Source organism: Talpa occidentalis, unplaced genomic scaffold, assembly GCF_014898055.3.
Source record: "Talpa occidentalis isolate TD23 unplaced genomic scaffold, MPIMG_talOcc4v2.1 talOcc4.15, whole genome shotgun sequence".
NCBI lineage: Eukaryota > Metazoa > Chordata > Mammalia > Eulipotyphla > Talpidae > Talpa > Talpa occidentalis.
In genome coordinates, this window is record NW_023601543.1 from 78,649,566 (window position 1) to 79,226,281 (window position 576,716).

Genomic DNA, 576,716 nt, shown 5'->3' on the forward strand with positions numbered 1-576,716 from the left:
AGCCAAGAAGAGAACTGAGATCTGCTGATCCCCACTCTGGTGTTCTTTCTACTATTCAGACTCTCCTAATAAAACTGCTCCTGCCACGACAGAATGCGGGAATCACAGTGTGGAAGGCAGCACGTTTTTGTGCCGCCAGACCCTCAGTGAATACTGTCCCCTGGGCATCTCCAGATGTCAGTGGAGAGACTTCAGCCATGCACATCCCAGAAAGATGGCAGAGTCTCCTATTATACCCCTATCCTATTGGAAGTAGTATTTTTTTATCCACACAATGTTTTTAATCTGTATTCAGCTATAAGCAAGTAGCACAATGAACACAGCATTCAGCAGCCACCCATCAGCTTTTCTTAGACCAGTGGAGAGTGATCAACAGGCACGGACTTAGGGATTTCTCATAACCTCTCACCCGGTCCTGCAGCTCATCTAGATGATGACAAAGCTACTCTCCCTAATGTTTTCCCCAGTATTGCTCTTTGAAGAAGCCAGAGTAGGATACTGACACCTAGTAACCAGCCTGAGATGTAGCCTGTTGGCGATAAGCAGACGTGGCAGCTGCTGGTTATCTCTGTGACAGATAAGGCCGCAAGAAACATCCGGCAGTGCCATCTGACCCCGTCCTGGACCTGGGCTCACAAAGGCAAAATAGTTGCAAAATAGTCTCCAAAATGGAGTTTAAATTTGATCAAAACATAAACTGGTGAATGACCCTTGCAGTTATAAAAGATAGGCAAAAGGTAGTCACCCGAACCCACTATCTGATTACTCAGGCCTCACCTGTCAGAATGGGAGCAGGGAAGAGGAGAAATCTACATGTCTCACTGAACTTGACAGTAGTGCAGCCTCTGGAGCTGTTCTGCCTCCTGGCTTCCCCCTGTTCCCAAATGGGGGCTCATCGAGTTTGGGGATATAGTCATGCCATTCTGCCTCATAACATGTGCTGGTCATCAGAGGCCCCTGCTGGTACTTTTTGCGGAAAGAGGCCACCCTCAGTTTGCCACGATGATCTCCAGATTGATTGCTGAGAATGGGTTCCTCACACTTCAGCTGCCGGTCCTGCGCATTAGCCAGCCAGGCGTATGGGTACAGGCCTGTGCCCTGGGAGGCCCAGAGTGCACAGCACCAGAGAGAACTGTGCTGCTGCTGCTGCTATCATTGCCTTTCATGTTGACCACTAGAAAATGGTGCCATTCCCTGTATTTAGGGTCCTTTCTGCTGGGAGCATCCAGGTCTGTCAGGACTAAGGTGTAGAGTTTACCTGCATCAAGGCCAAACTGCACAACACTGGTGGGCTGGTTCTTAACCTGGGTGGGCGTCAGCACTTTTCTGCCGCTCTTGTCGACCTTTGCTCTGGCACATTTGACCCACAGTGGATGCTGCAACCGCTTATCCACTTCCTGCAGGCTCAAGGGCCTGGACCACTTGCTGAGATCCCCTGTCCTGGGGGTTGGGGGTTGCTGAGCCAGGCAGGTAGGAGACAGAGCAGCTAGAAGCTTAGGTGCCTCTAAGGAGTACGTTTCCAAGTGCCCTCTCATTGGTGCGCCAGTTGTCCTACTTACATCAACCTTAGTAAAGTAGACCCAGTGAACTCAGGGCATGTGTTTTTTTGTCAGAGTAAATTTGCAAATATAGCCAGTTAAGTCTTCCAGAAGCAAGGAAGGAGAAAAATATACTACTGCATCATTTCAGCAGCTCTAACAAAATGAACCTAAAATCAGATTTGTTTTCCCTTTTTGGCTTCTGCCAAGAAATAAAAATGGAGAGATTCTGACTGTATCCACTGCATAACCTTTAATTACTATAGTGATTAACAACCACCACCTTACCTTACTTCCTCCGGCCTTTCCGTTTGCTATTTCTCTGCAAATGGATCAGAGAGGTTAGTAACACCATGGCTTCAAGAGGAAGCATCTGATTCTCGGTTGCTATGGCTTCTGTCCTCTGTTTGCATCTGTTGCTTGTTTCTGTGTGACCATCACCAGTCAATCATTCAAAACTCTCCCTGGCTTTTTCATCCTACCCTCAAGGGCCCTCTAGCAATTCCAGCCCATGTTCAGCTACTTCCATAATGTTCTCAGGGGTACAGGAAAAATTTGGATCTTGTCATGAGGAAATGACAAGAGACATGGGAGGTGGTCTCAATCTAGACCCTCACTCTAGACCCTTCTAAATATGTTCCCGTTCCCACTTGACATGACACATCATGGATAAATCTTAGGCTCTTTCATCTCTTTTCAGAGTCAAGTCTAGACATAAAGCACGAGACTCTGATCTCAGATCCCCAAACTCATGTGATGAATTTATCATGGCCTGCTGGGGCCAGTTCATGTGGACTCAGTTGACTAGAGTCAGTTGTGTACTTTGTCGTTTTCCATCAGCCCCACAATCAGTGGTTTCTTGGCAACTTGACATTGGCCATGCATGATGGGGGCATTTACACCAAGGAAAGTGGCAGATATTACAAATCAGGTTTGTTTTTTTTTCTCTTGGTTAACCATCTGTTAAATGTTTACCAGCACATGACTGCCCAAACCCACTTCATGACTTGATGGGGATGGGGATGCAGGGGTCACAGATCTCCTTCTCAAGGACACACCAACACTCTGAGTTATTCTCAACATCTCTCTCTCTCTCTCTCCCTCTCCCTCTCCCTCCCTCTCTCCCTCCCTCCCACTCCCTTCCCCCTTCTTCTCCCTCCCCCACTTTTTTACCTTTTCTCTCAGTTGCCAGCCATAGAAACATGTAAGTATAATGCAGTAGAGTTCTCATCAGGAATTCTTCCCAAACCTACTGTTTAAAACTCCTAGTTCCCACCTCCACACATTCTAATTTAATTAGTATGGGTACAGCCTTGGCATTAGGGATTTTAAAAACTTGCCAGGTGATGCTAACATCACCTTGGGAGCAAATGTTTTAAGGCACTGGTTCTCCACCCTGGCTGCATATTAACATTATCTAGGTGGTCTAAATATATAAATAGTTGTATGATATATATTATAGCCCATATAGCAATATGTATTGATATGTATTGAGTATATGGATCTGTTGGATAAACTCTTAAATATAAATCTCAAAATCTGTGAGATGCCATGTCTTTCTGTTTTCCTGCTGTAACCATCCTATCTAGTGACCATCTGGATAGAGAGATTTCCCTACTGCTTGAAAGGTGCCAGGAAAGAGGTAAATGTGGATTCCCATGAATGAATAACTCAGGAATCACTATCTAAATATTAGTCCACTACAAGGATTTAAAACAAAGCTTTTTAAAATTTGACTCACTCATTTTTTTGTTTTTTTGTTTTTTTTTTTTTTTTCAGGAGAAAGGGAAAATGAGGTAATCCTTAGATTGCATCATTAGCTCAGACTGCTATAACAGAATGCCATAGACTGGGTGGCTCAAAAACAACTGAAATTTATTTATTAACATTTCTGGAGGCTAAGAAGTCCAAGATTAAGACACCGGCAAATTCTCTGTCTTGTAAGGGCCACTTTCTGATTCACATATGGTTCATATATGGGTGTCCTCACTTGGCAGAAGGGGTGAGGCAATGCTCTGGCATCTGTTTCATAAAGGCACAAATCCCATTCATGAAAGCTCCACCCTCATGACCTCATCACCACTCCAAGGCCTCACTTCCTAATACTATCACTTTGGGGATAAAATTTCAACATATGACACAAACATTCAGACCATAGTGCTTGGCTACTGCTTTTTTTGTTGAGTCATTTGCTTTATACAGTTTATTTTTCACTGTTTTAATTTTTTTTTAGAAGCCAGGTCATTGTATCAATATTTTGCAATGAGTCTCTATAGGGAGGTTAGAACAATTACTTTGTAGCCAAATCATTTTAGTTTCTGGAAGCTTGTTCCTTTGCAATGAAAAATCAAATCCTGTCCAGTTTTGTGGTTTTTGTTTGTTTGTTTGTTTTGTTTGTTTTACTAACAACTCATATATTGTTTTTATCATCTCACAGCCCAGTGAACTCCCAAATCACTTCTCCCTACAAGATATTTCTTCTCCCATTGAGATTTGCTTCAAGAGTGTATCCAACAGATCCATATACTCAGAGATGGTGGTGGTGGGAGTGGTGTTAGTAAAAACACTTAGTTACAATGCCCTTATTTCAGTGTGATGTTGAGATCTAGCCCATAGATATATTAACATTCCCACCTCAGCTAAGTCACTTGGCAGATATTACAAGTTCTAATGTAAAGTGGGAAGCAGGATTTTCAGGTCAGACTAACATGGATTTGAATCACACCTTTGCCACCAAATAGATAGGTGACTTTGGGAAGTTATTTATCCTCTTGGGGCCTCACTTTCTGTCTCCATTAATCAAAGATAATGATACTTTTCTTAGAGGGATGTTGCAATAACAGCTAATGTATTTAGAGCCAGCCACTATTAAATGGGGCTTTTAATTATTTTCAGGACTAGGCTTAGCCACATGGCCATACCACATATTGTATTAATGTGAATGTCTCACAAGCAGAAACAGTGAGCTTTCATTTCCCCTTTTTATTTTAATACATTAGCAACCACTAACCTATAGCTAGCATTTTATATATCATGGATGTGATAGAGGTTGTAATAAAGAAGAACAGAGAGCCCAGAGAAAGGAGTGGAAAGTGTGCTATACTGATTATCTTTTTTAAAAAAGATTTATTTATTTATACAAGAACTGGGGTACAGGTCAGACGCACAGGGTTGGGGGTAAGAGAATTCACCAGAGAGAGCAGGGAGCAGAACAGGAAGACAGACTGAAGACACTGCTGAGGGGAGCAGCGGGTGAGACAGGAGAGGTCTGCCGCGCCATGTGGGTATCTCCCTGGCCGGCTGGGAACGAACCCAGGCTGCAGAGGCTGTGGGGGAGCCTACGCCACCAGGGAGGCCCTATACTGATTATCTTCATTTTCATTTTCAAGTTCTCATTTTTCAAACCCTCCAAATTGCCATTAAAAATTAATATACAAAGGGAAATTTGTTCCATTAGAAAATGACTTGGACACCAACCTCAGTCTTATTTCCAGAGTTCATCATTTGTCAGATCTCCTCTAATTCTCCCAGCAACGTGGGAGGCTTCTCTTCGGTGTAAGAGTTAGTTTCTTATCCTCTGTGCTCCTTCAGCTGCACCTTGTTTTTGCGTCTACGGAGCATGTTTCATGTTTTAATCTAAAATTTTCCTTCAGAGATTTCTCTCTTCCGCCCATCCCTGGTGTTTCTCGACCTCAGTAGTACTTTGGAGTCACCTGAGAAGCTTTAAAATATACTAAAGTCTGGGTTCTAACCTCAGATATGCTGATTTTATTGAAATGGGGGTACAACTTGGTCATGGGGACTTTTTAAAGCTCTCCAGGTGACTATAACCTACAACCAGGGTTCAGACCCTTTGGCCAACATCCTTCCTAGACTGTGAACACCATGAAAGCAGTAACTGTCATACTCAATCTTATGTCCCTGGTGGATAATATAGTGGTTGGCACAAGATTGCTCAATAAATGCTAGTAAATATTTCAGATCCTACCACTTCTCATTCTCTCCCAACCATGGAAATGATCAGGATATCCCTAACATTCTGGTCCTATGCCCTTGGATCCGGTGACCTCAGGGACTCTTGTAATTAGATTCTAATGTTCACTAGTTGACTTGGGCACTAGCTAATGATGACATCGCAACTCTTCCCTCAAATAGTAAGTAGATATAGAATAATTACATGTCATTTAGAAGACTGTCATCAACCCTGCTCACAAATAAGTGACAATTCCCTCCCCGGAAATGCTTCATGGAGACAAAAGTAACACTGCAGTAGAGCTACTTCTCAGTGGATGATCATGTCAGCCCATCAATAAACATGGGGACACGAAACTTACAATATCCATGGCAATAGCTATGCTTTATCATTTGTTTCATCTGGGACACATTTACTGAATGCATAACTTATATAAGGTTCTAAGGTAAATGGTACAAAAAAATATAAGGAAGCTTTGCTATAATAAAAGTGCAAGTATCCGGCCTCCTGGATATAACAATATTGCATAGCACACTAAAGCATAAACTTTAGCACATGCTAAACTCTTTACTTAAAAGAGTCTTGTTCATTTCCTGAATGTCCAGTAAACTCACAAAGGTGTCCAGTCCCTTCTCTTTCTTTGCCATGGTTACAGCAAAGTCTAACACTTTGTTTCCATATCTAAAACCAGCTTCATAGGAAAATAAGTTATTACTTTCCTGGGAATAATTTAAGAAGTTCTAGAAAGATCTCACAGCCAAAAAACACCTACATTCCTCCCCCACATCTGAAATTCCAACAATTGAGATTCTTCTGTTCCTGATATCCTGCCGGGAGGAGTAGAGAAAACTCTCACAACCTAATTAATTTATCGGCTGCTTTTTATCCCATGAAGAATGGGAGAAGGAGACCCAACTCAGTGAATGTTTGGAGGAGAAGGTAGACAGAAATGCCTGGAAAACCAATTTCCCCATCTCCATATCCCATTAAGGTCGGTCCTAAACACTGCCCCATTTTTGTTTGGGGTAACGTGCTCACAAACTCAGAATGTCCCAAAACAGACTTTACTTCTTCTGGCACATTAAGCTCCTTGAGTCAGGTTTTACTTGCTTGACATATTTTGTTTGTGTTGTTAAACTTTCTGAATATGAATTGCATATAAATCTCTCCAGATCTCCTGAGGAAGAAAAAGGTATTTCTCAACAGGAACCCTAGTGGTATTTTGGATGGGACAACTCTTCCTCTTGCTAGACATTTTCTCTCCCTCCCCCACCTTGGCAAATGGAAGTAGCACACCCCCCAGTCATTGTGACAATCAAAAATGTTCCCACACACTTCCAAATGCTCGCTGGCAGGGTGGTATTGGCGTGGGTTCAGAATCGCTCATTTTACACCCTGAGCAAGCAACATACAAAAGGCTCACAGCCATCTTGTTGGGGCATTTTATCTGCAGAACTTTGAAGATGAGGTTGTCATCTTTTCCTATCACTTTCATCTTCATTAACAAAGCAAAAATTAGAAACATCATATAGATTCCTCTTAAGCCTTCCCTGAATTGAGTTGCTCCTAATAAAACTCCAAGATACTTTAAATTTATTTGGAAACCTTTGAAAAGGATTACTGAAGTAGTAATGTCTGAGACATTACTCAACACAACTTGAACTTGACCTCAGACAGGGAATTATAGCTACAGGAGCAACATTTCATTGTCCCCCAGGGGGCACCATAACCCCTTCACAAGTCTACCAACCCTCTGTTCTGTGGTTAAGCTGGTCTGAAGCCCAGTTCCATTATCATAGTTTTGGTAGCAAAGAACAACTCTTGAATATGATTCCCTGAGGACCAACCAAGTCAATTCTGGTAGCCCACGACACTCTGGCTACACTGAAGTCTCATAATCCACCCTACTTAGATTCCCTCTTCTAACACACTGATTTGTCTTCAGCCATGAATAATCCCAAGGTGAACCAAAATGTCCCGTTTCCGAGTGATGTCCCAAGTTAACTCAATTTTGCAAGATTCAAAGCATTCCTTTGCAAGGGTTCCTGAACTCTTACATTCCTTCAAACACACAATGCCCGTGTTTATCTCACAAAGAATGAATCTGGATTCTCTTTCTCCAGTTCCCCATGACTAAGCAATAGCTTGAGATATTCCAAGTTTAAATGTGGTAACAATGGCACCAGGCACCAGGAGGTATAAGATTTTGTCCTCCCCTTGCCAAGAGGATATATTGGAGAAACAATCACTTTTCTGTCACCCTTTCAATTGATTTGTTTATCCTAAACTTCTAAGACAGACCCAGTCATGCTCCTTTAAGCTATATATCCAAAAGAAAGAAGTACCAAATAGCCCTATTTTATACATTGTCCCCAAAAATACCTGCATAAAAATATTTGTATTAGTTTATCTCATAGTTGGCAGAAACTGAAATATTTATTTAAAAAATTGATTGGATAAGCAAGCCGTGTACATCCATATAACTGGATACTACCTAGAAATAAAAAGAGATGAACTATTGATGTACACTCTAACAGTCTCAAATGTATTATGCTAAGCAAAAGAGGCCAGACCAGAAAAATTTACATCTAGTTGTATGAATTCAAAAACAGGAGAAATTAATCCATGGCATTAGAAATCAGAATAGTGGTTACCTCTGGAGCATGAGTGAATTTCCCAGTATGATGGAATTGTTCAATGTCTTTATTTGAGTGGTAGTTACATATGAGTGTCTAGATAAAATTCATCAAATTATACACTTAAGATGTGTGCGTTTTCCTGGGGTAAATTATCCATTTTAAAAAATTCCAGGGAAAATGCAAAATAAGAAACACAGAAGTCTCCATGAAACATTTCTCTTGTATGCAGTAATGCATGCGGTGCTCGATGTTTATACAAATGTTTTTCTCACCTATGTCATACTTTGTGAAATCCTATTTTTATGCTTTCCTCTAAATTATGTAATTGAACAGAAGTTGATGGGAATCCTTTCTTCTATAGTGCTGTTTGAGTCATGGCAACATCCAGGACAGCAAGAACCCCCCTCCCACAGGCGCCGCCGCCCAAGTTGGTAGTGGTCTCAGTTTAAAATCAGCTTTGCCAAGGAGGTACTTCTTATCCTCAAAACCTTGCCAGACGAGGATGTGGAGAAAAAGGAACTCTCCTGCACTGTTGGTGGGAGTGCAAACTGGTCCAACCACTATAGAGAGCTGTGTGGAGATTTCTGGACCTACTAGGCATAGAGCTTCCATAGGATCCAGCAATTTCACTCCTAGGTATTTACCCAAAGGACACAGAAACATCAATTTCAAAGAGCACCTGCACCCCTATGTTTATAGCAGCACTGTTTACAATAGCTAAGCTTTGGAAACAGCCCAAATGCCCAAAAATAGATGACTGGATCAAGAAGATGTGAAACATATACACCATGGAATATTACTCAGCATTCAAAAAGATAAACACACGCAATTTGCAGCAACATGGATGGCGCTGGAAGGGATCATGCTCAGCGAAATAAGCCAGAAACAAAAAGAAAAATACCAGATGGTCTCACTCATAGCAGGAATCTAGAAAACTTAAATAAGGGACTAGGAAAATGAATAACTATAAGAAAGTAAAAATCAAAATCAACAAACAACTATGAACCAGAGACACTCTATGGGTGGTGGGGGGCCTGGAGGGGAGGGATTGGGGTCAAAATAAGGGGATTGCAATTGTATGGGGAATATAAAAATAAAATTTATTTTTAAAAAAATTTAAAAAAAAAAACCCTTGCCAGAAATTGTGGAGACAGGCCTCCTTTTATGAGACCCACTGAACTCTACAGTGGCTGTTGGAGCAGTAGTTGCCCTATGCCCCAAGTTTCCTCCTTTCCAAATTCAGTATTCACCCGTGTGAATAATTTATGATGAGTCTGGGTTAGAACACAAACACACTGGCTCTACCTCATTGAATGCCCCTTTCAGCCTTTCAAAATGCAATAAAGCAATTCAGTGATCTAAAATTGTTTTCCCAAGCAAGCATTTAATTACTGCACAATTACCTAGACTCTACATCTGAACTGGCACTAGCTAACTCTATAGCAAGAATAATCTGAAAACAAAGAAACTATTTAGAAAGTCATATTCCAGTTGTACATAACAGCACAGTAGGCTTCTTGACTGCTTATCACATTTTTTATCATAGTAAAACAAATTAGATTTTCAAAGGAAGTTTTTGCAGCATTGTTTACAGGGTTATTGTTTCTCAACAGTCTAAGAAGAACTTGATGAAAGCTTGATTTATTATTGCAAGTCAGAGTTCAAGGCCACTAGCTGAGCTCAGCAGAGGCAAACCCACCAACAAGCTAGTCTGAGCAAAGGACACTCCAATAATCCTTTATATTTTATCAAAATGTGAATACATTGAGCATACAAATTATACCTGCAAAGCCTGAAGAGTTTTTAATTCAAACCAGCTTGCAGGTCATTAGAACATATTGATTGAAGCATGAAAGTGGAAAGGAATGCCTTCTGCAGGAGAAGTTTGAACCAGAAAATCAAGATCTCCCAATAGATCCTCAGGGCCAATCAGAGATACGTACACATCCGTTGCTGACCTCCTGACTTTCTTCTCAGGTTGCCTGGAGTACTGTGTTAGATGAGGTGCTCTAAGGGCAATCCCTGAGACTCAGGTTTATGTGCAAGTGATTTATCAAGGAAGAGCTCCCAGAATAAACCAGTAAGGGTAAGAGGGCAGTGGGACAGGGAAGGGGAGGGACTCCAACAAGGGTGTGATCTCAGGCATCTAGGGATCTCAGCTCATCTTGACCCCATGGAGAGTTCTGGAGTGTAAATTCCCCTGGAAGAATGAGAGTACCAGTCACTCATGCTATTGGATCTGGGGTGGAGGTTGGGGGAAATAAACCTCCAATAACCTTGGTATCTCCCCTACTGTCTGATAGTTGGCTCCAGTAGTCCAAGGGCAGGCCCCTAAGGAAAGTTGAAGGTAATTATGGACTCGTAAATGTTTAACAAGTGGAAACTAGGGGAAAAGAGCCTTGATTTGTAGCTTTTGCCTATTTCCATGGTGTAAATCTTCATACAGTGGCCAATGTCAAAGTATCAACTTGGTATCTGAACTTGGAGGCATACAAGGAGATCTGAAGTAAGTAGCATCCTCCAATGTATAATATTTCTACTATAAAGATACAACATACATAAATAACCTCAAAGGTATAGATAATTGTATATAGCCAAACAATCAGAAGTGAGTTTTGAGTATTTGCTACCTTCTGTGCAACAATTTATTTTAGTGTAAGCTCATACAGTCACGTCTCTTTATTTATGATGGTTATGTTCTGCAAATTGGCTGCGAACACTGAATTAGCAAATACTGAATTGCTAATTCTAAAGGAAGCACAGGGTTAGGTTCCTGCAAGCCTCTAGTCAAAACATCTTGTCATCCTATTAATGCATAACCTTGTTTTATGTACATTTCTGTTTAAAGACACCTTATTTAATATATATTGCCAACAGCACTATGTCTCATGCCAGAACAAAGCTTATCTGACACGTGCTTTTTCTCCGTATGGTACCTCACAGCCTTCTTGTGATTCAAAACACTAGACAACCCTTCAGCATATACTTAGGAGCCATTTTAAACAGTGAAATCACCCACAAAAAGCACAGAAATGTGAAAACCTGGCACTAAATATACCACAAAAAGGACACTTGTTTACAGTGTGAGAGCTGAAACAAGAAGGCCTTGTTTGACCTCAACTGGAAACGTGCACATCAGGCAACTCAAGTTTTTCGCAACTCTGTGCACGCTCATGTCTGCAAATGACCACAAAAGTGCTCTGAGTGTTGATTTGAGACTTACAAATACATTTTAGTCAGTAAGTAAATTTGCAGATATGGAATCCATGAATAATGGGAGTCAGCTATATAACTTAATTTTTAATAATGGCTGTATTTAACAACCTACTCACAGAGTTCCTAAAAATTTAACAGTTGGCTCTGGTAAGCCTGCATGAGCCAGCTCCAGCCCAACATTGACTGGCCTAGACATTATCTTGACTACCATCTCCCCTGGTTTGTAAACTCCTACAAGGCAGAACCCAGGTCTTGGTTGTTTTATTATTCCAGCACTTAGCTCAATGCCTGGCTCATGGCAGGTCATGAGAAACTATTAATATATGGATGAATGAGTGAATGCAGTTCTCCCCTTATTATGGCAAAATAATAAACTCACATTAGATCAGCAGTTTTGCTTATAAAGTACCTTTCCATGCAAAGATAGTTTGGTTTTTACAAAATTCTGGACAGAATGTGTAATTTTGCAGATAAGAAAATGAGACTCTGTTGGGTGACTTCCCAAAGGTGACAGTCAATCAGAAAGAGAGCCAGGACTCACAATCATCATAACTCTGATCCCATGGGCCTACATCAAACTAGGATAAGTTGTGTCCCTCCAATAAATATCAACAGCAAACACTTTTGCATTATACATTTCAACTGAACAAGTCACTAGTCTATGCACCAATTGTAACAACTCTTCAGTCACCCACGGTGCAAAATTTAGTGTTCTCGATTTTTAAAAGGCTTCCAATAACTTGAACAGAAATAGTTTGATCGCCATTGTTTCTGTAAGAAGTACAGTTTTAATAAAAATGTATTATATACAGAAGATAATGTCTAAGTTCTCAAATGACAGAAGTGTTTGTGCAAGCTCCGAGCTATCTCCTAAATCATATTTCCTTTAAGAGTAACTTATTTCCTGTGTATGTCCACACACCACAAGCTATCATTTTTTTCAACTTTTACTAATGTTTTCTCTTTCACTTATGGCTCTGTCTAACAAAGAAACACTTTCAACTGTCTTTGTACCTGATCTGAGTAGAGCACACAAGAGCCACGTTGAGGCTCAGAGGCTCAATAGTCAGCTAAATTTAGCGGTTAAATGACATGGTTCTGTAACCTAGTCTCAAAAAGCATAAAATTCAAGTCACAGAAAATAATCCCAAACTGCAGATGACTGTACTGCCATCTTCAGAAATTTAACTCATCCATGGAACGTCTAGATTACAATAATAATCAGCAGTGTCTAAGAGTGCCTGGTTCATAGTAAGTACTCAGCAAATGGCTCATTGACTAACCAGTCTACATTCCTCACATAAATCTTTAGAAACAAGAAATAGTGTACAACCACTGAATGAGAGCTCTTTCTCAGCTCTTGTCATGGCCAATGAACCACCTATTGGCTCAGCAACATTCAGGAAGAAGTTTGCTAATTACATGTGAAGTAGCCTGGCACAACTGGACACCCACAGTCTTACAATGTGTTAGTGTACAGTTTACAGCTTTAGTTCATTTATAGAGAGCATTATATACTGGCAAGAAATTAGACTCAATTCATCAATAGAATGAGATGAGTCCTTTCCAAAAAGTATAATCTGAAGAACAACAAAAAGGTTTACTGAAATTAGGAAATCTCAGAAGCCTTTGTAACAGATAAACCCCCTGACCTAGCAATTCCACATCTGGGAATTTAACTGTAGAAAATAACAATTAATATATGAAGAGCATCCACAAATGCATAGCAAAAATATAAACATATTTTTTTAACTTAGCAATTGATTTTAACAGAATGTTTCAGAGAAGGAAATATAACCAGTAATTATAGGGGGAAAGTGCAATGGTAAGATATCATTTTCATCCATCCATCAGCCTAGAAGAATTACAAACATTGGTAATAGCAAATGTTGTTGAGGGTGTGGAGAAATGTGCTGGAAATGGAAATCTTGAAAAATAAAAAAACTAAGTTGTGTAGCTGGAAGGTTCAAAGACCACTTCCTGACTCTTTACCCCCAAAGTTAAAAATTGGCCACTGGGAGGAAGAGGCCAGGAATCACAGGGCATCTGCTGACCACTGGGGCTTGACCTAGTCTAATCAGAACTTGGGTAAAACATTGGTAAAATGTTTTCTTTGCCATTCCTCCCATCAAGACATGAGTCTATTTACCGTTTCTTGAATCTAAGTGTGCCCTGTGACTTGCTTTGGCCAGTGGAACGTGATGGAAATAACAATGGGTTTGTTCTGGCTCAAGCCTTTGGAGGCCAGGCAGTTTCCACTGTCAGGGGAAACCAGCTATCAGATAAGAAGGCTGACTATGCTGAGACCATCCCGGGAAGACCCACCTAGGTCTGTGAAGAAATGACATGGCAAAGAATTCAGGGCCCGGACATATCGCCCCAACTAAGCCATCGTAGCCAAGGACCCAGCCATTGTGATGCAGAGACAAGCCATCCCTATTGTGCTCCCCCCCTAAATTCCGTAAAATCAGGAGCAAGGAAAATAGTGATTGCTTTAAACCACTAAGTTTTCCGGGGTTTTTTGTTCCTCAGCAAAAGATAACCAAAACTCTGCGCTGTTCTCTATCTCACTCTTCTCTCACCTACAAGAAAACATTAGAGGGATTTGTCGTCTGACACACTTGGCTTTTATTCAAAATCCTGTTGTCACAATGCTGACCATGGAAACTAACATTTTGACACAAAAGATGCACCCTGCCAAACACTCAAAAAGCTATCTTCCTAGAAACTTCCAACTAAGTATGTCCAGAGAGCCAATAATGCATGGGTGTTTTTGAGCTGGAAGTAATCAGGTCATTATTGAATTTGAAAAATCAAATTTCTAGCTCTGACATCACAAAAGGATTGCTCTTCTCGAACCTGCTCTGTACAAGTTCATCCAGAGGCTGGACCCTCCAAGGGATCTACCCTGGCTTATCCCCCAGTCCTGCTACACGTTGGTCTAGCCTCCGACCAACAAGGATGGAAAGTGTCTGGGAGTCATTGAGTGAGGAAAGCAGCAGATGAGGAGGGTCATGAGTGTGGGCAGGAACAAAATCACAGATGTTCTTCAGAGATCCTCTGGGTGGGCCCTGGGGCTGAGCGTCCAACATGATTGAGACCCAAGGAAATCTGGCCATTTGACTTCTCGCAGCAGGAAGTGGGCAGTCCTGTCAAATTTGGCCTGAAGCTTTTTCCAAGTGCAGTTTTTTCTGGCACACTGAGATGGGAAGTTGCTTGGTTTCCCTAAACTTTGAAGACACTCTGTCTCTAAGAATCATGGCTTCTGACACGTGCTCCTCCGCTACTCACCACAGTCCAGTAATGAGAAAACACTGGATCCATCTGGATGAATGCACACAGCTATCTCTGACTTCACTCTCTCAGGAAAATAAGTCACTGAATTGCTCTTTCTCATTTTGAGATCCTCTGACTAGTTTACTAGAACTTTCTCTGGCTAATATATGTTGAAGTTTTGAAACCTCCCAAGTGCGATCATTTTCAGCTGCTGTGCATACAGATGTGACCACCACCCAGTCTTCATCTAGAGCCTTGCAGCTCTGAGGGCCAGGAGCAGTATTACCGGGGAGCTTGTCAGAAATGCAGAATCAGGCTCCATCCCACATCTACTGTACCAGATCCTGCTTTTTAACAAGATACTCAGGAAATTTGTGTGTGCACTAACATTTGAGAAGTGCTGGTCTGGGGGACCACATCCTTTGGGTGTTGCTCCAGAAACTTCCACCTCCTCCTCCACTTCCCCCAAAATTTCTCGTAGGCAGAATCAGTTTTCGGTGAACATAAAAAGTAGCTTTGAAGGACAAAAGCAACCAGACAAATACACTGCTTCATATAGCAAGAACTCAATTAGATAGCATTTTGCCTAGATTGGTGCTGTTGTAGGTTGAATGGCTTTCCCCCACCCCCAAAGAGATATGTTGAATTCCTAACTCTTAATACTTCAAAAGGTGACCTTATGAGGAACTAGGGTCGTTGCAGATGTAACTGGTTAAGATGATGTCATACTGGAGTAGGGTGAACCCTCAGTCCAGTACTATTGGTGTCCTTATAACAAGAAGAGATGCACAGGGAACAGGTAGCCATGTGACTGTGGAGCTAGCGACTGAAGTGGTGCATCTACAAGGCAGAGAATGCTCAGGATTGCTGCCAAACCACTAGAGGCTAGAAGAGGCAAGGAAGGATTCCCCTACAGGTTGCAGAGGAAACAGGACCCTGCCAGCACCTTGATTTTGGACTTCTAGCCTCTAAAACAGTGAGTCAATAGATTTCCGTTGTTTCAAGCCACCCAGTATGTGGTACTTGGTCGTGGCAGCCCTAGGCACTATGATAGATGGCGAAGGCACTCACATGGTGCCTGTAAGAGTCCTGGCTCCTTTCTTAGAGGAGAGTTACAGTGTCTCCTCTCAGGAGCCCTCCCTGATGACTCGTGTCTGAAGATTCTCTAAGCACCTGTGGCTCTCTCTGGTAATGCTATCACAGAAACAACTCTCCTAGCATTCAGAAGGGAACAGAAGTCAAGTATTTCAAAGTGCCTGGCACACCGTGCCCTGCCCTGCTTTTAGCACTGTGGGAATAAGAAGGAAGCAAAAGCACAAATGCCCTTCAGATAGAACCTAACTCCCTCATCAGGAACTCCGCAATCAAGCTGACTGGATTGAAGAGGAGGACCCTACAGAAAATATCTTTTGTCTGGCCTCTTCTTAACCCTGTTCCTCTTGCCATAATGAGGACTCTCAGCTGGTTTTTGACTTGTCCTTTTTAGTGCCACATGGAACCTTCTGTTGTTCTTTAGCAACATCACTGATGCATTGTAACCCTGAACCTCAGGCTGAGAGGGGAAATCCTGCCCAGCACCCTTTCTCAAGATACCGAATGTATGTTATTTATTTTCTCTTATCCCTCCCTGTGGTTTACCAAGCATTTCGAAAGATCTTAGAGCCAAAAAGAACCTCAGTAAACATCTGGTCCAACTGTCTTACACATGATGAAATGGAGGTCCAGAAAGGTCAAATGTTGGGCAGTAAAGCCAACATTAAAAAAAAAAAAAACGCTCTGACTATCCAACTCCCAGGCTCTTCTAGCTTCATGGCCACAGTAAATATGCTGCCTCTTCACGATTTCTCATCTGAGGCAAGGTTTAGGAGACCACAGTGACAGTTTGAGCACACCCTTTGCAATGGAACAGATCTCAGTTGAGTTTGAAATCTTCCACCTACATATTGGGTGACTGAGCAATTTAACCTCTTGGTTTCCTCATCCCATACAGCAGGGATAAACCATCTACCTCAAAGATTGCTCAAAGACTGATGAGATAACTTATAGGAAGTTCTGTGTCAGTTGGGGTAGTTTCAGCTCACAGTGTCTTCGACTCCACCCCCTTCACTCCCATCCCAATCCTTAGCATCTTCCTTTCCCAACATCCTCAGTGTTGGCTATAGCCTCAGGCAAGCAGCAAGATGGTAGAGCAGTTATACAGGCATCTTCTCTGCGCACAGCAACACCAAGGAAGAAGAAAGACCTATCTCTTTTAGAGGCTCGGTCTTGGAATTGAGAAAAGGCCTTCCAGTTGCCTCCCAGTAAGTTTTCTTCAGTACCACTGAACAGATTAGGTCACATATCCAACTCAGGAGAATGAGAATAATCACAAACCAAATAAACCCTGAAGATATGGATGGGATCAGTTGCCCCCAGGACACATGGCTGAAAAATGCAGGTTTCTGTTAGAAAAGAAGGCAGAATGGATTCTGGGTAACAAGAAGTAGTGACGATTACAATAGATGTTTTCAATTAACTTCTTGTATTGTGAGTAAAGAAGACATTGTTGAAGTATCTTAGATAATCTTTCTGACAGATTTTAATGGTAGTAACTGATTAATTCCCTTCCCTTCCTCCATGCCATTTCACCCAAAGGGAGTTTCCTGACATCCCTGCTATGGCATCCCCTCACCCCTCTGGGAAATATGTCAACTCTTAGCTATTCATCCCCAGTGACTCACCAAATATGTGGGTTGTCCCTCACAGTTGTACTGGAAGTGAATATCTAAGGATAAAACCATCCATGTGAATAATGCTTTCAAGTTTGCAAAGCTCTTAGGCATATCTTGTCTGGTGTGAGCCTCTACATCTGAAAGAAATGGAGGCCAGGGAGAGGTGAAGCAACTGACTGGCTCAGGGTCCTCAATTACTAAGTGTCAGTGCTGTCTAGAATGAGACCACACATGCAGTGTGCTTTCTGCTATTTTGCATTGCCATAGGCACCCAGGTAGACATTTGACAGATACCACAGTCATGAGCAAATAATGATTATTGCTGACAACTGAACTGTGGGATTCTACTGTCTGAACCTCAGTAGACCTGTTCTTTCAAGATCCATGCATTTTCTAATCTAAAAGCTTCCTAGAAGCACCAATAAAACCTTCCTCAGTTCAAAGTAGAACTTCTCATTTATTTTTTCAAACATTTATATAGCACTTGCTCTGTGCCAGGCATTATGCAATGTGTTTTACAAATATTATTTCCCTTAATCCCATTTAGTTCTATCTGAAGTCCAGCATCCTTAGGTCATGCATGTTTCACAAAAGCCTTGGATAATTTATTCCATTGGCAATCCACCAAAGGATGAGACCCCCAGAACAGTCCAGATTTCAGGAACAGATCAAACTTTCTGGCAAAAATCTTTCCAGAGCCTAGCTATCCAGCCTCCTACTCTTTTATTAGAAACAACCTATACCCAAATTACCCAGTCAGGGCAAACACATGTAAACAAATCACCCTGCAGTCTGCAATTGCTTGAAGAAAATTCTGGATTGGCCTAAACTTATTATAGAACATAATCCTTTCGTAACCCCTTTTTCTATTTTGGCAGATTATAGTCTTCCTTAAAAGGCAAGGGAGCTTTCTGGTTCAAGTTTAGGAGGGCCAAAGGGCATTGGTTGGTGCTGCTTTTATGTCGACACATCCTTAATCTTCCTGTCGGTATTTTTAAATAACAGATCATCCATGGAAATTATAAACTGCACCATGTAAAAGTCCCTGTGAAGTGCTGCCATTTTCAAGAAGGGCTTTCTGACAGCCCAAGAAGTCACAATATGTCTCTCTGCTTTTCATGTGACAGTAATTAGTATCTAAGCTCTGAAGTGTTTATTCCCGCAGCCGAGAAGACGACATTTATAACAGGTTCCAGCCATGAACGGTTACTGTTTGCAATATATAATCCTTACTTTCAATATGCAAGGACAAAGCCTTCAAAGTATAAAAATAGAGAACCTAATATATTTTGTCCCATTTAAAAAATTTGGGGTAACCCTTTTAAGAAGGAGATGATCGACTTCCTCACATTCTGGCAAAAACAAGTCACAATTTTATAGACTTGATTAATAAAGTATTGGTGTTTTTCCTTTTTCTTTTGTAAACTAAATTTGCCTTAGATAAAATAAGCCAATCAAAATCACTGCTCCTCACACCGTGAGAAACTAGAGAAAATTTGGGGGAATTCTAAGAAATTTGCTTGCTTGAAATCATGGTATACTCGCCCAGAAATAGTTGCCTTTGATTAAACAGGCCACTGCAATAGGCACTCCTTATAAAATGTCACATGAAGAAAATTGAGATTTCCTCCTGCAAACGGTCTACACCATTGCTTCTCAGATTTAAAACGCATAAGACTTCAGCAGCTTGTCAAAATGCATATTCCTGCCCATCTCAGAGAATCTGATTCAGTAAGACCTGGGTGGAGCCCAAGGTGCTGCAGCTGCAGTGAACCCCTGGTTAATGCTGATGCTTCTGGTCTGCGGACCACCCTTTGAATCACCCTAGCCTACACCAGTAGCCTATTCAGTGATGGCTGGAACTCTACCCTTGGAGTTTCCTTTCCTGTGGTTAAAAAAAAAATGTGCAAATAAAATATACTATCCCTTATTATCATCTAAAACTGTATTATCAATCTGGGCTTCAGTTCCATTCAGCAAATTTAATCTGCTGCCTTGCACTCTGCCAGCTGAAGACATTAGTTTTATTTTTAAGAAATACCCAATCTGCACCTCTTCATAAATAACAAGGCAAGTTGGAATGAGGTTGTGCTATGACAAATATCAAAAATGAAGTGCAAAGTCCTATGAGCTTATAGTATCCAGGGAGTATTAAAGTGGAGCTGAATAGCTAGAGAATGGCCAAAGACAGCTATAGAGAAGATTTGCAAGATACTTAACAATTTGCCATTGATTATTCATATTATATAGGACAATCCTATGAAGTTGATAGGACTTTCTCCATTTTGTAGACAAGGAAAGAAAGGCTGAGAGAACTTAAATAACTTACCAAAGTTACGTTAAGAACAAATGAGTAAGATTTTAAATGGTGGGGCTAAAAGGACGGGCATCCCTAGAAGAGGACCAGGAGAAGAAAAAGAAAATTGTAAGATTCTACCACAAAAAAGTTAATAGAAAATAGCTGACATCTTTGGACTGCTTATTAACACCAGACACTATCCCAAAAAGTTAATATGTATTACCTACCTCATGTAAACCTAAAAAGCAATCCCATAAGGAGTAGTATTATCTCCTTTAACAGAGGGGAAAAACTGAGGCACAAAGTGCTTAAATAACATGGCTAAGGTCACATGACTAATAAGTTGCTCTGTCAGAATTTGAACCCAGGTCTCTTAGAGTTTTAGCAGAGAGCAAGGGGTGGACTGTATGACTGGAACTTTAGTGCTAGAGGTGAGGAGCAACGAGGTTATGAAAGGGTCCATGTTGTCTGCCTGAGAAAAAAGTTGGACTTAATATCATAAAGCAAAGGGAAGTTAATGACAGTTATATTTTAAGTATGGGAATGAGAAGATCAGAGATCTGTTTTAGAACCATGTCTGTAACTCTGTCTAGGGTGGCTTGGAGGTGAATAGAAAAGAGGGGTCGGAAAAGTACTAATGACTGTCAAGATTCACCTAAGAGCTAAAGCTGAAAGAGTGAGCTAAGCCCTGGCCCCTGTTGAATCACAAAAGGGTTAAGAAAGGACTCCATAGTAGGAACTCTGTCCAAGAGAGCCAGTGCAGAGAGACATCAAGAATAACCTCGTGAGTTAGGGCTCTCCGATACACCTTAGAGAAGCCAGAATCCTTGTTTGTGTGGTAGTTTATTCTTTGCTGTAGAACTTTTATAAAATATCATTTAGTCTTTAAAATGAGCTAGTGAAGTAGACATTACTTATCTTGAGGAATTTTTAAATGAAATACAATTCAATATTTTGAACGTCAACAAGTAGCTTATATAATTGGCCATGTCACCGATACATACTTACCCCATTTTGTAGATGAAGAAATGAGGGCTCAGTGGGTACGTAAAATAATTAGTCAAAGATAAAAAGCAAGGAAAGTTAGAGGTTGGAGTCAAGGAATAAACTTCAGAGCTTACATTATGCTTCCCTGAAAGAAAATTTGGACACTTCATAATTTGGCTGAGAAGGTCCTAATGGTGATTCCCCATGGGAACAGGTCATAGGGTCCTGCCAACTGTTAGTAAAAAGAGACTTCCAGGATCAAATGAGATTAGTTTGGTCAAGTAACCACAAAATAAATGTAGAATTGCAACTGTGCTAAAAGCTATGATGGAGAGTTAAGTGACCTAACAAAAGCAAACACCACAGGAATTTGACCTCTTCTGAAGATCAGGGGACCGTCTGAGGAATGAAGAGGGAAGGTGTGAGTGCCTTAGACAGAGGGAACATGGCAAGAAAGTCTCTATGTAAGAGGTAATGAAAGTAGGTCTGGGGAGGGGTGGGCAACTTTCTTGAGGAACTTGAAGTGTCAAGATGAGGTTGGACCAAGTCACCTATACCAGATGTTATTGACCACATTAAGGGATTTGGTCTATAAAATAGAGAAGAATTCAAATATATATAAGTTCAAGGTGTAGTATGATCATATACAATTCATATAGGAATTTAAGCAATTGTTGAAAAAGCTCCCTAATATAAGAATCATTAAAAATGACACATGCTTGCCTTTAACATTTTGTCTGAAATGTACATTCTTTCTCTAGTCTCTCCATGTAGATTGAAAACTTTGTCGTGAAGTGTAGTTTAGATGAATATCTCTCCTTGGCCTCTTCCTTAACCATGCAATATTGCCTCTGCACAAAAAAAAATTAGCGTAGAGATTTTGCATTACAGGTACACATTATAAAGTCATACATTGCATTGCCAAGTCTGTGACTTTCCATGTCAACTTCTTTTAAGAAATAACTAAAATGTATTTGCAAAGCATTCTGAGTACAGAAAAATCCTTCTAGAATTTTATGAAATCTTTTGTAGATTTCTCACTCATACTTAATTGAACAACAATTTTCCCTATAGCAGTCTGCCTTTAGTGAGTCTTCCCAAAGCATTCAACCTGGTTTTCAAGGGGAAAAAAAAACCTCTGAAATATGAATTGCTCATATTTTACCAACTTACATAATAATTATATTAAGAAATTATTTCAAAACCAGGTTAAGGGCTCTGAGTAAACACACAGCTCTGAGTAGTAAAGATCTACTGACAACAGTCAGTGTGCTGAGGGCATGGATTGTGTACTTGCAGAGGGAATAAATGAAAAGCTCTGGTAGGTCCAGTAGGCTGAGAGTAAAATTGTTTCTGAGTTTTAAGAGGAGTGGATTGAATAGGAGAAAAAAAATGCATGGTTGTGGGCCAATTAGGTTGTAGGTTAACATAGCTTACGGGAGACATTAATAGCAGGATTACAATGGCTTTCTGTGGTAATGGAAAGATAGACCCACATTTGAGAGATATTTAAGATGTAATTTGGCAGGATGGTGCATTGGATCTGACAAGAGGGAAAAATCAAAGGTGACTCCAAGTTTCTGGTTTGCAAAACTGAGTAGGCAATGATGCATTCACTAAGTTATGCTGGAATTGGATCAAATTTGGATGAGTTTGGGATATGTTGAGTTTAAGGTATCTTTAATATCGAGAATGATCTAGAGTTCAGAGGATATGTTTGCACTAACATTCAAGACATAAATATGATCAGTTTCACCTACCAATACATTAGCTGTCATGGCCACTTCCAATCAGCAATAATTGTACTTTGATTTGAAGCTCACTAGTTGCAAATATCACTGCGTAAAAATTGCCATCACAATTTTGCATTACACGTATGCATTATAAAGCTCAACATTGCCAATATTTAAGTCTGGTTGAAAAAATAAGAAAACCGCACCCATCCTTCTATAGATGACAAACTTTCAAAAGACAATCTAATTCATTTCAATTTTTTTCTATCCTTCATTTATGTTAATAGTTACATTAATTGAGTGCTTTCTCTATGCTAGGCATTCTCCTAGGTACTCAGGTGTATTATAAATCATTCAATCTTTGAAACGTTTCTTTCAGGTAGATACTGTTATGTCCATTTTATTAGACATGCAGAATAACTCGTCTAATATTGTCCAGCCAATAAGAGGCAGAACTGTGAATCAAACCAGTGTGTTCTCTCTCCAAAGCCAATCTCCATAATCACTGCACCACACTGCCCCCATCCACCCGTAGTACTTCTGAATACATAGCATAATCTAAATTTCTAATGTGGAGTAGAAACTGCACAAACATGATAAATGTCCATCTGATTTGGCCTACTGTCCATAGTCATGCAATTTCCCAGCCCCCAGGTTCCTGTGCTTTTAGAAAAACATACTGCCTAAAGTAGCAACAGGAATTGCTGCTTCAAATGTTTTTAAATCTTTGTGCTGCTAGCTCAGATAGTTTTCTCGCTGGTACAAGAAAGCAATACAGCCAATAAGGAAACTATGAAGAAGAAAGCTTATTTAAAGAGATCTGAAATCATCTTTCAAAGCATGCAGAAGGGGGATACGTTTGCAAAACAATAAGAACCGTCTCCAAAAGTTTCTGAAAGCTTTAGCAATACCAGTCACTTGACATCTACAATAAATCCCTTTAATCTTTGAAATAGTAAAGACGTCACAGCATCAGAGTATTAATCACAATGGACTTGTTTTTGCTATCGGGCAACTAAGACATTTTTTCCTAGGAAATATTTTCTAGATTTCATCATTCCTGGTCATAAATTATGTATTTCTAAATTGTTGTTAGCCAGCTGACAGAGTCAGTTGAACCATTCCATTTACAGAGGCATAACTTGACAGCGATTTAATATCGCAGACTTCATTGTGCCTGCTCTGATTAAGTTTGTCATTTGAAAATAAAATGGTCTTAGGAGAGTGAATTCATCCTACACACACACAAAAAAAAAAAAAAAACTATGAGAAAATTTAATTGCCTTTCAGGGTTCAAAACTCACTTTTTCTTTATTGTTCTCAAAGAATTGGAGTTGTTTTTGATAGCTATTTCTTCTTTTTCTCTTCATCTGTTGTCTTCTTCCATCTACTCTATCCCTCTATCTCCTTCTTACCAAATTCTCCTAGTCCCTCCTGCCTGTGTCTCCCATCCACCTTCCATGTTCCTTTCTAACCTCCTGTTCTTTATCCTTCTGCATTCCTCTAAGAATTAAATCAGGCACATGTATCACGTTTCCTACTTGTGACATGGTATAAAGTAGGACTCAGCAAACTGTAGCCTGCTGGCCAAATCCAGCCCTCTGTCTGTTTTCATAACTAGTCATTGGAACCCAGCCAACCTGATTCATTTGCACAATATCTGTGATGGTTTTCATGCCACAATGGCAGAGTTGAGTACTTAGTTGCAACTGAGACCATATGGCCCACAGAGCCAAAAAATATGTACTATAGGGCCCTTCTCATAACAGGTTTATTGCCCCGTGGTATAAAACAATGGGCTGCAGAATTGAGCATCCAGGGTCTTCAGAACATGTATCTCTCTACACCCAGGGAACGAGATCCTGATTTTGCCACCTTGGGATCCTGGAAAGTCACTTAACATCTCCCTACCCAGTTCTTTCATTTGCACAATTAGTCCCACAAAAAGTCATTCCTAATCCCTTTACAGAAGGTAATGGTGATCATACATATAATAACATTCCTATTACTTAAAAGTGGAATTATTTCTAAATCTATTGAATTTTCATGGTCATATTTATAATTTTATTGTCAATTATTTGGAATCTGATATCAATCATCAAATAGATGATTGATTTTTATAAATCTCTATATGTATTTGAAAATAATAGTTACTCTGGTGGGTGTAAGATTCTTTCTCCTTAAGTATGTTACATGCTTCTATATCTAAATTTTATCTGATTGTCATCAATTTCTTTTAATTGTATTATTTGCATTGAGGTATGTTGATTTATAACACTGTATATAATTTGAAAGTATAGGTCCACTCCTCTTCAGATGTATGCTGCCACACCACAGCCACCCCCAAAGCACCCATCGACCTCCACCATAGTCTCCCTCCCTGCTGTGCTCCCCATCCTCACCTTCTGGTAGCTTCTATTCTACAGTCAGATTTCTAGGGGCTGTTTGGGGTTAGTTTTATCTGTTCCTTTCTATTGCGCAAGAGTGAAACCATCCAGTATTTGTCTTTCTTCTTCTCACTTATTTTGTTTAGCATAATTCCCTCCAGCTCCATTCAAGTTGTCACAAATGGCAAGACTGCATCTTTTTTTATAGCTTAGTACCATTGTTTGTGTGTGTACTACATCTCCTTTATCCATTCATCTGTCCCTTGGATACTTAGATTGTTTCCATAGCTTGGCTATTGTAAACAGTGTTGCAATGAACATAGGAATGTACCTAGTCAATCAAATTACTGTTTTTGCATTCTTTGGATAAATACCAAGAGAGTAGAATAATTGGATCATATGGCATATCCATTTTTAACATTTTGAGGAACCTCCATACTATTTTCCGCAGGAACTGGTCCAGTCTACATCCACAACAATAGTGTACGAGGGTTCCTTTTCTTCCACACCCTCACCAACACTGTTGTTTCTGATCTTTTGGATATAAACCATTCTAGCAGGTGTGAGGCGGCATCTCACTGTGGTTTTGATTTGCATTTCCCTGATGATAAGTGATGAGCACTTTTTCTTGTGCATGTTGACCATCTGTATGTCTTCTTCGGAGAAGCGTCTGTTTAGCTCTTCTGTCCATTTTTTGATTGGGTTGCTTTGGGTTTGTTAAGTTGTATTAGTTCTTTGTAGATCTTGGCTATTAGCTCCTTGTCAGATGTATGATATGCAAATATTTTCTCCCATTGGGTAGGATGTCTTTTCATATTAATGATCATTACTTTCACTATGCAAAGTTTTTTTAGTTTACTGTAACCCCATTTGTTTACTTTTGCTTTTGTTTCCCTTGCTATTAGAGTCCCCAACGCCACTATCATGGAGTGTTTTTCATTGTCATCAGTTTCTAAGCGAGAAAGATGTATCCCCCACCACACCCCACCATAATTGTGAATTTTTCCATTTATCTTTGTAATTCTTTACTTAATATTTGTTATTTCCCTTATATGTTATATATTACATATACTGGTTTCCTCCATATATTATAAGCTATTTTATTTATGATTTTCTTGGAGCGTGCTCCTTTTATAAATACCAAATGCCTTTCTTTGCCTAACTGAATGTGTGTTACTTAAAAATAAAAAAAATACTCCTTAATTAAGACTGAAATAATATCCTAATAAATGAATAGGGAAAAGTAGCAAAACTCCCTAACTTCAGATGCCAGGAGAAAAGTTTTCCAATGGACACCATCATGAAAAACGTAAATGACTCAAGCAAGAAATAGCTTCCATTTTTTAACTTGAGGTATCTGTTGCAGCATTTCTCTTTAACTGCCCATCACCTTTGTGCCCACTTGTGAGAGCTCACTTGTGATAAGAAAGCATAGAAGATAGCAGGTCAGTTTCAGATACCCCCTGCAGAGGGAATTTTTGGTGCTTGGTCCACCTGTGGAGCTACTGGGCTCAGCACCAACCTGAGATTTCATAGCAAACTGCCAAGAGCTGATGTTGGCCACCGCTGCTTTGAGTTCATTCTTTGGCTGCTCCTTTCTCAAGATGTTCCCAGATTTCCGCTTTTTGGCTGAGGCTGCCACCCCGTTTGTTATGCCTTCAATTTCTAAAACATGATCTTTTAATTCAGGATGTTTGAAGACAATCTACTTTCTCCTCAAAGTAATTTAGTAAAATGATCAATCCCCTCAGGAAAATAGATATGGTACTGAAAGCCTGTGGGGAGACTGTGTGTGTGTTTGGGGTTCTCCCTTATCTCTTAACCAGAAAATTTGAGGGTAAACACCCTGTGGGGCTATCCCAACATGGCGGTCATCAATAGAGTATCATCTTTAGGTACACAGGAGCACCCGACTGAGATTAGCCCCGAGGCCACCTTCCTTACTCCCACTTGAGAGAAGGCATGAAATGGCTGAGATTTAAATGCTCATGCCCCTTAGCAGGGGACCACTTACAATCCCCATTGACCTGAATCCTTCAGCAAAATCCTGGCAAATGTAATGAGGAAAGAATGAGAAAACCGCCAAGTATGAATGTGGGAGGGGAGGGCAGGCCGCGTGCCTGCCCTCAGGGTGGCGCAAGGACATGGCTGACCCAGAAAGAAGGAGTCCTGCGAAGGGCTGCTCTCCACATGGGACAGGTAGATATAAGCACTGGGTTCTTCAAGGTCTCCTAGGGCCTTGCTGTTCAAATGTGAACGTCCCTGGGAGCTTGTTTGAGATGAAGAATTGTAGGCCCGACCCCAGACAGACTGCACTTTCACAAGATCTCCCAGTGACCACGTAGACATTAAAGTGGCATTGCCCTAGGTCGTACTCAGTGGTAAAAAAGGACTTAGTGCTAGTTATTAAATTGTTATCCAGTTGTCCATGGATTCTCTCTCAGTCCCAAACCCACCCTGCCTGCTCTGTTCTGCAGTGCCGGGTGGGGACTCTGCCCACATATCTCTGCTTTGCCACTGCTTCCTGTTGGCCTCTGCCAGTAAGACACACCCTCCCCAGGGTCTGGGTCCCACCTCAGGAGCCCTCCTCTGAGGAGAAGCCAGCCACTGACCAGTGCCCCACTCTGAGGTGTCAGTTTCAGCCATGGACTCTTCTCTATGTTTCTAGGCTTTGCTAGTTCCAGTGTCTTCCTTTGTTCCCTCAGCTCATGAATGGGAGCTGCTTCCTGTAGTTGCTACCTCCCCAATACCTTGCAGTTCTCTTTTTACCATTTCAGTTACCTACTTAGCTACTTTATACCTGGTTAACAATGTCTTCATAGGAAAACCTCACTGTTCAAATAACTCATGTGACTTCTGTCCCTTCTGTGGACCCTGCCTAATTCCACACCCCAAGGGAATCCTCCAGAACTAGTCCAAGTTTGGGCTGCTGTCACGGGTGACCAGAGGACTTTCTATTCCCCGCTCCTGGCCAACAAGGAAAACCTGAAAACAACAACATGCATGACAATGACCCCTGCCCCGAGGAGAGGCCCTTTCTTTCCTAGAAGAGATGCCAACTCTGCTTAAATACTAAAGCTAGAGCCAAGCAAGAAGCCAGGGCAGGAAAGTGCCAAAGAACGAGGCCTCTGGGTTGGCAGCCCATGGGGGCCCAGTGCCCTCAGAAGGCCGGCTAGTTTCCTCTGTGGAGCTTCTTCCCCAGCATCTCTGTGCCCCCATCTAGTCCCACTCTGAGAGTAGGGGTCTGGGGGTGAGTGAAAGGAATAGCTCGTTTGGGTTGGAGTGGGGGTATCAGAAAGCCTCCCCCATAGCAGTGAGCATTTCAAACAAGGAGCTGAAGAGGGAGGCTGCACATTTTGCTAGAGCAGAGGTGGGTGGAAAGAAGAGTGGGAGCTGGAATTTAAGCACCTAAAACCTCCCCCCAACACACACACGCGTGCAGGAATAGAAAGGCAGTAGTATCTTCAGCAGTGTGTCACCTCAGCGGGAGAGCATAGCTCCTTCCTGTGGTAGAGGCACACCTGATGAGGGATTCTGATCTCCTCAGCTCTTCAGAAGCAAGAAGTCATCAGGAATATTTCATTCAAAGTAGAGCCAAATGAAACCCAAAAAAAGCACAATGTTTATTTTTTTTTCAATTTGATGTGAATATATTTCTTTTTTTTGTATATAATTTTTTTTTATTTTTATATTCCCCATACAATTGCGACCCCCTTATTTTGACTCCAATCCCTCCCCTCCCCACCCCCCATAGAGTGTCTCTGGTTCATAGTTGTTTGTTGATTTTGATTTTTACTTTCTTATAGTTATTCATTTTCCTGGTCCCTTATTTAAGTTTTCTAGATTCCTGCTATGAGTGAGACCATCCGGTATTTTTCTTTTTCTTTCTGGCTTATTTCGCTGAGCATGATCCCTTCCAGCGCCATCCATGTTGCTGCAAAAAAGCGCAATGTTTAAATGGCAAAATCCATTTACCAAAAAAAAAAGGTGTCACAACAATAAAGAAAAAACAAACACCAAATGGAGCAAGAATCATGTGACTTGATGAAAGTGACATAATGAGGAGAAATGGAATAAAACAAAAGAAAATACAGATTTTCAAGGAAATCAGAACTAAATTTAGAATATTCCCTTGTAAGTTTTGAAACTACTTAAAAGTATTATGACTGTGAATCATCGCTGCACACAATATTTAGATAAAGGGAGAGAAGGGAGACTCGTCATGTTGACTGGTGCCACATGCCACGCATTGAGCCCAGTGCTTTACGTGGGCATCAGAGGACTCTCTCTCACCCGCCAGATTAGCCTGCACCTATTCCCATGCCCACACGAGGAGGCGGGAGCTCAGAGGTCCTGACCGTTACTGCTGCTGGACAAATGTCACTGGGCTGCAGCCTCCATGCTCTGTCTACCACACCGTACGGCGGCCTCCCAGCAATGTACTTCGGGATTTAAGTTTCCCATCATTTCATTCTATGCAGGCTACTATAACAAAAGACCGGAGACAGTGGCTTGTAAAAGACAGAAATTTATTTTTCATTGTTCTGAAAGCGGGGAGGTCCAAGATCAAGTTGCCAGCAGGTTCAGGGTCTGGTGAGGAACTGCTTCCTGGCTTATAGATGGTGCCTCCCGGCTGTAAACACACTTGGCAGGAAGGGCCAGGGAACTCTCCCAAGCCTTTTTTATGGGCACTCATCCCGTTCATGAAGGCTCTGCCCTTCATGACCTAATCACCTCCCAAAGACCCCCACCTTCCAGTACCACCACTTTGAGGGGCAGGTTTCAACATATGGTTCTGGGAGGAACACAAACATTCGGAGCATAACACCCATTTTTTACAGTCTGCCCTCATTTAGCGTTTCCTGAGTTTTTATTAAAACATTCAGCTTTGCTGGATTTCATTATTTAAGTGGCCCTATGGAATTTCTATCTGCCAAGAATCTATTTTTCTTTGCTCATCATAAAGGAAACTTCATTCATGATTTCCTTTGCTTGATCTCCACAATTGAACTTACCACCTGATGAAATTCTGTGCAGCCTTAAGATGGAAACAACAAAGCAGACTGTAATTAAATCACTAGGTAGTACCACCTCTTCTTTAAAAGCCTCCCGGTTCATGACTGATGCCAACTAAAGATAACTAAGTTGTTGGTTCTTGTAGACAAGCTACATTTTATTAAAACATCTGTATGAATGTCATCTAACTTGTCGTCCATGGCAATGGTTCTCACACTGGAATTGCATCAGAATCTCCTGGAGGGCCCATTCAAAGCGATCGCTAGCTCCACCCTGGAGTTTGAGTCAGCGGGTCTGGGGTGGGACCCCAGCATTTGCATTTGTAACTAGTGCCAGGAGATGCTGTTGCCAGTGTTCTGGAGACCAGACTTTGAGAGCCACCACTCAGCAGGAAAGCTGGGAACAAGCTAGTCTGCCTTTCTTCTCCCTCTAAGAAGCTGATTTCCATTCAGGGCGGCAATGCATCGAGTTAAAAGATTATATTTCTTAGATCTCTTGCAACTTGATGTGGCCATGTGACTAAGTCCTAGCCTGTGTTTTGTACGGAAAATTGTGTGGGAACTCCAGGGAGGCTGCTTGAAGGAAGCTAGGTCACTAGAAGAGCCCATAGTAGATAGCCTCGGACCTCCGGAATTCTGGCCCGTGTGCTTGAGTGCAGGCTGGAGGCTAACGGGAGAAGCCAGCTGCCATGTACTGAGGCAGCTGTGGACAGGTTGACAAAAGTGAGCTTGGAAGTGAACTCTGACCCCTGCCAACAACGTTGAGTGGTTTCCGAAGCAGATCCTCCTGTGTTGGGCTTTGAGATGCGTGGCGTCCCAGCCGATGCCTCACTTATGGCCTGTAAGGCCCTGAGCCACAACCATACAGCTCAGCTGCTCCCAATTATTAGAAGCTACTAGATAAATATATCTACCCCGCCTTCATTCTGCTACCCTGCTAGATGGGTATGAGAGCAAGAGTCGCAGAAGCCATGGAGACCGCGGGGACAGAATGCACAGGACAGAATGCACATGACAAGGATGGCCTCTGGGTCCTCATGATCCCAGAAAGCCCACATGGCTGCGTACTCCCATCTTCCCTTATAGGGGGGTAGAAATAGACTCCTCTCTTGTGGAAGCTTGAAAGAATTTTGTACGCTTAGCTTTCCTCTTTTCACCAAGTCTATAAAATAGCAATGTGATAACATTTTAACAGACATTTAGCTCGCATTATGGGCCTGCACTGTCCAAATTGCTTTACCAGTACTCACCTGTGAGCTCAGCATCACGACCTTAGCGTTATTCCCATTTTGCAGACGAAGAATCTGCGCTACTGAAAGGTTAAGTAACTTGCTGTAGGTATCACAGCTAGGATTAGAAACCCAGGCAGTCTGACTGCAGAATCTGTGCTTTTAATCACTAAGCCCTGCTGTGCTAACACTTACTAAGCGCTTCCAGAGTGCTAGATGGCATGCTGAATGCTTTCCATGGTTTACAGAAGAAAGGGAAGCTTGGAGAGCTAAGTAACTTTCTGAAAACCACGAGGCTGGAAGTAGCAGACGGAGAGGCAAATCCAAGCCTCTTTGCTTCTAGGCCCGATACTCTTACTGCTTGTGAAATGCCGCTTCTGTTCTTGGTTTCATTTGTCTTTTTTTTTTTTTTTAAGATTTATTTATTTATTTATTTATCTATCTATCTATCTATCTATGCAAGAACCAAGGTACAGGCCAGATGCGTGCGAGGGTGAGAGGATTCACCAGAGACAGAGCAGGGAACAGAACAGGCAGACTGACGAAATACACTGCTGAGGGGAGCAGCGGGTGCCACAGGAGAGGTCTGTGGCACCATGTGGGACCCTCGCCGGCCAGCCGGGATCGAACCAGCACTGCAGAGGCTGCGGACAGCTTCACAGTGCTGCGCTCAACCGCCTGCGCCACCAGGGGAGGCCCGGTTTCATTTGTCTTTAGACTTTCCCAGTGATTGTGTCATTGTGAGCCCAGGACTCCCCAAACCTGGCTGTGGTTACAGACCACCAGGGGGTCTTAGTAAATGAAGATTCTGAATCAGACTCTCTGAGCCTGGGCCCAAGAATCTGCATTTCTCATACCAGTGATGCCACTGGTCCAGGGAACAGGCTTGGTGCAGGAGAAGATGGACATTCTCATTGGCCCTGAGACACTTCCTGCGATATTTGGGAAATGGTGCGTCCTGAATCACCCTCCTTCTGGAGATTCACAATGTACCATTTCACAGGAAAGGCCCTGGGAAGTCCTGCATCAGGAAACCTGTTATCTCCATTTACTCGGCTTTTCCTAAATGTGCTTAACCAAGGAGACTTGTTTGAAATGGCAGTTATTATCACATAATGCTAGTTTTCAAAAGGAGTGTCTGCAGTAAATGTTCTAGCGTTTTGTCCTTCCAACCTCTTTGCCTAGTGAATCAGTTACCTATGTTCACAGTAATGCTTCATAACAGCTGTCACAAGACCTCAGTGGCAGGCGGCAGTAAGTGCTTCGTGCTCACACGTCTGGGTGATTGCCGGGTGGTTCTGCTGATCTTGGCTGAGCTGGCTCATGTGTTTGTGGTCTGGCTGGCTCTCAGCTAGGACAAAGAAGGGTGAAGTGACTTTGCCCTGCTTGTGTCTCAGTCTCCAGCAGATGAGCCTAGTGTATTTTCCTGGTGATGACTAAGGTAGAAAAGGCAAGTGGAACTGTGTAAGCAATTTTTCAGCATCCTGCTTTTTCAAGTCTTCTGATATCCCCAAAACAAGTCACAAGACTGAGTCCAGAATCAAATGGTCAGAGAAGTGTGTGTGGGTTGGGGGGGGGGGTGAGTTTACACAGTCACAAGGCAAAAGGCGAGGATACAGGAAGGGGAGAGGAACCAGGGCGACTTTAGTTAGTAATAGGCCTAACAGGCCACATCTGCTGAGGATCCCAACACAAGTATCACCTCTTCCATGAAGCCTTTTCTGATTTCCTCAGACCCATACCCATTTTGTACTTCTGAAAACCTTCACTGCACATCCAGTCCTCACTGCAAAGTTTAACCTACACTAGCTTAGCTTCACATCAGCTCCCCTAATTAGATGGCAAAACCTCAGAGATAGAGATAATTTTTTTTATGTTAGATCATATTTTATGCTTCATTTATATTTCCCAGGATGCCTAATACACTGCTAGGCATGCCATGCACATTCACTAAAGGCTAATAATTGAGGTCAGAGATCTTACAGATGCAGGGACTCCAGGGTCCCAAGTTAGGCTGTTGACTGAGAACCCTGAATGCCCCATACCACCAAGGGACCACCACCCAGCTTTGTACCCAGGGCCTGGACCAGCTCCAGGGGGGCTGGCTGTTGTGTCAGAGAAATGCCAGAAGAGCCCTGAAGCAAAGCCGGAAATTGTGTGTGTGTGTGTGTGTGTGTGTGTGGTGTGCATGCATGTGCTCTGTACTCTAGTGTTCTCAGCCCTCACAGGGACTCTAACCACTTCCCTGAACTTCAAGCCCAACACCAACCTCACCTCTCTTGTCATGGTCCTCCTAAATTGGGGCCACTCAGTCCATTCCTTCCTGTCTCATGTGGTCAGCATGTGTCTTCTCTTCTGGGGGCCCAAAAGCTTGGGCTCAGTTCCCTGCCCAGCAGGCTGGATTTCTGATGCCACAGTTGCTGGTTTGGGAGGAGGGCGGCGCCAGCAGGAAAGCATTCTGCATCTGTGCTGCTCAGAGGCGGGGCCACGCACCAGCTGTGTGGGCTTCACCTGAGAGCTGGTTAGACTCGCCTGAACCAGACCCAATATTTCAGCAGAGCCCCCAAGGCATGGCCCAGTGTGAGAAACAAGCATGAGCTGAAGCAGCGTCCAGTGACAGCCCCCAGTGACAGCCCCCAGCACCGCAGCGCTGTGACCTGGCGAGCCACCTGGCTTCTCGGCTTGTCACTTGTCAGGTGCAATAGTTGAACAAATGAATCTTCTCTCTGGTGTCAAATTACATGAATTTGATTATTTCAGTAATTCAGTAATTCAGATTATTTTGTTTCTTTGTCAGAGAAGTACAAAGGTGTAGAAAGTGGCAGAAAATTACATTCTGCACAAAATCAAGAACTTTTAGAGCTAGCAGGAACCTCATTGAACATCACTTCTCGTCTCTGGTTTTACAGAAAAAAAAAAACAAAAACCAGTGTGTCTTGGACATATCTGGGGACATTCTGATTTCAGGAAGTCACAAGCTGTTCCACCACTAGCAAGCCAGTTGCCCCAGGGCAGAGATATTGTCTTTTTAATTCAGTCCTCTGTCTCTGGGCCTCGGACAGCGCTTGCCAGGCAGTGGACACTCGGTAAATTCATGGAAGGAAGGAGGGAGAGAGGAGAGACGTGTTTCTTACCCCTCCTCTTCTATTCATATTGTTGCTTCTACCAATAATAAGCATCTCTTCTTTGTCTCTCTGGTGAGCCCCAACTTCCAAGCTCAGGGTATGCCTCATCATTTCCCGGATTACTTCTCCAACCTCCTCAAGTAAAGTTGGGTGATTCATCCACTATTATAAATACTAGAAGGATTGCTGCTCATGCCACCCTCCCTGCGAGGCTGGGGGCTGCAATGCTAATGTCATCATTCCTATCCCTTCAAGCACAAAGTCCATCTTACTGTAGGCGACTCAAGAGTATGCACTGGAAAGCAGCAAGGGGAGGGAGGGCAGCAGGAAGAGGGGGAGGAAAGGAGAGAAGAAAGATTGAAGAGGGAAGAAGAGAGGGAGAGAAGAAGGTAGAAATGAGTATTCAGGGACCATTTTATCATTGCAAATGGTTAGCGATGATAAAATTGGAGAGGTTTCCTGGGGGCAGGTGATAGAGAGACATGATTATGAGAAAATAAGTTCACTCTTTATTCTGTAAGTCATGAGGAGCCACAGATTAATATTTCAAGCAAGAAAGTAGCATCCGATAAGCTTTCTCTGGAAATTGTTTTTCATCCACAGGTAAGATACATTATACTATGTATTCCAAGGTAACCTGAATATGATTTAAATCATCTACGTAATAGAAAAAATAGCAGTTAACAAAAGAGAGAGAAAATTGCACCAAGCCCTCAACCTTTGAAAACGAACACAAAGACCTCTGTTGAAGGCACTCAGCTAGGGCCTGGTGATCCAGAATGGTCCCCCATGAGACTGAGCCATGTGTTTACACATTAAATATTGAATCAAATCTGCTTGTGTGTTGATAAAGGGAGGCATGAGTCCCAAGAAATATAGTCTACAATCAGAGTGGAATTAAATTATATTTTTTTCTTCTGAAAATCAATAACAGTACAAAGAAGTGTTTAATCAAGATTTGCTTATCACCTGTCTTTATGCAAGGGACATAAAGAGCTTGTCAAATTTATGGGTTCCTTTTTCTACCGTTTAAATCTTCAAGCAGATGCTGACAATTTTCTCATGGCTGTTATACCTGCCAAAGTTAAAGGAATGGCTTGTATTTTTCTGAAAGCTGCCCAGTCATAGGCATCTTAAATGTTCTATCCTTAGGAAGAGAAAAGCAGAACATAACAAGTGGGTCTGCCATACACTTGTAGTTCTAATTCAAAGCTGGCTGGAAGCGTTAAACAAGCTAAATTTTATTTGTACTGACATTTAATGAGGTGAAAATTCAATTCTGTCCAAGTGTAAACAAGCCAAAAGTATTATAGAAGCAGGAGAATTATCCAGAAGATTCCAGAAGTATAAGAAACTGTACCTGTGTGTGTATGTATCTGTGTGTGTCCCACACGCACATTTGGTTAGGGAGAGAAGAGAAAGGCAGAATGAATGGGAAGAAATTTTGGTGTTTGGTTATTCCAGGGTGTCTGTTGTGTTCAATACACGGAGGCATGACATTTAGGCTCATCCAGAAAGGGAGGAGGTAAAGTAACAGATGTGATTAGCATTCACCGAAATAACCTATGTACACCCTGTAAACTTGTAACTGAATGTATTTGAGGACATGCGCATTCCATCAACAAGATTTTGAGAATGGTCTCAAGGAGTATGACTGGAGTGTGACTGGAACTTTAAAGTGCCGATTGGATGATAGTCTTTTTAAAAAGAAATTTTAATAGCAGAAAAAAGGGTCTTCCAATAGAGGGCTAGTAAAAGAATAATCCGAAAACAAGAATCAGCGTCTCAACAACCACCAGGCTGAAGGGGCTCTGAACAGTCAAAAATAGGCAATTCCACCTGACTCAACAGATCCACCCCTTTGGTTGGCTGGAAAACGCCCCTCCCCCCAGGATGTCCACATCCTCTGAAACCTGTAAATGTTATCTTATATCATGAAATTTACTTCTCAAGTAGGTTGAGTTAAATATCTTTTTTTTATTTTCAGTACCGTTGTTATTCTGGAGGTAGCATTCATTTACAACACTGTGTGATCTAGCGCAATAGGTTCACACCTCTTCAGATGTGTCAGATGTGTGCTACCACACCATACACACGACCAAAGCACCCATAATCCTCCATCATAGTCCACTGGGCCCCTCCTCCCCTCTCTTCCCTGCTGCCATCCCCCCACCCCCAGATAGGCTCAATTCTACAATCAGATTTCTAGGGTTTGTTTTGGTTCGGTTTTGTCTGTCCCTTTGTTTTGTTTCTTCATATTCCACATATTAATGAAGTCATCTACTATTTTTCTCTTCCTTCTGACTTACTGCACTTAGCATAACCCCCTCCAGCCCCATCCATGTTTTCACAAATGGCAAGATTTCATCTCTTTTTATGGCTGAGCAGTGTTCTATTGCATATACATACAACTTCTTCTTTAGCCTCTCATCTGTCCTTGGACACTTACATCGTTTCCATAATGTTTCATGTCTCCTTCCAGAGATACTGATTTTGGGCTTCTGGTCTCCAGAACTGGGTAAGAATAAATGTCTCTGTTTTACCCAGTTTGTGTCTTCAGCCACAGGGAACTAATACAACCCCTGGTTCCGGATGGCTGCCCCAGGCAGTCAGAGTTTAGAGATGAGCTCCATTACACTCATGCAATTGGCCCTTTCTCCCTCTCCCCTCCTCCAGGCATCACTCCATGCTATCCTGGCTCTGATTCCTTGCTCTCCAGATTTCTGAATAATAATTTGGCATTTCTTATAGATTTGCCAAAAGAAAGACACCACACTGACCAGAGACAACACATTTTTGTCTGCTCAGCAGTTAGGTTTTCTATTGTGAATTCACTTAAGAATTATCCATCAGTTTCTTTTGAAACTGACTAAAGGAAGCCAATCCCTACCCCCAACTTGGTTAGCCTGGGTCACGCTAACAGAATCAATTTTCTGGGCCTGCAATGTTCAAGTCTCCATGTGCAGGTTCAGAATGATCTCACCAGTCTACTCACCCCAGCCTGGGCCTGTTTTTCAAGACTCACTCAATTGCAAGTGAAATAAATCCCAACTCGAATTAACTTCAATACACAAAACAAAAGGAATTGGGAGGTTCAAAAAGAAAACTGAAGATTCAGGCATAGCTGGTTCCAGAAGTCCAGTAATATAACCAGGAATTAGTCCCTTTCTGTTCATCTCCATTCTGTCTTCCTCTTGTTGAATTTCAGTCTCTGGTAAACTTTCCTCTCTGGGTGGCAGATATATCCATTAGAAGCTCAAGACTTATTTACCCTTATATATAGCATCACAGCAAAAGGAGGTTGCCTCTTTACCATTTGTCCTAGTAAAAATTCCCGAGGATGCTCCAATTATTCCATCCAGGGTTATAGATCCATCTTTGAAACAATCACTGTTGCCAAGAAAGTTCATGTTAAATTGTCTGTGTGATGATATATTTTTTAGATGTTTCAGTATGAGCCATGTGAAACATTACCTAATATGTATAAATCAAGTCTAATCTCCACTCTAGGGGTGGTTAGCATTTGTAATCCTCTAATTAGATATCAACACCCCATCCTGGGAATGATTAACTGACATGGAAGTGCTCTAATCAGCACCTTCCCAGGGTCCCAGCAGGAAAAAAATAGCCCACTCAAATTAGGATAATTCAAAGAGAGTTTAATAAAAGTATGGTTTACAAAGGTGTCCAGAGGATGTAGGAAAATCTCAAAGGATAATACAGTACCCTGGAGGTGGTAGCAACAGGGCTGATACCACTCCTAGGCCCAAAGGGATGAGAAAAAGGACAGTAGAACCCCAAACGTTGATATGTTTGAGCTCAGCTTCATCTTTAAGCAGAAGCCACTTTGTGTTTGCATGTGAGACAATTTGTAGATCAGAAGAAAGTGTCAGCCTTAATTCTCCAAGATCTATAATCTGCATCATGAGACGAGAAAAGCACAAGAATTGATTCAACTCTAAATTAATACTAATTATATCATGTAAGTGATCTGTTTACCATTTTCACTCAGCACAATAGCAATTATGTGCATATCATTAAAATGTGTTTAGTTGATATGGTCTCTAGTTATATTTGATTATGGTGATAATCTATGAAAACTTCCTCTATGAGCAACATCTGAAAATCACTCTTCCCACTTTATAATTATATTGTGGATTTTCAGTCTTTGAAACTTGCTGCTCATAAAATGTGATCACAGCTTAAACAATGAAAGAAAACGTTAACTATTACTCAAAGTATATATTGCTTTTTCTGCATTTAGTTGTTTATAAAAAAAAAAATCTATGATTTTCCATTTCAGTGAGTCAGTGATCCTTGGCTGTGGCATCATGAAGTGTCTGTTCTTTCTGACACGCTTTACTATGCAGTGCTTCTCTACAGTTATGCTTAATTTATCTAACAGCTAGAACTTCCTAGGTCAAGGACTAGAAAAGGGAAATGCAGCAGAACATTCCATCTATATGTAATTTTAAAAATTTGCCTGAGCTTTATTTCTGGAGACATTAAGAAGGCAATAGTTATGACCAAGTTATTAAGATGTTGCTCCACAGGGACAACTTTTTCCTAGTTCTTTTGGACAGGGACTGTATGTTACAAGATGCTAAGGGCCAAAGCATGGCTGGAAGACTCTCCTTGGCACACAGGCAAGCATCTCCAAACTGGGGCAAAGACTGCATGGAAGGTTTGCCCTCCCCTTTGCTTTCAATAAGGCACCTGCACTAAACTGATGTAAGAAAATTGGTGGTTTGCAGATCCTAGGGGGTTTTGTATGGTTAGGAGTCATCTTCAATAATTACAAGTAGGTGAATACAATAGGTCTCCTCTCCAACTGCCTCACTTTCAGGTAATAATAAAAGTGCGTTGTAATAAAAGCAAGCATTAGGCCCAATTCTGACATGCATGAAAATGTTCATAGCAAGAAGACATCTAGATGGCCATTCAGTTCTGGAAGTTGAATGAAGTCCCAATTTGGTTACTCTTTAGCTCTCCTGCTGTGCTTGTATGAAAGGTTCACATGTACAACATTGGGACTACTGAATTTACTAAAATGTCTAGTGAGAATCAGACACCTGAGCCCTCTGATGAGTAGCGGAAGAAGGACCAGTCTGTAATTCTAAGCCTGGAGTGTTATTCTAAAGGGTTGTGGGCTATTGGCTTCACTAGATTCTTAGACTGCTGGCATGCAAGGGCAGGACTTTGTAAACAATACTTCTAACTGATGCACACTGTTTGAATACCACTCATTTCACCGATGAGAAATTATTTCTAACGTCCATTAGGCTAATTAACAAAGCCTATGATATTGATCTGAGATAAAGGTATTTGAAGGCGTATAGTCGTTGCTTTGGGAATGTTGATTTCTAATGAGAGTGTTTCAAGAAGAACTAATCCCTAGAATGAATATCCTCAATTAGAGTACTTTGAATGTTAACTAACTGCCACTGGGGTATAAATTAAAACTAACACGTACAAATATATCATACGATGGTTGCTGAAGTATTTTGAAGTAAATTACATCATGGCAACCATATGCTATGAGATACAATGTTATGACAATGATTACATATAAAAGATGGATTTCAATTTTTTTGTTTGGTTTACATGGATAGGCTTTTTACAAAATAAGTGCCTTTGAGCTAGACTTAAAACATCACATTTGCTGGAATTGCTATATAATCCATCAATTCTATTTCTGAGTATATACTCCAGGGAATTGAAAGCAGGGCCTCAGATATTTGTACACCCATGCTCATGGCAGCAATGTTCGCAATAGCTAAAACATGGAAGCAACCCAAGTGTCCATCAAGAGATGAATAAAGAAAATGTGGTCTATACATAAAATGGAATATTAATCAGCCTTAAGGAAATTCTGACATATAACATAGGTCACACAATAGGTCATTATGAGACCTATGTGTGGACATTATGCTAAGTGGAATAAATCAATCCAAAAAAGGCAAATACTCTGTGTTCCACTTACATGAAGAATCTTGAGTATCATAAGGACAGAAAGTAGAATGGTGGTTACCAGGGTGTGGGGTCAGGGAGAATGAGGCATTATTGTTTAATGGGTGTAGTCTTGATTTTGTAAGCTGAAGAGTTCTGAAGATGGATGTGTTGACTTCAAACAAAATGCAACCAGTTGTTTTACCAGTAAGATGGGTTTATTTGCAAACAACAGCAAAAAAAAGGCAATTTGGGAGGAGCAGTCTCCCTGTGAAACATCTGCACCCTCCTAAACAAAAGCCCACACCAACTTATATAGGTTTTAATGGGACCGTTGTAACCAAAGAGCTCATTGGAGGAAACTGGCTGTTTAATGTGTGGTGGCTTCATTGGTATATTGGTATATGTTCTCTCATTGGCTGAACTGTTGCTGGTCAAAGGGGAACCGCCTCCTTCCTTCTGCTGGGATGAGAAACAACATCACTTCCAACCGAGCTGTCAGGCACATTAGGTCCCATAGTTTCTTGTTGCGCATGCTTGAGAATTCATTTCAATAGGGTTTTGTTAGAGTGCGACCAAGGGAGACCCTGGAACACCCCAACTTGTATGCTCTACTGGTGTCCAGTCATCCCTGCACACAAAGCATACTCTTAGTGTAAAAGAACTTTAATAAAATTAGTGTGCAGATAGTGAGAAGAGAAGAAAGGATGATAGTTTCCCAGTGAAACACCCAAAGTGACCCATCCCCTTGTGGGGAAATGCCCAATCAACCATGGTTAGCCCAAAGTGGGGCCTCTGAGGCCCAAAAGCTTGCCACAAGTCTAAGGCACCTTGTGATAGGGAACCAAGGAAAGGGGGTGAAAGAGCTAGGTAAGTCTGGAAAGAAAGGAGAAAAATCAAAGTAGAAATCCAGAAAACAGCAGCCATTGTCAGTCTCCCCATGCATCACTCATCCGTGTGTCTCTACATGTCTCTCCTCCATGCATTTTCTTCCATGTCCCTCAAGTCCCTGGTGCAAGTCCAAAGCTGAGAAGCAAGCATACCTTCTGCTCAACGTGTCTCTCCATGTCTTTCCAGAGCCCACCTGCCTTCCATGTTAAATAGCTTCACCTGGCCACACAGTTCTCCCCTCTCCTCACCCCCCCCCCATTCCCATTAGGTAGTCCAGAGCATCTACATGTAAATGGGGGCAAGGAACATGGTACCTCCCCCTTTGATGGTGATTTCTCTGATATGGTGGGTTGAGGCCAGGAATGCTGCTAAACATTCAACAGTGTGCAAGAAAACCCAACAACAAAGAACTATCTTGCCCAAAGTGTCAGTAGTTCCAACGGGGACAAACCCCAGTCTAATGATATCCTGAAAGGCTGCATCACATGTCTTGTTGAAATCTAGATACACTGTTTCTAATATATATCTCTGATTTATTTTTTTGAAAATTCTGGTTACCATTTCAAAGAAAGGAATGAGATTAACTCTTCCTAGAAGGACACTTCTTATCCTTCTCTACTCAGATTTCCCCAGAGAATGGACTTGCCACTCCTCTTTCAATTTTAATCTCTCGTTCCTCTTTAAGAGGAGAGGAGAGGCTAATCTGTGTGGTGGCAGCTTAATTTGGCCATATTTACCCCTGGGCATGACCACCATGCCTCTAATGTGGGAACATAGCTCTACACTATATAACTCCATAAATCCTCAAATATTTTTATCATTTACTCTTCAGCCATCTCTTTTATAATATTCATCTAAAGCCAAGCTTTAAATCAATTCAAATTGTTTTCCAACAACCAATCTATTTAATTAGCTGTCCTGATGCAATCTCTTCACCCATTCTAGCTTTTAATTGACTCATCATTGTTTTTTCCTCCATGTTAATTATTACATAGGCAATATAGTAGACTAAAATGGTCACAAATTCTTTGTCACCCACCTTATTGATAGATGGAGTTGACAGTGATCAAAAAAAACAAATTCATGCCATTTGCAGCAATATGGATGGAGCTGGAGGGGATTATGCCAGCAGAAATAAGTCAGATGGATAAAGGATAAATATCAGATGGTCTGACTTATCTGTGGAATATAGAGGAACCAAATAGAAGGTCAAGAAAAAGTAAAACTAGTAAGCTGACCATACATCTGAGGCATACAGCAAAGGAGGGGGCATCAAAACAGGGGTGGGAAGACTATAAGGGAATATGGTGATGGTTCACAGGTGACATGGTGGCAGGAGAACTATAGGGACTACAAGAAAAAAATTAATAAAAATTAATTTTATTAATTAATAAAGAGATGGAGTTGATTTTTCCTCCTCTTGAATCAGTCTTGGCAATAGAAGGCTGCAGAAACAGCACTGAGATCAATCTCAGTCTAGTTTGTAAGAGAACCAGCAGCTTCCACTTTTGTTTCCTCTCTTCGAATACTTATACTTGAGACACACCTCCTTGGAAGCCAGCTGCCATGCTGTGAGACGCCCAAGTCACATGGAAAGTGTTCAAATTAACTGTGTTAACTGATCTCCTAGCCAACCACAGCCAGACTCAACTGCTAGCCATGTGAGGGAGCCATTGCTGTGTGATGCCTGGCCCAGTCAAGCCCCCGCATGATTACAGCCCAGTCAGTATGACATAGAGCAGAATTGCTCTGCTGAGCCCAGTAACCAGAATATTCTGAGAGATGCTAAAATGGTTATTATTTCAAGCTGCTAAGTTTTAGGGTGGTTCGTTACACAGCAATGGATACTCAAAATTAGCAATGACAGTTGACAATTCAAATGGATTTTTTTTTAATGGCAAAATTTCCAGAAATGCAGTGGCCTTTAATTAAAAGCTTTATTAAGTAAATGCTATTTGATGATTTCATATATTCATTCAGCTCACACTTAAGTGTCTCTGCCAACCATCTGTTAAGTGCTAGATTACTATGCATTTGCCCTGACCATAAGAGGCTCACAGAGTAGAATTGGAACTAAATGGGTACAATTTTAATTAATTTACATATTGCTGGTCTGTTCTTTCTAAGAGCCAGGTGAGTGAAAATTTCCCACCTTGGATTTAAGAATACCATGAGCATGTATTACTCTGGAACAATTCTTGAGGGCTGCTGCAGATAGAATCCACTGTAGTCAGGCCCTAAAATTCTGTGCTGCAGAGGGTTCAAAAGTGGTTAAAAACTAGTTTACAAGAAATGCAGTTGCCTCTGACCTGGAGCAAGAGTGCAGGCTTCAGAGCATGGTCACACATGGCTTAACGTTTCTGATTAGTTTAGCTTCCCTCCTTCCGTTTAATGATTGGTTGATTTAATAAGGGCACAGACCTCCTTACCCCATCCTACACCCTCCCATCTCAGAGTATGCAGTCTGAAACTGTCTCGGTAATGACTTTATGCTACAGCTGGAGAGACTCAGTAAAGCTTTGGCCTTCTATAGAAACAGGAAACTGGGAAGGGAGAGACCACTGCAGAAATGTCCATGGGGAATTACGTGCAGAAGTTCTACCAGAGCAATACAGTTGAACATCTTGCCTTGCTTTTTTCCTATGGAAACTGTTCGAAGAATGTGTCTACATGCACGCGTGCGCACACATGCACACACACACAAACACAAAATGCACACGCAATCAGTGGAATTTTCCAGTTTTACTATCCAGGATTAGTTTTCAGTCAATTATAAACCCCAGCTGGACAAGCTGCCTCTGGGCCACATTAGAAGAACTTGAGGCAAGTGAAACAAAAGGCCAAGATACTCTTAAGAATGCAAACAAATGTTTCTGTTGCCAAGCCAAGAGGAGCCCCCAGGAAGTGAGGCTTGAGAGAGGGAAATTTCAGAAGTTCTTTTCTTCAAGAGTGAAAACGCAGTAGTTTCTCTCAATGTTCAACTTAGAATATTTCTTGAGACCTATGTTAGTAGTTCAGCATTTGGTACGAGCAGAGGGATGACAAGAAGTATGAACACCGTCCTCACCTCCTATGAGAGAAAAAGCTCTTCTATGTTCCTCCTTGGCCCTCAAATAGGAAGTTCTCCTAATGCTCCACTTCCTGTGGCAAGTGATGGACAAAGGCTTTCACCCTTTACTCCTCTTTCCATGATCCTAATATAGACAAAAATCTGACATTTATTTGTCCATCTTCCACCGGGAGGTATAAACATTACTGAACAGAAATGGCCTTTCCTCTTACCTTTAGCTTTCTGGAGACATCCTGCCTTAGGGAGGGATTCCTAGGTCTTGCTGTCTCTTCCCCTTTATAAGCACACCAGGGTGGGACTTCCTTGCCCTGCAAGAGAGACCTGCAGTTTTCTACTCACTTCCTCTTTGCTTGAGCAATTAAAGGCAGCATAAGTAAAAAGGGTTAAGGTGGAACTTTCTTGCTTCTGCTGTTACCCTGTGAAGAACAGGCCATAACTAAGCCAGTAACCGAAGAAGCATGCGAGACATGTGGAGCAGACGTGAACTCAGCCTACAGTTGGTGCTGCCCAGCAAAGCCAGGCCAGCCAACCTACAGACATGTGGAAATTACCAGTTGTTATTTACCGCTGAGATTTCGTGGTTGCCTTCAGCAATAGCTAAATGATGCAGAAACTGGTGATTCCAGCGAATGTAATGACTAGACTCGGGACTCCAATTCTCTAGGTTCAATGGCAAACTCTCCATTTTGATAATCTCAGACAAGTTACTTGTGCTTTTTGTGTCTGCTTATCCATAAAATGGGAAACACTATTTCACCTCCTTGCGGGTGTTGTTGTGGAAATCAGATTTCCTAATATATTCAAAATATGTGAATCAATACCTAGAATACAATAAACACATTATTTTAGCATTATTTTATCTAACAATAAAGTTGATGCTACATTTTTGCCCACAATTAGAAATATTAGAATAATCCTGTAAATTTCTATCAAAAAATCCTGCAAGAATTTGATTGGAATGGCATTAAACCCATAGATCAAATCAGACATTTAGCACTTTAATATTGAATTTTCTAGTCCTTAAATGTTATATATCTCTCCAATATATCTATTTAGGTCTCCTTTAATCTCTCTCAGCAATGTTTTATAATTTTCAACATTAAAATCTTGCACATATATTTTAGGTTATACTAAATATTTCATAGTTTTATATTGTAAATGATGTTGTTTATTTCAATTTTTAAATTATTCATTGCTAGCATATTGCATTTTGACCTTGTATCATGCAATCTTGCTAAACTCTTTAATTTTAGTAACTTTTTGATCAATTATTTGAAATTTTCAATGGAAGTGAACATTTCATCTGTTAATAAAGACAGTTTTATTTATTCTTATCCAATAAGTATGCTTTTTAATTTTATTTTACCATCTTATGCTAGCTAGGACCTCCAGTATGATGTTTAGTAGAAATGATCACAGGAAATATACTCGCATTATTCTTGGTCTGAGGGGGGAAAACATTCAGTCTTTCACCAGTGAACTTATCTATAGAGGAATTTCCTCTTTATTCTTTATTTTCTGAGAGTTTTCATCAAAAATGGGTGTCAAATTTTGTCAAGAAGTTTTGCATCTATGTGAATATTTTATTAGTTTGTTAATGTGGTGAATTACATTGATTGGTTTTCAAATGCTCAACCAGCCTTGCATTCCTAGGATAAACCCCACTTCTTCATTGTACAATATCATTTTCTGGTTTTGAGTTGCTATTATTTTGTTAAGGCTTTTTCTATCTGTGTCTCTGAGGAATGTTAGTCTATCCTTTTCTTTTTTTGATAAGTCTTTATATGGTTTTAGTAGCAGGATAGTACTGGCCTCTTAAAATGAGTTGAAAATGGTTTGCTCCTCTTCTGTTTGACTTTATATGGCTTGGTTTTATTGCTTCCTTAAAGTGCACAGTAGGATTCACCAGTAAAGTCTTTAGGGGGAACAGGTTCGTTGTGAAATCCTTTAATTTATTATTTAATAACTATAAAGTTCTCCTAATTATCTAATCTCCTTGAGATAGCTTTTGGTAAGGTGTACCTTTCAAAATTTTTCATCAAATTATTGGCATAAAGCGATCCACAATATTCCCTATTGTCCTTTTAATGTCTATATGATTTTTTTTAGTAATATCTCCTCTTTCATTTTTAGTGTTAGTAATTTGTCTCTTCTCTTTTTTTTCCTGATCAGTCTGGATAGAGGTTTATATATTCTATCAATCTTTTTAAAGAACCAACATCTAACTTTACTTTCTCAAATTTTTTTCTGTGTTCTGTTTCATTGATTTCTCTTCTTGTTAGTTTTTCCTTCCTTCCACCTTGATCTTCTTTAACTGGTTTCATAGGTTGACACTTGGTCCATTGATTTGAGAATTTTTTGTTTCTAACATAACCATTTAATGTTACACATTTTCATCTAGGCACTGTGTTATCTGCATGCTATAATTCTTGATACATTTAATTTTAAGTATTACCTGATTTCCTTTATGGTTTCTTCTTTAACCAATGATGTTCTTCTTTAACTTATACATGGATCCTCCTCCTACTTTTTCAGTTGGTTCAGTACGTGTATGTTAAAGAGCCATCTTTCATTAATATCCTCTACCCAGTTACCTACCAGGATCACGCTGTGAGGTCAGATATAAAGAAACAGTTCCTAAGTGCTAAAAGCCAGTGAACTCTGGAGCTTACCTATGTCTAAGAATCACTTAAGTAGCTTTTTTTAAAATACAAGTTCCTGAATATGCTCAGAGATTCTAGCTCAGTATATTTGAAGTGGAGCTATAGGAATCTGCATTTTAAACAACAACAAAAACCAAGAATAACTCCCTAGGTGATTGTGATGTTCAACTAGATTTGATAACCTTTATTTTCTGCTCTGCCTGATTCCATGTCTCACCTCACTCCCAAACCACTCACTTAAACTCTAGGTCATTTGCTTGACAACCTTGAGTGAACTCTTGGTGCTAGTCTTACATTCCTAGCCAATCCCAACACCTACATTCCTATCATATGCCTCCCTGGTGACTACCTTTCAGCTTTGTGCCACTGTCTCTTAAAAACTAAGTACTCCCTTATTTCCAACTTTTTCCCCTAAATTGAGAATGGGTTTCTTCCAACTCTGTTTATAAGTCACTTGTTTGGAGCTTAAAGGATTTCAGCCTTAATTCTAAAGATAATGGAAAGTCATTGGGAAATCATTGAAGAGTTTTAATCAGGTATCTAAAATTCCACTTGTCTGTTTAGTTTCCCACTTGTTTTGAAAAAGATAATTCTCAATGTTTTTCTGTTTGCAGGCTTTGTTTGCAAAGATTTAATTTTTGTAATATCTTCAAATGGGAGCATTCTTTGAATGCTTTGATTAAAGATTTCCAAGTGGTTTTAAAAGAACAGTGAAACCAAATTTAGAAGACTCACAAAAATGTTCAATGCCCACATAGAACACTTTGATTGATTTACAAAATAGTTCTTCAAATCCTAAAACATTTCTAAAATCCATTTGATGACCACCAGGAATAAAAGAAAGGACATACTGTCATGCAAAGTATTTTTAATTCAAAATCGGCTTTGTCATAAAAATATTGTCTTTCAGTTACTCTAACATTGAATAAATATAAACATTTGTAAACTTCAACATCTGCACCTTCTAGTTTGGCAGGATATTGCAGCTTGTCTGTACACAATTAATTACAAATAATGGATACATCTTGACTAATTCCAGGTACATTTTGCTTTCATAGATCTCTTACTTTTAGTGAGAACATTGTTATCACCATGATGTTGTGCTGAACTGAAATTTGCCTTTTAACAGTAATCCTCAAAACAATTTTTTTTCTTCAAATGAACTTTTAAAATGAATTTGCTGTGAATTTACTAACAATAACAAATGCTATTTCTCCCTTCAATGCACTTTGAATGCACCTCCAAACACTTTATTAAATTTCTTGGATTGAATGAAAATATCAAACTGTAATTGAAATGAACTATTTTTTTTTTCTTCAAAGCATCTGATGACACTAATATAAAACTGGTATCATTTAACTCTTTTTTTTTAAAGATTTATTTATGCATACAAAAACTGGGGTACAGGCCAGAGGTGTGGGGGGGTGAGAGGATTCACCAGAGACAGAGTGGGGAACAGACAGGAGGAATAACTGAAATACACTGCTGAGGGGAGCAGCGGGCGAGACAGGAGAGGTCTGCTGCGCCATGTGGGTTGCTCCCTGGCTGGGGAGCGAACTTGTGCTGCAGTGGCTGCGAATTGCTTCATAGGTTGCTTCTTAACCCCTTGTGCCACCAGGGAGACCCCTCATTTAACTCTTTTTTTTTTTGTGGGACCCTCACTGGTGGCTGGGGACCGAACTGGTGCTGCAGTTCGGTGCTGCAGCGCTCAACTGCTGCGCCACCAGGGGAGGCCCCCCTCATTTAACTCTTAATGAACATCTTTTGATGAAGACAATACAATGACAGCTATTGCTTCACTTTTTGTAGATGCACAAGAAAACTTGGAACAAAGTTCCGAGCTGTTTGTTCTAAATTAAAATATAGATACACAAAGTGATATAGAAATACCCTTAGATGTAGGTAGAGAGGGACCCCTGCCCTGGGCCCTGAACTTAAGGGGACCCTAAACACAGAAACACAGACACACACAGAAAAGTGTATGTAAAACTCATGGACTACTGTCAGTAAAGATCCAAAACATAGTCTTCATAGACTGTGAACCAAACCCTAAACATTCACACTCAAGAATAACACCTTTTAAAGCTCAGGAATTTCTTTACCACAACTCTTTCCCAGTGTTCTAGAAACAAAAAGCTACTGTATCCACAGGCTGTTGCTGAAATCAGAGACAGAAGCTCACTAGAGTATGAGGAGGAACTGAGCCATGGAGGGGCTTATATAAGAGAAAAGGCCAATTAATTAACCTGTCAAATGTTTCCCTGCAGATAGCAGGAATGCAGTAGATTTATGCATAACCAGGTATCACTTCAAATTAGGCCTGAGCATTTATTGCTTGCTTTTCTTTTCACCCCATTTCTTGGTTCCAGAGGTCCTGACGGTTTAGTATGTATTTGTAATGTTTTCCAATATTAAACAAGTTACATTATTCTTAAATTTTTGGCTATACATATATCCATACATGTATTTATTCAATTTTATATTTTTGTATAGGTGTATATAATCTAGCTATAATGTGGATCAAGTGTGCTGCTGATCCTTTAAGGTGGCAACTAGAGGGGAAGAAGGGGTGGGGGGAATATAAATAATTAATAAACAAATAAAATGGCAACTAAATAAACAATTACCCTAGAGTTATGAATAGACCTATTTTTAGAAAATAGTCCTATTTTTACTTAATTTTGATTTAAAATTGTTATATTATATTTTCCTTTTAATTTTCATTGCTAATTTTTAATGTTTTGGAAGAAAATATTTGAAAGCATAAAAAGCAACTTCAGTTTTTCATTTTATTTTATTTTTGAAAAGATTTATTTTATTGATGCATATAAGAGCTGGGGTGTAGGCCAGAGGTGCGGGGGTGGAGGAGGTGTAAGAGGATTCACCAGAGACAGAGTAGGGAACAGAATAGGCAGACTGACTGAAATACACTGCTGAGGGGAGCAGCAGGTGAGACAGGAGAGGTCTGCTCACCATGTGGGTCACCTCCCTGGCTGGGTATCGAACTCATGCTGCAGTGGCTGCCAATAGGTTCATAGTGCTGAGCCTTAACCCCTGCACCACCAGGAATGCCCCATTTTTTTCATTTTAAATCCTCTTTATATAGTTGGATGAACATTTATTCAAGTTTATACATTTTGTGCGGCTTTGGTGATATAGTGATATGCTTTGCTTCCTTCCAAATTTTATACTTTTTATGTAATTTAATATTATCTTTTAATTCTTTAGATCTTTACTGTCAGTAGAATGCAAAATATGTGAAGATCTTGAATATAAAAATATAACTAGTGATTTTGCTAAAATGAAAGAAAAATTTTATGGAATCAATACATAATAATTCTGGAATTACCTACTACTTTATTCATATTACTCACCTAAACTGTGCTGGCCCACAGCACCATATTCAGACATGTTCAAAATTTAAATTTAGCCATCTTTGAGTTTTTGCCAACACCATATACAAACCATAGCTTTACACATTTTTTGGTCATAATGAGAGTATTTTGTCAAGGTAGGAGCATAGAGCATATTTTATTTAACAGTTTGTTAGCTTGATTTATAACTTGTAAATATTTAAACCTAATGGAATGTGGACCTTCATTTGTCCTCTTGCCTGGGGCCCACAAATGTCAGGATAAGCCAGAACACACCGTCTGCAGCTGCATGTGGTAAATCACCATCTCCAGGCAGTCTTTTCCAGGGACAACTACCTTTTGTAGCACACAAGAATGCTTTTTCAGCAGTCTTAAGTCTTCTGTTTTCCAAATGGTCAGTGACATCTCTACCACCTCCATAGCAGGTGATGAATATGCACAAACACTTTATGCAGTTTATACATTCAACATCAATGTATTTAAGTGGTGAAAATTCAGTATTTAAGTTTGCATTTAACATTTCCTTGAGTTCATTGAAGTCAAAAGGGTTTATTGCAAAAGCAAAAAAAAAAAAAAAAACCATATATTAGCAAACAGTGGAGTAACTGAGGAAATAGGTGTCAGTTTGCACTAGACAATAAATGACAAAATCCCTGAGCAAAGCTTTGAGATGACTCTGCACACCGCAGCAGCGCTGCTCAGCCTGTGTCCTGCAGATACTTTGTGTGCATCTGGTCTATGATGCCCCACACTTCCCACAGACACTGCCAATGGGTGGCCTATGCAATGTCATGTGTGTCTCAACCCCCCTACTTATGTCTGAACCCACTTGGTTTTGTCTGAGAGCAGCCTGCAAACTCCCCATCATTGTAAAGGTGGGTGTTAGCTATCTTGCATCTGCAAAGGGTCAGGAAAAAAAGAGGAAGGTTGTCACTAGTCTTATTCCAGATTTAAACACATGATAAAGTGAGACTTCTGCTCAGTGAATATGCACCTCACTACTTGACAAGAACAGGATACAAGCTGAAAGTACATGACGGGGGCCTACCAAACTCACATCAATTTGGTTTCATGCTTTGTAACAATAATTTTAAAATGAAAAAAAAAAAAAACACCTAAGACAAATGCTAACCTGGGAAGAATCCAAGACAGTGTCAGGTCAACAAGCTTTTATAGTCATTCTCAATATTCCCCCTCTGATTAATTCTCTAGGTTGCAGCCAGGATGCTCTTTCTAAAGCATAACCCTGATCAGGTCATCCTCTGTTAACAATTCTTCCATTACACTCCACTACCCTAAGGTTAAAACCCAGTTCCCTGATGAAGCAGGCGATCTGGACCCTGCCCGCCTCTTCTTTGACCACTTCCTCCTACATCCCTCTGCTAGGCCTGATCTGAGTCTCCTATGGTTTTCCCTCTTCTCAGAACATCCCTCCTCCTCCCCTTGACCTTCTTTGACTGGCTGACAACTATCTGTTCATCAAGATGCATTTTAGGGCCTCCCCGGTGGCGCAGCGGTTGAGCGCTGGGTTGCGAAGCTGCCCGCGGCCTCTGCGGTGCCGGTTCGATCCCCGGCTGCTCCCCGGCCACCGGAGGAGGGTCCCACATGGCGCACAGACCTCTCCTGCTGCCCGCTGCTCCCCTCAGCAGTGTGCTTCGGTCCTTCTGCCTGCTCTGCTCCCCGCTCTGGCTCTGGTGAATTCTCTCACCCTCCCACGCTTCTGACTGTACCCAGTGCATGTATAAACAAAACAAACAAACAAACCAGCAAAACAAATAAATAAAGCATGCCTCTATCAAAAAAATAAAAAAAAAAAAAAAGATGCATTTTAATCACCCTCTTTTTGATAAAGATTCCCTGACCTCTTCCAGGGAGGCTGTCCATCCCACTTCCCCATAATGTACTTTGCATGTTTCGGACATGAGATTTATATCATGAAATATAATCTGTTGATTTGTCCCTTCCACCTCATCTCTGAGCACCTTGAAGATGGAGACTTTGTCATCTCTCTAGCGTCAGCCTTCGCACCTTACATAGTCTATATGGAGTTGAGTTGGATTGGACATAATTTGAGAATAAGTATATGGAGCCAAAATGTGGGGAAATGTTAATACCTGGCTGATGAAATGATGCTTTGTTAGATGGCTGACAAAGCTAAATGGGGAGATTTTGAGCAGAAGAAGGCATGTTGACAGTATTATTTTAGGAGAATCAGTCTGGAGGTGTATGGAGGATGAACTGAATTTCCTTCCGCTCACTCTCGCACACTCCCCACCAATAATGTTCCCAGTGAACACCCTCGCATTCCCTCTCCACCCGCTCCATCCGGGCCTCTCGGAGTAACACATGAGAACATGGGAGGTATTTCTAAGTCATCACTTTTCATGTTTAACAGATAAACGTTATTGTCCTTACTATAGAAACAGAGAACTCTTGCAAATAAACATGAAAAATATGAACATCAATTGGCCAACAGGGAATGGAACCTAAATAGAATTGTCACAAAAGGAGAAACTGAACCAAGTAACCAAAGAAACTGCAAACTAAATTAATAATGAGATGCCAATTTTGCCTATCAAATTGTCAGATATTATAAAATGAATAATCATCAGCGTTGGCAAGGGTTTAGGAAAATGGCACTCTTATACATTAGACGTGGGAGTGGAAATTAGCACAAGGTTTCTGGGAAGGAAAAAATTCAGAGACTAAGTTAAAGATATATTGTAGTAGACATTCCACATATTTATACTCACTCAGAAATTTGGAGAAAACTGAATGGCTAATAATGAGGAAATAAACTATGATAGAGCTAGTAATTAAACTGTATACAATTTAAATAGAAATTTAAGTACATTCATTTAGGGCCTCCCCGGTGGCGCAGCGGTTGAGCGCTGGGTTGCGAAGCTGCCCGCGGCCTCTGTGGCGCCGGTTCGATCCCCGGCTGCTCCCCGGCCACCGGAGGAGGGTCCCGCATGGCGCGCAGACCTCTCCTGCCCGCTGCTCCCCTCAGCAGTGTACTTTGGTCCTTCTGCCTGCTCTGCTCCCCACTCTGGCTCTGGTGAATTCTTTCACCCTCCTGCGCTTCTGACTGTACCCAGTGCATGTATAAACAAAACAAACAAACAAATAAATAAATAAATAAAATGCCTCTATTTAAAAAAAAAAACAATAAGTACATTCATTTATGGTCCTATTGTAAATGAGTATTATATACTTAGGGCATTTCATATAGTATAGTATTTATTTTTAAAAACAAGCTGTAGACATACACATAGTAGAGTCATATTGAATACATTTTTTTTTTGGTTGACTGTCTGATGACTGGGTGTTAAAATGATATTGGGCGGAAACTGACTCTCACTATCACTATCATAAACTTCTGAAGCTATAAGAATAAATCAGGAATTTTGTCCAAAATGTAATTATAATTACAATTTCATTATTAACAATTTATAGTCAAAATTTAAAGTTGCCATTATATATAGGAATAATTTGGGGTATTCAAGAGATGCTCACTTTCAGCTGAGGTAGATGAAAGAATGAGTATTTCCATGTAACTTATTTTTTTCCAACAATTTCCTCCTCATGCTTTTTGAATCATTCCTTTATGTAGGGATTGAGCATGGTATCTCATGGATGTTGTTACATGTTATTTTAGAGTTTCCCCTTATATTGCTAGTTACATTTTGGTAAACATTTGTTAACTCAAAAAACATATACTGAAACCCTGAAATTATTAAGGTAGCATACTCTCTTAATAGAAAATATTAACAATACTCTCCTTTTATGTATATATTTCTTTAATTATTTAGAACTCTTAATAATGTTTGCATTTGAAATTAAGAAATTGTGTAGTCATAATAATAAATATACATCTGTATTTCACTTGATGAATAAAATTTCAATATAAAACACATATTAGATGTTTACTTCAAGTTGCATCTAATACGGTTAGCCATATTTGAAAGAAATAACCAAAGAAACAACCAAAAATTCAAATTAATATGAATGGCAACTTCATATTTCTGATCTAATTGGGTCTTGCTTTTTAAATCTAATGTGATCCTCTCTGACCTTCAGTTGGGGTAGTTAGACCATTAACATGTACTCTTCTTATTGAAACAGTTGGTTTAATTCTGCCATCTTGCTACTTGTTTTCAGCTTGCCCATCTGTTTGTTGTTCCTCTTTTTTTGTTTTTTTTGTTTTTTTTTTTTTTTTTATAGAGGCATGTTTTTCATTTATTTATTTGTTTGTTTGTTTTTTGTTTATACATGCACTGGGTACAGTCAGAAGCGCGGGAGGGTGAGAGAATTCACCAGAGCCAGAGCGGGGAGCAGAGCAGGCAGAAGGACCGAAGTACACTGCTGAGGGGAGCAGCGGGCGGCAGGAGAGGTCTGCGCGCCATGTGGGACCCTCCGCTGGTGGCCGGGGAGCAGCCGGGGATCGAACCGGCGCTGCAGAGGCTGCAGGCAGCTTCGCAACCCAGCACTCAACCGCTGCGCCACCGGGGAGGCCCTGTTCCTCTTTTTTTGGTGTGACTTCTTTCGGACTGAGGTTTTAATGATTCCGTTTTCTCTGTTTGCTCATTAGCTAGAATTCTTTCCTTTGCTATTTTCATGTTTGATTTAGGATTTACAGTACATGGCCTTAATTTATCACATTCTGCCTTCAAGTACTAGCCCACTTCACATGTAGTATAAGAACTTCACAGCAGAGGGCCTCCCCGGTGGCGCAGCGGTTGAGCGCTGGGTTGCAAAGCTGCCCGCAGCCTCTGCAGTGCCAGTTCGATCCCCAGCTGCTCCCCGGCCACCGGGTCCCACATGGCGCGCAGACCTCTCCTGCCGCCCCCTGCTCCCCTCAGCAGTGTGCTTCGGTCCTTCTGCCTACTCTGCTCCCCACTCTGGCTCTGGTGAATTCTCTCACCCTCCCGCGCTTCTGACTGTGCCCAGTGCTTGTATACATAAATAAATAAATCTTTAAAAAAAAAAAAAGAATTTCACAGCAATACATCTCCAGTTCTCCCTCTCCTGGCCTTTGGGACTCAATCTATATGACTACATGTCTGCTTCTTCTTTAATTTCTCCTCCATTTTTCACTCAGCTTCACACACTGCAGTAGTACATCCTTCCCATCCTCCCCCCTGATTTACTATGACCTTGTAAGACTAAAAAAAAAAATCTCACTTTGGTTGTGACCCACAGAGATACCCACATCCTAATTCCCTGGACCTATGAATGTTAACTTACAAGGCAAAAGGAACTTTGTACTTGTGATCAAGCTAAGAACCTTAAGACTGTGAGATTATCCTGAATAATCAGAGTGGGCCCTACATGTAATTTAAATAAGGGTCCTTACAAGAATAAGGCAGGAGGGTTAAAGTAGGTGGTAGGAGATATGATGACAAAAGTAAGAGGTTAGAGTGATGTGAGGAAGAAGCTCACAGACAGGGAATGTAGAAGTTGAAAGGTACACTAGAAGTTGAAAGGGACAAGGCGACAAACTCCCCTGAAGCATCCAGAAGGGATCAACCCTGCCAACACCTTCACTTTAGCCCAGGGAAATGATTCTGTATATCTGACCTCAAGAACTGTTTGAAAATAAGGGCATGTTGTTTTAAGCCACTAAGTTTGTGGTAATTTGTTAGAACATCAATAAGAAACTAATATATGCATTACATTGCAATTTTGAAATACTCTATTATCTATAAGCATGTTTCTATCAGAAGACAAAAAAAAAAAAACCTACAAGGCGGTTGTACTAATAGACATTGGTGGCAGGAACTGGACACCATTCCCATTTGTGTGGTAAAGGGGAAGTGGTGAGTGTAAGGATACAGCCTGCAGTCCCACAGGCAGATAGCCAAGGAGGAAGTGTGGGCTGGCCAGGCCACACGGAGGCAGCAACTGGCATACTAAGGACAGATTAATTCTGGGGCCTCTCGTGAGCCCCTGAGTTCTCTCAGCAAGTCTGGTTCATACTCGTTGATCTCAGCCATTTTTGAGAACCAGCTCTACAAGACTTTTCAACTCAAGAGTCCACCACCTCGTCTCTCTGGATTCTTCTGTTTCAGTTCTCAAGAGAGAGATGATATGATTAAGCCAGCTGAGTTTATGATTGCTTGCTCCAGATCAAGCCTCCACTCCCAGCCTAATCAGCCGAGGCCAAAGGTTACATGGTACAAACATGGCAGCCTGGGCCCTGCCATCAGCAAAGAAGGGTGGGTTAATTCGGTGCCCTAGAATGGGCCTGACACCTACATGTAAACAAATACAGCACGAAAGGCCAGAACTGTGAACCTTATTTCTCTTTGGATAACTTTTCAGCAGATGGCTAAGTCCCAGAATGTTGGAAAAAGACTAATATTTGTATAGCACCTCTTAGAAGTAAAGGAAATTGGGGCAATAATGTACAACTTATCGTAATTACTCACCTTGGCTGACCTACAAAGCAGTTTGAAGGGAGAGTATTGAAGGGTGTGGGGGGGGGGTGAGAAGTGGGATATAAACATTGAGGAATGGGAAAGACAAGGGGAAAGGAATGGCTATTGAACACCTACTGTGTGCCAGATCACCCTGGGGCATGTTCTACAGGTTTTTTAGTGTGTGCATATGATAGGGAGAAGAGAAGGAAAAGCTTAGGAAAGAAAAAGAAAGTTTATAATAATTCACCCCCCCTACCAATGGCGAATAAATGCTGCTGCCTGTTTTCCCACAACGTGAATTTATTTTAAGAGAATTCATTATTTTTATATTATCTCTAGAGCAAATCTCAGTTATCAGAAAACCTCTGGTGATGAGCAAGTTCTTCCAGTTTTACGTGCAAAACATTTTTTTTTATTTTAATCAGTTCACATATAGATGACTCTCAAGCATTATGCCAGACGAGAGACAGCAGCCTTAAAGGGCTGTGTGCTATAGTTAAATAACTATGTACACTTTTCAAACTTCATAGAACGATCTGCCTTAAAAGGATGAGTTTTGTTCTATGTAAATTATGCCTCAATAAACCTGTCTTAAATTTTTTCATCAATTAAGAAGGAAACATTTTGAGATCTTATTTCACACTTGCACTTTCTACCTCTATGCATAATCTGACTTTATTGATTGGAGATTTGAAAAGAATTATGAATTCTAACAATTGCTCTCTTCGGTATAAAATTGATGCCTTCAGAATCTATTTGCCCCTCCACTAAACAGTCCCAGATTGCTGTGCGTTTTTAGTCCATCATGTGGTTGCTTTATATTTTTTCTTTCTCCCCTTTCTTGTAAGCTATCAGCCATACCAAACACACCCCCCACTACCCGCCCACTCCCCCCACCCCCCATGAATGTATGTTCCCTCTTCTAGCTGCTGTTTCTAATCTGTTGTGACCTGCAGGAAAGGGGAGAGGGAGGAGCGAGGGCACATACTCGTGTAACTAAGAATTGTGTGTTAATAAGTACAAATAAATAAGCACTGAATGGGTCTGGGAAGCTTTCCTCTAATAAAAGTCACCAGCTTTTGTGCAAGGATTGAGTGATATCCAGTTTAGCTACCCAGAGGCCTATTTGACTTGTTTATTAGTTCTTAGCAAAGCTCCTGAAAGAACCATAGCTACATCACTGCATTCATTTGCAGTGAGGTATTAACATAGCATTTTATTCATACACGCACACACACATGTTTACACACAACAAACTACTTAAGAACAAGAAGAAAGAAAAGAGCCACACACACACTCACACACACACAAAAAAAAAAAACAAACCAAAAACACGGAAATGTTCCATTCTGGGTAATTCAAAACAGGTAGAGCATAGAATGCTGCCGAGTTAAATAACCAAAATGGCCCTAAGGGGGAAAATTATATACAATTTTTATTTAAATTATATATAATTTTACACAATATATGTATTTCTTGAATTAGACAGAAAGGATTTGGTTCACTGCCCACAGGATAAGGTCACATTTGAGTCAACCAACTGATAATGCCAGGAAAGCATTTTAAGAAGCACAAACAGTAAGGGCTGTTTTCTATCTCTTTCTCAAACAGGGCATTTGATTAACCTTTTTTCTAAGATAAGAGAATCAATTACACGAATATCCTGCTGCCTGTGTATCTCCTCACAACGTAAGCATTTAAAATCTTTACAAAAGTAAGGTGACTTCTACACTCACCAGTCTAGACAGAATTTTGTTAATTCATTCTCAGAAGACATAGTAATTAGTGCAATATTTTAGGCAACAGGAAATAGTAATGAAACTTTGGAGTCCTGGCATCAAATGGCATAATGACTAGAATATAGAATTTCAAATCTTGGCTTCTCTTCCGTGTGCTAAAATCTCCAAGATTGAGTTTGTAGATGACTTCAATTACATTAGTCAGACGTCCTCATTTTACATCTCTATCTGCTCTGTAATTGCTACCATTTTCAGGATGCTTTGTAAAAATGAAGGCATTTGTTTCAGATTGATGTTCTTCTAATATTTTTGCACTTCTGTTTTGTGTCAGACACTCTGCAGGTACTTTTAATCCTCAAAAGGATAGGTACTAATATTATCTCCATTTTACAACTGAACAGACTAATGCTCAAAGAGGCTTTAGGAGATTTCCCAAAGCTAGTATATAAGGAGCTGGAATCTGAAGCTCAGATGCAGCCTAAATGTCCTTGAGCTCAGTGACGTTACTTTCATTAAGTAAAACCTAGAAGCTTCCATTTCCTTGGAATTACTGTAGCAGTGAGCCTCTACTAAGACTTTGCCTTTGTTTATTTTTACAGTTCATCCCACCTCTTGTGCCTCTGCCCATCAGAATTATTATTCTCTCTTCATTTTATTTGGGCCAACAAGGTATTTTTAGTAATCGTGAGCCACAAACTGCTCTGTCCAAGAATTTACAATTCCCTCTACAAGGTGCCAAGTTCTTCAGAAGCTTTCCCATCAATACATCAGTATAACCCCTTCTAACTGTAAAGATGGCCAACTTTCTAACACTCACCAAAAGAAAATTGACTCACATGGTCATTAATTCTTAATATGGAAAGAATTTGTTTTAGCAGTTTCATGTGATTAAATGAACTGAAGAGGAACATCTAATGCAACTCCATTGCTTCGCCTTGTATGCTTTTCTACAACTTTTTTTCAATGTCATGTCTTCCTCCATGTTCCACCTCTCCTTCCGAGTGATTCTGTAGAGACACAGAGCTTTGAGTGACCTTTACAGAGAAAGACACAGACCCAAGAACTGTCTTTGGCCACACACATTGACATGAAAGGCAGTGCTGAAATTTGCTCTCATCCTCCCTGTGACTCCAGGCTGCCTTGCCTTTGCCTCATTGCCACTGGTTTTCTCCCACTATCTGGCTTTCTTCAGTCTCCCTGTCAAACTGCCCACATAGAAAGCAGCGTTTGCTGCTTCCCTAGCAGAAATGGCTTTCAAAGTTCTAATAGGTACCAATTTGCTTTTCTTGATGATACTGAAGCACCGCCTTGCTGGTGGTAACTTTCCAGATTATCAGATAATGAGTTGAGTCACCTCTGTGTTCTGTGTGGCTGGGACATCAAGTTGCTGACAAGTGAGAAATTCAATGAAGGGCAGGGAAGTAATTCTGGGGCAACAAGTCGGGGGAGCAGACATCATCGATTCTTTGGTACAATCCTGCTCGCAGCTACCAGCTCAAAGCATTCACCCCACTGCAAAAAAGCTTAGCAGGAAAAGAGAAATGAGCATTCCTTATAGCGCTCACCAGCCTTGTTTCAACTTCCACATCTTTTAAAAATTTGAACTAAAATGAAAGAGAGAATGAGGACAATGAGAGGAGAGCGATTAACTTAGGTTACAAGAGGAAGTTAAAAGCAGAACATCAAGTCCAAATTCATGACACTCAATAAAGATCTGGCTCTATTCCTCTACATAAGCAGGCAGGCTGCTCCACGTAGTCGGCCACCTGTGAAATATTGCCCCACGCTGGGTTTTTATCAGGAAAAACAAACAGAGCCAAGTTTCCTCGTGTTTAAAATGCACAACACAACCTGTGCCTCAGAGTGCTGCGAGAATGGTGTGATACAACAAATGTGAACGTGCCCCGGCGCAGCTCTGACATGAAGAACGTGCTTCTCGTGGTGGGCACAGAGTCACACCACCCAGAGCCCCCTGCGGTGAAGGGCTGGTTGTTCCCACTGCTGGTAGGGCCATCGGCCCCTCCAGGGACCAGCTTCGCTGCAGAGGTCTCCTTGGGTGAGACACACCCTTCCCAGAGTGACCCGCACCCTGGAAAAGTGGTATTATAAAGGCCTGACCATTCGGACCCAACAAAAAACAACTGTGATGGGCCATTTTAGTCCCAGTTCCCTGTGAGGTCTGAACTGTCACTAAGGCCTGCTTCACAGATCCTCTTCTCCCTGTGTCCACTTCTGCTTCCTTCCCCGCCTGCTTCCTTCCCTTCCCTCCCACAGATGTTAACTCCGGGGCACGCTTCATAAACATCCTGCCCACTAAATTCTATCTCAAAGTCCACTTCCCAGAAAACCCAACCTGCAATAGGAGATTATGGGAATTAATCAATAGTTAGAATTTAGAAGTTAAAATGGCGTATCGGTATGCCTGGTATTAATACAGCTTGTCCAGACCCATTACTAAAAGATTCATAAAGCACCAGAAAATACCACTAAAATGCATAATGACTTTCAATAACTAACTCAAGTTAATGTTACTTGACAAATGGGACTGGGAAATTAGACCCTGGGAAAATTGACTATTTGGAAAAACATTGTCAGATATGGGCCGCACTTCCAATTAATTTTCAGATATAGTTGAGAGTTAAATGCATCTTTTTAAAATATAGGAAAATGTATGGATATTTAGCTGATTTCTACTTTCATGAGATTTTTAAAGTATTTTTCACACTTTATTTTTTCACATGAGCTTGTTAATTTTTTACTTTTTGTATTTTGAGAAACTTAAAAGTTACAAAAATACACAGAAAATGTAACAAATTCCTATGTCTCCATCACCCAGAATGAACAACTGTCAACATAGTGTTTACTTCCAATCATTTGTTAAAATTTCATGTGCATATTTTTCTCAATTTGAGTACTTGAATGCAAGTAAGCACACAAAGCATATACTGGTTATTGGGTAACTAATGCATATAAGGAAAGTCTGGAAACAGTCTCACAAGACAGGCAAGACAAGGGTAACTAGAAAATAAGAAGCACAACCAAGTATGGCACAAGATCAATCTTATTAGGTGCCCGCTCCCACCCAATGCCCCACCCCCACCACTGATCCTATCACCCCTACACATTAGACACCCCCACCTCTGGGCTCTCCATATAGCTGTTTCAATCCTGAGTAATTTTTCAACTCTTCCTAAATCTTGGCTGTATCTTACTGTATCAAGATTCAAAATCCATTCAAATGGCCCAAGTCATACTTTAGTTGCCAGGACTGAGGAGACGGTGGATCTGACCCCCTTGCAGAGGCAAGAATTTGTCTCCCCAAAAGACTCACAAGATAGGGACATATCAGTTATTAAGCTATTTTTCCCTCAGCTTCAAGCCTGTCTCAAGTAGGCTATACTTTGCAAAGCTACAACAGACTCTGAACCATGTTTCTCCTTTGCCAGCTGTTCCCTATATTGACTCTGCCAACAGGGGACTCTAGAAGAAAATTAGAAGTCTGGAGAAGAAAGAAAAGTCAGTGTTCCTTCCTATTTACTTCCTGTGCCTGTCAGCATTAATCTAGTAATGCTTCTTCACCCCAGCAGCGGTGATTCATGCCAGTAGTAGCAGTAGATTCCAGACTGCAGTTTTTCTAATATTCCAGAATCAGCTTGTCATACTTCCTCTAAGCTCCAAGACACCAGTGCCGGCCAATCAGCCCCTACTCTCCTCAGAGGTCTAAGTGCAAGCCCCATGGGTTTTCCTGCTCTGAGCCTCTAAATTGGTTTTTTGGTTGTTTTTTGTTTTTGGCCAATTAAGTGTATTGATGTAATGTTGGTTTACAACATTGTATTTGTTTTAGTGGTTATAGGTTCAAACCTCTACAATTCTGTGTTTTCACACCAAGCCCACACCAAAGATCCAGCCATCCTCCATCATGTTCCATTGCCCCCACCCCACTTTCTCCTTCCCACTCCATCCCCCTCCCCTCTGGTTGCCTCAGTTTTGCGGTCAGATATCAAAGGTTTGTTACTGGTTTGTCTGACCCTTTGTTTTGTGTCTCTATTTTCCACACCAGTGAAATTATCCCGTATTTGTCTTTCTCCTTCTGACTCGTTTTGCTTAGTATTATTCTCTCCAGTTCCATCCATATTGTCACAAAAGGCAAGAATTCATCTTCTTTAATAGCTGAATAATATTCCAAAACTTCCAGCATTTCCCTTTTCTCTCTCTTTCCTCTGGTGGCATCCTTAGTGTCTCCTTTGCGCTTTCAGTTCTCCAATATCAAGTTAAAATTTCCTTCTATTAAATTATCTGTTAAAATTACTGGAGCATCAGGCCTCCCCTGGTGGTGCAGGTGGTTGAGCGCAGCGCCATGAAGCTGTCGGCAGCCTCTGCAGCGTGGGTTCAATCCCGGCCGGCCAGATAGAATCCCACATGGTGCAGCAGACCTCTCCTGTCATGCCCGCTGCTCCCCTCAGCAGTGTATTTCAGTCAGTCTGCCTGTTCTGTTCCCTGCTCTGTCTCTGGTGAATCCTCTCACCCTCCCGCACATCTGGCCTATACCCCGGTTCTTGTATGCATGAATAAATAAATCTTTAAAAAAATTACTGGAGCATCTTCTGTTCTCTGACTGATATAAGGTGATCCCCCTAAAATGGGAAGAGTGTTTAGAAGCCGAGTAGCCCTCTGGCTAAAAAGGACAAATGTCTGCAACAGATATTACCCTGCTTCTTCACTCTACACCAAGTTATTTTAACCAATCTTTGTTGATAGGAACACAAATGGTTTTCATTTTTAGCGGTTATATACTATTTCATTGCACATACACAGTTTGTTTATTGAAGTACATTTATATTGCTTCTAATCTTTCACTAGTAAAATAATGCTGCAATGAAGGGATAAAAGAGAAAATCCATATGATTGTTTCATTGGTTGCATAAAATGTCTTTGACACAAACTCACCACCCATTTATGATAAAATTTCTCAGCAATCTAGGAATCTAGGCGTAGAAGGAAACTTCCTTCACCTCATAAAGTGGTAGGAAATAAAGCAAAAGACATGGACAGGGAAGAGAGACAGGAAAGAGATCTTATCTTACTTACAATTTAGAAGGGTCACTGTGTTCTGCAGTGCGGAGAACAGGTGGAGGGAGGCATGAGAGAAAGCAGGGAGATTAGTTGGAAAGTGATTGCAGTGTCCAGGCAAGGGCTAATAATTCAGGCACTAAGTCATTAAGAGCTGATTCTACATTTTCTTCTCTTTCAGAGAATTGTTTGTTTTACTGTCATTTGTTGTTGTTGTTGTTTTAACCTTTAGGACTTCAATGTAATGGAATTTATTTTGAGACATGATATAGAGATCTAATTTTAACTTTTTTCCAAGTGAAGAGCCAATTGACCCAACACCATTTATTGAACATAGCTGGGCTTTTCCCAATTGTGAAATTTGCTAAACAAGCCATTTTATGTGTCAGTGGCTCTTTTTTAGGGGAGTCTCTATTCTGTTTTATAGATTTGTTTATTTCTGTGCCAATGCCATTCTTTCCAAATTGCTATAATTTTTGGAATATGTTGTAGCTGATAGTCTCTGTCTCTCCCTTCCTTACACTACAATCTTTTGTTCTTTTACAATGATTTAATATTTTTTTCTTCTAAAATTATTTTATATTTTTGTGCACTTTCATTGTTTCATTAATTTGAAAATCAGCTATTGTTGAGTTCGTCCCCCCTAAAAAATCCTGTAAAGGTTTTCATTTTTAATTACACTAGATTTATAACTCAACCTAGAGAAAATTTGCAACTATAGAGTATTGTCATCCTAAGCATAAATGTAGCAAACTCTCCATTTATTTGAATCCTTCAATAAATTTAAAAATTTCCCTATAAAACACTCCCAAGAACTTTATAATTTATACTGCTATTATGAACATCTGTTTTCCTATTGAGTTTTTTATTGGTTACTACTGCTGACAAAAGACTACTTTTAGTGTCAAAAAAAATCTCTTTCAAGCATTAAAAAAGGCAAACAATATTTTTAAAAGTGGGCAAAGGACATGAACAAACAATTTTCAGGAGACACAAATAACCTGTTTACATAGCAATGTTTTTCAGCCTAACTAGCAATCAAAGAAATGCAAATTCAAGTCTTGAGATAATTATTTTACACCTGCCAAAGTGGAAAAGTTTGTTTTCAAATGCTGTGCTCATTCTGTTTTAAGGCTGTCACTAACAGGCACTCTCTCGCAGGCTGTTGAAATTGTCTTTGAGGGAAAAGAATGTAATAAAATGTCAATAATTTTAAAAACTGTTCATTCCCAATCTTAGGGATTCTGACCTGAGGAGAAAGTCAAAAGTTGGGGGAGGGGGGAGATGTTCATCAAGGAGTCATTTCTGATACCCAAAACTGGAAGAAATCTAAATGTTGGCACAGGGGAATAATTAACTAAAGCATGGCACAGCCACAGACTGAAATGGTGCAGCCATTAGTATACCCATGTTTGAAAAATCTTTAATGGCCAAGAAAATCATTCATCTTGAAATTCAAATGAAAATGGAAAAGCTATGTTATTCACAATAGCTAAGCCATGGAAATAAATGTCTATGGAAGGATGACTGGATAAAGAAGTTGTGGTATATGTACTCAGTGGAATACTACTCAACAATTTAAAAAGATGAAATCTTGTCATTTGCAACAATGTGGATGGAAATTGAGGTGGAAATGCTAAGCAAAGTCAGTCAGAAAGTGAAAGATAATTACTGGATGGTTTCTCTCATATGTGCAATATCAATAACCAAAGCAAACAAACTAGGAAGTCACAACAAAAATAACACTTAGAATGTGTGAAAAAATACAGTGGTTACCAGAGGATGAGGGGGAGGGCGGTGGGGGGGGAGTGGTGGTGGAAAGGATAGAATATGTCAACCTGACAGCAGGAAAGGCGCTAGGTAACTTGGGTGGTGGTGGTGGTGAGGTGAGGCTTACGCACATATAGAGGCAAAGACGTACCCCCAAAATTCATATAGTACAGTTAATCGAAGAATTAAGAAAGAAAAAGGAAAAGGAAGCCATAAAACTATACATCTATGAATTAAACTAGAGAAAATACATCAGAATTTTACAATATTTATCTCTGGAGAGTGGATTACCAGTGAATTTTTTTGTTGTGGTGGTTATCTATTTTCTAAAACTTCTACAAAGCACCTGTGTTATTTTTGGAATCGGGATATGAAAATGTCAAATAAATAATAAGTGATCAAAAAACTACAAGTGTGAAAGTCCCCTACCTTGAATTCTCAATTCACTTTGAAATGTTTGGTTTATTATATGTAATAATAGATCAGCCCTGCCAATGGACAAAGTCCTCTGCTTGAAAAGTGCAAAATGTTGCTGATAACAATTTAGCTCCCAAAGCTGGAGTCCATGTTATAATCTTAAGATGCTGCATTTAAGCAAAAGCAACTATGAGCTCTGAGCGATAAATGGCATCAGGGAGAAGGGATTTGTGGATGTAAGGGATTTGTGGATGTAAGTTAAAATACATAGGATTTCTTTAAACTGGGAACTCTTCATAGTTTTAAAGTATATATATTGTTCGCTTCTCCACTCAATAAATATTTGCATGCATATTTGGATCTAGACCTCAACATAAGGTTGGCATTTTTAAAGGAGATGAGTTTGCCGTGATTGGGCAAAAACAAATACGCTATTTCTAAGGTTTATGTTGTGACTCCGTCCAGGGTCCAAGCTCAGCAGAGCCGCGAATATAATCACACCCACAACCTTTGTGGAGAATGTAATTCCCTCCTCCTCGCCCTTGCAGCCAGGAAAGATTTCAGAGTATCCTTTTACACTTACGTGGAACTGCCCACCGAGATATTTTTATCGTATCCTCAAAACCGCTCATCTCCTTTTCATTTGCCTTTTATACTCATAATAATAACTTTGACTCTTTCCTCTTTCTGCAAACAAGGAAGTTCTCTTGATATTTATGTATTTATTTTGCTAGGAAACAAATTGGAATTCAGCCCATGTTTCTATTCAGTGTCACCCGAGCTCATAAAGAGACCAGCTTCCCTCGGTTTAGGCCTCTTGGTCAAATTTACTCAGCTTCCTGGTCAGCCATCCATCCCACTCACAAGCCCTGGGCTCCTCCAGAGAATAAATAACCCAAGCCTGGAGCTCTGTGACTAATCATGTTTGCCCGGCCCTCACCATTCCCTCATTAAACAGCTTTTAAAATTCGACTTCCTCTGTCCACTAACTAAAACACAGAGACACTGCTTCCGAACGCCAAGGGAAAATGGCAGCTTCCTCTTCACGGCCCCACGGTGCTTGGGGCCCTGTGTCTGTGCTTCCCGTGCCAGTGCCCAGGCTCAGCATTTGCCTGGCTAGACAGCCTGCTGCCTGGCCCCCTCCTAGTGTCTCCCTGCAGATGCAAGCCCTCTGCCAGCAAGCACAGAACAAACAGGGCTGTGAAGGATTTTTATGTTCACAAGAACTGCAGAGGCCGCTTGCATGAGGCACCTGAGCAGAACGCATGGGGATAGAAGAGCTTGGGGGTGGGGGGCAGTTGGAGGCAGGGGTACGAGGGAGTTTGGGGTAAATGGGAACCAAATTTGCATCGGGGAAGATGAGAAAGTGCTGGAGACTCTGGTAGTGAGGGTGGCACAGCCACATGCCTGGACTTAGCACCAAAGAACCTTACACTTCAAAATAGCTGCGCTGGTACATTTAGGTTACATCTATTTTACAATAGTCTTTAAAATCAGGTTGGTAGAAGGAAAGAAAAACAGTGAAGAAAAAGCAATCCTGTTTAGTGTGTGTAATCCAAACCCCTCTTATCTAGATGCTGCCTCTCAACATTCCAGATGGGTGAGCTCTTAGATTTTCAGAGTTCCACACCAGGTCAACTGGTGGAGGGAGCTGAGAAGAAAGGAGAGATAGGAGAGCTAGAGGCAAGGCACCCCGACAGCCTGCAAGGAAACTGCATGAAAAGCCCACTCCATGCTCTGATATTCCCGCAGGCTCACGGGCTTCCCAAGTGCTTCCTAGAGAACTGGTCTGGTTTCTGCTCTTTGTCTGGTTTGGGGGTACGCGCTTCCTTCCCCACGTCCAGCACCGCTGATCTATTGCCCATCAGCTTCACCCACTGCAAACCTGGGTGAAACAGGCAGTGCCCCCGCCACCACCCTCTCCAGCCACCCAGCTGTGCCCTCCCCTAGCCCAAATATCAGGGGTAACCGTGAGACAAATAAGCAGTGAGCATTGACCAAATAAGCAGTGAGCATTCCGCTTTGCATTTTTCTAAGCCTACTCCCCAATTCTTAAGTAAAACTCCTAAAGTAAAAATGGAATTTTTGCTGGGAGAATTTTTAAGTTGAGCGAATCTGCCACATTCTCTAAACGACAGCTGCAGTAAGTACAGCTACTATGTTGTTATGCAACATTCAGCCAATGTTGGCACAACCAAGCACATGGGTAAAACATGAAACGCTTTCCCTGTTTCCATGTTTTGCCACAAAATTCTGTTCAAAAAAGTCTGTGAGTCTTCACTGTCTGTCATTTCTGTGGGTTCCTCCGGAAATGCCCTTTTGGTTAAAACTCCTCCCTAGGAAAATGAGATTCATTCTCTTTCTCTCTCTCTCCCTCTCTCTGTCTCTCTCTGCTCTCTCTCCCTCTTTCACACACACACACACACACACACACACACACACACACTCACTCACTCCTTAGTTAACATATTCCTTTCTTACCTGAACTAATGTTTACCTGCATATACTAAAGTGGCAACAACTCCTGTTTTTATTTTGCATTTTCAGGGGATAATATGTAGAGTCACGGATTTTTAAATCCCAATTTGTCACATATACGAAACCCACCAATCTATGCAGACCAAATTCCTCCATTCAATTAACATTTTACAACTTCCACACTCTGTGGAAACAGTATTGGTAACACTTCCTATATTTGCAATCTGTTTAGGTGTAACATTGGTGGAAATTAACAGTAAAGTGTTACTTTAAGTGAACTAAAACAAATTTTGAACCTGATGTTTTCATTTGTGCCATAAGGGTCTAATATATCAAGAAAGGGAGAAAATGATTAGAAAACTACTCATAATGTTTCAAGAGTAACTCTAATATGATTAGGCCCTCCTCAGCAACTGGAAAAGTAAAAATTTTCACTTCTAGGAATCATTTTTTAAAAATATTCTCCCTCTTGGAGAAAATGTTGATTATTCTTTTAGCTAAGAACTGGTTAAGAAAATTGAAAAGATTTTTCAGATTGAAAAAATCTACAGTGCCAAGCCAAAATGTTTTCCAAGGCCAGGTTCTAAGAAGTGAACTACATCTTTCAAGATGCCCAAGGAACATTCCAGATTAAATTTCACAAAAATAAGCACTATTTTGACAAAAATGTTTTATTCAACAATGGGATTGTCAACCTGTAACCAGTAGCCATTTACTGTAACAAAATTTCAGCACATTAATTCTTAAATGGTCCTTGTGAAATCCATATACATTTTGTGATAAGTATAGAACAGTATTAGAACAGCTTACTTCATTTAAGACACTAGATGTGTTCCTGCAAAGATGAAAGTAATTAAACACATGTAGGTTAACTTATGTTTTTATGATCGAGCAATTCATCTGAAGGATCACTGTGGTAAACTCTTTCTGAATGAAACATTCTTTAAAACAAATGATCTCCTAATTTGTGTGTTTTTTTGACATAGTGTTTGAGATATCAAGTTTCTGTATTGGTGAGATTCTCCCATAACGCAACCCTAAGGCCTGTAACATTCCCCCACCCCCACCCCCGGCCAGGAAAGAGTTAATGTCCCTCTTATACACCTGATTACTACGAATGTAGGACTCTCACACTGTACAAACTCACACTTACATAGACAACATTACGTGGTCCAGTCGGTTTTAAAAGTCGAATTGAAACAAAAAATCGAAAGCCAAGTAAGGGGAACTGGTTACAGAAACTGGTATGCCCCTACAGCGTAATTCTGTGCTTCCAGAAAAACTGAGTGTGCTCTCTCTCTACATCTATGGAATGTCCTCCAAAAGATAGTGGAAAATATGCAGAAGTCTATTCTTGTGTGAAAGGGATGAGAAAGAGAATATATTTCTTGTGTATGCATTTTTTAACTCCCTGGAATTTTTATAGAGAAGTAGTTAACATCTGCAGTGACCTATAAAGTGAGGTGAATGGGCAGAGAGGAAATAGGTTAGGAGTAAGACTTCACCACATATCGTTTTCTCCTTTTGGATTTTAAAACATGTAAAAATATATTACTATTTGAAAATATTTTTTAAAAAACTCAAGATCAGATTGAGTGATTATAAGTAGTATATTCTCTGTATATTCATTTCAGACATCCCTTTTCAGCTGCCCAATATTAGGGCTATCTGCTTTGCCTGGAAGCAGAGCCTGGGTCAGGGATCTGGAAGGTCGTGACTGAATGAAGAATGGTTACGCAGTTGGGGGACCAGAATCGGGCAGGGAAAGAGTTAAGCAAGGATGTGGTCTCAGGTAAAGTCCAGCTCATAAATCACACCACAGTTTGCCCTTCCTTGTGACTAAAGGGCCAGCTTTGTGTACCTTAGTATTAGATTCTGGACCCTGGACAGAGGGCAGGAGCCAGGGGGCTATAACCTCTCAGGCCATGTGACTCCTATTTAGTAAAGTGCCGGTTTCCAAAGATGGGACCAACTGTGAGCAGTTAGTAGCTGGTGGGCGGATGCACAGCCTATGGAGGGATGCTGGGTGGGACAGCAGCAGCATCCACTGCCCCAAGGACCTCAACTTTTTGTGTACATCAAAGTGATATTGAGAGCTTCCTCAAATCAATCACAGGGCCCCCGACCTAGAGTTTCTGATTCAGAGCACAGTAATGTCTAACATATTCCCAGATGTTGATTTGCTGCTGGTCCTGGTACCACACTTTGAGAACCACTGCCCTACATCATCTCTGCTTCTTGCCTCTCCTTCCTCTCTATAGCCAATCTCAGCACCTGCTTATCTTCCTTTGAATCCTCTCCTCAACATACTCTTCGGCATTGCTGACATTCTAGTGCAGGTCTTTAGCCCATCAAGACCAAAATTAAGGGTAATTATTACATAGACAAAAGAGGACATGATCTTTTGTGAATTAATTTTATTGATGGTCTACACTGGTTAAAACTACAGGGTAATTATCCAACTCATTTTAATAGTCTGCAAGTGCCACAGAGAGGGCTTGACATGTTCAATGGAAGAACTGCAGCATTTCCTTGCCAATGAATTTACCTTAAAAAACGGAAAATGGAAATACCCTATGACATAGTCCTCCCGCTCTTGGGCATCTATCCAAAGAACATGAAACCGTCAACTCAAAGAATTATATGGTCTGCAATGTTTACTGCAGCATTACTTACCATAGCTACGACAACCTAAATGCCCACTGATAGAGGAATGGATTAAAAAGATGTGGTCCGTCCCCACCATGGAATACTATTCAGCCGTATGGAAAGATGAAATGGTGCCATTCACGGCCAAAAGGAAGAAGTTTGAGGAAATCATGTGCGGTAAAGCAAATCAGAATGACAAAAACAAATACTGAATGTTTACAGTAACAGCAACGATTTGACAAAGCAAAATACTTACATAAAGGGCCAGCTTTGTGTACCTTAGTATCAGATTCTGGACCCTAATAAAAAAGTGAGATTTCTGAGGTTAAGGTGGAGGAAAGAGTGTTTCAAAGGGGCATAAGAATTGGTGAAAGGGAAAAAATATTTTACAAAAATGTGCACAGCATCTGAATAGGTGTTTCACTGAAGAATATATACAAATTGCCAATAAAAAAAAAAAGAAAAACAATGTCAAATCATCTCATGTCAAATCATCTCAAGTGACATTGTGCATGTGACCGAGGCAGAACAGTACACCTTGATAAGTGATGGTGGTGTTCAATAACAGTGGGTGAGAAACCCCTTTGGTTCTAACAACTGATCTTTGATCCCATCCTTAATGTCACGTGGGAGTGGAGGTTTCGTTCTGGGTGGAGTGTCTCCTTCAAAAGAAAATGGCATCTCCAATTGAATGATTTCTCCTTCTCATTCCTTTGATGGTGCAGCTTCCTCCAGGCAGTTGTCTAGAACTGTGCTGTCCAATATGGTTACCACTAACTGCATGTGGCTATTTCACTTTAAGTTTAAATTAATTAAACAATGAAGTTAAAAATTCCATTCCTCAGTCTCACCAGGCACATATCCAGTGCTTACTAGCTGCATTCAGCTAGTGCCTATATTATTGGACAGCACAAACATTTCCAACATCGCGGAAAGTTCTGTTGGTCGGTGCTGGTCGAGAAGCTTTCCCTACACTTGATATACTCAAACTCTTATTTGTCAAAGTCAGTCAGAAAGAAAAAAAATCCTTTCCTCCTCAATGATACAGAATCTGTTATTTCCTTTATTTACCATGCTTTAGTTCTTCTATGACTTTTAACTGTCTGAATTCACTTTAAAAATAAATTCATCTTTGTTAGTGGTTCTCAAAGGGGAACTCAGAGATCAAAACTGTTTTCATAAGACTGATGTATTATTTCTCTTTTTCACTTTCTTTCCCTCCAGATGTCTTCCAGAGCTACATGGTATGTGAAATCACAGGAGCAAATATGATAATCCACGTATGTCTATCAAGCCAGAGATGAAAGACAATTGAATAAGGTAAGAATAATGCATCTTTCTCACAAAGTGATTTTTTTTTTGTTTTGGACAACAGTTATTTTTATTGTTTAAATATATTATTTATGTTGGCACATAATGGTTTATCAATGTTATCTTTACATGGATTAATAACTAAATTATGGTAAATATCCTTTTAAAATCTTATAGGGTAAATATTGAGAGTTATAATCCACATATACAATAGCTCTTTGAAGTTCTCAGTTATTGTTAAGAGTGTAAAGGCAAAAAAAAAAAAAAAAGAGTGTAAAGGCGTCCAAGATGAAAACCTTTGAGCACTTTTACTCAAAGCTATGTTATTAGTATTAATGATGCTATTGCTCATCTTTGCTTTTATTCTTTTTTAATTGAAACATTTGACATTGTGTAAATTTAGGTGTACAGCATGTTAATTTGTTACATTTTATATTATAATATGATTGCCATTGTAGTGGTAATTAGCACCTCTATCACATTACACAATTATCCTTGCTTTTAGTAGTTGGAATAATTAAGTCTCAGTCTTTTAGCAAGTTTAATGATTGTAATACAACATTGTCTATATTCACTGTACTGTGCATTAGATCTCTAGGGCTTATTTACTATTTATTATAATTTTGCACCCTTAACATCTGTGCTCCCAGCCCTTCTCCCCCAGAAACCACCATTTTATTCTCTATTTTTAAACGTTTTCTTTTTTAAAATTTCACATGTAAGTAACATCATACATCTTTCACTGCCTAACTTACCTCATTTAGGAAGATGTGTTCAGGGTCCCTCCACGTTGCCACAAGTGGGGGGATGCCCTCCTATCTCATGGCTGAAGAATATTCCAGTGTGTGTATGTACCTCATTTTCCTTATCCATTCATCTGGCCATGGACACTGAGAGTGTTTTCATGTCTTGACTATTGTAAATAATGTTGCAGTGAGCATGAGAGTGGAGATGCCATTTCAAATTAGCGTTTTCATTTTCTTCAGGTAAATACCCAGAAGTGGAATTGCTGGATCTATATCATAGCTCTATTTTTAATTTTTTGAGGAACCTCCATAGTGGCTAAACCAGTTTACATTCCCACCAGTAGCACGCAAGGGTAAATTCTAACCCGTGTAAGATGGAATCTCATGTGGCTTTGATTTCCGTTTCCCAGTGATTAATAGTGATGTTGAGCATCTTTCCATAAACCTGTTGGCCATTTGAGGAACCTTCTTCTTTGAGAAAATGTTTATTTATTCTGCCCATTTTGTTTCATTTGATTTTTTATTTGTTTTTTCTTCATTGAGGTAACATCGGTTTGTAACACTGTATATGATTTAGGGGTCTAGGTTTCCACCTCCTCAGATGTATGTCACCACACCACACTCACCTCCAAAGCACCCATAGTCCTTTGCCATTGGTGTGCCCATTTTTGAATTGGATTGTTTGTGGGGTTTAGTTGTTGTTATTGAATTGTATGAGTTCTTTATATTTTCTAAATATTAATCCCTCATTCCATATGGTTTGCAAAGTTTTCCTACCATTTTGTGGGTTGCGTTTTCATTTTTTTTATTGTTTCTTTTGTTGAGCAAAAGCCTTTAAGTTTGATACAGTCACATTTGTTGATTTGTGCTTTTAGTGTTACGTCCAAAAAATCATTGACAAGACAATGTTGAGGTGCTTGTTTTTGACATATGCCCATCTCTAGATGAGAAAAACTGGTCTACCCAAAATTCTTCTATTGGTCCAGCTTGTCTACACCGGTGGTAAGGAGGCGATCATCTTGAATCCCTTGTGGCATGATTAGGATAAGGGCTCTGTTGTACTGCTTAGAGATTAGCAAAATGAACGTCTTCCCAGGAAGTGTATTAGCAGGCAAGGATACCGCGGTGTGGAAATATCCCTGCCACCCCGGAGTTGTTCTCTCACCTAAGCTGCCCCTGCCCCCTTGAGCTAAGAGAGGAGCTAGAGAAAAGGTCAAAACTGAGGGCGAAAAGAGCCAAACCCAAGCCAATCACTTGATGCCAAGAGAACACTGGGGTGATGAAGGTTCACCTTCAAGTCAGTGGCTGCTGATTAGATTGATAATAAAATAACCTTTTAAGAAATAAAGGAGAGGGGAAATATACACTTGTGTATATTAGAGGTCAATTCTTTAAAAAAAAAAAAAGTCCGAAGTATTTTTTCACATTAAACTTTGTGAGGTTTTTTGGTTTGTTTTTGCTGAAGGGTTCATGTGTAAATGTATTTTAAACTGCTCTGTTCCCGTGAGTCTTGGGAGTTGGAAGTGGAGGAGCGCCTCCTGAAAAAAACAGTCGATATCTGAACAGATAATAAAACTGAAGTTCATAGCAAAGCTATGAATTTTAATGACATAGAAAGGAGAAACTCAGAGCCTGGAACCTAGGATGCTGAGCTGAGGGAAGTTATCTAAAGGTTGGATTAAGTTATATTCTTTTCTGCTTGTTTTTCTCTTTGGGGTGGGAATAAGAAAAGAACAAAGGAAGCTAAAATGTAGGAGGGATAGTCTCCCAGTAAACAAGGTTCTCTGAAGTCTTTAGCTCTGCCTCTTCCTCCCCCTCCTTCCTCACTTCACCCACTCACCCCCTCAAATTAAAGCAACTACAATAACAATACTAGCTGCCAGGTGGTGAGGCCTTGTTTGTGATGGGCATTTTGCTGAACATTTTCCTTGTATCCACTCATTTAGTCACCACAAGCCTTTGAGGTGGATACTGTTCTTAATCCCCATTTTATAGATGAAACAACTGAGGTACACAAAGGTAAGTAATTGTCCAAGGTCTTTGTGCTTCTGAGTCTAAGACTGCTAAAGGAGAAAAAAATACAGCCTAAGTTTTGGTGGGTCAGATACAGGCTTCTCCCATTGTCCAAAAGTAGACCATTCCTCCTTGATATGAGTAGGTGGCTTATCTGGGGGGTCTGGGAACCACTATTATCATTAATTTTTATGGAAAACTCTTTGAGCATTCCCAGCAAAGCCTGGATGACCCTATGTCTAGCAAGGATGTTTTACATGGGGTAGGAAACTATGATAGATGTTTCCCAAATGTATTTGAAACTTTGATCATCTTATTACATCAACATGTTTTCGTGGGGAAAAAAAAAAAGACAAATTTGGTGATAAAATTTAAAAGCATGTTACAAAGTTAAACAGCACTTCTCGATGCCTTTAAAGTACTAGAGAGCACTATAAATCTCCACCAAAGAGATATAGAATGTGGAATTCTCCATGCTTATTTTACCTCAGAATAACGCTTTATTTTTTCCATAGAAAATCTAATAATTCAGTGAAGCACTGGTCAAGATGAACATTAATAGTCCTTACCAGATTAGCAATTTCGTAGTTCTTTTTTTTTTCCCCACAGGCAAGGAGTTAGGGTTTATTGATTAACATAAAAGCAAGAAAAAGGACACTGGGGAGAACTCTCTTAGCATGACAGAAACTCAGGAGGTACAGGGGTGGGGGTCTATTTAGGTTTTAAGAATAGGGTTTGAGAACAAAGGAATCAAACTTTATTGGCTGAGAAAGCAAGGCAAGTGGACTTGGCCAAAGTCCATTATTGTCGCTGATTGTGGGCACCCATCAGTGGCACCTGGGGGCAATTTCATAATTCTATTACTTTATCCTCCTAATAGAATGTGGCCAGTGAGTTTTACATTTTGATATATTTGAGTGTATATAGGACTAAACTTTGCCCAGATTGCACAATTCTTCAACAAATTACAAAATTTTACTTCAGCTCCAAGGTCTTCTACTATAACAGAGCATTTAGAACTTGAAGATATCTAACTAAATATGTCAAAATTAAACATGATTTTTACAGACCAAGAGAGACAAAATAAAGTCAAGACTATCTGAACACCGGCATTGTCTTCAGGCTAAAATACACTTTTTGACAGTGTATGCAGCCATAAAACTGGCATTTATGTCAAGCTAGGATTAGTATTATCACATGGCAGATACACTGAGGTGCTTTTAGCAATTTTGAAAGGCGGTTTCATATTCCCAGCTGTAATAGAGTGCCTGAGAAATCACACCCATCTTGCTAAAACCAGTGTAATTATGAGAGTAAAAACAACTAAATATCTTTGACATAGCCCTTTGGCTGTCTCATAATACTGGGATATTAAGTTAATGCAGTCGACTGCTCGGAAGAAATATGGATTCTGCCCTTCCATTCTAGTTTGAAACAAAAATTGGTAGCATAAAATTGAGAAGTAAATGAACCAAAAGAAATGTCCATGTGTCCATATTTTTTGTAATAGCCTTGCCCTGGGGACTAAATCCCCCACTGAAAAAGCACTAAGCTATAGAAAAGGAGCAAATCATAGACACTTTGAGGCAAAAAGGACCTTCATGATCATCTGGTATTATGTAGCCCAAGTTGTGCAATTTATTTTTTGAAAGCAATAAGTTTGGCGATGGGGAAAAGATGCCTCAAGGTGAATAATGTCTCATTACACTTATTATTTCGCATTACTTGCTAGTCTGAGGCAACTCCAACAATTGCATATACTCTTCCCAGATTTGGAGTCAGGAACTAGCAAAACAGAATAGCAGGAGAAACCATTTTGGTGGTAACGAGAGCAGTAGAAGCAATGGCAGCCACATCTGGATTCCAGGGCAGGGCAGCTGTGTCCACTGTCCAATGCCGTTGGTGTGATGGCTCAAGCTGTGGCACCCCGTTTTCACTAGAACAGGAGTGTCACATTGAAGTGTGAGTTCGGGCATTTGGGGCCACATCAGGTAATGTCTGAACTAGCATCCAGCTGTCCTGGAGATAAATTTGTCAGCTACTCAAAATCTTTTTATTAAACCTTTTCCCACTTAAGTCATCCAGAGTTCAGTTCATTCTTCCAGAGGAAGAGCATGAGTACTTACTCACCAAACCTCTCCCTGGCTGAGGACAGGACTACATGTCCCAGCCTTTCTTGCAGTTGGCTGTTGCCATGTATCTGAGTTCTAGCAGTGAACGTGAATGGAAATGATGTACCACTTCCAAGTCCCACCCTTAAGGAAAACCTCCCAGGCATCATCCTGCAGGTTGTTTTTCTTTTTCCTTTTTTTTTTAACCTCTGCCTGCTGGTTGCAGAGGAAGCTAAGGCACAAATCCAGAAAGGAAAGACAGTCTGGGTCCTGAACGACCACTTGGAAGTTTCCCTATGACTCAAGAACATCTACTTTGGGGCTTGTGGTAGTGATGCAAAGGTTTCTATCGTCTTGTGCCATGGAGATGTTGAGTTTATCTGTTACAGCAGCCAGCACTGCTCTACAGGTATATGTGGATTCTGTTGTTTGCAACTGAACTGAAACGGGTTCTGGCAAATTCAGGACACCGAAGATCAGTAAACTGGAGAAAAAAAGAGCAAAGGGAACTGTGGCAATAGATCAAACTGGAGAGAGAGACAGAGGGCAGATGAAGAGACAAGGTCTCACAGAGTTTGTTTTAGTAACTACAAACCCCCACAATGTCAGCCTCCCAGGACTGCATAGGAGAGGCACATAATACACTCACTGTATCCACAGTGATTGTTTTCTCCTAAACTACTGATTCTACTTCTTGGCCAAATAAATTAATAAGAGAGTTGGAAAAGTTGATGTAACTTCAGAGAGAAGCCTAGAAACAAATACTAAGTGACTAAGATCTTTGGAATAAAGATGCATTATTTTTTTAAAGATTTATTTATTCATGCATACAAGAACAGGGGTACAGGCCAGAGATGCGGGAGGGTGAGAGGAGTCACCAGAGACAGAGCGGGGAGCAGAACAGTCAGACTGAGGAAACACACTGCTGAGGGGAGCCACGGGTGAGACAGGAGAGGTCTGCTGCGCCATGTGGGATACTTGCCGGCCGGCCGGGATCGAACCCACGCTGCAGAGGCTGCGGACAGCTCCCCAGTGCTGCACTCAACTGCCTGCGCCACCAGGGGAGGCCCCAAGATGCATTATTTAATGAGGAAAAAAAAGAAACCTTCAAGGAAGCTTCTGTGGTCTTGTGAGGCAATGACTAAGCTAACAGATATAAAAGGATTCCATAGGGGTCCTTCCACATATTCCTGGAAGGGCCAGGAAAAGAGGCTCTAAGTGGTTTTGCTAAACCCAGGCCTTCTCACAGATACCCAAGTGTGAAAGTAGACAAGCAAAAGGCTTACAATGATCTTAAATCAGTTGACAGGAACTTGAGAAATCTGTGTAAATTGACACAGACTTATTTCTCTGTGTTCCAGGAGGCATATGGGCAGTACCAAAGAACAGGAAAAGGCTAGTTTTCAACCCAATGACATTGTGTTTTTTGGAACTCTTACCTCTTGGAGTTCTGACTTCCGATCACAAGTTACTGCCTCATCTAGCAGACTCCAGTCCCTTCTCCTCGTCCATTTGAAAATAAGCAAAAGATTAATGGTCATTTACCAGTCAGGAATGGGATGGGGAAAGTAATCAATGATGGAAGAATAACATACATCTGAATAGGGCTGAACCCCTAATCATATACAGTATTGTGTAAACCATTACCCCAATTTAAAAAAATACAACTTTAATGAGAATTTAAAAAAGAAAAATAATAGGCAAGTAGAAAGTGAGGTATAAAAGACTTGCATAAGGTGAGGGAGAAATCTGCTAAAGTGGGGAAATCCTATTTAAAGAGATTATTTGTGAAATATTAGCTGTGTCCTTCCCATTCCCAGAATGAGGGACTTCCCAGATAGATCCACTATGATATTTTTATCTTGGTCGGCTTTAATAAAACCATGTTATTGCATTCTTTGTTATCACAGGCAACATCCTCCCTCAGTAGTTCATTCACTGGTTTTCTTAATAGTGCTGTTGCACCACATTTGGAAAATCCCAGCATATGGGCTGAACCATCAAGTGAAGCCTTTATATTTTGCAAAACCTTCACAAAATGCCTTCCATTAAAAAGTGTTCACTGGAAATTATACCATGATCAAAATCCCTTGAGGAAAAAGACATTAAACTTCATGCTAAAAATGGCAGCCATCCCCAAGCAACTGGGACAACCCCATTATTCGCTCTCTGTGACAGTTCACACTTCCACCACGAACAATTATACCCAGCAAAAGCCAATGCAATGATTAGCTCAACAGACGCGCATTTGCTGGAGAAGTGTGGCTGATTCGCCCTATCCTCACATCTCCACTAGCAACAAAACGTGTTGCTTCAGGGAAAAACTCCTATCGAGTGGATGCCTTGCTTAAGACCTGTGATGAGGATGAATGATTTGGAGAATTTATTTTTTTGAATATTTTATTTTATATAATTCTTACATCATTTTTCATTTTTGCACAATGTCTGCATTTTCGCTTTGGTTATATTCCCCATGCAATTGCACTCCCCCTTATTTTGACCCTAGTCCTTCCTCTCCCTGCTTCCCCCCCACCCCCGTAGTGTGTCTCTGGTTTATAGTTGCTTGTTGATTTTGATTTTTACTTTGTATTAATTAGTCTTTTTCCTGGTCCCTTATTTAGGTTTTCTAGGTTCCTGCTATGAGTGAGACCATCCGGTATTTTTCTTTTTCTTTCTGGCTTATTTCGCTGAGCATGATCTCTTCCAGCTCCATCCCTGTTGCTGCAAATTGCATGTATTTATCTTTTTTGAATGCTGAGTAATATTCCATGGTGTATATGGACCACATCTTCTTGATCCAGTCATCTATTTTTGGGCATTTGGATTGTTTCCAAAGCTTAGCTATTGTAAATAGTGCTGCTGATAAACATAGGGGTGCAGGTGCTCTTTGGAATTAATGTTTCTGTGTCGTTTGGGTAAATACCTAGGAGTGGAATTGCTGGATCTGATTTAGAGAATTTAAATGAAAAGTATGAGTGTTGAGATTACAGTCACTCCTTTAAAGGTTCAAGTTCTCATTATTTAAAATCTGAAATCTTCCTCTCCCACTTCACCCCAACACCCTTCCTCCAGATGATTGGTGTCATCTGTCAAGCAGTGTGGTACCCCTTTGCTGGCCTCAGCAAACATCCTAAAGGTCAGTACCTTGGTTCCAGAAGCATCTTGTGTGTCCCATCTGCATGCTTTCTAGCCCAGCCAGATTTTTGTAGCTCCATGTTCAAGCTGGGTTGGTCACCCGCCATTAGCATTTGCCTTCATAGAAGTATCTGAAGCCCTTAGCTAGAAACAGAAATATCATTTTAGAATTAAACTTCTTCCTAATTTGCTCCTTGCCATCTCATTCCTTTAGATAATTCTGTGGTGGTGTACAGGTTTCTAAGAGCTTCCTGTAAATTATTTTACATCTTCCTCTCTACAGCCAATGATGTTTCTATTTTATTTATGAGGAAACTGAGATACAAAGAGATGCAGTCATTTGCCCAGGAGCATGCAGGTAGAAGGTATGTTGGAGAAGGGTCTCAGAGGCAGAATTCCTGTTACCTATTATTATTCCCCTGCTTGCTTGGCCATGATCTTCTATAAGGGACCATCCCGTTAGCTTCTGATCATTTACCTTAACTTCCTTGGGCCTTATGTTTTTGAGACTGGGATTCCCTGAATTCTACCTATCTCATGTCTGACCACCATGTACAAGTCTATAGCAGATGCTGTCAGAGCCTTGCCTAGGTCCCATTGGGTTTTACCATTTCTGTACAGATTGACCCAATGATTCCCAACTCCAAGCACCTGTGACTCTACCTGGGCACCTTTTTAGACTGCTAGGGCCCTCTGAGCCTGTGTGTGGGTAGCTAACACCCCCACATTCCCAGAAGAACCCCTCAACCAATGGCCAATAAAAGTTGGTGGGTAAATTTCCCAGTTCTCTTACCTCTGGTGAAATACAAAGCTTATTCTGCATTGTCTCCCATGGCTTCCCAGGTAAATTGAGCCCAAAACCCAGATCAGTATGCAGATCCAGAATCCCCCCTGTTGACTCCTTTTCCTTCACTCTATTACTCCCTCCTTCCCTACCATTGCTTCCTGGGATCACCTTCCACATCAACTTCTTGCATTCAAATCCTTGTCTCAGGGTCTGTTTCTCTGAAGAATCCCAAACTAAGATATCTTGTATAAGTTGTCCCTTCATGTCCTCACCAACACATGCTGCTTCCATTCTTTTTAATGTAAGTCATTCTCATAGGTTTGAAGTGATAACTCAATGGTTTTGATTTGTATTTCTCTTTTAATTAGTGTTGTTGAAAATTTTTTCATTTATTGGTAACCTGTCTGAATGTCTTCTTTAGAGAAGTACTTGTTTAGGTCTTTAGCCCATTTTTTGATTAGGTTGTCTGTTTTTTGTTGTTGGATTGTATATGTACTTTGTATATTTTGGATATTAGCCCCTTGTCATCTGTGTGATGGACAAATAACATCTCCCAGTCTGTATGATGCCTTTTCGGTTTTGTGATGGTTTCCTTTAAAATACAATAACTTTTTAGTTTGATGTAGTCCCACTTGTTTATTTTTGCTTCTGTTTACCTTGCCATTATAGTCGTACCCCCAAATACATCTTTGCAGTAAATGTCCTATAGTGTATCCTTTATGTTTCCTTTTTAAGTCTTTTATGGTTTCTGTTCTTATATCCAGATCTTTAATCCACTTTGAATTAATTTTTGTATATAGAGTCAAGTATGGATCCAGTTTCTTTTTTTTTTTTTTACACAAGACTAGCCATGTTTCCCAACACCATTTGTTAAAGAGAATTTTCTTTCTCCATTGTATGATGTTGGTTCCTTTGTCAAAGATTAATTGTCCATACTTGTGCGGGTTTATCTCTGGGCTTTCTGTTCTATTCCATTGGTCTGTGTTTCTGTTTTTGTTCCAATGCCATATTGTTTTAATTACTGTTGCTATGTAGTATGGTTTGAAGTTAGAGAGTGTAATACCTCTCTTTACTTTTCTGTCAGGATTGCTTTAGCTTTGGGGGGGCCTTTTGTGGTTTCATACGAATTTTATAACTCTTTGTTCAGTTTCCTTGAAAAAAATCATTGGAATGTTAATAGGTATTGTATCTACATAATTTAATGCCCTCCTTTATTCCCTCCTTTAACCCAGCCTGGGACTTCCTGATGGCATGAGGCAGCAGTGGATTTATTCCATCAACACTTATTCAAAACAGAAGAAATAAATAAAAGAAAAATAAACTTTGGGCTATAAGACTATTAGTGCTTTATAGGCAGGAAGGGGGAAGTAGGGTGGGTAAATCAGGAAAAGGAGACAGTGGTAAAGAATAGATTTGGACTTTTAGTGGTGACCTCAATGTAGTATATACACATATTGAGTCTCAACAATGAACACGTAAAACTATAAATATTTCCAGGCTATGTAACTTCAATTTTTTATTTTTATCTTTTTTGGACCCTTGCCGGTGGCCGGGGATCGAACTGGTGCTATAAAGGCTGCGGGCAGCCTCGCAACCCAGTGCTCAACCGCTGCGCCACAGGGGAGGCCCTACTTCAATTTTTTTAAATGTAAACTTAAAAAAAAAGTGACAAAAAATTATTCAGTACTCTACTATGTTCCAGGCACTGGGATTGTGTTGCAATGAATAATACATGATCTTTCCCTGGTGGAACTGATGGTGCAGCTTCTAGAACTCATAGCCCCTGGAACCACCCACATGTTCCACCACAGGCCTAACTACAGAATCTTGTAGTTGCCATTTCAAGGCTCTGACTCTACAGATAGAAACTGGTGTGAGGCCAAGAGGAGACAGAAAATGGATGGGGCCAGTACCACATGGGGAAAATATACATGACTCTGACAAATGGCAAGAAATGGAGAGGTGAATGGTATGCCGGAATGGGGGTACACTGCACACCTACAAGCACTCTACATACCTTGTCTCCTTTGATTCATACACCCTCCCTGGCAGTGAGCTACTGTTGTCCCAAGTACAGAGCACACATTTGGGAAGTGGCAGAGCTGGAATCTGAACCCAGAGTTGTCCACCATCAAAGCACAAGATGATAACCACTACAGCTAATGCTAGAGCTCTGTGTCTAGATAGGGAATGACCAGATGCGAATATACAAAGGAAGAAGGGTTAATTGGAAAAGCTGAGACAGGAGGAGTCTTGGGCTAGTGAGCTCCAGGAAAGAAGCGTGGGGTTGGGGTGTGTTGTAGTGCCATAGACTACCTTTTGCATGGAGATGACGACAAACTCAGTTATTAATCCCCCAATTGTCATCTTGCAAAATACGACAATTCCTAAGGCAACATATAATATTGGTTCCTGTTAGCCTAAATAAAACCATTGTTATTCCTTTCATTTTTCTGTACATTGTAGATTGTTAATCCTATATGTCCTAATAAATTGCTGAAAGGTGGACATATACAAATAATTTTTGCATGATTTTACATTAATAACAGTGGAGGATTGCTTCATTATAAGCAAAGTGTTCAATCCACTGACAGAGAATACATCATAGAGGTCTCTCTTTTTCTTCTCAAATGAAACAATGCAGTTGAACCTAAAAGAGATACTTTTTAAACTTTAGTGACAGTTTTACCAAGAGTATGAATAATAGCTAAATGATGCATTGCCTTGAATGAAACCAGAGCATTTGCTAACTTTTAATAATATAAAAAATAAGTTATTTTTTCCATGGATGATACTAGTTCTCTAAATATAACACATGGCTTTGCATTGCAATATTCTGTATAATAACTACTTTATAGCTAATGTTAATTCTCTAAATATGACTCAACACACAATAGCTTTGTGTTTCAATATTCTTGGTAATGGTTGGTTTATGTCAAAGAGAATAAAGGTTATTCTTTGATATAATCTCTGCATTATCTTTTTACATACTATTTTTCATTAAATGTTCCTTTCCAGTATCAGAACTGACCTTTTACAGAAATCTCTGCACTGAGCAGAAATTGATCTTATAAGGCAAAGGGATATTAAATAACAGCTTGTCGGGATGTGCTATTGCATCCAGGTCTAGCATCTTGCTGCTTGTAGATGTTGCTATCTTCCTAAAATTATAATTAATGTTCAACATTAAGGCCACTGATAGACAACACAAGGCAGGGAGGTTGATGAAAACCTAAACATGTATCAATACTGATCTTGGGATACTACTCATGAATTGTATTCCCCAGAAAAGGAGAAAATCAATGAGAGAGCTCCCAACTTAATCTGTGGCTGTATATTCTTAATTCCCCCTCTTACCCTCACCCTAAAATGGATGACTAGAAATCATGACTGGAAATGATCTATCTAGAAATGATGACTGGACTTGCAGAGGGCATTGTCTCTGTGTGTTTTTTCTCCTCTATCAATCCTCCCAGGCCTTGGTTTCCAGTGTGTTTTCCCAGGCTTTAGAATGTTTACATGGCCCGTTCCATTTCTCTTGCTCTAGGGAGTAGAACGGTAGGCAGAATAATATTAGAAGGGCTAAGAAGGCTGTTGTGCAAAAGATGGAAAATGAAAAATATTTATAGCTTTTATGAAGAAAAAATTTTTGAAAAACCAAATTGAGATCTCATATTGTTAAGATTTTTAGCTAAAAAGCAACAGCATTTCCTGTAACCTCCAGAGTGGCAAAGAAGAAAGGACAGTCTTGATAAAAGGTTGTGTTTTTTTTTTTTTTAAAGATACTATTGGGGGAAAATAAACTATAGGTTCTAGAGTAAATATGGATTGAGAAGAGTTAACGATGTCAGCAACATGGGTTCCCCTAACACTGCCTCATTATGTAAATTTCTACCATGTTTGTCTTTCCATCTTTGTCATGAAAATTAAGCCCCGTGTTGGCCATCTATGTAATCGTGATATCCCTTTATATTTTACAGTATTTTCTAAAGCCTGGCAACTAATGACTAATGTTCTTAAATATGTGTACAGATTAATTTACAGGTTACTAACCATTTTTGACGTACTAATAGACTCAGAGTTCTGAAGCGTGGTGTGGCATCTTGCTACTTGAAGTGGGTCTACAACCAGAGATAGTGGCATCTCCTGGGTGTTCGTTAAAAATGCAGAGTCCAGGGCTCCTCTCTACACTTACTGTCTATGAATCTGCATTTTGACCAGATCCCTATAGGATTCCCATGACATTCTAGTCCGAGAAATTCCAATATGAGAAAAATAGTTCCCACACAAGCACCTTTCTGAAGGAAATGTGGGAACTCAGAGAGAGACCCAGGTAACCACCCATTTGTAGACACATGTCTTAAATAGGAGTCACAGCATTTCACTCTACTATAGAGACAAATTTTAAGAAGAGGACTCCTGGGAAGGGGAAGGCACTGACTAAGTCCTTCCAGGCACAAATCTGCTTCTTCTTATCCCACAGCTTGGGTTTTACCCATGACCTTGACTTGCCTTCCCATGGAAGGCAAGGTAAGCCTCTGCTGGGCTGATAGTGACACAAAGCAGTACCTGGTTATTTCCTGGGGTGGACCTGAAGTGGCTGCATCATCTATCTGCCCACTCACACCCTAATCCTTTTGAATCATGTACCTCAAAAGAGTGACCTAGAACCCTAGTATGGAAAGAAATATTACTACCTGGAGCCGGGATTTCTGTGGCCGTGTCCTGATTCTATCCTTCAACATATACAGGAGTGAGCATGGTTGCTAAAAGGAGAGTCCATTCAAGTGCCCACTCCTTCCGGCACATAGTAAAAACTCAATAAGTAACACCCACTAGTACCATCATCATGACTATCATTGCTATAATTGCTATTATGGCTAGAGATCTGCTTCTAATTCAACATTAATCAGCATTACCTGGGTAGATTGTTCAACTAGTTCCATATGTACACCATCGCCAACTGTTCTTCATCCAGTCCCTAATTCTCCATCTTATCAAGAAGTGGATTTTTGTAAAACACTGTGGCTAATGGGACTAAAATCCAGTTGTTGAGACACCACCAGAGCATGTCACTAATCTGCCAGAGCTCTAAAGAGCAAGGGACTCACCGCGTATGACTTAGTGACTCCACACTGTCTGCTCGCCAACGTTCTTCCCTGTCCAAGTCCCTGTAGCCACTCAATTTAATAATTTATACTAGAATTTTGAGTGAATTGAATTTCCAGTTTGAGGTTAGAGTATTGGGAAATTTAGACATTTTCCCTTTTCCAGACTTTGATCTCTCCTCTTCCCCACAGTTCCTCAGAATGACCAGCAGTGGCTCAGCAATTTCATCTGCATTTGTCTAACTTCCCTCAGATTGTCATTTTTCTATGTCAGAAGATATAAATCCACTTATGGCAGTTGTGGCTGTCTTATGATCTCCTCCCTTATCTCTGCCTTTAATTCCTGTTGACAAATATCTTCTGACCTTCCTGCATGCTCCCTACTGCCCACTGACACGACCCCATCAGAACCAAGCTATTAGGCTAATCCCCTTTGTTTTCTTTGTGAGCCAAGGATAAATTGAAAAACCTACCCAAAAAAATTTTGACTTTATTTCGGTGAAAGCTTGATTCCTTTGGGGTTAAAATAGTAATGATAATAAATTTACAGGTTTGTGTTTGTTCTTTTATAAATTAGAGAATGTTAGATGAGACTTCGAAGCTAAGCTGAGGGCAAGAACTAATAATAGCTCCACATCCTAAAGGGAGACACTGACTATTGGTACTAGTCACCCCACAGAATAATCCCCATTTCTGTCTATCATCAAACCCTGGCAGGAAGGGGCAGGTAGGGAAGGAAGAGAAATAATTCTTTCCAATCTCTAGAAGTCAGAGTCAGAAGTCAGAAGTCACAGAGTAACTGTGCAGTGAGATGCAAAGTACCCCAGGAGCTGATTTGGGCATCCATTTGAAATGGCTTTACAAAAACTGTTACTGGGTTCCTTGGTCTCCCATCTCACCTACCTCTTCCCCCATCCCCCGCTTGAAGTGAGTCAATCAAAGGTTTCATGTTTCCAGAGTCCCTAATGCCATATGATCCTGCAATTCCACTCCTTGGTATTTATCCAAAGAATGCCAAAGCACTAATTTGAAGGGCTATATGCACTCCTGTATTCACTGCAGCACTATTTACAATAGCCAAGTTATTGAGGCAGAAGTGAAAGTTAAGTTTTCAATGGCAGAGGAACAGATTAAGAAGATGTGGTATATACACACAGTGGAATACTACTCAGCTATAAAAAAAGATGACATTGATGGAACTAGAGGGGATTATGCTTAGCAAATATAGTCATATGTTGACTATAAAGAACCAGCCAAAACTAAACCAAAACAAGCTCTGGAAATTTCATAAGAACTGAGGTTACCAAAAGGGGAGTGTGGGGGTCAAGCACAAAGGGGACAGAGGAACCAAATGAAGTAGGGTGGCGATATGGGTGCTTTGGTGGTGGGTGTGGTGTGGGACACACATCTGAGGAAGTGTGGACCTCTACTCCTAAGTCATATGCGTGATAAAGCAATGTTACCTCAATAAAATATTTTTTAAATTTACTGATAAGTCATCAGAATTTTTCTAAAACAAAATAAGTGGCTAGGGGCCTCCCTGGTGGTGCAAGGGGTTGAGCACCGCACTATGAAGCAATCCCCAGCCTCTGCAGCACGAGTTCCATCCCCGGCTGGCCAGGGAGCAACCCACATAGCGTGGCAGACCTCTCCTGTCTCACCCGCTGCTCCCCTCAGCAGTGTATTTCAGTCAGTCTGCCTGTTCTGTTCCCCTCTGTCTCTGGTGAATCCTCTCATCCTCCCGCATCTCTGGCCTATACCCCAGTTCTTGTATGCATAAATAAATAAATCTTTAAAAAAAAAAAGAAAAGAAGTGGCTAATTCAGGTCGCAATTCACTTCATAGCAGAAGTGTTGTATGCATACTTCCCATTTTATCACGCAGGGTATTAAAAAGGTATATACTCAAAGGTCAAGATGTAACAGTTAGTAATTTTTACACTGCTTCATCAAGGACATTCTTAATTGAAATTGGATTCTGTTTTGTTTTGTTTTGTTACCAAGAGTGATGGCAATGAAGAACATTATGACTGCTAGTGCAATTTGGTGTCATTGCTTTGATTCATGCTAAGGCACGGGCAGTTTTACCCACCACTGCTTTTACACTGTGATTGCAAATGCCAACACAGTGAAATAGACAAATAACATCTTCATATGAAAACAGATTCGAGATAAGAAATTGTATACCTGAAACCCATGCAGTGTTGTAAACAAATGTTACCTCAATTTAAAGAAAAGGGAGTATGAAAACAGTTTTGATCTTGCAGACCCAAGAAAGGGTCTCTGCCCTAAAGAATTCACCATGTGCTCCATAAAAAAAGTCAGCATTTGGAAGGCTGCCACCAGAGGATACAGTGGCCTGGGAGTGCGCACCAGAGAAGCCACAACAACCAAGAGCGAGCAACAATATCAGCCTATTAAGTTAAGAGATCCTTGTCTCCCTTCCACAACCATCTCCTCCCAGCCAACACACTTGATGAGGCAGCCTTGGCGAGGGTGGAGAGGCTTTGGAGAGGCCTTGGAGAGCTAGACCTGGCCACTCCAACACAACTCAATCTTAGGCTTGTGCAAAGAGAGGAAATGAGATGGAGGTCAAAGTTGAGATTGAAATTTTAAACTGGGCTGGATTCCTACTAATAAAAAGTGACCAGAAAGTTATGGAATCTGCCCAAGATATGATTAAGAAAATGGTAAGGGCAATAAGACAGAGCGCAGTTGGAAGCAGAGATTAAAGCTAAATAAAACACTTTCATGTTTCCATCCCCACTGAGTTGAAACTCTTCATTAAACAGTTATGCCTAGTCCCCATTCCATTTATAATACATACATATCTGAGCTAACTGAAAAGCTCCCTGTGTGACATGCCATGTTCCTTTTCTTCCTCGTCAACATCATATCATTCATCTATTCAACAAAGTTCGACTGAATGCCTGCTGTGCCAGGCACTTTTCAAAGGGCTTGGGAAACACCAATGGGGGGAAAAAAAAACAGATGAATATTGTTGGCGGGGCTTACATTTGTAATGTTACATTTTCAATTTCTTTTTCAATTAACCATGCAGGTTCATCTGCAAAGCATACTGGGATCTAGGTGCAATTTTTAGCTTAGCTAAATATTCTAAGTGGTCCATAGGCTGGTCTCAAGAAACATGTCCAGTAATCTCTATCACAATATTCCAGGGGCTGTTCAGCTTGCTCTATCTAGTAGGCAGGAGCCCAAGAGCAGATGGCTCTGAGCGAGGTTAATAAGAGCGGTGAAATCTTGATTTCAATGGGTTCTAGACAAAACCAGTAGCTGGAGGCATAAGGAATAGAGTAGGGCCTTGGTCATATAAGCTGGTGCTCGCTTGACAACTTTAGTGGTAAGAACAAGTGTCAGTTCACAGGATAGAACGGACACTCCAGATTGGATTCAGGACAAAAGGCAGTTCAAGGTTATGTGGCTGCTACTTGCTGAGCTCTTTGAAGGATGTGTTCCAGGTCCAGTTTATAATTATTAAAATTTCTACACTCTGAAAAGGCATAATTTAGAATAAAAACAAGACTAAACCAGAAAATAAGCATAAGAATTTCAGCAAGTTCTGCTTTACTACGTTTTTCTTCAAAGTTGTCTCAACATCCTAGTCCTTCAATTATGCGTGTGTGTGTGCACCCGTGCGTGATTAGTTTGTGTGTCTGTACCATAATCTCTTGTTTAGTCTGTCTCAGGGCCATCTCTCCTGGTCTGTCGCCAGCCAACAGGAAACATCAGGGACATATAATAGAAACTCCACAGAGTAAAGAACCGGCATTCTTGGGTTAACCCTGAATAGGTCTTTGCTCTCATTGCCCCTCTCATCATGCCCTCAGCCTGTTCCTTCACCTCTCTCACTTTGTCACTTTACACTCACCCTTCCACCTTGTGACCCAACCACTGTACCTCTCCAGCACCCAGTGAATATTTCATTCCTTTTTTGAGTGTGTGTAGTTTATTGGATGGCACTGTATCTCCGTAACAGTGCAAAAGGGGAGGAACTTTAGAAGCCTCTGATGGCCCTTTGGACAAATAAGAGCATTTCCGTATTTTACGTGGTTTATCATAAACTAAGTGAATTCTTTACATCCAGGCTATAAGTGCTTCAGGGATGGGAATGAGCACACTCGTTGTTACTAAGGGGATTTGGGGACTATCACATCTTCCATCCCAACCCCGCATTCCCACCGATGCCATGACAGAAACGAGACCTTCTGTGACAGTGGCCGCCTGGATGTGCCCGATCTCATCGCTCTCACTCCTTGACTCTAGTTTTCCCACTCGTTGTGCCCCCTTGAGACAGCTCTTTTTTTTTTTTTTAAAGATTTATTTATTTATTTATACAAGCACTGGGTACAGTCAGAAGCGCGGGAGGGTGAGAGAATTCACCAGAGTCAGAGTGGAGAGCAGAGCAGGCAGATGGACGAAATACACTGCTGAGGGGAGCAGCGGGCGGCAGGAGAGGTCTGCGCGCCATGTGGGACCCTCGCTGGCAGCCGGGGATTGAACCAGTGCTGCAGAGGCTGCGGGCAGCTTCACAGCCCAGCTTGAGACAGCTCTTTCAGGAATGGTCTCCCTTAATTCCTCTCCATACCCCCTGAATTTCTGGGCACCATCTGGTTTCCACCCTCAACCCCTTTGGGGACCCTGGAGGAAAGAGGTCAAGCAGATAAACCTTCCCTCACCCTCTCTCTCGCTCTCCCCAAACAATAGTCATAAGACTCGAGGGAAATGTAGAGGCTCTAGAAGGTGGTAGTCCAATTAAAAAAAATGCTAGTAACCTTACAATGAATTATCATGAAGATCTCACAGCAGAGTTTTTTAAAATGTTGTATGTTAAACCATGTGCACTGAGTATCCTAAAGTGTTTACAATGTAGGTTACTGGGTTCACCTCCAGCCCAGCTGTCTTTGAGTTCCCCCTAACGCAGAGCCTGAGATAAGGATTCAACTGTAGAAAGTTGATCTGGAAGGTGACCGCAGGAAACACTAGCAGGGGAGAGTGAGGAAGTGAGACAGGGAAGGGACAGCAGCAATACGAGGTAGACTTTCGCTCCTGTGTACCTCACTGTGGGTAACTGAAGTTTAATCCCACTGGGAAATTTTGGAAACAGTCTGCACACACTTCTTAAAATTATGGCATGACGAGGAAAGGGAGTTGTGTGAACACTAACTCCCCTCAGTCATTGATTGAAACCACACTTGGGTGATTCCCTGACACCTCTGGCTGCAAAATCATAGCTCTCTGGCAAAAGGATGAAGGTGGTTAGGAGTTGGGGATCAGGTTGGGGTACACTGAATGGTAAAGACTAAAGAAATATCGGCAAGGACCTGACATTATCTGCTACACCAACTAAATCACCATGGCTGGGGTGGGGTGTGGAGTTGGAGGGGACCTGGAATCTACATTTCAAACTGGAGAACATAGAGTATTAAGAGAATATAATACAAGTGGGATTGGAATAAGAAGACATTTCTACCGTATTGTCCCTCCCTCCACCCCCAAATGAAAATATCCAGTCTTGGTAAGCCCTCCTTACGATGAAAGCATTAAACTTGAGTCTACCACTCACCATTATAATCCCTAGGCTGAATTTCCATTTTGTACCAGGGGAGCTATTTTAGACAAACCCTGTGAACCTAAATAGGGAAAGTGATTCATTGGCATGTAAGGTCCATTTCATGTTGATGTCAGGATGGAGAAATCAGATGGTGCTAAATGTTCTCTCAGGTCAATACTTGATGACTTCATCGCTTTCACCAGCGTTTTTAATGGTTCGACATTTAGCACTCCAGTCCAGGAGCTTTTTGCCAGCTCTTTGTGAAGGGGGAGGCTGCGGGGAGATGCTGTTGAAAGGGTTTTTTCAAAAGGTTAGTTAATGCACTAGGGCATGGATTTCATTACATGATCGCATAACACTGAGTGGCAGAACATATAGTGGGCAATCTAAAAATAATTACTGCTCAGATGTCGATTAACCAAGGGTTGGCCGTGAGCCGGGCTTTGGAAATGTGAAGCTGAGGGGCTGAGGGAGCAGATTCCTGGGACCCTGATCTTTGAGAAAGCGACAGGCTGGGAGGGACAAAAGTCAAAGTCCTACCATGGCAAATCCTGCTCACTTCCCCTTCCTAGTCTCCATAATCCTAAACGACTCCGTGCCTGTGGAAGCTGCAGAGGTTTTTAATAAAGGGCTGTCATCTTCCTTCCTTGCTACAGTCGGGCGCCATGTTACATATGCTAACTGTCTAGGTAGATCATCATCAGTCCTCATCTGCCCGGAGCTCCATGCTCTTTCTACTGTACTGCCCTGCCTAGAAAAGCGCAGCCATTGAGTCGAGACGGAGGAAATAAAGCTGAAGGTTGTCCTGAGACGATCAGTCAGAAGTGCCGGGGAGTGCAGGGCAGTGAGCACCTGTAACTGAGCAGGCTCCTGAGCTTCTGCCTCTGCCAAGGCGCACGTCACTCATCAGTGCTGTCATGTCCTAGTCGCTTTCCTTGCCTCTCTTCTCCCTTCCGCCACCCCCACGGAGGGTTCCTTGAAGGCAGGGCGAAGTTCTGCTCATTCTTGAGGCCTCTCTGCCTGGAATACAGTAAGCGCACGCTGCATTTTGGTTGAGTGAATAAATGAATAATTATTTTTAAAAAGAGACTTGTAGTGCCAGAGAGGAAGGGAAGGCGGGGGAGGCGCAGGGAGAGAGAGGGAGGGAGCAAGGAAGGAAAAGAAAGCTGCGTAAGGACCAGCTGAAAGAGCTCCCAATGGCTAAAGCTAGAAGCCTTTGAGCAACAAAATAAAGAAGCACTAGATTAAACCCAATATACTGAAGACATCTCCAAAAATAAATACTCTGTCCCTACTGATGTACATAAGTGAATCCATTAATAAATGGGGGAGAAGACACAAGTCTTCCAGGTAGAAGAATCCCACATAAATTTCATAGCCGGGCATCCTGAACGAGGGAGAGCAGACCTTCTCACCACTTGAATGTGGGTGCACTGGGTGACTCCCTCTGAAGAGGACAGGATGGGGGGGGAGTAACAGTGCAGTGGAGAAGCCTGGGAAACCCTCCATCGGCCAGATGTCGAGATTAACATCCAAAGTCATCCATCAGGTTGACAGTATGTCCCCTTGATATGATGTGATAAAAATGACACTTCACCTCTGTGATCTTCCTCCTCAAAACCCATCCCCCTAATCCAATGATGAGAAAACATCAGGCACATTCCAGTAGAAAGACAACCTACAAAATACCTCATCCGTTTTCCTCAAACCTGTCAGGATCATCAAAAGCAGGGAGGGAAAGTCTGAGAAACTGTCACAACCAAGAGGAGTCTCAGGAGTTGGGACAGAAAATATCGTGAAGGGGACTCTGGGCTGCGGGGAAGACATGAGGGGGAAAGTAAGGAAATCTGGATGAACTCTGGCGCTAGTTAATCATGACATATCCACAGGGGTCCGTGACTTCTACAGCTGTCTCTTGCTAAGGTGAGATGTTGATAGCAGGGGAAATTGTGGGAGGCTGTGGGGGAAGGTGCCGTAAATGGGAACTATCTGTACTAAGCGATCGCTGTGTCTGTAAATATAAACTGTTCTACAAAACAAAATCTGTGTTTAAAAAAAAAAAGACAGGAAGGAGAGAGTGGAGCCATAAAAGAAAAGGAATATGTCAGGTTTGACTCCGTGCTCTAGGCCACGGCCAGGCCTGCCACAGAAATTTGTAAGCAAACATAAATGGAAAACTCCTAGGGCTGCACCTGTGAGAGGCCGCTGCCCTGTGGCGCTCCAGCAAGAGTTTCGGGGACCAAACCAGGGCATCATCTGGAGCAAAGGCACTTCCTGAGCTCCACATGGCTGACTTACCCGGATGGACAGTTTTTCCAGACACTAAGATGGACAGAGTTGAAAAGGCCGTGGATCCATAGCTCTGAGCTCCTCTAACCTAGACAGCATCTCCCTGTTTTCAGGCTGATGAGATCACTGAGGAGAGAGAAGTGTTGGAGGGAACAGAAAAGTAAAGCAATCTCAGCATCACTCAGGTCGTTAGCCTCCCCCATCATTCCCACCCCAGACCAGAATCTGCTCTACTCCCTCTGTCATTGTGGACTCCTTTGGACGTGGGGTGGCCCCACCCTGTCTTGATCTGTCCTCAACTTCTGGCCGACCCAGTGAACCAGCTGCTGGCATGCCTTGCATGTTGTTGCATTGGTGCTAGTCTAAGCAGTGGGGGCATCTCCCCCCCACCCCCCCCCCGGCCCCAAGATGAGAATTTGAAGTTCTGGGAAGAGTCACAGTCACATGATTAAGGGCAAGCTTCGTTTTTACCAGTCCCCAGGAAGAGACGGCAGAGCAGACAAGGAGTGATCACAGGGGATCCCAAGCCCGTGGTAGTCACAGAGTCTCCACTTCACTGTTCTAGTTCTTTCTGCCCCACGATCCTGGGTAAATGCCAGGTCAGTGAAATAACCTCCTGAAATGATTAGCCTAACTCTGGTCAAGAGTCAGAGATCCTGGGTTTTGTACCAGCGCTGCCACCGACTCGGACCCCTCAGTGTGTCTGCCGACAGACACCACGGTGGTGGCAGCACAGAAAATGCTGGCGAATTGGGCACATCTGTTTGTTCCATTCATTTTGACACTAGCTAGTATTTATATCGCAGTTTGTGGTGTTCATACAATCCTCATCGCACTTGATTTTCAAAAGAATTCTCTGAGATAACCAGAAGAGTTGTTATTTAGTCTGTTTCACAGAGGAAGAAGCCGAGACTCGGAAAAATCAAGCCACTGATCACAAACTAATAGCAAGAAAGACAGCGCGTGGGTGCGGGAACTTAGCACATGGCTCCTCCTGGCACCTGGAGGAAGCAGCTTGATGGCCTTTCCTGGGGTGTCCTTCCTGCGTCTCCTCTACCTTCCATCGATTGGATTTTATTTTTCGTCTCCAACTCTCACAAGTCTACAAATTGGAGCTGTTAAAAATGAAGAAACAGGTTAAGAGTTCCTTGCCGGCTCTCATTCAGCTGCGACTGCAGCAAATAACAATCCAGATCTCACGAGACAGCAGAGCTCATGTTCTTCCCTCTCTGTGGGTCCTCTCCTGAAGTTCCACTCTCCCCTTGCTGGGATTGTTCACACCTATGAACACGCTCACCTGAGCTCATGGTACAGCTCCCAAGCCTGCGCCTCCTTGGGGACTTCCAATGGCAGGGACGGCCCGGCCCCCATGCAAACCAGACGCACAAAAGCCCCGTGGCAGCCCTCCCGCTTCCTCGGCCCCAGACCACACTCCGCTGGGGAGCCTTCTCACCTCTTCCCCTCTGTACGTTTCTGATCACCCTACTGCTCCCCAGGCTCCCCCAGTGCCACTCAAGCCTTTATCCTTTATCTTGTGCTGTCGACTCCCCAGTGATCTCCTTGCCTGGAGTCGCAACACTGGCCCTGCCCGGCAACTGCTTCGTCCCGCGCACCCTCACTTTACCTCTGGCACGTTGTGTTCCAGCAAGTCCAAAGTACATGGCGCTCGCAAACAACCACGCGCCTTCTCCCTAGAATGCCCTGTTCCCACCGCCAGGACTCAGTCGAACAACCACCCTCACTTCCTCCATGCAGCACTCCACTCCCTCAGGGAGGGCTGCTCGGTGTCTCCTGTGGACACTGCTGTGCCTTGAGCTTGCCCCTACTGTGACTCTTCTCGTGATTTTTTTGCTCCCGTGTCTTCCCTTCGCCACCACCACCGCGCTGGGAGAGCCTCGAGAACAAAGATCAGGCCCTGCTCCTATCCCGGGGCCCGTGCGGAGCGGCGCTCCACAGATGTGCTCTGAATATAGGCCGGGATGCGTCATCCCTGAATTTTAAATCCCGCCAGGAATCTTGGAGCAAATATAGTCCACTCCAAAGCCTCATTTTGCAGATAGTAACACCAAGACTCCGAGAAGTTGTGACGCGCTGAGCTCAGTAACTACTTGCAGCAACAATAAGAGCCTCAGATCTCCTGAACAGACTCACTGCTTCATCAGTTTGCTCTCCATGACCTCTTGCCTCTCAGACTCAAAGTGGAAAAGCGAACACACCTTGTCAGGGTCCCTCTTTTCACTCACAGACTGTGGAAATCACTAGTGCCTTCCCTTTCTGTGGCACCGGGGCCTGATGTGACTTAGTTGAGCGCTGTCTGTAAAAACGCTTTGACCTCAGAAGAGATGCACCGCAGCCGAGACTCCGAGGCCCACCACTTTGATTTCAACTTCTCAGTTTGCTCTCTCACTTCCTCTATTGACTTTTCCTCCCATGCAGCCTGCAGCCCGGCAGAAGCCGAAGGACAGAGATTTGCAATTTCCTCTTCCACTCCAACTCCACTTAAATAAGGAGAAAGTTATTGTAAATAAAACCAGACAGCGGTTCCTATATCGCGGTGTTAATATTTCCATTGATTACAAGTTCAGAGTAAGAATGAAAGGAGATGCAAGTGTGGCCTCCCACACTGGAAATGATTAGGACACTACTCAGAAACCCCACATCCATCCATATATACAGAAAACAGTCTGCCAAACCAAGAGGTGTTGTTTGTTTTTTTTTATTTATTCTGACATTCTTTTTTTCAAAATGGGGAAGAGGAGGTTTAACTTGAAAAATCTCAGTCATCAAAGACGAAAAGTAAAGGCGGCTGAAGAGACAGCTAAATGCAGTATCTGACCCTACACTGCCTGCTCTTTGGGAGGGACAAAGCCATAAAGGCTATCCCTGGCAAAGCTGAGCGAGAACACATTATACCTCAGTGGCTCAGCAGCGTGACGGCGGACGTCTCATCTCGCGTGTGCGCGCCTGCTGCAGGTGGCCCAGCTCTCCTTAGCCGGTGACTCAGGAATCCAAGCAACTTCTGGCTTGTGATGCTGCCATCTTAAACACGTGGCCTCTGATTTGCCAAGGAAAGGCGAGGTTGAGAGGGATGGTCCCTTTCCCTGGGAAAGGGACGTGACTAGCAAGCACCCACCCATATCAGATAACCCTGATAAACATGCTCCTGGGAGACCAGAGTACAGCCTGAGACCATGGCTCTAGGGTAAGCTCTAGAAATACATTGGGCCAGGCCTACAGGTAATGAATGTCACTGCTGCCGTGTGTCAGAACCTAGCGACCTGAGCTCAACCAGACCGCAAGAGTCCCTGAAACAGGTAGTTGCTCTGTATGCCCAGAAAGAGGAAATGAGTTGGTGAGTTTTAGGTTCTCTTAAGAACCATCTCTGTGACACAGATAATGGTGCTAACAGTTTAGGTAAGAGGAGCTCTTGAAACGCTGGTAGGAGAGTAGGGAAGTGAGAACGAGGGAAGGAAGCCAACAAAAAGCATGTTATTGAGCACTCCCTGGGCACCTCAGGTTCAGTCCTACTGGGGACCCCTGGGAGACTATATAGAACAAGCCACCCGTTAGTCCACCTGAGAGATGAGGAAGCTTTGAGATCTATCCACCACCTTCTGTCCTTTATTGGTTAAGTGCTGCTCCCTGGGAAATTAACTCCCTGGCATTTCTGGCCAGCAGGCGAGCATGCTCCAGTGATCAAAGCAAGTCCTCCGGCAGAGTCCCTTGTGCTTATGTGTGATGCCAGCCATGTGTACTCAGTGGTGAGCGCTGAATCCATGGGAAAGGGACATGACTAGTAAGCACCCACCCATATCAGATAACCCCGATAAACATGCTCCTGGGAGACCAGAGTACAGCCTGAGACCATGGCTCTAGGGTAAGTTCTAGAAATACATTGTCAATAACCTCCCCCAGATGCATCCAAGACATCCTATTTATAGATGAGCATTTGGAAATACCTCTCATTCTCTGCTCAAACTCCCATCATCTCACTTCTCCTGCAAATCTTCTAGTGAAACCACTCTCCAGCAGGTTATTACTGGCCTCCTAGTTCAAATCTCCTTGTCTCCTTAAGGCCTCTCTGTACTCAGTCATTTGACAAATGTTATTGTTTCCTCCTTGAAGCAGTTCTTTTTTCTGGGACCCCTCTTCTTGCAAAATACTTTTTCTGCCTTCCTGGGTGCTTTCTCACCTAATACAACCAGAGCAGCTCACCACCCCTTGGAGGCCCACAATTGTTCGTGGTCACCACACCAAGACTTTGAGAAGAAATCAGGAATGGTAAGTGGATTTCCTGGTAGTGGCTGCTTGAAACAATATGTTGAGAAGCGTTCTGAGATCATGTGGTCAATTAGCTATGTCTGCCATGGGTGTTGGCATAAGGAGTGGCAGCTTGAGTTCAGATATTAGTCAGACTTGGTGCAGATCTTTCTCAAGTTTCCATCTCACATGATCTTCCTTGACAGTATCATCTACTCCCAAGATGTTAACTACCATTTCTGCGTAGACGCCACCTAAAAATACAGTTCTACTCATGACCCCTCTCAGGAGTTGCAAACCCTTAGGGGAACATATTAACCTTGATATTTAGTTTCTAATCGCAACCACTCTCATCTGTGTTTTCCACATCACATGATGGCTTTAGCATCTTTCACGACACCTTGGCTCAAAACCTTGGTTGCATCTTCACCATAATATTCCCTCATTACTCTTCCCTGTCATTTACCATAGTGTGTGACAAATTATATTAGAATGAGTTGGTTACTCTTGGGCTCCCCCCAAATAGTGTGAATTCATTATAGGAAAAACCAAATGTAATTCATCATGCATCTTCAGCTGCCAGAACTGCTTCTGGTACAAAGTAGACACGGAGTAAGTGCCTGAGGATGTATTATGTATTCACATATAAATTGTGTGTGTGTTTGGTTTGCTCCTTTTCTTTAACTCATCCCACATCTCTAATTGATCACCAAGTTCTGACCACTCAGCTGCTCCACAAAGAGATCTGCATATGACACTCCATTTTCATCCTCATTGCTTGTCACAGGCTGGGTCCCTGGAAAACAGTTTCCCAGGTAGAGATCTGAGTACAGAAGTTTATTAGGGACAATGCCTGCAGAGGAGAGCCTAGAGCAGGACTGGGCCCTTGGGCAGCACCGGGCTGCAGCACAGCACAATAGAAGACTCAGATCTGAGGTAGCTCCAGAACTGGGATGGCCCTTTAGAGATTTTCTGAACTTAGAAGTATCGAGACCTTATAAGCACCACTCCACCCCATTGACCAATCATTGGAGGTAGGGTACTATAGAGAAAGAGTATGATTTGGTACTAGCAAGCTCTTTTCAGATGGGGGGAAAGACCCAGAAGGAGGCTCAACTAAGGTCCATCAGTCACCAACATTCCCTGCACCTTGACTAATGTGTCCCTCGGTCCTGAAATGGGGATCGCACAAGCACATCACGGCATCCGCTAGTCACTGGAGCCCTAGTTCCTTCCTGCATGGCCTCTTACCTCCCCTGATATGGCATGACTAAGCAGTCTCCTACCCCCAGTCCCTTTTTTTTAATCCATTCTTGCTCTGCCACCCAGAGTAACTTTTCACAGACTAATCAGATATATTCCCATGTTAAGGAGTCCACACAGCTTACTCTGCAGTTTGTATAAATTCATTTGTGTGGGTGAGGAATGGGTGTGCCCTTATACACAAAGCAAAGTAAAATCCATAGAAACAGAAAGTAGAAAGTAGCTTACGCAGGAGGTGGGAGAAAAGGGAGGGGAAACAGACAGTTAATTGATATGGGGTTCTTTGGGGGGGGCGGTGAGGAAAATGTTCTGGAACTTGACAGTGGTGATGGTTGCACAAACTTGTGAATATACGAAACTTACTGACGTTTACACTTTAAATGTTGACTTTTGTGATATGTAAATTACCTATATCTTAATGTTTTAGAAAAAGCATCTTGGAGTTGACATATGAAACTGATAGCAGTGATTATTCAAGTTTGCATCCTTTGTGTTGAACTGGCTTTTCAGATGTTTATGTATGCAAATGTATTTTTTAATATGAATTTGGGAAGGATAAAAATTGTCTCTTCAAAACTGCTCTTCCACTTTAAAATCTTTGAAACTTCATCCCTCCTGGGTGAAGTGAAAAGTAAGCTCCTTGCAAAGTAGTCCAAGCCCTGGCCTGCAATGACTGACCTTTTATTCCTTGCGACTCTGCACCCATGACTTCAGCCACATCAGGTTTCTCCAATTCCCTGACTTGCCCTGGGCTTCCTGTCTCAGAGTCTTTGTTCCATCCCCCCTCCTCTTTGTCTCCTCTCCCTCCCAGCCCTACCTGCAGAAATATTTCCAGGGTCAGATCAAATCTCACTTCCCCAGAGCTGCAATTAAGATGTCTCTCTTTCTAGCTCTGCTAACACTTTGGCACCTGTCTTTATAACATTCATTAATTGTTGCCATTTTTTATAATCAGCTGTGTATTTCTTGTTACACCAATTCCCCTTGATTCCTCTATTGTGTACGGCACATGTAACAGATACTGAATAAAACTTGACTTAACTTTCACTTTAAATGTTTTAATGCAAATTCACATTTATTTGCTTGCTCAGACCACAAGGACTTACTAAATAGCATGCATTAAGTGACTATGTCAGGCAGCAGTGCCCAGCAAAATGCACTTGCTCTTGTAGAACCTACTTTTTTATATTTATTCATATGTGACATACACAGTTTGCATACCTTCTAAGCATGCATCTGAATGACTTTTCATATAACTACCACTCACATCAAGATGTACAATATTTCTAGCACCTCAGTCTCCCTTGTATCCAGGCAATATCCTCCTACCTAGAGGTGACCACTATTCCAATTCCTACCACCGCAGAGTTCTGCCTGTTCATAAATGTCTTAGTATATGTTCTTTTATTTCTGGCTTCTTCTGTTCATCATTAATTTCTGTAAAATTCACCCATGTAGTATGTGTAGTAGCAGTTTATTCTTTTAATTGTTATGTAGTATTCCATGGTAGAGTATTCCATTGAATATTCCACAGTTTATTTATCTAGTCTCATACTGGTGGACATTTAATTTGGTCCCAGTTTGGGGGCTATTATGAACAAAGCTGTAATAAGCATTCTTGTATGTGATTTTGATGGACACAAGGCCTCATTCCCCTTGGATATATACCTACGAGTGGAATTGCTGTGTCACAGGTGACTAGTCTTCAGGCTGTGCCAGACCCCACTCTTGTGGGAGAAACTGCAGTCACATCACAAAGAGGAATGGATACAGTGTCCTTTAACATGAGAATGGAATTGCTGGGTCATAGGTGGTTCTAGCAACCAAAAGGGCTGTTCCAGCTGACATTCTTCTCAAAAACGTATAAAAATAAATAAGAAAAAATCTGGTAGTGAAAAAGGTGACATTGAGAATTAAGATCAGATAATGAAACTACATTAGATTTGATGGGCAGGCAAGGCTTCTCTGACAAGGTGAAATTTAACCTGAGGCCTGAATAACAAGAAGCCAGTGTGCACATATCAAGGGAAGAGCAGTTCGGGCAGCAACAGCAGCCACTGCAAAGACCTTCCAGGAAGCGGAGCAGAAAGGAGGCTAATAGCCTTGGAGCGTGTTGTTAAGTCAGCTGCCACAAAGGTAACTGGAGCTCAATTCTGTGGTCAAGTGATGGGAAAGTTATAAAATACTGTACACCCTTCAGAAGTATCCCACTCAAGAGCCAAAAGAGCTGGGGCATTTATGTATCAACTCCCATAGGTCATATGTTGAGCATTGCTGCTAGCATGTTGGGGTGGCGGGGTGGGGGGAGTGGAGTGACAAATGCCAAATTCCCAGCACTTTTGACCTGTGATGTGACCTTCCACGCTTCTGGAAAATTAAGGTACGGGGATGCAGATAGTGGCAACTGGAAATTGTCCAGAGTCCATTAAACCAGATAATTGTTGAGTCAGGGCACATAGCATTGTTATGCTTTCTTACATTCATTTTACCTACCCGCAATCTGAATACCTACATGCCGTACAGGTTTTTCCACCCATTATTGAAATTCAACATCTTCCTCTTTCTTTATCTAGACCTGACTTCATCCTGTTTCCATTGTTCTTCTCTTTGACCCCTGCTCCCACAGCCAGCTCCTTGAATTCACTATTTTCCATCACCTTAAATATCATCAGCCATTTCTCCATTCTTGTTCTCATGGTCACCCTCTATTGACCATGTAGACCATTTACTCTTGCTTTCCGTGGGCTTAGCATTCTACCTAGTGTCGTGTCTTGTCAATAACAGACTCAGCATAAACACATGCAGGGACCATTGGAAAGGGATCCATGATCATGCTCATTTGGAAAGATTTCAACTTTGTCTGGATCTCAATTTGATTCTTGCTATTCCCTGCAATCTTCCTGGATATTTTCCTGACATCTAAAGTCTCACTTTCTGTATCAGTTATCATTGCCGCATAATGCTGTGTAACAAAACACCCCAAGACTTGGTATCTTTAAAAACTAAACATGTTTAGTTGACATATCTGTGCGTTGGCAATTTACTCTGGGCTCAGTTGGACCCACTTGTAGATCTTGCAGTCCACTGCAGTCCAGTTGATCTGGGATAACCTCAGCTGCAATGACTGAGGCTACTCGGCTCACTTCCTCATGTCACATTTTCCAGCAGCATAACTGGGACATGTTCTCATAGCAAACACAGAAGAAGAGCAAGCAAGTGAAAACACTTGAGGTCTCTTGAGGCCTAGACTTGGAACTGACCCACCATCATTTCCACAACATTCTATTGGCCAAAAGTTAAAAGGGTAACCCAGAATTGAGAGGAGGGAAAATAGATTCTGTTTCTTTAGTGCAAGAAATTCCAAGGTCATGTGGTAAGGGATGTGGTTATAGGAAGAGGTGAAGAATCAAGATCATCACTGCCATCTGTCATATTTTACTACTAACCTTTTGACTTACAATATTGAGTGTATATTCCCTCCCCTTTTCTCTGTCTTTAAATATGGGCAGCAGTGGCTCTTTGGTTTGAATGATTAGATATTGCTTCAGTTCTCCATTTCTTGATCTGTAGGCCCCCAAGCCATGGGAAGGGTAGCTTCAGTCTTAAATATCCTGAGGGACTTTATAGAATCATCAAGTCCTCAACTGACTAAAGATGCATCTTGAACAGAAGTTAGACCGAATTGTGCATAATCTTAGAGTTTATTTATTTTGTGTTGGGTGTTCTCCCTCCATCTGATGTCTTCGTTGGAAGACAGGCAGTGCAAGAAGTTACTTAGACTGTGTGTCATTTATGAAAGTGAACAAAAGAGCTGCCACTATGACTGCCGTTGCCATGGTCGTAGCATTTTAAATCAGGATAGAGGAGGTTCCTGAATCGGCTTTTCAAACAGAGTATCTCCTTATGAGCCATCTCTGCCGGTGACATCAGCCGGAACACCATGCACAAAGTGTCCACAGGAGAGAAAGCACAGAATATTCACGACGACGATGATCCTGAGAATCAAATGGCCCTGCTGTGCCCCGCTCAGCACTATTTCCGTCCTGTGTGAGGTGTGTGTCCTGAATTTGATTTACTATCTTTAACACCATTCACCCACAGTGTAGCGTGTGGGTGCAGCAAGGGGCGCCATTTATGACCTGAAAATCCACTACAGCACAATTGAAGCCTGACAATTTGAAACAGATACAAAGTTGTGGAGAGGAAAAAGGATGTGAAAACGACTCATTTCTAACTTCCCGCTTTAGGGAGAAGGGCAGTGCAGAGTGGTGATTAAGAAGCCAGGTTTTTAAGACCATCTCAGACTTGAGTCCAGGCTGTGCCACTGCTCGCCGCATGCCTTCAGGAAGGCCTCTTACTCCCTTCTGCCTCACTTTCTTTCTCTGCAAAATAGGACAACTGTTGAACACTTTGGCAACAAATGATTGATGGAGGAGGGAAATGTAAAGAGAAAGCATTTCTCAAAGTGGCCAGCACAAAGTAAGTGCTCAATAAATGTGCACTCTACTCCAGATTTTTAACTGGAAGGGACCTAGGAAGTCATCCCATCCAAGCCCCTTGTTCAAAGATAAAGCTAAAGACGTCCCCGTCGCTTACAAAACTCGAGGCACAATCAGAGCTGAAACCCCAAGAAGTTGTTTCCTGTTCCTCTGCCCTATCCCTTCACTAGCACGCCCCGCAGCCCTGCCTACCCTCTCCTACCAAGTGGAGCCTCAATAAATAGCTGGGAGTTTTTCCCTTTCCCCCGGATAGCCACATCTCAGGCACGGGAAAATGAACGGGATGGAATTTTCTAATGCTGCACTCACCGCCTGCTCACTTTAATCTGCTGCAAGTGTCTCTGGGAAATAAAATATTGGCAGGTTTGTCCAACAGCTGCTCAGCCTAGAGACCACAGCTTATTTTGGTCCATTTATGTTAACTCATCTGTCTTAAGCTCTTTGTTAGTGACTCACCGCATACTGCTACCAAAAATATACACCAAAATCCAAGAATCATTCATGTGAAGGGCAAACCTCTTCCTTAAAATATCACATTTCTGCCGTCTTGTTTTTTGAAGTTTTTCCTTCCTCCCACCTCCACATCACATTTTCTTCTTTTCTTTCTTCCTTCTCTGACTTTAATTGCCTTTCGTGGCATGGAAGCTGCATGGTATTGTCAAGACAATTCTAGAGTGAACATTAGAATACCTGGTTCTGTTACTGGATTAGCGCTTTTTAGCTGTATAAACCTAGCAAGTCACAGCCAGTATGTGACTCAGTTTTTTGATCTATGATGTGGGATGGTTCTATTAGCTCTAAGTTCCCACCAGCCCAACCAAAAATTTCTTTACTTTCCCTTTCAAGGATTGCAATCTTTGAGGGATTTTCATCCACCATGTAAACTGCCTTTTTAAATAAAATTGATTGCCCCCATATTGCATTAATTGCAGGTATAAGCAACCTAGCTAATATGTATCAGAATCAACAAGCAACAATAATAAACAAGAAATTTCATGTTTTTAAGGATTAAATTGACTTATTTTTTAAGATGACTTGCTTCTATTTCGAATACAGTGTCCACACTTGTCCCAGGAAATATGCCATCGTTGTTAGACTTGGTGAAATATTGAAAATGGCTCGGATACTATATTGTATTTTTAAAACTAGACAAAGTGGAGAAGATACACACCACCTTCAGGGTGATGCTGATTTCCAGGAAAAAGGAAGAGGAAGGAGATGAGTGTATTTGTAACATTTCATTTGCTAAAATCTGAAGCAAATGCAGGAAATTGTTGATGTGTTCAAGATGAATGGTAGAAACAGGGGTATCAGTTATTCATATGATTCTTTTTCATGTTAGAAATCTTTCAAAATTAAATATTTTAGGGCCTCCCCGGTGGCGCAGCGGTTGAGCGCTGGGTTGCGAAGCTGCGCGCAGACTCTGCAGCGCTGGTTCAATCCCCGGCTGCTCCCCGCCCACCGGAGGAGGATCCCACATGGCGCGCAGACCTCTCCTGCCCGCCCTCTGCTCCCCTCAGCAGTGTACTTCGGTCCTTCTGCCTGTTCTGCTCCCCGCTCTGGCTCTGGTGAATTCTCTCACCCTCCCGCGCTTCTGACTGTACCCAGTGCATGTATAAACAAAACAAACAAACAAACAAACAAATAAATAAAACATGCCTCTATAAAAAAAATTAAATATTTTAAGTTAACAATTAGCTTATCAACTGAATCTCTTATACGTTACTGGTGGGAGTTTACAATGATTTAACCACTTTGGGAAAGTGTCAGTTTCTTAAAGGGTGAAGGTTACACCTACCATATGACGCAGCAACTCCCCTCTTAGGTAGAGGCCCAAGGTCATGAATACATGCACTCCAAAAAAAAGACGTGCAAGAATGTTTATAACAACTTTTTTTTATAATAGCAAAAAATAGAAAACAGCTCAAATACCCGTCACCAGGTGAATGGCTAAAAGAATAATGATATAGTCACACAATAAAAAGGAGAGAATTCCTTCCAGCCAATAATATGGTTAAATCTCAAAACACATGCTGAGCAAAAGAAGCCAGATTTAAAAAGAGAGAGAGAGACAAAACACCTCAAAATGATAGAAATTGGAGCAACAATTGCCTGCGATGGGAGATTACCTGAAAAGAGGCACAGGAAATCTTCTGGGATGAGGAATACACCTGAAGTGGTATGTCCTCTGTCTGGGGTGGTGGTGACATGGGCATTTGCATTTGCAAAAGCAAAACTCTTCGAATTGTATACATAAGCTCCGAGCATGTCACTGCACAGGAATTTTACCTCAGTTTTTAAAAATACCTAAAAGCCATAATTTCACATCCTCTTCTTGTGGGCAAACAGGACCGCTAGGGACCTTGGGATAGAAACCTGTGCTAGATTAAGGGCCCCTGAAGTCCTTTTCCCCTCTAAACAATATAGGATTTCACTTTCCTTCTTATTACATCTGAGGCATTTCTCTGAGTTTGTCTTCCCAAAGCGATGTGGTGCAGTGGGAAGAATGCAGGCTGTGCATTCGCCATAGCTGTGGTGTTGACTTCCATGGCCCACGGCTGTGTGACTCTGCACAAGGAAGTGACCCCCTCGGGTTTGTTTTCTTAACTGTACGCGGGAGAGTACGCAGCCTACTTCCGGAGTGATTTGGAAGATTAAATTAGATCACACAGCCAAGGCGTAGCTCACACAGCCGGGCTCCGCACAGATGCTCCATACATTCTGGTTTCCTTTTCTTCCTTCCTTTACTTTTTATAGACCCTCGACAGAACGGAAGTTTCATATCTCCTCCATCATCACAGTTCAGATCCTGAGGATATAGGGAGATAGCCTCCTTGTTCCTCTTCAAAGGTGACGAGGAAAAGTGCCGCCTTTAAATACTGGGGAAAAAGTCTACTGGGTCCCATGATTTTGAGGGTGTGGCTCTGCCCTCCCCAAACTACATCCTTGTCTACAGGGCAGTCAGTGGGACCAAGGGACTGCACCCCTCCAGAGCCTCTGCCCCATCTAGACCACATTTTGGGTCACCAGGACCCCAGAATACCCTACCCAAATGACCAAGAGCCAGTTAGCAAGGGCAGCACGGCCTTGCCTCGTTCACCTTCCCAAGAGCAGACTGTTATGAACGCATAGAATACGTACATCCCCAGTTCCCAGGAGCCATCAGAGGGCGGCTGTTTTGGGGGGGGGGGTGTGAACAAAGCGTGAACATGTAGGTGGGGATGTCCACTTATATACTGCAAGACCCCTCATGGTGACAGGAGGCTCCTGGAGTGGGAAGAAAGTGGGGCATTGACTACTCTGGCTGCTACCAGAAGCCAGAGGCTGGCTCACCTGGTCCCACCAGGTGTGGGTGCAGAGCCCTGAGGAGTTCAAGAATTCTACATCTAAACCTGACCCTCCAGGCCAACACGAAGGCATACTAGTCACATTTGGGTGACAGAACATTTGATAGCCTTTAACATTCAGACATGGGGTACATGCACCTCCATTTGTACTCTTGTTCTGTGCTTCTCAAGGCCAGGGACGGGTCTTTTCGTTTGCTGTTCTTGTGCCTCCAACGTCTTTCCCCCACATGTGGACTTGGCTTCCTCCCCCATTTCCTTCATACTCACCCTCCCGTCTCCCCTTTTCACTTCTCTAACTATCCTGTGTAAAATAGCTCCCCAGTGGCTCAGTGGTTGAACACTGGGCTGTGAAGCTGCCCGCAGCCTCTGCAGCGCCAGTTTGATCCCCAGCCGCCAGGCGAGGGTCCCACATGGTGTGCAGACCTCTCCTGCCGCCCGCTGCTCCCCTTAGCAGTGTACTTCGTCAGTCTGCCTGTTCTGCTCTCAGCTCTGGCTCTAGTGAATTCTCTCACCCTCCCACGCTTCTGACTGTACCCAGTGCTTGTATAAATAAATAAATAAATCTTAAAAAAATTTAAAAAAAAAATAGCTCCCCAGCCCTTAATACTCTGTGCCCTGCCATCATTTATTTAGCTCATGATTTGATGTTTTGTTTATTTGTTAACTCTTTGACTCCTCCATTAGAGGATAAATTTCAAATTATTAATTTTTTCTGCCCTATTCACTACTGTCTTAGGATATTTCCTGAATCAATGCATGAGTGAGTTAATGAATGGATTTCAATTCCTCACACCTCTGTTCTCCTAATGTTTTACGACATTAAAAAAAAAACTTAAAAAAAAACTGTATTGAGGTAACAGTCGTTTACAGCACTATATGTGACTCAGAGACAAAGGATCATACCTCTCCAGATGTATGTCACCATACCACACCCACCCCCCAAAAAAGAGAAAAAAACATTTTTAAATAGGCCAACTCATTGGTATTTCAGATTTTACTTCCATTTTAATCAGCCTGCTGAACACAACCCTCCATTCTTCCAATTCTCTTGCTGTGTTTTTTACTATTATATCTGTTCTTATTACAGAGACCTCCGGCCCTGCAGCCTCTCCTACTTTGCCTTCATATATTAGCCTCTCTGCCTCCGTGGCCTTCCCCCCTCTGTCTAGAGTTCATGATACACCATTCCAACCATTCTTTTGCTGACACTCTTAAGCACCTTGCCCTTTCACCTGGCAAAACCCTAACTCTGGATCAAATCAAGGAACTTTGCCATTTCTACACTTCAGTTACATCAGAGGATAATAAATTAACAGGGGGAGCAAAATGATCTAAAAATATAGTCATTTCTCTCTTAGCCAAAACTCTTGCCTACCAACTATTGCACATTCTTTACATGGCTAAAATTAAATACGCAAGTCTTCCATGGCATTTAATTAGCAATCTGGCAGAAAGCAAATGCTGCTCTACTTTCATTCACAAATTGTAGTTTAATTACATTCTGTAACCTTTTCCAACCCAAGATTCTTGGGTTCAAATCTCTGGTTAAGAAACTCCAAGGTAAATATTACATAATTTTTGAAAAACCTGACCTCAGACAGTCCACCCATGTTCCCCCTCCCCCTTTTTTTTTTTCCAGCTAAGGTGGCATAGCTTCCTTAGTCCGATTTTGCAATCTCCTTATAGAAATTCCAGATCTCCTTTCAAGAGAGTTCACAATAAAAGCAGAACACAATATTGTATATGCACTGTGATTGCTACTATGTTTAAACATGAATGTGGATGGCAAAGAACGGAAAGCAACAAAGAGAAATGATAGTAGTGGAATTGGAAATGTGGTGTCTTTCATCTCAGCCCTCTTAGATATTACACTATTGGCTTTAAAATCAAAAATGAGGACAGGGCAAGGAGGAGGGAAAGTCGAGTGTTCTGTGGAGAGGATATGATATCACTGCAATATGCAAATGTTTTTGGATTTCAATTCAGCATTGGTTCCATTGACACCTAGATGCGGCCATCTCTCTGACCTTTAATAAATGCCGTAAATAAGTCAAAGTGGGTCACAGTAGGACAATTATAATCACGTGGTTTTAATGTCATGTGTATCCTACTTATTACAGATGCATTATCAGCCTTTTTTAAAAACCCCAGAATACAGAGAATTTTAGCCATTTTGCATGATCCCAGAGTCCAGATCAAGTTGCAGAAGAAAATCACTCATAAGCCCCAAAGAAGAGGCACTATATTTTAAAGATTATAAATAATAAATGTATTACTAAAATTACCTCATCATACATACATGGTACATTTCCAAGGACAAAAATGGAAGCACAAAGCCCAGAGTTTCAATTCTTGGAGGGGGAAAATAAATCTTTAAAACCAGAGTAAATCTCTAAACAGAGAAAATGAGAAAAGGGCCCTCCCGTTCCCTCAGTGTTTCAGTAAACAAATGAGGTGAATAATTCATTATGATAAAACTAATTTCATGAGGTGACTTCCATATCAGGACAAAAGTAAACCTTAGACATTAATGCATCTTGCTAGTGGCTTCTCCATAAATAACATTGCAAATCAATAATTATGTTCATTACCTTAGGAATTGCCTTAATTATTATTCCACATTCTTGCATAGAAATATGAGCTGAAAACAAACAGAATTAAATAGAGAACATTCCAGCATCCCAGTAGATTCAATTTGGATGTATCTTTTTTAGCAATTCTACTACTGTTACTTAAAAAAATTTTTTTTTTCAAACCTACCTGCTTGTTTATCTTAAGGAATCCTTTGCGGGGCAGGAAGATGAAACTGGTACAGTTTAACAACACTGCACTTTTTAATAAAGAAAAATAGTAAATCATTGCATTTTAGTTCAATATCAATAGTCACAAGCCTCCATTAGCATTCAGTTCACTCCAAGAGCAAGTTGTCTGTTGTTTCATGTATTTGTTGTATTCCTCTATTTGCTACCAATATTTGTTTACAGAAATAATCAAAGAAGACTGAAATAAAAATGAAGTTCATACATCATGGAGCAGCATTTGTAGAAGCAGCAGCAACTGAATATGTCACCTCTTTAGCACGATACCATAATCATTTCTTAGGTAGCTTGCTTACACTGCGCACCAAGCAGTATTATTAAGTAATAAAGCATGAACAGGGGGATGGATGATGGAGTAATTTACACTTACCACTTTGTGCTCATGAAATTCAAGACAAGGACATCTCTTGTACTAAAAGTGTTTTGTTAAGCAGCCATAAGGCGTCCTAGGAGATTCTTTTGTAATTTTCCTTTTTAAATAAGAGCCAAAGAACAAGAATCATTTCTAACCATGCAGAAATCCACTAGCACTTTCTTATATGCATATCTTTGAAATGAAAGAGTAGGTCACACTCCAGCCGTGAAGTAATTCTGGGGGAATTGTGATGATGATTTCTCAGCCATCTGTGGTGCCTTCCTAGGACTCTACCTAGGGCTTCATCATGGGCCAGGATGTTGCTTTTGTGTTCTGACAACTTTTAGGTTCTGTATTTGGGGGACAATATCAATAAAAGGAGAATAATCCACAGTGCTTTGTCAAGTTCACCTGAATTCTTGAAGATAATCTGTGGAACCTCACAGATGAGTTAGGGAAGAAAAAATGTGGAGGGTCACTGGTTTAGCAGTTTCAAGTGTAATATAGTTGAGTTTTTCAATTTACCAGCAAAGTTCCTTTTAAGACTCAGGCATATGAATGCTTAAAACTCCACCATCACCCCCTCCTCCCCTGGAGTCTGAGGGCTGGTTCAGACCAGCCTCCGTATCTTGGGCAGATTGACCCAGAAACATATCTGGAGGCTGGAATTTGAGTGGCTTATTTCACAGGTGACCCCACTGCCTGCCCTTGGCCAAATCCCAGGTCCTGACCTTTCTTAATCTTCCCGGTACAACATTAACTAGGGGACTACACCATATTCTACCATAGAACACCTTCCTCCATGCAGCATGGAATGTGGACTCTCTCATAGTCTACATAGTGTTCCCACTCCCAGGGATTTATGCCTCTCTACTAGAGTTAGTCATACTCATCTTGACAAATTATTAAGTTGCTTCTGCCTCACTCCTTTTACCTTTGTTTATAAGAGCTAATCAAGTAGATCTAAGTCAGCGCATTTAGATCTAAATCAGATCTAAATCCTCTAAAATTAACAGAAACTCTAGACAGTATCACCAAAAAAAAAATCTCTGCAGATTATCAATGATTTTTCCACCTGCCATGAAAGTGGGAGAGTATCCATTTATAAAAATGCTCTAAGCATGTATCCTTTGAAACAAAAATACATAGAGAAAGGAAAAGAATCAAACTGTGACTTCCATCGGCACTTTTTTTTTTTTAGCATATCACAGCAATGTTATCACTGTTTTTATACCCATTTAAAATGCAGGCGTAGCCTCGAGATTGGTACTCCCTTTGCTAAATGGGAAGCGCTGTGATAGATCATAGTGTACCCTGTTTCCTTCTGGGTATTTTTCCATTCCTTTTACATCCTCACCAGTGTTGTGCTTCTGATATTTCTGTATGATACTCCAAGTAGAATGTAGATTATTCAGCGGTTTTTAGCTCTGACACAATATATTGAAGGCAGATTATCCCCAGCTTTTCCCTGCCTTTTCCTAAGATATTCTATCATCATTATCCAGTGATAGTGTTCCCTAAGGACAGAGTGCTTTGAACTTAGTATTCATCAAATAGGGAACCCTGCTGGTCTGCTGAATTCCATGGTGGTGTATTTTTTTTTTAATATTTATTTTTGTATAGAACAACTGAGGTGTGGGCCAGAGGTGCGGAGGGTGAGAGGATTCACCAGAGAGAGTGGGGAGCAGAACAGGCAGATCTACTGAAACATACTGCTGAGGGAGAAGCAGGCTGAGGGGAGCAGCCGGCAAGACAGGAGAGGTCTGCTGTGCCATGTGGGTCAGCTCCCTGGCTGGGGATCAAACTCAGGACCATGCACCATTAGCACTGAGACTTAAGCCCTGGGCCACCAGGGAGGCCCTATGGTGATGTATATTAAGGGGAAAATTAGAAGTTGCTTGAAATCATAATTTTAATTAGACTCTTGTTCTGAATATTCTGGACAGCTTTTCTGTCTCAGCTTTAAGTTTTTTATCAAGTCATTCTTGAGATTTCTGACGGAGTGAAATAATAGCATCATACAATGTAGAAATGAATGGAAGCTTAGAACATTAGACCTACCCTCTTCTTATACAAAGAATGAAACAAGTGCAGAGAGAAGAAATGATTTGCACAAAGCGACAGAATGAAGAGTAGCATGGATGCAGAGCCCAGATATTCTAAGTCCCAGACTAATGATCATTATCTACATGTAGAGCACATACATCTACACATAACCAACTTTAGACAAAATTGCTATATATATTAGGGAAATTTATCTTCTGAATCTCATTCCCTATCCCCTGAACTTTTCCTTCCTCCTTAAAAAAAACTTCAAATTTTTCCCCCTATTCTCCTTCCCAGTTCTTACCAGGATTTACTTGTCCTGGCTCTTAAACTCTGGAGCTCCTCTTCCGTGGTTTGAGCGATAGCTGATTAATTAACTCACATGAGGGTGAGTGTCATTTGCTTTCATGCTGCACTTTTCAAATGTGGGTTTCCATCAGTATCAAGCCAAGTTCATGGGACAATTGAAGCTATGGATTACATTAATTCACCTATCCCAACCATCAAATTATCTGAAGACACTTACGGGAGAGAGTGATGACATCTTTGCCCCATTGGATTCACTGCCCCTCCCTCTACCCAGTTCTGTGCTCCTGGAGGCTGACCTTGACTACATTGACAGACTCTTTTGTCTTCTGCTTCCAGTTGGGATTGAAGAATAGAAGCAACAGCAACTGAGAGGGCTGGAGGAACAAGAGGTTGGGGTATTGATTCCCTCAGCTCTGTGCCCATAAGATCTCTGCAGGTGACCCGCATCTCTCTACCGAAGGTCACAAGTACTGGCACACACCCCATTCCATACGATGGGTCCCAGGAGCCACCTCTCCCTTCCCTTGCTCCTCCAGACCTACTTTAGGGTGAGGCACTGTCCATTCCCAGCTTTCCTGGCCGCTGCCCATGCTTTTGTAAATAGCCCCTCTATCAAACTCTCTTCAGTTATCCAGCTTGAATATGCCACCTGTTTCCAGGCAAGGTCCTAGGTGATAGACTCAAACAGGACATTAAATGATTTTATCAAGTCATTTCAATATTTTTATATTAACACAAGCAAGGATATATTAAAAAGCAAAATGCAAAATGTGAATTTATTGTTTTTTTCCTAAAGGGCATCTCTGTGGAAAATTTCCGAACACACTGGTGAATCAAATTCTCCTTCTTGAGGGCGTATTTATGATAACTAGAACTCAATCACAACTTTTGCATTACCATGTTTTTCTGCTCTTTGGCTCACAGTAAAAGAGGAAAAGGAAAGGAGAAAAATGAAAAGAATTTCATGGCAAGAGTTCACCTTACAAAAATGGTTTCAAATTATGCCCTGAGCTCAGAACACTTACTTTAGTTTAAAAAAAAAAATCTGATATTCACATTTCAATTTTTCCCAAATACCATTTTACACAAATTCGTAAATATGATCACATCACATTTGGATTTTTGGTGCAGTGTTTTTTTCTTCTTTTCCTGTTCACACTTGCTTGACTCTCCCCCTCTACCGCAACCCTCAACAGCATATATACCCCACCAAATAATCCGCGAAAACAATTTAGTCTCTATCCTTATACATTTTATCCAAGGTCATATTTTATACACACACACACGTACATACACACACACCTTTAAGGGGTTGTTTTGATCATTGTTTTAGAAAGATTATATTATATATACTTTTTTGCATCGTGCTTTACTCATTCCAAAATGTCATTTGGAAATTTCCAAGTAAACTAGTATACCTCGCCTTCACTTTTTAAGCCTGATTACACCACATTCCATTGGGTGGATATGCCATAATTTATTCAGGTAAATTCCCTATTGATGGGCATTTACATTTATAACAATCTTCTGCTACTGCTAGCAATGTCTTTGTGTGTGTGCATGTGTGTGTTAACAGTTGTTCTTAATTTCTAAGAGTTGGATGGACACTGAGAAAAAGGGATGATTCGGTCAAGTGGCATGGATATTTTTAATTTTAATAGATGCTGCCAGATTGTCTTGCAAAAATCTGTAGCAGGTCAAATTTCCTCTAGCAATGAATGAGAGGGCCCTTTCCCCTGCATCCAACTAGCAGTAGATTCTTTTAATATTTTTTAATTTTTATTGAAAAAACATTGGGTTATAACATTATATCAGTTTTGGTAAGCAGCATAATAATTCAACAACCGTCTGTATGTGCTACATTCTGATCTCCACCAAAAGTCTGGCTTCCTTCCACCATCCTACAACTGAACCCCTTTACAAGATTTGCCAAACCCCCACTTCACCTCCCCTCTGGTGGCCACCATTTCATTCTCATAATCCTAGAGTTTATTTTTGTTTGTTCATTTATTTTGTTTGCTTTTTTTAAGTTTCAGGTATACGTTATATTTCGTCATCTGCATATGCTACATTATGATCACCAACAAGTCTAGTTCCCATGAAATCCTTTTAAATTTCATGCCTATTTCTTGGGCAATGTGCATTTGCTTTCATTTGCATTTTCCTTTGCTAAAAACAGCATTTCATGTGTTGTTGACCAACTGAATTTTCACTTTGACCTATTTTTTCTATTATCAGACAATACGTATAAAATAGAAATGTAGTAAGCTTAGGACATATAATAGCAATTTTTGATATTTATCTTCAAATTGCTTATTCTACAAAGAGTATTGTTTGAAACATAAGATGTAGGCTGATATGAATTTTAAAACATTTTTAATTGTTCAATAAAACATGCTCTTTCAAGAACTTAGGTTACAAAATTATTTTCAAGAGTGAATTTTGAAATAATTGCCTTTTAAATCTCTTACCCTTTTTGCACTGAATTAAAAAGTTCTTTTCATTAAATATTAATTATTGTATCTGCTGTGGCTAGTGCTTTTCTAAATATATTGTTTGTCTATTGAAGTTATAGATATTTTTACAATTTTATAAAACCAAATATAACTGAGCCCTGTTTTGGTCAACAAGGTTTAATATACTCCACCTGCTGCCTGTAGTTTCCTATATTTTCAAACAGGAACAGGATGTTTATTATCTTATTTTTAACATTTAAGTGTTTAATACAACGTAAATATATTTGCCTGTATAATGTATAAGATCCCCAATTTTACTTTCTTCCAGAAGTACAGGCCAGTCAGGCCTACCACATGTATTAAGTATTTGACCCCTCTCCCATATTCCTCCTCTTCTTACACTTCTCCCTTCTCTCTCACAATTCTCTGGTTTCTCCCACAATTCTTCATCTCTCCCAGATTCCCCACTTTTCCCATAGTTCTTACTTGCCCACGATTTCCTGTCTTTCCTTTCAGGTCTCCATTTTCTCCCTTGATTCTCTGGTTTCTGCCACAATTCTTTGTCTCTTCCAAAAGCCTTATATTTCCCACAATTCTTTGTTGCTTCCACAATTCCCCCACAGTTGTTTGGTTCTCACACAGTTCTATGTCTGCTCCCATAATTCTCTGTCTCATACCATTCCCTGTCCATCTCATAAGTCTCTGTTCTCAAAAATCTCAATCTCTCACATAATTCTTTGTTTCTCTTACGGTTCTCTTTTTTCTCCCATAAGTTGCTATTCCCTCCCATAATTATTTGTAACTATTAGTCCTTTTATATGTTAGAATCTTTTTTGCACTCTATTTTTTCCATTGAACTATTTGTTTATTCTTGTTCATTACCATATTGATTGGGCCTTATAATATATTCCTTAATCTGGCAAAAAAAATTTCCCCTTCTACTCTGAAATTTCAAAAATTGCCTTCACTCTTTTCAGACATTTATTTTTCCACCCATAGAGGAGGAAAAGGATGTTTTATTCCATTTAAAAAAAAACATGAAAATTCACCTATCAGTATCTAAATAGCATTAAATTAATATAATGATTTGGAGAGTGTCAAGTGCTCTATATTGTCTCTTTCTCCAAGATTTGAAGTGTCCTTGCATTTGGTTGATCATATTTTATGATCTTCAATTCTAGTTTATAGCCTTTCATGGCAGTTCTGAACCTTTCCTTATTAGCTCTCTGTCAGGAATCTCTTGTGTGTATGTGTTTTTATTTTTTCAATATTGTAAATGGAATAGGTTTTTTTTCAATTTCCTTTTTTAGGTGCTTATTGCAAGAAAAGAGAACTATTGATTTTTAAAATATATAGCTTCTTATTTTCACATGAGTGAATTGAAGAAGCAAATTGAGTGGAGAGCTAGGGAAATAAACTCTGGTTGGAAGGAACGGCAAGAACACACACTCTGAGAAGGGGGGACGTGTGTACTAAGTCAATAAATAATAAAAAGATCACCATGTCTGGAGGCAGTGGTCAGAGGGAACACTGGTGGAAGATGCAATCAGAGAAGTAACCTTGGGCAGGATTATGTGGTGTCTTTTTGGCTGTATTGGTTATCTATTGCAGTATAACAAATTACCTCAATATTATAAACTTAAGGCAACAGTAAACATTTATTATTTCACAGTCTCTTTGGGTCAGTACTTTGACAAGTAGCTAGATAGTCTGACTCCTGATCTCTCTTGAGATCTCAGTCAAGATGTCAGCTGGGGTTGTAGTCATCTGAAGGCTTGACTGGGACTGGAAAAGTCACTTCCAAGAAATCTGCTCAGAAGAACAGACTTGCTCTTGTTTTCTCACAACTCTGCTACATATATTTATTATTTCAGTCAATCATTTCATTTCTTAATGAATGCCCAAAGTAAAACCCTGAAATGTGTGCATAACCACTTTTCTCTATTTTTCCTTGACCGGTTTGCTAATTTGGAAAGATGTGTTTTGAATATAAACCCATCTAAATGTCAGACCCTGGCTACAAATGTCACAACCATGTACATTTCAAAATCCTGTAAATGCTCTCTTTTGGAAACACAGTAGCATCTATGAGATCAAGAAGACAGTAAGAAAGGAAGGATGAATATTTTAAAGTAGGAAATATGGGGAGCTCCAGATTTTGACAGAATCTCTGATGAAATTCTGTGTGTAGCTACTGTTCTATTGCAAACATAATAAAGGTAACATCTCTCACTATGGAGACTCTATTACATTTACCTTGTTATAAAAGGAGAGGCCTCATGTAAATGAAATGGGAGCAGACTTGGCTGGGGAGAATTTTTCCATCCCCCAAAAGCTCAGTCTCTGTTCAGAATTAAGCTACAATTTATTCACAGGTTGTGACCCTACAATTTGTGTAAGTTGTTGTTCCATATTTTTCTTTTAGTTTAACATTTTTTTCTTATTATGGGAAGTGAAGTGGCTCAGCTTCTTGTGAACCTTCTGGTGAATCCTACTGGACCTGGAGAGTAACAAAGAGCTCCAGGCCCAGAAGGTAAAGGTAGAAACCAGGAACTACATGAATAGTCAATCAGTCAAAAAAGTCAGAGAATGCCAAGGAAGAAAATTGTCAGTGATGAGGATAATGCGGATATTTGGAACTTTCACATTGACTACAGTTCTGTTTTTAAGAAGAGTAGTTCATTAGATTCTAGCAAAGCCTGAATACTGCGTCTCTTATCATCAGCCAATTTCTTTTCTCTGTAATTTCATCCTCATCAGCACCACCTTCTGATAAATAAGATGGTTTCTAGCTATACCAGGAAGGGATTACCTTGGAGAAAAGACTCTGTGGTTCAGGTCACAAGAAAAATCTACACTCCTCCGTAAATTAATAAAATTTTCATTCTGGTTCATAAACCAGACTCCTATAAATTTTATTTTATGGTTTGCTGGGACCTGATTGCTTCCTAGAGCAGGAGGAAATAAAATGGCATGCCATTGTTTCTTTTCTCTCTCATTTTATATTCAAAAGGAAAATCAATACACTAATGTTAAAAGCACTTAAAACTTTTTTAAAAATAATGATAAATATGGATGGAGAAATCTGAAATAGGGTAAAGTCTGAATTGTAGGACACTGACATGAAACAAAGTTTTCTTTCACAAATATATTCAATAATCTAAGCTGCTAACAGACTTTTTGTTAATATGAGCTGTGTTGAATTTGTTTATTTAAGAGATGATTCATGCCTAATTAACAAAATTCACTGGATCACAAATAATTACACTATTACAGAGTTCTTAACCTCTGGTGAATCCCCTGATAACAAAGGGATAGTTGTACACATATCTATATGTGGTAGATAGTACTCTGTTGCAAATGAAAAAATACTTATTTTTTTCTGCTTTTTTCATTAATCTGTCAGTTATTTATGTATCTGTATAACTTTAGGGGTATATTTGATACCCCCAAATATGCACATGTGGAAAAATACTTAAACCAAACTTGTTCAAGCAGAGAGAGGAAGTTAGGATAAAGGTTTCTCACAGAATCCAAAGTCAGACTGAGCCTTAAAAACTACTGAAAAGGGCCTCCTTGGTGGCAGAGTGGGTTGAGTGCAGCACTGTGAAGCTGTATGCAACCTCTGCAGCACGGGTTCCATCCCGCCAGCCAGGGAGATACCCACATGGTGCGGCAGACCTCTCCTGTCTCGCCTGCTGCCCTCCACTCAGCAGTGTGTTTTGGTTAGTCTGCCTGTTCTGTTCCCCACTCTGTGTCTGGTCAATCATTTCATCCTCCTGCACATCTGGCTTGTACCCCAGTTCTTGTATGCATGAATAAATAAATCTTAAAAAAAAACTGCTAGAATAAGTGATACACTTCAGTGAAATCTATCATAATTATCTGCTTATTGGCTTTTTTATTTCTCCCTTGCTGCAAACTTATTTTCTCCACTCCATGGAAAACATGGCTAAAAACTACTTCAGAGCTTTACATCTTACTTTTTCAAGTATCTGAAGAGAGATTGGCCCTCTTTCTCCTTTTCCATTCTAAGAAGTCTTGGCTCTGATTCTGATTGACTTGCCTTCTAGGTGATCATCTACTGACCAATCAGATGCATCCAGGGATGAGCTCATGTGTACTAGCCTTGGGGATCCTATGATAACCAAGTGGGTAGAAAGGAGATTTCCAGAAAGAAAGTGCTAAGGTGATAATCCCAGTATATATCTCTGCCTTGTGTATACATCTTTTCTTCGGATAAATACATCAATTCCATCAAATTCTCAAGGAGTCCTGACCTCAAACTGTTCATGAACTACTGTCTTAGTATAACTTATATCCTTTAACATTCTCCCACATCAGGGAAGAAAAACATATACTCACCTTGATATTTCTATACTACATTATTACTTAAAATATCCTAAGAATTGTACAAAGAAAATACAATAAAATTCATACATATTCTAAATTATTAGAATCAAACTAGCCACTTTATCATACCAGAAAGATTCTATAGTCAATATCTTAGCAATGTTTCCCTTTTTTGTTACATATTATTATTGAGTTTACTCTAATGGGAGGCAGTAATCATGTCTTTGGTTAGAAAAGAATTATCATGAAGTGTGTGATCTGTGATTAATGGTAGTTAATTATAGTTCCATGATTTATACTAATAAGTAATGGGACATGAACTATTTCAGACTGAGAAACAGAACTCAGCTGGAGAAGTCCCTACCTCTATCTTCAATTACCCTTAATATATTTTATTTTCTTTATTTTGCTTTTTATTTTTCTTTAAAAGCTTTTTTTTTTTAAAGATTTATTTATTTTATACAAGAACTGGAGTACAGGCCAGAAGCATGGGAGGGTGAGAGGATTCACCAGAGACAGAGCAGGGAGCAAAACAGGCAGATGGACCAAAGACACTGCTGAGGATAGCAGTGAGCAAGGCAGGAGAGGTCTGCTGCGCCATGTGGGTATCTCCCTGGCCAGCCAGGAATCGAACCCACACTGCAGAGGCTGTAGACAGCTTCACAGCGCTGCACTCAACCCACTGCGCCACCGGGGAGGTCTTGCTTTTTATTTTTTTAATTGAATTTGTCAGTCATTACCTTTCTATATAACTTTGGGGTTACATTTCTATTCCTCCATATGTGCACCTGCTTCACTCACACCTACACTGAATCTCCAAACTTAATGCCCTTCTTTTTTCCCATACCCTCCTCCTCTCTGATTTCCATCTGTTAAGCCAGCCTTGGATCCCTGGGATGAAAATACTTGACCATGGTGGATGATTCTCTTAGTATGTTGCTGTATTGGGTTTGCTAGCATTTTGTTGAGGCTTTTTGCATCTATGTTCATCCTTAATATATCTTATAGTTAGGATTTCTCCCAATGCCTGGCCTTCTTTATAAAGTAATAACTTCTGGAAATTGCATCAACTCTCGTCATATCCTCATTCAACTTCTATTATACAGTCCACCAAAGTATGTCTTATTAATAAACTTGCTGTACAAACTTGATAAAATAAGTAACTATTTTTGTCAAATTAAAATTATGTCAAAATACCATTCAAGTTAGGACACAGCTATTAAAAAAACGATGAAATCTTACATTTGCAACAACATGGTTAGAACTGGAAGCCGTTGTGCTAAGGGAAATAAGTCAGAAGGAGAAAGACAAATACCAGATGTTTTCACTCATATGTGGAATATAAAGAAACAAAACAAAGGGGCAGAAAAGCTAAAATAAAACAAACCATAGAAACCTTACTGTAGAATTGAGTTGGGGGGGGAGGGTGAAGGGGATCCAGTGGACTATGTGGGTGTATTATGGGTTTATGGTGGTGGGCATGGTATGGTAATGCACATCTAAACAGGTGTGAACCTATACCCCAAATCATGTACATCGTTGTAAACCATTGTTACTTCAATAAAAATAATACAGTATAAAAAAGAATATTTGAATTAGAGTAGATTGTATTGTATGTGACAATACCAATTGTGAAGCATTATCTTATTTTTTTTTTAAAGATTTATTTATACAAGCACTGGGTACAGTCAGAAGCGCGGGAGGGTGAGAGAATTCACCAGAGCCAGAGGGGAGAGCAGAGCAGGCAGACTGATGAAGTACACTGCTGAGGGGAGCAGGGGCGGCAGGAGAGTTCTGCACACCATGTGGGACCCTCGCCCAGCAGCCGGGGATTGAACCAGCGCTGCAGAGGCTGTGGACAGCTTCGCAACCCAGTGCTCAACCGCTGTGCCACCAGGGAGGCCCTTATCTTATTTTTTTTAAAGATTTATTTATTTTTATACAAGAACCAGGGTACAGGCCAGATGCACAGTAGGGTGAGAGGATTCACCAGAGACAGAGCAGGGAACAGAACAGGCGGACTGACGAAATACACTACTAAGGGGAGCAGCAGGCGAAACAGGAGAGGTCTGCCGCGCCATGTGGGATTCTCACCGGCAGGCCGGGATTGAACCCTCACTGTAGAGGCTGCAGACAGCTTCACCAGTGCGGCGCTCAACCACCTGCACCACCAGGGAGGCCCTGAAGCATTATCTTATAATCAAGCTATATTAGCGCAATTTAATGTTATCATAAACAGAAACAAATTCTGGAATTTTCAAGCATATAGCTAAGGGATCAGTACATATGGAAGAAATATCTTTTTTTTTAAACCAAATATTCAAGTCAACTCACTAGGTGGTTATTTTCTGGTGACTCGTAATACCTGTAATGTGGTGATTAAAGTCAATGGAAAAATAGGAATTAGGTAACAAACAAGCTTGAGAGAGATGTATCATTAAATAGGCAACATGGAGTATGAAAGAGAGCTGAAATGAACTGGATTTAGATCAGGCTTTACCTCCATTCTATTTTTGTGGTCCAAATATATAATTTAACTTCTCTGCTCATCACATGTCAAATGAGAACAGTTAACTCCAACTGAGTCATCTTACACCCGTGACATCCTAAAATCTTATTTCTCTCAATCAATTAAATTTGGTAGCATATAACAAATAGCCAATATAGCTGTTGCTTAGACAAAGTAAAAACTTATTTCTCTCACACATAAAAATTGATAAATAAACAATCCAAGACTTATAAATCAGCCCTACTTCACAAAGTCCTGAAGAAGCCCAGTTCCTTAGAACCGTAGGATGATTTTGGACTTAGGGCTAACAATGGCCCTTATCCTCATGGCCTAAAATGGTGGCTAGAGCTCCAGTCTTCATACATATGCTTTAGGCAGCATGATGGAAAAATAGAAAACATGAAACAAAGAGGACACCCTGGCCATCTTTTAAGAAAGATTACTGGAAACTGATATACATCATATGTGTAATACCCCACTAGCCACACAGAGTTGCAAAGTAAATTGGAAAATGTAGTCTTTGTTTTGAGAGACCATCTTCTCAAATAAAGATGAGAATGGTTACTGGTGAGTACCTTGCAGTATTAGCCACATACATCACCTTAAAAAAAAAAAAAACCAACATTTCTAATAAGATACCTACCAGGAAATCTCACTATTTAGCAGTGGAGTTTCCCATATCCATGTGAAGTCAAGATCATTTGTAATTCAATTCACTCCAACACATATTTGTTTCCCTTTGCCAGTCACTGTGCCAGACTCTGGAGATACAAAAATAAGACAACCTTAGTCCCTGTTCTCATGGGACTTAGTTGAGAATGGGGAAGATCACAAATAAGTAATTATATATGTGATGGTAAGAGAATAGGGTGCTTTTATGTTTGTGACAATTTATCCACCACTTCCTCTAGATGTTATGGATGGAGGAAGACCATGATATCTATTATCCATATTTGTCATGAAAACTAAAAACAAGTTTTCTAGAACATTAACTAGTTACTTGTTCCTCTATCTTCTTTCCTGTTCCTTTTAGAAATGTAAGAAGATGGTCTGTGTTCACCAATTTTCCATGAACTCTGATAAATTACTGGCCAGATTTTACCCTGGGAGTTTAGCATAGTCAAATAACAGATTTAAATATCTAAAAGCACAGAGCAATGATAGTGCCAAAGATGTTTAACAATGGGTTTTCTTAAATTTATATTTATGGGGAGAAGAAGCCTTGTGAAAAATTGTATTACGGTCTTTAAAACTGATTGTTGGGTCTCCCCGGTGGCGCAGTGGTTGAGCACTGGGTTGCGATGCTGCCCGCAGCCTCTGCAGCACCGGTTCAATCCCCAACTGCTTCCCGGCCACCGGAGGGGGGTCCCACATGGCGCGCAGACCTCTCCTGCCACCTGCTGCTCCCCTCAGCAGTGTACTTCGGTCCTTCTGCCTGCTCTGCTCCCCGCTCTGGCTCTGGTGAATTCTCTCACCCTCCCCGCACATCTGACTGTACCCAGTGCTTGTATAAATAAATAAATAAATCTTTAAAAAAATAAAATAAAACTGATTATCCATACCTGGGGAAATTATATTGTTGAGAGAATCCTTTGTTAAATGCTGTCTAATCAGGATTTGCTCTTTTTGTTTTTTTCTTTCTTTTAGTAGAATTTCCTTGAGACCCCATCAAATATCTATTTTCCATTATTCTTTCACAACAAAGCAAGCTGTCTTCTACCTATAGTATTCATGTAGTCTCACATCTGTACATATATGTACACAAATATTATACTACTCAAAACCTGTAATATATTCAGAGAATAGAAAAGAAGTCCTTCAGAAATAAAATAGCAAGTTTAACAGAGTTGTATGGATAGGAATGTGTTAAAACTTGAATGGGATTATAATATTTTAATAATGAAGGACGTTCATTACAATATTCTTCATATCTCATTCCTTCAGACAGACTAATGACTTTCCTTTGCAAAAGTTCTTCTTTCTTTCCCATTAAATTGTCAAGGGTCTCATGGACCTAGAAAGCATTTAACCACTGTGCTGGGTTAAATAGTGTCCTCCCCCAAATTCATGTCCACCCAGGCCCTCTGAATGTGACCTTATTTGGAAATAGGGTCTTTGCAGACATAATTAGTTTAGATGAGGTCATACTGAATTAGGAGGCTTCTAATCCCAATAACCAGTGTCTTTACAAGAAGCTCATGTGAATACAAAGAGACATACCATGTTAAGACAATGAATGCCATGTTGAGACTGAATTTTAAGGATTGCTGGCAATCAGCAGAAGCTAATAGAGGAGCGTGAAACAGATTCTCCCACAGAAACTTCAGAAGGAACCAACCCTGCTGACAACTGATTTTTTTGGACTTTTAACCTATGAGAGGATAAATTTCTGCTGCTATATATGACAGCTGGAATTGTTATGGGCATATTGCAAACCACGGTTAGGTTGTAAACCTAACTAATTCCCTGAGAATAGCAGAGCAAAAACATGGAAAGAGCCTGGATTCTTAATAACATTGTCAAGTCACTGAATTAATTTAACCTTATAATCACTTTGCCCTTAGTCCTCTTGTTATATAAGACAACAAATTCCCTTATTCTTTCAGCTACTTTCAGTTGGGTCTTCAGTTCTTTGCAGTCAGAAACATCCTATCTCATAAGCCTCACCTAGTATAAGTATAAAAAGGCAATGCTTTAGCTTCATTTCATATAGACATTTTTTGCATTATTCTAAAAGCTTAACCACTGAAGTATAAAAATGAAAAAAACAATTTTGTAAGAGAAGGAAAATATCTCTTATGTGAAACAACTTGAAGAGAGAAAAGATTGTTCATCTAGAGTCAAATGTTTTTGTGCCGATAGTAATGACATCAGTGGTCTTGAATTATTTAATATTTTGTTCTACAATGTCTTTATTGAGCAATGTCTTTTGCAGTTCAAAATTAGAAGCGTCTTAACTTTGCATTTCATTTACCTTGGTCACATAGTTTTCAATCATATATCTCAGTATTGGCTATGCTTCAATTTCTCTTTTAAATTTATTAAAACTCTTCTGGGTTTAATCTGAACAAAACACAACAGAATACACACAAAATACAAAAGTAGAAAAAATAGAAATAAGTAAACAATCACTCCAAATAATCCGCAATTGGAAACATTGGTTTTGCTTTGTAAAAAGATAATAAAGCAAATACCAAGAGCTAAAAATGGCCAGCAAACTATGGCAATAAAACTCGTGATGTGTTCTATAAGATGAACAAATAGATCAAAAGTATTTCTCTCTGAGGTAAAGCTGTTATGACACTAATGGGCATGGTAAATGAGTTTAGATGCTGAGTAGAAGCTTGAAATAGTATCAAGGAAAAGCATAGTTCAGCAACAAGGGCTGGAAATCCAGAAAGAATAAGTAAAATGGAACCAAAAAGGAAGGTGAGATCATAAAAAGCAATCTATTTAAGGTTCAGGTCTGAGATTTGTATAATTAAAGTGAAAATTTTTCCATTTCAAGACTGGAATTATGCTGAAATGGATTTTGATAAAACTCTCCATTCAAACTTTATGAGTATGACTCCATAAATGCTACCTATCCACTATATAGAATGGATCCACGGAATTCTGCTGCCTGAATTAGTCATGACCCATTGGTGTGTTTTTAGAACATTTAGTTACATTGGTTCTGTGAACATTGCAGGCAATGTTGTTCAAATGTACCTCAATCAGAATATATGAGTAGTTTCCACTGTTTTTAATTAAGCACGGAAACATTAAGAAACACTTGAAATATTTCATAAAATAGACCTTAATAAATTATATTTCATTAATTCCAAAGGAATTTAGCAATAGTCTAAGACAATAGTTGGCATTGTTTTCAATGCTACCCTTGAACAGAAATATTGACCTGATTATTCATTCATTCAACATTTATCAATACTGCTCTATGTAAAGCCCTATAGTGACCCATGTGGGCTTAGTAACCCATGCCTAGTTCAGAAGAATTAGGCAAAAATTCTGCACCTTCTGATATCATCGTTAGTTTGGGGAGATAAAACATATGCACAAATGACTATAACTGGAGATAGGAAGTGGTAAATACTGTGATGTGGACGTAAAATTCAAGAAGAATGAGAGCCATCAGAGAGGTTCAGGAAAGGCCTTGTGGCCAACGTTCATTGACTGATGCTGAATTCATTCCTTCTTTCAAGAAAAAGTTACTGGAAAGGCCCTTGCCCTCAGTGAAGGTGCAATCCAAAGGGGAAGACAGATGACAAGCAAATAAAAACTTGAGAGGGGAGTATTCCAGGGAAAGGGAAAGAGCTTGGCAAAATCAAGAAATAGAAATAGAACCAACATGAGCAGAATGTAATGAGAAAAGGGGAGAATGACAGCAGATGAAGTCAAGGGCATAGGTAGTGTTCAAATCATATAAGGTCATATAAGCTGTAGGAAGGAGTTTGAATTTTAACTACTTTGGGAAGTCACTGAAGGGTTAAGCACAGAGGTAACATGATCTGGTTCGCATTTTTTAAATACCCTGTGGCTACAGGTTGGAAAAATTATTGAAGGAGGTTAAGATTATGAACAGAAACACCTCTCAGGGGGCAACTGAAAGCATCCAGGTAAGAGATCCTGGTCACTTAGATTCTAACAATAGCCAGGGACCTAGAGAGAAGTGGGTGGATTCAAGATCTGTTATGAAGATAGAGCCAAAGGGACTTCCTAATGGATTGCAGATGGAGTCCAGGGGACTGTAAAGAAATTAAAGATAACCTCTAGACTTTCGGCTTATGAATGGTGGTGACATTTATTGGAATTGAGGCCTGTAAGGGAGAGCAGGGTTATGGGAGAGATAAACAAGAATTCTAATTTGACCATGTCGTTCGAAATACCTGTTGGACATCCAAGTGGAGATACCAAGTAGACAGTTACATATACACATCTGGAGCTCAATAGAAGCATAGGGCTGTAGATAAAGATTTGTGAATCATTAGCATATAGATGGTATTTAAAACATGGACCTGGATAAGCTCAAAGAGAGGAAGTATAGATAGAATAGGGCAGAGACCTGGGACCAAGTCCTGGGGCAATTGAAAGATGGATAACATTTGATGGAGAGAGATGAGAAGGACATGGAACAGGAAGAAACAATGTGAACAAAAGCTGAGAGACAGCAAAGTACTTAACAGAAGTGGGGAAGCATGGGTAATTATTTAGGCAGAGCCTGTAATAGATACCAAGTCCAAGTCCTAGATTTGGTCCTCAGACTTCAGTGGCAAGTGATGGAAGGTTTTTATAATCTGTGGAGTGATTCTGCAACAGATAATGTCCCAGTAGCCTCTTGGTGACCATCCTTCTCTAGATAACAATTATAAACCTTGGGCAAGATTTTTTTTTTTAAATTCCTGCCTGAAGACAATAGAGAGCAAACAAAAGCAGGCAGGCGTTGGAGGGGTCAACCCTTGAAGGAAAGTGTCAACTTTTTGTGAGTTTCCCATCTTCATTTTACAGCCCTTGCCTGAAGGCAAGTCCCAGTATTCACCAAGCATGTAAACCCACAGTCTTATTAGCTTGAAAAACCAGGGGCCAGAGGGTAGAGCAAGGTGGGGCTGGAAATCTCTGAAAGAAGAGAAACAGAAAGGCAACGTTTTCAGATCAGGGTTTAAACTTTGCTTAAATCTCTGGCTGATCCCAGAAGTACACATGCACAGGGCAAAATCCAGGTAAGGCCAAAAGAAAAAAGTAGACAAAGATTTCAGCTACTGCCTACCATGGGGAAGACAGTTTGGAATTTGAGCTCGGCTAACTTAACTGCCTGAAAAAACAAAAAGTTCCTTTGGAAGAACAGAATAGAATCCAAACTCTTGAAAGCTTGTCATTTACAATATCCAAATACAATCCAAAATCACTGGACATATGAAGAAATAGGAGAGAAATGGTCCATACCACGAGAGAAAAAAAAAGAATTATTGGGGAGAATCAATGGAGATGACCCAGATGTTGGAATAAGCTGAGATAGGGGAAATATGCTAACGTGAATAAAGCTGAGCAGGGAGCTCATCACTCTATATCTTAGAAGAATGAATCTTAAGACAAGATTAATTCAAGAATGTAGAGACCAGAGATGGGGAAACAGCAAGGAAGGTGTGATGGGTGAGAAATTCTATAGATATGAAGAGTGAAAATAGCAAAAAAGTTACTTTGAAAGATACCATCTGACTATAGGAAGAAGAGGAATCAGAGATGACACTGAGGTTTCAAGTATGGTTCACTGGGAAAATGATAGAAACAGAAACATTAATAAGGGATGATACTGACAAGACAATTACAAGCTTGGATATTGGATGACAAATTCCACTTTGGAAATATTGATTTTGAAGTTCACGTGATATCCAGATTGAGTATCTGACATGGAGTTTCACATTCAAGATAGAGCTGTGCGAAGATCAGAATTAGGGCTAAGGAAAGACATTTGGATTCATTTAATATTGAATCAAGATCACTGAATTTCCTATGAAAATGGATTAAATGTCGATGGAAGAATGTATATATTTTAAAGACAAATAATATGTGTTATCTATTGCTATATAGTAAATCAAAATAAATGCTTAAGACAACAACTATTTATTTAGCTCATAATTCTGCAGGATACCTATTTGGACTGGGTTCAGCAGGACATTTATGCCAGGCTCTTGTTGGCCCACTCATGTATCTGCCATCAGCTGCCATGTTGTTGAAATTGATTTTAATAAAACTCACCATTCAAACTTTATGAGTATGAGTATTACTCCATAATTGCTACCTATCTATTATAAAGAATGTGCATCTTTCAGGCCTCATCTGAGATGGCTCATTTCTGCTTCACGTGCTCTCTCACCCTCTAATAGTCTAACCTGAGCTTGTTCATTTGGGTTCCAAAACAGCAAGCAGAAGTATGCAAGACCCTTTAAGGCCATCTTGAAACCAGTACCACATTCCTTCTATCTCTTTCTATTGGCCAAAGCTATTGTTCAGGCTGTGCCAGACTCATGTAGTAGGGAAATAAACTCCACAATTTGATGGGAGAAACTGCAAAGTCATATCAGAAGGAAGCATGGATACAGAAAGGGAAATAATTTATGGCCATTTTGCCATCTGCCACAACAGTCAAAGAGCTTTGGATTTGCACACCTATGTCCATAGCAACATTATTCACAGTGTCCAAAAATGAGAACCCCAAGTGTCCATCGACAGAAAAAATGGATAAACAAAATGTGGTATATGCATGCAATGGAATATTATCCAACCTTAAGAAAGAAGGAAATCTGCATATGCTACAATATGGATGATGCCAAGTGAAATAATCCAGTCACAAAAATATAAATACCGGATGATTCCACTTATATGAGATATTTCAATAGTGAAATTCATTGAAACAGAAAGTAAGTAGAATGATAGTTACCGGAGAGAAGAGGGGATAGCAGGAGTTGTTTAGTGGGTACAATTTAGGTTTTACGAGAGAAAAAAGTTCTGAAGATCAGTTGCGTGTGAATGTACCTAACACTACTCAACTGTACACTTAAAAATGGATAAGGTGGGGCCTCTCCGCTGGCGCAGCAGATTGAGCGCCATGCTGTGGGGCTGTCCGCAGCCTCTGCAGTGTGGGTTCGATCCCCGGCTGGCCAGGGAGATACCCACATGGCACAGCAGACCTCTCCTGTTTCGCTCGCTGCTCCCCTCAGCAGTGTTTTCAGTCCGTCTGCCTGTTCTGCTCCCTGCTCTGCCTCTGGTGAATTCTCTCACCCTCCAGTGCCTCTGACATGTACCCTAGTTCTTGTATAAACAAATAAATCTTTTTTAAAAAAAGACGTGGGAAATAGATTTTTTTAAAAAAATGGATAAGGTGGTAAAGTTTGTATTATGTGTTTGGGATCACAATTAAAAATGAAGTATTTTTTAAAGATAAAACTTTGGACATGACCCATATTTGAGGAAGAGCAGGAAAAAGAGAACCGAAGGCGACACATTTTGCCCAGTTCAGAACTAAAGGAGTCCAGTAAGGCAAGAGGAGTTTGACAATGGTTCTCTAATCTTCCGTCTTTAAGGCTCCCTGTCAAATAAAGGGTTCTAGAATTTTGCCTTTCCTCGGGGAAGGAAAGAGGAGAGCCATCTGCACATCTGGCCTATTCTCTTCAGGATTCTCAAGTTCACATGACTTCTCCAATTAGCCAGGCTTTTTATATCATGAAAGGAATTTCAACCCCAAACCCGCCATCTTTTCTCCTGGTCCTGGACCTCAATTCTGGTCTCTTAGCTTCACATCAAATTGATTATTCCCTCTTAATGATGCAATCTGCTTCCAGCCCTTCACAGAACACAGCCCCCTCCTGCTCCTGGAGAGCAGACATCCCAGGAGAGCAACACCTACTTAGAGTGGTTCGAAAGTTGTGCTGCTTTCAAAGATTTCTTTGCTGTGAGTGGTCCTTTTGCTGAAGAGAAGGCGCAACCCTTCTGCCAAGCCAGATGTCTACACTTGCCCGGTTCTGCCTTCCTCCCCACTTGAATACTCATTACATTCAAGATGTCTTGTGGCCAGGCCTGGTGTCTTTCTCACTTGAAGCAGATGGAAAGTCAGAGGATGGGGCAGACCCCAAGAGCTGAAAGGAGTAACAAAGTTCAAGAGAATTTTTAAACCACCCAAATTCTGACCATAATCAAATTTTCATAATTGTCTCAAAAATGTATTTACTATTGGCTTGTTCAAATTGGGATGCAAACCAGGTCCATGTGTTCCATATGGTTGTCTCTTACTATAAAGCATTGCCCTTCCCGCTTTGTTCCTTTGACTTGGTGCAGAAACCAGATCCACTAAACCAGAAGAGTATTTCCCGTTCTATATATTTGTCTATTTGCTTGCTTCTGGCGTCACTTAATTTCTTTCTCTGTCCCCTTCCCCGCCTCAAACAGAAGTTAATTTTAGGGCACTGTCCTATAGAATGTTCTGCTACTGTGGTAATGTTCTAAAATGTGCACAGATACCATAGCCCTGAGGCACACATGAAAACTGACGCTTGAAATGTGGTTAGTGGAACTGAGGAACTGAATTTTTTAGTTTGATTTTATTTTACTTAATTTAAGTTTAAATAGCCGCATGTGACATGTGGCTACCATATTGGACAGCATAGTCCTAATACCTTTGTCTTTTCTCAAGACATTCTTTTTTTCCTCAAACTTTACTGATTTTTCAGTCATTATCATAGCTATATCATCGGGTACATTTTCACCCCTCCAAATGTACACGTGCTTCGCTCTCCCTCCACCAAAACCCTTGTGCCAATGTCCTAACCCCTTCTTCCCAATCCTCTTCTCTCCACACTCCCTTCCCTCTGGTGACCAGTGTATTTTTCATAGAATTTTTTTTCCTGTGCTTTGACAGTTTGTTTCTTTGTTTATATTCCACAAATAAGTGAAACCATCCAGGATCTGTCCTTCACTTTCTTTCACTTTCTGACTTATTTCTCTTAGTATAATCACCTCAGCATCTATTCATTTTGTCTCAGAGGGCACTATTTCATCTTTTATAATAGCTAAGTAGTATTCCATTGAATATATATTCCACAATTTCTTTATCCAGTCATCTGTCATTAAGCATGTAGGTTGGTTCCACGACTAGACAATTGTGAACAGTGCTGCGATGAACATAGGCATACATAGGCCTTTTCCTATTAGACTTTTCATATTCTTTGGGTAAATGCCTAGCATAGGTATGGCTGGATTATATGAGAGTTCCATTTTTCATTTTTTAAAAGTATCTCTATACCATTTTCCTCAGAAGCTGCACCAACTTGCACTCCCACCAACATTGAATGAGTGTTCCTTTTTTCCCCACATCCTCACCAACATTTGTTGTTTCTATTCTTTTTGATATGGCCGTTCTCATAGGAGTGAGATGACATCTCATTGGTTTCGATTTGTATTTTTTTCATGGACCAGTAGGTCATCTTAATGTCTTCTTTAGAGTAGTATCTCTTTAGGTGTCTACTTTTGCTCATTTTTTTTTGATAGGGTTCTTTTGATTGGGTTGTTTTTATTGAGTTGTATGAACTCTTTGTATATTTTGGAGTAGAGTCCTAGTTGAATGCCACTTGAGGCTTTTGGAACAAAGGCTTTACACATAGTACTACTTGCTTCCTATTGCATGATATAAGAGACAGTGTTTGGTTGCTCCATTTTTTATGATGCTAAGATTTTGATAGCCTGATCCTTCCAATTTCAAGTTCCCCGCCTACCTTTCATCTAGTGGCTTTATTATTAATTTATTGCTGTTGCCTGAATCCTTCTTTCATTATGGGTTTCAAAATTTTTTTAAGGCTATCATTCCTTCTAATTTATAAGCCAGAATTCTTCCATAAAGAGCTTTTGTTCAACCCATATTATATGTTGACCTAAAATACAGTTTATGTCAAAGAAAGACACAATAAATCCTTAATTATTTCTCTTTCATTGCCATTTTTGCCTGTAGAAAAAAAAGACAGACATCTTGTACCTGTGAAAAGATCCTGGGATTTTATCCCAAGTAGTAGAAAGCCATTTGGGGTTTTAAGCTGAGGGTGAACAAGAGGAAATTTATTTAAGGACGCATCCTTTGGCCATAGTATGGATGAAAGTCAGGAAGATTCTAAATGGAGCTGTCATAATACAGGCCAGAGATGATGAGGACCTGAACTCTGCTGGGGATGGAGGGAGTGAGGGAGACGGAGTAGAGGAGTTAGAATCCGAATCAGAAGGTAGAATCAACAAAATGTAGCTGTCAAATAATGTAAGTTGTAGGGGTGAGAGGGCGTACTAGAGGATGACACGATGAGCCCTAGATTTCTAATTTGGTGAACTAAATAGATGGTTATATTCTGAGAGATACAGGAAGAGAAGTAGAAGTTACTTTCTGATGGAAAAACGAAATCTGCCCAAACATGGGCCTCCCAGACAGAAGGAAAGATTTAGGAAGCTACAGTATAATTTTTTTCACTTTAGTCTAATAAATAATAGTGAGTGCATACGTATTACACTAGTGGAAAATTGCTCTTATAGAGTCGCCTGGATGCTAGAGATCTATAAATAAAAACCCGAGATTATTTTGTTAGCATTTAATGTTTAACCTGAAGAAATGAAATTCTAGGCTCCATTCCCAATCCATTTTAAAACACATTCCAAACTCCTCTCTATTGTTACTTTTTTCCCCCCATTGCTTGCAGAGATGTACCTACTATTTTAGGAAATTGTTAATAGTAGATATAGTACATTCAGAAGTGAAAAATGTTATGCAGCATATAAGCAAAAATCTGGGTGGTTGCATTAGTTTGCTGGGGCTGCTGTAACAAAGTATCACACTAAGTGGTACTTTTAAAACAAGAGAAATTTAGTGTGCACAGTTCCAGGGGCAAATGTGCTTCTTGTAAAACCTGTAAGGGAATCCTTCCTTGCCTCTCCCAGCTCCTTTCCTCTCCCCAGCTTTTGGTGTCTTGCCAGCTATGTTCTGCGTTCCTTGGCCAGTAGATGCATCATTCCAAGCCTCTGTCTTTACATGGCATGCTCCCTGTGTCTCTGTCTCCACGTAGTGATCTTCTTATAAGGTCACCAGTCATATTGGATTAGGGGCCTACTCTACTCACGTATGACCTCATCTTAACTAATTATATCTACAACAACCCTGTCTCCAAATAAGGTCACATTCTGAGGTACTGGGTGTTAAGACTTCCACATATCTTTTGTGGGGGCACATGATTCCACCCATAACAGTGGTGTAAAGATCCAGGTGAATTGTGGAAAAGAAAGTTTTCATTTGAAAATTATCTTATTTAGCATCCATCCAAAAGCCTTCTATTGCTCTTTGCAGAAACTGAATCTTATTTTCTTTTTTCAAAATGTCATTCATAGAATTTTTTTAAAAGACGTATTTATTTATGCATACAAGAGCTAGGGTACAGGCCAGAGGTGTGGGGGGTGAGCAGATTCATCAGAGACAGAGTGGGGAACAGAACAGACAGATTGACCAAAGTACACTGCTGGGGGGAGCAGCGGGTGAGTCAGGAGAGGTCTGCTGCGCCATGTGGGTTGCTCCCTGGCTGGCTGCAGACAGCTTCATAGGTTGCATCTTAACCCCTTGCGCAACTAGGGAGGCCCTCATCCATAGAATTTTGCTGTCTCCATCAAAGAGAGATAAAGAATAAGAAACCAATATAACATGCAGAGATATTTAACAAAAATACTTTTCAGTATTTATTTAATTGTATTTTGTTATACATTTTCTTCAAGCATTTTCCTGAAATTTTTGAAAGGAATTATAGTGAAAACTATTTATTCTCTATCAAAATGAAACACTATGGGCCTCCCCGGTGGCGCAGCGGTTGAGCGCTGGGTTGCGAACCTGCCCGCAGCCTCTGCGACACCGGTTCGATCCCCGACTGCTCCCCGGCCACCAGAGGAGGGTCCCGCATGGCGCACAGACCTCTCCTGCCGCCCGCTGCTCCCCTCAGCAGTGTACTTCGGTCCTTCTGCCTGCTCTGCTCCCCGCTCTGGCTCTGGTGAATTCTCTCACCCTCCCGCGCTTCTGACTGTACCCAGTGCTTGTATAAACAAACAAACAAACAAATAAATAAATAAATAAACAAGCCTCTATTAAAAAAAAAAAACAAACAAAATGAAACACTAACTTTTGCTAGCACCTGTTGTTAGAATGAAACAAGATAATGTATGTAAACCATGTCACTGTTTGCAAGTACTCATTGGCTATTAATTGCTATTAATATTTATTTAGTATTCTTAGGATTGCAGTGATAATTAAAGAGGCTAATACCTGTGACACACTTGTAACAGAACCTGATACATTGTATGTGTTTAGTAAATGTCTAGCTAGTACTGTCAACTTTACCATCACTATATATAAGATGGCAGGGAACTCAAAACTGCCAATGCTACGTCCAGTTGATTTATTTTACTGAAGTATGAACTTACTATTTACCAGGTGTGGGTTTCTTAAAATTTCATTTAATCTATAGAATTTACCCCTTTTCTAGTAGGCAAGTGTAAGTTATTTCAATTTTATTTCCTTTTTAATATATTCCCCAGTATTTATACCCCCAGAACATTTATTTTATTTGACTTGAAAATAAGCTACTGATATCATAATCATTGTGTTGTTTGATGAAAACATGCCTCATTTACAAATATTATTAATTTACAAAAATTATTAATTCATTACAGTTTTCCCAGCAACAGACCTGACTTAACACTGTCTCACTCACTCACAATTTTTGTGATTAAAGCTACAGATTGCTCAAGTATAGAGATTTAGGGGTCGGCCGGTGGTCAAAGAATAGAGTTGCATTTAATCCCATAGCTTTCCCCCAAATCACTTCCAGTTGAAGTCTGATTATGGGCTGGTCTTAAGTGCACGTCACTAAAAAAGTTGGAATATTTTGTAAAGTATCTTTTCTGGCCACAGACTCAAATCTACATTCAAAGCACAAATATGAACTTTTTTTAAAAAAAGCAACCACAATAACAGCCATGTTCTAAAACAACAGTTCCATGAAGTTTTGGGTTTTTTTTTTTTTTTCTTCCTTAGTGATGAGTGGGAACTGGTGGTCCATGGAGTTTTGCTTCAAAATGGTTTGTGGACTGAAAAAATTTGAGAACCACTGCTCTAACCAACCAAACTAAATTGATAGTTATAAAGCAGGAGAATGTTTATCCTCTGAAGGAATACTTTATACTGCGATTTTTGGTTAATGTTGAAGCAGCCGTTTTTAATATCAGTTTGAAAATGAAATTTTAATGTATTATCTCCCTCTTATGAATTAGTGTTTATAAACAAGAACATTTAGTGGGTCTTTTTTGTTCTTGTAAAATGAAAACTGAAGGGAAACCGTAGCTTATGAAAGCTCCAAGAATGGCTTCTCAGTTCCTTGTCAAGTCTCAAAGCCCCATAATTCTTTCCCTTCAAACAACTCTGAAACAAAATGACACCTCTAAGGATTAAACATTATGGAAACCAATAAAGGAAGAAAACATTCAAGCGTGTCTGACACAGACCTCCCCTCCATACTTCCCTGTTCCTCCCAGCCTCCCTGCATATGAGTCAGGTAATGTTAACTTTGAATCATACATTTGTTAGTTTCTTTTGAGCATTACATAAACAAAGTTTTGATCATAGCTTATGAGGCAACTGACCTGTAATCATTTGCATTTCAACATATGTGGCTTGAAAAACAAAAACAGTAAGTTATCCTACACGCTCTTTTATTTGAATTCCACAGGAAATTACTCATAGTATCATTTTTTGTGTGATACAAGAGACCCCAAAGAAATACATTATACCATAATAAAATGCTCACCCAACAAATGGAAAGAAATAACTTTCAAGAATGAAGTGTTTGAATGACATTATGTATGCAGGAATACTCGCTTTCTGAAGCTGCAAACAATAGTTCCATTGATTGAGCACGTCCTATGGAGCAGAGCAGGCAGCCACCGTGCTCAGTGTTTCCAGACTTTATTCTGCTTAATCTCCCCCACAGTCCAACCAGGTGGTTATTACTACCCATTTTCAGGTGAGAGAACAATATTTATTCTGCAAATATTTATTGAGCAACTACTATGTACAAGTCCTTATTCTAAGCCTTCAAGTTGAAGCTTAACTGATATAAAGGGAACTGGAGTTTGGAAACAGGCCTGTCTCTGCTCTTATCATGATCCCATGCTACCTTGTTGGGAAGAATGTTAAAGAAAACATTGCAAGTATTTGTATGACAGAGTATTTAGTTCCCTATAGATTTTATTAGCATCTTTCCTCATATGCAAATTTAGAATCATTGAACTTTATATCTGGAGGGGAACTTAGAGAAGATCCTGACATTTTCCAAAATTTGAATTCTGTCAAATAAAATATTCAAATAAATGTAGAAATTCCTTTTGTCTCTTAAGATGAGTGTCAATCAGGATGATATTCTTCACATTTTTATTTGGAAAATTAAAAAAAAAAAGAAATTCCTACACGTGAAAGATATGTCAGCATGTGTTCTGTGTAATTATTGTCTTATGCAAGATAAAATTCAAGCCTAAGTCTTTTTTCCTTCTCTATGGAAAGAAATAGTTGTCCCTAGTGACTACTTTTATCTTTTTTGTGTGTGAAAAATTAATATGCTTCAGATAATACAAAGGGAAAAAACGTTCTGATCGGTGATTACACTCTGTGGGACAAACCTTTATGTAATGGAGCTGTGAATATATGGATATATGTGGATATATGTGAGGTAGACATTGTGTCATTGTAGTCATCTGTAACTTTTCCAAACTGATGTAACTCTGCTTTTTGAACAGATGTTATTTTGTTAAATAGATGTTCATTTAAACTTGTATACAAAGATTATAATTATAACATGCACTTGAGGACAAAAGAGGTTAAATCTGGTTGTCCTGTCATACATTAGGAATGATTTCTTGGAAATCTAGTCCAGGTTTCAACTGAGGTTTGCTGTTTCCCTGTGCTGTAGTTTCAAATAATAACTTTCCAATATTTTGGTTTTGATGGAGAGATTTATGTGGGGTAGGAGGAGTAAAGAATCAATAAGTGACTAAATCAGCCCTTTCTGCTGACTTGGCACCAAGGAGCCACAAAAGACAGTGGAATATGAAGATAGCACTAAACTTTAGAGGACTTATTTTTTTTTAAGATTTATTTATTTATGCAGGAACTGGGGTACAGGCCAGAGGTGGGGGAGGATGAGAGGATTCACCAGAGACAGAGCTGGGAACAGAACAGGCAGACTGACTGAAATACACTGCTGAGGGGAGCGAGACAGGAGAGGTCTGCTGCGCCATGTGGGTTTCTCCCCAGCCAGCCCACCGGGATCAAACCTGCACTACAGAGGCTGCAGACAGCCTCACAGTGAGGCGCTCAACTGCCTGCGCTGCCAGGGAGGCCCTAAACTTTTTAGGACTTATAAGAATGCATAAAAGTCGTAAAGTTAAAGGAAAGTGCTAAAGCAAGACTGTCCTACAGAACTCTGCCAATCTTGACAAGTAAACCACATCTGTAAGCATATATTTTGTAGTAGCCACATGAACAGCACAAAGAAACAGGTGAAATTAATTTTAATGGAATATTTTATTTAACTCAGTATGTTCAAAACAACAGTGCAACATATAAAATTATATGATTATATTCTCCTTTTTGGATTGAATCTTTGAAATCTGGTGTGACGTTTACACTTAGAGCACATGGCAACCGCAACCAGCCAACCTTATTTTTAAGTGCTCAATTGCCACCTATGGCTAGTGACTACCGTATTAGCCTGCAGAGTTGTCTCTAGAAGCAGCCATTCCTTGGCAATACCAGTTTCTATTTTCTTTTTTTAGAGATTTGTGTATTTATGCATACAAGAGCTGGGATACAGGCTAGAGGTACTGGGGGTGAGAGGATTCACCAGAGACAGAGTAGGGAACAGAACAGGCAGACTGACTGAAATACGCTGCTGAGGGGAGCAGCGGGCTAGACAGACAGAAGAGGTCTGTGCTGCGCCATGTGGGTAGCTCCCTGGCCAGCCGGGGATCGGGATCCACCTCATGCAGTGGCTGTGGACTGCTTCATAGTGCTGTGCACTGCTTCATAGTGCTGTGCTTAACGCTTTGCGCCACTAGGGAGGCCCCAGTTTCTATTTTCAAATAACTCTTTTTGCTGCCACCTCCAAGAAAAATCCCCTAGCCTCATTTGATTTTTCCAAATTCTCCCATCCAGAGAGAGTGGTTGCACCACTCTTGAATTGCACAAAAGAAATAAGTGAAAAAAAGTTTATTGTTAACAAAAAAAATTCTCTCTTTTAGGATAAAGGAAAGGAGCATGTCAGTTCACAAATACTTATCAAGTTGACCCTAAATGCAACACAGTTATGCTAATGGCACTTCAGTTCATTGTTATGAGTTCATTTGATGCCTAATTCCTGCAATATGACTATAGTTGAGGCTACTTTTACAAATCTATTAAATTTGTTTTAAAAGTTATTCCTATAGTTCTCAGGATTAAAAAAAAACTTGAATAAAAGTTGATATGGGAAGAAATCGATTTTTCAGTATACATACAATTTATTTGAAAAAGTTTATTCTCCCTTTGAGTCGAGTAATTAGCGCTGGACAGTAATTGGACAGACAATAACTGCCTCTTTTCAACTATGTATGTTTTTAGGAAAGAATGTTAACTGGAATAATTGATCACTATTTGGGGAACTAATTTACCTTAAAGTAACAAGGTTGACGACCAATTTCTTTTCGTTATAAGGAATAGTAATGTGCCTTTGCAATGTAATGAAAGATAATGAGACAATGTACATAAAGGCAAACAACACAGGACTCATCTTCAAACTGCTCTAAGTTTCACCCTCAGGGCTTAGAGACGTTACTGCTAAATTAGCTGAGTTTGAATTTGCAGCACTTGAATCTCAAGCCTGTTGGGGAAGGTGACAAAATCACAAGCTAAATCTTCCCCATCCCCCCTACCCCCAACCACGCTGAGCCTGCCCAGATGTTGCACAACCCTGAGCTGTCCCCTTGAGTCCAAGGCTGCGGGAGAGGGCACGCAGTGAGGATTTCCGGCTGCCTCTTCGGGTTCCCTAAACAGATGGAATCTCTTCAGGTGGCCACGAGGCTACCAGGCCTGGAGCCTGTGCCAAGGGGAGCGCTGGCGAAGGCAGCAGAAAGAGCCCAACACCTGCCGCTCTCGGTCCGGCAAGAAACCTTGCACCACTCGCACAGAGCAGCCCTCGAGGTGTGGGTCTCTAATCTCATCCCTGACACCTGCGTTAGGGAAGCAGGCCCGGGCTCTGCAGGTGTCTGGGTCCCGGGATGATGAAAGGAAACTGTTCAAAGGCATGCACTGGCAGCGCAGCGGGGGACGCGCTGTGGTCGCCTGGCGTGGGAGGACCAGGACGCCTGGGTCGCGGCCGGGGTGGGGGGATGAAGGGCACTGGTCGGCTTGGAGGTTTCCCTTGACTTTCCCCCTTCTTGTAGGGCGGTCAGCCAGTGGCTGCAGTAGCTTTCCACTCAGCCGGGCGACTTTTGCACAATTCTGTCCAGGCGCACACGCGGCGTCTAACCCTCTCGGGGCCCATTCCAGACTCTCAGGCCTCTCCCCGCAAGCTCGCCCAGTCCTCTAGGGCTCCGTCGCCCGCTTGGGTTTCCTTAACCCTGGGCTTCCCCATCTAGGGCAGGAGGAGTCGTCAGCACCCCTCCCTCTGTCCCTCTCCTCCGCCCAGGGCCAGCCTGATTTTTTAATCTAATCCTTTATTTAAAGTCAACAGAGGAGCAGGAACCTCGGGCTCCTGCCAACAAGATGTTTTTAAATAATTCCCCAATCTCTGCCGAGAGGGGCTGCGCTTCGGAACCTCCTTGCTTTCTACTTCGTGAAGATTCGGGCAGCAGGGATGGGGGCTTCCAGGACTGGGACTAGCCCCACGGCTCTGCGGGGCAGGGGACGGGAGGGGGGGAGAGGGTGTAACTCTTGCAGGGCGAACGAGTCCCAAATATTAAAAATTTAACAGGAGATCAACTTGGAGAGCCTGGAATGAAATCGCGGGCCGAACCCCAGGAGGTTCCCCAGCACTAACCTCTGGGTACCGTCGTAGGGGGTCGGGGGTGGGGGGGCAGGTGACTGTCCAGCGTGTGACCCTGGGGCGGGCGAGTCCAGGGTCATTATAGGAGGGGGTCCCTAAACAAGGCGCACCCAGGGAAGAGTCCAGCGGAGCAGACCTCCCACGCCCCCTGCCCGGGTCCTTAGCTGGGAACTGCAGCCCCTCGCCTCGCCCAGGTCCCTCCCGGGCTGGGCGGGACCACTGTTCTCTATTCTCCCCCACACCCTCCCCACCCCCCCAGCTCCGACCCGCTCGGACCCTCGGCCGACAAAGGCTCCCGGCCTTTAGCCCCTGCTGGCGCTCCCCGCTTCTTCTCCCCGCTTCCCGCCGACGCCCCCAGATCTCCGGGGCTCGCCCTTCCTGAAAGTAGGCGAGGCTCCGACGCCGAGGCCGGGGCGCGAGGGAGGGCGGAGCGGCGCGCGGCCGCCCCGAGCGCGTCTCGCAAGCCCCGCCCCCGGGTGCGCGCGGCGGTGGCGGCGGCGGCCGAGCCTCGCTCTGAGAGACAGGTATCGCTTAGGCGCCATGTTGTGAGCGGAAGTGGGGGAGCGCGCGGCCGCCGCTGTTCGGCTGCGAGCGGGCGCGGGAACCGGCGGGGGGGGCGAGCTGTAGTCCGGCGGCGGAAGGAGGAGAGGAAGAAAGGGGCGAGACCCGGTGCCGGCCAGCGGCGCGAGGCTCTCGCTCGAAGCGCGGGCGTCTCCAGCCGGGCGCGCGGCGTTCGAGGCTCGGCGTCGGCACCGAGCCCTCTCCGGGGCAGCCGCCGCCGCCGCCGCTGCTGCCGCCGCCGCCGCTACTACCGCCGCTGCCGCCGCTACTACCGCCGCTGCTGCCGTGGGGCTCGGGCGGCGACGGAGCGGGGCCGGCCGCGGGCGGGCGGGGAGGGAGGAGGCGGTGAAGGCGGCGGGCCGGGGGGGAAGATGCCGCTGGCGCAGCTGGCGGACCCGTGGCAGAAGATGGCTGTGGAGAGCCCGTCCGACAGCGCGGAGGTGAGTGGCGCGGGTCGGACGGGGCCGGCGCGCCCCCTCCCTCGCCCGGGTCGGTCGCTCGCCCCCTTCCCCGGGGTGACCGCTCGGCCCCTTCGCGGCCGCTCGCGTCTCCCCTCGGTGCGGATTCCGGTTTGGGTAGTTGGGGTTGGTCTCTTTGCCCTTCGGTTCCCCCTCCCCGCGCCTTCACCTCCCCGCCCTCGCTCGGGGGGCTGCTGGGGTGGTGGCGCGTGGGGTTTGGAGTGGGCGCCGGGGCTCTGCCAGAACCGATTTTAATCAACTTTGCGTGGGGGGAGCGGGAGGCGGAGCGGGGGCCGGCGAGGAGTTGGGAAGTTTGGCCCTGCCTGGTGGGGGGCTTCCTTGGACCCCGGTGACTTTGGGGGTCACGGGATAGGGGTGGCTTCGCTGGGGAGCGTGGACTCTGGAGTCCAGCCCGGGGAGGGAGTTGCTGCGGGAAGACGGGCGAGCGTGGGCAGGGACGGGCCAGGGCCGGGGTGGTGACCTGGGGGGGTTTCGGGTAAGGGGTACGGGACAGCCGAGGGATTTTGCCTTCTGCACCCCGCGGCGCCGCAGCGGTATCTGTGGCTGCAAAGGGAAAAAGTGGAAGCCCTAGTTCCTCCCCCCAGCCCCGATTTGAGGTCGCTTAAGCTAGAAGACCCCGTCCCTGCGAGTTTAGCTTGAGTTTCCTGTCCGTGGAGGTGACAGGGTGAGATTCAAGGAGATCGGCGGCCGCCGTAAAAGGGCTTTCTGGTTTTCCTCGCCCGGGATCTGGTGACCGTCTTTGAGACACCCATCCGACTATCAAACACCCAAACAGTGTACCCAGACCAGCCAGGTAGGATTTCCTCGGCCACATCACAGCACCAAGGGTTTCGCAGCCGCCCCTGTCCCAGAACCAACTCGGGGTCTGCGAAAATCATCCAGGCGAGACCCATTCCAGGGCATCAACGCTCCTCTCCGGAGTAGAAAATCAATTCCTGATGGTGGCGCGTCTGTGATTCTGCCTTCTTGACTTTTTCCTGTCTTCTCTCCCCGCAGCGGACTTTGGGGGATTACAGGATGATAGGCTGCGTGTGTGTAATAGTTACTGAGTGAGTGACCCCATTTCTGGAAAGCATGACTGGAGCGCGGGGGTGGAATGGGCAGGCTCTGATGAGTGGTGTACTTGGCGGCAGCCGCTGCCCTGCCGGCCTCCGCAGTGTGAGAGGTGGATAGGGTTACTGGTTACGTCAGTAAGACCGAGGCTCAGTTTGATCTGAGATGCGGGACACTTGCATTCTCGGGTATAATGGAGGGGGAGGGGGATCCGTGCAGATCGCTTTTCGATTTTTTCCTAGTCACCTCCACTGCTGTATTAAATGTTTATCTGCTCTCAACGCGGCAGCGTTGTAATAGTGCTTACGGTTGGCGCTTAGTATTTTGCGATCTGGATCATGTTTTTAAATCCTAAACTAAACGGTGCTCTTCAGTAGAAAAGACATTTGACATATGTTACCTAAATATTTTCAAAGGGAAAAAATGTTTTTAAAATTGGCAGAATTATAAGAATTTCAGTTGAAATTGTGTTAGCCAACCTAATACTATAAATATTTTATGAGAGTCAAATTTAGAATGTCTAATCATCTTTTGAATGGATAGTGTAAAAAATCGTTTGCCAGTGGGCTCTTTTCATTCATTTTTTCCTTCTGAAATTTTTTCATGTTAAATAATATAGCTAAAAGATTAATATAATATGTTCTCAAAGTGCTGCTGACCTTGTGGAAAAAAATTGGATTTACTTTGAACCCGATTTTTTGATGGGAACGTTCACATTTGCAACTCCAAATCAGTCCACATACCTGTTTGGCATGTATCAAAGTGTAAAAAAAAAATCATTTAAAAATAATTCCACCTTATCCTTCTTCTGTATAGCACATTTGGATGAGGAAGGCACAAAAACTGGTATTTACTTAGCACTTACTACATGCCAGATCCTGTGCTACATGCTATTTCATTTTATCTTTCTCATGACCTAACAGAGTAGGATTATGGCCCCCCATATTACAGGTTAAGAAACTGAGTCTCAGAATTTAAGGCTACGAAGATTGTAAATGGCAGAGCCATTATTCAAAGCCAGGTTGATATAATTTGTGTGCTTTGCTTTATATGAGGGTAGATGCTTCAAATCCCTTGTGGAAAAATTCAGGGTATAAAAAATAAACCAATGAATAGTTAGAGGTCTTGTATTTTTCAGACACAAATTAGGGTTATTATAAGAGGTCTCATTTGCTAAAGACTGGTCGTTTCAGTAACTGTCATGTTTTCCAGAACCTAGCAGATAGGATTCCACAATTTGCCATTTTCAGAGAATTTTCTTGATATTCTGACATAAGGGATGTCAAACAGAGCCATCATTGCCTGAATTTATTAAACTAAATTTTAACAAATTATCTAGATTTTCTGTGGTCTTTGGTTGTTCAGCTATTTCAAGTGAATTACTTCTGATCCAAATTTGGAAATAGTGAAGCTGGTAAGGGAAGGATTGAGAATTTACAGTCAGAAGTTTAATATTGGATTTTTTATTATACCTACTATCACACCATCTCTTCCCCACTAGGTTCTTATCAGAGAATAATTCTGTTTTACCAGAATTAAATCATTTTTTAAAATACTCATTTGAATAAATAACATCAAAATTTTTCTCTCCAGGTTAAAAGGTTTCAGAGTTGGTCTGTATAGGAGTTTACATGTCTGGTCTCATCCATTGTAGACTGTAAACTCTCAAAAGCAGAAACTTTTTTTCCCCCACTATATTCTCAACACCCACATTGTTGCTGGCACAGCATATCATGTACCCAGTAGATAGCCACTGACTGAATTGTGAAGGTCAGAAATGGGGTGATTATCATTATTATTTCTCTTCTTGTTTTAATCTTACCTTGTTGTGTGGGCACTCTTTAGCGACCTCAGTATCTCACCAAAAGCACAGGCAGTTTCTTCATTCCTTTACATGGCCTTCCTGCTTTAACACCTCATACGGGTCTCATGGTGCGCTATACAAAAAACCGTTGTGGTTGAACTCAAACATGGGTCAGCACATGATAGGCTAGAACTAGGCTGAATGTTTAAAAAAGCAAATTTAGTATAATAAAGGAAGTACTATGTTGGCAAAGTCAAGGTGGGTACAAGATTAAAAACAAATAGAGACTATACTTTCAGGGATTATTTCTATAGTTTATCAAGAATAAAAAAGCTTCCTAAATAATCTGGGTGAGTTCAGAACTCTTTGATGAGTTATTTGAAAATTGCAAGTATGCATCTTTGAATACTTGACTGTTTAGGAGATGGATATCAAGATATTGTGGAAGTTTCATTCTAGAAATGCCTGGCCACTGCTATCAGAAACAACATTTACTGGATCATAAGCCTAATCTAAAGTGAAAATATTTTCTCAGTTTCAGTAAAGTATAAATGATAGTAAACCTAAATATGAACAATTTTCAAAAATAATAAAATGAAGGAAGTCATGTTTGCTTTACAGAAATTGCAAAAATAATCACCTCGAATTCCTTTAAATAACAAATACCCATAGTGCATTGAAAAATATTAACTATATATTTTCTTTATTAAAAAAATGAGACACTTGTGTTTTGAAGACCAACTTCAGTGAGTGCGCAGCCATTTTTTAACCTCAAAGATTGTATTTGATTCTGTAGTGTTTCTGCTGTCACTATCAGTTTTCTTACATTTCATCTGTAGGGATAAACATTCTGTTACAGTATGATAATTGATTTTGAAAAAAAAGTTGTATTAAGTTTCTTTACCTTTTCCTGTTTCGTTTTTACCACCTTTCAGGTTTTTTTCATTCCCACAAGTGGAAGATCTGAGGAAAGGACAGGTATTGTTACGTGTCAACTGTCAAGTAATTGTGACACATTACTAAACACTTCATTGTTTTCAGTGCTTATGGTAAAGGATGTCAGCTTTCATTAAATTAAAATTTAGGAAAGTTTGCCTTATTTTTACGGCTTGGTCCTATACTAATGGGTTTGATCCAAAACCTAAAACTTCCTTGGTACATTTAAATTTCAAGATAAAAAGATAAACTTATCAAAAGAAATGAGTATAGGCAGACTTTGCTTTTTCTTTAGTACATTTCTGGAAATCACAGTGCGTATATATCCTACTTTTATGTGGGAAGAGTAACATAATTGGGATGTGTACTCTTGACCAAGGACTTGACATTCAGCAGATTACAGAATGATTATAAACACCATAGGTCATTTATCAGGAGTCTGAGTTGCAGAAGAATTATTCTAAACATTTTTAAAAATTCTATCCACAAAAAAATTCATACCATTGTGATCATTGACAGGATTTGCTCTAACATTCCTTGCTCAGCTTCAGGTGATCTATGAAGCTGTGAATGAGGTGAAGTCAAGTGACCCAGTTCACCCAGTGCAAAATGGATACTTTAGACCACGTGGCTGAAATAACATTGTACAACAGTGACATCTGGGTGGTCTCTTGGTAATGCAACATTGTGGTAGTGCTGGATGTGTACATGTTTTGGTAAATAGCAAGTTTTTAAACATTGGCATGCAATTATGAAAATAATTACATTACATATCCCACTCCCCAGTTCACATAATAGAAAAAACAAGAAACTGCATTTTAATACTTAGCATTAGGTGTCTTTTTCCTGCCCCATCATTGTGTTCATTTGGAGATAATAATACAGTTTACTATATCATGAACCGAGATCACATATCAGATCTCAGTTATTCTGGCTTGTCCAGTTATAACCAAATAACATAAAAGCAGAGATAAAACAACCATAAATCTTAGATTTTAACAAGTTAACAGGACAAACACACACACACACATGTGTGTGTGTGCATAATAAAACAGGTTCAGGAGAAAATATATCCATATTGAACATAACTATCATTTAATACATTTGACCAAAATAAGCAAAGTCCTTAGTTACTAGCAGTTATTAAGAGTTTGCTATCTCCTTAAAATTTAGAAGGCTCTTTGGGGTAACTGGATATATGGCAAAGTGTTAACATAAAGCCATAAATACCTGGGATTGAGTCCTGTCTCTGCCACTTAATAACTTTTTAATCCAATGCAAGTTACTTACTCTCTCTGTGCTTCAACATCCTAATCTGTAAAATAGGGATGAAAATGATAGGGTTGTGGGCCTCCCCGGTGGCGCAGCGGTTGAGCGCTGGGTTGCGAAGCTGCCCACAGCCTCTGCAGCGCTGGTTCGATCCCCGGCTGCTCCCCGGCCACCAGAGGAGGGTCCCACATGGTGCGCAGACCTCTCCTGCCCGCTGCTCCCCTCAGCAGTGTACTTTGGTCCTTCTGCCTGCTCTGCTCCCCGCTCTGGCTCTGGTGAATTCTCTCACCCTCCCTCGCTTCTGACTGTACCCAGTGCTTGTATAAATAAAGAAATAAATCTTTAAAAAAAAGAGAGAGAAAGAAAATGATAGGGTTGTGATAAGAATTAAAATGAAATAATATATCTAAAATAAGGTTCCATATATGATTTAAGTGTTTAATGAATAATATTTATAATCATCTCTTTTACAGAACTATTTGAGGAAGTTTTGTGCTTTTCCTCTGGGCTAATTTTTCAGAATCAAACAGGACAGTTAAAATGATTTGTTTGATCTGTTTAAACAGAGCCGTTACAATATCTGAATATAATCATCAGGTGAACAACAGAAATCCCTTGAAACTTGTCCTTTTTTCTATCATTCCCCTCTTCAGTAATTTCTTTGAAGCGGGGAAAACAGATAAAGAACATTTTGGAGAATAAGTGTGAAGAAGGAACGAAGGAATGTTCACATTTCAACATTGTTCATATTGGAAGGTATCACACCATCTATGACATGTCATTGTTTAATTAACAGTGGGTTTATTCCTTAGTGATATATATTGAATAACGTGTCTTATACATGATGGTGTCTTATAATTGATAAGTTTTCATATGCTGTTTATCAACCTCTTGAAGTGAGGTTGTCCCTGAAAAAATGGACAAAGTCAATATATAGCAACAATAGGTAGAATTTTAGCTTACTTTCTAAAATATATTAAAACACAGTGTTCACACCTTTTTATATTTTAGTATCACTTAGTTGTTAATCACATTTTTAGGGACAGAAATTAATATGGCACACCTCCCTCCCCATCGCTCTACACATATTTCTTTTGATTATTTGAATATGCCATGAGTAACTGAGTTTTCCTGTCTAGAAATAACATCCTTTGAATTTGGTCTGTTATGTGGTATTGTTATGTAAGGAACTTTGAGTAGTACATACATAGTATTTTTAACTGAGAAGTGTCTAAAATGTTAAAGGTGTGTCTGTACCCCAACAATCATCTCCCTACTCCATAAAAAACACAAGGGAATAAGCAAATAAATATGGGAATTGTGAAGTTAAACAAGATTTGACCAAAGTCTTTACAGCGCAGCTTCTTAGAACTTTGAAGTGATGATGTACATGAGAAATCTGCAAAAGGGATATAGCCCACAGCCCTTGAGACTTGATATCAGAACCCCATTTTCATGAACCGTCTATTGAAGTCTCAAAGGACACAAGTACTTTGCAGAAAACTGTTTTGGAAAGTCTGATAACTACAGTATCATGATCCAGTATTGCCTGGAAATGAGCTATTATGTTTAATTGATTGATCAAAGCTTTTTTTCTTTAACTGTCAAGAGTTTTTGTTTCATTTTGAATTGAAGTCTTCTAAATTAAATTGTACAACATTTATCTTAATAGTGGACTAAAATTTAAATAAAATAGTTTAAATGAAAGTTTAAAATAATTTAAAGCTTTTTTATTCAATGTTCTGAAAAGTAATAATCAGATTCTACCTTTAACATCAAGCTAATAGCCCTACTAAACGTCCCCTGCTGAGGTCAGGGGTATTCGATGGGCCTATTACCTACTAATAAACAGTGATTTTATGCCTTAACATGCCATTACAGAATGGCTCAATTATGGCATTACCTACTCTGCATATTTACCTTTCTCTCTTGAAGGTGTCAGCTAGAAAGGAACAAGGATGAACTAAGAACAGGCAGCAATAGTAATGAAAGCTTAGCTTACTGCCCCACCTGGAGTTAGGTCTCCACATTGTTTTTTTTTTGTTTTGTTTTGTTTTCTTTTTTCATGAAATAGTGCTAGTTTCCTGAATATTAGATACCCTACATTTATGTGTAAAAGCAAAAGCACTTTTATATTTCCTGTCATTCTTTTCTGTTAGTACAAATACAATTACAGCAATAGCATACTTAATTCTCAGATTTCCCCAGCTTAACTAATACATCCATAATTTCTTCCCTACCTTAAAAACTAGTTATGTTTTATCTATCTTATAAAATGATTTTTATAATCTTACATACAGTGATGATCTCATCTTTAAATCTGACCTGGTCATCTAGTTTTCTGTGAGTTTGGCTCTAATCCTTTGATCCACAAAGCTTGTCATAGGAAACTTGTTTCAGTCATTTGATAATGTGTTAGAAATAGATGTCAAATGATAGCCTGAAGCAAAGGACAATTTTTTGACATTAATAGGTTGAAGTGCACCTTTAGTGCAGTGTTTTGGGAGAAATATTCACTCCAGAAATCTTGTAGAACCTATAAATCAGAGACATTCTGCAAGGGAGGGAGAGATAGGGGAATCAAAACAAGGGAGAGAAGAGCTAAGAGACTATGGGGATGGTTCACTGGTGAATTGGTGGTGGGAATTTTAGTGGGAAATCACCTGAAAGAAGAAAGCATACAAGCATGCATTGTACAAAAATGAACAATGATGTAAAATAAACATATATAAATTTAAAAATTCAAAAAATATAAATTCAAAAAATAAAACAAAGCAAAAAAAAAAAAAAAGAAATCTTGTAGAACCTATGTTAAAAACCTCAGTTACCCAGAATGTTATTTTAGTTCTTAACATTTAAAAGCAGAGGAGTTTACCTGAAAACAGTATAAAATGATAGGAAATAATCACTTAAAAAGAAAAAAGCCTTCCAGATCAGTACTGTTCAGTAGTCACTGGCCACATGTAGCTCTTGAGCATTTAACTGTTACTAGTATGGCTAAGCAACTGAATTTTAAATTTAAACAATCACTCGTGAGACTTGGTTAAACATTGAACAGTGCAGTTCTACATTATAGGAGATTAGTACAAATTCATCCTTTTTTTCCTGTACCATTGTTTATCTACTATCCTTTGTGTTTTGAAATTGATGGGCTAAAGCTTTTTCTAGATGAATAATAGGTTTAATATACCTTTTCAAATCATGTTTCATCAGGTTTGTCTTATTCTTCTCCTACCCTGAAGATTTTGATAAACCCTCCTAGATGGTACATGCCTCTCAAATCACCTTTCTGTGCTTTCCACAACATGTTTTACAGTGACATTTCTCATTCAAGTGATAACATCAGTGCATGGGGAAATTTAGCTATCAAAAAAATGTCGCATTATGTTCACTATACTGTGCAAATTAATACTGAAAAAGTGGACATCTTGGAACATGAAAGATTTTTTTTACATTTTAGCATGTAATTCTAGAGCTGAAATTAATTCAATCCAGCCCTGTTTATATAGGAAAGCTAAGATCTTTTGAGGCAGACTAACCCAGGTCATACATTAACAATGTCAGATTGAGGATATTCAGTGTTTCATTTCACTAAAATTTATTTTGCCATCCACGTTTTAATATAACAAATAAGTTTATCAAATCTATCTTAAATACAAATTGTGAAAGAGCAAGGATACCGTAACATTCAAATATACTTTTCCTCTACAAAGTCCTCATTTGCTTTGTCAGAGTACTCAAATCCAAGATAAACTAGTATACAGCTTTACCTTAGCTTTAATTTACAAGTCTGGAAAATACAGTCAGTCTTTAAAAAAACAATTTCAGAACAGTCCTACCTACATATAAGCAAATGGTAGAGGGATATTTCAAGATCACTGTTCTTTATTTCTCAGGTGAAGATGGAAGGAAACTAACATTTACTGAATGCCCTTCTCTGACTGGACACTTTATGTATTTCAACTCAAACAAGGTAGACATGATTGTCCTCAATTTACAGATGAGGAAACTGAAACCTAGAGAGGTTAAGTAACTTGCTCGTGGTTGTACAGCTAGTTAATAAGACGAGGCAGGATTCAAACCCAAATCTTGCACATTGTAGATCCCGTTGACTTTCCACTCGGCTACCCTGCTTGAGTTGAGAACATCATGTAGGTGAGTCACTCAGTCTAAATGAAATCTCTCACAGGGCAGAAAGGATACAGGTGGTTTGCATGAGTAGATGTTTTTGTGGGAATATAAATGATGATAGCCTAGAGAGATAGGTATCTTCTCATTTATGTGTAGCATGAAGCCCTGCTCCCACCAGGGGGACCTATGAGAAGATGTGATGTTGTCGTGAACTACAAATGCTATTCATAATAGAGAAAGTATTTAAGTCATTGATAACTAGAGTTAGAAAAGTAAAATTGATAATACTCTCCAAATACAGTGTAAACTGACCTGAGGAACAGCATTTGTGGCACCTTATAGGAAAAATGCTTTGAGATTTCGAAACAGCTGTTTTATAAATGAATATTTGAAACAAATGACAGTATTTGGAAAAAGGGTACACTATAGATGTTATTTACCAACTCTCCATACAGAATTCGCCCTGGGTGTGTGCTTGAGTAAACGTGCTCTGTTTTTTAATTGTAGCTTATTAAATCATTATCTCTTTATATTTGCATTTTCTTTTCAGAAAAATTTATTTGAGCTCCCTCAAAGTGCCAGAAAACAGGTTCTTGTTCAACCTGAAAAAGTTAGCCATTATCTTGCTACAGTTTAAGTAAAAGAAATTTAAAGAAGTTACACAATCATTGTTTTCTTCTTTCCCTTTGGACTTTAAAACTGTTAGGTCCAAAAGCCCTGATTAGCTCTTTTTAAATTGAGATATTATTTATATAACGTAAAATTCACCCTTGTTAAATAAATATACAATTCAGTGGTTTTTAATATAATCAAAAAGCTGTTCAACCATCATCACTATCTGATTCCCAGTTTTCTTAATTTCAATTTAATTTTCCTAACTCTAACTTTCTTCACCCCTAAAATAAACCCCATCCTCATTAGCATCACTCCCTGTTCTCTTCTTCCCTCAGCCTCTGGCAACCAGTGATACACTTTTCTGTCACTTAAAGATTTGCCTGCTCTGGACATTTTGTATAAATGGAATCACAGAATATGTGACCTTTGTGTCTGGCATCATTCAATTAACAGTGTTTTCAAGGATCATCCATGTTAATAGCATGTATCAGTATTTCATTCATTTTTATGACTGAGTAATATACCATTGTATGTATAGGCCACAGATTGTTTATCCATTCATCAGTTGATGGACATTTGGGTTACTTACACTTTGCATATTGTGATTAATGTTGCCTGAACATTTGTGTACATGTTTTTTTTTTTTTAAGTGAACATTTCTTTTCAAATTTCTTGGGTATATACTTAGGAATGAAATTGCTATGTCATATGGTAAGTCTGTGTTTAACATTTTAAAGAACTTCCAAGTTGTTTTCCAACTTATTTGTATCATCTTATATACCTGCCAGCAGTGTATGAGGGTTCTAGTTTCTCCATATCCTCACCACCTCTTCTTTATAGTCATTTTCATTATAACCATTCTGGTGTGTGTGAAGTGGTATCTCATTGTGGTTTTGATTTGTATTTCCTTAGTGACTAAGGATGTTGAGGATCTTTTAATGTACTTATCTATTTGTATACTTAAGTCTTGTGCTTATTTCGTTACTGATCCAAGGACTTAAATGGAATTTTGCTCAAATGCTGATATAGAAGATCCTTGTCTGTATTATATACATAGTTCTTCTCAGGATACTTAGTTTTAATGTGTGCTTTTAAAAGATTTTCTTCATTTTTAAATGTGATAAATACACAGCTTTTCCTAGATCAGTAGTTTTTGAACTGGAATAATAGAGCCCCGTGTTCTGTGATACCCTTTAGGATACCCCCCTTTTCCCAGACAGTTTCTAGAGGAACAGGAGTTAAAGTTTAATTACAGAAATAAAGATTGAGGCAGTGATGTTTTCCTTACAGTCTCCTCAGTCTTGTTATACTCTTCTATAGTTTATTTAAAGTAAGAGTAACAGTAATTGATGGTCAGTCCAAACAAAAGGTATGAAATTTCTAAAATTAAATGCAAGTCAACAGGTAAATGAAGTTTTTTCAAGAATCCGTCTCTTAAAGAGAGATAAGCGAGTGTTTTACTTAAGGGTTTAACAGCTTGAAACAAAATCCCTGCTTGCCTCCTTTCCTTCACGTTCCTGCTGGCTATTGGTATAATTCAAAAGGAATAACTATCACAAGGATTCTTGATAGCAGTAAGGGGGTTACTTAAATAAAATCACAGACAAATTAAAAATAACTTTTACCATGGATTATTAAAAAGGAGGAGTTCTTAAATGAGTTTTAAAATGTTTTCCCCCTGCTGTTCTGAATGTGTACAGTATAGTACTAGGTGATGATGAAATGAAATTCTTTGCTTATTAGTATTAGGTCATCAGGCAGTTGAATGACATGAAGCAAGCTAAATTAGCCAGGAGTGCTATAAGCAGACATAATTGGATCTTACAGGGAAATTATGATCTATAGCATTTTCCATAGTACATTTTTAACCATAAAGTGGAAAACTAGAAAACAAATGTTATTACCCCTGACCCCAGTAAAGTTCATTTTAACACACAAAGAAAATGTTATTTTCCACATAAAAATTAATTAGGAGACTTCTGATTCTGCTAAGACAGAGGAACCCCTATTCATTCTAGGTAGGTCCTCTTTTATGAATAAAACATCTTAGATATAACAAACAAGCACAGAATACTCTGAAAAGTGAGCACAAGAAAACTGACTGACTACATACAGATCTTGAGACCCAAAGAATGATACAAATAGTTCCATGGGTTTTCTTATTGTACCCATGTATTCTGTACAAGGTGCTATAAAGTTCTCCAACCTAAAATCACCAACAGGCACAGACAAAAAGGATTCAAGTAAAGCCTGTTCTCTTTAGCCATATAACTGGGGAATGGGTAGCCTAACAACAGTAATGGCAAGGGAATACCCATCTTACTGTAGCCAAATGCAAATAGAAAACCCCACCCCACTCCAAAGAAGCAAAAGATAGTGCTCAGTTTCCTCCACCCAGTGCTGCTGGCAGGGCAGGTCAGAGACCTAATCTCCCATTCCCTGCCTAGCAAAACAGACAGCACTTAGATTCCTCCTGCTGGGTGCTTTGGGAATGTTGAGCAGAGGTCTAATCTTCCCTTTTCTGCCCTCTACCCCCTGCAGAAGGAAATGGTTCTCTAACTAGAACAGTCAGTCCAGTAGCCATTTGGTCCTCCACCCACCTGGAAGCATTGAGACATAAGAAGGTGTTAGGAGGAAGGGCTAGTCCCCATCAAGTCTCCCACTACCCAGTGTCAGTGAGGAGCTGAGTCTACCCACACCCAGCATTAAATAGGCAGAACAAGATAGCGGGAGGTAGTCTACTCAACATTGCTTCTCCCCTCTCCTTATATCATGGGGGCCCAGTTGGGAGCAGAGATTTCTCCCTCATCTGGTATCTACAAATTAGAATAAAGTGGTGAATGGCAGGTGACACCTAGTTGACACTTGCCCTCTCTCCTCCACTGTTGTCAGCTATACCTTTTGGGGAACTGAGCTTTCCACTCTGACTTGCAGCAACAAAGAAAGCAGTGTGAGTCAACTCTTTGCTTCCTCATCTCCCCATCAGGGAGTTTATGTAGGTGATGTTCCACTTTCACTGGGACCAAGCGTGGAACTGAACTCTATTCCACCTGTCTGCAAAAAAAGCAGTGTGGGTCATTGCCAGCGTGGTGAAAGCAGAGCCCAACAGCAAGTTGAACATACATCCACACCCTGCCCTCATACTATACCTGTTAAAACGGAAGATTAACTATGACCCAGCATCTTATCCAGAATGTCCATTGTGCAACCAAAAATCACTTATACCAAGAACAAGGAAAATACAACATGACTGAGAGGAAAGTCAACAGATAGCAACACCAAGATGTTTCAGATATTAGAATGAAATCTGACATGGATTTTTAAGCAGCCATCATAAAAATACTTCAGCCAGCAGTTATAAACACTTGAAATGAATGAAAAACTAGTCTCAGAAAATATATAAAACAGAAGCATGTAGATTTTAGTACTGAAAAATACAATAACTGAAATACAGTTACATGGGCTCAATAAAAGAACAGAGATAACAGGAGTCAGTAAAATTGAAAGTAGAGCAATGGAAATTACCCAATCTGAACTACAGAGAAAAAAGAACTGAAGAAAGCCTCAGGGACCTGGGGAACTTCAACAAAAAAATTAATTTTCATGTCTTCAGAATCCCAAAAAGGAGGGGTGGGGGGAATGGATCTGGAGAAATCATGGCAGAAATTTCCCCAAATTTGGCAAAAGACATAAATCTACAAATTCAGGAAGGAAGCTGATTGAACTCCAGATAAGAATTCCAAAGAAACTCACATCCAGACACATCAAAATCAAAACTTTGGAAACAAGGAGTTGTTTAATGAGTATAGACTTTCATTTTTGCAAGATAATTTTCTTAGATTAGCTTCACAACAATTTGGATATATTTTAAACATACCAAAATGTACACTAAGAATGGTTAAGATGGTAAATTTTGTTACCGTTTTTTAACCATTGTTTAAAAAATTTTAAACTTGAAAAATAAAGACAGATTGTGAAAGCAGCCAGAGAGAAATGACCTAATACCTGTAGAGGAACAATGAGTCACTTGACTGCGGATCTTGTATTAGAAACCATAAAAACTATAAGGAGATGTCTTGCCTTTTTTCAAGAGCTGAAATAAAAGGAACTGTCAGTCTAGAATCATATACATAGTTAATACATCCTTTAGAAATGAAATTGCAGTCAGAGTAGTCTCAGATAGAGACTAAAAGGAAAGCTAATTTGTCTATAGCAGACCCTGAAAGCCTGACTAACGGTGGTTCTTCAAGCAGACAAGAAATGGTAAAAGAAGAATCTGGAACATCAGGAATAAAGAAATAATAGCATGAAGTCTATGCATCTATTCTGGAAAATAGGAAAGAAAGCATTTCATAACTCATGAGGCCAATATTACCTCATACCAAAACCTGAAGATAGTACAGAAAACTACAGACTAATATTCCCTCAACAATAATAAGCACAGAATCCTCAACAAAATAGCAAAATAAATTTAGCAACGTATAAAAAGAACTATGTACCATGACCTAGTAGGTTTTATTCCAAGGATGTAAGACTGGTTCAGTATTCAAAAGTAATCTGATGAAGTACATGAAAATAAAAGTTAAGGAAGAAAAATCACATTATATCCATAATGCAGAAAACACATTAAAATAAACATTTATCCATTATAAAAACTCAGCAAACTAAGAATAAAGGGAAGCTTTTTCCAGAACATTTATTTAAAAAAAAAATAAATAACTGGCCTCATACTTAATGGTGACAGACTTGAATGCTTTCCCCTTAAGATGGGGAGCAAGACAAGGATGTTCACTCTCCCCACTGAAAAGTTATTACTAGTTCTGAAAGTTATTACTAGTTCAGTAGGCAAGAAAAGGAAATAAAGGGCATACAGCTTGGAAAGGAAGAAATAAAACTTCCTATTTGCTAGTGACATGGTGTCCAATGAAAATCCCAGGGAATCTGCATAAAACTAGAACTAATAAGTGAGTTCAGCGAGATTGCAAGTTACAAGAAAGAAAAATAAATTGTATTTCTGTATACTAGCAGTGAATATGAGGAAACTGAAATGAAAAGCAGTGCCACTTGTAATTGCAAAAAAAAAAAATGTAGGTATAACTAACAAAATATGTATACGTATTCATATACCTATGCTGAAAACTAAAAATGCTCAAAACTGAAATGACTCATGCTGAAAACTAAAAATGCAGATGAAATGAATCAAAAGTCTGAGTAATTGGAGAGGTGTACCATGTTCCTAGATTGGAAGACAGCATAATAAAGATGTCAGTTCTCCCCATGTTGTTTTATAGGTTTAACACAAGCTTAAAGGAGTTAAAATATCTAAGGATAAAAATTAAATGGAAGGTATCACTGCATCCAATTTTAAGGCTTACTATGTAGCTTCAGTAATCAAAATTCTATTTGTGAAGGAATAGACATGTAGATCAATGAAACAAAATAGATAACCAAAAAATGGATCCATGCAAGTATGGCCAGCTGATTTTTGTCAAAGGTGCAAAAGCAGTTCAATGGAGGAAGAGTAGATAGCCTTTTAAACAGTGGTGCTTGTAGCAGTTTGACATCCATCGGTAAAATAATGAACCTCAACGTAGACCTCATACCTTATGCAAAAATTAATTCAAAATATATCATGGGTTTAAATATTTAATGTAAAATTATAAAACTTTCAGAATTTAATCATAAGAGAAAATCTTCAGGACCATAGGCTGAGTTGGAATGCTCTTAGACCAGGCACCAAAAACATGATCCATAAAAGAATGAACACAAGATACAGTTTGGGTGAAATCATTATCAAACCTATAGTCAAGATAGGACTTGTATCTAGCATATAAAAAGAATTCTCAAAACTTAATAACAATAAGCAATTTAATTAGAAAATGGGCAAAAGAGATGAACAGACTTTTCTAAGAAAATACATGGATAGTAATAAATAAGCATGTGAAAAGATGTTTAACCTGGTTGGCTGTCAGGGAAATGAAAAAAAATCATAGTGAAATATCACTATACCTAATTAAAATGGCCAGAATAAAAAATAACAACAATACCAAACATTGATGAGGATGCAGACAAAACTATTCTTTCATGTATTGCTGGTGGGAATGTAAAATGATACAGCCTTTCTGGAAAATCTTGGGTTGTGGGAAAAGTCATGACGTGTTTTTTTTCCGTGACTTTCCCCACAACCCAATAGTTTAGCTATTTCTTTAAAAACTAAGTATACTCTTATTATATGATCCAGCAGATCCAGCAGTCATACTCCTGGGTATTGAACATATGTCCACACAGAAGTCTGTACATAACTGTTAATAGTAGCTTTAAAAAAAAAAAGATTAATTTATGCATCAAGAGCTGGGGTACAGGCCAGAGATGCAGGGTGGGGGGTGAGAGAGGATTCACCAGAGACAGAGTGGGCAACAGAACAGGCAGATTGACTGAAGTACACTGCTGAGGGGAGCAGCAGGCGAGTAGGAGAGGTCTGCTGCGCCATGTGGGTCAGCTTCCTGGCAAGCCGGGCATCAAACTCGTGCAGCAGAGGCTGCAGATTGCTTCATAGTGCGGTGCTTAACCCCTTGCACCACCAGGGAGGCCCAATAGCAGCTTTATTTGTAATATCCCCAAAATAAGAAACCAGATGTCCTCTAGGTGAACAGTTAATCCATACCATGGAATACTACTCAACAACTGAAATGAATGAATTTTTGATCCATACAGCAACTTGGATGAATCTCAGGGAATTATGCTGAATGAGAAAATGATTACATACTATATGATTCCATTGATGTTGCGTTCTTAAAATGATACTACTATAGAACTGGAGAATAGTGGTTGCCAGGGTTAGAAAGGGGGAGAGAGGGAGGTGGATGTGATTACAAAAGGGGCAACACGTGGTATCCTTGTGGTGCTAAACTATTGGATAGACATAGAAATCTACATGTGTGATAAAATGGCATAGAACACACACATGAATACCTGTAAAGCAAGTGAAATGTGAATAAGGTCTGTGCATTGTCCCAGTATAAATGTCCTGATTTTGATAGGAAGTTATGTAAGATGTAACCACTGGATTATGGGTATATGGAACCTCTCAGTATTTTTTTTAACTTCACGTGAATCTGTTAAAATGTTAAATTAGAAAGTTAAATCAGGACGCGTTAGCTAAATTCAAAGTCAGGTCTCCAATTAAAACAGTGAAATATGACCAAAAGGGTATGTCCTTAATGTTAAACACTAAAATCAATAGCCAGCATCATGCTTGATGGGGACACATGACAGACAATCACAGTAAAACTATGCCTGATATTTTACCTCTGTTTCACATTCTAAAAGACTTTGCTGGGCCTCCCAGATGGCGCACGGGGTTAAGCACAGCACTATGAGGCAGTCCGTAGGCTCTACAGCACGAGTTTGATCCCTGGCTGGCCAGGGAGCAGCCCATATGGCGCAGCAGACCTCTCCTGTCACTCCCACTATTCCCCTCAGCAGCGTATTTCAGTCCGTCTGCCTGTTCTGTTTCCCATTCTGTCTCTGGTGAATCCTCTCACCCCCCCACACCTCTGGCCTGTACCCCAGTTCTTGTATGCATAAATAAATAAATCTTAAAAAAAAAAACAATTTGCTAATGCAAGTAGACAAAATCAAAGAAGGATAAAGGATTATATATAGGTTATATCATCTATTGAGATAATCTAGGGAAACCACTAAAAAGGTTTCTTAAAACTAATGATAATCTAATAAGGTGGTATGGAAAATATATTCAGAAATAAATAGCTTTCTTAGTTAGAAGTGAATATGGAAAAAAATCTCATCCAAAATAGCAGTAAAAATACTTCAAGTATGGAAATAAATATAGCAAGCAAAGGACAGGAACTAAATGAAAAACTTACTGAGCTGCATTAAAGAATAATTTGAATGAATCCAGAGAAAAGCTGTGGCTAGAATTAATCATGGAGCTGTAATTAGAAACTATTTTTGATTATTTTTTCAGAAATAAGCCTTATTGACATGTTGTGTCTATACCTAGGTGATTTTAAAATATATGCTTTTTTAAAATTAGAGTGAGGGGCCTCCCTGGTGGCGCAGCGGTTGAGTGCTGGGTTGCGAAGCTGCCCGCGGTCTCTGCAGCGCCAGTTCAATCCCCGGCTGCTCCCCGGCCACAGGAGGAGGGTCCCACATGGTGCGCAGACCTCTCCTGCCACCCGCTGCTCCCCTCAGCAGTGTACTTCGGTCCTTCTGTCTGCTCTGCTCCCCGCTCTGGCTCTGGTGAATTCGTTCACCTTCCAGTGCTTCTGACTGTACCCAGTGCTTGCATGAATAATAAATAAATAAAATTTAAAAAAAAAAATAAAATAAAATTAGAGTGAGTAGTTTGGGTTTTTTTTCCGAACTAAATTCAACTCCAGACTTATCTAAAACACTGTGTTAAGATGCAATTCGTAGTACACCTCCTCGAATGTTAAGTTCTGAATTATTGTGCATTTGAACAAGTCCCATTCTCTCTTGTTTCACTTACAAGCTATAATGCTTTTTCTTTTTGTTCATAAGGATGTTTGTAAGACTTTGTAAGTTTAATTATTTTAAGTAATTGTTAGTTAATGTTTATGTTTCCAACAATGAAATTGGGTTCAGTTTGGAAAACATTTAAGTACCAGTAGTTTTTACAGATGAGGAAACAGAGGTGCAGGTGATTTTGCACAGGCAAATAGCAAATAAAGTCTTGGACTTTGAAACCCACCATAATGGTATATCTTTAGGAGGGCTTCATTAAGTCTCTAGAACCCATAAAAAAATCATTAGACTTGTTCTTGAGACTGCTAAATTAGCTAACCCAAGTCACCCATAGTACACTCATTTTTAGCCCTAGAAATGTAAGTCAGCCCATTAGCGTAAGAGACTTAACAGAACCCCTTCAGATATTTGTATTTGTCATTTCCTTTGGCAAAAGAGCCAGGAGGAAAGAGAAGCTAACAGTTATTGGACAACCAACTTGACTAGGTATACTAAACTTTTTACTACTACCTCTGGCATAACTAGAATCAATTCCTGTGGATTAGAAAACTGAGTTTCATGTTCAGTAACTTGCCCAAAGTCACACATATAATAAAAGGCAAAATCAGGTTTTGAAACTTGATGTCAGGCTCCAAAGCCCGGTGGTCTTTACTCTCTGATTTCCCTACCGTCTTATTACAGGAGTCTAAGGTGCTTGTTTAAAAAAAAAAAATACCGGTCTATGGGACTCAATTTCTGAAAATTCTGGTTCAGTTTTAGTTTGCGCTAAGTCCAGGTAATGTATCACTGACAGAAAGCTTACATGAGTCTGATCATGAGGGAGGTTTAGGAAATACTGCCAATTCTGCTGAGTGCTAAGAGGTGGGATTTGAAGGTATTAGGGAGGTAGAGATAGGATTAGGATAGAGGACTAAAAAAAGTTGACACTTTACTAGTTTTCTGTACTAGTAAAATAAGACTAGTAAAATTGGATTGTACAAATTATAAAATTGCTTTAGATTTTTTAATCTGCATAGAAAAAATATATTTTCTTTTTATTAATACTTCTCTTTTGGGTGACAATATTTGTAATGCTCTTTGGCATTATGTTTGCTTATACTTGGGTACACAGGCGCCACTGAAGAATACAGATAAAGCTGTCTTTTGGATGTAGAAGAGGAAAGTCAAAATTAGACTTACAGATACCATGAAAACAGATTTAAATACAAAATCAATTTCCTCAGGTGTAATAACCCCGCATAATCTTAAATAACTTTAATCCCTAAAGTCACTGGATTATAACCTTTCACGCTGTAAGATTTATGCATAAAGAAACCACAATTCTGAGAGGCTAGGGGCTTGCCCACAGTTTGTCGTCGACTTACAAATCCATGCTGGCCAAGCTGCCATAGAACTCTTATGGACTGCAGATAAGTATCAGAAAATAGTGACTTTTCCAAGGTCATACTGCTTTTTAGAGATAAATTTAGTAGCAAATCCCGTTTGCCTTATATTCCCTACTTTGTTTATGTAATTTTATGGTTTCCCTTTTTAACTGCTCTGAGAATATTAATATATTTAAAGAAATCTATTACAGGAGATTTTGCAATTTGAAACATATCTCATCAATGATATGTTAGAAAAATCATTAGCTTCTTAAAATAGTGCATTTAGCAAATGTACACTTTCAGAACATGTTGTGTTAAGGACGAACTCTAGTTTTCTCAACTTTTCATTGCAAAATTTTTATGAATAGAGAAAATTGAGCATTACTAAATACCTGTACATGAATTCTAACAGCTATATAACAGTGTATTTTCTCTATTAAGAAGCTTTGGAATCAGACTTGGGTTCACTTACCTGCAGATTTACTAGCTCTGTGATCTTGGACAAGTTATTAAATCTCAACCTAACTTTTTTCTACTGAACATAAAAACATACTACACAGTTTACTAATGACTAACTGGGATTAAATGAGAGAATATATGTAACATGACTAGCATTGTTTATGAACAAAATGGGCATTGCATAAATGGCAGACAGGTATTATTTATTTCCTTGAACTAGTAGTTATTTAGAAGAATATTAATTTCTGAATGAGTGCTTTAGTTTCCTTAACTTTCAAATCATAATCTGAAAATATCTATATTATTCCTGCTGTTAAGAATTTTGGATTTACTTTATGGCCTAGGACATGGTCGGTCTCTATAGTTTTTCATAGGTACTTGAAAAGAGCTCATTTTCTTTTTACATTATAAAATTCATCATCTACCTATTCTAATAAAAATTACTTCAAATGATTTGTCCTTAATTTGTTTATTATGCTAATTGATACTAGTGTCCTAATATTTCCTTTTCTATTTTGTTTTCATGTATTTCATGTTACAGTACCCAAAGCATCTGCTTTTGTGGCTTGTGGTTAGATTAGTCTGTGCTTAACTCTTCAACACCATTTTGCATTTATTATTTTTAATGACTTGGAAAAAATAACAAATACCTAGTATAGAAAATCTGAAATATAGAGAAACATACACAGAAGTCAAACACCTTTATTCTTTATGAAATATCATTATTTAAAAATTAAATATGATTAGGAGTAGGGGTTTTAGAATCATTTGACTGCTTATTACTCTTAAGCAGGGTATTGGACTTTTTCATTTATTCAGCAAATATTTATTGAGCACCTAATATGTACTAGGCATTTTGTTAGGGGCTGATGATGAAGTGCTTAAAATGATTAATATACCATCTTGGCTTAATTTCCTCATTTGTAAATTAGTGAGAATGCCTTGCAAAGCTGTTAGAAGCATCAAAGATGATCTGTAGTGCTTAGTGCTTGTCTGGTGCACGGTAAGAGCTCAGTAAATGATAGCAATTATTATTACTGCATGTATTTAAGTACATTTTTGTCCAAAACAAATGATCTTTTTAATTAGCTTAGTATTTTTTACCTCACATTTTATTTTTGGCCTTAATATTACAAACACTTGCTTTCTTTTTCTTTGTGCTGGTCTATACCTACTGTTTTATTTGGGTTTCTCTTTAAAGCAATAAATGTGTGGGTTTTTAAACTTTTAAAATACATAAACTAAGACTCAAAATTTTTATTACCAGCATTTCAAACACATACCAGAGTAGTGAAGTGAACTAGCATATTCTCATAACCCAACCTCAAGGATTATCAACTCATAGTCACATCTTGTTTCATGTCTGCTTCCCTCCACACCCCACCCCACACACACGCACGCACACACGCACACTTTCTCTGTTCTCCCTGGCTCCAATGGATTATTTTGCAGCTAATCATAGGTATATCAATTCAGATGTAAATATTTACATTTATATTTCTTAAGACATACTGACTTTTTAAAACATAACATTCTCATCATTCATAAAAATGTCAATAATTATAACATCAAATATCCAGTAAGATGCTTTCTTTTAATTTGATGCTTTAAACTTTACATTTCTTACATTGTTACTTTTGGAGTTGCTTTTGTCATCTTAAGTTTTTTATTCTTTCCTTGTGGTTTTTTTGCTTGCTTGTTTGTTTGTTTCTTCTGCCACATGGATTATTTTGTTAGAGGAGGTTATAAAATAATGAAGAAAGCATTATGGAGCTGGAAAGTACCTGGGTTTGAATACTGCTTCTGCCATTCACTAATTAACTTTCTGAGCCTTGGTTTCGTTATATGTAAAATAGGGGCAGTTATACCTAACCTCATGTTCTTGGGGTTAAATGCAATACCTGTACTATTAACAGTCTTTGTTATTATCTTCTCTAGTGATTTGGACTGCAATAAAAAAAATTCTTGGTTACTGTATGGTATTTCAAGATATTCCAAATTTATATATATTAGCTAATTGCTAAAAATAGTGGTTTTTAAGTATCCTTTTAGGAAAGACAAGCAATCTAGAATCTTTGTTTCTCCTTTCCACTACTTCTTTTACTTTGAGTCCACAATAATTTAGCTTGAGGTGACAAATCTTACCTTTGACGTTCGAAGATTTTGTATTGTTTATATACTTATATCAATTATTTGTTCTTTATTATAGGCCCTTTCTCCTTTATGAGGTTAATAATTTTGTTCAATTATTTCTAGATAATAAGTTGGTGTCAATACTTTATCAGTTCTTTTCTACTTCAATATTCCTGAGTTCTTATTTTGATTGTCTTTTGATGGTCTAGGACATACTTTTGAGCAATTTATTGAAAAAGATACTACCAAGATGGTGAAATTTTTTAAGACTTTTCAAATCTAAGTATAATTACCTGTGACCTTTGTATATGAAAAACTTAGGACAAGGTTTAAAATTCTTGGAAAACTTTCCCTTTCAACTCTAAAGTTATTACTTCATTGTCTTCTGGCATTTTATTGTTGCAGAGGAGAAATCTGAGGTCAATCTGCTTTTAGTTCCTTTGAAAATAACCTATTTTTTTCTGCTTGTATGCTTATAGGATTATATCTTTATCCTTGAAATTTAAAAACATTTGCCAGGACATGTCTTGGTGTTGATGATCTCTGTTGAACCTTCTCAGTCTCCAGTCTCAGGTATTTTTTTTCAGAACTGGAAAGTTTTTGTACTTTTGATTGATTAAATTGCTGTTTTTTTTTTGTTTGTTTTTGTTTTTTTTAGGAACATCTGTTATTCATAGATTATTTCTACGTCTGTCCTCCATAGTTTTTAAACTTTTTCTTTTTTTTTTTTCATTTACTCAAGTTTGTCCGTCGTGGCATGGATTCTGTTTTCTGTAGTGTCATTTCTAATACTTGCTATTCACAATGCAGATTTAATTTTGGCTACTGTGTTTTCATTTCTTTATTCTTATCTCAACATACTCTTGTTTCATAAGCAGAATTCCCCTTAGGGGTACACTCCAAAAACCACAAGGTGGATTCAGGCCTAAAATGTATCTCTTTTCTGAGGCCACAACCATAGGACCAGAAAGAAAAAAAAATCCTGAAAAGGTCCTCTTAAATTTAAAAATATAGATATAACCAAAGGTTATACCTCCCCTAGTCTAGAAAATAGAACAGTCATGAGTACTAACAGGCCTTTAGTTGCTAGAGGAATAGCAAAAAGTGGGCATAAGGGCACCATAACTAGAAATAAATAAATTTTTCAAATTACATTTATTGTTTTTTCTTTATAAAAATGATACATAATAAATGTATGTAATTTTGAAAATACAGTACAAAGAAGAAAATTTCTATGACCCAGGTAACTACTGATAAGATATTATATATGTTTTGCCAGTTACATGCACACATGTTGGGGGAGGGGTATAAATGGGGTCATACTATGTAGTTTTATATCCTTTTTAATTTAATATATATATTGCAAGCATATTTTGCATCATTAATTTTTCTTTGAGGCCCTGATTTTAACCATTGCATAATATTCCTACATATGAATAGATGTCTTATGATTTACTTAACCAGTCCCCTGTTGGTCATTTAGACTGTTTTCTATTTTTCAGTATAATGAGTATGATGAATATCACTGTACATAAGTCTTTATGCACATCTCTGATATTTCCTTAGGATAAATGAGGAGCTGATTCTTAATCCTGTCACATTGGTAAGGATTATATACATTCCTTATTAAGAATATAAAATGCTTGTTTCTTATTGTTTCGATGTGATTGCATAGAAGATTCTTTGGATTCTGAACAATTTGATGGTACTTAACTGAAGTTTGAGAGAGGTTTCTAGTGCCTCATCCTCAGCACCTTCATGGAATTCTGTTGCATACACTTCGGGCAGGAAAACCGCTGCTGATATGAAGGAGTTTGGAAGGCAGCTATACTTGTGAAAACTTGAAGGTGGTTTAAAAAAAATGTGGTCCTTGCTCATTCCTACAATCTGGGTCTCCATGTTAATACCCTAGGACTCTCTTGATCCTTTCTTTTCCTCCTTTTTCCTGTTATTTCAGGTGGTTGTTTTCTGTGAGGAATTCTTTTTCTCCCAGTGTTCATAGATACATTTGATTTCTAGGAGGAGGTTGTCAGGAGATGGTATGCCCTTAGCAATGGTAGCATTTATCAATCACAGACCATTTTTTAAGTCTGAGTATTCTTGTATATGATGATTTCCTGCTGGACTCAAAGTGTTTTTTTTTTTTTTAATTTACACATTTCTTCAGAGATATCAAACAGCAGCCTATGTATGTACATGGTTTTAGCATGCCCTTATACCAATATAATCTGTTTAATAGGGTTGCTTAAAATGAATTTCTTAATTGGTGAAATATTCTTATTTTTAACATTTCAGAATTTTCCTTAAAATACTTGGGAATACTGTGGAAGTCCTGAAACCTTGGTTCAGAATCATTAATCTGAATTGTTCATCCTCTTTAAACGTAGAAGGTGATGTTAAATGATAATTTTATGCTACAACCTAGGAAATTATTTTGAAAACAATTCTGCTAAAACTCAAACTAACAGTCTCCTTTTTCTGATTTGGTCTGTTGAGACCCATATTGTAGGTTATTCTAATTTTTTACTTTTACACATTTCAGACTAGCAAAGTAAAGCATGATTAGCATTTCCTAACCTTTTCTAGTATTTCACATAATATTTGCATATGTGCAATCTGCCAAGCTCTGTAATTTTTTGGCTGGAAGGCATTATGATGGGATGAGAGAGGATAAATACATTTGCCTCACTTTTAAACTATTCTTTTTTGTCCATACTCATTCTTTAGCCACATTGTATAAAAATGTACCACACATGAATGATCTCTTCCACCCTGCTTGGCTGGAAATTAGCCATAGTAACTGGTGAAACAGGTATCTCAACACTCTCCTGTACTTCTTCATTGCATTACATCTTCAGAAGTTAACTATAGAAATGTAAATATTACACAATAAGTTGAGGCAAAAAAGGATACAGAGCTAGCATTTACTAAGCGCCTACTGTCCCTAGGTGGATCCTTGTAATTGTAATTACAAGGCAGTTGTTATATGCATCTGTGAGGCAGCTGTTACATGCATCTTACAAATGAAGAAACTGAGCCTCAAAATGTTTAGTAACTTACCAAAGGACAGGTAAACTACAGTAGTGACAGAGAGAGGGTTGAAACCAAGTACTAGTCAGCTTCAAACCACATGATTTCATTTGTTTCTTAAAATTAGAGAAACAAGATTCTTGTTTAATAGATACTAGTCCTTGAACTTTTGGAACTGTAGAAAGTGCAATATTGAGTCAGACTGATGATCCATCTAGCTCATTCTCTAATGAAGCAGAGTCATTTTTCACAAGGGAAACTTTTAACTTCAGCAGTAACTTCATGCTCTTTTTTAATACATAACATTTGAATTCTTGTTTTGATGAAACAATACTGAAGGTTTGTTAAAGTAAAGGTGCCTTTTTGGGTAGCCTTATTGGCTTTAATGTTTTCCCACTTTAAAAATTAAATTCTTCAAAATTTTAAATCCGTACTGAACTCAGAGGAAATAGATATTTGTGCAGAAAGTTAACATAAAATACCTTTAGATCATGCTTCATTTAAGTTTTTTCTTAGATTATTTGCTAGTGTATTAGTATTAGCTGAGTGAGTTCAGAAAGGAAAATATAGTGTAAAATTTATGCATGACATGAAACTGTAAATAGTGAAGAGGTTGATTGGCAGATTTGGAACCCAGTCTATAGACACTATAGCAGTGGATCAGAAATGAAAAAAAAAAAAGGAATAAAAAAATTTAAACCAAAGGGCCTCCCCTGGTGGCTCAGTGGTTGAGTGCTGGGCTGCGAGGCTGCCTGCAGCCTCTGCAGTGCCAGTTCGTTCCCCAGCTGCCGGCGAGGGTCCCACAAAAAAAATTTTTTTAAATCAAACCTTTATTCATGGTACTAAGAGTAACAACAGGTATAGAATAGAGTATATGGTGCTTACTTGCAGTGTAAGTGAAGAAGACAAGGATTTAATCAACAGCAAATAGTACAAGTCACCAGTGTATTGTGGGCATTCCAAATGATAATGCACGTGTGAACTGTATTAAATTTAGGACAATAGAAGTGATATGTCCTTTACTCTGCATTGATCTTATAATGGTTGGAATGTTAATTGCATTCCATCCTTTAAGATGAATTGGATGCATGCTCAGAAAAGAGGATGGTTTTGTCCTGTTTGAAGGTACTTGAATTATAGTTGATAGTTCTAGCTGTAGATTTACTTTCTGTGACTTTGCATATATCTGTAGTATATGCAAAATCACAGAAATATAACTAACTAGTTAGCCATCTATTAGTGAAACTCTTAAAGGAAATCTCAGATTCAAAGGACTTTATGGAGTACTAGTTTATCCTCATGAAGCTACCTCACCTTCGTAGTAACTTGCCTTGGTACATGTCTTTACAGTATATAAAGTAGTTTCTTAAGAGTTATCTCTTTTTTCAGCCTGACAGTAACCCTTTGGGCAGACAGGGCAAGTACCCCATTTTGAACAGATAAAGTAATAGACTAAAAAAGTTTAGTTGTCCAAAATCATGAAGCTTGTCTAAGTGGCAGGACCTAGGATTTCTATACCTCGTCTACCAATTCCAGATTTAGTGCTGTTTCTACGCTACCATTTTCCCTTAAAAGTAAGTTATAAGTTGTGATTCTTGCTTCACAAACATTGAAAATCACAAGGAACATATGGCTCAAGTAATATTCCCATGGAAAATCTAAGTGAAGCTCTAGTGAGACCAAGGGTTCTAAAAGCCAAATAATCGAAAGCCACTGAGCAAATCTGTGTCATAGAGAAAGAACTGTGTGTACAATTAATGAGAAAATTTGTTTTTGGCTGCTAGATGAATGATGGTACCATTCACTAAGATAACATATATAGGAAATATAACCAATTGGTAGTCAACAGAGTGGGTGATTAAATTTTGGTCATAATGAAAATACATAACGTTGATTGTTTGCTAAGTGCCAGGTAATATGTTTAGGGTTTTATGTTTCTTATTTCATGTAGTCTTCACAACAACTCTCTGAAGTTCATTTTAATCCTCTCTTTGCATAGGAAGAAACTAAAGCTTAGCTAGTTTAAATAACTTGTCCAAGGCTTCATTATTAGTAGTGTAAGCAGAAATTCGAATCTAGATGTCTGACTCCAAGGCCAGTGTTCTTAAAAACCAATTTAAGGTTTATCTGGGATGTTTAGGTAAAAGCAATTGTTAGTCAGTTGAATAAATGGCTTTTTAGAGAAAGATGTATCCTGGAGTTAGTTATTTAAGTATCTTTACCATAGTAGTAGGTAATACTATAGCCTCTGAAAATGTCTTAGGAAAAATAGAATTTTGTACCTGTCTCCTGCTCCCCCCACCCATTTTGCATTTTGGCACTATTTCTGTGCTTTGCAATATTGTGTAGCACTTCCTAACCAAAGAATATCCTCTATAAGTGAGTGAAAATGAAAGGTATCCTTTTTGTGGATCAGAGACCTTAGAGATCCACTAGAATGGGGCTGTACTTTAACCTTTCATCTCTGTATTGGTGCCTAGAACAAAGCATGTATGAAATGAAATGGATGGGTGACTGAATAAATAGTAATGGGTAGAGTAGAGAGTGAAATACAAATTTCAAAGCAGCTGCCTCATGTGGGATATGGGGTTTATGAGTGGGCTGCCTTTTACTTCCCAATTGATAACAATCTGAAGATGGGTAGCTTAGATCCTTGTACATATATGGAATTAACAAGTGGTTAGGGTCATTTATTCCTTTTTCCAGTGAGGGAACTAGAGAAGACATGATGTGTTCCTGACTTTGTTTTCTTTTGTTTTAATACATAAATAATGCATATTTATTGTAGGTATTGTAGACACATTAGGAAATTCAAATAAGCAAAAACAAAATCTAAATTGCCAAAAATATACCACCCAGAGATAGCCACTGTTAACATTTTGATGTATATCCTTCCAGTTTTTCCCATACAAATATATACATTGAAGCATGTATATATTTATTTAAAATGGGACCATACAATCCATATTGTTTTGTAAACTTCTTTTCCACTTACTACATGTGACTGTCTTTCCATGTCAATAAATTTACATCTTTCATCATTTTTAATGACTACATAATATTCCATTATATGGATGTACCATATTACAGTTAACTAGTCTCTTGTTAGGAATTTAGGTTTCCAATTTGGAGTTCTTTTGGGGGGGAAATTATGGTGAATGTTCTTATATGTACATCTTTGTACACTTGCCACTTTAAAAAAAAGGAAGTAGAAATGATGGGACATTTCATAATTTCATGTGTCTTTTTAAAAAATACAGTCTCAGATTGCCTTCCTGAAAGGTTGTGCTGATTTACACTTTCTCCAACAGTATATTCTGAGTGTTCTTTCCCCCACACCCACCTAGTGCTGGGTGTTCTTTTTTCTGTAAATCATTACCAATTTGAAAGGCAAAAGGTGTCTTTTGGTTAAATGCATTTCTTTGATTAGTACTAAGCCTGAAATCTTTTTTCCCTTATTGCTCATTTCTGTTGAGGTTCATCATTTTTCCTTACAGGTTTGTAAACCAAGGCTCTTTATGTGTTGAGGATACCAACCCTTTGTCATATGTTGCTTTTATTTATTTATTTATTTATTTGGTAGTCAATTTGTCTTATATTTTTTTTTGTGTCTGGCAAAGGAAGTTTTAAACATTTCATAGATTCGGATGGTTTTTTTTCCCTTTATGATTTTCTGCCTTCCTTACCCCATAAGTATTATTCACCTATATTTTCCTCTAATTCCTGTACAGTTTTATTTTTGAGATTTAAGTGTTTAATCCACCCAAATTTATTTTGTTGTAGATGAGCTAACTTTATTTTCCCCTAAAATAATTAATCAGTTGCCCTGATTAATTATCAATGGACTTGGAATTTAGAATGTATTTGCCATAGAATTTTAAATGATGGTTGGCAAGGTTTAAGTAAGACCATTTGTAATGCATTTAACTATTAAACTCAAGGGCTTACTTGGAATGGTAATCTCATTTATTATTTTTATGGAAAAATGTCTTCATAGTTTCAAATAATTGATTTACATATTAACTTTTGAAGCACAACCTATTGCAAATTGGCAACTGCATACTTATATGGTGGTTCTTTGTTAGAATCCTTTAGGGGTGAAAATATTCCTATATGACTTAGTTTTTGTCTGCCTCATTTAACTTTAATGGATGTGAAATCTGTTTTAGTAACTTTCTACTTGCTGTGCTTTTCACAGAATGGACAGCAAATTATGGATGAACCTATGGGAGAGGAGGAGATTAATCCACAAACTGTAAGTAAAATAGTGTATCGTGAGGGATATAGATAGATCAAATATCATAAAATTTAAGTATTCTTTTTTAAACTGAGCAAAGAAAATGATTCTATATTAAAATTTTTTACAGCTTTCACATTAATTTTACGAAAAGTTGATTCTTGAATATGCCATTGATATTTTTAAAAACTGTTAGGTAAGAGAATGACAAAACAGATTGCCTTATATTTTAAAAGGTTTTCATTAATACATTAAAGGTTTGTTTTTAAATCATACTAAACAGATTCATTAGAGACGAATGCATAAAGATCATACTTTGCAGAAGTATTTAACATAGAAAAAAGTGTTACCATCTCTTCATCTGTTTTTTTTGTTCATTTCTGACTCTCCAGCACCTAGACCAGTGTGTGACATATAATCAGTTTACTCACTCATTGAATCTTACATTCATTAGTACACTGTCCTCTCCACAAGAAAGCAGTTGCTAGCAGCTCAGTTATTGTCTTATTATCTTCTTTTTCTTCTGTATGTAAGATAATAATTATTTTTACAATACATGTTTATTTTTCAACTTGTTCTTTTTATTTAATATATCTTGACCATTTTCTTTTGACAGTACATGTAGATCTGTTCTGTTTTGTTTTTATTTTTTTTTAAAGATTTATTTATTTTTATACAAGAACCGGGGTACAGGCCAGATGCGCGGGAGGGTGAGAGGATTCACCAGAGACAGAGTGGGGAACAGAACAGGCACTGACTGAAATACACTGCTGAGGGGAGCCGCGGGCGAGACAGGAGAGGTCGGCTTCGCCATGTGGGATTCTCCCCAGCCGGCTGGGATCGAACCCATGCTGCAGAGGCTGCGGAGAGCATCACAGTGCGGTGCTCAACCGCCTGCACCACCAGGGAAGCCCTGTTTTGTTTTGTTTTTTGGAGCCTAGGCATCATTGGCCCCCAACACTACCTCTTTCTTAAATTTTTGCATAGTGTTTTGTTTTATGAATGTCCTATACTTAAATATGATTTTCCCTCTATTTTTGTGAAGTTGTCTTTTAGGAGGATGTAGTCTTAGAAAAGGATGTGCTGGAAACAGGGGTGTAACATTAAATTTCAACAGACATGGCTAAATTGCCCCTAAGCCAAGAGGTTGTAAAAAGTTTACCACGTGAGAATGTCTCTTCATCCATACCCTCTTTAACACTGTATGTTATTAGAAATTATTTTTAATTTGAGCCACTCTAAATGAATATTTTGCTCATTTTAATTTGCAAATCATTTGATTGTTAATGAAGTTGAGTATTTGTGCCTCATTAGCCTTGTATTTTTGTGTTTGCTCAGTTGTCTTTTAGGTTACTTATCTCTTTTTAGTTTGTATGATCTTGTTATATATTCTGGTTATTAACTCCTTGTCCATAATATATCTTGCAAATATTTTCTCCCTATTTTTGTAACATTGCTTAGGCTGTCTTTCATTGTATATTTATAGATGTTTTCATTTTTATTTTTTTTTAATTTATTTATTTATGCATACAAGAGCTGGGGTACAGGCCAGAGGTGTGGGGTGTGACAGGATTCATGAGAGACAGAGTAGGGAACAGAACAGGCAGACTGACTGAAAAACACTGCTGAGGGGAGCAGTGGGCGAGACAGGAGAGGTCTCCTGCACCATGTGGGTTGCTCCCTGGCTGGCCAGGCTATCGAACTCATGCTGCAGAGGCTGCAGATAGCTTCATAGGTTGTGTCTTAACCCCTTGCGCTACCAGGGAGGCCCGATATTTTCATTTTAAAATGGTCATATCTGGCTTCTGAGTTTTACGTTTTGGTTAGAAAATCCTTGCACCAAGATTATAAAAAATCCTCTCAGTTTTGATTTACTACTTTTTTTTAAAGATTTATTTTCTACAAGAGCTGGGGTACAAACCAGAGGCGCAGGAGGGTGAGAGGAGTCACCAGAGACAGAGCAGGGAGCAGAACAGGCAGACGACCGAAATACACTGCTGAGGGGAGCAGCGGGCATGACAGGAGAGGTCTGCCACGCCATGTGGGAATCTTCCTGGCCGGCTGGGAATCGAACTGGTGCTGCAAAGGCTGCAGACAGCTTCCCAGCGCTGCACTCAACCAGCTGCGCCACCGGGGAGGCCCTGATTTACTACTTTTATGGGTTTTGTGGGGGTTTGCATTTAGTTCTGTGATCTACTTAAAATCTTATTACCTGGTATGACCTAGAAATCCAGCTAGATAGCCTTTTATCCTGAGCCCTACTTACTGAATAAATAAAACTCATTCTTTTCTCATTCATTGGCCATCCCTCTTTAATAATGTATAAAATGGCCATATAATCCTTTTGTTAGTTTCCTAGGGCTGCTCTAACAAATCCCCGTAAACTGGCCGGCTTCAAACAACAGGTTTTTATTCTCTCATAGTTTGGAAGAATAAAAGCTGGGAATCAAAGTGTGATTAGAGCCACACTCTCACTGGAGACTTGAGGAGATCCTTCCTTGCGCCTTCCACCTTCTGGCGCCAGTGATCTTTGGCATTTTTTGGCTTATAGACACATCACTCCAACCTCTACCTCTGTTGTCACATGGTGTACTCCTGGGGTGTCTCTGTGTCAAAATTTCTCTGTGCTCATAAAGATACCAGTCATTGTGTTAGGGCCCACCTTACTCCAGTATGATCTCATCTTAACTTCATTACATCTACAAAGAATTTATTATGAAGTAATAATGTATTCACAGATATTGGCGATAAGAACTTGAACATACCTTTTTGGTGGCCACAATTCAACCTACAACATCCTTGAATGTTTTGACTTTACGTACATTTTTCAATTACTGTAGTTTTTATTAGGTGATTTTATATGTGACAAGGCAAACCCTGCCACCTTTTTATTATTCAAAATTGTAGTCTTACACATTCAGTCTTCCAGATGAACTTACAATCAATTTGTCAAAAATACTTCTGAAAAAGTTGCTTTATTTGAACATTTTATCAGAATTGCATTAAACTTATAGATTAACACAAAGAAAATTATTTTAATAAAATATTGAATCTTCATATCCAAGAGCATTCATTTATTTCAATATTCTTTTATATCCTATATCAAAACTTTATGGTTTCTTTTATTTATTTCTTTTTCATTTCTTATTAAGATAATTTATTGGTATTTTATATTGTAAGTATTTTATATTTATTGGTGTTTTATATTGTAAGATGCTATGTCTTCATCTGGTTATTGTAGTATATAAAAAAAGTTGAGTGTTTCTATATGCTGGGGAAAGTTAACTTCAGAAATCAAATTGCCATGAATTTTGTATGTTATGGGAGAGTGAGATCGTTGTACTCTTCTGTATAAAAGCCTTGAATAGTTTTGTGCTTCATTAAGTCTAAATTTTATGACGTAACCTATCAGGCCCTGTATAATAAAGCCTTTTGTACTTCCCCACATCATCTCTAGCCACATACCTCTACCCTCTGAAAATTCAGTCATTCCAAAGGCATGATTGTCAGGTTCTCTTTTGTTTCTGGGCCTTCATAGATCATATTCCCTTTCTCAGAATACTTTTCCCTTACTATTCGCCTCCAGTCAATTCCTGATCATCCTTCAGGTCCAAGTTTACATATCATTTCAGCTGAGAGTTCTTCCAGACATCACTACCACTCCCATTTCCACCTGAATTTTTTTTTGGTGCTGCCATCACAGCCTGTGTGTACCCTAAATGGCAATACCTCGCTAGATTCCATTGCTTTTTACTTGTCTCTATTTCCTACTAACCTGTGAGTAGCATGAAGCAGTGACCGTGTCTGACCCTCTCCTTGTTTTATATCTAGTGCCCAGTATCCTAACTGTTAATAAAATGAATGAATGAAGCTTTGGTGAGAACAGGGACCCAGAATTGGGGCCTGTTGCCTAAGGCTACCTTGAGATTTGTTCTGAATTTCTGCCCTTCCCAAACCATTTAAGGCTTTTTACTTCATTGTCCATAATATATATTGATTTACATTTAAGCAAATGTAAAAACAGCCAGTAAGTGTTAATATTGATTTTTTTCCTGCCATCATCTACTTTGTTTTCTTTCTGTAACAATTCCTTTGGAAGGAAAACCTTTAGATATTTTTTTATCTTTAGTCTAAAAGCATTTTCCATTGTGATGCCATATGGCTCACACTTTCCCTTAAAGTACTCATAGCATTAGTAACATTTATCCCTCAGAATACTTATAGCATTAGTAACATTTACATCTTAAAGAAAACTGCATTCTAGAGATAGGTGGGACAGGTACAGGACTAAGATATTACCAGAAATGTGCATGAAGTTGTTGAGCAGATCGTCACAGATGCTAGGAATTCAGTTTATAAGAAAAATATTAAGTATTGCTTTAGTGGTACTAATTTCAAAGAATTAGTATATTAGCCTTATACTTGTAAATTGTATTTGCCTTTAATATACAATAAAGTGTTCATTTTGTCAATTACTGATAAATAGTGGAAAGTGGAAATTGAGATGTATTAGTTATCTATTTGATACATAACAAATTAACCCAAACTTAGTAGCTTAAAACAGCACACATTTAGGGCCTCCGCAGTGGCGCAGCGGTTGAACACTGGGCTGTGAAGCTGCCCGCAGCCTCTGCAGCACTGGTTTGATCCCCGGCCGCCAGTGAGGGTCCCACATGGCACACAGACTTCTCCTGCCTTGCCTGCTGCTCCCCTCAGCAGTGTACTTCGTCAGTCTGCCTGCTCTGCTCCCCGCTCTGGCTCTGGTGAATTCTCTCACCCTACCGCGCTTCTGACTGTACCCAGTACTTGTATAAATAAATAAATAAATAAATCTTTAAAAAAAAAAAAAAAAAACAATGCACATTTATTACCTTAAAATTTCCAAGGGCCAGAAATCTGGGCATAGCTTAACTGGTTTTGATTCAGAATCTCTCATAGACTGCAATCAAGGAGTTGTCCAAGGCTAGAGTGTTGTCTGAACCTTGACAAGAGAAGGATCTGCTTCCAAACTCGTATGTCTGTTGGTCCAGGTTCCTGCCCATAGAAATTACAAGTTAATAATTATATGTAGGGAGCTTCTCAACTGGCAGGATTACTTCTAGCGTCATTAGCCCATTTTCTATAGAAAGCAGAGTGTGATGATAAGCGTTTTGACCATGACATGACCATAGAATGAGTGGAGAATAACAACAACAACAAAAAAAAACCTGGGTTCCTTAACACCTTTTCACCATAAACTACCCTCTTATCTATGAACTGCTTCATGAGAGAAAAATAGGCAATTATCTTGCTTGAACCATTGCAATTTGGGATCTTGCTTGTTACAGCAGCTTAGTCTATACTCTGACTACATCTAATCATTCACTAATGAAGTATTTAATGAATGTCTGTTAGGTGCCAAGAACTCTGCTAGGCTGTTGGAGGTACAAAAGCATATAAGGGAAACTTGCAGTTTCAAATTGGGAAAATAAACTTGCTTTTGCCCTCTTCTCTGGGAAATTATCACCCAATACAACAAGGAGAATGAGAAACAGAAATTTGATCTTTGAAATTAGAAAACTTCTATAATTTGAACCAAAATATCATAAATAAGAAAAGTGGATAAAACAGTTGTAATAAGTAGACCAAAGTGCTTTTGGAGCATACCAATGAAACTAAGCCTTATTCATGAACTGTAAAGCTCCAAAATGACTCATGGATGAACTCACCAGGTATTGTGGAAAGTGAAAGTATGGCACAGGACCAAAAACAGACATTGACTAAATGTTGATATAAAGAGCCTCCACTCTTCTCTCATACTCCTAGAAGAGACAAAAGGTATTTCATAGGAAAAATAAGCCAGAGGATCTTCAGATACGGGGCACCTCAGGAAGCAGGGTGAGGCACTGTGCTGGAAACAGGGATAATCAAGTGAAAGCCTACTACTGACTAGTAATGTGACTCTTTCCCTTACCTAGCACAACTGGGTCCATATCCTTCAGGCAGGAGAATGGAGCCTTCCCTGAAATAATTGAACAGTCCCTGATAAAAGACCTTCAGATACTGACATCTGGAAGATCCTCTTTGTAAAGGTTGACTATTTGGTCAGTTAACCTAAAAGTAAACCTACTAGTTGACAACAGAACATTTGGTCCACTTCTTAGTGCCTCATTCTTAGATATGAGTATAATCCACTATCAGCAAACATTTGAAGAAGGCTTCTTACATGGAAGAATGAGATCTTGAAGGAATCTTGAAGGAACAAACAATGCAGGAAAAAGAAAAGTTAAATTAACATCCTCTAAGTATTTAAAGACAAAACTGATTATGTAAAACAAGTATACAAATACATACATTTGTACATATCTGTGTGTATATGTGTCTATATATATAGACATATATATGAAAAGTCTCTGAAGTTAAAGTTTGATAGGAATGTTTTACATTTTAATAGTATATTTAGAAGTTGAATTTAAAGAAACATACCAAAAAGTTAAATATAAGACAAAGAGAAAATAGAGAAAAAAAAAAGAGGAGCAATCTAACATCTACCTATTAGGAATTCTGGAAACAACATGGGAAATGGAGGGCAAGAAATTAAGATAAGATGCATGTTTTTTTCCATGTTTTAATACATTTGAAATTAGAATGCTCGTTTAAATGGCGGCATTTTTCTCTCATAATGCTATAGTGATATTTATGCTCTTAGATTACATAAAATACCAAAAAAAGTTTTCCTCAGATTTGGACCATGTCCAAAATAAAACCTCTCTGGAAACCTATCAATGAAAAAAAAAAAAACTCAAGAAGGATCGTTATATCATTATTTTGAAATAACAGCAGGGATAAAGAGAAAACCCTAAAAGTTTTTGCTACATATTGAATGTTTGTGTCCCCTCAAATTCACATGTTGAAGTCTAATCCCCAGTGGGATTATTTGCAGGTGTGGCCTTTGGGAAGTGCTTAGGTTATGAGGACAGAGCCCTCATGACTGAGACTAGTGCCCTTTTATAAAAGAGTTATTTTATAGAAAGAGACTCCAGAGATCTTTCTTGCTCTTTTTGCCATATGCCATATGAAGACACAGCAGTGTCTGCTGTGTCTGAACCAGGAAGCAGGCCCTCACTAGACACTGAATGTACCATTGACTTAAAATAAACTTCAAATTCCCAGACTCCAGAACTGTGAGAAATAAATTTCTGTTGACTTTTGTAGAAGTCACTCAGTCTGTGGTATTCTGTTACAGCAACCTGAGTGAACTCTTACGACAAGCTTTTAGAGGTTTGTTTGTTTTTTTTCATGTCATATATAAAGGAGTGGGTATAAGAGTAATAGACATTTCAGCATTGGAAGTTAAAAGATAGGACCAATTCCTTTGAAATGCTTTGTGAAAATTATTTTCATTTTCAACCAAGATATTTTCAGACATATACCTGTTCTTAGAAAGTTACTAGAAAATGGGTTGTGTCACGGCCTCCCTGATGGCGCAGCGGTTGAGCGCTGGGCTGCGAAGCTGCCCGCAGCCTCTGCAGCACCGGTTCAATCCCTGGCCTCCCCGGCCGCCAGGCAAGGATCCCACGTGGCGGGACAGACCTCTCCTGCCGCGCCCGCCGCTCCCCTCAGCAGTGTACTTCATCTGTCTGCCTGCTCTGCTCCCCGCTCTGGCTCTGGTGAATTCTCTCACCCTCCTGTGCTTCTGACTGTATCCAGTGCTTGTATAAATAAATAAATAAATCTTTTTAAAAAAAGAAAATGGGTTCTGTCAATACTAGAGGGTTATTAACTAAGAAGAGACATAGGTTTCAGGCAACAAAGGATCCAGCTTTTACAGCAGTGACAAAGATATAAGTTCCTTCCCGTTATGATGAATAAAGGAAGCTTTAGAAGACTGGTTCAGTCAGTAAATTTGAAGAGTACTCAGTCCAGATTGAAGCAGACAGATGATTCCAGGAAAGCAGTCTCCAGGGGCAAAAGGAAGGGACAAATTACCCTATAGGTTGGAGTATTGAAAAGTCACTTGAGAGGCAAGGTTTGAAGAATTTGAGATAGTAACAAAGAAAGCAAATTTAAAAACAAAACAACTGTAATATTAAGGAAAAACAAAGTTGTACCCAAGAATTATATCTGCAGTACATTCCTTACCTCAACCATAAACATAGTTTACATAATTTTAATAATTGTTAAGACTGATTTAACCAAATTTTGTGATGAGTACTAAGTCATGTGTAATAGGAAGTCTAAAGGTAATGTCTGAAATTGATGAATAAAGAGAAAGTATATAAGGTTATTATGTAGCATATAGAGAGGAACACCAGAGGGAGCAAAGAAGAGCTGGAAAGAGACCAAGGATGTTTTATTATAAGCTTTGAAACATTTGATCCCTTAACCTTTGATAAAAATTTAAGTAGTATTTCAAGTAAAAGTAGATGTTACAGTGTGATCAGGTAAAAATTCACACCAGACACAAAAATTAACCACCGTTTTGAAGAACTGGTAAAGGATTTTGAGAAGAAAATGCCAATATTTGGGTGAAGGGATTTTCATGGGGAAATGGTGTAAACAAAAGCTAAAAAGGCAGGGTGGTCTGAGATGTGTTAGCGGTAGATAAATTGATTTGGACAAAACTGACAGTCCACGAGACCCCCCAAATTTCTCTTAAACAGTAAAATATCTTCATTCGAACTTGATGTATGGAACTGCCCCTGTGATAGCTCTTGAACATATCCCCTAAGTGTCTCTTGTGGGAGCGCCAGTTTATTCTGACTGGATTTTTCCCTTCTCCACATCGCGTCATTTCCTCTCTTTGTTCTTTGTCCTGCGATCTGCCTCCTTCCCACAGCCTAGATCCACTTCTCTTCCATCTTCTGGAATTTCAATGTTATGTTCCTTTCTTTTGCTTTCTGGAGATTGATGCCTTTCCTGTCTTTATGTACTAGAACTAAAAACCTTTATTTCTTTCATGTATCTCATAAAATACAAGAATTTTAATCTAATTAAATTGATCCATACCAGAACATAACAGTCATCACCTTCCTCCATGTCTTTTCCATGGGAATGTTTGCTTATTTGTCTGTATTGATGTATAATCAGTGGTATTTCTCACCAATTAACTTGTTCCAGCCAGTGTCTTTTGTTCTCCCTTCCCTGATGGAGAGACTTGCTATTTTTTTCTTTTATTCCTATGGGGCTGTAGAGAGAGACTGCCTTCACAGTAGAAGGGTAGAATACCATATAGCACCTCAAGCCAAGATAGCTTCTTGGCATTGGAATTTCCCACCCTTTCTCAGATGGCCAGAGGACTCCATACTCTGTGTAATCCATGATCAAGAAATAACCAGTCTTGACTGATGAGCTCTTCTTAGTCATCCAAGAATCATTAAGGCAGTCTCTTGCTTAGTGGGGAAATAATTCTCTTAACAGTTCTTAGAGGACCAGGAAATGTTGTTCTGAGGATTGAGAATTACAGGAAATAAATACCTAACACAAAGTATAAGCCCCCAAATGTTCATTTTCTTGTCTTCCTTCCAAAAGTTGATTCTGCTCTCTCACACTGTTCACCAGGGATAAGCTACACCCCTTAAGAACTACCCTTAATCCAGTAATTTTGGGACTTACGATAGACCTGCCCATAGACAAAATTGTGAAGTGAATTTGGTATTTTGGTATGAAATTGATCCTTGACCCTTCTGTTCCCTTCATCTTTTACGTCTATATGACCATGCTCATAACATCAAGTTTGTAAATATTATCTTACTACGGTCCTAAACACTGTATTTATCAAGTCAGTCTTTGCAACTCTTGTATCATAGTCACATGGCTGACTGTCTAGAATTGGAGAAAGCTTGTTAAAAGTTGTAGTGATAAAGTTGGTTTAAAAAGATAAAAGTGAGGGCCTCCCTTGTGGCACAGGGGTTAAAGTCTCAGTGTTATCAAGCTGTCACCAGCCACTGCAGCACGAGTTCAATCCCCAGCCAGGGAGCTCACCCACATGGCACAGCAGACCTCTCCTGTTTAGCCTGCTGCTCCCTTCAGCAGTGTATTTCAGTAGATCTGCCTGTTCTGCTCTCCACTCTGTCTCTGGTGAATCCTCTCATGCCCTGGACCTCTGGCCTACACCCCAGTTCTTGTATGCATAAATAAATAAAAATATAAAATAAAATCTTTAAAAAAAAAAAAGATGAAGACAGGCAGTGAATGACCTGAAATGGCAGGTGAAGGCATTTACCCCTCTGAAGGACACAGACAGGAAGTATAGCAGTGGCACCCTGTTATTTAAAAATCCCCTGAAGTCATGATAGTTTATAGCAGTAGTTCTTTCCAACTTCCACATAAACTGTTACTACAGCTTCCATTCATAGAGTAGCTGTAAGGGTCAGTGCTGTCTGTGATGACCTTCATAATACCCAGGGAGTTTCATCAGTTCTCGATTTCCTGCCGGTTTCCTCCATTTCCTTGAAGGTTTTCTGACGCTGCCTTAAAACTTGTATTTGAACATCCAAAATGATACTCACAGCCATGAGGCTAGCGCACACTTGCATACCTCCTGCAGTCATCATGGGTCAAACGTAAAATAAACTACAGAAAGAGAAGCCCTAGAAGCATAGATAATAGATAGTGAAGAATCCTTTTAACACAGGGAAGTATGATGGAGTGCTCAGTGGCAAGGATTGTTTGTGGTGTGGTACATTAAAAACACTTATTGACTGAGCATCACGTCTGTTCTAACTCTCATAGGCTGAGAGTGTATTACAGCACTCAGCCTGGGGGAAATATACTGTAGTACATTTAAGTATATACCACTTAGGAAACTATTTTTGAGATAAATGGCATTATAATTAGCACTGCATGGTGGCATTCAATGGAGTATGTGAGCAGTAGACAAGATTTCCAAGCATGTCAGGTTTCCCTTTGCTACATTTTTGGCTCTCTTTCAGGGCTATTTTTTCCACTTCCTGGTATCCCTTTCCTCCACCTGTAAGAGCTTTTAAAAAAGTCACCACACCCCTCTCCCATTTTATCAAGGCTTATCTACCTCACATGGTGCCTCTAATTCAAGATTACTTCTCCTTTGCTCTCCTCCACTCATCACAGTACCCCCCCTCCTTTTTTTTCTATTTGAGTATTCTAATCCTTAATTGGAAAGAGAGCAAACTGATTTGATTAGGTTTTGTTCAGGTATGGATGGTTTTCTGAGTCCACCTGAAATACTGGCATATTGAAAGTTATAACCCCTCCCCCTAAATGAATCTTTTAACCATTTTAGACAAACATGGAAAAGTATAAAGAACTTCAAACTAAACAGAAAAATAACATGTGGACAGAGACTAGCAGTTCCACCTAGGCTGTATGGCTGCTTATGGATGACTGCCTCACGGTGGTGGTATTGCTACTCTTTTGCCCTGTCATCATCTCCTGGGAGAGAGTGTGAGCGAAACAGCATGTTTTCCATGGGAACAGGGCTTTCATTGCTATCTCTCTCGGTGCTCTAGGAAGCCACTTCCATTTCATTCAAGTAGATCCCACCGCTTATTTCCCATCTCTGATTTAAAACATTAGGACCTCAGCATATTATCTACTAATGGGTATGTGCAAGAGACTAATTCCCCTGTACTTAGGTGGGAATCTTGAGATATTAAGCTCTTTAGTGTAAAACATGGTGCTTAATTATAATATCTTAAATTATGCTCTTACACTGGAAAGGAAAATTTAATAAATTAAAGAATTCAAAAAAAAAAGAACTAAGAACTCAGTGAAAGAAGCTAGAAAAAGAACTACAAAGTAAACCTATAAAAAGCAAGAGGAAGGAATTAAATATAAATTCCAAAATCAGTGAATTAGAAAACAGGAAAAAAAAAACAAAAGCAAATGCACATTAGGAAAGCAAAACAGGATATAACCACAGATAGGAAGGAGATTAAAACATCATAACAACTGAAATATTTACAGATGAAATGATATAATGTCTGGGATTTGCTTCAAAATAATTAATTATGGGAGTGGGGGGAAGTGAGTGTATGAAGCAGGATTGGCCATGAGTTGATAATTGTTAAAACTAAGTACTGAGTACATGAGCATTTGTTATTCTACTCTGTCTAAAATGTGCTTGAAATTTTCCTTTAGTTTAAATTAAAAAACTGAGTAAAGTATTAAATGTAACTGTATACTAACATAAAAGCCTTGTTGAAGCACGCGATTTTCTAGGAAAATCTAAATGATATCATTTAGCAAGGGATATAAATACATTGTATCAATAGCAAGGTAGAAGTTTTAAATAGTATGCACCCCCAACTATATTATCAGGCCCCATTGATTTCATAGAAGAAATCTTTGAAACTTTCAAAAAATAGATCACTCCTGTGGTCTATATAAATTGTCCCAAACATAGGAAAAATTTGTATTGCCTTCTAGTTTATTTGGTAAATTAGCACAACCCTGAAAATGAAAGTAACACAGTAAAGAAAACTGGCAAATTAATCTATGAATATAGATGCAAAAATCCTTTTAAAAAGTGACTTAAGCCAAATACAGTAGATTTTTTTTCCCAGAAATATACATTTGGACATCTATTGTTATCAGTAATCTAAGTCACCATATCAGGAGGGCAGAGAAAAACTACATGACCGTATTAATAAATAGCAAAAAGACATTTTATAAAATTGAATTTTCGTTCCTGTTTTAGTGAAGAGGAAATAGTCCAACCTTAACAAGATAGATAGCATGTGAATGAAACCAAAAACTGACATTATATCTGATAATTTCAATTTTTTTTTTAATTTTTTTTTTATAGAGGCATGTTTTATTTGTTTATTTGTTTGTTTTGTTTATACATGCACTGGGTATAGTCAGAAGCGCGGGAGGGTGAGAGAATTCACCAGAGCCAGAGCGGGGAGCAGAGCAGACAGATTTACTGAAACACACTGCTGAGGGGAGCAGCGGGCGGCAGGAGAGGTCTGCGCACCATGTGGGACCCTCCTCTGGTGGCCGGGGAGCAGCCGGGGATCGAACTGGCGCCGCAGAGGCTGCGGGCAGCTTCGCAACCCAGCGCTCAACCGCTGCGCCACCAGGGAGGCCCCCTGACATTATATCTGAATGATTTAGTGGGTATATGCTTAAATCAGGATCAAGATAGTATTTATTAGTGCTGGCTTTATGTTCCATAGATTATTAGAAGTTAGGGTTTTGTTCGAGAATTTGAGGTAGGAGCATGGTGTGCTCTGATTTTTGTGTTAAAACTATTGTGGTTGCCATGAAGAGACAGGACTGCACTGGGAAATTTTAGAAGCAGGTAAATCAGACTGCACTCGATGATGGTTTGTATTGAGAATGACAGAAGAAATAGAAATAAACAGATTTAAGATAAAATAAGGAGAACTTGTTGATAATTAACCACAAAGGGAAGGAAATAAAAAAGCAGAGACAAAAAGGACTTACAGGTTTTGGCGAAGGGTAAGCTGTTGCCTACTTATGTGACCCCCTGTCACATCTACCTCTCTGTCTCACTCTCTTTCCTCAGTGTTCATCATGTGAGTTTTGAATGCGTGAAACTGATTCTTATCTAAGGGCGTTTGCTGTTCATTCTGTTTGAGGGCGCTAGACCATGAGTCAGAAAATTTTGTCAATAAAGGGCCAAGTAGTAAATATTTTAGGCTGTGTAACCCATGTGGTCTGTGTGACAACTGCTAAGTCAGCGGTAGCCATTATAGGGCAAAAACAGCTGCAATTCATATGTAGACAGAGATGGGCATGACTATATTTGGCCCTTTACTGGCAACTCCTGACTGTAGTTTGCCCCTTCCTGAGGTCATGGTGTAGTTCCTTCATTATATAGACTCTTTCTAGAGGACAATTTAGCAAATAAATTAGGATCAAAAACTTTGAAGTGCTTCATACTCTCTTCTAGAGATGCAGTTCTACTTCTTAAAGTTATCTCTGAGTGATTATGAATATGTGCAGAGAATGGGGACACCTTGCTGGTATAGGAGATGAAATACCCAACAACAGGGGATTTGTGTAATACAGTCCTCTGCAGTCATTAGTGATGCATTGAAGGTTATTTGCTAATAGTACAGGGGTCAGCAAACTATACCCCAGGCTTGTTGCTTGTTTCTGTAAATGAAGTTTTATTGGAACACTGCATTACCCATTCCTTTTCCCACTGCAATGTCAGAGTTGACAGAGACCATATGGCCTGTAGAGCTGAAAACGTTTACTGTCTGACCCTTTACAGAAAAAAAGTGGTCTTATGTGTACTATGGTCCAAGTGTGTGTGACAGAAAAAGACTGGGGGAAAAACACAAAAATGGTATTTTTTTTCTTTTTTCTACTTTTTATTAGTTACATTTTCTATAATGGACATGCATGATTTTTGTAATAAAAGAAGTTAGAAGAGATGGGGACAGTATAAACAGTACTTAGTAGTTTGGTATGCACAGCCACCCAAGTAGCATTCATTTCAGATTTCAGCATGACACTTATTCAAGCAGCCATTATTTGAATGCCTACTATGTGCTATTTACAGTGGGGAGACAAAGATAAATGTGGTGCCTGTTCTCAAGATTAATCTGGTAGGGACAGTGGGATGTGCTTAAAATAATAAGTGTCATAAACAGTATACCAAAGAGCCTAAAGAACTTTCATTCTGGTTAGGAGATAGTATAACATCCAAATAAAACAGTTGATCTGTGATGAGTTCTAACATAATTATAAGGGATTCTAATCATGTATGCTAGTCTTTTAACTTTGTCTGTTGTACCTTTTGATATAGAGGAATGTTTTTTAATTTTTACTTTTGGTGTTACATTTTTGCTCTTCTATATATGCACATGTTCCGCTCAACCTCCACCAAACTACCCATGCGCATACCCCATCTGCTTCCCTTCCCTCTGGTAGCCATTATGTTCTTTCATTAAATTTTTTTTAGTTATTAATCAAGTCTGTATCTATATCTGCCTTTATATCTTCTACATATTTCAAATAGGTAGCCAAAAATGTCCTAACATCTCTCTTAGATGTAAAGTACCACATTTATTCTTTTCTAACACTCTCCTTGTCTTTTCTACAGCAGTACCATGCTGTTTTAATTAAGGTATCAATTTCATCCAGGGAAACTTGTTTCAGGTTTTGGTACCTGAAATATTGCTTCATTTTCTTGGTGCTAATGTTAAAAGTGCAACATACAGCAGAATGTGAGTTATTAACCCGAACATAAGTAGTCATTAAAGCCAATTTAAACTAATCCTTTAAATTCTGAAAAAGTAATTTCGTTGCTTCTGTTCAGAAGTATGAGTTGAATAAAGTTGATGGCTGCTCTATACAAAGATACATCTATTGTTTTGTACTTAATCAGTTGTGCAGTAAGCATGATATGATGTTTGCTGTTTCTTGCTGGTCTTAAGAGGCACCTCATATTCAGAAAGACAGTTTTGTGTTAGTTATTGTCCCAGCCTTGCTGCCCTTTTGCTGCATTGTAAGGAGCATTAAGTTATTCCTTTTGGGAGAGGGGAGGCTCATGTTCTGATGAAAAACTTGCTAAGTGCTTTCCGTGCTGAAAAACTTAGACATGCATTTTTAATCAAGGGAAGTGTATACCTTCCCAAGAAGAATTCAGAGTTCTGTCTTGGATATTTATTTGGATACCAGCGATTCTAATATATTTGGTTACATAGGATAATTTTTTTAATTGAGCAAGAGTGTTTTATTCTTCAGCTTCCATTAAATCATTCATAGAACATTGCCATAAAGTTTTGATAGAACAGGAAGAACTCTGGCCTTTCATATAGAGCCTGTGGCACCTAATGGGCACTTTGATGCTTGCTCAATAAGGAAAGGCTGCACTGAGTTCCCATGATAGATAGTTCCATCATTAAATATGTGCTTACGTTGACCACAGTTCCTTCATCCAGAAAATGAGCTGATAGTTCTTAATGTTTTCTAGAATCTCTTTAGGTTTTGAAAATTCAGTGCTTTTATTAAATTCATATAGGCTGCATATGTTAACACTTTAGGCTTTGTTGGTTCTACATAAATGAAATATCTATTGAGTATTTTCGCACCATTCTTAATTAATGCTTCGGTTACTTGTTTTGTATAAATGCCACTTTCAGTGACCATGTCCTGAAAATCGGCATACTTCAAAAAATATTTTCCAAAGCAAAGGTACATTAGAAGAATTTCTCAAAGCTATTAGAGGATGAAATGGGATTAGGGATTGTCTTATAGCTTGACACTTCCTTCTTTTCCAGGTTGGAGTCTTCAGTAAGTGTTTGTTTTTGCTCACTAATTGGATTTTTCTTAAATTCAGATTTTACCAACTAGGAATATGAGTTTTAGCTGTGGGCCTTGAAGTCTTTAAAGGTTGATAATTGATGTTTATAACCAGTGTAAACATAAATGTAATTTATTTTCACTTAAGATAGAAGAATCTGTCCTTTCCTCACAACGAGAGTTTCTTGCATGTGGTCATTTTCTACCCATGGTTAGGAAACTCTTCCTCATTGATGGCATACACCCATGACATGTCTATATATAGCCTTAAAAAATTCTTGAGTCTATCCTTTGGAGTGTGTATATAAAAATTACAAAGGGTAAAATTTCACTTGTGCATCAGTGACTTATATAGATAGGGCTAACTAGTTTCAGTGGCTTTTAAAGAGTCGTACAGTTAAATACTGGCATTTCTCAGAATTGTGAAATAAAATTATGTTTATTTCACTGGTTGTTTAAATTGTCTGGATTGCTGGGAACCAGAAATAAAGCATACTTCAACAGGATTTTGCTATCAGCAAATCTGTTTTGGTTTCCTGTTCTGGCCTCCCTACCTATCAGCTACATTAGTGCCCTCGCCATTACGTTTCTCCTTTCTTTTACCACAGGAAAATTGTCAGGCCTCTTTTTCTAGCATTTTAAGGACCCGCCTGACAGGAAATTTTCTAATTGCCGGAACAGCTGGTAGGAGAAAACTTTGCAGGGGCTTGGCCTTCCCTTTCTAACTTAAGTTTGACGGTCAGAAATTCTTTTATCACCATCATGGTTTCGTAGCCATGTTTAAATTTCTGTCTTTTCGTGTTCGCTCCATACAGGTAAGCTTTGTTCAACTTTTTTAAAGACTAAAATGTTTTTAGTTGGCACTAAGTGTAATTATACTAACTAGACAGTTATTTCATTTTGTATGTTCTTTTTGAAAGCTTCTCAAGATTCTAAGCCAGTTTTTAGAAGGACTTTTAAAGGATAATATTTCTGTATACTAAAAGTATGCATGTAATATATACATTTCAACTCTATTTTGTAAACTTGTTTTTGTTTGCTTTTCAGTGCTGAAGTAATTTTTATCTTGCTACTGTTTTGTAATTTTGTATAATAAAATAATATTAAACCAGGCATGAGCAAAATTGTGAATTTACTAATATTTAGGAAATTAATGTAAGCAATATTTTAATGCGTAGTAGGAGGATGTGCCATTTCTAATGGTTAAGAACTTAAAATCAGATTTTTGTTGTAATTGGTTCCTTCATGAATTTGAAGTTTTTAATCAACTATGCTTAATTAACTTTAGCTAAATAATTTTATCTGACTTAGAGTAGGCACAGTTTTTCAAAGCATGGCTTTGTTAAAATGTGCTTACTAACAGGGAAGAGAACACGAGGGACTGTGGTGAAGGTTCACGGGTGAATTGGTGGTGGGAATTTTACTGGTAATACACAACAATGTAAAAGATATAAATAAAAAATACATATTTTTAAAAATTTAAAAAATAAAACGTGCCGACTGAGTGATAATTTGCATTATATTTAATCTAAGAGCCCTGCCCAAATCAACTTGATATTTTGCTGTGAGAATCATTTTCTCTTGCTGCTCTTTAAAGAGAATTAAATTTGCTGATTGGTATTCCAGACTGGGGAAAAACTATGTGCTCTCCACAGCAGTGATTGAGAATGTTAGTCTGGAGAACCAGCAATGCTGTTTTCTCAAACATAGATATAAGAAACTGTCTTGGAGCATTCCCCTGATGAATTTTGTTAAATAAAAAATGCTGAGCATATTTATCATCTCTTAGCAAATTAAGTAAATTGGATTTGGTTGAATTGTAATCTAGAATAAATTAAAATGTGTTTTCTCAACATGGCTTGAATAACCAACTTAATTACGTCACAATCAGATAATTTTTATGTATCTTGATTATCTAAAAAAATTAACATCTTTTAGAAATAAAAAACTGTATATTACAGAACTGTAGGTATTTATAGAGTGATCCTTTAAATTAAAATTATACTTAAGAAGTAAAGTATGTATTTTTCATTAATAAAGTCTTAGACAGAAAAATAGTTACACAGCCACAGTTTAAAAGTACTTATTTACTGTCTTTTACCAAGGAACATTTAAATATTTTACTTAAAACTTCAGTATTTTCTGACCTTCAAAACAATTTAGAAAATACAAATGCCTTAAGAACACACTTCCTGACTCAAGGGAGGGGAGGAAAAAGGAAATTATGTATACAAGGCAGGGCATGATGCCAAATGTTGAATCATTCTTTAAAATCAATTAATATCACCCAGTTTTTTTAATTTGAGCATGTTACAATATTCGATTTCTATAATTCAAATAGGCAACATTGATTGCATTACCTTTTCTATAATCCTTTTTACATTGTAAGAACAAAATTGTATTTTCCCTCTCAGCATGAAAAGGAATCATTATGTTAATTTTTTCCATTAAATGGTGAACCCTAAAGACCATTTAAGAGGGAACCTACACACCCTTTGTTGGTCCTGGGAAACAAGCAAGGTGTCTATCGGACTGTAGGAACACCAAAAGACCCACCTGTCCATACATTTTCCTCTGCCATTTTTCTGTGATGTCTAAAATGATGCTTTTTATATACTTCCTGAATTTATATCTTTGTTTTATTTATTAGGCATCGTATCTCAACAGGTACTTATCCAATAATAAATCTTTAAATCTCTAGGTAAATGCGTAGAGGGAAGATACTTTTCTTTATCTTAGTATCTCTATGCCTTGCATAATACCTGGCCAAAATCAAAATCGCCTTCTAACAAAAAAGGAATGGACCTAAGAATATGTCACAGATAAAAAACATTTTTCACTGAGACTATGCAATCAGAAGAAGTCACCTGAGTCTTAGTCCCTTTTCTAACCTGTTGTCTTCCTTTTCTTTGCACTCTGATCCAAACACTGGTCTCCACATGTGCTCCCTCACTAGCTTTTCCCTGGCTTTTCCCTGGTTTTTCCCTTTCCTAGGATGCTATTCCCCTACGTAGTTGAGTCCCTCATCTCCTCTGTGTCTTTGTTCAAATTACCTTCTCACTAAACCCTGCAATGATGATTTCATTTAAAATTGCAAGCCCTACTTTCCACTTCTGAGCTTCTGATCCCTCTTACCCAATTTAATATCTTTTTTTTTTCATGATAGTTATCATGTTCTTACATGAGTTTTGTTGTTGTTGTTGGTAGGTCGCACCTTAAAATGGCAGAGATTGCAGACTGTTTTATTTATTGTATATACCAGGAACCTAGAAGAATACCTCATATTTATTAGGTGCTCAATAAATGAATGTTTAAATAGAGGAAGTAATGAATGAATGAATTGCCATGCATAGTTTAAGGATATTGAACATGTAGCCTGGTGGTGGCAAATGTCTGAAAATGATGGAGTGTAGAATAAAAAAATGTAGACCAGCTGCCAATCTCAAATTTTGCCTACAAATGGACATTGTACTTCTCAAACACAGACTTTGTAAAATAGTGTGAAATTTATTATTACTGTGTTAAACACACAAAGTAAGTTTTTGTTTGGTAATTAAGAGCAGATAATCATGTGTTACTTAAAATGTAATTGTGGCAGTGGGGGGTGGGGAGGGGAGGGATTGAGGTCAAAATAAGGGAATTGCAATTGGGAATATAAAAATAAAATTTATTTAAAAAAATGTAATTGTGGCAGAGAATTTAAAAATATATATGCCTCACAGAGAAATTAAAATGGATTTAACTTAATATCTATGCCTCACGACATTTACTGAATTCTTTTCCATAAAATCATGGTTGCTTCGCTGTACGTTTACAGGTAAAACCACAATTTTACAAACTATCTGGCTGTAGTTCTGGATTTTCATGTGATAAGTTTATCTCAGTAACAGGTGATTTAGTGACTTAAGACATGTTTGTCTTTTTTTTTTTTTTTTTTTTGGTCACACGCATATGTCATTCTGTTCTTGGGTTACACTGCTTTCAGAAAGTGATAGTCCTCTCTGCATCTTTCTCAAAGGAGCTAAAAAAGCACATTGTGCTTTCAACTTGCTTTCCTGCCTGCTCTCCAAGATTGCTCAAACATTAATATATTAATATATTATGTCCCAGTTGAACCTCAGCTTCATTTCTTATGCGTTTATGATCTTTTAACTTTAAAAAGCTAGTGACATTGGTGAAGTCTGAGCATTCAGATACCAATAACAATATTTTGCCTGCTATGCTACTGTGACCTCACATACACATAAAAGTAACTAGAAAGTCATTTGCTGATATGATTAGGAAAAATTTAAACTTGGGAGCAACAAAAAAAATATGTTGAGGATAAAACAGTGACAAGTTTTAGGAACTTGAGCCATAAACATTCATCTTTTCTCTCAATATTCAATAATATTTCTGTACTCTCTGTGCCCCAGTTAAAAAAAAAAAAGATTTTTTAAATTATGCTTTGTATCCTCAAAAAGGTTTGTAATAATTGCATCCATTTTGGGAGGGACAGGGTAAGGAATGAAGGAAGGTGTCATTCTTTTGAAAAAAGAAAAAGAAAATAAGCACTTGAAAATTTATTCAAAAATAATTATGTACCAGGATTAAAAAAAAATTCAGTATGGAAGTGGGGATATACAGTCAAGGAAATCTCTCAGGAAATGGAGACCAAAAAAATAGGAGAAAAAGGATATGAGACTTAAGGGATTCCAAACATACAATATCGAACTAATTAGCGGAATTGCAAAAAACAGAAATCCTAAAAAGTGGATGGAATGAAATTTTCAAAGAAAAGAATTCCTCTCCCAGAGGTTAAAAAAAAATCACTTCTTTAGATTATAAAGACTCACCAAGCATCTGGCATTCTAAAGGAAAGGAGATCCGTATTTATCTCAGTAGTGTGGAAATTTGGAAGTACAAAGACAGAAAGTTCTTAAAGTTTCCAGAAAAACAAAACCAGGTCACTGACCCAAAAGTGTGTATTAGGCTGGCATCACCCATCTTATTAGCAGCCCTCACTGCTAGAAGGCAGCAAACTAATGGTGTCAGTTTTCTGAAGCAAGATAGTTTTTTATTCTAGAATTTGATACCAAGCCAGACTTCATAAATGTGAAAAAGTAAAGACATTTTTAGATGTTTAAGGTTCAGAAAGCTTTCTTCCACATAACCTCTCTTAGGAAGTTACAAAGGAGTAATCTAAGGAAAAGAGACACATGGGAAACTGGAAATAGTACATTCAACTAAGAAAACAGTGAAGAAATAGCCCGAGATAGTAGCTCTGTAGCAAGTCCTAGAGAACATCCAATATGAGTGGGAAGGTAAGAATGGACTCTCAGAAGAATGGGAAGAAAAAAAAAAAAAGTTAAGGAAAGAGGGGCCTCCTGGTGGCACAGGGATTAAAGTATCAGCACTATCAGGCTATCACCAGCCATGAGCAGCATGAGTTCATCCCAGCTAGGGAGCTGACCCACAAGGCGCAGCAGACCTCTCCTGTCTCACCCGCTGTTCCCTCAGCAGTGTATTTCAGTGGATCTGCCTGTTCTGCTCCCCACTCTGCCTCTGATGAATCCTCTCACATCCCCCCACCTCTGGCCTACACCCCAGTTCTTGTATGCATAAATAAATAAAAAATAAATCTTTTTAAAAAAGAGTTAAGGAAAGATAAAGGATAATGGTCAAATTAACCTGTCCTCCCTCCCCCAAGAATGATGGGGACTGTTAGAAATTTGGAGAAGTTTGAAAATGTGTTCAGGCATTATTAGCTTCTTTTATGAAATGAGGAGCTAGGATTCAATATAGCTAATAGAAAAGACAATTGTTAAACAGCAGGGAGGAAGATGATGAAAGGAGGGGACATGATATAAGTGAGCCCCTCATCTTTCTTACTTTTAAATAAGTAGGTATTGTCCTAAAGTTAATAAACTAAGAAACTGTCAAAGTAACTGCAAAAGAGCTATTTTTTTAAATATTTTTATTTTAAAATTAACAGTAAGGTGAGAAGAGATTAGTTTTTCATCATAAGCTACTCTGTCACTATTCGATTTGTTGCCCATGGGCATGTATTATTTTGATTTTAAAGACAAATATCTTAGGGAACAGGAAATAGCCCAGGTTGACAAAGCTATGTGTTAGGGACTGTTGGGAGATAATAGCAGAAAAGTAAGTTGAGGCCATATTGTAGAGGGCCTCAAATGCCAAGATGAAGCAGTGCATTTAATTTAGGAAAACTTGAAGTTCTTGAGCAGCCTGGTCATACAACTGGAATTGTCTACTTTTGGAATATGAATTTGTCAGTGGATGAATTGAAATGGCAGTGGCAGAAGGGGACACTTCAAATAACCAAGCTCTCTTCAGTTTTCTACAGGAAAGGTACTGAAGACTTGAACCTGCGTGATACTGTTAGAAATAGAAAAAGAAAGAATGAAATTTATTCTTTTTTTTCAATCAGTCATTATTTACATTTATTGGTTAAAAAGGATAAATTTCTACTAACTTTATTTTGACTTAGTGTTGAACAGTTCTATTTTGGGGCCACAAAACTGCACCATACTGAGACATCTTGTAGTTTTAAAATGATCATTTATCTTTGAATATGTTGTTAAATGGCCTATACATAATTATATACTTTTAATTATTAATTCGTTCAACTAACCCTGTCCTTAGGATGATCAATTTATAAATTAAAAAAATTGAAATTTATTCTCGTACTATGTTTGATACGTAGTAGGTATTTTAGTATATGTTTATTGAATGAAGGGACCAAAGAGAAACTCAACATTTTTTAGTGACTTGTTCAACATGAGAGGGTGGCGCAACAGGTTGGGCGCAGCGCTGTGGAGCTGTCTGCAGCTTCTGCAGTGTGGGTTCAATTCCCAAACGGCCAGGGAGATACCCACATGGCACAGCAGACCTCTCCTGTCGCGCCCGCTGCTCCCCTCAGCAGTGCTTTCGGTCTGTCTGCCTGTTTTGCTCCCTGCTCTGTCTCTGGTGAATTCTCTCACCCTCCTGCACCTCTGGCCTGTACCCCAGTTCTTGTATGTATGTATGTATGTATAAACAAACAAACAAACAAATAAATAAAGATGTGCTACCAAAAGTTCAGAGACCGTTTCTCCAATCAGCTGAGCTAATTAACCAGGAGATATATAGGCCAGTTTTAAAGACCAGGAGAGTAAGTCTGTATGTTCCTGTCATTGGTCTTAGGTAGGAAACCAAGAGCCTCATAGTCATTCTCAGTGTGGTGTAGTATGAAGAGTTTGTTTTAGAAGTCATTATAATTCAGAAAACCTGGAACTGAACCCTAAATCTGCTCATTACCAAATTGTGATCTTCATCTCTTTTAAACTTCGGATTCTAGATTATTTAAACCACTTTGCCTTAAATGATCTGTCAGTTTTCTAGTAGTGAATGCAGGAGTCCTGAAGGTTCTGAAATGCTTTTGCTTCCTCTGGAGTGTGCTGTGCTTGGTGTTATCATCATCCTTCTCTAGCGTTTGTTGTAAAACATGAATCATATAAAAGGTTAAAAAAGCACCTAGCAGACTAGATATATATTTTTTCTGGGTTTTAATCCAAATCTTAATACCACATACACATTTTTCTTTGGAAGGTTTTGAAAAATATTTGGGAATCTGCTACCTGCCTTGCCTAATGTAACTGTGAACAGCTATCTCTCTCAGACCCTTGTGCATCTATCTCATTTAGAGAGAAGTGCTTCTAAGTAGTGGGATAATCTGCAAACTATAATCTATGTCTTGCAGAGTAAAATGGTGGACCTGCGTACCTCTTTTGTCTTCTACAGAAACCTTTTATCCTTTACTACTCATTTCTAAAAGCTTCTACAATAGGATACCCTGGTGTATCTCTTTGAGAAATCTTTGTCATTCCCTATATTGCTAGTATGTGTCTCAGAAAATGTTAAGTTCAAACAATTATATGGAGTACAGTAGCAATAAAGAGAATTATTTATGTTTGTAAATAGTCTGCTATTAGTACTTATGCACCTAGAAAATAAGTATTTCTGGTTTTGTTTTATTGTTGTACTTTTGGCTATAGCAAACAGAACGCGTCTTAACTGAATAAGGTATATTTAATCTGGCCTTCAGGGTGAATAAGTAATTGAAATTCAAATTGAAGTTACATATATTTTCAACCTCTCCTAATACCTTTCAGAATTACAAAGTGACCTCTATCTTTGAACATTCTTCTCTTTACACCTGAGACCTTCCATCTTTTCCATCATGCTGAATAATAATTTTTTCCCCATGTCTGGTCCTCCATCCAAGTGTTGAATCTTTTTTGCGTTTTAGAATTGTTACTTTTTCCCCTCCTGGATCTCAGATAGTCCTAGAAACAGAAAGTAGCTTAGATATTTCAAACAGAACAAACTTCAGCATACTTACTCATACAGCCTTGATGAGGGTAGAAATCTCCACATTTGACCTGGACTGTTTTTCTCCCTAGTGAACATGTTATTTACATATAGCATTATTTCTGCCTACCACGATCACATGCATGGGCACAGAAGATTATTATTATGATATGTATTCAGATTTCTTTATACTCTCTGCCTTCATCCCATGAAACTTTATTCTAATCTCCAATAGGGAATGAAAACTTGGAAATACTGAGTGCTAATGTTACGTAGAAGTTAAATCGGGTAGTATACTAGTGTTACTCTGTCTCTGGCATTTAATGTAAAAATATATTTGCTTGCATGTTTTCTATTTGTTGGGTCAGTAAAGGTTTGTGTATTTTAATTTGAAGATATGCTAAACATATGCTAATTTTGTTTTTTGCATGATTTATATTGGAAGAAAGTAGCTTTAACTGTTTTCTCCCCTTATGTTTGTATCAACAGGAAGAAGGCAGTATCAAAGAAATTGCAATCACACATCATGTAAAAGAAGGACATGAAAAGGCAGATCCTTCCCAGTTTGAACTCTTAAAAGTATTAGGGCAGGGATCATTTGGAAAGGTAAGTCATAAATGTTTGCTTTTTTAAAAGTTGCTTTTTGTAATTCATGTATATTTCATACAGATGGAAAAATGAAAGTATTGTATAAAGTGCTACCAACCGCCCTACAAGCAGTGCTTTCTGTATTTTTACATTTCTCACTATGGTGATTTGAATAAAGTCATTCAAAAGTTTATTGGAAACTTTAGTAAATTGATACTCCTCACTTGAAATTCATTTTTTCTTTATAACTATATGTCCTCTCTAATTGCACTTCTTAAATGAATCAAGATCACAAGATATTCCCTTGAACTCTCTCTTAGGGTCTTCATGTAGAACTGGAAGGTGATCTTGCAATACATTATAATGGTACATCTCAGTCTTTCCTCCAGAGTATCTCTAATTTCAGCAGACAGTGAATGGATACTCCTCAGGAACTAGGGTAGAGCCTTAGTACTAAAAGCATAAAAGATTGGGGACATTATCTTGTCTTTATAATAGGTTACATTCTATTAAGTCAAGCCTGGGTTTGTTTTTAATATCAAAAAATGTTTCTCACTGTCACTAACTAAAATTGCTACAGAAGATGCAGCATCTCTATCATTTTTCTTCAAGTATTCCTTGTCCCCCTGCTGCATACCTCAGAAGCACTTCGTGTATGCCATTTTGAGAAGTACAGCATTATAATTATTACTATTTGATCTAGTTAATCAACTCAGCAAGAGAGAAAGTGTGGCATTGCAGTCAACTTTCACATTATTTTACCACCTCTCCGAGGAAGCATTTGAAGATATGATGCTTTGCAAACTTCAAAACAGCACCCATTTGACTCTCTTCTGTTTAAAGGGACTCTTTAGCCATTCTTGGCTAACATAAGTATTTGTTGCAGCTGTTAGCCTCTTTCCAATCAAACCTGATGCTTTCAGTCTAAATATATATGAAGTAGCCATTAGAATGTAGTGGTGCAAGTTTGGACTGTGGGTCAGCCAGACCTGGGTTCAAATTTTTTTCCTTCTGTTTATTTGCTGTGTGCGCTTAGCAGCTTACTTAGCCTCTGGAAGTCCTGTTCCCTCTTCTAGCCAATAGTGAAGTATTGAAGTTCCTCAAGGTTCCAGTCTAGGCTGCCTTCTCCTCACACTGTGCTCTCTACTGATTATTTTCTTTCTATCATCATTATCTCAATTTTAACTCACACACAAATTTCTGTCTCTGATCTAGATTTTGCTTCCAAGCTCTGAGCTCTCTGTACAGCTGCTTATTTTTTTCTCTTTGCATGTCTTAAAGGCAGGTCTTTAAATTCAGCACGTCTAAGATAATGTCTGAGACCAGAGTCATGATCTTCCCCTACCTCCCAAACCTGTCCTGTTTCATTTTTCTCTGTCACTATGAAAGGCATCCAGTTGATCAAGCCAAAAACTTGGGAGGCAATCTTGATACATACTTTACCCAGTCAGTCTGCCTGTTCTGTTCCCTGCTCTGTCTCTGGTGAATCCTTTCACCCTCCTCCGCATCTGGCCTGTACCCCGGTTCTTGTAAAAATAAATAAATCTTTAAAAAAAAAAAAAAAAGCCTTTGCATGTGCTGTTCATTCTGCCTGAAAAACTCTAGCCCACCTCCACCATTCCTCATCTTGGTGGTTCCTCTCATGTTTGTGATATCAAAGAAGTCTTCCCTGCCATCCTGACTAGTTTAAATTCCTCCGTTGTATGCTATTAGAACATTATATACCTCACCTTCACAGCATTTACCACAACCACATGTTTTCTTTTATATTATTATTTCTTTATTGGCTGTTTCCCTCACTAGAATGTGTGTCCCACTAGTGCAGGGGCTAGGGCTTGAACCGTGTGTCAGCATCAAACAGTAGCACAGTGCCTAGCCTATAAATCTGAAAAGAATTAATGCACAAATAATAGTTCTGAATTCATTGGGTAGTGGGAGAATTAAGTGATATAAGGCCAAGCATATAATATCTGCTATGGAATTGTATTATCTTGCAATGTATTATGGATACACCCAAATGGATGGGTTTATTTCTACACATTTATATTTTTCACAGAACAGTGTTTAAGTTCCCAGGCATTAGTATGCTTCTCCCTTTATTTCTTTAAAAGTAACTTAAATACCTTACTATAAATAGCAAACATTAAAAATAGGGCGTCTCCTTTCTTACTCATCTTAAAAAGCCAGTCTAAGCCAAGGAAACAGGGATGACCTGTCAGAGCCTAGAATAGCTTCATGGAGGAGTTCGAAAGGTCAGAAATGCTCTGGTGGGGAAAAATCTGATGACATCTGGGCCTGCTGCTGCTCCTGCTATGTATGCTTGGTTGGTGACTATCCAGAGGAGACAGATTAAGATTGCCCAGTACAGGAGCACAGGACTGGGTGCTGGCCCAATTCTTATCCCAATACCTCCACTGTGACACTAGGCAGATCATTTAACCTCTCAAAACCTTAGTTTGGACAACTATAAAATAGATATTGTTTAGTAGGCCTGCATTCCAAAGTTAGGACCTTTACAAATGTTTGTAATGGTCCTTTATTAATGAAGAAGCACTGCAAAGTGTTACAGAAATGCTTGTAAAAAAGAGTAAAGAAACTTTGGGCTCCACAAGGAGAATTTTTCTTATAGAATAGCACAAAGATACTTGATTAGAGAATCTAAAGAATGAAGAAATAGCAGATAAATCCTATTAGCATTTATTTCTGTTAAAAAATATTAGTAATTTCTAATTACCTTTAGCATTTGATCATCATCCCACCTCAGAAGCTGCCCTGATTGCTTTTCTCCCTAGGTTGGCTCCCTGCTAACTAGCTATAGGAACTGAAGGGTGGGGAATTATAAAGAGGGAGTGAGCGAGGGGCAACAGTTTTAGAACAGGAGAACACCTTGCATCAGGGTTTCTGTTGACAGAAATGCTTCGGTTGACAGCATTACCCATTACCTATGACACAGTTTTTCAAAATGAACTTTACTTTGCCCTGCAATCACTGGAATGAATCATTTTTTGATTTTGTGCTAATAGCCTGGCATGCTAATATAGATAGATAATTGAGAACTGACCCTAATGTTAATTTTTTATTGGAATTGTATTCTTCTTCCCATCTATATCCGCTCAGTAACACTGCTAGGAAAGAATGGGTGGGGGAAAGAGTTGAAATTCAGATCCATTAAATAGGCCTATTTAAAGGTTTGATGAAAAGATCATGAAATTAATGGTGAAAATGGAAAGGGGTTTATTGATATTTTTGTTTTAGCCATGTGATAGAATGACCATGAATTATTTAGAGAAGCTTTATTCACTTCGCATAAATCCATACTATATATTTTAAAAGCAGCTAAAAATATTTGGAAAGTCAGGATTCTCAGTAATATACCGTGAATTGTGTTCATTACATTTAGATACATAATAATTAAGTTTTAAAAGGCTGAAGAGGTAGGGTTCTGAATTAAATCACATTTAATATTAGTGAACAGGCGTTTTCAATCTCAGTGTTGTAAATTGTTTTGCCTGGCAGTGAGAAATTTATGTGTAGTTTTCAAATGTGAAAAAAGACCGTCAGTGAATCATTATATCAACAAAAAATTATGATAAAGGGACTCCTCCCTCTATAACAATTTTGTGGAATCAGAAGAATTTTTATTCACTTAAAAGCAGTGCTCCGACTACCCTGTTCAAAGTATACTTACTGCATAATTTAAAGATTTTCTTTTCTGTTGTGTGTTGCATGTTCTTTGGCATTTGGCAAACTACAAGATGAAAGAAATGACACCCCAAAGTTGTCACCACTGTTTACAGCTCATTGTGTTTGTAATTGATAAATTATAAGGAAAATCTTGACTTACAACATATCAGAACCTTTCTAGTAATAAAATATGTTAAAGCAGGGATCTTATTTCAACAATTGTATAGTTTGTGATACTTTGTAAACCTAATTTTATCTTACTTAAATGCAGGTTTTCTTAGTCAAAAAAATCTCAGGCTCTGATGCTCGACAGCTTTATGCCATGAAAGTATTGAAGAAGGCCACATTGAAAGGTAAGTGCTGCTACTGCTTGTAATGTTTATATAGTATAAACAAGCTGAAAGGTCTCAGTAGATTTCATGTGACTTCCAAGCTGGTTACTTATATTCTGAATCTGTTCCTATTACTGTCTTTAAATACAAATTTTAATTTTACTGTGTTTTTCCTCCTGGGCTAGGAGTCCACATGACTAGTAAAAATGAGAGCTGCCGTGTTATAAAAGAAGTATTATGAATGTATCTTGGGCTTTAGGCAAGTAGAAGTTTAGAAGATTAAAACTAGGTTGGATTCATCTTTAGAGTAATGTAATTATTGTAATGTTTTTAAAACTTACTGAGTGGATGCAAAATAGCTTTTATTCTAAGGAATTTATCATCTTAACATCTCATCTCCAAGTGAGATTTTTTTCTAAGCCTCTGAATTTGAAAAATCTGATAGAGGATTTGGCTTTTATAGGTAAACAGTCATTTTAAATTAAGGAATTGTACTTAGATTTCAGAATACTTAAACCTTTTTATTTAAGAGTCTCACTTATTTTACCATATAACCTCTAGATGTTTTATGTATTAATTCCTAACATCAGTTTTTTCCTCTTTAATTTGCCTGTATTTTCTAAAACTTGAAATATTCTGTAATGGTCATTTATTTCTGATGTTATTTTTCCCAAGTACCCCGAATATCATCATTCCAAGAAATACCACCTTCCTCTATAAACACCTTCCTTTGTTGCTCATGTACTTTTTTATAATTTCCTTACTCCATTCCTGAATGTATTTTCCTATCCAATCCTTACCCACCCTCCCCTCACCCCTGCACCCAGGTGTACTACTTACTTGCTTTTTGCTAGGACCAGGAAATTACATTATATCCTCAGTGCCCTACTTGATATTACTACTTTTATAACTTTATACTCATGAATTCCACGTTACAAAAATGCATCAATGGAACTTATATAAGAGTTCATGCACAAAAGCAACAGAAGTAGTTTGTTTTCATATATTCAATAGGACTTGTGTTATGCAAAGGAAACTAGGAAACAAAAGATATCAGGAAAGGAAATAAATGTCCCCTTCCTTTTAGAGAAGGCTAACTATTGTTGAGATTTTCAGTATTCCTCCAGCCATCCAGTTAGCTCTTGTTCTTCAGATTTCTATTACATTTTCCTTGAAATATTCTTTTTTTTTCCTTAAAGATTTATTAATTTATGCATACAAGAACTGGGGTATAGGCCAGTGGTACGGGGTGGGGGGGGGTAAGAGGATTCACCAGAAACAGAGTGGGGAGCAGAACAGGCAGATCTACTGAAATAAACTGCTGAGGGGAGCAGTGGGTTAGACAGGAGAGGTCTGCTGTGCCATGTGGGTAGCTCCCTGGCTGGCTGGGGATGGAACTCTTGCTGCAGTGGCTGGCTGGCTGGCTGGCGATAGCTTGATAGTGCTGTGTCTTTAACCCCTGCGCCACCAGGGAGGCCCTAAATATTCAAAATTTAATTTGAAAAGTATAACCTTAGAGAAAATTCTAAAAAAGAATAAGAAAATAGTTAGCTGTCAGGTTTACAACTTATTTAAAGCAATAATCACTCAGTGTGTTATTGTGAAGAATACAGGCATACAAAACAGTACAAAAATATAATAAATTTTAATGTATTTGTTAACAAAAATATTGAGTACTTGCTGTGCTTTATGATAAAGCAGATAATACAGAACAATAGGAAATCAAATAATTTCATAAATTTTGTTTGAAATACTTCTGAGCGACCTGGAAAAAATTAGTCTTCTCTTAAATCCTATACCATAGTAAACAACAATCTAACTGAATTTTACAACTTAGCACATATCAGAACCTTGTGAAGAGCTATTGAGAAAATTACAAAACAAAAACTGACAGTTAAAAAAATTTTAGCCTTTTATACAACGAAAAATATAAATAGGAAAACAAATTATTTGGCTCAGATATCATGACCTATTAATAAAGGGATTTAAGGTGCTCCTAATATCCAAATTTAGGATATTTTGAGCATTGTAATTATGAATAACAGTGTTAGATTATAAACTTAATTGAATAAAATGAGAATCCATTAGTTAAGCTGTAACATAATTGATGGGAAACAAGAGAAGCCTTTCCTTTAGTAGAGTACATTAATAAATGTAAAAGGAATGATCAAGTTAGGAGTTCTTAAGACATAACAATCAACCTCCACCTGAAGGGTTTCAGGATGAATTTTATGGAAGGGGATAAAATAAATAATCTCTGGGAAAAAAATGTTTCATTTTTGCTGATGAAGAAATACATATAAAATGATGAGTTATTTCATACAATGCCAACATAAATTGCAAAGCAGTTTTGCAAAAGTACAAAGAGCCATTATTGCTGTTAAATGAACCTGAGGAAATAATCTCAAAGAGTTGGTGCACTTAAAAATTCTCACTTTTAGATACATTAAAACATTGTTTACAATAGCAAGAATTTAGAAATTAGGGACCACCTATGTATTAGGAAATTATAAGCCACTTTTATAGGATACTATTTAAATGAAATATTTTAAATATCATCCCAAAAATGCTCTTAGTGAAAATATGTAAGTGAACAATTATTACAAACTTGGCTACCAAAAGTATATGAAATTATATAAATAGAAGCTATAGAAGAGACCATAGAAAAGTGAAAGTAAGCTGCTGGATAATTTTAATGCATCCTTAAATTTAAATTTTTATCAAAGTAATTATGTTTAGACTCTTACAATGTAAAATAGCAGGCTTTACCTACTCTCCTCCCTATTCCAATTCTTGGCTGCTGCTCCTTCTAATATTTATCGCCACATTTAACATTTTTATATATTCTTTATATTGCAATCCTTTGATCGATGGGGGTTTTTTGGATTGTTTTCATTTGGAGACATAATCTATTGACTTCCTAACATAGAAAATTAGGATTTAGTTCTTTCATACTGCTACCCATATGCAATTTCCCTTTCTGCCTCTTCCCACTGATGTTTTCATTATTACAGCTTTATAAAAATTGTTCTTAGGGCCTCCCCGGTGGCGCAGCGGTTGAGCGCTGGGTTGCGAAGCTACCCGCGGCCTCTGCGGCGCCGGTTCGATCCCCGGCTGCTCCCCAGCCACCAGAGGAGGGTCCCGCATGGCGCACAGACCTCTCCTGCCGCCCGCTGCTCCCCTCAGCAGTGTACTTCGGTCCTTCTGCCTGCTCTGCTCCCCGCTCTGGCTCTGGTGAATTCTCTCACCCTCCCGCGCTTCTGACTGTACCCAATGCATGTATAAACAAAGAAACAAACAAACAAACAAATAAATAAATAAATAAAACATGCCTCTATAAAAAAAAAATTGTTCTTAGCTGAACCAGATTTTATGTTGGAGTCACATTTCTGTCATATCTTTGCTGTATTAGAACTCCTGTCCTAAATTCTCTATGTTTTTCTCAATTTACTTTCTAGTTTTGGTAGAACATATCTAGTAGCAACCTCAGAAAGAATGAAATAATGGTAATTTTTTTGTGTGTGTGAACTTGCATGTCTGAAAATACCATTATTCTACCCCCTCACTTAATTTATAATTTGGCTAGGTGTAAAATTCTAAGTCAGAAAAAAATTTCCATCAGATACTTGAAGGCATTTTTCCCACTGTGTGGCAATTATCTGGTTCCTAATGCTTTGCATATAAGCTGTTTTTCTTCTTTGAACAATTTTGGAATGGTTCTCTCTTTATCCCTGGTGTTCTGAAATTTGTATAGTGTTTGTATAGTATGGGTTTTTAAATATACATCATGTTAGATACGGAGTTGTCTCTTTTTAATCTAGAAACTCGTTTCCTCAGGTTTGGGGAAAATTTTGTCATTTTGTGTCTATTTTGTAGCTACTACACTTCTGTCCTCCTGGATGGTTCCTTAATTTAAATTTTTTCCTACCTATTTCCCATTGTAGTCAGTTTCTAAACTCCTCTCCCCCATTTTCAAGGAAATTTCATCAACTGTGTCTTCCAAGCCTTCTATTGACCTTTTTATTTTTACCATCATTTGTAATTGCCTAGATTTTCCTTGTTCACTAATCATTACATTTTTTCAATTTTTTTTAACATAGAGAACCCTCATATCACTTCCTCTCTACTTCAACATTGCTTAGCTCATGATCAGTTTTTTTATCCTCTTTTCAGATATTCATGCAAACCCTAAACATTGTATAATTTCTTCCATAACTATTTTAGAATGTATCTCTGAGAAGTAGACTCTTAAAAGAATTAATGCAACTGTATCATACCTAAAAAATTAATATACAGATAACCAATCAATATTCAAATATCCATCTATCTTTATTATTGTAATTCATTTTTCTTTTTGCAATTTTCAAGTCAGAATCCATATAAGGGGTATATTTTGCAGTTGATTGATATCTCTTTTGTCTTTTAACCTATCAGCTCTGTCTCCCATTTATTTTTTTTCCTTTGTGGTTTATTTTTCAAAGATACTGATTCCTCTACGCTACCCCTTTTAAAGCTGCTTGTTTCATGGGTACTATATCATTTTTGCTCTCTCAGTGGATTAAATTATAAGTTTGAGTTTTGTTTAAGTTTTCTTCTGTTCTTTACATTCCCCCATTCCTTTTTTTCTGTTTGTTGATAGCTGTTTTTTGCTTTGCATCTCTTCTCAAATGCCTGGGAATCCTTTGCTATCTTTTCCTCATTCAAGAGCAAGGTACCAAAAAACTGATTGGAAATGGTTCTGTGACAAGAATTTGCTTATTTCTCATTGACTTCCAACCCTTAAGTTTAGATTTTAGCTTTCTCTGATCTGCTGTGTGAGTAAGCATTTACTATCTTCAGCCACTGTTTCCTTTCCTGTTCTTTGTCCTTGTGAATTTATGCATAATTTTTCCTTCATTGTAATTTCAATGGAGTTTTGGAAGAAACTAAAGAGTGAAGCATTCATTCATCTTTAACCAGAAGTCTCTTTCCATTTTTAAAGTCCCTATCAATATAATTAGTGGGGTCAAATACAAGTCAATAGCATGAACTTGAGTTTGTTGGGATTTTTGTACTTAATAAAGTATTGTCTGTGCCTAAAAAAGTTTTGTAAACCATTTCTTAAAACATTATCTTACTATGTAGTCCTAGAAACATAAATAGCATGTCCTCATCACTCTCTTGTTCAAGTAAAGGAAAGTTTAAAATCTCGTAACTACTGGGGCCTCCCTGGTGGCCTGGAGGTTAAGTCTCAGCGCTGTCACCAACAGCCTGGGTTCTTCTTCTTTTTTTTTTCTGAAGATTTATTTATTTTATATAAGAACCAGGGTACAGGCCAGATGTGTGGGAGGGTGAAAGGATTCACCAGAGACAGAGCAGGGAACAGAACAGGCAGACTGGCGAAATACACTGCTGAGGGGAGCAGCGGGCGCGGCAGGAAAGGTCTGTCGTGCCATGTGGGACCCTCGCCCAGCGGCCGGGGATGGAACTGGCGCTGCAGAGGCTGCGGGCAGTCTTGAAGCCCAATGCTCAACCGCTGAGCCACCAGGGGAGGCCCCCCAACAGCCTGAGTTCTGTCCCTGGCCAGGGAGCTAATCCACATATGGCACAGCAGACCTCTCCTGTCTAGCCTGTTCTGTTCCCCACTCTATGTCTGGTGAATTCTCTCACACACCCCCACCTCTGGCCTACATCCTAGTACACAGACAAAATAAATGTAATAACTTTCATATAAAAACAAAAACAATTATTTCAGAGAAATGTAATTGCTTTGCCAGTGTGAGTCAGTATTCCCAAATTCTACTTGCATTTTCAAGTTAAGACAATATAACATGCCTTCTTCTGAACCAGTATATCCTGGTTACAATCAAAAATTCTGATTGTAGGATAATTTACATTTGTCACTGGGTATTTAAATAAGCAAAAAAAGTAGCCAGATTAGAATTTTTTATTACAAAACCCTACCTCAGACAAAAATGAAAGAATTCTTTGGTGAGTGAATCTCATTCCTCATTTTCTTTTTTAAAAAAGATTTATTTATGCATACAAGAGCTGGGCTGTAGGCCAGAGGTGTGGGGGTGTGAGAGGATTCACCAGAGACAGAGTGGGGAGCAGAACAGGTAGATCTACTGAAATACACTGCTCGGGGGAGCAGGGGGTGGGACAGAAGAAGTTTGCTGTGCCATATGGGTCAGCTCCCTAGCCAGGGATCGAACTAGAGCTGCAGAACCTGTGGATAGCTTCATGGTGCTGAGACTTAACCACTTGTGCCACCAGGAAGGCCCTCATTGCTCATTTTCAACTAAACAAGTTCTCATCATTGTTATATATAAGGAACCTTGTAATCTAAAGAAAATCATCATCATATAATAGAAAATCATCTTATTCTAGCCCCTCATTTTATAGAGAAAGAAGCTGGACATCTTTGAACAGTGAACAGATTTGACCAAGGCAACTCATCTAGTTATTAGCATGGCCATTAAAGTATAACTAGTTTTTGACTTCCAAGAGTCAAGAAAGAAGTTGTTTATTATAGTTAAATAATAGAAGAGGAATATACAGTAAATGTATTGATATTGTTGCTGCTTACTGAGCAAGGAGGTGATTTTTTTAAGTAATAATATTGCTAAGCTTTGTATAATTATTGGAAGAGGTGGAAATTTGTAATCTATTTTTAAGGAAGTAGGCATCGAATCCAAGATTGTTTTGGTACCAGTGGAAAAAAGGGCAGATTTAGGCTAGACTGAAACAGGATTATCAGCAGGCACAATGAACCTCATTCAGATTAATAATAGAATGGACCTGTTACATAAAACAACAGAGTTGGGGCCTCCCTGGTGGTGCAAGGGGTTAAGACACAACCTAAGAGGCTGTTAGTGGCCACTGCAGCACGAGTTCGATCCCCAGCTAGGGAGCTACCCACGTGGCGCAGCAGACCTCTCCTGTCTCACCCGCTGCTCCCCTCAACACTGTATTTCAGTGAGTCTGCCTGTTCTGTTCCCCATTCTGTCTCTGGTGAATCCTCTCACCCTTCATACTTCTGGCCTGTACCCCAGTTCTTGTATGCATAAATAAATAAATCTTTAAAAAAAAAAAAAAAGGAAAAAAAACACCAGAGTTGTGGTGATAACAAAATCAGATTTTGATGCAGAATTTGATTCACCAGAAGTAAAACATGTCAGTTGAAAGAGGTGCATAGGCATCAAGAACAATCATTACCTATTCTCCTTTGCCCATTTTCAGTCACTGGCACCAGAGTCACCCAGTTGAAGGTGGAAAACTAATAGAATGGGGGAGGCAGGTTTTTTTAAGCTGCTTTGTTTATTTTCCCAGGATGTCTTGACTCTGTGTTTTTAGTATCTCTGAATACCTAAATTCTATTCTAAAAGTTTAAAGCTTGTGCCCTAACCCTGCCTCTTTCGTCTAGCCTTCCTATGAAAGTAAAAGTGATCTTCCCCTTTTCTGAATTCCTGCACTACTACTTTATCAAATTCATAGTGCTATAGCTACCATTTAATTGAATAGCTCTTATATACCAGACACCAGGTTGTACAAACTATTTCAAATGATCACACAGCCCCCAAAGTTCAAAGGTATCATCCCCATTTTGCAAGTGAGAGGTAACTGAGGCCCCGAATTTAAGTCATTTGCCCAGTTGGTGGTGGGTGTGGTGTGGTTATACACACCTGGAGAGGTATGAACTTGTACCTCTGCATCATATACAGTCTGGTAAACCAGCATTGCCTCAATAAACTGGTAATACAGTTTTAAAGATTACAGATCAGAATTCAGATCTTTCTAACTCCAGAGTGTCTGCTCTTTCAGCTACACCACGTTGTTAACTCCTTCTGTCCTCTCGGCCCCTCCCTCCCTCAGAGTAGATCTTTTTGCTTATCTCTCTCCTTCACCATATCTGTTACATGTTATAGATGCTAATGATTGTGAATTGAGTTGATAGAGTTTATAGGGTATTGAAACCCATTTCATTTTTTTATGTTTTTATTATTAAGATGCCTCATTTTTTGAAAGTTGTACTTTTGGTGAACCATTTTCCATAAGTTTGATTAAAATACTTATAATTGATATTAAAGCTAATATCTATTTTTAGCTTAAAGCACAACTTTTATAAATAATTTCTGCTGGTTATATAATGTAAAAATACAGTTAGTTAATTTTGAAAATTCAGAAGTGACAGTTTTATACATACGGTTTTATATGTATAAAAATTTTTGTGCGTGTAAGCAAAATTTTATCTAAAATAGGCACCAAAGAGGTTTTATTTTAAAGATTGTTTCAGAAAGCTATTGTAACATAGCTAAATGTGCAATATTTTATAGTTCGAGACCGTGTTCGAACAAAAATGGAGCGTGATATCTTGGTAGAAGTTAATCATCCTTTTATTGTCAAGTTGCATTATGGTAAGTTATGAACTACCTCAGACCTCATCCCCCATTCCCTGGGCACATTCAGGTACACTAGCATATATAAAGAAATACTTGTGTGAGTTAATACATGTTTAGCAGATACATATAGTAAAGCTATGGAAATTAAATCCCATTATTTTTTAGAAAAACTTTACAACCTTTTCTTGCATTTAGCTTGTTTCTTTTAAACATTGCAATTTCTGAATGGTATCCATACAAACAAGTAATAATCACTGGTGTTTTTCTATAATAATAATTAATAATATAGTAGCACTTTATAGTCCCTTTGTGTTAGCCCAACTTAAAACCAGGGAAGATCCCTAATGTCAAGATCCTGAAACTTGTATCACCTTCCTTTATCTCAAAGCTATATGTGCTTTTTCTCAAAGGGTAAACGTACTCTCATTATGTACAATTAAAGGTAACCAACTCATATTTTTCTGTAGTTAAGTGACATGGGTTTTGTGGTTAAATAAATCTTTTCCTGTTGGGAATTTTTCTTACTGATCACCTGTTTTAGGAGAAACTATTGCCTGAAGGAAATCTAACAAAAGTCCTAGTGGTTCTTTACTAAGAAACACTTCATTTAGCATTCCCACATGGATACTAAGAGAAATCAGTGGTAATTTATAAAAATTCTTGTAGATGTGATATATTCATTAATTTGCTAAGTAAGTCATTTGTGAATGTTGCCCTTATTTAAGTATAGAGAAATAAATTACGGAAGACTAAACAGAAATTTTCATTTCTTCATTCAGCTTTTCAAACTGAAGGGAAGTTGTACCTTATTTTGGATTTTCTCAGGGGAGGAGATTTGTTTACACGCTTATCCAAAGAGGTATATAATTAATCTCTTTTTAATCTACTTAAATGCATCCTGTTTCAACTAAAGCTTTTGTTATATTTAAATATTATGCATATTGTATTTTCTCTAGTGGTGCAAATTTCTTATACTGATGAAACACACAAAGTTCTTTTTCTACCTTTTGTACTTATGAAACTAGGCTGAATTCATCAGTTCTTTGTCTTTTGTTCTGCTTCTTTGAATTATACTTTTTTCTGAAGCAATACTATATCAATAAGATATGCTTGAACAATTAGTAATGGAAAATCTGCATGCATTTTAAAGATCACTTTTCATCTCATTGTTACTGTGGTGGGGCAGCAATGGCAAATCTCTTTGTAGTTGGTTGTTACTTAACAAAATGTGAAATGATTTCCCCCACAGTGCATAGTCAGCATTTAGTAAGTGATAACTGATTAGATCTCTGCATATTTTTTCCATAGGTAAGTTGTAGCTAACACAACATGTAATTAGCATACTCATCATGTTTGAATATTTAAACTCTAGGGTGAAACTTTAAAAATCACAGACACAAAAATAAACACAGAAAAATTCTTTTATTTTAGGTGATGTTCACAGAAGAAGATGTCAAATTCTACTTGGCTGAACTTGCACTTGCTTTAGACCATCTACATAGCCTGGGAATAATCTATAGAGACTTAAAACCAGAAAAGTAAGGAATCATGCTACTAAGTTGAATACAATGTAATACAATTGTTTAGGAGGTAATAAAAAATTAAATTACTTCATAGAACTTCCACAAGCATTACATTAGAGCGCTTTACATTTCTGCTAACACTATGTATATAGTCTCATCTGCATTCTTTCATTTTTAGTAATGTTCAAACCTATGATCCTGTGTTTATCAGCAATTTGTATTTTTATGTAATTTTTCTGTTCATAATCTTTGCTCATTTTTCTTTTGGAATTTTTTTCATCATTGATTTGTAAAAAGCCTTTACAAATTAAAAACTTAAACATTAGACGTATAATGGAAATACATTTTTCTAGGTTATCTTGTTACTTCAACCTACACAAGTATTTTTTCTCAGCTCAACCAATCTTTTTTTTCATTTAAGATTTATTTATTTATACAAGCACTGGGGTATAAGCCAGAGGTGCGGGAGGGTGAGAGAATTCACCCGAGACAGAGCAGGGAGCAGCGGGTGAGACAGGAGAGGTCTGCTGTGCCATGTGTGACTCTCCCTGGCTGGCGGGGGGGCTGTGGACAGCTTCACAGCGCTGCACTCAACCTGCTGTGCCACTGGGGAGGCCCACGACCAATCTTTTCTGTTGTTCTTTCTTTCATGACTTTTATTCTTAGAAAGTCTTTTCAATCCGAGGACCAGATATTTTTCTTCTAATTTTATGTTTTCTTTTTTTATTTTTAACTCCCTCTAGAGATCTTTTTTGGTATGAGGGGTGACATGGAGCTAATGCTTTTCTCCTAATACCATTATTAAAAATATTCTTCTCTACATTTTGCATTTTAAGTGTGAGTTGAGCAAATACTACATTACTTTTTTATTAGTAGTTATTGGGAAGCTAGTAATATTGACATTCTACAGATTTCTCTTATTTTAATTTGTCATTTGCTATCTGATGCTTGAGTAAGACAATGTTTTGCATTTTTCAGAATATAAACTAAAGTCTTGCTCTATGAAGAATTTTTTAAGCAGCTTTATTGAGATGTAATTCACCTACCATACAGTTCTTCCATTTAAAGTATACAATTCAATGAGTTTTAGTATATGCAGGGACCAGTATATGCAGCTACCGTCTTTATCAACAATTTGAACATTACTTACATTAAAATGTTACATGAAAATTTTAAACTATATATTGCAACAGGAACTGAGGAAATGCTCCTTTGGAATTTTGTAGTGATCATATCAAAATTGTCATGTTTTCACAATTTTTATTTTTTATATATTTTTGTTTTCAGAAAAAATTTCATATGATTCTGTGTTTATTCCCCAGATAATTAATTTTTCTCATTAACAAAATGTAACTCCTGATGGGAACAAATATTCAAGCTATAGTATTTCAAAAAATATATACTTTAAACAAAAGATTACATATTCATAATAAAAATATAAGTGTTAAGTGTATTATATCACTTAATTGAGTGTTTATTATGGACCATTGTATTAGTAATAAAATTAAAAAGTGTGGGCCCTGTTTCCAAGATCAAGTAAGGTAAAATATAGGTTAACATTGCTTATAGTGAAATCTTTCACACACATATATATTGAGATGAAGCTATTAAACAGAAATGACATTTAATTGTTAAATGATCCAAATAAATACCACTATATAGAACTTGGGAGAAATTTAAATTTTTATGCCAAATGTCTCACTCTAGGAGTTTTCCAGATTCTTTTTAAACTAGAACTCTGTTATAACAGATATGACTGAAAATAAATATTTGAAAGGGAACTTTGCTTATTGAGAGTAATATAGTTGACTTTTCCAAAGATAAAGAATGGGCATGGTTCGTTTGCAACTGCCTGGATGGGCCTTGAGGAAATTATCCCAAGTGAAATAAGTCAGAAGAAAGACAAGTACTGTATAATTACACTCATTTGTGGAATATAAAGGAAAGAAATCTTTCAGACTGAAAGCTGAATGGTGGTTACCAGAGGGGAAGGAAGGAGGGGAGAGAACGGGTAGAAGCTAATTACTTGGTGCTAGGTGGTGAATGGAAAGTTGGTAATGGGCATGGTGAGAAAATGTCATCTTGGAACCAATATACACAGCATTACAAACTAATGTTACCTTAGTAAGAAAAAAGGATTTTAAAAAGAGAGAATGCAGCTCTTTTTTCCTCTCCTTTTCCTAATAAACTTGTCCTTTTTAAAATGTTTAATGAGAGAGAGAGACCAGGCATAGTTATTTATGACGAATACATTAGCGTAGAAGGTAGAAGAAATACCCTTCTAGCCATGGTTTTGTCTCAGAATTACCAAGAATGATTTGAGGTTTGTTTTGCTTTTTTGTTTTTAATTGTATTTTTTATTGGTAACATTGGTTCACAATACTGTATATAAGTTAGAGGGATTAGTCCATACCTATTCAGATGGATGTCTTTCAGATACTTACTAGACAGAAGGGGGAGAATTTCCACTATGCCTAATAATTCCCTTTGTATTCCCTAAATGTGTTGGCCTGCTTCATAATCAAGGAGAGTTGTTTTTTTTTTTTAATTTTTTTTTAATAGAGGCATGTTTTATTTATTTATTTATTTGTTTGTTTGTTTGTTTTGTTTATACATGTACTGGGTACAGTCAGAAGCGCGGGAGGGTGAGAGAATTCACCAGAGCCAGAGCAGGGAGCAGAGCAGGTAGAAGGACCGAAGTACACTGCTGAGGGGAGCAGCGGGCGGCAGGAGAGGTCTGTGCGCCATGTGGGACCGTCCTCCGGTGGCCGGGGAGCAGCCAGGGATCGAACCGGTGCTGCAGAGGCTGCAGGCAGCTTCGCAACCCAGCACTCAACCGCTGCGCCACCGGGGAGGCCCCTCAAGGAGAGTTTTTTATAACAAGTCTCTTGTTATGAAAGACTTGGAAAATATGCCCCTACTGCATTATCCTCAGTGGTGAACTTTAATGTAATCATAGTTGAATTGATCTAAGAAGATTGGGTAGTATTTTTGACACAGTAAAATTTTATTATAACAAAATTTGGCTTAAACATTTATTAGTTAGAACTAAAAGTAAGAAAATGCCCATATTGTGGGCTTTGAATGTAAGTGAAAGTTTATTACTTTTAAATTTCAAGTCAGTACAGTAAAATATCTATCCAGAAATACAATTATTGACTTACAACTTAGTACTTACACCCTTTTATAGCACCTTAATTAATGACATTATTCTCCACTCACATACCTGCTAAGGTCAGTAACCTGAACTTCTTTTCCATTTTGTTCCTCTTTATCATGACCCAAAATCTAAGAGATCACTAAATAGCTTTTCCCCACCTCTGAATTGTTTCCTAATACTGCATACTTGATTATCTCTATCCTTCATACAAACCTTTTATGGTCTTCAGTGCCCTGGAGGAAGTAGCCCAAACTATTTAGAATGCCTTATTGGCCCTTTGTAGATGGACCCTATTCATTCAACTTTTCTTATTGTCTGTGTTCTGCCAGCCACTTAACTGCAAGATGAATAAGGTCAAGCCTTCTAGGAGCTTATTTACTGGAAAGAAGAAAATAGCAAAGAGCATATACAATGAAGGGATAGGTCAATGAAAAACAAGGGAAGTGGTATGTTGAGAGGAGAATTATGTAGGTCATGTAAGGAAAAAAAAGTGTAGGCAAGAATGATTGAGTCAGATGTCTTAAAATGCTGAGAGAGCTATGGTGATGGTTCACAGTGAGTTGGTGGAATTTTACGGGGACTACACCTGAGAGGAGAAAGCAGACATTGTACAAAAATGAACAATGTGTAAAATATATATTAATTAACTAATTAATTTTTTAAAGATGTATTTATTTATGCATACAAGAACTAGGGTAGAGGCCAGAGGTGTGGGGGGAAGGTGAAAGGATTCACCAGAGACAGAGTGGGGAACAGAACAGGCAGGCAGACTGAAAACACTGCTGAGGGGAGCAGCTGGTGAGACAGGAGAGGTCTGCTGCACCATGTGGGCAGCTCCCTGGCCGGGGATCGAACTGGTGCTGTGGATTGCCTCAACAATGTTTAATTAAGTAACTAAGCAATGTTTAACTAAGTAACTAAGCAATTACAGGCTCTGTCCCAACCCCTTGTACCACCAGGGAGGCCCCTAACTAATTAATATTTAAAAAGGACCAAGAGACTGTCAACTCTAACATATTGGCATTAAATATGTGTACCCTCTTGTTTATTATACAAGTACTGGAGAGTTAGTTAGGTTAGTATGCGTAGCTTAGGAGAACATAGGTTTTTGTTCTTTTCCCAAGAGTTTTCAAGTACCCTTGGCTAATGAATACAAATTTATGACTTTGCCTTTGGGATTTGTTGTATATGTGTATCTGAAAAATAGTTTTTCTTTTCCTTTACTTTCTTGTTCACTATTTTTAAATGAATGTGGTTATCTGATGTTTAACTAAGTAATTTCAGTTTTAGCTTCTATAAAGCTGTTTAGTGTTTTAAAAAGATTTTCTGGCTTTGTTTTGTTTCAGCATACTTCTTGATGAAGAAGGTCACATCAAGTTAACAGGTAAAATTGCTCATTTTATTAAAGTATTCTTTAAAAGTATTCAACTCTAATTTTCCTTAAGGTTGACTTAAGATTGATCATGGTACAGATATTGAGTAATACATTGTGTTTAAAACTTGGACTAAATTTTTTAATAATAATGTAAAGGTTGGAATTCAATGTTTAAACTTTACATATGCAAATTATTATGGAATATTTATGTATTCAATATGTATTTGGCAGATTTTGGCCTAAGTAAAGAGTCTATTGATCATGAAAAGAAAGCATATTCTTTTTGTGGAACTGTCGAATATATGGCTCCAGAAGTGGTTAATCGTCGAGGTCATACTCAGAGTGCAGACTGGTGGTCTTTTGGTGTGTTAATGGTAAGGTTTGTGTTTGACTTATTTTTTTTTTTTGAGAAGTTCAATTATGAATGTAGTAGAAATGGAAATCACTTGTGTTACTATATACAGTGATTTGGGGAGATTTAGTTATAATTAAGGTAATGTATTTTTACCTTCTGGCCTTGAATTTCTGTGCTTATTGACTAATGCTTCTGATTATTTTGCCTTTTTGTAGTTTGAGATGCTTACTGGTACACTGCCTTTCCAAGGAAAAGATCGAAAAGAAACAATGACTATGATTCTTAAGTAAGTACTCTAATGAAGAGGAAATCTAAAAATAAATGCTTCAAAATAGAAACAAGATTTTCGAGTATTTGTTATAGTATAAAAAATGAAAAATTTATAACATTAATATTATGTGGTTTAAATACAAACAAACCCCCATAGATTTTGGAGTAGTCAGATTATCTACATGTTGGTGAAATATTGAAAGCTTTACCTTTAACATTTGAAATGTGGCAAGAATGCCCATTATTCCACTTCTGTTCACATTGTCCTGGAGGTACTAGCAAGTGCTAAGGCAAACAAAAAAATAAGGTTCAAGGTTAAAAAAAAAAGGAGAATAAAATTGTCATTATTTAGATAACATGAATGTATTCATAGAAAAAACCCAAATCTTTGCATACATTCTTGGACTGCGTCTCTCAGATGTATGCCATCACACCGCACCCACCAAGGCACTCATAGTCTTTCACCACAGTTCCATGGGCTCCTTTCAAACTTTGCTGTCCACCCTCCACCTCCCCATCTGGTAACCTTCACTTTATAAACAGATTTATAGAATTTGGTATTGGTTTGGTTTTGATTGATCCTTTTTTTGTTTCTTTATAGTCCATATATAAGTGAAACCATGTGATACTTGTCTTCTTCTGACTTATTTCACTTAGCATTATTCCCTCAAGCTCTTTTCATGTTGTTACAAATGGCAAGAGTTCATTTTTCTTTTTTCTTTAATCACTGAATAGTAGAAAATTGAATTTTGTAAGGATACTGTTTACAGTAGCATAAAAAATACTAAATAGCTAGGGATAAATCCAGCAAAAGTTAGGTAAGAACTCTATGAAGAAAACTAGATTTTATCTTTAAAAAATTTAAAATAACAGAAGTAACTTTTGTGACATTTTCACATCATGACAGATTCAGTGTTATAAAGATATATGGCTTCGGTATATCGGCAATATCCTGTAGAAATATGAGCCATGTAGATTAGTAGTGACATTAATGGATAAAAGGGAATAATTAAAATTGTAATATATTTTATTTAACTCAAAATACCCAAGATAATTATTGTTTCAAAATGTAATAAACATTAAAAATATTAATGGATATAAATTTCTTTCCTAATTTTTGAAACTCAGTATTTTATTTTATTTTTTAGAAAGATTTATTTATGCATACAAGAGCTGGGGTACAGGCCAGAGGTGTAGGGAGTGAGAGGATTCACCAGAGACAGAGTGGGGAACAGAACAGGCAGATTGACTGAAATACACTGCTGAGGGGAGCAGTGGGCTAGACAGGAGAGGTCTGCTGCACCATGTGGGTTGCTCCCTGGCTGGGGATCAAACTCATGCTGCAGAGGCTGTGGACAGCTTCATAGGTTGCATCTTAATACCTTGCGCCACCAGGGAGGCCCAAAACTCAGTATTTTAGTTAACACTTAGCGGGGTGAAGAGAGGCAGGTGGAGTACTGGCAAGGGTGGTTTAGTGGAGGGTGAGTGGAACACGTGCACATTGGGGTTACAATAATGTAACCCCACAATTAAGAAAACACAATTTGAGCTAGCCACATTTCAAGTGCTCAGTGACTGTATGGCTATAGACTACCATATCAGACAGCATAATTATAGTTTCAATATAAATTTATATCCTAATGGTTTTTTGTGTGGAACTTGATAATATGGAACTGATTCTAATATGATAATACAAAGGACTAAGAATAGCTAAAACAATTCTAAAGAATATAGGAAGACTTGCTTTATCAAGTAACAAGTCTTGCTATAACTTGTGTAATTAGGACATGGTATTGAAACAAATATAGAAAATAAGATTGTGCAATAGAATAGAGCCCAGACACAGACTTTATATATATATATAATACACACACACACAGACTCACACAGACACGTGATTTACAACCATTGAAAATTGCAGAGCAGTGGAGAAAGAACATTTTTAAATAAACCCTATTGACACTTCTCAGATCATGCTCATCAGTGATCTTTTGGTTACTAAAACCAAAACCAGTGGCAGGTTGTCACAGAAGTGACTCTGCCATTTGTTCATATAACACCTAATTGAGGTCATGGTATATGTACTTAGGATGCAGTGTGAACAGATTAATAAGATCTTCTGTTGTCTCATGAAGCTTACATTCTAGTGAGGGAATTAACATTTAAACAAATAAATACAATATCAGGTGGTAATAGGAGCAGGTGGGATACTAAACTAAAATACTCTTGAAATATGATGGGAGTCATTTTAGATGGACCAGTTAAAGAAGGTATCTCTGAGGATTATTTGACACCACTCCCTCTACTGCCTAAGTTCTTTCTACTCTTATCTGCTTTCCCTACCTCTTTAACCATTCCTCTTTTGGGCTCTTTTACATGATCATTCCTGCACTACGTGCTTTGCTTATTTTTTTAATTATGAAAATTATCAGACATAAATTCACAAAATGCAGTGAACATTCATGTAGCACTCACCCAGAATCAACAGTCATCATTTGCTTTATTCCTTTTTTCTATATTTTTCTACTTTACTGAAATATTTTAGACTTTCCAGACATTCTCTGTTACCTACTTTATATTAGTTTACATCACTAAAAAGTATGGCTGTTTTCTACATAACCTTTTTCTAACAAAACAAGTAATAATATTTAAACATTATCTAATGCCAATCTTTAAAATTTTCAAAGTTCCTCAAACTATCTTTGCAACCCCAAATCTAGTTTGTGCATTTCATTTAGTTGTATTTCTTAAGCTTTTCTTTATCTAGAACAGTGTATCTTTGTTTTGTCTCTGCCATTTACTTGTAGAAACCAAGGCCTTCAGGGCCTCCCCTGGTGGCGCAGCGCCTGCTGCTCCCCACGCCCGCTGCTCCCCTCAGCAGTGTATTTCGTCAGTCTACCTGTTATATTCCCCGCTCTGGCTCTGGTGAATTCTCTCACCCTCCCGTACTTCTGACTGTACCCAGTGCCTGTATAAATAAATAAATAAATCTTTAAAAAAAAAGGGAAACCAAGGCCTTCATTCTGAATTCATCTTGTCAAAAGATGAGGCCACCTCTCACTATCTGAAACAAAGACACAAAGATGATTTGGGACAGCAGCCCTTTTGCCCACCTGTACCTATCCAGGTGCTCCTCGCCGCCAACCCTCTCCCTTTGCAGGGTGGCAGCTCTCCTGCCCTTCTGTGACCTGTGACCATGCCAGGACTTCTCTTCACTGACCTACCTTTGCAATGCAGTAGAGACGGCTCTCCTCCCAAGGCTACCTGCCTGCGACTGTGTAGACCTCTCTTTCAGCAAAACTGTCCCTTTCGGGAACAGCTCTTTCTGCCCGCTTCTGCCTGTGCAAGCGCTCTTTACCCTCCCTTCCCTTTTATAATAAACCTGCCCTTTTGGATCTAAAAAATAAAAAAAAAGATGATTTTTTTTTACTATATTAAAGGAAAAACAAAGCTGGTCTGGTGGTCTCTCCCAGCAAAGTAGACCACTGATCTTCTATGAGATCTTAGGAAAGCATGGAGTTCAAGCATTGGCAGATTTTCAGGGCCGTAGTGGGATGATACCATCTGTAAGAGCGTGGGTACTTGGATGGGACTCTTGAGCAGTGGGCAGTCAGGTATGGGTATTTGAGTCAGTTTCGTCTTGTTTGACTTTCACACATGAAGAATTGTTACTGATTAGGTATTCACCTAGGCGAGTTGTCTTCAATCACTTGAACGTATTTAAAACCAACTGAATGAATGTAAAACCAGTTCTGGTGGCTTTCTTGTTACCAAGATTGCATACAATTATATTTTTCCTAGGAGCCTGGAAACTTTTTTTATTATCCTGGTGATATTATTTAATTTGTTGTTTTTTCCAGTTTTAGGTTAAACTTTTTGGCAAGATTGTTTTATGCTGTTGTGCCCTGTTGCATCATGTCAAGAGATTTCTAACACTTGGTTGCCCTACTTTAAGTGAAGCATTCCATGGTTACAGCTGATTCCTTAGTTGTAAAGTTCCCTGTCAGACTTACATCCATTGAAAATTCTAATTTGCAGCAACGATTAAGAATTTTAAAATGGTGATTTTCTAATTGCTATTATTCCTACCTCATTGTTAGTTGGTATTTTCCAAAACAATGCACTTTCCCCCATCAACTAGGGGTATTTAATTATCTTGAAATAAGGCAGAATAAAGGCTTAATTCTTAATTATTTCCATTTTTCAGAGCCCTTAATACTTCCAGTCAAAGTGGTGTCCAGTGATTTGAGTTTTTATGTTAATTTTTACTTTTTTTTTAACTATATTCAATTCGTGGGATTTAATCATTAGTGTGCTTCAGCCAATTGCATTCATTATTTTTAATGCCCAATTTGTTTTTTCCTGACTACCTTTTAAATGTTCTTGTTCCCCAGGGTTCCATCTCTCACATGCTTTAATTCCCCTTTGCCCTCATTTTCCTGGCTCACCTCAGCCTTTCCTATAACTACTCTCAATATTTTAATCACTGCCAAATCACTCTTTCTTATTTTAACTCATCAGCTACCAGGCCTGATTTTCTCTTTATTCACCTACATGGCTGTCCCAAAACATTTGCCCTCCATAACTAAACATCTTTAAATTGAATTTGTCTCTATTTGCTGTTCTTTTCCTTTTCTTGTATCCCAATAAACTTCATTTTCATGCACCCTATTTCCCAAGACAGAAACATGGAAATCAGTTTTTATTTTTTTCTCTCACATATGCAGGTATTACCAAATTCACACTTAGGATTTTTTCAGTGTTCCAGCCATTCCTCTGCATTGTACTGCTTACAGTTCTCAGACAATAGGCATCTCCTCCCCAGGTTCCTAAGTAGAATGCCTACTACCTGCCACCAGTTCCCATGCCAGATCATTCTGCTACCCTTGGAGTTCCTTCTTAAAAATAACTCTGTTCTTGTTAGTCCACTGTGTAAAGACCTCCTCTATATCTCTGTTACCTAAACTCAGTGTTTTATGGCTATTCATAGAGCCCTCATTCTATAAGATGTTAATAGGTATTCTCCAAAAAGAAGGAAGTACTAGAAACAAATGTTTAGAAAAATACTGATTTCCAGATTATTCTAGATTTCTCAGCCTTTTATATGCAATGTATTCTACTGTATGTCTCCAGCAGGGGATGCTGTAGATAGCATTCTACAAACTCATTGGTTCATGAAATTGTTGCAAGTATCTTGAGAGATGAATGTTATTCAGTAAAAAACTGAGAGAATACTGGCCAAGTGAATAAATCCTTGACCCTTAAATTGCATGTAAGGCCTTTCACAATCTTTTGTATTAAATTAGATATCCTTTACTCTTCATATGCCTTTGTCATTAGTACTCTTCCCGTATACCCTGAATTTCTATCTTAATGTACTAACTAGGGTTATCTATATCTGTCTTCCCCACTGACCATTTGGGGTTATGTTTATATCTCTATATTCTCAGTACTAAGCAGTGTCTAGCACATAGTAGCTCAATAACAACTCACTGAATAATGAATGGATCTATTTCTAAAATAGAAATTTCCTTGCTGGCCATTTTCCCTAGCTCTGTTATTATATTCATACTAACAAGATCATTGGTTTCCTTCATTTATATGTTGGGGGAAATAATAAAATTACATATTAGAGCTGAAACACACCCTCAAACTCATCCAAACCAGTGCTTTTCCAACAGCGTGCCACAGACTCATAGATGTTCCACAGACTGCTTTCCCAGCAGCTCTTCTTCCCTGAAGGGCTGTTAAAAAGAAAAGGAATAAAAAATAGGCATGGGAAGCAAATATTTAGTATTTTTTTTCCAAAATACAATGTCAAACATGTTGATGGTGTATAGGACAGACTATCAAAGGAACAGATAAGTTCCCGCAAAGAGTTAAGATAGGATCAGAAGGAGCTGTAAAATCAGTTTTTTAGAGTTTTGTTTTTATTAGAAATGTTGGATTTCTTAATCCCTTTTGAAAATGGGATTCCATGGATACAGTTTGGTAGCCCTTGGTCTAACATCCAGTCCCTTTACTTATGAAGTGGTAACAGATCCAAAGAAATTAACTTACCCAGAGCCAGAACTAAGATGATTTTACTCTCACAGTCATGCTTTTTGCAAATTCTGAAAGATGAAGAAGTACATTAGATTATGGGCTACAATTCTTTTTTTTTTTAAGTGTTTGAGTAAACACAACAGCTGCTTTTTTTTTTTTTAATAGAGGAGTGTTTTATTTATTTATTTATTTACTTGTTTGTTTGTTTATACATGCACTGGGTACAGTCAGAAGCACGGGAGGGTGAGAGAATTCACCAGAGCCAGAGCGGGGAGCAGAGCAGGCAGAAGGACCGAAGCACACTGCTGAGGGGAGCAGCGGGCGGCAGGAGAGGTCTGCGCGCCATGTGGGACCCTCCTCCAGTGGCCGGGGAGCAGCCGGGGATTGAACCGGCGCCGCAGAGGCTGCGGGCAGCTTTGCAACCCAGCGCTCAACCGCTGCGCCACCGGGGAGGCCCAGATTATGGGCTACAATTCTTATGTGTTCACATAAAACCTATGTACAGGGCCTCCCCAGTGGCGCAGTGGTTGAGCACTGGGTTGTGAAGCTGCCCGCAGCCTCGGCAGCACCAGTTAGATCCCCGGCCTCTGGGTAAGGGTCCCACATGGCGCACAGACCTCTCCTGCTGCCCGCTGCTCCCCTCAGCAGTGTACTTTGTCACTCTGCCTGTTCTGCTCTCCACTCTGTCTCTGGTGAATTCTCTCACCCTCCCGTGCTTCTGACTGTACCCACTGCTTGTATAAATAAATAAATCTTTTTTAAAAATTTGTTAAAAATAAAAATTAAAAAAAAAACCTATGTACAAATGTTCATAGCAGTTTTACTCCTAATAATACAAATTGGATAGAAACAGAGACTAGATTAGTAGCTGCCAGTGGTTAGGAAGAGGAGACGGTAGATTGGTATGCTTGTAAAGGAGCAGTGGAAGGGATCCTGGTGGTGATGGACCTATTCCATTCATTCACCGTGCTGGTGGGTACTGGGACTTACACATGCAGTTAAAATGCATGAAACTAAATAAACACACAGAAGTGTCATTAAAACTGGAGACATCTGAGTGAGATTGGTGGATTGTATCAGTGTCATTATCCTAAATATGATACTATGCTATAGTTTCATAAGATGTTCTAGGGGAAACTAGCTGAAGGTACACAGGATCTCTGTATCATTTCTTAAGAACTCATTGTGAATCTATACTTGTCTCAAAATAAAAAGTTTCATTAAAATTTTTTTAAATAGAAATAAAGATACCGCAAAAAAATGAACTGTTATTTTATGGATTTGTTATTTAGAGCCAAACTTGGGATGCCACAGTTTTTGAGTCCTGAAGCCCAGAGTCTTTTACGAATGCTTTTCAAACGAAATCCTGCAAACAGATTAGGTACAAATTTTAATTTGTTTCTTTTGTATGTTTATTGGTATCTGTTATTTTTGGAGGGGGGACCAAGTTTATATTGTGGGATTATGAAATATTAAGGCAACTATTAATAGCAAAGACTAGATAAGCTTATTCTTTCTTGAGATAAAATTACCATTAATCATAACTAAATAATTTTAACAGGTGCTGGACCAGATGGAGTTGAAGAAATTAAAAGACATTCGTTTTTCTCAACAATAGACTGGAATGTAAGTATGTAATGAAATCTTACTTGCAGTGTTTTCTTATAATTTGCATGTTGTGTTAAGTCTCTTTTTTACTCCAGAAACTGTACAGAAGAGAAATTCATCCACCTTTTAAACCTGCAACTGGCAGGCCTGAAGATACATTCTATTTTGATCCTGAATTTACTGCAAAAACTCCCAAAGGTAAGGGGACAACCTGGACAATATCGTTTTTCTTGTTTGATCAGAAATCTTTTCCAATTAACTCTTTATGCTGCCCTGATATCTCCCCTTTATCCCCTATCCCTGCCACAGTAACTGTTAGCAAATCCTTTTCAGCATTTTATAGCACTTAACATCCTTGTTAAATCTTGGCAAATTATGTTGTGCCTTAAACAGTAATACTGTTTATATGGAAAAATTATTTGGTTGTATATTTGTTTACCTGTAGTTATTTTTACATGAAATAACCTTCATTGTAAATAATATTCTTTAAAATGTGTAATATTAGGTGGCATTCTGGGATTACTTGTAAAGTTCAAATCCCAAGCATAACTTAAACTTTAAGTAAGGTGTAATAACCAAAATGACTCATCTTCTGTATCAGGCTTTATCCTAAAATTGTGTAAACAATGACTGTTATAGAGAAGTAAACGTTGAAATTGTAACCTATATTTCATTAATTAGCATTTATATACATAATGATGTGTTTTGCAATCTAATACTGAAAGGCTTCCAGTACCAGCTTCCAACGTGGAGGTGAGTGCCCTACACCAACAAATAGTGCTCTGTACACCAGCTGGGTGTCCTGCAGTGGAATTCAGTTCTGACACTATATACTGAGAATGAGGTTCCACGGGTTAAGGGCTCAATCCCAAAAGACTGTCCGGTCTCCCTGCTGCATAAACATGTAGGTGGAGATACAATCTCTTTGTATGTTACCTGCTTAACATTACTGTTTTTATATTCCTATCAATGATTACATTTTTTCCTCCTCTCAGTCTATTTGTAACCTGAGTCAGGGACTCATCAGTGGCATTTAGTACCCATTTCACAAGAATCCCATTATCAAGGAGTCCTAGAAATTTCTCCACCCATGACTATTCACTCCTGTGCAAAAGGCTTGGGTCCCTAGTGTGGGCTTTAACCACAAGGCCCCACCTGGCCCTTTATTTCAATCTTTATCTTGATTATTTTGCCTACCCACTGCTCAGGAAATTGCTGGTCAGATTTATGATTATAGGTTCTACCTTCTGACTTTTCTAACTTCTCCAAACAGAGGCAAGTAGAAAAGACTTGTTTGGGGTCCTTTAATATTGGGATACCAATAATGGGGTGTTCTGACTGCCCAACCTTTGGTAGTGTTGTATTGTGTTAACCCCATCAGTGTCCATTTTATTCATCTCATTTCTTAGTAATCATCTAAAGATTTCCACCCTGCTGGGAAAAGTCCGGTCACCTTCCTCTTCCTGTTTCCTCTTTGTTCTTCCCATTTCAATATTTGCTTTATTCACCTTATTTCTTAGTAACTTTAAATTTTCCTGCCTAGTAATGAAGATTCCCTTGACTCTCCCCTCAGCCTCTCCCTAGTTTCTGGTTTATCAACCTAATGTTCTTAATTAACATAAGTAAGTCCTAGAAGGGGAAGTTGAGACAACAAATTCCATTAGACTTCCAGAATAGTTTTTTGGTTATGCAGTAATAAGGTTCTATGGGGTGTCCACGTGAAAGGGACCCACAGCATTTACCCTGACCTGTGTAAACAGCACAGTGGGCAAACATCTTGGTCATTATAAAACTGATCCCACCTGGCTCGAATAAGCAGCATATCACCTGCTTTCACTTGGGATATTCCACTTGGCATTCCTTGGGGCACATGGACAGTCTCCCTTCTCAGGGTAAACAGACCTTACAGGGGCTTTTATTCAGCCCACAGAGTAGCTGTTCCCTCTCATGTGAATAACCTCCTGTGTATCTGGATCACATATATAACAGTCTGTGATTGTTCCATAATGAGCTGTGGGTTCTACATCAATGCATACATGCTCTTCCACTCTGCAGCATTCAAATCGAGACACAGCTGCCAAATTAGTCATTCTTAACACATTTCAGTAAAGGTACCTCAGGAAGCCAAGGATACCCATCCACAAAATGAAACAACTCCTTCATGCATATATTCCCTGGTTTTAGCAGTTTTTTGGTTTTGCAGTTTCCCATATTACCGTCTCAGTGATCAGCGATCTTAGAAGTACTTACTGTTGTCCCTGTACAAATTCTACCTGGGAGGACAGCTTTCAGGCTAGTAGTGGAAGTTCATCTCACTAAAATCTGAGTTTGGTCTAGCATCAAGATCCATCCCAGCATTCTCTTCTATTCTCTTTTATTTAGTTCAGCTATTACCAACCCAGCAGTCTCGTCTACTTTTCATTTAGCTATTAGGTAACAATAACCAAAGGATTCAATAGTTTGCCTTTTCATCGTTAATTTGCATTTCCTTATCCATCCAATGAACCAGTTCCCTGAAAGTTGGGTCCACTTCTAAATTCTACTGGTAGCTTTTACCTTTAGTAATTGAGCACTGCATAGCTGCTGCTTTGAACCATAGGTGGCCATGTGACCACCTAGAAATCAAAGGTTCCTCATCCCGCCACCCTTTCATCCTTTCTCTTTGCAAACCACATGTTTCCATGAGCCAAGGCCATTCTAACAAATCCCACTTTTCTGATATCAACAAAAAGGGTGTTCTCTAAACTCAATTTCACTGTGTGGTGGAGTTTCCCCACATCTCCAGCAATGCTTAGGATATCAGCTGAGTGTCCTGCAATTCAGCTAAATTCTGATGCTACCTGAGATAACATCAGGTTCCACAGGTTAAGGTTTCATCCCACAATACTGCCTCTTCAGCTCTCAAGTCAGACTTCCATTCACAAGCCTGGAACCAGAGCTTCCCAAGTCCTCCTCCACAATCTCTATTGAATTGCTAGAGCTGCTTACAGAACTCAAGGAAACACTTATTATTGGGTTACAAAAGGATATGGTAAAGGATACAGGTGAATGTCCAGATCAAAGAGATGCATAGGACAAGATTTGGGAAAGTGATAGAAGTTCCCATACTCTCTCAGAGAGAGCCACTCTCCCTACCTAAATCTGCCAACTTTTAGAAGTCTGTCCGTTGGGGTTTTCATGGAGGCATCATTGCTTCGGTAGGATTAAGACATTGGCCACTGGTGGTTGGTCCAACATCCTGCCCTTCTCCCTTCCCTTGAGGTTGGATTGACTGGTAGGGTGAAACTCAAAGTTCCAACCCTCTAATCATGTGGTAGGTTCTTAGGGCAACCAGCCCTCTTCTTTAGGTGGATGTCAAATGTTGCTTCATTAACACAACAAAAGACACCTTTATCACTCTCTACTTTTAGGAAATTCCAAGAGTTTGAGGACTGCTAGTCAAGAGACCAGGGATGAAAAATCAAATATATATGAGAAATATATTCTGGTCATCTAAATAACCTTGGGGCACATGGACAGTCTCCCTTCTCAGGGTAAACAGACCTTACAGGTCTTATGAATCACAATATAGGAAATGCTTTTCTCATTTAAATGTACCACATTCCAGATTCATCAAAGTGTTCTCACATATAATTTATCCATAGAGTGTGTCATTCAAAATTTGCTATAAATCTTTCCAACCAGAATCATCTCAATCTATATAAAGCATTGATGGGTGTCTGATATTTTTATCAGACAGTCTTAGAAGTTCAAATCACACTACCCCTTGATAGCTGAATACAGAACTGACTCACCAAGGGTGGGGGGGGGAAGAACAAAGAAGACAGGAAGCACAATGGGCGGTGGTGGTGGACTAAGGGTGATTTGGTGGTGGTTGCACTGCCATGATAATACATGATGGGGTTATCCAAATATTACCTCAGTTAAAAATAATCCATGAAAAAAGTTCATATCAATACAGGAATTTTATCAAATACATACATGGACATGATATACAAAGAATTGAATATATATATAATGTTTTATTTGCTTTCTCAAGTCAGTTTGTCATGATAGAGGAAAATTCTCAATCAAGCAGTTCTATGCTATATTCTGCCCAGATACATTATCTTAACAGAAGTCTTAAGTATAATACTATTACGTTGATTTAAAGTTCGCTAAATAATATATATTACTGAGAATATAGTGACCACTATACTGTTAACATTTAGTTTTCTGTTTTTGTTAATACTATTAGATACCACATGAATAATTTGAGTAACAATGCATGTCCTGTCCTAAATATTTTAAGGACTATGTGCCATGATTATGCTAGAAATTACTTTTCATAATTAATTATATATAAATATAATGATTTTAACTTATGATTTAGATTTCTAGTTTTGGACACAAAATATTGAGACCACCTGACTAAAATCTTATCTCCTAAATTTTCTCTAAATCAATCTTATATCGGGCCTCCCCGGTGGCACAGTGGTTGAGCGCTGGGTTGCGAAGCTGCCCGCAGCCTCTGCAGCGCCGGTTCAATCCCCAGCTGCTCCCCGGCCCCCGGAGGAGGGTCCCGCATGGCGCGCAGACCTCTCCTGCCACCCACTGCTCCCCTCAGCAGTGTACTTCGGTCCTTCTGCCTGCTCTACTCCCCGCTCTGTCTCTGGTGAATTCTCTCACCCTCCCACACTTGTGACTGTACCCAGTGCTTGTATAAATAAATAAATAAATAAATAAATCTTTTTTTTTTAATTAAATAAAAGATAAATAAATCTTATATCTTCCCCTAACCAGGAGCAATAGCTTTGTTTGGTTATTTAAGGCTATATTGTACAGTACAGTAGCTAATAGCTACTTGTTGCTATTTAAATTAATATTTTAATTTCTTAGTCCCACTAAGAGCATTTCAAATGCTCAGAAGCTGCATGTGGCTAGTAGGAACTATGTTGGAGAGCACAAGTCAAGAAAATTTCTGTTATTGCAAGAAATTCTATGGGATAGTGCTAATTTAGAATAATATTAACCTAGTAAATTCACCACTTTCTTATATTCTTCAAATGAATTAACTCTTTTCTGGGCTTTGAGGTAGTGGGATGGTACAATTGTGATGGTAAGAGGCCAACAGGACAGATGTAATACAGTGCTGCTCCAGGAACAAGAATTATATACTGGGTGCCTGAGAGAATTCCAGAATAAGTGAGAAAAGTCATTAATGTCTGATTACTTTCTTAGTAACTTTTTCTTCTTTTCAGATTCACCTGGCATTCCACCTAGTGCTAATGCACATCAGCTTTTTCGGGGGTTTAGTTTTGTTGCTATTACCTCAGATGATGAAAGCCAAGCTATGCAGACAGTTGGTGTGCATTCAATTGTTCAGGTGAGTGAATGTCTAAGTAATTTTACATTTGAAATGTGAGATACAGTTTATTGTGTGACTAAGAGTAGATTTGATATGCTGACTTTAAGTGTGAACAGCTCAAAATGCATTTTATATTATTGAGGTTACTCTTAGAAATCCCTTTCATATATCATTGAAAAGGTTGCGTGCACCAGAATCCTGGATACATATCTGACTTGAAAGTGAAATTTTCAGAGTTGAAATAAACATTACCATCTAGTCTCTTCCCAATCCTGTAACTCAAAATGTTTATCAGGTCTAGTTTGTTTCGTCCTGTTAACTGGTTCCCTTCAAACAGGGTTAACAGACTTTTTCTGTAAAGGGCCAGATAACAAGTATTTGAGGCTTTGTAGATAATATGGTCTCTGTAGTGATTCCTCATCTTCCATTGTAGCACCAAAGCAGCCATAGAAATTATATGAGTGAATGGGCATGGCTGTGTACTCATAAAACTTTATTTGGAATAACTGGTAGTGAACCAGAATCAGCCCACAGTATATAGTTTAACAATATCTGCTGTAGAAAGATGTAAGAAATAAAATTGAACTCAAATCTTAAGATGTCCAAGTTTTGTGTCCTTAACTCTTGGAGCTCCCATTGTCATCAGGAAAAAGGGGTTATGGGTACTGCCTTAGTTTGCCACCCACCTCACTATCCCATCTATTTATCAGAGTTGGAGAAAAAGGGGGGTTAAAAACACAGAAATGGGTCTGGGTGAATGTTTGTAACAGGACTAGTAAATTAAATATTGTAAAAGGAATATTAATAATAGTACAAACCATTAGATTTATTTCTTCCCATCATCTCCTAATCATCAAAGGAACTAGATACATGTTTTGAAGCATTGAATTGTTGTTTTTAGCATATATAATTAGTCCTTGGATTGCTTTATGATTAAGTTGCTGCTTTTGCCCTGAAGTTGTTCTCATGAGTCAGTCATCTTGCTTTCCACTTTCTAGAAAACAAATTCAAATATTGGTATTTTAACAAAATACATATTGAATTAGTCTGCCCCTTTTATTGAGACAAGCATGTAATACATGGCAAATTTTTTTAAGTTACAACTTCTGTACCTAACATAGAAATTACAAACATATTATCTACAGAATTCTAAATTTAACTATATGATGCTGATAGGCAAGGAGGGTCTCCTGTCAATAGGGCCAAGGGCAGCACAACTTCCTTCAGCCTGTTTATGGAACCAGTTTGCTATTCATCATCTCGCCATGTTATTAGTCCTTAACCCATTAACAACTTCTTTAGCAGTTGTATTAAAGATGTGACTTGGGGCCTCCCTGGTGACACAGGGGTTAAAGTCTCAGCACTATCAAGCTATTACCAGCCACTGCGGCATGAGTTTGATCGCCAGCCAGGGAGCTGACCCACATGGCACAGCAGACCTCTCCTGTCTCTCCCTCTGCTCCCTTCAGCAGTGTATTTCAGTAGATCTGCCTGTTCTGCTCCCCAATGTGTCTCTGGTGAATCCTCTCACCCCCTGCACCTCTAGCTTACACCCCAGTTCTTGCCTAGTTCTTGTATGCATAAATAAATAAAAATAAATCTTTAAAAATAAATAAATAAAGCCAAGACTTAACAGTGGAGAAAATAGAACTTGGCTACAGATACCCAAAATATTTTATTTAATCCTTACTATTACCCTTTTAGAAAACACAGGTTCAAGGCTATATAGCCTACAACTGGTATATTTTAGACAAGAATCCAGATATTCTAATTCTGAATCCTCTTAAATCTTTTCTTTTATACCAGAGGTTTCAAACTTCTCCCCATTTTTAAAGGTATATTGAAGACTAATAGCCAGTTGGGGAGTGGAATAAGGCTAAATCATAGTCAAGACTCTCAGCCCCTTATCAAGTAGCTATGCATCGTCTGCTGTACATATTCATTTTCTTCTTTTTAACATAATTTTTTAAAATGGCATATATCTTACTGTATATTTTATTGTAGACACTTCTAAAATACATGTAGAAGAAAAATGCTATAAATATCCCCTTTTATTTTTACTAATGTGCATATGTATTTATAGTTAGCATTTAATAGAGCATGCTGAGTAGCATTCCCCTGTTTAAATTGTGTCAAAGTCATTATTTTTCTTCAATTGTCATTGTAGCAGTTGCACAGGAACAGTATTCAGTTTACTGATGGATATGAAGTAAAAGAAGATATTGGAGTTGGCTCCTACTCTGTTTGCAAGAGATGTATACATAAAGCCACAAACATGGAGTTTGCAGTGAAGGTAAATGATTTTAGATTTAAAATGCAACTATAACAGCTCTTAGTCATGCGTGTCAGTACCAGTTAAAAATTACAATCTTCCGGGCTTCCCTGGTGGCACAAGGGTTAAAAAGCAACCTATGAGGGCCTCCCAAGTGGCGCAGCGGTTGAGCGCTGGGTTGCGAAGCTCCCCGCGACCTCCACGGCACTGGTTCAATCCCCGGCTGCTCCCCGGCCACCGGAGGAGGGTCCCACATGGCGCGCAGACCTCTCCTGCCGCCCGCTGCTCCCCTCAGCAGTGTGCTTCGGTCCTTCTGCCTGCTCTGCTCCCCGCTCTGGCTCTGGTGAATTCTCTCACCCTCCCGCACTTCTGACTGTACCCAGTGCATGTATAAACAAACAAACAAATAAATAAATAAAATACGTGCCTCTTTAAAAAAAAAAAAAAAGCAACCTATGAAGCTATCCGCAGCCACTACAGCATGAGATCGATTCCCAGCCAGCCAGGGAGCAACCCACATGGTGCAGCAGACCTCTCCTGCCTTGCCCGCTGCTACCCTCAGCAGTGTACTTCAGTCAGTCTGCCTGTTCTGTTCCCCACTCTGTCTCTGGTGAATCCTCTTACTCCCCGCACCACTGGTCTTGTACCCCCAGCTCTTATATGCATAAATAAATAAATCCTTTAAAAAAAATTACAATCTTCCCTTTTGGTAAATATGCCTTTTGTTATAAAAAGGTAAGGTAAATTTAAATATTTGCTAGTAATCTTTAAAGATACTAATCTGGAATCATGGCTTCCTATATGGGGTAAGGTAGCTTATATCCAGTTTGCCCAGACAGCACTTTCCACCTGACCTGATTTTATGTAGCACCTATTTTACTCTTAGAAGTTCCCTGGGTTTTTTTGTTTGTTTGTTTTGGGTTTTTTTTTTTTTTTTAAGATTTATTTATTTATTTATTTATATAAGCACTGGGTACAGTCAGAAGTGCGGGAGGGTGAGAGAATTCACGAGCGTCAGAGCGGAGAGCAGAGCAAACAGACTGATGAAGTACACTGCTGAGGGGAGCTAGGCGGCAGGAGAGGTCTGCATGCCACGTGGGACCCTCACCCGGTGGCCAGGGATCGAACTGGCGCTGCCGAGGCTGCGGGCAGCTTCGCAACCCAGCGCTCAACCACTGTGCCACCGGGGAGGCCCAGAAGTTCCCTATTTTATGGTGACGTTATCAAGGAATTTCTCAAAATTGTGTGCCAATGTTTGTAATTTGTATTTTTTGGCAAAAAAAAAATGCTCTGTTGTCCTTCACATTTATAAAAGGATTTTAAATGTTTAAATGTCATCAGATTGCCTAAAACAGTAAGTATTTTCTAAACTGAAAAACAAGGCACATGGATCTATGACAAACTTTGAGTTCTGTATCTGTATTCAAGTCTCTGCCTTTTTACTTCACGAGATGGTAGCCTCAGATGTCCCATCACAAGCAATTCAAATGATACCTAATGCTTTCAACTAACCTTGAACCTTAGAACTTAGTTTTTAAGTGTTGGTACCTCATGTTTAGCTCATGGGAGAGTGGGATTAATTGTTATTACTTTCATCCATTCATCTATCTGTCTACATTTAGTATAATTTTGCAAAATACAAATGAATGTGTTTAATATATTCATAGCAGATATCTGGGAATGCACAAACACCAAAAAATAGTTATTACTATTCTAAACATGAATGTAATTGCTTTAAAAAGTCATCACTGTCCAAGGCTTTCTGTCACATGTAAAGATGAAACATAGAAATACATTTTAATTTGCTCTCCTACTCATTGCACATACTGCATTCTGGATAACTTAAAATTTTTCAGATTGATTCCATGAAAAGAGATGGTAAATAAGGCAGTTTAAGGATGTATATCTTCTCTCCATAAATACATCAGGAAAAGGCAGAAATGTTCTGAGACCCACCTTTGAATTACAGGATCCAACAACAACAGACTGAAAGCCTTGAGAATATCTTCTAGCTATGTGTAGATTCTTGTGACTTAAATTAAGTTTATAAAACCAATCCCAGCACAACTGAATACTAAAATTACTACAAATTTTAGGACTCACAAGCACAAGTATGAATATAATGTGTACTGTTCTCGGATTAGCAGATCAGAGAGAATATTGCCAAAAATAGCATTTCCCAGTGTGTTCTGGTTTTCAGAAGAGTAGCCTCAGATCGTCTCCCTTGAATTAGCATGTCTATTCTATATGTCCTCTTTTTTTTTTTTTTTTTATAGAGGCATGTTTTTATTTATTTTATTTTATTATATTTGTTTGTTTTGTTTATACATGCACTGGGTACAGTCAGAAGCGCGGGAGGGTGAGAGAATTCACCAGAGCCAGAGCGGGGAGCAGAGCAGGCAGAAGGGCTGAAGTACACTGCTGAGGGGAGCAGCGGGTGGCAGGAGAGGTCTGCGCACCATGTGGGATCCTCCTCCGGTGGCCGGGGAGCAGCAGGGGATCGAACCGGCGCCGCAGAGGCCGCGGGCAGCTTCGCAACCCAGCGCTCAACCGCTGCGCCACCGGGGAGGCCCCTCTATATGTCCTCTTAATTTGCCTAATTACACACTATCATTTGCATTGGATTCAAATGGACTCCTACATATTTGTCTTCACTGTTATCTAAATACAAAGTATTAAACTAAATCCATTTCAGATAGCTGATTTGGCTCATATTGAAAGATACAAGCACTTTTCTCAGGCTCCTGGAGCATTTGGATACCTCTTACATGCATAAATTAGTAAGCTGGGCCTCCCTGATGTCACAGGAGCACCACACTGTGAAGCTGTCCGCAGCCTCTGCGGTGCAGGTTCGATCCCGGCCGACCGGCGAGGGTCCCACATGGCAAGGCAGATCTCTCCTGTCTCCCCTGCTGCTCCCCTCAGCAGTGTATTTCGTCAGTCTGCCTGTTCTGTTCCCCGCTCTGTCTCCGGTGAATCCTCTCACCCTCCCGCGCATCTGGCCTGTACCCTGGTTCTTGTATAAAAATAAATAAATCTTTACCAAAAAAATAAATAAATAAATGAGTAAGCTGTTTTAAAGTTGAAAATGTGAAAGTCACAAAATTTGTTTTGGCCTACTCTTTGAATGAACTGAAAGTAAAACTTGTTATCTTTTTTAAAATATAATACTGCTTTAACAGGTTAAAGCATTACGAGAAGTATTTTTAAGAGGTAGCCAACATAAAGTGGTTGGAAAGCTACATTAGTATTTTAAAAGGCATTATTATAATAATTAAAGTTAATTCTACCCAAGAAAAATTCTAGGTGTGGTTTTCTGAGTAACTTTTTGCCTACCTTCAAAAATGAACTTGTTCTACTTAACTGTTAATTAATTTTTTGTAAGTAGCTTGCAACTAATGGAATATTCCATTGAAGCATTTTATTAAAGGAAGTAGTTAATAAGCAGATGTGAGTGGTAATATTATATCTGCATCTAGCTCCAAATTATCTGTGTTGATAGGGATTAGTAGGTTACTAAGTTCCCAAAGGTTTAAGATGTTTAAGGATGGAAGAAAAATGTTGACTGTGTTATTGTTATCTTTTGAGTTTTTATTAAGTCTCAAACTTACTGCAGACTTATACTGGAGCAACCTAGTGGAAATGTGGCCAATGGAATAGAATTTATTTTACAGCCTTGCCATCTATATCAGAAGTGACGTTCTAATTTTGATTAGACAGTCTAGCCAGATACTTAAATAAAACTGGTTGATGAAGGTTTATAAATACAGTATTCACATAATACCTATATCTATAAATACTTAAAAAGCTTATGACTGTATAGTTCATGAGATTATCTAATAAATATTTGCTTTTCAGATTATTGATAAAAGCAAGAGAGACCCAACAGAAGAAATTGAAATTCTTCTTCGTTATGGACAGCATCCAAACATTATTACTCTAAAGGATGTAAGTAGATTATTTGATCTAGATCATTTGAATTAGTCAGTTGTCTACTTGCATTTGGAACGTTTTGAACTATCATGTGGTAGACAAAGAACTTGATATAGTAAGTAGAAAAAAGATTGGAGAACAACATATGTAGCATAATTGCATTTATAAAGAAAAGTATGTTGATATAGTGAATTTTTCTACTTTTGCCTCAAGAAGAAATATATTGCTGACATTATTGCTTTTAAAATCTGTATCTATTTGAACATGTCAGCATTAAATTAATAATTTGAGATTGACTAATCTCATGCTGTATGGACACACTGCTTTCCAAGGTACAGCCAGAGATACCTAACACTTTCATGTACATGTCACTTGCCTGCCTACAATTCATACTCCCCATCACCTCCAGACCCTGCCTTCCTGGGTAGTAGTTTTCACACTTCTTTGCTTACTCTACACTCCCAACCATGCTCCAGTATGTTCCAGTTTTTGAGCGTGTCTCATTTCTCATGAATTTATGGTTCACTTCTTGAGAACTCCAGTTCCCTCCTTTGCCTTGCTAACTACGTAAGCATACCTAAGATAGGTAAGGCAGTACTTACTCCAGAAACCCTGCTCTGCCTATCATTACTCCCAAGACAAAAGAGGTGTCCTTTCCTACCGCCCTGTGTCTTTTATATAACAGTTGTTGGCAAGGAGTGTGAACTCACCAGGCAGCATTAACGCTGATGGTGCTCAGAGCGGCTCAAATGCCGTATCTGGGTATTGGAGACCAGATATGTCATGTGGCACTAAGCAGGAGAACTTCTAAGGTACCTTTCACTTCTGAGATTTTTGAATTTGAAAATGTTACCCTCCTCCATTCTAACCAAAATTCCTGTTTCCTCAGATTAATTTAAAAGGAAAATGTTAAATTAGTTGCATTAAAATGTGATGCTGTTTAACTTAACTGAATCTTTGATATAATCTCTAAGAATCCAGTCAAGGAAATTAAAAAGGAAGTATAAAAAACTTTTGCTCAGCCTTGCCTTGGAAGCTCCCTAAGCTGGCACTGTTTTTTACATCTTTGCTCCTTCCTTCATTTCAGATTCCAAAATCTACTATTCCAAAATCAAATTCCAAATCCACTTTTATTGCAGCAGCTCAACATTTTCTTAACTTTCATTTCTATGTCTGTTTCTCCCTAATAAAATAAAAACTTCTGAGGTCAGGTACCTTGTTTTCTCTATATTTGGGGTCCTGTCTCTTGCTACCTCTTATGAAGCAGAATACAGATGTGCAGTAACTTTACGGTGAGGGGGTAAAAAAGGAATTAAAAATATTTTTTTTTATTGAAGTAACATTCATTTACAACACTGTATATGATTCAAGTGAATAGGTTCACATTTCCTCTGATGCACATCACCATGCCACACAGAGGAACTGGAATTTAATAAGGGGGTTAATTTGATTCATAATTGCCTTGAATACAAATTCAAAATTACACTGTGTTTTCTGTTTCTATATTAGGAGATCAGTGGTATATTTCTGTGTGATTAAATGAAATTTCTCTTTGCTAGTTAATCTTCCTGTTTAATTCTTACTGCAACTTTCAGTTTAATCAAAAGCAGAATAATTCATTTGTGCTGTATATATAATACAAAACTTCTACAATGCAGAGGTTCCAAGGTAAATCGTCAGATAGAAAAGAGATCAAGGGAAATAACCCATAAGAGCAAAAGTCCAATGTCCCTTCATATGCAATGCCTGTAGTTACTTTGATTGCTATAAATTGTGTTTCTCAGAAGGAAATTATAGGACAGTTTGACATTCAGTCTCATCAGTTCCTATTTTAATATTCTTATGTGGATATAGGCCACCCCGGTGGCGCAGCCGGTTGAGCGCAGCACTGTGAAGCTGTCCACAAGCCTCTGCAGCGCAGGTTCGATTCCCAGCCAGCCAGGGAGACACCCACTTGGCGCGGCAGACCTCTCCTGTCTCGCCCGCTGCTCCCCTCAGCAGTGCTTTTGGTCCGTCTGCCTGTTCTCCTCCCCACTCAGTCTCTGGTGAATCCTCTCACTCTCCCACGCCTCTGGTCTATACCCCAGCTCTTGTATAAACAAATAAATCTTTAAAAAAATATTCTTATGTGGATATTAACAATTATTTGAAAATTTTACATTCTCCATTGGTTGTGATGAGTAAAATCTTCCTTGAATATAAAATTAGTTTTATTTCTTTCTAATATGCTAAACTTTGTTCTGAACACATGCTAAACTTCTAATTTTTACATTTTGATGTTGAATTTCATAGGTATATGATGATGGAAAATATGTGTATGTAGTAACAGAACTTATGAAAGGGGGTGAATTGCTGGATAAAATTCTTAGACAGAAATTTTTCTCTGAACGAGAGGCCAGTGCTGTTCTGTTTACTATAACCAAAACTGTTGAGTATCTTCACGCACAAGGGGTAAGTCTTTTAACATTTAATATATACATACATACATATATACACAAACCTTTTTTCTTACTGTTGTTTTGTCAATGTTTGAGATAAAATTACAAAGAAATCACTTTATGCACATAATGGAAAATTATTATTAACTTCATCATCCTATTTGTCCTCTAGATAAACTTCTTCCATTGAACTTGAAGTGCTACTTTGAAGTTTTAACTTACTTAAATTCTTATGCTTCTTGAGAAAAAGTGGGTGAGAGTTTCTCATCTGAAAAGCATAGCACTGTTTGTACTAGGCCACTCCATACTCTTAAAAACTGGGTCCACTTCAAGTTCAAAAGCAGAACCAGAGAATCCTAGATTGTAGTCACATAAAAAAGGAAATTTTTCAAATAGATGAGGTCAAATAATAGTCATCTGGCTTATGGATGGTGGATGCTCTCCTCATTTCTTCCTGTGTACGGGTTTTTTGTTTTTTTTTTAATGCTACAAAAGAGGAAATGAAGGGTGAGAGGGAGGACAGAGCAATAGAAAAGTAAAGAGAGATAGAAAGCAAGGAGGTAAAAAAGTTACTTCTTAGGGGTGTATTTGCAAGACTTTATACTCATTTGTCTTTGCTGCTAGAAGCTGACAAATGGAGTGTGTTAATTCTAGAGCTTGTTGACTTCCAGCTGGCCAAAATTTATCCAGTACATTCTATACCTAGAAATTAGTAAAACTTAGTGGTCAGTGAGGAAGATATGATTTCATAGTCATCAAAGTCTTCTATTTTCTTTTTGCACTGCCTCCTCAGTAGTTATTAAAATAGTCAAGAGAAGTAATGTTCCAGATGTTAAAATTAAAACTGAGATGATGGATAATAATAGAGTCAGAATTTGGTAAAAAAAATCTGATAAGGAGTGTCAAAGAGGCTTATGATAAAAGAAGTAGTTAAGAAAGTGAATCAAGGGAGGGGAAATAATACAAAACTCTCAAGGAGGGGTGTGTGGGTGTGGGTGTGGGTGTGTGTGTGTTTTGTTCCTTAAAGTCCAAACAAATTTCTTTTTTTCTTCTTTTCTACTAAACCCCATGTCTGTTTCATTGAGTCTTGTCACTATGTTTGTTGTTTACATCCTTGGGGGTGCCCTTCCCTCTACTTAGAATGCAACCATCCTCCTTTGTTCTGTCCTGCTTAGTGTTCTCCTCTTGGATCAGATGTTACCCCTCTTGACACCCTTCCTGACCTCCCCAGTTATGTCCTGTCTCTCACCTGTTTATTCTCTGCCTTCCCCCACTACTGTGAAAACTCGTAGCATATAAAGGCAAGGGTCTTGTTCACAGTAGTATCTGCAGTTCCATGTATAATACCCTAGCACGATAGGTACGCCATAAATGTCTGATGGATAAATGAATAACCTGGAAACTTTTCACATTTCTCCTTAACCCACTTATTCATTTGGGTTCTTCCCTCCTCTCCTTACCCCGTTCTGTGTTAGAGTTATGATTACATTATCAGTATTTTATAATGTGGTACAATTTAAAGGTCGGTGTTCATCATCTTGTTAAGTGCGTTTGACAGTTTATGAATAATGAATTTTCTGTAATGGAAATATATCATTAATGTAACTTTAATTTGTACTTCAATTAGGTGGTTCACAGAGATTTGAAACCTAGCAACATTCTTTATGTGGATGAATCTGGCAATCCAGAATCTATTCGGATTTGTGATTTTGGCTTTGCCAAACAGCTAAGAGCAGAAAATGGTCTTCTCATGACTCCTTGTTATACTGCAAATTTTGTTGCACCGGAGGTAATTGTGAGAGCTTGCTTGCAATGTGTCCCTGTATTTAAAAACGCATTTGTTGTGTTTAATATTGAATAGTTAATAGTTATTTAACTGAAGACTTACTGAACAAATAGTTAAAATATAATGTTGGTAATTCACTCTGTCATCAGTTCACTACTACCTCTTGTCCTTCTCCTGTCCTGACTTCTGTGTTTCTGCATTATCACCAGCTGTAGCTGTCTGCTCTCAGGAACACTTCTGTGCCTATTGGTGCATGAAATTAAATAGCAACTAGTAGCTGCTGCTCCTTGCCTAAGGCCCTTCTACTTTACTGTTTTTGTCAACATCTACCTGGTTTTCCTTCACTAAAATGTCATCGTCTCTTCTCAACTTTAGCTGCCTCATTCATTACCATCTGTTATCCCCAAAAACCAATCCAGGGGTTATGGGTTTATAGAATCCTTGCCCCTGCTTCCCTCACCACACAGCCACAGCCCAGGTCTCCCTCTTTTATGCCATGGTCTTTCCACACAAGAGCTCCAAAACTCCTAACATCATCTTCAAGCACTGCTTTGATGAGGTTGCTATTGTCCCTTAGAAACTGTAATTCCCATTGTAGCAAATCTAAAATCCTCTGCTTTGTCCTCAAGATTTCTTGCCTTTTTATTATTGCTATATTTTCAAAACAGTAATTGAACTAAGATAATAAAAATAATGGTTACTATAATGTAGTGTTTATGTGCCCTCTACATTTTAACTGATTTTATTCTCACAACATATAGTAGACATATAATAATTCATTCTCATTATAACTATGTGAAGTAAGTACTTTCATTCACATTTTCCAGGAAACCAGGGGCACTGTGGGGGATTATGCAAGGTCACATCTAGATTTGATTTCAGGCAATCTGGCTATGAAGTCTGTGTTTTTACCATGTGGTAGATATTTCACAAAAATGATGAAAGTTAACAATGTTAGGGTTGTTTTAGGAAAGGATTGTAGAGTTGGATTTCCCTTTTTCTATTTTCCAAGGTTTTTATCAGTTTTTCTTTTAGAAATAAAATAGCATTTTGGACACACTGGTGTCCAAGCATGGTCACTCAATCTAGCCATCTCGCTTTCCTTCATGAGCTTTCCCTACTTCATACAAGAGGTCTGTTCTTGAAATCACTATGTAGCCTTGGCAAGTTGGAATATTTTTTGCTTCCAAACTTGCCTCTAAAGTAATCCTCAGGAAATATTCCCTGATCAAACTCTCCTTTCACCTTTTAGCTCTTTGTCCCCTATTTGTCATTTAGTTTTCGAAGTTAGAACTTTGAAGTCAATCTAAAATCCTTCTACTCTCATTTCTCCACATCCAGTCTGTACCCAAATCCTTCTCATTGTGATTCCTAAGTATCTCAGACCCCTTTCCCTTGCCCTCTACATCCAGTCTCTACAAAGTCCTTCCCATTTTATCTGTGCATCTTTTGCTCTTCAACAGCATTTCACTGCTTTGCCACAAATCCTATCAGATGGCCTTGTCTCCAGTCCTTCCTCTTGTCAGCATTTCCTCTTACATCTTGAGTTATCTTTCTGTTACGCACATCTATTTATTTTACTTCCCTGTTTAATATTTCAGTGACATCTGATTGCCTACAGGAAAAAAAAAAATCTGTATTTATAAAAGCCCTTCAGTCTCTCTACTATTTCTACTTAGAGATCTGACTATGCTGAACTTCTTCCCTTGCATGGATCATGCTCTGTTCTCTTGCCTTTGCCCTTTGAATGTCCTCTGCCCCCCCCCCCATTGCCTACTACATTCTTACTTAGAGGCCCAATGCAAGCAGGCTGTCAGGTTGAATTGTTAACTATATGTTACTTATTTTCCCTGCTAGATTCCAATTTTATTAAGGAAACCAGAGTTGTTTTTGTATTTGTCACAGTTCATGCCTGATAATAGTTGGTGATTATTAAATGCTTGAGTGAATCATACATATATGTATGTATGATTTTATGCTGTATTATTTGCACTAAGTTATATGTATTTTAAAAGTATTGTTTTATGTAACCATTTCTACAACCCCGTATTAAGTATAAATTTGTTAAAATAAGAAATTGCCTTCTATTTATATTATAGTCCTCTATGTGCCACAGTAGCACACACTAAAAGTTAATTTGAATACCAAAATTAAATTTATATATATATGAATTATTGGTAGAGGGTTCTAGAATAAGATTAATATTTTATTCTATGTTAATCATGTTTTATTGAAGCTTTTCATATATATGAATTGATTTGGAAGATAGAATTTAGTTCATAGTCTACCCAAATCTATATAATAGACAGTGATGTGGTAATATTAATTATTTTCCCTAGGTTTTAAAACGACAAGGCTATGATGCTGCTTGTGATATATGGAGTCTTGGTGTCCTCCTTTATACAATGCTTACTGGGTGGGTATATATCATGTGTTGTAAGCATTTATTCATCAATATTTACTTTAAATTTTTAGGTTTCTTAATCTCGTGTTTCCATGTTTTCTGATGTTATCTAATATTTATCGTCCGGTATTACCACATCTATATCTGTATCATTACTGATTTTCTGTAATATACTATTCGTTAGTGTCTTGTGATCTCAATTGTTTTTTTCCATACTTTTTGTGCTCATGTCATAAATATATACTCATAAGTTTTGGTCCTCCCTGGTGGCGCAAGGGGTTAAGGTGCAACCTATGAAGCTATTCACAGTCACTGCAGCATGAGTTTGATCTCTGGTCAGCCAGGGAGCTACCCACATGGTACAACAGACCTCTCCTGACTCGCCCACTGCTCGTCTCAGCAGTGTATTTCAGTCAATCTGCCTGTTCTGTTCCCCACTCTGTCTCTGGTGAATCCACTCACCGCCCCACACACCTCTGGTCTGTACCCCAGTTCTTGTATGCATAAATAAATAAATCTTTAAATAAATAAATATATACTATTTTAAAATATTTTATTCTATAGTGTTTCATAATTTAAAATATTTATATTATTACGTATTAAATCTAATTAATACTTCCAAATTTTTATTTCAACCTGGTGCTTTATGGAACTTTATGTTGTTGCTATTTTTCACTTTGGTAGATTTCAGTAAAGTATTACATTAACTGAATTACTCAGTACTTTTTTTTTCTTAAAAGATTTATTTTATTTATTTATGCCTACAAGAACTGGGGTGTAGGCCAGAGGTGCGGGGGGTGAGAAGATTCACCAGAGACAGAGTGGGGAGCAAAATAGGCGGATCTACTGAAATACACTGCTGAGGGGAGCAGCAGGCAAGACAGGAGAGGTGTGCTGCACCATGTGGGTCAGCTCCCTGGCCAGGGATCAAACTCATGCCACAGTGGCTCGCAATAGCTTGATAGCGGTGAGACTTAACCCCTGTGCCACCAGGAAGGCCCCAGAGTACAGAGCACTTTTGGATACTTCAAATAAATATAAAAATTACAACAAAAAAAGAAATTTTATTCATTAACATTTTATTATTATAAATTAGTTACACTCCATTTGCAAATGGCCCTGATGATACACCGGAGGAAATATTGGCACGGATAGGGAGCGGAAAATTCTCTCTCAGTGGCGGTTACTGGAATTCTGTTTCAGACACAGCAAAAGTAAGCATGACTTCCTTTTTATAAGCTTTTGAATTTTTTATAATCTCTAGTAAGAAATAATATTAGAAACTTTTGTTTACGAAGTAGCATTTTGAAGTGATATCAAAAAACTAGAATTTTGAAATGGACGTTATTTTGTTTCTTTCCCAGAAGGTTTTGGTTTGACCTTATTATCTATGCATCTAAAGCTACTTCTTTTTGTTTAATATTTTTATATATTTTTTTTACATCATTGTTCATTTTTGTGCAGTGTTTGCTTTCTCCTCTCAGGTGTAGTCCCCATAGAATTCCCACCACCAATTCTCCCGTGCACCATCACCACAGTCCCTTGTGTAAAGCTACTTCTTAAAGAACATGATGAATAATAATAGTAGTAATCTTCATGGTTTCTGTGTCTAATTTGCCTCATAGTGCGCTTTGCCTAAATTATTCCTTTCAGTCCTTTTAACAACCCTGATGGAAGAGATGTAAAGGATAAGGTATGAGGAAAGGGTGGTAGTATCCCCGTTGCACAAAAGACCATGAACCAGAATTTTAGTGTGAATTTGTCCGTGGTAACGTGCCAGGTATGTGTGGGTGTGTCTGAACTGAATAGCTGATTCCAAAGTCATTCTTGCTTAGAATAACTATAGCATATTCTATTTTTGGTCCATATTTTAATGAAAAGGATCTCATCTCTTTTTCATAATAAACAGTAGTATAGTTTATGGCATCCACTTAAAATCTATTTGAAAAGCCTTTCTCACTGGAAGATCTGCCATCCCCTGAATAGCACTAATTGCTTTCAAACTTTGCATAGTTTTCCCACTGGCAAATCCCATTGTTAGCTTTTACCTTTAGTATTGAGAAGTATACAGCCACTGACCCATGGGTGGCCATGCAACCACCCAGAAATCAAACATTCCTCACCCAACCCCATCCTCTCTCTTTGCAAACCGCATGTTTCCCTGAGCCAAGACCATACTAGCAAATACCACTTTTCTGACACCAACTAAAAGGGGTATTTCCTAAACTCCGTTTCACTATGGGGAGGAAAGTTTCCCCACATCTCCAACAATGCTCAGGACACCAGCTGGGTGTCCTACAATTCAACTCAACTAAATTCTGACACCATCATACTGGGAGATAGCCCCAGATTCCACAGGTTAAGGGCTCAACCTTTGTGGAAACATTTAGAACCCTCCAATTAAATTCCTATCATTGGACAGTTACTTTCTGCTTTTCAGTATAACTAGCAGCACACACAAAAAAGCCTTAAGTAGCTGAAAATTACTTAAAAACAAACCTACAAAAATTTAAAAAACAACATCTGAGGGGGCAAAAGCCAAAGTTCTTAAAGATACATATAAAATGTAAATTTACCCTTTGTAATGCACTAAAATTACTGTTAGTGGGGGGGGAGGGGGCTGGAGCAGAGGCTTAGATGTTTGCCTTTGGTTTTTTTTTGTTTTTTTTGTTTTTTTTTTTTTTTGGATAACAAATTGTCATGTGGACCAAATTGCTGAGGAAAAATTGTGTCACAGAAGCTAAGGAAGAATGTTTAACAGTATCGAGTGCTATAGAAAAACTAAAGGTTTAAATTTGTTTTATGACTTTGCTTCCCATTACAGGACCTGGTGTCAAAGATGCTTCATGTTGACCCTCATCAGAGACTGACCGCTGCCCTTGTGCTCAGACATCCTTGGATCGTCCACTGGGACCAATTGCCACAATACCAACTAAACAGACAGGACGCACCACATCTAGTTAAGGTGAGCAGCCATATTCAGGTGCTATTGTCTCCACCCTCCAGGAGAAACTGAGACATTTTTTCTGTGCCCCCAGCACCTTTCCTTTTCAGCCTGTGTCCTATTCTCGTGTGGGATTCTCTTTCTGTAGGCGATAGAGAAGACAACAAGTCAAGGCAGGCCTATATATCAGACCAAAGCTAGTTTAAGAATGCCTTCCGATCTCAGGTAGATTAGCTTATGGATTTCCTAACTTTTCTTTATATTTTTCTTTCTTGTGCACAACCAAAAGCAAACTCTCTAAGGTTGTTAGCACTGACAAAACACAAGTTCCAAAAAAATATGCTGCCTTGTTACCTCTCATACCAAAGAATTGCAGATGGAAAACAAGTTGAGTCGTCTTAAGAAAAGTCCTTGTTATAAGCCAGTCCCTGTCCTCTTTCATCATAATTTCAACCTTCCACCTTGGCCTCTGCAATTTTAGTTAAATCAGAAGTTTTGATCAATTTGGTTATTTTCATAATGAGTCTAATAAGTTATCTGGGGAAAAATCTTCATCACATATTCTATATACCTGTGACTACCCATTGTCATTATTGTTGTGAACTTTCTTTCCTGTTTTCAGGGTGCCATGGCAGCTACATACTCTGCTTTAAACCGTAATCAGTCACCAGTTTTGGAACCAGTAGGCCGCTCTACTCTAGCTCAGCGGAGAGGTATTAAGAAAATCACCTCCACAGCCCTGTGAAGTGACCTCAGTGAGATACTTGGTACCATGGTGTAAGCTGATAGCACAAGTTCTGGCGACAGGTAGCACATATCTGAGAGACACCTGCAAGCACACTCTGTCCCAGCTGGTACCCATAATGCTGCTGCTCCTGCTGCTGCTCCCGCTTTCGTCTTTCTCGCTTTAAATGATTGTTAGCAAGTTAGATTTTCCTGGAGCTTCAGATGAAATGAAAATGGAAACGTGACGAAGATATATTCACTGAATCAACAAGAAGAATAATGAACATGAATACCACCTAAAAATACACTGAATAAAGTACTCTACACCATATAGCATTATTTTTATAGGAAATATTTCATGTCCCTTAAATATTCTTTGTTAGTTATAGGGATGGACAGTTTATGTTAAGCACTTAGCTTAAACAATCCGTTTATATTAGCACTGTATCCCTTGTGCCATCCAACATTTTGTATGTTTTTGTAAACAGTTCACATACAGTACATTTCTGTACTGCTTTCTTTAATGTATACATGCCTTGTTTAACTTGGAATCTATTATTAATCAATTGACTATTAAATCTGGTTAAATAGTTCACCTGGATTAACAGTATTGTTGGACAGCCCTAAAAAATGGCCAGATAGTAGAACAGCTGTTGAATGTAATACTTCCAAAATGTACATACCTTTCCCCATGTCTTTTTCACTGGTTCATTCGTTCACTTGTTTCTTAAAGTCAGGTGCTCTGTCAGACTAACCTAGAGAGCTGTTATGGTGGAGAAAGTTACCATGTCTGTGGCATGACATCAAGAGTACATTTATGAAGTCAGTCCATATACTTTGTAACTCCTTAAGGTTCTTTTTAATTACGGAAGTTGTCCTTGTACTTTTAAGTAGTATCCATACTTAGTATTTGGCATACAATTGGGTGTCTTGCCAGTATATATCAAAGCCTTCAGGAGTCATGGTGAAAGATGGGTGCAGAAAATTAGCAACAGGTTGTTGAAGTCCCATTGGATATTTCTAGTTTAAATAGATCAAATTGCGGAATTTAACCTATAATAACAGGATACCTGTTCTTTTGTATCTGACAGGGAAGTATGCTTTTTTGGGGGGGGGGAATTAGTCACAAGGAGTTTTATCCCATTACAATGCTCTATATTAAATGCTAATTTGAATGTAATAAAGGCCATAAGCCTTTATTAAAATTATTAAATTGAACTTAAACTTTCTTATTCTATATGAATTTGGGTTTAAACTTTCTTATTCTAGGGAATAAAACATTCTTGGTCAAACAACATCTGTTCTAACCTGAAATAGCTAAGGTAGGCTAAGTGAGTATTCAGCGTTGAGTATTTTCTGAATCTCGCCACATGATTTAATGCTTCCTTTTACTTTAGAAATGATCCGTTTTCATTATGGTCACTGTGTCTGCTTAGATTACAGTATTCATTAGCTATCTAATTGGGTAGTTTCCTCAACTTTGTTTCATTAAAGAAATTTCTGCATCCATTATTACTGTATTTTTGCCAGGCTACCTAGCATATATCATTATGTAAAATGAAAGGCATATGAGCAAAGAAAAAGTGATTTACCTCATCAGGATTGTGCACAAACAGATCTCTCTTAGTCGTATACTAAACCATTTACATTAGAAATCTTTTTCCTGCCACAAGCTTTAGATCTTCCCCTAAGACTACAAAGCCGAGAGATTATGGTTTATTTAAACGTCTTGAAAGCCACTTGTTATTCCTTAATTTTTCCTCTATGCAATCAAAGAGAAAGGGAAAATCTATAACATTCCTTTTGCCTCAGTGACACAAAATGATTATTGCATAGAAACCAAATGTAAATGTATCAGAGGAGGGATTTCAGAAGGCCTAAATGGAGAAAGCATTTTAAAATTTCTGAGAATATGGATGCTAACTATTAAAGCTGCTTTCCATTGCTTGGGAAAAAAGCTTTTTATTCTTTCTTTCTCTCCTATTCAGTGTTTCAAACCATAGTCATACCAAATTCTTATCACTTTTAAAATGTTAGTGTAACTCTGGGCAAAAAAAGATCTATTTTTAGATTTTTAATTCTGATGCTATTCCACAAGTGCTTGGTGTATTGTCCGTCCATAGTCTTTTAGAACCAGAAGTAAATGTGTAAATAAATTATCTAGTCCAACTTTCTCATATTGCATGTAAAGAACCTGAGACCCAAAGCAAAGACTAGAATCCTTAACTTCCCATTCAGTTTTCTTTCCTCTAACACCGTGCTGCCTTCCCCTCATATTATCACCTAACCAGGAACTGAGTTGTTTGAAAACTATTTCTTGGGGCAGTCCTCTACTGGTATATGAATGCCAAGTTCATTGCTTTCAAAGATGTTGCCTTCTTTGCCTAGTCTAGCTGCCAGTTTTAGTGAAGAAAAGCAAGTAATAAGTTCACAAAAATGAAGACTTACTGTCTAAAAAGCAGTTTATGAGCATAATTTATTTCCTCTGTGGTTGTGGTGTTCCTATAGCTTTTGACTTACAGCAAACTTGGCCAACAATGTGCCCTAAAAGTCGTGCTTATGCTGGATTAACCTTTCCATTCATTTCTCCAACTCCAGTTCCTCCAGCCCCCATAGTTGTAGTAGTGAGACCCTTCACCAGTGAATGCTGCTGACTACCAGGAGGTTTCAGTTCAGTCCTAAAGATGCTTCGGTGTGAAAGAAGGAGCAAAGCTATCAGGTTACTTTTACAAATCTTCTCCAGACTTATAATCCAAAATAATATCCAGAGTGATAGGTTGCATTTAACATTGCCAAGCACATACTGGAACGCAGGGGCGACTACACTACCATGTATTTTCTTTATTCCCCCCCCCCCAAGTGATGATGTTCAGGTAAGTTTTGTCCTTCTGATTTTTTATGGAAATCATTTCAGTTCCTTCTAGTTTATAGAAATGTCTGTTTTCTAGTACAAGAGACCCTTGACTTTACCAGATTTGATAAGGATTCACTTACAAGCAACCCAGGAAGTCCAACAATGTAATTTTGACAAGGCGCAGAGTCAAGATGCTGTGAGCCTGACGTGGGAAAAGTCACTGAGATAGTGGAGTGGGTATGTGTCTATGGTAGAAATTCCACATTTCACGTGGAATCCATTGCAAAGAGCAGGATTAGGCCAACACTTCCCATCTATTAAGTGGTTGCTGCTGGGGCCAGGGGACATCAAGAGAGATGGGACTGATCTATTATTTGTGTCCTGCACCCTCAGCCCAAGGAAGACTTGGAGGGGGAGAGGCGTGCAAAGGCTTCACAAGTAGGCAGAAGAGGCTGGGTAAGAAAGGGGCTGGATTAGGTTCAGCCAGGGTAAGGGTAGGAAAGCATTCAACATTTGGGGGGCCCTGGTTCAGATGTGCGTAATCACTATGGAAGCCAGCAATACACATCTCAACATGGCTTTGATATCCTCTACTTTCTGGCCTTTATAGATGACCTCAAAATTTTCAGCTTGCTTTACACTATTTTATAGAAGAAATTCTATCTTATGGCGATATCAACTATTTGAGATTCATGAAGGCATTAGGACCAGCATCTCAGGAATGTAAAGGGTCAGAATAGGTATGTTTTCTCTGATGAGCAAATATGATGGGTTGCATGGCTGACCCTTGGTGCTTAAACCATGAGGTTTCGATCTAGCCCTAGAGTTCTGTCCCTCTGAAAGGTCCAACTCCGTGTGACTAACCTTAAACTGGATGTGTACTTTGAGCCTTATTCAATTCACAGATAAGTTGACTTAATATTTCTATTTCAATTAATGAAAATAGTCCTCTTTTCACCTCCAGATGGCTTACATTTTGCTGGTCTCCCCAAGTGACCATTTGTAGAGATCAGTTAATGAAGGAATGAAATTCGCTTTCTTGGGACTGTGGTATTCTACAGAGCCACGTTTAACCACTTTTTCTAGTGAAGAATCTACAGAATGATAATACCTAAATATGGATGGCCAAGAAGAATTTGTATCTACAGTGTGCTTTATGTATTTTTGACACTGCTGTATTCTGTGTGGTTGAGTGACTTGTAACTGGTTCCAATGTGACTGAGTGCTTTCAAAGAATTCTAGTAACTAAGTCAACTTAATTTTCTTAAAGTTTGTCTCACATTTACCAGTCTCACATTTACCACTTTGATTCCAGTCTTTAAACTGTTCATATAACAGGGCATACCAAGGGTTGGGATGAGAGCTTACTTCCTACCTCTTAAGGCACTTTCCTTATTATTTTGTCATATAACCTTGAAGTGCATGATAAGCTGTTTAAATGTCCATGACTTCTCCCAGAGCAACTAGCAAAGTATATGACATTGAATAGAGATTAGTGGAAGGGAAATTTTAGAGACTAAGTTCAGGGGTGCAAGCCTCAAGAAAACCTCTTTAGAGCACGTACTATTTGAGTACAACATACGTAAACATGTGAGAAGAGAGTCGCTATAACAGTCCTCTCTAAGTAGATTAGTTCAATATCTTATCACTATAGTACTGAATGAACTGTATACTGAGTTTTCAAACAAGTATTTAAAGTAGGACTTTTAAATACAAAGCAAGGGCATAAGGATAAAGGTTTTGGTTTGTGTTTCTCTAAGTGTAGTTGACCATCTAAAGCATTGTTGTTTTTTTTTTAATTAAAAAAAAAAAGCTTCAAGGTATTGCCATTCTTTAGCATCCTTAATAATTATGGGTGATGAGTTTTTAACTCTTAAAGTTATGTACATGTATTAGGTTTCTCTTAACTCTTACCCTAAGCAAAACGGAAGGTACACACCTAAGGGATGTAATTATTTTGCATTTTTGGCCACGGGTGGGAATGGGGCGGGTATCTACCTAAACTTTTTAAAAAAGAAAAAAATCACAAATATTTTTCTACTATTATATATGATCTTACTTTATATTAGTTTCTCTGTAGTAAGGCATGCCAGAAGCCCAAGGTACCATATTATGAGTCCATATGTATTGTACCTTTTATTGGTGGTTAAATTGCATCAGATGCTTGGCACTGCTGCCATAATTATGAAGTGCTTGTAAAGGATCAAATATCACTGAATACTTTAAATTGTTTTCCTTCGAGTCTAATCTGGGAAGTTTTCAAATCATACTATTAATGTGTAATCTAAGCTCTTTCAGATGTATCCATGAATAATCCTGGAACAATACTGCTTGTATTCCTGTCACCGAACAGGTTTTGTAATCTTTAAAAGAAATGAAAATTTATATAATAAAGTTTCAAATAAATGCATGTATGTCCCTTTATCAAGTTATTTTGATTATATTATGATTAGTCCATATTGTCAAATAATTCTATCTAAAGTAAAAATTTATCAAATTGGATTGATGGACCTTAACACAGGAATGCTAATGATAAAGGCAGAATTATTCTTCCAGCAATTTATGCAGACATTATTCAAACACAGGGAGTCATGGTTTTGCAACACCCCCCTTTTAACTTCATAAATTACAGTTTAAATGATAAGCCCCCATTTTTCAGCCAGCCATACCTTGTAAATTCACAAATTTCAGGTTTTCCAATAAGACATCAACATTGAACAAGTGTATCTTGCTAAAAGCATCTTATAGACAAGGACTGTTTGGTATCTTTCTGCTAGTGAGTATTATTAGCACATTTAAAAGAAATTTGATTAAGGTGATTGCTTTCTGATAAAGAAGGAAAGGGTTATCGGCTGGCAATTCGCCCCTTCCATCCCAGTTGATATTTGTAGTAGTTTTACATTACAATGGTGTATTAGTTTGCTAGGGCTACCAGAGCGGAAAAACCAGAGTGGGTGGTTTAAGCAACAGAAATTTGTTTTCTCATAGTTCTAGAGTCTGAAAGTCCAAGATCACAGTACTGACAGGGTTAGGTTCTACTGAGAGGAGTTTCTCCTTGGCTTGCTGATGGCCACCCTCTTGCTGCCTCTTCACGCGGTTATCCCAGTTCCTGGTGTCTCTTATAAGGACATCAGTCATATTGCATTAGGGACCATTAGTGGCTCAATTACTTCTTCAAAGGTACCTAATCTACCTAGCTCAACTTCAGCTGATTAGCAACCATAATTACATCTGCAATCTTAAATTCCTCTGCCATGTAAGATAATATTCACAGATTTGGGATTAGGACATGACATCTTTGGGGTTCATTAGCTGGCCTACCATGGTTATCTAGAAAAACATCTGGCTGTTCAGCTGGGCCAACATGGAGTATCACTATTTGCCATGGTCACTTCTGTAGCTTGGTAGATCTGGGTAAATGTGCCCAAAACTGGTAAAACTGCACACACTAGCAAAACTAGGTAATGGAATTCAGGATGCCGCAGGAATATATAGCAGAGTTGTATAGGAATCAGGACAGACCTATTAAGGAAACGATTATGTTGAGACCTAAAAGGGGAAGAATAGAATGTATGGAACTGCAGAATTTGAGACACTCCAGAAGAGAAAAAGTTCTCTATGAATCAAACTCAGAACAAGAAAAGCAGCATGACTTGAGGCTCAAGAGATAAGCAGGAGGCAGACAATCAGACATATTAAGGAATTTGAATTCTTTCCTCTTGGTTTTTCGTCCCAGGCCTCATTCTTTATTCCTTTGTTCTCCAGACTGAAGCTCATGGTCCTTTAGTTGATCACCTGAACTTCCTTACATCCTTGTCTTTATACTGCATCCACTAAGCAGTAAATGAATATGTTGAAAGAACATAGTCACCTTCTTGCTCTGGTGGAGTTTCCCTTCTGTGTCTGAACCCTAATCTCCTCACAAAAGGGGGGTTAGGAATAAAATAATTTGGGGAGGACACAATTCATCCCATAACACTGAGTTTATACTTCTGCCCTCTCTCTTGTGCCCTGTACTGAGCATCTAAGTGGCATTCTGCTAAGTGGTGGTTACAGTAAACAAAAGATTTTATCTCTGCTTAGAAATGTTTCTGGTGATTTGCAGAAATAAATTCTAGCCTTTTTACCCAGGCAAGGGAAGAACAAGCGGTACTTCAGGAATGGTGAGGTCAGGAGAAGCTTTATTACTCATGCATGAGATCTCAGACCTGGGTAGCCCTGTAAGGACTGAGCACCAGTGTAGAGACAAAGAGTCTCTTTTATACATAACCATCTTGATAACATCTGTCAGTGAGCACAAAAGTTCTTGACAGAAGGGGGGAAAAATGCAGCTATCAGCGGATGGCCTGGGAGATCAATCAGCCTGGCTAGTGGTCCGACTGTGTTAGGACGTCACCTCCTTTAGATATGCTTATTAAGGAAGCAAACTTGTAATTTACACTTACTTTGCATCATTTACTGCACCAGGCCTGTGCCTCTTTAGGCAGAAACAGGAGATTTCATTTGCTTAGCAGTTCCCTTCCAGTGAGATGGGGAGGACAGGTACTTCTGGATAACAAGTGTCGTCCTGTTCGGGGGAAAGGATGTCCTGCGCTAATCCCAGCGCGCGGGTGAGGACCCACCGTCAGGCACCCCGTTTTGTATCGGGGCTGCGCTCTAACAGCACAAACACTATACCTTGCTAATGAGGGATGAAAAAGCCCCAGTCCCCCAACCTGGACGGCAGGATGAAAGATCCCAGTTACAAGTGCGCTGCAACGTTCAAGTTAGTGAGTCAGCGGCGGCGACCCAGAGACGTGGGCTTGTCACAGAGCAGCCGAGCTGTGGCGTCAGCCGGACGATTCACGCGGCCCCCGAACCCGCCCTCCGCCGGGACGCGCGGGCCCATCCCACTTCCCCTGGGCCTCCGCCCCTTCCTGCCCACGGCCCCGCCCCCTCCGCGGCTCTGCGAACTGCCGTGAGCGCTGGGCGTCCCCTTTCGCGCTAACCTAACAATAAGGGTCAGCGGGCCACGCCTGCGCCGTAGGGCCGGGGAGGGGGCAGGTCCAAGCGGCGCTGGGGGCGGGGAAAAGCGACGCAAGCAGCCGCGACGCCATTTGCTGTGACCGAGCGTGGGCGCAGGCGGATCTCGGAAGAACTCGGCAGCGAGACTCTCCCGCGCACGCGACCCGGCCTCCCGCTCCTGCTCGGTCCTGTGCGGACCCACGCTTCGCCTCTCGTGCCCTTTGGAGGAGTCGCCGCCGCCGCCGCCGCCGCCATAGAAGTCAGAGACGCCGCGAGGCCGCCGCCACCGCCATGCCCAAGAATAAAGGTAATGCTTCCAGGACCCCCGGACCATGGCTCCGCTTGGCTGAATCCCTGGCACTGCCCGCGGCCTCCGGGTCGCCCAGAACGCAGTGACCTTCCTCTACGCTTTGCCTGCTTGCGGCCGGGCGATCCGAACGCGGCTCTGGGCTCGGGAGCGGAGCTGGGAAGTTACTCCGGTCTCCAAGTTGGCCACATTGGGGTGGAGCCGACGCCATTTTTGTAGGGCCTCCTGCGAGAGAATGTGGGCTTCTGCTCCGGATTCGCGCCAGACTGGCTGCGGCGAGACGGGGACCTGGGGGGAGACCTCCCGGAGCAGCCCGGACTTCGCAGTTTGGACGCCTTTGGTCTTTTCGAGCTAGGGGAGTTAAGCCCTGGAGCTCTTCTTAACTTTCAAAGGGTGCTGCCCGTTTCAGTGACCATCAGGTACTTCTGGATTTCTTTATGGACTGTTGGCCAGTGTAGTCGAGACTCCTTCCTCTCCCTTGTAAACAAAGGACGAAGCCTGGTGCATCTTTAAGGTTCATCTCTAAAGATTTACTTTCCCCCCCATCTCTTTATGGGATTTTAAATTTTTGTTGCTTACTTGGCCAAGTTTTCTGCTTTTGCTTTAGATCCTGTATGTATTGTCATGGGAGTAAAGTCTTTTAGTGCCTTCCATTCTGAGGCTAAACATTCACAAACGACCAGACTTGACAAGTTTAATTGTAAATTCCAAAATGGAAGACCTAGGTGAAAACAGGACTGTGTTAAAGAAATTCTCTTTTTTAAAGCCTTAAGATTTTTTTTATGGTTTTTGAAGTATCCTTATGGTATTTCAAAGGATATTGTGTAAGTAGAAACAGCGAAAACATTTTCCTACAGGAGAGAACTTTATTTCATGACCCTAAGAAGTTTCCTTTGACTGTTCATCCTTGAGAGGCCAGCCCTGATCCAGGCCTACTTCTGTTCATTCTTCTACTTGACAGCGGCTGGCTCTAGGGATTCTACTCAGTTTCCTTGTTGTCCTTGTCACTACTTTATCCTTTGGGATATTGGGTCACATTTCTGTGTACAATTTGGTGCAGTGTCCTCAGGACACTCCACCTTACTGCCCTCAGCTTCCTAACCTGCAGGTCTTTTTTGTAGGGAAGATTTAACTGCTAATTATTTTGGGAAAGACAGATAAAATCCGGTTTTAAATGTCATAGATTTCTTGTAACCTATATAATCCTTTGTTGCTTTATTCTTTATATCTTTTATTCGTTATATCTTGATGGTAACTGTTGTCACTTTCATAAGTATGGTATTCTCACTTTTATTTCTAGTATGGATTTTTGAATTCCCTCACTAGACTAAGCTGGAAAGGGAGTAATACTATATTTTAATCCACTGTATTGCTACCATTTGGTACTTAATAGATGCTCAGTAAATACTTGTTGGATTAAGTCACCTCCCTTTTGTTGGCTCCTCCCTTGGATGAATAATAGGTTCCCCTTTGGTTCCAGAAGGATGAAACTTCTATTATACACTAATCACATCTAGTTCACTAGACTCTTTAAAGTTCATTCCATTCCATGGCAATACAACAGTGAGGGGGGATGATCAGGGTATAGTTAATTCTGGTAAATTGTCAATAAGTCTTTTATAAATGGCATTTGAATTGTACAGAAAATACAGTAACAAACACCAAGGAATCCGTTATTCTCAACTTGAGAATTACAACACAGGTTCCCTTAAAACCCTTTGAGTGGCCCTCCAGCACCCCCACCCCCTTCCCCTCTCTTCGTCCCTTTCTGGAGGTAACCAGTATTCTGAATTTGGCATTTATCATTCCTGTATACGTCAAACCAGTCTGCGTTATTTTAGAGGAATGATACTTGTCCAGATCCCTGAAGTTTATGAGATGAGGTTTACTAACAGAAATAAAATTGTGTTTATTTTTCTCTTATTCCTCTTTGGAAAAGCCAGAAACCCTTTGAATATGTTCTCGGTGATGGTTAAACAAGTAAGACTACAAATTGTCATGAACTGTGTGTTGAATGACTTTTGCTTTTAGACTGATTCTTATTTCTTCTGGAAATGTTGGAAACATCCTCAAGTCAGGAAAAAGGGTGTCCTTGACCCCACTCATGAAGAGCGTTTGGGCTCAGGTGCTTGTACACTTAGAGGAAGTTAATACTTTTAATTTTAAAATTGCCAGTCCTTTCGTAATGTATTGGGTACTCTTAACTGACTCAATCAAAGAATTGCCCAACTTGAGTATATTACTCAGTAAAGAAAGCAGGTATGATCCTTGCCCTAATGTGATTTTCATTCTCATTTGAAGATCTGGCATAATTAATGGCTTGAAGCCAAGGAAACGTCTCTCTTCCTCGGAAATTAGTTTTTCTGTGCCCTAAAAATGCCTCAGAGACTGAGCTCTAGGGAATCAGCGTGGGTCAGGAGATTGTAGCGGCCAACTAATAGTAGCACTGAGCATTGTGAGACTGCCCCAAGAACTTGATTCAAGAAGTTAGGTCTCTGCCTTTGTAGTGGCCAGGTGAACATTCATTATTCTGTTTGGCCTGTGAACTTTTGCTGCTTCCAGGCTCTTCTAGCCTTCCATCTGCCTTTTGCGAATTGCTGCCTAAATTATGGTTCTGGAGTGGGAACAAAAGGCAGTGGGAGAGATACCCTAATGTTTGGATTATAGGAACAAAAAAGATTAGGTTTGAATCTGGTCATCCCCACTCATGGGTAATCTTCAGTGAGTTTCTTCCCTGAGCCTCAGAGAACTCGTTGGTAAAGTGGAAATGAGTGATTGCTGTCACTTCATATGGCGATTGTAACAGGTAAATGGGTGGCATATTGTACAGTGATTAAGAACATAGTCACTAAGGTGCAACTGCCCCATTCAAATCTCAGATCTCACTACGTCCAAGACATAGCCTCAGATGACAGGCCATTAGCTTTTGTGAAATGAAGATGAAATGGTACCTGTCTCGGAAGCACAGGCTTGCTGAGGGTGAGTTACTGAGACTACTTATACCGGAGCACAAGGTTGAAATTTTGAGCGGTAGATCGGTGTCATGTTTATAGGTTGAGGGATTTGTATTCTTTAAGGTAGTTCCCTGACCATTGACAGAAACAAGGTTGTTGATAAAGGACCAGGTTTGAAGAAGAAAGTAAGTTTGAATAAAAGTGAGCTTGAGGTGGCGGTAAGCCATTCACTGGAAATGTACCAGGCCTTTGGAAACAGGAGACCAGGGCTGAGTTGAAATAGTAGGACTGAGATGTAAATAAGATTATTGGCATAGAAGTGATAGATGAGAGAAAAATTAATTTCTATAGAAAATGGGTGAGCAGAAGGTGTGAATTAGGACTTCTTTTATAAAAAAAAAAAGATTTATTTATTTATGCATGCAAGAGCTGGGGTACAGGCCAGAGGTGTGGGGGGATGAGAGGATCCACCAGAGACAGAGCAGGGAACAGAACAGGCAGACTGACTGAAATACACTGCTGAGGGGAGCAGCGGGCAAGACAGGAAAGGTCTGCTGCGCCATGTGGGCTGCTCCTTGGCCAGCCAGGGATCAAATTCTTGTGCTGCAGAGGCTACTGATTGCTTCATAGTGCGGTGCTTAACCTCTTGTGCCACCAGGGAGGCCGTGAATTAGGACTTAATGAAGCTCTGATGGGATAGGCATAAGAAGAGGTAGATGGAAGGACAAGAATATGCAAGTGGCCGTTTAAAGGTCAGAAAAAGGAGAATAAAGAAATGACCTGCAGTGTCATTTAAAGTAAATAGGGTGCAGAAAATTACGGATTTTTCAGGACACTGGAGAAGAGAATAATTCTAGACTCCTAAATAAATAGAATTCCAGCTGTCTTTGGAGATTGTGTTCCGACTCCCTTGTTTTAAGAGTCTGAACCAGATCATGAGAGGTGATTGTAAAAGCTCTATGTATGCTTTACTCCCCCAGCCCTTACTTCCATCTCACGAGCTCCTCTTACTCATCCCTTCCTCTTCCTAGCTCGACAATGCCTTCTTCATTCTGCGCGTAATAAGGATGGTGACCTTCTTAGCAGTTTTCTCACTGGAGGATCATGTCATACCTAGGCTTTATTTAAAATTCTTGAATAGTAACTATAGTCACAATTCAAATTGCAAAAAGTATAAAAAGTAAAAGTCCTTTCCTAAATATGTCCCACTGCCAACCAAGTCTCTACCTCAGAGGCAGTCGTCCTTTACTTTTTTGTTTATGTCTTTCCAGAGATTGTGTGTGTGTGTGTGTGTGTAAATATGGATGGATTTCCTATTTTTTGTTTTTAAAGTTAGGATGAATTTTGAATATATACAAGAGTTGACTTAAAATGAACCTCTGTGGGGCCTCCATGGTGGCTTAGGGGTTACATCTCAGCGCCGTCACTGCTAAGGCCTGAGTTCGATCCCTGGCCAGGGAGCTACCCACATGGCACAGCAAACCTCTCCTGAGTTACCCACTGCTCCCCTTAGCAGTGTATTTCAGTAAAAATCCACCTGTTCTGCTCCCCGCTCTGGTGAATCCTCTCAGCCCCTGCACCTCTGGCCTACACCACAGTTCTTCTATGCAAAAAATAAATAAAAAATCATTTTAAAAAAAAATGAACCTCTGTGTGCTGAATTCCTGGCCACCGTCAGTTCCCCAAATCAGAATTCAGATGTGGTCTGTGTGTTGTTATTACTTAAGAATGACTTTCAAGTCTATCTTAATCTGCGGGTTCCCTGTCCGACTGTGGGGTTTTTTCTTCATAAAGTATCAAAGAAAACGTTGTCTTGTAGAATTGCCTCCAGTCTGGAGTTTGTTGATTGCATCCCTGTTCACCTTGTTCTTTATTGCTTTTTTGGGCAGACATTTTTCATCTTAGTAAAATAAGGCCTATATAGACGTGTTAATAACTTAAATCCATAGTTTACATTGAGTCACTGTGATGCATAGTGTTGAGAATTGTACAGTGACATTTATCCACCACTACAATTACAACATCATTCAGAGTAAGTTTCACTGCCCTATAAAAATTGCCAATTCTCCATTTATTCACCCATCCTTCGCTCCCCGATTCCATGTGGCAACTGTTGATCTTTTTGCTGTCTCTACTTAATATGTGTCTGTACACATACACACATGCACATATATGTAGCCTTTACAGATTTGTCTTTCGCTTAGCAATGTGCATTTCAGATTCCTGCGTGTCTTGGGATAGCTTGCCGAATGACATTCCTTGTGTGGCTATACCTGAGGGACGTCTTGGTTGCTTCCAAGTTGGGACAAATTAACACCTTGCATTTTCACTTAGATATTTTGTTCAATGGTTTCTACAGCTGTAGGATAAATTCAAACTCTCATGCTCGCCCTCTACCACCCCAGAATCAGTCAGTCAGTTCAGTGCCAGCTTTAACTTTATTCCTTCCAACCTCACAGTCATCTTCTTGCACTCATTCCTTTCGTGGGAAAATCAGGTACTAGAAGGAGATGGCATTTTTGTAAACTATTAAGATCCATTTTATCTTTGCCTTGATCTTTGTGGACCACTGCAAGCAGGTTCTGTAGGCCATGTACTTAACCAGGTGGCCAATAGCTTTATAACCCATACAGTTTAGTCATTGCATGCAGATGTCTTCAGAAAGGGATTGGTATACTTTCATATAATATCAATATCTGCTTTTAGATCATTTATTTGTATTTTATGTCAAATCCCAAAAAAAGTTTTCAAGAAGGGTAGTAGGGGAGTGACTGTATGTTTAGAAATTGTAAGTTGAAAATGATTGAGTGACCAAATTAGGTGAATTTTTACATTTAAGTGACTTTTTTTAGTTTTATAATCCATAGCTTATTTTCATACTATTGCGCAGATAATTAGTGTCTTTTTCTTTCATTAAATCTATTAGGTAAAGGAGGTAAAAATAGACGCAGAGGTAAGAATGAGAATGAGTCTGAAAAAAGAGAGTTGGTGTTCAAAGAAGATGGACAAGGTAAGTGATTTTGTAAGTTAAGTTACTTTTACTCGTCGTTTTTTAAATATGAAGTTTCAGTTTTACAACATAAATTCATAATCATGAGCAACCACCTTCTCCCCCACACTTCCAAAACCTTTCTTAGTAATCTTTGCTTGGTATTCTCAGTTTGCATTAAGGTGCTTCAATATTGGTGGCATTTCTGTAAGCATAAGGTTTCACTGTTTTGCATGAACACTCATGTTACATCTAAGAGTGAACTGTACAGTTCTGAGAGATTAAGCCTCGAAAACTATGCTTGAGGGCCTCCCTGGTGGCGCAGGGGTTAAAGTCAGAGCTGTCAAGTTATCGCCAGCCACTGCACTATGAGTTCGAGCCCCAGCCAGGGAGCTGACCCACATGGCGCAGCAGACCTCTCCTGACTCACCCACTGCACTCCCCTCCGCAGTGTATTTCAGTAGATCCTCCTGTACTGCTCCCCGCTCTGTCTCTGGTGACTCCTCTCATCCCCCTCACCTCTGGCCTTCACCCTAGTTCTTGTATACATAAATAAATAAATCTTTTAAAAAAAACAATTTTATGGTTGACAATTCTATGGTTTAGTGGATTTTTTTCCCTCCCAAAACCACTTCTAATACTTTATGGGGGAAGTCCCACCATCATAAAAACACTAGGAAAGGCCTGACCCCTTTAGTCCCAGGCCTGGCCCTGGGGAAAGAGGCTGCCCGAGGAGAAAGAAGCACAAGACAGAACTGCTGCGAGCTCAGGGCAAAGGGCCTGTGACTGCAGGCACACAGGCCAAGGACAAGAGAGTTGGACATGAAGCCACTTGGATTCCCTCTCTCTTTTCTTCTGCCACTGCTGCATGATTTCAGAGGCCCTCGGCTTACTGGCAGCAGCAAAAAACCTGTCACCTCACCACTTTCCCTTAACAAAGTCCCTCTGCTTTTTCATATTCTTCTGGTGGGCAAGCTCCTGCCGGTTGCCACAGGTCATGGTGAAAGCTGCTGCTCTATGTAGGTATTTTTTTCTTTGATCTCTGCTAATTAAGTGTAAATATTACAGAAAAATTTTTTAGTGAGAAAAAAAGCATAAATATTCCTGGCTTAATTAGCTGTGAGAATTCTATACGGTACAGATGCCTTTCATATTTTCCCCAGGAAGACCCTCAGCACTAGACCTTGAGGAAGGGAATGCCCACTTTCTGACTCACTGAAATTTGTTACAGTCAAAATAGGCCCAAGGACTGAAGATGAAGTTGGTAGTGTATGTAATGCCTTTTGTGTGAAGTACCACAAAAGTGTCTACTTGATATTTTGACCTCAGTGATTCACTAAAAAGGTCACTAAACACTGAGTTTTTGTTTGTTTAACTGTGATGTTTATCGATATTTCTATAAAAACATTGACATTAGGTCCTTTGATCGGGAGTATTAATCTACCACCATAATTTCTTTTCATGGGAAAAACCATGTATGGCTGGCATAATTTTGTCTGTTCCAGGAATGCAGCTGAGAAAATGAGACAGAGTATGAATATGCATGTGCATACTCCATGCTTTGAATATAGTGAAATAATCTAACCCCAATGGGTGGTTTTTGCACATTATGGTTCCAATCAGGAGTCCAAGTGGTTCTTTTTAACTCAAGCAATTCATCCCTTGGTTTGGACTGTTCTCTTTTAGAACCTCAGTCCTGCAACCTGGACTGGTGCTGCAAGGTACAGGGCCCCTGAGATGACTGTTTCAGCTTGAACCTCTGGCAGGAGAAAGGAGAGAAAATAATCAGTTTAATGGCAATCACTTCCTTCAGCTTTGATGCTGCTTAATCCCTTCCCTCTGCCTCCAGTCCTTTTTTGACTGTTAACATCCAAATAACATCTGGATTACTTTTGGATCCCCAAAATTCATCCAGCAACAGTCAGCAAAGCCACATAGATCTTTTTTTTAATAGTAAATAAACATTTCTCCATAGTATGTTCAGTAGATCATGGATATTTGAGGGATGAATCCAAGGCCTTTATAGGCTCATTTTTCCAGTGCCATTAGTATATAATATCATAAATACAACAAAACAACAATTGACTTAACCTTTTTAGATCAAATAAGAGTCTGTTTTCCTTATTTATATAATTTTAAACCTTCAGAAAATTTGCAACCTTCATCTCTGTGTGTATGTGTGCCCCGTGTCATTGGAAAGTTAGTTGAGCTGTCCTTCCCCTTCCTACTTCATCATGTGGCTCCTAAAAAGCATCCCCTTTTATATAATAGCTGCATAGAATTACCACACTGGGGAATATGTGACTTTTACATGGAGGTAATTTATGTTAATATCTCCAGTGTATAGTCCATGTTCGAATTACCCTAGTTGTGCCACTAATTCCAGCACTTTTTAACAAAGAATTTTTTTGTCTTTATAGAATTTTAATGGATTTCTTCATGCTTTACATATAAGCCACTGAAAATGAAAAATGTTTTCTTATTGAAAGACCTTTTGTTTCTTCTTAGCTTTAGACAGTCTTGCCTTCATTAGCAGTTGGCATTATTTTGACCACCACTGCTTCCCCCCACCCCCCATTTTGAGAGACTGCCCCTGCCTGGATTGACCAACCCTGTTGAGGCACTGTTAACTGCAGTCTGAGTAGCACTTCTTCATGTCAGCCCACAGTTCAACCTTTCAAAGTAGTAGTGTATTTATACATACAATTTGAGGAATCAAAAGGTTCAGAAGTGATGCTCCCTCTTATTTATTTTAAAGATTTTTTTTTTTTTTTATGCATACAAGAACTGGTGTGTAGGCCAGAGGTACGAGGGATGAGAGGATTCACCAGAGATAGTGGGGAGCAGAACAGGCAGATCCACTGAAATACACTGCTGAGAGGAGAAGTGGGCGAGACAGGAGAGGTCTGCTGCGCCATGTGAGTTAGCTCCCTGGCCAGGGATCAAACTCAGGCCTTAGCCATGATAGTGCTAAGACTTAACCCCTAGACACCAGGAAGGCCCAATCGCCTCATAGTTTTTCAAGTGACAGTGAAAACCAGGTGGTTTCCTGGGTGCTTTTTTTTTTTTTTTTTTTTAAATTGTGATTAAATTTTGACAAAGACATTTTTAACATTTAAGCTACTTTTATTTGCCAGATGTACCAAAAACTGTTTTGAGGTAAGCCTCCAAAGATTCTCAGGGGAAGGAGACCCAAAATTGGGAAAGAATCCAAATGTGGAAGATTGAGGTGTAGTGTACATCTTGATGCAAGCCACGTTGATGTCCAAAAGTAGAGCGTATAGTCATGAAGACAGTGGTCATTCTACTCACTCAGAATAAAAAGATAATTAAGTGTTTCTGATAGCTGAGACCTTGTCCTTGAAGTGGTTTTACAGAGTCTTGGTTCTGGCTCTGCTGTTAACTAGCTTTGTATTTATCCCTCCCTCATAGGAGTTTCACTGCATATTTTCTCAACCAATATATCTGGGCACTTGTGGATTTTAAGTAAGTTGCTTTTATCAAAACTTGGACAATATCCTCTATCCTTTTCTTTCTCTCCCAGAGTATGCTCAAGTCATCAAAATGTTGGGAAATGGACGATTAGAAGCTATGTGCTTTGATGGTGTGAAGAGGTTATGTCATATCAGGGGGAAATTGAGAAAAAAGGTAGGTGTGAAGATTTGTTTTACTTTAATATAACAGTGGTTAAGGGGGGAAGTGAATTTACACTGATAATAGTTTCTAAAAGCAGTAGAACAGTGATTTGCCTATAGTAAGTTAAAAAGGTCCTTGATTGTAATTTTTATACAGATTCTATTTAAAAATACATTCGTCTTACCTATGTTGTATTCTTGCCAAAAATACTTAGCCTGAATCCATTCATGAGGAAACAATCATAAAATCAAAATTAAGAAACAGGGGCCTCCCTGGTGGCACAGGCGGTTGAGCACTGGACTGCGAAGCTGACTGCAGCCTCTGCAGCGCCGGTTCAATCCCCGGCCGACAGCGAGGGTCCCACATGGCACACAGACCTCTCCTGCCACGCCTGCTGCTCCCCTCAGCAGTGTGTTTCATCAGTCTGCCTGTTCTGTTCCCCACTCTGGCTCTGGTGAATCCTCTCACCCTCCCGAGCTTCTGACTGTGCCCAGTGCTTGTATAAATAAATAAATAAATCTTCAAAAAAAAATATTGAGAAACAGTCTGCAAAACAAATGACCTGATTCTTAGTAAAATGTTAAAGGAGGTTGCAGAGGCCTAGTGGTTAAATGCCTTGGGTTGCCCTTGTTTGGATTCTGGTTTGAGGGTGGGGGAAGTAGCTATAAAAGGGTTACTAAAAAGATTTGAATATGAATTATTTAAATAAGTGTTGTATTAATATTAAATTTCCTGAATTGTGTCATGAATGGACTGCCTGGGGAAGTAATGACTTAATTTCTATACAGTAGGTGTTCAGGCAGATTTATTGGTCAAGTTGGTTATAACTTGTAATTCTGATTTATGAGTGGGTGTGTATGTGTGGTTTTGTTTTTAATTTGGTTTGTTAATCCTTCTGTTAGCAAGCTTAAAGGGGTTTTACTCTCTGAGTGTATGTGGGTAGAAGGGAGGGAGAGAGGGAGGGAGCTAAAATCACAGAAGTAATTTTCTGTTTTCATATGGATGGGTAGATAACTAAGTACTTTAATTGTTTCACAATTAAAAATCACTTAAATTCTAAACCATTCCACTGGCATTATGAAACTGTCGAATAGTTAAATAAGATTCTTTTTTAGCTGCCCGTATTACAGAAAATTATATGCTCAGCTATTTACTATAGGTTTTCCCTCTAGTTCTAAATATGGTACTTCTCCCACAGTTGCATAAATACTTTGTGTATTTTAGGGAGAAACTGGCCCAATGTTGCTTTTGATTATAACACACAATGATTTTTCTTTTATAGGTTTGGATAAATACTTCAGACATTATATTGGTTGGTCTCCGAGACTACCAGGTAAAAAAAAAATAAATTTTTATTGTTGACCTGCTTAAATTTGGTGAGCCATTAATATTTGAAACATAATCAGTGACTGTATTTGAGCCATTCCAGTCTAGTATGCTGCTCATCTTTGTGTCACAGATATTTCTTAAGGCCAGTTATGTCTTAGACATTGTGCTAGGTATCCCAAGGATTATGGTTCCCAAATGCCAGTCTGTGGAGTCCACATTTTCACTAGAAGAAATTCAGTCTTTGTGAATTTTGCATGAAGCTAAATGGTCCTTTTCTATATTTAAGATTCTCCCCTTTTTGGAATGACTATTATATGGCTGTTTTGTGTTCTTAGTTGGCAAAATAAAAATGTAATCATATGTTGAACACCCCCCCCCCTCCAGTTTTGTTTTTTATATATCTTGAAGTCAAAATCTGGGAGCCATTACTCAAGAGGGATTACAGGTAGCTGAATGAATCAGGCTCCCAATCCCACAAAATGCTTTACAGCCTGGAGGTGGAAAGAATAAATAATTTTAATGTAAAATTACGCACGTAATTGCAATACAGAATATGAAGTATACAATGCAAAGTATGTGCTGTAAATTTAGATAAACACATTGAGAAGTAAATGGTAATCGCCCTTCGTGGAGATTCTGCATTATAGGTCTATGAAATCCATTTGGTTTCCACCTACTGGAATGCATTACTTAGTGTTTGATCACTTTGTGAATGATACTATTTTAATTTATAACCTTGATCCTATTTTGATTTTTTTTAAACATGTGTGTGTGTGTGTGTGTGTGTATGTTCCAGAATCAAGAATCAAAATCTAATTTAAACCAATGACTCTTGACCATGGTTAACTTCTCCCACCCTTTCTGGGACATTTGGCAGTGTCTGGAAAAATCTCTGGTTGTCACAACTGGGGCGAGGGGCATATAAGTGGATAGAGACCAGGGGTGACGCTTAACATCCTGCAAATGCACAGAACACTTCCAAAACAAGGCACATTATCTGCTCTGAAACATTAATTGTGCTGAGGTTGAAAAGCTTGTATTAAAGTTATATTGTACTATTTTAATGTCCATTTTCTTCTTTTGATCATAAAATTAACCCCAGAAGTAGGAAGAGTAATCTGTCCTGGTTGACAGATAAGAAAACCAGGGTTCCACAATATGTGACATTTTGATTCATAATCTCCTATGACCCTTTTTCTGTCCCCCTGTCACTAAAAGGGTGGTCCAGGGACCAATGGCATCACTAACTTTTGGGGGAACTTGTGAGAAAACCAGGTTTCTGGGCCTCAACCCAGGATTCCTAAATCAGAATATGCATTTTAACATGATCCCGCAACAGTTTAAGAAGTGCTGGCTGCTTTCTGGTCCAAAGAACTTTCTGAAGTTGAGATAATCATCTTCAACCTTTATTTCTTCCTTAACTGAGGCAGATTCTTTTCAAATGGGGAAGTGTGAACAATTTTTTGCCAGTAGTTTTCATTGGAACATTTGTATTAAAAACACCTTTGAAATACAAATTCATGTACCTCACTCAGCTTCTAGTCTGTCTTCACAAGGTATACAATCCCACAGGGAATTCTGATCAGTTCATAACCCCAAGAATCACTTACATTTGGAAAGGTGTATTAATTTCCTTAAGTCATTATACTAGTCTCGGTTTTATAATTGAGTGTTTAATATCCTGTAAATTATGGTCCAGGTAGTTTTTGTATCTCAAAGGACTTGTAACCAAAGGGTAATAGTAAATCATCTAAAAGATTGGGTCTGCACAGTTCTTACAATTGAGATCTATAAATATTCTGCCTGAGCTTGTTAGTCATTTATGCATATAAATTTCTTCATACTGGGTTAAACCTAAGGATGTTTTTCAGAGGGTAGGAGACAACTTTCAAATGTGAAAAATAGATGCAATTATAACAGAATAGCAGAGTTTAGTTTTTTGTTCACTTTGAAAGTAACTGGTGAAATAACAATCTGGCAATAAGTTCTAAAAGTATTTGTCTCTTTTTTAAGGATAATAAAGCTGATGTAATTTTAAAATACAATGCAGATGAAGCTAGAAGTCTGAAGGCATACGGCGAGCTTCCAGAGCATGGTAATATCTTAAGTTATAACTTTTCTGTGATGTCATTACCCACTCTTATTTATTTAAGATTTATTTATTTGTGTATACAGAAACTGTAGTGTATGCCAGAGGTGCGGGGGTTGGGGGGGAGTTTATGGGAGTATTCACCAGAGAGAGAGTGGGGAGCAGAACAGGCAGATCTACTGAAATACACTGCTGAGGGGAGCAGCGGGCGAGACAGGAGAGGTCTGCTGTGCCATGTGGGTAGCTCCCTGGCCGGCTGAGGATCTAACTCGCGCTGCAATGGCTGGTGATAGCTTGATAGTACTGTCTTTAACCTTGTGCCACCAGGGAGGGCCCCCCCCACTCGTATTTAGATAAAGAAATTAATGTAGAATTTTGTGTATTTACTGTAAGCTTACGTGATATGTAAGTACAGTAAGCTCCCCCTTGTCCACAGTTTGGCTTCATACTATTTTTAGAAATAAACAAGATCCAAAAATATTACATGCAATTAGATAATTTTGAGAGAGACCACATTCACATAAGGTTTATTGTAGTACCTCTTAAATCATTTATTAGTTGTTAATCTCTTACTGTGCCTAAATTAAAAATTGAACTATAATGTATAGGGGAAAACAAAGTATGTAGAGCTTCCTACTGTCCATGGTTTCAGACATCCACTTGGGGGTCTTGGAACCTATCTCCTGTGGATAAGGGGGAACTGTTGGTATGTCTGCCTGTATTAAATAGATACCGTAAGAAAGAACTGGAAATTCTGTTCCCGGTAAATAAACATTTGGTGAGGAATTAGACTTATAAGCCCAGACTTAAATATAATACCAAAGGAATAATTGTGTTATTTAAAATTACTTTCTCAAGTGACCGTGTTCATCTAATTTTAACTATGAGGCAAGGATAGTAATTTAGGTACTATTGTTGACTTCTATAAAAAAAAAAAGTCAGTCTTTCAGTTCCTCTTATTCTATTATCATAGCCCATAAGATTTTTTTTCAACCGTTCTTTGTCTTCCCTCTTCCACAAATACAAAAGTTATGCAATCTGAGTGCACAAAACTAAAAAAAAAAAAAAAAGGTTCCTCTAAGTGGAAATTTATTTTTACATGCTATTTTATAAGCCTACTCTTTTACTTGGTGGTTTGGGGGTTTTTTTGGTGTGGGGGGGTTCTGTTGCATAAGGTTTTGAAAATACTCAATTTGCTTTAAAATCCTGCTGGCATTATTTTCTTGTCATTTCCAATCTAGGAAATGCTGATATTCTGGGTTTAATAAACCTTCCTGGTTTATTTTCATTACTTGAGATAAGCATGATTTGAGCAATTTTTTTTTTCCTTTTTAATATTTATTTATGCATACAAGAACTGGGGTACAAGCCAGAGGTGCGGGGTGGGGGGTGGTGAGAGGATTCACCAGAGACAGAGTCGGGGACAGAGCAGACAGACTGACTGAAATACACTGCTGAGGGGATAGGAGGCTAGACAGGAGAGGTCTGCTACTCCATGTGGATAGCTCCCTGGCCGGACAGGGATCAAACTTGTGCAGAGGCTGTGGATAGCTTCACAGTGCTGTGCTTAACCCCTTGTGCTGCTAGGGAGGCCCAGTTTGATCAATTCTTCTGATGAGAGTCTATCTTATGATTGATTGGCTTGATTTTTTTTTTTTTTTGATGAATAGCTGAAAGCTGTAATAGCTTCAGAATTAGTGTAATTAGAGCCTATCTTACTAAAAATACCATTATGAACAAAAGAGAATTTTAACACAAATACTTTACATCTTGGCTTAGCAGTGACTTTATAGGAAATTTAGCTGTATTGGGTACTGTTCTGTGTGGTGGGGTAGTTAGGAAGATCCTTTCTGATAATGAAAATTAGATTAAACTATAAGTTTGGTCTCTAAGCATCTCCTTTTATTTATTTATTTTTTAAGGAGTCATGCCATAAGTTTATTTACAAACATTTAGCATGCTGAGTTCAAGAGTTTCACTTTTCAAAGAAGTTGCACTTCTTAAAATGATCCTCTTCGTATCTGTTTCATGGATGAACTAAAATGTCCTTACTTCTTAAGCAGTTGGTGTCTTACTAAAAAGAAAGGTGCAGCAAATCCAGAACCGGAGTACACAGTCATCATAAGTAGTAACCGCCACTTGTTTTCCACAGAAAAATGGCAAATTCTTCCCTGGGCCCTCCTCATAGTGGCTCCTACGGACCACAGAGGTCGTGAATCTCCGGCTGCTCTGTCCCAGCATAGCGCAGTCAGGAGCGCTGCAAAAGACGCAGAGACTGAAGGAGGGCAAAATGGCCGAGTCTCCTTTTATAGTTCAGCATTTTCTATCAGGCCACTACTTTCAATGAGCAGTTACTCATTTTAATATCGCCTTGGTTATATGATTATATTTGTTTTTGTTCCTTAGCGAAAATCAATGAAACTGATACATTTGGTCCTGGAGATGATGATGAAATCCAGTTTGATGACATTGGAGATGATGATGAAGACATTGATGATGTAAGTAGATACACCTTGCATTTTTCAACTTTTGTTTGTGAATTATCCACATAGAAACTGACTCTTTACTCTTAACAGGGTTTTAATATTTGTCTGAGTCAAAATACTCATTTAGAAGACAACTGGTAAATCTGCTTATACTTTGAGAATTCTTATATTTTTTCAACGTTTCTTCCTAAAAGATCACTGTTTTCTTTGGCAGTATGAATGCTAGGCATTCAGGTCATAGAGTGTCTAAATAGACAGCTGTTAATAAATTTAGCTGACAATTGTGAGAAATAGATCTTATTAAAGAAATATTCCTTAATTGAAATACTAGTATGTTGATAAGACTTGTTTGAACCAACTTGATTGAAATTATAGTACACACTGAAAACTGTTAAAATCAAGGCTTTTTACCAGTTACAATATTTTGTTGGATATTCACTATTGGCAAACTCTTGGTTGGAGCTGCACTGTTTATTTCAAGGAAAATGTCTTTTTTTTCCCCTAACAAAAAACAGTAATGCTCACAAGAATAAATGCCTCACTGCCCTTCTGCTGTTCTAATATTTAAATGAAATTCAAATTTAATTTTTGGCAGTGTAAATTTACTTAATCGGTGGTGGTCTAAGTTACTAAATTTGCTTTGGGCTCTTTTTTTTTTTTTAAAGATTTATTTATACAAGCACTAGGTACAGTCAGAAGCGTGGGAGGGTGAGAGAATTCACCAGAGCGGGGAGCAGAATAGGCAGACTGACGAAGTACACTGCTGAGGGGAGCAGCGGGCAGGAGCAGTCTTCAAGCCATATGGGACCCTCGCTGGCGGCCAGGGATTGAACCGGCGTTACTGAGGCTGCAGGCAGCTTCACAGCCCAGCGCTCAACTGCTGTGCCACCGGGGAGGCCCTGGGCTCTTCTTTTCAAGAGCCTTTAAATAAAAATGGTAGTTCAGAAACCACCTATATATACAGATGTAAAAATAATAGTGCTAATGTTTGATTTGATTTAAAGGTGAAATTTTAGAGTGCCTAGAGCAGTTGTTCCTAGCCAACATTATGCAACAGAATTACCCAGAGATTTTCAGAAATACATAGGCTAGTCATGGAGAAGTCTTAAGTTAGGCATCACAAATGATATCACTGCTGAGATTGTACGCTTAAGATATTTCTACACTTGATTGATGACATAGCTATTTTTTTATTCACACATCAATTCATCTTTATTGTAATGCATTTCCAAATTTAGAATGCATTATGAATAAAAGAAAAATTGGACACATATCCTGATAGGTATATGCATTTATGAATTTTAAACTGATAGTACTACTCTATTAATACTCTGTACACTTTATTTTTTATTTTAAAGATTTATTTGTTAATGCATATAAGAGCTGGGGTACTGGTCAGAGATGCAGGGGTGGGGGGCGGGTGAGAGGATTCACCAGAGACAGAGTAGGGGACAGAAGTGGCAGACTGAAATACACTGCTGAGGGGAGTAGAGGGCAAGACAGGAGAGGTCTGCCTCGCCATGTGGGTAGCTCCCTGGTCGACCAGGGATCGAACTCGTGCTGCAGAGGCTATCGATTGCTTCATAGTGCGGTGCTTAACCCTTGCGCCACCAGGGAGGCCCAATACTCTGTACACTTAAAAGCATACCAAAAAGTAGGAAATGTAAAAGGATAGAAAATAAATACATCATTCTAGTAATTTTTTTTTTTTAGGATTTCTATTTATTTATGTATGCAGGAACTGGCGTGTAGGCCAGAGGTGCAGGGGGTGAGAGGATTTTATCAGAGGCAGAGTGGGGAGCACAACAGACAGATCTACTGAAATACACTGCTGAGGGGAGCAGCGAGCGAGACAGGAGAGGTCTGCTGAGCCATGTGGGTTAGCTCCCTGGCTGGGGATTGAACTCATGCAGCAGTCTCAGCTTGATAGCAATGAGACTTTAATCCCTATGCCATCAGGGAGGCCCCATTCTGTTAATTTTTAATGTACTACCCTTTGGAGACCCTGAACCAGAGGATTTTTGTGACTAAACTTTCATGATAATTGAACTGTAGAATTACAATTATTTTCTGTTCAAGAACCTGACTTGGAGCTCTTGTCTTGTACATGAGTGGGTGATCCAAACATTTTGAGAGCTGAACTGGGGTAGAAGACTTCTCTCTCTAGGAAATTAAGACTCTTACCAGAGAACATGAGTATGAAGCCATATCCCCAGAGATAGGAGATAGGTTGAGGATTTAGACAGGGTTAGGATTTTCTAAGAAGGAAAAAAAAAAATACCCTGAATCTGTGCCATGCTGGCAAGAGATGGCAAAGACAGTAGTTACTAAAGGAGTTAGCTGGAACATTTTGCAAAGGTTGCTGTATGAGCTGAGAAACCTACTTCTTTCTGAGATGCTTCTCCAGATACTATATCTATCTTCTGGCATTGAACTCCTCTGAACAGGTTGACTTGGAAGAGAATTTGGTCAGTTGTCCTTTCTTAAAGAGGTCATGCCCCTATCCTTAAAATAAAAAATTGCTCATCACAAGAACAAAAAGGTCGAAGGGATTAAACTTTATCAGGGATATTCTGCATGACATAGAACATTCAGAAGAACATTTTAAAGATTTGTGGGCACTAGAACAGAATTGAGAAAAACCTGGTATACGGAATTTCCTCTTCAGACTGGATAGCTTGATGGGATGAGAGGTTTCCCCCACCCCCCATAAGTGGTAAACTGATGGAATATAAGAATTCTTCTTTTGTTTGATCTGATGTTCTTCTTTCTTCCAGATCTAAATTGAACTCAACAACTTACATTCCAATTTTTCTGAGGATTGTTCAACAATTTGGATTTTGCCTGTGACCCGTTAAAGAAGATTAAAATTTCATTAGTATGAGTGCAATTTGTTAAAACAGACTGATTTATTTCTAAGGTATTTGTGTTTCTTTAGAAATTGGTAATGCTGAAAATTCTTTTAAATGTTAAACTCATTTTGTTCCTTTGATGTAATGGAGCTTATGGGTAGAAAACCACATCTATTTAAAAAAAAAAAAAAAAAGAGGAAAAAAATGCATTACTTCCTTTCCTGTTTGACCACTTCTAGTAAGTAAATGGATATTTTGAATAAACCATTTGTCCTACACTCATGGATTATGATTAAGACTTAGTTTGCAATAATCTGTTGACTATACAGTAACGCCTGTATCACATTTATCTAGATTTTCCCTTGAGATTATGATACAATTTAAGGGAAGCAGAAATCTGCAATTGAAGTAAAAAATGATTAGGTCTGAGTTTCATATTTAAGAAGCATGTGGCTATTTTTTTATACTAATTTTGATAACATGTACATTTTTTTCATGATCTTATTTTGCCACTGTAAACATGAAACAGAAAGCATTTCCAAAATGCAGTTTTTAGAGCCTGAGTTTTAAGAGCAATCTTGAATTTGTAAGGTTTGTAGTTGCAGAAATTGCACACTAGGTGGCACTCATTTAACATTGGAAATAATATAGTTGGCATCTTTTTTTCTTTTTTCTTTTTTTTGGGGGGGACTTTTACAGTGCATAGGAAATTCCCCTAACAAGGAAAGATTGTTTTGATCATATGCATGTGTGTATTTTTACAGAACAAAAAGGTTATGTTAAGAAGTCATTTTCAGAAGTCATACACATGTAAGCTAAATTTTGAGTGCTTTGTAAACATTTAAATTATGTATAAATGAAAATTGAAATTCATGACAACCTGTACAAATTAAGCTTTTTTCAAGCCATCCCTGAATTGGGGAAGAGGAGGGAATAATTTAATGAAAAGATGCTCTCTAATTTGAGATGGATGAGCTACAGCTAAGAAATACAATAAAGACATTGTCATGCTGCAGAGTGTATTGCACTCTTACTTTGTGTGCCAGGATGTACTTTATTGTGTGTACAAATATTTTATTCATATTTTCCTGGGAATTTAGAGATTTACCCTTTTTTGTTATCAACTAGCAAAATGATATTAAGGGCTGGGCTAGTTAGACCTCACTGGCCACTTGAACTTGCATGCAACTTTAAGAGATCCATTATGTAGCATGTGAAGCTTTTACTCCACTGTTCTCCAGAGAACTTTCTAGTGACTAAAAGTAATACAAAGGGCAGTGCACCTTGTTTCAAAAAACAAGCAAATTGTTTCTAATCTCATGCTTAATTAGTATAATCCTTCCTCGTTGTGCAAACTCTGGAATCAAAATTTGAGGTACCATAGAACATTTTAAAATCAAAGAATAGAAATTAAGAGTACATAATCAGGGTTTTCATGTTACTTATTCTATGGCGTTCCTTAACACTGATTTAGGTGGAAAGTATTTGAGACCATGTTGTTTTGCCAACAATGTTTTAACTCTGTATCTGTGATAAGAGTTCATGGTGGGGACAGTGAAACTCAAGCATGAGTTTTTTTTACTTACCTCCTCTAACAAATATAGTTTAGCTACAAGATTCTTTGAAAATTGCAACTATGGCCCCAAATGGGTTTGCTAGTGATATTTTTCCTATTGCCTATGTAGTAACAGCCCAATCTAGTGCTGTTGTATTCTGGAAAATCTCAAATCATAATGATTCAAATGGTTGGGGTACAGTTGTAGCTCATATGCAACACTACTTGGAGGAGTTATTTTACTAACTTGTTTTAATATAGAGAGTGAATAGTTTTAATTGATTTGATTATATTTCAAATGAGGAACTTGAGAAAAGTTTTTTTGTTTGGGGGGGACTTTTTGGTTGTACTCCTTGATTTCTATAGTACAGTGCTATAAGGTGTGTTCTGAAAGAAAATAAAATGTTTGAAATCTAAGAATAATGGTTCTTACTACTAATAGGGTATAAGTTATTGCTAATGGATTTGATAAGGTTGTACTTTTCATGCAGTGTTTATTCTACTTCTGTTGAGAGTATAAATATGTTGTGTTACTAAGTGGCTAACAATCCAAACCAAGCTTTTATGTAAAAAGACTTGCTTAAGATTTAATTGTCTGACTGTTGAATCTCGAACATCCAGCCTCTAAAGCGACTGCCCCTAAAGGAGCCTGTAAACTCTGCATGATGAAAATTCTTGTATTAAGGCGTGGCCATCGGTTTACTCACTACATCTATGGAATTGTGACAAGTATAGTTGCTTATAAAACTTGTGACTTGTAGTTTAACTTAATCTCATCTATCTTGTGTAAATATTAAATTATAGGATATTGAATAATATCTTTAATAGGTATAAACTGCTGTCAATATTGACTTAAGAGCAACTGAGTAATTAAATAGTCTTTAAAAAAGCATGTTTCAATTAAAATACCTAGCTGGATTTTTGCATTATTTGTATCATGTACAGATTAAACAACAGCCAGTATTAACTGTGACTTGACAGTTAAAGTATCAGAATGAAAGTGAGGTTCTTTATGTTACCTGACTGTCATAAAGACTTTAAAAAAAAAAAATCATTGTATTGCTATGGGATGTTAGTTAGCTCTTTATCCTGCATAGTAAGGAACTGTTTCATTTATACTATTTGGGGTCCCATGAACTTTTTTACACACCACTCTGTTTTCTCTAGACTCTCAGGTACGGAACGAACTGAGGGATTTGGATTGTGTATTGGACTGTGCCCTCTCACCCCAGCTAGCTGCCAGGTACTTGAGAGGCACCTGATGGGGTCAGGTGGTCTGTGCCCCACCCCCCACTCTGCCATTTACTTGCAGGTCATGGGCACCTTCTCCAACTTGTCTGAGCTCTAGGCTCTTCACCTATAAGTTGGGGGTGATAAGAACAGTACCTGTCGAATTTTTGAGGGAGTTCATAATGTTCGTGTTCATACGTATAATGCACTCAGAGCAGTGTCTGCTGCTTTTCATTGATCTCCAGGACTGTCATAATGTTCATGTGTGTGATATTCTTTGCCATTTCTTTTACTTGCCGTCATTGGTTTCTATAATAAAAGAAAGATGTGGAATACATATTTCTATATTCATGTCGACACAATATTTTAAATAATTGCTAGGACCCTCATTTAATTCAGCTTAAGACTAACAGATGGAAGTCTTTCAACTGCTTGAAGATGTTTTGCAAAATACTAACTGCTCTGTTTCATTAGAGAAAGTTTATAGTTATTAATATTGATAGCTCCGTTCATATTTCATTCTTAAGTCTTAATGAATCCTTTTATAGCCTTTTACTATAAATTCATGACAGTAGTAAGTACTGACTGATATGGAGGTTTCCTTTCCCATCATTTTGAATTATGTAAAGAAATCAGATGCAAACTATTACAGTTAGAAAATAAAATATGAAATAACTTTCAGTGTATACAGTTGATTCTTTTCAAACTGTTTATAGTATTTTTAACTACATAAATTTTTATTCATAGTGATACTATTCTGAAAATTTGACTTTTTTTTAAAAGCTTGTGATATGTGAGAATGTATACTTTGTTTTGTTTTTTGTTTTGGTGGTTTGATCTGAATGAATGCATTTGACCAGATCCCAGATACAAGACTCTTCTGAGTGAGTGAATTTGTTAAAACCTGTGTTTGAAAGGCATTATTTTCTAATGGTAAATTGGTTGTCCAGACTGACTTTAGATTGCCAATAGCACATTCACTGCTGTGCAGAGATAGAGGTGCAGTAGATTTTTACCCTTCTGGTCAACTTGCTCAGAGACCAGTCTTTTTTTTCTGTTCCAATCTAGGTGGTTTTCTTCAGTTCACAATCTGATATCGGCAGATCCAAAAATGGGAACAAAATCTGAGTAAAGTCCCATTGCCGATTTGATCACTGGGCTGTCCAGTGTAGAATTAGCTGAATTTTGCAAATTTTATAAGGTTGCACATACTTACAATTTTAAATACCTCTTAGAAATCTTAGCATAATAAGAATTTCCTTAACTTGATAAAGGTTATCTACCAAAAGCAAACACAGAAACTCATTATTTTAAAAAGGCTAGTTACTTAATCTTCCCTAGAAGCGGTAAACATTAACTTCATTAAATTACACCTTTCATTACACAGCTTTTTAATATTTCATGTGACAAAGCAAGAAGTGCCACATTCAGTCCTGCTGCACACTGCAGAGTACAGAAATTCATCCGAGGAAAAGCACTCAGTTGATTGAGTTGCAGACTGCAATAAGCATTGCTTTCAGGGAACACCATTTTTAGTTGAAAGAACAACTGGCAAACTTGTTATTCAAATTTGGATTTTTAGTCAACATTTTCTCAAAAGGAATGAAATGAGCCTCTCCCTTCAAAGAAAGCAACTGACGGTATTTGTTGCCAGTGACAAAATTCGAACTTTCAAGTGAAAATGAGAAATATGGAAAAAAGTAATCTCTGCCACTATTACCTTGACAGTTTCACAGGAAAGCTGAAGAGTTCGGTGATGGTATTAATGAATGTGACTATTTGATATTGTAGGATGAAATGTGTTGACATTTACAAGATCTTCATAGCCTCAGTGATCCAATGTTTTTCAATGGATGGTGGATTTTCATGTAACAGGATGAAAAAAAGCTCATTGATTCAGTGTTAAATTCCACATTGCAACTAACCTTTGACAAATTACCATTTGTCAAGATTAGAGTGTAGTAGCAAAGAACATGCACAGTTATCCGGAAAAGCTATGAATGCATTCCTCTCTTTGCCAACTACATACCTCTGAGGCCAGATTTCCTTCATATGTTCAGCCCAAAACAGCATATTGCAACACAATGAATACAAAAGCAGATAGGAGACTCTTCTGTTAAACCAGACAGTATAAAGAAATTTGCAAAAATATGAAACAAAGCCACTCATTTCAGTAAGTTATGTTTTTGTTCCTTTTCATTAAAAATGTTAAGCATTTTGTTTATTGTTGAATTAATATTAAATGTTTTTAATCTCTAATGTCAATATTGATAGTTATAAACCAAAAATGAGCCATGTCATTCTAAGGAAAACTGTGTTGCCAATAAATAATTTGTGTTTTCAAGTAAAAGTTAAAAGAGTTTTGGAAAACTTAACATCCACCACCTAATATTAACGGCAGATGCAAAAGTTCTTTGGGAGTCTCGATTTTAGGTGTACAGTTAGGGGTTGGTAAGCTTTCTGTAAAACCCCGGATAGTAAATACAGGCTTTGTAGACCAGGTGAGCTCTGTTAAAGTTTCTCAGACCTGCCCATTGTAGCACAACATGTAAAGGACATGCAATCAAGTGTGGCTACAGTCTAGGAAAACTAGTAACAGAAATAGGTGGCAGGCTGCATTTGACCTATGGGCCATACTTTGTGCATACCTATGCAGTAAACTGGCAGTCAGTTAGGTAGCAATAAATTTTAATAAGATAATCAACTAGATTTTTATGTTAACCTAATGGGGAAAACCTAGTAAGCTGATGCCTTTTTTTTGTTTTGTTTTTAATGGCTTGAGTAGTTAAGACATTGTGCTCATAGGTAGTATGACATGTTATAGAAATGCTGATTTCCTCCCAATTAACCCCTGATTTCAATATAATACTAATAATCCAGTATGATATGGTGAATAGAAAAGTTACTGTTAATGTAAGTTCATATTGTAATTATGATTTTCTAAATGAGGAACAGATACTAAGTCACACTAAACCATAATAAATAATAGATGCAGCAACAAAAAGACTAGAGGGCTTAGAATCAAGCCTGTGTGCATGGAAAGCTGATAAAAGTCACTGGGGAAAGGATTGGGTGGTGCTGGGAAAACATTTTAGAGAGAAAAGTAAATTTGGACCTATGACGCCATATAGAGAACATAAAATGCTTTAGAGTAAAGGCAAGTCTATAGTGGAGGAAACTGAAGACTTTGAAGCTAGTGAAGTCTCTATTAATGAACTCTGAAAGCACAAACCATCAGGTGAAAAAAAATGGGTGAATTTCATAGCCTTGAGGAACTAGGAAGTTTTGATGAGGACTACATTATTTGCATGACCTTGCTTGCTTTTTTGTTGCAAGAGAAAAGTACCTCTTCTGTGGGGAAATGGCAGCCAATTATATAAAATTACTGCATCCATGTTGTATTTACTGAAGTTGATTATGGTTGTGTCAGAATAACATTAGGAAATACACTTTGACTTTTAAGGTAAAGGGCCATGAATACATCTGTAATGTATGTGTGTGTATACATATATTTTTATATGCTACTTAAAAACAGGATAAAGAAATACTGAGCTCTAGATCAGAGCACAAATGGTAAGTAAATGGGGTAAACATTTTAAATGTGAGAGCAGTTGTGAACCTGAGTAAAGGATATATGAGTGTTGTCAACTTACTCAAATTTTGTATGTTTCAGATGTATTTCCATATCAGAAGCCTTCTAAAATAGATTTCCGCTTCAAAATTAAGTTGTGCTAATCCTTGAAAAGGTTAGTTGGCTAGGGGGAGGTACTTGGAATGTTTAAACCCATAAGGAATTACCTAGAATACTAGATTTTTATCTTTCCAGAGATGCCTGGAAATCAAGGAAAAAGACAGGCAGGCCAGTAGATGCACAAAGAATGAACAGGTAACTTACAGAAGAGTAAATCAGAATGGATAGCGAATGTATTTTTGATTAGTATATAGCTGCAATGGACAGATGGTGCAAACAATTACAAGCAAGGAAAAATATCTTAGGCAAAGTATTTTAGATAAATGGAAACCATGCATCCGTCACAACACTGAGCTACACAAATACATTTAACGAAAGTGACTTGAGAGGAATGGAAGTGCGAACATACCCTTTGGGGAAAAAAAAAAAAAAAAACTAGGAGCGGTTCTACACTTCCATGTCAGCACGCCATGAAGTCAGGAGTTGGGTGAATTAGAAATGATATCCAAAATCTGTGAAAGAGAGTGGAAACAGCTTCCTTTCCCTTAGTCACTTGGCTCAATTTTCTTGGGTTAGAAACAGCCTTTGTTTACAGCCCAGGGGCCAGCGCCCACTTGGCCACTTTCATGCCCATTTGTGTCTCAACCCTCCTGGCTTTCTCAGCCCTTAAGCCCTACTCGCGGCTCACCTTTGGGAGTGTCACATGTTCCTAACATTTTTGTGCCACAAAAGGGCTCTTTCCAAGCATTTTGCGAAGAATGTGGATGCTGCCTCCTGAGGACTTCAGCTTGATTTTTTAAATTTGTTTTGCTAATTGCGTAATTTACATACCATAAAGTTCACCCACTTAAAATATACAAGTCCGTGGTTATTCAGTATGCTTTCAGTCAGTCAGCACCATAATCTAAACCCTAGAATATTCTCATCACCCTCCAAAGAAACTAGCCTTGCGCGTTAGTCATGCATTTCTCTCCGGGAGTAATAAACCTCGGGGCGCTGGCTGGTCGTCCGACGGAGAAAAGTGCGCCCCAGGCATCCCCTGGGCTGGGTCTCCGCTGGGCGGCTTGTGCCGGACTGTGGTCAACGCCGGACGGGCTGTGGTCTACGGCGGACGCCCTGAGCTGGCTGTGCAAAGAAGTCTTCAGTCTGCGTTTGAAAAGCTGGGAAGTGCTCGTGGCAGGGGTAAAAGGATGCCCAGGAGAAAGGCACGCCCCCCCATGCTTCCCGCTCCCCAACTTCTGAGGCTACCTGTTGAGCAGTTTCTCGCTTGCCGTCGCAGAGAGAGTCCTGGCAGGGATTTCCCTAGGGCGCGTCATCTGCGCCGAGAGTGCGGGCATGGTGGGAAGGCCCCCGTCCGCCGGCCGCGTGTGCCTGCCCTTCCTTGAAGGTCGACCGCGCCGGCTTACAGGAGACGCGCCCGCGGGGGCCGAACGCCGGTCTGGGGTGAGGGAAACCCGGCGCTTGGTGAAGGGGAATCTAAGTGTGCGGGGGCGGGGGGCAAGGGCCGGGGGAGTAGGGGTGTGGCTGTTCCGGTGCTGCACTGGGGGGCCTGGCCCAAGGGGCGCCTGTCTGAAACCCCAGGCCGGAACCGTTTCCTGAGCTCCGGCGCCCAGATGCGTGTGGACGCCTAGCGCGTGCATGCGAGTGGCAGGACAAGTGCTGGCTGTGAGAACTTGTGCATGCCGGGTGAGGACGTGTATGTACGAAGTGCTGGCTGTGTCCACGCTGCACGAGGCTGTGTGTGCACGCTCTGTGCGAGGAACTGCACCCTGCGTTTCTAACGGTTTGAGTGTTGACAGGGCGGGGGGGTGTGTCCGCGCGCCTGTGAAAACGTGGTACGTGCGCGCGCTGTGACAACTAGTGCGCACAGAACATGTGCAGGCCGGTGGGGTCCCGCAAGTGCACGCGGTGCGCGTGCGCGGCGTGAGAACCTGTGCGCACATCGCACGTGCACGCCGTGTGCGCAGGCCGTGTGAGGACGCGTGCGCGTGCGGAGGCGCGCGGGTCCGGTGCGGCGCGCGGGCCGGGCAGTGCGCCTGTGCGGCCGCCTGAGCCTGATGGAGCGCGGCGGCGGCGGCGGCGGCGGCGGAGCGGGAGCCGGGACGGAGGGGCCGGCGCGGGGCCCCCAGCTCCCGGGAAGATGGCCGAGCCCGGCGCGGTGCGAACCTCGCCCCCCAACCACCGGCCTTCAGGTAGGGTCCCGGGGCCAGCGGGCTCGTGGGGCTTCGCCCCTCCGGGGGCGGGGCGGATCCGCCGCGGGCAGCGTGGGGCAGCGGCTGTGGCGCGCGCGCGGCGGGGGCGCGACGCCGAGCGGGGATGAACGCCCTTCCGCAGACCCCGGGTCGCCCGGGCTGCTGAGCGAGGGGCCGCGCCCCTCGTGCTGCCGGTGCCCGGGTCCCCTGGAATCACCTGAGTGAGTGGGTGCGCTCGGGAGCGGCGAGGTGGATGGCAAGTGTGTCCTGCCGCGGGGAGCCGGGCGCACGCTTGATGCACCCCGCGCCGGGAGAGGGCGGCCCCGGGGATCCGGCCGTAGCCCGCGCGCCGGCCCCGCTCTGCGTTTTGGGAAACGCGCGCGAGCGACCGCTGCAGACCGTGACCGAGGTGGTCCAGCCTGGCGCTCGGCGGCGTCCCGGGGGCAGGACCCGCGCGACACCCCCTGGCCGGGGCTGGCGGACGCGAGCCCGGAGCCGGGTTCCCCCGCCGCCCGCGTGCGCGCCGAGGCCTCGGCTGTCTGCGGGGGGTCTGACCGCCTGCAGCCCGCTCTCCTGGCGACGCGGCGACGGAGCCTCCCGGCCCGCGAGACCGCAGCTGCGGGGAGCCAGGGGGGGGCTGCCCCCCAGCCGTCTGCCTGCCATGAGCCAAGCTGGGGGAGATTTGGAGGCCGTTTGGCAGAATTTTCGATGAGCGGGTCTCCTGTCTTCTAACGTTTCGTGAAGTGGTTGCAGTCGGCGGTGTAAGCGACGTGGACACTGATTTCGTCCAGTTTTTCCTGGCAACGTTTTATTTAAGTTCATGTGAGCTGTTTCAAAAGCATTTTTACTGCAGTGTAACATGCATCCACCTCCTTACGTCCCCCTCCCCCCCCAAAAAAAAAGACCACGCACAGATCTCAAGTGTACGAGTCAATGAATTACCACATAGTGAGGACCTGAGTGTTTTCCATCCGGTGACCCAAGGGAAGGGAAGAAATCAAGGGAAATGGTCGTTCGTCACTGAAAACATCCTTTTCATGCCCGGAGCGGGCGAAGCAGGTATTTTCTGCTTGGACCATCATGTCCATCTTTCACAGGAGCTTAAATCTTAGCCAGATTTTGTCTTTCTTCACCATGTACTTTAAGGCAGAATTTAAGAGATCCCACAGCACAGGGATGACAGGACTGTGACTAGGGAGCACTTCCGTTCCAGGGGAGAACCCACACCTCACCCTCAGAACCGGCTGGCGGGGATGCGGCCAGGAGAATACAACTTTGGGAAGGCGATGTGTTGCCTTGTGCATTTTTATTGTGTTGGCAGTTTAAATAATAGGTTCTTTAGATGTTTTCAAGGCAGAGTTGGGCTTTGAATTTATGAGTGGGATTTTAATTTATTTGAAGGAACTCAATAAGGGGACATTCTTACTAAGTTCTTGTTGGAAACTTATTTTAGAAACATTTAATGCACACTGCTCATAGCAAGATTAGCGTAAAGCTCTTTTCCTTGCTTTGAAATTGGAAGTGTGGGTAGATTGTGTTGTGTGAAGGTTTAGAATATTAGCTAAACTTCTGTGTGCTGTAAGATTGGTGTGGAAAATTTGGTGTGCTCAATTTAACTGCCAGGTAGTACCATGGTTTGTTCTTTTGAATGTTAGTGAGCCTCGGTGCTTCATCAAACAGTGTTGTCCTCAGACAAGCGTAGCGGCTTGATTATAAACCATCTTGGATACCGGTTCTTCTTAGTCCCAAAGGGCTTTGCGTTTGGGCCCCATAGCTAATGAGATTCACCCCCTCTTTGGTGAGGGTCAGCCATTGTTTCTAAGCTTGTGCTAAGTGCTGGAGGGCCCTCAGAGACAGAAAGTCCTGGAATGTTGGGGTTGCCCCACAGTTTCCTGGTGGCGCGGTTGGGGGAGAGGAGTTGGCAGTGGAGCTCCTGGGAGGAGTTGCCGAAGACCTGCGGGAATAGCTCTCTTGTTTCCTCTAGCCGCAGGTTCTGAAATTGAAATCCGTGCCTGCTCCCATTCCCGGCCTGTGAGGCCTTTCTTTGAATTACTCCCCAATGGAAATTACCAAAGCTGCTGTGCTTTTTGCGCCTGCCTTATGTATGCACAGTGTAAGGACTGCAGAGCAGGCGCCTGGGGCTTGACTACCTCAGCCAGCAGGCAGAATCTGCAGATAATCATCCGTCCCACTGCCTCAAGGTGGCGGTCCAGTGTCCCTACCCTGGCGATGACACCCCCCTGCCATGCCCCTTTTCCTCTCGGGGGCTCACTTTCTCTAGGCAGAATTAAGGAGCTTCTTCCCTCTCTTCTGTGCCGCCAGCGCAGCGCTCCCCCTGGTGCCAGCCTTGCAGTCCCCTTGCGGTCCTCTTGGCAGGCGGAGGCCGGGCCGCTGGGAGTGAGCTAGCGGCCCTTGTGCTGTGGCAGCTGCTGCAGCTGGAGTGAGGAGATGGTGATCCAGACTGCCCCAGTGCGAATGCCCCCCTCCCCCGTCCCCTCCTGCTGTCTCACCTGGGGGAAACTACTTGACATCTCTAATCTTCAGTTTTCTCACTTTTTTTTCCTTTTTTTTTTAAAGATTTATTTATTCATTTACACAAGAACAGGGGTACAGGCCAGATGTGCGGGATGGTGAGAGGATTCACCAGAGACAGAGCTGGGAACAGAACAGGCAGATCGACTGAAACACACTGCTGAGGGGAGCAGCGGGCGAGACAGGAGAGGCCTGCCATGCCAGCCAGAAATTGAACCCGTGCTGCAGAGGCTGCGGACAGCTTCACAGCGCTGCACTCAACCCGCTGTGCCACTGGGGAGGCCCGGTGGTGGGAATTCTGTGGGGACTACACTGAGAAAATAAAGCAAACATTGTAAAAAAAAAAAAAGAAAAGAAAAAGAAAAAAAGAACAGTGGTGTAAACTACATATAAATAATTTTTTTTAAGATTTGTTTTACTGATGCATACAAGAGCTGGGATGCAGGCCAGAGGTACGGGGTGGAGGTGAGAGGGTTCACCAGAGCGGGGAGCAGAACAGGCAGACTGACTGACATATACTGCTGAAGGGAGCAGCGGGCAAGACAGGAGAGGTCTGTGGCGCCATGTGGGTCACCTCCCTGGGCAGGGATCGAACTCCTGCAGCAGTGGCTACCAATATCTTCATAGTGCTGAGACTTAACCCCTTCTGCCAACAGGGAAGCCCCCCAAAATAAATTATTTTTAAAAATCAGCAAAGGCCAAATGGGAAGGAAAAAAATAAAATGGGCTTAAGAACAGGGTAGGGAGCTAAAAGCGCAGCTTCGAGGATGAAGGACTCTCTCTGTTCATGGTGCCCACACACGGTGTGTGCTCCATGCTTCACTGGCATGAGAACAAGGCCTGGGGCCAGATTACAGGAGCCTCCCTCAGTGCCCCCGGTGCATAGGCCAACTGGGTGACCATCCTACCTGGCCAGAGACTTTCCATGCACGTGGTCTGTGACCCATGTTCTTACTGTGCTGGGAACAGCTTCACTGGTTTGAGTGTTCAGTAAATCCTCACGAATAGGATTAAACAAACATGTTGGTGGAGGAGTTTGAGCATGTTTCCGAAGCCTATTGAACTTTCCAGGGCCTTCTGTGGGTAGCTATCGTTTACTGGGTTAAACTCGGGTTTGCCCATTGTTTCCTAGTATGTAGGAAATTGCTTTGAGGTAAGATGAGGTTCCCTGCTTGTCCTTCTGCTTGCATGTCCTCCATCCCCTGCCCTCCTTCAGGAGAATGTAGGGGTGCAAACAGAGTGTTCAGGAGAGCCTCCCCCCGCAGGGGCCACAGAAGAGTGGGGAGAGTAGCAAAGGCTGAAAGTAGGCCCCCAAGAAATCAGAATTTTTTATCCTTTCTCCAAATTGCATTTAAAACCATTCTTGAACACTTTAATCCTAAAACTGCTTTGACCTAAGAAGAGCAGATTGAGTCCGTGCATGTGTACGTATTATCGAGCCCCCTTGGCAGTGGAAAGAACTCTCTGGTCAGGAGGTAAATGCACAAAGTTGTATTTGGTCTGGGGCATCTGGCTTTGTTTAGTGGTGGCAGTAAAGGACTTGGACTTGGCAGGACTTTCAGGGAAACTGCTGGAAGTCTTTCTGACCCCAGTGGTTTCTCTTCTGATGTCCCAACCCTAGTGACACAACTGGCCAGAGCCCATCATTTGATTTCCGACCCTTCTTCCTCCGCGGGATTTAAGAATGTTCTCTCATTCCGATGAGATCTTCTGCGTTAGTTCTTTAGAAGAACATCCCACCTTCAGTAGCCATTAGACTGATTAGTTGGCTTACAAAACAGAAGGATATGCAGGGTTGATGAGGAAATGGGTATTTCTGGGAGATGCTAGTAAATTATCTGGAGGCCTTGGAGTGTTTGGTTTTTTTTTTTTTAAGATTTAGTTTATTTATTTATACATGCACTGGGTACAGTCAGAAGCGCGGGAGGGTGAGAGAATTCACCAGAGCCAGAGTGGGGAACAGAACAGGCAGACTGAATGAAATACACTGCTGAGGGGAGCAGCAGGCGGCAGGAGAGATCTGCATGCCTTGTGGGACCCTCACCGGTGGCCGGGATCAAACCGGCGCTGCAGAGGCTGCAGGCAGCTTCCCAGCCCAGCGCTCAACCGCTGCGCCACCAGGGAGGCCCGGCCTTGGAGTGTTTAACCAGCATTACCCCTGAATGTGCTCAGCATAGAAGTGCTTGAGTCGGGTGGCATGGGGTCATGCTGACCGTATTGCCTGGTTTGGGGGTCCTTTTTGTGTGCTGAGTGGGCTCTTTGAAAACTTTCATGGCGCTGCCCTCCAGCCCCCTTGCAGTACCGAAGGAGGAGATGCTTGAGCGTGGTTGCCCATGGGGCCCTGCAGCAGGAAGGGGTTGCTTAGTACCTAACACATATCTGGCTAGGGTGCATCTGCCCCCCAACATCAGAGCTGTGCGTGGACTAGGACTCGGGAGCCCCTTCATCTGTCTCTGAGGGTTGTCGGAATGTAGGCCTTGGTCTACTTCGCTCTCAGGAGGTGTTTCTTCTAGCCAGGAAGTTTCTTTTTAAGGGCCTTGTGATTATCAGAGTTCTGGTTGTAATTTAAGCCAGAGGAGAACAGTGAGAGCGAGCCGCACACTCACAGCACATTGGAGGGGACAACTGTCGGCGTCAAGACAAGTGCCCGTGGTGCCGCAGAACGACAGGGTCTGTCCCCGGGGTACATGGCTCCTGGCTGGCACTGGGGTTCCTTCACCATCAGGAATACCTGCCTTTCTTCTTAATGCCAAATAGGCCGGTGCGCTGTAGCCCCCAGCCAGCCTGTGGAGCTCTTCTTGCTCTCTCATGGTCTCAGCATCTCCCTTTGACCCTCTCCTTACCCATTTTTGCAGGAACAGCTCTAACGAGACAGCATTCACATAGCCTACATCTCACCCATTTAAATGCACAAGTCAGTGGTTTTCCACGGGTTCACAGTTGTACAGCCATCACCACAATCAATTTTAGAACATTTCTATCACCCCACAGATAAACCCCGTACCCATTAGCTGCCATTCCTCGGTCCCCCCTCAGTGCCCGCCCCTAGGCCTGGCAGCAGCCATCCACTCTGCGCTGTAGAGAGCTCTGGGCTCCGCCCATGGCCGTCTTCAGCCTTGGGTGCCCACACGTTGTGGTTGCCTTGAAGTCCACTGGTGGGTCTGCCTGCATCAGAGGCTTAGGAACTGGCACTCTGCTTTCTCCACCCCTCAGGGCCAGGACTTGCTTTCCCTGCAGAGGTTTGCCTTTTCACTTGCTGTGGGTTCCACTGTGGGGGGCCATGGAACCCTCAGAACCTGGGAGTAACCTCGCAGGTTGTACACTACACACATGTTCATTTTAGAGCCCGAATAAATAGTGCTGTTGTTGAGCACTTGGGTGCCAAGTGTCACCATAAGCACTTGCCATACATTATTTTATTTTATTTTAAAGATTTATTTTTTATTTAATTTATTTTATATAATTCTTTTTTTTTAAAGATTTATTTATTTATTTATACATGCACTGGGTACAGTCAGAAGCGCGGGAGGGTGAGAGAATTCACCAGAGCCAGAGCGGGGAGCAGAGCAGGCAGAAGGACTGAAGTACACTGCTGAGGGGAGCAGCGGGCGGCAGGAGAGGTCTGCGCGCCATGTGGGACCCTCCTCCGGTGGCCGGGGAACAGCCGGGGGTCGAACTGGCGCTGCAGAGGCTGTGGGCAGCTTCACAACCCAGCGCTCAACCGCTGCGCCACCGGGGAGGCCCTATTTTATATAATTCTTACATCAATTTTCATTTTTGAAAAGCTGTATGGAGATTCCTCAACCTACTAAAGACAGAGCTTCCATATGATCCAGCAATTCCACTCCTAGGTATTTACCCAGAAGACACAGAAACATTAATTCAAAAGGGCACCTGCACCCCTATGTTTCCAGCAGCACTATTCACAATAGCTAAGCTATGGAAACAACCCAAATGCCCCCAAATAGATGATTGGATAAAGATTTATTTTTATTTTTACATACAAGAACCAAGGTACAGGCTAGATATGTGGGAGGGTGAGCGGATTCACCAGAGACAGAGCCGGTAACAGAACAGGCAGATTGACTGAAGTACACTGCGGAGGGGAGCAGCGGGCGAGACAGGAGAGGTCTGCTCGCCATGTGGGTATCTCCACGGCCGGCGGGGATCGAACCGGCACTGCAGAGGCTGCGGACAGCTTCACAGCGCTGCGCTCAACCTCCTGCGCCACCAGGGAGGCCCCGTTCATTCATTATTTTACTTTATTCCTCACAACCACCTTTTATGTTGTTTTTACCCTCATTTTAGAGTTGCTTTGCTCATCTTTCCCTGTTACAAACCACTCCAAAACGCAGTGCTTTGCAAGATTCTAGGGGTTGAATGAGCTCAGTTGAATGGTTCTGCTCCAGGTGAGTTGCTGATGCTGCTGCGGTCACCCAGGAGCTCAGTTTGGCTCAGAATGTCCAGATGTCTAGTCCCAGGGGCTCCTGGACATCCTTCCAACTTGGCAGCTGCTTCAAGAGTAAGAAGTTGCCAGTTCTCTTGTGGCCTTGGACTTGGAAGTCCCGGATTGCCCCTTTTGCTGCATTCTGTGGTTAAAGTAAGTCACCAGGCCAGCTCAGGGAAAATAGACTCCACTCTGACTTTCCAGGGCAGGGAAAACAGACTCCACCTCTTGGTGTGAGGAGTGGCATGTGCCTACTTGGGGAGGAGGAATCTCCCCTTTTGGATTATCTACACGACAGATAAGTACATTGAAATTATCAGAGGTTGGGCCTCCCCGGTGGTGCAGCGGTTGAGCGCTGGGTTGCGAAGCTGCCCGCGGCCTCTGCGATGCCGGTTCGATCCCCGGCTGCTCCCCGGCCACCGGAGGAGGGTCCCACAGGGCGCACAGACCTCTCCTGCCGCCCGCTGCTCCCCTCAGCAGTGTACTTCGGTCCTTCTGCCTGCTCTGCTCCCCGCTCTGGCTCTGGTGAATTCTCTCACCCTCCCGCGCTTCTTACTGTACCCAGTGCTTGTATAAACAAAACAAAAATAAATAAATAAATAAATAAAACATGCCTCTATTAAAAAAAAAAAAGAAATTATCAGAGGTTAAGTAATTTACAAGGTCACACAGTAAGTGGCAAGCCAGGACTCACACCCAAGTGTGCTTGATTCCAGAGGTAAGTGTTTTTAACCCCCGCATCACTGTCTCTTCCCAAAGAGACTATAACAAGCTCCTTTTGCACGTGGGTCCCCTCATCTTCTGTGCCCCTCTCAAGAGCTAACTCAGAACTCTCTATCCATATTTTCAAGGATTTTGTGTGCCTTTTCCTTAGTTCACAGTTGGTTTTTTCCACCAAAGCTGATGAGGACTCATTTCTTAGGATTAGAGTACAATTTTCGTTAACTAAAATGTTTAGAGGAAGAGGACTTCCATTTAACAATGTCCTGGGTTGCCAGGAGTCAGCCCCCCAGCCTCTCTGAACTGGCCTTTATTATTGGGGTTTGGAGGATCTCCTCAGCATGCCTGCCTGGGGTAGTTCACTGCAGTGGGTGTGGCCGAGGGTTGCGGCTCTTGCTGCACCTCTGCTCATCCTTCTGGAAGGCCCATGGAAGATTTTCTGCTCTAGGCAATGAGTAACTAACTGGTGAAGGACGGGTGTTGGTTTTCCCCTCTAATTTCCAGTCTGCTGTTGACCAGTATCTTGTTAAAATACAATTAAGAAGAAAAATAAAATATGAAAGCCATAGAAAATCCAGGTCCTGATTTTTAATAATTATTTTCAAGGATGTCAGATTACTTTGTCAGATGGCTCCTAACCTTTCTATTTTTTTTTTAATATTTAAAGAGCAGGTTTATTTGAAAAGGGATAGGATAGTAAAAGACACTTGCATAGACACCAGCGGGCAGGAAGAGCTGCCCCAAAGGGACAGGTTTGCTGAGAGGCCTGCATGGTTGCAGGCGGGCGGCCTTGAGGAGAGCGGCCTCTGCTGAGGGAGGTCAGTGAGTTGAAGTCCTGGCCTGGTACAGGTCACGGGCAGGCAGGAAGCTGCCGCCCTGCAGAGGGAGAAAGTTGATGAAAAGAAGCACCTGCATAGTCACAGGTGGACAGACGGCATGCTGCCTCCTAACCTTTCTAAATGCGTGCTCTCACTTTACGTTCATGTGGCTGATAACATCTCCAGAACAGGATACTGGCACCATCCATGGGCCACACTCTGAGTAGCTCTGTTCTGGGCCTACATTTCCCAGAGGGTATAGTAGAGTCTTTAATTGTATTGTAAGATATAACAAGTGCATCAAGCTAATTTCATGAATATTTTCATTATGAATATAAAGTAAATTTAAAGAAAAATACTAAGTAATAGTATAGGTTGGTGCTGGCAAATACAAATAGGATGTAGGCCACGTATGTAATCTCTAAATATTCTAATAGCCACATTCAAATTAAAAAGAAACAAGTGAGGGGCCTCCCTGGTGGCACAGGAGGTTAAGTCTCAGCACTATGAAGCTATCCCCGACCAGGGAGCTGACCCACATGGTGCATTAGACCTTTCCTGTTTCTCCCGCTGCTCCCCTCAGCAGTGTGTTTCGGTCAGTCTGCCTGTTCTGCTCCCCACTCTGGCTCTGGTAAATCCTCTCACCCCCTGCATCTCTGGCTACAGCCCAGTTCTTGTATGCATAAGTAAGTAAATCTTTAAAAATAAATAAATGAACATAAAAAGAGACAAGTGAAATTAATATAATACAATTTAACCCAATATAGTCAAGGCATTAGTAGTTCAACATATAATTAATATAAAGAATTATCAATGAAATGACTCACATTCCTTTTTATTTTTGTTTAATTTTATTTTTATTAAGGTAACATTGTTTACAACATTGTATATGATTTACACGTTTAGGGTCACACCCTCCGTCAAAGCACCAGAAGTCCTCCACCATAGTCCATTGTGTTTTTAATTAATTTTGTTTTGTTTTGTTTCACGTACTTGCTAATATTTAGATAACACAGGATTTCTCTCCTCCTCCCGCTGTGGCTCTCCCCCCACCCAGACACCCACAGTCCTTCGTGGTCCATCGTGTTCTCCCCTCTTCTCACCCCTCCCGTTTTCTCTCCCCTCCTCTCCTGGATGCCTCAGGTCTGTGGTCAGCTTTCAAGGGTTGGTTTTAAAGTTTGTCTTTGTGTGACCCTTTGTTTGGTGTCTCTCTAGCCCACATGTAAGTGAATTCATCCAGTATTTCTCTTTCTCCTGTTGGCTTTCTTCACTTACTATAAGCCCTTCTAGCTCCATCCATGTTGCTACCAATGGCATGAGTTTGTCTTTTTTGATGGCCGAGTAGTGTCATACATCCGTCATGTTATGCATCCTGTTGATCCACTCATCTGTCTGGGGGCATTTGGGTTGTTTGCATAGCTTCGCCGTTGTAAACGGTGCTGCTGTAAACATGGGAGTACAGGTTTCCTTTCAAATTAGTGTTTTCATCTTGGGGATAGATACCTAGGAATGGGGTACTTAGGGGTAGCATGGCAAGTCCATTTTTAGTCTTTGGGGGAATCCCCACGCTTCTTTCCGTAAGGGTGGACCGGTCCACACGCCCACCCATGGTGTAAAAGGGCTCCTTTTTCTCCTCACCCTTACCAGCACTTACTGTCTCTGGCCTTTTTGATGTGGGCTGTTATCCACAGGTGTGAGGGGGTAGCTCCTGGTGGGTTTGATTGCCTTTTCCTGATAATAAGTGATGATGAACATTTTTCTCTGTGCCTGTTGGGCATCTGTTTGTCTTCTTTGGAGACGTGTCTGTTTCGCTCCTCTGCCCATTTTTTTGATCAGGCTGTTTTCTTTCTGTTGAGTTGTATGAGCTCTTTGTAGATTTTCTATATCAGTCCCTTGTCAGATGTGTGGAGTGCAAATATTTTCTCCCATTCAGTGAGGTGTCTCTTTATTTCGGGTCTCTTTAGCTCTACAGAAACTTCGCAGCTGGATGCAGTCTCCTTTGTTTTCCTTGCTGCTGGTAGTGGATACACAAAGGTATTTCTGAAGTTTATGTCATGAAGTGTTTTGCCTATGTGCTTATATTATGGTTTCAGGTCTTACATTCGAGTCCTGTACCCATTTTAAGTCAATCTTCGTGTATGGAGAGAAATAGTGGTCTGGTTTCATTCGTTTGCATGTGGCTTTCCAATTTTCCCAACGCCATGTATTGAAGAGACTTTCCTTGTTCCAGTATATATTCCTTGCTCTTTTGTCATAGGTTCGTTGTCTGTATATGTATAATTTTATTTCTGGGCTCTCGATTCTATTCCATTGGTCTTTGTGTCTGTTTTTATTCCAGTACCATGCTGTCTTAATTATCATACCTTATCATATAGTTTGAAGTCTTGAAGTAGAATGCCACCATTTTTCCCATATTCTTTTTTTTATTTAAATTTGTAACTCATTTACACGTCTGTAATTTGGGCGTTAGATTTTTATTTCTCCATGTGTGCACGTGCTTCATTCACCCTCGGCCAAACCTCCTGTGGAGATAGCACATTCTATTCTTTGTGCCCAGTCTTCAAAGTCCAGTGTGTATTTTACTGTTCCAGCTCCTCTCCATTTTGACTAGCACAATTCAAGTGCTCAGTAGCCAACTGTGGCTAGCAGCTACCACGTTGGACAGTGGCTAGAGCATTTCCATCATGGCAGAAAGTTCCAGTGGTCTAGAATGAGCCCCTTGGTCATATAGGGTACCATGGTATTGAGTGAGGTCACTATGCTGTTGAGTGTGGTGTGAAGAAGGGGTATGTGAGGGTACCTAGTCTATCTTGGATCCCTTGCTTGGGTGTACTTAATGGAAAGATGCTTTCACCAAACAGTTGTTGAGTCGGTGAGAGAAAGCTTTATATAAAAGTGACGGACTAGTGGGAGAGAGCAGTATTAGCCACCTCAGGCTCCTCTGGGTGCGGTGCCGGGGTCCAGTGGGGCATCCCGTCTGCTGGATACAGTCTGTTAATCTTTGTTGCTGTGGGCTCTGAGGTCAGTTCTGGCCTTTCTACCCCAGACTGGTGCTGTGTCTTCCTAGTGCCAGCTCACAAAAGCCACCCTCTTGGCTGACAGGACAGACACCCTAACTCTGGGGACCACGTCTTTGAGCATTTGCTGTGACATCACAGGCTGGTTCCTCCTCCCAAGTCTTCAGTCTGATTATAGATTGAGCTGGTACTAGCTGTACAGGCCTCACTGGGCAGACACTCGCTTTTAGGCCTGCAAGTTGTCCCCCTGCCTGAGCATTCGGCTTGCCTGCACCTTTGACCCCAAGTCTTTGCAAATTCACTGCGGGTTTAGGAAGTCGGAAGTGTGAAACCCCACTTGCATGAATAAATGCATTGGATTAATTTTTAGCTCAGTTTTTCTATCCCTGCTCTTGTTTTTGTCTTTCTCACCCACGTCGTGTATTTATTTCTGCTGTATTGTATATGAGCAGAAGGAACGAGAGAAGAGCACCATTGAATACCTCAAGTTAATAAGCACGGAGCAGGAAGCCTGCAGCCTGAGGCTTGGGCCAGGGCCCAAAGCCCTCTATGAAGCAGCGCTCTGTGTCACTGTCTTTTTCTCGAGAGTGCTTAGGGGTGGTGTCCCTCTCAGGGCCTTTTCGCTTCTTTACCTCAATAATTTTGCGTGTTCAGGTCTCTTGACCCGAACAGGGGTGATAATTGGGGGTGAAATATTGTGACCGCCGTCAGTGGAGATAAAGGTTATGAACAGAATTCAACAGCAGTCCTTTTATTAGCGAGGCCACCAATATTATTTAAACAGCTTTAGTTATATCTTCAGTCTAAAAGCCCTCTTTTAAAAATTTCTAATTCTGATTGTGATGTTCTTACTGCAGAGCATGTGCCCGCTCTCCTTTTTTCTCCTCATCCATCTAAATTTCCACTTCACTTGATTTTTTTTTTCTTCAGCCACAGATTATTTCTAGAGAATAACTGCTTCTTATTAATGGTCCATTAATTCCCACCTTGCCTTCTCTTTTGGGATGAGGTTAATTTAACCCTTTCAGAGAACAGTCAATGGGTTGTTTTCCACTGCCCTGTTCTGCTTTCATTTCTCTTGTCTTTCATTTTCTCTCAGTTTTGACCGAGGGACCTGAAAAACTTGATGCCTTTCTATTGAGGACTGTTGAATGTCCTTTGTTTTACATAATTTCATCTTCATTTGTTGAAAATTAAAAGGATTCTTGCCACTTTGGCATGTAAGAATGATTTCAGAGTAAGTACCTCTTATAATCAGGCCCGTTCCAACAGGAGATGCCACACAGGAGAGACAGCAGGTCCAGTAGAACTTTCTGTGAGGATGGAAATGCTCTACACCTGGACTGTTCCATGTGATGACCAGGCCACATGTGACTATTAAGCACTGAGCAAATGAATTTTTGCTGTGTCTGATTTTAAATAATTTAAGTATAAATTGCCACATGGAGTTGTGGCTGGACTGTGCATTTAACTAGATGTTGACTGACTTTGTGAGATTGGGAATGAGACCTCAGCCAAGTCACTTCAAACTCACCTATTCTTGGTTTCTCCTTGCCATACTCTGGTATTTGGCACTTGCCATTTAACCACTCAGATGTGTGTAGGCCACCAAGAACCCAGCTGGCGGCTATCCTCTTTGGTTCATAACAGGTCTGTAAGGCCCTGATGGAACAGGAAGAACTTATTTTTGTCTATTGGTGGCTCTGGGGTGCCCATGGTTAGCCATTCCTTTTCTGTCCCCACCTCCATTTTGGTTACACACTTGGTTGGAGATATCAGACCAGTAAGACATCACCAGACCATTAGATGAAACTGTTAGCTGTTCAGGATTTGGGTGGTCTGTGGGGAGATGTTTTCCAGTGAGAAGTTGGTGGGATCTTAGACCACAGGCCTAAGCGCGAGAAACCTGGGGCTGGTGGTGAGGTTGGCAAGGACATCTGGGGGCATTGGGCACCACGGCTGAATTAATCATGTTCCCTCTTCTCTGGGACTTGCTTGCTAAACTAGATAAGCCTCAGCTCTCCTGTTGCAGCTTGCTCCTCAGAAACTGTGGCCTCTGGCGTTGGCCAGTGAGAACTCACTTGATTGTAAGTGAGATGGAATGCTAGGAAATCTGACTGGTGCTTTCTAACTCTGAGATGCTGTGATCCCCCACTGGCAGCCCAGGAGGCCGAGGGTAGAGTAGTCTGGTCTTCACCCTTCTTGTCAGCAAGATTGCTAGTGTGTAGGCTTGGAGCCTACAGTCTTACCAGCCCCTCCCCCATTACAGCCAGAACTGGGAGCTCTGCCACCTCCTCCTCTCCTGACCATCCTCATCACCATTGCCTGGGTCATACCTTGTCACACCACCTGACTTATCACAAGAGACTTAGGAGTCTCTGTCCCTCTGTTTAGGTCACCCTCTTGGCACATATCCATCATGTCACACTCTTGGGGGTTTTTTGTTTGCTTTTTAAATTGAGGTAACATTACAACACTGTGTAGGTTTCAGGTATATAATTTCTCACCTCAGCGAGTGTACATATCACACGCTTCCACCACCAGATTTCCACTTACCGTCCACTACCAACCAGTTGGTAAACCAACCAACCGGTTGGTTCCTTCTACCCACTCCGCCTCCCTCCATCCCCTCTGGTAACCACCATTCTCTTGTCAGGGTCTAAGGGTTTGATTTTGTTACATTTTGCTTGTTCATTTGCTCTCCCCCTTTATATTCCACAAATTAGTGAAATGATCTCTCACCTCCTGACTTATTTCACTTAGCATAATCCCCTCAAGGTCTATCTGTGCTGTTACAGATGGCAAGATTTTGTCTTTTTTATGGCTGAGTAGTATTCCATTGTGTATATATACCACATCTTCTCATTCTATTCATCCGTCGTTGGGCATTTGGGTTTTTTCCATATCTTGGATGTTGTGAATGGTGTTCAATGAACACAGGGATGCATATCTTTTTGAATTGCCACTTTCTTCTTTAACCTCCTCAGATGTCTGTCTAGCGTGAGTATAATCTAAACTGCTTGTGGGGTCTCTTAGATGGGTAGGGATGAGGTTACTACTTACACCTTTAGCCCCCTCTCTGTGGCAGTGACCACCCCAGCTGGTAGTACCCAGTACACTCTGCACCTGTTTGCACCTCACTGTTTATGTGTGTGCTATTCCTGTGCCCAGAATTCCCTTCCTTTCTGTGTCTGCCACATTCATCCTCCAGTATTTGGCTTTACATAGCACCTCCTCTCTGAAGCCTCCCACAATCACATACTCTCAGTATCTTTTTCTTTTCTTTTTTGTATTAGTGTTGATAACTAATGCAAAATAGTTAATGCCCTTGGGGAGCCATTATCCTGCCAACCACATGACTGGACCCTTTGGTATTCCTGCCAGGAGAACATGAGAGTTTCAGTTCCTCCACATCATTGGCAGCACTTCGTATTGTCAACCTTTTATATTTTAACCATGTCACGTGCCCCCTGGTATATGCCCTGGGGGCAGATGCACAGACACCACTCCCAGGTAGGTGCTGTGTCCTTCTTTCTCCAATATAGCTTTATTGCAACTCGTTGGTACTTTATTATAAATATTTCTTTGCATGTCTGTCTGACCAAACTGTACACACCTTATGAGTCAGGTTGTATAAGTGGCTGGTTGAATAAGTGCTCCTTGGGTGGTAAAAAAAAAATGACTGAGAGTGGTTTTCCACAGAGAAGGGAGGAAAGCTGAAGATGTAAATGAACGCCCATGCTTACAGCCCCATCCTGCTGGAGGTAGGGTTTCTCCCAAGTGAAAATAGGCCCAGAACAAGAAACGTGGTTTCTAGCTTCTGCACACTGCTGTCTTTCCCAAGATAGTTAATCTAGAAGTGAGTAATGCCCTAGCAGAAGGTTGGGCCTCAAGTCCTGGAGGGCATTGCTTGGAAATGACTTCATGTGTATGTAAATGAAGGGTGGGAAATGTAGTTCGGGCAGGCTGGCTTCTGGGGAGTCTGATCTTGGCCCTTGTGCAGACACCCAAGTTTTCCTTTTCCCTGGACTCTGCTCATGTAGCAAAGTACTGCAGCTTCTCTTGTGGAAGGAGAGAATGGAAGGTAAGCATGGCTGTCTGTCTTGATCTTGGGGAATGTCACATGTGTAGACTTGAACCCCCTTGGAAACTTGAGGCTGACATTCCTGAGGAAGGTGATGCCAGAGCAGAAATCCATTTCGGAGGCCCCCGGTCACAGGGTGGTGGATGCAGATGTCGGGGAATCAGGGAGACAAACCTGGAAGGTGGAGTTAGTATTTGACAAAAGACAGGATTGTGCCTTCTTTGGGTCTGTGCCGGCAGGAGTAACTTCTTTCTGCTTTCTAGTCTATTCCCCAGTTTTCTATGCTGGGCACCCACCTAGTTTCATGGGTTCAGTCTTATCTTTACAGGCCTGTGGAGCATTGGCAGCATTCCTGCAGCTTGGCATTACTTTGATGCTCTAGAGAGTGGCATGTGCGGGAAACCTTGCCACGTGGCAGGAGATGCCTCTTGCCCTCACAGGAAGACTTTCCTGCCAGGCTTTTGAGAAAAGCATTACTACAGGGTACGCGTTGCTGTTACGGGCCTATGCTGGGCTTGCCAGTGGGCCCGTGCTGGCTGTGTCACAGCTTTACATTTGAATAAGTAGATGTGTGATTCACTGGCTGGTCGAGAACAAGCCGGCGTGGCCAGGATGGATGCATGCCTGTGCCTGGAGTGGCGTGGCCAGGGCATATACCAGGGTGGGATGGCTGAACAGGACCGCAGCGGCGTGTTTGTGGAGTCCTGGTGAGTTTTCTCTTTCCACTTTGTGAGGTTAGCATATTCCTGCGGAGCACGCAAGAGAGTAGAGAGACACTCCTGCTTTTTGCCCTCTGCCCCTCTCTGACATCTGCTGCTAGATGCTTCGCCCCACAAATTGACCCAGAGCTCAAGAAAAAAATCATCCAACTTACCGGAACTGGGGAAACTGCATGTGACCATTGGCAAAACATGGAGTTGATGGGTGTGCTGTGCGTTTCTATGGTGAGGATTTGAGACTCTGCTCTCGCCAGTGCGTTGATCAGTTGCTTCACGTGGCTATTTAAGTTAATATAAATGAGGTAAGAGTAAAACTTCAGCTCCTCCGTTCACTAGCCACATTTCAAGTGCTCAGTAGCCCCATGTGACTGCTGTGTTGGACAGAAGAGATAGAGAACATTCCCATAGGTGCAGAAAGTTCCAAGGGACAGCACTGGTATAGGGAGTTATCTTACAGCTCTACGCTACTTTATAGCGAGAGGAAGGCATCATTGTTTGTTCATTCTTGCTTTGATGATTTCGATCCTTCTTTTCCAATCACCACTTTAGTCATGTGAGCATTAAAGTTAACTGAAACTGGACTAATGCAAATTAAAATGTTTTGCTCTCAAATTTGTAATATAAAGAGGGTATTCACTTACGAAATCTTTTTTGTACTGCTTTATTACCCCGAAGCAGATGGCAAGTGTGGAATCTTAGGACAAAGGACCCTGATTTTTTTAAAAAGATTTTTTATTGTGACAAAATATACATAGCAAACTTTACCATTTTGATCGTTTAACCAGAATTCGTTTCAGAGGCATTAGTGCCCCATTATCTATCTCCAGAACTTTCCATCATCCTAAACAGAATGTGTTTAAATACTAAATACTCTCTGTAATGCTCTCCTCCTCATCCCTGATAACCAATATTCTGCTTGGTGTCTCTATGCATTTTCCTGTTCTACTCATGCAAACAGGTTCATGGTAGTTACTTTTTTGTGGCTGGTTTACTTCACTTAGCATGGTGTCCTCAAGGTTCAGCCATGTTGTAACACGTATCGGAATTCCATTCCTTTTGAGGACTGAGTGATACTACAGTGTAGGGATACACCTTATTGTGCTTATCCGCTCATCTGTTGGTGCGCACTTGGGCTGCTTCCACCTTTTGGCTCTTGTGAACAGCACTGCTATGAAGACAGGTGTGCAAGTAGCTGCTTGAGTCCCTGCTTCTAGTTCTTTGGGGTTTATACTGCCTAGAAGTGGGATTGCTGGGTCATATGGTAATTCTGTGTTTGGCCCTGATTTTTTTTTAAAGATTATTATTGAAATACAATTCACAGAACATAAATTTCACCTTGGTGAAGTGTATAATTCAGTGGTTTTGAGTATATTCACAAGCTTGTGCAATCATCCCCGCTGGTCACTGATTTTTACATTTTATAGCCTCTTAGGAACCAGAGGGGGAGAATCTTTTTTTTTTATTATTTTTTTTAAAGAGTTGTCTATTCATGCATACAAGAGCTGGGGTACAAGCCAGAGATGCGGGGGTGGGGGCCGAGAGGACCCACCAGAGACAGAGTGGGGAACAGAACAGACAGACCAACTGAAATACTCTGCTGAGGGGAGCAGTGGGCGAAAACAGGAGAGGTCTGCTGCGCCATGTGGGTTGCTCCCTGGCCAGCCGGGGATCAAGGGGCTCGAACTCACACTGCAGAGGCTACGGATTGCCCCATAGTGAGAGGAGGCCCAGAGAGGAAGAATTTTCAAGGCAGCTTGGCTATAAGGAAAGGAGCTCTCGGATTAGTGTGAGGTTCTTCAAAAATCAAGGCTATTTGTATCAAATCCTTGAAATGCTGCACAGTCTTAAGCAGGAATATTCTTCTGTTGCGAGGCTTTCAGACTGAAAATCAGAACTAAGTTCCCCTGCCACCTGACATATTTTCATCTATTTGTTAGGCTTTACTCTATGAATGGGGTGTTAAATAACCTCACAAATGGGTCAGACTCCTCAGGAATGTTCTGGAAGCCTGGTTCTAAAGGTTCAGACAGGTTGTTGCATGGCTTCTTCCTGCTTTGTTGTGCCTTCCTGACTCGGAACTAGTTCTGTTGCTTCTCTGGTTCTGATCCCAAATTCTGTATCTGCTTGTATTTCCAAACATAAAACAGATCATTTATAATAAATGCCTTTTCAGATTATTCTGTTTTGAAGAAAATAATAAAATTCTTCTACTTTCATTACTACCTGTCCTTCATACGTACATTTATACCAGGATGCGCAGACTTTCCCTTGTTCTTGTCATGTACTTGTGGTTTTTTTTTTTTTTATAGAGGCATGCTTTATTTATTTGTTTGCTGGTTTGTTTGTTTGTTTTTGTTTATACATGCACTGGGTACAGTCAGAAGCGCGGGAGGGTGAGAGAATTCACCAGAGCCAGAGCGGGGAGCAGAGCAGGCAGATGGACCGAAGTACACTGCTGAGGGGAGCAGCGGGCGGCAGGAGAGGTCTGCGCGCCATGTGGGACCCTCCTCTGGTGGCCGGGGAGCAGCCGGGGATCGAACCGGCGCCGCAGAGGCCGCGCGCAGTTTCGCAACCCAGCGCTCAACCGCTGCGCCACCGGGGAGGCCCCATGTACTTGTGGTTTTAATATTTTATGCTTTGGAAATGGTTTTCTGATATTTGGCAAGCCTTACCTTTTTTTTTTTTTTTTGATACCGTACAATTCACCCATTCCCAGTGTACATTTCAGTGGTTTTTTGCATATTCACAGGTTCATGCCATGTACAACCGATACCATATGAATTCCAGAACGGTTTCATCACCCCAAAAGAAACCCCATTTCCACTAGCAATCATCCCCAAGCCCTAGGCAGCCCAGCCACTAATATACTCTGTCACCACTGAATTTGGACAGCTTTCTTACATCCTGGTTTAACAGCATTTTCCGTCACCCCTCCCTGTTGCAACCTTGTCATTTGACCCTTGTTTCTTTGCTTTTATAAAAACTCTTCTGCTGTTAGCAGGTTAGCTGCAAATCCTCTTAAATACCTCTCAGAGTGGGTGAATTGGTGAATGGGGCACAGCTTCAGGAATTCATCCAAAAGAACAGGGATGGACAGAGAGCAATCACCATGCCCTGGAGTGCCCTGTAAGTCACCTGCCTTCATCTGCCACTCTGAGACGAGGTCTTTTCATGGACAGGGCTGCAGGCAGAGCTAGGCCACTGAGAATATCTAGCCTGCAGGTCCGAAGCTGCCCTGGGCAGGTCTTGATGAACAATCAGTGTGAGCAAGTGCGGCAGTTTCTAGATGTGTAAATCCACTCACTGCTTCTTTGGTGGAAATGATGTTTATTAATCACTAATGGTAAGGCACTTTCAAAATCCGCAAATATCAGTAGGTAGGTAGCTTGCCAACTGCTGTTGCTGGCAGTGAGGAAGTCTTGGTGTGCTTGTGTTTGAGGAAGTCTTGGTGTGCTTGGTACAGCTTTTTGCTTTCAGGGCCAGAGGCCCTGGGTTTGAATCTTGCTTCTGCTCCTTTTATTACCTAGGGAACCTTGAGCAAGTTGCTTCTTTCTTGAATCCTTCTCAGCTCTGTGGGAAAGAGTAATAAATGCCACTGCATGAGGTACTCATGAGATGCAAAGAAAGTGATGTGTGCAGCGCACTCAGTACAGCCCTATGTACTAAGCCTTAGTACAAGCTACGTCTGAGAGTTCACTCAACGGTAGCTGGTATTCAGGGGCCATAGACGCTCTTGTGTGCCTTCTGTGTACAGGGCACCAGGTTAGGTGCTCGGAGCACTGAGCCACAGCCCATGACTGGGAGTCTTGTCTATGTTCCAATCGTCCCAGGAGCTGGTGGGCCAACACCAGGAAAGCAGAGTGTACCAGCCGCCTTTAGCGCATCTCTTTGGAACTACAAATGCTCTTTGACAATTTTCACAAGATGCTGTGTTGATCGGAAATGTCACGAGGAAGAGTTGGCTGAGCTTTGGTTCTTGCTGGAAATTGTAGATAACGTAGTTTCTTGTGGACAGATTAAAATAATTTTGTCATTTAATATTGACCACTGGTGGCTTTAATCAAAGCAACGCGTCTTGCTCAAAACAAAATAACCTTAACAAGAAAGGGTGGTCAGGGTCCTACTAGTGAGCGGACTAATTGTTTTCAGTGTTACAAAGCTATCAGCGCCTTGGTTCCCAGGTTTGCTCTGGAGCGCCCGCCCATGGCCTCTCCGTATTGCTGAGGGTGGAGCGAGTACCAGCAGGCCCTTTCTGTGGAATTTTCTGAGCCACATGAGAGACAAGCGCAGCATACGATTCAAACAAGCTCTGTCCTGCCTGCCTTGTGTTTTGCAGTGTACTTTGGTTGAGAGAAATAGAATAAACTCCTGTTGGGGAGGAAGTTTGGGGTTTTGTTTATGCCTTAAAACACAATGGTGAGGGCCTCCCCGGTGGCGCAGCGGTTGAGCGCTGGGTTGCGAAGCTGCCCGCGCCCGAGGAGCCGGTTCGATCCCCGGCTGCTCCCCGGCCGCCGGAGGAGGGTCCCACATGGCGCGCAGACCTCTCCTGCCGCCCGCTGCTCCCCTCAGCAGTGTGCTTCGGTCCTTCTGCCTGTTCTGCTCCCCGCTCTGGCTCTGGTGAATTCTCTCACCCTCCCGTGCTTCTGACTGTACCCAGTGCATGTATAAAACAAACAAACAAACAAATAAATAAATAAAAAAAAAGCATGCCTCTATAAAAAACAAAAAACACATAATGGTGAGCATTCTGATGGTAGGAGCCCTGCCCGTGTCTGCTTTAGTCCGGGAGACCTACTTGAACGGGCTCGAGATGATCTGGATGGCTGGAGTTAGGGGCAGGCGCAGCCTTCAGACCCCCAGGAGAGGGCCAGGGCAGGGACTGAGCAGGAGGGCACCTCAGCCCCTTAACGCAGTGTCGTCTTGGAGAAACTCTTTGAAGCCCTCAGTTTCCCATCAGTAAAATGGGATGAATAACACCTCCACTTGAGGCTGTAGTAAGATGAGAGGCACCTGAAGCGCACGGCCCGCAGCCTCACGTGGGTCAGAGCTGGCGAGCAGCCATTTCAGGCCTGGAAAGCACTGGCAGGTTTGCTTTCTAGCACCTTCAAATGAATGCAATGACCAGGCCAGGCCATGTCTTTCGGTCAGAGTAACATCCCTCGGTTATTCTGTCCCGGGACAGCAAATGTGAGTGACACGTATCCGGACCCTCTCGTCCTGTCTGCCAGTGCCAGAGTCAGCGCATCACGAGTTGGTCAAGGTCGGCAGGAGAAACGCAGCCTGGGTGTGGCCTCTGCGGCACATCCTGTGGGTGTGACCCGACCCCCCCCTCCTGCATGGCAGTGTCCTTTCAGTGTCCTGTCGGAACACAAACCCGGCTGAATCACACCCCCATAAACCTCTCCACCCTGTTCTCACAGTAGCTGGCCTGCTCTCCTTGCCGTCCACGGCAGTCCTCGCTTCCTCCGGCTCCTGCCTCAGCAGCATCTCCTCCAGTGTGAAAATCCCCAGAAGGTGTTTCTATAAATGGCCCTGACAGAGTCTAAAGACAGGTGCTTAAAAGAAGCTCTCGGTTCTCGGTGCCTGACATGTGCCAGCCTGTGCTGTGTGATAGCGTCCGCCCAGTCCTTGCTTCCCAGAGCTCAGTCTGGAAGAAGCCAAACATGGACAAACCCATTCTTTTATTTTAGTTCTCCCCTCTGCCCTGTGACAAAGGCAGAATTAACCTCATTTTCACAAGGAGGGAGGCTGAGGGAGCTGACTAAGTTTGTCACACGGTTAGCATGTGGCTCCTGATTCGTTTTTAGCAGCAGGCTGGTGCAGGCTTTGTCTGGGGACACCCCCTTACTGGCTGGCAGTGAGGGGTCCGCCTGGGAGGATGAACAGTGGGGCAGGCTGCTCGCTGCCTTCCCAACAGCCGTTCTTCCCTTCTGCAGAGCTTGGGTCCTGCAGTAGACAGCGGTGGGACTGGGTTTGAAGTCACTTCAAGCCTCAATCATCCTCGGTGGTTCCATTCCCCTTTGTTGTGTATTTGCTCTCCCGGCCTCCCTCGCAGTCCTGTGACCCAATACCAGCCACAGAAATTTAAGAGGAAGATGATTGGGACTCATTCTGGGATCAAAGAGATGTGAACATGAAGAAAGAACCCCTTCTTCCCAGTTTTAACTCCTACCCTCTTCATCCTGCTTCACCTGCTCACCTGTGAGAACGTGACGCGGGCGCTGTGGCAGCCATCTTGTGGCCAGGTGGGGAGACACACTGAGGATGGCTGAGTAGAAAAGCAAAAGGATCTTGAGCTATATTGTAACCACTGAAGGAACGCCAGGTCTCTTCCTAAATACCTCTTGATAAATGAGATTACGAGTCTCTTTGTGGTTTAAGCAGTTTAAGCCTGGGCTTCTTAAAGTGGACTTCCCCATGATACCATATCATCTTTGTCACCTGGGAACTTGTTAGAAATGCAAACTCATGGGTCTCACTGCCTATTTTTACAAGTTCTCAAGGTGATTCTGATGCAAAGTCAAATTTGAGAACCACCAGTTTAAGCCATCCTTCCTAAAACCGACCCCACCGGGGTGGATAAGGAAAGAGCTGCCATTTACCCATCAGTTATCTGCATCTGGGTGAGAGCCAGACTCATCTGTTCTGGCTGCCAGGTTATGTCAGCGATTATGACACACAGATCTCTTGGTTTGATGATGCTCTTGCCAGAGCTGACTGGGTTCTGCAGTGTCTGGGTCTGCAGACACCTGAGCCCAGCCAAGCCCCCTACACCCTGCCACTCTCTGGGGAGCCCTAGAGGTATTTCCCCTCAGAATTGAATGTGACAGCCAATATTTAGAGGCTGATGGATAGGGCACCAATATTTAAAGGCTGATGAATAGGGCACCAGGCTTAGGGGTCTTGCAGATAAGTGGATGGAATTATATCTGCATTCTTCAAAACAAATACTTCCTGAGAGCCTGCTCGGGGCTGAGTGCTGGGAAAACAGTGGTAGATGAGCTCAAAGGACGCAGTAGAACTGGAGTAGCACCACTGCAGTGACGGGGGGCGGGGGGGGGGGTTAGGACCTGTGGGAACACAGGGAATGCTCCCTCCTGGGATACAGGGTAGAGCCAGGAATGCTTCCTGGAGGAAGTGGTGGCTCATCCGATAATCTTCTAAGCATGTGTGCAAGGGTTGGCGTGGAGGAGGTAACTGGGGGAGGAGGGCTTCCAGGCCGGGGCACAGCTTGTCCAGAGGCCTGGAGGTGAGGCAGACCTGGCTCCTTCAAACAAGAGACAGCAGACTGGTATGGCCAGGGGCTAGAGTCCCCTGGGCAATGGTCTGTTCAGGCTCTCAGACCCAGGGATGCATCTAAGAAGCTAGTTGATGTAGACCGAACAATATTTAAATGACTTATTAATGTGAACTGGGCTCTTATTGCCTTCAATGGAGATCATTTATTTACTGCTTTTTATTATGGCCCACTAACTGCAGCTTGGATGGAGCACTGCACTCAGCCCCCTCCCTGCCCTGCCCTGTTCCCTCCGCGCTGCCCTTGTGGATAAAACGCTGCTATGTCCTCACTCCTGTGAGCTGGGGCAACGCTGACTATTTATCCCAACCCTCACCAAGCCACGTCATCTCACGAGGCCTCCCTTTGCCACCCTGCGAAGTGGGGTAACGCAGTATGGCCTCATTTGTCCAGTTCTCACAACCATCTGAGCTGCTTGTTGGAAAGTCAGTTCTCACCCCCTCCTCGGAGATGCCAGTTCACTCGATCTGAGGAGGAGTTTGGGAAACTGTATGTTTTAAATTAAATGTATTGAGCACGCACACGTAATTTATGTGCATACACACATCTGTCTGTATAGTATTTACATACAAGAAAATGCACCCATTTAAAGTGCGCCAAGAGCCAGGCTTCGGAGAGATGCGTGCACCCTGGCTAGCATCACCACAGGGAACGTACAGACCCGTGGCCTGACGCCGTCCCTGTGCCTTCAGACACTCCCCACCCCCAGGCCAGCACTGATCCTCTTGCTGTTGCTGGCCATGAGTTTTGCCACTTTTAACGTTCTGTATAAATGGAATCCTGCCGAAGGTCCTTTTTGCTCTGTCTTCGTCATCCGTGCTGTGTGTATTAGCGCTTCGTTCCTTCTGTTGCTCGGTGTGTGCCTTGCACTGAGCAGACACTGCAGTGTTCCTGCTGATGGAGACTTGGCTAAGAACAGAGATGCTGTGGCCATCCATGTGCAGGCCCCTTTGTGGACAAGTGTGTGCATTTCTCTTGGGTAAATTCCTGCGCGAGGTGGCTGGGTCGTCTGAAAAATGGATGCTTTCACCGCGAGAGGGGCTGCTAGACTTTTCCTCGGCACTTAGTTGTATGGGGTCACGTTCTCACCTGCAGGGAGGAAGAGTTCTGGTCACATCACACCCTCAGCAGTGCTTTTATGGACCAGTTTTTGTGGGATTAAAAACTTTTTTTTTTTCGGGGCCTCCCTGGTGGCGCAAGGAGTTAAGACGCAGCCTGTGAAGCTATCCGCATTCACTGCAGCACGAGTTCGATCCCTGGCCAGGGAGCTACCCACATGGCACAGCAGACCTCTCCTGACTCACCTGCTGCTCCCCTCAGCAGTGTGAACTTTGGTCAAACTACCTGTTCTGCTCCCCACTCAGTCTCTGGTGAATCCTCTTACCCCCCACCCCCACGCCTCTGCCCCGTACCCCAGCTCTTGTATGCATGAATAAATAAATCTTTAAAACAAAACAAAACTGGACCTCCCTGGTGGCGCAGTGGTTGAGCGCTGGGTTGCAAAGCTGCCCGCAGCCTCTGCAGCACCGGTTCGATCCCCGGCTGCTCCCCGGCCACCAGAGGAGGGTTCCACATGGCGCGCAGACCTCTCCTGCTGCCCGCTGCTCCCCTCAGCAGTGTACCTCGGTCCTTCTGCCTGCTCTGCTCCCCGCTCTGGCTCTGGTGAATTCTCTCACCCTCCCGCGCTTCTGACTGTACCCAGTGCTTGTATAAACAAAACAAACAAACAAATAAAATAAATAAATAAAACATGCCTCTATAAAATAAAAAAAAAAATTTAAAAAAAGTGTTTTAAATTATAGCTATATTCTGGGTACAAGTTCTTTGTCAGACATCTGCATTGTATTTTCTTGACTGGTTTGCATTTTCCTTTTCTCAGTGGTATGTTTTAAAGAGCAGAAGACTTGAATTTTGATGAAGTGTGATTTATCTTTTTTTTTTTTCTTGTATAGTTAAGAGTTTTTTGTGTTCTAAGAAATCCTTGCTTACCCCAAGGTCATGAAGTTTCTGCTATGTTTTCTTCTGGAAGTTTCAGGTTTTACATAGAGTTGTATTTTGAAGGTTTTTTTGGTTTTTTGTTTTTTATTTTTTTGCATATGGAGGCTCAGTCGTTCCCGCATCAGCAGACTTACCTCATCACCTTGCCCCCAAGTCGTGGGTGGCTCTATCCACTCTTTCCACAAATGGTGCCAACTGCTATTCAGTACCTGCTTGTGTGGCATTCACCTCTCCAGGCTGAGATGTGTCCTTTCCTTGCTGGTTCTGATCCATTCCAGTTTAAAAGCTCTTGTTGGGATTGTTCACTCACCATGAGGCTGAACTTGAGGGGACAGAGTTTCTGCGGCTGAACCTGGACCCACCCGGGTGGGCTGGAGAGACAGGATTGGGTGCAGGCTGGGCCTCAGGCATGTGAGGGTGAAGTGGAAGGACAAGTGGGGGAGTGCTCTGAGAAAGTGGCACCTCAAGAACCCCTATCTTCGAGCTGCCTTTAGCTTTGCCATGTTCCCTGCTGACACCTCTCTGCACAGGGAAGGTCTGAGAGAGAGTTGGTGCAAATGTCTTGTTACAAGCTTGAGTGACTACCTGGAGGCAAACTTCAGAAAGAATGTCCCCATACCTGCTCCTTATCTCTGTTCCTGACATTTGGTAACCCTCTAGGTCTGGTGTGTGTTGGACCAGGACCATCGTGCCCTGTCCTGAGCAGAGAATAGGCCACTTCTGATAGTCACATTGATAGAGTGCGCCTCGAGTTCCTGCTGCCTATTGATGAGTGAAACCTCAGTTGCCGTGGGAACATTGACGTCCTTCCTGTTACTATAAAAAGGGATGCGGTGACTGCAGTTGTGAGGCAGCCTACATTTGACTGAGTCTTTATGGTGAACAGGTGCTCAAAGAGAAATGCTCTTTTTTAAAAAATAACTTTGATAAGCACATATAACTTTTAGTGCTGATCAAGTCAAGTAAGCCCTGTTTTCAAATGCTTATTGTATTTTACAGAAATCAGTGCTGCTTCCATCCATCTTTTCTCCCTCTTTCCCTGGTGCCCGTGGGAGTGGACAGAAGATTTGTAAGACACAGTCTGAGTTGTTTCTATAGCAGGATTGTGATTAGGAGGGAATGCCTTTGCCTGTAGGACCTGATGAAGGACGCGGTGGAGTGTATCTGCCCTCCCCAGTGGGCCTGTTGAGAGGAGGCCTGGAGGTGAAGCCTTCTCTCTCTCTCTCTCCAGATGCCCAGGGCAATACAGCGTGTTGACCCCTGCTGCGGAGTCTCGCCGTGGTTTCACTGCACTGCCACCCCAGAATGTGCGCGGGCAGCTTGTTCCGTAGTGGTTGTGAGGAAGCCCTCACTAGTGCTACTAGCCATGGCCCTAACTGGGGGAGCAGATCATGCCTGTCTGTGGTGTCAGATGCCTGTGGGCACTTGATTGAGTCTCTGTTTTTGAAGAATCTCTAAAAATCCGAAAAATCTGGTCGCTCTTACTACAAATTGCTACCCAAATAGGGTAGCTATTTTTTAACAAAGCTACCCAAATAGGGAGCATGTTATTCTTTGTGATTTTCCAGCTTTTTATCTTACCCCTGCATGTGGATGTGGTCCTGTAAAGGGGTTTCTGGTTGTCACACACAGTGCGCTGACCAGAGCATCCTTTCTCTGCCTTGTCAGTACTGACCTTTGGAATTGGTCATTCTTTGTTGGGGGGCTGTCCTGTGCATTCTAAGGTGGCTAGCAGTCTCCATGACCTCCCTCCTAGCTGTCAATAGCACACCCTCCCCACTCCCAGCGGTGACAACCCAGGATATCTCCAGACATTGCCAGGTGTTTGGGGAACGGGGGCGCACAGTCATCCCTGGTTGAGAACACTGAGTGTGCAAGGATTGCGTAGCAGGCTGTTTTTAAAGGCAGCGGTCGTTTTAACGCTCGTTGGGATCAACTGTGATAGAAATGCATAGTATGGTGACCTTTAAGTGTGACAGTTGGCTAATATGAAATGGTGTGAATTACTGTGGTTTGCTGTGCTGGGCTGGCATGCTTAAATACTATATTGTTCTTTGATGGGGAATTTTGCTGATGAAAGGCAGCATGCAGGATTTGAAAATACATGTTTTTCTCTTCTTGCAGTAAAAAACAATGAAGGAGACACTAAGCAAGGTGCCCGTGGGCAGACAAAACCACAGCAAGTGGCAGGAGCTTTTTCTGTGCAACAGCCAAGAGAAGACTGTCGCCACATGTCCATATACCTCGGGCCCTCACCTCTGCAGGCCTTGTTTTACTTTGCAGAAATCTGTCTTTGAAATCAAACTCAAGGCCCACATTTTACCTTTGCTCCAGACAATGTGATAATCTGTTCGCTTGTTTTCAAAATAACCTTTTTTTTTCAGATTTAGTTTAGTTTTTTATGCATGTAAGAGCTGGAGTGCAAGCCAGAGGGGTGTGTGTGGGGGGGTGGGGCTGTTGAGAGGATTCACCAGAGACAGAGTGGGGAGAACAGGCAGATTGACTGAAATACACTGCTGAGGGGGGCAGTGGGTGAGACAGGAGAGGTCTGCTGCACCATGTGGGTCACCTCCCTGGCCGGGGATCAAACTCATGCTGTAGTGGCTGCCGATAGCTTCCTAGTGCTGAGACTTATCCCCTTGCACCACCAGAGAGGCCCCTCAAAATAAACTTTTGAGCAGCAATAAGGAGAACTTCAAGATTTACCTGCCTTTTGTTTTTCCGAATAGGTATTTTGGAGTGGGGGTGGTGTTGGTGGGTGAATTTAGTCAACAGGCTGGCATATCTGCAAGACTCTTTGCAGGACACACCAGACTGCCCTGAATGATGACCAAGGTGGCTTTGCTCTGCTCTTGTGGTCTAAAAAGAATCTGTTTGAGCCAGGAAGCTGTTTCTGCCTCAAGGACTCAACGTGCCCTTGAGGACCAGCCTCCTGGCAGAATTATGTTGCAGTTTGCTAAGGCTGTGGGATTGGGCTCGTGGGCTGGGACTAGAGGGAGCAACCCTATTGGGCACACTTTTCAGGGAGGAAAGGAAGAGGAGGTTACAACTTTCAAAATTGTTAATATGTCTCCAAATTGCGGGACAAAGAGTGATTTCTCCTAGCCTTTTTAGCTTACTATTTTGTTCTGAAACAAATGGATCTTCTTGGAGCCAAGGCCAGGGTGGGAGGCCTGCGCTCATCACAGATGCCTGGTGCCCTTTCAGTAGCCCTGTCAGCCGTCCCTCTGCTCCCCGAGATAGCTGGGGTGGCTCTGAGGCGGAGCTGGGGCCACTGCCAGTTGAGAGGGCATAAAGAGGCCTGCAGTGGGAGGGTTCGTATTGGGTGCTTGAGATGCTCATCAGCGGTCTAAGTTCAAGTTTGGGGCTCAGTGAGAGGGCTGCAATGGCGGAGAGGGCCGTCTGGGAACATGGCTCCTGCCAAATCAGTGTCAGTAAAGGGAGGGAGGGAGCATGTCGGCGTGTGGAAACGCTTAGGAAACAGGGTCACAATCTGGGACTTGGGACAAGGAGCTTTCTGGGCTGCTTTGCTCATGCTGAGGGGCTGGGCTTTCCCCACAGAAGGGCTTGGTATCTTGCAGTACCTGGGCTGGGAGCAGCATAAAGATTGACCTGAAGGGTCTCCAGGATCCTTAAAACATCTTTTACTTTCATGGTCATTAAACATACACGCCACTGGGAACAGAACTTCAAATGACAGCATTAGTAACGGGAAACTACAGCTGATTTCTCTTTATCAGCTATTAGCTGCTCCAACCATCCTCAGTTCCAAAGAGGTGCTTGTAAGTTGCTTGTACTTTGTTGCTGAAAACAGCAGATAGGAAGAATCATTTATCCCACCCCCCACCCCCGCCTGGCCCTTTTACCAGCTGTCTAAGGCCTCTCTGAGTTTTATATTAGGATGGTGAGTTGGGCACTTGCATTTTCATACAACAGCCCCTCACTGCAAACACCCACTTCCCCTCCCTGGCCTGCAGCTGTGACCCCGCCTCTGCCCTGCTGCTGAGGGTCAGTCCTCCTGCTGGGTTAGGGCTGGCTATCATGGCTCAGGCAGTGTTCTGAGCGCATGCTCACAGCCACACACACTACCCTCACCCCCCCCATTCTTCTGCCCCATCAGTGCCCCCCGATTTCTGTGGGACTGGAGCCCGGGCCGCTGGCAAGAGCACTCTCTCACAGGTGCTGTACCCAGCCAGCTGCCTGCTTGGTGCTTGTTTGGGGATGGGAGGATGTTAGGGGCGGGGCTGTTCTTTCTGCGGATCAGAGCCTAACCCCTTGAGTGGAGCCCTGCAACAAGCAAGCCTCCAGGTGCCCGTGCCAAAGCCTGCTCTGTCAGTCTTTCTGTTTCTTTTTCTTTTTCTTTTTTTAAGGATTTATTTATGCAAACAAGAGCTGGGGCACAGGCCAGAGATGCGGGGGCTGAGAGGACTCACCAGACACAGAGTGGGGAACAGAACAGGCAGACTGACTGAAACACACTGCTGAGGGGAGCAGCGGGCAAGCAGGAGAGGTCTGCTACGCCATGTGGGTTGCTCCCTGGCCGGCCGGGGATCGAACTCATGCTGCAGAGGTTGCGGATAGATCCATAGATTGCCTCTTAACCCCTTGTACCACCAGGGAGGCCCCAGTCTTTCTATTTCTAAAGGCACCTCAGGCCAAGTTCAGACACCTGGCCTTGCATGCCCTGGGCCTGGGATGAACGTCTGCATTCGCTCCGCTGTCCGCGTGCACTCCCTCTTCTCTTGCCAGTCCCTAATTCTCTGTTGTTTTTTTTTTATTTAGTTCTTTTTTATTTTATTTCTTGTGACCACCGGTGTGGGGTGTTTAGGGTCCAAAGTCCTGTGATTGCAAACACTTCTGTGATGACTGAGGGCACATAGAGGGAGGTGATTGTGCTGTGGGGTGTCAGTCTCCTCAAAAAGGTCAGATAGTTTTTCTCAGTGTGCCCAGAGGATGCCTCCTGTCACCCTGGTATGGGAATCGGCGGTCAGTCGAGGCCTTGTGAGCCTTGAAGGTCAACTGCCATCACTGCTAGAATGCAGATTGTTATAAGCTCAGGGGAATGAGATCCCTGGAGGCTGAGGAGAAGCTTCTGTCTTTGCCGAGTCCCTAACCCTTCCTTAATTGAAGAGACACTCACTCCTTAAAATTCTACCCTTTTCCTAATTGGAGATGCAGTGGCTGCCCTTTCACAGCCTAGAAGAATGTAGTTTGGGCAGGGTCGTCTAGTTATAGCTTTATCTGTGAATATGTCCCTCCCTTTCTGAGAATCTCTACTCTCAGAGTGAGGATGGGCTAGCCCCCTCCTTATCTGTTATGTCAAGTTTCCCCCCTCTCCTTGATACCTCAGGTTCCCAAGTGCAGGGTAAGTATCCCTGGTCGTCTATTCATTAGCATTTACAACCATATAAATTCTCGATCCATGTATTGTTGAATTGATTTTTCCCTTGCTAAACCCATTTAATGCTGTTCTGATTACTCATCCAGCCCAAGGTGAACCCAGAAGGGTGGGGGACTTTCCTCTGGGCCCTGTGACTGGTACCCACAAGAAGGTGGTTGGGAGGTCAGATCTCAGCAGGGAGCCACGCAGTTACTTTGCTCAACCATGTGCTTAGCTGTTGAAGGGTGACAGAATATGTCACCCAAAAATATGCCTCTTTGGCATACAGGTCTGCAGCAGCTCTGACTGTGGTCGGAGTTAGCCACTGGGGGACATTGACATGTGTCAAGGAAATTACCATTCGAAAGGGGCCTATACAAGGAAAAGCATAATTTTTTCGTCTGAGAAGCTTATTTGCGTGGCTGGACAACCTTTGTTTACCAGATATTTCCTCCCCTCACCTTCCATGAATCGCCTCCTTCCACCCCCAACACCTTTAATTTTTGTCACTGCAGTGGTGGCTGGGGCCTCCTTGGAGAGTTCTCCTCGGTGTTCCTGGGTCTCTTGCCTCTGTACGGGAGGTATACATGTCATTAAACTTCTGTTCATTTGTCTCTGGTTGAACTGTCTTTTATTATAGGGGGTCCTGGTGAAGAAAACGTGGGTGTGGAAAGTTATGTCGGTTTCACTGAACTAGCGGTGGGGCCGTGTGAACAGAGTGCGCGGTGTGTTTTGGGATCTGGTTGAAATGCATTTCATTTCTTTGCAGAAACACAGGTATCCGAGTAACTCTGCCTCCCGATGTGGAGCCACGATGAGGGTCTGTGCGTGAGAGTACTCAGGGGCTAATTCATTGTCTTCTCTAGTGACCTTTGACTTTGTCATCTCAACGTTTCTAAGTGAATTACCAGCTCTGCAGAGCAAGTCTTAGAATGGAAACTGTGACCTCTTAGAAAGTTGTGGGGGGTTTCCTGGGGGAATTTTGTAGGGTTCTTGGGAAGACAAATGCAGACCTTGTGATTCCATGGCCTGGGGCCCAGGGTGCATCTGCCACAACCTGCTTCTCTTGGTCTGTGTTCTCCTGTACCCCAGGGGAAGAGCGCCGACTCTGTGCCGCCGCCTAGTGCTTCCATGGGCCCCCACAGCCTGGGAAGTAGGCAGTGATGTCTCCGCTCTACAGAAGAGGAGCCCAAAGCTCTGAGAAATGAAGGGATTTACTCAGGGTCTGTTTACTGTGGCAGGAAGGAAAGGATATTTCCCCTTACTCCTCAGGGTTCTTCTCCAGCGGGTTGAGGAATCAAATTAGCATCAGACAGATTAGTGGGAGAAAAAGAAGAAATTTAATTATGCCGGCACAGGAAATCTACATAACATGGGATTCCAAGGTCAGTCGGGGGCCTGTATCTGGAGCTGAGGGGAAACCAGCACAAACCGTTCAGCTAGCGCTCAGCCAGCATGCATGCCGTTGCCCTGGACTACCCCTTGTCCTCTGGTGATGTTTCCCAGCTGCTGCAGGCAGCTGCAGGCAGCATCTGGTCAAGTCAGCGCCTTTGCAGCTCTGGCCCAGTAACTGGTCAACGCCGAGATACTACAGGGTGGGTAGTCAGCTGGTAGGTTCCTCTGCTGGGGCACAGTGCCAGCAGGAGCCACATGAGCCATCTCATGTCCTCAGCAGCATCTATCCCCATAGACCTGTGGGGAAGACGGGCCGAGCCACCGGTGCTTAAGGACCAAGAATGAGAGCAGGAAGGTTCTTGATCTGAATTCAAGAGGGCAAAGGGCTGTGAGCCATGGAGCCATGATGGAATTTAGAGGAATGCTTTATTTCCAGCAGGGAAAGCCCTTCCTTTCTTTACAGTGAATTCCCTGTACCACTCCAGCGTGATAATGGGAACAAGGGTGCTTGAAGGGCTTGTATTTGTAGACGCTTGTGGCGCAACATTAGAGTGCTCCACACTTGGGGTCTGCCAGTGGATCATAGCATCTGTTCAGGCCACAGATATTTGAGTACCAGGTGCAAGGTGCTGGGGATCTGGAGCACTTCAAGAGCTTGAAGGGCAAGGCGAATGGACAGGCCCAGACAGTAGCATGTGGGGCAGTGACTGTGGCAAAGGTAGACTGTTGGGATGGGGGTGCATGCAGGTGGTCTGTCATTCTTTTTTTTTTTCCTTAAGATTTATTTATTTATACAAGCACTGGGTACAGTCAGAAGCGCAGGTGGGTGAGAGAATTTGCCAGAGCGGGGCGCAGAACAGGCAGACTGACGAAATACACTGCTGAGGGGAGCAGCAGCCACGGCAGGAGAGGTCTGCGCACCATGTGGGACCCTCGCAGGTGGCTGGGGATCGAACCGGCGCTGCAGAGGCTGTGGGCAGCTTTGCAGCCCAGTGCTCAACCGCTGCACCACCGGGGAGGCCCTGGTCTGTCATTCTTTCTGAAGACATGTTTTAGGGCCACTCTGCAAGCCCCATATTCTGTGGGTTCCCAGAATCCAGAGGAGCCACAGGCGGGGCTTGCTAGGGCTGTTTTAGAATCTGCATAGTCTAGAACAGCAATTCTCAAGGCGGGGGCCCTGGACCCAACAGTATCAGCACCCCAGGAGCTTATTAGAAAGGCTGACTTCCCTGGCCTGCCCCAGCCCACTCCATCCAAGGCTTCAGGGAGAGCAGTCCAGCTGTTGGGGGCAGGGGTCACAGGCCCTCCAGGAGGTTCTGCAGCTGCTCAAGAACAGGAGGTGGGGGGCAGTGGGCCAGGACAGTTCTCGGTCCTGCTGCTGCTTATTGAAGTCACATAGGAGCTTTTAAAGCACCACTGCCGCCTGGCTACAGCTGAGCTGAGGAGGCCAGACTCTGGAAGTCGCAGGCCTCTGTAATGGTCAAAGCTCCCTGGGATTCCCCTGTGCTGGGATTCCCCCGTGCAGGCGCAGTTGAGGACTGGTGGTCCCCCAGGCTTCGATTATCAGAGTGCCAGTGATTGGCATCTGCCATTCCACAGAGGGGGAGGGAGGCTGCATTGGACTTCCCATGTGGACAAGCTCTTCAGTTTGGTTCCCTTTCTTTCTTCTGGACAGTGCAGTTGTGCACATGTGTATGTGGCTAAGAAGGTTCCTTTAAAATTCATTTAAGGCAATTACATTTTTAAGTCGAACACAGCTGGCTAGCCCTAAGAAAATTTGTATTTTGATAATGGTTATTACCAGGACCATGAATAATTGACTAATAACAGCTCATTAATATTCTAGTGGGGAGAGTGCCTGAGGCTAATAAAATTCATTTTAAAATTAGTTTTTAAAAACTGGCTCTGCAGCCCAAGGATAACGGGAAGTCCAGCCGAGCAAGAGCAAATCAGTGTGCTAGGAAACCTTGTCGGTTCTGTTCACATCAGCTGGTCGGTGAGCAGCACTTGCGCTCCGCATTCCATCCTCCTTCTGCAGGGAAGCGCTGCCTGTGTCTGCGAGACCCTTGGCCTGGATGCTGTGGGCCTGGGAAGGGTTACTGCGGCGAGCCCGTGGCAGGGATAGCTCTGACATGGGTGCCCCTGGTCCTTCTGGGTGGGACTCCTCTGGGAAGGCGGTCCCCTGCTCCCTCTTTCTCTCTGGGTTCCTCCCAGGATTTTGCACTTGGATCAGACTTATTTTAAGTTAAACTTTCTACCTTGAGGTCCTTGTAGATTCACTACAATTATAAGCAGGACTACCCTTTGCCCAGCAGTCCCCAGCAGTAATGACTTGTACTCTCACACTGATAAGGCCAAGCTAAAGAACATTCCGTCACATAAGGATCCTTCATGAAGGCCTTTTACAGCCACCCACTTCCCTTCCGCTCCTCTTCCCTCCCCGCTGCGAGCACGGAATCTGTCCTCCATCTGTTCTCATGGGGTTCAAAGATGAAATTGGGTCTCTGGTTTAATAAGCGACAATATGTATCCACATAACACAAGGGACAAAGACAATTGTCCTTGGAGGGAAATTAAACACTTTGGGATTTTGGACCGGGCAGAAGGAAGGCTTCTATTTGGACGCAGATCCAGCAGAAACACTTGAGTGTATTGGTCTTTAGAGGAAGCGTCCTGGTATCCTTAGTGTGCGAGCGTTCAGCTCCCTTGCCTGGAGTCTGTGGTGAACCGTAGTCTACCTGGACTCCCGGGTGCTGTGTGGCTGGGGGGGCTAATAGTTGGTTTAACCTGTGGCCCTTAACAAGTAGGGGCAGACAAGTTGGTGCTCCACCCTCCTTCCCTCAGAATGCCTGGGGGGACCTCTCAGCTGCACCCCCCCATCATCAGAAGATACACAGTGGAAGTGGTGGGAGATGTGGGTTAATTACTTGATGTGGGTTAATTACTCTTCGAATAGATGTTCTGGAGGTGTTTGCGCTACAGTTCCTTTAACCAACAGAGCAGACACCACGTGGAGAAAAGGAAGAGGCCCTACCTCAGCCTTACTCACCCAGCAAAACTTAACCCTAGTTGAGCTCTGAGCTCCTCCTTAGCCACATGCGCCCTGGAGCAGCTAAAGGGAGTGAGCTGCAGGCTTGTTGCTGCCAGTGCAGCAACCTGCCACACGTGACTAGCGAGGCCCCAAGATGGGCCCCTTTGACTGAGGAGCTGAATTTGTAGTGCATTTCATTTGGTTGTCTTAAATTGAAATAGCCACATGTGGCTGGTGGTTGGCGTATGGCAGCACAGAGGCCCCAGGCTACCAGTGTTGGGGTGCTGGAGTCCCTTCACCCCCCCCTCCGTGGAGCCAAAGCAGAATTGTTTGGCACAGTGCCCCTCCAGTCCCCTGGCGGCCCCTTCTCCCCACCCCGCAGCAGTCTCTCTGAAACACTGTTGAGCAAACCTTTCCAAACCATCAGTTTGAAGAGGAAGCAAATAATTAGCCTGCCTGGACAGTGGCCACGTTTGTGCTGGCTGGGCCAGTGCTTGCTCACAGTCGTGCTGACTCAGTGCTTCCAAATGAGTGAGACGCCATGTCACAGACTGCAGCCTGGTTCCTGGGGCTGGCATGGAATTTGTCCCCGACCTGCAGCGCTGCCCCCCCCTTTCTTTCACGGGCACTCAGATTGTGTTGCCTTTTCCCCCTCAGCTGGAGAGGCGTGTAGGGAAGCAGTCATTAAGAGTGTGGGTCCTAGAATCAGGTTCCTGGGTTGCTTTGACCTTGGACAAGTTAATTAGTCTCTCCGTACTTCCCTTTCTGCACCTGCAAGATGAGGAGCATCACAGTACCTCTGTCATCATACGGCGATGGGACTGAGTAAATCCGAGCAGTGCCCTTGGTTCACGGCAACTGCTCTGTTGATTGTCATCTCCTCATGACTGATGAATATGAGCTTGAGAATGAAAATTTGGGGGGGGAAATGTTTTGATGGCGTGGTTCTTACAGGTGCCCACAAGGGGGCAGCCTAAAATCACACAAGGCCCTGGAACAGTCTTGTTGGTAAAGCCTCAAGATAATATGGCCGTTTTCAAATGTGTTTAGCTCTTCCCCCCAGCCCCCTTGTTTTTTTCTGTCTTCTGCTTAAAGAACACTTTCAGTGGTTCTTAGGCCCAGAGCTGGGGCTGGCCCGTTAGCATCCAGAGGGAGGTATGGGCAGGGCAGGGTGAGTGCAGGGGACTGTGGGTGGACAAGTTAATGTGGATGCTGACACAAGCATCTGCCAGGAGTCCTCAGTGTCTCTAGCTTTCCACACAGAATGAACTGTTGAGGTAGAGACGAAGGCCTGGAAATGTTTAGAGAAAAGAGGAACCTGATTATATGGCTGCCTTGGGGTCTCTGTGGGAGACAGTGACATGAGCTGAGCCACTAGGGATGTGTAAGCCACTCTTCGCCCCTGTAGCCTCTCCCTCCCTCCCAGGGAGGCCAAGCTGGAGCACCTCTCTCCCGGCAAGCAGAAAGAGATTAGGGTTCTGCCAACCATGTGGGGGCACGGACCATGGCGGGTTGGGAGGTTTGGACTATAAAGAGGGTGGGGCTTAAACAGGTGCTGGGTGGGGGTAGAGAATGGGAGAGAAACCAGTGCTGAGGTCACTTGGGAAGAGAGTGGGGGTCTCGATTGTGGATGCCGGCAACGAGGAATGAAGTCAGTCAGGCCTTTACATCCTCGATGGCGTTCATGTCTTTGGTGACCTCATCATGAAGAGTTGGCAGAAACAGACATGGGCAGTGGCACAGGTATCCGCCATTGCTCTTCCAGCGTTTTTCTCTTGAGCTTTACCTATCCCTGCTGCAAAATCAGCTGCTCTAGGGGCACTGTGACCATCCTGTGTCTGTCACATCCATCTCTGGCCGTGTTCCCGTAACCTGCACTGCCGTCCCAGACGCCACATCCCTCTCCTGGACACGGACAGTGCGGGAAGGGCCCTGCAAGCTGCCTGGGACAGCCGTTCACACTGGGAAGTCAGCGTGTGGCGCTGCCAGGCACACAGGCCCGGGGAACATGAGTCTGACTGTATTAACACCAGGGCCAATTTCGCCAGAACGTTGTGCTTTAAGTTACATATAAATAATACTCGTGAGTGACCAGTTATAACAGTGACAGTACATTGTTTCTAATCCTACAGGGACCAGGAACATCATTTAATCTCTGAATTAGAAAGCCCTTTGGGCTCTTGCAGAAGATGGGTAGTGATGCCAAGCTCCTGGGATGTTTGGGGGGAAACTGCTATTTGTTCCATTTAGTTTCTTTCATATATTCAAGTGACAGACAAGCAGCGGCACATTATATTCCTTTGTGCTTCTAAAATGCTGAGATTGCCGTGAGAGCCGATGTAGCAGACCCGAGATGGAACCTGAGTGTTATATTATTTCACTGTTCACCCAGGGCGCACCTCGGTGGTCTCCGGCAGCTGGTTCCTTCCAGAGGGGCGCGTGTCCACGCGCTGCCGTCACTGATGGCCCGAGCCGCGTCTGCTTTAGCCCTTCCCTTGCCCTGGGAGACGGGCTGAGGGAGACCTCATGGGCTTTTGCTCCCTGCCAGGCCTCTGTCACTTAGCACTTTCTGACCCCTCCAGGGCCAGGTGAGGTGACAGAGGACTGGGGAAAGGGCTCCATTCTCCAGGACTGGGGCCCCTAGAGGACAGCTCGGGGGTTAAGTGTGGGAACATGGGCTGTACCCCTCGGGGTGGCCACTTGTGGGGGGAGGGGGCGTGGCCCAGCAGCCTTAGTGACTGGGACTAGGCAGAGTGAGGAAGTTCATCATATTTTCTCTTTTGTAGGCATGGACGGGTTTTTAAGATCTGATGAGAGACAAAGACTAGCTAAAGAAAGACGAGAAGAAAGAGAAAAATGTCTCGGTGAGTTGCGCACTTTGGCCATTTAGGTCCCAGGAAATGAAGATGTGGTGGAGTCTTTTCTGAGAGATTAGAAGTTTGTGCCTGAATGGGGAGAGAACAGAGACAGTTTGTAACAAAGGGGGAGATTCTGCACTGGCACGTTTACTGATTATTTTAAATAAGCCTCAGAAGAGTACTTCACTCACTCGGCAAACACCGACCCTTGGCTGTGTTCTGGGCGCTGTGCTAGGGCTCTGGATGGGTGGTAACAAAAGAGAAAGAGCCACTGCCGCCACCCCTTCGCGTGAGCATCCTGGGCTCACACTTGGGCTCTTTGGGCCATGCAGAAGGGCTGTCTTTCTTTGGGAGGACTGAGAAAATCGGCAGTTAAGACATGTGCTGAGGATGGAGAGCCCCTAGAGAAAGGCTGGCTCACCTCTTGCAGGCTGTAGACAGATCAGTATGGTCTGTTTCCCACAGGGAGCCAGGAGGAGGGTAGACAGTGGTTTCCCAGCTGAATTGAGACAAAGGACGAGCTTGCAAGTTCGTTTCCTGACTGCCTCCTGCTGGCTGCTTCAAGCATTGCATCCTCCTGAGAACCCCTCCCTAACTGAGCCGGGTGCCATTTGGGTGTTCAGATCCCTTAAATATCTTGCGGGAAGGCCGGCCTTCCGCACTGTCTCCCTGCCTGCCCAGCTCCGTGTCTGGTGCGGGGTGCAGCGCGGGCCGGGGCACTGAGGTTTTCTCAACCCCATGTATGCCTGAGCCATGGTGATAAATCCTGCTTCTGATAGCAGGGCTAGTCGTGGCTTCTACGTGGAGGCGCGTGACCCCCACCTTGAGGCTGCCACTGTGATTGTCCCTACCTCAGGGAGGACGAAGCTGAGGCAGAGGGAGTCCATGTTAAACGTGCCCAGGGTCACCCACGAGCGGCAGGCAGCCGGAGCCCTTCCTCGGAGTCACCACAGCCTCGGCGCCCACGGGCTTTCTTCTAGCCTCACTCTGGCTTCTCCAGGTCTGCCCTCGAATGATGACACCGCTTCTGCTTTCCTTTTCCCAGCTGCCCGGGAGCAACAGATCCTGGAGAAACAGAAAAGAGCCAAGCTCCAGTACGAGAAGCAAATTGAGGAGCGATGGCGGAAACTGGAAGAGCAGCGGCAGCGGGAGGACCAGAAGAGGGCTGCTGTGGAGGAGAAGAGGAAACAGAAGCTCCGGGAGGAGGAGGTAAGGTCCTCGGACCCCCACCTCCTGCCCCTCAGCCTTGCCCCTGGTCGGTCACTAGGCCTTCTTCACGCACGACAAGGCCCAGTGGAAGCTGCATGGAAATAGGAGCAGTGAGGCGTATATGTTCAGCTCAGGTAGTAATTTGCTGTGTGACCTTGGACAGATCGGTTGGCCTCTCTGGGCCTTGATTTGCTTGTCTCAGAAGTGAAGGTGCTGCATTTGGCCATCTCCTCTGACCAGGATTCAAGGGGATTGTGGGTAGGGGCTGGGTGACAGAGACCTGAGGGGTTAGGTTCTACTGGGGGTGCATACCTCGAGGCATGGCAGACTCCAGGCTGGGGAGGGGCTGTGACGGTAGAGAATAACATGGACCTGACATGCAAAGAATTACATTAATCATTCTTTCTCTCCAGTTACTTTTAAAAGAGAAATGGAATGTAATTACCTCTACAGAGTCCTTTATTACTAAACTTTGAAAATATATTTAGAAAGCATATTTGGGGTATAGATTTCCTTAACAAGTATATTTTTAAGGATGTAATCATAGCCTTGTATCAGGTGACGATCATTTTTTATTCATAAGTATAATGACTCATCACTCAGTACCAACAATATAGAGGTTTGTTCATCACCGATGCTATAGGATTCAGAAATGTTTGTGTAAGTTCAACATTTTTTAAAAATCTGGCTTCTTGAAATATGTCTTTACACCTTCCTACTATTTTTAATTTAAAAAACATGAACATAAAAAAAAAAAAAAAACCATGAACGTGTATACAGGTACACGTACAGTATCAGACTTCTCTTTGCCCACTTGTTTGGGTGGCGATTTCTTTGTTCATCTTGGGGAGCGGACGTCTCAGCAGAGGTCCTAGCCTTGGTTCACGTTGCTGGCTGGTGGCCACACACCCCCCTCTAACTCGGTCTCCTCAGCCAAAGCAGAGGTGGTTACAGGAATTAAACGAGGTCACTTTTATGAAAGTTCCCAGCCAAGCACCTAGCACAGAATAATTAATTGCTCAGAAATATTGGCGGCCCTCGGGTGACTTCAGCTGACCTTGGCTGCAGCAAGGTCAGGGGAGAGCTACCCAGAAAAGATGATACGTGGAGCCCGTGGGCTGAGAGGAAAGCACGATACGAGCAGCTAGTCGGTCACTGGGGCAGACAGGGCCTATCCCAGCCTGTGTGTATTTGTTGTGACCCTCTGCACTTGCCCACTTTCTTCTCATGCTCCATTCCTTCACGCACAGCTTGTTCCCTTCCTCCCTGGTCTCCATTTTGATTCCCGACACCCTCCATTTTAATTGCTGGGCCCTGAGAAAGCATGTGGCTGCAGTTTCTAAGAAAGGACACTGTGAGGTCCCAAACCTGACACTCCCTACAGTGACATAGGTGTGCCGTTGAGGCACTCCCCATTTCATTTCCTGTTACCAGGCAGTAGTGATTTTAAATCAGGCGGGCGAGCGAGCGCCATGCCGGGTGGCTGGTCCTGAAGCAGTTGAATCTTTAGTGGTTTTGCTTTTGGATCATGTTCAGTTTGTTCCCTGGATGCCTTTTCCCCCTAGCATGGTGATGGTGGGGAGGGCGGCTGCTGCCAGCCCCTGGCCGGCACCAACACTGGCCTAGCTTGCTTCCCTCTTGTCCCGAGCGCAGCCAGGCAGGGCTGAGAGCTGGGCCTCCCCCTGCCACCTCCTCAGCCCTGGGAGACCAGGTACAGCTCAGATACTTTGCCTACGCAGCCTGGCCTAGAAACTGCATCCGCACAGTGCTCTGCTGGTGCAGGGGCCTGATTGGGGTCCTCCTGGATGATCTCTGGAGAGGATGGAACGGTCTGCACTGTAGGAGCCCCTTTGTTTTTGCCCTGGGGGTTGCTGGAGAGCCCCGGCAGGGTTGCCTCCTGCCTGGCACGGGTCTGTGCAGGTGCTCTGTCCTCTTCCTGGTGCCCGAATGAAGTTCTTGTCACCCTCTGTCTCCGTCGACTAGGGAGAAGCATCTACAGGAAGGTATTTCATACCATGCACCCCATTTTCCTGCTCTAGCTTATTGGAAAGTTTTTGTGTTGCCCACCTAGTCTTTCCTCTCTCGGTATGGTTTTTGGAGCTCATAAAAGGCCTGCTGATTCCCCAGATCCCCCTTAACAACCCACCCCCGGCTCCACATCCCTAGGCTTGACAGGATGTCACTCTTGGTAACTCCTCACATCTGTCCTGGGGAGTCCCAGACTCGGCCAGGACGCTCCTGGTCTCCAACACAGAAGTGGTCACAGACCACCTAACTCTCAGAGGAGGGCTGGAGACTGATCAGGCCTGTCCTGGGGAGTTTTAGCGTCCACTTGAGACCCTGACCTTGTGCTTATTCTCCCACTGGAGGCCGCCTTCTCCTCAAGATGTGTTCTTCCAAGAATCAAACCGCTGGAACAAGCACTTGTCACCTGCCTGGGTCGGGTCTGACAGCATGACCTGCTTTCCCAGCTTCACATTCTTGTGCTAAACAGAGAAGTAGGAAGAGCTTGTACAAAGAGCTGCTTCATCTCTATTATTTTGACACCTCACAACCTCTCATGCTCTCATTGCTTGATACCTAATATACCCATCCTGCTGGGTGTAAAACAGACATTGCTCAACTCACCCAAACAAAAACTTCGCTAAGCTGGGGGCTTTCCACTCTCAAAGGGCACTGACTGACAAAGGACCGTGCTGACTGCCTGACCTTCTGGCAGATGTGGACATATGTATGCAAGAAGGAAGACCTCTGCAGAGCCCTGTTGAGGGCAGTTGGGTGGCTTGTCCCCATACTGTCATCCCCAGCACACATGTGGTAAGAATAGCGGAAGAGCCACAGCCAGCTCTCCATGCTGCCAGAAAGGGCAGTGCCCAGGCTGTGCTTTGCTGGAGCCCAGTTCATCCAGGCAGGCCTAGAGCCAGAACTCAAGGGGCCAACGAAAGGGTGAGGTCTACTCCTTCCTTCCTCCCACTAAGACCCAACTCTGGAGGATGTGCTTAGGAGAGAGTCAGCCTTGCCCTTTCCCCATCCTCTACAGAACCACGGATGATGCTGGGGAGAGCCAGCACTTGGCGGAAGTTCAGTGTGCTGTGTGCAGTTCTCGAATTTATTGATTCTGTTCAGATGTGATTGGGCTTGCTTTTCTCTCGCTCCCTGTCAGGCACAGCCTTTCCTCTAACCAGTGGTTCTTTTTTTTTTTTTTAAGATTTTATTTTATTTATACAAGAACTGGGATACAGGCCAGATGTGGGGGAGGGTGAGAGGATTCACCAGAGACAGAGCGGGAGCAGAACAGGCAGACTGATGAAATACACTGCTGAGGGGAGCAGCGGGCGTGACAAGAGAGGTCTGCTTGCCATGTGAGTTGCTCCAAGGCCGGCCGGGATTGAACCCGTGCTGCAGAGGGTACGGACAGCTTCACAGCGCTGCACTCAACTGCCTACGCCACCAGGGAGGCCCTAACCAGTGGTTCTTACAGTGCTTGGAGCTCATAAAAGGCCTGCCGGTTGGTTCCCAAGACCAGCAGCGCCGGCATCTCTGGAAACTTGTCAGAATTGTCAGTTCTCAGCAGGCTCTGCCGGACCTGTAGAATCAGAAACTCTAGGGGTCTTAACCAGCCCTCGAGGGGATTCTCATGCAGGCCCTCTCAAGTTTGAGAACCATTGCCATAAACTGCCCTGTTAATAAAATCCTGCTCTTCAGTTTTAGAGTCTGTTAGCTTTGGTTGAGGACTCCCTAGCTAGTTGATGTGGTGAGATAGGTAATACCCCTTCTACAGATGCGGGAGTGAAAGCCCAAGGATGTTAAATATTGAGCTCCAGGTCACAGGGCCAAAAGGTGGCCATGGTGGGATCTGAATCCTCACGCCCTGCTTCCAAAGCTAGGATCCTTTCCATTCCATCGCATGAAGGAACAGAAAGATGCCCCCATGCTGGCTGATACTTACCCATAGTCTAGCAAGACTGAAGTGGACACGTTTTGTTTCGGCATTTTTTTTTTGATATTTATTTTTGTACGATGAAGTTCCATTGCTTTACATCCTTGTTAATAGGTTGACAGTGTACGATCTCTCCCTCAGCTGTGGTTACCGTAGCTCTCCCACCGCTCTGGCATGTTTGAATCATCCCATTTTGACCACTTTGGGTTCCATAAGTTCCCTTACCATAGAGCTTGGTTCCCACCTGTTTTTCATATCTCCAAAAGTGGGTGGCACTGAGTGTCTTTCTCTGAGGGGTATAGCTTCATTTTCATCAGCCTACCTGTGGTTCAAAGGAATGAATCTGGAATGATGGGATTTAGAGCTGCTCAGTGCATTAGGGATGGATGGCAGCGGTATTTTTTCTGGAGGTAACTGAACAGCCCGGGAGCGGGTCTGGGCTTGGGTGAGCATTTCCTTGAAGTTATGTCCTTAGTGGCTCGGTGGTAACATTGGCCCAGCGAGTCTTGGTGGTTTATTCTCATTGGCCTCTTAGTAGATGAAAGACTGTCTTGTGACGCATGGAGGAAATCACTCATAACCCACAGTACTCAGCTCCCTTTAAGGTAGAAAAAGGTTTCAACACTTAAATTAGGTCATTGCTTAAATACTTTGTGTTAAAGCCATATAATGAAATACTAGTCAGCCCCAGTCTCAGGCGACTGTATTTCAAGTGTCACATAGTCAAGAAGTTCTAGTCCCTCCAAGCTCCAACGTTTATCAGGCTGACCACCAGGGTTGGCTATCACATTCAGTGGGCTGGGGTTGTGAGGACTGGATTCTGCTGGGAAACGCACACTCATGATTGTAGAATCTCAGCCAAAAACTAGAGTGCAGTTAATAGCAAATCCAAACTGGAGACTTACAGGAGGAGAAAAATCCCCTTTCTGCTCACATGGTCCCCTGAGAGGTTATCTCTTAGCAAAGTGCTATTCCAGGGAAAATTATGCAGAGGAGGCTGAGATGTGGAAAATGCCCATCTCATCCCTCTGCTGTAGACAAAGGGGACAGATCCAGATACTCCCTCCCTCAGTGACCTTCCAGTGTTTCTAGTAAGTGAAATAAAGTAGCCTTTCATCTCGCTCTAAATCACAGTTGGTGCTGCCCCAAGTGAACTTGCTTCCTTGCTTATCTAAGCCATGCGTAAATAATATCTTTTTGTTTGGGAGCCTGTCCAGGTTTAGCCCTTTTCCTTGTTCCAGGCCTTCTCCAGTAGAGGCAGGGGAGAGGATTTGGTATTTGTAGTGTAATTGGGGTGGCAGGAAGTGCAGAATTAATAGAACTCCACACCAGTGCCAAGGAGATATCTGCCAGCACTCAGGTCCAACTTCATGAAAATGACAGTTGGGTAACACAGGAGAATGCTTCTCTGCAGTGCTTTGTGAAGAGGGAAACCTAGCTGTTGTTTTTCTCTACTGGCTAAACATTGTTCAGTTCCCCTTTATTAAGTCCTAAGGTAAAAATGGGACTTTGCAAAATGAATCTCGAAGTCATGTGTCACCCCAAAAAGTTATACTTCAGGCTATCCAAATTCAAATGACATTTTAATTTAAATGTTCTCAAATTGGACTGCTTTCCACTTGCAACTAGAGAGGAGGCGGTTGGGTCTAGAGCACAGTTCAGCTCTCCTGTTGGATGGGGGCAATGCTGGCCTTGAGACCGGCCTCAAGGAGTTAATGCTTGGCTGGCATTCTTAAACAAACCGAGCTGGGAGCCAGCACTGGCTGCATTGTTTACTCTCCGCCCCGCACAGGAGGAGCTGGCGTGGGGGAGTGCACGTGTCCCTGGGTTTGGGATGCTGAGCATAGAAGGCCCTCATTGGTGACTCACCCCGGCGCTGAGGCGTGGCAGCTCAACAGGGCTGAGAGCTTAATCTTGTTCTCTCTGGTGTGAACTGGACAGGAGCGGCTGGAGGCGATGATGCGCAGGTCTTTGGAGCGCACACAGCAGCTGGAGCTGAAGAAGAAGTGCTCGTGGGGAGCATCTTCGCTGGCGGGGGGGCCCGGAGGTCGAGATGGTGAGTTGAGCTGTTCCGCAAGTCCCGCATCGCAGGGCCCTGTGGGAGATGGTGGTCACGGCTGCACCTGCATGCCCTCCCACCCACAGGATCTGGGGGATGCTTTGCACAGGTCCGCAAGTACCCTTTTCAGATGTGCTGTTAAAAACTGCCACGCTTCCCGGGGATACATTTCTCCTCAGGAGGATCTGTGCCTTCTTGCTGGCAAACAGCAGTTGATACAGTGACTGGGCTTTGAGGGAAAGCAAGAGAATAGCAAAGAAAATGAATGCCGAGCCGGGTTTAGGGGATCCAGCGGCAAGCCCGGCCGTCTGGCCGCAGGGACGGAAGGTGGCAGCAGGCTGTGTTGGCTGCGGCGCCACTGCAGCATGACGGGAGAGGCTGAGCAGCAGCTGCCCTCTGAGGGGGGCTGGGTTTCCCCTCCTCATTATTAATTTTTGTTGCTCTTTTCATTTTGTTTTAGGTGACTTATTTATGTCATTATCCAGCTCATACTCATCTTTAAAATTTCAAGTGCTTAATGTATAGATTGTTGCTAGACTCTGGGTAACCTTCCCCTCTTCCTGCTGTCTTCCTGCATGTCCGTGATCTTGATTTTACTCTGCAGGATTGTGTAGTCTCTCCTTCTTAGAGCTAATGGGTTTGCCTCTATAGAGTGCAGTGTCCTGACCTTGCTATATTATGCTTGTAACCTTCTATCAGTGAGTATACTTATCTCAATTCCTTTTTCTAATTTCCTTTTTCTAATTTCCTGTGAGAAACTAAAATCAGAAATTGAGATTTTTTTCTTTTACCCCTCTTTGCTCTGATTTTTGGTGTTTTTTTGTTTTTGCTGTGTAGGTGAATCAGAAAATACCCCACCCCCTCCTCTAGGTTTAGCAGCCAGCACCCTCCCTCTGGACCCAGGGACCGCTGCCGCCGCTGCCGAGCCCACCAATGGTATAGCCCAGCTTCACCATGCCATGGCGTTTGTGATGGCTGTTCTGATCACCCTCCTCCATCACCGTGTCTGTCTCCAGCACTTTTACAATTGATTTCTTAGTCTTACCCCTTAGAACTTTTTTCCTATTTTTCTAGAGATGTAAATGACATATGACCATCTTTCTTTGTTCCGCTGTCATCATGGAGCTGTGCATGCCTTACAGCCTAGCACCCTGGACACATTTCATTCTTAGCTCACCAACGTCTGCCTTGAAAATCTTGTCACTATTTGATCTTTGTGCATTTAGATTCTTCCACATTCATTCATTAATCGGTTTTGGGCATTAAGCAATAGGGTGTTCTAGTCACTTTTGCTTACCAAAATCTGTAATCACGCTGAGTTCTGTGTGTTAACGTGATGGATTCTTGGAGAGGTGTTGAAGAGGGAATGATTGGGCATTTATCCAAACAGGGATATAAGTTGACTCTGTAATAGACTCTCAGTTTTGGATACAGGCCTGGGAAATTCAGAGTCTAGATCAAAACCAGAACTAGCAAAGCTTTGCTCCCAGTTAATGACTTTAGAAATTCAACCCATCTTTGGCTGACAAAGAAAAAACAAGGTGTAGAAGGGATGCAATACAGGAGACCTGACTCTAGCAATAAGAATAGATATCCTTGGTTTCCAGCATTCCATTGACAAAAAAATAATTTTTTTTTTTTTTTTGGTATTGCTGTGCAGCAGAGACTTTGCTGCATGGGCCAATTTCACTATAATCCAGGAACTGATCTTCCCCAAAACAAAGAGGGGCAGGTAGAGTTGATAATTACCCTGTGGGAATTGCACCGAGAACCCAGGCCAAGAGTAGGCAAGTGTACTACTTGAGTCAGGCATACAATTTTAGGGGGTGCCCAGAACTTCAGTAACCAAGGTAAAATAATATTTTTACAAATTAGAATGAATACAGAGCCATCCATGATAGAATTTCTAAAGGCCACTGCTCTGTGTGCCGTATCAGCGCCTGAGGCAAAAAGGGAAATGTGTATTCCCATATAAATGATTTTATGTAATTTCGTCTAATCTTTGATTTTGTTCCAGAACATCAAAGTAGTTTTAAAATACTGAAAAATTGAGAAATATTAAATCCCATTTCATGCTTAAATTATTTATAGTAAAACAAGTTGTAATTTTCGTTTTGCTTGACTTGATTAAAAATTAATTAGACTCATCCACGTGATCAGAAGAAATAGTCTCATTTGAAAACAAGATGAACAGAGGGGTAGATGTTGAAAATATTTCTGAGTTTGCTTCTTTGAAAGCCAGCACATACATTTTTCCTTTTTCCTCAGGCTCCAGAGTGGCTTGCCGTCATGGTTTTCTTAAGAGACCGGTCTAAAACAAGGTCCAGAAATTAAGAACACCAAACCTAGGGCTACATGTTAAAATTCTAACCATAGGATGGTCAGAGCATTTGAGAAAGGGCCCTTGAGATCTCACCTCTTGTTAAGAGAAAGACATCAACTGGTGAAGGTTCTTCTGCTTTAAATACAGCTCCCTAAATTCAAATTATATCTCTCTCCAACCTGAGCTATAGATAACCTTCAGGAAAAGTCTGAGTCAGACGGTCGAGCCTTTTCCACTGTCACTCTTGTCTCTGAGTTCAGGTTGGCTTTGTTTTCTTGTGGTCTGGCTGTGCTAGAAATCCCTAGACGCAGGGAGAGAGGTGATTTGCTGGTGGGGTTAGCCTGCTGTAGTCAGACAGTTGAGCGAGGTTGAAGCCTGGAACTGGACAAGAAGAACAAAGTCAAGAAATGGAAGAGAAGATCCTGCTCCCAGCTGATGGCCGCGGTGGCCTGGCATGTCCAGCTCAGCTCAGCAGCTGGCAGGATGGTGGCAGCGCTGTGCTCTGCCCCCTGCTTTAGGAGGCGTGTGGATGAGGACAGGAAGAGCACTTTGGGATGTGTGTTTCTTGGCCTGCGGTAGCGTGGATACCAATGTCTTTAATGCGTTTCTCTGCAGCATGTGACAAACTTTCAACATCAACCATGAATTTGCCAAAGCAGATGGAGCCTCCCATGAGTAAGCGCCTGTCTTCCTCCACCGTGGCAATATCCTATTCCCCAGACCGAGGCAAGTGAACGCGTAGACCTGGTCTTTGTAGTGCGAGTGTCTCAATGTTATTGTCCCGTCTTTCTGTGTGCAAGCCCTGCTTGAGCCACTGCCACCTGAGCCTAGCCTTGCGGTCCCCAGGGGGGAGCCCCAGGACCTCCGGTAGAACTCAGGACAGTGACTCTCTCTTTGCGCCAGGTTGTTGTTGCACAGGGCCAGGATTAACGATGTCCCCCCACTCTGAAGGAGACGGTTCCGTTTTCCACAGTGTGTGCAGGGCGGTCCTGCCCCAGAGTGAATTGACTGGTGGGCAGATTCCAGGGTTGAAAAAGCAGCTGCCCCGTTGTCGGTGTGATATAGTTGATTAGCCAGACACAGCAGCGTGGATGAGGCCAAGGCAGTGGGAGATGTGGGTGTGTGAAAAAAGCAGCCCGCTACTACCTGGCTTGTAGGCCTGCCTGTCTCTGTCTTGAAAACAGAAGTTTAGAACTAACATGGAGTCTTTAAAGGGGGGGAAGGAAGGGCAGCCTTTCCTGGCACACTGCTTTGAGGTGAAAATGTACAGCCTGTGTGCCAGGTCCAGAAACTAAATAGATTTAAAACTGCCTGTGTTCTAATGGAGGCTCCCAGGAGTCGCTGAAAGTCTGGATTTATACCGTTCCCAGTATGTAAGTTCAGGAAGGACTAAAAAGCTCTCTATGCATGAAATGCGTATTTTTTTTTCAATAATCTTTTTTTTTTTTTTAAGATTTATTTATTTTTGTATACAAGAACTAGGGCACAGACCAGAGGTGCGGGAGGGTGAGAGAATCCACCAGAGACAGAGCAGGAAACAGAACAGGCAGAAGGTCCGAAATACACTGCTGAGGGGAGCAGTGGGCGAGACAGGAGAGGTCTGTCGCGCCATGTGGGAATTTCCCCTGCCAGGCGGGAATCAAATCGGCACAACAGAGGCTGCAGACAGCCTCACAGCGCTGCGTTCAACCCGCTGTGCCACTGGGGAGGCCCAAAATGCGTATTTTAAAGCATCTTTGAAGAAATGTCAGGTACCAGTGGAGTTCAGTCACGTACCCTGTAATGTTTCTGTCGATGGTGGACCGATATAGACGCCAGTCCTATATGTAGCCTTGGTGGGTAGCCCGCTGGGCCGTGTAGGTTTGTGTCATTACACTCTAGACGTGTTCACACCACAACACAGTCACCTAACCATGCAAGTTAGTCCCATTGTTAAGCACCGCATGACTGTATTTAATGTAGCAGCTCATTGCCAAGAGGCAAACAGGACATTTTTGCCTCTGTAGCAGCCAATGTGCCTTCGTTGTTCTTCACTGACACTGACCTTGCACCTCCGGCGCACAGGTCTATCATGTGTCAGAGATGCCCATAGGTGTCAGTGCTGCTGATCTCTGATATGGGTCTTGGGTATGTGCTGCAAACCTTGAGTTAAGTAAGAGCTGTATGCTTTTAACTCTATAGCTCTTCCATTAGCGAGCATATTCTGTATGTTTTCATTAATTCACAAGGTTAGAAGTTGATGTTAAATTCATATTTGCATTTATTAATATCTGTGTGTTATATATTGTTGGCAACTGAATTATCTGCTTGTGTGAATTGTAAATTAAAAAAATTTTAATTCCCAAACCATTTTTATACTGGCTGATGGGTACCCAAAGAATACAGAGTAATGGAAAAGTTAATTCATTACCATATGGCATGTTCCAGAACCATCAAAATGACAAAATGATCATTAAATTTTAGATTATGAATGCAACTGCTTCCATTAAAGCTGATAATCAGTTGGCTGTTTTTTTATTTTTGTGTTTCTTAGTTTTACTTAGGAGTTCCTGCCCTTGTTTATGTGGAAATAGCATGAAAGGATGCATATTAACAAGATCAGTGTGTTGTGAAATATTTCTTAGCAAAGGACTGACCTAAAACAAGTGTTTTGTAGAAGTAATCTTTTTTAATTTTATTTTTGTATTCCCCATACAATTGCAACCCCCTTATTTTGACCCCAATCCCTCCTTTCCCTGCCCCCCCATAGTGTGTCTGTAGAAGTAATCTTTTTTCAGTGTTAGATCTACTTGTTGAGTAGTGGTTTTCTGAATCCATATTCCATATTAGGAGATGGACTGAATCTGTGGGAGTGATACAAATAGTGCTATAATACTGTAGCAGCATATTGAATAAATCCGGGCACCCCTGTAGAATTAATGCACTCTCCCAAACTCTGAATGACACAGCATTTGTTTCATTTCACTATGATGAACTACAAAGCATCCCTTGCTAGAATATTTTTATTTCCTACCTTTGTTCTGCCACTTGGAAGTTAATTTGCATCATACACTGTTGTTGGAAACATTTATTTTGTTTTAATTTTGCTTTTTTAAATTTTCATTTGATTCCATCCCTCAGCTCATCGCACACACCTTAGTCCCACGGAGCCCTTTCTTGTTTCGCGACTATTGATGCCCACACAGGCTACTATAGCCAGAGACAGAAGTTCACTCTTGCTCTCTGAGCAGGCCAGTGACTCAGGTAAACGCAGCCAACTTGGTGACACTGAGGAAAATGCCTAAAGCGGTGTTGGTTGGCCTATGAGTTTTTCCTGAATTTCTGTGTTTTGCTTCCCATTTGCTGGCTTTGTGAAATGTCTTCAATGGTTAATACTGTTTTCTACCCAGCAGTGTTTTGCTATTGCTGTTTCTTTTCTTTTGTCCCAGAGGTGAGTAAATTATTTTATGACTAAGAGCGTGTGGATGAGAAAAAGTATCCATTTCATGAGCTGTGACACTTTTTAAAGAGATGGTTTGGCAGAGTAGCCTGTAAATCAGTCTCTGGAGACCCATAACCAGCTCTACTGCTTACTAGCTCTTACTGCTTTGACTGAGTTAATTAACCTCTCTAAGCCTCAGTTTCCTCATCTATAAAATGGAGTTATTTAAAATTATCGCAAGGATTAGATGAGAGAGGGATAATTGGCACAGTAAGATTCAACAAATATCTAGAGCCTTGCTACTCAAAGGGTGGTCTGTTGGCATCACCTGGAAGCTTGTTAGGAAGGCACTTTCAGACCCCACTAGACTGCACACTGAAGTCTGAGGAACACTAGCCTACAGCATCAAAGCCCTTCCTTGACCAAAGCGGATCACATCTACATGGCACAATTAATGAGGGTTGAGCAGCCAGTGACTCGGGTAAAAGAGGCTTAGTTGGTGACACTGAGGAAAATGCATCCACGTTAGGGCAGTCTGCGCTCAGCTCCCAAGATAATGTATTCAGTGAGATGACACATTTATATATATGTGTGTGTCATATATATGTATATATAAAACCCTCTGTCAGTTCTAGCTGTTTCCCATTTGATATACTCTTTATGCAAAGAAAGAGACAAATGGCCAATAAACACTGATCGGGTGTTCAACATTCTTAGTCACTAGAGAAATGCAAACAGAACCACAGTGCCATGCCCCTTCACACTGATTAGGATGGCTAAAATCAAGAGGAAATTGCTCAGTGTCGGCGAGGATTTGGAGAAATTATATCCTTCATACATTGCTGGTGGAAATGTGAAATGAGGCACTCTGGAAAATGGCCTCAAAAGTTCCTCAGAAAGTTAAACATTAAGTTACCTCATCACCCAGCACTTGCACTCAAGGAAATTGAAACCATCCATTCAGACAAAAACCAGTACAGGTGTGCCGAGCAGCATTACTCACCTTAACCACGAGGTGGAAGCACCCCAGTGTCCGTCAACAGATAAATGGATAAAAGATGCAGTATATCCCTAAAGGGGGGGGGGTGTGTTCAGCTCTAGAAGTGGATGAATTACTGAAACCTGCTGCAGCATGATTAAGCTTGAAAACATCCTCTGAAAGAAGCCAGACACAAAGTGTTACAAATAGTACGATTCCAGTTATGTGGCGTGTCTGGAATAGGCAAGATTATAGAGACAGTAAATTAGTGGCTGCTGACAACCAGGGAGGGGAGAAGGAAAGAGAATGCTTAATGGGTACTGGGTTTCTTTGGGGGGTATTGAAAATGTTCTAGAATTACACTGTAGTTGTGGTTGCACACCTTTGTGAAAATGCTAACAGCCACTAAACTTTACGCCCTGAAAGGGTGAATTTGTGGTGTGTGTATTATATCTTAAATAAACCAAACATTCCTGGGAAAACAGAAGACTCTCCATTTTGAGAATAAGCAATATGACAGGAGGTCCCCAAGAACATCTCCAGGATCAGTCATTCTCTTGGAGGACTCAACGATCTGGTTTTTTGTTTAATTTTTATTTATATATTTTTTTACATTGTTGTTTATTTTTGTACATTGTTTGATTTTTTTTCCTCTCAGGTGTAATCCCCATAAAATTCCCTCCACCAAGACACCTGCGAACCTTCACCCTAGTCTCTCGTGCTCTTCCCGCTCTTGTTTGGATCCCTCCCCCTCCCCTGCTGAATGTCTCCAATTTATTGTTTGCCTCCTAGTTTTGTGGGGGTTTTTTCCTGATCCCATGTACGGTTCCCCTATAGTTCTCCTATAAATGAAACCATCTGATATTTTTCTTTTTCCTTCTGACTTATGTCACTGACCATAATCCCTTCTAGCTCCAGCCATGTTGCTGCAAATGGCATGAGTTTCTTTTTTGATTGTTGAATAGTATTCCATTGTGTTTGTATAGACCACATCTTCTTGACCCAGTCATCTATTTGGGGGCATTTAGGTTGTTTCCATATCTTACCTATTGTAAATAGTGCTGCAGTGAACATAGGAGTGCAGGTTTCCCCTCAAAGCTCTTATTTATTATAGCAAAAGGCTACCAAGCAGAAATCTCCTCATGATTCCTGCTTCTCACACCAGTTGAATGAGGGGTCCCAAGAGTCCCCAGAGGTTAGATTCACTAGGAAGACTCAGAGGACTGAGCATCTGGTGATACTCACGGTTGCAATGTGTCATAGCAGAAGGCTGCCTGGCACAATCAGCAAAGGGAATTGGCACACGGGCCAAGACCATGGAGTGCCTGATGCAGGTGTCCAAGCTCCTCTGTCACGTCGGACTGCTCAATCGCCCCAGCCATGAACTGTGACAACACCTGTGAAAGCTCATTAGAGACTCAGTGCCCAGGGTCTTTACTAGGGGGTTGACATCCGCTGCTGGGCACATACCCACATTCCAGACTCTCAGAAGGAAGCAGGCATTCAGTATAGACCACATAGCTTGCGGGTTCGACACTCATCAGTTCATGAAGGGAACCCCCCTGAGAACTGAGTCCCAGATGCCAGCCACGGGCCACCCTTATAAGCAGGCCTTTCCACATACCGCAGTCAGGTCTGCTCTGTTAACTCTTTTTTTGTGCAAGGAAATTGATGTTTAGCAAGGTTAAGTAACCTGCCCAAGGTGATGCAGACATGAGGTGGCAGTGCTTGGGCTGGCTCACTCCATAGCCTAGACTTTGCACCCCTAAAATGAACTGGATTCTGGAGCATTGAATATGGGAGTCTTTCAGGACAGGGGCCATTCTGCATACTCTAGGAAAAATATGGCGGTATTTGGAGAATGTGGATTGCTTTCCACATGTTAACAGAAATGTGTTCTTCCCAACTCCCTGCTCCCTTTACTTTTGCCATCTGTGTTCCCTGTCTTTCTGGTTTTTACACTGTAACTCTCTAGTATTCCATGCCTGTCCTCGTGTAGCTCCTGCTGGCTCTCTTAAGTCTTCCTACAAGTCTTCTCCCACTCGGAACCCGGAGAAAAAGAAGGCTCCATCTTCATCTGGTGGAGGAGATGCTGGGAAAGGAGCCCCCGCAGGAGCAGAGTCCTCTCCGGTAGGTTTAAATCCACTCATTCACCCCTGGGGACTGGTTTACCTGACACTGGAATTACTTCTGTGCACTACCGGGGTCTGTTTCCATCAGTCTCCATGGACAGCTCAAGGGGTGGATTTGGTTTAACATTTAACCTAACCTTCAGAAGTCACTTAACTTTTTACACCCTCCCAAATCTTAGTGCCTTGGAGCAAATCCCTATCGTCATTGTAGCCTGCTTTCCAGAGGACAGAAGGCAAAAGGAATGTTCTGAGGGGCCTCTCTCTGCTTCTTTAAGGATGTCTAATTCTGGGCTAGTCTTGCCCAGAATTTTCATTGATCCATAACATATTACCCTAAAGTATAGAACTGATAAAAAAACATTACCTGGTACACTGGGTCAGGAATTGAGGATGGCTTAGCTGGCTGGTTCTGGTTCAGGGTCTCTCATGTGGGTGGGTCAAGATGGCAGCCAGAGCTGCAGACCTCTGAAAGCTTGGCTGGGGCTCTTCCAGGACAGCTCACTCACATGGCTGTCGACAAGAGGCCTTACTTCCTTACTGTGTGGACCTCTCCATAGAGCCGCTTAAGTGACCACATGACATGACAGCTCGTCTCCCCCCAATGAGAGATCCAGGAAAAGGAGCAAGGGGCGCACTGCAGCGCCTCTTCTAGCCCATCTCCCATATGTGCCATCACTTCTGCCACATGCAGTTTGGTAAAAGTAAGTCTAAGACCAACAACAAACATGGGAGCAGAAGTGAGTTCCACCCGTCAAAAGGAGGAGCTGCAGATGATGTGTGGATTTGTTTTAAAACCACCATGTAACTGTATTATGTCATGTGCTATGTACTATGGGGCATTTTTTTTATGACACCATATTAATATTTTCATTCCAGTGTGACCCTCATATAAGCAGTGATTATTTCAGGCCCTTAGGTTTTACTGTACAATGCATTACTGTGGAATGGGGCTGGACTTCGAGTTAACACTCAACATCTTCTGGATGTGGGGCACAAAGGTAGATTTGCGGCAGAAAAGTGCCATAGGAAGAGAAGGAAACTACCCTTGTGGAGCACTGAGGTGTGGGCCACCTGCCGAGAGAGGTGAAGGGGAAGACAGGATCTCCTGCCATTGAAGTCCCCAAGGACACCACTGGGGCCTACGGCTGGCTGCTCGGCTGTTAATCAGACGTGGAAAAGAACCACATTTGCACTCACCTGAAATTTTTTTGTGGTGATGGTATGTTTTTGTACTCTCCAATTTCCATGTGTCCAGGACCATAATGATTTATTTGGTTGTTAGTTCTTTGCAAGAAAACCTTTGCATTTTGAGATTAAAGTTGCTTTTTTCTGAAACTGGGTGACCTAAATATGATGACCTCATAGTGTGTCCTTGCAGAGATTCCAATGGTGTGAAGCACTACATCTTCATATGCCTCCTTTTGAAAGAAAACTGCATCACTTCCATAGGGGGTATTTCTAGAAACTGTAGAAGTTCTGCTAGTCATGGGCCATCTCTGTCCTATTCTGTGTCTCTTACAGACACAGAAGGCAAAGAAGGGGCAGCGAACAACAACTTCTGTTCCCAGTGTGGGCCTGGGGTCCCCTCTGAGAAGATGCGACTTCCCAGGAGGTGTTTCTAAGAGGTCGTCTTCTCCCGTGACATCCAAGTAAGCATATTACGCGTAACTTTGCCACAGTTGGACAATTCTAAGTGTCTGGGGAGTCTCTGGGTTGGCAGGTGTGCCGGCTGCTTCTCTACTAGGCACAGGGGTGCTGGACTTCAAGTTACCCCTTAACTCTCAACATCTTCTGGATAAATAGTGGGTTCTTGAGGGATTTATTGCCAGGTAAATACAGATTCTTACTTAGCCAGATGATCCATCTGACTTTTTCTCCTTATCTCATCCAAGTCCATTTTGCTTTTCTGGCATTTTCCTTCAACTGCACCTAGAGTGGAATGGGTGCATCGTGGGTGGGTGCCTTTACTCACTTCTCCCCCTCCCCCCCCCCCATTGCCTGTCAGAGTGTTAATAATAACTTGTCACCATCAGGAGTATTTTTTTTAGTGTGCGTGTGTGTGCATTTTTTCTTTTTAAGAAGTGGCTAAGCTCACCAATGAAACCATTTAATTGGGAAACAGATTTACGATAACTGCTTGAACACTGTCTGAAGCCACTAAAATATTTTACTGATAGTAAATGACTGGAATGATTCAGCACATAACTCAATCCAGCAAGAAAATGGAAAAAAATTTAGTAGTACTGAGAGAAAAGAGAAATATGACTTACCTTGGGGAAGTAGGGAAATCTTTATGTAGAAAGAATCATATAAACTTTGTTTAGTGTGTCATTTGATTCAGAGAACATAAGATAAAACACAAATTTATGGAACACTTGGAAATTTGTTTAAAATATTTCAGAATAACATTAACTAATTACTTGCTTTGTAACAGACTTTTTCAGTGTTATTTTGTTCAGAGATTGCAATGGTTTTTATAGACAGCTAATAACCTGTTCTTGATATATGTCTTCCATAAGGAAGAACCTTCCATAGTACATTGCTGCATTAATGGCATCTTGTTTTGTTTTGTTTTTTAGTTCATTGCATCCTTTCTGTGCTAGTATTGCGTGTCTTTGGTTATGGCATTGCTCTCTTGCAAACTCTAAATGTAGTAGATGGACCTTAAGGCCTTTGTCTTTATTTTATTTCTTAGCCCTCCCTTCTCAGGTGACTATAGTAAGGCTCCATTTAATGTCATAAGTAGGTTCTTGGAAACTGAGAATTTAAGCCATAGATCTGTAACAGAACCAGGTCCCCATAAACATCGTTTGGTTCAACATTAGCCAGGATTCTTTCTTGCTCATCAACCTTATAGTGAAATGATGTTGAAGGAAATGTTATATGATGTCTTTCTTTTGGACTAGTTGGTGGGTGAACACTTGTATCATTTGTCATCCCTTTTGTACCTTGTAAGTATTCTTTTGTATACTCAATTGTGACCAAAAAAACAATGAAAAAGAATCAGTTAAGTCTTTAAAATGGTGTCACATAGAAAATAACCCCCAAAGTGGCATGTTCCACCTTCCCTCTGTGTAGACCAACTGTGTGATCTTTAAAGTGTGCTGGAAGTGACTTAGCTTTGAACAGAGACTGGGTGAGTTCCCTTGAACTCTCATTCAAAAACCCAGACAGTCATGTGAGGAATGGCTCTGACAGCCCATTGTATTCCCCCCACATCTCAGATAAGTTAAGCCACTGTTGGCGGCTGTGCATGTTAATGGCATTGCTCTTTTAAGCGTTCAAGTTAATTGTAATTGTTTGCATTGTCAGGTACTTGTATGGGTTTTAGAAAACTAGCTTCAGCAACACTCTCAAAGATGTGGATGGAGCATAGCTTAACTCCTGTAACCTAGAGAGAGGAAATCAAGTGTGGCCAAGTGGATTTACCCAGCCTGTCTCTGCATTTCAGTGCTGCCTGTCCACCCAGTTCTTCAGTGTGAATTGTTCTCTCTGGGTTTCAGTTTCTTGGAAATATTAGTATATTCTACCACAGTTTGGTCATGATGACAGAGAATGTTTTTATGCGTGGTACTGTAACAAACTTCCCCAAATTTAGTGATTTAAAACAAGTTTATTACAGATTGTCACAGCTGTGTGAGTCGGACTTACTGGGAGGGTCTTTCTTGGGGTCTTTTATTTGCTTGCTCAGTGGGTAGGCTGGGGCTGGCCAGAGGAGGGACACTTGAGGGTCTTCTATGCAGTTACATAAGGTCTAATGTTAACGAGCTGCAGTTCCAACCTAGGGCTGGGCCTCCAAGGAGGCCCGATTTGTCCGACTAGCAGTTGATTCTGGCTGCTGCTAGGGCTTAGCCGAGGCTTTCAGAGTAGAATTCCAGCATGTAGCCTCTCTGTGATGGAAGTGTCTCAGTTTGGCAACCAGGTTCCAAGAGGGCGTGTCCCCTAGAGTGACTATCTCCTTGGATAGGTAGTGGGAGCTGCCAGGCCCGTTAAGGACCATGCCTGAGTTTCTTCTCTGCGGTATTTTATTAGTCAAAGCAGCTGGCCCAACCCAGATTGATTGGGATGGAGAGAGAAAGTCAAAAGATTATGTGGGCAGGAAGAGATAAAATTGGGGCCATCACTGGGAAGTACAGTCTGCCAAAGAGAATCCCTTCCAGAGATAGTAAGTACCTGAGATCATTTTTGTGCCAGGAGCCTAAGTTAATTTTACTTTTTAGGCCATTGGAAACAAAATTGACACAAGTGCAAAACGGAAAGTCCTGTTGTGTGCAGGAGACAAGTTAAAATAAAATTGCCACAATATGTCACCCCCACTCAATACCACAGGCTCATGGGAGGTTCCTGGAGCCAACCACCCCTTCTGGTGGTTGAGGACATTTAATTGATCGTTACCGGGTACCACTCCCAGGGGCTTCTCTGGGTAAGGTGTGGTGTGGCAGCCCCTACCCACAGGTGAGCACCTGCTGTGAACTAGGGCTCCCTGCACGGCAGTTTAACTGTTGTTTTGCTGTCACCATCATGCCCAAATAGTCTTTCACATTCCTACTTGAAATTTTTCCCAAAAAGGAGAATTGAAAATGTTGTGCCCCATCTTCACAGCCATGTTTACACACATGCCCAGTCTGTAGTCCTGTGTTTTTCAGGTTTGCTAGAGGATTGTTTGTTTCAACTGATTTTTTTTAAACCTTGTTGTTTTGAAATCATTTCAGTGCTACAGAAGATACTGCAAAACTAGAAGAATCCCTACATGCCTTTTAATCCTGCTAACATTTTATCCATATTTGCATCGTCTTTCCCATCCCCCACTAACTCTCCATCGATCACCCACTAACTCTCCATCGATCCCCTACCCCGCAATGCACAGATTTTTCCCAGAACCATTGGAGAGTGAGTTGCAGGCATTTGTAGCCCTTTTCCCCTAAGAATGGAGACGTTCTTTTGAATAACCACAGCACAGTTGTGAATATCAGAAAATTTAAGTTGGGTATGATAGGGTTACTGTCTGTGGGTGCCAGCTCTCCCATTGAGGGCCCCTAGAGCATTTTTTCCTGGTCCAGGATCTGACCTGAGGTCCTAAGTTGCATTTCGTCATCTCGTCGTCTAGTGCTGCGGCATTTCTTCTTCAAGACCTTGATCTTTATGAGAAGCACAAGGCAGTTATTTTCAGGACTGTGCTTCAGTTTGGATTGGTCTGTTGTTTCCTTATGATTAGATCCAGCTTGTACATCTTGGACCGGAATTCCATAGGAGGGTTGTTGGCGTCTTCCTGGTGCATCATGTCAGGAGGCCTTGAGGTCGGCTGTTTTCGTCCCTGGCGGTGGTGACGGGTTAAGGTGGTACCCACAGGCTCTTCTGGTATAAGACTGCTCTTTTTCTTCCTGGGAAGCAATCCACTGGGACCATAAACAGACTTTTTATAATGTTAGCCGAGCTATGCTGATGCTGCCACAGACGCCTCCCCTCCCGCAAGCAGACTGATCTCTGCGTCTGGAGTCGAAAGGCTTTGGAGAAAACAACTACATCCCAGGATATGGAGGAGAAAAGTCCTTTGGGGTTCTGCTCTGCAGAAAACTCAGGTTCAGAAGCATGGCCCCCCTCTCCCCAGAGTTATTCTTGTGGCTTTTCTTACAGAGGTGTTTATATTTCCTGTGGGTCGTGGAATCTCAACAGATAGTCTAGTCCAGCCTTATGCACCAGGAAGGCCTATCTCTACCAACAAAACTTGTGAATCCCATTTCTGAGGTTTTAAGTCCTTGGCAGTATTGGACTTTTAAAACTCCAAGTGGAAAAACTGTAAAAAAGCAACAGGAAGAATCAAATGACTTGGATCTCATCTATTAACATATCATGGGGAGGGCCTACCCCGGTGTCGCAGCGGGTTGAGCACAGCGCTGTGAGGCTGTCTGCAGCCTCTGCAGCGTGGGTTCGATTCCCGGCCAGCCAGGGAGATTCCCACATGGTGCGGCGGGCCTCTGCTCTCTTGCCCGCTGCTCCCTTCAGCAGTGCTTTTGGTTTGTCTGCCTGTTCTGCTCCCCGCTCTGTCTCTGGTGAATCCTCTCACCCTCCTGCAACTCTGGCCTTTGCCTCAGCTATTGTATAAATAAAAAATAAATCTTTTTTAAAAAATAATATCTCCTTGGGAAAGGTCATTTAAGCACTTTGGACTTTGGTTTTCTTACCTGAAATATAATCATAATTTCTTTTTTTTTTAATAATAAATTTTATTTTTATATTCCCCATACAATTGCACCCCCCCATTCTGACCCCAATCCCTCCCCTCCCGCCCCCACCCCCCAATAATCATAATTTCTCACCTCCTAGGTTATTGTGGTGACCAAATAGATTCTTATTAGACAAGAAGGTATTTCAAACTAAAGCTCTTGTTTAGTTTGTGTTTAATTTTTCTCATCAGCCAAGACACTTCTTTCTGAAAAATCAGGGTGGGGGCAGGGTAGAAGTAGCTTTGCTAGACTTTATTTGGCTTGTAATAGTGTGAACAGGTCTGGCCAGTATGTTGGACCTGTCAGACCAATATTACCTGGGCCACCACGCCTATGCTGAGCAGTCCTTACAGGCACCTGGCAGGGTGCTGTGTCCAGGAAGGGAGGCAGTAGTGCAGCATAAACAGAAAATTCCACAGATAAGGAGATAAAATCAGGAACTTTAAGATCCTAGTCTGTGTTTTGGTCACTCGCTGTAAAAAAAAAAAATCTTTGACTTGCCTATAACTTTCCAATTTGGAGGTCATGTATGTGTGTGTGTGTGTGTGTGTGAGAGAGAGAGAGAGAGAGAATTTTTACTGATTTATTCTGTTTATTGGGCAGGGACTGGATAGGGAAGTATAAATAAGCTGCTTAATAGATCGAGTTTTATTCCAAGTAATCCACCCTTCTCAGGTAGAAATTATTTTTAGATGTGTGTTCATGGGTAACTGGCCTGGTTTCTTTAAAATAGAACCTCACATTCTGTGGTGTGAACAGAACCCCCGCCTGACTGTTCTGTTGAAGTAAGTTGAAGCAAGCCTGCTTAGGACTTGCCAGCCTGAGGCTGTCAGAACCTCCTGGCGAGTGCAGCCTCTTCTCCTTAGGACAGTAATTCTGCCCTGAATTTCCCTCCGCAGGCTCTGAGCACAGCGACTGAGGGGGTGACTTCATCACATGCCATTTTTCTCTCATAGTGAGCTGTTTAAACCAGACCCAGGAGTTGTTGGGGTGCAGATGCTGGCTTCTGGCTGCTCAGGCAGGACCAGGGGAGTGGCTTGGACCTGCAGTCAGTTCAGGCTTCTTACCCACTCCTCCTAATCCAGCCCTGGGGACCATCCTGGTGGCTGCCATGCCTGCAGAAGGGCACTGCATCCAGCAACCCTTTCATGAGTAGAGGCGCTAGCTCATTGCAGGCCCCCGGGACAGAGTCCATCTCTAGGCAGAACTCAGTGTCACTCAGAGTGTGGGCTCACGCAGGCAGCGCCCAGAGAGAGAACCTGAAGACTGGACTGCCTGTGCCCAGCCCCTTGGCCCAGTCTCACCAATCAGCAAACGCATACTCACTCCTTGGGGAGGGGGATAAGGGTGAGGGCGAGGAGCAGGTGATGTTTTGCCAGTCTTTCCAGTGCCAGGAATTCCTACTTTATGCATCAAGGTAGGAATGCTTTGGGGGAGAGCGTGTTTCCATCACTCTCACCTGCCGTGGCCAGCACCAGGAGCGGGCCTGTAAACAGGAGCGCGTCGTTGGAAAGCTGACCTGCATCTTTCTCAGCCACCTGCTACTTGAGGATTATTTTCTGGCTCGAGACCAAGTTGATCATACTTTTTTCCTTACCATCAGGATCTGATTAGGTGACTTTTTAAGCCTCTGGTGAGAAACTGACCTTTAATATTAGCCCGAGTGGCTATTTATATTGCTGTTTTTATAGATCAAAAGCATTTGAATGTTATTTTCATATGGTTCAACCCACTATGGGATTGAGGGTGACAGTTTGTAATTTACGTACAGATTATGTTCTTACAGGATCTCAGTGTAAAGGCCGAATCCCTGTGTAAACCTCTGGCTAACCTCAGCATCTGAAGCTAAGTTATCTATGTTGTCAATAGCCAGCCTTACCAGAAGCAAGGCCTCGGACCCTCTGCCCAGACAGAAAAGCTCCTGCATTTGAGTTTTTTTTTTTCTTTTTTTGTGGGACCCTTGCCGGTGGCCGGGGAACAAACCGGCGCTGCAGAGGCTGCGGGCAGCCTCGCAGCCCAGCGCTCAACCGCTGCGCCACCAGGGGAGGCCCAAAAAGCTCCTGCATTTAAACTAAGTGGTCGGTTTCTCACCAATGGGGTAGAAATGGGCTCATCCTCAGCTTTTGTGTCTTACCAATAGTCAAGAAGGAGTCTTTTAAACCTTAAATGCCAAAAAGACACCCCCTTCCCTACCCCTTGACTGACCGTGTACCTCAGCAGATACGGAGGACCCAGGTGTCACGTATACTACTCAATAAACTGGAGTTAAAAACTGTAAAGGAACTGGGACCCCTTGAGAGTCACGCTGAGTGAAGTAAGCCAGACACAAAGGGACAGATACTGTATGACCTCACTTACATGACGTACGCAGGACAGTCTGTCTAGAGGCAGGACGCAGAAGAGCGGTTTCCAGAGGCTTGGGGAGGTCAGAGTAGGGAGTTGAGTTCATCGGGGCCAGAATGCTGGAGACGGTGGTGGTGATGGCTGCGCCACCGTGAGTGATGGACTTAATGCCGCTGAACTGTGCACTGAAAAGTGGTTATGTCACATGGGTTTTTCCACAACAAAAAAAAAGAGAAAAGGGAGCCAGTTTGTCCGTCGTCATATACTGAAGCCAGGTCCAGCCCTGGTGTTGCTGTCAAAAGAGGACGTGGGAGTGCCTACCACCCCGTCCTTGGGTGGTCACAGACTTGAGTGAAATTAGGACATGGTGTCACCAGATGGGCTTCCTAAGACCCCGTCCCGCCCGCCAGGCCCACTTACGGATACATGTTTGGGTGATTGTATCTCAGGGACTTTTAAGGGTGTGCCAATTCTTACATTTGTTCTCCGTGAAGGACAAAATTATTGCACAATTTGGACCCCGGCACCTTAGGAACAGAGAGTTCTGTGGCCTAGCCAAGTCATTATCTTGTGGCGTATTTTGGTTTCTCAGGACAACTGCAAAAGCATATCCACAGTCTCCAAAGAATGTGAAGCCACCATACCTGGGATCTCCGGGGAAATACCGCAGCCCAGCCTTTCCCAACCAAGAGACTCCCAAGAAGAAAGCTGAGAAGGAGAAGAGCAACAAGGAAAGGGAGGGCACCGTGGGCCCGCAGGCGCTCAGCCCGCCTGGAGAGGAGACTCCTGAGAAGCACGTGGCAGACAAGCACGTCACGGAGAAGCACGCGGCCACAGGAGCAAAGGCTGAGAGCGGTGCAGGTAGGGCCTCCTGCCAGCACTGGCCTGGGCCGGCCTTCCCAGGTGGTTCTCCCTCTAACCTGACCCGTGTGGGAGTCTTGTGCTGGGGGTAGGGGGGTTTATTCCCTGGCACAGCTTCATGCCCTTCTGCTACTTTTGTGGGCTTGCGCTTTGCTCCTGACTCTTTCCCCTTGGTCCCTGGAGGGTCCACTGGAGGAAGAGACTTAGAGGCCGACGCCATTCATAGCTCTGGAGGCTGGGGTATCGGGGTGCTGAGCTGCAGCCAGCCAGCATCTGCACTTCTACGGAGAGGGGCTTACTTTAGCCTTTTAAGCTTCAATGAGAGACACGGGGAGTTCACCCAGCTGGGGGCAGCCATGGGAGCGCAGCCGCTGTTCAGTTTCTCTTGATCTCTTCCTCTCGTGCAGCCTCAGGGAAGCCCCCAGCAGGCACCACCGATGCAGAGGAGGCTTCGAAGATCCTGGCTGAAAAGAGACGCCAAGCTCGACTGCAGAAGGAGCAGGAGGAGCAGGAGCGGCTGGAGAAGCAAGAACGAGATAGGTATGGGGCGTGCGGCGTTTCGTCATGGTCTCGTGTAAAAAAGGCTTTGGTACCAAGAGTAATGCACCTTTCTGCAATTTGAGTATCGGTACAACTTTGGCTGAAGTCTAGTGTGCTTGCAGTGTTGAGGAGGCTGCAACTTCTGTTAGGTGTGGTGGACAGTGGTGGGCCTGCGTTCCCCTCGTGGGACCTGCAACCACGTGGCTCCTTCGTCAGTGTTCCTGGCAGCCCCTGTTCCTCTCGGACTGACCGGGCCTTGTAGAGCAGTCACGGGAGTTTGAGCTTTGCTTCTAGCTTCTCCCTGAAGCTACAGGGATTGTGGATGTAGCTGTCTTGATTCTGTCCTAAATTGTGTTTTTTTCCCCCAAATTACCCTAACTCACACCCTCAAATGAGAGAGAGGAAGGTGGGCAGAGGCCCTCAACAGTGTGGATGCCAACCTCATCATCCACAAGGAACCAGGTACAGGGACTCCCACCTGGAGCACGACAGAGGATGTCATGGCAGTACCCTTACACTTTGGGGTGTCAGAATCATCCAGTAAAGGTGCACAGGCCTGGAAGGCTTGTGCTGCCACACGGGCTTGTTCAGTCTGAGAGCCTTGTCGTGTTCCTGCCAGGACACTTGGTCAGAATACAGACAGTTCTGCCTTTTCTGATTTTTTTTGAGAAGAGGGGGTGTTGAAGGACATGGTAGATTTTATCATTAAATCTATCATTAAATTGATAAAGGGAGCTTTTAGGATAATCAGAGTGCAATCCAGTGCTGTTTAGAGAATTGATGTGATGGAAAGCAAGCCTGCTGCAGCACTTCCAGACCAGCACTGGCTGTAGAGTAATAAATAATGGAATGTTTTTGATCCGTAAGTGACCTTGACAGCTCTTTTGTGGTCTCTGATTACAGGTTTACTGATCTATTCTTTTTAAAAAGGTATGGAGAAGGCTAAGTCTGGCTGATCCTGTCTTTAGATTCTGGAGTTCTTTGATTACTTTCTTACCTCCAGCCTCTTGTCAGCAGCGACAGATCTTTCCTTTGAGTGGTCTGAGCTGCTTTGGGTGTGTGAAGGGAGGTTGGGGAGATGAACATAAATCACAGGACCTCAAATGACAGGCTTTGTTAATTGCAGGCCCTATGTAGGTGAGCGACATGGTTGCTGCTGTGAGCGTAGGCAGATGAAGTTCTTTACTTTCCAGCCACCTCCCTTTCACGTTTCCTTCAGAATCCAGCTCCTGGAAGAATGGATTCTACTCCATCTTTATTTCCTCAGTTGATAGTCAAGTTAGGTGGCCCCCACGGCAAGGTCACATAGCCAGACCAAAGCTCCCCACTGTCCACACAAGAGTCAGCATGCAGTGTCAGTCGTGCCCCGGTGTCACACTGCCAGTCAGCTACACACTGCAAGATGAGTAGGTGCTCATGACTTTTCATGGAGGGGGAAAGTGACGCACACATGCACAGGAAAAACATCAGCAATGTAGAAACAGGTTTTTCCCTCACTGCTTAGAGCTCTTTATCATCACATCACAAACCATTCATCTGTGAATAAAAAAATGTCTAAATACCATTTAATTTTCACATAGCCAATAATAAAAGCTAAAATAGATTTGTAGGGCCTCCCTGGTAGTGCAAGGAGTTAAGCACCACACTATGAAGCAATCCATAGCCTCTGCAGCATGAGTTGGATCCCCGGCCAGCCAGGGAGCAACCCACATGGCGCTGCTCTCCTCAGCAGTGTACTTCAGTCAGTCTGCCTGTTCTGTTCCCCACTCTGTCTCTGGTGAATCCTCTCACCCCCCCCCCCATACCTCTGGCCTGTACCCCAGCTCTTGTATGCATAAATAAATAAATCTTTAAAAAGATAGATTTGTAAAGATTGCCAAAAATAAATGGGAACTAGATGCTTGAATTTCTGTATTAAAATGTTACATTTCAGGGCCTCCCCTGGTGGCGCAGTGGTTGAGCGCTGGGCTGCAAAGCTGCCCGCAGCTTCTGCAGTGCCGGTTCGATCCCCGGCCGCCAGGGAGGGTCCCACATGGTGTACAGACCTCTCCTACTGCGCCCACTGCTCCCCTCAGCAGTGTATTTCGTTCGTCTGCCTGTTCTATTCTAGCTCTGGTGAATTCTCTCACCCTCCTGCGCTTCTGACTGTACCCAGTGCTGGTATAAATAAATAAGTCTTTTTTAAAAAAAAAGTTACATTTCAGGGGCCTCCCTGGTGGCACAGGGGTTAAAGACACAGCGCTATCAAGCTATTGCCACCCACTGCAACATGAGTTCAATCCCCGACCAGGTAGATACTTACCCAACATGGTGCAGCAGACCTCTCTTGTCTCACCCACTGCTCCGCTTAGCAGTGTATTTCAGTGGATCTGCCTGTTCTGTTCCCCACTCTGTCTCTGGTGAATTCCTGCCCCCCATCTCTGGCCAACACCCTAGTTTTTGTATGCATAAACCTTTTTTTAAAAAAGGTCACATTTCTATTCATTTCCGTTAAGTATTTTTTTCAACTTGGAGCTTTCAGAAGTCACATACCAATAGAACCCAAAGTCAACTTTTTAGCTCGTAGTTGCTGCTCCTAAATTGCTGACTGGCATAGTTGTGGCCAGTAGACATGTGTAGTGTTTTCTTGTGTAAGTTGGCTTTAAATACTTTTTCTGCTTAGTGTTTAAGGAAATATCATTAAATAAGATGTGATCATTTGTAGATTGACTAGGGAACATACATGTCTTTGTTACGGTATGTTCACAAATCAATACATCGTTACTCATTGTATAACACAGATTAAACTCAGCCCTGGTTAATTTTTTTTATGTAAATGTACCGGCTAGAATGGATTTCTAGGAAAGATGAGTTATTTTCCCAAGTTTGCTTTTTGAGCATGTTGTTGGCTTCTAACAGTTATGTTCTCAACAGGCTGGAGAGAGAGGAATTGCAACAAAAGGCAGAAGAGGAAAGAGTTCACCTAGAAAAGGAAACCCATAAGCAGGAAGAAGAAAAGAAGCCGCAGGAAGAGGAAGAGAAAAATAAGGTAGAAGAGGAGGCCAAGCAGAAGGCCAAGGAAGAGTTATTGTTGAAAGAAGAGCAAGAGAAGGAAAAGCAAGAGAAGGAAAATCAAGAAAAAGCCATGATTGAAAAGCAGGTACTGCATGAATCTTAAGTTGGGCTCCTTGAGGACTTAGTTAATATTGGGTAAAATCAGATACATTTTAATGACTTAAATATTTACTTGAGATTTTTCCTTAAATTCACTTAAATGGTCATTAAATATGAGTTAGTTTGGGCACTGAAAATGAAAATTGGTAGTATTCCCTGTATATCACTTTGGGTTTCCCCAAAGGCAGACCATGGTATATAAGAATTTGGGTACCAGTAGCTCACTTGGGAGAATGTCCCGGATCTTGGGTGGGGGTAGGATGAGGGGAAAGTCAGTGTAAGTACACTGATGGGTGGGCTAGTGTGGGCACCTAAAACCCACACCGTCTGGGACTAAGAGACTATGGAACATGCCTTAGTATTGCCCCTCTGAGGGGTGTGGAAACTAGGTTACTCATCTGCCAACTCCTATTCCTCATGGTTGAAGGTCACTCCTTGGGAAATTAACTTCCTGCAACTCCTGTCTACATGCACACTTCATGATCAGAGACTGCCCTGAGACACACAAAGACTGTGACCACTTATGGGAACTATTTGCAGGTGATCTGCATGGTGGGACAGGGAGATGAGTGAGTCCCAGCCATGTCTACTGTGTCTAGAGCACACTAAATCTGGGTTGGATATTGGAGCACATCTACCAGGGATGATGAGGCAAACAAATGTGCAAACCCCAGAGTTGTTTAGTGTTTTCTGAGCTTAAAGTCTCTGTCTTGGTTTATCTGTTTCTATCAGAAGGAAGCAGCAGAAGCAAAGGCCCAGGAGGCAGCTAAACAGATGCGTCGAGAAAGAGAACAGATCATGCTGCAGATTGAGCAGGAGCGACTGGAAAGGAAGAAGGTATGGGCCAAGGAAGACTTGGGATGAGGCAGGAAAAGGAAGTGAATCCAACAATTCTGAAATTGTTGGGTGGAGCCATCTTAGAATTATTGCTTAGGTCAAGTTCATTGACAGTCCAGTTCAGATCGTCTATATCTTTGCTAGTTTTCTATCATCTATTCTATCAGTTACTACAAGAAGAGTGTTAAAAAGTCCCACCTACCAACTGGAAGGGATTATTTAAGTGAAATAAGCCAGAAGGAGAAACATAAATACTGAATGGTTTCACTTATATGTGGATCAGAGAGAAACCAAACAAAGACAAACTATAAGACCAATGCTTGAAAGCAAACCATAGATCTGAGACATTCGGGAGGGGAGTCGGAGGGGGTGAGGAGAGCTCAGTGGAATATGGTGGAAGACTATGTGTGCCTTGATGGCGGTGACCACACCTGAGAGGATAAATCCCATGTTATGAGAAAATAAACAAGGATGTTTTCAAACAAAAGTTACATCCAGGTCAGGTGGAAAAAAATTTTACACGCGCACACGCACAAATTTTTGATACATTTATTTTTATATGTGTGTGTACATATATATATATTTTTCAAATTGTTAATTTTCCTGTTGAATTGATCCCTTTATCAAAATTGAATGTCCTTTTTAATATGTAGTAATGCTTTTTGTCTTAAGTGTATTCTGTGACTTTTTATGATTTAACATTTGCATAGCAAATCTTAATATTGATTTACCTTGTACCTATGTATGTCCTTATAAGTGTGTTTCTATTAAACAATATGCAGTCAGGGTTTTGATCCAATTGGCAGTCTTTGTCTTTTAATTGTAGTGTTTAATCCATCTATATATAATGTAATTATGGATAAAGTTGTCCTTGCTTAAGCCTGGGCTTTGTACTGCTGCAGGTCTGGAAGCTGGGAGATCAGTTTGTGGTCTTCCCTCCTAACCTGCACCTCGGCCAGGCTTTCTGTAGGGTGGTCCTCTTGAAAGGCAGGTGATGGTTTGTTAATTTTTAGGTAACTTTTAGAGAGGAAGAGAGAGATGGGATGTAAATTCAGTGTTGACTCTAGATACTTATTAGTTCACTTCTCAAGTGTTTGACCTTCATAGGGCAGAGGTGTACGTCTACAGAACCAGTGGGAAACCTTTCTATACTTACCCTCTGCTGATGCTTCTTTTACAAGTTTTCTGAGAAATATGAAATTGCATATACATCTAGCTACTTTCATGTTTTTGGTCTCGTCATCCTCTACCTGGTTCTTTTTGGTTTCCAGAGAATAGATGAAATCATGAAGAGAACGAGAAAGAGTGAGGTGTCCCCAGAAGTGAAGGTAAGCATTCAGAGCACCGTTTTAATAGTTTCTGTACTGAGAAGAAAAGAATAGCTAAGTACATCCAGTGAAACTGTAGATTTTGAAGAGAATTAGCCCGAAAAAAACAAGCAAGCTCTTCCTGCTTTGTTCCTGGCTAAATTAAAGAGGAGGCCATACGTGCCTAAAAGGAAAGCGGAGTCTGAGAGAGGAGTTTCAGAGATAGTAATACAAAATTTCCTCATAGAATTGGAGATGGGGATGCAAAGAGAGGCACAGTAGTCCATGAATAAAAAAGAGAGTGGTGACATTAATTAGGGAGACACAGCTGATTTGTAATGAGCTCAGAAGATTCAAAGAATTACCATGGAACAGGCAGATGGCCCAGCAAGGTTCCAAATACCCACTGATGCGTTTTAAAAGCACTTGTCTTTCTTTTTTTTTTAATTAGCAAAGGAAAAATCAATTTAATAACATACATATGGAGATGTGTGGTCGTTATGTATGTATGTGACCTGGTTCTAAATTCTAAAGAGTAACAGGGCAGACCGGGGACATTTATCCTGCACTTAGGGTCCTGGGACATCTAGGAGAGAGAAGGGGAGCTATCACGTGACAGACAAGAAGGGGGCTACTTCATCCTTACTCTGAGAGTAAAGATGCAATTCTCAGAGAGGACACATTCACTGATAACCCACACCTGAGTGACACCTCCTAAACAACATTCTTCTGTTGTTTGAGTGGAGTTGATGGTTGCTTCTTTGAGTAGAGGAAGGGCAAAGACAGGACATAGCTTCTCTTAGCTTCTGGGGCCTTCTCTGCTTTTGACTTGAAAGAGTGTATTTTTTAAGTAATGGTAATAGACTTGCTGAGGCCCACAGGGCCTCAACTGACCTCTAGTTTCCCATATCAAGGCGACATTTACTGGAAGAGGCCTCTGGGCATATTCTAAAGCACATTCTTCCTAAGTGAAGTCAGCCTTCCCTCTTTTCATCCACCCTTTGTTTTCAGAAAGAAGACCCTAAAGCAGAGCTTCAGTCTGCTGTGTGTGTGGAAAATAAGACAAAACCAATTGCTCCCAACAAAATAGGTGAGTATGAGGTCTGGTTCCGGTTTTTTTTTTTTTTTTTAAGATTTATTTATTTATGCATACAAGAACTGGGGTACAGGACAGAGGTGTGATGGGTGAGAGGATTCATCAAAGACAGAGCGAGGAGCAAAACAGGAAGACTGACCAAAATACACTGCTGAGGGGAGCAGCGGGTGAGGCAGGAGAGGTCTGCTGCTCCATGTGGATAGCTCCCTGGCTAGGGATTGAACTCGTGCTGCAGTGGCTGTGGATAGCTTCATAGGTTTTTAACCCCTTGCGCCACCAGGGAGGCCCTGGTTCTGGGTTCTTACCTTCAGCAGAGGAGGGCTCGTGGCTCTCCTGGGGGCAACAAGCAGCCCATGGGTCCCAAGAGTGTTGCTGCTGGAAGGGGCCTGTGAGCATCCACCCTGGTGGGATCTCCATCCCCAGCACAGGTCTGTCGGGTCCATTCAGAAACCACTGGTTCCCCAGTTCCCCTATAATCCTGTAGCAGGAGCTCAGCTGTCTACTGGCCCCTGACGCATTCCGGGATCTAAACTGTTTGCTGACCACATTCTATCAGAATATACTGCTGTTGTTAAGGCAGTTCCCCCTGTCTTCCAGCTGTTTTCTGTCATATATATTTAAAACTCCTTGGGTTTGAATATTTCATGGCAGCCAAAATCAGAAAAGGCATATCCATTCAAGAGTCAGTCTTTACATCCCTCCTTTGCCTTCTGGCTCCAGAGAATGTTCCAGGAGCCTGGGAGACTGTCCAGTGTATGTGCCAAGACTCCTGGGTGGGTCTTAAGCCATCAGGAGCCCTGCACAGACATCACTGATGCGTTGTTACAGTAAAGCAGAGGGTCCAATTAATTGCCTTGATAAGTGTTTCCTCTGTTATTTCATTATCTTGGATGTTTTCTGATTAACAGAATGACTCTGTGTTTTCAATCAGAAATCAGTTGCTTGAACACCTGCCAGGAAGTTAATGGTGTGGGGAGCTCTGCCCCAGAAAGTTTTCCCCGAGATGTTTTCTCTAATGGACTTAAACCAGTTGGGGGACTTGTTCATCTGGACACCCTGGATGGAAAATCGAACAGTCTAGATGATTCAACTGAGGAAGTTCAGTCTATGGATGTGAGGTATGTCAATTTCCTTGGCATTTAAGCCTCATCTCTTGTCCCAAAGACCACCATGTCTTGGTTGATTTCTTCATCGTTCATGCGCCCACAGGTAAAGAGGGTCAGAGTGGTGTCCATTGTCTCATGATTAAGAAAACTTAGAATTGGAGACCATACGGAACTGATTTGCTTTCAGATCCTCAAATCTTAAGGAATTCTTAAACTGCTAATTCTTAAACTGCTGTATTAGTGGGTGATATCAACTGGTAAATATATCCCAGACAAAAGAACCCCATCAGCACGGGTTGGGGCGGAGGCGCAGGGACAGAGAGCACCTGGGGCGGGGCAGTTGGAGTGGGGTCTGCTCTCTCACTTAGGAGGGGTTGACAGTGTTTTGCCAAAGCTGTTCCAGGGCCCCGGCCTGCCAGAGCTAACCCTTTTCCCCTTGGCTGTGAATGCTCAGTTCTGTCCAGGGGGGCTGGAAGATGGGGACCAGCGACTTTCCTAGGGTGCATGGATTGTAATTTCCCCACCTCTTGCACCCAGCTTTGAGCCAGATATGCTGGAGCAGGCTGGTCATCAGGAGAGCAGGTCCTGCGCAGACCCCCGCCTGGGTCTCTCTGCCAGCACTGGGGTAGGCCTCCCCAGACTAGTGCTAGCTGCTCTACCCCCACTACTTCGAGGAGGCAGCTGTGCTTCTTGTTCCTGCTTCATGTCTCTGGTGGGGGCTGAGGGAGGCTGGGGAGCAAGACCTGGTGCCAACCAGGGTTCAAGGAAGAGAAGGGCGCTGTGTGAGTGCTGACTTGGCCCTTGTACCTCTGCATTTAAAGAGGTCAGTCCTGGAGGCCGAGCCCAAAACCCGTGGCAGAGTTCTCTCAGCCCCATGCTCTGCCCAGCTGTTTCCAGTCATGGGCTGCGCTTTTGCTGTGGAGACAGTTTGCCAGGGCTCCAACCACCAGAAGGGGTGTAAGGGCCACTGTTGCCCTTTATCTAGGTTCAGGTGTGAGACAGGCCCATCCTCTAAGCTGCAGCTTAACTGGTTTGTCTAGATTCTTCTCTGAGATCTTATTGAGGAAGGAAAGAACAGAGGAACTCTGGCTACTAAGAGAGACCGGGTGACAGGGGTGACAGGCCCCCACCTCCCTACTGACATAGATGAAACTCTTCCTTCCATTTCTATAAAGAGGAGCGAGGGAGGCCCTGCTGGGGAGGAGCCTGAAAAGTCAGTGTGGAGTGGAAGCCTCACTCTGGAGAGGGGACAGAGGGAGAGATGTGCTCTGGGGGTGACTGGGTTGTTGGTGAGGTTCTGACTGAGGCCTCACTCAGGCGGTTCCACAGGAACTTCTCCCCAGCACCATCACTTCATGTCAGAGCACCCTGACAGGCAGAAATGGTGGTTCATCCCCTTTTGCAGCGGGGGAAACTGAGGCCAGGAGAGGAAGAGTGCTCACCCGGCAGCACTGCTGGCAAGAGGCAGCGCCAGGACCCTTTCCTCAGCTCGCTGTTAACTTCTCATGCATGCTTCCCTTTCTGTCGCCCATGGTGAAGGTTCTGCACTTGCTCGACTTCTTTCTAGAAGAATGCTGGTGCCCACAGCAGTGATCTTTCTAGTAGAATGCTGGTGCCCACAGCAGTGATCTTTCTAGTAGAATGCTGGTGCCCACAGCTGGTGCCCGCAGCAGTGATCTTCTTTCTTCCTGTGGACGGTGTGAGCTCTACCTTCACAGCCCTGCTCGTCCACTTCCTTGTGTCTTATTGTTATAGAGCAACCCCGATATTAAACGGGTTCCTGGCTGTGGGTCCTCACCCGCGCGCTTTAAAGGGACCGCTTTTCCCCCTAACATTATCAATGTGTCAGATTTTAACTAACTTGTATTTTTTACAGTGTGCTACATACAAGTGCTGCCTCAAAACTCACCTCCTCTAGAAAGAAATAGTATAACAATATATTACAAATATCTGTCTGTTTCTCCTTCTCTCTCCCCTTCTCTCTTCCTCTGCCACCCCAGCCCTGTCTCAAAAGAAGAGCTTATCTCCATCCCAGAATTTTCCCCAGTGAGTGAAATGATTCCTGGGGTGTCTCTGGACCAAAACGGAACTGGTCATGCCCGAGCACTTCAAGATCTCTTAGATTTCACCGGCCCCCCCATGTTCCCCAAGAGATCCAGTGAAAATCTCAGCCTGGATGACTGTAACAAAAACCTGATCGAAGGATTTAACAGTCCTGGCCAAGAAAATACTTTGAACACCTTCTGTTGACAAATACAACATCACTTTAATGAAAGGTACAGACTTTTGATGATAGTATAAATCTTAACACTCAGCCTCCGGGTGGTTGAGTGTATTTGAAAAGTGTAAACATGAATGTATCGTGATGTATACTGCAACACACATAGAACTGAGAGGGATTTCCAATAAATCCTTCCTATGAGAGCACTCAACACCACGCCCAGCTCGCCACTTGGGCTGTGTAGGTGGACAGGGTGAGAATGAGAACCCTGGCGAAAGGCCGCACCAGCCTGTCTCAAGTAGCACCTTTCGCAGAGGGCAGGAGGGAGTGCGCTAACATTGTTACGAGGGGGGGGTCAAGAAAATGACTTTCTCCCCTTGCTCAAACCAGTGACTTCCCACATTTTATCTGGAATTGTTTCTGTATATTGATGAGTCTTGGACCAAAAGATTTGCTGTTCTGTTGACCTGGTCTCGATCCTTTTCCAAGTAAACATTTTTCCTTGGATCACATCTGACGCCTCCCTCTCCCCTCCCACTGCAACTTTTGCCTTTTTTCATTCCAGAGTGCTTCTCGAAGCTCTTCTTACATGAGTTAGTTATGTTTGTGAGTTATAAACCTTCTGCATTGATGTGGCTGTAGTTATGTACACCTCACACTTGATTTACTTCCATTTGGGGCTTATTTTTGAGTGGTGAAAACATAATGATTCCAATTTTTCCTCCCATTTCAGACTCTTTAAAATGTTTTTATATTCTCAGGGTTCTCTCAGTCACTTTATTTTCTATGATGCTCCACTCCTATAACAGAACATCAATGCTGGGTATGACTTGGTCCAACCTTTCCATTTCTTGAATGAAGAGATAGGTTGAGGCCAAATGACCTGTTTTGTATACTCGTTTCTACCTGGCTTCAGACGTTTCCTGGAGACAACACATTTGGGGGTTCACATCTTTCCTTGCTCTTGGGAAAGTCGGTGTGGTGGGCCCTTTACATGTGAGAGGAAATGCAGGACAAATGATTTCCAGAGTAGACTGTGTCGCTGGTTTGGAAAAGCAGCTGCTAAATCTTGGGTACGCGCGCGCGCGCGCGCACACACACTCTCTCTCTCTCTCTCACTCTCCCACTCTCCCTCCCCCCTCCCCCTTCCCTCTTCCCTCCTCCCTCCGTCCTCACTTGAGCATTCTAGTTCCCTCACAGTTAGATGGCTTGAGATTTATTAAGAGCTTTCCTTTATTGTTGGCATACCTTGAGCATTAGATTCACTGACCTCACCATCCGCTCAGGACCAGCAAGTCCCCCAAACCTTGAGTATTCATGACTCCTCAGATCTGTTTCCTGCATCTCTACAAGTGGAAAATCCCCGTCCAAAAGTGGAAAAAATACGTTGGCTGAATAATCCCTCTCACGCTGCTTATGTATTTTCATTTTGCCATTAGAGTTTAGTTCTCAAATTCTTCTCATCCAAAAGCAGGGGATGTTTGGAAGCCTGTTAGGCGTTTTTGTTGCCACAAAGAGTAGGGAAGCACTGGCATTGGGAAAACGCACCTTGGGACACTACATACCTTGCAGCTGTAACACAGTCCCACACAGGATGCTGCAGCGCTTCCTTTGAGAGGCAGTGTACGAGCCAAGAGAAATAGAAGAACCAAGAAGGCAGAAAGTGCCAAGCTGTGTCATCATTTTAGCGAGAGAAAAGGGATGCTACAAACTGCAAACCACACAGTCTCTTCACTGGTCTCACCTGGTTTTGTTTTTGAATTGACACAGGTGTTTGGAGAACCCCTGAAGCTGCTGGTAGTCAGAGGGGCTGCCAGCTCTCTGAAGAAGCTTCCGTCGTCCTTAACCACTGGATTGCAAATTATTAGAGCGAAATGTAACTGCATTCTTAGTTAGTAGGTCAAAACACTGGCCGCTCTTGGTAGAAACCTTGAGGTGTCGGCCTTGTCCGGCTTTAGCGAAGTTTCACGTTCTGGTTCTATTTATGAGCTTCAGCTGCTGATAAAGCGCTTCCCATGCTGCTCTAGTATCCTTGTGACCCTCCGAATAACCGGAGTGACTATGGCCTGGAAATTCACCTTAGAAGCATCCTTATTCCCAAAGTTGGAGCGTATAAACATTTAGATGTCTTTTCTTGTAAATATTCTAGACATTCACCCAGACTCTACCTAAACATATCCCGAACTTGGGCGCATATCTCCTGTTTTTGTTTAGAAGGACAAGAAATTCAGAAGGGTTTCCCCCTCTCAGGTTTATTATCATGGAAGTTTCTGTCTAGAAGCTGTTTTGTATTATTACACCTAGCCACCTGCAAGATGTGTCGCCCCATGTTACTCTTTGGGGGGGCTAAAGGATTAAGTCTGGTTGAGGAAGGAAGCCATTAAGCAGTAGGGAATGATTTCTGCTCTCTTATGCATATTTTTCAACAAATGGGCACTTGAAGCTTGCAGCGACCTTTGCATGTTGCACCTCGAAAGCTCCAAGCTGCAGTCACTCCAAACCCTCCAGGCTGTTGGACTGGATGAAGCGTGTGCTCACCCACAGGTGGTTGAGTCTCACGGTGGTGGTGGTGGTGTTTTTTCCTCTTGGATCTTGGGGGGAGGCGGGGAGCTTTTGTTTGTTTGCACCTGTATTTGCTCAACTCTAATGAAACAAGGCACCAATGAAGCGAGATTCCTGAACTGGATCCAATATGTCACTTTAACAGACTTGAACTTAAAAAACACCCGAAGGGGGGAAAATGACGCTAGAATGTATACTCCACATCTCATGCTGTGTAATAGTGTCTTCTTCATTTCTTGTGGGGAAATGAGACTTTCAAATTAACATGACCCTTCTTTGAATTTTTTTTCCGCTTTTACAATAAAGAGCTTAGAAAGATCTGTGATTGAGAGATTTGCAATCAGAAGACATAAAGAAGTAATCAGTAGTAATCTTGTTCATTTTGTGCTTTTAAAACCAGCTACAGTTTAACTTATAGAAGCTGTGTATGTTTGTGTATGTGTATATACTAAATAAAATACATGCCGCCAATAATGCAGTGCCATGGATTTTGATGAATATGGGGGGAGATCCCTTATCTGACAAGCACACAGAAAATGATAGCATGGTCTGATTTTACAAAATGCCTCACCGTCTTTCTTGACTTCGCTTCATGTCTGTCTTTTGCGGTCTGTCGCACCTCACAGCACCACTGCGGCCGTGGAGATGCCCCACTTGCATGACGTGTACATTGTGTTGAACGTGAAACACATTTTCATTGAAGAGTCTGATGGTGTGCTAGTGTTTTGTTTGTTTCCTAGGCTCTATGAAGAAGTATACTGAAACCAAGCAAGAGTCTTAAAAACCTACGTGGGAAAAAACAAACCAAAAATCTGTGAGAAATAGAATTTAGAATCTAAATAACTATTTGGGACAGACCCAAGAGATGAGAGAAATTAGTGTGTGACGAGGCTGGAGGTGGGCCATTGGCACTTGGAGAAAGATAGCGCGAGGTTCAGTCTCCGGAGGGCCAGCCGGGCTGAGCACTGCTGATGGCTTGGGGTTGAAGGGCGCAGAAGCCAGTAAGGAAATGAAAAAGGCAGGAGTGGGGTCCAAGGTGTGAGTAGCAACTACAATTCAAGGTTTAAGTCGGGAAAATGGAGACGTCAGACTTGGTAGCGACCTGTGCGGGTCCGGAGCCGCCAGGGTGCCTGGGATGGGCTGCGATCTGAGGCAGTGGAAGCCATAACCTCTGCTGTCTGTGGGCTGAGCATCTGTGGGCGCGGACCTCAAAAGTCAGCATGTTACGAGTTCCTGCTGAACTCAGCGGCTCCGAGACTGCTCCAGTCGGTCTGTGAGGTAGGTAGGAGAAGGCTGCTTCCCCGAGGACACAGCTGGAATGTGGCAACGCTGGCTTTGACTCCCCAGGGCCTCAGCTTCGGTACTTTGAGGGGCGGTGACGGGCTCGTCTGCCCCCAAGAAGAGCACACGTTTTTGCTAAAGCTGGTGCTGTAGCCTCTAAGGACCAACGCCCCTGTCTGGAATCCTACCTCTGAGAGTGCTTTTTGAAGAAAACTATTAGAAAATACATTTTTTAACTCAAGGTATCATTCAGAGACCATAAAAATTCCCCTTTTTAAAGTATCCAACTCCACCTTGGGCATTTTCACAAGATGGTGCGGCCATCACCACTTTCTAATTCTGGAATGTTTTTGTCTGAGTGCTTTTCTCTTCCATTCAGCTACTGTAAGCAGCAGGGCTTGACTAGCATTCCTTCACGCTCCCCTTGCACCCGGGCGCAAGAACATGGGATTAGGAAAAGTCATCGCTAAACCAGGCATTTCCCTCTCTTCCCCCTGCAGTGGACCAGATGAGGTGGTGTGTATGAACTTAATGCATGCGAGCTGTTCAGTGGTGGACCCATTGTCTATGTAGATACTGAGCCGTATTCCAACACGGGCTCACCTGGTCAGATGCCCAGCACGGGCCTTTGAAGTCCGTGAGAGACATGGAGCAGGTAAAACTGACTTAAAAGGCTTATAAAATGCTGAGCCTTTGGAGGAGTACCTTTAACAGGGACCATCGGATCGGATCTGGTGGTGGATCCCCTCGCTCTGGTGTCTACTGGGTAGATGGCCCGTGTTCACCGGGAGGCAAGGAGGAGATGTGCTGCCTTTGCTCTTTTTTTGCCCCAAAGGTCCAAGTCAGGGTCCGTAGCAGTGGGCACTATGCACTTTGCAGGGATTCCCCCCTTCTACAGCCTAGTCTGGGGGGCACTTTGTAAAAGGCAAAGGAAACCGATAAGCTTCAGGTGTTGCATCTGGAGAATTTGTTCCCCTCCTCCCTTCACATTCTGTAGTAAATACTGGAGAAGCTTCTGTGTGGCAGCAAGGAAATGCCAACGTTTAATCTGAATTGGAACTGAGGTTGGTGTTGGGAGAAGGTCTAAAGTGGCCAGTCTCCTGGACTTCAAAGAAATTTTTTTCAAGAAATTATTAAGGCAATCTTTCCCCATCTCACCTTATCTCAGGAAATGCACAATGCAAGGAATTAAACATTTGCATAAAGTAACTTGGGATTAGAGCCAGCGGCTCTCTCTTGGTTGTACTTGTGTTATACTCACATTTTCCAGTTTTGTGTGCAGGTTTATCTTTGAAACAACTGAAGGTTGTCAACAAAGAAGGAATAGTTAGGAGGAGGCTAGCCCTGCAGAGAACTTGTTGGATCGAATGAAACCCCCGCACTGGGGCTCCTAGGTGATTTTAGAACAAATCGTATCTCACTGGTACCATGGACAAATTCCCTTTGTTCAGTGCACTTGGCCTTCAGAAGGTTCTCAAGAGCCTCCCCTGTATGATTACGGCCCGGATGGCTGGTTTGAAATATTCAGTGTCCAATGGTGGTAAGAAGTCACCAAGAATGTGGACATAAGGCCAAGAGAGAGCCACATGCTTAACACTGCCCAGGGGAGGTGACTTCCTGTGACCGACCTTGTCCATGGACTTGGCCACGCTGCAGGAGTTACTTGTAGACAAAAAGTTGCAGATATTTGTCCTGTAGAAAAGCTAACTCCAAAGGTTGTGTCTATTTGTTCCTGTAGGGCAATAAACAATTTTGTATCTAACTTGGCAATCTCATGCCAGCATTCTTTACCCCACGCAATACTACGCATGTGTTGCTGTATCTGTGTCCAGGTGCTCCTAACAGTTGGTTCTCATTGCATCTTCTGATCGAGCTTTGTTCTCCTTAATGAGTCAAAATACATTCTGGACGGGCCTCCCCGGTGGCGTAGGCGGTTGAGCACCCCACTGTGAAGCTGTCTGCAGCCTCTGTAGTGCGGGGCCGGCTGGGGAGATACCCACATGGCGCAGCAGACCTCTCCTGTCTCGCCCGCGGCTCCCCTCAGCAGTGTATTTCGTCAGTCTGCCTGTTCTGTTCCCTACTCTGTCTCTGGTGAATCCTCTCACCCTCCTGCGCATCTGGCCTGTATCCCGGTTCTGTATAAATAAATGAATCTTAAAAAAAATACATTCTTCTCACTGATAGCAGGAATCTAGAAAACCTAAATAAGGGACCAGGAAAAAGAATAGCTATAAGAAAGAAAAAATCAAAATCAACAAACAACTGTGAACCAGAGACACACTATGGGGGGGGGGGGCGGAGAAAGGAGGGATTGGGGTCAAAATAAGGGGGTTGCAATTGTGTGGGGAATATAAAAATAAAATAAAAAAAATACATTCTTGACACTTGCTCCTTATATATCACAAATTATGCTTTTAACCTTTGTAAAGTTATGCTTTGACAAGAAAAAAGCTGGAAATCCTCAGCAAGCTGTGGGAAATTTTGAACAGCTGCCACATGACTTTAAAGGTTCCCATTAAAGGTTGGTATAGTGGATGTGATGTGCCACCCAGAGCACATACCTCCCCGTTAGGACTGAGGTATTGTCCTCCAGATGCTGTCTCTGGCATACCTCCCTTTACTGAAGGAGACCGCCTCACCAAGGCTCAACCCCCTTACTTGGGCAGCCTTTGCCCAATGATGGGGCACCGTGGGTATACCAAGACCTTTTCTTCAATGTAGGGCAACCCAGAAAGCCTGTCCCAGGCTCACAAAGGCCTTTGTTTAGACTGCCCTACAGCCCAGTTTTTCCACCTCCTCCCTCCCCTCACCCAGCACTCTCCATGCACTTCCGGCCTGCTTCCTGTCTGCTTTTCCTGGACCCCGGGCCTGGGGCAGCTAGTGACGCGCTAAGGGCATGCATGCGTTCCTTCTCTGAACCTTAAGAAGGACTTTTTGAGATGAAGCACTGTTGCTGTGCTTGCTTTACCTTGAGGGCCAAGGTAGGTGAAGATGCTTGTCCAAGGTCAAGTACAGCTAGGAAGTGCATAACTGGGCTCCACACGTGAGACTTGCTTGGGAGCCTGTGCTTGTCCTGGGCACTCTCCACACATCCATGTTTGGGCCGGGGGAAGCACACAAGACCCAGCCCTGGAGGCGCTCTCCAGGCTTCGGTCTCCTGGTTATATTTGCAAGTTTCCCAATTGATCTAAACCAGCTTCCCTGGCCACAAATTGTTGCTGACTTTGCACTTTCCTGCGAATCCTCTGCTGAGGGCAAGTGATCTGCTCCAGCCAGTAGGACACCTGCATCTCCAACTGGGACTTTTTTCCTCATCCAGAAGGAAACCATGTCCTAAGTGCGCCCTTAAGCAACTTTGTGTGAATACACACCCTAAGCTGGGCCAGGCATTTTGCTAGGGTCAGGGATGGAGTAGAGAACAAGGTTAATGTCCTCACTTTCCAGGAGGCCAAGGTCCAGTGGAAAAGAAAGACAGCAAACTGATACTTGAAGTTACTATTTGCGATTGTGACGGTGATGAGGTCAGGCTTGCTGTTACAATTTTTTACATTATTACAGTTTGTGATGTGACATTTATTTGTGTGATTCTATGATTAGTGTCTATCTCCTTCCCTAGGAGAAGGACGCACCTCCTGCCAACAAGACTGCGCTATTCCTGCCACCAGCACAGGTATGCAGTAAATATTTGTTGCTGAGGAAATCTCTGAATTAAAATCCCACATTCTCTTGTGAGATGACAGTCTAAATCATCTGGTTTTTGTGTTTAGTTTGGGATCCCCAGCACCTGTCACAGAGTAGCCCCACAAGGAATACTTAGTTTTTAATGACGTACCATTGTTTTATAGCCAATGAAATCTTTGTTGAATGATTTTTTTTTTAATTGAGAATAAGTATACCAGTTTGCATGGCTTGACTATACATAGCAGGTTCCAATATTAAGGGCATTTATTAATATATTACAAGCTCCAAAGGCTCAGAGACGTCAGGATTGTGGGGCAGCGCTTAACTTGGAGAGTCTTGGCTCTTAAGAAGATTAATGGGGTTACTGTGGCACCAGCATCCCATCCTCATATCCTCATGATCAAAGGCCTGAAGAAGTCAGTGGCAGGCTGCTCTTTGTGGCATGCCCTCCTTTGATATAGAAACCTTTCCCAGAAGCTTCCCCCAGATTTATACTTTTCATTGGCCATTACTGGATCTGACACTGACCCCTAAGCAAATCACTGAACAGAAGGAGAGGATCTCATCGCAGTTAAGGTAACATTAACTTTGATAACAAAACTCTCCCCAATGCAGAATGGCTCAAATATAATAGAAGCTTTTTCTCCCTTATGTGAAACTCACAGGTGTGCCCCATCACAACTGCCCTCTGAATGGTAATTCAGGGTCAGGCTCTTTCCATCTTGTAGCTCCCTCATCTTCCAAGTTTACTAGGTTTTTCTGCATCAAGTCAACAGGAACTACACTTCCCAGCATCCCTGGCATTTGTTCTTGCCATTGAAATGTGAGTGGAAATAGTTTGGGTCCTTGAGGGGCCAAGGTGGTTGGGAAGCACATTGCTTCTTACCAGAAATACTGCTACACTGAGGGGAGAGTAATTTGGTGGAGTTAGTTGTCTTTGCATGACTGACTCAGAACAGAGCTGCCAGCAGGAACAGAATGTGAGCCGCCTGTGTGGTTTTCAATTTCCCAGGGTTGGCCCTGGCAAAAGAGGGGCAGTGCGTACTTTGTACTAGTATATAAACTACCCAGAGTCTGTGATGTTCTCTTTCCTACAATCTAAGGGAGAGTGAGAACAGATGAAACTAGACCACTACCTCTCACCATGCACAAAAATCAACTCAAAATGGTTAAAAGAACTGGACATAAGACCTGAAACCATGAAATATATAGAAGAAAATATAGGTAAAACACTACAAGACATACATCTCAAAAACATATTTAAAGACTCATCACCCAAAGCAAAGAAAGTCAAGGAAAAGATAAACACCTGGGATTACAGAAAACTGAAAAGCTTCTGCACAGCACATGAGACATTAACCAAAACAAAGAGACACCCCACTGATTGGGAAAAAAAGTCTTTGCACTCCATCCAACTGATAAGGGACTGATCACAAAGAACTCACACAACTCAACAAAAACAAACAATCCAGTCAAGAAATGGGCAGAAGAACTTAAAAGGCATTTCTCCAAAGAGGAAATGCCCACATGGGATGGAAGCAAGAGGAGGAAACAAGGCCGGTGAAAGATGATACATCAACTGTCATTACCAGTGTTAAGCAACATAACCAAAGTCAGAGAGTTAATGAAAGGAAAACTCACCTAGTTCTGTGAGTCCTGAGGCTGAAGGACTAATGCAAATGCTGATGGCATGAACGACACAATACAAACCATGGATACAGAAAAATCTGGGCCAATGATGTCAAGGGATGAGAAAGTGATTTGTCCTACTTTTCCTAATTATCTTAATCTTAAACCAACATTTAAAAAAAAGCTAGCCAGAAGGACGGCTAGAGATATGTGCCAGGGCAGCTGGCGGTGTCCCCAGAAACTGAGTCCCTCCAAAAAATGACAGTGACAGTGGACACTTGGCATAAGTCTGTATCAAAGCCTGCTTTGTTTTTTTTTTTTAACTTTACCTTTTTTCTGGTTTAAGAATTAGTAGCTTTATTTTTCATTTTAAAAGGACAGGTTTATTAGGAAACAGAGAAAGGAAAAGGGAGACACCTGCATAGACACAGGCAGGCAGAGAGCTGCCACTGCTGCTTTGCAAAGGGAAAAGGTTTGTGAAAAGAAACGCCCGCACAGTCACAGGTGGGAGGGCCAGTTGCCAAATTAGTAGCTTTAAAGCAAAGGAGCGACACACAAAGCAGTACAAAGCCATGAGATATGACTGCAGAACTGGGGCTACCAAAAAGAAAGGGTGGGAGTGGGAAGAAAAGGGGAGAGGGAGCCCAGTGGACTGGGTAGAGGATTCTGGAGGGTGGTATATGGTGTGATGGCGTGCGCGTGTAGCTGCGTGAACCTAAACTCCCGCAGCTTAAACATTCGATGTCAACATTATCTCAATAAACATAATTTTTAAAAAAGAGTTAGTGGTGGGCCTCCCTCGTGGCGCAGGGGTTAAAGTCTCAACGCTATTAAGCTATTGCCAGCCACTGCGGCCTGAGTTCGATCCCAGGCCAGGGAGGTGACCCACATGGTGCAGCAGACCTCTCCTGTCTCACCCAGTGCTCCCCTCAGCAGTGTATTTCAGTCCGTCTGCCTGTTCTGCTCCTCATTCTGTCTCCAGTGAATCCTCTCACCCCCTGCACCTCTGGCCTACACCTCAGTTTCGGTATGCATAAATAAATTAAAAATTCGGCCTTCCCTGTGATAAGGGAGGGTCAGAGGTGGTACTACTTGACAGCACGAACCCTGAAAGAGAAACCTGACAAGCAGTAAAAAGACTATCAGTGTCGTGTCACCAGACAAGGGAGCAGGCCCGGGGTACCTCAGCCCAGTCCCAATCTCCAACACAAAGAGGACTCCACAGACACCGGTGAGGGCAGGCAAGCAGTCGGAGTTTATTGATCAGTGAAAACCTAGACTTTCATCACCTTATACTGTTGTATCTCTACAATCTTAAATTTACAAATCCATTTACTGGCTCTCATAACCCTTATCCTTGCAATCGTATGTCTCCCTTAGTCTCAATGTACTTGTTCTTCAAAGACCACAGAGACCCCACATTCCCTGAACCTGCTACCTCACTTAAGTCCCTGGCCTTTAACTTCAACCACTCTTATAAGCAGAACCTCTTGTAACACTACTGTTTGCAACTTAAGAGCAAGACAGAGCTCTGCGGAGACCTCTCTGGGCATGAGAGACTCTGAGACACCAGGGTTAGGGGTCTATATAGGTTTTAGGGCTGGGGCTTGAGAACGAAGGAATTAAATCTTACTGGGAATGCAGGGAAAGTGGACTTGGCTATAGTCCATTCATTGTTGCTAGCTGTGAGCGCCTGTCAGCAGCAGCTTGGTCATTGTGCGGGGTCGTGACCATCTCCAAGGTGAACATCCCATCCAGGCCGTGTGCCCCCAGCTCGTTTGAACCGGTCTGGCCTCGAGGTGTGTGACTCTTCTTTTGGGTCTGTAATTCCCTTCTCTTCCCATAGCAGCCAACTTGATAAGCTGGGGAAAGATAGCTGAGGATTCGACAAAAATTTGTAACAAATACAATGGGCCAAGGAAATTTATGGCAGCAGATGCCCCGACTAGAGTCTGTTGTTTGTTTTTTTTTAACCTCTTGTTTACCAGACTATGGGAAAAGCAAAATTTTTGTCCTTAAGCCCGGTCCTTGTCCGGGAACGCTTCCTGCCTCACTCCCCCGAGAGTTCTTTCATCCTCTTTCTTCGTGAAATGGCCGTCAAGCTTCTATAGCCATTTCCTCTAAAGGTGACGGTAGTCCCTGCCTGTGAGAGGAATGAAAATCCCCCTCAAGTGAGAAAGCTCCAAGAGTGCCGACCTTCTGCCTTTGGGGCTGGTAGGTGGACTGTGAAAGGAGAGAAATCAAGAGTAGGCCAAAAGAGTCCATATTTTGTTGTTGTTGTGTTTAAAGATTGATTTATTTACGCATACAAGAACTGGGGTACCGGTCAATATTTTGGATGGTGGGGAGGTGTTGGTAATTAGGTGGTCCGGAAGGGAGGGTTTGTTTGCAGGGGCGTGGCCTACTCTGAGGCCCCGGGCAAGGGTTCGATTAGGGAGGCAGGGAGAGAGGCCATGGCGGTGCAGGTAGACCTGGAAGGGTTCTGGAAGGGTTTTGGGGCCAAGGTAGGGGTTGGAAGGCCTGTGAGGCTCGTCTGTACCACGGCCTTTGCCTCCCGGCGCGCCCCGTTGGCTCGAGGCTCGAGGGCCCGGGGGACCCCGCGGCAGATGAGGCTCGCGCCGCGCGCTGACCCCCTAACCCCGTAGCCTAAGGTCTGGAGCGCCCCGCGCCTCTCTCCGGGTAGGCGGCCCACCGCGGACGGCGCACGCGCTCTCCACGGAGCCGCGGAGGTGGGAACCGCCGACAGGGGGCGCGGGCGCTCTGGCCGGACACCCGGGGCGGGGCGCCCGCTGGGAAGGCGTCGGGAGCGGCGGCCTCGGCGGGAGAGTCGGCTGCGCTCCAGGCCGCGGCCAGTGGGCGGGGCCGGGGCGGGGCGGGGCGAGGCGGGGCCGGAAGGAAGTGGTTCCGGGTCCCGCGGCCCGCCCGAGCGGCCGTGGTGCCTGGGCTGTGGGAGGCGGCGGCCGGGTGAGGGGCGAGGCCGAGGGGCCGGCGGCGGCGGCGGCGGCGGCGGCGGCGGCGGCTGCGGAGCCTTCTCTGCCGGGTGAGGAGCTCCTCGGGGCGGTGCGGCGAGGAGGCCCGGGCCGGTGGGGAGGGCGTGTCCGCCGCCCGGGAGGGGCGGTTCTTGGGGTGGCGGTTGGGGTGGCGGTGCGGTTGCGGCCCCCAGGCTCCGGGTCCCGGGTTCCGATCCCGGCCGCTGAGCGCCTCTGGCCGCTGGGCCGGTCTCTTCTCCCGCGCGGCAGCCTGGGCACCTGCTGTCGCGGCCCCGGTGCTTCCCGGTCGTCCAACGACTGCGGCTCGGGTGGTTCGGAGCGTCTACCTTGGGGACCGCGGGGGGCGGTGTCCGGGGACCCTTGTCGCTCAACGGTCTCCGGGCGTGTTGCCTGCGGGACCCGAGCCTGGGAGCGCTGGCTTTGTCCTCCGGCGGTTCTGCCGCGCAGCGGCATCTTCCTCTGCTGGCGACCAGAATGAGCCGCGCAGGCTGCTCTTTATCTTGCAAGGCAAAGTAAAACTTGCCTTTTAAGAAACGTGTACTGAAAATTGGCGCATCCCTTGTGCTTCTGTCGGTTGTGTTAGGAAATTGGGTCAGTTTCTGGCAGGATTGTCCTGTCGGTAGGTCGGGGAGGGAAAGAAAGGGCAGAGAAACTCACTCCCCCAAATATTTTCCTGCCGCTGTGCTTTTCGAACCGCCTCGTAAGTGATTGCTTTTCTTTCCTGGAACTACAGGTAGAAATCAGAAAGGCTCCTGGTCACAAAACCGTCTTACCATTTTCGGAATGGGAGAAAACCGAAAATTTGAACTGGTTTTGCTGTGTGTTCATGTATAAGTGCTTTATTTTTGCAGTGGTGTTTTACTAGTAATGCTATGGTGCGGTTTGATGTTTCAATGGTATTCTTTTAAATGGCTGCTAGAAATTTCTTTTGAAAGCCTGGCTGTTCCTCCACCCCCCCCCCCCCCCCCCCGCCCCCCCCCCGCTTTAAGTGTCTTAATCAAAAACATTTGTACATGGAAATATTTCGACTCACCCCAATATAGAAAATTTCCAAAATATATAAAGCCACAATGAAGAAAATACTACCATTCCAAGTGACCATTGTGAATTTGGTTACACTCCCTTTACAGTCTTTTTCAATGTAGCAATGAATGCTTGGTTTTTCAATAGTGGATTCTCTTTTGTAACCTTTTTTTTTTCTGACTGCATAGCTTGCCACTATATTGCTTTAGTAATTTATTTAGTTGGTTATTTCCAGTTTTTCACAACTTCAACACATTGTTGGAGAAATGTAAAATCTGCGCATCCATGATTACTTCCTTAGTGTACATTCCTAGATGATTGAATTGTTGGGCAGAGTATGCACATAAGGGGTTTGTTTTTTTAAATGTAAATTACTCAATTTCCCTCTGGAAAGGGGGTGCTATTTTGCACTCCCACCAACAATCTGTGCATGTCCTTTCTTACATCCTAGCAAAAGACAACATTTAAAGGATTTCTATAGGAGCACTTTTAGGCCATTTATGTTCTAACCTCCTACCAAATACAGGTATCCTTTTCTAGCTATCATTTTTTTTTCCTTACTTGTTGAGAGCAATTCAGTTTCTCATGTCTCATTCCACCTTTACTAGTTTAGTAAAGGAAGGTTATTAGGTGAAGCAAAGGCATCGTAGAGTGAACAGATTTTGAACTCAGCACTTCCTTGAACTCCAATATATCTGATTACTTTGAACGAGTCACATAACTTTTCTGAGGGATTTCCTGAACTCTGGATGAGGGATTATAGTGCATTTACAGATTGGGTTTAAGGTCAAGTGAGACATTTATGAAAAGTACATTTCAAGGGCCTCCCCGGTGGCGCAGCGGTTGAGCGCTGGGTTGCGAAGCTGCCCGCGGCCTCTGCGGCGCCGGTTCGATCCCCGGCTGCTCCCCGGCCACCAGAGGAGGGTCCCACATGGCGTGCAGACCTCTCCTGCCGCCCGCTGCTCCCCTCAGCAGTGTACTTCGGTCCTTCTGCCTGCTCTGCTCCCCGCTCTGGCTCTGGTGAATTCTCTCACCCTCCCGCGCTTCTGACTGTACCCAGTGCATGTATAAACAAAACAAACAAACAAACCAGCAAACAAATAAATAAAGCATGCCTCTATAAAAAAAAAAAAAAAAAAAAGTACATTTCAACATACTCTGTCTTGTTGCTAATTATTGTTGTAAAAATTCCAGAGCCCAAAAGCATGTTGATTTGCAAAGCAAATTTCTGAATTCAAAAAGCTATTCTGTGATAGATACCCTTTACCCCTGTGCACTTTCACTCCTTAAATACTGCTCCCCGCTCTAGATTATATCCAAAACGTTATCAGAATTATGAAATTAGGTGAGTGAATGAATCTGTACAAAAATTGGAGGAGTAAATCTCTAAATGCATTGTATATAAAGCTGAGGGGGACAGGATATAAAGCTAAATGAAACACAATCCTTGGGATTGTTACAGGGCAGGGAGAGGGGCAGCCCAAACCCTGCAAACCTGCCTGTTTTAAATGGGTTTTGTCATCCACCGCATTAACATATGAGACTTTAATGGGAAGGAACTTTAATACAATTAGGAAACAATACAGAAAGGCAAAGAATTTAGTTCTTAAATTAAGCACCCAAAGTTACCCGTCCCCTCGTGGGTAAAAGTCCACCCAAGCAGGATTGGCCCAGAGCAAGGTCTCGAAGCCTGTCACAGGTCTAAACATCTTCCAGTGGGGACCCACAGAAAGGGGTCAGAAACAACCAGACAAGCCCAGAAGGAAAAGAGCAAAATCAAAATTAAGATAAAAACCACTATTGTCACCTCCCCACGGGTCTCACCCACATCTGTCACCCAGTGTAACAGGGTGGTCCCCAGGAAAGGGGGAGGTTCCCTGCCCCACCCAAGGGAGGGTGGAGCTGAGCAGGGAGAGGAGAAGCTGCAGAAGAGACCGAGGAAGGAAGCAGGATGGAGCCAGGAGACCTGGAGGAGGCGCATGGAGCCTAGAGACACGTGAAGAAACTGCGCTTGTCTTTTGGTCGTGGACTGGGTGACACAGATGTGGGTGAGACCCGTGGGGAGGTGACAATGGCAACCTTTATCTTGATGCTGATTTTGCTCTTTTCCTTCCGGGCTTGTCTGGTTGTTTCTGACCCTTTGCTGTGGGTCCCCACTGGAAGGTGCTTTAGACTTGTGGCAGGCTTTGGGGCCTTGTTCTGGGCCAATCCCATATGGATGGACTTTTACCCACGAGGGGACGGGTCACTTTGGGTGCTTCATTTAGAAACTAGACTCTTTGCCTTTCCTGTATTGTTTCCTAGTTTTATTAAAGTTCCTTCCCATTAAAGTCTCATATGTTTTGTGTTGATACGGCGGATGGTAGAAACCATTTAGAATAGGCAGGTTTGCAGGGTTTGGGCTGCCCCTCTCCCTGCCCTGTAACAAGTCCACAACCAAAAGGCAAGTGCTGTTTCTTCACATGTCTCTCGGCTCCATGTGCCTCCACCAGGTCTCCTTTTGGCTCTGCATCCTGCTTCCTTCCTTCCTCAGTCTCCTCTGCAGGGTCTTCTCTCCTTGCTCAGCTCCACCCTCCATTTGGGTGGGGCAGGGAACCTGGAACCTCCCCCTTTCCTGGGGACCACCCTATTACTGGATCATGGTAAATAAAACATAGCATTTGTGCCCTATAGGCTACAAAATGTCCAGGCAGCTGAAGGATATAAAGCTGCGTTCCAAATTTCGAACCCAATTTTATTTTTATTTTTTAAAGATTTATTTATTTATGCAAACAAGAGCTGGGGCACAGGCCAGAGGCGTGGGGGGCGAGAGGACTCACCAGAGACAGAGTAGGGAGCAGAACAGGCAGACTGACTGACACTGCTGAGGGGAGCAGCGGGCAAGACAGGAGAGGTCTGCTGAGGCATGTGGGTTGCTCCCTGGCCAGGGATCGAACTCGTGCTGCAGAGGCTGCAGACAGCCTCATATTGCTGCATCTGTTAACAAATCCCTTGTGCCACCAGGGAGGCCCCTGGGGCGCAATTTTAGATGTGATGCAGGACTGTCAACTTTGCTAGGGAGTGCTAAAGTCCTCTTTTGCTGACCAAGCATCTGTACAAATGACCAGGCAGTCTCTTCAGGGTCATCTTTCTGAGGGTAGGAGTTGCAAGGTGGGGAAATGATAGTATTGAAGTATAAGAACCTGGATTCTAGTTTCAGGCCCTTCAGGGTGGATTGGTTTCTTTCTGAGGCGTGGTTTCTTTACCTAGGAAATGAAGGTATTTCCAGCTTCTTCAAAGGCTTGTTGGTAGTAGGGGGTATAGTTCAAGGGTAGAGCATTTGACTGCAAATGCTTGTAGTAATGATTAAATGAGATAGTGTTTGCAGCACCCACAGTAAACCAGAACGTACTGGTTGCACTTGTGATCATTCTTATTCACTGAAGACTTTGTTCCTCCAGGTAAGACCCTAAAGCTCTTCCAGCCTTGTATCCTTCACCCCTACCAGTCACGGGCACTTAGTAATGTTTTCTAAATTAGCAGAAAATGTGACCACTGATAAAAAAATCCAATTTGGTCCAGTGCGGAATATTGGGAGAATTTGACTGCGTTATTTGGAGTTAATATCAAGGAACCAAAGGAAACATTGACTAAGTGGACCGAGGCTCATCTCACTCTGACTGTCATTCAGTTTATATCCTCACTCTCGGCCACACCGTCCCTTCAGAGCAACAATAAATCTATTCAAGTTGCTCCCATTTCAAAGCCTCCTCCCTAGTCCCTTATCACCCAGCCCGACCCAGATTCTCTCCTCCCCTCCCAGCCAGAATGCTTGAAGGAGTTGTTAATAATTGGCTTTCTCAGTGTCTTCACCTTCCACGTAGTCTCAAGCCCTGTGTTTACACTTTTCATCCCCTTTGTTGGGTCTCTGTGGTGTTTACCATGAAAGTCTCCTTTCTGGAAACATCTTTCTTCAGCTTCTGAGACTCTGTGATCGAGCTCCCTCCTCCTTCACAAGATGTTCCTTCTCAGTCTCCTTTGCTGGCTCATCCTCCTGGAAAGAGTGCTGTTTCTGCTAAGCTTGGTCCTTCTCAGGATATACTGCTTTTGGAATAATTTATAGAACATCGAGGCCACTATGTCTTTGAAGTTTTGGTAGAATGCTCCTGTGAAACTACTCGGGCCTGATACTTTTGCGTGGGGTAGTTCCTTAAAATTTTCTCTGCTGCTTCTATGGAAGTTGCTCTGTTCATGCTTTCTAATCTAGTGGGGTCACTTTTGATAATCTGTTTTTTTTGTAATCTGTATTTTTCTAGCAAATGATAACTTTCATCTGGGTTTTCAAATTTATTAGGTAGAAGGCTACAAAGTAATCTCTTCTGATTTAAACTTTTTCTTCTATCAGTATTTCAGTGGCTATTTCCCCCTTTCTGTTTCTGATTTTGTTTTCTCCCATTTTTCTTAATCAAGTTATATAGTAAATCTATTTTAATTTTTCAAAATTACAGATTTGCTATTATTACTTATTATCATTATTACTAAACCTAGTTTTCTGTTCTCTTCCTCATTCTCTTCTACTTTTATCTTTACTTCCTTTGTGTGCTTTCTTTGTTATTTTTTATTCCTTTGACCTTGGTTAGCCTCTTTTGGTACCAGCATCCTGTTCAGCATCCTCCTGGGTATGCACAAACCTGCTGACCAGCCTTCTTTCTTTCTTTTTTTTTTTTTTTGCGAGCCAAAAAACGCACGCCGACTTCCCTGCAAAGTCTAGCGGCTTCTTTATTATGTGTAACAGGCAAAACCAATCAATAAACTTGTGCAGAATTTCACTTTGGTTACTCCCATCATTTAGTTCCTCCAGTTCCGATCATCCTCTTCAAAGTATCTCTCTCACGAGAGCACACCTGCACGCGTCAGCCCTTGACAGTTGCTTTTGTTGGGCTCCTGCTGTCCTGCTGAAGAGACCAGGCCCCTGAGGGCCCTCCAGATTGACCAGCCTTCTTTCTGTGTTCAAGGGCAGACCACTTTGTTCACCACCTCTGGGCCTCTATAGTTCACTCTGAAGTAGCAGTATGAATGAATTTATCTTCTGTTATTAGCATCTCCTCCCCAGTCACAAACCTGCTGGTATTTCAATCTTCTCTCTCCTTCTCTTTTATTAAGCTGGTTCCTTGATTAATTTTGCTAGGCAGGGCCTCCCCGGTGGTGCAGTGGTTGAGCGCTGGGTTGCGAAGCTGCCCGCGGCCTCTGCAGCGCCGGTTCGATCCCCGGCTGCTCCCCGGCCACCAGAGGAGGGTCCCACATGGCGCGCAGACCTCTCCTGCTGCCTGCTGCTCCCCTCAGCAGTGTACTTGGGTCCTTCTGCCTGCTCTGCTCCCCGCTCTGGCTCTAGTGAATTCTCTCACCCTCCCAAGCTTCTGACTGTACCCTCCGCTTGTATAAATAAATAAAAATAAATCTTAAAAAAAAATTTGCTAGGCATAGGTAAGTTTTTTAAAAAGAGGTCATTTTATGTAAAGGACCAGATAGTAAATATTTTAGACCTAATTAGTTGCAATCTCTCTTGCTACTGTTGATTCTCCTCCTTACCTCCTTCTGATTATTCCTTATTCCCCCTTTAAAATTACAAAAAGCATTCATAGCTCAGACTGTAGCTTTAAATTAAGTCTTATTCATTAACCCCCTGAGCCAGTACTTTTCATTACTAGTTGATATGCACTAAGCAATTGCAGTAGTTACCTTTTTAAAAAACAGCTTTATTCAGATATAATTTACAGGTTGAAAGTATGCATACACATTTAAAATGTATTTGCAGAATTGTGCAACCATCTGCCTAATATCTGATCTAGTCTTGAAACATTTTCATCATCCCAAAGCCTTCATTTTTATAACTTTAAGTTATAATTTATATGCAATAAAATCCACCCATTCACAACAGTGAATTGTTTGAATTTTAATATTAGCAAAGGAAAATATTTTAAATACTTTCTAAAATCACATAATCAGTAAACCTCACTTGTATACATTTTCTCCCAAATTGCTTCCATCTTTCCTTTTAAACGAGTGGTTCTGTGGTCCCTGGACTGGCAGTATCCACATCACTTGGGAACTTGCTAGAAATGGAGCCCACCCCTGGAGTACGGTCCAGCAATTTGTGCTTTAGCCAGCATTTCAGGTAATTCCAGCACACACAAAAATTTGAGAATTACTGTTGTAAGATATATCCCTGATTGTAATGCTCTGGGTTATAAGCATGTTCAATTTCAGTGGGTACTGTTAGCGCCTTCCAAACTGGGGCTACACGCATGTCTACTTACCTAACAGTATATAAGACTCCCTGTTGCTCCACCAGCAGTCTGGAATGTGTAACTTTCTTTTTTTTTTTTTTTTTTTTTTTTTTTTGGTCAGTCTGATACGTGTGAAATGGTTATGATTTTATTTTTTATAATGATTTATTTTATTTTATTTATGCATACAAGAGCTCTGGGGTATAGGCCAGCAGTGTAGGGGGTGAGAGGATTCACCAGAGACAGAGTGGGGAGCAGAATAGGTGGATCTACTGAAATACACTGCTGAGGGGAGCAGCGGGTAAGACAGGTGAGGCCTGTCGTGCCATGTGGGTCAGCTCCCTGGCTGAGGGATTGAACTCATGCCACAGTGGCTGGTGATAGCTCGATAGCACTGAAACTTTAACCCCTGCACCACCAGGGAGGCCCCCTGGTTATGATTTTAAATTTTGCTTACCCAGCTACTGATGAGGTTGAACCTCTCAGTTGTCCAGAGGTCATTTGAGTTTGTGTTCTGTGATATGATGTTTGGAGTCTTTTAAATATTGAAATAAATGCAGTTACATACACAAATAATCACATTGTATTGAAATAATTGCAGAATAATTCCAGAATGCCCAAGAAAGAAACTTGGTGGGGAGGGGGGGAGTGTTAGGAAAGAGGTGATGGTTAAGCAGACCTAAAGGAATAAGGAGTGGTCAGGCAGAGTGAAGGAAGGTCATGGGTGCATAGGAACAGTGTGGCCTGATCAGGGAAAGCCAGGTATGTGTTGTGGTAGAATGATGGGGTGTGTGGAGGAAGAGATACACCTAAGGCAAGGAGAAAGGCAGGAGGCTGCTAGATGTATATATTTTTTAATTTTTACTGATTGTTGGACATTTAGACTGTAAGTAGTGGGTTATTATTTTTCCTTCCTATAATAAATAAATTGTTATGAACAATTTAGTATGTAAAGCTGCTTTTTTTCTTTTAAATTATTTTTGTAGGATAGTAAGTTTAAAATTGCTAGCATAATGGAAAGTAGGCATGATTAGTTTCATAATTTCTTACATATTTCAAGATTACCTGTCATTAGAGAAATACAAATCAAAATTATGATTCCACCCCACTAGGATGACTATAATAAAAAAGACAGACAATAACAACTGTCAGTGAATGTGGAAAAATCAGAACCCTCGTACTTTGCTGGTGAGGATGTAAAATGGTGCCGTTACTTTGAAAATGTTTGGCAGTCTCTCAAAAAGTTAAGCAGAGTTATCATATGACTCAGCAGTTCCATCCCTAGGTATATACTCAAGGGAAATGAAAGCATAAATCCACATAATTGTTCATAGAAACATTATTCATAGAAACAAGCCAAATGTCAATTGAGAGATGAATAAACAGAATTTGGTGTGCCTACACTGTGGAATATTATTCATCCATAAAAAGGAGTGAACTACTAATACATGCTACAACAGGGATGAATCTTGAAAACATGCTAAGGGAAAGAAGCCAGTGACTAAAAACTGCGTTATTGTACGATTATTTTCAGATGAAAGGTCCAGTAGTCCAATCCAATGAAATAGAAAGCAGATTAGTGCATGTCAGGGAGCTAATTGAAGGAGAGGAGTGATTACTAATGGAGTTTCCTTCAGAGGTCATGAATATGTTCTCAACACAATCTTTGGGCTTATTATTTTTCTTAAACTTGTATAAATTTGACATGATACTCAATATTTCTTTAGTTACTTCATACACTCCTTCATTAGATTGTAAGTTCCAAGAAGATAGGCAGTTTTGGCCTTTTTTGTTCAATGCTGAATCTCCAGAATAGTGCCTGGCAAATAATAAGTACTCAGTAGTATATGCTGAATAAATTCATTTTGATAGAATTAGTTTGTTTCCTTTATCGTCTTAGTTTCATAGTATGTTTGAATTAATTGTTCTCTCTTGTCTTTTTGGAAAGAGGCAGTGTGTATAAGTAAATAAGTTGAACAGAATGTGCTTTTCCTATGGAGTGATCTGGTTCAAATCTTTTGACCTTATATGATTTACCTTTATTCTGAAACTCATTATAGCTTGCAATACTATGAGGATTCCTTTTTTAAACTGATGTCCACATAGTGATGATTGTGCTTTTTGTATCATTCAGTGGAAAAACTACATGGTGACAAGAAGCCATTTATATTTTAACAACCACCACAGAATCCTAAGAAATTTGTGAAATAGAGGTTATACTATGTGAGACATATACTTACTATAATGAGACTTACTCATTCTATCCTTATTCGTTCATTTATTCTGTGCATGGTTTCGGTATGTATTATTCATGAACCCATGCATTAATTGTGGAAGCCGCCAGGGATTTGGGGCCAGTAAGTTGGGAGCTACTTAATTGTAGTATCAGAACTGAGGAACAATACTGAGATGTAAATAGTAGCGAGTATAGGAAATTAGACCCTTAATCACATATTTTAAAAAATTAGCTCCTAAAGCTATCAGTTTCTTTTTAAGACTGAAGAATATTTCCAAAATCAAATTTCTTTTAAAATTTACTTATTTGACATTATTTTGGCAAAAAACCTCAGAAACAACTGTCTAATTGTGCTCAATTATGTTTTGGTATTTTTATCTGGTGGAAGTTAAAACAGCAATTGAGTACTATAATTAGGCTTTGTAATTCTTATTATCAGGCAATTTAAAAAGCAGGATATATCAAGTATTCCTAAACATTTTGACTGTGATTATATGAGTATTCATGTACATGGCAAAACATGGGAAGGAGTAGTGGTTGTGTTCATTGAGAGGAATTCTGGGTAATTTTTTCTTCTTTGTGGAATACTTATTTAGCAGTGCTGTGTGCCAGGCATTATTCTAAGCTTTTTAAATCACTAAACTCAGGGATCATCAAACTGTAGTACATTTGGCCTACAGGGCCTGTTTTTGTATAGTCCTTGAGCCTAGAATGGTTTTTACATTTTTTTTTTTAGAAAATATGATGATGTGGTGAAGATTTTATATGCCCTGCAAATCCTAAAATAGTTTCTATTTGGCCCTTTACAGAAAATGTTTGCTGACTCCTGATTTAATTCACTTTATCCTTATGACATTCCAATAAAGTATTACCTGTTAACCATCACCCCCCCCATTTTACAGATGAGGAAACTGAGGCACAGAGGACTTAAGTAACTGTTGGTGGCATTCTGTTTTTAGAGCAGATTGCAGACTCTTTCTACAAACTTGCTAATACTCTGTTTCTTTGCAGTGTAAAAAGTGGATAGTGACTCACGTGTCAAAGGATGGCACGGTCACGCTCTAGATCCCCCAGGTGGAAATACAGGTGAGCAGTTCTTAGTTTAGCGGAGTAAGCATGGGGTTGGGGTGTGCTTCGACTTTCAAATTCATCAGTATTGTTAAAAACCTATTTTAATAATATCATGGGTAATTCACAAAAGTTACTTCATAGTGATAGAGGTAATTTTTCTAGGTACTGGGAACTGATAGCTTTATTTACAGTAATTATGGCAGGCAGCTAGAATTAACCCATAATAAAAATAAATGCAACGGCCTCTACAAGGGACAGAGAAACATCTTAGAGAGTGTTACATTTTTTGCATCAGTAAGTAGTTTAGAACTCTTTGGTATATTTTACTTTTTTCACAATCAATATGTTTAAAGAAATTGGGAGTTTCCTATTTTTTCTTCTTCATGGGAAAATAATAGCGGTTTAAACTACTCAGTTGTAGTTCAGCCGTCCTCTCTTTCCTGGTCCGTAGAGTCAGTAGTATAGATTGGAACAGCTCAACCAGTATTTGTTGTGTACCCGCTGTGGGCAGCTGCTGGGGCTGCTAAGGCAAATATAACATATTAAGGAAGTCTCCAAAGAAGTCATGAGATTTTAGCTGTCTGTTAAGCATGAGTAGAATTCCTAAGGGCAGAAAGAAGAAGAAGATTCCAGTTTAGGGGGACAATAGGAGCAAAGTCAGAGCTGTGAAAGTGCCAAGTGGGTTCTAGAACTTAAAGAAGGACCATGATTAGATATATAAAAGCAAGCCAAGATTTTTCAATTTGATATGACTTGGCCATTGGGTTTGTTCATTATGGTTCTGTAATGACTAGTTAATCATGCTTCAGCAGTTTTCATTTTGCAATGCACCAGACCAAATTGTAAAGGAGAGGCTTCAGAAAGAAAGAAAAGGGAATGTAGAGAAGTGAATGATTTTACCTGGTGGTCATCACAGAGAGCGTTTCGTTTTGCCCTTTTGTGGTCGTTCCTGGTGAGGGGGCATAGAAGACTCTGCCAAGCTTAGTGTCTGGTTTCTAGATTCCACCTCAGGACGCCATCAGAGCTGTAAAGGGTCTGATACTTTACCCTCCTTGAAAACTAACACAGTAGCCTGCCAGGAGGTATTCCTGGGTGAGAGATGCAGACCTTTATTACTCATAGTGCAGCCGCCAGCCTAAGGTTCATTTTCCTGTGTTCCCTGAGTCCCTGAGGGCAGGTGCTGCGCAGTGAAGCAGCTGAGGAGCCTGAGCCACACCGTGGACTCAAGCGCACCCACCCAGCCTTTGCCTGGAAGAGATGTTGCCTGGTATCCTGGACAACAAATACATCATTCCTCTATCCCAAGGAAGCTGTATCTCTATCTCTCAGGCTGTTTGCCTTGGAACGAAAGCTTTCAGTTCCTCTACTCACAAGGCGTTCAGGATGCCAGAGACCCATGGAGAATTGTCTCCCAGCAGATTTCTTGGGTCTCCTTTGTCCCTTTAGGGGAACTGAAAAATGCTAACGACCATTCTAGCAACCTTCCTCAGAAGACGGGGGTCCTGTACAGTAAAACACTGATTGAAATAGAACATCAAAGTGGTATTCAACGTGAGGCGAGGATTGCAGTAGGAGATTGAGTATTGCATCCAGTTTGGCGATCCCTGCCTCTGGTTGCCGGCTTTGTTCCTTAGCGGTAGAAGAGTCTCAGAGGCTCCAGTTGCTTTCTGCTGTGATGAGGTGCAACGGGGTGGATGTCAGACTTTCTGCTTCAGCTAAATAACACGCTTGCTAGTGCGTGTCCTTGGGTGACCCCAGAGGAAGATGTTGCCAGGTCCAGTGCATGAGCACCAGTCTGTACTTAGGGAAGCTAAATCTGCTTCCTTTCTTGTAGAAAGGACTGTCAACAAATGAATGGGTTTTACTCATGGTTGCACCAGTTGCAGAACCGCTTCTAAAGACAGGACAGTGACAGAAACTGCAAAAGCAGCTTCTTTATTGATAAGAAGACATTAAACCCTAAGAGAAAAGACTAGGAAATTACACAGATGGGAGGAAACGTCCCCACCTGCAAAATTGAGCTTTATTGTATTCCTGATAGTGGCACTCTTCTCTCTTATTTTGAAGTCTGGGCAACCCAGACAGGTTTTCCTGGATATAGGTGGCTTCGTCCTCTGTGGGAAAGAAAGTCTCCATGTTGGCAACACTGTGGTGATGAAGATGGTAGTTAGAGAAAGGATGTGCCATCCAGGGAGTGTTGCATTAAAACACATTCACCAAAGTTACATGCTCTGTTTGAACACCACTTTTTTCATTAGATATACAAGGGGACAGGTCTGGGAAAGAAAAGCAGCTAGTCTATATTAGTACAACTTATGGAGGCGCTAAGCATGAGATTCAGGTTTTAAGATTTTCTTACTGTGCTCCATCCCTCCCAGTTTAATTATATCATTTTTGCTCCTCATTGCTTTCATGGAGAGGATAGACAGTCAATTGGAGAAACTGTAGTCAGTCTTGTGTCTGAGTTTGGGCTTGCTGTGGCACCATAAACTCTCAGAATCTGATTTAATTTCAGGTATTATGCTCACTTTGCCAGAGACTCCCACACATTTCTTTGTATAGGTCTAGCCCTCCATCTGCTTGTTTCTTACCTGACTGTTGAACCTGATGTAAGCTTTTGCTTACTGACCTTTTTGCCAAAACATTGGCGTCAGCCATGTTGCAAAATGGATCCTGCTATGTGCCTAAGCTGGTCCTCCTTCAACAGTGAGGGTGTGCTCATTCCATTTGATATGCACATGGGGTACATTGGTTCACCTGGAAAGAATCTACTTGTTGAATTGGGCATAACCACAATCAGACCCCCAAAGGACAATTTAGAATGCAGATGTAGCAAATTGATGACTTAAATTTGAGTGGAAGAAGCAGTGGAAAGCCAAGTATTTTATTTAAGTAGATCACATTTGGGCAAACATAGTTTATTATTTTTAAATGAACTAAACTTTTATGTTTGTTTATACAGGTCCTTATCACCAGTACCTAGAAATTCTGAACACTACAAGCAAAGGCATCCTTATGGACTATATTATGACTGTGAATATAGGAAAGATCCACAAAGACCTCTTGGTTGGAGAATGGACGATGAGAAATATGGGCAGAGTAAACCAAGGAGTCCTCCTCATGGAAATATACATTACCGATCTTATGAACATCGATCACCTTCCCCAAATATAAGAAGAAACTCTTTAGAAAATGTTTATGCTTATAAGCCTCATGGGGTATATTTACCGGGAAGAGGGGACGGTAACAGAAGGTCTCAGTATCTGCCCAAATACTCAGAAGATGTACCCTACAGTTCCCAGAGGAATTGTTATCCCCAGAATGTGCAGGGAAGATACGTTCCTGATGACCACAGAGTGAGAGGAAGTGGAAAAGGAGGGAAACCACCTCCGAGGTCAACAGCAGATTCTTACAGATTCGAAGAAAAATGGCATGAGGATGAGTTGAGGTACCAGAGGATAGAAAGTGAAAAATATTCTCAGTCATTTAGAAGAGGATCCGAAGATTTTGAGAAGAGGAACTCTTTTCAGAAGAGGTATGGGCAAACAGTAATCCTGGGCAACTTGGTATAAAGCTTCAAGTGAAAAGGTCTGTTTCCTTCATGGTTGAGGATAACCACCTTGAAAGGCTTTTGTCTAAAAAGATAAAAAACATTGTAATGTAATCATGGTCTACTGGGAGTCGTGAAAGTGTTTATTTTTGGAGTAAATCATGTTAATGTCTAGAATATTTTTAAAAGATGGTATTTTCCTCTAACTGTCCTGTGCCTCTGTGAATTGGTTTGAGGGATTACAGGTTCATTTGCTACTGCATTCTGCAGTTAAAGCCAGGCTGCCCAGCAGTCCACTTATGTAAATTCTCTCTTTTTTCTAGTGCAAGCGTAAACTTCTTTATGTCAACACAGGTATCCTGAGGATCGTGATTTCAGAAAATATGCACACTCATCAAAAAGACCTAAAGATGTGGAGAGGTATGAAAACCGAGAGCCTGTCAGAAACCCACAGTGGAAGTCTGGGTATTCTCTTCTACCTTACCAAGAAAAGAAAGATCAGTGGAACGTTGGACCCCAAACTCACCGACATCCTCAGAGGGAACCCCCAGAGTCCAGTTCAGCAACCAGGATCTCCTGTGACTATCACCACAAACGTCACAAGACCTCAGATGGAGACCAGGACTTTTCTGATGGAAGAACTCAGAAGTACTCTAAGGAGGAGGAGAGAAAACACAGTTCTCAAAAAGGTCCTATAAACAGAGAGTCCAGCTGTTTTAATGCTGGGAGAGGAAGAGAGACTGAAGGGGAGCAAGTCAAAGAACCTGTTAGACCATCCAAAAAAAGCAGCACTGCCAGTACTCATTCCAGTAAAAGTGATGATGGTATGCGGCCCTATGCTGACAAGCGGAGAGACAAAGGAAGGAAAGACGGGGACGGCAGAAAGGAGAGCAACTCTTCCAGTAACCAGCTCGATGGGACATTTTCTGCCATGAAACCTTCATCTGACTATCTGAGGAAGAAATCCCTTACAGTTAAAGTAAATGTGAAGAACATAGCAGATACATTCAGGTATTATCTTTATTTTTTTCTTATTGATATTTAATGACTATTTCTGCTGCCAGTTTTATTTGAAACTTGGAAAGTGGTATTGGCGGTGTGTTTAGAGTCCGTCGAGGGGGGAAAACACTTCAAACATGGCCTGTAATGAGGATGAATCCTGTGATTAGACACAGGGTGAGCTCTTGCCTGCTTTCTCTACATTGTGTCTCAACATGCTTTTTAGGTGCAAGACATTCTACAGAGTTGTTCCTTTTCATGAATTTACATGTTCTGATGCTACCAGATTTTCTGTATCCAGGGAAAGATAGGTTGGGTGGAGTTCAAAGAGACCTATTCCTTGTTCAGTTTCTCAGTGCCTGTTTCCACTGTTTCCTGATAGTCAGAGTATTTTTGACCTGGAAGAGACCTTCGCGAGCAGAGATTTTATAGAGAAGGCTAGTGAGGCCTTGAGAGATGAAGTGGCTTATCTGAGTCAGGGCACCGGAGGCTCAAGTCCCCATATCCTCTTGTGACTCAGGGAAGCGGGTGACTTAACATGGTTCTTGTTGCCAACTCGAAATGACTAAGGTTCAACCAACTCGATTCTGCTAGATAGTGGAAATTAGTTTAGAAAACAGCATATTTATGCTATTTGGTTTAGCTCTTACTATTTTTTTAAAAAAGCATTCACGATAGTCATAATAGACATGTTCTCCTAAAACAGGCTTGCGTGCTTTGTTGCATTGTGAACAGTATCTCTGTTTATGATTCTGAGGATAGTCAGGCACTGCAATTAGGTATGTCAATGAAGTCTGTTCATTTCCTTAATATACTACCAGTATGTGAATAGAAAAGTGATGGACCATGTTGATTTGGTATATTTATGTTCAGAGTTGACTCACCGGTTTTTGCATCAAAAACAAGAGAAGATTAAATCTGATGTTAGGATGTGCTTGGGAGGCAGGTGAACCCACAGTCCCTTCTTTTTTTTAAAAAACAAAATATATTTTGTTTCTTACAGTTAGATATGACATTCCCCCCCATATGTCCTTACATTCATTGTCCTTGCAAAAAATATTTTAAATATACATACATATGTTTACATGTGCATAGAAAGCATTTATAAATGCAATTCCATTATATATGTGTGCATGACACAAATAGAGGTGAAATTCACTCATAATCCTACTACCCCAGGATAGTTTTAGTAATATTTTAGTAAGTTCCTTTTGCTATTTTTTGATGTATATTTGTACCTAGTTGTCATAACACTGTATACCCTATTTTATGTAATCTTAAATCATTTTGTTCTATATTTTCTACTAGTTCTTAAGCGTGCAAAGGTTGCTGTATCAAGTTTAAGGAGGATACTTTAAACTTTTTTTCTTTTGAACATTATATTATGAAAATGTTCAAACATACAGGAAAGTTGAAAGAATTGTACTGGAACACCTGTATACCCGCTTCCTGGAGTCTGCAATTAGCATTTTACTCTGCTTTCCATAGTAACATATTTGTCAATCTATTCATCTTTTATTCCATCATACTTTTGCTTGATGCACTTCAAAGTGAATTGCAGGTGTCAGTACACTGCCCTTTAAATACTTCGCTGTTTAATTTTTTATTATATTTTTTGAGGCAGAATTATATACGATCAAATCATTAAAATCTTGATTTTTTTTAAAATAAAAGTAATGCTACCCCATGTTTAGTAACAAAGTAGTTCACACATAAAAGAGAATAAATTGGCTTTAACACTTTTAAAGAATGTAGAAATACCAATTTTAAAGAATTTCATTTTTCATTTACCTATTGAAGATAACATTAAATTTTATAATTTGATTTTGAGAAATAGAAACTCCAATTCATGTATCACAAAAATGAACTTCCTAAAATTATGGCTGCTGTATCTCTTGTTTTGAATTTACAAAGTATAATTTACTGAGATTTCATGACCTGTCAGTGGGCCTGCCAGCACTTGTTTGAATTACTTGACAGAGGCCTGTAGAACTACTTGTGTAATAAAGAACTTCCACTGCAAATCCTTTCTATTCAAAGACCTGAAGATAAATGACTTAATAAATACATGCATCTTTTCAATATGATAAAGTGTCATAGTTAACAAAATCTTTCTCTTTGATTATAATTATTTATTGATGAATGAATTGTGGAAGAGTTTTGTGAGTTTGAGTTTAATTATGTATGAACTGATGGAGTGTCCATAAAACAAAGATAGTTAATGCCCTCAGTAGAGTCATGGTCTCAACTGTTAACATAAATTAGATTTTTCTCCACTTGAACAGATTTAGGTAAACATAGAGTGGATAGAGAGGTTTCTTTGTTGGTTAAAATCTAGAGTTTATTCATTTTGGGGAACTACTAGAATGGCTCATAGGTGTATTTTTTACTTTGTTAGCTTTGGTCAGGTATTGATATTCTAGTTAACAATGTGGTTGAAAACAAGGTTATCACTTAGTGATTTTTCTAGATTTCACTTTGTATCTAGAACAGCAGTAGGTAGACACTTGCTTAAATATTCACTTCTGTTAACAAAGACTATATTCTAGTGACCCACTTTCTCAGAAATTGCATTATCAGAGGTAGAAGTTACGTGAGTCATAATTTTATGTTTCAGAATATAAGTTAGGTAATCACAGTATGAACATTTATACTAAGGTCCTTATAAACCCCAGACTGTAACTGTTATATATATCTGGAAGTCTTAGGGCAGATGTAGGGAGTTTTGGTTTCATGTTGGGCAAAGTAGTTGAGAGGCTGAATCTTGGACGGGCTAGAAAGGAAGTGAAGGGAACAGGAGGGGGGTCAGTTTCCAGAGAAGAACAAGCTGGTTCAGATGGACCTGAGACTTCTTTGATCACTCCAGGTGCTGGTATTAGGTTGCTAAGATAGGAGGTTGGCTATCAAAGTTGATGGTGAACGAGTACACAGCTGCATTTGCACTAAATCCTTTTATCTCCCACTGAAGAGCTAGACAGAGGGCCTTCCTACTCCCATCAGGTCTTTCTCCATTCTGAAAGGGTATGAGATGGGTGACTGGCCCTGAGGACACTGAAGTCCTCCTGCTCTGAGGAAGAGGGTGCTGAGTAGGCAGAGAACAACGTGAAAAACCATTACCAGGTTATTTGCCACAACAGAGAACCTTGTTTACAAGGTTACCTATGAGGAGTACTGTTCAGTCGGAGACAAAATCAACTACAGATGGAGATGTTTTGTGATACACACACCTACTGCATGGCTGTCATATATCAAAATACTAAGGTTTTTTTCCTCTGTTAATTCTCATATACATTTTTTAAAATAAAAAATTTCTTTAATGAATACCCCCTTTCATTCCGACTTTTCACTCTAGCTTCTGTTAGTATATCTTAGGGGTTCTAGTACAGGGAAGTGAACATTCTGTTGGGGGGTGGGGGTGCATAGGATTTTGCTTCTCTGGTGGGCTACTAAGCAGCTTTGTGACAGTGGGGAGGTCACCTGGCCATACATTTTGGGACCCAAATTAACCTGTAGTTCCTCCTGGGTCTACAAGTCCCCTTGTATTGGCCCTGTGTGGATAACTATTGCGGTTGGGTTGATCAGCTCATCATAGGATTCTCTGGTTTTTATATTTGAGGTTTTATATTATAAAAAAAATAAATTTTTAAAATTTAGTCTAAAGTAAATTTTTTAAAATAAAAAGCCACAAAAGGTAAAAAACAAAATTAAAATTTTAGACCTCAATTACAATGTTGACATCTGTCATCTCTTTAGCTGAAACACTCATTTCAATTTGACTAAATCATTTTCCACTTATTTATATTCATTCAGCAGTATTTTTTGGAGACCTGTCCCTCTGTGAGAATGCCTGTGAGGGTACCCTGGGACTATAGATTGGCATAGCATTAGATTTCTTCTCTGGTCTTATAAAGATAGGGGGCATTGGTAAGTACTGTGCACATAGTGAGTGACATAGGAGGTGGTGTGTGATTCAGACTATTTCAAGCTGGGAGCTTCAGGGGAACACTTCTTTCAGAAGTTGATGTGTGGGGCCTCCCTGGTGGCGCAGGTGGGTGAGTGCCGCGCTGTGAAGCTGTCCGCAGCCTCTGCAGCGCAGGTTCGAGAATCCCACATGGCGCAGCAGACCTCTCCTGTCTCCCTGCTGCTCCCCGGAGCAGTGTATTTCAGTCAGTCTGCCTGTTCTGTTCCCCACTCTGTCTCTGGTGAATCCTCTCACCCACCGCACCTCTGGCCTGTACCCCGGTTCTTGTATAAATAAATAAATCTTTAAAAAAAAAAGTTGATGTGTAAGGTAGGCTTTGAAGGTTGGTGTGTTTTAGACACATGGAGATGAGATGAGACATTTATGTTTAATAGGTTAACAAAGGCAGAAAACATACACAGGAACTTTGAACTGTGTGGTTCTCAGCAGTCGAGGAAAGGAACAGGCACCTTGAAGGTAAGACTGCCAGCCTGATTTCACAGGATTAGTGGGCAGACAGCTGAGTTCTGGCTGCTGGAGGACACTTTTGTGAGGTGGCTTGGAAGAAGGGTATTAGAGCTGGTGAGACTTGCGAGAAAGGTAATGAGACACTGCGTTAAGGGTATAGCAGCCACCCTAACCCTTTTCCCTCAACTCCAAAAATTCTAAATGTGTTCTTCAGATTATATAGTAATTGGGAAAGTGCTCATGATAGTTATTAGTTGAAAGAAAACTGAGAAAGGAAAGCTTTGTATGTGTCATGTCAGTTTTGTTATATATTAAGAGCCTCAAGAGGGTAGGGATTATCCATTGGCTTCGGTTGTTGTCGGTTTTTTGTTAGTGTTGTTTTGCCGTGAGGTTTTTTGTTTTTTGGGGTTTTTTTGCGTGGATCGTAAATGTATACAAAAGAAAATCAAGGTTTAATGTAGCTTTGTAGTTTTCTTAGAACATCAGAAAAAATCAGAAGTGGAGTCGGGGAAGGAACAAACGAACCTGAAAGATGTATTAGAAGTAGTACAGACTAGGGCCTCCCCTGGTGGTGCAGCGGTTGAGTGCTGGGCTGCGAGGCTGCCGGCAGCCTCTGCAGCGCCGGTTCATTCCCCGGCCGCCGGCGGGGGAAAAAAAAAAAAGTAGTATGTAATACAGTTGTTTGGCTATATTTTAATTGTTATAAACATCTAAAATGCATGTCAAATGTTTGATCTTTTTAGCTTGGCTATTTGTATTGGGGATATCTCCTGAAATTACTAACTGGCTAATCAGGACATATCATACAGTAAAAAAGGAAAGTGTCAACCATGAGGTGATTGAATTTACAAATATCTTGAGTATTTTGTGTTCTCCAGTCTCAAGAAGTCTTTTCTTGTAACACCAATAGCATAATTGTTTTTTAAAAGACTAAAATTTCAGATTATTCTATTTTAATGTATGTAGTCTAGAAAATGACAGTTTTATTTAGTTTTAATATTCTTCATTAAAAACCTTGCGCTGGGGTAGCTCTAGGATAAATTTGTTAACTGATAGCAAATTTAAACACTAAAACCTCAGTGAGGCATGCTTCAAAGTGAACCATGGGTTCACTCTCATGGGCCAGGGTTGGGTATGGAGTGGGAATAAGAGTTATACCAATAATTAACTTGTAATAAATGACAAATAAATTTTAATAATTACCTGGAGAAAAACTGGACGCCTCTATCAACTGGTTTCTTCTTGGGAGAAACAGGTTGCAATGAAAAATATTATCTACTGCTATTCCTTTATTTATGGGGTGTTTTTTAAGCTCAAATGAGACATCTTTTCTTGTAAAATGTTTTTCAAAGCTATATTTTTAGTATGGAACAGGTTTTCTGTGTCATTCAATCCTTTTAAACAGATAGCATTTGTACTTCTTTGTTAGTGGAAGTTGTTACAAGGCCTTGTCTAGCTTCTAGTGCTTGTCACTAAATGTCTCTTTACTAGTTTTCAGGCAGCTTGGAGCAAATTAGGAGGAACAAAAGGAAATGGACCTTCTAATGAAAGTCCTTCTAATGAATCAAGGAAACCACAGCAGAGTTATCAACCTGGTGCTTAATCACTTTTCCATGTTTCTACCATCACAAGGAGTCTCTTTACAGTGCTGGTTTGAGAACAGGAAACATGGAAAGTCAGATGGAAGCCTTTCCTTTGATAAGTTAAAAATAGGTGCTTCAAACTGTCTTGTTAAGGGAGTTAATTTTTTTTTTTAGTTAATATCCTAGGCCCCAGGCTGCCGCAGCCTCTGCAGCGCCCGTTCGATCCGGGGCAGCTCCCCGGCCACCGGGGGAGGGTCCCACATGGCGCGCAGACCTCTCCTGCTGCCCGCTGCTCCCCTCAGCAGCGTACTTCGGTCCTTCTGCCTGCTCTGCACCCCGCTCTGGCTCTGGTGAATTCTCTCACCCTCCCGCGCTTCTGACTATACCCAGTGCTTGTATAAATCAATCAATCAATAAATCTTTAAAAAAAAAAAATATCCTAGGCCCCTTATAACCCTGGAGCATTAAAAAAAATGAGTAAAATGTGTGCTTACACCCACACCCCAAAATGTACCTGTTTGGTTCATTTTTGTTATATAAAGAGTTAATTTATTCCATGGTGTTGCTATGGTTTAAAACATACTTCAGGCTCTCTTTTAGATTTATCCTTGGAGCCTGTAATATACCCATAATGAACCCAGTAGTTGTAAATCTTGATTCTTTGGATGGTGAATTTGATTTTTTGAAGAGCCAAAAGCTATAGTTAGGGTGGAAGTACAGAGGAGTAAGATGGGTGCAAGCTGGGTAGTGCCATTTTGGGTTCAAAATCAGGTATAAATATAAAATAATGAAACATTTCCTAGTGTGATGCAAAAACTGCCTCCAGACAAAGAAGTTAAGAGTAATCTTAAGCAAGAGCAGCATTCTTGGAGTAAGGTGTAGTTTCGCTTTTAGACACTTGGAAGGATATGAATGTTCAACTCTGGGATGTAAAGCAAAACCACCAGGATATCCATTCTCAGTGCCATGGCACCTTCCTCTCGGGGCTACTGTAAAGATTAAATGAGGTAATGCCTAAAAGTCCCCAGCCCCTGTGTTTGACCCATGGGTAAGCCCTCAATAATTGGGAGCTGTGTGTCATCATCACAGCTTTATAATGGTACCTAATGGTCAGGAGAGTTTGTAATAAAAGTTACAAAAATTCACAAAACATGAAAGTGGTAAGGTGCCTGGGGTTATGTAACAGATGGTAGTATTTTTTGAAGGATATATTTAGGGGAAACACTGTAATTGGTTCTAATGGATATAACTTTGCTAACAACTAAAAGTCTATTTGCTGAAAGTCAGTGATTAAGCTAACCTGAATAAAATTTAATTTCAAAATACCATTATAAGCTTCTCATTGCTCATACAGAGTTATAAAGATTTTTATGAAGTCAGAGAAGCTATTATGTTTGATACCAGCTTTTAAAGTGTGGTAGTATTTCAAGGTAGTATAAGTTTGCTGGATTTACAATTTTATGGACATTTGGAGTAGAAAATAATCTAATTGATTATTTTTTGCATATTGAGTATCTTCGATGCCTTGTATTTTTTGAGGGAAAAAAAGGTTTTACTGAGAATTTTGAGGATTTTATTATTAAAGTGGTGAATATCTAATAAACTCTGATTTGAACAGGAGAATTCAAAACCATGTATTGCTATTTTCTCCTCATTATTATACCTGTTTTATGGCATACAATTTAGTGTTGTAATTATAAGAAAAGATAAATTTCTTTTTAGTTTTATAGCTATCTTGATTAATTTTACTAAGTTCTTTTCTCACTAAAATAGTTTCAAATTTAGTTAAACATTTACAAATTATTCTAGGGTTGCTTCTAGCTTTTCCACAGAGAGACAGATGTCACATGATTTGGAGAGACAGATGTCACATGATTTGGAGAGACAGATGTCACATGATTTGGTTGCTGTTGGCAGGAAAAGTGAGAACTTTCATCCTGTGTTTGAACATCTTGACTCAACTCAGAATACTGAAAACAAAACTACAGGAGAATTTGCTCAGGAAATCATAACTATAATCCATCAAGTTAAAGGTTGGTATATTTTGCACATACATTAGGGATAACACAAAAATAATGTACTGACTGTTCATGAGATATAGGTAATTAACATTTCGTGTGTATAGTAATTAATATTTCATTGTAAGTTAGATCATTAATTAGGAAGACTGGGGGAGAAAATAGGTATTAATCAGACGTAGTTGTTCTTTATTTGTAGTTCTAATAACCTCATGCTTCAACTCAGAGTAGTCTAGAAATTGAAAGAAAGAGGTTGGCTGCTGCAAAAGACAGGCGTACTCAGAGCAGCAAGAAACAATTAGTGATAACCAAGCAGGCAGGAGGAAGCAACAAAATCCAGATAAGAAATTTAAGAAATCTGGAAGTCTAGGTTGATTGGTGATATTCTTAAAACTCCAGAGGGCATCGCTAGGACTTTGTGCCATGAGGATAATGCTAAGTGATCAATAAGAGTCCAGTTTGACTTAGCATGCTTTATGACATCCGGGAGTTACTTAAATAATATTTTAAAGATTTGCATTAAATTGTTGTATTTTTTTTTTCTTCTGGCCAATGTCCATTAATTGGAAAATTCAGTCGTGTAGAGCAACTTTCTGCATTAATGCTGTATAAATAAGGTAATTGTGGGTGTTATAAATTGGAGACCTTCAAGAATTTCAATTTTTATTTTCCGTTTCTTACTAGATAATTGCATTAATCTTTTTGCCTTCCTAAAGCATATTTTGAAAATGAATTATTTTCTCTGCATTTCTCACACTAAAGCATATCTTTACTTTAAAGCATGTAATTCACCTCAATTGCAGCCCCTGTCACCCAAAGCAAGTATGATTCTTGGCAAAAAAGGAAGCTGGTATTACAGAAAAAATCCAGGAGATTGTTCTAGAAAAGGAGCAGTAAGTTAGAGAAAAGGATTGCTTAAGTAGTATTTTGATGGGTCATGTGTATTCTTTCTCTCTGTCCTATCTAAAACCTATAACATAACTGATTTCAGAGTATCTTCATGAACTTCAGTTAATATTACAGCAAAATGGCACTGAGAAGCCCTCTGTGGTATGTAAACATAACATTTAGCATTTGTTCAGAATTGTTTGATGTTTCAGAGTTGTTTTTGGAGTCATTTTTACTCTAGGTGAACTGCAGAGTGTTGGACCATCTTTATTTCCCAGATAAATAGTAAGGTCTTACCTTTGAGAGGAAACTTTCTCTCTTTGAGAGAGCCACTGTCTTTTCCCCTGACAAGTAAGCAGGCACTCAAATAGGAACAAAATCTTTGGGTTGATAAATCAGGTAGTTTTTTGTTTGGCTGTTTTTTTTGTTTGTTTGTTTCATTATTTTCTACTGCTCGGACTTGAAAAGCACATGGGCACTCTGAATTCTGTGCATTAAATTAATCTTCATTTTTTCAAGAGCAAATAGGTTGGATATTTTTTTAATAGTTCCTTCTTCTGTGTTTATATGTAGTCTTAAGTAGAATCAGTTTTACACTGAGATAAAACTATTTTTCTTTTTTCAGCAAATTTTTTCCCATCACCTGGCATTACCCTACATGAGCGTTTCTCAAAAAGGGAAGATACACAAGATGCAGATGTAAATGAAATTACATTGAATTCTGATCCAGAAATTCACAGGTAATGATTGATTATTTATACCTGTTTACTTATGGAATAAGCAATGACACATGTGGGAAGGTGCTGCCTTCTGCACTCACCTGGGCTTGCTATAGACTCTCTGGGACAGCATTTCCTACCTAAAAATAGGACTGACCCAACAGGTATTGAGCCAGTGCACTTTGATGAATAGGTTGTGGTAAAGCCATTGACTGACTAGCACTGTTAGAATATATAGGATTTGGAAAATATTTGCTTACATGTATTTGATTCTGCTGTGTCTATAGTAATTGCCTACTGAAGTTATCACTGGAAGAATGAAAAAGAGTTGTCAAGCCACTGAAATCATGTTGCTTCATGTGGTCAGGAATGGCTGTTCTGAGGGCAGCTGGGTGAACACGTATGTCATCGTCTACTGATACCTGTCCGAATAGGTGGTGTGCCCCGTCTTGTGAGAGCTGAGCTGAATTAATGTTAGAATGCCGTACATCACCAGAGCACTTACACAGACTAGTGATTTGAGAATCACTAAGTTGTCACTGTGATGTTCATTCACAGGAGATATATGTCCTAGGAAACTGCCATGTAGATGAAAAACCAGCTGGAAGCAAGTTTCTTTTGCTTCCTCTAAGACATACCAGCTTCATTTCAAATTCTGTTCTGTAGTAATGGAGTCAAGGCATCAGTGTATAGCAATTATTTAATTGTATCATGTGTTTTTAATTTTAGGAGAATAGATATGTCTTTGACTGAGATTAAGAGGAAACAAAGTATGGTATGTGAATCAGAACAGGTAAGTGAATACATATTGTGATGAGATTATCTTATTGTTGGTATGCTAATGGGAAGGGAAACTGATGATAGAGGGGTTGGTAAAGGGAATTAAAGTACATGAGGAAGAAAGACTAAGACACAGGAATCCAAAATTTACAAATCCCCTAGCTGATCCTATGTATCAGCCAGGTTGCAAATAACAATGAAAAAAACAAAAATATTGCCTAAGAGAGGCAATCCCTAAGAATAATAGCTTTATAAAATTGACACAGAATTTTTGCCTTTAATATTCATTCCAAAACTTCACACTGTGAAGCTTGCAGAAAGTATGGTTGATGCCATATGGAATATATATTTTTAATTGTATGTGGAATGAATGCAGGGAAACTGAGTTTCGCATTATATTGCCCTTCTGATTACTGTCGAATGTATGAAAGATTCTATGGAACATCAACTAACAAAATGATGGAAATAACACAATATTTATTGTCACATGTTGTGCGTGGTAATTTCCATGCCACACCTCTCCACCCTGCCACCACTTCCTTGCAAATTAAAAAAACTATCTTGACTAACCAGGGGGAAGAAAACTAGCTCTTGTTTTAGAAAAAGTATATCAAGTTCTAAAAGAACAACTTGCTTATTCATTGAGCATGAAGATTTTTTTAAAAGAAATTTTAATACATTTCTGATAGAACATACAATTTTTTCACTGTAGAGTGGTTACAGTTTTTATTTAACGTATGAAGATAGGTTAGTTTATTAAATAAATTATATTTTCAGAAAATATTTTATCAAAGTCCTGTAATCAGCTGTAGGAATTTGGCAATTTTTAAAGACTTATCTCTAATTTAGCCATTTAACACAAAATATTATTTGATTGTGTGGGTGTTTTTTTAAAGATTTATTTTATTTTACATATACAAGAGCTGGGGCACAGGCCAGAGGTGTGGGGGATGAGAGGATTCACCAGAGACAGAGTGGGGAGCAGAACAGGCAGATTGACCAAAGTACACTGCTGAGAGGAGCAGTGGGCAAGACAGGAGAGGTCTGCTGCGCCATGTGGGTTGCTCCCTGGCCAGGGATCAAAGTCGTGCTGCAGTGGCTGCAGACAGCCTCATAGTGCACCATCTGTTAACCCCTTGTGCCACCAGGGAAGCCCTATTTGATTGTGTTTTTATTGCAGTTTTACATCTGGTATTTTAACATAGTTGCTGTCATAGTATATGCAGTTTTGGATGCCTTTTTTCTTTTTACTTAAACCCTAATAACACTCCTTTAAAAAAATTAATATTACTTATTTATCTATATTTTACAAACATTCCTTTTATGTAAAATCTTTGACCCCTCTTTATTATTAAGGCTTTTAAAGTTTAATTGACTTTTTCCAATAAGTGTTTTTCTATTTTGACTTCTACAACATATATTACCATAATTTAAATACCTGCACATTATTCCTTTGACTTTTTACCATAAAATCATTTCTTCCCTTTAATTTTTTTTTGCACTTGAGTTGCTTCCATCTTTTTGTTATTTGAAATATAACACTTTGAATATAATTGGATGGGTTACCTTTTCTTGGGATAGTATCCCAGAAGTGGGATTCCTGGTTCGAAGTTATGAACTTTTCTGATTCTATAGGCAATTGTATCTCAAAACATTTTTATCGGTTTGTTCTACCATTAGCAGGATGAGTACAAGATAACTTATTTTGGATTTTTACTTAAGGTTTTTGTGCAGCTAACACTAATGTGAATTGTTTGTCTTCTGTCAAAATTCCTCAGGCTCTGGTCAAAATAATAGATCCGAATGACTTACGACATGACATTGAAAGGAGGAGAAAGGAACGGTTACAGAATGAAGATGAGCGCATTTCTCACAAAGCCGGTGCTGCAGAGAGGTAATCAGTAGGTGAAAAACATTCTGTGACCAGGAACCTTTTGGTTTCAGCATAGTTTTCAATATTTTGTGTGATGATAATTTTCATTTTAGTGTAGGGATCTGATCCTTCAAGTCCATATTATGGTTAAGTAAATCTATTAAAATGTTTCAGAGTTACTCAGTGATCATATGCTATTTGATTTAAACAACAAAATTATTGGGTAGGTGAGTATTTCAAGTCTTTGTAATTCCTGGGAGGAATGTAACGGCTTTTTTTTAATTTTATTTTTTAAATTTATATTTTATTTATATTTATTTTATTTATTTATGCATACAAGAGCTGGGATGTAGGGCAGAGTGGCACCATTTTATAGTCCCACCAGCTGTGTCTACAAGTTTCATTTTCTCTACATCCTCACCAGAAGTTGTTATTCTTCTTCTTTTAAAATATAGAAACTTTCGGGCCTCCCCGGTGGCACAGCGGTTGAGCACTGGGTTGCAAAGCTGCCCGCAGCCTCTGCAGCTCCAGTTCGATCCCCGCCTGCTCCCCGGCCAACGGAGGAGGGTCCCACATGGCGCGCAGACCTCTCCTGCCGCCCGTTGCTCCCCTCAGCAGTGTGCTTCGGTCCTTCTGCCTGCTCTGCTCCCCGCTCTGGCTCTGGTGAATTCTCTCACCCTCCCGTGCTTCTGACTGTACCCAGTGCTTGTATAAATAAAAAAATAAATCTTTAAAAAAAAAAAAGAAATCAAAATGGTATAAAAAAGAAATAAAATATAGAAACTTTGGAGGACTTCCTGGTGGCACAGGGTGTTAAGTCTCAGCACTATGAAGCTATACACAGCCACTGCAGTAGGAGTTCGATCCCTGGCCAGGGAGCTGGCCCACATCGCGCAGGAGACCTCTCCTATCTCGCCCGCTGCTCCCCTCAGCAGTGTATTTCAGTGGATCTGCCTGTTCTGTGCCCCACTCTGTCTCTAGTGAATCCTCTCACCCCTACACACCTCTGGCCTACACCCCAGTTCTTGCATGCATGCATAAATAAATCTTAAAAATAAAGTATAGAAACTTTAATCTCACTTTATGCAAATTTAATTTCCTTGTCAAAATAAGAAATACATTTTATTTAACCTTTTATCCTAGAAATTCAGTTAATCAAAATTGACCATTAATATTTTTGCATAAACATTTTAGTAAGGTCTGTTTATAGATTTCCATAGAAATTCAGGAGAAATGAAATCATAAATCATAGGCTATAAGTGATTTAGCAACTGTGTAATTTTTTTCCCTTAAAAAGTTGTATGCAATCTGTCTGTATTTGCTCACAACTGTGTCCGCACTGCTTAGAGCTCAATTCATAATTGTTGAATGAATGAAGAACTTTCCAGAGAAATAGTTAGGACAGAGGATGTTGGGATTATAATGTATTTACATTGAGATCACTGTTTCCTGATACCTTGGACTCTTCTTCCCAAACAAACCTAATACTGGGGCATCTTGTCTAATCTCCAGGATTCTGTTATTCTCTATTTCCTCTGATTTCTGGCTAACCTCTTACCCTAATGTCTCCATGTCTTCTCTTGACATACTTTTTCTTCCTCTTGTAACTAGTATTACTAAGTTCCCTACCTTGGTTAGAGGGCCCACCAGAGACAGAGTGGGGAGTAGAACAGGCAGACTGACTGAAATACACTGCTGAGGGGAGCAGCGGGCGAGACAGGAGAGGTCTGCGCCATGTGGGTCAGCTCCCTGGCTGGGGATCGAGCTCATGCTGCAATGGCTGGCAATAGCTTCCTAGTGCTGAGACTTAACCCCTTGCACCACCAGGGAGGCCCAGGTTTTTTTTTTTCTTCTTTTTTCTAATGGCCGTCCTAGTGGGCATAGCATAGTATCTTATTGTGCCTTGGATTAGCATTTCCCTAGTGACTAGTGATGTTTAGTGTCTTGTCATATGCTTTTTCTGTGTTCTTTGCATAAATATCTATTCAAAAACTTTGGCAACTTGATAATTGAGTTATTGTCTCTTTATTATTAAGATGTAAGACTTCGTTATATATCCTGAATACTACTCCTTTATCAGATATATGCTTTGCAGAGAGGATATTTTAAAGTTTCATTGTTTTGTTTATAGAAATAGTTGTACATGGCCTCCCCGATGGTGCAGCAGTTGAGCGCTGGGCTGCAAAGCTGCCCGCAGCCTGTGCAGTGCCGGCTCGATCCCTGGCCGCCAGTGAGGGTCCCACATAGCGCGCAGACCTCTCCTGCCACGCCCGCTGCTCCCCTCAGCAGTGTATTTCGTCAGTCTGTCTGTTCTGTTCCCCGCTCTGTCTCTGGTGAATCCTCTCACCCTCCCGTCCTTCTGACTGTACTCAGTGCTTATATAAACAAATAAATAAATCTTTGGGAAAAAAAAGAAATAAATAGTTGTACATACCAATGGTAAACATTTGGAAGAATAGAATAAAGTATAAAATAAAGTTTTTAGGGCATTCTTAATTTCATTAGTCAGAGATGATCACTACTAATATTTAGTATATTTTCTGTTACTTTTTCTGGGTATATATGTGTCTATTTTAAATAATTGAATTTATACTCATATAGGGTTCTGTACTATACTCTTTGGACTTCTTATCATAAGCATTTTGACAGAATATGGGTTTTTTTTCTTTTAACATTTCAAAATACTCTGTGAGTGGCTATTTCATGTCCACATCTAGGGGTTGGAGCTAGAGCCCTTAAAGGGACTGTCCATAGCTCCTGCTCTGAAGGATCGCGCCCTGCTGGGTTAGGCAGACAGGTGTGCCTACAGTTGCTGTTATAGGTGACACCTGTTTAAACCAAAATGCTGGTTTTGTATATAGCATGGTTACCTAGTTCACTTGAGAGGGGTCTAGGAATGCCTTCCTGGAGGAGAGGCACATGACGCTAAAACTTGAAGTTAACTAAGTTAAAAGGAAATTACAGCAGAAGGAACTGTATGTGCAAATGTGGGAGCAGGAGAAATTGTGACTTGTGCCAGGACCTGTACATCGCTAAATGTTCTGAAGCTCAGCATGCTTGTTTGGAGATTGATATGAAGTAGCCAGTGAGGCAGTAACTGTTGGAGCGCAGAGCACCTTGGGGGACCTGAGGAAGAATGTGGATTTTCTCTCAGTGTCAGTGGAGCACCTGTGGGAGGGCCTAAGCTGGGTCGCGGCAGTGAGCAGTTTGTTCACCAGAGAGCATCATGGGGAGATGTGGGATGTGACAGGGAGAGGACTCCCCAAGGACTATGAAAAAGAGGCCCCAGAGTTCAGAGGAGGAGTTCAAGGAAGAACCTCCCTCCCCGAAGCCGTTTGTGGCCTCCTGACCTGGGATGAAAGGAGAGAGAGCTGTCAAAGACCCCTCTGCCAGAGACAGGGTCTGAACTACCAACATGCTTGTCTCCAGTGCTTTCGTCCAAAAAAAAAATCTGTTGGCACGGGGGGTCTGGTGATGCTAAGGCTTGAGAGGAGTGAGTATCCTTTCAGAAAAAACACCTCTGAATGGTCCAGAAAGCCTGTCAGTCAACCCAGATTGAGAACTTTGGTCCAGGGAATACGTTTTTCCTTTGTTGCTAACTTCCAATCTAGCTAAATAATGTTTGTAGAAAAATGAAGGTTTTAGCCTTGAGAGTAATTTTGGTAATGATAGAGCATTGATGGGTTGTTGTTTTTCTTAACTGTTGTGTGTACTTTAATTCTCTCTGAAGGGGCTATTTGGATTTTTCTTGTTTGTTGGATTAAGGTTAAACTAACAAAAGATTATTTTCTCTTTTATTAGGAATGAACAGCATTCCAGTTTTTCAAGCTTGAAGAATACTCATGATGATGGATTCCAAAAACCTACACATTTTATAAAATCAAATTTTAGAAAATTTATTCAGAAACCTCAAGCTGTAAGATTACAGTTCCAAATTTTTCATTTTTATAGATTTCTTTCTCCTTCTCACATCTATATGTACAGGGATCACCAATGTTTTTCATAGTACTTTTAATTATTCATTAAGTACATATTATACTATTCTTTTGTATTATTATGACAAAAACAATGGTCATCTTTTGTTGGACTTACCAGGATTTTACTGTATGTTATATGGTACTAGCTTTCTTAAGATTTTTTGGAAATAGTTTTATTAAGGTATAATTTATGTGCCATAATATTAATCCATTTTAGATGTGCAATTTAATGATTTTATATAAATTTACCAAGATGTGTAACAGAACTGAATTATGATCATAACTCACGGTCCTGGTAAGAACTCCCATGCCTGTTTAATTAGTCCCTGTTCCTGCCCCCAGCTAACCACTAATCTACTTTCTGTTTCTGAAGATTTGTCTTTTCATGGGGCAGTTCATGAAATAGCCACTGGCTTCCATAAGAGCCAGCAAGTAATGGCTAGAGAGACAGAAACTAGATTATTTTGTCATTTAACCATAGAAGTGACATGACATCCCTTCTACCATAGTTTGTAAGAAGCAAGTCACAAGGTCTAGCCTGCACTCAAAGGGAGGGAGGACATAGGGGCCTGGATACCAAAAGGTGGGGATTGTTGGGGACCTGGTCAACGCTTCCTGGTACAGCCCTCCCTCTGGTCCCCAAATGATTCACATCCTATCACAAGCAAAATACATCCCTTCCCTCCCGAGATCCCCCAATGTCTCATCTCATTAACATATATCTTTATGAACTTGTGCAAATTTATACTTATTGTAATTTCAAGGTGACTACTATGAAAAGGATATGACTTTTAATATACTGAGGAGAGGCCTCCCTGGTGGCACAAGGGATTAAGCACCACACTATGAAGCAATCCGCAGCCTCTGCAGCATGAGTTCAATCCCCGGCCTGCCAAGGAGAAACCCACATGGCGAAGCAGACCTCTCCTTTCTCACCCGCTGCTCCCCTCAGCAGTGTATTTCAGTCAGTCTGCCTGTTCTGTTCCCCACTCTGTCTCTAGTGGATCCTCTCACCCCCTGCATCTCTGGCCTGTACCCCAGCTCTTGTATGCAAAAATAAATAAATCTTTAAAAAAATATACTGGGGAGAAAGATCAAGATGTGAAAAAGGAAGATTTGTGGAAATTATAGACTCCACAGCAAATGGAGTAAATAGAAGGTTGTAAGACTGTTGATGTTAGAAAAAATAAACCATCTTCAGAATGGGTCCCATTCTGGAACCTGTGGGTGTAGTGTACAGGGCTCCTTTCAAGTTAGACAAGAGCAGGACACTTGATTGCCCTGGGGCAATAGATGTACCTCCCGGATCGGTGGGGGCAGGAGTATAGACTGATGTGCTTTGCTCCCCAGGGACTGATCAATGGAACTCCTTGTTAATAAGATTGGGGGGTGGGGAGTATATCAGTAGACTCACCCTCCCTAAAGCCCTAAGTCCAATATTCAGTTTGACCCACACTTTTCTGTCAATAAAACGGCCGGGATTGTGCTCTTGAACAGCATCCTGCATCCTACAGCCTGCTCCATGACTCCTCTTTCTGTTTTTTTTAATCAGTGTGTGTGGTGTTGCTGATTCAACAGAAACCAAAGGATTCCAGTTCTTATAGTTTATAGTCTTTTTTTTAAAGGTTTATTATGCATACAAGAACTGGGGTGCAGGCCAGACGTGTGTGGGGCGGGGAATGTGAGAGGATTCACCAGAGACAGAGTGGGGAACAGAACAGCCAGATTGACTGAAACACACTGCTGAGGGGAGCAGCGGGCAAGTCAGGAGAGGTCTGCTGCGCCATGTGGGTAACTTCCTGGCTGGGGATTGAACTCATGCTGCAGTGGCTGCAGTCCGCTTCATAGGTTGTGTCTTAACCCCTTACGCCACCAGGGAGGCCCTTAGTTTATAGTCTTAATAGACTAACTTATTACACTTTCCTGGTTATGGCATGAGCATCACCTCAATCAGTTATCTGAATCAGAAAATTTGCCTCATGCAGTACTGAAAATTTGTTTTCTTCTTAGGTAGTGGGAACTCCTTAGTGACTCCAGATAATAATAGGTTTATTTCTCTTTTGCTTACCTAAATAAATACAAGATTTATAGTACATTTTCTAAAAGTTATCTGTTGTGTTATACAAGGCTTTTTTTTTTTCACTTCTAACATTTGTGAATTAAATTAACCCCTCAAAGCTAGCCTAGGAAGATGTGTGTATATTCCTGTAGTAAAGCTATATGCTCCCTGTTTTGTGTTCTTAATCCTATACATTTAAAATGTATGTTTTTAGTGGAAAAATGAACTTTTCTAAATAAACTTTAAGGTGTATTAACCCATACTAATACTTTTTTCATGCAGAATTATCCTACTATGCAGAGAAAAGACACCATTCCTTACAAGCCATTTGAAGGTGGGGGAAACTACCAGAACACAAGAGGCTTTAGAAAACCTGTTAAGGTACTGTGTGTTACTTTCCATTTGATTCCAGCTTTGGGTTTATGCTTTGAACATACCTTAGAAATATCAGTAAATTAGAAATCTTTTGTGATTTTTTTTCAAATATCTATAAACCAGCATTTATGGACATTTACAGTTAATTATAATCAATTTAATTATGATCCCTTCCTTCAGAACATTTCCAATAATTGTTACCAGTGGAACCCTTTTTCATATATTACATGGAAATGCAAACACATAAAACAGAACAGATAGATTTGCTCTAGGTGAGGAGGTGGGCAAAATCCCAATCCCTCCCTTTAAACCTACCCTGTTACCTCTAAGATTTAAGTGCAGAGCTATAGAAATTTTCCCAGAATTCATGGGTTAAAAAACACTGTCCATAGACCCCTCAGAGGATGCGCCCCTCAGAGGATTCATGCATCATCGAGAAAGATTCTGGTCTAGCAAGTTTTGTTAAAGTATATTTCATTGTATTCTAATTATTTGTATAGCTGTGTCTGATGTGATAGTTTTATGTCAACCAACATGTTTGATTATCCAGAACACCTTGTTTCCCAAACATAAAGAATAAGAATTATAATGCAAAAAATACTGTATTTCTCTCTGCTGGCTCTCAGAAGTTAAGGTGCTTTAAAAATGCATTTTGATGGAATTTCCTGCTTCTGATAAGTACTTTGTTCATATTCTTCACTCTACCATGTCTCTTTTCTCCACTTCCCAAAAGAAAAGAATCTGAGGGGGTATGTGTGTGTGTGAAGAAGTAGTAGTAGTAGTTGTAGTAGTAGTAGTAGTAGTAGTAGTGGTGGTGGTGGTGGTGGTGGTGGTGGTGGTAGTAGTAGTGGTAGGCAGCAGACTACATAGTCTAGTTCACCTATCAGGAAGAAGTTAATATGAGCAGAAAGATAGTATAAATTATCCTCAAACCTTAGACTAAGGGGGTAGTTGAGTGATCTGTTACTCTCTGACTTCTTGAGAGTCAGAATTTCTAGATGTGGAAAGATACTTTTCCCCTTGGGAGTGATAGAATTTGTAGGCATCTCATACGTAACATTTTTAGTTAATGGTTCATATACCTGAAAACATGTGTGACATTAGTTTTTCTATGGCATATAATATAAAAACATGTTTTATACCATCTCTTAATCTCTTGAGTAATGAGCCATGAAATCAACTGACAATATGATATCTGCATTAGAGACTGTGTACATGTATTTTCAGATGACAGGGTTTCTGGTACCTATACTGCTCTTCTTATTAGTCAGGTAATTGATTTCTAAGATTATTTTAAGTTCTGTATCTTGTTACATTTTCTCCATAAGGGAAAGTTTTTAGGCATTAATTATAAATGTGTTTTTAAAAATAAATGCAATAATCTTTTGTTTTTATCAATTATTTAAACCTGTGTAATGTTATATGATTATTTAGAAGTTTACAATTATTTATAGCAAAATAGGAAGAAGAAATAATCCTTCCTAAGAAAAAGAGCTATTTTATTTTGAAAAATACTTTTTATATAAAGTAGACTAATTCAAAGCCAGATAGTAATCATCATATTAGAAATGTAAAAACGGACTTTGTAAATCTCAAGATTAGCTCTGATGTATTGTTTATGCAGATAATTTTAACAGAATGACAGTATCTCATTATAATTCTGTTTAACCTGAAATTTTATATAGCCTTAAGAAGAAAATTGTAAAAGAGGCCTGGCATAATTATTTTTTAAATAAATTTATGTGATTCATTATGCATGATGCATTCATTTTTAAATAATCATGGAAAGAGGAATCTCCAGTAGTTTTAATAATTACTCCATGGTAATATACCATTTGTACATTTCCCACTTGGGAAACATAAATATTCACTGTCCTCTTACGTCTTTTGTAATACTGGACTATAACATGCATGCAGGCCAGGAAAGAGCTTTTTAAGTATAACTTTCATCTTGAAAATATTTGCTGTAACGGAATTTATATGGTAAAGAAAGATTGGCTCAAAAGTACTGACAAAAATAAGAGTTTTGATGTTGATACTCAATTCCTTAATCCCCAATTTGGTAACTGATATATTTCACTATAAATCAGAGGGATAATTTTAGCTCATTACAAATTTGAAAGTTGTGTTTTTCTTAACATGATACATTTCAAGAATTTCTTTTTTTTAACTTAACAGTTTAAGAAATTGGTTTTATGTAAAATGTTTTTAATTATTATAAAAATTATTATTATATAAAATTAAGGTAGGAAGCTCATTTGAGGAAAGTAACTTTATTACATCATTGACCTCTTCCCTTGTAACGCCTGTAGTGTCTGGAACCAGGGGCAGCTCTAAGTACTGGACATTTTTCCATTTCTTATACAAATAAAGTAGATTTAGAAGCTATGGTTTTAACATTTAATTATTTTTTCCTTTACAGACCAACTTTAGAGGTGGCAAGCTCCAGCCCCATTTTAAATCAGACCTAGTACAGAAGAGTTTGTACATTCAGGCTAAATATCAGCGTTTACGGTTCACTGGTCAAAAGGGATTTATCACTAATAAATTCAGAGAGAAATTATTGAGGAAAAAAAAGGTTAGTTTGATTATGATCATTTAAAAATGTTGAGTGACTTTTGAACTCCTAAATTAGCTATGTTTAATAGATAAGTTGGGTTTTTTATTTAATTTTGATTTAACAACCTGGATTAAAAAAATGTTCTTACTGAATGATAGTTGAAGAAAAATGTTAAGGAATAATGGCAATAGAATTGTGAAACTATTTAATCTTAAAATGCTTTCAGCTGTTATACCTCAAATACTTTGACTATGCCAGCTTTTTTAACTTTTTACTTTTAAATTTCTGTTGTATGACTAATCTTTGAAATGGAAATTCAGGTAAAGACTTTTAACTGATATAATTTAACCTTTTACAATGTGAATTATCTAAGTACCAAAAAATATGGAATTGACTATGTGAAATGGGTACATAATTGCAAAATATACTAATTCTTCTTTTACTTCATGTGTTTTCTTTATTGTGATAAAATATATCTAGCAAAAAAGATGCCTTTAGCCATTTTTAAGTATACATTAACATTCACAATGCTGTGCAACCATCACTAGTATATACTCACTCTTAATGTTAACTAATAAAAGTTTCTTTCCTTGATAATTTGAATTTCATGCTCTTTTAGTTGTGGGTGATTTTACTTAAATTTGCCATGTTGGTACTTGAAAATGCATTATGAATATGATATAAAATTACTTTCTACATGCTACATTTTAAATGAGAACAGTAGCATTACATCAATGAAGTGAGGCATGTTTGTCAATTCCTTGACTCATTTTTATTAATAATTTTGGGCTAATATTTCTTCTGAGAAATGTATGTGTGTTTAGTATTGCTATCAAATAGTCCAACTGTGGTTTTATAAATTCTCTGATCATAAATGTTTCCTTAAATACTCATGCTTGTGAAACCTTTACATTGAATTTGCAACTGGAGTTGACAACTGATTTTTTTTTAGCGTTAGCTTTTTTTTACCCTTGGCAAACAGCTTCTGTCATTCTCACCCCCTAATTTTAACTGAGTACTTTAGAAGAGGTTTCTAATTTTACCAGGAAAGCCATCTTTTCTTTATAAATGTGAGCATAATTGGACTCATTTTCCCCTCTTGTATATCTCCCTGCTGTTGGATTGGGGTGCTGTTTCTCTTCCTGTCTAGTGCAGCAGGTTTCTTTGCAGCAGATCTTGTAGGCATTTGTCCCCAATCACAGGTGGCAGCCTGCCTGTTCTTGGGGAAGTTTGTCTTTGATTTCCATCCCAGGGGGAAGGCTGAGGCAAGCCCTTTCCTCATGCACATGGTTGGATTTCAGATATGTGTTGTATTTCTCTTCCAGTTAGCTCTGTGCTAACCTTTGAGTGCTAGCTTCATTTAACTCCATTTTAACCTCTATTTTAAAATGATTTGGGGCTCCTGAATGCTTATTTGACTTTCTGCCTCAGCCTGTAGTTTCTGAACATTCATCGAATTTGTTCTGTTTTGTCATTCTTTTCTTTGCCTCACCTTGCCCAATTCCTGCTAATCACCACATTGACCATCCTGCCTGAACAGCAAATAGGAGCCAGACATCAGGGTTTCATCTTAGGACATCAGAAGTGTGTCTTAGAAAGCGCCACAACCTGCTATATTGGCCTCCAATATCTTTAGAGTCTATGTTTGTGTCATCTAAAATGTAGCAGTTATAGTTAGGGCTCACTGAAAGTCATGGTCCCACTCTCCCATTGCCTTCTGCTGTTATTTGGATCCTTTAGAAGTGGTTCCTAAAGCTGGATTTTTAAAAATTCAGTATCTGCTATTTTTCTTGGGTCTGCCTTGTGAATACCCTTTCACTTATCTTTGTATTGTAACTACTTTGACATGGACATTTTCAGATTGGCTACCATTAGTGCTTGCAAGCAAGCCAGTAACACATTTTATAGATTTGTGTTTGAACGGGCCCCACTCTGTGAATGATGAAATCGGGTACTTGACTATTAACACCCTACATGATTGACTAATTAATCTAGGTGGACTGGAACCTCTTGAGTTTAAAATTAGATGTGAATCTACATATTCCCACATGCCTCAAAGTCCTGTCTAAACCAAGGAGGTTTAGGTCAACCTTGTCTGGATTCCACTCCTCTGGCGAATTGAAATGCCCATGCCTGTCATTCCTGGCCTGAAGGTCTGGTGACACTTATCTGAGTATGGTCTGGCTGCTGTGCCATCAGACTATGTGCCTCCTGTCTCCAACACTGAACACCTTCAGGGAAAGTTGGGGAGATCCTAGATATTCTTCTAATATGTCCTCTGCCCACTTACCAGATAGGAGTACAGCTTCCATAAAACTGACACTTCAACTGCCTGCAAAGTAGTATGATTACCAGGTAGTATTGGGAAAGCGCACAGCTGGAATTCTTTCACCTCACCCATCATGCACTTGTCTTGTTAATCCCATTCTGGCACCCAGATTCCCTTTTACTGTGTTTCCTTTCTCTTGGATTCTCTGCTCGGGCTGGAAGATGAAGGGGCAAGAGGAATGTCTGTTACTCCTTGGAATAAGACTCGTCTTTCAGCTACTGTCATTCACAAGTGCCCTCATCAGATGTCCTCTGCTCATGGTAGAAAGTTTTCAGAGACCCTTGAGGTTCTGACTATGTACCAAAATAGGACAAAGAGCCTAATAAGAATTTATGAAGCCATCTCTGGGAACTTTGCCTCTGAAAAACAGTAATTGTGTAATTTGTCTGGAAGTTCCTTAGCACATAGATTCTCCAGGACTCCTCACGTGCCTGTCAGCCAGGTGCCTACCAGAGCTGTCTGTGGACAGGAAATGGACACAGGAGCAAGCACAAAGACACTGCAGGAAGGAAGTTAGAGACTGGGATTCATGTTTGGGTTGAAAGAAACTTGGAAAGTCATAGAATAAATACAAAGATAGAACAGTAACCAAGGTTAGGTAAATCAACAAATACACCTGTTGTGTCTCTTGTGCTGAAGTGTGCCAGTACAAAAGAAGTCTTATGGAGCAGATTTATCATCTTCAAACCTTTGTGGTCTGGAGCCTCCAGTTTTAGTGCCTACCTCTCTGATTTCCCTGTCTTATTTGTACTTGTGTTAGCATTCCCTAACATCATTTTCTTTCTTCTCTTTGTGTGTTTCTCTGCTTGTCACCTTTAAACAAGGTTTTTCACCCTTTACACCTGTTGATGTCTTCAGCCCTAATTACTCTCCAGAGCTCCAGATTTTCAGCTGCCTCCAGACACCCTCACATGGGTGTGAAGGCCCTTACATTTTGCATGCTCAAAACCCAACTTGCACTGACACACGCTGTAGCATGAGTGACCCTTAGAAATATGACACCATGTCACAGAAGCCAGTCACAAAAGACCACATGTTGTATGGTTCCATTTATATGAAATGTTCATAATAAACCAAGCCATAGAGACAGAAAGTGGGGGTGGGGGGCTGCTTATGATTGCTAACAGTTTAAGGTTTCTTTAAAATCTGTGAGGTTTCTTTTGGGGTGAGAAAAACATTCTTAAACTGATTGTGGTGAGTGATGGCTGCACAACTCTGTGAATATACTAAAACAATGTTAAACTATACTAAAACAATGTATGCTTGCAATGGGTGAACTGTATAGCATGTAAATTCTATTTCATTAAAGTTGTTAGAAATAAAATGAAACTTGCTCTCCTCCCCAGACCACTGGTTTCTTCTCCTGGTCCTTAGCTCGCACAGCTAGCCAGCCAAGCTAGAGACTGGTCCTACCAGACCTCCTCCTACTTCCAACTTTAGCCATTTTAAATTTACTTATTTCTATCACTCATTCATTACTTCATTCTGTCTGTTTATTTGAATGGTAGCATAATATTCCACTCTGTGAATGTGTTCTTTATTTCAGTGCTCTTAAACTTTTTTGCTTACATATGCTAAAATGTTAAAAATTTATTTACCTTCTTGAACATTTTTTAGGTTGGTATTTCATATTTTATATCATAAGTTTATGTTATAAGGATATAATTTCTGGCATATTATAAATATTGAGAGCCTTAAAACTGTTACATCATTCTTTGAAATCTCTTCAATGGAATCTACACACCATAGGAATTTGGCAATTAACTCCATCCATTTTTTAAGTATGCAGATAAACATTTTCATTGTTTTATCTCTGACAGCACAATTTTGCCCTCCTTCAATTTATTAGACAAAGGCAGAGAATAGAAAACCCTCTGACTTGAAGAGATGTGCTATTTATTACTAGTTGCTTGGGTTGGTACACTTTCGTGATACCATTACCAGTATCTCAAATTGCCTCTTTCTGGGGGAACCACAGGTGATGCAAAGTACTAAGATTCAGGATGAGATGCTGTATCTTTCTTCTTGTATAAAGTAGGAGGAAACCAGCCTTAACCAATTGTGTGGGTAGGTTAATTTTGGAAAGCAAATATTGAAAATTTGAGGCTCTTGAAATTAGTTCCCTCCAATTGTCTATATCTACATATTCCTTGGAAAGTCTTCAAATAGCCTTAAGGATATGCTCACCCCAGTTTGATGATAGCCAACTGACTTCACCAGGCCTCTGTGCTTCACTTCAGGATGGCTTATCAGTGTTCATTTTTAGTAATGCTATGTGGGTCCTTCATATTTTGGCACCTTGTCATAGTACCCCTTTACACATTTATACTCTCACCGGAAATACATGAAATGGCCTGTTTACCTACACCCTAGCCAGTGCTCCACATTATCAATCTTTATTATCCTCTGTCTCTCTAACATTAAAATTCTCATTTGCCTTTCTTTGATTAATGACAAGACCAGATCATATTTTTATGTGTCTACTGGCTATTTGTATTTCTTCCCACAATTTCTTTATTTCTACACTTTTGCCATTATTTCTCTTGAGGGATGGTACTTTCTTTTATTGATTTGAAAGAGCTTTTGATCTAATGAGGGTATTATTACCCTGTCATACAATTGGCTGGTATTTATGTTTTTCAGCTGTTTATGGCAACTTACAGAACTTGTGTCATGATTCTGTCAGTTTTGTTCTGTGTGGTATCTAGATTTCATGTCATGCTTATGCTTATAAAAATTCCTTACTGTGTTTCCTTTATTAAACATAAATATTTAATTCATTTGTGTAATGTTTTATGATAGAACATTTGGTCAGGATCTAATTTTTTTCCTAATGGATAGTTTTTCTAATACTGTTTATTCAATAATTTGTCATTTCCTACCTGTTGAAAATGTCATGTTTACTATATGCTACATTCTTATGTATCCCTGGTCTATTTGGGGGGATCTTTGAAGACTCTAACTTGTTTCCTTGCCTCTGATTTTCTTATTCTATCCTTTCACTACTAGCGCAGTTATGAGCTAAATCAAAACTGGATTGAATCATACCACTCTTGCACAGATGCCTTCCAAGGACTATGTTGCCTATGAAAAAAAGAATTGTTAGCCAGGTTCAGCTGTAAGCTACCTTTCTAAGCATATTCTTCCATGAACCCTCTGCCTTTTGGAGCATAACATATATTTTCATGTATTTGTACTTTTGTTCCTGCTGATTTCTTGGCTAAAAATAGCCCTGTGATCTCCATTCTTTTCTCACTAAACCCTGCTTAACTTTAAAGACCCACTGTAAAACTTTACCCTAACTGCCTCTTTAGCACATTCCATCTGGTTTCTAACTGTTGTGGCTTATCTTCATATTTCCACAAATATATGATCAACTTCTTGAGAATAGAGGATATCTTATTAGTCTTTACATCTCCCCTGTTGCCTTTTACATAGTCTTTAGAAAATGCTTATTGAAGGGCATCAAATCTGATCATTTATGTGGACACATACACATACATGCATACATACCACACACTCACAAACATCCAACTATAGTTCTAAAAAGTTAGTAAACAGCAATCATTGTGTCAGGGGTCCCAAGAGCAACCATAGCTTTGATGATTCACTAGGAAGACTCAGAGGACTGAGCATCTGGTAGCACTCATGGATGCGATGTGTCACAGCAGAAGGCTGCCTGGCACAATCAGCAAAGGGAATTGGCACATGGGGCCAATACCAAGGGGTGTTGGGGCAGGTGTCCAAGCTCCTTCCCACACAGGATGGCTCGATTTCCCCCAGCCGTGAACCGTGACAACACCCGTGAAAGGTTGCCAGCAGAGAAGCTCCTTAGAGACTCAGTGCCCAGGGTGTTTACTGGGGGTCAGCAGCCCCTGCTGGGCACACACCCACATTCCAGACTCTCAGAAGAAAGCAGGCATTCAGCATAGACCACATAGCTTGAGGGTTTGACACTCATCAGTTCATGAAGGGACCCCCCCTGAAAGCTGAGTCCCAGGTACCAGCCATGGGCCACCCTTGTAAGCAGGCCTTTCCACACACCGCAGTCAGGTCTGCTCTGTTCACTCTTTTTTGGCACAGCTGCATTTTTGAAGAGCTTAATTTCACAGATGGTAAATACCTAAAGAGAGGAGGAAACGAACGCATGTTAGGAATGGTCAGGGAATGAGTGTTAAGTGCTCTAATTTCTCCTCTCTCCTTAGAGGTAGGTTGTAAGCTACCTGGAAGAGGGTAGTGCTCGTATACCTAGCTCAATGCTCTGCTTAAAATAGGCTTTCGAATAACTGGAAGAATGGCGGGATCAGTCTTAGCAATGGTGTGGAAGAAGCAATGTCAAGGGTGAATATGATTCAAAATAATTGCACATTTTTACAAGATATTTCAGCTGACAATTTTTTTAGACTTATTGTAGTTAGAATTTCCTTTTAAAGTTGTTAGTAGACAGTAGATATTTTATTTGAAGATCAACATAGATGATTTTTATATAATGAGTAAAAGAAATAGGATACAGTAAAATTTGTCTCTTTAAAGGAATGATGTTGACAAAAACATATATGCATATATTTTGAACATTTTGTTTACCAAAATAGAATAAGAATTTTCCATTAGCACTGTTTTTGTTTGGAATTAAACATTTCCATACTGATAAAAATGCCAAAAAATAAACCAACTTTTAAATTTCTTGCAGTTTTAATAATATAAGATCCTAGTGAAAGGTAAGGATATATGTATTAATAAATTTATCGATGACCCTGAAAAACATAACCATTCTTCCATTTTTGCTCTTTTATTGGTTGCATGGTCTCATGTCTAGTTTGAAGTCGGTAATTTAATTTTTGCATAGCATCACAGTATAGAGTCCATATTCATTACCCTTTGATCATAGTCTTGTTTTTGTGAGTTCCTTTTCCCGTGTTTATTGAGGCCGTGCATCTTTCTATGTTGTAGGTAACCGTCCAAAAGCAAGAAAGCTTTCCTCCCTGTAATAGCTTTCTTTGCTGTTTTCAGTCCAAATAGAAGAGTCCATATAGTTTTAGAGTTAAAGATGCCATATGAAGACAAAGATAAAATACCAGTTTGAGATTGTATTTCTGTTACATAAGGCTCTGTGCTTGAGGGGGCTAAGGTTTAAGAGTCTTCATTTTTTTGCCAGGAATGACCCCAGTGAAACTCACTCAAAATAGAGTGCCATTTTCATCAGCTTACTAATACCCATATATGGAGTGCCATGATTTCCTTTGTCCTACTGATTTATCATTTTATATCCACTTTGATGTGTTCTGTTGCTAGTTTGTATCTTTGGGGTTCCACATAACTTTTGTGGGGCTCTTGGGTACAAGTAAACTATGTAAGTTAAAATATTTTGAAAATTGTAGTGTGAACAAAAAACTAGTTCATATGTTATAACTGATGCTTCTTTTGAAGTCTGTATCTCTCTTGTTTTCTCTCAATAGGAATATACAAACGTTGCCACGGCAATCTAATCTGGAATTGTTGCAAATGGAACTGACACTACAGGACGCTATTGGGGATCATCTCTTTTTGTCAGGAGTTAGAATTGGCACTAAAGCACTAATACTGTAATTTTCTTGATAAAAAAGTTTATTTTTTCGTAGTGGAATGCTGCAACTTTTTAAAACTTAATCTTCGCTTTTAAATTGCAGTATTTTATTTAAAAGTTGTATTAACTTGTTTTGTTTTTTTTTTTTTTTTTTTTTTTTGCAAAAAGTCTCAAAAGGGCATTATTTGTGGATGAATTTTTCTCTGAGCATGGTTTCATAGAGAGAACTGAGTTATATCCAGACATTTATATATTGAAATTTTGCTTATGTATTAAAAACAAAAGTATCTAAATTGTATAGTGTCTGTACGTGGACTTTATACAGTGGCCTTATGGTAGCAAATTTTATACCAGAATTTTCTTTACCTGATGACATTTTGGCTTATAACTTGAAGTTTTCTTAAGTTTCTGAAGACTAAGGCCTATATAACTCATACGTTTCATGGTATGACATTAGAAGGTTAATGAAAAGGTGCTTCAAAATTTCCATCAGGTAGTTGTGAGTGCACTGAATTTTTATTAATTGGTTTATTAAGGGTCTTCCACAATGATTTGCTCTTTTCCAATTTCAAAATCCTATTATGGAAAATATGTAAAGATTTTATAATCTATATTCCACCTTTCCCTCAGGGCAAGCTTGTGCATATAATGTTTTTAAAGGCTTTTTAAACCTCTGACAGACAAAATCTCATTCAGAAATTGTACTTCACTACTACAGCATTACACATTTTGCAGAGTGTTTATTTTCAGTTCAGTTGATATGTATTGAGTACCTACTTTGTGTAAGATAAAATTGATTGCATTTAAATGAAATTTTAGATTCCAATACCTTATTTCTTTGTTTTCTGTGTTCTGCCTATAGTAGTATACATTTTCAGTTAAGTTTTTGTGAAACATTTATTTGTAATAAAATATTGTTGCTCCTTCTACTTGAAAAACTTGTCAGTTTATGAGAACATTATTTAATTTATATGAGGCTTCTAGAACCTGTTGATATAAAATAGTGTTCGGCACTTGCAGAGGTAGAACTTTCAAAATCTGGCAAGAACGTGATTTTTCATGACGGGATTATAAAATATCTTACTACAAATTTTTAATTTTCTTTTACTTAAAAGATAAGGGAGCCATTTCCTTGGTGGATCAGCCAAAAGGTGGGCAAGAGCACTTGATTAATTAAAATCAGGTAATAAATTTAGGTAGATGGCCCATCTCATGCTTTGTACCATCTTCATAGGTCAGGTTTTCCAAGCAAACATTCCACTATGGGAAGAATGAAATGCATGTACATGGTAGTGGTATGATAACTGTTATATTGTATTAGGTGCCCATAACATCTGCCTTAAATTTTAAAATATTTTTTTCATTTATTCCCATATCTTGGGAGAACAAAGAGCCTAACATTTAGCTAACACATAATTATTGTACAGATTCCATCCTAAAACTACAGCAGTGATTAAGCGTGCAAGATACATAGAGTCTACCTTTATATAGTACGGTCTGATAGGGAAAATGGACTTTAAAATGTAAAATTTTAACTTGGTAAACAGCATTGTTCTATTTTTAGTTACTGTAGCATTTTTTAAGGGCAAGATGGTTGATTCAATATTCATCATCCCACAACTGAGTTCTTATTTAGACATACTTGGATATACTTTTGGCAGTGTCTCAAAATGCAAAGCATGTTATTTGCAAAATGCCTACTTGTAGCATGTGTATATTAGGAAAACATTGGGTGCATAAGATCTAGCTAAGGGCTAAAGAGAAAGACTTTATAATTCAGAGTATGAAGTAAGGATAGGGACCATGTATGTTTTGTTGACCAGTTCCCATTCTGTTTGACATGTAGTAGTAGGAGCTCATTAAATAGTAGTTGAGTGAATGAGTAATAAATAGAATGTGTTTAGTAAACTAAATATCTAATTTTTACATGGAGGATGAACAAAAGGCTATCCACAGCAGTTTTTTGTTGGTTGGTTTTTACTGGTAACAATTTGAATTCTCCAATGCATCAGACTTTAGAAGAGAAATGTCTTTGATTTTATATACCATTTCTTGTCCACTTCCTCCTCTGTGTGTTACGCCCTTCTCTGGCTTAGGGAGGACAGAAGATAGTCCCTGCTCTGAGGAACCTCGTGCCGTTGGGGAGGAGATTCACAAAATAATGAATTGCAATATAGATTGTTAAGCAATAGACTGGACATAGATGTAAAAGGTTGAGAGAAATGTAGCATTCCTGATTGAGCATTCCCTGGACGCATTTCTTTCTTACTAGTTTCACAAACCTCAGAAGGCACTATTCTATTATGGTTTTACTGTTTTTAGTATCTGTGGTTTGTAGGAAACTGGGTAAAGTTTACACAGGATCTCTGTTTGTCCTGTAGCCGCATGTAAATCTACAATTTTATCAATATAAATTTCAATTTAAATCACCCGTAAAATTATTGCAGAGAAAACTGCTGTATTTTGGAGAATACATTTTCATTCTTTTCTATTAGAAAAGTTTTTACATTATGATTTATGTGGATGTATAATTACAGACCCCATTTTACCCAATATATCCTTTGTTTTCCAATTTTTTTTTTTTTGAAAGACGAGATACTTCCAGGTGGAACCAGAAAAAAATGAAGCTGGATCAGAAACTTTTTGCCATTATCTAGCAAACTCAACCATCATCAGCTACAAATTCGCCAGCAATAACCACACCAGGAAGCAAACACTGAGTAAATAGCCAGAGTGGACAGCGTCTTGGTGATGATGACCCCAGTATGGTCACAAGGACTGCAGGGAAGGTGAAGTCTTTGCCATGTCTGAAGGCTTCAGTGGAAGAGGCAAGACTCCCCAGGACCAGGCACTTCCCAGGAAGCCAAAGCTTGCAGGATAAGATGCGCATTTGACTGGGTCCATTGAACCCTGATTCTGGACATTTAATGGGAACCCAGAAGAGAAGGGACACCAGGTTGCCCAACAAAGTTCCAGTAAAAGAAATTGTTATGAGCTCTGAGTCCATTAAAATACAGGAGATTTGAAAACAGGGATTACAGCTGTAGAATTCCGGTACACTGATGGATTGGGGCGCCAGGAGGGAAAGTGAGATGAAGACGAGCTCACCGCCGCTTCATCTCTTGGCCAGGTGTCATGTCAAGTTATAATGCCTAGCATTACATAATACAGAAAAGCAAGTAAACAGCCTTAAGTTTTTCAGTCCTTCACACTGTGGTTCTCAAAGTGAGGTCCCCAACCAGTAGCATCAGTGTCACCTGGGAACTTGTTCCCTACCCCAAAACAACTGAATGAGAAGCTCTGGGGGTAGAACCCTGAAATGTGTTATAATAAATCCTCCAGGGGTTTCTGGTGCAGGTTCAAACCTGAGAGTCACTGGCTTATGTGGTAGCTCATTTAGGAACCAATAGCCCTTATGATGAGACATTTTTCTGAAGTTCAGCCCCTTCAGTTTCTAAATTTTTTTCTATAACATCAAATAAACTTCACTGTAAAATTTAAAAAGTGTAATGATTCCCACCATCAATCCTGTCTGTATATATGAATAGAGAGGTCTGGAAACATGTCCACCCACTGTTAACACTGGTGATTTTTTAGTGGTGGGATTATGAATGACTGCTTTTCTGTATCGGTTGAATATAATGAATGTTGTATTATTTTATAGAATAAAGTCATTCTTTTAAAAAATGTGGCTAATGATATCCATTGTATACCTGTTACTAAAATCGATGTAAACAAGCTTTACCTCCTAGGACTGCCTGTTTCAACACAGTGCAGGGGAGCTGAACCCATTGCCATTCTTCCTCCCGCATCATAAAAGGTAAGTAAGCTTACTGAAGCTTGTGTTGTGTTGACTTTTTAGTAAAATTATTGATTTATCATTTTTTATTATATATACAATATTCATTTTCCTGCTGATCTTTTTGGTTTTCTTTCCCTCCTCTTCCTCTTCTTTTTTTTAAAAAAACCTTTTATCCCCGACTATAAAAGTACATAGACTAGTATATAAAAGGAAGAAAAATTCATAATTTACTAGCATTTTGGTATTTTTCTTTAATTTTTTGGTAGATAAGGCATTTTATATATGTATATTCAGTCTTTTCAGATAGTCACATACATGTCTAATGTCTTTGAAGTTCAACCAGGTTTACCTATTTTTAGGGCAAGAGAGAAAATCCCATTCCCAGAAAAACATCTTCGGAAATTCTGAAGTGTCATGTGAAAGTTCAGAGGGCTTATTATTATTCTTGTTGTACACATCATTTATGATGCTAAAAACTCATTTTACAGGTTATTTTCTAAGTCAATTATCTCAATTCTGATCTTTTTTTAACTTTTTTAAATGATTTTTTTAACATTTATTTATGATTACAAGAACTGGGGTACAGGCCAGAGGTGTGGGAGGTGAGAGGAGTCACCAGAGACAGAGAGGGGAACAGAACAGGCAGATAGACCGAAGTACACTGCTGAGGGGAGCAGTGTGCGAGTCAGAAGAGGTCTGCTGCGCCATGTGGGTAGCTCCCTAATCGGGGAGCGAACTCACACTGCAGAGGCTGCAAAAAGCTTCACAGTGCTGTGCTAAACCCCCTGTGCCACCAGGGAGGCCCCAATTCTGATCCTTTTTGATGGTACTTAATGTTCAGTACAGAAGAAGTTGACTTTAATGCTGAGAAGTGCTTGCTGATGGCAGATCTCTGCAAGGGATTGCAGGGGACATAATGGTGCTAATTTACTGGCCTCTTATCAACTATGGCTGAAAAGTTGCCCAGAGTCTCCTCAGAAAGCTAAAGAGAATTACCATCTAGAGATCAATTCCACCCATAGGTATCTACCCAAAAACTGAAAACAGGGACTCACATACCTGTATGCTGGTGTTCATTGCAGTGTTATTCCATATAACCAAAAGATGGAAACAACCCGTGCCCATTGACAGTGTCTATTTTGGATACTGTGCACCCAGTGACCCGTGTCCATTTTGGATAATCAATACATGGTTTGTCCGTAGAGTGGAATCTTATCCAGCCATAAAGAAGAATGAAGTGCTACAATGTGCGCAAGTCTGGAAAGCATGTTCAGTGAGATAAGCCAGTCATAAAAGGACTATTTCTGCATATTGAATAATACCACTTACATGAAATATTCAGAATAGGTTGGAAATAATTTTCTCTTTACTTTAAAAACATTCATCCATTACTTTGGCACCCATTCTTGTACCTGTTGACTGATTTTCTTTTTTAACCTCTGAAAGACTTAGGATTTTCTGATGTTTTGGAATTTATCAACAATGGGTGTTTTTGGTACGGCTCTTTTATTCACTGTGCTCAGCTCCGGGTGGCACTCTTCCACCATCTCTCTTCTGAAGCTCTGTTATTAGCTCTCTACCCTGAGGGTAGCACTTGGCTCTCTGGACTCATTTGCTTTACTCTTTTGTCCACTCTACTATTTTTTAATTCATGTTTATACTTACCGCCCCTATCTGTTTTGCTGTTTGTGGAATTCAGTTGCTTCCCTTACAGCACCTCTGCCTTGGGCCTCTCTCCTTCAGCTCCTCTGAGGCTTCTGCCCTCTGTCCGCCCTCGTGTATTGGTGTTTCTAAGAGCTCAGTCCTGGGTTCTTTTCTCTCCTTCCACGTTTTTCTTGGATAACTTAGTGTGTATTTTGATACCATGGGTTCATCAATATATTTTTTTAAATTGTCTCCAGTCTCGACATCTCTCCCCAAGCTCTATGCACTTACTTCCATTTGCCACGTAGAAATTTTCACCTGAATGTCCTACAGTGTCTCAAACTCATCCTGTCTGAAACTGAACTCCAGAAGTGTTCTTCCTCGGGTCATGATCTCAGTTAATGACCCTCAAATTCCGGAGAGACTCAATCCAGGCAATCCTCTGAGATTCTGCTTTTCCCAATTTTTGGGAAAAAATCTGTCCTTCGATGACGAGCCATCACTGGCTGTCACCATTATCCCATCTGATCTTTGTCAATACCCAATATGGTATGCAGAGCAGGTGACAGGTTACAGTATCACAACTTAGGTTTACTGGAGACTTCCCAAAGTTAAGTAGCTTTCCCAAACTTAGTTATGAGTGGTAGAACTTCAGACTCAGATTCGCCCCTCTTACCATAAGAATAACAGCTCACGTGTAATAAACAGTGTCAGGCAATGTCTGGCAGTCTCTAGTATCTCATCTTCACAGGAAACTTAGGAGGTAGTACTACTATTGTCCCATTACACAGATGAGGGAACTGAGGCACAGAGGAGGACTGTATAGGATTGACAAACCAATCATGTAACCACCACCACAATCAAATTACAGAAGCTTTTTCTTTTTGCCCCAGAAAGTTCCTTTGTGCCCCTTTGTGGACAAGCCCTCTCCCTATTTCAACCCCAAATAAGGATATGTTTTCTGTTCCTATGATTCTGCCTTTTCCAGAATGCCATATATAAAAGGAGTTACACAGAATGGAGCCTGACTTCTTTCACTTAACATCATACTTTTTAGATTTGTCCATGTTGCGTATAATTCACTAATGCTTTCCTTTTTATGGCTAAGTCTTTGTCCATTGTCTGGATGCACTATAATTTACTTCACTACTTGATGGACATTTGTTGCATTTATCTTTTGGCAGTTATGAATAAAGTGCAGGTCTTTATGTAAACATGTTTTCCTCTCACATAGGTAAATGCTTAGAAATAAGATTGCTGGGTCATATGATAAGTAGATGTTTAACTTCATAAGAAATGACTAAGTGGCTGGATGACTTTCTACTCCCACTGGCAATATATGAGAGTTCCAGTAGCTCCATGTCCTCACCAGCTTTGGCTATTTTGTGTTTTAGCCATTCTAGTAGGTGTGATGCAGCATCTCACTGTGGTCTAAATATGCATTTCTTTAATGAATAATGTTGAACATATTTTCATGTGCTTATTTCCCTACACTCTCACCCACTCTGCTAGCCTGCCTCCCAGCAGAGTGGACCTACCCTTGAAGTCCCTCAAATGTGCCTCACAGTCCTGCCTTTACCTGCACACATGCTCTTTCCAGTCTCCATTGTCCCAAATGACCTTTCCTTCTATCTGCCTGGTCGGTCGATTCATACGTATGTAGACTCTTAAGACTCAGATTGATAGCTTTGCCAACCAAGTCTCACAGGGTTAGCTGCCCCTCCTCTGGGTTCCCAGAATACCGAAACATGTCCCTGCTTAAGCCATTAAGCAAACCAAAAGGGAACCACAACCTATTTCTTTATTCCCCCTAGCTTGGTGCCTGACAGCAGTCACTCAATAAATGCTTGTTGAATAACTAAAGGCTTCTACATTAGCTAAAACCTTACGATGACTTCTTCATACCTAGAGGGAAAAAAGGGGAATCAAATTCTAGTGACTTGATTATGAAACATTTAGAGAGAAATGCAGGGAGGTGGGCTGCATTTCAGTTTTCCTGTTTTCCCAACTGTATCTTCCAGGAGCCTTCTCCTTATGTTGTAGTTTCTTGAAGACAAGGAGATGAAGCATGAAGGGAACCACAAGACTGGGCCTCTGCTCCATACCAGGTACTGGGAGGAAAATTGTCTCCTTGGTTGCCTTCAGAGGGCTTTCCCCTGACCCCAAGCCTTGGCTTATCCTCATCCACAGCCTCCTCCCTCCATGCCGCCAGTCCAGGTTCTATTTATTTGTCTTCCTTTCCTCATATCAGATTCTTAACATCTCCAGAACAGACATCTTGTAATTTCCCTTACTTTGTTAGTCTTGAGTCCTACGAGCCTCAGAGCAGTCCGCAGTAAATGTTACAAGAATTAAAAGGAGCAATGAAATATAGAAAAAAATTACATTTTTCTTAATAGATCAGTGCTGGGGATGGGAAACTCTCACTATTTTCAAGAATAGACAAGCACAGTGCTATGGTTCAGTTACTTTTTTTTTTAAAAAGATTTATTTATTTATTTATACAAGATTGATTGATTGATTGATTGATTGATTGATACAAGCACTGGGTACAGTCAGAAGCCCGGGAGGGTGAGAGAATTCACCAGAGCCAGAGCGGGGAGCAGAGCAGGCAGAAGGACCGAAATACACTGCTGAGAGGAGCAGCGGGCACGGCAGGAGAGGTCTGCGTGCTATGTGGGACCCTCGCCGGCGGCCGGGGATCGAACTGGCGCTACAGAGGCTGCGGGCAGCATCGCAGCCCAGTGCTCAACCGCTGTACCACCAGGGGAGGCCCCAGTTACTTTTTATCTCCACCAAAGTTAGATGTCTTTATCATACATTTCAACCAATTGCCTATCTCAAACTTTAAGAAATGTTTCAAACTTAACTGAAAAGTTGCAAGAATAATATAATTCCAGGATCAAGGTCAGCTTATTGGCAACGTCATTTCCACCTTCAATCTTAATTCTTTTTGCCATGTAACCTAATATAGTTACAGAGTCCAAATATTGGGATGTGAAAATCTTTGAGGGGTCATAATTCGGTACTGACTTTGTCAATTGACCCAATAATCATCTTCATAGCACAGTACAGATCCAAGCTCGGAGCACTCATTACATTTTTTTAGATGATGCTGCTTATTTCCCTTGAATCTGGTATGAACCCTCAGCTTTTTAATTGTCTTTAAAAAAATTTAAGAATACAGGCCCTCTTTAAAAACTAAAATGATATTAATTTGGGGGTTATCTAATGTTTCCTTTTGATTAGACTGAGGTGGTGCATTCCCAGACAGAATACTCTACCGGAGATGTTGTGTTCATCTCAGGGTGTCACATCTGTGTCGATCTGCCTTTTGTTGGTGATGTTACTTTTTATTACCCAGTCAAGGAGTTGTCTATTCTCTCCACATATAACTACTGTTTGTTTTTCTTGCCTTGCAATAAGTAAGCTATCTTGGAGCAGACAATGTCAGACTTTGAAATAGCCTGCTTCTCATCAAAATTGCCCCAGAGATTCAGTATCTATGGAGGATTCTTATCTGAATCAATCTTTGTGCGTATGGTTATGAAATGTTTTTCCAACTCCAGTATTCCCTCTGCACCTACCAGCTGGCATTGGCCTTCTTTAAGCAAGCTTCCTCCCTTCCCTTCTATTTATTTGTTACTAAAATGACTCATTCCTACTATTTCAGCAGTTTATGATTTATTTTGGTGCTCAAGTTTTGTGCTTTGATCAGTGGGATCCACTTTAGGTGATTGCTATGATTTTTATTTAATAATACTTTTTAACACTGGCTTTGTGACATAATAAGATGCTCTAAGCTCATCTTGGATATTCCCTGCGCAACCCTTGAAATCAGCCATATCTTCAACGAGCTCTGGGTCCTTTTAGTGGGGAATAGTATTAGAGACCAAGATTTGGATTCTAGTACCTGAAGGTGCCCAAGATACATCACCCCAAGATTCTCAGAATTGGTCTCCTCCAGATGCCCTCCTCTGGCATGCAGAGTATTTTGAGCTAAGTATAATGAAAGCACTGGAGGGTGATGAGAAGCTTTTGCCTTTACCTGATGCCTTCATCCTTCCCTAATCTAAGAGGAGATCATAACTTCCTAAGCTTTTGCCTTTTCAAAATTGAAGAAACAATCACTGCTCCCATTTTTATGACCTAGAAGAATGTAGCTTGGTTGGGGGTGGGGATGTCATCCAGGTGAAGGTTTATCTCTAAACATGTCCACTATCTGAGATCTCATCTCTACTCTGAAACTAAAAATAAGGTCATCCTCTCCTTGCCATGTGTAAGGATGATGTCATCTCCCCTCGCTGTGCTGCCTTGGGCTCTCAACTCAGGATTTGTAACCTTTTACCCAGCCAATGACAGGATCTGCAGAATCACTGTAACTCCCCTCTACACATTATTATTTCCGTTGCTAACCCATCTAATACTGTTTTTTTTTTTTAATTTTTTTTAATAGAGGCATGTTTTATTTATTTATTTGTTTGTTTGTTTGTTTTGTTTATACATGCACTGGGTACAGTCAGAAGCGCGGGAGGGTGAGAGAATTCACCAGAGCGGGGAGCAGAGCAGGCAGAAGGACCGAAGCACACTGCTGAGGGGAGCAGCGGGCGGCAGGAGAGGTCTGCGCGCCATGTGGGACCCTCCTCCAGCCCAAAAAAGAACCCAGTAGAATTGGAGATTTCCCCTGTGCCTCGACATACCCATGATTCAATATTGGGGTGTCTTTACTTAATAAGCTTATAAGCACTTTCAGCATCTATAGCTGAGAAACACACATGTATGTTCTCGCATATTATATATACATACATATTTTAGAAATAACAAGGTCGCACCAAACCTCCCATCGAGCTCCCTAGCTCCCAACATCAAATCATTTAATCATTTTCTCAGCCCCACAATACATCTAGAATAGTTTCAGAAGGGCCTCCCCGGTGGCACAGCGGTTGAGCGCTGGGTTGCCAAGCTGCCCGCAGCCTCGGCAGCGCCGGTTCAATCCCTGGCTGCTCCCCGGCCACCGGAGGAGGGTCCCACCTGGCTCGCAGACCTCTCCTGCCGCCCGCTGCTCCCCTCAGCAGTGTACTTCGGTCCTTCTGCCTGCTCTGCTCCCTGCTCTGGCTCTGGTGAATTCTCTCACCCTCCCGCGCTTCTGACTGTACCCAGTGCCTGTATAAATAAATAAAAATAAATCTTTTTTTTTAAAAAAAGGAAAGAAGCCAAAATTAAAAAAAAAATAGTTTCAGAATTGCTTCACTCATACCACTACAGGGACGAAACCTACTAAAAATAGTTAAGGGTCTGTTTGTAGTTTTCTACCCCTTACCCTTACAGATAGATGGTATACAGATAAATACTGAATTCAAAAATTACTTGGATTAGTTTTCTCTACCCCAACCCACATAACACAATTGTGTTAATCATTGGAAATACAGTTGACTTTTTAAATTTGCTTTCAGATTTAGCTTGTTTCCCCTTCCCATCCTTGTTGATTTAATTTGATTTTTGAGTATGTAGATCATGAATATGCTTCCACAAATCAAAACTACACAAAGATATACTTAGAGAAGTGTCACTCCCTCCCATATTCCTTCAACACCAATCCCTCCCACTCCTTGTAGGCACCAACTTCTGGCTTTTTCCTTTCAATGATTCTTTTGGAAAAGAAAAGCAGATATTGTATGTTTTTTTATTGCCCCTTTTCCCTTACACAGAAGATAATATCCTCTAATTCTCTTTTGCACTTCCCTCTTTTCACTCAAGAAATCCTGGAATGGCTCCATATCAGATAGTGATTGTCCTCATCTTCATTATTGCTGCATAGTACTCCCTTTGTAGCTGTGTCATTATTCAATCACTTTCTTTTATTTGAACTTTGGGTAGTTTCTGTTATTTTACAATTATCAATGATACTATAATTAATAAAATTGTGCATATTTATTTTCATCTTATTGGAGGTAAATTTTCAGGGTGATTCCAAGAAATCCAAGAAATGAGATTGCTGAGCTGAAGGGTATTAATATGTATGTGAAATATTCTTAGGTCTTTCTAGCTCTTCTCCACAGAAGTTGTACCAATTTAAATACCCCCACCCCAAGAATTTAAGAGTGACTGTTTCCCCACAGCTTGGCCAATGACAAAATTTTGAATTTTTGCCAATCATGAAAAATTGTCTCATTGTTTTTTAATTTGCATCACAACCAGAAATATTTTAATTTTAAAATGTTAGAAGGAAGGCTTGGTTACAGGTGTGATTATCAGGTACTGAAACACAGTTTATAGACTTTTAACTTGGTATTTTTGAGAAAACTCTCGAAATAGTTTTCATGCTAGAAAAATTTTAGCACACATCCTACCCAAATGGATCAGATGACTTCTGAGTCCTTCCAACTGTTCTTTTTTTTCCTTGTTTGCAATTTGGTCTTTTCCTGTTCATGCCTTAGCAAGTGGGGACTCTTGTAAAGCTTTCTTGCCCCACCTACTGGGCAAGGAAGGGAATTGAGAGCTGCTTTTTCGAATGCTGCTTAGAGATCAGTTGACTTTTTGCACCCACCAAGATATTCTGCCTCACAGATTTTAGCACAAAACAAGAATCTAAAGTGAACAAGATATGGAGATTTATAGTCATCACTTCAACATATTTCTAGAGCATGTCTAGCTAAACCACATTTTAGAGAGTGTTAATTAATAACAGTAGTTGACATCTTTTCTTGGCTGTGCTAATTGCTACATGTGTAATCTTTGGTGACAGCTGTTGCTATAGTTAGTCTCTAGGGCTTCAGATGCTCATTTTTAAAAGTTCTTTATGCAAAATGGAAACAACTTTTTTTTTCATGTATAAGAATAATGCATGCTTGATTGGGGGAAATCCTAGCAAGTACAGGAAAGCATAAAAAAGAAAATTGAAATTACCTATACTCCCACCTCTTAGTGGTAACCATAGTTAACATTTTCGTTTCAGGTTTTTGTTTTTCGGGTTTTTTTTTTAAGATTTACTTATTTATTTTTATACAAGAAACGGGGTAAGGCCAGAGGTGCGGGACGGTGAGAGGATTCACCAGAGACAGAGCGGGGAACAGAACAGGCAGAGTGACAAAATACACTGCTGAGGGGAGCAGCAGGCGAGACAGGAGAGGTCTGCTGTGCCATGCGGGATTCTTGCCGGCCAGCCAGGATGGAACCCAAGCTGCAGAGGCTGTGGAGAGCTTCACAGTGCAGCGCTCAACCGCCTGCGCCAGGGAGGCCCTGATCTCAGTTTTTATGAGCCTTGGCATGTATACCATGCACGTGTGTATATGGACACACATAAATATACAAAAACGCTCACATTTTTCTACATATAATGCATATAATGCACTTTCTTTTTTTTACAAAAGATAGGTAGTAACAAACTTAGCATTTGTATGTTGTCATCATAAAGGTCCATAGCATAGTGGCTAATTACTCCCAGTAATCTTTATAAACCTTTTTATCATGAACATGGGGTTGCTTATGATGTTTTAGTATCATAAAGAACACCTATGACCATAGATTTTTGTTCACATGACTATTACATTAACCTTAACTTCTAGAACTGTTGGATCAAGTAGTGCATGTTTTTAAAAATTGGGGTATGGGCCTCCCCAGCTGTGAAGCTGCCCACAGCCTCTGTGGCGCAGGTTCGATCCCCGGCCAATGGCAAGGCTCCCACATGGTGCGACAGACCTCTCCTGCCGTGCCGGCTGCTCCCCTCAGCAGTGTATTTCGTTGGTCTGCCTGTTCTGTTCCCCGCTCTGGCTCTGGTGAATTCTCTCACCCTTCCGCACTTCTGACTGTACCCAGTGCTTGTATAAACAAATAAATAAATCTTTAAAAAAAATAAAATAAAAATTGGGGTAAGCAGAATAACGCCCCTTCACCAATGCTGTCCCTGTGTAATCTCAGACCCCGTGGCTATGCTACTTTACCTTACCAGGCAAAAAGGATTTCACAAGTGTGATTAAGTTAATGGTCTCCAGATTGGGAAATCATTATGGATTATCTAGTGGACCCATTGTAATCACAAAGGTCATTATGAGGGAAATGGGTAGACAAGAGTCACAGAAGGAGATGTGATGTCAGGAGGTAAGATCAGAGTGATGTGGTTGCTGATGTGATAAGGGCCGCAAACCCAGGAGTGCCTGCAGCCTCTGGCTTCTAGAAGCTGGAGAGGGCAAGGAAAAGAATTCACCCCTAGAACTTCTGGAGGGAGTCCAGCCCTGCCAACACATTGATTTCAGTCCAGTGAGACCCAGTGTGGGTTTCTGATCTCTTAAGTCCAGAACTTAAGATAATAAATTTTTATTGCTTTAAGCCACTGCAGTGATGAGAAATTGATACACACAGTTTAAAAAAATTGTCCTAAATAAAGCTTTTCTCCATATGCAGTGGTCTCCTGCTCTACCCCTTTGTATTCTTCAGTTCCACTCCCCATGGTGAGCCACTTCTCTTTACCCATTTCTTCTGGATTTATTTCCCTATATCATAATAATATGCCTATACTGCTATTTCCTGATTTATTAATATTAGGCACTATTATTGAGTTCCTTTCATAAAAGATGAGGGTTCAGGTCTGTATTACTCTCCTCACTTCCAATCCCAGTCTCCTAGTTGCCATATTTTTTGTTAATTGATAGTGTTTTACATTATATGACTACATAGAGCGCTTGTTTTCTTTTAAACAACCTATTATTTTTATTTTTCCTGATGTTAATTGCTGCCTTGATTTTCTGATTTGCTTGGTTCTTAGAACTCATTCAAATCCTCTGTATTAGTTTCCTGTTACTGCTTACAGTAAGGCTAGAAGTCCAAAAATGGGTCTCACTGGGCTAAAATCAAAGAGTTGGCATTGCTGCATTCCTTTTGGAAGCTCTAGAAGAGAGCCAGTTTCCTAATAGATTACAACTTTAAAAGGTTGCCTGTATTCATTGGCTCATGGCTACTTCCATCTTCCATTTTCTTTTTTTTTTTTAAAAATAGAGGCATGTTTTATTTATTTGTTTGTTTGTTTGTTTGTTTTGTTTATATAAGCACTGGCTACAGTCAGAAGCGCGGAAGGGTGAGAGAATTCACCAGAGCCAGAGCGGGGAGCAGAGCAGGCAGAAGGACCGAAGCACACTGCTGAGGGGAGCAGCGGGCGGCAGGAGAGGTCTGCGCGCCAGGTGGGACCCTCCTCCGGTGGCCGGGGAGCAGCCGGAGATCGAACCTGTACTGCAGAGGCTGCGGGCAGCTTCACAACCCAGCGCTCAAACGCTGCCCCACCGGGGAGGCCCCATCTTCCATCTTCTAAGTCCCTGGATAATCTTCCAATCCCAGAGTCAACCGATTAGCAACCTTAATTCCATCTGCAACCTTAATTCCATATAACCTAACATATTCACAGTTTCTGGGGATTAGGATGCAGGCATCTTTGGGTGGAGGAAGCATTGTCCTGCTTGCCACATTTGCCATCGAATCTTATAAAATTTATCAGTAACACATTCCACATACTCAATTAAATCAGACCTTCCTCATGGTGCTGTCCATTCTGTTCAAACTGAACTGATTGCTTGCCGGTCCTGGTGCAGTTATCCAGATATTTTTCTCTCATTGCTCTTTCATATGCATCCTCCGTTTTCTGGGTCTCATGTCTTTTGCTTAGTTAGTATACTTCTTTCTTTTGCTAGAGCACATCTTCCTGGCATCTCTGAAGAAAGAGTACCTGGGAGCTATTCGTTTGGAGTCCTTCCATGTTTGAAAATGTCATTCTTCTACCTTCATATTTGATTGATGGGTCTGGCAGGAAACAGATTCTGCACTTAAACTAGGCCACAGATACTGGATTAATAAAGGATTATTTATGAAGTTGTGGGCAGGGTTTAGTTGAAACAGCAAAGAATAGATTAATATGCTATGGGTAACAATAATGGAGAGCTTTTACTACTTAAGGCCTAATGGGAAAAAGGAGGAGGTCTTGTTTCAAATTCTGTGAGGGTCTCCATATGGGATAGGGCAGCAAAGGGAGCTGTGTTCTTCAATAGAAGACAGTCAGTTGGTGACATGGTCAGAAAGGAGTGAAGGAACTCTATATACCCTGACTTCCCTCCCTCTGTCCATCTCTATTCGTTCTGTATATGAATGAACTTGACAAAGAATCCATTTGCACTTCCAGGACCCAGAGCAGATTGGAGGAGAACCAAGAATGGAAAAAGAAGATACAAACTGTATCAGGAAGACAAGGAAGCGTCCCGGGACAAGGACAGGGCAGGACTCAAGGACAAAACTTTGCTGATGCCACTGGCTGGTAAACAAAAGGTTAAACAAACCTGATGACTCTAGGCCCACACACCTGCTGCCATAAATTTCCTTGGCCCATTGTTAGTGGGTCGTTTTTATGTTTTTTGGTTTTTTTTTGGCATTCAAAAAAATCATGCTGTTCATTTATTGAACGACCCATTGTGTTTGTTTTTGTTTCTGTTTTTTTTTTTTTTTAACTAATTCCTCCCTGGCCTCCCCTGGTGGCGCAGCGGTTGAGCGCTGGGCTGCGAGGCTGCTCGTGGCCTCTGCACCGCCAGTTCATTCCCCGGCCGCCAGTGAGGGTCCCACAAAACAAAAACAAAAACAAAAAAACCCCACTAATTCCTCCCCTTCCCTTCCTGTGCATTCCTGTGCTATCTCTTTACTGCTTGTCAAGTTGACTTATGGAAGAAAAGAGCTATAGTCCTTGAGACCAGACTGATTCAAACCAGAGCTGTGATCACACCGCCTCCATGTTCACCCTGGAGATGGTGTTGCAAGCCCTGCACAGTGACCAAGCTGCTGCCGATGGGTGCTCAGAGAAAATGGGCCTTAGCCACATCTACTCTCCCTGCTTTCTTAGCCAATAAAATTTAATTTCTTTGTTTTCAAATCCCAACCCTAAAACCTATCTAGACTCCTGGCCCTGGCACCTTGAGGAGTCTCTCATACCCAGAGAGGTCTCCCCAGGCCTCTCTTCCTTGCTCTTTTGCTAATCAGTAAGTGCCAGCTCATTAGCTGCCCTCACTGGTCTCTGTGGAGTCTCTTTCAGCCTTGACCAGAGGGTCTCAAGTCCCTTCCCAGGCTTGGGAGCAGGGACCCTCGGTCCATCCCTCTGATTTCCAGTGGGTGGAGCAGCGGGCAGCTTCTGGTTCCCTCCCAGCTTCTCCACCTGTGGTGGGGCGTGGGATCAGGCTGAGGGTGTGGGCACATCCTCTCCCAGGTCCAGTGACATCAGTATGGGTCTGGTCAGGAAAACAAGCCTCTCTGCATGTTTCACATGTAGAAGTTTGAAGGTAGAATGAGGGGCTAACATGGGACCTGGAGGAACTAGAAGGGGTGATGAGGGTAAAGGGCTGGGACACTGTCCAAAAGGTCAGAGGAGGTGACACAGAATATCTTGGCCTAAACACCCAGGACTGGCATAGAAACTGCAGCAATTCTCAAGAACTTCTGAGAAGTTCCCAGCAGTTGCCCCAGGTTGCAGCATTGGTGTTTTCAAGGCTTAATGGGAAGCTGCTGTGAACCTCATCTGTCTGGTTTCCAAGGCCTCCAGGGAACTAGAGTTCAATTTCAGTTTCTCCCACGTCCTCATCTAGGAGATTCTTTCCTCTAGGCTCCTTCCACGTTTCTGGAGAAGGAGCCTCTCCTCCCATGGCGTGGCAGGGGCAGGGAGGGCACCAGGATGGATGGCTTGGCTTGATACTGGGGCTTTGGTCACTGGATCCTATAGGGTTTCATGTTTGCAGAGAACAGGGCTCCTATCTCGTGCCTGGAGTGTCACCCTGGTGGAGCAGGGTACGAAGGGGAGCAAGGGAGCAGTCCCTCAGTGTACACTGATGCTGTCTCCTGACCTCAGTCCTGAGTCTGCCTGGGATCCGCTGGGTGGCTTCCTATTACCCTTTTAGGCCTATTACCCTTCCCAGGCTGCTGTTTGAACCCCCACAGCACTTGAAATGCCCAGTCCTTTGGTATTTCCTCTCCTGTCTCCCTCTCCTTTTGGGTGTGTTCCTGCTTTATTCCTTTATCATCATTTCAGCAGGATTCAAGAAGGAAAGATGTTAATACAAGTAGCCAGTGTGCTAAGATTAATCAGAAATGTGCATTTTTCAAGACTTTGCTATAATTGTTAAGTTAGAGACTCACTTAAAATGTCCTGCAATGATAATTTTTAAGTGTTTATTTGTTCAATCATAACATTTTTCTAAGATATTCAAATCGGGGAAAATGTGAAGTAATTAACATAAAGTAACCTTAGAAACAAACTTTTCTGTTAATAAAATTATGCTCTTCAAAGAAAATCTGGCATAGTGCCATGCACTGTGCTGAGCACTTTACAAGCTTGACCCGTTATAGTCTCACACCAACCCACTTTCCAGATGAGGAGCCTGGGGCACAGAGAAGTTAAGAAACCTCCCAAAACTGCATGTCGGCGAGGAATGGTTGAAACCTGAATTGTTCATAGCCAGGTGACAGAAAGGAAAAGGATCAACTACAGCTACATGACTCTAAGGTGACTTTCAACCCTTTGGAGTATTTGCTGCCACAGTTTGGCGTGTATTTTCCGCTTAAAAGGCACTTGCATGGATAAGGTATGTACGTATAAGTCCTTCCTCCCCAGGGTTCTCAGATTCCATTATCAGACCACCACGGAGGAGGTGCCAGCACAAAAACATGACAATTATAGCATGTGGAAGTCATCAGATATTTTAGTATCGTTGCCCATTTAAAAAAATGTCTAAAGGTAGGAAAACAAAAAAGACTGATGTTATGATTTGGTAAATGTGTGTTTTATCACTGTGTTATCAGCATTTTATATGTATACAATTTTCCTGTTGAGCAAACACAAGGATCCATTTAAATTTTATATTAAGATCATTGAATAGGAATTCTCGACCATGAAAAACATTGGGTGTTTCGTTCAATTCCAGATGGATTCCTAGCTTTTCATATCTGGTGTTCAAATGGCAGTCCTTTCCCTGGCCTTCCTCTCTCCTGCTAATGTAGCCTCCCTGAACACCCGGCTGTTCACTTGTAAAAGGGGGATGGTAACATTTACTTCACACTGTTGCTGTGAGAACTTAAAAGAGGATGAAAGAAGCTCCTTGTTCCTCCTTAAATGGTAGCGCTTATTATCTTAAGATCATCCCTGTTGCTCAGAGATATTTTCAAAAGATAGGTCACAAGCTGTATTTTTATCTAAGGTTGAACCGTTTGATTCCTTTATTTGGGCACAGAGAAAAGGTCTAGTCCCCACCTGACAGGATACTCATGCTGTTTACAGTTGGGAAATACTGAAGTGTATGTAAGAGTTTTTAGGAAATTTAATTATGAATGCATGAAGTTTCCTTTCATGATTCCCTCTTGGTCAGGATGCTTCCTGGGAAGGGGATGGTTAGATAATCATCTTTTGATGGGACACAACTTAAGCGAGTTGGGCTAAAGATCACTAGATTCTTGAGCTGAGGTCAGCTGAGAGGCTGAGTGGGCAGGAAGGTAGCTAGTGTCCTGAAAACAGCTTAATTTCCTTATAGAATCTCAGAAAATTCCTTAAGAAATCTTATCAGGAATTCTAACTTCTTCCCATAAGGTTATGAAGTACATTCCCCAAAAGTTCTATTCCAGACAGGTTTAATATTTCACAATCAAATTTATGAGGAAAAAATGACTTGAGAATCCTGCAAGAAAAAAGCTCCCTCTCCCCAAGCTTCTCAGATTCCATTATTAGAACACTAAAGAGGAGTTGCCAGCACAAAAACATGACAATTATAGCATGTGGAAATCATCATGTATTTTAGTATTGTTACCAGTTTTTAAAAAGTCTAGAAGTAGAAAAAAAAAGCTGATATTACAGTTTTTATGATTACTCACATTCTAGGCTGGAGCTTGAGGAAGCCAGTTATAATGGGATTTCATTTTTCTTCTTAATTGTGTCTCTTCTCTCTTTTTTCCCCCATTAAAATGAGGCATCATTCCTATTTGATGTGAAGAAAAACAACAACACATTTTTTGGCATAAGGTCCTTGTTCTCAGCTGACCAGAGGCAGATGGGCTAAAACTAGAATTACATATTCTTGTAATTAATTCTGTGACTTTAAGGGGGGCTTTGGGGCACAGAGAGAAAGATACGGAACCCCATAGCAGGGTTACCCAGCTGCTCTTGCCACCCCAAATCCTCATACCCCCTCAGGGCTGTGCCCTGGTCTCCCCCAGGCATTCAGCCTTGACACACCAGCACAAAAACTGTGAATAACTCACCCCCAGATAGCCACAGTGAAAAATTCTAAAGCCATCTAGCGCTTGCTTATTATTAGTAACCACCTTGTCAACATCGCTTTTTCCCCCCAACACCAGCCCTTATTTCCTCTTGACCCTTCCCCCACCCCCTCCCTCTTGACCTCAGAAACCTCACTTTGTTCATTAATGACCGCTAGTTTTTATATGTATTTTTACTTTGTTGAATTGTCCACTATGTAAGTGTCCAGGATTTGTCTTTGTCTTTATGACGTGCCTTACTGCACATAATCCCCTCAGACTCCTTCTGTTTTGCTGTAAATGCACATTTCATCTTTCCTTATGGTTGAATAGTAGTCCATGTGTGAATATGCCACATCTTCTTGATGTAATATTATGTCCATGGGCATTTAAGCTGCTTCCATGTCCTACCTATTGTTAAGCAGTGCTGCAATAAACATGGCAGAGCATATACTTTTTTGATGGTTTCACGTTGTTTATATAGATGCCAAGGAGTGGGACTGCTGGGTCTTATGGTATTTCCACTTTCAGTTTTGTGAGGTAAATCATGATCGCTTTCCAAAATGGTTGCACCAGTTTACATTCCTACCAAGAGTGTAAAAGTTTGCTCTTCTTTTTTCACATCATCTCCAGCCCCCTTTTTTTTTTTAAATCTGTGCCATTCTCATGGGTGTAAGATGATACCTCATTGTGTTTTTTTTTTAAGATTTATTTTATTTATTTATTATACAAGCACTGGGTATAGTCAGAAGCGTAGGAGGGTGAGAGAGAATTCACCAGAGCCAGAGCGGGGAGCAGAGCAGGCAGAAGGACCAAAGTACACTGCTGAGGGAGCAGCAGGTGGCAGGAGAGGTCTGCGTGCCATGTGGGACCCTCCTTCGGTGGCCGGGGAGCAGCCGGGGATCGAATCGGCTCTGCAGAGGCTGCGGGCAGCTTCGCAACCCAGCGCTCAACTGCTGCGCCACCAGGGAGGCCCTATTGTGGTTTTAACTGGCATCTCCCTTATTAAAAATGAGATGAGTAGTTTTCCATGTGTCTATTGGCTTTCTAGATACCTTCCTGGTGAATCTTCTGTTCAGATCTGCTGCTCATTTATTAATTGGGTCATTTTAAAATTTGTTGAATTGTATGTGTTTTTAAAATATATCTTGGACATTAACCCCTTGTTTGTTGTATAATGTGTAAATATTTTCTCCCATTCAGAAGGGTGTATTTCTAGTCTACTTATATTTTGCTTTAGAAAAGGTTTTATTTTTATTTATTTATTTATTTATTTATCTATTTATTTATTTATTTATGCATACAAGAGCTGGGTACAGGCCAGAGGTGTGGGGGGTAAAAGGATTCACTAGAGACAGAATGGGGAACAGAACAGGCAAACTGACTGAAATACACTGCTGAGGGAGCAGCGGGCGAGACAGGAGAGGTCTGCTGTGCCATGTGGCTTGCTCCCAGGCCGGGGATCGAACTCATGCTGCAGTGGCTGTGAAAAACTTCATAGTGCTGACACATAACCCCTTGAGCCACAGGGAGGCCCTCTTAAAGTTTTGATGAATTTTTTTTTAAGTCTGGCCCTGGGGGCCTCCCTGGTGGCGCAGCAGGTTGGGCGCAGCACTGTGAAGCTGTCCTCAGCCTCTGCAGCGTGGGTTCGATTCCCAGCCTGGCCAGGGAGCAACCCACATGGCGCAGCAGACCTCTCCTGTCTCGCCCGCTGCTCCCCTCAGCAGTGTGTTTCGGTCGATCTGCCTGTTCTTCTCCCTGCTCTGTCTCTGGTGAATTCTCTCACCCCCTGCACCTCTGGCCTGTACCCCAGCTCTTGTATAAATATATAAATAAAGTCTGGCCCTGGGTTTTTGTTTTGGGGGAGATTGTTTTAATTCTGTTTCAGTTTCCATGCTTATGATCAGTTTTTTCCAACTGCAATGTTTCTTCCTGGTTTAGTCTTGGTAAACTATATTATTCTAGGAATTTATCCGTTTTTTTCAAGGTTATTGAATTTGGGGGGATATAAAACTGTACATAGTAATCTCTTACAATCCTTTGTATTTCCATACCATTTGTGGTAATTTCTCTTTCATTCTGAATTCTCTTTATTAGTGTTTTATCTCTTTATTGTTAGCCATTCTAGAGGTTTATATTTTATCTTCTCAAACAACCAACACTCACTTTCATTGACCTTTTGTATATAGTCTTTTTGATCCCTATTTCATTTATTTCTACTCTAATTTTTATTATTTCCTTCCTCCCATTGGTTTTGGGTCTTGTTTATTCCTCTTTTTCAAGTTGCCTTAGGTGTAATATTAAATTGTTTATTTGGGGTTTTTCTTGCTTCTCAATGTGGGATTGTATAGCAGTTACCTTTCCTCTTAAGACCACTTTTGCTGCATCCCGTAATTCTGGTAGCTTGTATCCTCATATTCATTAGTTTCAGGTATTTTTTTTTTTATAGAGGCATGCTTTATTTATTTGTTTGCTGGTTTGTTTGTTTGTTTTGTTTATACATGCACTGGGTACAGTCAGAAGCGCGGGAGGGTGAGAGAATTCACCAGAGCCAGAGCGGGGAGCAGAGCAGGCAGAAGGACCGAAGTACACTGCTGAGGGGAGCAGCGGGCGGCAGGAGAGGTCTGCACGCCATGCGGGACCCTCCGCCGGTGGCCGGGGAGCAGCCGGGGATCGAACCGGCGCCGCAGAGGCCGCGGGCAGCTTCGCAACCCAGCGCTCAACCGCTGCACCACCGGGGAGGCCCTAGTTTCAGGTATTTTTAATTTCTGTTTTAATTTCCTCTTTTGTCCAATAGCTATTAAGCAGCATGTTGTTTAGTCTCCATGTATTTACATTTTGTTTTTGTTTTATAGCAGATTTCTAACTTTGTGGCATTGTGGTTAGAAAATGGCCTGTATCTCAACATACGGTCATTCTTGAAAATGTTCCATGTGAACTGGAAAAATGTTTATGCAACAATTTTGGAGTAGAATGTTCTATATGGTCTAGCCCCTCATTTAAGGCCATTGTTTCTTTATTTATTCTTTGTCCTGTTGATCTATCCATAGTTGTAAGTAGGGTATAAAAATTCCCTAGTATTATTTTGTTGTTGTCAATATTTCTCTTTAGTTCTGTTAGTAATTGTCTAGCGTATCTTGTTCCTTCATTATTTGGTACACACATATTTACAGGTGTTATTTCTTCTTGTTGCATTAGGCCCTTAACTATATTATAATGTCTGTCTTTGTCTTTTATAACCTTTTTAAATTGAAAGTCTATTTAATCTATTTTACATTTAAGGTTGTTATTGAGATATAAGTGTTCATAACCATTTTTTAAAATTTTAGTCTTTGTCTTTTTATTTTTGACATCTTCCTTTTTGTTTGTTTAGGTTCCATTTCTGATGTTTTATGTGTTATTTCTATTGATTTTTAAAACTTTTTAATGATTTTTTAAAAGATATTTATTTATTTATTTACACAAGAACCAGGGTACAGGCCAGACTCGCGGGAGGATGAGAGGATTCACCAGAGACAGAGCGGGGAACAGAACAGGCAGACTGACAAAATACACTGCTGAGGGGAGCAGCGGGTGAGACAGGAGAGGTCTGCCACACCATGTGGGACCCTCACCGGCCGGCCAGTGTCGAACCAATGCCAACGCTGCAGAGGCTGCGGACAGCTTCACAGTGCTGTGCTCAACCGCCTGCGCCACCAGGGGAGGCCCTAATGATTGTTTTATTACTGTTGTAATGCAAGTTGTTGGTAGCAGTTTACCAATTTCATTGGTGTGAAATGAGGGCAAGACTGTGACCGAAGGCAGGTAAGTCTTAACTCTGGTTAAATGTGCAAGCAAACTTTAGTGTACCTATTGTCAGGGTTGACCTTATACCACTAATATCTTGTGGTGCTCTGGAAGATTGTAATTGTAGTAACAGGATATAAATGTAAACTTTAGCTCTGCTTACACAGAACACACAATATAGTTTGACATTTTCATTTCAGCAATAAGAAATTACCATTGTCCCTTATATACCATCGTCCCTCTGAATTTAGTTGACCAAGTCTAAGAAGTCGTTATACAACTAGAGCTGACAAAGTTGTTTTTACAACATTTCTTCCCCTTAAGTTTAGATAGCTTATTTCAGTTCCACACTTTCTGTATCTTTGTCATTAATAACAAAATATCCATTTTCAATGCAATACATTTGCCCCCTGAAAAAGAGGTCTGGAGGAATATTCCATCAGATGTTAACAGTGTGTCAATAAGTGACACTCAAACCTTCACCCCCCAAATCGGTTAACAGTGATTACCAATTATCTCTGCAATAATTCATAATTGTGATATTATGGAAGACTTTCCTCTTCTATACTAGAATTTTAAAGTTTTAAATATATTTTTATTAAAAAATAATGAGCAGGTATTATATTTATAAATGACAGTAAACACCAAATCAATCTTAACCTGCAGCTGGTAGTTTTGTTACTAAGTATCAACCAGTTCATCAGATGAGCAAACTGGTCAACAACACTTCTCATACTTCAGCCGCATCAGAAACCCCAGAAGGCTGTGTCAAATGCAGATCATGGGGCCCACCTCCCACCTGCAGAGTTCCTGGTTCAGAAGGTCTGGGGTGGGGTGCAGAATGTGCACTGCTAGCAAGTTCCCACAGGCTGCTAATGCTGCTGCTGCTTTTGGTGGTCTGGGGGCCCCCTTTTGAACCTCTGTAGTCCACGAAGATGACATCAATAGGGGAATTGAAGGCAAACAAAGATGAGCCTCACTTACTTTCCACTTTTGCCTCTGGCTGGCCTGTAATTATTTTTGAGGCAAGGAACTTGATTTGACTGACTCTATTTAATAAGAAGCTGCGCTAGAAAAGGTTTGCACCTTATCTTATTAAGTGAATGCCTGGTTCAGAGACTTTCAATTAAGTCCGGTGGCCCCTGAGGCTTGAGAACCCATCTGGGGTTGACTGTGCACCGATGGCTTTATGGCCTGGAAGATGGCTGTGGCTCCGCCTCACCCTCAGTGCTGGCCACAGGACGTGGTTTCTCTAAACCCTGAAGAGGTGACATTGGGGGTGACAGGGTAGCGGTTATTGCAGGGATGGTGTCCTATTTGGGACACAGGTGGGACTGTTGTCAGAGTAGGTGAAACCCAGGGAATGCCATCCTCACTGAGCTCCATGTAATAATCCACCAGTCACGGATGTCGTCATTTGTTTATTGTGGTAAGATACACATAACAAAATGGAACCATTTTAAGTTCCTAAAGTTCACTAGCACTAAGTCCATTTACACCCTTGTGCAGCCATCACCACCATCCACCTCCAGAACTTTTTATCTTCCCAAGCTGAAACTCTGTACTCATTATCACCATGTAAAGGAAGGAAGGAAAAACGTTCTCAGGGAGTGAGTTTATCCAGCGGAGGCTCTTGTGTGTTTTAGATGCAAGTTCCTGAAACCTATCAACTTTGAAGTCCATTACACAGACACTCTTTGAACATTAATTAATTAATTAATTATTTTTTTTTAAGCACTGGGAAGAGTCAGAAGCATGAGAGGGTGAGAGAATTCACCAGAGCCGGAGCGGGGAGCAGAGCAGGCAGACTGATGAAGTACACTGCTGAGGGGAGCAGCGGGCTGCAGGAGAGGTCTGCGCGCCATGTGGGACCCGCGCCGGCAGCTGGGGATCGAATGGGCACTGCAGAGGCTGTGGGCAGCTTCACAACCCAGCGCTCAACCGCTGCGCCACCGGGGAGGCCCTCTTTGAACTTTTTTTTTTTTTTAAGATTTTTATTTATTTATTTATACAAGCACTGGGTACAGTCAGAAGCGCGGGAGGGTGAGAGAATTCACCAGAGCCAGAGTGGAGAGCAGAACAGGCAGAAGGACCGAAGGACACTGCTGAGGGGAGCAGCGGGTGTTAGGAGAGGTCTGCACACCATGTGGGACCCTCTCACCAGCAGCCGGGGATCGAACCGGCACTGCAGAGGCTCCAGGCAGCTTCGTAGCCCTGCGCTCAACCGCTGGGCCACCGAGGAGGCCCCCCCCTTTGAACTTTTAAACAAAAACATGCTATTTCGGTTTTACAGCCTTCTGGCATAGCACATTTCGCCTTCTAGTTACTTCCTTTACAAAGCAAGCCTTTTCTACAAACCTTGTAGGGAGAATCATAGTTTAGCTGTCTTATAAATGATTTACTTCTCTGATTTGATTGATTTGCCTCTCCACAAGGCTTGTAAAACCAGTTTTCTGGGATTTGTTGCGAAGAACTCACTGAAAAGGGGGAAAGAGGGAGTGAGTGGGTCATTCCAAAAGAGGTTATCAAGCCAGGTCAAGTATAACAGAGCAAGATGTCATTCCTAGGGCTTTGGACTGATCCCAACAACTTAGTTCTAACCCAGTGTACGTGAAGCAAAGGAAGACGAGAAAAGCCTGCTTCAACTGTCAGCACGGAGCCTTGACCGTCTGCTTGACGTACTGTCTGCCAGTTTCTCCCTAAACTTGCCCCTGCTCACTTGAGAACTGCATCAGTTGTTACTGTGGCATTCTCATGGGGGGATTTTTCTCTTTCTCTCATTTCTTCTACATTTATTAATCGGAATTCCTCTGTAAGGAAGACTTGTCTCCCCCTGCCCTCAACTTATTTACTTATTCACTTATATTCATATAGATGTGACTTGTATTCTGCCGGCTATAATCCAGTGGAATCAGTTCTTTTGTTGCTTGAATGGTTCCAGCTTTGACCTTTGGGAACTCTCAGGTTGGTATCAGCCCTTTCTACTTGCCCCATCATTTTTATCCAGCATTTCCTTCCTTTTTTTTCACATTTTTTTACGATTTATTTATTTATGCAAACAAGAGCTGGGGCACAGGCCAGAGGTGTGGGGGGTGAGAGGAATCCCCAGAGACAGAGTGGGGAGCAGAATAGACAGATTGACAGAAGTACACTGCTGAGGGAAGCAGCGGGCAAGTCAGGAGAGGTCTGCTGCGCCATGTGGGTAGCTCCCTGGCCGGGGATTGAACTCATGCCTCAGAGACTGCGGACAGCTTCATAGGTTCGTCTTAACTGGTTGCGCCACGAGGGAGGCCCTTCCTTACTTTCTGATGCTGTGAGATTTTTACTTTTCTCCATAAATCTCCTCATAAGCACTAGATAATGACCATCTTTTGTAAAGCACTCTGCATGTAATTTATATTAATGTAAAGATGATACTAATGACTATCAAAGCAAAGTGCCATTCATTATGTGCAAATTACTGATGTCCAGTCTGAGTACATGCAAAGAGCAAAGCATGACAGGCTAGAAGTGCTACATAGGCAGTGGCTCAACCACCTTCTATTTTTATCTAGAATGTCACCACCACTGAGCAACAAAGTATGACTTTCTAAGTCATGTGATATCATTTTAAGTATGAAAGCTCAGACCTCTCCATTCCCAAAATGTATTATCTCTTCTGGTAGAAATGGGAGTTCAGGGGGCAGAGATGTATTACATGCATTTGTATTTCTCTGGCAGTATTCATGAGGTGAATTCACATCGTTTGTGATATTGCACTAATCTTCAGTTAAGAAATACTCTTGTGGGGACGCGGGATGAGGATACACTTCTCTTCCTGCCAGCAACAGGATTTGAATCTTCATAGCAACTTCCTTTGTGCTGGTTAGCAGAAGTTTCTCAAAGGAAAAATAAAAGGACAATAGGAACAGTTCAGAAGACCCAAGCAACAAGTGTGTGTGTGTTTAAAAGGGATGTCAGTTTTTGTCACTTAGAGAAGCGTTAACACTTAGAGAAGTGTTAAGTCTTATGAGTAGTCTTTTGTGATAAAATGATAAATCTGTCCTAGCGGAAAGCATGCCCAGGCCGAGTGAAGACACAGTACTCTGACTCAAGAAGGGGTCAGTGTGGTCTGAAACACAAGACTCAAGGTGGTCTGTCCTCACTGTGTGAAGCTGGGGAAAAAGTTAAACAGGAAAACTCTTCCCCTGGTGGGACAGTAAGTCAGTAAGATTAAGCAGGACATAAGAAACTTTTTAAAAATTTATTTTTCTGAGTCCTGCAGAGTTCAGCCACGACCTTCTGGTTTAGCCGCACGGGTCTGTCGTGTGCACGCCCAAACGCACCCAATCACTCTCCGGGATCGGAGTCTCCTGGAGAGAGGGAAAACTGGCCGACCGACCTAGGACTGAGCAAAGAACCACCATTGCAATTGGGCAGACTTCAGACCAGGTCTATCTGGGTGAGCTTCAAGACAAATCAAGTCCTATTAAAGGTGGGCCTTGGCCAGGCGCCCAGGCTCCCATCACAAGGCCTCATGGCTCTGATGTGTCAAGGCATGCAATGACCTACGCGCCCGGGCGCCTAGAGCCTGGTCCGCATCCGCGGTAAGGCAGTACTCATCCGCAGCAACGCTTCAGATTGCTCCTGTCCCTGTTGTTTAACCCCTTCCTTAGAAGTCCCGATGACAGGACTACCTCCTCAGCAGCTGCAGGGATGGGTCCTCTGCTCCTCCACTAGTGTCATGTTTGATTGCTCTGATACATATGTGAAAAGTATTTAGAAAGATGATGCTACAGATCTCTTGTTCATAAGACCTTGGCTTTGAGGGTTTTTTTTTTTTGTTTTTTAAAGCCAATGAAACAATTATAAGTACATCTTTCTGCAGAAATCCCAGGATGTAACCAATTTACAAGAGGTGTCAGTTTTGTCACCTATGGGGCCACTGATCCTCACCCTCCCCCATTTTCCAGAGAGCAATGATCTAATTTCTTTATTGTGTTACTTTGTTTGAATCTCTCCCACCTATTTCACTATCTCTTCCGACCACCAGATGGTGGAAAGGGAAAAGGAAATAAAGACGATAAATGACTGGTGGCTGGCAGAGTGGCTATGGCAAAAGGTGAAGAATGGCCCCAAAAAGGGGCTTGAGCTAGCGCCCGATGAATTCCCACCAATTCCAGTTTTCACTCCAGCGCCCACAAAAGGGTCGGCTGCCCAGGTCCTGGGGGGTCAATGTGGCACAAAGACGCCTATTAGGGAGGGAGCTATTCGTTGAGTGGGGGGGGGGGGCTACCTGGGAAGATTGCTGAGCAACCAAACCCCACCTGGCCCAAGCACAGGGTGAGGGCTCCATGCTGGGCCGTGTGTCCCGCTGCGCCCTTCATTCGCCAGCTGCGTCCTGCCACCGTCTCACGTGGGAAACTCGCACATGGCCTGCGACCCCTCCCTTGCATTGACGGGGTGTAGCGTCCCTCTCCTTCCACAGGGACCCCTTGTCCTTCCCAAGCGCCGTCTCTGAGGGGCTTGATTCTGGGTCGCCTGGACCTGCCCGGGCTTACCTGCCGTCATACTCTGCAGGTGTCAGGCCGCGCACCTGCCCGGGCCCTCCCATCCCCCGCCCGTCCTCCGCCGCTCTCACGGCCGCCCGCCCACGCCCACGTGCCCCTACCCTCGGACGCCCCCTCCCCACGGACCCCTTCCCTCCTCCGGTCTCGAGGAGTCTCGCGGCATTTCCTGGGCTTGAGCCGAGCCGCCGCGGGTAGGGGGCGGCCTCGCGGAGCTGGGTCCCTCCCCACGGGTGGCGAGGGGGCGCCCGAGCGCCGCAGCCTCGGGGACGCCCGGGCGCGAGCCCCGCCCCTCGGGGACCACGCCCCTCGCAGGCCCCGCCCCTCGCAGGCCCCGCCCGCCCGCGAGCGAGCGTCCCCGGCAGGCGGAGCCGCGGGAGCACCGAGGAGGCGGCGGCGGCGCGAGGAGGAGGGGAGAGCGGGCAGCTCGGCCGCTGCTGCCGGGCGCTGGGCTGGGCGGCGCTTTTTTTTTTTTTTTTTTCGCAATTCCACTCGCAGGGAGCAGGAAACCCGGCGCAGCCGGGCGCAGCGGGCCGCGATGCAGCAGCAGCAGCAGCAGCAGGAGTCGCCCCGGGGCAGCCGCGGCAGCAGCAGCAGCAGCAGCAGCAGCACACCAGAGGCAGCAGCGGGCGGCGCTGAGCCGCCGCCGCGCTACACAGGAGGAAGCCGGCCCAGCCTCCGCCGCGTCCCGACCCCCGCGCCCCGACCCCGCACCCGGTTCCGGCGTCCGGACCCCGGCGCCCGCCTCCGCCAACTTTCACGCTGCCTCGGCGGCCGGGCCCGGCTCGACGCCAATGGGTGAGTGGGGGCCGCCGGCGTCCCAGCGCCCGGGTGCCCACCTCAGCGGGGGCGCGGGGCCTGTCCAGAACCACGGAACCGGGGAGGGCGCCCCGGGGCAGGCCCTGGCGGGTGACAACGCGGTGGGCCACCTGCCTGCGTTGCACTCCCCCATCCTCTCCCCCTCGCGCCCGCGTCTCCGCGGAGCCCGTGCCGCGCGACGGGAGCCCGGCGGCGGCCTGGGCGTGGGATCGCGGGGCTGGCCCGGAGCGGTTCGGGCTGAGGGATTCAGGGGGTGTGGTTCGCTCTTCGGGTGGGCGGGGAGAGTTTGCCTTGGCCATTTTTCTCGCCCCGGCGCGTGGTCCTCTGCGCTGTGGACGCGGGCAGCGGAGCCGGTGGGCTCCGGCCCGGTGCGGGGCTCGCGGTGCCCACCTGGTCTCACCAAAAGGGAAGCCGGCATATCGGTGTCTTGGGGAGGCCGGGTTGCCTTTGCTGGGGACCTACGTGGGGAGGGGCGGGAAACGCCCCGCGCAGTCCCTGGACGCACATCTCTGGGCGCCCCTCTTCCACCCCGACCCCTGTCTGGCTGCCTCGCTCCCTCTCGCCTGGATAGCTCTCCACTGGGTGATGCTCAAAGGCCAGACTCCCCAGTCCTCTAAGTCTGCAGGGTCGGGGAACTGCAAATGGTGATCCGTTCCCTGACTTACTGATCAGTTACAAGTACGCAACTAAAACCATTAAGGCCCCCTGGGTCCCATCTGGTGTAGACCTTGGAGAATTGGGCCACCTTGTTGCCCAGAGGATCTGGCACTTTATTGGGCAAAGGAATTGCAATTGCCTGGGTTATTAAACGTTCGGCCCACTCAGGTAAAATTCTTGCTGGCCGCCAGTCTCTTTTTCATGCCTTTGGTAGATTATTTTTGGGTGTTTCTAGGCCAAGCGTAGGAAAACTGTAGATTATAATACATTATAATAAAGTGAGATCTTTCCCTGTTCAGGTAGTAGGGTTTGGACAGGTGAGACATTGACACTCCAGCCATCACAGGTTGCTCATGAAGACAGATGTGGTAGAACAGGGGAGATTTAGCCCTGTCTCTGTTGACAAAGTTAAATATCCCATTTGCTGTCATCTACCAGAAAGGTTTTCCTTTTCTGAAGGGTGCTGATCTGATGGTCTCTCAGTTTCAGTGTCACTTTTGCGCACAGCCCTTTTCTGATCCCCTTGCCACTAGAGCCTGAATTAGCTCCTCTCTGTTATCCTTTTTCCTGGAGTATCTTTTCTTTCTGTAGCAGTCTCGCACATTGATTTGAGTTTGTTTAACATTTATCTCCTCTACTGTAGCTCCATGGCCACACGGACAGCCCTGCATTGCACAGTTTTAATCAGCACTGTTTTTTTGGTGCCTGGTACAGAGCAGGCTGGAAATAAATATTGAATGAATGAATGAATGAATGAATGAGTAGCTCAGAAATCCTTCTGCTTCACAGAGCAAAAACACTTAGCTTGCAGTCTTGCTTTGACACCTAATAAGGTGATTAACCAAGGTATATACTTTAAACATCACTGATCACTTTGGTAACAGATTGGTTTCTCCTGAGGTAACCAAAATTGCTCTTTTGATCACCTTCCATTTTGGGTGGGTCACTGGGAGGGTGGCACGCAGATGTCTCCCTCGGCTGGATTGTGCTCTTCATGTTTCAGTGAGAAGAGGACTGAGTCCCGTTTAAGCAGAAACAGACCTGCTTATCATTCAAGTCTGATCTATTTTCATTATCCAGGTCCTCCCAAGAAAATTAGATAGTGCTCCTGCAGTTTATAGTTCTTTTTTTAAAAAGATTTATTTATTTATACAAGAGCTGGGGTACAGGCCAGATGCGCAGGAGGGTGAGGGGATTCACCAGAGACAGAGTGGGGAACAGAACAGGCAGACTGACTGAAACACACTGCTGAGGGGAGCAGCAGGTGAGACAGGAGAGGTCTGCTGCGCCATGTGGGACCCTCCCCGGCCGGCCGGGATCAAACCGGTGCTGCAGAGGCTGCGGACAGCTTCACAGTGCGGTGCTCAACCACCTGTGCCACCAGGGGAGGCCCAGTTTATAGTTCTTTAAAACTTAATGTTTTTTACTATAACCATTAAAAAATGGGGGCGGGGGAGGGAGGCGCAGAAAGTGATTTTCTTTTATTTTAGGCACTAATACTAGTGGCAGTAAGATAAAAATGAATACTGGTCATTTAATCATGAAAATGTTTATAGTGGGACTTAAGATACCTTTAGTAGTTTGTGGCTAAAGATCACCTGCTCTCTTCTGACGCATCTTCAGCAGTTTATTTGTGATCAAGTGCAGATATTTAACGATCTATTGCGTATGTCTTCTGATGGAGCGACCCAGCACTGCTGTTTCTGTGCACACACAGGCGGTCCTTCCTTCCCAATCTCCCAGGTCTCTTTGGTTTTCAGATTTGTCCAGTTTATCAATTTGATACACTCGCAGTCTTACCTGGCCTCATACAGATTTTTTGGTTGAGGGATAGCACAATAAAATGGTATCATCTACAGGCATACCTCATTTTATTGTGCTCCACTTTGTCGTGCTTCGCAGGTATTGCACTTTTTCAAAAATTGAAGGTTTCTGGCCACCCTGCCTCGAGCAGATCTGTCGGTGTCATTTTTCCAACAGCACATGCTCACTTTGTTTTTCAGTTTTTAGCAAGAAAATATTTTTAAATTGAGGTATGTGCGTTGCTTTTTAAGTATACCATTGCAAACTTAATAGAGTACAGTATAATGTAAACATAACTTTTATATGCACTAGAAAACCAGAAAATTCGAGTGATTCACTTTATTGTGATACTTGCTTTATTGGGATGGTCTGGAACTAAAACTGAGGTGTGTCATCTTTGAGGTGAAAAATAACTGCGAACCATCACATCCCTAACCCTGAAATGGAGCCAGTTAGTTAGGAAATGGCCTCTCGCAAAAGCCCTCTCAGAATGTGCCCTCTGAGCTCTCTGGGAGATGCCTCCAGTGCTAGGTACAGAGAAAGCCTCTGGTAACCACGCAGATATCACCAGCCCAGTCTGTGCGTAGTGAAGGATATGCACTTGCAAGCCCAGCAAGAGGTTTCTGTTTAAGGAACCCCAGAGTACCAAGAGTTTGGACTGTTTTTAGCCTTGTATCGGATTGGTGGGGACTACCTTCTGCTAAACTACGGCTAAAACGAACAGAACTCCACCAACTGCTTGAGTTACAAATGGAAGAAAAGGCTCCACCTTTATCAAGCATGACCTTTAGTTTCTTTACCCCCTGATGTCCACCAAACCCAAGCCAAACTGGCTACCAGCCCGGTTGCTCAGACCTTGATTGTTTCTCTTCTGACCATTCCAATTCCTTGTGCTCTGCTGACATTCTCTCATCAGTGCTGGTATTTGGACATGCTTGAATGCACCCTGAATACAGGGGTGGGTGCTCATCCATCTATCCCTCACAGAGTGCCCGCCGACCTCCGCTTTGTGCCAGGTACCGTGCCAGGAACAGGCTTATGGCACACCTACACTGTGACGGGGCTGTCGGTCTAATGGGAGAGAGGCTTGAACGCAGAGGGCAGGGCGACATGCAGTTGTGAGGAGGTTGGGAAGTGGGAACCTCACGTGGGCTGCAGTGGGTAGGGACCTCTTAGTAGAGATCGCATCTCAGGAGGAGCTTGTGCTGGAGCTGAGGTCTGCAGGTTGAGTCATCGCTGCCCTCCAGCCACACCCCGGGAACAACCTGGGATGCAATGAGCCGGTGCTCTTCCCTTTTTTTGGGTGAACGCACACCATGGGGTAGTTTGGGGCTTCCCAGAAGAGGGCGTTAGAAAGGACCCCACATGGGCTGGGGCCTGTGCCAGGTGCTCTGGGGGAGCTGTCAAGGAAGCGGATGCTGTTGGGGGCCATTCTCTGATTGGGTGTCTTGCTGGATCTTTCTAGAAGGAGGGGAGACCAGGCGATGGCGGTGGTTGGTCAAGCAGCCGCTGCTCCTTAGTTATGCACAGGCCGAGGGGTGGCCGGGGGATGTTTGTGGTTTGGGGGAGGCTCACGTGTTCTCGGTGTCAGGCACGTTCCGGAGTGGCCTTGCTTGCGTCCTGTCCCACCCTGCTCGCCCAGCGGCCCTGTCCGCCGCCGGTGCTCTGGAGGACTGTTCACGTTCACCAGAGGTGTTCGCTGGCTGGCGGGGGCCGCTTTTCTCTGTCCCCTGGTTAACAAAGTGGCAGGTAGGGACAGGAAATACAGGTGGCCGGGGAGGAGACTGGCCTCTAGGTATATTCTGTGGCTTTTCCTCCAGCTCTAGTCTGGGGACTGTGTGACCATTGAGCCGAATGGACGGCGAAGCGCTATTCCCAGGGAAGAGATGGGGTAACACAGAGCAACCTGCTGACAGCCAGACGTCAGGGCTCTTCATGGGAAAGATACAGGGCAGCGAGCCTGGAAGCCTCTCAGTCTGAGAGGAGACCCTCTAATGCAGTGGTTCTCAGAGGATGCGCCCCTGACCAGCAGCGTCAGCCGCCCCTGGCATCCCATCGAGCTGCAAGTTCTCTGGCCTCAACTCTGACCTGCTGAGTTAGGAACTCTGGGAGTGGAGCTCAGCAACACATGGTTCTGATGCCTGGCCAAGGGCAAGTGTAGAGCCTCCTTGCCTTGCTGAGGGCACAGCAGAGGTTCGGGGTGTGAGGGTTACTGAAGAGCAGCCAGGCACTCTGGTCATAAAATAAGCTGCTGTTAGAAGTGACACATGACCTTCGAGCCCTCGAGCCAGCCCTAGAATGGGGTGGGAACGACACTAGCTGGCCCCTGTCACTGTTAGTCCTGGGACTTCTGCCAGAGCAGCCCGCAGATCTTTCCCATCATCCTCTGGCCTCCATCCTCTGTAGAAGGGACATTAGAAATATATTGTTAGCATTATTGGGGTTTTCAGTATTTGTCCATGATTTTCTATACGTGTCACCTGTCTCAGATTCTGATCGCAGCTGTAACAAGTTACCACAAACTTGGCATCTATAAATGGCTCAAGCTTACCATCTTTTTGTAATTGAGATAACACTGGTTTCCAGCACTGTGTGCTTGAGAGGGGTAGGTTCACACCTCCTCAGATGTACGTTACCACACTTTCCACCAAAGCACCAGGCACCCTCCACCAGTCTTCGTTCCCCCTTGTAGGGTAAGGTAAAAAAGTATCAGGCTTGGGCCTCCCCTGGTGGCGCTGGCGGTTCAGGGCAGTGCTGTGAAGCTGTCCACAGCCTCTGCAGCACCGGTTCGATCCTGGCCGGCCGGCGAGGGTCCCACATGGCGCATCAGACCTCTCCTACCTTGCCCGCTGCTCCCCTCAGCAGTGCATTTCGTCAGTCTGCCTGTTCTGTTCCCCGCTCTGTCTCTGGTGAATCCTCTCACCCTCCCACACATCTGGCCTGTACCCTGGTTCTTGGATAAATAAACAAATAAATCTTAAAAAAAAAATGGCCCTCCTGCCATTAGGATGGATGATGGATCCCTGCGGTCCTGAATGCATGCCTGATGGCAGGCACCTGGAGTAGGGTGTGGGCATGCGTAAGTGGGTACACCTGGGCTAAGACTGGGCTTATAAGGGCGGCGTCACAGGGACGCCAAGAGAGCAGAGAAGCAGAGACCACCAGAAAATGCCAGGGAGCCCAGATAGAGTGAAGGCTTGCTGGGGGCTGGGAGGCCTGCCAGCCTCCAGGCCCCCCAACACCCCAGCCTGCTGTGTACCTGGTAAATCCCTGAAAAACAAAAGCCTGAAAAGCCACTGAGGGCTCCAGGATTCCTCCTTCACCCGTCTGCTCAAATTATAGAAAACCTGCCCTGTGCCCATTCCTGCTGCTACACCCCTCCAACCTGCCCCTTGGGTAGCCTCGAATCTGCAGTCGTATTTGTGGGGATTGTTTTGCTTTAGTTTTGTCTGTTCCTTTGTTTTGTGTCTATATATACCACGTGAGTGACTTCTTACTTGGCATAATCCCCTCCAGTTCCATCCATGTTGTCACAAATGGTAAGATTTTATCTTTTTTTAATAGTTGAGTAGTAGTTACTTGTATATTTATATACCACATCTTCTTAGCCCACTCATGTGTTTATTGTCTTAAAGTTCTGGAGATCAGAATTCCAAGACAGGCCTCACTGGGTTAAGGTCAAGATGCTGGCAGGGTTGTGTTCCTTCTGGACCCTCGAGACGAGAATCTTTTCCTTGCTTTTCCCAGCTTGCGGTCTTGGTGCCCCCCTTCCGTCTGCCAAGCCAGCAATAACCAGTCTAGTCTCTCACGTACCGAGTCACTCTGATAGGACTCTATGCCTCTTTTCCACCTTAAGGGCCCTTGTGATTACATTAGGGCCACCTAGATAATCCAAGCATCTCTCCCTCTCTCAGAATCAGCGAAGAGCCCCCTTAATTCACCTTCGTTGTGTAATCGGATATAGTCACAGGTCCTGGGGATTAGGACCCGGGCACCTTCTGAGGCTGTTATTCCTCCCTTCTAGAGGGTTGGGATATACATTATACATGTAGAACGCTACATGGTTATTCTGCTGTTGGTCTGTCCTCTTCCTTGCCTTTCTCAGCCTCTTTCAATATACAGTGAAGCCACAAATGTTTCGGGAATTCACCCTGCCACTACTACCCTTCTGCAAATCCCCATACATTAGGGAAGTCTTCATGAAACTCAGCAGCCTCCACATGCCTTTTTTCGCTCCACACTCATCCTGACCTCTGAACCTTTGACCTGTGCTTCTCTTCATGGGGACAGATTTCACTTCTCTGCCTGGTTGTCTCTCTGTATTAGTCTCCTTTTGCTATTACAAATTACTAGAAACCTTGTGACTTGAAACAACACATTTTGTCATCTTACAGTTCTGGAAATCACAAGTCCCAAATGAGTTTTACTGGGGTGATTGATATTAAGGTGCGTTCCTTCTGGAGGTCTAGTGGGGAATCAGTTTCCTTGCCTTTTCCAGCTTCTGGAGGCTGCCTGCATTCCTTGGCTTGTGGCTGCATCACTGTGACATCTGCTTCCTTCCTCACACTGCTCTTTCTCCGACCTTCCCACCTTCCTTTTATAAGGACTGTTGTGTGGTATTGGCTTACCTGGGCAATCCAGGCTATCCTCCCCGTCTCCAGATCCTTCTGCTCACATCTGCAAGGTCTCTTTTGTCCTGGAAGGGGGACCCGGATGTGGACATCACTATTATTCAGCCCACCCCACCCTTTTGTTCATCTTATGAGACCTTCTCCAGTAATGTTGCTGTACAGCAGCTCATCTTGTATTCTCTCTGCTCATCTTTGACTGGGTCTCCCCAGCTCCATTGCTTTGCCTCATTGCCTGGCGTCCAGCAAGTACCATTTATTAATGAATGAGTGAGTAACTCTCATCTGACTGCATTCCTACTCAGAATTTTCCAGGCTGCTGGTTGCCAGGAGCGTGTGTGCAGTCGTATAAGACCCCTGTGTAGAGCATGCTGACAAGGTGTGTTTGCTGACACTTCAAGGTGGCCTTCACCGCTCTGGATGAGAAGGGTGATGTCACATGACTTCAACAAAGAGCTGTAAGCTTCCAGACACAAAATTCCCTCTGCCTGTCAAACCGGGGCATTTCTGGCCCCCAGGGGATATTTGGCAAAGTCTAGGGACACTTCCTATTGTCATGCCATGGGGAAGGATGCTGTCAGAATGCCGGCACCCAGTGGGCAGAGGCTAGGGGCGCTGCAGTCCATCCTGCAATGCACAGGATTCCCCCACAACACTGATGTGACCCTGAATGTTGGATAAACCCGCGGCAGGCATTACACAGCACCATTTTCTTCTTCCATCATCAGTTGCTCTGAACACGGTTTTTCTCCGTAGCCACTGTCTGTGTTTATGATTGTCGCCGGAGAGCAGGTCTCTGGCTCTTTCACCATTTTGTCCTTCGAGTAGAAAGTGTTAGAACAGTTCTTGCCCCTCTTCTGTCAATGCCAGCGTGGTTCAACTTCTTTCTCCTGTTTGGCTCTCCCGGGGCTGTGCCTTCCTAGTGGGATGTTTGTGTGCGGCCCGACAGGTGACGGGGCCTGCCGCTCACACCTTGGTCCTGGAACAGAAACGCTAGAAGGGCCCTTGGTAGCTCTGACCCACACCATCAGATGACGAAACGAGGCTCTGGGGGCAAAGTGACCTGCAGAATTCAATTCCCTCTCACTATGGGGGATCCAGCGACTTATCTTGGTGCCCAGTGTCAGCTCCTGCTTTGCCCAGTGAGGATCTTTCTGCAGGCTGTTTCCCTGGGAAGTTTTTTAAAGAGAGCTTTATGGAGATGTAATTCACATATCATACAGTGCACCCCTTCAAACGGTGTGATTTAATTTTTGCCATATCGTTAATTTTAAAAATTACATTAAAATATATGTAAGCAAAAGTTGTCATTTTTACCAGCTTGGAGCATACAATTTAGTGGTTTTAAGTACTGCATTCACAGTGTTATTTTTTAAAGATTTATTTATTTATGCATACAAGAGCTGGGGTACAGGCCAGAGATGGGGGGGCGGTGAGAGGATTCAGCAGAGACAGAGTGGGGAACAGAACAGGCAGATTAACCACAATACACTGCAGAGGGGAGCAGCGGGCAAGACAGGAGAGGTCTGCTGCGCCATGCGGGTTTCCCTCTGGCCCTCGAACCTGTGCTGCAGAGGCCTTGTTGGCTTGCTTCATAGTGCGGTGCTTAACCCCTTGCGCCACCAGGGAGGCTCAACATTCACAGTGTTGTACAACCAGCACCGATACCGATTTTGATAACTTTTTCATCACCCCTCCCTGGAAAGCTTCTTACTCAAAGATTTGAATCAGTGCTCCCTTGGAGGGGTGGGGGTGGGGAGTTCTACCCCATCTAACCATTTTGGACAGCACTTGGGGGAACCCAAGGACCCCAGTTAAGATTGCAAAGGAATCTTAAAAAAAAAAAAAAAGGCAAGTCTGACTTTGTTGTTTTAATGTGTTTAGCTGATGCTTCCTTTGGGCGGCACTTGTCTTTCCTCTGTCCCTCCAGGCACTCCCTTGGTTGTGCAGCATTCATCCTGTGGGGGGATTTCGAATTTCATTTTACATCCTGAAGCATTTGTGAGTAAGTTGCTTGGATAACTTCCTTGGTAGTTCTGGGGCTCATTAAGAATATTTTGATCTCAGAATTCACACGTAGAGGGGTGATGGAGTTCCATGTTTCTTTGCTCAGATCCCTTCAGCTGGCAGCCTGGCTGGTTATGAGCGCTGGTTTTCAACTGGATCATCATTGTGTGACTACATAGCTCACCAACAGTTTGATAGTTTTCATAGGGGACACAAGCAAAGCAAAATGTAGCTTGTGGACCCTGCCTCAGTGATCAACTGGAATTCTGTGTAGCCCCAGGAAGAAAAAATACTACTATTTTCTGATATTTGTGCTTGCTGAGCATTATTCAATGGTCCAGAAAAACCTGGCAAAGGCCCCAGCTTATTTCTTTCTGTCACCAGGGTGTGTCGGGGCCACCACAGGAGGCTATCTGTCCCCAGGGGTGGGGGACAGAGTGGGCAGCTGAAGTGCTCAGCGGTTCATACTGCTGTGTCTTCCTCTGTAACTTGGATTAGATACTATAAATATTTAAATGCTCCTTAATTACTCATTTGCATAACACATTTTAGTCCTTAAAGCACCGGAGTACAGCATGTATAGACAGTTTAAATTATCATTTCTTTAAACTTCCAGTTCTTACCAGTCAGTATGAAAATACCACCCTTGTGTTTTTGCTGGGTTTTTCTGGACTATTCTAGACTTGGAAGACCTGGGGCCATGTTCTAGGTCTGGTCCTCTGGGACTGCACCAGTTTTATCCATCACACACCCACTCCCCATGTGAAAAGTCTTTAATTAGCTTAGTGTCCTCTCTAATTATTCCAACTGGTTCTCAGATTTTTTTTTTTTTTTTGGGTGCCTAGAGCTAGAAGGAGGTGCTTGGTGCTTGAATCTTGTTTTGGATGAGAACTGGAGGAGGCCTTCCTGGCTTTGTTCCCCTCTCCTCTTAGCCATGGATCTCCATCTTTCTCACTCCACTGTTCTGGATGCTTCTGCTTGAGCAATTTACATGGATGCAGTTCTTGTGACACAAATGGCTTTGTAAATGGACTTTGCCTTTCTCCTATTTTGATCATTAAAAAAACCAAAAGATCTCTAAAATTTGAACAAAACAGGAAGGTTTTTAACCACTTAACCAATGATTTCTCACTGTCCCTTTGTTCTCCATAAAATATTAGGTGGAGATCAGAGGTGTCAACCTAAATACAGTCTGTCACTTAGTTTGTCGGTGAGACCCGGAGCAGGTTGGAAAGTGCTTGTTAATTGATGGTGATTTTTTTTTAAACCCTAATTGCCGCCTTTGTGAGAAAAGAAATGAAAATAATTAGTTGGGGAGAGGTTTGGGGGAAAGGAGAAGCAGTTCAGTGTTCATCTGTTGGCGGGGCATGGCATTATAACTGCTTGCTGCAGAAGAGTTTAAATCATTTTTTAAAATGATTTAAAAGTTAGAGTGGGCCTCCCTGGTGGCGCAGCAGGTTGAGCACAGTGCTGTGAAGCTGTCCGCAGCCTCTGCAGTGCGGGTTCGATTCCCGGCCTGCCAGGGAGAAACCCACATGGCATGGCAGACCTCTCTTGCCTCGCCTGCTGCTCCCCTCCGCAGTGTATTTCAGTCAGTCAACCTGTTTTGTTCCCCACTCTGTCCCTGGTGAATTTTCTCACCCTCCTGTGCCTCTGACTGTACCCCAGTTCTTGTATAAATAAATTTTTTTTTAAAAAATAAAAGTTAGAGTAGGTCCATGATTCAGGGGGCAGAAGTGCTTACAGTGAAGTCTCCTTTCCAGCCCGCTCTTCCTGCTCCAGTGGCCCTCCTGGGAGGTTGTTGGTGTTTTATTTCTCATGAATTCTTCTAGAGAGATTGCGTGCAATTACCGCTAGATAGGCAGTTCTGCTCTTCCTGTCCTTCTTATGTCCTGATTAAGAGGTGATTGGTTCCCTGAAGTACATGGATTGGAACTCCATGCTGGGGTCCTCCACATCCCATGTCTATGGAGGGACAGGTGTGTTCTAGAAGAGTTCTCGAGCAGATGGTGCCTACTGTGTATCCTGAGTCAACTGATCTGGGTTCTTGTAGAAACTTTGCATTGGATCTTAACCCACCTCGACCTTATTTCTTTTCTTTTTTCTTTTTTTTTTTAATAGAGGCATGTTTTATTTATTTATTTTATTTGTTTGTTTGTTTTGTTTATACAAGCACTGGGTACAGTCAGAAGCACGAGGGTGAGAGAATTCACCAGAGCCAGAGCGGGGAGCAGAGCAGGCAGAAGGACTGAAGTACACTGCTGAGGGGAGCAGCAGGCGGCAGGAGAGGTCTGGGCGCCATGTGGGACCTCCTCAGGTGGCCGGGGAACAGCCGGGGATCGAACCGGCGCCACAGAGGCTGTGGGCAGCTTCGCAACCCAGCACTCAAGCGCTGTGCCACCGGGGAAGCCCCTCAACCTTATTTCTTAATTGAGTTAGAAACTGTCTTCCCACTTTCATATGGTGTATGTAATAGTAAAATTTTCTTCAAGAGAGGAAGTCAAGGGCCTCCCTGGTGGTGCAAGGGGTTAAGCACAGCACTGTGAAGCTATCCACAGCCTCTGCAGCATGAGTTTGATCCCTCGGCCGGCCAGGGAGCTACCCACATGGTGCAGCAGACCTCTCCTGCCTCGCCTGCTGCTCCCCTCAGCAGTGTATTTCTGTCAGTCTGCCTGTTCTACTCCCCGCTCTGTCTCTGGTGCATCCTCACCCCCACCTTCCCGCATCTCTGGCCTGTATCCCAGCTCTTGTATGCATAAATAAATAAATCTTTAAAAAAAGAGAGAGGAAGTTAAGCAAAGTCAGCTAACCTGAAAGGGGGTTTTATTCCAGGGCCACTGGGGCCTCTTGTACAACCCAGGGACCCCAAGGAGATCTGGGACCAGGGGTGGGCCTGCTGCTCAGCAAGCCCTCAGGCCTCTCCCTTCTTATGGCTGTATAGCTCATTCGAGGGACACATACCATAGTTCTAGGCACTTAGTGGGGCTCACTTGATTGGGCCATTGTTCCAGAGTCCCACTGGAGAGCCCCCATGAGTCCCTGGAGTTGATGTCCCCCATAGATATACAGGTAACAGCTCCATATCCACATCTCTGAGGGGAGGGAGTGACCGGTTCCAGTCCTCTGGGAATGTCTCAGGAGGGCCTGCTTGATGTCAGGCGTGTGCTAGATGCTAAGACACAGTGTTGAGCTGAATGAGGCCCTGCCTCTGGGAGCAGTGCCCTCTAGATCGGGGGGGGGGGGGGGGGTGGGGTGGGGGGGGGGTGGGGAACGTCTCCAGGGTGAGGGGGCCCGGGCAGACACTGTAGATGAAAATGCTTGAAATTCATAAGCCAGAATGCTTGAAGGTGCCCATTTCTCCTGGCTTCCCTTGACAAAGGGCGACTAGTGTGAGATGGTGCTGAACCTTCTAGAATGTTCCATCCATCTTGAGTCCCTTTCATGAGGCTCTCCCACCTTATGGTGCTTCTGAGTGAGTAACAGGGTTATTTTTACTTTTTGAAGCCCTGAATTGTGTAATTGAACTCGGTTCCTCCTTTTAAGCTGGTGACACAAAAAATATGGATGTGACTCTGGGGACACTTGGATGTGTTGGTGATAGCGTGCTGCGGGGGCAGGGCACAGCTGTGACATTGTCTGGCTCTTTTAGGGAACCTGTGGGTTTTTAAACAGAGGAAGAGATGAAGACATTGTGAAAAACAGCCCCTGCCCCGCTGGGGGGAGGACATGTCCGAAAAGGGCAGGACGCTCCAGAGTCTGCTCTCTAGCCCTGGCCTGGTCTTCTCTCTACTCTTTGTCTCTTCTCTCCTCCCACCTTCTCTCCCCTGCCCTCTCTTCACCTACTCATCGGACCCCTCATCCCTCCCTCCTCTCTCCCCAGCCCTTCTCCTTCCCACTTTGCTCCCCCATACTTTCCCGCTCTCCCTCCTGCCCCTTCTCCCCACACTTTGTCCACACTGGCTCTTCCCTCAAGCCCTTTCTCCCCTCCGGCCCCCACCCTCTGTTCCCCCTCCGGCCCTTCCCCTCAGCCCTCTCTTATTTGTCCCCTCCCCCAGTCCTTCCCCCAGGCTTTTTTCTCCTCTCTCCCCACCCTGTCTCTCCCTCTCTCCCCCACCCCTGCATCTGGCCTTCCCCTCACCGCCTCCTCCTCCTTCGCATCCCTCCACCAGCCCTGCCTTTCCCGGCCAGCCGGCCCTCTTCTCCCCAGCCCCTCTTCTTCCTGCTCCCTCTCTTTCCCACCCTCCACCTCCTGCCTCCCCCACCCTCCCTGTTCTCTCACCCCTCAAACCCTCACCTGCCACCAGTCCCTCTCCTCCTCCTCCCTGTTTCTTTCCCTCCCTGCCCCCTCCCTCCCCTAAGCCCCTCCCCCCCCAGCTCTCTGTCCCCCTCTCTCCTCAATACGCCCTCTTTCCTGTGGTCCCCCTCTTCCTCACACCCCTCATTCCTTTAAGCTTGCCTCAGGATCTTCAGCTGACACCTCCTTTTTCTCTAAGTAGTCCGAAGCCCTGTACTAGGAGAAACTCCTTTACTCCCCAGCTCCAACGTCAGCATGGCGGCCTGAGGCTGTGTGGAGAAAAGGAGCTGTTGGGGGGTGGGCACGACCCTGTGGGGGGGCTCTCCTTACCTCACAGAGCACCTGGGACTGGGGGGATCAGCTGACTGGCCTGATGGGGAGGCTCCCAGCCTGTCCAGTGGCTCCCAGCCTGATGGTCTGGAGGCTTCTCCCTGATGAGGGGAGGGGCAGGCTTGAGGACAGGGCCCTTAGCTAACTCCATATTCTCTGACCTGAAATCAATTTTTAAAAAAGATTTATTTATTCATGCATACAACAGGGGTACAGGCCAGAGATGCAGGAGGGTGAGAGGATCCACCAGAGACAGAGCAGGGAGCAGAACAGGCAGATTGACTGAAACGCACTGCTGAGGGGAGCAGCGGGCAAGGCAGGAGAGGTCTGCTGTGCCATGTGGGTTTCTCCCTGGCCGGCTGGGGATGGAACTCGTGCTGCAGAGGCTGCGGATTGCTTCATAGTGCGGTGCTTAATCCCCTTGCGCCACCAGGGAGGCCCCTGAAATCATTTTTTAAACTATATATACAGTGACTAATAAAGTTCGGAGGGTAGGATGCAGGAGAACGTACATTCGCCTCCGCTCAGTGCTCTCGGACAACCGCTCTCATTTTATTTCGGTGTATTTCTTTGCAGGCCTTTTACTCTACGAGGGGATGCATGCGCGGGCATTACAGAATGTATCGTCGTATGTCCTGGGGCTTTTTTTACTTAATTTCATACTCCTCTTCAAAGCTGGACTTTTTAGTTGCTGAATATTTGGGGTCATGAATCTTCGTTTATGGCACTGTTTCCCCATCTCTTGAGCATTCGGATCGCTCCCACCGTGTTGGTATTACACCTGAGCGTAGGGCGGGCCTGTTTTATCTTTTTCTCCTTGGAGGACATTGGGGTGTCCAAGGTAACATTTTTTCTCTCTTCTTTGTTTCCATCACCCCTCAAATGATTGGAATAGCCTGTAATGAAAAGGGGTTCAGTCTGTGGCTGCTCCTGGGGGTCCTTGCCTTCCCTGTGTTTCTTTTCACTTTTTGTTCAAGAAACTATGTCTTAATACAGCTTATCCCTTCTGTACCGTATGTGCTTCACACGTGTGTGTGTGTGTGTGTGTGAGAGAGAGAGAGAGAGAGGGAGAGAGAGGGAGAGAGAGAGAAAGAGACTGCTGTGGGGGCTTGCCTGTCCCACATTACTGCACCCATTTCACCCACCACTGGAAAGGATTCGTCGTTCAGGTGTGCGATGGGGGCGCACAGTATAAGGTGAAACCTGGCGGGGGGGAGGTGATTCCTCCTTTCGCCTTCTCTTTCTCCTCTTTCTTTACCTCGACTGGCACTTAGAGGAACTGTGTGCTGAAGGCCCCGGGTCCTTGATGTGACTTTGTATTGGGCCAGGAGGTGGGGCCAAGGCCCGCGCCCACAGGGAAGGTGGCATGGACGGTGGCTGTCCCGTAGAGTCCGAGCTTAGCTAGGATCATACTCTCCTTGAAGCCGATTCTTCTCTTAGCTTCGAAGGGCACTTGGCTAGCACCCCAGGATCTAGGCTGGGGGAACTCCTGCCTTCTCTACACACCAGCTTCTCTACTGGCTTTGTATGAAGTATTCATTCCTCAGCCCAAGCGTTTGTCCAGCCTCAGCTCATGGCAAGAGGTTAGTGGAAGTTTTATGATGCCCTGGCAGGGATGAGTTTCTGGGAAACTTTTCAACTTCATGCTAATACGTGGTAGAAGTGTGGCTAGCTAACCTCCGTGCTCTGTGCTTTCTCCCTTTGTTACGTTCCCAAATTGTGAGCATAAGCCGCCTGCCTTGGTCGGGCCTGCGAGCCACTTGACTCAATGCTGCCATGTATTGGAATTTGGTCGAATTCTGCAGGTGTCTATTGAGTCCTCGCTAAGTATAAGGTTAGATGACCAGAGGGACACACAGATATTTAAAGTTCCACTCAGTGACACATGTTTTTGTTAACTTTCATTTCCCTAATTGGGGGAGAGTGTGATGTGATCATTCCACGAACCACACAATGAAACAAGCAGTTGAACCAAAGGGTATTTATTTGAACAAGTTTTGCTTCTCCAGAAGGAAGGAAAAGCGTCAATGGTAGGAACACACCTCAAGTTAGAAGACAGCTTTCTGAGACACGACCATGCTCCATCAGTCTCTGAACCTCCCTCCCAGCTGGCGGCACGGGGAGAAACACAGCACAGGGCTCCTCAGGCGAGTAACGCCGAATTCCTTCACCGGGCAAATGTTTTCCAAGAATTCCTGGTTTGCCTTAAATTAAGGTTTTTATTGTAGTGAAGTATGTATAACATCACATTTACCACCATAACCATTTATTCTTGCAGTGCAATGTGTGTAACCTAGCACCGACCTCTGTAGCCATGGCCCCCACAGTCCGCTGGCACCAGCCCGTGCCCATGGCTGTGCCACGCTCACTGCCAGTGCCTCCTGCCCTTCATTGTCCGACGGATACCGCGCGCTCAGAGAACACTCGTCGCCGGCCCCTCCCGCCCTGCCCCGGCCCCCACCTTCCACTTTCCTGTCCTCTGTGAACGTGCCTGTTCCAGGTACCCCAGATACGGGGACTCACGCAGCACTGCCCTGCTGTGGCTGGCTTATTGCACGCGGCGCGTGTCTCGGTTTCTTTTTTTTTTTTTTTTTTTTTTTTTCAAATATTAGATTTTATTTTTATATCCCCCATACAATTGCAAACGCCCCATTCTGACCCCAATCCCTCCCCTCCCGCCCCCCACCCCCCAAAAAGTGTCTCTGGTTCATAGTTTTTGTTGATTTTGATTTTCACTTTCTTATATTCATTTTCCTGGTCCCTTATTTAAGTTTTCTAGATTCCTGCTATGAGTGAGACCATCCGGTATTTTTCTTTTTTCTTTTGGCTTATTTCGCTGAGCATGATCCCTTCCAGTGCCATCCATGTTGCTGCAAATTGCATGTGTTTATCTTTTTTGAATGCTGAGTAATATTCCATGGTATATATGTACCACATCTTCTTGATCCAGTCATCTATTTTTGGGCATTTGGGTTGTTTCCAAAGCTTAGCTATTGTAAACAGTGCTGCTATAAACATAGGAGTGCAGGTGCTCTTTGGAATTGATGTTTCTGTGTCCTTTGGGTAAATACCTAGGAGTGGAATTGCTGGATCATATGGAAGCTCTATGTTTAGTAGGTCCAGAAATCTCCACACAGCTCTCCATAGTGGTTGGACCAGTTTGCACTCCCACCAACAGTGCAGAAGAGTTCCTTTTTCTCCACATCCTCGCCAACATTTGCTGTTGCTAGTTTTTTAATATGTGCCATTCTCACTGGTGTGAGATGGTATCTCATGGTAGTTTTGATTTGCATTTCCCTGATTACAAGTGATGTTGAACATTTTTTCATATGCCTGTTGGCCATTTGCATTTCCTCTTCAGAGAAGTTTCTTTTTAGCTCTCTGCCATTTTTTGACTGGATTATTTTCTTTGTTGTTGCTGAGTCTCATCAGCTCTTTGCAGATTTTTGTGATCAGTCCTTTATCATTAGTGTTGGGTGCAAAAATGTTCTCCCGTTGGTGGGGTTTCTCTGTTTTTGTTATTGTCTCTTTTGCTGTGCAGAAGCTCTTTAATTTGATGTAGTCCCAGCTGTTTATCTTTTCTTCACTATCACTGCTTTGGGTGATGTGTCTGTAAAGATGTCTTTGATGTGCAAATCCCGTAGTGTTTCGCCTATATTTCCTTCTATGTATTTTATGGTTTCAGGTCTTATGTCTAGTTCTTTAATCCATTTTGAGTTGATTTTTGTGTATGGTGTGAGGTAGTGGTCAAGCTTCATTCTTTTGCATGTAGCGACCCAGTTTCCCAGCACCATTTATTGAACAAACTTTCTTTGCTCCAATGCATAGTCTTTGCTCCTTTGTCAAAGATTAGTTGACCATAAATCTGTGGGTTTATTTCTGGATTTTCTATTCGATTCCATTGGTCTGTATGTCTGTTCTTGTTCCAATACCATGCAGTTTTGATGATTATGGCTTTGTAGTATAGTTTGAAGTCTGGGAGTGTGATGCCTCCATTTCCTTCTTTTTTTTCAGTAGAGCTTTGGCTATTCGGGGTTTTTGGTGATTCCATATGAATTTCATCAATAATTGTTCTATTTCTTTGAAGAATGCCATTGAGATTTTGATTGGAATAGCATTGAATCTGTATATTGCTTTTGGTAGGATGGCCATTTTAATAATGTTTATTCTTCCAATCCATGAGCAGGGGATGTCTTTCCATTTCTTTGTGTCTTCTTCTATTTCTTTTAACAGTTTTTATAGTTTTCTTTGTATAGGTCCTTTACCTCTTTTGTTAGATTTATTCCCAAATATTTGATTTTTTTTGTTTCGATAATAAAAGGGGTGTTTTTTTTGATTTCTTCTTCTTCAGATTTATTGTTTGTGTATAGGAAGGCTACTGACTTTTGCGTGTTGATTTTGTATCCTGCCACTTTACTGAATTGATTGATGAGTTGAATAGTTTTTCTGTGGAGATTTTGGGGTTCTCTATGTATATTATCATATCATCTGCAAATAGTGATAGTTTGACTTCTTCTTTTCCTATTTGGATTCCTTGGATGTCTTTCTCTTGTCTTATTGCTCTGGCTAGGACTTCCAGTATTATATTGAAAAGCAGTGGTGAGAGTGGACATCCTTGTCTTGTTCCAGATCTTAATGGAATTGCTTTCAGCTTTTCACCATTGAGAATGATACTGGCTGTTGGCTTGTCATAGATGGCCTTTATGATGTTGAGGTATGTTCCTTGTATCCCAAGAATTTCAAGGGCTTTTATCATGAATGGGTGTTGCACTTTGTCGAAAGCTTTCTCAGCATCTATTGATATTATCATATGGTTTTTATATTTCTTTTTGTTGATGTGTTGGATAACGTTGATTGATTTTCGGATGTTAAACCATCCTTGTGCCCCTGGAATGAATCCAACTTGGTCGTGGTGAATTATCTTATGGATACATTGTTGGATTCTGATAGCTAAATTTTATTGAGGATTTTTGCATCAGTGTTCATTAGGGAGATTGGCCTATAGTTTTCCTTTTTTGTGTTGTCCTTATTCGGTTTTGGTATTAGTGTAATATTGGCTTCATAGAACGTGTTTGGTATTGTCCCTTCCTTCTCAATTTTTTGGAAGAGTTTGTGAAGGATAGGCACTAATTCGTCTCTGAATGTTTGGTAGAATTCATTTGTAAATCCATCAGGTCCTGGGCTTTTGTTTTTGGGGAGGTTTTTAATTACCATTTCAATTTCGCTGCTTGTAATTGGTCTGTTTAGGTGTTCTATTTCTTCTTTATCTAGCTTTGGGTGATTTAGAGTTGTAGGATTTGTCCATCTCCTCTAGATTGTTGAACTTGTTTCCATATAACTGTTCATAGTAGTTACTGATTATTCTTTTGATTTCTGCTGTGTCCGTTGTGATTTCTCCTCTTTCATTTATGATTCTGTGTATTTGTGCTTTCTCCCTTTTTTCCTTTGTGAGCCTGGCTAGGGGTTTGTCTATTTTATTTATTTTTTCAAAGAACCAGCTCTTGGTTTCATTGATCTTTTGGATTGTTTTTTTAGTTTCAATTTCATTTATTTCTGCTTTGGTTTTTATTATTTCTTTTCTTCTACTGGTTCGGGTTTTTTTGTTGTTCTTTTTCTAGATCTTTGAGCTTCGAGATTAGGTTGTTTCTTTGAGTTCTTTCTTGTTTTTTGATGTGAGCTTCTATTGCTATATATTTTCCTCTTATTACTGCTTTTGCTGCATCCCATACATTTAGGATATTGGTGTCCTCCTTGTCATTCAATTCAAAGAATTTTTTAATTTCTTCTTTGATCTCCTCGTTAGTCCAGTGGTCTTCCAGTAGTGTGGCTTTTAATCTCCATGAGGTAGGATAGTTCCTTGCCTTCTTTTTATGATTTATTTCTAGTTTGATGCCTTCGTGGTCAGAAAAGATGGTTGGTATGATTTCAATCTTGGTGTATCTGTTGATGTTTGTCTTGTGCCCCAGTATGTGATCGATCCTGGAGAATGATCCATGTGCGCTTGAGAAAAATGTGTACTCCGTTTTTTTTGGGTTTAGTGTTCTATAGCTGTCTGTTAAGCCCAAATGCTCTAGGTCCTTATTTAGAGCTTTAGTTTCTTTACTTATTTTTTGTCTTGTTGATCTATCCATTGTTGATAGTGGTGTGTTGAAGTCTCCCACTACATATGTGTTTTCTCTGATGTCTGTTTTCAGAGAGGACAACAGTTGTCTGATATATTTTGGTGCTCTTTCGTTTGGTGAGTATATGTTAATAAGTGTTATTTCTTCTTGAAGTATTGTCCCCTTAATCATAATGTAGTGACCATTGGGTCTCTTTTTATTTTTTGAGTTTGAAGTCTGTTTTATCTGATATAAGTATAGCTGTTCCTGCTTTCTTTTTTGGCCCATTTGCTTGTAGGATTGTTTTCCATCCTTTGACTTTGAGCCTATTTTTATCTTTTGTAGCTAAATGTGTTTCCTGGAGACAGCAAAAGGTTGGGTTTTGTTTCTTAATCCAGGCTGCAACTCTGTGTCTTTTTATTGAAGAGTTTAGTCCATTTACATTTAGAGTTAATATTGATATGTTAGCATCTGTATTTGCCATTATGTTTGTCTTTCCTTTGATTTTATTTATTTATTCTTTTAATAACTTTTTTTTTTTTTTTTGCTCTTCTTTCGTTGTTATTCGTCCCTCTGAGGTTCTGGCTTTAGGATTCCTTGTAGTATTTTTTGGAGTGGGGTTTAGTCGCAATGAAATTCCGGAGTTTCTCTTTGTCTGGGAAGGTCCATATTCTTTCTTCATGGAGGAAAGAGAGCTTTGCGGGATAGAGTATTCTTGGTTGGCATCTGTTTTCTTGGAGTCTGTTGACTATGTCCCTCCACTCTCTCCTTGCCCGTAGTGTTTCTTCAGAGAAGTCTGATGTCAGCCTGATTGGTTTTCCTTTGAATGTTATCTGTTTCTTCCCTCTTGTCAGCTTCATTATTTTTTCCTTGTCCTGGATTCTTGGGAGCTTTACTATTATGTGTCTTGCTGTGTTTTTCCTTTCGTCGTGGAAGTTTGGTGTTCTTCTTGCTTCTTGTATATCAATTTTCAGCTCCTTCTTCTCATTTGGGAAGTTCTCTTCAATTATATCCATGAATATTTTCTCTGTTCCTACATCTCTCTCCTCTCCTTCTGGAATTCCTATAACTCTTATATTTCCTTTCCTCATGGAGTCAGATAGTTCCCGAAGTCTTTCTTCATTCTTTTTCCTTCGTACTTCTCTTTCCTTTTCTGTTTTGGTTCTTTTTATTTCTGTGTCTTCAAGATTACTTATTCGTTCTTCCATTTCATCTATTCTGCTTTCATTGCTTTTCCCAGAGTTCTTTAGTTCCTCCATTAATTCTTTGATCTCCTGCATTTCTCTTACTTCCCTCTTTAGGGACTCAATTTCCTTCTTCTGATCTATCACTTTTTTAATCATGGCAATTTTAAATTCTCTTTCTGGAAGGCTCAGAAGTTCTTCCAAGTTGCTGTCGTTGCAATCTGGGGAGTGGTTTTCTTTTTGTGGTGTGCTTCTTTCCTGAGGAGTTTTTAGGTTGCGTGTGGTTCTTCTACTCCCTACTGTCTGTTTTCTAATTTGTCGTATGCGTTGGGACACTGTGTTGCTCGGACTGACTGACATCTTGGGTGAACTTCTCCGCTTCCCTCTGGCTCTTCCAGGAGCCATCTCTGTCTTCTGGGGGAGCTTTCTGCTGGTTTTAGGCAGTTTTTACTGAAGAAATGTCCCTGTTCTCAAATGGCGAAGCGGGATGCAGTCCCTGCGCCTCCGGTTTCAGGCACACTCTTCTGCGCACCCGGTCTGCCCCGGACGTGGGTGCCTGCTCCCTCTGTGGGCTCAGACTGCTGGTCGGAAGGGGCCTGGCGTGGAATAACTTCCCGGCTGGCCACTGGGTCCTCCAGAAACCTTCTGCCCTTTTCAAGCAGTCTTAAGAAATGTCCGGCAGCCCGGGCTGTGTGCGCGTCTCCTGGGGTCTTTGTTCTTCTCTAATGGCGCCCGGAGCCGTTCGCTCACCACAGCGGCGGATCCTGCAGGGTTCGCCTCAGCTCCCGTTCACGGGGTGTGGTGCCTGCAATAGTTCCTTTCCACTCCCAGTCCCGCTTGCTGCGTCGTTTGTTCTTGCGGGCCGTTTTGGTTTGTTGTTTTCCTCCTCTCTGCGGGTCGGAGAGTGCCGCCTCTGTGGGCGGGGGAGGGGAGCAGGGTTCTGCGCTTCCCTCCCTTCTAGTCCTCTTTTATGGCCAGTTTCTTCTTCGGGCAGTTCGCTGGCGTCACCCGTTTATCTTCCGTGTCCCAGTTCTCACTGGGACCTGCCGCTTTTCCTCCCTATTAACTTTTTTTAATGGGAGATCTTACTCGCAGCGTCTCCTCGCCGCCATGTTGCTCCGCCCCCTCCGTGTCCTCGGGTTTCATCCATAGGGTAACCTGTGTCAGAAGCCCCTTCTCTTTCCATTGCCTTCAACTTGGAAATAATAATGCTGCTCGGAAATAGAGGCACTTCGTTAGAGAGAAGCTGCTTTTGCTCTTAGCTCATTTCCAAGCATAAACCTGAAATAGATTCATAAATTAAGTATAAATTAGCCCAATAAAGCTCACATCAACACTAATAGGAGCCGCGAGGGCGTGTGTCGGAGTTGTTGCTGGCCAGGTGACAGGCTCCCGTGCTGGTCGTGCCCAGTTTTTACCCGCCCTTGGTTCTTCCATCTCCTTTCTCTTGAAAGCATCCTGAGACCCGCCCTCCACTCTGCGCTCGCCGAGGCCTCTCCACGCGGCGCGCTGCTTCCGAGACAGCGCCGGGGCGGGCCTGCTGTCTGGGGCCCTGGGTGTCGTGTGGACGGCGTCAAGCGTCATTTGTTAATTATTATTATTATTTTTTTAAGATTTATTTATTTTTATATAAGAACCGGGGTACAGGCCAAATGCACGGGGGGTGAGAAGATCCACCAGAGGCAGAGCGGGGAGCAGAACAGGCAGACTGACGAAATACACTGCCGAGGGGAGCAGCGGGCGAGACAGGAGAGGTCTGCTGCACCATGTGGGATTCTCGCCAGCCGGCCGGGATCGAACCCACTGCAGAGGCTGCGGACATCTTCACAGCGCTGCTCTCAACCGCCTGCGCCACCAGGAGAGGCCCCTCGAGCATCATTTTAAAGTCTAACTTTTGAGCCCATCACTTGAGGTGCGCTCTGGCTCTGCCCCTCTCCCTGTCTTTTCTAGAGGAGAAGCCATCAAGAATCTTAAAAAATCATCTTTGCTTCCTTCTTTAAGAAATCATTTTATCATTTCTGTACATACCTCCCAAAAACATATTGATTGATTTTACTTGATTTCAGTTTTATACATCTTGTGTGCACTCTGCGCAGAGACTTGTGATTTGCTTGTTGTCTCCTACTGAGTAGTTATTTTCCTGTCTGGTCTTCCCCTGCTGTATGTTTAGCTTTCTCCTGGTGATGGGCTTTTGCACTGCTTCTGGTTTTTTGCTACTGTGAATGGATTTCTAAACTCGTTCTAGTAAATGTCTTCTGGTGCCCCTCTGAAGCGTGTTTCAAAGGTACGTGGTAAGGAATGATTTTACTGGGTTTCGGTTACTGGCTTTCCAGAGTGGTTGCACCAGCCTGTGTTCCCAACAAATAAGCAAATGAAAGACTGATGAGTGAGGAAGACAACATACTCATTGAAGGAGAGGGTTTGTGACTGCTCGGCTCTAAAAGAGAATGCCTAATTGGTTTCCAGAGTGTGTGTTCGCAAAATGTAAACATCTCTCCTGTTCCCATTCCCACCAATATCTGGTACCCTAGATGTGTTAGGGTGTGGTGTTGGCAGAGCTGCTGTCCCAGGGACGCCACAAATAGCTTAGGTGACTCTTTCTCTGTTAGGCCACTGCCTGCCCGGCCACTGGATTGTTCAGGGTGGGTGAACGATCGAATCGAACCCTCTCCAGGGTTACCAGGACCAGGTTCCTTGTCTTTTGTCCCTCTGCTGGTACTAGGGTGATTGTCGTGGTGGGAGCTGGCTTAGCAGTGCTGTGCCCACTTTCCAGCCCACAAGGAAGGGACGTAGCGGGGAAGCAGCTCCCCTTTTTAAAAAGGACATGACCTGAAAATTGCTCATGTCACCCCGACCCCACTCCATGCAGAGCCTGGCACACAGCAGAGGTGCAGATGAGTTACAAATAAACAACAACAAAAGCACACTGGGCCAGAGCCACATTGTGGGTGAAGACCCCCTTCCTCATATGTTCTGTACACACAGTCGGCCCGACTCTCCTGTTGACAGTAAGTACCTTTAGGCCCTCCAGTCTGTGCGTTCATCTGTTTTCTGTGCACGCACGTGTACCTGTGTGTATGTGCACGTGTGAGGGAGAGGGAGAGGGTGGGGTGCGGAGAGAGAGAACGGCAGACATACAAATGCACATAGAGATCTTTCTGGGCATGTGCCACGGACCGAGTGTGTGCCTCACGACATTTTCATGTTGGAATCCTTATCCCCAGTGTGATATTTGGAGGTGGAACTTTGAGCAGGTTATTAGGTCACCAGGGCGGAACCCTCATGTTGGGGTTAGTGCCCTTGTAGGAAGAGACAGGAGAGAGCTGGCTCCCCCTGACCGCTGCCCTCCCCTCCCCCATATGAGGAAACCAGGTAGAGGGGCCTCTCCAGAACCTGGCCGTGCTGCTCTTTGACTTCCAGCTCCAGGACTGTGAGGAAGAAATATTTATTGTTAAGTTACCCAGATTATGGCATTCTTGTCACAGCACCCAGACTGAGTAAGACAGCTGGGAGCGAAGAGGGGGACGGGAGAACCATGGTGGTGTCTGTTGGTCCTGGACTTGATACCTCTTCGGCAGAAGACGGCAATGTCTACGTCAATGTTGATAGAGATAAAGAAGTTTTAGAAAATAACCCATTGGAATCATCTGAAATTACATCTAGTTTTTCTTCTGTCAGAATGTAGTAATAACATTAAACACGTCAGTACCTACATGGCCAACAAATTCAGTGTCTTCGAATGGAGTGCCGCACTTAGTCATGTGGCCTGAGAGAGGGCATGCTGGGAACACTGGACTTAGAAGTCGTAGGTTGTGCAGAGGGTCTTTGCTGTGGGGAATATCTGTGGTCTTTGCTGTGGGGGATGCTGAATTTGGAAATTCAGCATAGGGAATACTGTTAGCATTGTTAGGAACTCTGAGAGCCACACCATCTGTCTTGAAGTGGCCTGTGGTGTTTTATGGATCTGGAATTGCTGATGTTTGAGAGTCAGATCGAGATTCACATACCATCTTAGATCCCTGGCTGCTCTTAAATACCAGGTCTTCTGATAACCTTGAGTTGACATTCCTGCTTAGCTGCGGTCATGTGGCATCTGTTCATGGTAGCTTTGTTCAGATGGGCCAGCAGTTTTTTATACTCCCCACCACTCCCTATTGCCTCCTAGACATGAACCATGATTAACTATTCAATTGCTAGAGACAGTCAGGCTCATGCTGTGATTCCTGGATCTTCTCCCTGTCTTGGTGCCCTGCCTACCCCAGCAGACTATTGAGTTGGCCATTAAAAACCCCTGATTTCAAGAGTTTGAATTCTCTCTTGAAATTACAACCAGATTATATGAACCTCTGGGTGGAAGTGTTATTTGATTGGAATGTCCCCGTCATACCCACTAGGTTTGGTATGTTGCTTTTTGTCTGATAATCTTGGCCCTACTATGTGTCTGGTCCATGAGTGAGCAATGCCAATAATTCCCAATATTCCAGGCTCTTGCTACTCCTCTGAGCTTCATTGTGCCACTGAAACACTACCAGTGTCTGCTGCACTTTCTTTAGACTAGCGTCATCATTGACACTGGCTGCTGATATGTGTGTTGATTCTGTGCTGGATGTGCCTTGCTGCTGTTTTAAAATAGAGCACCCAGGTGTTGGACCTTTAGTGACAGGAAAGATATTTAAAGTTACAGTGTAACTGGAGAGTTCTGAATCAGCCCAATTATGGGTGACTTGTAGGGGTGGGATATAGATGAGTAAATTCGGGGCGGGTTTGGGGAGTGCTTCAGGAAAGCAGGTTTCTACATTTCTTCAGGGGGTGGAGGAGAAGGGGGAACAGTGGGGAGGAGCAGGGCCCCATCTGGTTTCTATGCTGGCTCAGCTTACCCCTCTCCACCCTGGCAGCCTGCTCTAGGACTCTGTTTTGTCTTCTGCCATCGATTACTTCCTTCTGAGAATGGTTGGCTACGTTGACAATTTGTCGAATTTATGTGCAGCAACTTTTGGATATAAAGTAGGGGAGACTTTGTGTGGTGACGAGCTAGGAGTCTACAAGACTCATCAGTCTTTCACTGGCTCCAGCTTCATCCCGGACACCTTCCTGTTGCCTCCAGCAGGCCTTGCCTCTGCTCAGTCTTCGCCTGGTTCCTGTCCTGGGAACTCTGGGCTCTTAGCTTGGGGCTGACAGAGTCTTGCTTAGGAGGTGGGAGGGAACAGCACGCTTCACTAACAGAATTCTTGCACGCTGCAGTCAGAGCTTCGCTTTCCTGGGCTTCTTGTCATAGCAAGAAGAAACCACCAATTGGGGAAGAGCTATTTATTTAGAGGGGGGAATCATGAGACATCTTATTTATCTTTGCTTTTCTTGGTCTTCTGGAAAATACTAGGAAATCTGGTCTGTTGTTGCCAGACGTGGTCCCTCTTCCCTCTCCTCCGAAACACCTCACCCCTCCCTCAGTGGCTTCTGGAAGCACAGTAGGTTCCCGGCTTGAGAAAAGGTCACATGGTACTGGATGGTTCAAGAAGCCCCATGGGGGACTGCCGGGACCCCACAAATCATGCTCTGTGGGCTGTAGTTCCTCAGCGCCAAGGCAGACACCATGGCTGTCTCCTCCACGCTGGTGTGCCTGCACCTGGCACGCTGTCTCAGCCAGAATGGGCAGCAAAAGAAAAATATTTGTTGAATGAGGGAAAACAACATATGATGTTTGACTCTAAAGCCAGAGTCCTGTTTCCCCAAAGCGGGCTGGAAATTGGTATTTAACGTGATCCCTTGTTCACTTCTGGAAGGAGCAGTCGGGGAAGTCAGCACAGCTCAAAGTCTTCATTTTGTAAGGTGTGTCCACTTGTCACTACCCTGCCATCTTGGAAGCTCAGTTTACAGGTTTGGAAGTATTTCCTCTGGAAAGATCTAGAGAAATAGGTGAACATTATCTGTGATGCATTTGGTAGAGAATTTGGGGAGTGCCCAGCCCACTTGTAGCGTTCATACGAGGATCTTCCTGTGGCCCTTGACGAGTCACAACAGACCTTTCTTTTGCACGGAACTTGTCAAGAACAGACCAGTGCTTGGCCCGCTGTGCAGGGTGCGCCGTGTTAGGGCCCCCGAGTTTGCTGATTGCTCACCCACCATGGCAGCGATCTTCTCCTTTATCTGTCAGAATTGTGGGCAGCTGTCAGCCTTGCCACACTTCCTCCTGGGTGTGTAATGAAGCACATGTGTGCGCCCTGGGTTGTGTAGAGTAGATTCAAGATAAGGGAGCCAGAGCGCTCATTTCTGGAGGGTTCTCATCCTGCATTTTAGGGAAGTGGCGCTGACCTGTTGTCCTGCAATGCACGATGTTTTTCTTTTTTCTTTTCGCTATGCTTTATCTTCAGCCTCAGCCAGTCCCTGGTGTTTGGTTTGAGGATTCTTTTCTTCCTCTTTAGGGAGTAATTGCTTAGCAAATGCCCTCTTGTCAAACACATGAAGTCTCTAACATCATCAAATGGTAGCAGAAATGCCTCTCTCATTTGGCTTAATATTTTAACTGCTGCTAATGGTTAAGAGATTGCCTCGTGATGGCAGGTCCCCTTGGAAGCCAGTTGGTCCACTTGACAGCGCTGCCGGCTGTCTGCTTCTGTCAGCGTGTGAGCACTCATCTGGGGATCAGTCCACTTAGCACAGACACTGCAATCTTTCCGTGCTCTGGAGAATTATAGGCGCCATATGCTGCTTCCCAGGTAACCAAGACTCGCTAAAAATAGAGCTTCAACGGCCCCACTGTTCTGGCATTGGAAATCATTGGAAATCACGGGGTTTTATTTTTAGGCCAGCCTTTGTTAACTCTAGCTACCTTCAAGTCTGGGTAACGGGAGTCACTGTGCAAGACCTTGTCCATTGGACACTGTTAGAATTGGAACCCTCATGCCCCGACTGGTTGGCAGGAGAGTCCACATCTACTGAAATACGGAGTGCTGACCACCATGAGCACCCCCTTCCTCAGCCACCCTGTAGTCCGGAGGATTCTGTTTTGCCAGGCCTTTAGGGCTCTCGCCACAAGAAAAATAAATGGAAAAGAGGGAATTCTGCCTGTGAGTTTATGGCACTGGTCAAACAAATAAATAGAATGGGGGCAGGGCATATGCCAGCTTTGAGGCCACTGGACAACACTGCGAGTCCGACCTGCGTGCTGTGGGGTCGGGGTGGTTGGAAATGGAAATTGCCTTCACCATACTTGGTTTCAAGTTGATGCATTTCATGACAGGTAAGAACAGGCTTGACTTCCATTGCTCATTTCATAAGTAATCATCTCATTTTACTATCCCCATTCTTGCCCACCTTCGGTTACAGAAATAACTCTGAGTGGGTTTTCTTTTTAAAGATCTGTGTCAAGCAGATACCTCATAGAAATGGCACAGGCGAAGTGTTCTATTTAGAATTGCCCTGTGACACAAAACCACGTGTGTTTTCTGTCCCCAGGCGCTGGTTTCTTTGGAAGAGGTAAGGCCGCCATGGCCTGTGGCCTGGAGCCAGGCCTTCATGGGAGGCAACTTGAATGCACTGTGGACTTTGCATAGATCCTTTTACCTAAGTAAGAATCATTTATTCATTAAGATGGAAACAAGCTCCCAGGGCACTTGCTAGCCACGAATCTCTGTTTTCTGTTGCTACCCTAACAGATTAGCACAAAATTAGTGGCTTCAAACAACACAGATTTGTTATGTGACTATCCTGCATGTCAGAAGTCAGATGCGGGCTTCCCTGGGCTAAAATCAACATGGAGACAGGGCTGTGTTCCTTTTTGGAAACTTGAGGGAAAATCCCATTTCCTTCCATTTTCAGCATCTAGAAACTGCCCATAGTCCTTGGCTCTGGACCCTTCCTCCATCTTCTAAGCCCACTGTAGTGGGTCTTTCACCTCACATCACTCTGACCTCTTAGACTGCGAGGGCTCCTGGGTTTACATTAGGTCCACCTGGATAATCCAGGCCACACTTCAGCTGACTAGCAACTTGATTAGCAACTGTAATTCTGTCTACAACTTTCATTTCCCTTTGCCAAGGATTCACAGATTCCTGGCACTGGGATGTGGGCATCTTCTGGGTGGGGTGGGGGCACCATTCTGCCTATCATGGCAGAGACATGTTTTTTCTTGATCTCTGCACCAGGTAGGGCCAAGGGGATAGTCGTTTTGGTGGCAGTCTGGGGGGAAGACAGCTTCCATCTTTGCAGAGTTTGAGGAAGTTGAAAAGGAGGTTCCTCTCTGGCCAGTGGGTGGTAAAGTTTGTCAGGTACCTTGTTTCTTGTTGGTGTTTCCTGGGTTTTTGATGATCCCAGCTGGGATTCTTACCCAGGGCTCCCCTCCCAGGGCTGCTGGGGCTTGGGGTGGCGTTAAAGGAGGGCAGGGGTCTGAATGGCTGTAACAGCTGGACTGGCCAGCAAGAGAGGAACGAGGAAGCAGGGGGATGAGGCAGGAAATGGCAGATGAGGCTGTCTCTTGGGAGAAAGAAAATAGATGATGGGGTGGATTACATCTGGCCCCCAAGAAAATGTGAGGCTGGACTTTTTGTCATGTGCTTTGTGATTGATCCCGCCGTTGAGTCAGTTTAGAGGCTTTGGGCTAAGTTGGTGCATTTAGTCATGTTTGGGTGCTCTGGGCGCTCCAGCCACCATAAGCCCCGTGGGTTGGTGTGGACACTGGATGTCCCGGGGAGGCTTGTCACCGTCAGAAAGGCTCTCTCTGCAGAGAATAGCAGCCCGTCTGGTGTCCTTGTCCTGACAGGCTTCCATTCAGGGGGAGGGACATGAAGACCCGGCCTGGCACCTGCTCTCAGAACCTTAATGTGTTAAAGGCCTCCATGGTGGCACAGGCCGTTGAGCGCAGCACCGTGAAGCTGTCTGCAGTCGCTGCAGTGCCGGTTCGATCCCCGCTGGCTGTGGAACAACTCACATGGCATGGCAGACCTCACCTGTTTTGCCCGCTGCTCCCCTCGGCAGTGTATTTCAGTCAATCTGCTTGTTCTGCTCCCCGCTCTGTCTCTGGTGAATCCTCTCATCCTCCCGCACATCTGGCCTGTACCCTGGTTCTTGTATAAATAAATCTTAAAAAAAGAACCTTAATGTGTTCTTGGGAACCCTAAGAAATAATCTGTTGTGAACTGGCCTAACTCACTTGACCTGTGGAAAATTGCCATGTTCTTTATGGAAGCAGTTGATAGGAACCTTGTGCATCCTTTCTCAGTCTCACAGCCAAGAGGTAAGTTTCAGGGAAAGAAGTCTCGGTCCCCCCACTCATTCCGACACTTGGTAGCCAACAGGCAGGAAGAGAGCCCTCAGTCAGCCCTTTAAACTCAGCAAAGTGTGAAGTCTCTGGCTAATCCCTTTGTGGGGAGAGTCAGTCAAGGCACCTGAGATGGTGTTCCAGGGGCAAGATTCAGCTAACCTGTGGGGGGAGGGATGGGGGTGTCCTTTAATGCACAGACCCTGGGCTCTCTGAGGGAGTGACTTCTGGTTTTTTTAGAGTCTTTTAAGCAGTTCTTGCAAGTGCTGAGATGCTGGCACCATGTTTTCACCCAGTTCAGAGGGCAGAAGCCATAGCTAATGAGCCAACTCTAGTGCCGATGGACATGGTCAGTCTTTCAGTTGCCGACACCCATCCCTGGAGCGTTCATGTCTGATTTGGGTAAATTCACTTGTGAACTGACTGCCTTCAAGGTTAAGATGAACCAGTATAGGGCCTCCCCGGTGGCGCAGCGGTTGAGCGCTGGGTTGCGAAGCTGCCCGCGGCCTCTGCGGCACCGGTTCGATCCCCGGCTGCTCCCCAGCCACCGGAGGAGGATCCCACATGGTGCGCAGACCTCTCCTGCCGCCCGCTGCTCCCCTCAGCAGTGTACTTCAGTCCTTCTGCCTGCTCTGCTCCCTGCTCTGGCTCTGGTGAATTCTCTCACCCTCCCGCGCTTCTGACTGTACCCAGTGCATGTATAAAACAAAAACAAACAAACAAATATAATAAATAAATAAATAAATAAAAACATGCCTCTATAAAAAAAATTAAAAAAAAAAGATGAACCAGTATACATCTGTATATGACACTTTTTTGGGAAGGGGTGGATTCATGTAAGTTTTTAAAAAAAATTTAGTTTTTCCTGTAGACTTAAGGAAAATATGCAGAAACAGTATAGTGTTTCTAGAAACCCCTCACTCAGCTTCCCCTAATGTTAACATCTTACATCATCACAGTACTGTTATCAGGCTAGCAAATGAACAGTGGTGTAATACTGTTTAGAAAAGATCTTATTTAAGTTCATCAGTTTTCCCACAGATACATATTTTCTTGTTTTTAAGATCCTTTCTAGAATCCTGTGTTGCATTTCTTCATTAGTTCGCCTTAGTCTCCTGTAATCTGTGACATTTCTCAGTCTTTCCTTGTCTTTCATGACCTTGACACTTTTTAAACAGTATTAGTCACTTATTTTGTGGACTGTCCACTAGATTGGGTTTTCTCATGATTTGACTGAGGTCATATATTTTTTATAGTGGTAAAATATATGAAACACAAGATTTACCATTTTTTAAAAGATTTACTTATTTTTATACAAGAACTGGGGTACAGGCCAGAGGCATGGGAGGGTGAGAGGATTCACCAGAGACAGAGCGGGGAGCAGAACAGGCAGATGAACCGAAATACACTGCTGAAGAGAGCAGCGGGTGCAACAGGAAAGGTCTGCCGCGCCAAGGATTTACCATTTTAAGTATTTTTTTAGTGTGCAATTCAGTGGCATAAAGTACATTCATGATGTGTAACTATTACTACTCTCTGTTTCCAGAACTTTGTCGTCCCCAACAGAAACTCTATTTATCAGACAGTTACTCTCCGCTTCTCATCCCCAGTCCCTGACAACCTCTGTTCTTTCTGTCTCTGTGCTTTTGCCTCCTATAAGCAGAATCCTAAAGCATTTTTTAACTGGCTTCTTTCACTTAACAAAGTGTCCTCGAAGTTCGCCCATGCTGGAACATGTGTCAGAGCTTCATTCCTTCTTTAAGGTTGAGTAACACTCCATTTTATAGCTAGACGGCATTTTGTTTGACCACTCGTCTCCCGATGGCCGCTTGGATGCTTTCCACCTTTTGGCTCTCGTGAGTAACGCTGCTGTGAACATAGATCTATAAATAATTGGGTCACATTTTCAAAAGGAATGTGGAGACGCTTGAGAAGATACATTTTGGAGTTGGCAGGGAAAATGTACTAATCTGTTTTTCCCATCCCTAACTAAAGTGTCCCCAGAAGAGAGGGGAATTGGGGTGAGATGGGGCAGGGCCATGGCAGAAGGTTTCAGAGATGGCGCCAGAGGCTGAGGATCTGGGAGAAGAGAGATCCCAAGCTGCCATACTTGCCGAAGGCACCACCTTTGGCCGTGGGCCTAGAAGGTGCAAAGCAGGACCGCTGGACAGAGTGGAAGGCCAAGGGGAAGGGATAGTGGAGGACAGGTGAGGGCCGTGGTCCTGGGTAATAAGGGTAGTTCATTCCTCGTTGCCCGGAGCTATGAAAGAGGGAGTAGGAGCTGGCTGGGTTGATCTCTTCCTGCTGTGCTTCAAATGTTTGTGACCAGCTTTCCAAGTAAGGAATATGCTTCATATTTTCACCTGGTGCACACATTCATCTTAAGTTGTGATTGAAATACTTCACAGAAAAGTTTACTTTTACTATATGAGAACATATTCTGATACTTTCTATTCAACTGTGTTCTGTTAGGGAAAAATAGTATATATTGACCTGGTTTGCTCTCACAGCTTGAAAACATAGTGCTGTATGAAGCCCCCACATGTAAAGTGTCTTTCTGCCAGTTACTTTTTTTTTTTAAAAGATTTATTTATTTTTATACAAGAGCTGGGGTACAGGCCAGAGACACAGGAGGGTGAGAGGATTCACCAGAGACAAAGTGGGGAACAGAACAGGCAGACGACTGAAAACGCTGCTGAGGGGTGCAGGGGAGGTCTGCTGTGCCATGTGGGAATCTCCAAAGCTGGCCAGGAATGGAACCTGCGCCACAGAGGCTGCAGACAGCTTCACAGCGCTGTGCTCAACCCGCTGTGCCACCAGAGAGGCCCTACTTTTTCTATGTCCTCTTCCCCCCATGAATGATGTAAACCATATTATTGGTCATGCTGCCCTTTTTGATTTGGCTGCCAGGGAACTCAGAGCCAAATTGCTTACCAAGTGGCAGGTCTCTATATGGTGGGCATAGACCATCGACATCGATGCCTTTCCCTAGCTCATGCATTTTAGCTGTATTTTCCCTGATGCTAACTATATTTTTGTTTTCCTGTATGAATTCTTGGGAGCTGCCACACCTCTGTGGAGTGTGGTGGAGCGTGGTGATACAAGATATAAGACGTTGTTGTGAACATTTGATCTCAACTGAGAAAAGCTGTGGAGTAAAGTCTGCATATTCAAAAATGCTTATCTATACCTTGTATTCATGGCAATATTCCAGATAATGGCTATGAGTAAATAAAAATATATAACACCTGGTTCCTTCTTTTAAAGAACTTAAACCTGCCTTCGGGGTGCCAAGATATACCTGTTAAGAAATAATAGGAGGGCCTCCCCGGTGGCGCAGCGGTTGAGCGCTGGGCTGCAAGGCTGCCCGCAGCCTCTGCAGTGCCAGTTCGATCCCCGGCCGCAGGTGAGGGTCCTACATGGCGCGACAGACCTCTCCTGCTACGCCCGCTGCTCCCCTCAGCTGTGTGTTTCGTTGGTCTGCTCTGCTCCCCGCTCTGGCTCTGGTGAATTCTCTCACCCTCCCGCGCTTCTGACTGTACCCAGTGCTTGTATAAATAAATCTTAAAAAAAAAGATTTATTAAAAAAAAAACAGGAGGGCCTCCCCGGTGGTGCAGCGATTGAGCGCTGGGTTGCGAAGCTGCCTGCAGCCTCTGCAGCGCCGGTTCGATCCCCGGCTGCTCCCCGGCCACCAGAGGAGGGTCCCACATGGCGCGCAGACCTCTCCTGCCGCCCGCTGCTCCCCTCAGCAGTGTGCTTCGGTCCTTCTGCCTGCTCTGCTCCCCGCTCTGACTCTGGTGAATTCTCTCACCCTCCTGCGCTTCTGATTGTACCCAGTGCTTGTATAAATAAATAAATCTTTAAAAAAAAAAAACAGGAGATAAAATAACAATCTAAGACGGGTTGGCAAGCGGTGGCCTATATATCTGGCCTGCTGATTTCTTTTGTAAATAAAGTTTTATTGGAACACAGCTATGCACATTTGTTTCTGTGTTGGCCATGCTGCTTTCTTGCCTTAATGACAGAGTTGAGTAATGGCAACAGACCATGTAGTCCACAAAGCCTAAAAGATTTATACATAGCCCTGTAAAAAAAAGCTGGCACTGAACTCATTCTAGACTTTTTTCTCAAACTCCTCAGATTCCCTTCTCACTCCTGACCCTCACCAACAGATGACCCTGATTCCCCTGGGAGAGGAGGTGCCAGCTCCCTGTGTGCCCTCATGTTTCTGTCTTTACATTGGCGTGGGAACACATAGCCCCTTTGGCCTCTTTTTATCTAGTTTCAGAGAAAGAAGTAGCTTTCCTTCCCTTTTACCCTTTCTTGACTTCTTTTCTGTGATGGGCCCCTGAGCTGCTATTCCTGTTGTCCAGCCCAGTGCCCCTACCCCCAGTTTCCACAGATCCATACTGGACCAGGGAGCTATTCTGTCTGAGACAATGTCAGCTAAGGATGGAAAAGATGGGAGGCTGATTTGGCCGGGTATGTTTGAGCATGTGACTTGTGTGCAGCTCGCTATCTTCACATTTTTATCTGTGCAGCCACAGTGTCCAGAGCTTACAACTTAGACATTCTTCATTGATTGAAAAGATAGGAGTAGGAACACGGGCGAGAAGACATGCTTTGCATCCAGACTGGCTAGTGACTGGCGCACCAGCTCCTTGCCCTTGTACCAGTGATGTGATATCTCTGGGAACCAGCATCTTTGTCAATGAATTGTGTGCCAGTCAATGAATTGTGTGCTGCTGCGTGACAGATTGCCCCGAGGCTGGCATTTTACTAGACTCACTGATTTTGTGGGTCAAGAATTTGAACAGGGCGTGGTGGGGAGGATGGCTTGACTGAACTCCCCTGGGGCCTCAGCTGGGAGGACTAGGAGCCTGGAGGTGACCCAACAATGGAGGCAGGGGGCTGGGATCATCGGAAGCTCTGTCACTCACATGGGGGGGTGTGGCTGGGATGGTCAGCAACTTTGTGACCCATTGGAGTGCTTGGTGTGGGCCCCTCGGGATGACTTGGCTTCTACGCAGTGTGGCAGTCTCTGGGGTTTGCCAGCAGGTGAGTGGGAAACTGCAGATAGTCAGTGCGGATACGTTCTGAGTAATGTGTTGTTAGGTGATTTTGCAGTGGGAAATATCAGAGAGTGTAATGTGATGGATGACATTAGATGTGACAGTCTACCACACACCTGGGCCACATGGTGCAGCCTGTTGCCGCCGCCGTCGGAAATGTGGTCTGGTGCTGACCCAAACATTAAGCAACATGTCACTGTACCAGCCGTTGGCCGCCCAGCCTGAGAAGTCACGCGGCGTCACTTCCCTGGACTCCCCCAGCCAAAGTACTCAGAAGCCCACCCCAGATTCAAAGGCCCAGAGAGGGAGATCAGATTTCCCCTGTTGATGGCTGGGGTCATATTCTGGCTGAACAGGCCGCTGCAGTTAGCTTGGAAAATAGAATCTGCCAGAGTGGTTGTTACAGTTAAATGATGTGGTGAGATAACGGCTCCTGGCACCTAGAAACTAAGGGTGTATTTCCAGCCTGCAGAGATCTGTGTTCTTCCTTCCGTACGCCAGACGCTAAGCCAGCACTGGGTCTGCAGGGCGAGCCCCGCAGATGGGCTCTCTCCCCCTGTAGCTTTCACTCTAGCGGGGGGTTGAGGGAGTCAGGCAGCAATCCAAGGTGGTTAGACCTATAACAAGGCCTCAAGATTCCATTTCCCTTCACAGAGAGAGACTGGTTGAGTGTCTGGATTTGTTTATTTCATTTGAAGTGAGGATGAAGTGAATTTCCCTCGATGACCAGCAGTGGAGGGCAGGCTACCCTGGGTTTGCCTGCACTGCGTGCTGCTCCCCTTCAGGGCTGCCTGCTTCTGCAGACTTGTAGTCTGGCAACCTTGGAAGGTGCCTCGGAAATCCTCAGCTCCGGGTCTGCAAACTCCCCCGGCTCTGTTGTTCAATGCAGACTTATGTTCCTCCCTCCTAAGAAGAGGTGTAGGGCAGTGGGGGAGGTGTAGAGTCATTGGGGGAACCATCATCAACTTAGATATCACCCCTCCATCTGATGTGAATCAGGTGGGGTGGGGGAAAGGCAGGAGGAGGCTGCACAGGTGCTTCTGACATCTGGGTGAGGAACCCATGTTGGTAGATCGGCACTTCCCAAACGACCACGACGACGACGACCGACGACGACGACGACGACGACGACGACGACGACCGACCCACCGAGCGATGACCGACCGACCGACGACCAACGACGACGACTATGCATGTCAGACGACGACCGACGACGACCGACCGACCGACCGACCGACGACCGACCGACGACCGATCGACTGACGACCAACAGCGACGACGACGACGAACGACGACGACTGATGACGACGGCGACGACGGCGACTATGCGTGTCAGTCCCCAGGGGATCCTGTTCCACTGCAGCTTCTGATCCAGTGGCTCTGGGTGCGGCCAGGCCTGCTGCTGAGGAGTGCAGTATAGGAGGTACCAGCGAGGGCCACCAGGCTGCTGTGGAGGCTTGGTCAGCCAGAGGAGGTGGTCAGCTCTCAGAGGATAGGGTGCTGACAGCCATACAGGTGATCTGCCACATGTGTGCCATGTTTCAGCACAAATTTCCTAAAGGGAAGCCTTTGTTAAGAACAAACCATCATCATGATGCCACTTTTACATCTAAATAACCAAAACCACAGCCTTCCTTATACAAAGCACATCTCAGGAACCCCCAAATCAGGATGTAAATTTGTACAGACACTATGGAAAACAGCATGGAGCTTTCTAAACAAAAAGTTAAAAATAGAACTATCACGTGAGCCAGCAGCCCTACTTCTGGGTATATATCCAAAGGAAGTGACATCAGTATCGCAAAGAGATCGCTGCTTCCCCCTGTTCACTGCAGCCTTATTCACAGTAACCAAAACTTGGGAACAACTTATGTGCCCATCAGTGGATGAATGGATAAAGAAAATGTGGTTTGTGTACGTAGTGAATATTATTCAGCCATAAAAAGAAGAATCCTACACTCGAGGGCTTTAGGCTAAGCGATGCAATCCAGAGAGAGACAAACATGTACACCATTTTGTGGAATCTAAACAGGCCAAACTCATAGAAACAGTGTAGCATGGCTGCCAGGTGCTGGGGGTGGGGAGATGGAGAAGATGGTGGGGAAAGGGCATCATCTTGCAGTTAGAAGAGGAGTGGTTCTGGGGAAGTAATGTCCAGCGTAGGGACTCTGGTCAGCTGTACTGTGCTGTCACTTGAAAGTTGCTAAGAGTAAATCTTAAATGTTACCATCTCCACTACCACAATGAAAACTGTAGTTCTGTGAGGTGGGGCTGTCTCAACCAATCCTAGTGTGGTAATCATATGGTGATACATGTGTATCAAATCATTAGGTTGGATGTGTTAATTATATCTCACTGAAGCTTGGAAAAAAGGATTTAAAGCATGGCAGATAAAAATAAAGTTACACCCTCACTCCTCAAAACACACACACACACAAATCCAAGTGCAGACCATTTAGAGAGGTGGCCTTGAAGCTTTGTTCCAAGGTCCCTGGTCGTAGACCCAAGTAGTGGAGAACACATTTTTTATTGTGCTTGTTGCTTATTGTGTTTTGTAAGTAGCTACAATGTATTTCAACAAAGGAGTCAGTATTGTACAACCTCCAAAATCAACAGAGTCCGAGTGCTGATAACACAATTTTGAGGAATATTTAATTATGAGGAATATTTCACAATTATTCGTAGAGAATAAGTTATAACACTATAAAAGAAAATATTTTTCCATGAGTTTTTTTATTTAAAAATGTTTGTAGATACCTAGTGCCCTTTATAAATTTAGGTATTAAAACGACACACACACCCCAAACACTTTCTGTATTTGTTGCCTCAATGTCTCCCCCGCCCCATCTCCCTCCCTGTTCAGGTGCTGCTGAGGATTACAGGTTAGTTGTATCATTTGTGAAACCACTCATTACGCAGCTGCAGTTATGCCAGCGCTGAGATTGTTCTCTTCATTTCTTAGGTTCAGTGTAGAACACTGTTCTACTTGCACATTTAGAACATTTAAACAGTTCAGAAGAGTTTCTTTCAGCATATATTTCTAAAAGATAAAGACTCTATTCAAAGCCAAAGTCATATCATTTTTCTGTCTACAACTAACATTATTTCCTTACCAGCTGACATCCAGTTAAAATATTCAATTATTACACGCAGTTAACCTATTGAAAAAAAGCATTTGTTTGGCTCACGATTGCTAGGCCTGCACTTTGTAATTGTTTGATTGTTTCTGAGTCTCTTTTAAGCTAGGTTCCCCCACCTCACTTCTTTTTCCTTTGCAGTATTTTTGGGGGGCAGCTAAAGAAACTAAGTCACTTCCTTATAGAGTTTCCTACAGTCTGGGTTTTGTTGATTGCACCTTAGGGTGCCGTTTGACATGCCTGGGCTCCCTTGTAAAGTGGCAGTAAATTCAGAGGTGACTCAGGTTCAGTTGACAAGACTGCTTTGTGAAGGTGGCCTGCACTGTGCGGCAAGGTCTTGGAAGCCTGGGTATCTCTCTCTTAAAAAAAATTTTTTTTTTAATTTTTGCATAGAAGAACTAGGGTATAGGCCAGAGGTGTGGGGGGTAAGAGGATTCACCAGAGACAGAGTGGGGAGCAGCTTGGGCAGATTTACTGAAATACACTGCTGAGGGGAGCAGGACAGACAGGAAAGGTCTGCTGCGCCATGTGTGGATTAGCTACCTGGCCGGGGATTGAACTCAGGCCTTAGCATTGATAGCTCTGAGACTTAACCCCTAGGCCACCAGGGATGCCATGGGTGTCTTCTCTTTTAAAAGTGTTAGCAACTCTTAGTGATCATCGCCCAGGTGCTTGGTTACATTAGAGCTTGCTAAAAGTTGATTGTCTAATTTGCTCATTTCATTTCATTGATTACCCAGAATAATACTGTAAGGAGAAATGGCTTTGTGTGACTGTTTGATTTTCCTGAATTCATTTAGGAATGGCAAGACCATGATTCTTCCCCTTAATTTACCAGTTTTCAGAACAGTAAGTTGGTTCCCTAGTATCTTCCAAAAGTGACCATTGATTTTTAAAAAAAACTATCACTGGGAAACACGAATCCCATAGTATGTATTGATTTGCAATATCACACCTATTGGATGTGTTTCAATCTAGTGCAATCTAGTATTCTTACTGCTGCATAGTGTCCCATTCATGGTCCCTGGGAGTTTTTTTCTCCTCTTCTGACTTCTTTTGACACCACTTTACTAGTCTCTGATGGTTTCTTTGCTTTGACAAGATAGTTAATGTTTTTGACAAAATGTTTGTACGGCGGGATGTTTCAGACTTATCACCTTTCCTGCTGCAGACCAGGAATCAGCCATTTCTCCAAAGCGACCTGGCTTTTTTGTGTGTGTATGTGAAAAATGGTATTTATTCTGAAAAGAAAATGGTACAGTTATTTCTAAAAACAAATGTTGCTGTTCTCAGATCATCCTAGAAGCTTTTTGGTGTGGGGCTATTTATCATTTTGGTTTTATTTATTTTTATTAACCTCATGTTTTAGTTTTGGACAGGTCTAAAAAAATTCAAGCCCCAGTCCAGTTTATTTAGGCAGTTATTATTGTTATTGTCTTGCCATTCCTAACAATTATTATTGTTAATAACAATGATTATTGTTCAATTTGTGCAGCCTTAAATTACAACTTTCAGAGGCAAAAAAAAAATGTTGAATTTTAACATCGCTTCTGTTTTGTGTTGCTGTGTAGCTAAATCCTAAGTGGTTTTCTAATTCTGTGACAAAGTATTTATAATGGAATAGATTAAGAAAACATTCTTGAAGTAGATACTTGACTGGCAACTTCTAGTTGAAATTGTTGTTCAATTAAAAAAAAAATCAACCAAAAAAGACTTGTAAACATCGGTGATGCTAGATCAGTCACTCTACAAATCACACGTGAAACTTGCTGTGGAATGCACTGTCCCTAAGAGCCTACGTGTTATGGTGTTGCAGCTGCTCTAGGTGTCTCCCCAGATGGATGTTGGGGAGGTCAAAGTAGATATGCTTATGGTACTTTCAGAGTCCAGAAGGCTGTTCTAGATGGCTTAGAAGAGCCCTTATTTTGCTGTTATCTTGCAATCTCAGCCCTGTGCATTTGTCTCAGATCCCTTCTTCTTGGAGTCTCAACTTCTCATCAAAATACCCTTGCAAGTTCCTCCCCCGCTCAGCAACAAACATTTCTTGAGTGCCTCATGGGGCCAAGCACTCCACTCGGCCCTTGAGGGCGGAAGATGTATTGGGCAATATGACTTTGCTTGCGAGAGGCCAGCAGCAGACTGCAGTCTCCCACATCGCTCCTATCACCCCCCACTTTAGCAGGGTTGTTAGACCTGCAGAAATGAAGCCCAATGAGGCCCCCTAATTCTGCGGGGGAAGGCAGTGAAGGGTTGCCCGGCTCCCTGTGCTCTCTGTGTCTTTCCCTCCCGCCAGGCGGTGCTTGCGTCTCTTGTTAACAGAGGGCCCTGCGTGACTCAGCCCTCACCCCCCACCCCCGCTGTGCAGGCTGACAACATTTTTCGGTGGAATTGTTCTCCACTTCCCTCCTTTGACCTGGTTCCCCACTCTTCTCGACATTCTTGGCTCTGACAGTTGCTTCAGCTTGGCTACACCGAATCAATGCAAAGGCTTTCGCTGCCTTCAGTCATAGTCTCTCTAGCTCCCCGGCCAGGTCTCCGGCCCCCACCCCCACCCTCCCCGTGGGCCGCTGGAGACTCTCTGCAGTCCTTACAAAGTGTGTGCGCTGCAGGGCTCTAGGGAGTTATTTTGAATAAAGAAGTTTCATCTTTTCGATACCTTATCTGTAATCAAATGTGTTTCAGTCGCAGTCGCCCATGCAGTGTCTGTTGAATGAAATTGGCTTATGAAATGAGAGGATGTTGAGGGGAAAGCACTGTTTTCTAATTATTTTAAGGAGTCTCAAATCAAATCAATAGACAGTATAAGTGGACATTGGACTGTTTCTTTTTTTTTTTTTTTTAAAGATTTATTTATTTATTTATACAAGCACTGGGTACAGTCAGAAGCGCGGGAGGGTGAGAGAATTCACCAGAGCCAGAGCAGGGAGCAGAGCAGGCAGAAGGACCCAAGTACACTGCTGAGGGGAGCAGTGGGCGGCAGGAGAGGTCTGCGCGCCATGTGGGACCCTCCTCTGGTGGCCGGGGAGCAGCCGGGGATCGAACCGGTGCTGCAGAGGCTGCGGGCAGCTTCGCAACCCAGCGCTCAACCGCTGCGCCACCGGGGAGGCCCTGGACTGTTTCTTCTTCTGGGATGAAACCTTTTCAGTCTTCTCACTAAGAAAAATAGGGGACCGCCTTCTAATCAGGCACCTATATTTGGGGTTTCTTGGGGTCTGAGAACCAGGCTGTCATCATAAAATCCGGAAAACAATGCCATCTCTACGTACCCTCAAGTCTTTTTTTTTTTTAATATAAAAATGGTCAAATATTTCTACAAAGCAAGAGTCACGTGCTTTCCCTCTTCTACCCAAGAAAAGGTTATGTTTTCTTTCCGTGGCTACACTAGCTTGACTTGTCTGACTTTATTACTTTGGTTTCCAAAGATGTCATTTATTTCCCTCTGTGATTGTTGTATAGAACCATTCTCTGTACAGATTTATCCAGCTACAGTCAATCGTCTTTTTTCTTTGCTAGTTCTTTCTCTGCAAAATCATCTGCACACTTCTCTGTGTTTTCTTTTTCATTTAAAAGTCTTTTTCTGGCCAAGTTATTCTTACCCAGTCTGTCGAATGCACATTCTTAAAAGAGCTGCGTGTCTTAGGGCTGCAGGGTTAATTTTAGCCAGGAAGTGCTTAATAACTCCTTGTTCCTGTGCTCCTTGGGCAAGGTGCTGGCGAGGCAGAGGCGGCCTGGGAGGGACGCTAGGCTTCCAGGCTTTGTGAAGCGCTTCTTCACTGAGGGAAACAGGCAGCTCGGTTCTGTGTCCTGTTCAGATCTTTGATCGGTGGCCCCTGTGCCTTCAGGCACCGTGGTCTGGGCGGAGGTGGGAGTACAGTGGAGACAGATCACAGTTGCGCTTGAGAGGCTTGGACCCGTGGGTCATATTTGCTTTGTGACTAACTGGTCATGCTGACCTTGATCTTTATTTAAAAAAAATATTTATGCATACAAGAGCTGGGGTATAGCCAGAGGTGCGGGGGGTGGGGGGTGGGGTGGGGGGTGTGAGAGGATTCACCACAGACAGAGTGGGGAACAGAACAGGCAGAGTGACTGAAATACACTGCTGGGGGGAGCAGCGGGCGAGACAGGAGAGGTCTGCTGCGCCATGTGGGTCACCCCACAGGCCGACCGGGGAATTGAACTTGTGCCGCAGTGGCTGGGGATATCCCGAAAGCCCCGTCTTTAGCCTCTGCGCCACCGGGGAGGCCCGCCCACCTTTAACTTTCAAGTAGGACAACAGGGCTCATCTTTGCAGCTGCTTGAATCATTAGGGCTGGTTTGGGGATAATGCATTTTTAGGAAACACACTTGATCACCAGCGTTTATTGAGTACCCACTACGTGCCAGACACCAGGACGGGGGGGGGGGGGAGAGATGCTCCTGCCCTTTAAGGGCTCCCGTGTAGGAGGCAGACAGTGAACCCCTCCTAGCACAGCATCACCCAGGCCTGTGAGACTATGGCTGTTGTTCGTGGACTAGTTTCGGGATACAGAAGTTTACAGGCATCATCCCTCAGCCATGCAACAGCCCTCTGGGTAGATCAGCTCCCAATTTTAGAGAACAAGCAAGGCACTGGCCCCCTGTCACATAGCAAGTAGATGTCTAAGCTGGAATTCACTTGCAGGCCTGCCAGGCTTCGAAGCATGGATCCGTTCTCCTTCCCCTCATGCCCACTCTGAAGATGCTTAGATGCAGCAGGAGTGCAGAGATGGGCCGGGAGGCCCTGGTCCCTGTGCTCTCCTGAAAAGCAGTGAGTGACAAGAGCGTCCACAGTGTTGCCGGAGGGGTCAGTGGTGAGCTCCTTTCCTCTCTCACAGCTGGGCTTGTTCTTTCTCTTCTGTCTTTTCCCCCTTCCCTGCTGATGCCCAGTTCTGGCCACTACTGACATTATTTAATCCTGAAGGAAGCCGTCTCGGCCAAGTTTACTGCCTCCTGTCCAAGGGGAGACTTCAGGCCCGGTAGTTCTTGGCTCATCGGGGTCTATGTTCTGAGCCTTCCTACCTAGGGGAGGCTGATTTTCAGTTTTTAACAGATTCCAGCATCAGGAGTGACCCCCTGGTTGGCTTGCTGCTCTTTAGTCTCATGCTTGTAAAGACATGGAAAGAAAATATGGTGGCCTGTCAAGCACAGCCTTGTTGGATTTGGAGAACCCTGACCTGGGAAGCTCAGTTTCCCAAACCCTCAGTGCTGACATGCTGGGAAAGCATGGCCTGGTGAGAACCGGCCCTTGTGCAGCCCAAGTTAGGAGGAGTCTGGGTTTTGTGATGTCGATGCATGCATGTATCTGCTAGGGTTCTCTGGTTGCATGCAACAGAAACCGACTCTCTCTGACCAAGGTAGGGGAGAGAACTTCCTGAAGGCTGTGGGCTGGTTTACTGGGTAGAAGGAGAAGCCGGAGGATCAGGGTGAGGAAAGATGGCAACCAAGCAGTGCCAGGGATCTCTTCCTCTATGGGGGCCCTGCTGGGGAATCTGTTCCAGCCATTTGCAGTTGTTGGCAGTTGTCTCTGCGAGACGCAATTGGGTCCTGTGTTGGCAGAGGGCAGGGCAAGTTGATGGGCAGGCCTGTCAGACTGCGTCTCATGGGAGAGGAGTTGTTTCCCCGTGACCTCCCCTCCCGGAATGCACCCTCGGCTCTCCCTGGGACACAGTGGCTTATGAATATTCACAGTCATAACTTCTGAGATGATTTGTTTGAAAGCTATGTTGAGAGATACAATTCCGCCAATTTGAAGTGCTCAGTTCAATGATTTTAATACATTTATAGCGAATGACTTTAGTAAATTTACTGTGAAACTCACTACAATTTATTTTAGAACATTTCCATTGCCCCCAATATATCTCATCCTTCTGCAGTCACTTCCCGCTCTCACTTCCAGCCCTCGGCAACCACTGATCTCCTTTCTGTCTTCTGAGATTTGGACAAAGGTTTTTTAAATTCAAACCCAAATTTTTTGAAGCGAGGCAAGTTCTCTTGGTTAGCTCATTCTTTTAAAATTTGTATTGAAGTAACATTTTATCCTATCATTATAGATGAGCATGGGTTCTTGCTTGTTGCTAACTGGCGTGGGAACACGTAGTGGTTTCTGGGTATTCTGGATATGATGCTATATGTGAAGGAAAAAATAACACCAGCCCAGTGGCATGGAAGTCAGTAGCTCATGGGTCTGTTTCCTCTTCTCTTCACAGTAGAGCGCCCCTTCCTTGCCTGGACTGTCACTTGGGAGAGCTTGGTCCTGCTCTTGACATGCCTCAGTCATGGAACCTTGCAGGCCTTGGTTCCTTCAGACCCATAAAATTAAAGAAAGGATTTCATAAGATAACTGATGTTCTTTCTATCCCTAATAGATCTGTGATCGTGACCTTTTTTGGTGAAATATTTTTTGTCGAAAAATTACTTCTTGAATTTTTCTACTCCCTTCTTTGAGAGAACTAGAACAAAGCATTAACTTTAAAAATTTATTCTTTGAAATGCACAAAATGAAGTAAGCATAAAATCTATTTGTGACATAGCTCCTTCTGACGTTCTTCAAGCTTAGAACTGCACCGAGTCACTTGTGACATCTTCTAAGTCCTCACCTAATGTCATCTTGGAAACTATGACCTTAAGTGAAATGACGAATAGCAAAGCTACATCCTTGAATAACTCTATTTCCCTCAATGTCATCTGGGATTATTTTTTCCTCATTGATGCTATAGCAAACTGATAATGTAAAGATATTATTTGAGGACCCCCTGTGTATGTATATATAAATGAAGGAAATTAATTTGGAACATTTATTTTCCATCATTTCTGCTTTTTCCAAATATTTATCAAGGCTCATATGATGCTCGGCCAGGAAGGTAACTCCTGGAAAGGACCAGGGCCTTTCCCAGATGGAGCTTACTGTCTGGGGTGAGCGCTAGAAGCTTGCAGCGCAGTGAGCGCAGGGAGGGAGGAAGTTCAGCACAGGCTGGGAGGGGCCTGGCCACAGAGGGGAGCCTCCATTTGCTACGGGCAGAACTTCCTTTGAGAAGCTGCCTGGCAGCTGTTTTAACCATCCACCATAAAAAACCACCCATTTCATCTTTTGGGGGAGGAGACATTCCAGCAAGTTTGAAGGCAGTGATAGGGGAGGTTGAAGCCATTTGCAACTGGAACCAGATCTCTTATCTCCTCTGGCTTTATCTTTTTGTTGCAGGGTTAACTGTAGCTTCAGCGCCTGCAGCAACAGTAGTGTAGCAAATCGTGGAGGCTGGCTTTTGGCACAGCAGGCAGCCGGAGGGTGCTATTTTTCTGACAGGGAGATGTTCTAAAGTTTCGTAATTTATTGTGTCTTTAAATATGGGATTTTGTTTACTGTTGCTCTAATTACACCTCTGATATTTTATTTAGCTTAATGCTTTAATTTTGTGCTCATGCCCAGAGATAGTTTCCCAAAGGATACCATTTAAGAACCTTAGGTAGTGTTTTATCCATGCTGCAGCTACCTATGTCAGGGGGAAAGGATGTCCTGAGCTAATCCCATGCAGGCTTTGTGGACCCCACCCCTACCCCAGACCAAAGCCATCAAGACATCGGGAAAGACAAATCCAGTCACCACCAAAGGGAAGGTGGCTGGGACCTGAGGGTGGAGTTAAGCAGCCAGGTTGGGTATAAAAACCAAACACGTGGGCCTTGGGCTGGCTGGCTCGCTGTCACTCGCCTCCTGGCTTCACGGCTCCTGGCTGGCGGCCAGCTCTCAGAGAGCCATTTGGGGTTCCAGATCGGCGGATCGGGTAGGACGCATTTAAAACTTTGTCTCCCACTTTTCTTCCTGAGCTGTACATTTCCTCATTTCCCCTTCCCTTGTAAATAAACCTTTTATTAACCTCTCGCGTGTGCCTGCAGTAGAGCATGGAGAAGTCCTTTTAAGTGCGTGGGTGAGGACCCACAGTCAGGCACCCCGTTTTGTATTGGGGCTGCCCTATAACACCTACAGCATCCGGAAGGCAAGGGAATGGGTCTTGGGGGTGCTGATGTGCTCATGGGCTCTTGTGAATGTTTTGACTGTGTGTACAATGTGGGGTCTTGATCTCCTGTCTGCCAAGTATTATCCTAAACCTTCTCTGTCCAATAGAAATATACTACTAGCCACATAGGCGAGTTTAAACGTTGCATTAATAAAACATCACATTAATAAATTGAAGAGAAATATGTGAAATTAATTTGAATAATTATTCAACCCAGTGTATCTAAAATACCCTCATTTCAATATACAATCAATGTAAACATTGGTGAGCTGTTTAACTTTTTTCCTAAGAAGTCTTTGCAAATTCCTAGGTATTTTACAGCGTGTCTCACTTTGGTCCAAACCACACTTCCAGGAATCGATAGCCACATGTTGCTGGTGACGGGACAATTGGCGCAAATGTTCTAAGCCTTCCAAGGTTTACACAGGACACAGGGAAGAATCTTCACAGGGAAGAGGAGAGACATAATCTCCTGATCTATGAGCACCTTTCAAAGCCATGTATAGGTTTCCTCCTCTTAGAAAAACCCGATATGTAAAAATTCTTCTTGACAGGAAAGGTAAAACAGGAAGTGATTATTCATGTTACAAAAGAACTAACCACAAGTTCCTTTAAATAGCAAACTCCCTTAGTGCGCTGAAGAGTCTGAGTCAATTTGCTAAAATATGATTGATACTTGGCATTTTAGCAGCCTCTCTGTTGGGCAGAGAGCTCTCTGCCATTATCAAATGCAAGCTGAGCTTTACTGAGCACCTACTACATGTCATGGATGCTCAGAGGGGTCACAGGGAAAGTAAGGGTGTTCCTGAGCCAGCAGGCATCTAGAGGCGCGAGGGGAGGACGAGACTGATGTGCAGCTGCCACAGCGAGGGACTGTCTCAGGCCAGGAGCAGTGAGGCCTGGAGGCTGGAGGAACCTGGAAGGTGGCACTGGGCCACCAGCGCCCAGCTGGGGCTAGAAGGCAGGCAGGGGCCATGGGATTACTTACATGTGTGTGAGATTAAAGAAAGGGTAAATCAGCAAAGACCTGCTCAGTGGGATATCGGGAAGACTTGACCAGGATGCAGTTAGGTTTTATCTCTGAGTCCCCAACGCCTAACCCCAGCCTTACCCAGTTAAAATGTGTCATCATAACGAATGAGATTGAAGCAAAACCAGGAAGAACTTCCCTCTAGTGTGAGACAGCAGGCAAGCTACTCTTCACTTCTTAGTGATCGTCTTCTCGGAGCGGTTCCTTTGTTCTCTTCCAGCTTTGCCCTGGTCAGCCGCAGGTGCAAAATGGAGAAAGTGAGATTTACTATTTTAGGGAGGAAGAAACAAGGTTGTGTTCTGGAGGTTAATTCTATACTGAGTCCCCCATACAGGGTTTCTGTTTAGTGTTGCCATGTATCTTTCACCCCCTTCCTGGTCTCCCGCCCTCTCCCCAGCCATGGTCCACTTTCTGTTTTCCCGCCCAGCTTCACTTGGCACAATTTCCTGTTCCCGCTGGAAAACCTGTGTATTTTCATCTGCAAGTGCACATGGAATCAGCCTCGCTCAGTGTTTTGATCCTTTTCTTGTTTAAAAAAATACCTAATACTAGACAATAATTGAGTATATCTACATATATTTATTTATAGATCATGTGTCTTTTTTAAAAATATTTATTTATTTTTATACAAGAACTGGGGTACAGGCCAGAGGTGTGGGAGGGTGAGAGGATTCACCAGAGACAGAGCGGGAAACAGAACAGGCAGACGGACCAAATAACACTGCTGAGGGGAGCAGCGGGCGAGGCAGGAGAGGTCTGCTGTGCCATGTGGGTAGCTCCCTGGCCGGCCGGGAATCGAACCCGTGCTGCAGAGGCTGCGGACAGCTTCCCAGCGCTGCGCTCAACCTGCTGCACCACCGAGGAGGCCCAGATCCTATGTCTTTATTACGGTATTAGTTGATTGAGAAAACTCCAAAGAAGTCTCTAAACATTTATTATTGTTTACTGTGTAGTCTTGCTGATCCCAATCTTTCCATCCTATAATTAGGTAATTTATAAACATATCAAAGGTGGAGGAAGACCCATATTATAAATTGTCTTGATAATTTGGAGTTTTTGATTATTACCTGTAAGATTGGATTGGCTCGTCCATCTGTTTGCGTCCCAGTGTGCTTGGGAAAGAGCTTCCCGCCAGGAGCGGGTGTGGCGGTCATTTCTGCCATTTTCTTGTTTCTTGACCCCATATTGAGTACCGTCTACAGCCTGATTTTCTTTACACAAACCTTTTTGAACCTCTCATCTATTTTGTGAGGGTGATTTTAGTTAAAAGGGGTAACAGCCCTGGGCCTCCTCTGGTGGCGCAGTGGTTGAGCGCTGGGCTGCAAAGCTGCCCGCAGCCTCTACAGCACAGGTTCGAATCCCGGCCGCAGGCGAGGGTCCCACATGGCGCGCAGACCTCTCCTGCCGCCCGCTGCTCCCCTCAGCAGTGTATTTCGTCACTCTGCCTGTTCTGTTCCCCGTTCTGGCTCTGGTGAATCCTCTCACCCTCCCTCGCTTCTGACTGTACCCAGTGCTTATATAAATAAATAAATAAATCTTAAAACAAAACAAAACAAAAAACAATAAAAAGGGGTAACAGCCCTAATGAGCCTTTACCAGGAGGGCTCACAGATCTCCGGGGCACCCTGTGGAGCAGGAAGCTGGTGCTGGTAGCCGCTAGGGTGAGGAGCACTGCTTCCCTCGGGCTGCCACTGGCCCTCGGAGCACCCGGCCGCCCGGCCTAGAGGCGAGGTGAAGGGGCCAGTGTCATTCTGCAAATGTGGTATTACAGAAGTTGACTTTTTCTCTTTTAAAAATGAAAATACAGTGAATAGGTGTTTAATCCACACCCCCACCCCCATCACTTCAGCTAACCCCTGAGGTGAGAGGATCCTGCTTCAGGTTCTTTAATTGGGAAGTTGGGCATCCTCATATTATGAGGATTAAATGAGATAATGCAGGAAAAGTGTCCAGCACATAAGCAGTAGTTACTGTAATCTCAGCTCTTATTGCAAAGCTTTGCGAGATCCATGTCCAGGTAATTGGAAGAAAGCTGTTTTCTAATTGACCTGGTTCTCATTGTTACGATGCTTCATAATAACTACTGCGTGATACAAGAAAACTGAAGTGTTTCTGTCTTCATCTTGTCAGGAACCAGGAGAAATCTGCAGAAGGTTGCCTTGTTTATGCTCTTATCTTCCACCTTCCTGTTGAGAAGTGATGAGAATGGTTCACAACTCAACTTCATCCTAGGCAGATTTATGACAGCAGAGTCAGCCAGCTAATTTTGGAATGAAAGAATGATCTAGGAAAGAAAATTCTGCTTTGAGTTCCTTATGAATTATCCAGAGTAGCTGACATTATGAGCGGATGGGTCTGGATGGATAGGGTCTTCTGGTCTGGAAGCACTTTGGGAGTTTATCTGTAATTGGACAAAAAGGCAAAGCCCATTTGATAGCGGGCCCATTCACCTGTCAACCTGTGTTTTTCCTTCTGGCAAAACAATCCCAATTTACTGAATTAAAGAAAATCATTTGTGCTTTTTTTCGGTCTCCTATTTAAGAAAGCTTTGCCAAACTCAAAATCACTAAGATTTTTTCCCTATGCTTTTTTATAAAGGTTTTTCCTCTTACATATATGCCTGTGATCCATTTTGAGTTCCATTTTGCATATGCCTCCTTATAGAGCTCATTTAACAGTTCCCTTTCCACTGTTTTACCATCATTTCCAAGTTGCTAATTCACCACTTGAGTAATTTTTACCACCCTTATATTCATTCATCTGCCATCCATGCGTTCATTGTACTAAACTGCAAGTAAAAACGGAAAAGGGCAAGAAATTGACTGGTCGAGGCGAACGTCTGGTGCGGGCAGCATCTGGACGTCGGGGCGCTGCTCCTCTGGACGGTCAGCAGTCTCGGGATCGGCTGCTTCTGCTAGTTTGTATCAGCCCTTTGTCAACAGGAGGGCGGTCTGCCTCATCCGTTGCCCCCACCTCGTACCAAGTGTAAAAGCTTGCCATGGACCCCGTAAACGGCTGCAAATGGTCCTGCTGCCTAAGAAGCCATCTGTTGAGAGGGCAGCTGTGCCTGCAAACACAAGCAGCCGGAGACGTGGCGTGGCCAGCAGGGCCCTCTGTGGCAGCTGCCTTCACAGCCGTTGCTGCTGAGAGATGGCCATGGTTTTTGTAGGGTGCCGTTATTATCGCCCACATTTTGTACAACCGAGGCCCGAGGACGTTAGCATCACACAGGTGGTCTTGGCGTGGCAAGGGATGGGGCACCCGAGAGCCAACGCCGTGTGTGTTATCTGCCGTGTCTGTTCTTGGGGAAGCGGAGCCAGATTCTCCCTGGGCGGGGAGGAGCCCACGCTATCCTTCTGTCGCTGTGTGGCTTCCCCTCCGAAGCCCCTGCTGTGGGAGGCCTGTCGGTCCCTGTGCCGTGCCTGACCGCTGACCGGCGTTCATGGTTTCTGTGCTGCCGGCCTCAGCCCAGATGGGGCTGCCGGGCGTGGCGCTGTTATGTTAGTGTTGGTGGAGGGGAAACCCCTCTCATGTGACTTCACGGACCTTCCAGAGCTGCCCCGCAGGGAACTTCTCCAACATCTGACCTGAAGGGCTCCTTTTCGTGGACCTTGACGGGATTGTACTGAGTGAAATAAGCCAGAGGAAGAAGACAAACCCGGGTTCATTTCACTCGTTGGTGGACTATAAAGGAAAAAAGAGCAATCAAACAAACCAAAGTGAACCAAAAAGAAACCCTTAGACTCTGACAACAGAATGGTGGTTACCAGAGGGAGAGGAGGGCAGAAGGAAGAGCTTGTGGTGGAGGGTGACTGGCCAGCGGGGGGTAGACGTGGGGGGAGATACACAGTGGCTGAGGTGAGAAACTACCCCCGAAACCTCCATGGTGTGGTAAACTAATGCTACCTGGATACAAAGAAAAGCCAATGAAGTGTTCTCCTTTTCGTCTCTGTTCTTTCCAGTGGAGGCCATAGTGGAGTTTGACTACCAGGCCCAGCACGACGATGAGCTGACGATCAGCGTGGGTGAGATCATCACCAACATCAGGAAGGAAGATGGAGGCTGGTGGGAGGGACAGATCAATGGCAGGAGAGGTTTGTTCCCTGACAACTTTGTAAGAGTGAGTACAAAGCGAAACCCTTTTCCTGTCTCCTGTGTGTTCGACTCACCAAAGTGTGCGGGCCCTTGAGGAGGAGTTTCCTGGGGCTCTCTGAAGGGATGAGTTGGCAGCTTGACCCATGGTGTGCTCTCAAGATCATGGAGGGCTTTGCCTGTCTGGGGGATACCTGTTTTCAAATTGCTTTCTTAAGATACAAACTGTGGATCGCTTAGAAAATGCTGGGAAAATGTAAAGATTGTTAAATTGTTTTATTTCTGTACTTATTTATTTGCTTTGAAAGTTGAAAAGAATTTTACCCATTTCCATTCCATTCAGAATGGAGGTGAAACTCAGTTTCGACCCTTTCAGTCAAGTACCAAACACATTAAATGCAGAATTCCAATTATTCTCTTTTCCGCCTTTGTAATCATATATTTTTTTTTTTTTGATAGGAGCGATATTATTCTCCTTTCCCCTTGTGTGGTCATGAAGCATTGATGAAAATCTATTTTTTTTTTCAGTACGGTTTTGAAAATTATGCCCTTTGCAGAAGTCATCCGGGTATTAATTACAAAAAGTAGTGTGTTCATGTTCAGAAATTGCGTACCGCACACTTGTAAATATTAGTTGGAATTGCGTGTGAAAGGGTCACCTAGCGGCTCTTCTCGATGGGAAATACCATATAGATCCAAAAAGTCCCTGTTCCCTGAACTTACTATCTGATGCTGGAGGAGACTAGATTGTTCTCTGCAGGAAGGGCTGGGTGCAGAAATCCCCAGGGCTCCCGCTGTAGTTTCCATGGCGTCAGTCCCTAAGACCTGTGGCTTCGGGGGGCAGGAGGCATGGGGGATGCTCGGTCCAGAGAAGCAGGTGTCCCCCTCAAATTGCCTGAAGGGCTCCATGGGAAGGTTTTATGAAAAGGAGTTGTTCACAAAAACCAGTGCTGTGCTGCCGGCTTCCAGCCTCTGGCCTCTGCCTCTCCCACGCCACCTGGTCTAGACAAATAGGAACCCAGTCTAATCTCTCTTCAGAATCTTGCCTCAGCGTGATCCTGAGAACAGTTCTTTTTTTTTTCTTTTCTTTCTGGTGTGCATAAAGCTGCCGAGGGTTTTGTTGGTAACGTGCTGATAAGCACTGCTTTCTGTAAGCGGCTGTGGGAGTAGAGACTCTGTTTTCTTGGATTGCAGTTGAACCTCGCAGCTCTCCTCCTTTTTAAGAGTTGGAAATGATCGTATGTGGGCCACCAGGAATTGACTGTTGATATGTAAGTGGGGGTTCATTTGTTTGCCCTTTCAAACAAAACCTCCAGATTTGGGACAAGGACCACTTTGGAATATGAGCCAAATTCTGGTGTGGAAGGAGAATTTTTCCAGAGAAACAGGAAAAAGCTTGCAGTAAAGGTGAAGGAGGAAGGACCGCCGTGGGAAAGAGAAGAGGATCCTGGGGCGGGGGTGGGGGGAGCGGGTAGGAAAGAGAAAAACTGGAAAAGAGGGGAAGACCCTGAGAAGAAGGGACTATGGTGTTTGCTCCAGTTTTGAGGGTAGGCCCTGTTTATAATCCTCTAATGCATACTGTTTGCTCTTCCCAAGCTGCCAATACACAGATGCAGGGAACTTCTGAGTTGGGCTTTGCTCAGGACTACAGGACTGTGGACCTGTAGTGTTTCTGGAGGGTCGTGTGTCCTAGGACAGGAAGACCTCAGGCAGGCTTGGAACCTGGCCTTCTTCTACCTTTCGCACTCAGGAAACGCTCAGGGACAGAGGAACTCCTCACTGTGAAGGGGTATTGTGGACCTGATCCCAGAAACGGGGCCTCTCTCCCGCCTTTTCCACCTGCTCTGCCTTGGTTTGGGCTGAGTAGTGGGCTCCTGTCCTGTGGCTTTCTGTGGGCTTTGGCTCAAGGAGCATGCTAGCAGGAGATGACAGTGGGAGGTCAGAGATTATCCCGTAAGCTCTCTGCCTGGGGTTGCCTCAGGCTGGCTCTGTCCATTGGCCAAATAGTTGTGTGCTCCCCTCAAGTCTTCCACACTCCTTTTGCCTCATGTCTTCAGGCCTGGGCTCTCCTTGTTTCTAGCTCCGGGCCCCTGCCTCAAGTTTCTCCGCATCTCACCACTTTGTAAAAGTCTCTTAATCCTACCTCAGATTGCCCTAATTTAAGTGTGCCATCTGTTTCCGCTTGAGAGTCTGACTACCTCACCAGACCACTCTGAGGATTAAAGGGGACTGTGTGGGAAATCACTTCCCATGAGGCCTACTGAGTGTGCTGCTGTCCTTGTTACCAGTGAAGGGGCCTCTCCCTGGCCCCAGTGCCCTGCTCTTGCTTGCTCACTAGTTGCCTCACCTGGATGAGAAAACTTCCAGGCAGGGGAATTTATGCTCTTGGGAGGCGTTCATTCCAGCCAGGGCAGAAAGGATGTGGCAGGAATGGCTGGGACTGCACCACTTGAGGCTGTCACATCGGGCAGAAAAAGAAACGTCTGTTCTTTCAGATGGCTGAATCTATTTTCAATTCTTCACCCACTGGGAATGTTTTAGGCCTATTATTGAAAATCTAGTAGGTGGATGCAGTGGAGTTTAACAATAATGCAAACTGCCATAGAGAGTTCTAGAAGCTGAAAATACATCTTGAAGTAATAATAATCACATTGACATAAGTTTGTGGTTTTGAAAGTGGGTTTACTATTTAGCCATATTTAGCTTAAGAATAATTTGTCCCCAGATTGAGTTGGGTAATCTTGTGGAATCCCATTGTTTGTCTGCCTTTATGCCAATGTTACTGCTGTCAGAGAGCTTATCTTAAGCATTTTCTTGATTCATTTATCAGATTCATTTGAGCATAATTGCCCATAGTGTTGAAATTCACTGTTTACTTTTTTTTTTTTTTTGCTTGGCCTCTCTACACCAGTACAATGGTCAGTGGCCTTTTATTTTTATTTTTTAAATTCTTTTTTTATTTTATATGCATTTTACATCATTTTTCATTTTTGCACAATGTATGCATTTTCATTTTGGTTATATTCCCCACACAATTACCACTCCCCTTATTTTGACCCTAACCCCGCCCCCCCTCCTCCACCCAAAGTGTGTCTCTGGTTTATAGTTGCTTGTTGATTTTGATTTTTACTTTATTATAATTAGTCTTTTTCCTGGTCCCTTATTTAGATTTTCTAAATTGCTGTTATGAGTGAGACCAGGGGGTATTTTTCTTTTTCTTTCTGGCTTATTTCGCTGAGCATGATCCCTTCCAGTTCCATCCATGTTGCTGCAAATTGCATGAGTTTATTTTCTTTTTACAAGCTGTCAAATGTTTATGATTTGTATGAATATTTCACAAATTTGAAATTTTTTCTTCTTTTTTATCCTTTTTTCTTTTATTATTTTTTTAAATTTTATATATTTTTTACATCATTTTTCATTTTTGTGAGCTGGAAGGGATCATGCTCAGTGAAATAAGCCAGAAAGAAAAAGAAAAATACCGGATGGTCTCACTCATAGCAGGAATTTAGAAAACCTAAATAAGGGACCAGGAAAAAGACTAATTATAATAAAGTAAAAGTCAAAATCAACAAGCAACTAACTATGGGCCAGAGACACACTACAGGGGGGGGCATGATCAAAACAAGGCGGGTGGGAGTTGTGTGGTGACTATGAACAGAATGTCTCTCTTTTTTGATGACTGAGTAATATTCCATTGTGTATATGTACCACATCTTTTTGATCCAGTCATCTATTTTTGGGCATTTGGGTTGTTTCCATAGCTTACCTATTATAAATAGTGCTGCTATAAACATAGGGGTGCAGGTGCCCTTTTGAATTAATGTTTCTGTGTCCTTTGGGTAAATACCTAGGAGTGGAATTGCTGGATCATATGGAAGCTCCATCTTTAGCAGATTGAGGAATCTCCATACAGCTCTCCATAGTGGTTGGACCAGTTTGTTCTCCCACCAGCAATGCAGGAGGGTTCCTTTTTCTCCACATCCTCGCCAACATTTGTTGTTGCTAGTTTTTTTAATATGTGCCATTCTCATTGGTGTCAGATGGTATCTCATTATAGTTTTGATGTACATTTCCCTGATTACAAGTGATGTTGAACATTTTTTCGTATGTCTGTTGGCCATTTGCATTTCCTCTTTGGAGAAGTTTTTTTTTAGCTCTTCTGCCCATTTCTTGACTGGATTATTTATTTTGTTTTTGTTGAGTCTTGTCAGCTCTTTGAAGATTTTTGTGATCAGTCCCTTATCATTAGTGTTGTGTGCAAAAATTTTCTCCCAGTTGGTGGGGTGTCTCTTTGTTTCGGTTACTGTCTCTTTTGTTGTACAGAAGCTCTTTAATTTGATGTAGTCCCAGCTGTTTATCTTTGCCTTCACTACCACTGCTTTGGGTGATGTGTCTTTAAAGATGTTACTGAGGTGTATGTCATGCAGTGTTTTACCTATATTTCCTTCTATATATTTTATGGTTTCAGATCTTACATTTAGTTCTTTAATCCATTTTGAGCTGGTTTTTGTGCATGGTGTGAGGTAGTCAAGCTTCATTCTTTTGCATGTAGTGACCCAGTTTTCCCAGCACCATTTATTGAACAAACTTTCTTTGCTCCATTGCATATTCTTTGCTCCTTTGTCAAATATTAGTTGACTGTAAATCTGTGGGTTTATTTCTGGGTTTTCTGTTTGGTTCCATTGGTCCATGTGTCTGTTCTTGTTCCAATACCATGCAGTTTTGATTATTATGGCTTTGTAGTATAGTTTGAAGTCTGGGAGTGTGACACTATTTACTCTTAACTTTGTATTGCCTCAATTTCTCAAGAGAAAATGCCTTCCACCCCCTGCCCACACCACTGTTAAGAAGCCTGGATTGTGCTAGCTATTGGGCTGAGATTTATTAACACACGTAAGTGTCCCCAACTAGACCTCATGGCCTTTTGTATTTGTCCTTCTTTTTTTTTATTTAGATAGTTCATATTTAATTTATTTACTGTGCATATAGAAGAGGAATCTTCTAAGATACTCCTTCCCTCTCTCTCTTCTCCCTCTCTCTTTCTTTACTTATTTTCTTTTGGAATTTATTTTTTTATCCTTCTTCTTAAAAAATTTATGCAATTTTTGGATCATATTTACATAGAATAAAATGCCAAAGTCATAAACATCGAACTTGATGTTTTTTAAAATAAGTGTGCACCCTTGTAAATATCAGTCATGTTAGTCCTATTTTATCCCTGCAGAAATTTCCATCATACATTCCCCCTATCATTTCCCTTCCCATAGGTAATTTATCATCACAGATTAGTTTTACTTGTACTTGAATTTCATGTAATTGGAATCATATAACCTGTGCTTTTTTATATGTGGTTTCTTTTGTATAACGAAATGTTGCATATGTATTTTATATTAGCTATATAGTACCCTATATATGGATAGGCCATAATTTGTTTATCCATTCTCCTATTGATAAACACTGGGTTGTTTCTAGTTTGGATATTTTATGAATAAGGACTAAAAGTTCTTGTGTAAGTCTTGAAGACACAAGCACTCATTTCTCTCATATATTCATGTAGGAGCGGAATTGCTTCTCTCACTGTCACTATAGATGTTGTTCTCTGTTTAAAGCTGTGGCTTCTGTGGGGGCGTGGGGGAGGTGTCACACCTGCTGGAGCTGCATCTGTGCCTCACTAGCTGACTGCATCTGAACCTGGTGGTCTTTGTGTGACTGTCCTGAGCAATCCTGATGCACAGAACTCAGCCTCCCAGGGACTATTTGATTGATAGCTCATGAACTATCAGAGACTAATTCGTAAATGGTTAAAAATACAGAAGTAGAGACCATGCATCAAAGTATTATTGAACTCATTTAATGAGGGAAACTGATTCAAAAATCAGTGGGAAAAGGAATGTTCAAATAAGATTAAGTTAGGTACATAAAGAGTTCATGATTTAGAGGACAATAAAATCTTAACCTGTGGGATTATCATCTCTATCAGAAAAGAAGAAAAAAGAAAGCAGCATACGTTGTTGCTTTTCTGTATGTCTTTCATAGGGTTGTTAAATATCCTAATCAAGTGTTAGTTAAATCAAGGTACATTTTTAGACAGAATAAGATGGCCCTAATCAGATGGGGTTGGGGTTGCTTATTAGAAAATGCATCAACATGGCATTAAAAGGTCACACGGTCATCTTATTTTGCCTGATTTCTGAGTTTTGGATATTTTTCTGACCAGACCATAATGTGGGATATACTAATAGGTACTAGGATGAAATTCTGGAAGTCATTTGTTTAAAAAATGTGGCTGCCCTTCTGGGACCTCCAATTGCCAAGTAAAGCAGAAAGACAGCCACCTGACTAGGGCAGGGTTCATTTTCCCATGTTGAATTTATTTATTTATTTATTTATTTATTTATTTATTTATTTATTTATTTTTAAGATTTATTTATTCATGCATACAAGAACCGGGGTACAGGTCAGATGTGCAGGAGGGTGAGAGGATTCACCAGAGACAGAGCGGGGAACAGAACAGGCAGATCTACTGAAATACACTGTTGAGGGGAGTAGCGGGGAGACAGAAAAGGTCTGCCATGCCATGTGGGATTCTCGCCAGCCGGCTAGGATTGAACCCGCGCTGCAGAGGCTGCGGACAGCTTCACAGTGCTGCGCTCAACCACCTGTGCCACAGGGGAGGCCCCCATATTGAATTTAATGACTAGTGTCTTCCTGTCAGAACCTTCCCCTCAGATCCAAGTGACAGTGTACTTTCATCCAGCCCAGGACGTACAGGCAGCCCTTTCCTGGGTTCTCCTGACATGTGTCCTCAGATAGACATTTTGAAAGAGCCAGTCAAATGAATTTTTAAAAGAAAATACCTCTAATGTATAGCTCAGGCTGACATGAGTATGTGTCTGCCTGCTTTTAGAGGGGCCTTTGGTGAGGTGCCATAGGACCCAGGCCCTTGACATTTTGTTGCTCACAAATAGAAATGTAGAAAGCAGGAAGCTGTGGTGGGGGTTAAAAGAATACGCTGTTGATCTTTCAATTGATCTGACACTGTCTGTGAGGAAGTGAGCTGTTTTCTCTGCCTGTTTATGTATGTGTTAGGTAAAAGCGCATTTTAAAGGTTGAGGTGTGTTTACTCATGTCCTATGATGAGGTAACAATTTTCAGCTTGGTTTCACATTGCCCAAGCTTTCATTTGCTAAGTGGTTTAGATCTTTTGTTGGCATAGCCAGAGCTCTTTTTTTGTTGTTTGTGTAAAGAGGTTGATGAATACACTTGTTTTTTAATCAGTGAGGTGGAAGGTCAGGATTTCACGGATGTGCCCCACTCTGACATCAAACTCAGTTACTATGGGTTCTTGATTTAAGAAAGAATCACAAATTGACTTCAACAGTGGTAGAGATTCCAGCTGTTGTTCTATATTTAGAGACTCTGAAGTAGATCACTTTTATCAAATATTACTTTAACAAAAAAGCACACTTTCAACCCAAGGGCCATTATTTTGTGAATTATAGGGAAGATGGTTTTCAAGATGCCTGTTTCTCTGGAAAGGGTAGCAGGAACTTTTCTAGGTGTTTTGCAATGAGCAGACCCTCCTCTTCCTCACCACATTAAGTCGCCACTTGCGTGGCTGTGTGTGTATGTGTGTGTGGGGGGGTGTGTGCCACATTTGTCGAGGGAACATTGACTGGGTGTCCGCTATGTGGTAGGCACCAGAGGCTATAAGCACAAATGAGACACAGTAAATGGAATGCTGTGTTGTCACAAATGTCACTTCTTCCACAGGATGGCAGTTTTAGCTCCTGTGACCAGCCCTTCCATCATTCTGTACTCTGGAGAACATGTGTTAGAATTGTTCTGCAAAGATATTCCTGATTAAAATGCCACTTGAGAAGTTTTCAACTGGATCCACTAGGCAGTTCTGTTCGAACCTGCTAAATAAACCTACAGTTATCATTTCGGCCCTGATTGCTCTGTTACTTTATGGAATAATAGTGGCTACATTCCTTTCCAGATTTACGGGCTGCCTGGCACGTTGTATATAATCTACTTGTGTCTGTCCTGTACAATGACTAAAATTTATTGCGCGCCTACCACTGTATGCCAGGCCGGAGGGAGGCTAAGCCCTTCAAATGCAATATGACACTCTGGCACAAGTGCTGTTTCCATCATGCCCATTTTTCACAAGGGGTAACATTCAGGAAGCATCTCCAGGTTAAAAGACTTACCCTGGTCATGCCAGCCAGTGAGGGGCACTGGGAACCCGGGAAGGTGGGCGCTGGAGCCTGAGCGCAAGCAGGCAGCATTTTCTGGGTGTCCTGGAAGAGTGACCTCTTGCTGTTACTGCCTGCTGCATCTTGCCTTCTCCGTGTGCCCAAGCCGGGTTTCGCATCCCTGCCCCTCTCTGGAATAAAGCTTGTAGTCACTTTGCTGTTCTTGTTCTTGATTTAAGAAAGAATCAGAAATTTACCTGAACAAAGAGCATTAGGTAGAGATTTCCAGGTTGCTGTTCTATATACAGAATCATGGTTCTTAACTTATTTCCTCAATTGTAAAGGATTCTCATCAGATAATCAGCCATTTTAACTCAGAGAACAATCTTTGCCTGGATTTATGGGCCTATGCTGCTTTTTTTCCTACAAATTCTGAAAGTGAGGCTGAGTAGTTGAAAAATAGTTCATTTCATACTTTGTAAGGAAACTTGATATTTTGCAGTATTCAGGATTTGAGTTTCAGAAGGAGCTTGATTGTCTTTTCTGTCAGGGGTAAATAATCCAGCTGTGTGACTCTCTAGTTATTCCCCATTGGGGCTATTGAAACCACCAATTTCAGCTCAAATTATTCTTTCAACTTCAAGCATACAGTTTTCTCTTAGAAAACAATATCCTAAAGCTAACAACTGGAATTTAGTTGCTCCTATAAGAAAATTCCTCTAAGGAAGGGTCTGGAGTCATAAAGGCCAAGTATGCAGCCGGTAAAAGCCCACACCATTCGTGGACTCCTTGGCTTTGTCATCATTGCAGAACAGGAAACGTGTGTGAGCAGGGGGGTGTCTTGTGACTCAGGAGCGCTGTCCCCTGACTGGGCTGATCTTGGTGATTAAGCATGTTGGAGTCTTATTCTCTTAACTGAATCTGAGCTTAGAAAGAGGCTTTGAAATCATGTGTTTCAACCCTAAGCTTTCTAGCTGATCAAAATCTGAGCCATCTAGAATGTTACTGTGAGATATTTCTGGACATTTAAACTTGTAAAGTATGGGGCTTCTACAGGAAGCTCCATGATGATGGGTCTCCAACCTGGCCCTGCTCCAGGTGCATTGCCTTGTCAGGAATTTGGAGTGAGGGCAAGAGTTGGCCATTAATTGTGTGGCTTAAAATACAGATAGCAAATTTAAGAAGAATTCAAAGTATTATGATTACAGTATTTGTAGAAGTTCACGCCATTCTGCTGCTTGATAAAGCTAAATGCTCCTTCTGCACAGTGTTACTGACAGGGCAGCACAATCCTTTTTAATCTCATATCTTTTTTCAAACATGTGGATTGGTAGCCTGTAACTTGTGTGTCTACATTTGAAAATATTATAATGTTATTTCTATAGAAGCACCATAATATATATATATATACTCATATATGTATGTATGTATTTGTAAAGAAATTATAAAAGAAATTCACTGTACCTACTCACACAACATAGCAATATATAAATGCTCAATTTGAGTCCATTAGAATTAATATATTCTAATTGCAGAATGTCTGGACTAAATAATGAACTCTGTCCTGTCGTCTCCCCAGTGGTAGTGACGGGGGCAGAATTTCTAAAAATGGTCATCAAGATTTTCCTTTCAAATCCCCAGAACCTGTGAATGTGATGAGCTATCATTCTAGTAATTGTGTTATTTAAATGGCACAGTTGACTTTAAAAAGGAGAAGTATGCCAGTTGGCCTAATCTTAATCACATGAGCCTTTAAAAGCATAGAATTTTGTCTCTGTTTCATGGCAGAAGAGGAAGTAAGAGTGATTCAAAGGTTGAGGAGGACTTGCTGCTTTCAAGATGGAGGGAGGGGTCATTTGAGAAGGAATTTGGGGAGCTTATTAGAGCAGAGGGCAGACCTTGGCTAGCAGGCAGCAAGAAAAAAATCTGAGACCTCCAGCTGCAAGGAATTGGATTCTGCCAACAACCCTAGTGAGCTTGGAAGTGAAGCCTCTAGATCAGCCTTGTGAGATCCTGAGCAGGGCACTCAGTTGAGCCTGCCTGGACTTCTGACCTATAGAACTGTGAGATAAAAAAATATTGTTTTAAGCCATTAATTGTGTGGCTTAAAATACAGATAGCAAATTTAAGAAGAATTCAAAGTATTATGATAACCTAAATGAACAGGATTAAAAAAAAAATACTTGACATACCAAGAACCGGGAAAACCACAACACAGAAGATTCAGGTGTTGGAGTTACCTGACAATGTTTTAAAGCAGTCACCATAGAAATGAGCAATTACCAACACTCCTGAAACAAATGAAGAATTAGAAAATCTCAACAAATAAGTAGAAGATATTTTAAAAATGGAAGTTACAGAACTGAATAATAAAATCTCCGTATTAAAATACTCACTGGGTGAACATAATAATAGGTTAAAGGTAACAGAGGATAGACTCAGTGAAATTGAAGATGGATAAAATTTACCTATTCTGAACACAAATAGAAAATAGTTTGGAGAAAAAAATGAACAGAACCTCAGAGACCTATGGGACAGTGTAAGGTCTAATATTTGTGTCATGGAAGCCCCAGAAGGAGAAGAGTAGGGGAACAAAAAATATTCAGAGAAGTAGTGGCTAGCTCCCCAAATTTGACTAAAGACATATACCCACAGAATTGTGGAGCTGGGAAAAATCCAAAAATGATAAACTCAAATAAATCAATACCAGTACACATTATCCTCAAACCTCTAAAAAGTAGTATTAGGGCAGAATGATTTCTATGACAGTGGATTTCTCATATGAAACCATAGAATCCAGAAGGAGGTGCACAATACTTTCATGTGTTGAAAGAAAAGACTGGTCAGCTCCAAAGTCTACATTTGGTGAACATATCCTTGAGGAATGAAGAGAAAATAAAAACATTTGCAAATGAAGGAAAGCTAAGAGAATGTGTTAGTAGCAGACCTGCCCTGAAGTAAAAAACAAAAACAAAAACAAAACAACAACAACAACAACAAACAGTGGATGAGTAAAAATAGGAGTATATGTCATAGGCTGTCTTTTTTCCTCATTAACTTTTAAGATAATGCTTGATGGTTGGAGCCAAAATGACAATATCGTCTGGTGTAATGTTCAATATTTGTAAAGATAATAATGAAAAAATGATATTTTTAAAATGGGAGGTATAAAGTTACCTAAATGAATAAGGTTTCTGCACCTCACTGGAAATGAAAAAATATTGATACCAATAGTTTATGATAAGTTACATATATTATAATAACTAAAGATATTTGAAATCACTAAAAAAAATGAATAACCCCCCAAAAAACTATACAATGAGATATACTCAAAAAAAGCTATAGATAAATTAAAATGGAATTCTAAAAAAATGTACAAGTAACACAGAAAGATAAGAAAAAGGAAATAGAAGATTAACAAAAAGGGAATAAGGAGAAAAAAAATAATACAATGGTGGGCTTAAACCCTAATTACTTTAAGTGGAAATGGCCTAAATACACCAATTAAAAGACAGAGATAACAGAATGGAAAAATAATGTGAGTCAACTATATCCTGTCTACAGAACAGTTACTTCAAATGTAGTCCTGCATTGCAATATGATGTTTTGGTCAATGATGGACTGCATATATGGTGGTGGCACCAATAGTCTAGGTATGTCCTTGGCTATGCCGTTTGGGTTTTTGTAGTTGTACTGTGATTGTCACAGAACAATGAAATTGCCTAACGGCGAATTTCTAATTATATATCCCTGTCATTAAATTATGCATGATATTGATAAAGGTGTATTTAAAAAGTAAAAGGGTGGATAAAGATAGGCCATGCAAATTAATTTTAAAAAAGAGCAGGAATGGTTATATATAATGCGAGATGAAGTAGACTAAAGAACAAAAAAAATCACTGGGTACAAAGAAGGATGTCACAAAAAGAAAAAAATGTCCACCAAGAAAACATAGCAATCCTAAATGTATGTGCACCAAACCAGAGATCTGCAAAATACTTGAAGTAAAAACAGAACTGAAAGACAGACACATTCACTGTTATACTTGGAAATGTTAGCATCCCTTTCTCAGCACTTGGCAGAAGTACTAAGTAGGACATCAGCAAGGTTATTAGAAGAGTTGAACAACATCATCAACCAAATGGTTCTAATTGATATGTTTAGAACACTGTACTCGGAAATATAAAACACATCTTTCTCGAGTATCCATGAAGCATTCATTAACTTAGATCATACCCCAGGTTATAAAACTAACCTCAATATATTTAAGGGAATGATAATAATACAGAGTATGCTCTTTGATCAAATGTAATTAAACTAGAAATCAGTAACAGAAGGAAAATAGGAAAATCTTCAAACATTTTGAAATCAAGTAACATACATCTGAATAATCCATGGGTCAAAGAAGAAATCTCAAAGGAAAATTTAGGAAATATATCAAACTGAAAGAAGATGAGAATAGATTGTATTAAAATTTGTGGGACACAGCTATAACAGTGTTGAAAGCAAAATGTATAGCACTAAATGTTTATATCAGAATGGGGGAATGGTTGGAAATCAATCATCTAAACTCCTATCTCAAGAAACTAGAAAAAGGAAAGCAAAAACAAACCCAAAGCAAGCAGAAGAAAGGAAGTACTGAAGATCAAAGCAGAAATTGTTGAAGTTGAAAACAGAAAGACAATAGAGAAAATCAATAAGAAAGCTAGTTCTCGAAAAAGATTAGTAAAATAGATAAACCCCAAAGAAGACTGACAAAGGTATAAAAGAAGATGCAAATTACAATATTAGGAATAAAGCAGGTTATATCACTACAGCTCCTGCAGCTATTAGAAGGATCATATAAGAATACTACAAACAATTCTGTACATGCACATATGAAAAGTTAGAGGAAATGGACTGGTACCACAGAAACGAGCCTACCAAAATTCACCCAGGATAAAATAAATAACCCTCTAATAGCTCTATAACTCTTAAAAATTCGAATTCATACAAAAAGAAAACTCCAAACCTGAAGTGTTTCACTGTAGATTTCCATCAAACATTTAAAGAATTAGTACCAATTCTACAGTCTTTTCCAGAAAATAAAAGAGGAGGGAATGCGTCCTAATTCATTTCACGAGGCCAGTTTTACCTTGATCCCCAAACTAAACAGACAGTACAAATAACTCCAACTCTATAGACTAGTGTCCTTTAAGAACATAGACACAAAAATCCTTAACCAAGTTTTAGCAAGCAATTCTAGCAACATATAAAAGGAATATGTACCGTGACCAAGTGGGATTTATTCTGGGTATGCAAAACTGCTTCAATGTTTGAAAATCAGTGAATGTAATCTACTATATCAACAGGTTATGGGAGAGAAAAATCACAGAATTATGTCAATTGATGCAGAAAAAATATTTGACAAAATTCAGCATCCATTCATGACACAAGCTGTAAGCAAAGTAGGAATAGAGGTGAATTTCCCCAGCTGGATAAATAACATCTACATAAAACCTACAATTAACACCATACTAAATGATAAAAGACTGGATACTCCCCCCCCCCCCCGAGAATGGGAACAAAGCAAGATATTTATTCTTACGGGTCTTATCCAATATAGTACTATAAATCCTAGCAAGCATAACAATGAGAAAAGAAGGAAAAGTCATACAAACTAGTAAGGAAGACGAAAACAGTTCATATTTGTAGATGACACAGTTGTCTTGCAGAACATCCCAAGGATCTACAAAATAACTACTGGAACAAATGAGTGAATTCAGCAAGGTCCCAGTATATGACATCAACACATAAGTGTTAATATTTTTATATCCTAGCAATGGAACATATGGAAACTCAAATTAAAAGCACAGTGCCATTTACAATTGTCCCTAAAGTAACCAATACACTTAGGCATAAATCTAACAAAACATATATAGGATGTGTATGTGGAAATTAGAAAATGCTAATGACAGTATTCCGAGAAGATCTGAGTAAATGGAGAGACATACTATGTTTGTAGATTGAAAGAATCAACCAGGTAAAGATTGTACTTCTCCCCAAATTAATTTATAGTCCCAGTAAAGTCTTTTGTATACTAGCTTAATTTAAAACTTTATATGGAAAATAAAGGAACTAGAATAGTTAAAACAATTTTGAAAAAGTAGAGCAAAGTAGAAGGAATGTACCCTATGGTGTGTCTTACTTTAATAGCTATAGTAACCAAAACAATGTGTTATTAGTGGAGGGATAGATACATAGGTCAGAGAACCCAGAAATAGACCTACTCACGTCGACCCCACTGATTCTTGACAAAAGAACATGGGTGAGTCAGTGGAGGAAGGAGAACCTTTCAACAAATGGTGCTGTAACTATTGAACATCCACAGGCCAAAAAAAATTACCCTTGACCTAAACCTTACAGCTAATTAAAACGCCTATTAAAAAATTTGTCTCAAAATGGATCATGGATTTGAGTATAAAACATAAAACTAAAAGCTTAGGAGAAACTCTTCAGGAGCAAGGCCGAGGTGAAGCGTTCTTAGACATCATCATACCAAAATAATGCTAAGAAAAAAAAAATTGATCAATTAGCCTTCTTCAGAATTAAAAACTTTTCTTTGAAAAACCTTGTGAAGAGGGTGAAATGACAGGCTACAGCCTGGGGGAAAACTGCTAGCCACCTAACTGACAAAGGACTTGTATTTAGAATGTAACAAGAACTCTCAAAATGCAAAAGAAAAGAAGCCAAAAAATCCAATTAAAAATGGGTAAAAGGGGCCTCCCCAGTGGTGCAGCGGTTGAGCGCTGGGTTGCGAAGCTGCCCGCGGCCTCTGCGGCGCCGGTTCGATCCCCGGCTGCTCCCTGGCCACTGGAGGAGGGTCCCTCATGGCGCGCAGACCTCTCCTGCCGCCCGCTGCTCCCCTCAGCAGTGTACTTTGGTCCTTCTGCCTGCTCTGCTCCCCGCTCTGGCTCTGGTGAATTCTCTCACCCTCCCGCGCTTCTGACTATATCCAGTGCATGTACAAACAAACAAACAAATAAATAAATAAATAAAATACATGCCTCTTAAAAAAAAAATTACCTTTAAAAAAAATAATAAAAATGGGTAAAAGACACGGACATTTCAGTGAAGATGACAGACAAATGGAAAGTAAATACATGAAAAAATGTTCAGCATTGTTAGCCATTAGAGACATGCAAGTTAAAACTACGATGAGATATATTACTATGTATATATTAGATGGGCATTAGAATAGTTAAAGAACAGTGAAAACTCCAAATGCTAATAAAGATGTGGAGAAACTGGTTTTCTCATCTATTGCTGGTGGGAATATAAAATGGTTTAGCCACTCAGGAAAATAAATAGTTTGGCAGTTTCTTAAAAAACTATGTACTGGCCATATGACTCAGTGATTGTATTGGATGTTCATCTCAGAGAAATAAAAATGTATGTTCACACAAAAATCTGTCCAGGAATGTTCCCAGCAACTTTATTTGTGATAGCCCCAAATTAGTAATGATATGAATGTTCTTCAGTGGGTGAATGGTTAAACATACTCTGGTCCACCCTTACAATGGAATACGGCTCGGCAATGAAAAAGGAATGAATACAGACAACAGCTTGGGTAGATATCAAGGGCATTGTGCTCTGTGAATAAGGTCAATCTCAAATGTTATGTGTGTGTGTGTGTGTGTGTGTATACACATAGTATGATTCCATCACTTTCTCAGAATGGTAAGAGTTGGAGACCAGATTTTTGGTTGTCAAGAGACAGCGAGGGGGTGGTATTCAGTAGAGGGGTAGCATGAGGGAGTTTCTCTGTGGAGGGGAAACAATTATGTCTTGATTGTGATGGTAGTTACATGAATCTACTTTGAATCATACTGCGTAGAGTTACACACACACATACACACAAATCAGTGCATGGAAAAACCTGATGAGAATCAAATAAGATCAATAGCGTAGTTAGCAGTGCACTAATGTTTTGATATTGTGCTGCAGTCATACAAGATCTCACTGCTGCAGAGCTGGGTGAAGGGTTCATGGGACTCTGCACTATTTTTGCAAATTCCTGTGAGCATCTAATTATTTCAGTTTCAACCTTAACTGCACATGGAGTATCATCTGGGGACTTTTACAAAAATCCTAATGTCCAGGCTGTATCTCAGACCCATTTGTATCTCTGATCATGAGTCCAGCGTTAGCACTTTAAAGGATTTCTAACTTTTGTTCTTGTTTTCCATGGAATGAAAAAAAAATTTTAAATACCCCTTTCTCAGACTCTACATTCTCCAGCCTATCCAGGGCGTCCAGTCATCTCTCTGGACGATCAGATCCTGTCAATGTGTTGCTGTGGTCACCCTGGGATTTAGGGGCACTTGCCCCCTGCTTTGAGCAGGTAAGGGAGGCAATGCCTTTGGCCTGGCTGTGATTGACGTGGACACTGGCTGACCCAATGGTAGAAGTAGAACAGGAGGAGCGGAGACCAGTGGAGGAGGGGCAAGTGGGGTAGGTAGGCAAGAGGAGGTACAGGCCTCAGAGACTGTTGAGGAAAGGGCCTGGATGGGGATCCTGCCCTGAGGTCAGGTTTTTGGGGCAAACTCCCCCCAGGTCTGCTCTGATGCCCCTTCTGTTTTTGCTTCACAGTGATGGTCTTGAAATGATCAGATCATACCTTCCTCATCTACGCCACACTTAAAATCCTTCCTTGGCCATCCTCTATTTTTAGGATTTAACTCTTGAATACAGCCACTTGCAAGAGCCTGTGTATTGTGACCCCCACCTTGCTTTCTGATCTTCCATCTCCCACCTGATATTGCTGCGCTGGCTAATGCCTCAGCCCCGGAACTCAGCACGTGCTTTCCCAGGGAAACCTTCCTTGACCTCCTCACTCATGAATACCCATTTTTATAAACTTTAGCCGTGGCATGTTTCTCTCCCCAGTAGCACTTGTCACTCTTGGGATTTTAAATCTGTTTGTGTGCTTACTTGACGACTGTCTCTCTTCCTTGTGGGACTGCCCGGCTCCTGGCCTCTGTGTGGCATCTTGTCCTTGGTGCACAGCAGTGCTTCTCCATGTTTGTTGAGTGACTGTTTTTGCTGCCCGTTTCTAATTTGTGGTTGTTAACAATGTTGGGAGCTTGGCCTCGAGTCTTTGGACAATGGCAGCAGCCACTCAAATAGCTCACAGTCCTGGGTTCTGACTTCCAGGAGCTCTGTGGCTTGAGGATTCCAAAGGAACTTAGGCCCCTGGCCTCTTGTGAATACGCTGGAGCCAGGTTCAGAGGTGGCACTGGTGGTTGATTTGAAGGTGGCACAGGCTTCCAGTTTTGTTTGATGCTCGCATTCTTTAAACTAGCTTAGACATCATTACCTGCTGCCTCAAGATACTGCCTAGCCTGAACATTCAGGGTATCTTAGTGTATGCGGTAATATAGAAAGCATGTGTGCTGTCAGGAGAGAGAAAAAAGCTATGTTTTTTTTTTTTAAGATTTATTCATTTATTTATACAAGCACTGGGTACAGTCAGAAGCGCGGGAAGGTGAGAGAATTCACCAGAGCCAGAGCAGGGAGCAGAACAGGCAGACTGACGAAGTACACTGCTGAGAGGAGCAGCGGGCGGCAGGAGAGGGCTACGCGCCATGTGGGACCCTCACTGGCAGCTGGCGATCGAACCGGTGCTGCAGAGGCTGTGGGCAGCCTTGCAGCCCAGCACTCAACCGCTGCGCCACTGGGGAGGCCCCCCAAAAAGCTATGTATTGCATATGCAGAATGGTGTACAAACTATCAAAATTGTGTATAGGGGAAAAGATGCTAGAATATTAACAGTGGGTTTTTTTCAGCTTAAGATTTAAAATTTTTATTTAAAATTGAGAATTATTTTCATCTGATTTGTTTACTTTTTCTCAGGGATTGAGGTACTTTCATCCTTCAGCTTCTTGTGATTGAAGAGTTCCCAGGTGGATGTTACTTTTTCTAAGTTGTGTTTTAAATCCTTCTTGTTTTCCAAGTGAATATGAGGTTAATGAAAGTACCAAATGAGCTGGGGGAATTGACATATAATTTGGTTTGAATTTTTATCAGGTTTGTAGATATCTGAATATGTGAAGGTCAAGCATCTTTATCTTTATTTTTTAATCTTTCAATATATACATTTATATAGAGATAATATATTTAATGAAGCACTAATGAAGCACCATTGGTTTATAACCTTCATTAATTTCTTGACAGTCTAGGATTTCTCCCCTCAGGTGTGGTCACCACAGCTCTCTCTCCCACCACCAAACCACCGGTAGTCCTCCTCCACCACAGGCCCTTGTGCTCCACACCCCCCCCCAACCATTCTCTCCCTCCTCATCCCTTCCTGGATGGCTCAGATCTATGGTCAACTTTCAAGGGTTTGGTTTCTCTGTAGTCCACATACAGTGAAACCATGCAGTGTGTATCTTTCTCCTTCTGGCTTATTTTGCTTAGCATAATCCCTTCCAGTTCCAAGTATCCTTATTTTGTCACAAATTGGTGACAAATTGGTGTCAGAGCTGAGCTCTACTACCTTAGGCAAGATAAGGAAGCTCTGAATTTCATTCATTTATCCATCCTTCAACTGTTGATTGAGTATTTGCTGTCTTCTAGGTGATAGGGAACATGTTGGCGAATACTTTAGATGACAATCCCTTCTCTCGGGGAGCTTACATTCTAGTGGGGCAGGTGGACCACGAGCCATGAACATAGCCACTACATTAGGTAGTAGGTTGGAGAGGAAAGCGGGAGAGGAGGAAATGAGCGTTGGGGGTGGGATTGCACTTGATGATAGGGAGGCCAGCAAAGGCCTCACTGAAAATGGGATCTTTAAGACTTGAGGAAGTAAGGAGGGGAGCCCTGTGGTATCCATGAGAAAGCCTTTCAGGGAGAAGCTGTGGCGTGTGTGGGGACTTTGTGGAGGAAAAGTGCTGGGTGCGTTGGGGGAGCAATAGAGACCACTGTGCTGGAGGGGAGAGAGCCAGGAGAGCAGCAGGAGCTAGGCTCGGGTTTTGGGGCTCCTGACCTGGTAGGACACAGTGACACTTGAGCTCTGACATGGGGATGTTGGAGGGAGCTCTGAGCAGTGGGGTGATATGACTAGGGATGCTCTGACTGAATCCTTTTGGCTGTCCAGTTGAGAACAGGCTGCAGGGGAAAAGAGCAGACACAGGGAGAGCAGTTCAGAGGTCAAGGCAGGAATTGGGAACACTAGAGGGATGGCAGGGAAGGGGAGAAAAGCAGTCAGATTCTGGATATTTCCAAAGGTAGGGCCACTGGCATTTGCTGACAAGACTGGATATGTGGTGAGAGAGAGAGGAGGGGGTGAGGCCCCTAAGGTTTTATACTGAGCAGTGGGCCAGCATGTTAAGGATGTGGGCCTAGAGCTCAAGGGCTAGGTCCAGGCTAGAGATAGGAATTTGCAAATCCTTCAAAGCCCAGACTGGACAACATCACCCAGGGAGGGAGTGTGGCCAGAGGAGAGGAGAGCCCTGGGACTCCAGTGTGCGGAGTAAAACCCACTGTGAGACTGAGGGAATGTCCAGAAGGGGAGAAGAGCCAGACAAGTGAATGTTCTGGAAGGCAGGGGGAGAAGGTGCTCGAGGAAGGGGCTGGGGAGTGATGGCTTGTGTCCAGACCCCCCCCCCCCACAGGTGACTCCCAGCCTGGGGCAGGAGCTGCCCACCACTGGGGAAGGCATGGGCTCAGATCCTGCCCATGGTCAGCAGCTGAGCAGCCTGGGAAGGTTCCTGCCCTCTCTGAAGCAGGAAAGAGAATGCTAATATTATGGTAGAGGTATTTCCTTGTGAGACAGATATTGGGAAGCTCTGGAAACAGGATAAATAATGTTTGTTGGGTCCAATGTCACATTATTATTATTATTACTATTAATGAGCACCAGGTATAAGGAGAACACACAGTACAGCCTTTTTTTCCTTTCCAGAATTAGCCCAAGTATGGACATCTAGGTGGAAATTGCTATGGTTGGGAACAAAAAATTGAACACTCTTCTATTATGTCCTGCATTCATTAAGTACAGAAATATCTCTAATTTTCCCCCCATCTGATCAGTGTTATTGGTTTTTAAACTGCATTGAAAGAATTAGAATTGAAAAAAAATGCTCACATACCCACCAAATGGACACATTTTCAGGCTGATAAATTTTGACATGAAAAAAGTCAGTATCTCCAAAAGTAGGAAGCAGCACATTCCAAGTTTGTAGCACAGAGTAAATCTGATACCTTGCATGAAATCTTCTTTATTCATGGAAGCCTTAAGGAGTATGTGCTGCCTTAAGTTTACTGAAGAGAAGGAAAGGGAATAAATGGTAGTTGTTTGAACTAAAAATGTTCATTTTTGGAATAAAAGTTTTCCGATGCGAACAAGTTGCATGCTAACTGAACTTTGACTTTTTCGATTTTCAAGTCATCCATTCAACTTTCACTTAATGGTGACCTTTTCCAAATACCATTTCATTTGATGTACTGTTCGATTTCATTTTTCAGGGGGAGGTTAGAGCAATATACAGGGAAACAGCTGCAGCATAGATAAGAGGGAAAAGTCTGTGTTCCCCTTTCCCACAGAAACGCCGCATGCCGAAGAAAACCTGTTGTGCTTTTAGCTTTCTACCAAGTCATTGCAACCTTTTCCTCTGTGACCTTTGAGCCGGGCCTGGTCAGCTGCACTCAGCATGTCTTTATTTCGGCCTTGTGCCAGCTTCCGGAGTGCAGGGCTGCTGAGCCCCAGGCCCCATCTTCGGGGACTCAGCCGTGGCCCAGAGCAAAAGGGCCTAATGATTCTGGAAGCTTGAGTCCTGGTGTATTAACTCCAAGACCTTGGGGAAGTTATTTCATCTCTCAGGGTATCCATTTATTTCTTCTGGTGAAAAATGGAACTGGCAACACCAGTGGCCTCCCTCTTGGCTGGTGTTCTTGGAGGATGCATGAGATCAAGCAGGTAGGGCAACTTAGTAGTGTTTGATCCATATCCACCAGTCGACAAATATTAGCATAACTCTTAAACGCTGAGGGACTGGGAATATTCGGAGATGGTGTTTGTCACTTGGTGTTATGGGCAGTGGAAGCAGAGGTAAGTCTAGCGCAGGAGGCTTCTGAGGGGTAGGTGACAACACCCGTGAAAGGTGAGAGGCCCAGGGCTGTGAGAACCCCAGGCTGAGATGTTCTTTAGTTCCTGTTGCCTGGCAGGGAGCTCCTGAGCACTGATTGCCTGACAGAAGAAACAGAAATGGGCAGAGATGGCCAGGCGCTAGCCCGTGCCTGCAGGTTGGTGAATGGCCAGGGTCTGCCCGGGAGGAGCATGGCCTTAATTTGAAAGCAAGTGGAGGCAGGGGCTGAAGGCACAAGTTCTGTCCTCAAGTGACAGGAGGGCACACGCTGCGAGGGGGCCCAGGGGACATGTTGTTTTACTTTAGTTTCTTAACTCAAGATTTGAAATAACAAATTCCCTCAGGCTCAGGGGTAAATTTTTCAACTTTGCCACTGAGGAAGATTAGAGCAGAAATTTTTGAGGGCAGTTCAGGGAGAGTAAAGGTGAAAATGTGAAGGTCTGCTCAGTGTGGTCATAACACACATTACGGCAGAAGCCACATACCCTCTCACACACATTTAGCTATTTCTGGAATGAGGTGCTTGAAATCAGTCTACGTGAGCTCTCTTGCTGGTCATGAAGAAAGGAGTGTTTCATTTGTTATCGTATTTCCTCTGGGACCACCAGGTTTTTCTCAAGAAAACCAGCAAAAAATGATATCCTGTGTCTGGGAGTCTCAGTGAAAACAAAGTGGGCTTGCTTGCATTTGTAAGCCGAAAAGTTGTCCAAGTCCAACCACATCCTGCCCTGGGTTTCTTGAGGCAGGTGGTCCCAGATGGAGGCCCAGAGCCCGTGAGAACCTTGCTTTCCTAAAAAGGCCTGGGGCAGCAGTGGCAGGCGAGGCATACCACCGCCCAGGTGCTGTGGGGTCGCCCTGACTTCCGCCTCCTCTTCCGGAAGCCCTTCTTCTGAGGCGGCCCTGCGACATTCTCAAGGATGTAATTTCCTGGCCATAAAAATGAGGCCATGGTCCCGATCTGCAATAGCTACTATCAGTCACGGGGGGCCTGCTTAAAACCACAAAGGAACTGTTTTTGCACACATGGAAGAAAAAAATAAAATTGTAGTTAAAATATTGACTACAGGTGTACATTTTAGTCATGACTATGATAAAATATAATCAGCATTGATTGAAGTGTTAAAATGTGAAGAGAGTCTTTGCGAGGCTGTGCGTGTTTGCACGGTATTTCTTCTAAATGTGACACCAGCTGCTGAAGTCTTCGGTCACACAGGGTTTGCTCTCTGACCACATACAATTCATGGTAAACAAATGACATCCAAATCAATAGGTTGACAGATTATGGGCAAATGATGCATTGCAACTGTTTAAACCCATAAATGTTATCAAATTATAACAGCTAAACCTGTATTCACACTGTAAGGTCGGGGCCTTCTTGGGCGCAAATAGAAAAGGAATCGGCTTTATTATAGTCATTCTGTAACTGCTGTTGAACAGCTTGGCTTGTATTCACAATTCAATCTTGAACTGTTTCTCTCAGCTGCAAAATCATGAGTGTGTGCACAATTTTTTTCTTTCCCAATCTTGAAACTAGGATAATTGCCAACCTGACTATAAAAAAAAATCTGCCTTATGAAAGAAGTTTCAGCCATTCTGTGTTAAACGGGTAATGATGACATTGGGCGCCGGTGGCACATATTTTGGACTTTGAAACACATCTGAATATGGAACGTGGCAGGTTTGTGTGGTTTCACATGTCGAGACATCGCTCCTTTGTGCTTATTGATATTTTTTTCAGGGACCTCTCTGTTATGTGGTTGAACTGTCACATGACAGGTAATCTCTGGTACATATAATCCTTGCAATCGTAGTGTTTCTCCTGTCAGTGGTGGTTCAAAATCCACACACCTCACTTTTTTCGCAGACCTGAGAGTTTTGATTCAGTTTAGCGCATCCTTTTATTTTAAAACTTGAATTTGAATGGTTTCCAGTAACAGATATGTTAAGGTAACAGTCCACTCTAGGATACTGCCGGCTTTCAGCTGAACATAGTCTCAGCCCTTGAGATGATGCTGGATACTGGTTTCAGGCCTGTAGTAATGCAGGATGTAGCTGATTTGTAAATACAGTGCACTTGACAAGTATGTTATTTAGCTGTCTAAATGGTCACCCTTGTTGCAGTTCTACCTGGAGTGCATCTCACAGAGCCACACATGGTAATTAAAGCTACAGATTCATCATGGGCAGAGGCCCTCCCCCTCCTCATTTTAGGCTTATTACAGCAAACTTAGGTCTGTTTTTATTCATTCTAATGAAGGCCAGTTGAAGATTCATCCACTTTACTAAAAACTGTGTCCTTTTTTTCCCCTTTTAATTGGGATGTACAAATGAATAGTGAAGCATAAAAATAATTTAAAGGGCCTCCTTGGTGGCACAAGGGGTTGGGATGCAACCTATGAAGTGATCCACAGCCACAAGTTCGATCCCTGGCCAGGGAGCTACCCACATGGTGCAGCAGACCTCTCCTGACTCGCCCGCTGCTCCCCTCAGCAGTGTACTTAGGTCAATCTGCCTGTTCTGTTCCCCCCTCTGTCTCTAGTGAATCCTCTCACCGCCCCCTCCCGCACCTCTGGCCTGTACCCCAGTTCTTATATGCATAAATAAATAAATCTTTTAAAAAAAATCTAAAGCCACTCTGCTAATGAAACTTCTGTAGGGCCATTCATGACCTGCATGTGCACTAGCCTTTCCCGGACTGTGCAGCCCTGCAGGCGCCTCTCAGCCCTGGGCCCCACTGCTGGGTCTGTCATGATGGCCAGAATTCATAGCTAATTCATATCTACCCGTTTTTTCCCAGAGTAGAATATAGAGAAGGAGTGTGTTAAATATTCATCTGGTTTAATTGAATTTAACATACAGTCCTTAAGATTAACCTGATGTTTTGGAGTCATTAATGGTTCATTTTTTTCTAGCGTATAATTTATTTGCTGTTATCTAAGATAGTGAATTATTTAAGTACAAAGGGAAAGTCCTTTCCGTGAGGTGAGTTTTACTAAGCTGCTGCTGCTTTCATTTTATGTCTAGCTATTGATTATCTTAAATTGGGAATGTGGGTGGAGAAGGGGCGGCAGTTCAAAGGGTTGCGATGTTAGGTTAGTAGGTGCTGCGTGACGCATTGCAGCCTGGGATCCGGCTCTTGCTGAGTGGTCTCTGGCCCTCCGGCATGTACACTGGCAACTTCACATTTCCATGAATTTTAATAATAATGACTGGATATCAGTTTTAAGGACAGTGACTCATTTAACATGTAATCTTGTCATATACTTTGATTTAGAAACATGCACATTTTAAAATGTTTTACTTTTAGGACATTCATTTTTTTCTATTTCTTTTTGAGCATCTTTGACACTAAAATGTAATGGTGTGCTGGGTGACTTATATTTTTTCAGAACAGTTTCTGAAGTGTTAACAAAAATGCTGGTTGTTTTTTAAAATTCAGGCGATCACTATAAATTATTGAACAAGAACCAAGTGCTGTAGACCTGCTTTGGTCAATTTATATTATAGTACTGTTTTCCACAATGGCATCCACACTGTGACTTCATACTTTGAAATGTTACAGAACTATTAAAATATAGAAGAACATGAGAATATAAACATCTACCTACCCACCTACTTTTATCAGATGTCCCCATTATGTCATACTTACTGATTCTTTACAAATCAATAAATAGACTTCAGGTTTTAGCTCCAAGATGTGGAGAGCTGCAAAGACGTCCCTGCCGAGCTTACGAGAAAAAATCTGGATGGACTGGAAATTAACAGAGAACTGACAAAAGGCCATTTCAAAATCTGGGGAGAGATAGGCTCTCCCTATCTTTTTGATAAAATTGTATTGACTTGCTGTCCATTTACAAAATGATGTCATCTGGAGGAGTGCAGTTCACATGATGGCATGCGTACATGCTTCACTCACCCTGCACCAGGGCTCCACTGCTACAGCTCTAGCCTGTAACCCCCTCTGTCTTCACCTCTCCCCCCCATCCCCACCCCGCTAGGTACTTTCTGAGAACCACGACCTGAGCATTTGCTTACCAGAGGCAGAAGCCACCAGACACTATAGAAGTAGGTAGAAATATCAGGTTAAAAAACTTAACAAATTGCTGGCGGCTGAGAGCGAAACTCCTGAGAGCAGCAGTGGGGCTGCAGTGGGTCCCACCCATTCACAGACTTTTCCTCCGGGAACCCTACCTGGCTCTCTCAGGGAAGACTCCAGAAGATCTGAAGGAAACTCAAGGTGTGGCCTGGGGGTACTGGCTGAGGAACCACTGAGAAATCTGCTCGCCTCCTTCTTCCTTAAGGAAGAAAAGGTTTGTTCTGCAAGGGACTGGGCATGGTGAGTTATACTGCAGCATGGAAGGGGGACCACACCCAGCCCCAGCCCCTTCTACCCTAAACAAAGCCCTAATCTTCAGGGGGACAGACGTGGAGAAGATGGGCTGAGGACACTGCAGGAGCCACTACAGCGGGGGGAGCTCTAGCCCCAGAGGAGGACCAGAGACATGCTTGAAAGCTAACTCACCTCCAGACTCAAGCCCGCTGTGCACCCCAAATACTGAGGTTTAGAATATTCTAGAAACCCACTCCCCCCCACCCCCGCCCCTGGCCCACCCCATGCTAACAAGTCTTCAGGAATAACAACACTGGATTATGGCAGCAAGAGTTGCAAGAGACAGACCCTTTCTGAGGAGTAGTGCAAAGCCAAGAGAGGGGGACAAAAAAGGTCATTAGAGGAATTTGAGGTTTCTGATGTGAGAGGAGCAACACACACTGCAGCACAGCCTGGTTCCTGAGTGGACTAATATAAATCTCCACCCTGAGGGCTCATTTAGCCCAGCATCTACTGTCCTACACAAAATGTCTGGCTTTCACCAAAAGTTCCAAAGCATGTCAAAATGCACATAGAAGCAAGCTAAAGAGACAAAACGATCAGAACCACATGCAGATATGACACAGCTGTTAGAACGATCAAACTGTACACACATTTATCAGTCACTTAGCTCTGTCCACTGAGTGCTGCGTTAGGTGTCACATGCCATTTGAGGTAACAGTTTAGGAAGGACTTAACGAGGACTGTGCTCCTGAGAGCCTACATTCTAACAGAGAAGGGCATAGCAACAGACAAGCAAAAAAAGTCAAAAAGAAAAAAAAAGTGTAGATGGTGAAACACACAACAAATAAATCCAGGAGGGGAAAAGGACTCAAATGTGTGGGCTTTTGCAGCCAGAGTCTTCACAGGAGGCCTCTGGGGGAGGTGACATCGTAGCTTACGACTGTGTGATGAGGAGGCTTCTGTTATTACTAAGAGCCATTTAAGCAGAGAACAGGAAGTGCAAAGGCCCTGAGGAATAATAAGCTTGGTCCCCCCACCCCCACCCCTGCTATAATATTAGTGCTTTAGCAGGTAATCGTGCCCTGGGGACGTTGCTGATGAGATCAAGCCTGGCAGCTGTGTTACTGTTGAGGCTAAAACCTGGGGAGGAAATGGTGGGGGTTCTTCCTTGCTCACATCCTTCTTGCCTTTCAAGATATAGAAGAATTACTCCTGCCCCCCTATTTTGGAGGGCAGGGAGAGTCTGTCACACCTTTTCTTCTAACCGCCTCAGGATCTGGCAGAGTGAGAAGGACTGAGAATTTGCTGTTGTGAGTGGGTGTCTCGTTATTTCTCCAGTGAAGGCGTATTACTCCTCTTCTTAATTGTAGGGAACTAACATGAATTTAGCTAATCCTCACCTCAAGCTCCTGCCCCAGGTAGTGATTATTTCTACATTACAGGTGGGAAAATGGAAGCTCAGCGAGGTTGTCTGACTTGGTGAAGATTGCAGATCTGTTCGGGGCCCCTGTAGCCTGACCTTGCAGGATTGCACTGTGAGAACTGGAATGATGGGTGTTCTTTAAAAGTAGAGCTCCTGGTTAAAAAAAAAAAATGAACATAGCTGTTTGATTCTTACGGTAACTCAGTTTTTGTTAAAGTGTTGGCTGATGAAACCGCCTGAGGAAACGGGTTTAACAAATACATGTTGAACAATCATTTGTTCATTTGTCATCGCTGCTTAAAAACAGATGAAAATGGAAAGTTTAAATAGTTTCAATATCCCGGATCCCCTCTGCTGGCTTACCACTATACATGTTACTATATAGTATTAAATACTGCGAAGGCAATATTGTCTGGCTCTTATCTACCCAGAACATTCTGGAAATCAGCATTTGTGATCTCAGTAACTGTGATGTAATTGGCACCAGTGTACTGCTCAAGCACTATTCATACTTTTCTATAATAATGCTTACACTTGGAGAACAAAAGACACATAATATAAGTAAACCACATTGAGTACGTGATTGGAGAGAACTTTACGTTGGATGACAAGGGTAATTATATTCACTGATTTCTATTTCTATTGGAGGAAAAAAAAAAAACAAAACAACGTTCCCACAAGCATCTCTTAGTGCACTAAAAGGTGGCCATGGCCAGTGTTTGCTAATGAAGGAAATAAAATTTAGGTGGAATTTTCTCTAACCAGTAGTTAGAGTAGGGCACCTACTGTGTGCGTAGTTCTGTTATCTGGGCCACTCATGGCATTACATACTGGGTGAGAAAAACAGCAAACTTTCCTACAGTATTTCCCATGGGCCAGAGAAGTTAAGTAACTTCTGCCCGGCAGGGGGACACGGATAGTCAACACTGGGGCTGGATTTGAGCCCGTGGGCGGTTTAACTCTAGAGTCTGCTCCCTCACTCCAAATTGTATAGTGGTACAGAATCTAGGGTGACCTTGGCTACATTAAAACAACTGTAATTAGCCTGAGGGGTCACCCAGGTCTAGCAAGTTCTGAGAATCTCCTGGGAATCTTGGCTGAGCTAGGTGTTAGGATACGGTGAGATTTTTCTTTTTTAATATGCAACTACATTCAATTGGAACCATGGCTTCCTGTGAATGCCTTATTTTATTTGAAGAAGGAAAATAAATCTATGACATTTTAAAAAGTTTCTGAAGTATATTGATTTTTAAGAATGGATGCAATTAGTAGTTCTTATTAGCTGCAAGAATTATTTATCCTGGCATACTTTGGTTCTACGTAAAGCTCTTTAATACTAAAAGACTGCAGATTTGGCTGCTCTGCCGACATAGGAGTCAAATGTGGCTGGTAGCTTTGGACATGCGCAGTAACGCAAGCGTGCATGCTGCCAACACAAATGGAAAAGTGTATTGCTTTAATTGAAAAAACAGGCCATGTCTAGTCTTTGACTCCCTTTACATTTCATCTGGCTTCTGGGAAGGTGGTGAGGGAGGGAGCAGGACTTGGCCCAGATGTTTATCAGTAAGATCCAGAAAAATTTGAAATGTGAATTCTGCTGGTGGCCTCCCACTACTGCTCCCACTTGCGAAGGGGAAACACAGCGAACGCCACCCAGGGGATCCTGAAGCCAGATGATGGTGTAGCCAGGCTTTCCAGATTCTAACGTGCCATAGGGACACACCCTGCCCCTCCCCCCCTTCATCTACTTAAAATGACGATTCAGATTCGGGAACGGGAAGGGGGGGTCTGGCCTGGGACAGGGGTGTAGGGAGACTGAGGTTTCACACTTCCAGCAAGCTCCCAGGTGATGCTACTTTCACTAGCAAGGGGGTAGCCTCCCTGCCCCAGCCTCTGTCTTAGGGTTGTTCCTCCACGCGAATCCCCTGGGGGAGTCTGAGCAGCATATTGATAGGCCTCCAGGCCCACACCAAACCCACTGAATTAGAGTCCCTGGGGCTAAGGCCAGACAGGGATGAGGGGGAGGGGGAGCTACTGAAGTGATTTGATAATAATCTTCCAGTTTTTTGGTTTTTTTTTTTTTTTTTTTTGGCGTGGGCAGTGGAAGCGGGGTGACAACTTTGAAAACTTCACTGTGGGGTTAGATTGAGATGTTTAAGACAAGCTTTCTAACATCCTAAAGCTTCCTGCTTGACTTTAAACCACAGCAGGAATTGACTAGTTCTTTATGATTGTGTCCAGACTGGCTTAACTCTGAGAGCAAATTAAAAAACAAAACTAGGGCCTACCAGGTAGCGCAAGGGGTTGGGACGCAACCTATGAAGCTGTCCGCAGCCTCTGCAGCACGAGTTCGATCCCCGGCCAGGGAGCTGCCCACATGGTGCAGCAGACCTCTCCTGTCTCACCCGCTGCTCCCCTCAGCAGTGTGTTTCAGTCAATCCGCCTCTTCTGCTCCCTGCTCTGTCTCTGGTGAATCCTCTCACCGCCCCCCACCCCACACACCTCTGGCCTACATCCCAGTTCTTGTGTGCATAAATAAATAAAAATAAATCTTTTTAAAAAACCCCAGCGTTATTGAGACCTAATTTGCATACCATAAAATCCACCCACGTGAAGTGTCCCATTCAATGGTTTCTAGTATACACTGTTTAACTGTAGGGTAAAGAAAATATCAGGCTTTTCTGCCCTTCCGCCATCAGGATAGATGATGGATCCTTGTCCTGAATGCATGCCTGATGGCGGGCACCTGGAATAGGGTGCGGGCATAGGTAGATGGGATTCAGCTGAGCTAAGACTGTGCTTTTTTAAGGGCGGTGTCACGGGGGGACGCCACCAGCAGCAGCAGCAGCAGCAGCAGCAGCAGCAGCAGCAGCAGCAGCAGCAGCAGCAGCAGCAGCAGCAGCAGCAGCAGCAGCAGCAGCAGCAGCAGCAGCAGCAGCCGAAGCCGAAGCCGAAAGAGAAGCCGAAAGAGAAGCCGAGAAGCAGCAGAACGAACGCTAGAGAGCCCAGATAGAGTGAAGACTTGCTGGGGGCTGGGAGGCCTGCCAGCCCCCCAGCCAGCACCCCTGCCTGCCATATGCCTGGTGAACCCCAAATAAAAAACCTGCAAAACTCCTGAGGACTCTGACTCCTCCTTTACCCGGTCTGCATGGGATCAGAAAACCTGCACCGCGTCCAGTCCTGCCCTCTGCATTAACCTTCTCAACAACCTACTTTTCAGACATGTCCACTCCCCTCCGAAGAAACCTCTGCCATCCGCATTCACGCTCACCTCCACGCCCAGCGCTACGGCAGCCGCTCATCTTCATAATTTCTCCTTTTTCTTTCACCTTAAGGGGAGGGTGTTCTGTGAGTGTACTCGCTTTAAGGAGTCCCTTTGCCAAAGGACAAACTCTTGCTCTTGGCTACCCAGCTGCTGCTCAGCCCACTTCTGCCCGCAGGCTTTCGACTGCAGTGGCCGAAGCTTGTCTGGGTCTGGTTAACTGTGGATGTTTGTTCCCTAATATAATCGGGAGGCTGGTGTCAGGTGGACCCCAGGGCAGTGTGGTCAGCTGCTCAGCGTGACATCAGGAACCTGTGTTCTTGTCTCCTCCATGGCGTCATTAGCGTCACTCAAGCTAATGTGGTTTCTCTGTGGTTGTCAGGTGGCTCTAGGATGGCACTCGGGCAGTGGGCCTCTGCCTCCTTGTTCACAGCTGGCATGTAAGGAGAGCTCTTTTCCTGCCCTCTGATGGGCTGAGCTTGGTTCCTGTTGCTCACCTGAACCAATGATTGCCTTAGAATTAAATCGGCTGCCTCAGGAGGTAGGCTCTGCTGGGAACGAAAAAGGGCAGTGTAAAGGGCTGGACTGGACCACAGGGCAGGTTTTCTGATCCAGCAGACTGGGTAAAGGAGGAGTCAGAGTCCTTAGTGGGTTTTTGCAGGTCTTTTATTGGGGTTCACCAGGCATATGGCGTGATGGGGGGCCGGGAGGCTGGCAGGCCTCCCAGCCCCCAGCAAATCCTCACTCTATCTGGGCTCTCCGACCTTCTCTGCTTCTCTCTCGGCTTCTTGGCTGCTTCTGGCGTCCCCGAGACGCCACCATTAAAAGCCCAGTCTCAGCCCAGGTGAATCCCATCTATCTATGCCCACACCTTATTCCAGGTGCCCCCATCAGGCATGCATTCAGGACAAGGATCCATCATCTATCCTGATGGCGGGAGGGCAGAAAAGCCTGACATTTTTCCTTACCCTACAGGCAGCCTCTCTGCTGGGCAGGCTTGTGAGGAGCAGCACGTCAGGGTGTGTGATGCTGAGCCTGCTTTTATGTCTCTGTGAAAGACGTCACCAATTCAGCTCTCACCAAGTCAGGAATCATCATCATTTGGTCGGGAAGGGTGCTGAAGGTTACCTTCTGGACACTAATAATGTGGGCAAGAGTGGGGCTGGTGGTAACATGAACACGTGGGAAGTGATTTAAGTCACATTAGAAAAACCTGTTTGCTTTAGCCTGGGAATATTTAATGTGACTAGCTATAAATAATAGAAAAATCATTCTTATCTAGGTATTACGTTAGCCCTTTGGAATCTCTCCTCAGGAATAAAAGTCCTATCCTGAATATGTCAGTATTTGAGTTACTGTTTGAACTTGAACAAAAATAGACTTTCTTTCAAGTCTAATTTACTCTTTACTAAACCAAATATTCTGCCAGTTATTTGGAATTTGTTAAATTTTGCTTTCTATGTATTGAAAAACTCAGGGTAGCTCTCTGCTTTGCAAAGTAATTTATTTGATTCTGAGCTGTATTTTCGAGTCTGTTTTGGCGTGAGGCTTGTCCTCGTGTAAGTAATGAGAGTTTGCTGGTGCAGCTCTTAATGGTGAGAACGGATGTTGAAGAAAAGCAAACACCATATGCCCTTTGTTTCCCGTGCATGTCCCCTCCTGGAGGCTGGGTGGAGTGTTTCAGCTGTCTCGAATAATCTCCATTTTGCTGTTACAGCAGACCTTGCGGTTCTCCAACTCTCTTCTCTCTGATGTTAGTTATAACTTCTTCCTAATTAGGGGGCTCTTCTTCCTCTTCCTCCTCGGTCAAAAGGTTCCACACTCTCAAATGCAGTCGATGGACTTAATTTTGAATAATGAGTTTCAGTTGATTTGTGACAGAAATAAGTGCAGAGAATTACAAAAAAAAAAAAAAAAAAAACCACCCAGTGTGAATGTGTAGTGGGAGGGGCAGGCGGGTTGGGTATGGGACAGGATGCTTAGAATAATTCTGCTGCCAAGTGATTCAGACAGGCTTGTAGTTCTCGCCGAGCACGGAGCACACTCCTGCCCAGCGTGCAGACACAGTCGGCCTGAAATCTGAAATCACCGTTTCATACTCCCCAGAATGGAGCTTCCCGCAGCCAAAGCCCCGGGTGCTGCAGACGCGGCTGAGATTGTAAGTAGGCCGTACATCTGTTGTGACTGTTATGGCTGCATCTTTGTAGCCTGTTGCCCAACAACTTCGTCGGCCCGGAGGGCGGCGTGACGGGGAACTTGATCCAGACTCAGCCCTTCCGAGATGGTGGCCAGTGCCGTTTCCACTTGGACCCGAGTCTCAGTTCTCTGCTTTGTGGTGGAAGGGATTTTCTTTTCCCCAAAGCCTGCTCTGTGACACAGCGGTGTCTGTAAAGATTTGGAACAATTCTGTCATCTGGTGTGATGGCTCTTGCCTCTCCTGCTCGCTAGGGATGAGGTTTTTTTCCAGAGGACACTGTGCACAGCCAGCCCCGGCCAGCTACGTCCCCCGCGTAGTGCTTGGTGTGTCCCTTTCGAGGGCTGGGGCAGGTAACAGTTCTGAAGCAGCTGGCAAATTTGGGAGTCTAGGTGGAGCCACGTGCGGGGTCCAGCTTTCTTGGGGTGGGAGAGAATAAGGAGGCAAGAGATAAGGATGCGATGGTGGGGGGGGAGGGCAGAAGTCTGCTCAGGACCTCTCAGAACTCTGTCCTCTTGCCAGGTGCCAGTCGAGGTGGCGGGTGAGGGGCAGGCCCTCACTCAGCTAACCGTAGCCGTGGGCCAGTAACAAATCTCTCCTAGTTTTAGCTTTTCTCATCTGACAATCAGGATCATCGTGTTTCTCAGGATTGCCAGATTATCTGAGGTGATGACTGTGAAAGTACCTGGAACTTGATAGGTGCAGCTGAGGGCATCTCTTTTTGCCCTCCTGACCCCTTCTCCTTCCTTAAGGGCACATTACACTGAGCATGCAAGCGGGGTGTTGGCCTGTGAGATGCCACCCATGTTGCCGTCCCCAGCTTGCCTCAGGGCAGCCCTTGTGAGCAGTGAATTCTCTTGGTTGGTGTCATGGATTGATCTTGGGGTTGGCCGGTTGGCCTTGTTCAAGTACATAGTCCCAGCTTGTCCTTTCAGTCATGGCCAGGTGACAGCCCCCCCCATCCCCCGCCACCGCCCAGGCCCTGGGGAGAAGGTGTGAGTGGGCTATGCTTATGTCTCCCAGATAACGTTTCAGTTAACGCTCATGGGGACTGGACACCCAAGTCAGGGGCTGCGTTCTGAGACCTAGAGGGGAGAGTGGTGATTCTCAAGAACCATTTCTAGTTCAGCGTTGAGTTTCCAGGTTCTGAATGCCAGTATTCAGCAGGGCAAGAGAGAAAAAGGAAAGCTAGATCTTGGTGAAGACTGCTCAGCAGTTCATCGGATTCAGAAGTAGGCGTGAAGCGCTGTCCTGGTCCCTTTCCGTCAGGCTGTTTCAGTTACCCTGTTCATGGATTTTGGGCAACTGCTGTGCGTATCCATCAGTCCCCCAGTGCCTTTCCACATTTTGTGTGTGTGTGTGTGTGTGTGTGTGTGTGCGCGCGTGCATGTGTGTGCATGTGTCTTCAGGGACTTTGTAGATCCTGTCCTGTTCATTAACTTTATTCTGTGCTTTTTGTTTGCTAACCGTGCGTTAAGTGCTGATAGTGGTGCTCTCTTGTCAGGCAGTGTTCTCCCACCCGCTCCCGCACTGAATTCCTTGTATTTCGTCTCACATGTAGGCTAGCGTCGTTTGCCTCTGGCTGGCAAGACTCTTCCCTAACCGTATCAGGGAGCTCTGACAGTGCTGGCTGTGATCATTGACTTGGGAGACATCGTGTCATCTGTCTGCTGTTTTGTGTGTGACGATTTGAGGACCTGTTACCGTAACCAGCATTAAAATCATTGATCATGATGTGCCAACCTGAGCAGACTTCTGCCCCCCCCCCCACCATCGCATCCTTATCTCTTGCCTCCTTATTCCCTCCCACCCCAAGAAAGCTGGACCCCACACGTGGCTCCACCTCAGACTCCCAAATTTGCCGGCTGCTTCATTGCTTTTCATTGAAATACATTTTCTTCCCCACGGTGGGCTGCGAGCTTGTGTGGTCTGGCACGTGCCCACCTTTCCAGCCTCAGCATCAGCCTCGCGCTTGGCCACTACCTTCCACCGCTTGAGTGCCCTGGCCATGCTGTTCTGCCAGGTCCTTCCTGCCTATGGCCCAAGCATTTGTGGTGCCTCTTCCCAGGAGCGCCCTTTCTTTGGCTCTTGCGTGCATGGCGTGCTCCATTCCAGGGGTTGCTCGGGAGACCCTCCTGGGCCATCTTATGTAAAGGGACTTCCTCTCTCAAGTTTCCTTTCTCCCTTCCCTCCTCATACCATGCATCTCTTTCCCAGAACACTTAGGCCGCAGCCCTAAACCCCTTGTTGCCTCATGCATCTCCTGGTCGCTTGCCGTCTTGCTGGTGCGGGCAGAATTTCACTTTCACTAGGATTTCTAGAATTTCAGCTCCAGTGTGGCAGAGGCCTCATTTGTCCGATACCACTGTTCCCCAGCTCCCCACCTCAGTTCTAGACACATAGCAGCTGCTCAATATGTAATTGTGCAGTGAATAGAGATCTTGGTAATTAATACAGTGGATGATTGTCACAGTGGATGCAGCTCATGACTGCAAGCTGACAAGGACAGTTCCATCTTTTTTTTTTTTAAGATTTTACTTGTACAAGAACTGGGGTACAGGTCAGAGGTGCGGGAGGGTGAGAGAATTCACCAGAGACAGAGTGGGGAGCAGAACAGGCAGACGGACCGAAGACATTGCTGAGGGGAGCAGTGGGCGAGGCAGGAGAGGTCTGCGTGCCATGTGAGTTGCTCCCTATCCGCCTGGGAATCGAACCCACGCTGCAGAGGCTGTGGATAGCTTCACAGTGCGGTGCTCAACCCGCTGTGCCACTGGGGAGGCCCCGACAGTTCCATCTTTTCTGGGCTGGACCCTCTCTGCCTTATCTGCCTCCCTTACAGCTCTGGCACGTTGGGTAGCATGCCAGACCCCAGGGCCGCCTCTCCCTCTCCTGGCAAGCCAGCTGCTGGTCTTCTCAGCAACTCTTGAACTGTTTTAAGCATCATTTTTTTGTTCTGAAAATGAAAACCACCTGTCTTCAAAGCGATTTGCTTAAAACAAACGCTTATTTCTTCACTGAGGCCTTCCCCCCCTTCTGCCTTTCCCCACTTCCTGCCAAGAATAATGGGGAAACCCTCTTATCTTGGAAAGTGATTCTTCCTCTGGTCAGAATCCAAAGCTGGATGATTTATCACCGAGTATGATGGGCAAGAGCTTTGCCTGCCCTGCCGCTCTCAAATGTTAGTGCCTTGCACCCCTGAGCATCTCAAAGGGGCTGCATGATGGGGGCTTAGCCTTGGCACTTCCCCTCTTTGTATATTTCCTCTAAATTTGGCACTTCCCCTCTTTGTATATTTCCTCCAAATGTCTTTCTGTCAGGTGTAGAACTTAGCCCAGGGCAGCAGGGATGGGTACAGTGTCTAAGTAGTGCTCTTGGCAGGCTATTTGCCAGCTCATCGATACCTCATGCCAACTCTGGGGAGTAGATAATCTTACCCCCATTTTAAAGGTGGTGAAACAGAGGTTGTAACCAGACAGGATCAGAATCCAGGTCTGAATGACTTCTGATCTGTGTATTATTTGTTGATCTGTTTCTCAGGCCATTTGGGACCATGTTCTGCAGTTAAAAATAAAAGCCAGTCATTTAGTACATGTGTATGTACTATGCACATCATTTAGTACATATGTACATATGTGTAATCACAGTAAGTTTCCTTCAGTGAAGTTACCTTCAATGTGTGTGATGCACTCTGTATTGTACATTTCATTAAAAAGGTCCTGGTTAGCATGTGGCAGGATTCCCTTTTTAAGGCTGAAGAATATTCCATTGTATGCACACACCAGTTTCTTTATCCACCCATCAGTGGACATTTAGGTTGTCTCCATATCTTGGTTACCAGGAACTGGGGGGGGGTGAGGGGGGTGAGGGAGAAATGGGGCGTTGCTGTGCAGTGGGTATCGTTTCAGTCATGCAAGATGAGAACATTCTAGAGACCTGCTGTACAACATGGTGCCTTTAGTACATTAAAAAATGTGTTGCAAGAGTAGCTCTGTCGTGCTCGGTGTTCTTACCACAATGAAAAATGTCGGTGAGGACCTTCTAAATTGACTGTGTGGCCTATTAGTTGGTGGCAACCCATGCTTTCAAAATATAGTTGACCCTTGTACAAAGTGGGGATTGAGGTGCTGAACCCCATGAAGTAGAAAGTCCACATACAACTTTTACTCCCCCACCCCAAATTTATAGAGCTAATAGCCTGTTACTGTTGATCTGAAGCCTTAACCGACGTGGTTGATGAGCACGTATTTTGTATGTTAAGTATTTTATGTGCTTTTTTCTTATAGTAAACTAAGGAAAATGTTTTAAGGAAATCATGGAGAAGAGGAAAGGCACTGACAGTAGTGCACTGTATTCATTGATATTGTAAGTTAACAAGAAAATGGAGTAAGTGGACGTGAGTAAGTGGACCCGAGCAGTTCAAGGGTCACTGTAGTTTGAAAAACACCAGTGTAGGTGGTATGTGAGGAATCTCGCTGTAGAGGTACATATTTTGCTTTTCTAGTGATGGGGCCTGCCTGGAATTTTAGATTTAATGATCGCCGAAGGGGTGGAATGAGGCTTCCAATGGGCCCAAAGGAGACTGACTGAGGATGTGTTTGGTAGAATGTGAACGAAGAGGAGGAAAGGTGAGGCCCTGCAGCTGGGTTTGGAAATGTTGGGGTGTAAGGATTGATGGTTAGAGTAGTTGAGGCCAACTGTTTACTGAAATGGAGGCTGGGAAGGAGGGAGGGAACTTTTGTGTAAAGTAAGGAATAAGCCACCTCTGACGTAAATATTGGGAATTAGAGAAGATTGTTTTTAGCACACAGAATCCACTGCTCCTGTCTTGGCAAAAGACACAAGTGCACTTCAGTACAAAAGCGAGCCAGAGTGACGTTGGTCTCACAATGTGGGTTCAGGAAGGCTGTCTCGGCGGACTAGCTGCACACGAGTCATTGTGATGGGATGGATGTAAAAATGAATGAGAGAACACTGGAATGTGCTTCTAAATATTTTGGGGTGTTACGAAGCTTTCTTAATGATTGCCTTCTGTGAGATACTCTGACAGCTAACTTTAGTCAAATGGCAGCTGTGCTCTTGAACCCGGGACTTCGTGATAATAATACATCCCTCTGTCTTTGTTGTTTAGATAAGCTCTTCTTCACTGTTTACGTTTGTGAAGGAGGCTTCGAACTCGTACACATTTGGTCCGTGTTTCCTGGCATTGGGTTTGTGTGTCAGTCTGTATCTGCCGTGACTGTGTATGTACAAGAAAAGCCCTGGGGACTGTAACTAACATACAACAAGAGTCCCCCACCCCCCAACACACACTGGGGACAGGGCGTGGATGTATCCTCCTACCATTCCTTTCTCGGTGCTCAGCCTCATCGTGTCGGGGCGCTGTGTACTTGCAGAGTGGATGGAGGGAGCACCAGCATAGCTAGCATCTGCAGGGGGGTGCTTTGCCTCTTTTATATGATTTAGTCATTGCAACGAGTCTGTTCTTACCCATAGAGTGACCTCATGTCCCTATCGGCTTGGGGATGGCTGTGGTTTGCGCCTATCATCCTAGCGTTGACGTTGAAAGCACCCCCTTTCACGCCGAAATGACCTGGTTTAGATGATAAAGCATTTCATTCTGCATTGTTCTGGTTTGGATAGACAGATGAAGAAATGGAGGCACAGCAGAGAAATGTTTCCTCCCCCACGGTCACCAACTGGTAAGAGGTAGTGCTGGCATTCTCTGCTAGGACTCTGACTTCAGATCTTGTCATCTGGTTACTAAGTTCTACTGCCTCACATCTTAGGCCAAGGAATATGTAGGTTAGAAAAGCACTCCGTATTTCTCAGTCTCAGTATTTAGTAAGAATCGCTGCTGTGATGTGTGACTCGGGGCAGTAGGGATGTGTTAGGTGAAGACCCACTGAAACCCAAAGTGTGTTTTCATCAGCAAACCTGGATATATCACATTCTAGTGATACCATTCATGCATGCACGGTGCTTTGTAGTTTATAAAACCCCTTTCTCTACATCACCATTGGAAACTTCTTGTGCAGCTTGTGAGGCAGGTGGCGGTATTTCCATTTTACCAACCAGGATAACGTGGTCACCTGCCTGAGGATGTACAGCCAGAAAAGGAGCTGATCCAGGATTTAATCCAGATATTCTGCCTCCGTCAACAGTACATTTTCCACTACACCAGAGGTGGCCCCCAGCCAGATAGTCAATGCAGCGTTTTGAAGGTGCTATGGATGGATGATTAGGATGTTGTCTGAAGACTCATTATCCCTACGCAGGCCTTCTCAACCTTGGTACTGTTGATAATTTGGGCCATTCAAGTCCGTGGTGGGACTGTCCTGTGCTCTGTTAGCTGTTCAGCAGCATCCCTGGCCTCTGCCCACTAGATGCCATCACATTCCCCACCCAGCCCCCAACTTGTAACAATGAAAATGTCTCCAGTTAGCGCCAAATATCCCCGGGGACACAAAAGCCCCAGGTCAGGAACCACTGGCCTAAATAGAATAGCAGAGCATTAAAAGAGGAAAAAAGACAACCTTGAAAATGTCTGACCTGTCATTTCCCCTCTTTCTAGGTTCTAAAGGATCAGAAAAACCAGAAAAGATCAAAAGGGGTGGAGAGGGCCTCCTCAGTGGCGCAGTGGTTGAGTGCTGGGCTGCAAAGCTGCCCGCAGCCTCTGCAGCGCCGGTTCAATCCCCAGCCACCTGCGAGGGTCCTACATGGCACGCAGACCTCTCTTGCCGCCCACTGCTCCCCTCAGCAGTGTACTTCATCTGTCTGCCTGTTCTGCTCCCCGCTCTGGCTCTGGTGAATTCTCTCACCCTCCCATGCCTCTGACTGTACCCAGTGCTTGTATAAATAAATAAATAAATAAATAAATCTTTTTTTTTTTTTTTTAAAAAGGGGGTAGAGAAAAAAGAACAAGAAACATGTATCCCATTGAATTCACTTCCATGGAAGAACGTTGGGTCTCCCAAGGAAGGATAAGAAGGGGAAGCATTTTTTATTTAGTTTTTAATTTTTTGCAAATGGAGATTATATTCTTTTTTTTTAAGGATTTATTTATTTACGCATACAAGAACTGGGGTACAGGCCAGAGGTGTGGGGGGTGAGAGGATTCACCAGAGACAGAGTGGGGAACAGAACAGGCAGGCTGACTGAAATACACTGCTGAGGGGATCAGCAGGTGAGACAGGAGAGGTCTGCTGCGCCATGTGGGTAGCTCCCTGGTCGAGGATCGAACTCATGCTGCAGTGGCTGCGAACAGCTTCGTAAGATGTGTCTTAACCCTTTGCGCCACCAGGGAGGCCCTAGCCAACGGTTTTTAAAGTAAAAATCATGCAAGTAAAAAATTTTATGGAAGTTAGAATCGATGATCCACTGAAATAGGCACAAATCTCCTAAAATCCTGCTGCCCAGGGACAGCCACAGTGCACGTTATGTTTTAGCTACTAACTTTCCAGCATGCGTGTATGGAAATGTGTGTCGTTTTCCAAATATGGCCATGAGCTAATGCTGTTATAATCAGCTTTCTTTTTAGGTTAAATATGCCACGAATATCTTTACATCTTTGTAATAGAGGGAAGCCAAGTTTTAGTAGCTGTGTAGTATTTCATTGTTTGACCACGATATCACTTATTCATTTAGTCTCCTCTGTTGTACATTTGTTTTGTTTCTAAGTTCTGTTTTTGCTATTACATGTAAAACTGTGATGATGATTGGTGTGGCACCCAAGCTCTTCACAGCTTACTTTTTTCTTTATAGAACTAAGAGAATTTTAGTTTCCATTGAATAAGATATCCATAATGTTCTGGATTATATTTTGAGTATGTTAAATAGTTCCGTCCTCTAAAATTATGGAAAATGCATTGATTAAAAAATAGAATTATGGGGGGTCTAGCTGGTGGCACAAGGGATTAAGCACTGCACTATGAAGCAATCCACAGCCTCTGCAGTGCCAGTTCGATTCCTGGCTGGCCAGGGAGAGTCCCACATGGTGTGGCAGACCTCTCTTGTCTCGCCCACTGCTCCCCTCAGCAGTGTATTTCAGTCACACTGCCTGTTTCTGTTCCCCACTCTGTCTCTGGTGAGTCCTCTCACCCCCCACACCTCTGTCCTGTACCCCAGCTCTTGTATGCATAAATAAATAAATCTTAAAAAAAATAGAATTATGCACTTGGCTTACAGTATGGGGTGTGAAAGTCCTTTGGTTTTATGATTAAATGATGACGAGTAGGAAACCATTTAGGTTTCATGCTTGTGGGTGAAGCCCACTCTGCACTGTGTTGTTCTCCTTCCTGAGTAGGAATTACAGCCCGGTGGAGATCACTGAATCTTCCTTTGAGAGTCTCTTTACTGCTGACAGAAATTTAGGGCTATGTTCTAATGATTCTCATTGCTCATAGATTTTTCTTATACGTGTTTAAAATGATATTATCTATGAAATTGGGGTGGAAAACATTCCAATGGTACAGAAGAGCTTTCAAGTTCCTTATTTTACTCCCCTTTGTTTTTTCCATTCTCTAGAAATTGTCTATGCATATACAAACAGTGCAAATAAAAAGTACACCCACAAACTGTACAATAATATGTAAGGTACACCCAGCTAGCTTTTTTTCAGTTACTGTATCTTTCTATATCAGCACCTTATTCTGTTTCTATATCAGCACCTTATTCTGTTTAACAGCCCCAATTTGGGGCTGTTTTAGCTTTTCTTTTTATCCTGAGGCAAAGCGTCCTATTTTATGGGGGGGGTCTGTCTGTAGGAGACATTTCTAGCAGGGTGTGGTTGGAGTGAGTTTTTGTCCTTAGCATTTTCATAGATATTGGTAAATAGCTTCTCTACTAGACATATACAACCTGACTTATTTCTGTCAGACATTTTTTTTTTCTGCCTGGCGCAAACTATGGATTAATAAACTGAGTACACAAGGTTGAAGCTCAGCTCCAGGAAGGGCCCTCATTGTTGAGAGCAGGGCTGTAGCATCCTGTGACGTAGAGGGAGCGGTTTTCAACCTTGGGGTACCTGAAATGGGGGTTGCTGGGTTTCTCCTGGGATTGGCCTGAACTGTCTGTTACTTTTTCGGCTGTGGAGAACAGGCACTTGTATAATGTTGGGAGACAATATCTGGGTCACCACTTTCTGGTAATATTTGATGACTCATCTCAATTGTAGTTGAGGCTGTTAAGGGTGGACCTGTATTACCAGAGAGGTGGCAGCGTTGCCCACGGCGGTCTCTGAAATAGGAGAGTGTGTCATTTCGTACTTGGTGCAATGTGCCGCATCCATATAATATCATAAATGGAAACATAATGTGGTATGGTCATTTTGTCATCATTTCTCACTCCTCTCTTCTCTCCCATAGTCTTCTGATGTTTCTCTGTTCCCCATCTTCTCCCACTTCATGCTGATATTTTTTGTACTGTTCCTTTAAAATAAATGATTGTTTTGGTCAGCACTGCATTTCGAACCTTTTATTGTTTTAATTACCCTACTTTTGGACCAGCTCGTCTCTCTGAAAGCTAATTAACTTCCACTTGTTTTTGGTCCTTATCCTGTTAGCATGGAGTTTGGCACATGCGTAACTTGATTGGTTGCTAACTTACCAATTCTTATTTGATGGATTCCCTGCGCTTGGTTAAAAAGGACTGCCTCTGGACACCCCCTCTTTGTTGGCCCTCATTAAGGTTTCTGTTGCCCAGGGAAGGGCACTGCAAGGTGCCCTCTTCTGTTGATTTGCATTGGAAGCAGTGGAGGAAGGCAAATGTTTCAAGATGGTTCCATCAACCGCAGTGGGCACAGCAACTGCCACAGCCCTGGGTCGCAGTTAGGGGGGCTTTCTAACAGGCCCTGCAAGTGCTCACTCACTGCAGTCTTGGCCAGGATTTTTTTTTTTTGCATTTTGGGGTGAGCCATCCCAAGGCTGAGATCCAGAGTGGAAAGCAGGTCTCAGAAAACTAACTTCTTACGTGTCAGAGAACTTGAAATTGGGCTTTCTCTTGGGACACACCCCCTTTTCCAGGGCTCTAGCTAATGCTGGGAGGTAGTCCAAGAACTTGGGGCCTGGGGTCCCTGCCCTGTTTGGCTAGGTTGGGTTCCTTTTGGAGTGGGGGGCGTGGCAGAAGTGGCTCTTCTCCACCTTCTCCGAGGACCTCTGAGGGCTTCCACCCTGGGCCTGGTGACATGACTCCCCTGGGAGTTTCCTGCTGCCTGGCGTGGAACCTTAACAGTGACACAAACCAAAGAATTTTTATTTATTTATTTTTCTTATTGTTTGAGTAATATATTTTCTTTTATAGCAAACGAAGAAGACTTTTTAGAGGCAGGCAGTTTGATCCAAGGAAAATGGCCTTCAGAGCCAAATGGTTCTGGAATGGAATGTGGGCTCTGTGACTTTTTCCTTAAGGAGCTCTTACGGGCTAAATTGTTTCCCTCCACCTCCCCCCAGCCCCCCACCCCTTGGCTGCAAATTCATACATTGAAGCCCTAACTCCCGGGCCCTCAGAATGCCACCGTATTTGGAGACAGGGACTTTAAAGAGGTAACTGAGTTAAAACGAAGCCATCAGGGTAGACCCCGATGCCATGCGTGGTGTCCTTTTAAGAGGAGAGGGACACGGAGACCCAGGGCAGAGACCACTGAGGACGCAGCAAGAAGGTGGTTGTCTGCAAGCCAGGGAGAGGCCTCAGAGGAATCCAAGTCTGCTGACATATTCGTCTTCAACTTCTACTGTCCAGAACCGGAGGAAATAGATTTCTGTTAAGGCCCCCGACTGTGGTATTTGTCCTGCAGCCCTGGCAAATGGATGTAGGCACCTTTAGAAAATCAGCTCCTCTACTTTTGCCTCCCCTTCCCTAAACAGAAGACCGTGACACCTCCCGTTCGGAGTCTGTGAGGGACGCACGCAACGCCCGGCTCACGTCGGCACGCACAGATGGTGCTGGCGGTAATGCTCGTTAATCACAGAATGAGAGAAAACCCCACCCAGCTTTTCCGGCCCCAGACTGATTTGAGGATTTTTTTTGGGGGGTGTACTTTCCTTGTAAGCCCTTTACAGATTGGGTCGCAGCGAACTCCTGGCATCAGAAGAGAGGGGTACTGCCTGGGTTTAGCCATCAATGAAGTATTTTCTTCCGAGTAATGCTTTTCATTCTTTTCATCTCTAAATATGCTGGCATTCCAGGTACAGTTTTCGTTTAGGGCAAGGATTCTGTTCCTAACTGATTGAAAGTGACTTTTGGCATCAATCCTTACTGCACCTCCTATCTGCTGGATTCCTTTCCCAGGCCTGCCCTCACCCAGTGCCACCCTCTCGGGGGAGGGAGAGCACAAACAGCATTTGTTGTCTCACACCTCTGGAGCCTCTCCCTGGACCCTGGTGTCAACAGGGTTGGCTCCTTCTGAGGGCTCTTCCATGGCCCTTGCCATGCTTCTGGTGGTTGCTGGCAGTCGGCGTGTAGGTGCTTCTTCCTGCTTGGGCTTCACACAGTGTTCCCTCTGTACACATCTCTGTGGCCAAATGTCTCCTTTTTATAAAGACATCAGTCCCAATGGATCAGGGCCCATTTAAATGTCCTCATCTTAACTCGGTCATCTGCAAAGACCCGTTTTCCAAGTAAGGTCATATTCACAGGTCCCGAGGATTAGGCCTCGAGCAGCTGGTGTTTCTCAAGCAACACCACGGATTGCAGTGGAAGGCAGCTCGCCTCTGTGTATCTGTCTGTGGCCGGCGGCTTCCTGGGAGAAGTCCCCCTGCCTGGTCTGCCGTTCTGCTCATGTGAGCAGGTTTCAGCTCAGAAGTCACCTCCTCAAAGAGGCCTTCACGGCCGCTCTCAATATAGATTGATTGATTGAGTGAAATAGATTGCAGAGTAAAATTAAAATGTGATTGAGAATTATGCTTAGCATAATTTTTCCCTTGAAAATATGAGAGAGCTCCTGTCTTGTCGCTTTCTTCTATATGTTGGCTGTGTTGCCCCTACAGATGCTATTTAAATATCATCTTGTGCCTGTGAATTGAGATGTCAGGCACCTTCTGAATGTCGTGATGTTCCCTGTTCTCTGTGCAGAGCATGCCAAGAGGACTCAATTAACTGGATTTGGATTTATTTTTTGCAGTGAATAACAACTTGATTGTGATTTTACAATAATTCACCGAGCAAAACGGCTAGAACCCTTCTCTGAAATATATCTCAGGTCTCGGATACCTGTGAGTCATGAGGAAGGGAAGCATTTACTAATGCCAGTTAATCAGTTCATATTTTTCGAGCATGTTCTACTTGCTAAGACTGTGCTGGGTGCCGTGTAGAATACAGAGGTAGTACAGGCAGCGGTCATGGCCTCCAGGACTACCCGATTCACACCAAACAGTTGAAAAATACAAGATATGGGCAAAGTTGCATGAGCATGTGTAGTGTAGACATTCAAAAGAAAAGAATCCTCACCATACACCAGAGGGTAAAGAGAGGCTTGTGGAGGAGCTTAGCTTAGCTTGGCTGTCCCTGGAAGGGTTGGAGAGGCAAGAGAAAGGAGCACTGCAGCCCCAGATAACAGTAGCATAATATCTCTAAGCTGGGTAATATCGCTAAGCTCAGTGTATATCGAACCACCTTGTTTTAGTAAAATTATTTTTGCTCACAACAAAGATATGATGTGGTTTATAAGAGGGAAATATTGGGAACAACCAAAGTGCCCATCCACTGGGGAAGAATAAATCACGCCACATTCATAGGATGGGACAGCCACAGCCATTCAAAAAGATGGAGGACGCTCTTTGCTAATGTGGCAAGACCCCCCAAATATGTTGTTAAATGAGAAAAGCCAGGTGTGGGAAAGAAACTGGAAATGCCCAAGAAGCTAATTACAGTCGGGAATGGTGGTGGTAATTACCAGGGCGTGGTAAACTAGGGTAAGGGGAGCTTGATTGTGTGTGGATTTTAGAGATTTGAATGCTGTAAATATACCCTCTTCAAAAAGCTAAAGAGAAAGGTAGGTATGACGGCAGTAGTATTCGGTCACACCATTGTTACCCTTACATTGATTTAAGTGTCTCAGATGCCTCGTCTTGCTGGGACATAATGAAGATGACCAGGCACACCAGACAGCTGAAGGATAAGTACTTGCATCTGCCCAGTGAGTGAAATTCTCTTTACCACACTTTCACTTTTATTGTTTGTCACTGGGAATGTTTCACACATGCACCGAAATAGGGGGAATAGTATAATAACCCTCGGTGCCCAACATCCAGTTTCAGCAAGTATCAACTGTTGGTCCGTCTCGTTCCATGAGCTCTCCCTCCGTCCTCTTCCCTGCCACCTGACCTTGATTTCTTTTGAAGGCACCGCTTTTCTGTTTGCATTGTTCAGAGTTCTTACTCCAGCCTCTAGAATCTCACTGTGGTGTCCCGGAGGTACAGAGTAAATTGGATGCTTGAGGTGGAAAAAAATATTTCTTTAACTTAATATGGCTCATCTCATTAGGTGCATTTTACTTTATTTTAAAGACAGTGTAAAATAACATAAAATCTACCACCTTAGTCATTTTTAAGGTATGCATCGTTGTGCAACTGAGCTCTAGAACTTCTCATCTTGTAAAACTGAAACTCTATACCATTACACAACTCCTTGTTCTGCCCTCCCCATGGCCACCACATTCTGCTTTTCGGCCTTGTCAATCTAACCACCCTAGGTGCTTCGTAGATGTGGAATCGCACAGTGCTTGTCCTTTTGTGACTGGCTTATGCTATGGAGCAGCATAACCTCAGGTTTCATTCATGTTGTCGCTTATGTGAGAGTTTTCTTCCTTTTTCATTTAAACTTTTTTCTTCTTTGATTGAGAAATAATTTCCCTTCCTTTTTAGGGCTGAGTAATATTCCACTGTAGAGATACACCATATTTACTTATCCACTCATCTGTCAATGGACTCTGGAATTGACTTCACCTTTTCCCTTGTGTTTGGATATAGGGTCTTATGGCTTCTGGTAATCTCATGTCTTACATAGCGCATGAGAATGTAGTGACACACTGTGATCCTGTTAAAAGAATAATTCAGAGCAGCTTGGGAATTTTATGCCAAATACTTTAACCTGCAAAGACCAGCAAACCTTCGTTTACGTTCTCGTAACAGAACACTTTTTTCCCCTCAAGATTCTTGTATTGATTATTGTCTTTCACTAGACCAGATTATGGATTTAGACAGAGCAGGACAGAGAATAGGGAGGTATATCTTCCTTTGCCTAGTTTCTGGTTCTGTGCTTGGTGCACCCTGGGTGCTCAGGAAAGATTTGTCGTGGAATGAACTTTACTTTGGACAAGACAAATAAGCATATCTGTGTTATTAGGGAGCCAGATGAATTCTAAGGCTTCTTTTAGTTTTAACATTGTTTGAGGCCATCATTAAGTCTGTCGATGAAACCTTCAGACTCCAGAAGTCCGGGGAATAGGGTTGGGGTAGATTTGGGGATAGATGGATTTTCAGCACCCTCATCTTTTACCCCAGAGGTGATCACCTACAAATAGAACTATCCCAGCAGATAGTATTTCTTAAAATAACATTTGGATTTGAGATTTCCTCTTTGTGCAGTAGTAACATTCTTTGAATAACAAAAAACCACCAGCTAAGAAGTTATTTTAAGGTTAGCCTGATTGGAGGCCACATGTCCTAGATATACATGGATAGAAAGCAAATCTCTTGACACCACCATCTTCACAAAGAATCTTATAGGAAGTCTTAGCAATAATGTCACTGCAAGAAGTCAAGGCAATAAACAACTAAGGAAAATGAAGAGTCCAGAATTAGTGATAAAAAAGCTGATAAGAAAGGGAAAAGATGGAGATGGGATTTAAATATTGAACCTTACTGCTTTTCTAAGCTTTGTGCTACTTTCTGAATTTTTGTTTTAAGCCTGGCTTCTAAAAATCTCTTGTTAGCAACCAAATGATCATCAAATAATTGATATATGTTCATTTTAAGCCCATTTAGGGAATAATGGCCTGGATTTTCCTGTAGAAAGATTTAGTAATTCTGTTGGTATTTGAATGCCAACAGGGTTGTGGTTTTTTTTTTTTTTTAAATTGTGTTCTCTAATGTCTTGGAAGTAACCCCTGGAAAATTGGAGCAAATGAATTGATTGCATGATGTATTTGGAATAGAATGTTAAGGATATGGATACAGTTTATTTCCGTTATAAATATTCAGCCATAGAAGTATTTTGGTAGATGAGAATTTTTAGTGTTTAAAGATTTCCCCCCATGGGCCTCCCTGGTGGCGCAGCGGTTGAGCGCTGGGCTGTGAAGCTGCCTGCAGCCTCAGCAGCGCCGGTTCGATCCCTGGCTGCTGGCGAGGGTCCCACATGGCACGCAGACCTCTCCTGCCACGCCCACTGCTCCCCTCAGCAGTGTATTTTGTCAGTCTGCCTGTTCTGCTCCCCGCTCTGGCTCTGGTGAATTCTCTCACCCTCCTGCGCTTCTGACTGTACCCAGTGCTTGTATAAATAAATAAATAAATAAATCTTTAAAATAAATAAATAAATAAATAAATAAAAATAAAGATTTTCCCCCATTTATTTTTTGAGACTTGAGTTAAAGAATATAAATAGACGTTAAAAATATACTCATGGTTTTATTTCCCATTTTCAGAGTTGCTTGAAACTCTAGGGTCTGCTATTCTATTGTCTTGTTGAATGCTTTTCAAAGAAAAAGTGCCTTAAAAAAGTGGGGTTTGCAAGAAGAAAAAAGGGTCATGAGTTGCCTTCAGGCTTGGCAAACCTCAAAAGTATGTTTTTGAACTGAGAAGCACATCAGTGACCTTTGAAAACAATTTGAAAGGGAGTTGAGATCTGTCTGAAGGAGCCTATTATTGTGGCAAGGTTCCCGCCACACTGTGGCCTCTCAGAGCGGTGACAAAATAATGGCACAGGGCAGCTGTGCTGCGGAGAGGCATTCTTTCAGAGCCCCTTTTAATTGGTTGATGTTCTTCAGAATATCACTAGGTGTTTCCAGAAAGATCCCATCTTGAAATACATGACATGGGTGGGCTCTTTGTTTTGGAGTGTGTATGCACAAGGCCTTCCTTTCCTCTCTTCTCCCTCCTTCACCCTCACGGTTGACCTGTTCATGACTATTTTGGGTGCTGACCTGAGATCTGAGGGGAGCTTACCACCAGGTCCTGGAGGAACCGGACCCCATGCCTCATTGGTGGGTAGATTCATTTCCTGTGACTGCCGTAATAAATGACCCCAAACTGGGTAGCTAAAAACAATAGAAATGGATTGTCTCAGTTCTGGAGGCCAGAAGTCCCAAATCAAGGTGTGCACAGGGTTTGCTCCCTCCAGAGACTCCAGCGAGTCCATCCCTTGTCTCTTCCAATTTCAGGTAACACCTGGCCATCTTGGCTTCCTTGGCTAGTGGACACATCACGGCAATCTCTGCCTCCAGCTTCACATAGACTTTTCCTATGTCTGTCTTCTCTGCGTATCTTTTGTGAGACTCCTAGTCATCTCAAGAGCCTTAACTTAATTACTTCTGCAAAGACGACCCTTTTTTCGAAATGATGTCACCCTCACAGGTTCCGGGAATGGGGATGTAGACATCTTTCTTTTTTTTTTTTTGGTGGGGGCTGGCGTTCGCCATTACAGTGACAGCCCCAAGGTGGAATGAAACCCCTGCAAGAGCCATATCCAGGAAGGTAGCAGAGGGAAAGGACCCTTCTTTGGCAATACTTTAAAGCAGCTAGAAAAGTCACCATTTCAGGCCTTCAGTTCTGTGGTGCTGTGTTCACATTGTTGCACAGCCGCGTCCCGCATCCACCCTCAAAACATTTCTATCTTCCCAAACCCAAACTCTCTATCCCTTAACACCACAATCCCAATTCCCCTCCCCACAAATTATTACTGTTTTTAAATTCTCTGGGTTTTTTTTTTTTTTTACTTTTTAGAAGTGCTATGTGATCATTAAATAAAAGTCTTCCTGGTCATTTAAAAACTGCTTTAAGAAATTACTATGTTGAGACATATTTTCCATAGCATAAAATTCACTCTCTTTGCGTGTACACTTCAGTGATTGTTAGTAGATATATGCAGTTGTGCAGCCACCACCATAAATCCTATAGGGTATTTTCAGCACCCTGATAAAATCCTTCATGCCAGTTCAGAGTTAGTTCCCTTTCTGTGGTATCTGTATAGTTCTGCCTTTTGAGGATGTTTCAGATAAAGTTTTCATTAAAAATTTAAAATGTTTTTTTAATTGTAAAAATATGGAGAAATACAATCCCATCACTTGGGAGCTCATTAGAAATGCAGAATTTCAGGCCCCACCCTGGACCTACAAATATGAACCTGTCTTAACAAGAGCCCAGGGTACTCTCAAGCATGTTTTATTGATAGAAACTTCAAACCATTGTATCTAGTATATGATTCTTTGTTCCCTTATAACTTATTAGGAGCATTTCCCCCAAATCTGGGAACATTTTAAATCCCATTATAAGAATATACCATGATCTTTTTAACCAGCCACACACAGGGCTTCCCACCATTTTTGCCAATGTAGGTAAAATGTGCTGAACACCTTTCTAGGTAAATCTTTGCGCATAGTTTTATATTCACTGTGCTAGTGATTCCATTTCTAGGACTCTATCCTTAGGCAATAATTACACTGATTAAACTTAGGAGGTGGATGCTGATCAGTATAGTTGGTCACGTAATGTGCTGTTTTCCTGGAAACTGAACCTCAAGTGAGCAGATAATGGAAAATCTGGACCCCCAAACCTGCAGTGTTAGAGCATCACTGCTGAATGAGATGAATGACTGAACAAAACCAGCATCAAGTTGTGAAGTACAGGTTGTTACTTAGCAGAGGTGAAATAGACGGTGCAAAAGCTGGAACTTTCTCATCTGTTGCCATCCTATCCTCACTAACCTTCTAGCTTCCACTAGTCAGTTCTGCCCTTGCAAGCAGCCCCCGTCCCCATGTCACTCCAGGAAGCCCCTGCTGCTTAACCCACCTGTAGCTCACGACTCATGCTGGGATGGCATGGTCATGGGAGTGATGGTCTCTTCCTCAGAATGCACCGGGTTTCCAGTTCAGTTTTCTGGCCCATTGCAAAGATTGTATTGTCTCTCTCTTTACTTTTTGCTACTTACATTTATTTTTATTGAGATAACATTGGTTTACAACACTGCCGCAGACAGGACAGCCAATGACATTCTCTGCCATTAACTAAGACTCAGAGTCTAAATGAATTTGCAGTGGAGGGAGCCATTGAGAGCAGCTCTGCCTTTCACTCTCCCAGCCCCAGCTTTTATTGAAGATATGAACAAAGGAACAAGAAAATAGCATGCAACTTGTGTTTTTGCTTATACAGATGAATAAGCTACTGCTGAAAACAAGTTTTCCTGGTTAGTGGAGAACATGCGCAGAAGCCAGCAGGTCCACAGAGAACAGGAGTCAATTCTGGGAAGAAGTTCTGTTTGCAGAACTTCCCACGTCCTGGAACTCCGTAGGCAGATTAAACAGGTGTTCTCCAAAAACTCCAGCTCCCTGTATGTCAGCAGGCTCCCAACACAACACAGTGTGTGACTCAGAGGTGCAGGACCGCACTTTTCAGATGGTTACCACACCACGTCCACCACCAAGGCACCCACAGCCCACCATTGCTCATCGACCCCCTCCACACTTTGCTCTCTGACCTCCCTGTTCCCCTCTTGTAGCCTCAGTCAGTCAGATTTCTAGGGTGAGTTTTGGTTTGGTTCTGCCTGTTCCTTTGATTCGTTTCTGTAGATTCCACCACATAAGTGAAACCATCCAGTGTTTTGTCTTTCTCCTTCCAATTTATTTTCCTTGGCATCATCCTCTCCAGTTCCATTCATATCGTCACTCACAGCAAGCATTCATTTTTTTTTTTTAACAGTGCAGGAGTATTGCATTGTGCAAATACACCCCACCTTCTTAATCCGCACATATGTCCTTTGTGCACTGGGTTGTTTCCATCGCTTGGCTACTGTAAATAGCGCCACAGTGAGCAATGCAGGGATGCATGAGTGCGTTTGCGTTCTTTGCGTAGACTCCTAGGAGTAGAATGGTTTGATCATGTGCTAGATCTATTGTTAATATTTTGAGACAGCTCCATACTGTTTTCCACAGGGACTGGACTAATCCACCTTTTTTCTCTACATCCTGCCCAATACTTGTTGTTTTCGGTCTTTCTGCGATGGACTGTTCTCACAGGTGTGATGAGATGGTATCTCATTGTGGTTTTATTTGCATTTCCCTGTTAAGTGATAGTGAGCATTTTTTCACCTGCCTGTTTCACCTGCATGTCTTCTTTGGAGAAGTGTCTGTTTAGCTGCTCTTGTGCTCCTTTTTTGATTGTTGTTACAGGTTGTATGAGTTCTTTGTAAATCTTGGATGTCAGCCTCTTGTCACATGGTGTGCAAATATTTTCTCCCATTCTGTTGGGCGTCTGTTCATTTTAATGATAATTTCTTCCCCTGTGCAGAAGCTTTTTAGATGAGGTCAGGCACATATAGGGTGGTATGGCAAGGTAAAACTTGTATATTTTTGCTTTTGTTTCCCTTGTCGTTGGAGTTGTGTCCCCAAGGATAGCCCAGAAGCCAACGTGGTGACGTGTTTTACCTCTGTTATTGTCTATGTATTTTATGGTTCTAGGTTTTACATCTAAGTCTTTAATCCATTTTGAGTTGACTTTTGTGTATGGTGTGAGGCAGTGGTCTAGCTCCATTCTTACGTGTGTGGCTGTCCAGCTTTCCCAGTGCCATTTGTTGAAGAGTGTAGTCTCTTGATATTTACCAGACTCCCTCGTTCTTGGGTTCTTGGGAAGTTTGTGAGGAGGTCAGGCCTTGCACACCCTCTCATCTGCTCCACTGCCAGGTTCAAAGAACTGAGTGTGTCTAAGAGTGCGAGTCTGAATTTTTCCGTTCCCTCGTCTACACTGCCATGTTCTTTGAATTTTCTACTGGTGTATCTCAGAAAGAACCAGCTCTTCTTTGACTGGGGGTAGGGTAGAGTGGAGTAGGTGATGCAAGTGCCCATGCCTGCTGGTTCATGTGAGCTCTCTGCTGCAGAGGCTCTCAGACCTTTGTAACCACACTGTGCACGCCGGGCCTCCCTTTGTGTTCCTCCAGACAGTGCTTCTCATGCCAGAGTGTGCCTCCCTCCTCTGGAAGGGCTTGGGCAGGCCCCTGCGCCCCACCCTTGGGGGTTCTGCTTTAGGACGTCTGTGGATGAGGGTAGAGAACCTGCATTTCCAGCAGGTTTCTGGTGATGCTTCCAGTTTGGAACCCCATGTTCTGAGCAGCTGCTGTGGACCCTCCCTCTTACCCTGCAGTCACTTCTGAGGAGGGCATGCAGGCGCTGGAGGACTGGTGTGTTTGAGGCTCTTGCAGCCAGGTATCCTGTCCAGATCTCTAGATGTAGCACCTTGCTCTCTCAGTCAGTGCTTCTGGCTCAGTCAGTACTGCTTAGCTAATAACGAGGCTTTAGGTTGGCCCTTCGGAGTAGAAGGAACAGCAACTCATTCATGTTACTTTAAGCAGTGGGACTGGGATTAGTGAGCATGTAGGGATGTGGGGGAGCTCAGGAGATAAGGACTGGAGGTCCAGGTCCTTAGTGCGCCGTGGCAACTTGATCCAGAAAGCCCACAGGCGTGGGGCACTGAAGGGCCTTGCTGCTGAGTGCTCATATAGTTCTGTGGGCTCTTGCTGGGCCAAACGTCATAACCGTTCACCCCCAGCTCTTTCTGTTGACTTCCTCTCTTCCCCATAGGATTTCCCCTCCAGATAGGGCAGAGCAGCTTTTCCTGGAAGCGTCCAGACCATTGGTGGCAGAAGCTGCAGTCCTTAGTGAAATGGGGTGTGGTGTGTGGATCCTCAAATTGCTCTGTCATCTGGAGGCCTCGAGGTTGACCCTTTTCCTTTACCCTCAAAGTTTAAGGACAACTAATGGGAACTGAGAGGACTTGAGGAGATGGAGGGAATTGCTTTCACTTGATCTTGAGTGCCCAGTCATCTGTTAATGGGCCTTTCCAGTCCTGGCGCTGGCTGAATGCTGTTTCAGTAGATTCGCCTGGCAGGCGGCTGGCGATTTGGTATAAATCAGAAGTACCTTATCATATTCAATATGGAAGGGCTGCTGCGAAACCTAAGAGAGGAAGTAGCTTAACACAGCAGCCTGTCAAGCTAGTGCTGGGCATTTCTTTATCTGTCAGCCCAGGGACGTCCCTGCCGGGTGTGGGGGCGGGGGGCACACCTCGTTCCTCCTTCTCCTCCCTTTCTTGGGGGTTTGTACCAGTGAGCTGCATCTGTGAAGCAGTATTTTCCTCCTGCTTTCCTTCCTCCCCCAGCATCTTCCCTTAGGTTCTGCTAGGCCACCTGAGCAGCAACTTGAAGGCTCCCGGCGTAAAGCATTTCGGGATCGATGCCCTCCAGCAGCGCGGGGTGATTACAGCTCCCCGTGCCAGTGTGGATAGTTAGAAGTCTGCAGTGTTTCGAGAGTTCTGACTTTAGATCATTTTGAAGAAAGTGTCTTTTGGGGTCTTTATTTTCTGTAAATTGATGGAAATCAGGGGCTCCTCTAAATCTTTTGTGGGGGCCATGCTCTCTCAGCCTTTGGGGTAGTTACATTCCTGCTAAATAGCAGCCGAGCTGAGGATGTTATGGGACAAGGATACCATCTTATTCTTCCAGTGAGCAAGGGCTCAATTGTGCTGCAGTGCTTGAGAGTGAAATTATTTAATATCGATGGGGATAATAAATGTGAAGGAGCTTGCAAATCTTTCGATATTATAGCTGTTTCAGTGAAAACACAGCTGCTAAGATACTTTAGATACTTTTCTAGCTATAATTGAGAAGTAATTTTCTTTAAGACCATTTAAGCTAGATCTTTAGTGCCTTTGGGTCATTAACAAGCAAGAATAGGGGTGAGTCTCTGAAAAAGGATGAATAAACACAGAGTAGAGGTGTCTATAATGCCAAATGGTGACATCGAGGGCCCGGTATTCCCAGTGGACCTAGGACTCACGTATTGTTCGGTTTATTTTTTTTTAATTTATTTATTTATTTGTTTGTTTGTTTTGTTTATACATGCACTGGGTACAGTCAGAAGCGCAGGACGGTGAGAGAATTCACCAGAGCCAGAGCGGGGAGCAGAGCAGGCAGAGGGACCGAAGTACACTGCGAGGGGAGCAGCGGGCGGCAGGAGAGGTCTGCGCACCATGTGGGACCCTCCTCAGGTGGCCGGGGAGCAGCTGGGGATCGAACCGGCGCCGCAGAGGCCGCGGGCAGCCTCGCAACCCAGCGCTCAACCGCTGCGCCACCGGGGAGGCCCCGGTTCGGTTTATTAATAGACTGGAGTCAACTCTTGACTAATACAGCTTATTCTTCCATTTGGAGCGAATGTTACACTAAGTTTTCCCCAGTAATGAATGATTTGGAGTGAGCAGGCATGCTGGTTTAAGGCATGGTGCTAATATTTCATGAGATGAATTGAATGAGGCGTGAAGTTTGAGTCAGTACTTGAAAATGTGAGGCAAAACTTGCCTGAAAAGACCTACAGGCTAAATCAGAGCAGTTAATTGGAAAGAAATCAAGTCCACCCAATATTTACATTGTTTGGAAGCCAAGTGAGTATGAAAGAAAAGAAACCTTTCTCTAGTTCTGTGTTGGTAGTCAACGTCCCTGGAGTATTATGGAGCTGTTGACAGTGTTGTGTTATTTTTACCTCAGGTAGAGGCTGACAGAAATGGAGGGAGTGTTGATAGACCTTGATAGCTGTCTTTTGGTGGTGTGCTTGTGAAGCCCTGTAGAGATTAGCCTCCAGTCAGGGCAGGGTGGACCACTTCTGCCCTTCGGTCTGATAAAAATCCTTAATGTCAGGCCACAGATGGAATTTCCACAGACTGAGCTTTGGGAACTGGTGACAAATTTTTTGTGAAAATTCTGTGACACTACTAGACAGACTTCAGGGAGGAGAATGGGGGAAGTGCTATTCAGCTGTTATCTTTACTTATCACCCCGCCCTCAGAAGTCCAGATGGAGCCATGCTCACATGGCCTCTTGGCAGGTCTGGTGGTGGTTTGTATTTTGAGGCCTAGCTTTGTAAAGTAGGATGGCCCCTGTGATTATTACTTTTTTTCCTAGTTGAAACTTTTCTGAATTTCTCCATAATTAGAAAATACAGTTTTTGAAATATAAATGTGGATAATCACTTTTCTGGGTTTTAATAAGTTTAATAAATTCTCCAAATTTATTGGGAAAGACAGTATAAACTAGAATTTCCTCAGGTTTCTAAAATGCTAATCAAGTTAGCTTCTGTGAAGATTACCAAAAGGATATACACCAGGATTTAGTTTTCCTTTGCTCTAGCAGTTGTTTATAAAATTTAAGACGAAGAAACCAAAGCACACAGTAACATGTAAGAAATCAAGGTGTTTTTATTTATACTAGAAAACAGGAGGAAAAAGATACAATCAGGCTCAAACTCTCAAAAAAGTTCTTTCAACTAGGATGATGGGGAGATTTTTTTGAGGCATGAGGACCATTTGACATCGGTGACAGTGAAGTCACTGATTTCCCAGGATCCCGCCTTTTCAAGTCATGCAGCATTTGTGAATGCTGATGAACAGCTGGCAATTCCGTTTTCTACAGAAGGGTAGCTATGGGTGACAGGGTGTTCTCAGGACACGAGCCGCCCCCCAAAGCCACATGCCTTTCACATGGTGGCGCCGTCAGCTGGATTCTGGGGAGGAAATGCCGGTCCAGACCTTGGCTGTTCATTTGACTGTTCTGACACACACACACAGTGATTCTTATGGATGTGTGTGCAGGGCTGCTAATTGCTTAGTGAAATTTGCATTTGAGTTCAGCGATGGGAGCTGACATCTGTGAAAGCAGCAAGAAGACTGGTGAGTTTGGATGACTCATATGCACATGAACCTGTGGCTTTACAGTTAGAGAACATGAAAACACCTTTTTTTTTTTGCTTTAATTTAGATAATTTGAAATGAGGTAGAAGTCTGAAGAACAGGTTGTGATGTAGGACAAAGGAACCCTTGGATTGAGTGACTGGTGAGCTGGAGGTAGAGGGAGGAAGAAAAGATAGCTATTAAGCTACCTTCACACGGATGGCCTCTGGGCCCTGAGGCTCTCTTCTTGGCCCGTGTCTCTTCTCTTTGTGTTTGTGCCAGTGTCTGTGAGTTTGCCTCTGGGTCTCTCTCTGGTCTCTGTCTGTGTGGCTCTGTCTCTCATCCTGCTAGTGTAAACGGGCTGCTCTAGGAACTCTTGTCAGGCAAAGTGGCCAGGGTTGAGGTCACACCTGGTTTCTGGCCAATGTGAAAATGCCTTAAGTAGCAAAAGTAGGTATACCTTGAAGCCTCACACACCGAACAGGTCACGGTCATATGATACCTGTCACAAGGGTGCGGCAAGAGAAGAGGCGCAGAGAGGTGGGAGTTATGGAATTGTGTTTACTTTGGGGCTCACAGCCTTGGCCCCACCCTTTCCCTGACAAACTTCCCCCGCATTTCTCATTTTGCATTACTTTCATCCTTGCCCATCTCCAGGAGATATTCCCAGAATTCTGAATGCTTCTTTTGACTTTCTCTTGTGCAAAAACCATTCCTCCTGGGAGTCATTATTACAGCTCCCATTAATTTTCATGTTCAATGTTGCAAAGGAGAGGAAATGAGGGAGTGTGGGTGGTGACTCAGGAAGCTGGGGAAATATCTCTTATTATGTCTAGAATTTTCCCCTTGAATATTTAAAAACTTGCCCCAAGCTGTTCTGGCCTTAATTTTCTGATTGCTATCTTTCCTTTGACCTCTCTCCTCTTATTTCTTTCTTCCTTGCGTCTGCCTTGAGGGTTCCAGTGCCTCCGAAAGCTGGTAGCAGGGACAGGTAGTCACCTCTCTTTATTGAAAGATTGCCCCGCAGCTGTTTGAGCTCCCTGCTGGCAATGGACTTCAGGGACTCTTAGGTCAGTAATGACTTGAAGTTTTAAAAAAGGCCACTGTCATCCACAGTAATTTAAATCACTTTCCTAAGCTGTTTTCCTTGATTTCCCCCTTTTCCTCTTCAGCTTGAATCAATGTCTTAAAATCTCTTTCATTTTTTCATCACCAACACAGGTTATTTCCTTTTTAAAGTAATGTAAATTTTTTTGTGAAATGAAGAAAGTAACTTGAGATGAAAATAATCTTTCATCTCACCTTTTTGAGATGATCATGGTTGAGAATTCACTTTTTAGCTTTCTGGTCATTTGTCTTAAGCATGGATAGGTATTTTCTACAAAAAAAAAAAATCACATGGTAGGTGATGTTTTATAACCTTTTTTTTTTAGTTTTAATTGTGGTAAAATACACATAAAATTGTGAACCAGTTTTTCTAAATGTTCAATAACTTAAATTTTCACTTTTAGAATAAGTAAAACAATGAAAATAAAACAAATGCTCAGTCTAGGAGAAAAATTAAAAATAGTGTACTAAAAATGCACATTCTTTTTTAAAAATTTTATTTATTTATGCATACAAGAGCTGGGGTACAGGCCAGAGATGCGGGGGGGGGGTGGGTGTGAGAGGATTCACCAGAGACAGAGTGGGGAACAGAACAGGCAGACTGACTGAAGTATACACTGCTGAGGGGAGCAGCGGGCGAGACAGGAGAGGTCTGCCACACCATGTGGGTTGCTCCCTGGCTGGCCGGGGATCGAACTCGTGCTGTAGAGGCTGTGGTTTGCTTCATAGTGTGGTGCTTAGCCCCTTGTACCACCAAGGAGGCCCTAAAAATGCACATTCTTAAAATAAACAACCTCATTGGATACAAAGCCTTCACTGTAGCCATTATTTAAGCTTAAGTAAAGTCACTTCATTTTCTACTACATTGGTAACATTTTACAAGCTTTTTAAAGTTATAAAACCCTTTCCTCAAAAGGCGAAGCAGAGAAGCACCATTGAGGCGGAGGTGGGGAGCCCAGGCCCATGCTCTCAAGTCCACGGTCCAGGACTACCTTCCCCATGACTTTGAGGGCTCTCTAAGCATCCTGACTTTTCTCAGTAACAGACTTTAAAAATAAACAATCCTACCTCCTAGTGCCCCAACTATTAATATTGCAGATTATTCTAATTGTAACATAAAGAACAAATTGTGAACATCCTTTAAATCCACCTTCGCGGAGGCGGGAGCTTGGAACAGTGACCCAGGAGAGGCCAGTACAGAGTGAGGTCTGAGGGGGAGCAGGAGTCCACACCTCGCAAAGCCAGGGCCACTGTAAACAATTTGCTCTTTTGTTATTACCCTCAGGGGATAATTTTGAACATGTATTTGAAACTTGGAGAGGAAATGTGCAAAGTAGCTGTCTAGGATATAAGAAGGTGAATGAACTGAGGACAAGTAATGTGATTGCCTGGTAGCAGGAGAGGTCACTTATTTCAAAGCCATACTTTAAAGGCAAGACCAGTCAAGGTAGTTAAGGACTCTTTCCCAACACCTGCAGTTGTGTGGAAGGTGTCAGGTTAGGGAGCTGTTGGACTGAAACAAACCTGTGGTTTTCATTGAGTATGATGAGGTGAAAGCTGGGCAAATGAGAGAGAACATATGAAATGGAATAATTATAATTCCCTTTAGAATTCAAGCTATTTGACTTTTAATTATGTACATTTTCATAACATAGGTATAATCTTGTAATATGCACTTCATTGAGTCAGCTAGATCCCAAATGTGGTAAACATTTCATGACTCCCCGGTGGCGCAAGGGGTTAAGTCTCAGCACTATGAAGCTAACAGCAGCCACTGCAGCACAAGTTCCATCCCCAGCCAGGGAGGTGACCCACATGGCGCAGCAGACCTCTCCTGTCTCACCTGCTGCTCCCCTCAGCAGTGTGTTTCAGGGGATTTGCCTGTTCTTCTCCCCACTGTCTCTGATGAGACACACCCCTGTACCTCTGGCCTACACTCCAGCTCTTGTATGCATAAATAAATAAAATACATCTTTACCAAAAAATAAAATAAATCCACCTTTAAGCATATCGGCAATTACTTCCCTAGAATAAAATAAATACCTATAAGCAGAGTTACTCAGTTTATAGTGTGAATGTTGTTGTTGTTTTTTTTTTTTTTTGAAGACATGTGAACCATACTGCTAACTGGTCTTCTCCATAGTGTGCAGACCCCCTGCTGCAGTAGCATAGGAAGAAGGCTCCATTCCCTATTCCTTGGATGGAATCTACTTTAAAAATTTAAAGTGTCCTGCAGTGTATCTCTTTGTTTGATATTTGCATCTCTGGTTACTACTAATTTAAGTATATTTTATGTGTCTTTTGACCATATGTATTCTTCTTTGGTGAGCTATCTATTCATAACCTTTCTCCGGTTTTAAATTTGGATGTTTTTCCATGAATCCCAGAGTAAGAACCATTGGTCTATACTGAATGTACACATTTTAAGTAGGAGAAGAAGATTATGGGTTGAGATTTGCAGAGTCAGATTTCAACCTAAGAACTTCAAAACAACGCAATTCTGGATTTCGCTGTTTGATATGATATTGGATGTTTTATATGCCATTTGGAAATGCTCTAATATTTATTAGAGAGGAGGTTAAAGCCAATGGCTGCATTCAGGATGGAGGCATTTCAAGGGGTTTTACTTACCTTTTTTATTCCAGTAGTCAAATCGGAATGCAAGAGTTCCATCTTTTGGCTTATGGCAAACACACACTGTCTTAAATATTGAACATCATCTACTTGAGAAAAACATGAATGTTCCATGTGCGATTTGGTATTAGTAGCTTTGAGGGTCTATGTCTGGAAAGTATTTAAGATTTTCTTGCTTTCTTTTTGTTTGCCAAGTGATGCTAAATCAATAATAATATTGATTTGAAAAGGAGCAGATACACACAGTGACTATTTACAATAAAAATAAATTATAATGCAGCATTAAAGTCATATTGTTCAATATGATCTTATAAAGTATAGTTGAGAGCCTCTTGCTGCCTAACACGATTTCTCAATTTTAAAAGAGGAAACTATGTGGATCTTACTAATTACAAAATATTTGATGAATTTGGGCAGGCAGGAAAACAAAATAGAAGATGCCAAATTCTCTGTCTTTTCAACCTGAATGCTTCCAAAAGCCTCATCTAGGCTTTTGTAGATGTAGCAAATGTCTGAAATAATTAATGTTGTATTCAGATGTTGACTCATAAATCAGACTGTAGGATTACTCTTCAACAAATGCAGAATTGAGAATCAGTTTTGGAAATTTTGGACTTCATTTTAATCTTCCTATTGTGAACATCTATTTCATTTTGAAAACTCAGCGTATTCTGTTTCTTCCAAACATAGACATCACAAACCAGTGTTTAGTGTTCTTCAAGGAGAAGAGAGTTCTTTGCCCATATTATCTAAGCTCCAGACTGCTAGCTGCCAGCTGGTGTTATTTGGTGTCCAGGAATGCCCATGATGCACACCATTTGGCTGTGTGGCCAAGCCACTTACATTAGTTGAATTTTAGCCTTATCCTGAATGGTTGTTGGAGTGGTGGACAACAAGTATTGAATTCAAATCTCTCACAATGTGGGGTGTGAATTAGAAATTGAGGTTACTCATTTTCTTAACCCCCAGATAGTACTGCATACTTCCCTCCAGCATATCATAGAGCCTTAAAACAGAGTCACCACCATGGCCTTTCCTTTTGGAGGTGCCTTTTATTGTTGAGCTGGGATGATTGCAGCCGACTGGCCAAAATGGATATAGAGCAACAGCATAGTTCAGGAGGGTAATAAATCTTGAGCTTCTCTTCATCTGTGTTTGTGGCTGGGTAAAAATCTCAATTGCAGCCAGCATGTGCGTTTTCTGTGTGGTATGGTGTGTGCTTGACTGCAGTGGATTGGAAAATTGATACCAGTGCAATGCATTGTTATCAACACATCTCCTATATGTGACCTAAAACCACAGCGCCCGTTTGTCAGGCTCCCCAGTGTGCTCTGGGTTCAGAGCAAATTAACCTCCAAGTCACAAATGCTGAAGCGCTGCGGGAACTGAGGCTAAGCCACTCTTGGTGTGGGGGCAGGGAGAAGGGTTAGCTTGAGCTGACAAGGGCAAGTTGAGAAATTGTTCTCCATCTCAGTCAATTATTGCAGCTTCCCAGCGTGTGTGGAAGGAGAAATGAGAACAATATCAGTAGTGATTATTCTCCTTTATTATGTGTTCACCTGCTATTCACTGTGAACCTTGCAGGGAGAAAAGGTAAGCAGAGGCTGGCTAACTTTTGAAAATTCAGAGTCTCAGAGCTTGCTGTGTGTACCTTTGTAGTGCTGAGGGGTGAGGGTGGGGCAGGGCTGACACCAAATTTTAGATCTATTTTTAAGCATTGAGGGCAAATTTTATAAATATGAACTGCTGCTGCTCCTTTTTAAAAAATTCCCTTTTGTATTCTAAAAATAGTTTTTTGGGAATAAGTTTGTGAATTGTTTATTAAAGACTCAGAAATTCAGCTGGGAATGTTTCTTTATAAATAAAGAAAAAAATCACCTTGCAGCTACTGTCTGAAAGCAGATGTGACTTCCTGGGGGGAAAATAAGACTTCTGAGTTATTAATATCAATGTCAGAATGTGGAAGAAAGTTCAGAATTTTCTGTTCTGGACTGTTATTTTCAGACCTTCCAAATCCTACTCATTTCTTTAAAAAAAAATACTTTAGTTAACTTTTAAAAAATTATATTTTAAACTTTTCTTTTTTTGAGGGGGCACAGAAGAACTAGGGTGTAGGCCAGAGGTGGGGGGTGGGAGAGGATTCACCAGAGACAGAGTGGGGAGCAGAGCAGGCAGATTTACTGAAATACACTGCTGAGGGGAGCAGCGGGTGAGACAGGAGAGGTCTGCTGCGCCATGTGGGTAGCTCCCTAGCTGGGCATGGAACTCAGGCTCTTGTGGTGATAGCTCTGAGACTTAACCCCTAGGCCACCAAAGAGACCCAAAACCTACTCATTTCCTATGGCCAAACTGGTATGTTATCCCTCTGGGGGTAGGCATTTCTTTCCATCAGGTAGAATCATTGGCCTTACTTCTGTTCTTACCAGTAGTGCCCTCAGTCACACTCGCCCCTCTCCTGTAGCACTTTGTGTTGTGGTATCATAATCACTGTTATTTGCTGCAGGCCAGGCACTGTTCCAAGCTCAGTTTGTATTAATTTATTTAGTTGTCATAACAACCCTTGGACTAGAAGCTGCTGTTAATTGTCATTTTGAGGATGAGTTAGGCTAAATAATGGCCCCCTAAGGATGGCCGTATCCTAATTCCCAGAACCTTTGAATGTGATGCCTTATGTGTCAAAAGGGACTTTGAAACTGTGATTAAGTTAAAGCTCTTAAAGATCTGACCAATTATAATCACCAGGGTTCTTATAAAAGGGAGGCATATGGGCAACAAAATCAAAAAGGTAAATTGGACTACATCAAAATTAAGAATTCTGGTACATTAAAGGACACAATCAACAGAGTGAAGAGACCAGAGAATGGGAGAAAATATTTGCAAATCACATGTCCAGAAATGGGTCAGCATCCAAAATAATAAGGAACTATAATGCAACAAAGCAAATAACCTGATTCAAAATGGGCAAAGGATCAGAGCAGACTTCTCTCCAAAGAAGATTGACAGTTGGCCAATAGCATATGAAAAAAATGCTTAACATCACTAATCACTAGGGGAATGAAAATCCAAGTCACAATTAGATACCACCTCACACCATTAGAACGGCTACTATTTAAAAATAACAAACCAGGGCCTCCCGGGTGGTGTAGTGGTTGAGCGCTGGGTTGCGAAGCTGCCTCTGCAGCGCCGGTTCGATCCCCGGCTGCCGGGTGAGGGTCCCACATGGCGCGCAGACCTCTCCTGCCTCCCGCTGCTCCCCTCAGCAGTGTACTTCGGTCCTTCTGCCTGCTCTGCTCCCTGCTCTGGCTCTGGTCAATTCTCTCACCCTCCCGCGCTTCTGACTGTACCCAGTGCTTGTATAAATAAATAAATCTTTTAAAAAAAATAACCAGTGTTGGCAAGGCTGTGGAGAGATTGGAACTCTTGTGTACTCTTGGTAGGAATGTAAAATGGTGCAGCTGCTTTGAAAAACAGTATGGTGGTTCCTCAAAAATGAAAAATAGAATTTCTGTAGGATACAGCAGTTCTGTTTCTGGGTATATACATCATAAGGAATTGAAAGCATAGTCTCAAAGAGATATTTGTATACCCATGTTCATAGCCGCATTATTCACAATAGCTGACAGGTAGAAGCAACCTAAATGTCAATCAGTGGATGAATGAATAAACGAAATATGGTCTATACGTGTAATAGGTTGTTGTTCAGCTTTAAAAAATAAAAAAAAATTCTGACACATGCTACAACATGAATGAACTTTGAGGACATTATGCTGAGTGAAGTAAGCCAGCACAAAAACACTATAATTTTGTTTATATGTGATATCTAGAGAAGTCAAACTAGAGACAAAGTGGAATGGTGTCTGCCCTGAGCTGGAGAGCGGGCAGAGTGGGGTGTTGTTTCATGGGTACAAGAGTTTCAGTTTTGTGAGGTGAAAAAGTTGTGGAGATTGGTTACACACAACATGAATGTACTTAATATGACCGAATTGTACTCTTAAAATGATTACCTTGGTAAATTTTATGTTGTGTATTTTACCACAATTAAATTTTTTTTGAATAAAGAAGCAAGAAGATCAGAGTCAGTGACTGTGGAAGCCAAGGAGAGAGAGAGCGTGAAAGTCTGTGAGAGTGCGTTGATGATACTAAGTTGCTGGTCTTGAAGATGGAGGAAGGAGCCACAAGTCAAGAAATGCAGGTGACGTCTAGATGCTAGAAAAGGCAGGGAGACCTCTCCTACAGCATCTGGAGGAAACTCAGCCTGCCAACACCATGTTAGCCTAGTCAGCTTCTGAACTCCTGGCTCTCAGAACTGTAAGAGAATAAATGTGTGTTGTTTATAATCACCAAGTTGTTAACTTGTTCAAGTAACGATAAGAAACTAGTACAGGATTATTCAGCTCAGGGGGCTTGAGACCTTGTGTGAGGTCACCCAGTGACTGGTAGTCTGATGAAGAGCTAGTATGTGTGCCTACTTCACCAGGATTCCAGCCTTCCTAGGTGGTGAGGTCCTGGAGAACGGGGGCCATCTGGAACCCTACCCCATGACATAATTAATGCCAGGCACATAATAGGCACATAGTAGCTTCAGTGGAAGGATAAAAGGGTGATGTGCTATTGACTTTTCTTCTGTTTCCCTGCTGTTCTGTCCTGGAAGCCATAGGGTTAAATCTAGGAAACAGTTTTTTAGAAAATATTTCCTTCCCTGCCATTGTACCATGGATGAGGAGTCATGTCCTTGAGGTTTCAGTGTCACTTGTGGAGGCCTCTGGGTCTTTGTTGTCTGGGTCCTGTGACAGGGTGGGCCAGGCGTGCTCACAGTATGCCAGCCAGGGGTCAGTCAGGAGGAAGTTGGATCTTGTTCTTGGTGGAGGAACAGGCTGTTTTGAGAAGAACCCGCCAATTTTATAGTTCAGCCTGTCCGGTAATCTGTTTATTAATACTATTTATCTTTAATCACTCAGTGTCAAATAAAAGCAGACACTTCTAAGCATAGAAGTGATCCCTGCCTTAGCTGCTATCAGCGTCAGTTTCCTACTGCAGAGTACTTCCTCCCCCTCCGACATGAGCCTTGGAAACCTATAATTCACAGAATGAGTTACTAAATTGGGCTTCTGGATGTTTGTTCTGGGGGAGAGAGGGAGCAGTAGTGTGAGGCCTTCCGATAATATGTATTAACCTTTGCCATACATTTATTGGGGAAAAAATGAGTGTTTTTTCCTTTTAAGTTGTCTTTGAGTGGAGGAGGCCTTTGCAATCATGTCACAAATCTAAGGAGACTTTGTGGAAAAGATGGATGGATTTTACTAAATACAAATGAGAAACTTCTGTACAGAAATAGAATTGAGAACAAATAGGCAAATGATGAACAGGAGAAAAAATCTGCAACACACACGAAAGACCAAGGGATAACTCTTCAGTGTTCAGAGAGCTCTTAGAAACGGAAGGGGGAAAGCCAAAGTGCTTATAGGGGAACTGACAAAGGACGCGAGCAAGCAGATCACAGAGAAAGAAAGGAAGTGGATGGTAAGCAAATGAAAATCTGATCAGCCTGGCTTTTACTAACTAAAGAAATGGAAGTTGAATAACATTTTCTGTTACAGATTGGCAAAAATTAAAAATTTAAAGATAGTCAATATGAGGAAACCAGCCTCTTTTCATGCCTTTTATGGGAGTGTAATTGAGGCAAAGCGTTTGGAGGTCAATGTTCACTCTGTTCAAAGTCAGGATGCACCAAGCGTTGCATTCAGAAAGTTCACTTTGGGGATTTGTCCCTTGGTTACACTTGTGTCTATGTGCAAAGTCATAAAGTGATGCTCCGTGTAGTTTTGCTTGTCATTGCGGAAGACTGGATCGTTTCATGTGGACTGTAGTCTGGAGGGAAGAGGACACTGTTCACCCCCAGCCCCAGTTTAAAATAAGTTCCCCATTTAGCCAGCAAAGTATATGGAAACTTAGAAGGGAGATGGCCTCAGACAGGCGCAGAGGAGGTGTGTGTCAGGCACCAGTCTCCACCCCCTGGATCCCATTGGTCTCCAAGCGGTCGAGACTCCAGGATCTCAGAAACGGTTTGCTGTGCCTCGAGCCCTCTCCCCATCAGCCTTCCAGAAGAGCCAGCGATGCCAGCTCATGGCGTCCCTGCTTTTTGAATCAAATTCTACCCCAGCAGGCCACCTTTTCACCGGGGCAGTGAAGACAGACAATGAGCACATGTCCCCGAAGGAGGTCTCTCCGCTTGATGCTGCCCTCTCGCTCCTCCCCAGCTACCCCGCCCCCAGCTCTCAGGTCTCACCCTTCCGTCTGCGTGATTCTGATTGGCTAGACCTGCACGTTCTGACTCTCCTTTCCCGCGCAGTTAGTGCGGCCGTTCTGGCACCGCATCGCCTGCCCTTGGGTTCGGCACAGCTCCGATAGATGTCCGGGATGCATAGTTAAGTGGAAGGAAGCAGGATGCAAAATACTGCATATTGCGTGAGTCCATTTATGTTAAACACAAGCACACAAGCACACACACACACACACACACACACACACACCCCTCATTAATGGCTCCTAGGGAAGGAGGAATTTCACTGGGGCGAGGGTGCACCTTTGCCTTTTGCTTGATATTCTTTTACTGGTTTTTTTTTTTTTTTAAGAACGAATATGTATCCTTTCAAATTTAATTTTTTAGCAAAATGATAAATGTTTTATAACTTCTGTAGTGCTAAAAGGCATATGGATATCCAGCAGCTCCTTGTCCTTTCTCGTGTATTTGTGTTACTTTCAGGAAATAATCACTTTTCAATTCAAACTTGCTTTTAATATTAGCTGCTGTGCTGCTGACTACTGTGTTGCTTAGTTTGTCTAGTCTAGCCACTATCTGCTGCCTATTATAGTAGTTGAAGATTTTAGTTCACTTACCCCACCCCCCTGCACCCCCCCCCATATGCTCCTACCTCAGGCTTTGGTTCAATCTATGTTGTCATTACTGTAGCAGTGTTGATCTTGAATATCGGAGCAAGAATCTGCTGTACTTAATTTCCTTATATAACCGAAAGTGATCGGGTTTTACTGTGGGTTCTCACCCGTGTACTCACAATTGCAGGACACGGCTCAATTTTAGGGTGCAGAGGTTTATTTACAAAAGGCGACTGGGATAAGGAACAAGTTGGTAAGGCCACACGTGGCCAGCTGCCCTTCCCCAGATAGTGCCCACAGTGTCCAGTCGTCCGAACCAGCAGCTGCGCGTGCAGGATGGCGTCCCCGGAAGGGTGGCCGGAGCTGGCAGCACCCTGGGAAGCGGGGAGCAGCCACAGGTGGCACTGCCGAGGCCGCGCCACAGCTTCTTCCAAGCTGAGCCAGACGTTCTCGAATCCAGCCATCCTCCCAGGGCGCCTGACCCCTTCTCAAACCGAGTCAAGCCTCTTCCCCTCAAGCGGCCTCCCAGCCTCCCCTGGGGCTCTGCGTCTGCTCCGCCCTTCCGATCTGATTGGTCCGTTTTCCAAACCAGCTGTTTCCGAGGCTTAATTGGCGCTGGCGCCGGCTTGAGCTTGTTTGGTTCCAGCGGGTGCCGGGGCCTGGTCCGGTGTCAAAACCAGCTCCGGGTTCGGAACCCAAACTCGGATAATGTGTCCAGCCTGGCCCGCACCGCGCCCTGCCGGAGCTGGACAGGTGAGCTCTGCGCTCTCCGAGTGCCTCTGGCCAGGGCCCAACCTGACCGCGAATCTGGAAACCTGCGGGGGGTTTTCTCTTTTTCCCCTAAACCCCAGACATGGCTGCGCTGGGTTGGCCATGAGAGCCGGGCGTCGAGCTGAGGGCCCGGCTCCTTCAGAGAACCAGGAGCCATGAGGGCCGCTGTTATGTAACATTGTTTCCCCTCGAGAGGGTCATTTTTGTTAGTTGCTTATCCTGAGACACCCACACGTGCTCCTACTGTGAACTACAAGGCTCTATAAAATGCCTCTTCATCTTTCTGCCCCAATCTCCCTCTCCCTCCTCCCCGTCTTCTTTTCTCTCCCTTCTGGAAAAATACGGGTGCCTTCCGGCCTGAACGGGGTGCTCTTGAAGCTGTGACCCCGAAGCCCACCAGGAAGTTCCCGTTTCCTGCTCTCGTCACTGACTGTCGGGGTCCCGGGGCCTTCTCTCTCCGGCGTTACTTGCTTGACTTGTTGGAACAGCCACTTTCTGAGAGAGAACACGTGGAAATACATTTTCGAGACTTCTGCCAGACCCCCTGCTAAGAGCCCCCCTTGCTCCTCGCTGCCCTTTTGCTCCTGGCCCGTGTTGGCCGGGGCCTCGCGCCTGCTGCTAGAGCCCCAGGACTCCGGGATCCAGGGGCTCTGTCTTCATCACAAGATCTTACTGATCTTCCAAATCACTTAAATCCCCCCATTTTACAATGACCAAAAGCGAGGCGCCGAGGTTCCCCCCTCAGCTGTGTCCGAGCCACGAGGACTCCTTGCTGGAGAGAGAAGTGACAGCAGCGACCCGGATGCTCAGTGGCCAGTGCATGGTCATGACTCTAGGGTGCGTCTTGTTAGGAGTGCGCACTTATGTCTGGCGCCTGACAACTTGCGCTCTAGTTAGCCACCCTTTGCTACAAGTATCACCTGGCCTTCTTGACGTGCATGGACGTGTTTGAGGTGAGAGCTGATTTACAGCTGTGCTCCTGGCGCCTGGTGATGATTAAAATGCTCTGCCTCTCAGTCCTATATGCTCAGTATGATTATTTTTATTGCTACAGTATCTGATCTGAAGCAATGCAAGAATTCCACCCCCCTCCCTCCTCCTCTTGTGATATGAAATGCCTCATTACTTAGCAGTTTTCTGCTGATGGTACAGTTTAGCATTTGATCTTTTTGTTAACCACAGTCAGGTGACCACACATAGGGTAATTAGATTAACCTACCCCTCCTCTTCTTTGCTGAAACAATAAAAATCTGGTATTCTGTTGGCACATGCTTTCCTTAGATTAATGATCTTGGAGTTGCTGCATGGAAATTTGCATAGCGCCCTACAGCTCTGAGAAATGAAAATGCCCAGCTGTCTAAAAGCTTTAATCAGGAAATGAGCATGAAATGGCATTGTTTTGTCACGGGCTTGGGATAATTTATTCCTGACAATCGAGTTATCCTGGATGGAAATGTACATAAACATTCTTTCAACAACCAGAAAACAGGTGCTTTTTAGTTGGTAGGAATTCAAGAATGTCTTTACTTGGGAGCGACTTTCAAATCATCAGCCCTTACACTGGTCACTTCTCAAAGTTTATTCTGTGCTCATTTTTCTTGTCTCTCCTCTTAGTGGCAGTTTATGGAAGTGGGCCTTTCAGAGCAAGAGAAGGTCACCGTTAGCAGTGTAGACGTTGTGTGAGGTGAGTGTGGTGTGACTGCCAGGACCAGGGCTTGGCCGCGGGACTGCCTGGGCTTCAGGCCTCACCCGGCCCTTGATGGCCTGTGTGCTTGCCCCCTCTGGGGCTCACTTCCTCCATCTGTCAAAGAGAGATAAATAGTGCTCCCTACCTTTTCATGTGGCTGTGAGCATCAAACCCCAGGTAAACCCTTCGAACAAAGGGTAAACCCTTTGTCCATGGTATACTCTTCATAATTGCAAGTGAATTCCATATATTTCAGAAGACCCAGGAAAATGAGGAATATATTTGGTTTCTCTTTATATTTAAAATATTGAGTGCATTTACATTCTCCCATTAGATTATTAGTCTTTGATACAGTTGTGACTAAAATTTAACATAAGTTAGATGCATGTACTGCTTTCATTTGTGTCTGGCATACAGTAGGTATGCAAATGCCTGCTCAGAGAATGATAGAGCTAATGATAATGGCAATGGCTAATTGAGTGTCTGCTGGCCAACATTTGTTGAGTGTCTGGGGAGTGAAACATGAGTGAGCCTCTTCCTTACCCTTGAGGTACGCACAGAGTAGCTGAGAGACTTAATGGACTCAGTACAAGGGTTAGTGCAGGGACAGGGATTCCAACAGAGCCACAGGAGCCATCCTCAAAGCTGTTGAGAAGATGGCAGAAGTAGCTATTGGACCGTGGGTGTCCCTTCTTTTTTCCTCTAAGAGCAAGCTGTTTACTTAGCACATGATCCAGCAACTCCTGTGTTTGAAGTACTCCGTGGCATGGTGTAGGTATGATGGTCTAACAGATACTTTTAAGTTTTCCAGAAGAGATTTTGATGGAGAAAGTGCCTATCCCCTGGGGAGCTCAACTTGTGCTGGTGTGATTAACCTTTTTGCATATAGTTAACTAATCCCAAACTGTTTAACTCTTGTTACTTGTGTTCCGGACACCAAAGTAAACTGTATTCTACCTACACGAAATCACAAATAGGATTAATGTTGCCTCTATTTAATACAGTTTTTGGGTTTGTTGTCCTGCTATTAATTATACTTGTATTTCCATAATTTTGAATTTTGGGTCATACAATTAGAAAAAAAAAATTGCTTATTGGGTGTGGCACGATTTTCCCCACAGCTTAACTTCCTACCTCCGCTTCTTGATGAAATGTATGGGCTGAGAGCTTGTGTTAAGCTTTGTATACGATCATAAATACTGCCGTTATTGTGACTGGTAGTGGGATCTTCAAAGCTAGCAGTGGAAATAAAACCAAACTATATTAGGGCACAGTGTCAACTCTGGTGTTTGCAGAATAAGTAACAGTCAATAGTCTAATGATTGGGAAGTCATAAGCACATTTCAATTATTAATTTTTAAGTTACATAAAATTTTGTGTAGCTAACACAGGCATATGGTACCAGTGAAAAGGAACAAAATATGTGCTTCCTCTGTCTCTTGCTTACCTTGTTCCCCTCCTTGGCAGCCTGAGCTATCAGTTTGTCTATATTACATACACACATATTCACACAAATGCTGGTATATATCACTAGACTGTTTTTTTTCTTAAACCCAGCAACATGTCTTGGTGATTATCCTTACTGGTACTTACAGGCCAGGTTCATTCTTGGAACGGATTGCACAGTATGGATTTACTGTTATTCATGTAACCAAATTGATCCATGTTTATATTCTTTCGGTCTCTTGCTAATCTAAGGAGTGCCATAACGATTAATCTTGTTCATACGCTGTTTTGCACGTGTGCAAGTATATTGTTTAAATGCTTAGAAGTAGAAATACTGAGTCAAACGGTAGAGACATATAAACTTTTGGAAAGTTGCTTTCCTGAGAGGTTGTGCTGATTTACATAACAATTTATACCGTGACTTGAAAATATGGAAGGTATATTTCTCCACACCACTGCCAAAATTATCAATTTTTTGATTGTTGCCAATCTGATAGATAAAAAAATATATCAGTAGAACTAGTAAATTCCCTAGGTATCAGAGAAGTCCATTGAGAATTTTTTTTAAAGATTTATTTATTTTATGCAAGAAGCGGGGTACAGGCCAGAGTTGCAGGAGGGTGAAAGGATTCACCAGAGACAGAGCAGGGAACAGAACAGGCAGACTGACAAAATATGCTGCTGAGGGGACCAGCGGGTGAGACAGGAGAGGTCTGCTGGTTCATGTGGGACCCTCACCAGTGCCCGGGGATTGAACTGGCGCTGCAGAGGCTGCGGGCAGCTTCGCAGCCTAGCGCTCAACCGCTGCGCCACCAGGGGAGGCCCTCATTGAGAAATTTTATGGTACTTCGTGTCAAGAAATAATGAATTCTCATTGTAATTTTAAAATTATGTACATTCCTCTTTATCTAGACTGTCAAATTCTGGAAAGTTTTGTGGTTTACCCAGCTCTGCACTACATAATGTGAAAACAGACTAGAGAGAGACTTATGTAAACATTATAGTACAGTAGCTGTAAATACTACAATTTTAGATGTAAGAAAATAACCAAAAAGATTCAGGATTGTTTTGTGTAGTGACGTAGTGAGCACTACCTGGGGATTATTGAATTAACCCCTGTGTAATTTGCATTTCTCTCATGAATGTGGTTAAACATCTTTTCATATGCTTCCTTTTTTTTGTGCATTGCATATGAACAACTATATATGATATATACATGTCATATATTTAACAGGCAATACTCCCCTAATTTACCGTTTGTCTTTGTTGATGGATTCATCCATCCTTCCTTCCTTTTCCTTCTTCCCCTTCTCCTCTATTATTCCTCCTCTTCCTCCACCCCCCTCCTCCTCCTCCACCTCCTCCTCCTCCTCTTCCTCTTCTTTCTCTTCCTCTTCTCTGTCATGTTTATAGTTTTCTGTAATTCATCAGCCCTTTCTTTTGTGGCTTCTAGATTATGTATCAGAGTTTCATATTGTCTCTCCCATTCTGAGACTGTAAAATCATTCTCTCATGTTTTCTTCTAGTGCTTTTAGGGTTTAATTTTTAAATGAATGAATTGATTTTCAATGTCTAATATTCTCAATCTAATAATTAATCATTCCTTTTTTTTTAACTGAGGCACTACATATATTTTCTTACTGTATCTTCTTCCTGCCCCTCTAAGCCAGATGTGCATGCTGTGATGTGAGAAGTTGCTCGTGCTCTAGTGAACACCAGTTGTATCATTGTGGAATTGATATGGAGCTTCACATTGTCATAATTTGGGACTGCATTGAAGACATTTTCCCTCCCCTGTATAACCCATAGAACTGCTAAATCGACCATTCATTAAACAAATATTTGTTAAGTGCCCACTAAAGCATGTCCTAATAGCTGGTTGGTATCGATACCAACCATGGTAAAATCTAGGACATGGTAAAATCTAGATGTTTAGCAGGGCGTGGGCAGACATAAAGGCACCAGCTGTCACTCAGGTAATTGTGTTTTATGTTAGGAAGCTACGTTATCTCTTCAGGGCACGGAGGTGATTATTCTCATCTTTGTCTAGTATCCAGCACTTGCCGAGCTCTTTGTGCCATTCATCCCTGTCCTATAGGTCAAGAGCTGCTTACCTGGGCTTGTGTTATCAGTGGTTCTCGGGAGAAGATACTGCAGTTATGTCATATTGCAAATATGCAGTTGAAGATTTACACAGAAACATGATGATAGGTATCCTGTCATTTAAAAAAAGAAAACATTGTTTGAGCTGAAAATACCTCAGGTATATTTATGACATGTCAGAGCACTTTTGTGGCAGCATATTTTGTAAACATAAGAAAACAGTTGTGGTTGGTTGATATCAACATGGTTTCACTATGTAATTTCTAGGGGAAATTATGAAATGTTTCAAGCATTGAAGAAAAAAACCAGAAACAGAATAACAAATAGCAGTGTGCCCACAATCCTGCTTTATCAGCTCTTCATATTTTACCATATTTACTTAAGATACTTTATGTATTTACACACACACACACACACACACACACACACACATATATATATATCCCTTTTCAATTCTCTCTAGTGAACTCAGTACATTCTGTGGTCCACCTACATAGATATTTATTTTAAATTATCATGATATATATGTATATATATACACATGTATGTTAGGAAACTGCTATCTCTTCAGTGCATGAAGGTGATTATTTTAAATATATACATCTCTCTCTATATATTTTTATGGGTACAAGGTATTTATTGCTCTCCTAGTCCAATCAATTCTCTCGAAGGCAATGCTTTCTATATACATACATACTATATTTGTATATATGGCTACATTTAAATATATACATATATAAGCATAGCTTCCTAACATACATGTGTGTACATACATATATATTTAAAAGAAACAGAATATTGATAGAGCTGATGATCTCCTGGAAATCTGTTACTGCTTTTGGAAAACTTGATACGTCTTCCGAGCAGTTTAGAGAATGTCACTTTTGAGACCGACTAGCCTTTTTTGAAGGAAACCAAATGTTGGGAAAGCACAGTCTCTGTGCACAGGGGGACGTTCATGGTGCAACTGCTCCTCCAACTTGCCTGTTGCGTGGGGGGCGGGCGGGGAGATAGCCTGCATATGGCGGGGGGTGGTGGTAATGTGCTATTCTAGGGTTCTGTGTCTATTCAAAACTCTCTTCAACAGTAGATTTGGTGTAAGGGTTTGTTTTTAGTCACTTCCTTTTATCTCCTGCCAGTGGTAATTTTGCAGAAAGGTTTTCCATGAACTAACGTAGGGGGCACAGCTGTGATCTCACAGCCACATCTGGCTCTTAAAGAAGCCTTACCTCCAGAAAGAAACAGACCAGATTTGAGAGGAGGCTGATGAATGATGCCTCTTTTCACTGCCCTGCTTCTGCCTGAGCCCATGGGACCCTGCCCGGCTTCTCATGAACAGGGAAGACCAGGGGCAGCCCTTTTGGCAGGTCAAGGCAGTGCTGAGCTCCCCCTGGTGTTAGAGGCACTAGCCTGCTCTGTGTGCCTGTGTCATTAGGGGAGAAGGAAATACTGCAAGATGTGAAGAAAGCACCTGCGGTGGAGAGGAAGGATGCCACAGAGGAAGCAGATCCACTCAGCTAATTGTGTCAATCAGATGCCCCAACCTCACCTCGTTGGTAGATACGTCTGGCACATTCTGACCATTCATCCCATTAGTGTTGATCACCAATCCCCGCCCCTGTGAATATGAAAACATCCAAGTGTGTGTGTTTTTTTTTTTTTTTAACCTTCTAGGATAAAATACTAGCACATTTTGATTGTAAAAGACTCTGCCTTCTGATTTAAGTATTCAAGTTCTTTAAAATTCAAATAGTGTACAGTGGAGGGCAGAGATCCTAGAAATGTGCTGCAGTGGATTTGTAGGTGTGTGTATACCTGTGTCAACCTCGCCCAGACCAGATTAGAGAATGTTTTCGTTCTCCCAGCAGGCTCCCTTGTACCCCTCCCTGTCAGTGTCTTCCCAAGGGTAATTGATTAGCTTTGCTGCTATGGCACTTCACATACAGTATGTAATCTTTTGGGTGTGGCTTCTTGCACTCAACACTATGACTGTGAGGTTCATCTGTGCAGTTATGTATTGTTCTTTTTTATTGCATTTAGTACTTAAAATGGCAATAAATAATCAATTTGTTTATGACTCTTCCAGTTCACTATTTGCTCCTGCAGATGCCTCTGTGCTGGTGCCAAAGCACTGGAATTCTTTCAGAGAGGACAAAAACTTGCAGCCTAGCAGCTTTCGGCATTGCTCCCAAGGTCACCCTCCTAATAACTAACGATGCCAGGAATGGCTCTGGTTTTTGACTCACAGCATTCTCTCCATTCGCTGTGAAGCCTCTGTGCTAACGGTGGCAAGGGTGATAGAAAACATAGAGGATGAGAGAAGAGGTAGGGGCATCCGCATCAGGTCTTCCTGGGTGTTACACTATGTCATATTTTGGTTAATTGAAAAAAGTTAAGATTCAACTCAGCCAGCCCCCCAGCCCCTGTGTAGTATATAGAGGATGTGAAGAGAGAGGGTGCGGAGGCAAAGAGGAAGCTCCTGCTGCCAGCAGCCGGCCACACCCAGGCCGCTTGGCTTATCAGAAGGCAGAGGATGCTAGTTTAGCTCTCAATTGCCTACAAATGATGCTTTTGCCCAGGCAGGCTGCTGAATGCCCAGGCAGGCTGCTAAATGCAGGGGATTTTTACTGGAGTAGCATTAGCATATCGGGGCTTATGCAACTGCAGATGTGGGTGAACCATTTCGTGCTCTGATCAGTATCGAGCTTTCTGGAAGCTGGAATGGTGTGAGTTCTCCTTTCCCTTCCCTCAGGTGGTCCTTGCGACTCGTCTTAAGTGTTCTTGCACTTGATATTTTAGTGATCATCTCAGTGTTTTTATTTTCTATTTATTAATGAAGTACCATTGCTTTATAGTCCTGGTAATATCTTGACAGTATAGGATTTCTCCTCCGGTGTGGTCGCCATGGCTTTTCCACCACCACAGCACCCAGAATGCTCCACCATAGCCCAATGTGTTCGCTCCCCACTCTCGTCCCTCTTCCTCTCTCTCCTCCCTCCCCTTCTGGATGCCTCAGATATAGGATCTGTTTTCAAGGGTTGGCTTAAAGTTCGTTTTTGTCTGACCCTTTGTTCGGTTTCTCTACAGTCCACATATAAGTGACACCATCTGATATTTTTCTTTTCCCTTCTGCCTTATTTCACTTAGCATAATTCCTTCTAGCTCCATCCATATTGCCACACTTGTCATGAGTTTATCTTTTTTGATCACTGAGTAGTATTCTATTGTGTATATATAGTATACATCTTCTTGATGAACTCATCTGTTTTTGGCACTTAGATTGTTTTGATGGCCTCAATTTTACCCTACATGCCAAGTTTCCATTATTAGGGCATGAGATTTGAAATAAAGAGAAGCTGGGGTTCCTTTCCTGCCTAGAGAGCTTTGCCAGTATTCCAACTTCTGTGGTGTTTTTAAGCAAATGAAAGCACTTCTGTTTTATTTATGAGAACATGTATGAATTCTATAAGCCCACGTAACCCACAGTTCTGGCCCAGAGTGCAGCTTCTATCACGAGCATAGTAGGATCCAGGTTCTTAACAGTTACAAATAGCCTAGAGGTTTGGAAGCAGAGATGGAGGGTTGGGACCTGGGAACAGCCAGCCCCAGGAAGTCCAGTTGTACAACCTGGGTCAGAACCTCGGAGAGCTCCAGGTACCTGCTAGCTGCCAGCTGTAGGTGGGCCGGAGTTAACTCCCATGCCAAGCCCACCCTCCTCTGCAACTAGGAGCCCTTTAAATGTGAATGCTAAGGGGCTTCGAGGATTGATGTCTCGGTACTTGTGGGCTTATGGATAAAGCAGGTTATATTCTTCAGGTGAAGAGGGAAGTGCAGATTCTCACTGGTGCCATGGGCAGGGTGGTTTTGAATCTCCTGCCTCTAGTGAGGATACTGGTTCTTCCTGGGAGAAGAGGGGAGCAGGAGAGCTATCCCCAGAAGGCTCAGAGTTGGACCCTGTGGCCTGTTCGGCCCCCTGTAACCTTTGGCAGGTCTTGTATTCTCTCTGACGGGATCATGATTCTGATATGCAAGAATATACCAGTCAGGGGGGAAAATATCAGGTTCTCCCACCCCAAAAAGTGTTATTATGAGGAGCATGTAAAAAAATATCTGCTGAAGCACTTTAATTTATCTTAGCTTTTGCAAGTGTAAGGTTGTAACACTGCTAGTGTCATCTATTTTTAGAGCCTACCAATAGGCGTCCATGGCATCTGATGTCTGTGAAAGGAAGGTGCTCAAAAAGCCTGCTCCCCAGCTTGTATTTGCATGGTAATTGGTACCACGGGGGCAGCACACATGTCAGATAGTTTGAGCCAGAAGAGAGCGCGTACAGGGATGTGGTTTGCTGTGAGGTTTGAATAGGTTTTGAATGAGTGTGTCCTGTGGGCTTTTGGAAGCAACTGGGGATTTCAGTAGGGGTGTGACAAGAGCAGACAATTGGTTTAAGCAAGTGTCCCTTGTGGCAGTGTGGCTTTTGAACTGGGAGGGGAGAGATTGGAGGCAGGAGATGTTATTTTAACCCAGGGGGGAGAGTGTTAAGACATGAGTTCTAAGCTACACAGGTTGGGTTCCAATTCTCACTCTTACTTATTTGATCTTGGGCAAGTTTGCTTAACTTTCTGCATCTTGGTGTGTACATCTGTAATAGCATTGTTGAGCGTAAAAGTTGCAACCCAGATGAAGTTCTTAGAGCAAGCTTTGACACATAGGGAGCACTCAAAGGGTAGTAAATGTTCCAGTGTATTCTTTATTATGGTAAAATGTATACAACATAAAATTTACCATTTTAAAATGTGTAATTCACTGGTATCAATCCCATTCACAATGTTGTGTAACCATTGCTACTACTGTTGGCAAAATTTTTCATCACCCCAAACAGAAGCCCTGCGACCATTAAACATGATCTTCCATTTCCCCCTCCCATTCCATGGTGACCTCCAATCTACTTTCTGTCTCTGTGCATTGTCTCTTCTAGATGCCTTATCTTAGTGGAATCATGCAATAATTGTTCTTTTTTTCTGACTTATTCCACATAGCAGAATGTTTTCTAGGCTCATCCACGTTGTAGCATATATCAAAACTTTATTCCTTTTTAAGGCAGAATAATACTCTTGTATGTCTATACCATGTCTTCTTTATCCATTTGGCTGTTGATGGATACTTGGGTTTTTTCTTTGGTCATTGTGACTAACGCTGCAGTAGAAGTCGGCATACAGATATTTGAGTCCTTTCTCCCTTACTGGTTTCTCAGCCCTTAAGCACCTGCTCTTGATCAGATCAGTCCTTCTAAGCTCATGGGTGCTACTCTGAAGACGTGCAAGCATTTGTGATAGCCATAGCTGCTGAGGCTTCCTGCAGTCACCACCCCAGTCTCTCAAATGTTTGCCCCTTCCTCACCCTGACCCAACTGAGTGCCAGTAGCAGTTAGTGCTAGCAAATTCTTGCCACACCCCCACAGCCCACTGAATTTTCTGGATTACTCCCCAGTGGAGGGAATGCCATGGCACCGCATCCCTTTATGTCTCGGTGGGACTTGTGTGCATGCACAGTCACATTCACTCTGATGGAAACTATTCTTCCCTCGGACAAGCAACTGTTAGGGGATGAGCCCCCTTGGTGGCTCGCTTTCTTTGCTTCTGGAGCCATAGCAGGCTGGCAGCAGTCACCAAGAAAGCATCCCGCCATGCGACTTGGGCGGGCAGTGTTTGCAGATCATCCCCTGATGCCATCTGCCTGTGAGGCTGCAGAAACCCCCAGCAACTGCTGTTTTAGCAGGTGCTGGGGCCCTGGAGGTGGGTGTCCTTGTGTATACACACACATGCATGCAGCTTTGTGCTGTGCTGGCCTGGAACGCCAGCTGAAACTCTCACCCCAGCAAAGCACCAGTCTCAGTTGCTGGTTTCCGGTGCAGCCCTGGCGAGGGAGGGAGGGCGAGGCTGTTGTGAACAGAGCCAGACACTGCGGACTGGATACGGTAACTAGCGCTCTGGTGCGTAGGAAGCTGCCAGGCAGTGGCTGTGTTTTGACAAGCTTTTGTTCTTTTCTTTCCACCTCTGCCCAGGCTGGCTTGTGGCCCCTACCTAATTTCTCATTGTCGTCTTCGTCTCATGGAAGAAGCCCATCCCCATTTCTTGCCCCATGCTCTCTGTGACGAACACATGGCCCTTCCTGCCATTCAGCCATGCTTTGGACCCAGCCCCTTAGCTTTCTCCCTTTCCTAAGTCACGGTGATCATTGTGTTCCCCCCAAAAGCCCAGAAACAGCCCCCTCCACCCCGCCCTGCTCCAGACTGCGGTTTATGAGTTACTGTCATTCCAGGCTATTACTGCTTCTGAAAAGAAGGGTAGATGGGTAAGTGAGGCACACGTACATTTGGAGGTGTGAAGTTGTATTCCCCAAACTACAAATTCATGTAAATGACTGACAAAAAAGTGAAAAAATTAATTGTGAGCTTAAAAAAAGAATTACAGAAATCATTAGGATTCTTGAAGTCATTGTCTTAGCCATCAGGTTTTAAAATTCAGATGTTAATGGAGCTGTGATAGGAGACCCCCTAAAGTCAATTTGTTCTCGAAAATGCCAGATATTTTTGACTTCCATCTCTGTTCCAACTACTGGACTCTGCTGTGGTGAGCAGTAAAGCAGCCAGAGAAAAGGCTTAAACAGATGAAGGTGGTTTTGTTGCTGTGTAACTTTATTTATAAAACGAAGGTGGCCTCTAGTTTGCTGATCCATGGTGTAGAATGATAATCTTTATTTGAGTTTGCTATCCTTATATTTTTCTTTGGTGGCAATTAGAACACCAGAGAAACTTGTTGACTATACATGAACTTAAATCATCTTCTTTGGTGTTAGCATAATTTTGAGCACAATGGAGACTTGAGAACATAATTCTCTAAACCCCTGTAGGGAAGAATAGAAGCGAGAAGGCTTTTAAGAGGTGACTTTGGCCAAAGCTTGTCATTGTTCAGAAAGTGGAACAGCCTGTCCCTAGGAATCACTCATTCTCTTTCTCGTCACTTGGAATGGCCATAGTCACATGCGGTCACATCACCATGTTGGAAATCATCCCATTTTATAGGACCAGACATTTGGGAAATAAATGTAAGGAAAACAAGCTTCAAAAAAATGGTCTGTTTTTAAAGCATGATGTTATGTTGAGTTGAGATCACTCTAGTTCATTTTCAGAAAATTGAAGCTTAAAATAGTCCAAGAGGCATTTTAATATTTCAAATGACAATCTTGTTTTCCTTCTCTCTCTCCTCACAGGAAATAAAGAAGGAGATGAAGAAAGACCCTCTCACCAGCAAAGCTCCAGAAAAGCCCATGCACGAAGTGGCCAGTGGAAATGCTTTGCTGTCTTCTGAAACAATTCTAAGAACCAATAAGAGAGGTATGGAAAAGGAGAAAAAGCCCCCCGGCCCCACACACACCAAGACTGGAAACTTCTGGGTGAACTGAGTCAAATTTTGAATCGCTGAAAAATTGAATGGCATTTGCCTTTTTGTTTTTATGTATACATTTTGGATATGTGTGCGTGTGGCTCGCACGGCAAGTAAAAGTAGAGTTATTATAATAAGGGGAGCTAATAACAAATGCTTTTTGATAATGGGAAAGTGGACTAAATTTGTAAATGATGAAATGGTGATTCTCTGGGACTTCAGCTTTCACTTTCGGAACTTATTTTATGGTTGAAAATGACTGTAGAGAATGCCGTGGCATAGGCTGAGCTGGGTGTGACCGGCCATCCTCTTTAATTAAGGGCAAGCTTTATCAGGGTCTTTCTCCTCTGAACGCTGGGCTCCCAAACACAAACCTGGTCTTAGTTTATGAGCAGAGATACAGCTCATACGTCCATCTCACCAGGCAGATCTTCAGGTATCAGCTTGGAGTTTCATTTTCTCCTGTCCTCCACTTTGTGACATTGTCGTTTGACATGATAGGAAATAAAAGATTGCAGAGTTGAACTTGACTCAGTTTTCCAGTGTGGTCACACTAGAGCCCCTAGATTTTCCTGTGCCCACCTGACCATGAATTCACTTGGGTGCGTATCCAGCGTGTCCACGATAGGTTAGCATTCAGCGACAGGCTTTTCACGGGCTTATTACTTCCTTGAAGAGAAATATAGAGCTGTCCAAAAGCACGCGCAGGAAGTGTATTAGCAAAGAGTTCCATTAAAAAAAGAAGGCAAGTTTACATAACCATGGGGAAGAACAGCTAATCTTTCATAAAATTTAGACAACATAAGAATTTGTCCAATAAACTGTCCATTGATCATAGTGCTTGAGACATTAGCTTTGTGTCTCTCTTCCCTCCTGCTTCTTCCTCTAGCCCCTCCAGCTGCCTAGAGTTGCATTTCCTTTTTTGAATTATTCAGATTCAGTATTGGCTGGGGGCCCACGCTGGTTAGCAGCTATAAGGTTCTCTCTCTTTTTTTTTTCAAATACCATCCTACCAGCGCAGGGAATTTCCCATTTTGAGAATCAAGTGTATGTAGCAGTGAAACTATATTTGTCCCCCCAAGTGCCTCCCACATTCTCGCAGATAAGCTTCAGAACTCCAGAGGCCTGCCCTCTTTGGATTTGGAGAGCTGGAGTTAGTGTTTTTACTTTTCTCCACACCAACCTTGCTGCCCTGAGCCCCTTCCATTCCACTGAAGCCTGTTAGGTCAGTGGGACGAGGACTTGCATACCCTTGACCAGCGCTGAGGCCTCTCTGGCCAGCCCTGTTTTTATAAAGTAAATAAGAGAATTAAGATAATTAAATTAACAAGATAAGGAATTAATTAAGTTAAGGAATCAGGGTAATTATCTGGGTGAGTTCAGTAATATTAACTGAAAACTTGAAATCAACAAAGGAATCGAACTTTCCAGAGAATTGTCTCTGTACAACTAAAAATCTGGCCTTTGAGTTCCCCTACAGTCAGATTTTTCATTAACCAAAAAAAAAAAATGGCTTTAGAAGGGGTGGCTTACTGACTTAGGTTCTTTTTTTAAGCCTCCACCTTAGCCATCTACAACCTGATTACGATCAACCTTTTATGCTTAGGTATTTGACTTAAGGAGCCTGCCAGTGGCGCTGAGACCCTAGCACATGCGGGCGTCCTGTAAATATGAAACACATACCAAACCATCTTCGTTCTGTCCCAGGCTTCACACTGACCCTCCAGGTTACCTATAAACATAAATCTCCAGTTGAAGTGAAACATTGTGTACCCAGGCCGCTGCTGTCTTTGGCCCTGCCCCCGCCCATCAGGACTGACCAGTGTCCTACCACTCCTTATAGTAAACAGCGGGCCAGATAGATTGGCCTCCTCTGGCCAGATAAATAGTTCATTGTGCCTGTCTCAAAAGCTACATTTTTTTCCCCACCCTAAACCCATGAAAAACCACTTTTTTTTTCTTCAAACAAAGATCAGAGGCTAATCTGTGGGATGATCCTAGTTACTTGTAAACACTTCCGTCCAACTCATTTTTTAAGTTTTTTGAGTTATTGTAAATGACTGAAGTTTCCTCCTTCCCTTTGTTCCCATCAAGGTTTGTCTCTAGAAATCTCATGGATGTTTTTGTCTATCGCTGCTGTTATGGAGGGAAGTTTCAGAGTTTAGGAACACGGGACCTTATGGTTTATGAGTCCACCTTTCAGAACTTCAGAACGGGGGATCGTAGAGTGTACGAGTTCACCATGTGATTCTGCCATGGACCCTGTGAGAATTTAATAAGATTAACATAAGTTCTTTTTATTTTTATCAAAGACGGGATCACTGCTTATATGGGCCCTATAGTTTGATACAGATTTAGAATTTAAGAAAGATTGAAATGTTTCCATTATGAGTCTGCAATTGAACCATTCATTGTGTCCTGAACTTGAGATAGACTTAGCTGAAGAAGTTCACCCAATTGTGTCCCACAGTTTCTGCATCTAAGGACAGGTCTCACTTCACAGCAGTGTGGGATGGGTTGTAGCTCCTCACAGTGTGGGATGAGCTCGCCCTCCCTGGGTACGTCAATAAGGTCAAAAGATAACCCTAGGTCTGAAGGAAGCTATTCATAGCCTTGAGAAAAGACCAGGGCTGTGGAAACATTAGTTTGGGGACTAATTAGTTTCAATTTTCAGCTCTAACCTTTGCAGATTTCTACTGAGCTGATTTAGGGGGAGGTATTGGAATGACTCTGTGGGCTTTTCATTTGAGAAAAACATGTAACTGACGTTGAGAATGAGTGAGCAGCAACTCCAGCTGCCTTCAGCTCTGCATTCCAGTCACTAGAACTGTAGGGACAGTTGTACCTGCTCCCACCCTGGCCAATTCTCTGGCCAATATCCAGGTTACACCGAAGGAGCTTCTGTTTAAAACAAGCCTTTCCCAAGCAGTAGAAAGCTATTTTGAGTCCAATTTGCACCTGAGTCAGACTTTGTCTATCCTAAAGTCATCCCAGACTCCACTGTGTTGACAAATAGCAGCCAGTAAATCTGAAAACTGTTCTCAGAGCCACATGTCATTCTCATGAACCACACCAAAAAGCACTATTTCCTTCTGGGAATGATTTATTCTTTTGTTTTTTCTATCTTTAAACCCACATAGGAGAACAGTGGGCCCTCCTAAATTAGAGCATTGATACATACATGAATTAAAAAAATTCAAACATTGAGTTTAAGAGCAAAATTGAACAAAATGGACTTTTAAACAGCAAATACCCTAAATACATTTTTGCAAATAAGCCAGGAGAATTTTGTTCATTAGGCTTCATCCTTCAAAGGGTTTTCCCACCAATTTTGTCCGTGTGATAGGTTAAGTGTCCGGGCTGCACTCAATACCTTGTTGGCCTGTATACGAAGCAGCTTATATTTCAAGGCTCTGGGGTTTTTTTGCACTGTCAGCAGGCCTCATGGGAAAGCGGCTGTTCTCTCAACTCCCGGCCCCTGTAATTGGGGACGTTGGTCTTTCCTCACTCTAGGGTGGCCACTAAGGAACACTTAGTAGCCTGTATCTCTTACATGCCTGACCCTGTCCTCGGTGCTGGGGCAGATGTACATACTAGAAAAACACCAGCCCGTCCTGCCTGCCAGCTGTTTTCAGTGTGTGGTGTCACTTGGGGATGGTTGAGAAAGTGCTGCACATTTCTTTTCTCTTTTTTTATGGCCAGGTGGGGCTATGTCTCTCTTATTTACTTCTGTCACTCTGACTGTGAAGCCACTCCGCGGGTTTCTGGTTGGCTTTATATGTCCTTGTTTCTATTTCCAGTATTTCATGAATTCAGTGTTTGGTAAGTCTCTACTGTATTTTGCACATTTATTATTTTTTTGCTATTATTACTGTTATGCTCTCTCAATATAAAATGTGTTTTACAATCATCTTTTTAAGTCGCTCTGCTACTTTGGCATCTGCCTTCTGAAAGATAAACTGCTTTTACCATCTTAATTTAAGGTTTGTTATGCATTTGCATTTTACTGCCCCTTCCAGAGATGAATGCTGAAAGAGCTGAAGGTTTAAAAGGTGGTATTTGTAACAGGTCTAGCGCTGATGCTGTGAAATGAGGTTCGAGTTAAGATGGGGGACGGCTGCTCTCTGAGGTGGTATATGGCTATGACC

The 576,716-nt window shown here is 42.2% G+C and overlaps 6 protein-coding genes and 1 pseudogene across 17 annotated transcripts in view; 5 read left to right on the plus strand and 2 right to left on the minus strand.

Moving 5' to 3' along the window:
• Positions 1-780: 780 nt before the first annotated feature.
• Positions 781-1,535, minus strand: LOC119245741 (phosphatidylethanolamine-binding protein 1-like). Its single transcript, XM_037511701.1, is given in 2 exon segments — positions 781-1,100; positions 1,103-1,535. Coding segments are annotated over 2 exon segments (753 nt in total).
• A 70,317-nt stretch (positions 1,536-71,852) lies between these two features.
• On the plus strand, positions 71,853-245,485 carry RPS6KA3 (ribosomal protein S6 kinase A3). Of its 6 annotated transcripts, none has more exons than XM_054695816.1 (24): positions 141,528-141,543; positions 164,337-164,430; positions 165,360-165,460; positions 171,086-171,142; positions 196,211-196,327; positions 200,265-200,346; positions 208,641-208,721; positions 209,486-209,565; positions 210,138-210,244; positions 214,736-214,773; positions 214,996-215,138; positions 215,335-215,405; positions 222,727-222,815; positions 222,996-223,060; positions 223,138-223,240; positions 228,283-228,407; positions 230,557-230,682; positions 234,520-234,609; positions 236,887-237,045; positions 238,660-238,821; positions 241,158-241,234; positions 242,319-242,436; positions 244,047-244,187; positions 244,789-245,485. In XM_054695816.1, exons 4-24 carry the CDS (start codon positions 171,101-171,103, stop codon positions 244,909-244,911), a joined length of 2,139 nt encoding a protein of 712 aa, XP_054551791.1. In that variant the 5' UTR covers positions 141,528-141,543; positions 164,337-164,430; positions 165,360-165,460; positions 171,086-171,100; the 3' UTR covers positions 244,912-245,485. The 6 variants fall into 6 exon arrangements, with proteins under 6 accessions (XP_054551792.1, XP_037368520.1, XP_037368522.1 ...); XM_037512622.2 differs by having other exon boundaries at positions 165,424-165,460; XM_054695817.1 differs by lacking the exons at positions 141,528-141,543; positions 164,337-164,430; positions 165,360-165,460 and adding an exon at positions 71,853-71,940.
• A 7,347-nt stretch (positions 245,486-252,832) lies between these two features.
• Positions 252,833-274,888, plus strand: EIF1AX (eukaryotic translation initiation factor 1A X-linked). Its single transcript, XM_037512626.2, has 7 exons — positions 252,833-253,057; positions 258,938-259,021; positions 262,545-262,648; positions 263,919-263,969; positions 265,979-266,060; positions 268,461-268,552; positions 271,318-274,888. Exons 1-7 carry the CDS (start codon positions 253,042-253,044, stop codon positions 271,321-271,323), a joined length of 435 nt encoding a protein of 144 aa, XP_037368523.1. The 5' UTR covers positions 252,833-253,041; the 3' UTR covers positions 271,324-274,888.
• Positions 268,047-268,295, minus strand: LOC119246286 (cytochrome c oxidase subunit 7C, mitochondrial-like; annotated as a pseudogene).
• A 5,037-nt stretch (positions 274,889-279,925) lies between the features above and the next one.
• On the plus strand, positions 279,926-357,164 carry MAP7D2 (MAP7 domain containing 2). Its single transcript, XM_037512627.2, is given in 18 exon segments — positions 279,926-279,952; positions 279,955-280,060; positions 318,285-318,362; positions 319,402-319,565; positions 325,447-325,561; positions 328,503-328,613; positions 331,008-331,130; positions 334,263-334,417; positions 335,941-336,068; positions 343,579-343,847; positions 344,255-344,387; positions 347,301-347,526; positions 348,273-348,377; positions 349,649-349,705; positions 350,696-350,774; positions 351,712-351,898; positions 353,887-354,162; positions 355,878-357,164. Coding segments are annotated over 17 exon segments (2,313 nt in total). The 3' UTR covers positions 354,137-354,162; positions 355,878-357,164.
• A 9,101-nt stretch (positions 357,165-366,265) lies between these two features.
• Positions 366,266-414,337, plus strand: BCLAF3 (BCLAF1 and THRAP3 family member 3). 3 transcript variants are annotated; one of them, XM_037512629.2, is made up of 12 exons: positions 366,266-366,300; positions 376,787-376,861; positions 379,809-380,381; positions 380,751-381,407; positions 389,229-389,440; positions 390,939-391,053; positions 391,762-391,825; positions 393,591-393,706; positions 397,487-397,601; positions 400,004-400,102; positions 402,519-402,674; positions 410,442-414,337. In XM_037512629.2, exons 2-12 carry the CDS (start codon positions 376,821-376,823, stop codon positions 410,469-410,471), a joined length of 2,178 nt encoding a protein of 725 aa, XP_037368526.1. In that variant the 5' UTR covers positions 366,266-366,300; positions 376,787-376,820; the 3' UTR covers positions 410,472-414,337. The 3 variants fall into 3 exon arrangements, with proteins under 3 accessions (XP_037368526.1, XP_037368527.1, XP_037368525.1); XM_037512630.2 differs by having other exon boundaries at positions 389,325-389,440; XM_037512628.2 differs by having other exon boundaries at positions 389,217-389,440; positions 410,442-414,332.
• A 25,733-nt stretch (positions 414,338-440,070) lies between these two features.
• Positions 440,071-576,716, plus strand: part of SH3KBP1 (SH3 domain containing kinase binding protein 1) — a 316,536-nt gene continuing 179,890 nt past the window's right edge. The window contains exons 1-3 of one of the 5 annotated variants that reach the window (XM_037512632.2): positions 440,071-440,386; positions 491,897-492,054; positions 572,396-572,519. In XM_037512632.2, coding sequence (XP_037368529.1) covers positions 440,383-440,386; positions 491,897-492,054; positions 572,396-572,519 — 286 coding nt within the window. In that variant the 5' untranslated portion in view covers positions 440,071-440,382. Of the gene's footprint in view, positions 440,387-491,896; positions 492,055-524,387; positions 524,537-559,765; positions 559,873-572,395; positions 572,520-576,716 lie in introns of those variants that run through there. The other 4 variants (XM_037512636.2, XM_054695818.1, XM_037512633.2 and 1 more) reach the window with 4 other exon arrangements.

Coding starts and splice junctions, on each gene's coding strand:
- RPS6KA3 (XM_037512625.2), top strand. CDS start 141,475: ATGCCGCTGGCGCAGCTGGCGGACCCGTGGCAGAAGATGGCTGTGGAG. Junction 209,566..210,137: donor TTACACGCTTATCCAAAGAG/GTATATAATTAA, acceptor CTTTTATTTTAG/GTGATGTTCACAGAAGAAGA. Junction 244,188..244,788: donor ACGCACCACATCTAGTTAAG/GTGAGCAGCCAT, acceptor TCCTGTTTTCAG/GGTGCCATGGCAGCTACATA.
- BCLAF3 (XM_037512628.2), top strand. CDS start 376,821: ATGGCACGGTCACGCTCTAGATCCCCCAGGTGGAAATACAG. Junction 389,441..390,938: donor TATAATCCATCAAGTTAAAG/GTTGGTATATTT, acceptor TTCTTTTTTCAG/CAAATTTTTTCCCATCACCT. Junction 400,103..402,518: donor GCTTTAGAAAACCTGTTAAG/GTACTGTGTGTT, acceptor TTTCCTTTACAG/ACCAACTTTAGAGGTGGCAA.
- EIF1AX (XM_037512626.2), top strand. Junction 262,649..263,918: donor GGGGGAAATTGAGAAAAAAG/GTAGGTGTGAAG, acceptor TTTCTTTTATAG/GTTTGGATAAATACTTCAGA. Junction 263,970..265,978: donor TTGGTCTCCGAGACTACCAG/GTAAAAAAAAAA, acceptor CTCTTTTTTAAG/GATAATAAAGCTGATGTAAT.